This window comes from Ursus arctos, unplaced genomic scaffold (assembly GCF_023065955.2).
Source record: "Ursus arctos isolate Adak ecotype North America unplaced genomic scaffold, UrsArc2.0 scaffold_6, whole genome shotgun sequence".
In the NCBI taxonomy this organism is placed as follows: domain Eukaryota; kingdom Metazoa; phylum Chordata; class Mammalia; order Carnivora; family Ursidae; genus Ursus; species Ursus arctos.
Genome location: NW_026623078.1, coordinates 57364049 through 57897955, shown reverse-complemented (window position 1 = coordinate 57897955; position 533907 = coordinate 57364049). Strand labels below are relative to the sequence as shown.

The window sequence follows — 533907 nt, the reverse complement described above, 5'->3', positions numbered from 1 at the left end:
TGATTCTCTTCTACTGGCTTCCTTAATTCTTCTTGCTAATTTCGTTCTAAGACTCAGCCACAGACTTCTTCCTAGCTCTGTTTTTGAGAAGAGGGGTTAGCAAACTTTTTCCATGAAGGGCCCGAGAATAAACACTTTAGGCTTTACAGGACATGTGGTCTTGGTCACAACAACTCAGCCATGCCACTGTGGCACAAAAGCCACCATAGACAGTATGTAAACAAGTGGGTATGACTGTATTGTAATAAAAATTTATTTGCAGACACTTAAATAGGAATCTCATACAGTTTTCATGTGTTTCACCATAGTATTCTTTTGAATTTTTTTCAACCATTTCATAAATGTAAAATTGCTGGCTTGCCAGCCACATAAAAACAGTGGCAGTCTGGATAGAGCAGATGACCTGTTGGTCGGTGGGCTGTCCTGGTAAACTTCGTGAGAGGCTGCCACTAACCCCACCTCAGCTATGCGTACTCTGCCCCTGCAGGAGTCCCGTAAATGTGCTGAAAGCATGGGCCACTTTAAAACCACCTTCTGTGTGGCTAAGCCTCAAACTTCTATTTCTACTCTTGATACTAGCTCCGATTCTAGCTTTCTCTCTTTATTTGCCATAGGATATCCTATGTACTTCAGGCCCAAAACTAAAGTGAAAGAGTAAAAACTCAAAAACCAAAAAAAATTTTTTTCCAAGTTTTCTCCTATCTAAATTTTTTACCAGTATATGTAGCACCACTATCCTCTCACATACCCAAGCCCCTGCATTCTGATTAGACAATCATACTTTCTCTTTATTCTCTGTCTCTCCAATATCAAGACATCTCTGTCCTTTTTCTGTGATGTGTGTCAGTGGTGTACCCTTCTTTTGTCCTAATCTATGCAAATTAATGCAGTGGATTCATTTTAAATGCAACCAAAAAAACTCTTTTTAAAAATGATTATTTGTTTATGCTTATTGGTGTCTTTACTGTACTCCTGGGATCCATAATTCCTCAACTGTGCTCCCTGTGATCTTGGTACTTTTTCTTTCCATTAGAGTTTGGCTTCCATTTCCTGCCTTAGCCTATGAAAATTGAGTATGCAATGAATGCCTACTCTTTACAAAGAGTAAAACTTTGCAGGCAATGATTGCAGTGCCTCTGTTCTTGGCTTGTTCACTTTGAATGAAAGATGATTTTTAGACTAACATCACATATCCTCTCCAGCTCCTCCACTATGGAGACAATAGAACAGGTTATGTGATAATGGCAGGAGTGCCAGGAAAGGCATTTCTGAGAACTTTGGCATGAAGCCTAGATGCTGGGTATATGAAGATCTGGGAAAGAAGTAGCTCAGACACTGGCAACAGCCAGTGCAAAGGCCCTAAGGTGCAAAGACTCAGCATGATCGAAGTACAGACAGAAGGGAAGAGTTGCTAGAGTATAGTCAGAAGGAGCATGGGACCAACATGAGGTTAGGAGTATTCAAAGGCTAGGTCATGAAGGGTCATGAAAGCTATGGCAAAAGCTTTGGTCTAAGTGCTTAGAAAATTACTGGAGGATTTGAGCAGGGGAATGATATGATTTGATTCCTTCAACCTATTCACTTGGGCTGCTGTGTGGAAGGTGGATTTTCAGAGTGAAAGCAGAAAGACAAATTAACAGGTTATTTCAGTAATCAGATGAGATTTAATGTGACTTGGGCCGGTAGGTGGCAGTAAAGAAGGAGAGAAGTGGTTGGATTCAGGACATAGTTTGGCAAAAGAGCCCACACATTTGCCAGGGAGTTGGATGAAGGGGGTAGTCATGGAGAAAAAGGGAACTGAATATGTCCCCTAGGTTCTTGCCTTATGCAACAGGATATATAGGGAAGATGGGGAAAACTGGAGAATACACAAATCAATTTTTCACATGATAAGTTTGAGATGCCTGTTAGATATCTCTAAATCTGGAGTTTAGGGAAAAGTTCAGCTCTAGAGATATAATTGTGGGGTGTATAAATGGCACTGAGCACCAAGCTTACGGGCTGATACAGAGAGAGAATGTCCAAGAAGAGAAAAGAGACTGAAAAGCATCCAACCCTTAGACATGAAGCAGTAAAGAGACTTGGAAAAGTGTCCAGGGAGAAAAACTAAGAGCCGGTGGTTGTTAACAGTGACCAAGAGCTGGGATCTAAAGTCTACTTAGTTTCCTTCCCCCACATTTTAGAATAAAAATATCAAGAGAAGTGAAGGACAATTAGGAAAAATTTGTAATAATTGAGGAGTTTGATCTTCTAAATTGTTTTCCTCACTGTACACTTGAAGAGTGAAACTAACCAATACTTTATAATCTCCTTGAAAATGTTGTCAGTGTAGAAAGAACTTAAAATAAGTCAATGCTCAAAAAACTCTGGAAACTACTCTTTACACAAATGTGATAATGATACTTAATTTTGGGTTACCACATCACCTACCAACTCCATCTACACTTATGATGAAATAATTATCTCAATGACCCAAGAAAGAATTTTCCTTTATTTCTTTCAAATTTAATAAACTATATCAAGTGAACAACAAAACAAGCATTTTGTGAATTATAGGTCCTTGGGTTTGTAATTTTCAACAATGAGGATTTTTTTAAACTTGTAATTATTGAGGTACTTTTGTAACAGCCCTCTGATGTAGGACCATACATGTCTGAACAGAGTTGGGTATTACACACACATACAAAATCATGGTATTTAACTGGAAAGCAAGATAAGTGTTAAAGTACTTTTTTCAGTGTTTACTGTGTAAAATAGGATAACTAAAGTTTTAAGGACTTTCATTACATTTTTAAATTAAGTAAGTACATTTCTAATCTTTTTCCCCATTACACATGCTTCTCCCAAGTTTGCTCTTCCCTACATACACTACCTGGAAAAACTAAAGGCAGAAAGACCAACAGCATACCCATAACCAGTTCTCTCCTTTCTGATCAACAAGGAGTATCCCATTTCTCAATCTTCTTGCAGCTGGGTGGGGCCTTGTGGTTGATTTTAACCAGTGGAATTTTGGCTGGAAATTATGTGTGTCACTTCGGGACTGGGGCATTTATGAGCACGTGTCTGTTCTGCATTTCTTTTCTCTTTTGGTTGTGACTATAAAGGTAGGGCCACAAGATGAAAGCAACCTAGATCTCTGAGTCACTGCATGGAAAACGGTTTCCTTGGGTGGTTGCCAAACCTAACTCAGACTTTGCATGAATAAGAAATAAACCCTTATTGTATTAAGCTACTGAAGTTCTGGGGTTATTTGTGACCTTAGCATGGACTGGCATTACTCTGTAATGCAGTTTTTCAGCTTACTTTTTCTTGGGATTAAGAAACTATCTTACTTTATTAGTTGAAACCTTGTCAGTAGATATAGAAAAGCAAAAAAAAAGTCAAAGGAATATTTGAGCAAAATAATCAACTTGCTTAGGTTTAGAATTAGAACATTGATAATGTACTTTTAATGAAGTGTCTCATTTTTATGGCAGAGATTGACATCCTGGTGATGGTAGTATAATAATTTGTCAAATTTCCAAAGATTCATATAGTATCATTAGATATTCAAGGTAGCACATAATCCCTGTAGGTTTTCTCCACATACCTACCCTGTGCAACAAGAGTAGGCAATTTATAAAATCCATTATTGAGCAGTCAACCAGATGGTTAAATAGGAGGCTCCTGAACTCTCCTCCTCCCACAGACACACTGAATGTACAGCTAGAGAGTAATGACCTCAGGAAGAGTTCTAGAAACTAGCCGAGTGACTCCTACACATTGAGCAAATGAGAAAATATCCACATTGGAATGAGTATGAAAGACTGAGACACACATTTGCCATAAACCCCACTCCCAGCATAGCACCATACAATGAAGATGGAAGTCCAAACTTCAGCTTCTCCATGACAAGGGGAGGGTTTCAACTCATATATAGCACCCCAACTTTTAAGACTCCTTTTGAGGAACAGGACCTCTAAACACTTAGCTCTTGTGTCCACAAGACTCTAGCAAACAAAGAAGCAATTGTCAACTAGTGTGAATACCCACTGTGGCTATGGCCCTATGGTTCAGTGTAGAGGAAGCAGGCAAAATTGCTCACCTCTCAGTTGTTCCCTGAAAGAGGTAAACTGTATATGTTAAAAGCTGCTGAGGGTGAAGCTTCTAATTTAGCACACATCTAGTGGCTACCTGTAATCCTTCCACAGGAATGAGTGGACACCTCCCTTGCCATCTTCCTGTAGCCAGCTACAAGTCACCAGTATCTCTCTGGAAGGAGCCTGTACACATGTCTGCACCCCAGGTTTTGTGCTGCCACCTGAGGGACAGGTCCCTGGATTGCCTGGCTCTGACAACCAATGGAACTTCCATTCATAAATCCCATAGGACTGTAGCAAACAAAAAAGAAGTTCTTAAATGCCCATCTCACAGTCTTTCCCAGAAAAGGGTTTATCTGCATTCTTTAAAAGCTTATGTCTGATGGTCAGGCTTCTAAGTTAGCATGCAGTTAGGGGCGGGCAACAATCCTTCATGGAGACCAGAGAAGCTGGTGGAAACCTCCTCCAGCCCACTCCAAGTCACCAGTATCTCCTTGGAAGGAGGTTATATACATGTCTGGGACCACAGCTTTCATGGCTGCTGCATGAAGGACAAGTTTCCAGGTCGCTGGGCACTGACACCTAATAGAGCTTGCATTTGTGACCCCTACAGAAATGTAGCAAAGAAGCAGTTGTTAATGAGCATAGAAACACTCCCTTCTCCCACCATGGCTGTAATTCCCAGGACAGAGGGAGGAGGCAAAATGACTACCCCCCCAATTTCTTCCTGGAAACTACATACTTTCCCAGCTGCTGCCTGAGGGTCCAGCTTCCAGTCAGCCTGCATTTAGATGATGAATGTGACCCTCCCCTTTGGGACACTGATGGGCTTTGGCATACCTCTCAACTTCTGAGGGAAACAAAGAAGCCAACTAGGACAATCACAAATGTTTGAGCAATAACCAAGAGCTTGGGCTGGGATAATTGATGAAGTTCATCTCCTACACAAGACCATTCTGTCAAAACTGGGAGAGGTGGCTATTTTATCTAATGTACAGAAGCCAACACAAAGAGTCAAGGAAAATGAAGAAACAGAGGACTATGTTCCAAACAAAAGAGCAAGATAAATCTCCAGAAACAGAATTTAATAAAATGGAGGTAAGTGATTTACCTGATAGTTCAAAATCATAGTATAAATATGCTCTCTGACTAGAAGAGTGCAATTAATGAACAAGGTGAGAAATTTCAACAACTAGAAAATACAAAAACATACCAAACAAATCAAAGATCCAAAAAATATAATGATTGAACTAAAAACTTCAATAGTGGGGCCTAATAGGAGACTAGCTCAAACAGAAGAAAGGATCAGCAATCTCAAAGACACGGCAATGGAATTTATCTAATCAGAAAAGCAAAAAGAAAAAAAGAAGAATGAAAGAGTGAAGACAGCTTAAGGGACTTATAGGACACAATGAAGTGTGCCAATATGTTTTATAGTGTTCTTAGCAGGAGAACAGAGAGAGAAAGGGAAAAACACTTATTCCAAGATATAATGGCTGAAAAATTCAGACATCGAGATCCAGGAAGCCCAGAGAGAACAATATAAGATGAATTTAAAGAGACTCATACTAAGAAACATAATTAAATTATTTAAAGTTGTAGATAAGGATATAATCTTAAAAGCATTAAGATATAAGCAACATGTTATGTACAAGGGAACCACCATAAGACTATGAGAAGATTTTCAGCAGAAACTTTGTAGGCCAGGAGGGAGTGGGATGGTATATTCAAAGTACTGAAAGAAAAAAAAAATAAACCTGCCAACCCAAAATACTCTACCCAACAAAGTTGTCCTTCAGAATTAAAGAAGAGAGAGGTTTCCAGACAAACAAAAGGTGAAGGAGTTTATCATCACTAGGCTGACTTTATAAGAAATTTTAAAGGGAGTCCTTCAAGCTGAAATAAAAGAATGTTAATTAATTAACGGGGAAAACATACGAAAGTATAAAACTCACTGGCAAAGGTAAATACGTAGTTAAATTCAAAACACTATTGAGTAACACAGGTATGTAAATCACATAACTACTTTGAAGGAAAAGTATAAAAAAATAACCATAACTATAATAATTTGTTACTGGATACACAGTGTAAAAAGATGTAAATTGTGACATCAAAACATAAAATGTTGGGGGGGGAGTATAACAATGTAAATTTTCTCTATGCATTTGAAGTTATCATCTTAAAATAGACTTTTATAAGACATTTTATGTAAGCCTCATAGTAATGACAAAGCAAAAATTTACAGTAGATAGACAAACAAAAAGAATGGAATTAAAACATAACACTACAGAAAACCACGAAATCATGAAGGAAGAGAGGAAGAAAGAAACAAAGGAATGATAAATCATTGAAAACAGAAAACAATGAACAAATGGCAATAGTAAGTTTGTACCTATCAACAATGCTTTAAATGTAAATGGACTAAATTCTACAACCAAAAGACATAAAAGGGCTGAATGGAAAAAAGATTTAAAAAAAAAAAAAAAGACCCACTATCTTCTGCCTACAAGAGAGTCAGTGTGTCTTTAATTTAAGGACACACATAGACTGAAAGTGAAGGGATGGAAAAATATATTCCATGTAAATGGAAACCAAAAGAAAGCAGGGGTAGCTATAGTTCATAAAACAAAATAGACTTTAAGCCAACGACTGTAATAAGAGACAAAGAAGGTCATGATATACTGATAAAAGGGTCAAGCCAATAAGAGGATATAATATTTATACACCTATGATGTATAGAAGCACCTAAATATATAAAGCAAATTTTAACAGATCTGAAGGGAGAAACAGAGAGCAATACAATAATAGTAGGGGATTTCCAAACCCCACTTTCAACAATGGATACATTGTCCAGATAGAAAATTAATATGGAACCACTGGACTTAAACTACATGTTAGACTAGAGGGACTAACAGACATTTATAGAACATTCTATCCAACAGCAGCAGAAAACACATTCTTTCCAAGTGCACATGGAACAGTCTGTGGAAAGATCATATGTTAGGCCACAATATAATTCATAATAAATTTAAGAAGACTGAAAATCACATCAAGCCTTTTTCCCACCACAAAGGTTTGAAACTGGAAATCAATTATGAGAAGAAAACTGGCAAGTTCACAAATATGCAGAGATTAAACAACATGCTCCTTAATGACCACTGGATCAGTGAAGAAATCAAAAGATTTCTTAAAACATATGAAAATGAAATACAAAGGACCATAAGACACTACTATCAATAATTGCATGCCAACGACTTAGACAACCCTGAAGAAATAGCTAAATTCCTAGAAATACACAATCTACCAAATCTGAATCATGTAGAAAAGTAAAATTTAAACAGACCAATTACTAGTCAGGAGATTAAATTGGTAATAAAAAACCTCTCAACAAACAAAAATCTAAAGCCAGATGACTTCACTGGTGAATTCTACCAAACATTTAATGAATACCAATACTTTCAAACTCTACCAGAAATAGAAGAGGAGGAAACACTTTCAAACTCATTTTATGAGAACAGAGTTACCCTGATACCAAAATGAGACAGGCATGCTACAAGAAAAGGAAACTAGAGGTCAATATTCCTGATGAATGCAGATGCAAAAATTCTCAACAAAATATTAACGAACTGAATTTAACAGTACATTAAAAGGATCATCCACCCTGATCAAGTAGGAATTATTTTAAAGATGCAAGATGGTTCAATATTTGGAAATCAATGTGATATGCCACATTAACAAAATAAAGAATACAAATTATATGATCATCTCAATAGATGCAAAAAAGCTTTTGACAAAATACAACATCCTTTCATGATAAAAACTCTCAGCAAACTGGGTAGAGGAAATGTACTCAATAAATGCCATACATGACAAACCCACAGCTAACATTGTATTCAACAGTGAAATGCTGGAAGCTTTTCCTTTAAGATCAAGAATAAGACAAGGATGCCTACCCTCCTAACTTTTATTCAACACAGTATTAGAAGTCCTAGCCAGAGCATTTAGGCAAGAAAAAAATAAAAGACATCCAAATCAGAAAACAAGAAGTAAAATTGGCTCTATTTGTGGATGACAAATAGAAAATCTGAAATACTCCACCAAAAAAACCCTATTGTACCTAATAAACAAATTCAGTAAAATTGCAGGATACAAAATCAATATGCAAAATTTGTGTTTCTATACACTAACAATGAAAAATAAGCAATAGAAATGAAGAAAACAAGGGGCGCCTGGGTGGCTTAGTCAGTTAAACATCTGACTCTTGATTTCGACACAGGTCATGATCTCAGGGTTGTGACATGGAGCCCCTGGTCAGGCTCCACACTGGTATGGAGCCTGCTTGAGATTCTCTCTCCCTCTCCTTCTGCCCCTCCCCCTGCTTTCGATTGCTCTCTCAAAAAAAAAAGGAAGGGAGGAAGGAAGGAAGGAAGGAAGGAAGGAAGGAAGGGAGGGAGGGAGGGAGGGAGGAAGGAAGGAAGGAAGGAAGGAAAAGAAAGAAAGAAAGAAAGAAAGAAAGAAAGAAAGAAAAGGAAAGAAAAGAAAGAAATGAAGAAAACAATCCCATTAATAATAGCTTCAAAAAAGAATAAAATATTTGGGTATAAATTTAATCAAGGACATGACTGACTGTAGGACACTGATGAAAGAAACTGAAGAAGACACAAATAGAAAGATTTTCTATGTTCATGAAGCAGAAAAATTAATAATGTTAAAACGTCCATACTACTAAAGTGATCTGCAGATTCAATGCAATCTCTATCAAAATTCCAATGGTATTTTTCATAGAAATAGAACAAACAATCCTAAAATGTGTATGGAATCACAAAAGATGTCAAATAGCCAAAGAAATCTTGAGAAAAAAGAACAACGCTGGGGGCATACTTACTGGTTTCAAACTATATTACAAAACTATAGTAATTAAAACAGTGCTATATTGGCATGAAAACAGACACATAGACCAATGGAACAGGATAGAGAGCCCAGTAAAAAACCCGCGCATATATGGTCAATTAATTTACAACAATGGAGCTGGTAATATACAATGGGGAAATTGTCTTTTCAATAAATGGTGCTGGGAAACTGGATTGCCATATGAAAGGGAATGAAACTGAATCTCCATCTTCTACCATACATCAAAAAAAAAAATACCTGAAAATGGATTAAAGACTTAAATATAAGATCTGGAACTGTTAAACTCCAAGAAAAAAACATACAGGGAAAAAAAGAGAAAATATATGGGGTAAGCTCCTTGAAATTGGTCTTGGCAATAATTGGATTTGACACCAAAAGCAAAAGCAACAAAAACAGAAATAAACAAGTAAGAGTACTTCAAGCTAAAAGCTTCTGCTCAGTAAAGGAAAATATCAACAGCATGAAAAAGCAATCTATGGGACAGGAAAATATTTGCAAAACATATATCCATTAAGAGATTAATATCCAAAATATATATGAAACACATACAATTCAATGGCAGACACAGCCCAATTGAAAAATGAATAAAGGATCTAAATAGACATTTTTTTCCAAAGATGGCCAACAGGTACATGAGAAGATGCTCAACATAACTAATCATAAGGAAAATGCTGATGAAAACCGCAAGGAGATCTCACCGCCCATCTGTTAGAATGGCTATCATCAAAACTAATTAACAAACAAAAGAGAAATTCTGGTGAAATGTGGAAAGAAGAGAACCTCTGTGCACTGTTGATGGGAGTATAAATTGGTTCAACCACTATAGAAAACTATGGAGGTGCCCCCCAAAATTAAAAATAGAACAATCACATGATACAGCAATCTCACTTCTGGGTATACATTTCAATGAAATAAAATCACTACTGAAAGAGATGTCCCCACCGCCATGTTCACTGCAGCATTACTTACAATAGCCATGACTTGGAAACAATGTAAGTGTCCACTGAGGAATAAAGAAAATGTTTATATACATACAATGGAATAATTTTCAGTCATAAAGAAGAAAGAAATCCTGCCATTTGCGACTACATGAATGGAACTTAAGGACACTATTGTAAGTGAAATACGTTGGAAAGAAAAAGACAAATACTCAACGATCTTACTTATTTGTGGAACCCTAAAAAACTGAGCTCATAGAAACAGAGAATGGGTTGGTGGTTGCTACAGGCAGGGGGCAGGGTAGGGGTAGGGTAAATGAATGAAAGTGGTCAAAAGGTACAAAATTCCAGCTATAAAGTAAGTTCTGGGGATGTAATGTACAGCATGATGACTATAGTTAACAACACTGTACCATATATTTACAAGCTGCTATAAGAGACCTTAAAAGTTCTCATCATGAGAAAAAAAAGTTAAAACTGTAAGGTGATGGATATTAACCAACCTTATTGAAGCAGTCATTTCACAGTATAGGTATATATCTAACCATTACATTGTACACCTTCAACTAATATAATCTATATGTCATTATAATGCAATAAAGCTAGAAAAAAACAAAAATAAATGTTGAATAATGAAGTAAATCCCAAGTGGACTTTAAAAATCCTTCACACTCATTTTTAATGAATATTAACTTATTCCAAAGCCTAATCTCTTCACAATCTCCATTAAAATGGTTGTTATCCACCCCCAAGCCCCTAAAAGGCCCACAATGAACTATCACCTCACGCCTTTTGGGATGGATATTATAAAAAAGACACAAGATAACAAACACTGGCAAGGATGTGGAGGATGGGAACCTTGGGCACTGTTGGTGGGAATATAAACTGGTGCAGCCACTCTGGAAAACTATATGGACTTCCTTGATAAATTAAAAATAGATCTACCATATGATCCAGAAATCCCACTTCTGGGTACATATCTGAAGGAAATAAAACTATTCTCTTGAAAAGATATCTGTACTCCCATGTTCACTGCAGCATTATTGACAATAGCCAAGGTATAGGAACAACCTAAGGGTCTATCAACAGATGAATGGATCAAGAAAATGTTTATATATAATGAAATATTATTCATCTTAAAAAAGAAACCCTAACATTTGTGACAACATAGATGAATCTGGAGGGCATTATGCTAAGTAATACAAGCTTAGAAAAAGACAAATACTGCATATCACTTTTATGTGGAATCAAAAAAAAATCAAACTCATAGAAACAGAGTAGAAAAGTGGGGAGTGGTTGATAAAAAAGTACAAATCTTCAGTTATAAGATGGGTAAGATCCGAGGAGCTAATGGATTTCATGCTGATCACAGTTGATAACACTGTACTGTAGAGTTGAAATTTGCTAAGAGAGAACTTAAATTTTCTCACCAAAAAAGGGAGGCATTAAATATGTGAGATGATGAATTTGTTAATTAACTCTGAAGGGAACCCTTTCGTAACATATATGTGTATCAAATCCTCATGCTGTACACTTTAAATATCTCAAAATTTTGTTAGTTATGCTTCAATAAAGCTAAAAACTGCTGTTAATGATAGCTTATAATTACTCTTTGTTAAGGAGGCTAATCTTTGACTACTGTATCATATCACATCACCGTATCATATCACACCACCCATCCCACAGAATATATCCGCATACAAATCCCATCTGTTATGGACTGAATTATGTCCTCTCAAAATCCATATGTTGAAGGCATAACCCACAGTGTGATTGTATTTGGAGATAGGGACTTTAAGGAGGTTAAATGAGGTCATAAGGGTGGGGCTGCAGTCCAGTAGGACTGGTGTCCTTCCTTATAAGAAGAGGAGAAGGGTACCTGGGTAGCCCAGTTGATTAAGTGTCCAGCTCTTGGTTTTGGCTCACGTCATGACCTCAGGGTGGTGAGATGGAGCCCCGCATAGGACTCCATACTCAGTGTGGAGTCTGCCTGAGATTCTTTCTCTCCCTCGGCTTCCCCTCCATTCTCTCTCTCAAATAAATACATAAAATCTTTAAAAAAAAAAAAATCTTAAAAAAAAAAAGAGGAAGAGACACTGGAGGCATATGTACACAGAGCAGAGGCCATGTCAGGATACAGTGAGAAGACAGTCATCTGCAAACCAAGGAGAATGGCCTTAAGAGAAACCAGACCTCCCAACACCTTGATCTTGGACTTTTCAGCCATCTGAACTATGAGAAATAGATTTCTGTTGTTAAACATCTAGTCTATGGTATTTTATTACGGCAGCCCTAGAAGACTAGTATGCCATTCTTCACCAGGCTCCCTTTGGCCATCTTCTCCTTCATGCAGTCTTACCTCCCTGACTTATCATTGACACTCTCCTCTGAATTTCTACTGTAAATGTAGTTCAAGACTTAATACCACTTTTAAATAAAATCCTGTAACTTTTTTTCAACAAGGGAATTATTTTTATTTCAGTTAACTGGTTTTAAATCCCTTGAGATAAGAATTCATGGTCTGTATACCATCTTTTTATTCCACAAAATTGCAGATGTAGTAGCTATTCAGGAAAGGATTCTGTTAATGATCCAATATTTCCTTTCTGAATTTTGATTATTAGAATTCAAATCACCCCAGAATCCCAAGAAGAAAGTTTTTATGAGAGTCAGGAGTGAGAATTTTTGTTATTTGCATAATTTTTCAATTACATTAAATTTCTCTTAAGAATATGATTGTTAGAGTACTTCCTATCATATATCTAAGATAATTGTGTGTGTGTGATTCTGCTCAATGTTTAAAAGGGAATCAGGGCAATTTATCTGTTTTAATTAACTCATAATTTATCAGATTAGTTCTCAATTCAATGTAATTTGCCAAGTGACACTTGGTCAGTTTAAGTTTTAATTAGGGAAGTAAAACATCTGTTTTAAGTAGGACACCTTCATTTTGTGATAAGTGACTTGGGATGAATACCTATGGGTTTTCTTTACAACAAAAAGCAAAAGTGGACTCATCCATTTTCAATCACGAACTATACTCAGAAATTATACTGAAACAGTCTGAACTTTTCTATAAACATATTCAATAAAAAATAAAAAGAACAGGACTCTGTATATATTTCTCTGTCCCTGTTCATATCTTTATGTATCTCTCTCTGCCTTTTTCCTCTCTTCTCTCTGATCCTACTCCTGACAGCTTTGTTCTGTTGGTCTGTGTCTGTTCCTGAAAACACAAATCATTTTCTCCTGGACATGGAGGCAAAAGACGCCTGAAAGTTCTTGGTGTTCTCTAGTTTGTTCTGAAATTACATTATTAAGAGCTTACTGAGTGAGCAAAACTCAACATTGATCAAATGGAAAAAGGAAGCACCACTAAGTTACAGCTCCAAGCAAAACCACTTTATGAGTGTGTGGCTGGACGTGCACTTAAAGACACCAGGGCCCAGGTGGCCAAATTTATGTCCACCCTCTTGATCTGATAATACAGAGCAGGGGATGAATTGGTAATGAACCAGGCTGAAAACAGATGGTGACTCCATGTGTGTTTGCTGCTGAAAACCTACAAAGGGGAAACATTAAATATGTGTCTTTAAATTTAAATTAGTGCATTTCAAAAACACAGACTGTTGAGCTTTTGAAAACAGGCTGGCTGAATGTGTTTCATCTTATAGTTTTGAACTCTGATGCGTTTTGCGGAATAGCAACAGGCAAAATGGATGGTATGTTAGTTACCCTTTCTTTAGCTCCTCAATATCAGTGGTGTTCCACTGTAATTAGGGGCTTGTGTGCAGTTCTTTGTCATTAAATTTGCTACACCCTAATTAGGAAATTTAGAAAATTCAAAAGACCACCATCTAAAAATTGGCACCAATTATTAAATATATTTTCTCAGATTATATGATTTCTGTTTTACTCCACAATACTGATTGAGTTTAGTACTGACATGATTTAAAACATTTTCTTGATGTACAAACAGCATTTTATAAAAATATATCAAAACATATAACATTCTACTGGCTGTATATATACGTGGGCTGTATTGAGACTTTCGGGTCTGAATCTATCCAGAAATGATTATTTCTTTGATTTACATTCTGAGACAAGCAAAACTGGTGCTTAAATGCCAATCCAAACACATCCCAGAATAATTTGGGGAAAAGCTACCACAAACTCACCCTGTGATTCTGTGAGGGCCTTGGATGATTTAATATAAAACTACATAAAAATGAGTATAGTTGAAGGTTGAGTAAAGTTTATAGCAAGTCCAGAATTTGGTCTGGACTCCCTAGACAATGGAGTTACAGGAAATTGGGGCCCAGATAAAAGAGGGATGGAGTGGTTTACTCCCCACCTCACATCCCACATCTGCTCTGCATAAATCTTGGGGCTATTATTACCTGAGCAATTTCTTCTGTGTTCTTCCAGGTAAAACTCAAACTGTCCAAGTTCAAGGTGGATTTGATTTATATCTTGGACATGCCTGAGTTTACCCGAGGTGGCAGAATTTCTCAGTGGTGCCAATTCTATACTACCGTATGAACTTACTTCTTAAACATAATCTCTCCCTTCCTTTTGGTTTGGTGGTGGTGGTAGTGGTGGTGGTGGTGATGATGATGATTTTAGGAGGGCTTATTATACTTTTTAAAGCTTTTATACAAAGATATTAAAATCTTTATAAGTGTCCTCACTGAGGAAATATGTTGAGTGGCAAGTATTTTCACAAGCCTAGGAGACCAGAGGAAGGTGAGACGTTAATGGAGCCTACCCAGAAGGTCCTGATTCCCTTCTCTCGCCCTCCTAGCTTCCCACCCTCCCTTCCTGCCCTTCATACTCTCTTTTTCTTTCTTACTGCTCCCACCTCTCTGTTTTCCCTTCATCTGTCTCAACTTGAGAAATACAATTTAGGGAAAGTTATGGTCCATGGTTTTTCTTGGAAATTATATGTTATTCAAAGTAAAACAAACTCAAAAAGAACAATAAGAATCTTTGCCTCTTGTCACTGTTTCAAATGTGCAAAATTACCAAAATTAAGGTTCCAAACCGTCTGAAAGTCTGAGCAGCTGGAAGCACAGGTTCCTAAACTCTATCATATGAATTGGAGGACTTGACGGCTTGATTCTTTGTGATGGTGCCTCTGCTCTGTGATCCAAAAAACCACTGGTTACTCCCATTATTAGACTGAACAATTCAAACTTGTTATTGTATTATAAATTCCCTGAAGACAGGGATCTTGGGTTTAAACCATTGTTTCCAGATCACTTAGCATATGTCTTTGCATATAACAAATAATATTTCTACAGTGATTCAAAATGTTTATATATATATATATATGTATAATATATAAATATATGTTATATATTATAAAGATTTAAAAATATATATAAAAATACATTTTCAAAAATTTGGTTCATACAAAAATTGTGAGGTATGACAAACAAGTAGTGATATTCCCATTTGACACAACCGGAAACAGAGACTGAGTGAGTGAATTTACTTAAGTCCCTTGGTTCTTTTTATACCAGGCTATCAGCTAAATATTTGTTTAGTAATAATTGAATATAAAATTGGCAGCCAAATGATCTATGAAAATGTCTGACAAAAGTTTCTTCCTGGACTAAATGTCTATCATAACTAAATTGAAGGCATGTTTCCATCCTCTTATTCAAAGTTTTGACACTAAAACTTGGTTCTCTATGATTTGAATAAGTTCATAAAAAGCACTTAAAAAGCATATTTCACATTAAATGTTGAACACCAAATGTCAAGCAATACTACCCATCTTAAGATAAATAAGACCTGACTTTGCACACTCCTTTTTCATTCTCAAAACACATATGGTGTCTCACTATGCCAGTGCCTGACTGCATCAGGAGGGCACATGTGCTCCATGCCCTCAAGCAGCATGGAGTTTAGTAATGGAAACAGACCTGTGAAGAGATACTCAGGCACACTGAGTACAAATTTCTAAAACTGAGGAATTAATACTTTGCTAAAACACAGAAAGGTTCTGTCAGCATTTTCAAAGAGACCAGTTTCTGTCAATTCAATAGTCCCGGTCATACATATTTACTTCGGATGTGTCACTCTTAAGTCCTCCCCCAAATCCAGGGAAGACGTCTTGTTTCCCTGCACCCTTAAGGTGGTGCAGCATGATCTGCAAAGTTGGAAAGTTGGTGTTTGCCCACGATGCTGATTTCCAAGTGATACTTTTTGAAAGACTGGTATAAAGGAGCACCTTCCATGTTCAACATCATTGCTTTTAAGGATTAACTAGGCTTTGCATCTCTTCTTGGAAGAGTCAAATACAATCTAAGGGTTTTTAAATTCTAATTACAATCTTTGATACACGTGTACATAATTTTAGGTTACTATTTTTATCAAAGACCAAAGTATCCTCAAACATTGAAAACTGATATTTTAAAATTGCTTTTAAAATCATCTTTATTTTTTTAAAGATTTTATTTATTTATTTGAGAGACAGAGCATGAGCAGGGGGAGAGCAGGGGGAGAAGTAGACTCCCTGCTGAGTGGGGAGCCCGACTTGGCGGGGGGGGGGGGGAGGGGGCTCGATCCCAAGACCCCAGGATCATGATCTGAGCTGAAGGCAGACGCTTAACCAACTGAGCCACCCAGGTGCCCCTAACATCATTTTTACAACATAGAAATGTTAAAAAGAAAACAAAAATGATCTAGAATCCCTTCTCCAAAAAGAGCATACATAACTTTTACCATTTTGGTATGTTTATTTCCAGTTCTTAATGCATTTATACATTAAAAAAATAAAATTAGAATCATACTGATTTAAGTATGATTTTATAATTATTTTTTATTTTTACTATCATATGTAGTTACCCTATGTTATTAAAACATATAAATATTTTGTATGTCATTTTAAAATAATTTAATAGACATTAATTCCAATGTTTTGTTGTTATAGATGTAGTGTCCTTCAGGAGAAAATCCTAGAATAGAAATGCTAGGTCAACAGGTTTGTATATGTTTAAGATTTTTTTATGATGATCCCAAATTACCATATAGAAAGTCTATCATAATTTCTATTCCCACCAACAGTACATGAAGGTATCCCAAAGATTTTGAGATCTAATTTAAAGGGGAAAAATTAATGAAGGCAAGTGTTATTTGTAAGTAGAACAAAGAGAATGATGGTAGCTAATGGCCACTGCTTGCTAGATGACCCTATTATTCAGTGAGAATTATGCTAACTTAATAACCATATGGGATTTTAAAAATTTAATCCTACAACCTTTTCTATTCTCAGGTGTTAGTTTCATTATTACACTTAACTCTAAGCTCCTTCTTGGGAACAGCTATGTCTTTTATCCTTAATTCTTCATGCCTTAGTACCCAAAGCATTCCAGGGACATTACTGATATACTTAAATACACTGACTGAATCATGTAGACACAAACTCCAGCTAGAAAAAAATTTCTGTGTAAAGCTTGACACAAAATAATAATGTATTATCAGGTTGTATTTCGAGTAATCAAAGCTTTATGCTTTCCATGAAGCTAACTTAATCAATCCCTACAACATGCACTGAATTGGAGCAAGAAGTACGATTCCTTCCCTCAAATAGTTCATCTCCAGTAGAGAAGATAGACATGTAAGCAGGGTCAGCTATATATGTGAGCCCAGTACAACATGCAAATGCAGAGCCTCTTCCTAAAATATTAAGAATTTTAAGAGAGCCACAGTACATTAAACCATGAATGGGGCCCTGCCGAATATGGGTACCGCATGGCGGCACAGGTCACACGCTCACGAATTCAGCCCTGGAAGTCAGCGTGATTGGATGATACAGGAGGATAAGTGCCTAAATGGAAGTGTGTAGTAAACGGTAATAGGAACACAATGGAAGTGGTGCTCTCATTCTGAACAGTTCTAGTGGCTTCACCAATTAGCATACAGTAATCAAGATAAATCTGACTGCTTTTAGCAAAATATTGCAGCCAATGAATCAAACCTGCAGAAAAAGAAATAGATTTATTTGAGCCTACTGCATCTACTAACTGGATATTAGATAGCATATATCATTTAAACACTGAATTCAACATTTGGAGGAGAGATGAGAGTCATTGTCATGGATGAAGAACAGCGAGGCGGACATACAAGATGAATACCAAATATGTTTGTGATTTTGTTCGCTAATCTATGGGAGCCAAGGAAACTCACATTTTACTCTTTTTTTCCTACCCCAGTCAAGACAATATAATTCTAAGAAAGCAAATGAAAAATATTCCAGGACAGGACATCAATCGTTTTTTACAATACGAGTGAACAGACCAACAGACCTTTTGGCTTTTCTTATTTGGATTAACTTCAATGTCTAAAAGTTGCTAAGTAACACTTTTAATAATAAGAGATTTCAAGGCCAGGGAATTAATGATCCATGACCCTATTTAAGAGAAATATTAGTGCATCGTAAGGCGAGATGGTTGAACACAGTAATGGGAACTTCGGGTAATACACTTAACCACTTTCATGTGCTACTTTTTCATGGCTGCTCACGGTCAATTCGGCATGACACTATTTTTTTATTAGACCATTTACCAAGATTATTTCATCATTATCTCAAGTCAGCTAATAATTACATGGGAAAATAATGATGTGGAAAGAATAATCATTGTATAGTCAGTATAATCTTGAAACAAAGTTATTTCTCGGTCTGATAAATGTAAATGTTTAGAACATACTAAGTGCAATTTAACTTTTCAATATACATCTCATAGGCTCATTTCAGCAAAACCAAACCAACACACACACACACACACACACACACACACAGACATGCATGTATACACATACATGTCCTCTCACAAACCTCTCCCTGTGCTGGAAACACTTATCCACTCTGCCTTGGACTTCAGCAACTTGGTCCTCCCCATGAAATTTAAGCCAAGGGCTAAACCACCACACAGAGAGGACTCAACCTGGGCAGAGAACAATCTCTGAAGGTCTCCTGAAGCCAAACTTGGCTAAAACCCCGTCAGCTCAGAGTGAAGGGAAACTTCAAAGGGAGTAAACAGCTTCTGTGGATTCATGGCCATGGGAGTTTTAAAGTTGAATAAAACACCCAAAATTGGTTTGGACTCATTCTGCTGAAAGCACAAAGAGTTTCAAGGAGAACACATCACCTTTCAAAACAAATGTTTTAATTTCTCTGTAAAAGACTGTGTTTTTTGTTTGGGAAATGTCTTCAAGTAGCAATCTACTCTCTACTACCAGCAGCTAGACCCCTCGAGCTCACGTTAGATTACATCCCATGGCCTCCAGGAACGGGGAGCTTGGGAGAGTTGGGAATGTTTTAGGGAGCTCTGGAAACAAATCCTGGAGGCATTCTTTTTGGCTAGCATATGAAAGCCTGGGATCCTAGGACTAGGGTTTTTTTTTTCCCCCTTGCAGAAAGGAAAATTGCTCACAAATTGCCTAAATCTAAGGCTCTATCATTTTTATGATAAACCTAGAAGGTTGCTGCATAAAAGTGACTTATTCTCCTTACCAATATTCAGGGCAAGATGGTTGAGGATGACAACACTATATGTTTAGAAATGTCCACCTGTCAGATCTTTCTCAGGTGACAACCTGGTATCCACCTTTCAAAGATTTATAGACACCAGACACATGGCAACTTCATCGTAAAGAAAATCATGTGAAGTATGGGGTGAAATAACCTGGACATTTCCTAATCAGCTGAGAATTCTTACTTTTAGGTGGGTAATTACACAATTTGAACTTGAGAATACCTACCTAAACTCTCATTCCCATCAATTTCAATTAAATCTACAGCTTCATCACAAGGCAAGCAGTATCCATAGCAGCTAGAACTATAGGTGAACTTGTCCCCGGTATGAACCTCGGGTTCCTCATCTATGAAGTGGTTTAAGAACCTGTTAGGAGTGTTGAGAAAGCCAATGACCTAGTATGTAAAGTATTTTCTATATAGCAGACAATAAATACAAGTTGTAGGCATATTATTTGTTATAATGTCAGAGAACTTTGAAACAACATCTAGGATGATCTCACAGGCTTCATGAGAAACCTTCAGATAGCGGATGCTGACTTCCTCATCTCCATGCACTTGGTGTTCATCACCCTGTATGAGGGTAGACATGTCCCTGGGACTGCTTTATTAAAGAATAGTCCTGGCCTAAGCTCTCTGATGGTATGAGACCTTCCATCCTCAATTTTCTCTGTGACTTCCAAGCATCAGTGATCACTGTCTCTCTTTTATCTTCTTCCTGTCTCTCTGTTCAAGGGTAGTGAAAGCTTCTTGACTGGTCACAGTCTCTCTAGTCCTTTAAAAAATTGCCACAGAACTCTAAATTTTACTCTACTTACTATACTCCTTCTTAGTGCACAGACAGAACTAAGGAAACAATAATCCCTATGCACTTTCATATTTCAGATCTGAAGAAAAGTTAATTACAAAGAGGAAAATTAGGTGGTTGGGGACAAGGGTGGTAAGGAGGATCTTATTCTTTTTTTAATATTCCAAAAGGTTCAAGTGCAGTCTAACAAAACTTTAACAAATTTAAAGTTGGAGAAGATAAAAGTGTGAGTTATTCTGCTGTGAAGAGGCTTTGAGGAAACGGGCAAAAATTATTCATACAAGAAGGAGCCCAGATGATCACTAAGCATGTGAAAGGATGCTCAACTCCAGTAGTAGAAAGGAAAACATAAATTGAAACCATATTGTAGCACCAATTCACACCCTTTCATTTGAAAACATTTTCAGATATGGCTATGCCAGGAATTAGTGAGAATGCAGGACAGTAGGAATTCATATACTGCTGGTAGGATTTTACAACAGAAGCTGTGCACATTTCATGATCCGACAATTTCACTTCCAAGTATACCCCTCAGAAACTCTCACACATTGGCATGGGGTACCTTGCATAGCTATGAACGGTGTTGAAGCAGCATTGTTAAGTCTACCAACCAGAGCAAAAATAAATAAATGATGAAGTGTTCATATGATGAAAGAGTATGAACAGAGAATTGACAGAACTAGCTCTATATAGATCAATGAGGATGCATCTTACAAAGACTTTTCAGCAAAGTCTGGTTTTCAGAACACCCAGAGTATGATGTTATCTATGTAAAGCTTAAAAACACACAAAGCAACTCTGTATACATACTTAGCATATATGAATATATACGTAGTAAAAATATAAATAAATGCATGGGGCTAATAGCAAATTCAGGATAGAAGTTACTTCCTTTGGAGGAGGTACTACTGGGAGGTAAGGGGGTCTGGTACACAGGAAGTATCAACTATTGATTAAGTTTTATCTCTGAAGCTGAGTTTATTATGTTATTTCTTAAACCCTTTTGCATCTGAAATATTTTATAATAATATTTAACACTTCGAAGTATTAAATCAGACTTGGTTTTTAGGGTGAATAAAACATAGGAGAAAGGAACTAACATTAGTCAGAGGTCTAATCTGTTAGACACTGTATAATTTTCATATCCTTTAATCCTTATTGTTGTCTCTGCCATTTCAGGTAGACAGATGGAGAAAGTTCAAGTATTGGAAAGATATTTGAGGCTATAACAGAGATTTGACCAACACTAACTGGCTCCAAAGAACTAGATACAGAGCACTGCAGGAAGACAGGGAGAAGTCCAAGCTCATGGAAAGATCACTGAAAACACCTTATAATCGTGGGCCTGACAAGTTGCCTTTCTCCCTCTCTTTTATCTTGTAAGTCAACACCTCTTACAATTTCATTTCTCCTTTATTTACATGGAAATATCCTTAGCAGACAATAACTTATTCAAGTTCAAGGCTTATATCTGATTCACTGCCACGGTCACATGCTGTTGTTAGTGCTCAGAACATGGTGGGTGTTTACTGCATGCTGGATGGATGAGTGAATGATAGGTAATAACACAGATGCGCCAATATGATCACGGAGATGATCTCATTATTCATTGCTATGAACATATTGATTCTTACATGTAAAAATCAGTACAGACAAGAACAGGTAAATAAAAAACAGAACTCTTAGACTCAGCTGCAAAATGAAAGGGAGCTACATGTTCTATTATGGGGACAAGGTAATTCCCTTCAAAGTGGTAATTAAGGGAGATGATTCTAATTTGAAACTGGTTTCCTAATTGGTGTTTGGCTTTTAGAAATCTCACAGGCCTTTAAATTATATATATTTTGTTTAACTCTCTATAGCTCACCTCCCCCACCAACAAACCCCCAAAATTCTTTAAGATCGAGGAGGTGAGTCACATAAAGGGTCAAAGAATTAACAGTTACTATCCAGGACATCAATTTGCTATCCAAAGTCTCAAAAATTATGAAATATGAAATAATGAAAATTTAGGAATCAAAAGCATTAATATTATAAAAAGCTTTTTAAGCTCAAATGTCACCAGTCACATCTTCCCTGACCATCTAAGCTTAAATAGCAACCTTCCTCCCCATCATTCCTGTCAAGGTCCTCCGCGTCACTCTTCCTGGCAATGACATTGAACCTATTTGTATGTTAAGCATGTTGCCCCCTCTACCCCATAAAATGTAGTGTCCAAGAGGCCAGGAACTTCACTTGAATTATTCACACATATATCCCTGGCACCTGAAATATTGTCTAGAAGATGGTAAGTCCTAAATAAACATAGGTTAAATGAATAAATGATTGAGTCCGTCTTACATTTGCAAGAACAATCTTCAGAGATTTTCATTTAACAAATGCAAGTCTTTCTCTGTGACTATGTTTGTCCACATGATAGGGATCTTCAAATATAGTGAACAGCAGGGGTTTTTCTTCTTTCTTTCCTCTCTTCTTCTTTTTCTTCTTCTTTCTTTTTTAACAGATTTATCGATGTTTAATTAATAAAGAATTGCATACTTTTAAAGTGTACAACACATCCAAAAGTTTCCTCGTGCCCCTTTGTAATCTCTCTTTGCACACCTCTCTATCCTTAGATAAATAATAATCTGCTTGTCACTGTAGATTAAATTTTCTAGAATTTTATACAAATGGAATAGTACAGTATGCACTCTTTTATTCCTGGCTTCTTCCATTCAGCATAATTATTTTGAGATTTATATATGTTGCCATATGCATCATTAGTTCATCCCTTTTTATTGCTGAGTATTTCATTGTATGACTATACCATAATTCATTTATTCATTAAATAGTTCATGGGTGTTTGGGTCACTTCCAGTTTTTGGCCATTACAAAAGAACTGTCATGAACATTCATATGCAAGTCTTTATGAAGACACATGGTTTCTTTTCCCTTGAGTAGATTTCTAGGAGTGAAATGACTAGGTCATACCATTGGTGTAAGTTTAAGATTTAAAAATCTGGCAACCTATTTTCCAAAGTGATTGTACTATTCATTCCCACAAAAATGGATGAGAATTCCAGTTCATCCACATATTTACCAACACTTGGTCAATCTTCATTTTTGATATTCTAATAAGTGTATAGTGGTATATCATTGTGTCCCTACTTGTATGCTGTTAGCATATTTTCATGTGCCTACTTGCTATCATTATTTCTTTTTTGGTAAAGCATCTGTTCAAATATTTTGCCCATTTTTAAAAACTGGATTATATATTTTTTTCTTTTTACAGAGTTTTAAGAGTTCTTTATATATTCTGGATACAATTGCTTAATGAGCAAGGTCATTTGTCCCTATTTTCTCCCAGTCCATGGATTGTCTTTTTATTTTCTTACAATGTCATCAAAAAAAAATCAGGGTTTCTTTACTGAACAAATTTATAAAATGCCACACTCTGCCAGGATTAAGAATTCAGATGTTGGGGCGCCTGGGTGGCATAGCGGTTAAGCGTTTGCCTTCGGCTCAGGGCGTGATCCCGGCGTTCTGGGATCGAGCCCCACATCAGGCTCTTCTGCTATGAGCCTGCTTCTTTCTCTCCCACTCCCCCTGCTTGTGTTCCCTCTCTCGCTGGCTGTCTCTATCTCTGTCGAATAAATAAATAAAATATTAAAAAAAAAAAAAGAATTCAGATGCTTACTTGAAAACAAAGTTCCTGCCTTTAGGGTGCTTACAGTTTAGTATAATGAAGTGCAACGATGGATCAGTGCTGGGAAATGGGATTACTAGTATCCCCCATGTCAATCTATATAAATCCTGGAGGTGGGTATTGTACATCAGGAAAGCCTGTGGTCCATCCTTCACACAAGCAGCTCCTAAAAGGAATCCCATAGGTGCAATAATGTTGTAGGTTGGTCTAGTTTGACTTGTCATGTGTAAAAACAAGAAACAATGAAATAAAGCACACCGATCTGAAATAGCAAATGACTCGAGTATTTCAGTGATGTACTTTCATTGTTCCATTTTGTGCTACTGAATATTTTGTGCTACCTGAGGTGGAGGGAAATGAATGATTTTTATTCGTAGTAGCTGTAGAGAAATATGGTCTAAATCCATTCACATTTTGATAAATGCTACAATTAATAAGCAACAAAGTCTTAAAATAAAAAGAGTGCATGTACTTATTTATTTGGAGAAATGGCAAGAAAGACAGATTTGATTGTGTATTCTACTCTTTTAGCCTGAGGAATAGAGCATCATGAACTCGGAAGCATAGGCAAAACATTTTTTACAAGTGGTGAGAGATTTTGGATACCAGCCCTTTATTCAATATGTCATTTGCAAATATCTTCTCCCATTCTGTGGGTTGCCTCTTAGTTTTATTGACTGTTTCCTTTGCTGTGCAGAAGCTTTTTATCTTGATGTAGTCCCAAAAGTTCATTTTTGCTTGTGTTTCCCTTGCCTTTGGAGACATGTTTTGAAAGAAGTTGCTGTGGCTGATGTTGAAGAGATTACTGCCTATGTTCTCCTCTGGGGTTTGGATGGATTAGGTCTTTCATCCATTTTGAGTTTATCTTTGTGTATGGTTTAAGAGAATGGTCCAGTTTCATTTTTCTGTATGTAGCTGTCCAATTTTCCCAGCACCATTTACTGAAGAGACTAATGACAGTACCGATAAAAGGCTGGCATCCAAGATCTATAAAGAACTTCTCAAACTCAACACCCAAAAAACAAATAATCCAGTCAAAAAATGGGCAGAAGACATGACAGACACTTCTCCAAAGAAGACATACAAATGGATAAAAGACACAAGAAAAAATGTTCAACATCACTAGCCACCAGGGAAATTCAAATCAAAACCACAATGAGATACCACCTTACACCAGTTAGAATGGCTAAAATTAATAAGTCAGGAAACAACAAATGTTGGTAAGGATGTGGAGAAAGAAGAACCCTCTTACACTGTTGGTGGGAATGCAAGCTGGTACAGCCACTTTGGAAAACAGTATGGAGCTTCCTCAAGATGTTAAAAATAGAGCTACCCTACGACCCAGCAATTGCACTACTAGGTATTTACCCTAAAGATACAGATGTAGTGAAAAGGGGCACATGCACCCCAATGTTTATAGCAACAATGTCCACAATAGCCAAACTGTCCCAGATGTCCTTCAACAGATGAATAGATAGAGAAGATGTGGTACATATATACAATGGAATATTACTCAGCCATCAGAAAGGATGAATACCCACCATTCGCATCGACATGGATGGAACTGGAGGGGATTATGCTAAGTGAAATAAGTCAAGCAGAGAAAGACAATTATCTTATGGTTTCACTCAAATGTGGAACATAAGGAAAAGCATGGAAGACCATAGGGGAATGGAGGGAAAACTGAAGGGGGGGGGGAGTCAGAGAGGGAGACAAACCATGAGTGACTATGGACTCTGGGAAACAAACTGAGGGTTTAAGAGGGGAGGGGCGATGGAGGGATGGGGTAGCTGGGTGATGGGTATTAAGGGGGCACGTATTGTGATGAGCATTGGGTGTTATACGCAACTAATGAATCACTGAACACTACATCAAAAACTAATGATGTACTATATGGTGGCTAACTGAAAATAATTTTAAAAAGATAAATAAAAATTAAAAAATAAGAAAAAATAAAAGTGGTGAAAGAACATTACAAATATTGAGCCAACATGATTGATCACCAATTCTAAGGCCTAGGGACATAGTACCTCAATGGTGACTACAGGATTTTATGCCAAAATTACTGAAAAAATAAAATGGTGCTATTGATAGAAATGTATGTTTCAGAAAGAGGACTACATTTTGAGTTGAGGATAAGCTTGATTAAATATTTTAATTTTGGACAGACAGAAAAACATCCAAATGGAAATGCCCAGTATTCTTAGGGCTAGAGAAAAACAATTATGAGTCATCAGCTAAAAGATAAACCTGAGAGTAGATACATTTTTAAAGGAATGTTGAAATAAAAAGAGTTCTGGGTAGAAAATGAATACTGGAAAGGAAAAGGACCTAGAATTATCATTCCACAGAAGCATTGAGTTAAAAGTAACTGAATTATTTTAATCTCTTCTGCAATGGGAAAAAATAAAACTTTTTATAATATTTGATGTGGTCAGTAGGTATTTGGTTGACAAAAGGAATATTTATAGGTTTAAAGATAGCCTACTCTGTTGCCTGACAATTAAACAAGTGGAAAAAGCCTTTCTTGTATTGAGCCCCATATGACCAAACTATTATCTTTGACTTTGGTTACAGTTCCTGGCACAGAGTAGGCATTCAAGCAATGTTTGTTAGATGACCAGATGGTTCTCCTTTTGTTCTCAGCCAATTCAGTAAGTCTACTCTCTTCCATATGTATGCCAGATGGCTGAACAGTTACATGAATTTTTAGCTGTATAAACCAAAGTAACTTAAATTATTGTGGTTATGTATTGTGCATCTCCACTTGCTTTTTTATTTTTAAGGTAAATATTCCGAATTTACAAAGAAAATCCTCTTATGATACCTAGACAGTTTGAAGAAGATAAATGAAGAAATATGTCACATGGCTTCCTTATCAATAAAAGTAGGTGGTGTTATTTGTTTTGAGTGGAGATACTTGAGGAGACAAAGTTTTGTACAGTGGCTCTGGAACAGGGTGTTTAAGATGTATAAGATTGTGGAATACCAAATAAATTGTATAGATCATGGATTTTCACTGGGCCATGATGATTCTATAGCTTACAGAACAATAGTTATCATTATGGAAATTGTGGAGAAAAAGGACAATGAGAATACTGCCTAATTCAGAAGACAAAGTAGAGACAAGGTAAAATGTGACACTAACATGGTAGACCATGAAAGCTCTCCCTCTTCAGATTATTTCATATCAGAATCTTACTTGTTCTTTTATTCCATCAGTCCACCATGGGTTGTGTTAGCCTTGTATGGATCACTGTACCAGGTGAGGCCAGGAACTTCATCTCTAGTAAGGAATTCTGCTGCAGGGTACACCCAAGTTCAGGTTTCTATAATCAGGAAGATGTTTGATTTATGGAAATCTCAACTCTCATTTAGGAATGGCCACAGATAAACTACCTCTCTTTCTTGGGTAGTTCCTACTACTCGGAGTTGACAGATGGTTGACAAAAGATCAAGACTATTGTTTTAGTTTTCCTTCCACTAATTGCTACTATAGCACAGTGATTAAGAGCATGGATTTGGGAGTCAAAGAGATCTGTATTTAAATTCTGGTTTTGTTGCTTACTAGTCTGTGTAAGCAGTTCTACGTTACTTAATATCTCTGGTTACCATTTTTCATCTAAAGTGGAAATATAATATGTAGGTTGTTACAAGTTTTAAATGGTTGTTTTAAGGGTTAAATGAGGTGATACATCTAAAGTGCCCTGCTTAATGGCTAGAAAAATTTAAAAAATTGTTATTGGGTTCCTGCCCTTCCAGAATCCTTGACTTTCCTATTATAAGGGAAATTAATATTCTCCCATCCTCATGCCAAGGGATGCTCATGATCTTAAAACTTAGGGATCATATAAACACAATTTGGAATAACAAGACCCTTTAGGTATTTTAGGAAACTTTTGTTTGAGCAGAAGTCTTAGATTTGTTCCAGGGTATCCTGAAATGTAGCAGAGGTTTGGGAGAGGGAAGTCAGTGAATAAACAATGTTTGCACAAGGACTGATATCAAAGAAGAAGCTAAGCTTACTCACCAGTTACAAGCAAAAACAGATTACAGCAAAACTGCAGACTTCCCTACCTTCACAACTACCTGCCTTTGCAAAGTCTGACCTCCCAATAAACTTACTACATAGAGGAGACCAGGGCAGTAGAGTAAATACAGAGGAATATACAGGTATGAAACTTCCCCAAATAAAGAACTCAGTGGAAACTGACACACACTTGTAAGTGCTCACTCATTCTTCAGGTCCTGAGAGAAGTAGAAATGAAAAGTTGGCAAGGAAATCATAGAATTCTTCCCAATATTTATCAAAGGGCTGGAATTCCTGTTTTATTGGTCCAGGCAGGAACAGGGAGAATTTGAAAGGGTATCTGCTCTTATATGTATCAAATGGGGGTGACTCCAGGGGAGAAAGAGACCCTTTCCTTTTTTTTTGGGGGGGGGGGTTCTGTGCCTTGATCCTGCCTGGTAAGGATATGGCCATGCCCATTCATTTAAGTATGGACTGTGGCTGCTTATATACCACAATAGCTGAGCTGAGTAATTGTGACAGAAAACATATGGCCCACAAAGCCAAAAAATATATATTGTCTACCCCTTTATGGAAAAGTGTATAGACCCCTGATCTGGATCGATCACTTGGGAAACACAGGGATACGTTTCCTCTCTGTTTGTCAAGTAGCATAAGAAGCCTCAAATGGCAAAGAGACGGTCTCAACCTCCAATTCGATGCAACAGTTGCTATGTCCCATGGTGGAAGAATGTCTCTCTTGGGTGCTAAATCCTCCAACCAGAAAAGCTCAGAGTTTTAGGGACAGTGAAAAAAATGTTTTATAAGTGGGTAATAAAGTACCATAATGGAAGGGGTCACACCGACACCCACTCCTGGGTTTCCAGGCCCATGTATTCTAACATTGGGAGAAAGAGCACTTTATTCATCTCAGTCCCTGGCTCAGAATATATACCACAGTCCAAACTTGCAAGGTGTTAATTGCCAACTGGTGCTGTAACTACATCTTTGATAAACCTTATTTTATATGAGTAATGAGGTACGTGGTAAGACTAGTGAGCTCCATGAGGATCAGCCCACAGGCTCATTTCTTTGGCTGAAAAATGAGTTTCTTAGCCATCCCATATAGAATACTCTGATAAAGATGCGGTTGTGGATGCTATTTTTAGCAGAAGCATGGTTGGTAGGAGAGGGAAATCCAAATCCAGAAATAGCTATTTCATAAAGCAAATCATTGTCTCTTCCATGATTGCTGAGGCCTGAATGGTTGTGTTCCCTAATATTCATATGTTGAAATGGTGATCCCCAAGATGATGGTATCAGGAGGTGGGACCTTTGGGTGGTGATCAGGTCTCCAATAAAAAAAATCTCACCTAGCTCCCTAGACACTTTTGAGAACAGTAAAGAAGTCTGAGACCCCAAAGACGGCCCTCACCTGACTATGCCAGCATCCTAATCTCAGCCTGTCAGCCTCAAGAACTGTGAGAAATAAATTTTTATTGTTTATAAGGCACCCAGTCTGTGGTATTTCATTATGGCAGCCAGAAATGACTAAGACAATAATGGTAAGGCTGCAATATGATCAACGTTTTTATCAGATAGCTGGCTTGATCTCTAGGGACTCAGTATTGGTGTCTTCAGACTTTGTGTATCCAAAGTGGGGGTAATCTGGCCAGGCCTGGTGAGAGCAGTCTATGTTGCTGATCTTGTATAAAGTACATCCATCCTTACGATCATGGCACATTGTTCCCGAGTTCACTGATGAAACATCTGGGGGAATGGGGATGAATTTGACTTGACATACACAGGATATACCATCCTGTTCATGTTATTTTTGAGAGTCTCTTCCACAAAGGACACCGTTTGTGAACACTGACATGTGATATAACCGTTATCACACTTCAGGCCCATTCTGAAGGGACCAGAAGACCCTTTCCAAAACCTCAGCTACAGCAACTTCTTGCTAGACACATCTCCAAAGGCAAGGGAAACAAAAGCAAAAATGAACTATTGGGACTTCATCAAGATAAAAAGTTTTTGCACAGCAAAGGAAACAGTCAACAAAACTAAACGTCAACCTATGGAATGGGAGAAGATATTTACCAATGACATATCAGATAAAGGGCTAGTATTCAAGATTTATAAAGAACTTATTAAACTCAACATCCAAAGAACCAATAATCCAATCAAGAAATGGGCAGAAGACATGAACAGACATTTCTGCAAAGAAAACATACAAATGGCTAACAGGTTCATGAAGAAATGTTCAACATCACTTGGTATCAGGGAAATACAAATCAAAACCACAATGAGATACCACCTCACACCAGTCAGAATGGCTAAAATTAATAAGTTAGGAAACAACAAATGTTGGCGAGGATGTGGAGAAAGGGGAACCTTCTTACACTGTTGGTGGGAATGCAAGCTGGTACAGCCACTCTGGAAAACAGTATGGAGTTTCCTCAAGAAGGTAAAAATAGAGCTACCCTATGACCCAGCAATTACACTACTAGGTATTTACCCCAAAGATACAAATGTAGTGATCCAAAGGGGCACCTACACCCCAATGTTTATAGCAGCAATGTCCACAATAGCCAAACTGTGGAAAGAGCCCAGATATCCATCAATAGATGGATAGAGAAGATGTAGTGTGTATGTGTGTGTATACACACACATATACACACACACACACACACAATGGAATATTACTCAGCCATCAGAAATGATGAACTCTTACCAGTTACATTGACATAGATGGAACTGGAGGGTATTATGCTGAGTGAATTAAGTCAGTCAGAGAAAGGCAATTATCATATGGTTTTATTCATATGTGGAATATAAGAAACAGTGCAGAGGATCATAGGGGAAGGGAAGGAAAACTGAATGGGAAGAAATCAGAGAGTGAGACAAACCATGAGAGACTATTAACTATAGGAAACAAACTGATGGCTGCAGGAGGGGAAGTTGGTGGGGTGATGAGGTACCTGGGTGATGGGCACTAAGGAGGACATGTGATGTGATGAGCACTGGGTGTTGTATGCAACTGATGAATTACTTACTGAACTCTACATCTGAAACTAATGATGTACTACATGTTGGCAAATTGAATTTAAAAAAAAATAAACCCTCCTTGACACTAATCTGCAAAAATTCTCCCTTCTGAGTCTCTGACCAAATAGACAAACCATGTCTGAAGATCAGTATAGACCCATGCCCTACACCATCTGTCCTTCAACGAAAAGTGGATTACCAATATACCAGCACTTATTACTTTGTATGGTTCTGATACGCACGAATTTCACTTATCATGGTTTAGTTAAGTAAATATCATGGTTTAGTCTCATCACAATTCAAATTTTAGTTACCCTGGTATATTAACTATGAGAAATTGCATAAAGCATAAACTTTACTGCCAACTCTTCAATCTACAAATCACTATGTAAACAACAGATACACATAATGATCAGTGACAAACTGTGTCACTTCTTCCAAAGTCTACTAGTGACTGGTCACTGCTCATCTGTTACTCAGTTCACACACAGCAAAGTCTGTCACCTGATGCTTCTTTGTCTCCCAGTGATAAACCCATTTGAATTTTACAAAAATGTAAAAGAGAATTAGCCCACAAAGATAGACACGTGACAAAGAAGTGAAAACTGTTAATGCTGGAAGTGAAATTCAAATCAAATATAAAAGAAGTTATAGAAGAAACAGCCGACCTTGAGAATGTTGACATTTTTGCCATTTGAGGGACTCTAGACATGTAGCTAGAGGAACTTAGTGAAGGCAAACTTACTGATATAAATGAAGAAAGTGGTTGACAAAAAGTGCAGATATTCCAAGGAAGTGATGCTGACCCCCCCCCCAGCACATAGAAACATTAAAAGAACTCTCAGAGACACTTCACGACACTCTAAGTGCAAAGAGTGAAATGTTCGATGGATAAAAAAAGAGTATGGCAGTTCACTAAGGCATAGAAAAGAAAGCTCTCTCCATTTTGTAATTTACACGACAAGAAGGCAATCGCTGTTTAAAGTACTTTTGATAAGCTTTCTCTTTTTTATAAAGAAAATAATTTTCAATGTTTCTAATGTTTCAAATTACAGTGTATTGCATAAATATTAATTTTACTATTTTTTTATTTCCCCATATACTTGTAATTGATAGTGACAAAGTTTTTTATGTTTGACAAAAAAATTAAAGGTCACAGAACAACACAAAACAACAAGAGCTTTTCCCACCGAATATTAAGATTTCTTTTCAAAGTTATATCTTGCATGGCCATTTTTACAGTCCCAAACTACTATACGAAGAGAGATATCTTAGGAAGATTCTGTCTATTAGGATATCCATTCCCACATTTCATTCAAGGATATTCCTGGTCACTTCAAGCCCATGCCAGCATATGAAGCAGGACAATCTTTGTAATAAGCTCAATTTCTTTCTTTCTCGGTCATCCTTCTTATATGATTTCCCACGAGGCCATAATAGGTAGCAGTGCCACAGAAATAGTTTCAATGGAAATGCAAGCTAACTGTCCAAGCAGTTTATAATTTCAAAGCCCTGCCCAGTTATATTTCCGCTTGAAGACAGAGTGGTGTGGACACGCCCAGCTTTATCTGCTGGTGTAACAGTTCATACCCAGTCCTTGATGGTTGCTCTGACAACTTGCTTTCCACAGTCACTCTCTGTCAGTGTCCAATTGCAAACCAAGAGCTGTTTTTCTTTAAAAGGGGAATAGTTGTAGAAGAGCATAGTTTTTCTCCATTACCTCTACTGTGATTCTCTTATTGGGGCTTACTAGAGACTTCAAATAATAATCTGATCTTCCAAAAATGCTCTAATTTAATTGGTTCCACTGAGTTCCCCTAGTCTATATTTGGACAAGCTGGAGAGCTTTCTCAGGTTCTACTCAAAACTGGTAGAACTTTGGGTCACTTAGTACGTTAGTCAAAATACTAACCAAAATATGTTATAAATTGTCTCAAAAGTCTAAAGAGGTCTAACAAAAGATATCACTAGTTTTGAAATTGTGACTATACAGTAGGTATAACAACTTATTTTTCACTTTGGAGAGAACAATCCCTACATATCCCAGACTACTGGATCCCCAGAAACTTAACCAAGGTGGAAAATCCCTGCATTTTGGGGGGGGGGGGGTTAGTTCCTACCTTCTGTCCTACAGAAAACATTTATAATATCTGCCACTTTCTGTTTTCTAGAGCCTATGAAAATGGTGTCAAAAATGAAGAGCATTGATGGGGCATCCTGTAGGATGCTAAGACAATCAAATTTCCTGAGAATTCAATTATGGATCAGAGCCGGAGAGGTTACCTAATTCTGGGCAAAATAGGAAAAGTTACTGCTACCCCGATGAGTGAAAGCAAATTGCTTTTGGCGATTCCTGGTTTTGTGCTAGAGAGAAAGCATTTGTTTTACTCTATTTCGGACACCAGGGGTGGTAGTGTTCTGTGCCAGCAGAAACATCTGAACTGACAGTTGGAATTGGACTTGATCACTTTAATTATATCTTTCTAATACTTAAGCCTTTTATTTCTCTTTCTTGTCTTACTGCGCTGGCTAAGACATCCACCACAATGTTGAACAGAAGTGGTGAGAGTGTACATCATTGCTTGTTCCTAATCTTAGAGGAGAAGTGCTCAGTCTTGTTCTTTAAGACCAATATCAGGTAGCTATAGGGTGTTTGTACATGTCCTTAAAAGCTTGAGGAAATACTCTTCTATTTCCAGTTTGCTAATTCTTTTTTTCTGAGTGGGTGTGGAATTCTGTCAAATATTTTTATGTACTCATTAAAATAATCATATGATTTCTTCCCTTTTTTTCTGATAAGGTGATAAATTACTTTGATTTTTTTAAAAAATGCGAACCCAACCTTAAGCACCTGGATCAAAATTCTTTTGGTTACGACGTATTATTCTTTTGCATACTGCTAAGTTTGATTTGGTAGTATATTGCTAAATATTTTTACATCTATATTCATGAGGGATACTGTAATGTCCTTGCCTGAGAACACTCTGTAAATATTTGTTGAATAAATGAATCCAGTACACAAAGATAAAACACAAAGATATGGTACACTACCATAGTTATACACGAAAATACATTCAAGACACATGCACATTTAGGGGAAGATTGAGACCTCCCCACTTCCAGATATACCAACTATAGCCCATTCCGCATACTATATACAATGTAATCTTTCTAAAAGGTAAATCTTATTTTGCTAATTCCTTCTTTAAAAACTATCAGTGGCTTCTATCACCCTCGGAGCAGTTTAAGTTTTTATTACATTTGAAGTTCCCTATCTTTTTCATCTCTAAAGTACCAGCAGACAGCACTAGTAATGAATTATGTACTTCATTGACTCTGGACTTCTACACTTGCTAGTCTATCTACCCTTTATCTCCCCTCTCCACTGCCGATGTGCGCGCACACACACACAGCACACACTTATCATTTTGCCTGGCTAACTCCTAAATATTCTTTTGGTCTCCTTTTAAATATGATTTCCATCGTTTCCATGAGGGAGCTCTCCCTAGGCCCCAAGACTGAATACAATACCCTTTGTTATGTGCTCATGGTGGGATGGGAAGGGGATAAGATGAAGTAGGTTTTGTCAGTAGATCTGGATTCAAATCCTAGCACTGACACTTATTATCTGAAGACATTGTAGAAGTTACTTAACCTCTGTACCTCATAAACCTCAAAATGTACCTAAAACACTATGTTATGAGGAATAAATGGAAGAGATATAGACTATATAAGTGGACATGCTTGGCTCAATGCAAAGGAGACAGTAAATTCTCAAAAAATGGACACTACTGCTTTTTTGCCATATTAATTTTACCATGACAAAACTTAGTACCATGTGGTATAGTTCTCCACATATTTTCTGTTTTTTTAATTAGATAGTAAGCTCTTTAATATTATATTCACTGTCACTTCAGTTTTCACCATAGTATTGGAAATAAAACTGTTCACGAAATGTAAACTATTGCTATTCTTATTATTATTATGAAAACTTAGAGCTGGATTTTTCTAAATCAGGTCGAACAGAGAAGAATGATTCTATTTGATGGGGTGAATGAAATCATGCTGGAGGAAAGAGGGGTAGCACATGGGACCCTCAAGGTGACAGGCAGTCAGGTAAGGTGACCATGTATTGGGGAACCAGTATTAAGAGCTATGGCATCGAGTACCATTGTTTTAGGAGGAGCCTGGTTGGAAGGTCCTGGAGACCGGTTTGCTATAGGAAAGTGCCCTTAAATGAGCCACAAGGGCCTGGTCAATCAGAAATGGCAGAATAGAATTTATGGACTTGGAGACTTCTTTTACCAGAAGTTCCAGGATTCTTAGATGGCCATTGGAAGAGAAGAAAACCCATAAAAAGGAGTTGCAGTTAGATTTCCCACAGGTGGTGCAGGGCTAAGCCAGATTGAATAGATATAGAAAAATAAATATCAGCATTAATAATTTGTTGCAAACTCTCTGATATCACGCACTAGTGGGACTGATAATTCACACAGAGTATTCTGCAATGGGGGGACAGAAGGTAGGGATAGAGATGAAAGGGTCAGATGTGAAGACAGACTGCTGAGGGGCAGACTTCATAGTATCGACTATTGGTGACCAGGTCTCAGTCAGCTAAATTACAGTGGACAAGAAGAATCTGGGCAAGAACTCAGAGTTCTCCTTTGGCCAGCCCACCTAGGGTTCCTAGCCCTTCCTCCTGCTTCCTCATCTGTGGTCCTGTGGGGTGAGGGAGGTGTGGGAAGTTAGGAAGATTTATAGCAGTCACTCTTGCATTTTATAAGTCATGGAGAAAATTCATACTGATTCAGTACTATGCTACAGTTTTCTGATTCTGTTTCTTTATTTACTATTAATGCACTTTTAGGTCATTTTGAAGACTCCTTAGTTATACTGGAAAAACTTACAGAGTTCACAAATAAAGTCCTCTGAATTTCTATAAAATTTCCCACATGGCTAGTTGTGGCTACCAATGATTTACCCCTACTATTGCCCACCTCCCCACCCTCCCCTGGGCCCTGAAGCTACTGGCCCATTCATGAGGTTATGGCTTCCTTCATCAGGTTAAGCCGGCATGCGCACTGGTATTGACATTGATGTGAGCAATGACACTGTAAATCACCACAAAGCCAAGAAGTATCAGCATAAAACTATGCCAAAGCCGTTCTGTTAAAGCAAAAAGGATCACTTGCCTTCACTTCTGTGAACTTTTTGTTTCTTTAGTTCCAGAGTATCCCTGTGGTCCCAGCGACTCCTGGGGCTTCCATATTTCGACACCCAACAGCCATTGGTTGAAAGCCTCTGAGGAAAACACAGAGAAATGTGTAAAGGGGTCCAAGGGAATCTGGGAGGAGCACCAAAATAGTGTACTAAAATCGACATCATCATCTCAGTGCTAACATTTATGCATCACTGTGCACTAGATCTCACAGTAACCTTTGCATGCCTTCTTTTACGTAATCATCACAACTGCTCTCATCTTACAGGCGCGGAAAGTGAGGGCTGCATAGATTAAAAGCTTGCCCAAGGTCACTCAGTTAGAGCTTAGTATGTTCTGAGAGGCCAGAGGTGATAGCCACAGTGCTGACCGGAAGACAATGCTGTAGAGAAAAATGTTGCGGATGACCCACAGGACTAGGTCAGAATTAGCTGGATGGCTACTTACACTGAACAATTCCTATTAAGGCTAGAGAAAAAGAAAACGATGAAAAGTCTCCCGTTTGACCTCCTCCATGTCTAGATCTTGCCCATGGATGTCTGCGAGCAGGGCTGTGGGCGTAATTAGCTTAGAGGGTCAGGGAGCAAATGACTGGTAAGAAACTAAGCAGCGTTGATGGTCGGCAGCTGCAGTTAGCTGGATAGCCCACAGCCTCTTGTCATTAGAGAAGGGGGCTCTTAGAACTGGAGTTTCTGTATCTTCAGGGACAGGCAATTTAAATTATGTATTTTCAATACTATTTTGACAAAAGAGCTCATTTCATGAGGGAATAAGTTATTTCATGAGAAAAAAAGTAACTTCTGTCTGGAGGGTTTTATTCTGAAAACTGACAGGAAGAGATTTCATAGCAATTGTCAAACTTTGCAGCCCACGCAGGGACGCCATTTAGTCAGACCGGGCAGTTAGGACCTGAGAGACCTAGGGGTCATGATGGGATTAATCCCCTTTCCCTAAGAGCCAAGGACCCTTCCCCCTTCTCTCCAAGAAGCATGGAGTTGTGCCATAGATGCCAGTGCACAACTGAGCATATGTCTGGTGGCCTACTCATAATAGGAGCCTTTAAGACTATGGCTTGTTGACCCTTGAAATTCTACCTATTGACCTGGCATGACGGGCTATTATATCTGCCTCGTGGAGTTTGAGTAGGCTTGTCTGTGAGAATAGTGGAATGGCCCAGTGTGCACAAAAAGCATGCTTGAGGGACACTTTTCTTTTTGATTACCTCTCAACCCCCATTATTCTCCTAGTGGGGTTGGGAGTTTTGATACCAGACTAATCCTGACTTAGTTTTGCCGTAAATACCATGGCTACTCTGGGTGTTACAGTTTGCCTGGGGAAGGCTCAGACTGTGCCCGATCAGCTACGGAGCTTCCCAAACTCACTGCGATTCACCCGGTGGGAGCTTACCTGCGTTGTGGAAAGGTTCCAGTATGTTGCTCCACTGCCCTTCAACAGAAGCCATGGTTCTCCTCCTTGGCAACTGGCACAATGTTGCTGGAGCCGGAGCTGTTTCCTCTTGCACAAACCAGGATGTTACAAATCACCTGGTGTGCCGAAGGTTGTAGCCTCGTGATTCTACAAAATCCGGCCTGGATCGGGATCACCTGGTGAGCTGTTCGATCCGGGACCGTGAGGCCCAGTCTCCGAATTTCTGATTCAGTCGTTCTGGAATCAGGCCCAAGGATCTGCAGGTCTAACAAGTTCCAACATAATGCTGATGTTGCTAGCTTAAGGACTGAACTTTGAGAACCCCTGAACATAGAAAAGTGTAGACACAAATGGCAAGCTCTAAGGCAGCGTGCTGAAAGTCGCACTTCGATGACGCAAATCGCAGGGACGGAATCATCAATTGCCGGCCGAGCGTCGGGCGGATCAGGTGAGCGCAATGAGGATTCTAGCTCTACCTCTCGCTTTGCACATTCTCCAGGATGACATCGATAAGAAACATTCCCAAACTAGGAACACGAGCATCACCCGAGACTTTCAGCTCAGGCATGAAATCCAAATCCAGCCAATCTCCTAAATATCTCGCAAATCTATGAGGTTTCTTTACGCGGCCACCGCTTCCTAGCTCACCCTCTCTCATCACCTTCCACAAGGACGGCCTCTTCCCCACTCCGCTGCCTCTACTTACAATCAATTCTCCACGCAGCTATGGAAACCATGATCTTAAATGAAACCTTGATCACCTGTTTCTATTACGTTCAAATGAATTAATAATTTGTTACAATCAAATTAAGTTCAAAAGGTGTGCTTCTCATGCTCTTCGGTGCATTTCCAGTCTCAATAAACTATTTGCTTGCATTTTATTCTTGCCAACTAAATGTTAAGCACCTCAAAAGCACGGACAATGTCTTTTTCTCTTTGCATTCTTAGCACGTAGGTGCCAATCATAATCAAACTAATAATAAAAATAATGTGCCAAGCACTTTATACTCATTATCTTCCAAATTTAAACTGCTGGCAAATTAGGCATCATTAACCCCACTTTTAAGACAAGGAAGTGGAGGCTTGGAGAGATTAAGGACCTTACTCAGGATCACACAGCTAATAAGGTTCAAAGTTGAGACTTGAACTCAGTTCTGTCAGCTTCAAGGCAATATTATCCCAGATAAATTTGCCACATGGTGCCCAGAGGAGACAAGATCATTCTTTGTTGCCTGAATAGATCTGCTGATAATCTATACTACCGAGCCAGGCAGGGAAACCCAGCTTTCTCCTGGATCTCCTAGATCTCCTTAGCACATGCCAGTCCCTTTGCCTGCCATGCCCTTCTCACTCAGTGTGTGCTCATTTGTTAGGAATTAGTTTAGGCTCCCTTCTCCTAAAGCTTTGCTATCCCTACCCAGTGTTTCCATAACGTCTTAAATAAATCTGTTTTGAAATTTATCACAAATTAACTAGTCTGATACTCTTCCTCTATCATGAGTCATTGAGCTTTTGGGGGAAACTTATTTAAACCTGCAGTGCCTGGAATAGAATATGTGAATTAGTTAGGGTATTTTTGGCTGGAAGGAACCAAAACCCCAACTCAACATGGCTTATATAAAAAGGAAATTAATAGGGGCGCCTGGGTGGCCCTGTCAGTTAAGTGTCCCACTCTTGATTTTGGCTCCGGGCATGATCTCAGGGCTGTCAGATCCAACTGCACGTCCGGCTCCATGGTAGGTGTGGAGCCTGCTTAAGATTCTCCCTCTCTCTCACCCTCCCCTCCCCTTTCTTCTAAAAAAAAAAAAAAAGGAAATTAGGGGCACCTGGGTGGCGCAGTCGTTAAGCATCTGCCTTCAGCTCAGGGCGTGATCTCAGCATTCTGGGATCGAGCCCCACATCAGGCTCCTCCGTTAAGAGCCTGCTTCTTCCTCTCCCACTCCCCCGCTTGTGTTCCCTCTCTCGCTGGCTGTCTCTGTCAAATAAATAAATAAAATCTTAAAAAAAAAGAGAGAGAGAGAGAAATTAATAGGCTCACATAACTTGAAGTCCAGCTTAAAACATCTGCAGGGATTTTGTGAAAACCAAGTATTTTAAACACATACACATGAAATATCTATTTATTGCATGCATGACATAGAGTATGTGCTCTGTGGATATTTCATTTATCCATATCTGGATCACATATATAAGGATTATTTGCAAAAACTGCAATTCTACACTGGATTTTTTTTCTGTGTTACTTAGGACAGCATTTCTCAAATGATGGGGACAACATGCATCAGAATCATAGAGGTACTTATTAAAATGCAAGCTTCAATGTCTCTTTTTAAACTTACTAAATTGGAGGGCTAGGAATCTGGGGAGTGGGGTCGAATAGCCTTATTAAAAGCTTTGCAAGTAATTCTTATTCCCATGTATCTCCTCTCCTTTCCCATTCCATAATAAAATTATAGAACTTTATTATATCGAGAAAAATGTCTGAAATTTCCAGTCCACTCAACACTCTTTCTTCTACAGGTGGGGAAGCTGAGGCCCAGGGATATACGGTGAATTGTCCAAGGTCAGCAAATTACCGACAGAGCTGAGTTTTAAAGATTCTTTTTCCCTCTACCTTAATTTGGTTCATTTTTACCATTGCTCCTTCTCCACTGGTTTGTCAGAGCTAATTCGACATGCAGCAAATCAGGTAGAACAAGGTTAGACTGACTAACAGAAACACAAGCTTTTCTTACATGTTAGGAAGTGTTGAGCACATTTCAATGATATCCCATGTAATACTTGGAAAAATCTTCAGAGGCAGGTGCTATAATTATCTTCATTTTATAGAGAAACAAACAGAAGCACAGAAACGTTAAGTCACTCAATCCAGGTCAAACAGCTAGTGGGTGATGCTGGGATTCAAAGCAGAGAGCCTGACTGTACACTTAACTCCTACCCATTGTGCCTCCTTTGGGGAAGAAAGCCTCAGTTTACCCCGGCAATGCGTTCATTCTTACCTGCTCTATGATGGTAGAGTTTTTGCAGTGTAACAAGCACGCTCCATTTCCTATGCTCTGGTCTTTAAGGATGGCAATCAATGTGGTGTGGAATCAGTTTTAGCCAGGATAGGACTATCCTAAGAGACCATTGTTAAACTCCAATTGTAATCGTTATTTTCTCTATGCCTGTGTTTTATAATCACATAGTCTTACTGCTTGAGGGAGAAAGAGTGAAGGATTTATAGTCACAGTCTGGCCCTGGAACCTGAGGGTTTTTTTGTGTTTTTTTTTGTTTTGTTTTTTTTTTTTAAGATTTTGTTTTTCGGTAATCTCTACACCAAACATGGGGATTGAACTCACAACCCCCAAATCAAGAGTTACATGCTCTACTGACTAAGCCAGCTGGGGGCCCCTCCTGAGCTCTTTTTTTTTTTTAAGCTCCATGTCATTGATTAACTTGCTGACCCTCTCTGATTCCCAATAGCCTCTGATATGTTCACCACATTTTAGTTTATTGAAATCCTCACCGTCCCTTTAAGTCCTTGCTATTCAAAGTGTGGTTGGAAGGTCAGTAGCATGAGTAGTAAGTGGAGCTTGTTAAAAATGCCGACTCTCAGACCCATGACCCACTGAGTTAAGAATCTGCAGTTTAAGCAGCTTCCCTGGGGATTCCTCTAGACACCTCTGGGAAGCACCTCTTTAGTGTAGGTCTGCCTTGCCCTAAGATTGTCCTGGCTTACATCTCAAGTCTGCAGCCTGTCAGCTGTGACCAAGGCCAGTTAACCCTTCTCTGTCTCTGTTGCCTTACCGACAAAATGAGGGTGATTTTTTTAAGATCTATTTATTTACCATAGAGAGAGAGTGTGTGCACAGGATAGGGGCGGCAGAGGGAAAGCGAGCATCCCAGACTCCCCGCTGAGCTTGGGGCCGCTAGGGCTCTAACCCAGGACCCTGAAAATGAGGATGATATTGGTTGTAGGATTCTTGTGAGCACTCGTCGAGGTAGAGTGCAGGAAGTATCTGATACTCAGTTACTAGTCAAAAAAATATTTATTATTCTCAATCCACCATCAGTGATTACAATTTTGCTTCTTTGGAATATTGCACTTTGGTTTTCAGGTATTCACCTTCAGTCCTGTTCTCTGTAGGCGTAGAACTTTATGCCCATGGTGGATGCCTCGATACCCTTCTAAGTTGTTCGATATGTATTTATTGAATTTGATAGTTGTCAGCTGATTCCCATTATTTCCTACAAGGTCAAAGTCCTCTCATGTCAGAGAACCAGACTAATTCTTTGTATTTTAATAAAGTTCCTACATTGTGAAGAATCTTCAAAAGAGCACAACATATGGGCAAAGGCCCTAATTAAACACTTGTTGAAAGTAAATTAGTTAATTAGAGTTGACCACTACTTCCCACAGAGGGTAATCAACACGAGGTCTGTGGAGAGGACTGACATCCTGTGGGGGCAGACACAGGGCTTGTTTTCAGGCAAAAATATGTCCTTTAATAAATGCTTTTATGTGCTTCATCCTGTCCATATTAGAAAAAAAAAAGTCACCAAGTCCACAAACAAATAAAATGGTAATAACTCAGTGAATTTCTGACTCTGTTACTTCTAATATTAAGGTACAACTCACAAAAAGGTGCTACCACGTCTTCTCCAAGGACAAGTAATTTGGGGAATAGAGACTCAGGGTTTCCTTTTATTATATTATTATATATTATTGTTATATTTGTTATATTATTGTAAAGAAAGGTCAATTCCTAGTTGGACCCCCTCACCAGTAATAACTGGAGAAATAACTGTGATATGTCATCAGTCACTGGAATCTGCCTGACATTTAATGGAATAGGCTAAATTTCTGCATATTTCTTTTGGGGGGTGCTATAACAATTTTATTTGTATAAAAATCAAGGATCTAAACCAACAGGGAGTAAAAAGAAATCCTGATCTAACTAGTTAAAAAAATAAAAAGGAAAGAAGGCAAGAAAGAAAAGAAAAGAAAAGAAAAGAAAGGAAAGGAAAGGAAAAGAAAGAAAGAAAGAAAGAAAGAAAGAAAGAAAGATAGAAAGAAAGAAAAAAGAGAAAAGAAAAGAAATCAAGGATCTAGTTCAGATAAAATACAAGCTAAACCTAAGTCATCATTCATTCACTCTTCACGCAAGGCTCAGACCATTTCTGGGGTTTTCTGATTTATGTTTATTTTCATCTGGGTATGTAGTTTGGGTTTTGGCTGGCCCGAGCAATGGAAATACCATGAGAAAAAAAAGTTACTCTCAAAGCATTTTGGCCTTGACCAAACCCGTTGTTTCATGAAATTGAAGTTTTGACATTAAATTTTTTGGAAAGTAACTGCCAAATAATGCTGGTTTCAGTCATAATAGAGCAATAAATAAACACTTTTTCTCTTCTACATCGCCTCATGGGAGATGGCTGGAACAAGAAGAGCCCCAAAGTTGAGACTCGGGTTTTGGTTTTGTCTCAGTCACTGAATGAGTCTGACTTGAATACAAAGAGCGCCCTTTAAAGCTAGAAACACCTAGAGGGGTATTCTTTGGGTCGCCCAACACTTCACTCTACCATCCCATTGAAGATCCCCCCCCTTTTTTTTTCTTGTCTTTTTCCTTTCTCCCCTTTCTCTCCTTCCTTTGTTCCCCTCTCCTTTTCTTCTTCCTTTTTCTTTTTTCAAAAGGACTTTTCAGTGAGCTCAAAGGCAAAACAATAGCTCAGACCAGGGCTGGGGCTGCCTCACAGTTGTGCGTGCGTATGTGCGTAGAAGCATGAGTTTTTACAGTTTGCATAAAATGTCCAATTCAGGTTGGTCCTAGGATGACAGGGGACTACATTTTGAATTGAAGAAACTGACCAGGTGACCATTCATTAAGGAATGAAGAGGGGGACACTGGCAAAACAGAAGCATGGCAGTCCCCTTACCTGACAGGCTTTGGTGGGTTTTGAGAATGTTTACACATTTCCTGCTTGTCGGAACAGCTACACAAAGTTTTATTTGAGTCGTTGTTCACTGAACCCAGCCACAGAGACTCCCTGTTTGAAACCACAAATGCTATTTGTACTGAGAAAGCAGCCCCGTGGCTATTTTATTGGCGCCTTTTCACTCATGTTCTTCCATTAGAAACTGGCTCTTCAATTAGGGGCGAAAAATGCAAATGAAATCTGCCTCCTATTTTTTTTTTTTTTTTACTCTAATGTAGAGAAATTTCAGGATTTGGGGAAAGCTCAATATGTGTCTTGTGCTTTCTATCCACTTGGTTGTCCCTCTGAATATCTAAACTAGACAAATCACAGTCGGTTTAGATAAGAACAAATGCATTTTAATTTACAAAAAAGATCTCTTCTTTTTATGAGGAGTAGGAGAAAAAGTGAAATATCAGAGATTATTCACTATTAGCCTCGGGATGTTCGATGTTTGCTTTATAAAATTGTGTACACTTTAAATTTTATGATTTTCCAGGACAAACCAGCATGGAAGATTTATTGTTTCAAGCTATCGCACCTACCTGACCTATTTTTTAAAAAATTCTTTTAGTTACAGCTTTCTTTTGCAGCTCCTCTTCTAGACTGTTCTTGACAAACTTCTGAGTGACTGAGTCAGGGCTTTGTTAACTTTGAGAGGGATCCGTTGGTGGGGAACCAGGGTGCCTGTGGCCTCCAGCAGTATCTCTGAGGTTCCAGAAGAATAAAAGTGTTTGAACGTGTAAGAGAGATTTCCATTAGAGCTGAGCTCGGTCCAACTTACTGTTGAATGTTAGCTATCATTGCAATATAAGGGGATGCAGGAAACCCTGAGTAATGTTAAGCACACTAGCTTTACGACCCTTACCCAGGAACATCCCCACCCCGGGGAAAACTAAGTGCCTCTTCTAGAACTGTGTACTTGGCTTTTTGGTAGGTCGGAGTTCTGGTATATTGCATGAATGGCTTCTATGGTAGGGTTACCCTTGGTTCCACATCAGAGAGATTTTATTTTTCTCCTTGCTTTAACATTTGTCAACATACTGCTGTGCGATCTGTTTGTTGATTAATTGATGCATTTCTCTTCTGCTTGTGTACTTATTATAGAATACCGTTTCTACATAAAGGAATCATTAGATTCAGACAGTAGTGGTAACGATCTGGATCTTGGTGATCTGACGAGACTTTATGAGAATATTTCCAGAGGTAGTTTCTGAAACTAGACTATAAGCAACTTCACTAGAGTGTATGCATCTCCAGTGAAGAAACCTAGCCTTAGGTATCTTTACTTTTTTTTAAATTTTTTTAAAGATTTTATTTATTTAACAGAGAGAGACACAGCGAGAGAGGGAACACAAGCAGGGGGAGTGGGAGAGGGAGCAGCAGACTTCCCACTGAGCAGGGAGCCCAATGTGGGGCTCGATGCAGGGCTCGATCCCAGGACTCTGGGATCATGACCTGAGCCGAAGGCAGACGCTTAACAACTGAGCCACCCAGGCGCCCCTAGCCTTAGGTATCTTTAAATACTCAGCACTTAGTGCCTGACACGTAGAGGCATTCAGTAATTGTTCAGTGACGTTGGTTTCTGTGAATTAGGCCAACAGTGCATTTTTCTGTGTTACCTACTATACTAAGGTATGATGATACTGTCGCGAACAAGTCATGGTGATACAGAATCAACAAATTCAATCCATTATAGCTATTTTCAAATTTCAGCGTGTATAGAGATTGCTTAATGAGTTTTTTAAAAATGTGTATTCCCTGGCTCCATGCCCGCAGCTTCTCATTCATGGGCATTGTCATCTCCATCTCTACAAGCACCAAAGATATTCTGACGTGGGTGGTCAGTTGGAAAAACTCTACAGAGCACTCAGGAATATTTCTGTGCATTAGTGAGATTTTTAAAGACTCTCTATGCACTGGTCCTCAATTACATGGAAGTTGAAAATACCTGTTTAATATACAATCTGAGCGCAATGAATTAATATAGTTATATATCCAGATAAAATCACTATAAGTAGTGATTATTGCTTAAGGCTCTGGATAGTTTTGTGTGTGTGTGTGTGTGTGTGTGTGGGTAGCCCATCCACTCAGCACTATTAAAGTAGCAAATATTCATTAAATTCTTATGAGGTGCCAGATACTTTCAACATGCTTTGCATGAATTAACTTATTTAATGATCAAGACAACACTGGATAAGTTATCATTCCCATGTAAGAATTTATGGAACATGTAAGAGTTAAGAAAACTAGGCACAAAGAGGTTAAATAATTTACTTAAAGTCACAACCTTCGTAAGTTGTTATGAAGTTAACAGTTCAAAATGTTATTGATTTTGGATAAAGTCAAGACTTACATAGAACAAAAGTAGGTACAAAGTATTCTCAAAATAAATTAAGGAGATCAAAGTAAAACAGTGTGTGAGTTCCTGAGTGTAATATTAGGTAAACGTTTTAGAACTAATTTCATAAGCAGTCAGTAAACCAATGTATTATTTTATACTGTAGTTTCTAGAATAAGTTTGGGTCTGATTTTAAAAAAAAATCATCCAGACAAAAAATAGGAGTTTCAGATTACCTGATATTGTTATAGAGGGAATATTAATTCAAATGACCCCAAACCTCTGATGTGACTCCAGAAACCACAGGTGGAATAAAAGGTAGTCCTGCAGGAGCTGTGGCCGAGGAGCCCAGGGAGCAGTCATGGTGAGTGACACTCTGAGCCTTCTCACTTTTAAACAGCCTGTTTGAGCGGGAACCCTTCCATCCAAAATTGGTATCACTTTTTTTTTTTCCTTTTCAAATTCAGATTCAACAAGATTTAATTGAGGATGGACCGTGTTCCAGAAATGCCGCTAGCTTTTAAATTATATATTATCTTATTCCATCCTTACAACCACCGTCTGTGGTATGTTATTCATTATTGTTATTAATGCTTGCCATTTTATGTTTGTGAAAATTGGGGCTTTATGAAATTAGGTAAATGGCTAGCAAGTGGCAGACTCAAGATCCAGGTCCAAGTCTGACTCCAAGTTTAAGGTTTCACCCCTTCTATAACTATCTTAAAAAGTGGTTTCTGATTTTGTAACAATGGCTTAAAGTTTGAGTAGTCTGTGGGTATTATAAAGCAGGACTTAAAGACTTCACAAGGGTTTTAATATGAGTATATTCTCCACTACTCTTGGCAAATATGTAAAATCGCTAAAACAATGTGTATGTGTGCATAAGGGGGGCTACTGGTGGGAAGAAGCATACTTATTCATTCAACAAAATTTATGGAACAAGTCTGCACCAGGCACTGTGTTAAATACTGAGGTACTAGAAACAGAACACAACACACACCGAACTTAAAATCTAGCAGGACAAATATATTAAGCAAGTACAGCTGTGTTAAGGGCCATGCAGAAGAATCTTTAAAAACTAGTAACATAATGCAGATATCCAAACTGATTCAGGAAATTACTGAAGAACTCTTAAAACAGGGAGCTGTGGGGCACCTGGGTGGCTCAGTCACTAAGCCTCTGCCTTCAGCTCAGGTCATGATCCCAGGGTCCTGGGATCGAGCCCCGCATCGGGCTCTCTGCTCAGCTGGAAGCCTGCTTCTCCCTCTCCCACTCCCCCTGCTTGTGTTCCCTCTCTTGCTGTCTCTCTCGCTGTCAAATGGATAAATCAAATCTAAAAAAACAAAACCAACAGGGAGCTGTAAGGTAGGACTGAATGAGAAATGTGGAGTAGGCAAAACAAGAAATGGGTTGCAGGATTCCGACAGCATCTTTTCTCCCTCGTGCCACCAACTACTGCGCTAGCAGAGAACACAGTTCTGCCTGGAACGTGATCAAATTCACCCCACTTGTTAGCGTATCTCCCTAAGACCTTCCCAACTAGCTCCGAGTGAGTTCCACACTACAGGGGAGGTCTAGGAACCAATATTTTGAATACAAATAAAATAAAAGAATCCTTGGAAAGTTTAAATTCTTTCCCCCCAAACTAAACATTGGCAAGCACATCAAATGTAGCACCTCTACCTTTAAGAAAACTTCAACACTTAGCTTAATTTTTATTATGTTTCTGGAGTCTATAAATCGCCATTGTACATTTTCCACAGAATGCATTTTAATTCCATTGATATGAAAGAAAGTACGCGGAGCACTCTGGCCTAGTAGGTGGGGAAATCAGAATGGGACGGAAGTATGGCCAAGACTCAGAGTTTCCATTCTCTTCCAAGGGAAACCAAATGAGAAAAATAATACATCATAAAAGTCAGAGTTCTGAGTGCAATTCTGGAAAGAGGGAGGAAATAAGATATCTCATTTTTAAAAAGTGTGCCTTGAATTCCCAGCTGAATCTAAAAGGTTATGCAGAGTATACCCTACCACCTTTCTAATCAGGCTTTCTGATCAATGGCTCCTACTGGGGTTCACAAAACACCCTAGTAGGCATTTAGAGAAACCAAGTTGGGTGCCTTTGTAGGGGTCATGCATTAGTTTCCTCAGTCAGCTGTTTAATATAGACCTCCTCTGCCCGAAATGTAATCTGCACAAAGTTTATTCATCTAAATTATCCGTGACAAATGTTTCCCCTGCAGGGAGGTCTCCCACGTAACTGTGGTGGGGTGTTGTTGATACTAGGTAGGAACACGCAGTCCTGCCTTATCCAGCACTAGGTTCTATCAGAGCTTTTCTAAGCCCTGCACACTAGAATTATATGAGCAGCTATTAAAGCATCTCCATGCCCACGTCCCAGTGGCAGAGGCTCTGATGTAACTCTTCTGGACTGGCACCTGGGCAGCAGTAGTTTTTAAAACTCTCCCAGCTAATTCTAATGCATAGCTAGGCTTTACCAGTTCTGGGTAAAATGAAATGATTTCTAAGGCATTTCTTTATTTTATTTTATTTTATTTTATTTTATTTTATTTAAGATAAGTAGATAAAAGTTACAAGTGTGGTTGTGGTTTGGACATTTTCATGTTTCTTTCAAATTTAATGAATGCTTCTTATTCATTGACCAAAAACACTGAACTTGAGTTAAGGTGCATACTACTCCATGTTCTAGCTGCTTTTTCTACTGGGGCTCGATCTACATAATAGTAGCTAACACTGAGTGTGTGTTTGTGCTTGTACTGTATAAGGCAGTGTTACTCAAAGGGTGGCCAGCAGACCAGAGCATGCAAACTGTCACCGGTGATGACGAGATAAATACAAAAATTGAAGTGGCTAGAAGATTTTGCAGTAATCTGAGCTGCTATTGTGTATATATTTGCCTTTATCTCTATATTAAAAAAATGAGAAAACTGTTGTGTATGTATATAGGCAATATATATACATAAAATGAATTATTAAAAATCATATACACATGTATATGTATATACATATATTCACACACATATGATTTCTAATAATTCATTTTATCGCATTTTTAAAAGTATCTTCCACAGCTGTTTGGAAATTTTAAAATCCTCTAGAATTTCACTATAGATGGTTTGAGAGGCAGTGGCATGAAGTCCCTTATGAGTGCTATTTAATTTAATCCTTGCCATTAATTCCTATGCAGCAGTTGATCATTTTACAAATGAGCATGTCGGGGATTGTAATAACTTGCTTAGGTTTGCCCTGTTAGTAAGATCTGTAGGACCTGAGCCCAGGAAGCGAGAATCCAGAGCCAGAGTCAGGGGAAGGAAGTGTGTGGAGTGAGCTCCATTTGATTTGGGCAGGGGAGTGTGGCTGTGGGACAATCCCAGTGCCCTGGAGGGCCCCTTTCACAATATGTCCTCTGGGTTGCTTTTCTCCTTTAGGCATAATGAAAATTTCCCCAGCCTTGTGAACATTAGTTAAGCTCCTATAAAGAGTTTGAAATTTGAATTGCCTGGATATTTATAAAACTAAACCAGAGTGAAATAGAAAGAGACTTTTTAAAACTGGGAGAGTGGCCTTTGGGTGGCAAATTTGAGTTTTTTTCTGCCATCAGCAAGATACGATGAGTTAAAGAAAGTAAAGAAGTTATTTTTCAGCATACTTTGGATATCTGTATGTTAAATTTTAAGCATGCTCAAGCTGTGTGGTGGGCCTCTTTTATCCTCTCCTCATTATCTGTACAGAAAGAAACAGCTTTTTGGAAAAGTTTCTGAGACTCCTACCCTAGGAAAAACAGACTTTTTACCCTAAGATATTGTCTAATTTTCCCTCCAGAACTTTACTTTCTATTCAAAAGATGTAAGATAAAAATGATTGAATTTCCTCCTTTAAAATTTATTTTAACATATTTAATATTCAAGATATTTGATTTACTCTAATATATTGAATATTTAAATTACATATTTACTATAGTAAGTGGTAATAAAGTGAGAAAAATTAAATCTAGCCATTTTTTGTTCTTACCTCTGTTGGATATGGTTTGTTTGTTTATTTATTTATTTTTAAAGATTTTGTTTTATTTATTTGACAGAGACAGCCAGCGAGAGAGGGAACACAAACAGGGGGAGTGGGAGAGGAAGAAGCAGGCTCCTAGCACAGGAGCCTGATGTGGGGCTCGATCCCAGAACGCTGGGATCACGCCCTGAGCTGAAGGCAGACGCTTAAAGACTGCGCCGCCCCGGCGCCCCAGATCCTTGGTTTAAATCAAGTGTTCTCTCCTAGAGCATAAAATAGTTTAGATTTGGTTTACATAAACAGTTTTTAGAAACATACCTGCTATGCGGAGTGAGATGTATTTGGAATACTAACAGCGTTGAAAGAGGGAAGATTAGGAAATGTTAGGTGGTATTCGAGTACTGTTACGAGAATTGGGAGTACAAGTGGAATTTCAGAGCCAGGAGGGCTGACCTCTGCATTTCTCCTAGGTGTGATGCAGCAAGTATGAAAATCCCTTTGTTTTGATATCGAGGGTCCCAGTGACCCTCTGCAAGGGGTGTTGCCACGCAGCACACAGGCAGCCCCCCCGAAATCTCTACAAGTAAATGTTTAAGGCTTGAGTATTATCTCTTATTATCACTAAATGATGAAAAGCCCACTTAATTTTATCATAAACGATTACTAGTTCCTGGCTGTGCTGAGTCTGGGGAAGTGAAGAACCTGGTGATGGTGAGCAGTGGTTCTGCGAGGTGCCCGAGGAAGAGCAGGTGGGAGAGCAGGTGCGGAAGCGCCCGGGTGAGCTGCCCGCCCGAGGGCGTGGGACCCGCGCAGGGTGTCGGCCGCAGGAACTCCGGGTGCGGAATGAAAGGCTTCTCTTTCCCTTCTCAGTTACTTACTAAGCATCCTCTTAGAAGCCTGTCACATAATTTGTTGCTGGTGATCAAAAGGGGCCTAAGACATGGTTCTCACCGTCGTGTGAGGCAGAATCTTTACAGTATGAAGAAAGAATTCTGAGACCCCCTGGACAGCATGAAGCCCACTCCCTCGTAAACGCCAGGAGAGGAAGGACGAGGACGTGACCCACGGCCGTGGTCTTGCGCAAACCGAGGGTGAAAATGGGGAGACTTCCTTTTACTACACAGTTGCGCGACAGATCAGATGAGGTAGGAAAGGTGTAGGAACTGCTTTTAGACTGTAAAGCAGTGTTTTTCATCCGAAGCCTACGACATTCCCAGAAGAGTCCACAATTAACCACGGCTGAGGGAGGCAGAAGCTTGTGCTTCCCTGGAGCAGGTGAATATTGTATGGGGTGGGGTGGCCCGTGACATCCCCACACCCCGCTATGATGCAGCAGCATAAAGGACTCCCTTGCTCATTGGGGTTACACCGTTGCAAATCCCTGCACCTGCTAATGCTGAACTGTTCCCTCAGTTCGGAGGGCCGTTCCCCTTACCATTTGTCTCCGGCAGCTCCCGCGGCGGTAATAAAACACCACGGACGGGGTGGCTCAAACAGCAAACTTACTTGTCACAGTTCTGGCAGCTGGAAGTCCAAGGTAAGATGTTGGCAGATTTAATTCCTGGTGAGAGCCCTCCTCCTGGCTTGCAGCCGGCAACCTTCTAACTATGTCCTCACATGACAACGAGAGAGAGAGAGCTCTCATCTCTCTTCCTCTTCTTCTAATACCCTCACGAGAGCCCATTCTCATAATGTCACCTAAACTTAACTGTTTTCCAAAGGTCCCACTTTTAAATATCATCATATTGGGGAAATGCTAGGGCTTCAACATTTGAATTTTGAGGGAATACAAACATTCAGTCCTTAGCATGTTTCTCGGTTTACAGACGTCCTTCGAGTCTTGCAAGCATCTATCTCTAAAAGCTTTCTTTGCCAGTTCAAATAGAATCGATCATTCTCATTTTGCCCCACCAATGAAATCGCTACATCCATCTCCCTATATGATAGTGACCGACTCACTAAATATTTACTGTGATCATCTTGTACAAAATACTCTTGCTTTTTACATCTTGGTCTTTACTGCTCCAAGCACCATGATTGCACACGCAGGCTAAGCAGAGAATACATGTTTATGGAATAAATGTTTAAATAAATGAAAATAAAATGTCTGTACTAGCTAGAGGCCATAAGGAGTGACGAAGCAGCATATTAAATAGGATAGGGGGTCCATCATTTGTTTATCAACCATAATAACGCATGAAAATAGGATTGGGAGGAAAATCTCAGCTACTTTTCTTGAAGAACAAGTATTGGAACTATACCAGGAGAAAATTCTGGGAGGTAATGTCAAAACAGCATTTGGACCTTAGAGATGACAGCACTATGTATATTTAGCTAGATTTTGAACAGGAATGCAGATTGCCTTTCAGTACCACACACTCTTACTAAATGAATGTAGTTTTATTTCAAATTCCAATATGGGCTACATTTGGAGGCATTTTGATTCGCTGGGTGTTCAATTTACAAATACTTCAAGAGATGGCTTGCTAAATTTGCCCAAAGCTGCTTTTTGTGTTTCTCCACCTGCAATTTGTATCACTGAAATAAATACTACCACGAGTTTGAGCTCTATTTGGTGTGGTCCCAGAGTATAACTGCTCTAACAGGGCCCTGTTGGACTGTCTATGGTTCCATACTTTTTACTGGCAGCTAAAAGCAAGAATGTAATAGTCCAACTACCTCCTGCCCACACCCCACTCTTTTCACCCTTTCCAACAATCAGCCTGCTGTCACAGTTCAGTGCTGGAATAGGAAAATATTGCGACATATCCAGGCCATCAGATGAAGAAGTGAGTACCGCTGTGTGAGATTTGAAAGGGACAATGCCTCAAACCCTGACCTGAGAAAGATCAAGCCAAGAGGAGATTTTGCCAATGGGGAAGTTGCTCTCTTGGAACATATTCGAATTTCCAAGAAACAAATTAAATGTGATTTAAGGAAAATGGGTGTGTTCCTCTAATCTAGACATAAAAAGAAAATTGCAACCAGGGTTAAGGACTGTAGATGGGCCTTGTGGTGGGCTCCACACAAGTCATCACTTTGCCCATCAAGATTGGAGGATGTCATTCTGGTGTTTTTGTTTATTTGTTCAGGGTTTTTGTTTTTGTTTTTGTCTGGTTTGTTCCATAGCTTGAGACTTTCAGGACGTGTATTTCAGGTTCTAGTATCCAACGAATGTGCAGAAGATAAGCAAAATGAATAGATTTTATCTTTTTCTAAAATTTTAAATTAATGTCAGTAGCAGGCTGACATTGGCCCCACTTGGGCTTGTGCTATATGGCCCTAAACTGGCCCTCATCCCCCACCCTGGGTGACAAAATTATTGACTAACCTGCTCTCCAAATTTCCCCTCTGTCACCATTTGGCCCACTTGATCTGTAGACTCAGTCTCATTTCAGACAGTGGGATGACCCATCCTTCCCAGGTGGGGAGGGATTAAAGGTGTCTGAGTCTGGCCATGAGGCAACTCAACATGAGTCAACCCTATTGTTAGTGCCTCTTGAGCCTGTGCTCTACTTCTGATAACAGACTCCTCACTCCCATCTTTTTCTTAATAATCAGCCAAGATGGTACCTCTTCTGAGCCCAGAGCCCCCTGGCGGCAGCACAGGGTCTGCTGCCAATCTTCCATGATCCTGACTTACCGGCATCACTCACCCTACTTCGCTCAATTACTGCGCGAACTGTCTCCTGTCACCACAGCCCCTGGATAGCCTGCTGTTTGCTTACTCCTTTCAGTAGTCCCCGCTCTCGCTCTGCTGGGATCAGTCCTTAAGCTTCAGCCTCTCTGCTGCCTGGGACCCTGGACGCCTGGTTTCAGATGATCTGCTCGCCAGCCCCTTGGTCACCTTTCTGACACATTACAAAGAGCAGAGGAAAGAGCCTCTGCTTCTCCCCTGAATGGGTTCGTGGATCAAGAGTGGGCTGTTGATAGAAACTGATTGGCCAAGTTCACCTTTATGGCATAAAGGAAAGGAAAATTGCAAGAACCAGCCATAAAGAAGGTGATATGGCAGCACCTTCAGAGCAGAATGACTTCTATGTCCTAGAATTTGAAGGAGAAAGAAGTTTCACTGTTTGTCTAAACGCACAGCAGATCAAGGAGATGCATGGGCCAGCATTTACCAACAAGGGGCTATTTGACAGTAGATGGAACTACTGACCCAGGGGGAAAAAGCTAAAATTCCCTTAGTCTGTGTCCAACCTCACTATGACATAACTACTTCTCCTCTAATTTATTATTGTTATTATTGCTAATTCTTTTTTTTAAAATGCATGCTCATGGTACAAATTCAAGGATAACAAAATTGTATAAATTGAAAAGTTAAATTTTTTCTCCCACCTGTGGCCATCTGAGATATGTACTTTTTTGAATTTTTTCCATGAATACATGTTGTTTTTATAATTAACATGTGTATTTTAACACAAATTAGATAAAAATATAATATAAGCCACCTCCTTTTCCTGCAACTCCCCTTATTTTATAACTTACTATGTCTCGGGCTTTTTTCTCCATTAGTACCCACACTGTTTACTGAACACATTCTTTTTAATAACTGCATAGTATCTCAAGATCTGGATGATCCAGTCTACCAACATATTTTAGATTCTAAAATTGGAAAACTACAGAAGAAAATAGAAACCATAATTTGTTTGGAGATAAGCTGTACCAAAGGCTAGAGCAGCTGTATCAACCTGCCGCTTTGGCCTGCCCCTGAGAAGGACACATGTTTGGGAGAATGGTTCGAGAAAGGGCCAAAGACTTTTAATAAAGCTAAGGAAGGAGAGGAGGGTACCTTTGAAGTAAAGCCCAGAGGGAAGGGTGTGATAGATTCATGTGTCTTGTTTGTTCACAAGAAAGGATCTAGGTTCTTTTTGGGTGGTTTGGAGATTGGGAACAGAGGTCAGCCTCCTGAGGAGAGCTTTCGGTTCAAAACCAGGGAAGGATGATGATGAAGTGGCTAAGGACCATGGGATTTTCTTTTAAGTCATGAGCAAAATGATGCCATCCTTTATAGGAAAAATCAAGACTTTATAGACACACCAGCAAAGCACTGTCATTTCTCCAGACATCAAAATCCCGAGTTTGTCTATTAGGCAAGATCTTGAAAGAGCACAACTATACATCATGTGTTTAGAAACCTTAGAAAGAAGGGTACTGCATTGAAAGGAGCAGAGAGCATGTGGTACCTTTTGGTTTTTACAGCAATCCCGCATGGGTGCTCTGTGGCACCAGACGGGCCCGGAATTTGGCTGTAGGCAGACAGCTCTAGAGAGTTCTGCTGGTTATCAGTGTGGATGTGGACTGTGAGGAGGGAACAGCTGGCTCTGGCAGAGAAGCAGCCAACAACGTTGTGTTTCATCACCCTCCATGCCTTCAAATCTGAATTTTGTTTGCTGCTTATTGTCACGGGTGACCTTCTGGCTGGAGCAGAATGTCTAAATGTGTCTTGTATGGGACCTTGTAAGAGAGAAAGGCTGCCAGGAGAGCACTAGCAGGGAAGTCATTTCATTTGGAAATCTAAGGAAGAAGGGAAATGGTTTCAAAAGAGTTGAAGTCCAGAGTGAGCAGCTTGCCAAAAGATAGATATTGTGGATGAAGTAAGAACTCTGCTCCCATAAGGACAGGGAAACGGATGCTTCGTCAGGAAATGAGAAGCTGCTGACAGGGAGAGATGCTGTCCACTGCAAGCCAACTCCTTTTATATGACCCTGTTTCTTGTGATAATTCTGAGGAAGGGCATTGAAACCACTTTCACCTTGCTACTGTTTTGCAAGCCCTGGTTCCATGGAGAGCTTGAGCCTTTCCAAGGCCAATTTGTGCTCAGTTATCTCTAAATACAGGGAAACCTTCATCAGGAATCCTGAGAAACCACAAAAATGGATATTTCATCAAATAGACTTTTCCTCCATGTTGATTTCAAGTTTTAATGGTTCTAGGCTAGTCATTTGACACACGTGTGTAGTTCCTCGATGCCCATTCCAGGCAAGGGGGAGGAGCTTCAAAATTGGGCTTTAGTTAAAAAGGAACTTGACTGAGTGGGGACCAGTTGTTGACCTCTAGGTAAAACTGCCACATGGACCTGACTGGATTCGTTTTATAAAGGAGAAGATGGCTCATGTTTTATATGGCCTCGGGGAAAAATAAATTCCTCAATTGCCTGGGAGATTCAAAATTGCATTCACTGCTGAGCACTGCCCAGCCTTTTGGCTTGTTTCTGGTGAGCCTGTTGAAGTAATGTAACTTTATTTAATTTGGCATAACTTTCTGTTATTACTGAACACGAGGGAAGTTAGGTTTTTGATAAAGAAATATATTATATTCTGGGACTATTCAAATGTCAGTGAAAAAGAAGAAATGTAGGTGGTGTTGACAGTGAAACTCTTCACATTTTACTTTTAAGAACATGGCTACTGCTCATTAAGCCAGTGGTGCCATGGAAAATTTAGGGACTTTGGAATTATATAGAACAACCAAGTCCAAGTTGTGTGTATTTCTTCACGCTCCAGATCTCTATTTCTTCATCTGTACAGTGGTGTTTGTCACAAATGGTGTAGGCGTTAATCACCATAACACTTACAACATGCCTCACAAATGGCTGGGGCTCAAAATGTCTTAGTTTACATTCTTTCCTCTTCTCCCTGCCTTCCTTGGCAAGTTTTCCTTAATAAAAGAAAAGTTCTATGACAATCTAAAATATGTAGGTCCTCTTTCCTTCAGACCCAGAAGAAGACATGGGAGTGAAATATTTTCCTTTATACCAATTTAACCAGTCAATTGTTGCTGAAAGGAGAGTGGGGTAGATTTGTTCAGTTTTTACACATAATAGAGGTATGATAACTCCATAAAGGTTGGCACAGGTGTTAAAAGCATGGGATTTGCACTGGAGAAGTCTTGAGTTCAAACTGGGGATAAGTGGCTTCTCCAAGATCAAACTCACCATCTGTGTGACTGCTTCTAAATTACTTAACACAAACATGCCTCCATGATTTGGGATAAAACTAATACCACTGTCATCGCCAAATATTATTTTAGTCAAAAATATTTACTGTTTTAGTTTGGAGGACAGACTTATGAAGAGGACAGAAACCTTTGCTGGGGCTATCATGTGAGTGGGGTTGGACGGACAGAAGCATGTGAACAAATGAATACAAAAGATAAATTCTAATAGTGCTATGTTCGGTGGAGAACATAAAACAGAGTGATGGGATCGAGGGTGAGTGAGAGAGGTAGATGGCGTGATACTTTAGTTAGGATGCTTCAAGAAGGCCTCTCTAGAGATAGGACACTTGAGCTAAACCCCGAGTGGTGCACAGGAGGGAGGCAGTCTCGCAAGAAAGTCTGTGGTAGAGGGCTCAAGGAATTCCAGGTGGAATGGCAGTGAGTTGGGAATGAGGCTGGGAGCTTCAGGGAAAGAAAGCTGGTGTGAGCAAGGGAGGTGAGGAAGTTGGAGAGACTGGAACAGGGAAGATTTTGGAGGACTTTGTAAGACATGGGGAGGAGGTTAGAATTTACTCTAAACAAATTATTTTAAGCAGGTTGATTGATCAGATTTACATATTTAAAAGATGACTCGAGATGGTGAACAAGAGAATTTTTCCATGGTCAAGTCAACTAGGAGCACATCATATCCTATGGTAACTTTTTGTATATTCATAATACCCATGTCTCAGTTGGTGTCAGAGTGCTCCTGAAGGGCTAGGTAATACTGACTCAGCGCCCTATTCCCTGACTTATGGAAAGTCTAATGCTCACTCCAAGTCTTTGGTGACTTCACAAGTGGCTCACATTTTCAAGGTCACTTTTGGTTGAGGTCCTCCCATCAGAAATGGAGACAATTTCCCTACCCTTTGAACCTGTGCTGCACTTGTAGCTAGCATTGGCCAACAGAAATCTGGGAAGTGGTAGAGTGCCCTTTGAAGAGTAGGCTTCAAGAGATGTTGAGTGTTTCTGCTCTGTTTCCAAGCCTTGCCAATACAGGTGAATGAATAAGCCTGGTCTAGTGAGCTGGAGAACGAGAGACCGCATGCAGCAAAGATGAGCCATCACAGTTGAAGCCATCCTAGATGAGCCAACCTCTGGCTGACCGAGCACCTGACTGATACAGAAGTTAATTGATGAAGCTAACTGATGCATGAGGCTTTGGTGTAGCACAGATTTCATTCAACTTTCAGGACAGGTGAAGTTTACACACCGCATTAACTCAAACAACTGTTCTTAAAACTGTTACACTGCTTGTTCATCACCCCCACCCCCACCAGCTCCTCATTCTCAGGAGGCCACCCCCGCCCCCCAACCTTCCTTTTCTCCAAAGTCCTTGCATCTTTGAATGCAGAGCAATCCAGTCCTTTCCAACCCTGGCCACCAAATTCAAATCAGGATTTCACTCTGCATATTGGAAGAGTCATTTCTGCACCCCATTCACTTTGTTCTCTTCTGAGTCTCATGTTTCCTCCCTCACTACGAGCTCCTTCAAAAAAAAGAGAGAAGCACATACCATGCATTTCATCACTGATGGGATTTATGACAATTAGGGCACAACTGAATGCTTTTCCCTTAAACACTACAGTCAGTTACATGCCTATTACACATAGTAGCATTTTAAAGCTTCCCAGAAGTTCTACAAGGAAGATGTGGATTTCACTTTGTTTGGTCCAACATCTCACAGTCTTTTTTCCAAGAAATACTCTTTTCTGCGTGTGTGTGTGTTTGCGTGCGTGTGTGTGTGTGAGAGAGAGAGAGAGAGAAAGAAAGAGAGAGAGAGAGGAAAGAGACCTCTGATTATGCAGTTAAACTACCCTTTCCTAGAAACATTTTGGAAAATGCTGCCCCTTGCAAGTTGATCCTCCCTTACTCCTAGCACAAATACTGTTCTAGTGAAGCTGCATATTCCTCCGGTAGGCCATGCTCGTTTCTGTCACCTTCCCATCATGCCACGTGGGGAGGGCCCACTCTCCAAGATGCCTTATAGTTCTGATGTCTTCCATGCAGTAAAACTTTGCTGTTTCCACTCAGCCTAGCCTCTTTCTCTGGTCTCTTGTAGTCTTGTTTTCCCCCGCTTATTTAGACACTTCCCCATGAAATAGCACATTACTTTTCCCAGGCTTATTTCCATAATTAAAACAAACAACTAGATGATAAGCTTCTTCAGGGCAGACAGGAGCACTGTGTCATACTACTTTTGTGTATTCTGTGTGCTGGATGCATAGCAGGCCCTAAGAATCTACTTGCTGCATTGAGCTGCTAATGAAACAATGAGGATAACTGTTTTATTGAGCACCTACTACGTGCCTGGCTTTATATGAGCACAGTACATACATGATCATATTTCACTTTTTAAAAAACCTCATGAAATATTATCCTGATGTTACAGATGAGAAATTAATATTCAAAGAAGTGAACAACCAAGTCACAAATCAGACCCAGATTTGACTCCACAGCCTGTGTACTTTTAACTGCTCTGCCATACTGCCCCCAATTACGTTTATACCTATGTTAACCAAATTTGAAGGCATCGCACATAGCCACAGATGTCTGCGCTTACTTAAACAGACATGATGAATGTGTATACTGCTTATTGAATTATCAGAAGTTCTAGGCTTGAGGTTTTTCCTACATTTCTCCCCCAGTTGCCATAACCATGTCCTATCACAGCAGCCTGGCACAGAAGCAAGGTCACTGTGAGATGACAAGGAAAGCAAAAATACCGGGACAGAATTAGGGCAATCATTAAAATCATTAAAAGAAGCATTAGGAGTTTGTGATGGGCCGTATCAAGGAGATTCACAGCCCACAAGCCCAGCACACTGAGCCATATTTGCTATAATTATATTAGGGATGGTTATGGTTTGCACATTTCTTGTGTTATACTTTGAGATCATGTACATCATTTAAGAAAGGAAAGTTTTTTAGGAACGATATTAGTTTCAGTCTAAATTTAATTTTTGAAAAGTAAACAACGCACGGTACATCTAAGCCACAGTTAAAGTGAAAGTCTTAGCTTCGTACCTAACAACATATCTTCTTTGGACGCTTAAAAATCCAACACCCCCACCTCCGAAACTGATCTTGATTCCACTGTGGCTCTGACACGCAGCTCTTTAATTTAGTTTTTGCTGACAGCTGACTTCAATTTTTGCCTGTTTATGGAAGTAAATTAAAAGAACACACTGTCTGTGATCCAGTGGCTCTTTGTGGTGGAGTCCTATTCAGTTCCTAAATCAAAACCCAGATAGTTGTCAGGAGAACTAATCCTTATGTAAACATGATTGCATTTGCAGGGCAGAGCGCACAGAGGCTCCGAGCGCCCCACAGGAAGTATGCCGCTTTCCCAGGTACTTCAAGGGTCAACGTCTTCTCTATTTCAGTATCTAAATAATGAGTTTAGAACAATTCACGTCGGGTTCGAAGCTTCGGATGGCTTGAGCCGTGGCCTTTGTCTATGCACACGTGAGAGTCCCCATTATTTAGTGATTACAAGAGCATCCTTCTGGCGTCAGTACTTACAAAACACTGGGACAAATACCTGGAAAGAAGCCTCCAGGAGTCTTTAAATCCTATAACTTCCCACCAATTCAAGAATGCATTGGTAAAAGATAGCACTAACTCTCATGAAAGGAGACTTGATTTTAAGTATAAATAAACTGACATTATTGCCTATGCTATTTCTAGGTTTTCCAAGCAAGTGGAAAAAACCCCAAATCTAATTTTACTGGCAGTGGAAAGGCAGTTATTAAAGCTATGTAACTTATTATATGTTCTTGAAATCTTCAAATCTAGAAAGCATCAGGCCATAGTGATTGTTTCTTCTCTTTGCAATGTTACCTTCTTGGAAATATTTGAAATAATCACTGGGAAATGTCCCCATGAATGTCATGCTGCTTTATGGGGCGTGAACAAGGCTGCATGTTGCTATGCAGTCTGTTGTTAGAAGTAAAATGTGATCTTCTGAGCTGATTAAGGGCAAGAAGGATATTTTGTGATTTCTAAAAAGAACAGCATTAACTTAAGTGACAACCTTTGGGTGATCTTCATGGTTAATTCTAATCTCGGTGTAAAGCATAATAAAATGTTTAAGCACTATGATATTTTATCCCAGAAGTGCTTGCATTTCAGTAGAAGTAGACCATAATTTTGCTTTAGACTTGAAAGATTTTTGATCTTTCACTTAGCTAACTGCAAATACACTCCTGAAGTGCAAAGTACTGTTAACGTCTTACCCTTTCTGGAAAAGAAATTCTGAATATTTTAGCTTAACAACGCTACTTCTTAAGTTGATTTCATGCAATAATACTCAAGGTGTAAGATAAAAACCATCCCAGACTTACAATCGTTTGACTTGCAACGTTTGGAATTTTCGATGGTGTGAAAGTGGTATGCATTCAATACAGACCATACTTCAAATTTTGAATTTAGATCTTTTCCTGGGCCATACATATGGGGTGTGGTCCTCTCTTGTGATGCTGGGCCACGGCAGTGAGCCCCAGCTCCCAGTCAGCCACACTGTCTCAAGGGTGAACCATCCCATTGCCCAACCCCCATTCTGTACCCAGACAACCTTTCTGTGTTTCACTTTCAGTACAGTATTCAATAAATTACATGAAATAACCAACCCCTTATTATAAAATAGGCTCTATGTTCAATGGTTTGCCCAACTTTGTGTTCAATGGTTTAGGCTTATGTAAATGTTCTGAGCCATTCAAGGTCGGCTAGGCTAAGCTAGGATGTTAGTAGATTAGGTGTATTAAATGCATTTTCAACTTAAGAATATTTTCCATTTATGATGGGTTTCTTGGGACATAACCCCATCATAAGCCCAGGAAAATCTGTATATCTTTTTCTGGGAAAGAACTCCCATGGATTCTAAGCAGATAGGACAGCATAACCAAAGATTCTGAGACAGGGAGGGGGAACTGAAAAGAGGCTGATGTGTTTGGAACAGGTGCGTGAAGGCGATCAGCTGAGACTGTGCAGGTAGGCAGTGGCCAGGTGTGAAGCTCTGAGGACTTCAGAGCCTTTTCAAAATGCAATGGGAAACTAGGAAAGAGTTTTAGGCAGATCACTCTGACTGCTCTGTGAGGTAGAAGGAAGCATGGGGGTTGAGGGCATATAGCTAAAGAGGCTTTCTCAGGCATCCTGAGGAGGTGTGAGGATGGCTTAGACTAGGGTGGCCAGTGTGCATGGATGGCTTCAAATGCTTTTAAATCTATTTTGGACAGTCTATGTGATAACTGCTATGCTAGGAAGGGGAAATAAAGTGGTAAAGGCCAGAGACTGTACATGTGAATTTTAATTTTCTAAATTCTCAGCATCTACTTGAAGGGTAGATAACAGACAGAAAGTCACACTTGAGAATGGTAAATGCTATAATAGAATCGAATACAGGACACTTCGGAAAGCATTCGGAATAGGAAATCAGCCTATAGGAAAACTACATGTAAGAAGTGTTGGCAACTAAATGATTATCGACTTTTTTGTTGAGAAAGCTTTGTATGAGTGCAGTTGCAACACTGTATTAGAGAAACTCAGAATTATGTCTATAGTCCATATCTATGCATATGATGAAGAAACTGGCGTTTAGAAAGGTGAGGTGTCTTTCTTAAGAAAATACAGGTGGATAATCACAAAACTACTTAAACGTTTATCCACAATGACTTGCTCATGATGGTATATAAGAAGCATTGTTCTTCTACTCATCAAGCTTTCCTAATTAAGATGGAGAGGTTGAAGGCAACTACAGTTTCTTGATTGAGCACCTGTGTGGAAGGCAGGGTCATTGATGAAAATAAGGAATACTGGGAGGAACAGTTTTTGAGGTGTCAGGAGTGCACAGGAAGAACAGAATAGATTCCATTTGGAGGTGTGTGGGGGATGTTCAAGTGGAAATATTAGTATGAACAATCATTTTAATAAAAGGCCAGTATCCTACCTAATAGGATAGGCTAATATCCTACCTAATATCCTACCTAACTCAACTAGTTAGTTGAATGACATCATCTCACTATAATTCCTGATTCAAATTAAAGCCAGAGACAATTTGTTTCCAGATAAAATAGTTATTTTAAATAGGGATATCATAATAGAAAGAGGTGTTTACATTCTCAAATATACTAAGTACTCCCAAATCAAACTGGCATGGTTTTCTCTCTCCTGGGAGCTTAAAGAGAGTTTTATTTTTGTTTGTTTTCTTGCTTTAATTAAATTCATCTTATAAGTCTGAGCAGCAGACACAGTACATTGTTTTATTCATTATGGAGAAATATGCATAGCAGAATTCACCAAGGAGAGAAATCGTTAATTATTCCTTCTTCCAGGATTGTTCTAGATACTGGAATTGTTCAAAAAGACAAAATTTTGGATCTGCCGACCCCTCAGGTCAGCTCATTCAACATTCATGGACCGTGTTCCTGGGTAAAGATACAGCCAGTGGCAGGACAGAGGAAAGAGGGACATTGATCTGCAGCGTGATGAAGCACATGTCAGGAACTTCACCTTTCAATTTATAACTTTGATTAACTGGTTTGGTGTAAGTTTGATTAAATAAAGCAGTCAAGGGATCTGAAACACACAACCAGAATCTCCACATTCAAATTTCAATTTTCCAAGAAGTGAGGCAAATCTCAAGAAAAGTTCATAGCAGAGACCTGTCAAGTGAACACGCACCTAAGCCAATATCGCCACCACCATCATGAGAATAATCTTGTTGCTAAGTTTCAGAACGAGCATAATTCAAGCATCCCCTGATTTAAACCATCAGGTTTATACATATTCCAAATAACAAATAAGGGGGAATGGTTCCCTGGAGTGAAACTTCAGTCCATCGTGCTTTATTCTCATTGGAGGAAACCCTTGAGGGGAGGAAAGAGGAGGAGCTCCACTTACTAGAAGAAGCAACAAGGACCGTACACTTCATAAACTTTTCAGGTCCTTTAGGCCAAGCGAAGAGATCCAGTTCAAAATCAAGATCCTTCCCCCTTGTAGAGCTTGCAGAGAAGAGACTACTTTTGAAGGTATTTCTTTATCTTCTCTTTTTTGAGCTCCCCTGGTGGAGAAATACAAATGTTCAAACTCAGGTGAGCTGTGATTGGGCCAAGTCCGGAGGAGGTGGGGGTGGGGGGGCTGGGGGAGGGCCGATGTTCCCCCACTTCGTTATCTTCTTTGGCGTTTGGAATAAAGGTATCAATCATATCTCACAAGGGGTTTAGGACCAACACTCTGAAACGCATCTGGTTATCATTCCCAAGGGAAATTAGCTCATGCTGTGTCATTATCCTGTCAAGAAATCAAAGGGCTCTTCCTGCATCAGAGACTTTGGTTTCCCTTTGTCCATTTTTTGTGACCCTCACCTGGGATTGGCTTGCAGTTGCATTACAGCTATCTGTTCATAGCTCTTTCTGAAGGCCAGCTTTACTATAACCACTTCGCATTTTTATTGGGGTAGCCCCCCTACAAACATTTTGAATTCACCTTGTCATTTAAAAATAATTTATAAAATTGTTTATAGGGGAAAATAGGTTCCAGTTTCCAAGCAATCAACCTGAAATTGTATTTCGACTCTACAAGCTCTTTGTGAATTAGTGACCCTTGTACCTAGTTAGCCTAACTTCCTGTATCGTCTTCATTGACAGTGTAATACTCCTATGAGACAAGTAATATAGATATTAAATAAGATGATATGAATTAACATAGATTTCTTCTGTAGAGTTATAGGGTTGGAAGTTATCATTAAGGCATGTAGTCAAATTCTCTCATGTTATAATTGAGCAAATTGTGGCCCAGGGACACATAAATAGATTGATCATGTAATTTATTGTTCACTATGAAAATCTTGGGGTGCTAGAGCTACAGGTATAAAATGGGGGGGGCAGTGTGGGGTGCACTGACACACGTACCCTCCTTGCAATCCAACTTTCCCAACAGGCTTTGTAAATGACGGAGATAACATCATAAGCCTGGGAAGCCTCAAGCTTTGTTCTTATATCACACTGAATGAAAAGAAATTTGATTCAAGCAGTTTGGAGAAATTTTCACCAATAAGTTTCTCTCTCATCCTGCATTAACACAAGATAAAATATATTTTCCATGTTAATTTAACTTTATACCAAAGTTAATTCCCAAACATCCTTGTTAATGTTTTACTAATGATAAAATTCATACGGATGATTACGACATTAGTTTTTCTTAAAAAATTAAAATATAGACAGTACATTTGCTGCCATATTTTGAGTGGTTCTGAGAATCATATGGATCTGCAAGTTTTTGATAAAATATAGACCCATCAAAAACCAATGAATCATCTTTTACAGAATACAAAATGAAAGTCTGCAAAATCAGAGGAAAACTATCATAGAGAAATACCTGGTAAGTCATAGCCATAGAGCTTTCAAAATACATTCATTTTTATGAGAAAATATATTAAAAGGGGGTAAGGCAAAAAGAAAAGTGGTGAACAAAATTTATGTTAGACAATAACTTTATTCAGAAAGTCTAGCATAAACAGGGACAACATTCTAAACTATCACGATAGCCATCACATAAATTCTAAGCTATCACATACTCCCAATAGGTCACCTTTAAAGCAAATAAACTTGAGGTGAACTGAGTGGTGGAAACCAGAAAAATAAGAGTTCCAGAATCACAGTCCCACTTCTTGGGATCCCATTTCATGGACTTAAACCACTGACTTTTAGTAATCAAATCTCAGCATTAGTTTTCCTTCTTTTCAACTCACTGGCCGATGGTGGCCAACCAAAAATAAGTATTCCCATTTCCTTATTAAAAAGACAACATCTTACATTCTAGTTCACTACAGGGAAGAGATCAAACTCACTGCAATGTGAGGTACGAACTTGTCCAAATAAGTGAATTATAAAAGAGATGGTGGAATTTGCCTTACATCAACATCCAAAAATAAATCTAGTCTCTGGAGATCAAAGCACCTTATAGATCCCTGGTAACACATTTAAATTCTCTGTCCACAATAATCAGGTTGTTAACTAGATCCAGGGTGTTTGCTAAATAGGAAGCATACCTTTTACATTTTTATAATTACTGTTCAAATACCAATTTAAAAAAAATCTCTGTACTTCTACAGAAGGAAAGGAAAGGAAAGGAAAGGAAAGGAAAGGAAAGGAAAGGGAAGGGGAGGAAGGGAAAGGAAAGGAAAGGAAAGGAAAGGAAAGGAAAGGAAAGGAAAGGGAAGGAAAGGGAAGGAAAGGAAAGGAAAGGAAAGGGAAGGGAAGGGAAGGGGAGGAAGGGAAGGGAAGGGAAGGGGAGGAAGGGAAGGGAAGGGAAGGGGAGGAAGGGAAGGGAAGGGGAGGAAGGGAAGGGAAGGGAAGGGAAGGGGAGGAAGGGAAGGGGGAAGGGGGAAGGGGGAAAGGGAAGTGGAAGGAGAAGGAGAAGGGAAAGGAAAGGAAAGGAAAGGAAAGAAATTGCTGCACCAAGTGAAAAGACCAAAGCTTAATAGAAGTGTCCCTTGAAACTGAAATATTCATAAGAATCATCTGGGGAGTATGCCAGTTCTGGACCCTGCCTCTACAGATTCTAATTCTGTAGGGCTGGAAAGGAGACCAAGAATCAGCACTTGTGAGAAGTACTATTGAAGTAACTTCTGCAAGGTGATTCTGATGAAAGTGGGTCATAGGTAACAGTTTGACTTAGAAATTGGCAAGTCCATAAACCGGAAAATTTATCTGTGTGTTCTCAACAATACTTGCCCACAGGTTTTCTGAGTTTTCCTAGGCTTTAACAGATTCCTTAAATTCAGGTCCGTGAATTCAAGGTAAAGAAATCTTATCAATGTTTATTTCATTAAACATTATTACATGGGAAAGGTATTATGTTTGACTATTTTTTCATAGCATAGGAAGTGTGTGTGTACATGTGTGTGTTGGGGATTGAGAAATCTGGATGCAATAATTGTTTTATTCTTTAAAAAAGCAAAGTTCTTGATAAAATTGGTTTGTATGTAAAAAAGTGGTTGTTTAGACAAAACTATTTTTTTCCATGGGCTTCACTATATGTTTTCTCCTTAAAAACATAGAAATTTCATCTGGTTTCTCTTTTAACTGTATAAATATCTCCTCAAATAAGAATAACATTTAAAAGGATAATGAAAAGCTGGAATATAATCTCAAATAACTTTGACTTTCAAGAAAGAAATCAGAATTAGTATAGATAGACCCCAAAACAATTAATGAAAGTCCTGAGGGAAAGTTTTAGGAGCTGGGATTGTTTAGTCTAGAAAGGAGATGATTAGGGAATATTTTTTTTATAATGGCCAAGCCTAAAGCATTTATATGAGAAGAGAGTTGACATTTCTTCATCTCAACTGGACAAAGAAAGTATGCTTCTTGGTGATTTTACAAGCATTTGTTTATAGCTTCTCAATAGATACATCTTTTCCTGAATCTCCCTTCTTATTTCTGTCCATCTCTTACTTTCCTTCTTCCCGTCCTTCCTGTGCAAATAGAGCATCTGTTATGTGCCAGCCACAAAGGAAATGAGATTGGTTTAAGTTAGGTGCATTTGGTAAGGGAAGATTTCATGAAGCATGTTCTTGGCTATTTCAACATTTGGTAAAGTATCTATGTATACAGTGACAACTGGTATGGATTGCTCAGGAGGCTTCTCAGAAAGATCATTTAACTATGGGAAATTTCAGGATAACTTTCACTTTGTTAATCTCCAACAAGAGAGTACCATGATTCAATTTCTGGGTATAGAGTATTATAAAAAGTATTAAGTCCAGAACAGTGGAGAAGCAACCAAATAAATTTCCTTCTATTAAAAAAAAGTGGTTTCACTGATAGCATTTGGAAAAGATTATCAAGTCTACTTGGCAGGCTTCCCTTCCCCCCTCCCCCCAAATTGCTATTCTGTTCTTTCATTTAATGATCAAACAAAGATACCTATTGACCAAATGGAGTGCCAAATCAGGTGTCAGGAGTATGATTCTATTTTTAGCAATTATTATTACTTTTTTAAGGATTTATTTATTGGAGAGAGACAGAGTGGCGGGGGATGAGCAGAGAGACAGAAAGTCTTAAGCAGACTCCTCACTGAGCGCAGAGCCCATCGCGGACCTCGATTTCACGACCCTGAGATTCTGACCTGAGCTGAAACCAAGAGTCCCGCTCTTAACGACTGCGCTCCCCCCAGGCGCCCCTTAGAAATTATTGGTAAGAAACAGAATAAGCTACTTAACTGGTCTGAGTTTCATCTCTTTCTTCCTTTCCACCAGCCTTCCTGAAACATTTATGTGACCCATTTTTGAGAAAGATTCGCGTTGCATCCTGGGGCTCATTTGGGTTCAGGCTAGGACCCAGAAATAGAGCATCCCGCTAGGTGTGCTCTTGAGAAACGGGATCATGAGGCCCCAAAAGTCAAAATGTCATAAAGAGTGACGGCAGCTGAACTCAGTCCAAGCACGTACGCAAGGATGAATGGTGAAGGATGGTGGAGGGAGGCCAAGAAGACTGATAGAGATGTGACAGAAGATAATTACAATTAGGACCCAGGCAAAGCGGCGGTTGGTGCTGAGAAATACTAAGCAGGGAGGCTCTGGGAGGGAGGCTGGCAGAGACTGGAAATGCAGGCACAGGGAAACGTCCTTGCAGGCAGCGGGTCTAGCCTCAGGACTTCTAGGCAAGAATTCGAACGAATTAGTGTTGTTAATTAGAAGTGATGTGCGCACCTTAAGACTGACTATATACCTCTTTATGAATATAGTGCACTTAGAGGTTTTCACTAACTGGAACTTCTTTACTTCCACTTCCAGGCTTTAAACAGTGGCGGCAGCCTCCATTTCATGTTGTATTTCGCCATCTAGTGGCTGATCATGGTATAAGGCAAAACCTACTCAAACCCAAACTGCTTTCTGTACGTTTTGCTGAAAACCTGAGGCATTCAACTTTGAAAAACACTGGAGATTCTATTTGTTGTCTTAACATGCCGTCTTTCTCTAAAGAGAATACATGGTGGGTATGCCTTCAGGTTGAAATTGCAGGACTGAGCAAGTTTGAGAACAAAAGCTAACAAAATTATAAATAAATTCACACTATTTTTCTCAGCGTTAAAGTCGCCTTTTTGGTATTTCTCTCTCACTCAAAATTTACATAAATTGAAATCCAATAGATTTCTCCAACTGAGTCATTCTGGTTGGCTCAATTTATTATTGTATGCTGAAACCAATCTAACTTTCATTTAATTACAACAAACAGTGTAGGTCATTTTCCCCACACTTTGCCCAGCTTTTCTTTTCCCTTTGTGTCGCTTGTTTGTGAAAGAGATATCACTTGACATCCTTGCATCATTTAAAACAGTCTGTGGCTCAACTTCTTGTTTCCTAACATGAGATGTGACACTGATTGTTATTCAATTAGCTTGTGATTTATGCATTTATGTATTTATTTAAGATTTATTTGACAGAGAGAGAGCAAGCGGCACGGAGGGGTGGAGGGAGAGGGAGGGAGAGAATCCTCAAGCAGACTGCCCGCGGAGCGTGGAGCCCATTGCAGGATTTGATCCCGGGACCCCAAGATCATGACCTGAGCCAAAAGCAGGAATTGGATGCTTAACCGGCTGAGCCACCCAGGTGCCCCAAATTAGCTTGTAATTTAAATGAAATATTCTGGAAACTTGAGTTCTTTGTTCTATCCAGTACCGAGTCCCTTAGGACTGCTTGTGTGGGGGGGGGTGGGGGTGGGGGAGGACCTGTGAAGGACAATCCAGCGAGCCATTCAGCTATGCCATGGTCAAACAAATGAAAGAGGAAGGCCTTGTGATAAGCGGTTTATGCGGTGCTCAGAGAAGAGCACAGCAGGCTTTGAAATCAGGTTTGGAGAAACCTTTGAATGCACGAGAATTTAGTTTAGTTTGGTGGTTAAGAGCACGCTTTGGAGGGAATGGACAGATTTGCATTCCAGTTCTGATAAGCGGTGGGGCCTCACGGTATTTAACCTCTTTAGCTTCATTTCCTTGACCTGTCAAATAAGGCAATTGTAAGGATTAAATAAAATATTTCACATCTAGCTTCGTCTTAGTACAGTGTCTGGCACATAGTAAGCATTCAATAAATGGAAGCTGTTATGATGATATAACTGATAATGACTGGCAGACAATCCATGTTTTGCCATAAACTTCTAATTCTGCCTGAATAACTTCTACGATATAAATGCTTGGCTTACTGTCCTGGAACTCTGAGCTGCTCTTTGGGGCAGCCTCCTCCGTAAGCACTGTAGCTGGAGGAATGATTGACATATGATGGTCAAGGATACTTTGTTTCAAACCTGAGAGGAAAGAGCGTCAAACAGAGAAGAGTCCAAAATCACAGGCCTCATTCATTCCAGCACTAGAGGCCCTGACCATGCCAAGAGGAATGCTCCGTGGCCAGCACAGGCATGAGGAAAGGAGAGAATCCATGTTTAAATCTTTGAAATGTGTTTTCAGTACTTGTGAAAATTTGAGCTGGAAAAGGGATGCACAAAGAAATAAGAGCCCCCTGGCTTATAATAATAAAGAAGCTCCTCTCCTGATCTCTCGGGAGATGAGAAGTGAGGAGCAGAGCTTGAGACCAAACGAGCCACTGAAAAGCAGATTAGGGCTCTTGGTCTACCATTTCTCAGTGAGCTTAATTTGGGGCAAATCATTGAGTACCGCAGTGTCTGCTCTTTTGACAAATGTGGCCTTCGGGGCAGATCACAGTATACCGTGGCTGTGCCTGTGACAGCTACAAGGGATAATGTAGGCCCAGAAGTACTCACGGGGTCACACTGTCCTGTACTTGTGGAAACGCCATGGCAGCAGGTACCAACCTATCTTGCTTCTGTGTTCTCTGCACACAGCACAGTGCTCAGGACGTTGTAGCTGTTTGCATAGTGTTTGTTGAAAGAGCGAGCCAATGTACTCATTGTGTGTTTCCATCCTAAACCCCAAACCTGTATCTCAGCTGCCCAAAGGAGATTCTCAACTGGACATTTTGGAAGGCAGTACAAAATTGTGGGCAACCTCTCGATTTCCATCCCTATAGCTGAGCTCTGTGAATGGTGCTACCAACCCGTTCGTGTCAGAAACCCCACTGTCATCCTTGTTTCTTCTTTTGTCCTCACTCCAGGAATTCTGTCACTTCTAACTCCCAAATGTATTTGGAATATGTGCAGCTTTCTCGACCTTCTCTCCCACACCCCTGTTCCAGAACACTTGACTTGCCTGAATCACTGAGTAACCTTTATGATTGCTTTTCTTCCTCTACTCTTGTTCCCACCAATTCGTTCATGAGGACTGACAGGCCTCCGGGAAAGGAAGCACTCAAGTGCACAGTCAGAGCGGAAGGAAGGAGGCCTGTGTGATGGTGCACAGAGCCCTGGGATGGAAGAGAGGGGACCTAAGGTCTGGTTCTGGCTCTAGTGCTGCCTGCATAAGTGAGTTTGGGCAAATTCCCGCCTCTCGCTTATTGGCTTCTACAGCTGTAAAATAAAGACCTTGGATCCCGTGAGTTCTAAGGAGACTTCGAACTTTAGAATTCAATGATTTTGTTAAAGATGTTTCTAATTCTGGAGAAGTGCCTCTTGTGATGCTTTAAACTTGATTTTAATAATAGAATTGAGTCAGATACCATGATTTTTGAAATCTGCAGACTGGAGGCAGTGGCCAAAGCAAGAAGGATTAAGGACGCAGAGTGACACAGCTGCAGATGCTGGGAAAGAGACTGACCGTGGATCAAATATTGACTTTTAACATGACTCAACCTTATTTCAAATTTGAATCTCCTGGAACTGATACATGATCTTTCCTAGTCATGAAACTTCTGGTAATTCTTATGCTCATAGTTTTGAAAGAGATAATCAGATTTTATATATGATCTTTTGAAATCTGAAGTGAAAATACAATGCTTACATATATACTACCAAAATGGTAATGGGGGAATAGGAAGACCTCGGACTGTAGGCTCTCTGAAAACACAGATCCTATCTATTTTTGCTCACCACTGTAATCTTAGCGCATATAAAATTTATTCTCAAAATATTAATTAGTTAAGGCAAATAAAGTGTATTATTTTACGTAGCTAACAAATTGAAGTTTTATAAAGTGCTGTAGATGCCTCATTGAAAAGGTATGTCGTAGACTGATTACAAGAGCAGCCCCGACTCCACTTGACAACCATACCCCTCGCAATGTGAGTCTGAATCTTCTCTCATCAGGAGTTGAAGTCTATTCCCTACCCCTTGAATCTGGGCTATCCTTGTAACTTCCTTTGGCTAATAGAATGTGGGAGAAGTGATGATGTGCCATGCTCAAGCATAGACCTCAAGGAGGATTTGCAGCTTCTGCTCTGTCTATTGGACACATGCTTCTGCCCTAAGAATAAGTCTGGGCTGGTTGAGAGATCATATGGAGCAGAGACAAGCTGATCCAGCCAAAGTTCTAGACTAGCTACCCCACCTAATCTGGTGCTGAGTACAGATGAACGGAAAACCCATATGAGCCTAAGTGGCCAGAAAACTCACAGATACATGAGAAGCAATCAATAGTTATTATTTAAGCCCCTAAGTTATCAAATGATTTGTTACACAGTGTTATTTTGGCAATAGGTAACTAATATAGGATGAAAAAAGGCTGAAGTCATCCAGCCCACAATCCTCTTGTTAAGCTAGGAAACCTAGCTTTGTGGATTTGTGTCTGCTAAGAGGAAAGAGGATACATACATATATACATATATGTACATGTATATATGTATATATTTATTTATTTTAACTTGCATTTGAGCTAACAGTTGTCCTGACTACAGCTGCTGGGATAGGGAACATAATTGCCTCCGGAGTTCCCTGAAAATTTGATCAGAATAACTAATTACTGTTTTTATAAAGACATCCTTTGATTTTCACCAACCAGGTGTGGAATTCAATGTTACACTGTAAAATTGGGGTTTGCAAGGCTGTTATGCAGAAACTTCTCACTACGAGTCAGGGCACCTTCTACCAGATGGGCTGTGGCATGTTGGTAGAGCAACCCGGGTTCCCAGTGGAGAAATCAGCGTACACTGTCACTGAGAATTCTAAAAATATTAACATGATCTTTACTGCTACAGTTGAGCATAAACACTGAAGGATGAAGTAGATAATTTTAATGATCTCATTATTATGGGAAACAAATATCCAGGGACAATTGGTAACTTTCCAAAGACATCTTTTAACTAGTATTGATCTGCTTAAATTAGCCATGTTTTTATGCCCAACTATGAGTAACATGCTATTTAAACCTCATTCTGATTTTTCAAACACACACACACACACACACACACACACACACACACACAAGCTAAGTGAAATAAGTGAGACAAAGAAAGACAAATACTTATACGTCAAATTTAAAAGAACCGAATTCACAGATACTGAGAACAGATTGGCCGTTGCTAGAGATAGAGGTTGCCGATATAGATACGTTATATATCAATAAAAATAAATAAATTTTTAAAAGAGAGTTACTAGAGTGACATGATAGCCTAAAATGGGACTGTAGGCTCAAGCTGCACCGTAGGGGTAAAGGGATAAGAAAGAGAAAATAACGATCCTACAATGGGATTCATGGCTCGGGCGGTACGTGCTGTTACTATGGTCAGTCTGAGCACTGTGTTTTCGGAGGCACACCGACAAACTGGAATGAGTTTAGGGAAAGAAACCATGGTGTTGTGAAGCCTGGGAACCCTGCGTCATGAAATACGGTTGAAGAAGCTGGAGATATGTGTGCTAGAAAAGAAGAAATTTATGGGCAACACCAGAGACTTCAACTTCCTGAAGGACTGTCGGGAGGCACAGTGGTGTCCTCCAGCGCTTCCTTGGACAGAAGGTGGGCTTTGAGACATTGTAACTCAAATCTTGTTTCCCCGTGTTACAAATACTCACATGGCTTCTCATTGTTCTTACCAGGAAATCCAGTTTTCTCAGGTCTGCCTTCATCCCATCTGATGTCATTTATCCCAGTATGCTCCTCATCACTAGGGTCCAACACACACACAAATTAAACCTACCTCAGGACTCTTAAACTTGCTATTCTTTGGCTAAACATGGAACTAAATGAACAAGTCCAGGGAACGTTAGTAGTACGAATAGGTTAAAGACAGCAGATTTTGCTCAAGACAAGGAAGAACTGAGAGTCGGAGCCCCAGATCCAGAGCCCTGGCAGAAAATGAAGGTTCGTCTGTCTGGAATGATCAAAGTGAGGGCTAATAGCCTCGCAGCAGTGAAGCTGTGGGAGGTGGACGGGCAGCTTTGGTTTGTATGGGACAGAAGCTCATCATCAATTGCCTTAGGCCCAAAGGGGAATATCCTGGCTTATTTAACTGAAAAGTGACAGCATGGCTGAATCCAGGTAATTATTCAGTAATGTCCATGGGAACATTATTTGTTCAACCACAACCTCTGCTTGTCTCACTCTTGGCCTCATTCTAAGGCAGGCTGTCTCCAAGAGGAAGCAGTGCGGACTCCAGAAGTTTCAGGATTATATCCTGCCTGATTAGCAACCTTAGAAGAAAGACAGTTGCTATTTCCTAAAAATTCCAGCAATAGTCCTGGGATTAACTATGTTTCATTTGGCTGGGGACACATGTCCACCGTTAGCCAATCACTGCGGCCCAGAGATGAGATACTTTCCGTTGCTACAACTCTCAGTTCACTAAAACCCCAAGCAGAATCCGACTTAGTGGAACCACACAAAATGAAATTGTGGGAGGGCTGATTCCCCAAAATAAGGTCAGGGCGTAGCTAACAAAAAGACAAGAGAAAGGGATGCTGAGAAAGCAACAAACACGAGATCCCTGTTAAAAATAACATTCAAGGTTTTTACAACTGGCAAAAAGATTGGATTGCCTGACTTCTACAAACGTGTCTGACTGTGTTCTGTGACAGAGTGAAAGTCATTCACCTTCAGCGAAAGTCGTTCAGGCTTCACCTGCTCTGGTCCAATTGTCAGGAAGATCCTGTTGTATCTGATGGCTTGAGCTGAAGGTGAAATAATCCATTCATGGCAGATGCAAGACAGGTGTTAGGGAAGGGGATAAGAAAGTTGGACCTGCCCTGAGATCAGCCTGGGTAAGAGTTGGCGGGCTGTGACCCAGTTACGAAGTCTGGCTCTGGGGGTGCTGCTGTGTGGGCTACCAGAGAACACTATCGTCTTCCTCACAATTCCAGAAATAACTGGAATCAAGCAGCCCGAGGCCTCAGGTTACTCCTTGGCAGCCCAGGACCTCTCAATCAGGCTCAATCTGTCGATGCCTTCTTTGAACACTGCCACCTGACTTTGGGGTGTATGGATCCCTTACTCCTGTAAAACCTATCTCAAGTCCCCGAGTGTAAGGACTTTACTGTCTATCAGGTCTTTTCCATGTTAAATGGACAATAGTGTTTTGATATCTTCTCAGGGTAGTGCCCTTGCAGCACCAGATGTTGCTTTGCCGGTAGGTGTCCCAGATGAATCTAAACTGGAATTCCGAGTTCAGCTGCAAATGGTAAAACTGTGAATGGCTGGCTGATGCTTCCCTCACTCACTGGAATATCTTTGCACAAAGCAATTAGAAAGCCTCTTTCAAGAGGGAAGTTTGGGACACATCTCAGGAAAGAGAGAGACACAGAAAAGAGAGACGGGGAGGGCTGCATGGTCTCTGGTCCAGCCTGGCTCCAGAAACTAGATCTGAGCCAACAGAGATGAGGGCTGGATGCAATTTGCATGAAGAACCTTGTGAATTACAGAGGTATTTCTCCATGGTAAATTGCTGGGCCCCCGGTGGCAAAGTGGGATGAGGAGCTGGGGGTAGGGGACAATTTTCATTTCTGAAAGGAAGCCAGCTTGGCTTAGGGGCATTGATGAGGGCTTAAATGAAGGCAGCTGAATTTGGGGTAGAAAAAGTGACCAAGGAGGTCTAGCTAGACAGGGGCAAGGGGTCAGACAAGGAAAGTCAGAGACAGAGGACCAGGGCCGCTTCCCAATTTTGGTTTGGGTGTCTGTGTGTATGGAGATGGTGGGTGCCATTTACCAATTTGGGGAATAGAGGAGGAGTTTTAGGTAAAATCTCATTAATTGAACATATTTACTGGCACACATTTCTATGAGATTCCAGTTAGTTTTGGATGTAACTAATATTTACATCTAAGAATTGGGTGTGAGCATATGTCACAGAGGTGTGAGTACTGCCTGTGTGTCTGTTTACACGTCCATGGGTGGGCTGGGGGTAGGGCTGGTGGGGGATGCAAGGAAGGAAATGTGAGGAAGGTTTCATACCTGAGGTCCGATTGACACAACAGCAGTAGCCAAGTGAGCCTGTCCCATTCCTCAGGGGGCAGTAAATAGTCCCATTTGGGCAGTATTATATTTGTGAAATCAGGAGAAGAGATAGACAAAAGAGTGATAGAGTAATAATGTACTCCTTAAATTACATTTAGTTGTTTGAAATTCTCCTATGTTGAGAAAAATGCTCAGTGCCAACATAGGTAACATTTTTCAATTTTTCCAAGAATGGCTGCGTCTTTGGCTTCCTTTGGGACCACTTCATTTGTGTTACATTTCATAAGTTAAAAATAAAAGCCTCTTTTTTAGTGTACATTAGCTAGAAAAGCTATTTTATATGACACAATTATTAATATAATGCTAGCTAAAATTCACTGAATGCCTGCCCTGTACCAGGCATTAATCTAGGTTTTGATTGTTTGTTACATATTTAATCCATGTTGACTCCTTGAGATCAGTAGCTCCATTTTGCAGATGAAGACATGAGGATCAAAGTAGTGAAGTAACTTACTGAAGATCCACATCGCTAGCAAGTAATAAAGCTAAGATGGGAGCTCAGGTAGCCCAGCAATCAATCACAGAGACGCACGTGGTAGGCAGCCTCTGCGATGCCCCGATGATCCCCTCTTCCTGGTAGTCACGCCTTTGTGTAATTCCCTTCCCCTGCAGGTGGGTTGGGCCTATGGACTTGTTTCTAAAGAACAGAGTACAGTAAAAATAATGGGATGTTACTTTCAAGATTGGGTTATGCTTTGGTCTAAATGTGTGTGTCCCTCCCTCTCCCACCAAATTCATGGGCTGAAATCTTAAAGATGAGAGTATGAGTAGGTGGGACCTTTGGGGGGGTGCTTAAATCATAAGATTGGAGCCCTCCTGATAGGGATCAAAAGAGGCTCCAGAATGTTCCCCAGCCCCTTTTGCCATGTGAGGACTTGAGAGAAGTTTGCAACCTGGAAGAAAGCCCTCCCCTGACCATGCTGGCAGCCTGACCTCAGACTTCCAGCCCAGAACTGTGAGTAATAAATTTCTGTTTATAAACTACTCAGTCTCTGGTATTTATTTATAGCAGCCCAAACGGGTTAAGACAGGTTACAAAAAGACTATGGTTCCTATCCCACTCGCTCTCTCTATGCTTCTCTCTCTCTCTCTCTCACTTGACAGAAGCCAGATGTCTGCTCGGGAGCCGCACTATGGAAAGGCTTATGAGGCATGATGACCAACTGAAGCCCTCAGCCCTCAGCCCTCCAGCCCATGAGGAACTGAGTCCGGCCAGCAAGCATGTGTGTCAGCGCGGAAGCAGACCCTTAGCCTCGGGCTGGAGAGGACTACGCCCCATCACAAGAGATACTGAGGAAGAAGCACCCAGTTACCTCTCTAGGTTTATGATCCACAGAAACCTGAGATACCAATACTTGTTATCTTAAGCCATTAAGTTTCCAATAATTTTCTACTCAGGAATAGATGATTAATAAAACACATGTCAATAAATTGAGATTCTGGCCCCTTCCTTTCTTCTTTGGCTTAACATGTGCTCTTTATCTCGACAGGTAAAAAAAGGTCTATAACCAGTTTCCCTTGCCAGCAGCACCCACATCTGCCCGTTAACATGCTACTTGCCTAAGCACCTAATTTATTTTTTCTTAATTAAATAAAGATTATTTTCTTACAAGTCACACTCTAAAATGCTGACTTTTTCCTGCTTCTGACAGAAGTTTTAAAAGCACGGGCTTTGGATTTAGACAGACTTGGGTCCAACCACACACCGCTGTCACTTAGGGAAAGTTATTAAACATGGCTGAGCCTTAATTTCTTCATTTGTTAAATACTACTACTACTACTACTACTAATAATAATAATGTTAACCTTTTTTTAACTAAGTGTGCAAGTGTAAGTGTGTGTGTGAGAGAGAGGGAGAGAAAGACACAGAGAGAGAAAGAGCGAGAGAAAGAGAGAGAGAGAGAGAGACCGATCTTTCTTTTTTGGGAAAGGTAACGGGTGCTGTTGTGTTGCCTATCCTTTGGGAGTCCAAACTGAGAGCTCTAGAAGACAACTCTCTTTCAATCTTTTCTTGGAAGTCTGTCTGTTTAGAGTTGACTCTGTCTGTGAGGAGAGAGGGGGAACAGAATGCCGAGGAAGCCCCAGAGAGGGAAAGATACGGAAAAGGCGTCCCCACCCTTGGAAGTTCTCCAGGGAGGCTCTGTGTGCCCCGGGAGGCTTGTCCACCCAGGTACACACAAACACTCTCTGCTGAGTGTTGGGTACTCAGGGTGGCCCCCAAGTAGAAGAATCAACTGGATACCGCCAGGCATCTCAGCTGTAACCAGTGTGGCCTTCTCTGTTCTTTGCTCTATAAAAGGAACTCAGGACTTTTGCATCCCTGGGAGTCAGGCAAACTCATGAGAAAATAACTAATGATGGAGCATGAATTCCTTGCCATTCCGGCCGCATGGGATCTTGGAGCTGGATGTCCGAAAACCATTTCAAGGTAGTAAAGTAATAAGAGATTCCTTATACTCCCTAGCGGTGGTTAAAAGTTCACACCCACATGTCTGTAGAGAGGCGTAGAATGTTCTCCCTGTTGGTGTCTAGGGCCTTGGAAGCTCCTTCCCAGTGGCTTGTACTGACGGGACATTGTTACTGCTCAGGACATGCATTTTCATGGACGAGCTGCTCTAATCCACTGTGCAAAAGGATCACTTTCTCCCTAGAGCACGAACCTTTTCCAGGCTTTATTTATTCCCAGCCTGATAGTTGAGGGAGATATGCTTGTGCAGATAAGACCAAAGTGACCTTGTTCCAGAATGTCAGAACTTGTGATTTTCATCACTCTGGCTTACCATCTTTTAGGGTGAAGATTTTCCAAGAGGCCAAGTTATCATTTCTGACTTATGATGACTCCCCAGAGAGCGATCACTGATTCCAAATAGAGACATTTATTTTGCTTTGGGAGCTGTTTGCAAAGCAGTTTTAATTAGGTGCTGAGCTCTTTATCTGTCCTCGGCAACCCAAATTAGCTCTCATATCCCCCTGAGAGCGCCTCAGTTCTGAGTTCTCAGCTTCCTTCCTTTTCCCCACCCTGAAAGTCTGTAGGAGATGGTCCTGTCTGCCGACCAATAGCGCTGCTATAAAACTTGCCTTCTGCTTCTAAGTCCTGTTGCAATGTGCAAGCTGAACGACGTTAATGACCTGATTTTTATAATATTTAACAGGCTTTAAGGGAGTTTAGCTATTTGGAGTTGAATCTGGACGCACTTCAACTCAGCTATTTTTCAAAGCTGTTTATTTTCTGTATCTCTGGCAGTGTTTTGCTAAGAAATGCTGCTGACACGCTCTCTCAGTAGTGGCATTCCAGACCCCTGCAGGAACTCCTTAGATGAGAGAAATAAAGGCCACATTGGACAGAGGTCAGATTGAACAGAACGCTGGGAATTTAAATCAATGTAAGCACGTCGGAGTATAACAAAATGAGTCTCCCTTCTTTGCAGTACCGGAAAATGCTTTGTAATTCTAGGAATAAATTATCAATGTTTCTTTATGAAAAACAGCCATGACCTTCTCAAAGGGAAGGCAAAAGGAGTTCTTATAATAAAACGTGTACAAGTTGGACCACAGGACTCTCACCTTAAGAAAAGCTTTGAGGGCTGATACCTAAAAGGATTATCAGAGGGAAAGGGAAGGATTTTGAGATCTAACCCTGAAGCACAAATTAAAAAAAAAAAAAAAAAAAAGCAGCTGGTGTTAAAGTCAGCTTTCAATATCATGCATTAAATGATTCCTGGCTTGGAAAGTATTTTCTTACTTTCCACCTTTTCCTCAGCGAGGACATGGGTGAAAAAGCGTTTCCTTTGCTGGTATCTGCATAAATACTGTATATCTTGAGTGAAGGCTTTTTATTTTTTATCTTATTCGGCTGAAATCAATAACCCTGTGTTCGTTCAAATTTCAACACTCATCTTGTTTCTTCCTAGTTGTTTGAACTTGACACACTACTAAAATAAATCTGTATACGTTCTTTGGTAAGCTAAGTCAAAGAGTTTCCACTGATTGCATTTTGAATTGTTTTCTCTCCAAATGTTCATTCAAGTTTGTCACTATGATCTCCATCCATACATATCTTATTTCTCTTGAATTTGTTGATGTACAGGAAAATTAGCTTTTCTCCTGAAAATTTGCCCTTTTGAACCGATTTGGGGAATTTTTAAGAAAAAGGGTTTAGAGACCAAGACTGTTAACTATTCTTTGTTTCATCATTGGTCATTTACTGGGGTCATATTACCTATTACATATTTTTGGAAAACAGTAATTATATTTAATAATGTCTTATAGCTTAAACTATTTTGAATTATTTTATATAATTCGCACAATTACACAGGCACAAAAACTACACACAGAATTAGCTGACTCTCCTAAGAGCCCTCAAAAATTTCATAGCAAAGTCAAGGCTTGGGCCAAATATCTCACTCCTCAACCCTGACTCTACTTCTGAATTCCCCATATGGGTAAATGGCCCTGCCATTCTCCCTGCAACCCAAGCAGGCAACTGGCAGGAACACTGAGACCTCCTTCCCCATTATCTAGCCTGCAGAAGACAGGACCCTGCCTGGACCCTCCCCTCCAGCTCTACCACTTCCTGACTCAATTTTTCTGGTTCAAGGCGCTAGTCTCTCCAGTTTTTCTGTCTAGAGACACTTTCGACTATCCAACAGCCAGAGTCATCTTTCACAATTACAAATCTGGTCAAGGTTTTTTTGTTGTCAGTGTTTTTGTTTTTTTCAGTTTGATTTCCTTTAATATTTCTCTATTACCTAAACCCTGATCATCAAGTGTATAATGGAGGAATATTTTGGTATTAACTGATTTTTCCCCCTTTGTGAAAAAATTTACAATATGAAAGTGTTCCAACAATCAAAACAGAGGAAATGGTAAGAGAGTGGAAAGAACAGCATGATGAACCCTCGTGGGCTATGATCTAGCTTCAGTGGTTAATCACAGGTGGCTAATTTTGTTTTATCTATACTTCCCCATCCTCCAACCCCAGTACTCTTTGCCGGATTAATTTAAAGCAAAATCTCAGGCCACCTGTTGTGTGTTCTATCAGCAATATCCTCCTTTCCCTTGATTTAAGGCAAGAACCCAGGTAGCCCGGACTCCCCGCCTCAGGGGATGGGACCTGCACAGAAAGGTAAGGTCCATTTTCAGTTTCCAACTTCAAAGTAGGCTCTCAGAACTCTCACCGGAGACAAGGGTTTTCAGTTTTAAAGGACGTAAGTGTACATAAAGGACTAGCTGGGTATGAAAAGGGGGTGGTGTAGTTGTCCCCACTACGCAGGCTTCTGAAGAGCGATGCAGTCCAAGCACCCTGGCTGAGCCCTGGCCTGGGTGTGGACACGAGCGAGACAATGCCACAGCTGGGGGGTGGCGGTGGCAGCTGACGCAGAGAGGCCTGTGACTTTAGGGCCATCGGAGCCCCAGGAGGCACTCTGTGACGCCACCGTGTGCAGGCGGAGGGAGAGAGGTGGTTTGGCGGGGGGAGGTGGGGGGAAGGAAGCAGAGAGCAGGAAGCCAGTGCAGTCCGGGACTTCTCAGGGGGGCCGGCCAGAGGGAAACTCGGCAGCATCTGGTTCCCCCTCCATGCTGCCAAACTTTCCATCGACCTCAGGGGAAGGGGAGCAGCCAGGCCCCGAGTTCACTGATACACTGAGTTGTCTTCTGGTTTTGCCACCAGGTGAAATGAGAGGTTAAGACAGAAGTTAAGTTTGCTTCTGGGAAGTAGCATATGCTTCTGCCCCCCTCAGCTTGTGCTTGTTCATAGAGAAGTCATCAGCACACAGACTTCCTCTCTCCCTTTTTCTTTCTTTCTTTCCTTTTTTTTTTTTTTTTTTTTTTTGGAGAGAGAGAATCTTAAACAGGCTCCATGCCGCATAGATCCTTATGGGGGGTTGGATCTCACAACCCTGAGATCATGACCTGAGCTGAAATCATAGTTGGAAGCTTAACTGACTGAGCCACCCAGACACCCCTGTCCCTCTTTTTCTTTACAGTCACGCTCCATGTCTTGGTTGGCTCTTGTATGGCCTGCTCTGGGTGGGCAGTGGCTGCTGGAAGCTTTAGGCAGACATGCTCCAACTGGCAACTCAAGATTAAAAAACCCACCTCTTTGCCAATAGCTCCCCTAAAGCACCAGGGCTGAGTCAGGGAACTGTTTTTGCATTATGTCCCTGAACCAAGCATTGTGGCCTTTGAGATGGATATGCTCCTGTGGCTCCCCTGAGTGACAGGACTACACTGAAGTTGGGGGTGGGGTCAGCTGACCTCCATTTCCCAAGGGGAAGTGAGGGTCATGTTCTCAGGAAGGCAAAAAAAGATATAGAACAGGCTGAAAGAACAGATATCCTCCATATAAATATTTAATAAGTATTTGCTTAAATTAGTGGAAGAAATAGGCCTTCAAAATCTAAGACCAGGACTCTTTCAACGAGACTATACTGCCTCTATCTTTATCCCACAGATTATAAAGTAACATCTTTTATTGAACAAGAAGTTGGAACGTGGCCACTCTAAATGATGTTATCTCTGTAAGATGGAAAGTAGGCTCATTAGGACACGTTGTGCAAGATTTATGAATTTTTAATAGTGCTTCTATGGTACCTAGCTTTCAAGATTTAAAATCTTATAAATATTTAATAATGCTCTAATAAGTAGCAAGACAGTGCAAGAAATGAAGTGAGAGGCTGCATTTCAAGGTAAGAGATCTGACCAGTTCTAAGTGACATGTGAATTTAGGGAAATTCATATACCCTGAAAAAAATAAGTTTTATTTACTTATGAAGTTTCTGAGTTCTCCCCAAGTTTACCACTTATAGTCAAATGCCCACTGGATCTGTGGGGGCAGTAAGTCACCTCTAGTTCTTCCCCAAGATAGACTGTAAACTCCATAAATGCAGGTCCTGTTCTCACCCTGCACCCCATGTCTAGCCCACGCTGGTCACACGGCAGAAACTCAGCAAGTACCTGCTGAATGACTGAACGAATGAAGGGAGTACAAGCACTGGTTTAGGTGAACAAGACAGGCACACTCAATTGTGGCTATAGAATGTTACAGAGCAAGTTATTTTTAAGTTGGATTTGTTTTTGCATACTTTCTGCGGGTTCATATTAAAATGACATTGCATCCGGAATTTCTCTTCTCATGGCAGTTATCCTGCTTGTTAGTAATAACACTGTCTTATTGAATCTAACCATGGAGCGGGCACTCGTGTAAGGACAGTTCACTTAATCCCTGCAACAACCCTAGGAGGTTCTGTTATTACGCACATTTTTTTTTTTTTATTACAAAACTTGTTGCTTGTAGAGTTGATCCTGGCAGTGGGATTTCTGTGTGTATTCTAGCTAGTAGGCTTACAGGGTCTTTTGTAAATGCTTGTTTGACGTCTGTTTCTGTCTTGGAATGCTGGCTTTACGACAGTGTCTTATCCACCCCACCTAGCCCAGGCCTTGGCGCATGTTAGCCCGCACCAAATGAAAGAAGGAATTAATGAGCTGATCTCCTCAGCGCACACTGATCGAAAGGGAAGAAGAGTTAAGTGCTTGCTTTGGCGGCACATATACTAAAATTGGAAAGAAGAGTTAAAAAGTGTGGTAGGTACCAGAGAGTTTGCAAATTCTTGGAGGATATAGGGAGCCTGTAACAAGAAGAGCTGAATATTCAGCATTTATAGCCTGCTTTTAGTTAGACACTTCTTTTCAGCCCTAAATTTGAGTAAGAAAATCATATTTTTGGTGTGGGTTGGTACACATATCACAATCAATAAAAATGTTGACACTTTTCTACAGAAGACGACTACTTTTACATGAGTGGCTTTTTTGAATGATTTCTTGTAAGTGTGCTTGTAGACAAAATGGAATAGAAGAAATATTTCTAGACCTGAAATACAAAGGTCTATTATAATCGACATTTCATTCTGAATCACCAGCACTCTACACATGAAAAGAATGATGTAATAAGTTATGAGGATTATTGGTATCAAATGCTTTTAAATATTCATGTTTATAGGCCACTGAGTGCACCAGTCTACAGCATTTCCTTAATTGTGCCAAGTATAGTGAGAAATACAAAGATAAATCATGGTAAGGAGTATACTAACCGTGTATTTCACAATTGCCTTAAGACTTCAGTTGGTATTTAGAATCTTATTTTTATTTTATTTATTTATTTTTCAGAAAGAGAGGGAGCATGAGTGTTCAAGCACAAGTGGGGGAGGGGCAGAGGGAGAAGCAGACTCCCCACTGGGCAGGAAGCCAGATGCTATTCATTCGGAGCTTGATCCCAGGACCCTGGGATCACGACCTGAGTAGAAGGCAGATGCTTAACCTACTGAGCCACTCAGGTGCCCCCTTCTTTAGAATTTTAGGCTGCCCAACTGGTGTTTCTAGCTGTCATATGTCCCTCTAGCTACCCATCTATTTTCTTTACTCTTTTATTGTGGGGGCTAAAAGGGAATTATCTTTGGAGGTCCAAAACAAACTCTAGATTTAATTTGGATAATTCATTCAAACTGATGTTGGCTATTCATAAAATTAAGTACTCAGTTTGTGGAATAAAAAATTGAATCTGCAATCTCAAGGAATGTCCTCTGAGATCGCAGGTGCTAGAACTGAGATATAATTATGGGACTTAATTTTCCAGTAACTGCTAGCATCTTCTCCTCCAAGGTAGCAAACTCCTTGAACTATATTCTAGTTGAATTTCATAACCTCTCAGTCACTTTGTCTCAGGTTAGAACTGTAGGTCCAAGGCTTAAAAGGTATGTCAGAGGGTCTGTTCTGTTAACTTCTATGCTCCACTCTCCTTTTCTTTCTGTTTTCTCCTCTGGTGCTGCCCTGGGAAGGAGGTAGAGACAAATGACATTCCCTCAGGTGACAGCTTAGAAAAGTAGAGGCCCCCTTATTTGTTGATCAGAAAGTCACATCAAGGGCTGCCCTTAAGCTGTGCAGGGTCCTGGGAAATATATTTTTGTGTTGCCCCTGTCTAACAAACAGTTACATTAAAAATATATTATAAAATTCATGGACCCACATAACATATAATGATTTATCAATGGACATTAAGAATAGTGGATAGAGAAGAGGTATTTACATATTTATTGTCTAATCAGTGTAAGTAAAGATTCTTCATAGTGTCCATGTCCCATCTCTTCCTGTTGATGTTCAGGAACCATCTCTTTGTGTTATTGTCAAAAGTGATTTTCTCAGCTAATTTCATATCTTCCACCATGAAATAAAGGTAGAAATGCCATTATTATTCACAATGCCATGGCTCCTCGGAACTTGTTTTTATAGAAACAATATTGATCGGCTTGCCTTTACAGTACCCTAACACCGCTGACTTAATGCAGGGTGTATCATGACCCATGAGGCTGCATTATCTGGTGGACAGCAGTTTCCAGGGACTTGCTCAAAGGTTATTACTTAATTTTGTTGATGATAACATACACAAGTTTTATCTGGCTTACCCAGGAAAATGTGAACAATAACTTCTTTTCTGGCTTTGTTAAATTTATCTTTTAGATAAATAAGAGCAATTCACCTTCCTTCAATTGCCTTCTCTCGAATTGGTCAGGACCACAGTCACTGGGCTCCTGGAATGTGAAGTCTTCGTTGTGGAAGTCGTCCGGACTCTGGCCCACTCACGTGGGCACACCTGTCAGTTCTCTGGAGGGTCCTGCCGGCCCTACAGAATTTCATGGTACAGAAAGCCCAGCTGAGGCTTTTGCCTCACCTCTGCAATGACCAAAGATGGGCCATGTCACAGTCCTGTTGTCAGCACACGTCACCTCGCAAGTATTCCTCTGGGGACCATACAGTATATTAGGTTCAGAGATAAAGATTTCTTGAAAGTTGTTGTACAGTCTTCAGTGTGTAAAGTATAGGAAGTGAGGTGGCCCAACGTTTCCATCAAGAACTAGAGCAGAGATGTGTCTCAGCCTCTTCCACACCCCTAGACTTCCTGTCTTGGTATCTTTTGTGTTCAGTCCTGCTGAAGAGGACTGGAATCAAGCTCTGCCCTTGAGCTTGGTCTGTCTTTGAGACTGGAATGGGACAGTGAATGACTTAGATCCCAGAAGAACATGTTGGTAGACACTCTCCGATGGCACAATCCCCTATTTGTTTCCTAATGCTTCCTAAATTAAGAAGAATGTAAAGCAGAGGCAGACTAGGAAGTATTTAGTTGGGGACAGCAAGGAACTTCCTGAATATGGGCAGCCTTCTCTGTCATCTCAAAGGAGGATGGACTAATTATAGTGCTTTCCTCAGCACCCAAAGCACACGAAGTGCTCATTTACCGAAGACGAACTTAAATGATTTTTATTTGATTATGGACTGGGTGAAAAACCTGGAAAATCCATTTTTTTACTTATGCTTTTTGCACTGAAATTCATTCTGGTGTTCTAAACTTTTCTTTATTGGTCACAAAGGTAATTAAAAACCCATTTCCTGGCAGCAGATTCCAAAATAGAAGCTAAGAACAATAAAGACTTAATAACGAAAGCACACACTTTTGTACCCAGATAGTTCACTGAGGAAAGTAAAAGCCAGACTCATTGTTTGCATTTCTTCTTAAAATTATAAAAACACACACATAAGGACTATAGGTCCTTTGTTTTAATTTTTGGTTTTCTTCAACCTGTAAAATGATTCACACAATGGGGAATTATAGCTAGCCTTAAAAATACAAAAAATATTTATATACATATTTATGCACGTATTTATATATACACACTTATGCATATACATCTCAGATATATAATATGATGTATATCTCAAATGTGTATGACCAAGTTCTGTGAAGCGTAACCAAGTCATCAAAGTAATAATATTGTCATTTAAAACCAACTTCTCTGCAAGTTTTGCTTTTTCAGAAAGTTGGAAATCAATCCTTGGAACTGAATTTTATCATACAACGCCTATGTAACTCTAGCCTACAGTTTATTTCATAAAGAAAAAGAATAATTCAAAATTGTTATTCTCAACCATGAGCTTATCTCATGGGAAGTGGAGAAATATTTGACCGTGAACTTTCCAAAGCTATGGTAAATTTATTCATATCAAATCTGGCCCAGTCACAGCATCTGATGCTCTTTAGACACTTTGTCATGTAATAGCATTCTCTCCACTGTCTCCACCACGCTGATCCCCCTGGTTTGATGGATTTCATCAGAGTAAGGTGATTTTAATGTAATTAATTAATATAAAAGGGTTGGGGAGTGTGTAATATCCCAACATATACATTTATTGAGAAGAGCCTTTCTCTTCTGTCCCACGCTGTTATGACATATTCATGTTTCTGATAAATCTTGGCTTAAGTCAACAGAAACAGGGGAGAGAGGAATGTGTGGCTATGTAGGGTAGGGGGGAAGGGTGGCTTCAGCCCGACATGAGAGTGGAGAGCAAGGAGGGGAGATCTGGGGAGGACTGACATTAAGCTGGAAAGCAAAACAGAGCCAGCTCAGGGAGAGGTCTGATTCCAGGATTTCAGATGGTATCATGTTAGATGTAGTTGATCCTTCCTATTCGTGGATTGTGGGTTTGCAAATCTGCTTCCTAGGTAACATTTATTTGTAACCTTCCAAAATCAATACAGGTTTTTGCTGTCATAATGAGATACGCAGTGGGACAAAAGTCTCTCTTTGGAGTCACCAGTCATTTCTCGTTTCAGCTGTTAGGTTGTAAACCAGGATCCCTTCCCAGTGTATTTAGTGTCATGCTTTGCACATTTTTCGTGCTTTTTGTTGGTGATTCCCCTGTTTAAAAGGGCCCCAAGAACAGTGCTGGAATGCTGCCTAGAGTTCCTACAGGCAAGAAAGCTGAGGTGTGACTTCTGGAGAGAACACGTGTGTTAGATAGTGTTCAGTAAGCTTTGTTCAGGCATGAGTTACAGTGCGGTTGATGGTGAGTTTAACGTTAATGAATCAACAATGTATACATTGAATAAGGTGTTTTTAAACAGAGTCATACACCCAAGGTTATGTATTGGTCAACTGATGAAAATGCCAGGACAAGAGGCTTGAAGGAAGCTAACCCGTATATCACCTCGGAGGAATGGCTCCATAGTCACTAATTCACGGTGCCTAATGCCTTCACGCGGCGTATCTACCACAGCTAGGAAGACTTGCCTGTGACTTTTTCCCTAAATGCAGTGGGAAGTCCCTGAAAGGTTGAAAGCAGAAGACACTCTGTATAGCACGCATGTGCATGTCTGCGCCCATTTTGAAGACAGAGGCAAGGGATATCTGCCTGCATGTTTTGAATAGCGTTTAGATTTAAAGCTGTGTTATGCAAAGCATTGGAACCTGCAGTGGGCCCAGTATTCTTTCCAACCGCCGTTCACGTGCACGGATGTGCACACACACACCCTCATTCAACTAGACACGGTAGCTTCTCTAGCTACCTTATTATCTCATTCAACAAATATTTTTGAGTGCCTTTTGCATGCCAGACATGGTTTTAAGGACCAAAGACTGAATGCTGGACACAAAATCCCTCCATCTGTGGAGCTTATAATCTAGTGCAATAGTTCTCAGTCCTGGGTGTGCATACAATTTTCTGAGAAGTACAGAAAACATCCTGATGCTGTGCTCGACCCAAAATCAATTATCTGTGGCTGAGACCAAGGCATCAAGTATTGTTTAAAGCTCCCCAGATGACTCTGCTGTATGACCGAGACCGAGAATTGCCATTCCCGTGGAATAACGACCACTTACATGGAGCTCGTTCTGTGTCAGGCAGAGTTTGAAGCACTTGACATACCATGTCTCTTTGAATTCCCACAGTAAGCTCCCGAGTTAGGTACCATTACAGCCCCACTTGACAGATCGGAAAACTGATACACAGAGAAGTTGAGCAGATCGTCCAAGGTCTCAGAGTAACTGAGTATCAGAATCACTCCTGGACAGTCAGGGTTCAGGGCTCCTGTGATTCTTGGCCTCAGTTGTTCCGGGCTGGGCCCCTGACTCAGGGCAATCACTAATCTCTCAGAACTTTATATGGCAGGAATGGAGGGCATGCAGAGCTAGAAAACTGTTAGAGGGCATAATGCTTCCTTGGAAAGGACGGCTTCCAGCGCTAGACGTGAAGCTATCACAGACCGAGGAGCTGAGGAACACTGGAAGCCCCCAAGGCTGTTATTTTAGCTGCATCTGTGGTCCAACCAGATCCTGCTCTTCTTGGGATTTGTCTGTATGAACTTCAGTTGAATTCTATTAACCATCAAATTCCTATTTTTTTCTAAGCCAGTTCGAGTTAGGATTTATTTGTAAATAAAAGTGTCCATAGTCCATTGGTTATATTCTCTAAATCCCATATTTAGTTCACTAGAGTAGCAAAGTTAGATAAGCTTATCATCAACTCTACATTGGCAACTGTGTGACGATCTCAGAGATCTCTCCATTTGTGATGTTGAGACAGTGGCCTAACCTGTAACACAAACAGCGATGTCTTCAGGAGCAGCTGATTCCTTTTGAGGAGCTGAAATCTCTCAAGAGTGATTGCTGGTGCTGGTGGGCAGGTAGCCTTCCATGATGCCATCCTGTTAGTAAATATTTTAGCCCTTGCTGAAACCAGGATCAGGAGAAATCTTTGCATAGCCTAGGTTTTTAACTCCGTAAGTAATTAAGAACATACAACATGCTTCTATGCAGGATCCTTTGTTTCTTTGTTTTGATTTGAAATGAAAACCTCCTAGTATATTAATTCCAGACTGTACACTGATTGACTTCAAGGCAATCCTGTGCGTTCGGGCTATTGTGTGTAGCATGGAGTCTGCTTAATTTTCAGACTGTAGAATATATTAATTTGTCCCCTGGTGGCATTTAAGAGTGGATTTTATATTGCCTACTGTTGTCCCGTTTTTAAAAAAAAAATAAGATTCCATCAACTCTAGATGACGCTGTTGTAGATAAATAGCGAAATGGGCAGGAGATGAGCAAGTCTTCAGGGGAACCTGTATTCAGCAGTTCAAATACACTCTGGGATTACTTTGTCTTCTGTAACTGCATAAATATCTACAGGCTCCCAGAAGACCTCATTACAAATATTGAAATACTGCACCCATAGCATTTATAAAATCTCTCTATGACTACTGGCAACATTCTAGCTCCAACCTAGCGACCGCTGGTATTATAAAATATCTACTTCCTCATCTCTTTTCTGCTTCTATAGCTCTCTCCCTCAGTATACTACGATTTGATTTGTATTTAAAGCATTGTCAGTATTCTGTTGTTAAACTTTTATGATTATGATTCCCTGAACGGGCTTGTGCCTGAAACTGACAAATCTGCACCGGCTGCAAGGAATTAAAGCGTGAGGTTTCTCCCTGTGCACCAGCAGGTGGCAGCAGAAATAAATAAAATAAGCTAAACAACGCATGACAAAGACCCAGAGAAATGATGCCCTTTATCTGAATCTTCTTTCCGTTTCCCAACCTCATATCTTTCTCATTTCATTGCCATCTCCTTAATTTTGCAGAATAATTTGTTGAAGCTCGCAATACTAGCTTTAATTTGACTGCTGTGGAAGAATCAGAAAGGATGGAAACAGTTTTATTTATTCTCTGAATTTTTCCTGCCTTGATGGTGCCTCCAGGGAGGTCCTCTGGCAACCCTCCTAGCAGAAGCTGCTGACAGACAATCCTTTACCCTGGCTGTAAAGAAAGGCTGACCTCACTAAGGAGATTATGCTGGGTGATGCAGCAAAGGTAGGAAAGAGGTGATTAGAAGATGTAGAGAGGAGTGATTTGCCATGACTGAGGGTAGGAGGGCTGTAGGTTCTGGGAGCAGGGGGCATCTGCAGTCTCTTCCCCATTGTGTGGCTGGATGAAGGCAAAATACATGGGTGCAGTGGGGGCTGGGTAAGTGTCAAAGCAATCACAGAGGATGGATAGCTGGTACCATTCTCAGTGTTTCCCTCTATGCAAGATTACTGGGATCTTCATCTGAACCTAGGGTAGGAGAAGCCCCAGAATAATAATGAGTAAGACTGAATGTTTTGATAACTCAGTATGATGTGGGCTCTGTCTCCGATTTATTTAGATTCAGAGAAAATAAAGCTCGATGACGTTATTTAGACTTCCAAGTTTGCAGTACAAGTTCTATCTTTTGTACAATCTTGGATTTTGATCTGTAGGAGCTACTTGTCCCATAACGGGCAGGGTTGCGACTTTGTTCTAGCAACTTCCTCTCTTGATGAAAAGTAAAGATATTTTTCATCCCTCCATCATATGACAGGAGCTCACTTCCCCGGGGTGAGTGACCTCACATGACCTCATTGAAGGAAGGTGCTCCTACCAGCCACTGAGTGCCCTTGGGGCATGAGCTCTTCTTTTTTTTTCCTTTCTTTTCTTTCCTTTTCTTTTTAAAGATTTTACTTATTTGAGAGAGACAAAGATAGCAACAGAGAGCACGAGTGGGAAAGAGAGGGAGAAGCAGACGCCCCACTGAGCAGGGAGCCGGACATGGGACTTGACCCCAGGACCCTGGGATCATGACCTGAGCCAAAGGCAGAGGCTTTACTGACTGAACCACCCAGGTGCCCCGGCATGAGCTCTTCTATTGGAGTTCTTGTGACAAGTGAACACAGGAGACACATGGGCCTGGCTTCAAGATATTATCGATACCTAAACTGTTCCCATCCACAATCACAGTTCACAGGCTAAGAAATGCAGGATACAAGAATTACAGTTTTCCACTTAAGATCTTTAAAAATGAAATCCATATAAAGTATCTAAACTTAACTCCCACAACTGACCCCGGGATTTTAGGAAGACTTGTCATCTCACTGATATTCCTCGAAAACTTAAGAAAGCAACTTATCAGTCTCCAATAAAAAATTGTCATAAGTCCGTACTTGGTTGTTATCAATAGGTGTAGATAAACTGAGATATAAAATGGTAAAATGACATGCAAAGCATTAGTTATAAAAGTCATTTCTATATCCTTGTGACAGTTCCTGAATTCAGAAAATCACATTTTTCACTAAATTATAAGAAGATAAGGTTCTCTCACTGAAGATGCAATACACTGAATCCCTTATTTGTGGCCATCCTTGAATGCAATGCTCTTATTAATTATTGAAAATACCTTAGATGAAGCTACTGGCACAGATGAAAAATCAAGATATGCATCAATATGGTGTTGGTGTGGCTCAGTTGGTTAAGCACCCAACTCCTGATTTCAGCTCTGGTCATCACCTGAGGGTCCTGGGATCGAGCCCTGCATCCGGCTCTGCACTCAGCAGGGAGTCTGCTTGTGGATTCTCTCCCTCTGTCCCTTCCCCCTCCCCGCCTGCCCACCTGCTTGGTGCGTGCCTTCTCTCTCTCTTTCGAATAAATAAATAACTCTTGTTAAAAAAGATAGGTATCAACAAGGATTAAAGATAAATGAAAGATATCACTTCTGGTTGTATGGAGGTACAGAAATAGGGATCACACCGCCTTCTATAAGATTTGAAAACCTATAAAAATCTCACTGCAAATGTTTTTGTTACAATCTTAAAACCAAGCACTATACTCTGATCAGCATTCTGAAATTTAGCCAGTAGGGGGCAGTCAAAGAGTGACTCATAGAATTTAACTTCCAGCCTCTAAACCGTTTCTGGAGAATTCTTTCAAGTAAGCTTCTGTAACCCTTTAAAAATCCTGTCTTCATTATATCATTTCTGGGTTCTGAAATCATGTTACAGTTATAACAATGTTTTTTCCTGATAAAGTGTTGGTCTCTTTTAAATTATTCAGGATATGAAATTTGTGAAGTACTGCCAGTATCTTTAATGGGGCCTACATTTTAAAAGACTTACTGTGAAACAGAAAATGAACATTTTTTCTGTATCTGTGAAAAGTCTGAATATAATTTAGAAATGCTGAATGAAGGATTTATCTAGAGTGTGAGGGAGCATAAATCGGAGGAGTTGCCAGATCCAGAAAGATAAGTAAACCTTCTAATGTTTAGAGTTATATCAAAAAACTCGAACGCTCGGTTTTCATTTCCCTTACCTAATGCCCTTTCGGGGAGAATCTGTGGTACTCTCAGAAGAGATTGTACAGACATTGGCATGTCTGCAGCCCTGCGGCCTCCAGTGGCTCCTAATTCACAGCCAGTCTGCACCCGGGGAATCAGGTAAGTATCAGAATCAAGAGCTTCAAATGAAGATGATACGCAGTTGAGTTTTAAAAAATGGGTGAAAGTCCAAGACTGGCTTTTAAAATTTTTTCCAAAAATTGTTTTCACACGCTGGTTGGAACAGACATCACGCAACATATTTAGCATATTTGAGTCAACCCAGCGACAACTTGTTGCCACTGTGTGCTAGGCCCTGTGCCTCATCCCTGCAGGAAGAAGGGGACAGAATCTATCCAGGGTATGCAACAGCCACTGTGGAAGTTGTTGGGGGGCACACATCTTGCTCACCCTGACGGCATGTGATGCTCTTGACTGCTTTGTGTGCCTGCAGTTCTCAAAGTGCGGCGTGCCCTCCAGCCCCCCCATCCCCCAAACCAGCAGCAGCAGCAGCATTACCTGGGCACCTGTCAGAAATGCAAATCAATGATGCTGTGCGTGGAGCCCAGCAATCTGGGTTTGAACAGGCCCTCCAGATGGTTCTGTTGGGTGCTCGAGTTTGATACCCCAATCACTGCCCTTAGGCAGGTAGATGAATGATACGCTGGAAGAAAGCACTGGACGTGCTTCCCTCAGCTGCCCTCCCTCCCTGTGAGTGAGCTGCAAGCAGGCGGCCGGGCTTCCCAGCAGCTAGCTTCTCTAAGCACGGGCTGGGCTCTTCATTTCTGAGTAGTCAAGAAATGATTCACATTTACTTATAAAACTTTTATATGCGCTAGTTACGTAATGCTAATTCATCCATTGATTTAACTTTGGAATCCATCATTTTAAAAACTTCTTGGGGCGCCTGGGCGGCTCAGTGGGCTGAGTGTCCGACTCTTGGTTTCCGCTCAGGTCATGAACTCAGGTCCTGAGACGGAGCCCTGAGTTGGGCTCCCAGCTCAGCGGGGAGTCTGCTTGTCTCCCTCTCCCTCTGCCCCTCCCCCCACTCACACTCTCTCTCTAAAATAAATAAATCTTAAAAAAAAAAGACAAACTTTTTATAGAGACATAACGTAAACTGGTGATTGCCTCCAGCTGGAAGAATCGGGGAAAAAGAGTGATTGCTAAAGGAGTCAGGGTTTGTCTCTGGGATGATGAAAATCTTCTAAAATTGATTGTGGTGGCAGTTGCACAATCGTGTAAATATACTAAAGAAAGACTGAATTGCACATTTTATATGAGTGAGTTATAGGATATGTGAAATATACTCAACAAAGCTGTTATTGAAAACAATCTCATTTGATAAGGACTAGAGTGACCCACATGCGAGACATTTCATTGTTTTGCCCTAGATACTGTGGATTTGTCTCCATGACCTATAACTCACAGAATATAAAGAGAAGTTTGAAGGCATGAAACTCTTTATGAAAAACTCATAATCTTTTTTCCTCCGTTTCCCATGTTCATAGATGTATACGAACCATGATCAATCTTGTTCTATTTCTGGGAAGATTTTATTTCTAAATTCCAAACCAGTTCCATATACAGGAAAGGGAGTTTTCTTAAAAACGGATTTCTCATGTGAGACGGAAGGCTGGGTGACCTGCTTTAAAACGCGCCGCAGAAATGGAGGCAGCGGCCCACGGTCCTGATTCTCTTGCCTCAACAGTGTTTAACTAGCCTCCTTCCCCCTCTTAGCACCCCACCCCAACCTTCCAGCCGCAACTCCACCGTCCCTTGCCTCCGAGACCAGCCAACATGATTTTCTGAGATTAGCTCCTTATTGTGCTACCAACCCTGAGCTTCAGATTCATCAGTTATCCACGGAGGTGGACACCGCAGTCAACAACCTGGTCAACCTGCTTCTGCGGGCCTCCGACGCTTACCTCTCCCTGGGCGTCTGTTTGCACTGCGAGGGGTGGCTCTGGAGGGTGCTGGCCGCTTCTTTGCTTCTTCAGAGAGTTGGCGGAGGAGCAGTAGGAGGGCGCGGAGCAACCAGCTGGGTGGATCATGGACGCCCAGAAGTCTTCCCAGGATAAGTTGGGGGCGGGGGTGTGGGGTACACGCAGAAGCTGTCCTGGCCCCGAAGAAGAACCTGAACCAGGCCCTTTGGGATCTGCATGTCCCGAGTTCTGCCCATACAGACTCCGTGTCTGTGGCTTCCTAGAGAACCGCTTCCTAGGGGAGGAGGTGAAATTCATCAAGGAGATGAGCAGCCACGTGAAGACCTCTCGGGCGGGCCCACCCCCTCCCGCCCCCCGCTGGGCGAGTAGGTCTCCTAAAGCGTGTGGAGGAGCCTCGCGCCCCGCAGCCCCTCAGGGACCCTCTGCATCACCCCTGGTGTCAGGCTGTCTGAGCCTCTCCCCACAGACACTGGGCATGGAAGCAATGAAGTTTTGTGGGTTTTGTTTTTTGAAAAAAAAAAAAAGGAAGAAAAAAAATGGAGCAGTTGCTTGGTACGTTACTGACAACCACATGGTCTACTGTGTTATCAAAAATAGTTGCTACTTCTTGTTTATTATCGGTGTTACATGTGGAGAAACTGAGGCATGGAGACATTAAGACAAGGTCACTCTGCCTGTGAGTGACAAAGCCATCTGTGAACGGTCTGTATCCAGAGGCTTAGCGCTTAACCATCAGCGCCCTGTGCGTCCTACAGTAGATCTTCGTGTGAATGAGCCGCCCGGTTGCCCCGGCGCGTTCCCTATGCAGATGGGAAAACAGCTCAGCATTGAGGTGTCTGATGGTAATGGAAAAGTAAGAAAACAAGAACACTAGATTATGCCAAAATACCAGGTTAGAGTATGTTCTGATTCTAACGACTCTTTCTACTCTGGAACCTGGAAGCCTGCTGTCCACTATAGGATCTAATGAAGATTAATAATGATAATGTGTGTGAGAGTGTGGACCCCCAACAACAGATGTTTGATTTATAAGTGAATGAAAAGTGCATATTTGGCCAATCTTTCAGGTCCTCTTTTATTTACATATAACGCTTTATGGCAGAAATTCAAAGTGCTTTATAAATGTTTTCTTATTACTCATAACCCAGCTGTTATGAAGTTGGGACAAATATCTGCAAAATTTATAAAGTTTGTAGAAACAGTAATGAGGAGGGACAAATACTAAATACAAACAAGAAAGCACTCTTATTTTAGTGTTTTTACGTATTTGTGCTACTGCTAGTGTTAGTGTTACACTTTCTATTACTTAATCATTAATTCAGCATTATTTACTATCTGCTCTCCTAAGTGACGCCTATGATTTAGGCACTAGAGATAGAGCCAGCCATGAATGAGACATACCAAGGCCATCATGGAGTTTACCTTTTAGGAGGGGGGAGAAAAAGACAATAAACAAGTGAAATAAACAACGCACAAGAGAGAATCTGGTAGTGATGAGTGCTAATGGGTTTACCGAAAGGATTTAGTTTAGAGTGGAATTAAGCCAGTCCTCAGGGTTCATGTTGCTGATCCTAAAAGACAACTGGACACTTGTGAAGTATTGATCTTGCTACAAAACTGTCAGCTGTATTTCTGTAGGGAATCTTGAAGAGAGTAAGTTCTTTATCATCAGGGAACGATGTAACAATAATAATTTATTTTTGCAGGGCTGCCTGGGTGGCTCAGTCAGTTAAGTGGTGACTCTTGGTTTCAGCTCAGGTCATGATCTCAAGGTCATGAGATAAGATCCCTGCAGTGGGCTCTGCCCTTGGCATAGAACCTGCTTAAGATTCTCTCTCTGCCTCTATCCCTGTCCCCTTCCCTCTCTAAAAAAAGTCTATTCTTGCAAAGTACTTTGGAGGGCCGAAAAGCACCTTAAAGGTATGAGCGCTAATAAAGTGACTTGATTTTGTTTTTGTTTTTGTTTTTTTTTTTTTTTTTAAAGACAAACGCTCTGAGCTCAGCAGTACTCTCTCAGCAGTACCTGTGAGCAGTCACCACTCCCTCCAAGGACAACCTCGTCAGTTAAGGAAGCCTGACCAATGACATGATCATCACCATGTTCTCACCAGAAAAATATGCTCGTTTTTTCCCCTTCATCTTTTCTGGAGGGAGTTTTTATTGTTCTTCTGACTGATTCATCATCTGTTTATCTTCCAGTTGCAGGTATAGCCAGGTAGGTGTGATGTGAGCCTTTTAGTCAGATGCACTTGGGGACCCAGGGGGAGGATGATGTCTTGTGAACTAAAAGGCAGTTTAATTTTCGTGCCTGTGTAGATCTGAGGCTTTGGTTAGCTTCAAGCGACTATTACTATGTGTGTTTTTGTGCAGTCATTTTTTTAGTAGTAATTAAGTTAAGAAGGAATGACTATATGGACCCAGTTAAAATTTGGCCCATAAGAGGTGAGAGATCAGAATACGCTTTATATCTACTGTATCCCTTTTCCTGAGCCCTTGGACCATGGACAAAAGGAAACCCTTCTGAAAGGCAGCTGTTAGAAAACAAATCTTTAGTCCTATCAGTAATATCAGCTTGTATGATAGAGAGAGGGTGCTTTCTTCAGTGCATTCATTCAGTGGGTTTACTTTCAATTTCAAGGAGAGTATAACTTCCTTCCTTTTTGTGTGTTATTTTCCATCTTTATGTCTCTTGCTTTTTTTAAATTGAAATTTCATTTTAAAGTTATCAAATCACTGTATGAGTATTCAAATCCCACTGAATTAAATGTAAAAGTTTTCAGGTCACCAAGTTAATAAAACAGTATATTCAAGTTACAAAGCGGGTCAAACCATATGAAGTTGTTATTTTGTAGGTCAATAACTGTTCAATACTAGCAATTTAATAACATTCAACATTAATTAGACCATCCGAGGTAAGTTTCCAATTTTATTCAATTTTTACGTACACGGACACATTTGAAATTGACCAAGTAAAGAAAAATAAACTGAAATCACTGTAAGTTGTGTTAAGGGTGAAAACGAATGGACATCTCCCTCTATGGCCATTTAGAAAGTAAGTGTAGCATTCCACTAGGGAATCATGAGGGTGAAATCCAGAGAATAGGGGATTAGAGGGTCATTTCACATATTAGATTTTCCATTCCTGATTACATCACTTCTGTTTGTAAGGAGCCAGCACTATGTTTTGCAGACAATGAGTGATTCATATATATCCACTCGGCTGATCTGAAGGAGGTGTCCTTTTTTGCTTAAACATTAGCATCTTACCTGTGTTTTCTGCCTTAAGAAAATGCTATTGGATGCTGACTGTAGCAGGGGTTGGGACAACAAAGGGAAACTCAGTACGATGGATTCAACCTAAAGTTTTCTTAGGTCATATCATATAACCAGGGTTATTGTTAAGTTGGGAAGTGAATTTGAAGCTGTTGTTTTGATAGTCTCTGAATGAAAATTCGACCTGTGAGCAAAAAACCCTGGCTAGTTTATTCTTATCTCTCTCAGTACAGGGCTTTGAACATAACAGGTACTCAGTGCTCATTGAGTTGCACTAATATTGGGGATAATTTGTAGCACATTCAAAAGACAAGGCAGCACTCGATAAAGGGACTGATTGTCATGCGATATACTGAAGAGTAAGAGAACATAGAAAAAATTAATAGTTTGAAATGTAAAAATTGGCTTCTCTAGCAAACTGGGTAAGAGCTACTCAAACTGAGTTTTAACAGGTTGTTGTATTCTAAAAGGGTGTATTTGTGTCTTAGGTTGTCGGAAAATTTCTGGAATACTTAGGAACCAGGTTGAAACCTCAGGCAAGGCAGAAAACTGTGAACGGAGTTGCTGTATGATAGTTCTCAGTGTTGTCCTAGCGCACCAAGAAAGCACTTCTACGTTGGTTACAGCTGCTTTTTAGTTCTGCCTGTTGTTGGCATTGCGTATGCGAACTTAATCTTTCTTGGCGATTCTCTTTGCAGTTAAGTAGTCCTGGCTTTTGCTCATTCTCTCTTTTCCTCTAATGTAATTTTAACTATACTGAAATTTACCAAGATGATAGGTAAGCACTGTCTTTAATTAATTGTGCTTACAGCTAGCATCTGGAAAGCATAGTAGATCATATGCTTTGCGTAGAGCCACCTAAGGATTATTAAAATCTGATATTTTAAGTCTTTTTATATTGTAAATACCATGTGTTAGCCACACTCAAATACAAATGATTTGAAAAGAAATTAAATGGCTGTAGTTCAGTGCTTTAAGAGAAACTATCAGGACATAACATTAACTTTTATCTTGTTTTTATTTCAATCAAGGGAATTTGTTCTTTTCTTGGTTTGTCTTGGATAGGGCGGGAAAGGTGGAAGGATTGGGCCAGGGGAACTGGGGAGTGTTAAACAAACGTGAATAATCTGCAGAGTAAATCCTATACAATATTTCATAGGCACCAAATGAAAGGAGCATTATCATCTAGTTGAAAACAGTCTCTAATCCTTGAATTACATTTGTGATCCTTGACCCCGGAGTTCATTTAAGAGTGTACAATTATTAAATGTGTTACATGGCAGTTTTTGTTTTACAATGTATATTTCTGCCTGATACCATCTTCTCATTCTTATTTGACACATAGCTTTAACAAGTGCAGTTTCATTAAATTTTACCATTAATGTAATCTCTTGATTTTATTTTGGGCGTGTAGCTATCTGTGACATAAAGAATGAATATTCTTGTTTCTCCTCCCAAGTTATAGTAGTTTCTAGAAACTTTTATTTTACTACATGGCATATGTGCACGCGTGCGCACACATACACACACACACACACACACACACACACACACACATTTATCTTATATTTGGAAAGCCACAAGGAATGAAAATATTCCCTGCATGGTCTTTGAGAATCATACAAAGTAAGTATTAAACTAGCAATGATATTCTGTTAATAAAGGTATTTTGTTAATGAACAAAACAGATAGTAATGAAGGGTAATGATTTGCCTATTATTGTACAAAAAGACCCACATGGATTTTGTGTGAATTTCAAGTAGCTAAAATTAAAGAACTGACAGAGAAGTTTACTTTACACCATTAGTTCATTCTGTTTCATGAATGTAGGCTAATTTTCGACCCTGTTCATCCACTTTGCAAATATATAGATTGCTCAGCATAAACTCATTTGTACTAAATAACTGGAGCAGATGGTGTACAGATAATGGTCAAGGAATATCATCTTTCCATGGGAAGGAGATTAATTTTTAGAGCACAGAAATTGCAAATGTCTGTGGTAAATAACAATTGCAATAATAATTTGAGTAACAGCTGATATTTACTTAGCTCCTATAATGTGCCAGGCAGTCCGCTAGGTGCTTGGTCAGTGTTTCATGCCACAATCTTAAATCAAGTACAGGTACTATTCCCACTTTGCAGGTGTAAAAAAAAGCTTGAGTGAGGTTAAGTGAGCTGCTCAAGGTCACACAGCTCATATGTTGCAGTGTGTAGGCTCCTCCCATATTGTAACAAAGAGTAACTGGGAGTATTTTTTTGAATTTTTAAAAACTCATACTTTTAAATAGCAGGCAAAATGCTCAAAAGTTAGAAATTTCAGAATGTGACTGAGTTTTACTGCTACCAGAAAGTTTAATATACATAGGGCCTAGAGCAAAAGCTAAAGTAAAATTTGAAAAATATGGAAAGGCAATCCCATATGATCTAGGACATTGGATGTGCCTATCTGCTCTAGTCACTTGCAAAGTGACTTGTTTAAAACTTTTTTCCTAGCTTAAAATTTGTTTTGACATTAGCCAACTTAGTTCACAAAGTCATGAGTTTTCTATAGATTTAAAATAAAAAAGGAAGAAAAGGAAGGAAGGAAGGGAGGGAGGGAGGGAAGGAGGGATGGAGAAGGAAGGAAGGAGAAAGAGAAAGCAAGCAAGCAGACCATACAGATGCAGATATGCCTTTTGATCCCTTTTTTTCAAGATAAGAAGAACCCAATGTGGTATATATATTTTGGCATATTTTGTTTTAGTCACATTGAGAAGAAAAAAAAGCCATTGGGCTAAAATTACATTCTAGTTTTTGAAGAGAAATGTTTCAGTGAATTTAGAATTACTTCCAACAGTCATCTTGTCCAGTTAAAGATGTAAGCTAATTTCTGATTCCCGGTGAATGCTGTCCTGGCTTTTGTCTAATTAGGAAGGAGATGCTGACATTGGAAAAGAGAATGAGCTAGTCCATAAGAATCCTGCTATCATGGGCTCCATTGGTGTTAATGAGCATTTGGGCTCAGTAGCATGTAGCAGGGACCTTGAGTCACTGGTTTATGCAAGACGGAAGCGTATGTTTGTCTCACCTAATAGTATGAAGGTAAGTGGTATAGGATGGGCATGGCTGCTTAGTGACAGATCTGGATCCAGGCTCCTTTTGTCTTACTACCCTATCATCCATAGCTCAGGTGCTGTTGCCCTCATCATCATGGTCCAAGATGGTGCTCCATCATATCTACATTTCGGGAAGCAGGATGGGGAAAGCAGGAGAAAGGTCATAGCCTTCCCCTTTAAGGACATATCCTAGAAGTTGCACAGATCATTTTCCCCTCACATTCTCTTGGCTTGAATTTAATTGTGCAGCTACCCTTAGATAAGAGGAAAACAGGGATAGGTGACTGCTATTCCCAGTAGCCGTATGGCTAGCTAAAATTTGGAAGTTCTATTATAGTGGAAAATGGGAAATCAGGGATTAGAGGACAGCTAGCAGCAGTTGCTGTCACATCATCTTTATTAAAAAAATGACTTCTCTTTTATTTTTTTGATAACTTGGGAATTATAAGGTCAATTTTCATTGCTCATTTGACTTACTTCAGTCTTTTTCTGATCATCTTAATCAACAACAGCTCTTCCTTAAAGCTATTTGCAGGACATAACTAGAAGTGAATTCCTGACTATATGTAGAATTCATAAGTGATTTGTACCGAAGTCTTTTCTAAAAACAAGCTCAGGATTGCTACATTATGAAATTTTCTTCCCTCTCTCTTTTCTTCATTTTTGATTGACTTTCTCTTCTAAATCATTTGATCTGCTAGACTATGGCAATAAAAGGATGACTAAGAAACATGGTATAGTAGAGGAAGCAATGGATTGAAACCCCAAGGTGTCTGATTCCAAAGCTTAAGCTCTTTCACTTCACCTGCTTCCAGAGGGAAGTTCATTACACAATCTCTTTGATGGTTAGTTTTCCCATTGACATAAACAGGGATGACATAGGGATGTTGCTAGAGTGAAATGAGGGGCATTAATAACTGTATTTGACATATAACATGTTTTCTTTACCTCCCACTTCAGCCTCTTTTATTGGATCCTGAAATTGATTGTTTTTAACATAGGAGTTTAGTTCAGAAAATGCCATTGTTGGAATCTTTTCCCCCAAATGACATTGAGTAACTATTTTGAGGTCTAGAACAGAGTCCTGATGAACAGGTAATAAATCTGAAGAGAAGAAATGGTTAAGAGATGGCTTTAAATGGTGACTCTTGCCTTCTTATCACTAAACACACAAATAGTGCCATGAATGCTTGTAAATTTCAAATTCCAAAATAAAGTGTTTTTCCCTTGAGTTTATTGCTTTGACTTCTTGTAATGGTGGGTATCTCCAAAGAGAGAGTGTAAATGATACTACAGTTTGGGACATGGTTGGTAATGGAACTCATTAGATGAAATGATATAACATTTATTGAGTATTATATTTCAGGTATGTGCTCAGTGATTTTACATATGTTAGCTCATCAGTTCATTGATGTTACCACATAGAGTCTATGTTGATTACCTTTCAAAAATTATAATAAACAAAATATATTTGATATCAAGACCACAATACATATGTTTTTATCTTTCTCTCCTCATACTTCATTTCCCCATAAGTCACATTATGAATTTACTGTTTTATCAGTTAACATAATTTCAAATGGTAGCATGTTGGACAGTTCATATTTTTTGTTTTTTGGTTTTCATGTGTCTCTCAGCTTCCATTTTTCTTAGGTAGAGCTTCCTAAAATGCAAGTCCCCGCTTGAAACTTTTTGATAGTTTTCCATTAATCTAAAGGAAAAAACTGTTAGTATGACTTATAATTCCTTCTGCAATCTGGTTTCTACCCTCCTGTCCAACCTTATCTTTATCCCTGAGAGCTTCTTTTCCCCACACCTCACCGTACACCTCAGCCAAATCTGAGTTCTTTACAGTTCTGAGAACAAGTCATGCTGTTGTATGTTTTTATTTTTTTGCCTACACTGATTCTTCTGCCTGAAGGCCTCTCCTGACTGCAAAGGCAAATTGAAAACATACAATTCAGTGGGATAAAATTTGGTTCAAAATGCCTTTTTGGTGAAAATGCATTTGAAAATGACCATTCACCATGGGTTTTTCATGTATCAGAAATCTTAGTACCCTGCAGAGAAATTTTGCCATCTACTGTGTTTTTAAGCATTTTTTATTGATCTTTTAAAAATTGTTTTCAGTTTCTTTTTTCTCTGGGTACAAAATTTAAATTTATTTTTTTAATGAAATATCAAATATAAAATACATCTTGGCTCTTAAACTATAATGATTGGGGGGAAATGTTAAACCAAGTAATCTCTCCCTCTTTTTTTTTTTTAGATATGGGGACCTTGGGACAGGCTATTTATTCTGCTAAAACACCATTCCACCCTCCTCTCCACTGTCTTTTCCCTATCTTCATTGTCCTTCAAGTCGTCTTCAAAATCAGTGCTCTCGAGAGGCTTCCCTTGACAGCCTCAAGTTAAATTTGGCTTTGTGTATACACTTTTTTTTTTTTTGTAGATGGAATTTCTCTTTACATCATTCATCACAATTTAAAGTATTGAAAGTTTTTTCAATCATATCATGTAGTATTCACAATTGAAAGTATTTGCAGTCTATCCGTTAAGAATACAAGCTCCGGAGCCAGCGTGCATGAGTTCAAACCCCAGCTTTGCCACAAATAGGCTCTGCCATCTTGGCCTATTCCATCACTTCTTGGTGCCTCAGTTCCTTCATTAGTAAAATGGGGCTAAAAATAGTAATGACCTCTGGGTATTTTGAGGACCGAATGAGAGAATATATTTAAATACATTGCATATGGCCCTAGCATATCAAATGCTTATCTATTTTGCATTTGTGTCTAATTATGGAATCCTTATCTTTCTCATTATACTGTAAGTTCTATCAGTAGTACCATGCCTTTTTGTGAACCATTGTACCCAGCAGGTAATAAACACACCGAAATCATTTGTTGAATGAATGAATGAATGAATGAACTAATAATATGGTAATTTGAAGGAAGTTAAGTAGAAGTTCAGGACCAAAAAATATTTTACTCATTTAGTTGTTCCTTTATAATCTGTACCTTCAGATCATCCTATAGAACATTGGAAATGTTTGGTTTTTATTTTGACAAAAGGGTTCTTTGACAAGAATCTTAATTCATTGAAATGGTGGCTATGACACAATGTGATGTTTAAAACTCCAGTATTGAATGTGTCACCAACAGGTACATATATTTTTTAACAATGTTAGGTTAATTGAGCTTTTTTGGACATAGTCACTATTGTGGCATCATATCAGTTTTGTTTTGTATTTTCATTACAAAAAATGTGATGGACATTTTACACTTACTAAAAAGAGTAAAGGGTGCCTATTCCTAAAGTAAACACATTTTTAAAAAAAATTCTCACATTAAAAAAAAAAAGCAAAGGTAACATTTTACTGGGCGTTCTCTCTTTTTTTGTTCAATCCAAATGGAAACGATGAAGTCCTGGATTAATATGCAGAATCATATGCCAGTTCTTAATGAATGCTCAACTTACATGCTCATTCTATTGTTCTTCTAAGTAGTTATTTTCACATTAAGTGAGGCTTTATTTTTCTGTATGATACATATCACTTTTAAAATAAACCATATGAAGTTTGAAGCAGTATCACTTTGACAATTTACATTACATCACAAACTGAATTTTATGCCAAATCTGATCTATACAAGCTGCAACTATGCTCAGCCAGTATTTGGTCTAGTTTGAATTTAATACCCAACTGGCCTAAATCTGACAGACTTAATTTTATTAATTCAAGAAAGTTTGCTCTGTTCTGCATATGTGCCAGAAATGATTGTGGTTCATTGAGAAGACTGAAGGGAAGACTGCTGAATAAACCTTTAAGGATTGAAATGAAGGTCCACAGTGACAGGAACTGATACATTAAATGTTATAGATTTTGTATTGATAAAAGCATCTAGTGAAAAAATATTTTTACACTCTTTAGAAGTTATTATTTAAACAGCAGGACATAATTATAAGAAAGTGTGCTGTGCTCATTCGTATTTAATAGCGTAAAAAAGAATCCATGGATTGGTTTGAGTTATCTGAATTTCTTACATATGGCAATGCCCAAGTTAATTACATAGTGGCTGAATTACAAAATTGGTTTTCATTTTATGGATCTCGCCTTGCCTTCAGATGGGTGTCATTTTAAGTCAGCTTGAGTTGCTGTAACAAAATACCATAGACTGGGTGGCTTAGACAAGTGAAATTTATTTTCTCGTGGTTCTGGAGGCTGGAAGTCAAAAATCAAGGTTTTGGCAGGGTGAGTTTTGCCTGAGGCTTCTCCTTGGTTTGCACGTAACTACCCTCTTGCTATTTTTTCACATGGGAGTCTCTCTATGAATGTATGTGTCCAAATTTCCTCTTCTTACAAGAGCCCACTCTGATGGTCTCATTTAAACTTACTGACCTCTTTAAAGGCCTTATCTTCAGATACAGTCACATTCTGAGGTACTGGGGTAAGGGCTTCAAATCATGAATATTATGGGGCGCAATTCAGCACTTACCACCAGAGAGGTTTGTTTCCCAATACTGACAGTTTGAATCTCTAGTGATAAAAGCTAAAATACAAAATAGCCTTTTCAAATATAATCACCAGCTTACTCCTAGCATAATGGACTATAAGAGTACTTTTAGCTTATAGCTACTTTTTCTGCATTGTAGGTTTGAAGTTAGATTAACGATGCTGTAAGCAGACATAATTTTTTTTTTGCCAAGGTAATATAATGGAACCAAGATAAATAGGACCACGTATCTCTTTAAAACCTTTCAATGATTTCCTTTACTTTCACCCCAGCTAGCCTGTAAGGGTTCAAGGGGTGGAAATCCATGTTTGTCTGCATCCTAGTATCTAGCACAGTGCCAGACTCAGAGTAGATAATTAATACCATTTATTTATTGAATTAATACATTAATGATTTGCCTAGTAATATGTAATTATAATCATAAAACAAGGATAGGATCTTCTTCAAAGTGGTTAATAAGCTATTATAAGTTGGTCTATTGGAAGAAGTTTTCTTTTAAGTTTAAAAAAATTATATCATCTGATATGAAGTTTAAATCTACAGAAATTAAAAGGTGATTAATTTTGGATAGATTTATTTCAATACTTTAAATTATGCCTCTAAAATTCTTCTCAGCAATGTCTTGAACAACTCTCTGCTTTTTATTGAGTAGAAATTAGTACTCCAGATCATTTTAGGGATGTAGAGGTAAATGTAGCTGGTGATGTAGGCAATTTTATGGGATTCTGTGGAGATAAGCCTACCTTTTGACAAGGAAGTTATGCAATAGTAATCGGATTAGTCAGGTGTAGGAATAATACATGCTCAGTGAAAAAAGAAGTCTTCACTGTTCTATGAGCACTCAAAATTTCAGTAAAAGTATCCTGGCACAGTCTTCAGAAATAAATTTAGAATGTAAATGTGATTAAGGAAGCTCATCCTTAGTTGATGTTCTCTTTAGAGATTATAGGGTGGACAGAATGGAGCAAAGAGAAATGAAACCCAATGAACAAGATGTTGGCATGTGTTTTCAGCATACTCCAGGGAAAAGGGTTAGACCTCCTGGCAAACATATCCATATCATGAAGGTGGTGTATAGGTTAGAATAATGTCTAAATCATTAGGTAATATCTATATCATATAAGTCTGCCATAACAGAGTACTATAAACTGAGTGGCTTAAACAACAGAGATTTATTTCTCATGGCTCTGGAGGCTGGAAGTTCAAGATCAAGTGTAGTAGGTTTGGTTTCTCCTGAGGCCTCTTTTCTTGGCTTGTAGATGGCTGTCTTCCCACTGTGCCCTTGTATGGTCTTTCCTCTGTGCATGTGCATTGCTGGTGTCTGGGTGTCCAAATTTCCTCTTTTTACAAGGACACAATCAGATTGGATTAAGCCCATCTTAATGGCCTCATTGAACTTAATCACCTCTTTAAAGGCCCTATCTTGAAATACAGCCATATTCCATATCCCAATAGGGGGTTAAGACTTCAGCATATAAATTTGCAGTGGGTGGAGAGAGACACAATTCAGCCCTTAACGTCATATAGACATAAACAGACCTGCTTGATTTCATGCTTCTAAATGACCTCCTTTTTATAAATTGACTTTCCACATACATTTTCTTTTTGGGGTAAAGGGCTAGTCAGATTTCCTCCAAGCCACATTTCTGCATATCCATTTTTTCACCAACACTAGGATTTTCCACAGATACTTCTAACTCAACATGTCCTCACCTTGAGTCATTAATGACTCCTCAAAACTTTTACCTCCTTTTGTGTTTTCTAGCTTTGTTATTGATGCCACTATTCATCTATTCATATAAACCTCAAACTTATCCTATTGATTCTTTTTTCTTCATTACCTCCTTTCCTATCATAAATTTGGCTGACTCAGCCTCTATAATCTTTTTCAAATGTGTACCCTGGCCCATGATCATTTCATTGCTTTGGTTAGGCCTCTTATTTTTATCTTGCCTTTGTTGCTACAATAACCTCATGATTTCCAATCCACTCAATTCATACTCTATATGTGACCATCAGAGAATTTCCCCTAAAATGTCTGGCCATTTTGTTTTCTTTAAGTTTAGTAGCTCCAATTGCCAAAGTTCAGCCCTACTAAGAAGGCTCATAGGGTCTCTGTCTACCCTTCAAACCACTCTCTATTCTTACCCCAAACACTGCATCTTCTCCAGCCAGAACACATTCCCTGAATATGGCCTCACGTTTCCTTCTTTTCAGCTCTGCCATGGTTTTATCTCTTCCTTGACTAACCTGCTCTCCCCTAGTTCTTTCTCTCCAAATCATGCTGACTTGGCTAACTCCCATCCATCTGACTTTGTTGAGGTGTTACATTCCCAGGCACCAGATACTTTTCCCTATCTCCCCCTATAGCCTTTATCATCTCCATTCTATCATTTATGAGGCTCCTGCAATTATTTGCTTTTCTGTGTCTCCCTTCCTCCCCTGAGAGTCCTCATGGAAGAAACAGTTTCTTAGCAATTTGTTAATTTTTATTGCTCTAGTGAACATAATGAGATTAGGGATATTGTCCCTGGAATCTGACTGTGAGTGGGTTTCATTTTATGTTAACATTTCATCTTGAGATGTTAGTTCACGTCTTTAAACTTGCCACAAAGTAAACAAAAAGTACTGTTATCTCATTATTTGTACTAATTTTTTTTGATCAAGGAAGGAATCAATACATTTTGAGAGAAATAAATGTGTTCTACTTTTTTACAAATGATATAAATATTTCACCACTAAAAAGCGACAAAATAGAAAACCTTTTTGTTGTCTTCCTTGAAAATTACAGAAAGCTGGGAAGGGTGCCTGAGGTTATATGTCAGGATTATGGATGCTTCATACTTTCTTGTCATCTTAATTTTACATTGGCATTCCCTCTTTTTAACAGAATCATATTAAAGTATTGTGTAGTGCAAATGAGCAAACTATAAGCTCCACTGCATGCTCAAACATGTTATAGTGAGATAAGAAAGCATATTCTTAGAGAAAAGCCTAATAACACTATCTGCTACTACTGCCTCTTATCTACTATTATTTTCTTATTTACTCTTGGAATTATTCCAAAAGGTCATTATACCATCATCATTAACATATCAATTAAGAAGATATATAGTCTTTGCTATCAGCTTTTTTTTGGCATCAGACATTTCTCTGTTTATTTTAAAGAAAATATTCATTGTATTTCATCCACTTTTTTCCTTCAAAAATGCATTTTTAAAGTCTTTGGGTCTTTATTAATTTCTTTATGTTGGAAATACTACCTTTTCATGAGCACAGCATGAAGCTAATAATTAAAACATCATGGAAATGGGGCATAATAGGCATTTGATACATATTTGTCAGGAGATATCACATATTATTTATCTTTTAAATATTGATGTCATAATCTATAAATCACATATACAAGAATAGTTTCAGATTGTTTTTGATGAGGAGGAATTTCAAATCACCAAAGGAAATCAACTGAATTCTTGTATCGGTAGTTGAATTTAGATCTCAGAATATTGTTCATTTCTGTACTTTGGGTTCATGTTACAGATCATAAATCAGATTTTCTATAATCCTTTAAGTGTCAAACAATCCTGTGAAAATAAGCCAAATACTTCCCTCTTTTACATAATGGGATGTGACTTCTGATAAATGTTGAAAAACATAGATAGGAAAGAATGTTTCATTAAAGGAAATACAAAAGGGGTTGAACATGAAATATTTTCATAAATTTACTCATGCTCAGAAAGTAGAACACAGCCAAAGAGCAAGACATAAAACTCTTCATGAGTAATAACAAACACATTGCTCAAAAAAAAACCCCCAAAACCCACAAGGCATGTCCTTTTCCTACCATAAAAAAAATCAGCATTAAAAATAGTACAACAAAATGATCACTCATCAACACGAATACGATTTTTTAAAAGATTTTATTTATTTATTTCAGGGAGAGAGAGAAAGAGAGAGAGCACAAGCATGAGCAGGGGGAGGGGCAGAGGGAGAAGCAGACTCCCTGCTGAGCAGGGAGCCCCAGTGCAGAGCTCCATCCCAGGATCCTAGGATCATGACCTGAGCTGAAGGCAGACTCAACCAACTGAGCCACCCAGGCACCCCACAAATATGAGTTTTTAAAATTAAAAACAACAATGTAATCTGTTTTTATGTGTATTCTTAGGCAATCTTATATGAAAAGAAACATCTTTGACATGTTGATAATATCATATCTGAATTAATATTATTTTAAAATATAAAATGATATATCTTAAATGATGTATTCATGCTCATGACTTTGGATTAAAATCTATGGTGTAACCTTATATTAAATTAAATACCTAAGCATGCCTTCACATAATCTACATGTTGATTTGCAAATGCAAAAACCTACACACACATGCTTAACTGCGCTCTCAGATTTAGCATTTTTGTATAGTTGGATTAACGTATTTTGGAAGGAAGATAGTAAATTCAGGCCATTATCAAAATTCTATTACATGCTTCACTGTAAGAAATTGAGATGTTAAAAATACTTATGCTTTTGATTTTATCTCATTAAAATAATGCACCATTAAGAAAGATACAAATAGACCAAGAAAAGCTTTGGGGCTTTTTTTCCCTTCAATCTAAGAATAGAAAGGAGACAGGCCAGTGATGGACTATAATATGCAGTGAAATATAATTCTTGGCAATATTTCCCAACCAAAGTTCTTTGAGGGGGTAAATATGCATTTGGACTACAGAAATCAGTGTACCTAATTTACTTAGACTTTTACAAGGCATTTGACAAGGTTCCACACCAAAGATTGATAAAAACAAAACAAAATCAGGTTGCCATTGGATTTAAGGAAATATTTGCTTTAAATGTAGAACCGGCTAAAAGACACGAATGCAAGTTAGAGATAATGGGGAATGCCTGTATGTAAATGTGCGCCTCAAATGTCTTTTACGGGATATAGTAACTGATATGTAATGAAAAATAACTTAGTAAGTAAGAGCAGAAACTGGAATTCAAGGCAAATGGAGGTGAATTGAAGGGAGTTTTCTAAAAGAACAAAAGAAACAAACAAACAAAACCATCCCAAAAATACATGTGAAAGGGAACATCAGAAAAATAACTTTAACCCATATTTAAGTATTAATAGCTTAAAATTGGCATAATGGAAGTCCCTCCCCCCAGTCTCTCATGCTGTCACCAGCTACAGAATTACTTTCTTCCTTCTTTGTCTCCATGACAGATGAGAAGCATTTAGGATATTTTATTCTAATTCTCCATTTGCATTTCTGTTTCTCACTTGAAGGTGAGCTCTTGGAGGAAAAGGATAGTGTATGATTGACCTTATGTCTCTAGCACCTCTGAAGGTATGCACAGCAAGAATCAGCCGCTTAACATACTGAGCCACCGAGGAAACCCTGCTTTATTTGACTTTTTACCCTTGGGTCCTGGCATTGTGCTCCGCACATTAGCATGTACTCACTATGTACTCATTGAATGATTGAATAAACAAAGAAATAAAACTCCTAGGAGCTGAGCAAAAACAAACAACAACAACAACAACAATAACAAAACCAAACCAAACCCAAAACAAACCCATATTGTATAGGCAATGCCTAATATGTCAATAAATTGAGCTGCCTAAAATTCTTTGAGGAATGATTAGGGCATAGGCAAAAAAAAAGTAAAGTTAGTTGTTGTTTGTTTTGTTTTGTTTTGTTTTGTTTTCCCCAAGGATTCATTTGCAAGACGGTTGTTTGGAAATCAGAATTTCCCATAGACACATGTTTTACACAGTGATTGGCAAGCACCTCAATTACTATTTTACCAATAATGTAACAGGACAAAATTCATTGATTTTAAGACAATGCAAGTTAATTTTCAATTTGAAAGGCATGGCTGGGATTAAAATTCCTCTTAAAAGGGCCTTTTGAAAAGTTTGTCTTTATAGGTATAGTAATGCATGAAAAGATATCCAGCATCATTAGACATTAGGGAAATGCAAATTGAAACTACAATGTGATATCAATACATACATATGAGAATAGCTAAAATTCTTAAAAAGTGGTAACACCAAATGCTGGTGAGGATGTGGAGAAACTTATGTAGGTACAATCAGTTTCTTTTAGCCACTGTTTATGGGATGGATGGGGGTGAACTCAGTCAAATCATACAGAACCATCAAAAACAAGACACTAAAAAGTTACTTACTATATTATAATAGCACAAAATTTGTACTGCCAATTTGCATTCTATTCAAATATTTTCAACAATTTAACCCAAAAATCAATCTCTTAGAAAGAATAAACAATGGAAACTCTTACTAATGAAAAAAACCCAAGCCAGTAGTAGATGGTGATTGTACAAAATTACTCATGTACCTGGTAGAATTGAGTATGTGAAAATTTTATCTGGTGCTTTCTCCGTGAGGCATTTGTGGCTTCTGCAGACAGGCAGTTTTAAGAGCAAAAAAGAAATTCATTTAATAGAGTTATGTCCTAACTAGCTGTAACTGCTACCTCATGTCACTTATAACACAGGAGGGACATTTCAGGAGTATTTTATGTTCCTTTGCTCACTGTAACATCTGTAAGGTGCTGACAAGATAAAAATAATCTGCACTGAGACCAACTGTTGAAAACAAATCTTTGTGTATTCATTTTATGGTGAGAGATAGCATTTTGGTTGAAAAAGAAAGAGTAACACTTAAGTAGAGCAGAGGAGAATATTCAGAGAAGTGAACTTGTTATTTTACCAATTGGATTTTCTAATGTATTGTTGAGCTTGACACACTTAAATAGTGTGATTCTGAAAGTTCTTAAGTACAGTTACTAAGCTGATTCCATCTGGAAAAGTTTTGATGCTATTTGCCAGACATAACTCTTATGTAGTGGTCCATATCCAGATACTGACCGGGTCCCTGGAGTTCAGAGAGAAACAACAAAGGCTGTTCCAGTCATTTGCTCAGAGTAGCAAGAGATATCCATATGGAATTTGCATAAAAGTCTCAAACCTTGGACAAGTAACTTAACATTTCTATGTCTCAGTTTCCTCATTGACAAAGTGGGGATCAGTATGTATCCACCTCTACAGTTGTTATAAGGTTTAAATGAAGTAAACCTGTAATACACTTCAAGTAGTGCCTACTGCATGTTAAATGTTCTATAAAAGTTTTTATTATCATTAAGACACCAACTTGTAGCACATATAGTGTAGTGCCTTGCTACTTAATAAATGTGTGGTCTGTGGACCAGCAGCATTGACATCACCTGGATGCTTGTTAGATGCAAAACCTCTGCTCCCACCCCAGACCTACTGGATCACAATCTGCATTTTAACAAGATCCCTGGGTGTCTGGCTACACAGTAAAGTTGAGAAGTGCTGGATGGGGCAGACTCATATTGAGGTATTTCTCTGGCTCCTATAGAGTCCTTGCTACCTGCCTTCATCTTCACAGCCTTCTGGAAGTTGGCCTCACTCCACAGTCATAGCAGAGTGGCCTAGATGTGGACACCTGCCCTGGCTGTACTAAAAAATGTTCTCTTTCAAGGATTCCAACTGAGTGAGACACAGAGACCGAAAAGTGGATATGAAATCATATTAGAGGCAGAGCCCAAGAGGGAAGATCTACAAACTCCAGCAGTTGGAATAAGGAGAGTTGTCTCAATTCCTGCTCTCCTTCTCTGCTGTCTTGCCGTGCCTGCTGGTTTGTATGTCTGCACAGGCTGCAGATACGCCCTCATACACTTCGTTCTTGTTCCCAAATCACTCTACTGCTCCTGGGGCGTTAGAAAAGTTTTCCCACCTGTCCCCAGGGTTTTGGGGAACTATCCCAAAAGGGCTCTGTGAGAGCAAAATAGAACTATTTGCCTTATGTATGCACCACTAAGAGGGGTCCTCTCTTGCAGAAGAGTCTGTTCCAAAGTCTACTGGGTACAGAAATAGCTAGCAGCCTCTGTCCTCTCTCCCCAGGAAATCCTAACTTGATTAAAATAAATTACTCAGATTTTTAGGATTCCAACTTACAGGTATCTTGTTTTCATGGAAAGAAGATAAATAAGGACAATCAATGAACCAAATACTGGAAATGGAGCAACAAAAAATAACTGGGGCCAATTTCCTGCTCTGGATCCTCAGGCATACATGTTGAAAAATCTATTATTTTGCAATATGCAGGGTGTAATAGTTTTGCCCAGGAGTTTTCCTTTTGCTCTAGCTAAAAATGTGTAGCCTATCAGATTGAATCCAAAATAGAACCATTTTTAAGTCAATATAGCAAAGTGAAGTTTCTTTCAGGTGCAGAAACCTCCTAAGGATAGCAACATATGCATTTTAAGTGGGCCTTTTAGAGACACGGTGCACTTAATCCATGGCCACTGGAGCTGGGGGATTCCTGAGCTAGGAAACACCTGGAATGAACAAAACTTTCAATAGGCTAAATTCTTCAGATGAGAACCTGTTCATCTTGCTCCTTATTCAGTGGAAGATTTAATCAGCATTTTTATAAGGACTGGAATTTCCATAAGTTAGAAACATGGTCTCAGTAAGTACATGCTCTGAATCCCTATCTCCATTCTTACACATGCTCTCAATCATAATGCATAAACCTTAGGACAAAAATCAGGCTTCGCTCTCAAGTATTTCAGCACCATAAATGGTTTGCATAGTCCTGTGGGTCATCGACTCTCTTAATTTACTGAAAGCCTGAGTGCATTTAATAATTGCTGGACACTCAAAGCCAAAGCTAGTCATCATTGGTTATTTACTTCTCTTTTCCTCTATGAAAGGGGAGAAAGCCAAATTCCCATAGCTGTCCCAATCTTCTCCCTCCCAAATGGAGAGAAAGCTTCTGCCAAAGCAGATTGTGTGCAGCTCTCCATGCTTTGAAGCTGCCCGTTTTCCTAAGTACAGATTGAGAACTAATACATCATCCTTGAACTTTAAATTTCTGATGTGCCCTGACATTTGGAATACACTAGGATCCAGAGGGATAAGAAAGCAGTAGATTCTCCTTCTTTAACGATTTATGCTTTGTTTTCAATCTCCTTTTACAGTTCAGGGCAGCTTGCTGGTATCGGTCTATCTGAGGCATAAAGGCAGAAGCCTCGGGTGGTCTTCCAGGGATTTGGAGGAAAGGCAGGCATACATATATTGAGACCATTCTGCAATTAGAGACTTTCTACAATTGTCAGGAAAAGAGAATAGTGATTAATTTCCATTTTTTTCAAGTGGAGATATAAGGAATTGGGTGAAATTTTGACAGACCAAAAGGAATGCAATGCTTAAGGTCTGAGAACACAGGTAAGAGCACTTGTATTTTCTAGTTTTCATTTCCCGCAAGCTATCTTCCTCACACGGAGCTTGTGCTTAATTCTTGAATTGAACACAAGCATTTTTAGCTTGTGTAACAAGGACCACAGGTTCTAATCACAGCACCAGACATCACTGAGAATTAATAGAATTGCAGCTGTGTCTACACGTTGTCAGATACTAATGTAGATCTTAAGGAAAAAGGAGAGAAAGTGTGCAAAGAGCAATAGAAACTTTGCTTTGGTAAAGTCTCAAGTATGTCTAAGCTGGAAGGATACCTGAGATGCAAATGCCTTAGTAAAACTCATCAGTTACCTAGATACTAAGGATGAGCTTCGAGATACTCCCACTGTGTGTTAAAAATACAGCTAATGATCCAGGAACAACAATTATCTTTCTGTGTTATTAAAAAAGCTGCTATCATTTTGTTAACACCACTGTGGATTGCTAAGACCACCCAGAAGGAAGACCTTCCAATCACTCCTGTCTGTGAACTCCCCTAAGATAAGGATAGACTCGTTTTATCAGTTAACTTTCGGTGAACTGACAACAAAAAAATATAACTTACCACATTAAGATGCTGTTACAGCAGTTGTTTTCCAGTAGTAAATACACGTTAAAATCTAAATTAAGACATTTCAACAATTATAGCTCATATATTTCTTTTCCTGTGTTGGAAAATATTTTTGACATAAATATAGTCCAGAGTTGGTTTATTAATTCTGTTTCTACAGGTAATATGGAAGAGAAGGTGCTCAAAGCTATGCCAATGTTCTTTGACTTTCCTCTTCTACCCCTCTGACTCATCTCAACCAAAGAAAATCCAAATTTTGCTTGTGTGTTTGACCAAGCACAATGTTGATCTTGTGATTTTATAGCCAGAGACATCTTTAGTGCAAGTTTAGAGCCTTGCTATTGATTTGAATCTTGCAGGCACTTAAAATAGATACATAACCTTGGGCCAATTACCTAACTTCTGTTGCCTCCATTTCCTCATCTGTAAAAGGGGGCTCATAATAGAACCCACCTCACAGGATTGGTTTGGAGGACTAAATGAGTGAACACATAATCACATTTAGAACAACTGAAACTGGCACAGAGTAAGCACTAAGCCAAGAGTTATTAATTTTAGCTAAATGTGTTATTTCATAGTGGAGAAAATGAAAGAGTGAAATTAGTACTACTGAAGCTGATCTTGGAATTTGTTTTATTTTATCCCTTTACCTCGTCAATGATTTGTGGTCTATTAAGTTTTCCTCTTGCTAGCCTAATGCCGATTTTTGCCAATGTGCCCTTGAAACATGCATATACCCAGAGCCCTGAAAACAGCACATTTCCATACAGCTTTTTCTCAAATATGTGACAGTTCCTACGTTAGCTATCACATGTGGTCGGAACACATCTTGTAACTTCGTCACTTGAGGGTGACTAATTCAATATTTGCACCCATTTCATAATATACACATGGATCATTGCTTAAGATGGAACTAATTTCTCTTCTTTTAATTTGTAATACTTTTCTCACCTCTTCTACCAAACTCACTATCCTTTTTAGAAAAGTCTATTCCTGTTGAAATTGTTTGGAAAGATTCTATATTACTTGGCAAATCATTAGGTTAATAAAGTATAACCCATGACGTCAGTAATGCTATCACTAAAGTGTAGCCTTGATTTGGATTCTTATCTAGTGATTTTCTCCGAATTATTATCAGTTTTCCCTCCTGTTATGTAGGTTAAAAACTTGGAAATTATGGTGCTTTTTTCTCCTGCTTCTCTATCCCACACCTCTACAAAGTTTTGAATAAACTTTGCAAGTGCTGATTACTTAAGGAAACAAAAGTGCTACAATTCAGTAACTGGAGGGAGCAGCAGGGCACTTTTAATCTGAGCACAGCAATTTACAACAGAGAGTGCAGTTCCAAGAACCTTACATAAGCTCCAAGAACCCAGGCTACGCTGTCAGACACCTGTCATTAAATTGGCTCCTGCCAAAGGATGACTGTGGCCCTGTCACCCTGGTCAGGCCCGTAAGTCTCATTCACACTCCTTTTAATTGGCAGGCTCCCACTCTGGGCACCTCCATGGCCCTTGTAACATTTTTTTCTAGGCAGATAACTTGACACTGCAAATTTGGCTGAGAGCCTGCTACTATGCGATGTCTTTACATCCGCCCTCAATGGTCACCTCAGTTCATACCCCTGAAGTTCCAGCCTAAACAATTTGCAAATTACGTTCCAGGGCAGAAAGATGTTGCCTCAGAGGGGTGGCCAGCCCCTTCACCTGTTCAAAGAAGGAGAATTTGATAACTGGAAAAGAAGGGGTGAAAAGGTGTTTTCTGTGGACAGAAAGGGAGGGGAGAAGACTATCATCATCCTATCAGCTTTTCGGGACTTTAGGAAGCCTAGAGTGTGTGGCGTTTGGTTTCTGACACGAATGAGGCAGCAGGCTCGGGAAACCTGATAACAGCTTTTGTGACCTTGGGGTCTGGAAACGGTTTCACTGATTGAAGTCATATAAGTTCAGCTAAATTTGAATGTGCTGTAAATATTTATCTGGCAGCCTGACATACAGTTGTTCCTGAAATTATGGGGTAGAATCTTATCTTTCCTAGCATATAATTTTTGAAATGTTCTTTTGGATGGTGTTTAAGATTATAAATATAACTGAGTTATTGTTTTGTGCTAAGCTTTTCTCAGGCTTCAAGCCTGGTTACAAGAAGTAAGGGTGTTTTCTGGCAACTCTGTTTTCCTGAATATATTGGAGACTGCAATGAAAATCTGCTTAGAGACTAAGCCTTGGTGAAACATAAACAGTCTGCTTCGGCTACAGCAATATATTTTCCCTCACATTTCCAGAGATGCTGGTATACAAGACCTCAGATCCAATGGGTATTTTATGTGAGAAAATTGTTAGTATGTAGCATTCCTTTCCAGTGAATTATTGAGTTGTGGGCTGCAAAATGGGCAGGAGACAAGCTAGTCTTCAGTGAAATCATCCTTCATTGCTTCAAAAGCTACTCTGAGCCAGCCCTGCCCTGAGACCCTGTAGCATAAGAAATAGCAGGAGCACGAACAGAGCAGAGCAAGTCCCTTGATGGGTCCTCCATCACATGTACCTCTCATCTGCCATTGAATAACACAGCATCTCAACCAGCAGTTCTTTGAGGAGAACATGTGGGGGTAGTCAGCAGCAGGCCAGGATGAAAGGAGTGACAAGAATGAAAATGTCCAGGGTTAAATCTGAGACCAAATTTGATGTTCAGCTACTGTTGATGGGCTTCCATTTATTATAACAGCCAATTTAATTGTCTAATTTTTCTCACATATTCAGACACTTTTACTGGGACCACTTCTAGGTCTATTAAAAATTCCCAGGTTGACTTAGATATGCCACTGGAGAACTTTTCCATGTGATCCAAGAAGACAGTCAACCCTGTGGCTGGCTAATACGCACGCAAGATTGCTGCATTGAGAGAGATGCTGTGGCTCTGTTATATAATTAACAACCCCTTTTTAGTGCCGTCGATTCCTTTTGCGGTGCTTATATTCAACAATCATTTATTAAAGATGTTTCAGACATCAAGGTCTGAACGGCTTCTGGTGATATAAAGGTGAATCCGCCATGGACCTTACTTCCAGACACTTCACAATCATGTAGAGGAAGGAAGGTGAGAAGGGTCTCCAATCAAGCTAATTATAATATAATTTCACAAGTAGTATGTTAGTGAAATGTGTTTGAGACATGACCCAGTAGTAATCTCATCAAATGTCTTAGCTGAAGTAGGAGTAGCCAGAAATTTTAATCTTATTATGGAGTTATTTTTGGCAAGATGGGGGGGGTGTTGTGCAACAGACTGTCTAAAATAACACATTTCCATTTAGGGCTTTCTATTCTGTTTGCTTTAAGATCAAGGGAAAATGTTCAGTATTTCAAACCCAGGCCAAATTTACACCACACATATAAGCAGACATTATAGCATAAGGTAGAGAAGGCTGATATGTGACATGTATGTTTACAGTCCCTTCCATGCCCTCTGCAGATATCCAAGTAAACCGTGGCTCCCTTTCTGACTAAATCTGAATTTAGCTTCAGACTCCTTAAGCTACACAACCTTCAAGTAGTTACTACTAATCAATACTAGTGGGCATACTAAATGAAACTTATTTTATCATCTCAGGTATGTGTTCCCAGGTTTTAAGGTGGAGACCACATTAGTTACTAACTAGTAATTTTTGCTAATAGGCTTATATTTTCTGCCTTTGTCAACTTCATTTTTCAAGGATTTCGACTTTATCATCAGATAACATTCCAGATATGGGAAACAAACTGAGGGTTACAGAAGGGAGGAGGGTGGAGAGGTGGGGTAACCAGGTGATGGGTACTAAGGAGGGCATGTGTTGTGATGAGCACTGCAACTAATGAATCGTTGAACACTACTTCAAAAACTAATGATGTAGTATATGTTGGCTAACTGAACAAAATAAAAAACATTCCAGATAACTGCAAAATAGGTAAGAAACGTGTAAATTATCAATGAAACAGTTTTATATTGCCACAAAACCTACTTGGGTTTATTTCTACCTACTTGGAATTAGATGACACAATTGAGGAGCTCAAAAAAGTCCACAATGACCCCAAACCATAGTGTTTGTAAGTGTAAATTAAAAATATAATTATAATAAAATAAGATTAAGAGAAACAAGAAGAAGAAGAAGAAGAAGAAGAAGAAGAAGAAGAAGAAGCAGCAGCAGCAGCAGGAGGAGGAGGAGGAGGAGGAGATCTCATGGTATTTAAATATTTCCAGATTTATTATAGAATCAGTTCAGATTGTATGAAAATTCTTTATCATAAAAATTCTTTGCAGATCTTGGTCACTCCTTGGGGCAGCTGTAGTCCCTGTGGTGGTTCAACATTGTTCCCTCCATAGTAACATAGACATCCATGATGGCCTCAGCAAGGAAGACAGAGGTAAACAGTACAGAACTGAAAATTAAATGGCTTTACCTGGAAAGGACATATATCACTTCAGATTTCGAGATATACTACAAAGCTGTAGTGATCAAAACAGTGTCATACTGGTACAAAAATAGGACGTATAGATCAGTAGCATAGAATAAAGATCCCAGAAATAAGCCCATGCTAATGTGGTCAATAAATCTATGACAAAAGAGGCAAGAATATACAAGGGGAAAAGGCAGTCTTCAACAAATGGTGTTGGGAAAACTGGACCACTTTCTTACATCATACACAAAAACTCAAAATGGATTAAAGACCTAGATGTTAGACCTGAAACTATAAAACTCCTAGAAGAAAACATAGGCAATAATTTGACATTGGCCATAGAAACATTTTTTCTAGGTATGTCTTTTCAGGCAAGGGAAACACCAGAAAAATTAAACTATTGGTATGACACCATAATAAAAAGCTTTTGTATAGCAAAGGAAACCATCCACAAAAAGACAAGGGAACCTACTGAATGGGAGAAGAAATTTGTAAATGATATAGTAAAAAGATACTAATATCCAAAATACATAAAAACCTTATACAACTCAACACCCAAAATAATCTGATTAAAAATGAGCAGAGGACCTGAATAGACATTTTTCAAAAGAAGACATACAAATGGCCAACAGACACATAAAAGATGCTCCACATCACTCATCATCAGGGAAATGCAAATCAAAGCCACAATGAGATACCACTCTACACCTGTCAGAATGGCTAGAATCAAAAAGACAGGGAATAACAAGTGTTAGTGAGGATGTGGGGGAAAAGGAACTCTCAGGCACTGTTGGTATGAATGCTAACTGGTGCAGCCACTGTGGAAAATAGTAAGAAAGTTCCTCAAAAAATTAAAAGGAGAATTACCGTATGATTTGGTAATTTCACTACTGAGTACACAAAGAAAATGCAAACACTAATTTGAGAAAAGATATATGCACCCTATGTTTATTGCAGCATTATTTGCAATACCCAAGATATAGAAGGAACACAAGTGTCCATCAATTGATGAATGGATAAAGATGTTGTGTGTATACACATACACACACGTGCGCACATGCACACACACACACACACACACACACACACACACGAATGTTACTCAGCCATAAAAAAGAATGAGATCTTGCCATTTGTAACAACATGGACCCAGAGAGTATAATGCTAAGTAAAATAATCCAGACAGAGAAAGACAAACACCATTTGATTTCATTCACCTGTGGAATTTAAGAAACAAAATAAATGAACAACAACAAAAAAAGAGACAAACTTTTCAATACAGAGAATTCTTTGGTGGTTGCCAGAGCAGAGGTGAGTGGGGAGATGGGTGAAGTAGATAAAGGGAATTAAGAGTAGGTAAGAGTTCTTAGCAGTGGGTAAGAGTTCTAAGCAGAACTTTGGTATGGGTAATTAATGATTGGAGCCAAAGCCGTATGTCCTTCTCTTTGTGCAAAGAAATATGGGAAAATGAATTCAATTTTCTCTCTTATAAGACAGATCCTCAAAAAATGATGATTGTCACCAACACAATTCTCCATCACAATACCTTCCCCTGAGGATACTACTCTCTCTCTCTTTTTTTTAAGATTTTATATTTATTTATTAGACAGAGATAGAGACAGCCAGCGAGAGAGGGAACACAAGCAGGGGGAGTGGGAGAGGAAGAAGCAGGCTCATAGCAGAGGAGCCTGACGTGGGGCTCGATCCCATAACGCCGGGATCACACCCTGAGCCTAAGGCAGACGCTTAACTGCTGTGCCACCCAGGCGCCCCGGATACTACTCTCTTAACATTAACTCCATAGTTTACATTAGAGTTCAATTTTTGTGTGTACAATCTATGGGTTGGAAAAATGTGTAATGACATATTTCATTAGAGTATCATACAGAAAATTTCCATCATTATAGTATCATAACCTAAAAATCCTTTGTGCTTCACCTATTCATCGCTCCCCCCACCCCATCTCCTAATAACCACTGATCTTTTTACTGTTTCTATAGTTTTGTCTCTTCCAGAATGTCTTATAGTTGAAATCATATAGTATGTAGCCTTCTCAGATTGGCTTCTTTTATTAAATTATTTTCATGGCTTGATAGCCTATTTCTTTATAGTGCTGAATAATATTCTATTGTCTGGATTATACACAGTTTATGTATCTATTCACCTACTGAAGGACGTCTTAATTACTTTCAAGTTTTGGCAATTATGACAGAAGGTGTTATAAACATCTGTATGCAAGCTTTTGTGTGGTCCACTAGACTTTGAATACCACAAACAGGAACAAAATCTCCCTTTTTTCCCCTCATCCAACATACTAACTGGGATTTTACGTGGAATACTTAGTCCATACTCAGCATAGACATTCAAAAAGGCTTGGTGAGTGGATATTTGCAAATAAATCAGTAAGGGTAAATGGATCAACCTATAAGTTCCATTGTTTTCATTCCAACAATAATTGACTTTTATTGAACACTTGTTTTATTCCAGGTACTATACTAAGTGCTTTATCTGTTTTATTTCCTTTAACTCAAACAACAAGCTTATTAAGCATATAGTTCTATTACTCCAATTTTACATGTGATGAAATTGAAGCCTAGAGAGGGTAAACAGCTTGCCCAAGATTACACACTTGACTAATGGCTAAGTCAAGATTTAAACCTAAGCAAAGTAAACCCCAGAATTTAATCACGACTCGATACTTCCATGCTCAATTTAATAATAACTCAGACAGACTGTCAAAAAGAAAGTACCCAAGATCTAGGAAGAAAAATTGGTAAAAATAACTTGCCTTAGAAAAGGAAAGCTGGTTTATGGGTCAGTAGAAAGATATCCACTATATTAACTGATATCGCACATCTCTTCTAAGCTAACATGGAAGGACTGCCAATGACACACTGAAGAGGGGTAGCGTGCAAGCTCTAACTTTAGTATCACTTCACAATGCAACATCAAATTTCCTGGGGGGGGGGACACAGAATATGGGCAAATTAACAACTTAATTTTGCTATTATTATTATTATTATTATTATTACTATTGAAACATAAGTTCAGTCATGAGAGAAAGACTGATTTTATTCATATTGATTAAAAACACATTAATCAATGCATTGCCTTTAATCAGACAATTAGAAATATGAAAGAATTTATTACACAATACTGGAAGAGGGGAAAATATAAACATGGATTTTGACTTAAGCAAGGATGAAAGAAAGTTAGATTTTTTAAAAACCCACAAATTTTTAATTTTAAAAGCCTGTTTGAAAAAGCATATACCAGAGAGTTAAAGATTAGTATGTACAGGTATAAACTGTATTCGCTAGTGGTGGTTCCTGTATGAACTTGCAGTAAAGTTAGTAGTTGTTGTAGGTAAAGAAATAGACTAAATTGTGCCTTATTACATCAACCTCTCTATCAACAGAATGCTATTGTGGTAGAAGTTATTTGACTATTTTAAGACTACAATTTTGGTTGCATTATGTAAATGTGTCCAACTTTGGCTTGAAGGCATTCTCAATGACTTCATGCAGTGATAGGGTACTAGAAAATTGATGAGAGTTTATGGGAACCTGACTTTCATTGAGTTGATCTCAGTGTAAAATTCGTCACTTCACAGATATACAGAAAAAATATAGGAGCATATAAAAATTGCTGATAATTGTATATGATTTTCTAGTAAAAGAATTCTACATTTATCAGAATCCTATTTGTCTCTTACACATTTATTTGAATTTGGAGCTATTTGATGAGAAATTTTCATTATTTTTGATGTGGAATTAATGCGCTCACCTTTGGAATCTAAATAGAACCTCTAATAGCTATTAAGAATGTTCATAAATGGCAATTGATAAATTATATGAGCTAGATTATTTTTGAAGGGAACTGGAAAGATGAGTTGAAGCATTCCTTGGTTGTCAAGCCCTCTGAGTTCAAACACTAATGTGAACACTTTTATTGTGAATGCCTGGGCACATCACTTAACCTTTCTGTGTTTCTATTTTCTTATCTACACAATGAGGCTAATAATACTGATTGACCTCATAACATTTAATTAGGCCATTGGAAAGCTCTTTGAAAATGCTAAGTATCATTTGTTGGCACTTAGGTTCTTGAAAGGTTCATGTTTTTAACACACTGTGGTTTGAGGATGTGTTGGTACAATTCCTGCCAACTTCTTGTTTCTCTGCCATATCTTTACTGAGCTCCCTTTGAAGTCTATGGGAATTAGGGTGATTGAAGGCACTTAGGGGAGGCTGCAGGAATGAGAATGTATTCTCTGGCATGTTTAGGACTTTTTCCTTATAAAAAAAATGCCATGCTTCTAAATGGAAAAGGAGCTTGATGACTTCTCATTGGTTTGTGCATGGGTAAATTCATGATTGCTCACAGAGCTTAAGCCCCAGAGGAAGAGATTTCTTGGCAAAGACAATGAAAAAGTTTAAATTGTTTGAAAAAATTTAGCACACCCACTTTTAGGGAACATAAAGAATAGCAGGCTTCACTGGGGAGGATTAAGGCTTTTATTTTCTGTGCAAAACACATAGTCACTACCCAATACATGCTTGTAAATAAATGCATGACGAATGGGCAAAAACTACTATAACAGTAGCATAGTACATGGTAATTATCATATTATATAACATTAATGCAAGTTCCAGAATATATTTTGTTACTACTTTTTAATTCCTTTTATGTGTGTTTCCCTTATATTATAGCATTAATCAGAACGCTTGTGGCAGCATTTACAGAAATGTGTTGTATTGCACACTTCTACCCAGTTTTTTTTTAAAAAGGGAGGGAGTTCCATCATACTTTAAAAATTACATATCTTTGGAAAATTACCATACGCTCATGATTCCCATTCTAGACTATTTCAACATCCTTCTAGAGGGTCTCTTTGTTTCTAGTCTTTTCCCAGATCCATTTTACAATCCATTGTCAAAAGAATCTTTCTTAAACATTGCTTTCATTATGCCACACATTTCAAAAGTTTTCAATGGTTTGTTGTTTCTTTCATGTCATGTCTATCTCTAAAACTGTGATTTAAAAACTGTTATAGGCTAAATTGTATCCCCCAAAATTTCATGTTGATATTCTAACCCCCAGTTCCTCACGATGTGACTGTATTTGAACATAGAGTTTTTAAAGAGATAACTAAGTTAAAATGAGGTCATTAGAGTGGACCCTAACTAATATGATCTGTGTCCTTCTAAGAGGAAATTTAGACACAGACAAGCACAGAGGCAAGACCATTTAAAAACAGAGGGAGATATTTACAATTGTTAGCTCTTCTTGTTGGATCAAAACTTTAAGTATGACATAGTGTCCCGCTACATCTCTTACTACAGTCTTCGGTTTAGAATCTAATTTGTCTGATATGAGAATTGTGACCCCAGCTTTCTTTTGAGGTCCATTGGCATAATAAATGGTTCTCCATCCCCTCACCTTCAATCTGGAGGTGTCTTTAGGTTCAAAATGAGTCTCCCATAGACAGTATTTTTATCCAGATTGCTTTTTTATCCAATCTGACACCCTGTGTCTCTTGATGGGAGCATTCAGCCCATTCACATTGAGAGTAACTATTGAAAGATATGAATTTAGTGCCATTGTATCGCCTGTAAGGTTCCTATTTCTGTAGGTTTTCATTTCTTTCTGGTCTATGTGACTCTTGGGGTTTCTCTTCATTTACAGAATCCCCTTTAAAATTTCTTGTAGGGCTGGCTTAGTTGTCACATATTCTTTCAGTTTCTGCCTGTCCTAAAAACTTTATCTCTCCATCCGTTCTGAATGACAATCTTGCTGGGTAGAGTATTCTTGGCTGCATGTTCTTTTCATTTAGTACCCTGAATATGTCCTGCAAGCCCCTTCTGGCTTGCCAGGTCTCTGTGGACAGGTCTGATGTTCCTTTCACTGTACATAAGAAATCTCTTCCCCCCACCTGCTCTAAGGGTAGCTTCCTTGGCTCTAAGATTTGCAAGCTTCACTATTACATGTCCAGGTGTTGCTCTGTTTTTATTGATTTTGGGAGGGGTCCTCTCTGCCTCTTGGACTCGAATGTTTGTTTCCTTCTCCAGATTCAGGACATTCTCAGCTATGATTTGCTCAAATATACCTTCTAGTCTTCTCTTTCTCCACCCCCTTGGGGATCTCAAAAATTCTGACATTGGAGTGTTTCATGGCATCATTGATCTCTCTAAGTCTAATCTCATGTGCCACTAGTTGCTTTTTCCTTTCTTCTTATACCATACACAAAGATAAACTCAAAATGGATGAAAGACCTTAATGTGAGATAGGAATCCATCAAATCCTAGAGGAGAACATAGGGAGTAACCTCTTTGACATTGGACACAGCAACTTCTTTCAAGACACATCTCTGAAGGCAAGGTAAACAAAAACAAAAATGAACTTTTGAGACTTCATCAAGGTAAAAAGCTTTTGCACATGAAAGGAAACAGTTAACAAAACTAAGAAGCAATCCACAGAATGGGAGAAGATATTTGCAAATGACACTTTGGATTAAGGGCTGATATCCAAAATCTATAAAGAACTTATCAAACTCAACACCCAAAAAACAAATAATCCAGTCAAGAAATGGGCAGAAGGCATGAACAGACACTTCGCCAAAGAAGACATACAAATGGCTAACAGACATAGGAAAAAATGTTTAACATCACTAGCCATCAGGGAAATACAAATCAAGATATCACCTTACACCAGCTAGAATGGCCAAAAAATTAACAAGACAGGAAACAACAAGTGCAGGTGAGGTTGTGAAGGGGGGACCCTCTTGCACTGCTGGTGGGAATGCAAGCTGGCACAGCCACTTTAGAAAGCAGTATGGAGATTCCTCAAGATGTTGAAAATAGAGCTACCCTATGACCCAGTGATTGCACTACTAGGTATTTGCCCCAAAGATACAGATGTAGTGAAAAGAAGGGGCACATGCACCCCAATGTTCATAGTAGTCCACAATAGCCAAACTGTGGAAGGAGCCCAGATGCCCTTCAACAGACAAATGGATAGAAGATGTGGTACATATATACAATGGAATATTACTCAGCCATCAGAAAGAATGAATATCCACCATTTTCATCGACATGGATGGAACTGGAGGGGATTATGCTAAGTGAAATAAGTCAAGCAGAGAAAGACAATTATCATATGGAACATTTGTGGAACATAAGGAATGGCATGGAGGACCACAGGGGAAGGGAGGGAAAACTGAATGGGAAGAAATCAGAGATGGAGACAAACCATGAGAGACTCTGGCCTCCTGGAAACAAACTGAGGGTTGCAGAGGGGAGGGGGTGGGGGAATGGGGTGACTGAGTGTTGGGTATTAGGGAGGGCATGTGTTGGGATGAACACTGGGTGTTACATGCAACTAATGAGTCATTGAACACTACAACAAAAAGATTAAACAACAACAACAACAACAACAACAGAGGGAGAGGACATCCATTTATAAACCAAGGAGAGAGGTCTCCAGAGAAATCAACCTTGCTGACACCTTGATCTTAGACTTGTGATCCAGAACCATGAGAAAATAAAGTTTTGTTGTTTAAGTCACCTAGTCTATGGTATTATGCTATGGCAGCCTGAATAAACTAACATAATATCCAAAACATAAAACCCCACATGGTCTTACTTTTCTCTCTAAAGATAACTTGAATTTTAGTCATCTGGCTAAATCAAAATCATCATTTTCTCGTGCTCACAATTTCTCTTTTCTCTGTGTCATTATCCTATTATGAAGCCCCCATGATTCCCTACAGTCCAAAGGAAAGAACACCGAACAAGAGACAGAGACTTCTTTCACTGATCTCAGGACCTGGGCATGTCATGTTCCACTCCAAAATGAGGAAAATTATATACCTGCTTTTCCCACTTCAAAGGTCTATAGGCTTTGGGAGGATCAAATAAGATGATGCATAATGGATATATTTGCAAAATTGGGAAAGTCAGCTTCTTGCTTTCCAAATTCTGTTCAGCTGCAAGTAACAAAGATCTTCAATCTACATGCTCAAGCTATACCCTCCTTAATTGAGAGCCTGAGTTTGAGAAATCCCACCAACAGATAGAATATGGAGTTAGTTTTGCTGATTAAAGCTCTCTATCTAATAGGTTCATAGTAAACTCCTTGGGCATTTGCATCTCCTCTTTAGAGTTTCCTGCAATGATGGCCCAATCTTTATTGCTTGGCTTCAGCCTTCTTCCTTATTTTATATTCAAAGTCATTGTTATAAATTTGACCCTGCTCCAAGCAATAATCTACTTGATTTAGGGCATTCCTTGGCATTCTATTCAACGCTTGCTACCTCCTCCCCCAGGAGGTTGGGCCCTGTCCTTGGATACTCACTGAGTTCTAGGACTCTGCTTTAAACTGAAGGTCTATCCTCAAAATCATGACAGCCCCAACATGGTTTTGCCTTTTGATGACACTTCCTGTTGTGGACCGAATATTTATATCCCCCTAAACTCATGTTGCACCCCTAAGATAATGGTATTTGGAGGTGGAATCTTTGGGAGGTAATTTAGTTGTGACAGTAGAGCCCCCATGATGGGATTAGTGTCAGAAGAAGAAGAAGGAGGAGAAGGAGAAGGAGAAGAAGAAGGAGAAGGAGAAAAACGGAAAGGGAAATGGAAAGGGAAAGGGGAAGGGGAAGGGAAGGAAGAAGGGAAAGAAGAGGAAGAAGGGGAAGAAGAGAGAGAAGGGAAAGAAGGGGAAGAAGAGGAAGAAGAAAGCTAGCATTCTTTTTCTATACAATGTGAGGATACAAGAAACGAAAATGGCCATCTACAAACCAGGAAGAGGGCATTTACCAAGAACCTGACCATACTGGCATTCTGATCTAGGACTTCTAGCTTCCAAAAATGTGGGAAATGAATGTTCATTGTTTAAGCCACGCAGTCTATGGTATTCTGTTATAGCACATCAGACTGACTAAGGCATTTGCCATTAATAAGATCAGATGTCCTGTGTCTGAGTGCTAGCCTGAGTCAACCCATTTAGATATTGTGATTTGACCTTGAGACCACCCCTCCAGGGCTAGCCCCACCGTTAGCTAGGCCCTTTGTACCTGTTCTGCCTTGTGCATTTACTGCTCTTGCTCTAATACTGTGTTGCATTGCAACAAACTTCAAAACAGCTCATGTATGATCCATGCAAAGATAAAGGATTCTTCTTATTTTATTATAGAAAACTAAAGGTAAGCTCAGTTCCTGCTTCCTAAGAAATGTCCTCTGATTACTCTTTCACAAATATTTCCTTTCTTTGAACTCAGAGTATTTTTAGTCTATATCACAAAATTTAGCCTTAATAATGCAATTGATCTCATATTCTTTTTGTGAAATTTTTATGTGAATTAATTTTCTTTTGACAACTATATTATGAAGTCTTAATGACATACTTTTATTGGGTGTATATTCTGAGTATAACAAAATATAAAACTGCAAATGAGTTTCAAAATTTAAAATATCCATCATTTTTCTTGCCTGTTATTTCTTTCTTTCTTTCTTTTTCTTTCTTTTTCTTTCTTTCTCTCTCTCTCTCTTTCTTTCTTTCTTTCTTTCTTTCTTTCTGCTTTTTATGAATACAAGTTTCAACTTTAGGCTACACAAATATATTTTGTCATATCCTTTTTAGGATGTTTTTGATATTCGTAAGTTTAAAGTTTCATGTAATTATTTTGTCAGTGGTTTTCATTTTGTATTTGTGCTAAGAAAAGCCTTCATTTCCATATATTCAGTTGAATATTAAAATACATCTTCTAGGTCTTATGTTTTATTGCTTTAATTCTTTAATTCACACAGTGCATTATTAAATTTGTAAATGCATGCACACACTGAATATGCATCAGAAAAGATTGGCAGGAAACATCAGAATATCAATATGACTATGTGATCATGTCTGGAGAGTGATTGCTCTGTTTTCTTTCCAAATTTCTATATAGAATTTTATTTCTTTAATGGGCAATTCCTCTTTTAAAATTAAAAAAATGAAGTAGCTAAGAAAAGAAAATTTGAAATCTATCTATTTCTGTGCTTTCTTTATGTTACATTTAAAAGTGTTTTTCCTGAGTTTGTAGTTTATTGATCTCTCTGTATCTCTCTCAATTTTTTTCTTGTATCTTTACTAGCTTTTCTTAAAGTAGACCAAGAGAAGTGAAATGATTAAGTAAATGTGTGTAGAGTCTTAAAAAATAGAGACCCTAAATTCAAAGACCCTAAACATTGTTTTAATCTGAATAGATTATACTATGCTAAAAGGAAAAATCTATATCAAGAATTCTGTGATAAAGCTTATTTCTGGCTCACCATATATGTCCATTGTAAGTCAGCAGGGGGCTCAACACACCACAGCCACTCAGGAGCTTGAACTGACAGAGAGGCCACCATCTCAAAAAATTTTTATGGATCACCTCCTGAAATAGAAGACCTCAGGAGAGTATCTCACAAGCAGTTAAATACTCCTCAGGAAAGTGACACAGGTTACTTGTACTCACAATTCATTGGCCAGAACTAGTCACATGGCCCCAAAACACATGGAAAAAAACCAGCAATCTTACTACAAGCCAGAAGGCAGAGGAATAGAAATACTTGGTGAATAGCACTAATAACTGCTTGAAATAATTTAAAGATTTAGCTAAAAATAGTTCTAGTGTAAATTTTCAAATACTGTGAATTATATTGTGACTTAAAGGAAATAACAGGTAAATTTTCATTTAAAACATTTGTGTTTTCCTTTGTGTTATGAAAAAATAGGGATATATTGAATGTCTTCAAATTAAAACCATCTTAAAATAAAACTAGAGGCCTAACTAGTTGTAAAAATAATAGCTTATAAACCCAGATTGTTATATATTGTTTATCAAAAATGAAAACGTGATTAAGGATATTGTGTTAGCAATTATTTTCCATTTTTAATTTTGTTAAGTAATTTAAATAATTAAATTGGAGAAAAACGGATTTAAAAGAAAAATTGTTTTTGTGTAAGTCATTTGATAGACAAAACAAGGACATAATAAAACATTTAAATTTTTGGATAGAAATTGTGATAGAATATCCTTACATTTCTCATAGGAATACCCAGTAATTTAAAGAATTGTATAAAGTTAGAAGAAAATTAAATTGCTGGATATAATAAGAAAAGCATTTAAAATCAACAACAAACCCATGCTAGGACTAAGGATAGAGCTAGTTTTTAGGTCACCTTAATTGTATATGTGACTTTGAGAGTCAAGTTTTGAAGGCTTCATAAGTCCTTTAAAATATCCTCTAATCTGAAATCTGATATTTTCCCACAACATCAAGGGAATGTCTCAGATAAAAATGCTTAAAGGAAAGAACCAACAACTTCTTTCCAATTATTTTCTATTGAACTATTTTCAGTGACCTTGCCAAAACAAAATAAATTTTACTCCAATAGGTTTAATAAAAAATAATAAATGATTGTATCATTTTGTTCTTTTCCTACTAGGGAGATGTCTTCATCCAATCTTTAGTCTCTGAAAGTATTTTTCCAGGGAGGCGAATCATATGAAGTCATTTATAAGGCTTAAAATGTCAAAAGCGCTGTCATTAAACCACTAATATATGTCTATAGGGGAAACATTCTCCTGAGACCTGCTGCTGTTCATAAACCACTTGATCTGTGATCTCATATTTTATATTTTCAGCAGAACACCTCTTGTATATTACAATCCCTTATTTGCTTGGAGGTGCTACATTATTCTCCACGTCAAGTGTAGTCAATGCCAAACTTGTGATGTATTCATTCCTCTCTCTTTAATAATAGCAAAGATATGTAAGTATCAGTTTACATTACTATGTTACCAGGAGTCACCAAAGAAGAGGTCCATGCTGGACCTACCCCCAAAAAATCCCCAAAATAATTTGTTGAGAAATGCTTGTATTCAGATCTGAGTACTTCACTAGTTGACAAATTAAATAACTAAATAATAGAATGGAAGTTTTGCATTACACATTAGTTAGAGAAGAGAACATTTCAAATATGAAGGGAGAGAGAAATTGGAGTTATTTAGCAGGCAAATATTTTTATTATTATGAGATTGGAAGATTGATGGAGTGTCTGGGAGTTGCAGAAGATCATTCCAGATGTCAGGAGTTGTAGCAAAGATGACTGTGACAAGGAGAGTGGCAAGAGTATCTGAAGGCTTTGGAAGGAGTTCCAGCATTAGATACTCTGAGAATAGTGAAAAGTATTATAACTTTGACGTAGCAGATACATGAGATTGTAGCATAGAGAGTATTGAAAAGAAAATAAGTTACTTAAAGTGGATCTTAAAATCATTGGGAAACCAGGTCTTCATACATCTGAGGGAACAAAAAAGGATTCAGAAGCATCAAGTACTTGGATTTTGGTAACCACTGAAGAGGCTCATTGGAGTAATACAAAAGAAAGTCTTTCAAAACGTTCCACGGGAGTGGGGATGATGAGAAAGGGTAAATGTGAGTCATTTAAAACTGACATGGTGGATGGTTTTGTCTACAGGATATGATGCAGGAGGAAAACATTGAGGGATGCTTCAGGACAATTGTGTAATTTTATACAGAACCACCAGGTATGAGGTATGCATTATAGAGGGTAAAGGCAACAACAAAAAAATTGCATTGGTATCTATTAGAATAGAGGCAAGACTGAAAAATAGAGAATACAGAACTAACTAGAAATTAATATCAAAATGTTAATACAGAAAGGTAAAGAGAAAATCAAGGCCTACAGCAATGGTTGATGTTAGACTTATTCACTCTACTAATTTATCCAAAAAAATAGTTTGTGCTTATAATTGTGATACCATGTCAGTTCTAAGGAAACACAAAATCATAGTGGAAAAGGATGCTTTTCACATTTCAACTGATGGAGGCTGTTGTTATAGAGTGAAAGTGTTGAAGTTGGATCAAGAAGAAAGGGATTCATATCCTGATTCTGACACGAACTGGATTTATCATCAAGGACAAGTCACCTTCTTAGAGTTCATTTCCTCATATGTAAAAACGAGAGTTGTAATTGTGGCACAGAATGCCATTATTCATCAATATCCACTTCTTTCTTCTATGGGAGTAAAACTCACAATTTTTAGTCTAGAAAATATTGTCCCAAATAAAGTAGCATTTTCTATTCTCCCTTGTAAATAGGTGTGGCCATTTAATTAAGTTCTGAATGTACAGATAGATGGTCCCCGATTTATAATGGTCCAATTAACAACTTTTTGACTTTATGATGAAAGCAATATGCAGTCAATAGAAACCATACTTAGAATTTCGAATTTTGATATTTTCCTGGGCTGGTGATATGAGGTACAATACTCTCTCTTAATGCTCGGCAGGGGCAGCAAGCCACAGCTCCCAGTCAGCCACACAATCATGAGGGCAAATAACTGATAACTCATTCTGTATTCACAATCATTCTATTTTTCACAGTCTAATTTTCAATAAATTACATGAGATATTCAATACTTTATTATAAAATAGGCTTTGTGTTAGACAATTTTGACCAACTAACAGTAGGCTAATGTAAGTGTTCTGTGCATATGTAAGGTAGTCTAGGCTAAATTATGATGTTTGGTAGATTAGGTGTATTAAATGCATTTTTAATTTAAATTATTTTCAATTTGCAATGGGTTTCTTCGTATATAACCCCATTGTAAGTCAAGGAAGATCTTGAGTTAATTAGGAGTAATTAGGAATGGCCTGTGGCAGCTTTAAGTAGCCTTCCTTAAAAGATGATTGATGTGATCCCATTGCCACATTTATTCTTCAAATCTTTCCTTTATCCTGCCGTCTGTAATGTAGATATGATGGCTGGAGCTCTAGCTGCTCTCTTGGGCAAGAAGGGCAGCCACATCTTAAGGTTGGTAGAATAATGAGACTGATAGGAGCCTGATTCCTTGGGAACTTTATGAGGCAGAGTTAATATATCAGCTTTCAGACTTTTAGGTAACAGGAAAAATAGTTTATATCTTATTGAACTCTGTTATTCATAGCTGAACCTAATCTTAATAATATACTTGCCTTGTAGTTTATTAGGAATATTAAATAAAATATTGGGTGCAAAAACTACTGTTGAAATTCTGGTATATAATGGGAGCATAATAAATTGTAGGTGATTTAATGAATCTATATTAACTAAAAAAATTTAAAATGATTTTGGTTAGCATCAATATGTAGCTCACTGACAGTTCAGATCTAATGAAAAAAGAATTATCTTGAGATTGCTTGAAATGAGTTAAAGAAATGGAACAAAAAAGTAGAAAAAAAAATAATGAAGGCAAGAGATGAGTTGTTTAGCTACAAAGAAGTCAACTGTCACCACTTTAATGAAGCTTTCATTGTTTACTTAGAGCTATCATTTTTCTCCTTTGTGCCCCCAAAATATTTGAACCCCAAACCACACATTACTGTCCCATTTTATGACTGTGTGATCATGTCATTCATCCTCAAGAACAACATTGAACACCTACTCCGTGCCAGGTTATGAGTAACGCAAAGGGCTGGTTAGAACTTGGGACTTATATAGCATCTGAACAAAGAGAAACAAATTTGTAGAGAAGTGATAAGACAAAGGAAAAGGGGTTTAGGTTTTTAGGGGCAGCAAACTGTGGGAAGGTAAATATATTGCAGAAACCAATGAAAGATAAGGATTATTTACTAAAGTTTGTTCATGCATATTCATCTAGATGCCATCTTTTTGCTGTTTCATGGTGATAGGTTGTTAAAAACTTCCTGGTACAGGAAGGCGGGGGGCACAACTTCATAAGAGGAATTTATGTTCTGCTTTCAGGAAGATTGGAGGAGGCCAGACAGCTCAGCCTATGTCTAGTTTTTCTCAGTTGCCTTCAGCTGAAAAAAATCTTTATGCCAGAGTGGCATACTTTGGGGTAACATTCTCCGAATCCCTTCAGTAACATCATTCCCCCTTGCTAAAGATAAGTTTGGGGATATATACACCAGTTCTGCCAGTGAGACCTGTGGGGAATCAGATGGGGGCTTTTAGGAAAGATCTTCCTCTTTGATAAAAATAAAAATAAAAATAAAAATGAGAGAAACGACAGATGCTTAGTTAGCATCCTGTTTTTTCTCATCTTTTGGATGTGATGCCTGCTGCGTGGCTGATAGAATATTCCCAGTAATGGGAAAGTTAAGAGAATCACAGAAATATCAACCTTAAAAGATTCTAAGCAGATGTTTTCGAGCCTCTCAATTTACCTTGTAACCCCCTACATATGGGCCTCTCGTTAAATGTGTACAAATAAATGCCTGTATTGCTAAAGTCATCTTTATTGGGTATTCTGTTACTTAGGGCTGAAAGCACTGAAATTGGCATACTCTTCCTTAATGGCAGAATAAAACCTAAACTCCTTTGACACAGTAGATAAGATGCTTTATGATCTGGCTATCTATCTTTCAACTTCGTTTCCTTCCCTACCCTCCTCCTGTCCTACACCATACATACTACATTTAGGTCTAGACATTTAGAATACATTTAGGTCTAGACATTTAGAACTTCTTTTCCTTATACACAGTGCTGGGTCATGCCTTTATACAGAGTGATTTTTTACTCACTTATATCAGCTGGGGTTTGATCACCTAAATGTATCAGGAATGGACTACCGTGAGTTAAGTAAATTGTGTTTGTTTCCCCTCCATAATAAGAAGTTGAGATGTAGGCAGTTGAAAGCCAGAATATCAGTTCTAGAAATCACTAAGGATCAAAGCTCCTTCTGGCTTCCTATTCTGTTACATCTTGTGAAGGGTTTACAGTGCATGGTTTCAGAATGACCACTGTGCTTCCAGACAGTGAATCTGCATTCCAGGCAGGAAGAAATAAAAAACAAAAGGGAAGTCTGTGTACTAACTGAGTCTGTCAGTTTTTATCAGAAATACAACCTCTTTTCCAGAAGCTCAACCTCAGAGTCTTCTGTCTATATCCTCATTGGTCAAACTAGCAGGTAGGGAACCTGGAAGACTGAGTATTTTTAACTGAATTAGAGTTCTGAAAGTAAGGAAGAAAAGGAAAATACATTTTGAGTAAACAACTAGGAATATCCATCTTTGTATCCATTGAACCTTTACTTTGATTACAATACTAGACAGAAAAGATTGTTTACATCTATATCTGGCTCTCTATGAGACTGACTATTTCTGAGGGTAGTATGTAAGTCAGGGCCTCATCAGGAAAAACTGGTGTACAAAAGGGGTATTTAAAGCGAGTTTAAAGAGGATACTATTTACAAAGGCGTGGACAAGATTATGGGAACAAGAGATGGTAAAACACCTGGAGATTACCAACAGCAGGTAGCAATTATTACCCAAAGCCAAAGGGGCAAGAAAATCAACTGCTACAGGGTGAGAGCTGAAGCAGCAGGAGCTGTGGCTATAGGTAGAAGGATTTAGCCTGTGACATATGGATAAGGAAGAATAAATACCCTGACCCCTCCCCTTATTCCTGGTAGTACGTCCCATTGGGCAAACCCAACAGGGAACCGAGGGCAGACATAGTTTCCAGGACTAGAGTTCAGCCTCTCAGGGCTGAAGGCAGGTTGGAGAAGGGCCAAGATGGATTTTGATGTGTAAACAGAGAACAATCAGTACAGATGGGTATCATTTTTGTGGTACAGTACCTAGCACAATGCCTGGAATACAATAATGCTCTGTAAGTATTATTGAATGAATTAAGTAAAGGAAAATACTCTTCCAATATGTGAACTCCCTAAGAATTTATAGAGTTTTAAACATGAATTGGAAGGGGTGATTTGACCCTTGGAAATGAATGGCTTGGGGAGCATTCCAAATCACCAAGTGTTTTTGAGGCTGAATTTGCTCTGGATCTCTAAAAGAATGTAACAAGCAGAATCCTAGATGCTCATATATGCCCAGAAACAAGAAGGCCTTTCTCCGGTAGGCCCCTTTTGTGGAATATCATGATAAATACTTGTGGTGCAGGAATTGCCAAACCCATATGAGTTCATAGTTGGATGACACTAGAGGTCCTCTTACCCTTCATGATCTTTGCTAAATACATTGGGGAGATCATATATTTTATGTTGGTTGCTTTCAGTAAGAAAACAAAGTAAATAAATGCCTTTGATTTTGGAGGAGTTTGGTCATCCCAGCTACCAATAGAGTGCTTATAAGATTTTCTATGAGTAGCTCTTTGAGTTCTAGGTAAATACAAGAATGGAAGAAAGGGTTGTCTTCAGCATAAAACCAATGACTCTCGTGAATTACTACAGATTTTGTAAAGGACCACTGTTAAGTGCAACAAATATGTAATAAATATATAAGCATATGAATATTTTCAACTTTTTTTCAGTTGGTAAGAGATTTACTTTGCAGGGAAAGTCAATTTGGTTGAAATAAGTTTTGATTAATTTCCTTCATTGTGGTGACAAAATGTAGGTTTTCGGTGATACAAGAAGGAAAAAAGAAAACTGCCTTCTTCCCGAGTTGGCAGCTGGTAGAACTGCCAGGGGTTAGGAAGAAGATACAAGTTGGATGGGTATTCATGAAGCTGTATGCTGCAGGATATATGGCAGAGGTTGACATGATGAGGAAAGGAGAAACATACCTGAAGAGTGTTCTGAAACTATAGACCATATACTACGACTTGAATTTTGACTTAGAAGTCTAAGTGGGCTCTAGTTGTTTAGAAGGTGGTTATGGATAATTAATGAGTATTTTAATGGCTCTATCTTTCATTACTCTGGCTATAGCTTAACCTGGGGAACATGAGAGGCACCACCTACATGGCTAAAAGGGAGCTGGATTAGTTGCCAACTATGCATTTGGAAGAATTCCTATTTATTAAAAAATCTCATGTTTTTGAGCCTTTTCTAGCATGAAGTATACTATATGTGACAAATTTAACAAAACTTAAACTCCAAAAACATGGTTGTAGGTAGGTGATACAGACTTTTACACATATGCATTGTAATTTCTATTACAATATATTTTATTTCTATCACCAAGTTACTGTTAATAAAATGGTATAGGAAAAATGTTTAGTTTTAAACTGATGTGGTATCTTGATATTGACTGTGTATGACTGTTTATGAAACAGTAAAATGGTTCTAAACGTTTTTAACAATGGTTTTACATTCTTTGAATTTTAAAATAACAAAATACCCCAGAGGGTGTATTTTTAAAATGTAGTATATCGTGAATAACACAAACATATCTATTAGATTTTACCAATGACCATTAACTATTTCTCTGCAGTTGTCCTAAAAACCTGAGAAGCAAGGAATAGGTTCAGATTCTCAAAGAAGAAATATATTCTACTTACTATTAAATATTGGGGTACATGAGTTTATATACTAGGTCCTAGGAAGATTATTTAGGATTCTTAACAAAAAAAATGATCTTTGACCAAAGTCTAGGATAAAAGAAGATTTTAAATTTGTATATGACAGTTTTGGGTTGTATATTCCTTTAAAATTTATATGCAGAAACTGATACACTTTGGTACCTAGACAAATCAGGCAGAAGCAAGACAGAAGAGTCTACATAAGAAACTGCTATGCTTTCAGCAAGAAGATGTGTGTGCTCAATTAGTTTTGTTTAATGTAGAGTTAATGTGACTGACGGGAATAGATGTGACAAAATAGTACAAGTTAAAGGACTATCTTAGCCACTTACAATTTAATTTACAACAAAAGACATTTACTATAATTCCTTTGGGGTAGGTATGTTTGGATAAACTTTTTCACCACAATTAACCTGCTATTATTTAAGAAATTGTGTTTTTTTTTAGCTAGTATTGTTTGATTTCCTGAAGTTTAACTGTCTCAATGTTGTAAATATATCATACATGCTGACACTTTTTTTTTTTTTTTTCCTTATCTGGTTCTCTCTGGAATGCTTCCCAGGATCTTCTGGAAATCAGATTTTTTTTTTCATCTAGAAACTTCTACTCATTAAACAGTTGTAAATACAGAAACTGTGTAGGATAGCTTATTGTCTTTGTCACAGGGATTATTTAATGTAGGACCCCACTGATAATTTTGTTCATTGCTATGTATTAACATGAATTGTCAACATCTATTGATAAAAATTAGGTCCAATTAGATGGCCTTTTCGATATTTGTAACTCAAATCTGCTCTTATCATTTTATTGCATTGGCACCAAAGCCAAAGACACAAACCTGCTAACTTGTAACAGGTCTCACTCGGCTTTATCTCCCTTTGAATTGAGCATGTTGGTGGAGGTCTAACTTCTGGCTTTCTACCTGAATTGAGCATGTTGGTGGAGGTCTAACTTCTGGCTTTCTAACTTCTGGCTTTCTACTGAACAAACAGTATCTTTATCTTCTTTCTGAGTTGGCATTCTGTCTTCAAACTTTTCTTTTCCCTAATTAGCAATGGAAGTAAAATTTTCACATGAAATTTTTTCAAATGAATTAGTGTGACTCCTCCTGAGGAAACCTAACTGAATGATCAAGACTGGTTCACCAAACCCAAAAGTCAGACTAATTTAAATTGAGATGGCATATTTAGGCCTGGACTAGGATTTTCAAAAATTGGACTTCAAAGTCAGACTAAAAGTAGGTAGTGGAAAGAGAAATGTCTAATTTGAAGCACTTCCTATAGATAAATTCAGGCCTGAGTCAACCTTGGTTTTGAAGGAGTCAGTCAGAGTTGGATCACATGGTAACTAGGCTTGCTTTTGCTTAAAGTGGGCCTAAGAATATACAGGAATGGTGGCATATTCTGGAGTGGCTCCTGGATAGACACTCATGTTTTGCTTTCTTCTTCCTATTTTGGGGAAACTGCTGGTCTCGCTGTGTGGTTCTAGTGGAAGCTAACAATTGAAGGCCTCTCCTCTCCAGCTATAGACACAGAACTTTACTTGTGCCCACTGGAATCATCCTTGGGACTTTTTTGAACTGGAATTTAAGGAAATGTTTGTCTAATCATAAGCTGACCACTAAATGAAGCAGAGACTTCAGGGGGTGAAAATGACAAAGAATACAGACCAGAAAGAATTAGTCCAGGAAATTCACTAAATAAACAAACAGCAGCAGCAACAACAACAAACAACAACAACAACAAACTCTGGGGAGAGGGAATCTAATTTCCAGAGTTGCTACATTATGTTATTTAAAATATTTACTTTTCAACAAAAAAGTCATGAGTCATGCAAACAGGAAAATATGACTCATACACAGTAAAACATACAAACAGTAAATAGATATGGTCCCAAATGTTGGATCTACCAGAGACTTTAAATCAAATATTATAAATATGTTGAAAGAACTAAAGGAACCATGTCTAAGTAATTATTCAACCAAACCACGGATACCACTGATAAACCTCTGTCACTATAGATTGGTTTATACATTCTATAATTTTATAAATGGAATTATACAGTATGTTTTCTTTTTTTATCCAGCATAATTATTTTAAAATTCATCCATACTATTACATGCTTCAATAGTGTGTTTCTTTTTATTGCGGAGTAGTAATTCATATATATATCAGGCTTTGGTAATTCAGTGTGTCAACTTCAGCTTGTCGTTGACCAAATCTGACCACCCCCATCTGCTTATATATTGTTATGGTCAGTGTTATGTTACAACAGCAAAGCTTAGTAGAGACTATATGGTCCAGAAAGCTGAAAATATATATTATTTGTCTCTTTACAGAAAAAGATTGTATACCCTTAGTGTAGATATATCATCCATTCACCTGTTGACAAAAATTTAAGATTTTGTTTCAGTTTTCGGGTTTTCTATGAATATTCATGTACAACTCTTTACAGACATATACTTTCATTTCTCTTTGGAAAATACCTAGAAGTAGAAGGACGGGCAAGTATGGTAAATGCATGTTTAACACTGTAAGACACTGCCAAATTGTATTCCAAGGCGATTGTGTTATTTTACATTCCAACCAGCAATGTATGAGAGGTTTAAGTTGCTTTGTCAATACTTGATATGGTCAGTCTTTTTAATTTTGGCCATTCTATTGAGTGTATAGTAAAATATTATTGTGTTATAAATTGAATTTTCTTAATGACTAATAATATTTAGCATCTTTGTCTTCACCTGACATCTGTACATTGTAAGCTGTGTGTTCAAATAGTCTGCCTGATTTTTATTGGATTGTTTGTATTATAAGGGGGATGTAATAGTTCCTTACACATCTTAGATATAACCACTTGTCAAATATAATTTACAAATACTTTCTACAAGTCTGAGGCTTGCCTTTCTCTTCATAAGTATTTTTTGAAGAACAGAAGTTTCCAATTTTGATAAAGTTAAATTTGTTGACTTTTTCTTTTATACTTGTATTCTGTGTCCTGTTAAAGAACTCAGCCAAATTCAAGGGAAATTATATTTTGTCTTATGTTCTTTTCTAGAAATATTATAGTGTTACAGTATTACTCTTACATTTAGATGTGTGATTAATTTTGAGTTAACTTTTGCATAAGGAGTGAAGTTAGGATCCGAGTTTCTTTCTTTATTTTTCATATCGGTATCAAATACTACACTGTCTTGACTGCTCTAGTCTTATGAACCTTGATATCAGGTTGTATATGTTCTCTGCCTTTTTCTTTTTCAGTTTTAGCTTTCAAAGTTCTATGCATTTCCATATAAATTTTAGAATCAACTTGTTAATTTCTGCAAAACCCCCCACCTTAGATAGATTTTGATTAGGATTGCATTGAATATCAACTTGGGGAGAATCAATGTGATAAAAATGTTGAGTTTTCAAATCTATGAATATGTTACGTTTCTTCAGTTATTTAAGTCTTGTATAATTTGTTTCAGAAATATTTTGCCCTTTTTACTACATAGGTCTTGCACATTTTTCATCAAATTTATTTTCTGTATTTCATATTTTTTAATGTTACAAACTGTATTTTTAAAAATTTCAGTTTTAGATTGCTTGTTGCTCATATATAAGTTTAATAGAATTGTGTATAGTGACTTTATATCCTGCATTATTGCTAAACTCACTAATTAGTTCCAAAGGCTTTTTTTTTTTGTTTCTTGTGGACGCCTTAGAACTTTTGTTTTGTTTTTGTTTTTCTCTCCCTGTGCTTTATTTTTAAAATTTTAGTTCCAGTATAATTAACATACAGTGTTATACTAGTTTCAGGTGTATAATATAGTGATTCAACAATTCTATGTATTACTCAGTACTCATCACCATAAGTGTGCTCTTAATATCTTTCACATATTCCACCCACACCTCTTCTCCCCCCCACCCTATAACTTTTTGTTTGTTCTCTATATTTAAGATTGTGGTTTTTTTGGTCTCACTTTTTCTTTGTTTTGTTTCTTGAATTCCACATATGAATGAAATCATATGGTATTTATCTTTCTCTAACTTATTTGATTTAGCGTTATATTCTCTAGATTCATCTATGTTTTTTGCAAATGGCAAGATTTCATTCTTTTTTATAGCTCTGTGTGTGTGTGTGTGTGTGTGTGTGTGTATAAAGTGGAATAGTCTTTGGATAAATACCTAATGGTGGAATCACTGGATCATAGGCTAATTTTATCTTTAATTTTTTGAGGACCCTGCATACTGCTTTCCACAGTGGCTGCACCAAGTTTGTATTCTCACCAACAGTGCAAGAGGGTCCCTTTTTCTCCACATCTTCACCAACAGTTGTATCTTGTATTTTTTTATTTTGGCCACTCTGACATATGTGAGGTGATATCTTATTGTGGGTTTTGTTTGCATTTCTCTGATAATTAGTGATGTTGAACATCTTTTCATGTATCTGTTGGCCATCTGTAGGTCTTCTTTGGAGAAATGTCTGTTCATGTTTTATGCCCATTTTTAATTGAATTATTTGGGTTTTTTTGGTATTGTGTTCTAGGAGTTCTATTTTGGATACTAACCCCTTATTGGGTATATCATTTGCAAGTATCTTCTTCCATTCGGTAGGTTGTCTTTCAGTTTTGTTGATTGTTTCCTTTGTTGTGCAGAAGAATTTTATTTTGATAATGCCTCAATAGTTTATTTCTGCTTTTGTTTCTCTTGCCTCAGGAGACATATCTAGAAAAATGTTGCTATGACAGATGTTAAAGAAATTAATGCCTGTGTGCTTTCCAAAGATTTTTATGGTTTCAGCTCTCACATTTAGGTCTTTAATCAATTTTGAGTTTTATTTTTGTGTATGGTGTAAGAAAGTGGTCCGTTTTCATTCTTTTGCATGTAGCTGTCCAGTTTTCCCAACACCGTTTGTTAAAAAGACTGTCTTTTTCCCATTGCATTTTCTTGCCTTCTTTGTCATAGGTTAATTGACCATATAATCATGGGTTTATTTCTGGGCTCTCATTTTGTTCCATTGATCTATGGGTGTGTTTTTGTGCCAATACCATACTACTTTGATCACTACAACTTTGTAACATATCTTAAATCTGGGATTGTGATACCTCCAGCATTGTTCTTATTTTTCAGGATTGCTTTGGCTATTCAGGATTTTTTGTGGTTACATACAAAGTTTAGGATTATTTGATTTTTTGTTTTAGTTTTGTGAAAAAATGCTATTGGTATTTTGATAGGGATTGCAGTAAATCTGTAGATTGCTTTGGGTAATATGGACATTTTAACAATTTGCTCTCCCAATCCATTAGAGTGGAATATCTTTCCATTTCTTTGTGTTTTCTTCAATGTCTTTCATCCAGTGTTTTGTAATTTTTAGAGTACAGGTCTTTCACCTTGGTTAAGTTTATTCCTAGGTATTTTATTATTTTTGGTGCAATTGTAAGTGGGACTGTTATCTTAATTTCCCTTTCTACTACTTCATCATTAGTGTATAGAAATTAAATGGATTTCTATATATTGGCTTTGTATCCTGTGACCTTACTTAATTCATTTACCAGTTCTATAGTTTTTTGGTGGTCTTTAGGGTTTTCTATATATAGTATGTTTTCTGCAAATAGTGAAAGTTTTACTACTTACTTATCAATTTTGATGCCTTTTCTTTTTCTTGTATGATTGCTGTGGCTAGGATCTCTAGTACTATGTTGAATAAAAGTGGTGAGAGTGGACATCCTTGTCTCATTCTTAATTTTAGGGTAAAACTGTTATTCACCATTAAGTATGATTTTTGCTGTGGGTTTTTCATATATGACTTTTATTACATCAAGTATGTTCCCTCTAAACCTACTTCGTTGAGGGTTTTTATCATGAATGGATGTTGAACTTTGTCAAATACTTTTCCTGTATTTATTGAAGTGATCATATGTTTTTTATTCTTTCTATTGTTGATGTCATGTATCACTTTGATTGATTTGCAAAAATATTGAACCACCCTTAAATTCTGGGATAAATCCCACTTGATCATGGTGAATACTTTTTAAAAATGTATTGTTGGATTCAGTTTGCTAATATTTTGTTGAGGACTTTTGCATCTATGTTCATCAGAAATATTGGCCTGTAATTCTCTCTTTTTTTGTAGTGTCTTTATCTGGTTTGGGTATCAGGGTAATGCTGGCCTCATGGAATGAATTTGGAAGCTTTCCTTCCTCTTCTATTTTTTAGAATAGTTTGAAAAGAATAGGTATTAACTTTCCTTTAAATATTTGGTAGAATTCACTTGTGAGGCTGTCTGGTCCTGGACTTTTTGTTTGTTGGGAGTTTTTTGATTACTGATTTAGTTTAATTGCTGGTAATCAGTCTGTTCAATTTTTCTTTTTCTTCTTGATTCAGCTTTGGGAGTTTATATATTTCTAGGAATTTATCCATTTCTTCTAAGTTGTCCAATTTGTTAGCATATCATTTTTCATAATATTTTGTTATAATTCTTTGTATTTCTCTGGTGTCAGTTGTTATTTCTCCTCTTTCACTTGTGATTTTACTTATTTGACTCCTCACTTTCTCTCTTGCTCTTCTTTTTTTTTATTTTATTTTTTATGGGTCTGGCTAAAGATTTATCAATTTTGTTGTTCTTTGCAAAGGACCAGCTCCTGGTTTCATTAATTTGTTTTATTGTTTTGTTTTTTAGTTTCTATTTTGTTTATTTCTGCTCTAATCTTTATTATTTCCTTCTACTGGTTTTGGGTTTTGTTTGTTCTTATTTCTCTAACTCTTTTTGGTGTAAGTTTAAGTTGTTTATTTGAGATTTTTTTCTTGCTTCTTGAGGCAGGACTTTATTTCTGTAAACTTCCTTCTTAGAACAGCTTTTGCTACATCCCAAAGATTTTGGACTATTGTGTTTTCATTTCCATTTGTCTCTATGTATTTTTAAATTAATTCTTTGATTCCCTGGTTGACCCATTTATTGTTTAGTAGCATGTTATTTAATCCCATGTATATGTGCTCATTCCAGATTTTTTCTTGTAGTTGATTTCTAATTTCATAGCCTTGTTATTGGAAAGATGTACGGTATGACTTTAATTTTTTTAAATTTGTTGAGATTTGTTTTGTGTCCTAACATGTGGCCTGTTCTGGAGAATGATCCATGTGCTCTTGAAAAGAATATATATTTCACTGTTTTAGGATGGAATGTTCTGAATATATCTGTTAGAACCATCTGGTCCAATGTGTCAAAGCCACTGTTTCCTTGTTGATTTTCTGTTTGGATGATCTATCCATTGATGTAAGTGGGGTGTTAAAGTCCCCTACTATTATTATATTATTATCAATTAGTTCCTTTATGTTTGTTATTAACTGTTTTATGTAATTGGGTGCTCCCATGTTGGATGCATATTTACAATTCTTATATCTTCTTGTTAGATTGATCCCTTTGTGATTATATCCTTCTTTGGCATCTATAGGCATCCTTCTTTGCCTCTTGTTACAGTGTTTATTCTAAAGTTTATTTTATCCAATATAAGTATTGCTACTCTGGCTTTCCTTTCACTTCCATTTGCATGATAAATGCTTTTTCATCCCTTCACTTTCAATCTGCATGTGTCTTTAGGTCTGAATGGAGTCTCTTGTAGGCAGCGTATGGATGGGTCTTTCTTTTTTATCTATTCAATCACCCTATGTCTTTTGATTGGAACATTTAGTTCATTTACACTCAAATTATTGATAGTCTGTACTTTTGTTACTAGTTTTAAGGTTGTTTTTGTAGTTCTTCTTTATTCCTTTCTTCCGTTGCTCTCTTCTCTTTGGTTTTCTGGCTTTCTTTATTGATATACTTGGATTCCTTTATCTTTATTTTTGCATATCTATTTCTGGTTTTTAATTTATGGTTACCAACAGGTTTATATATAACACCTTATGCATATATTAAGTTGATGGTCACTTAAGTTTGAACCATTCTAAAAGTATTAAAGTTTTATGTATGTGGTGTTATACTTTACATCCTCTTATTTTGTGCATTACTTGAGTGATTTTTATAGATATACTTAATTTTACTGCTTTGTGCTTCCTACTTTTGTTATTCTTGCTTATGATCTTTCCTTTCCACCCAAATATTTCCCTTTAATATTTCTTGAAAGACTGGTTTAGTAGTTACAGATTCCTTCAGCTATTGGTAAGTCTAGAAAACTTTATCTCTCCTATTCTGAATAATAGCCTTGTTGGATAGAGTATTCCTGGTTGCAGTTTTTCTTTCTTTTCTCTCTTTCTTCCTTCCTTCCTTCCTTCCTTCCTTCCGTCCTTCTTCCCTTCCCTTCCCTTCCCTTCCCTTCCCTTCCCTTTCCTTTCCTTCCCTTTGAATATATCATGGTACTCCCTTCTGGCCAGCAAAGTTTCTGCTGAAAAATTAGCTGATACCCTTATGGGGTTTCCCTTGTACATAACTGTTTTTTTTTTTTCTTTCCTCTTGGACTTTTAAAACTCTCTTTATCAGTAATTTTTGCCAATTAAATTACCATGTGTCTTGGTGTGGAGCTCTTGGGTTGATTTTGTTTGGGTTCTCTGTGCCTCCTGGATCTGGATTTCTATTTCCTTCCCCAGATTTGCGAAGTTTTCAGCTATTATTTCTTCAAATACATTTTCTGCCCCCTTTTTTCTCTCTTCTCCTTTTGAGTTCCTTATAAAGCAAATAGTATGCTTGATGGTGTTGCTGAGTTCCCTTAATCTACTTTCATGTATTATATTATTATTGTTGTTGTTGTTATTATTATTATTTCTTCTTTTTCCTGTTCTTCTTGATTGCTTTCCATTACTCTGTCTCCAGGTCACTGATGTGTTCTTCTGCTTCCTGTAGTCTATTATTTATTCCCTCAAGTGTATTTTTAATTTCAGTTATCGAGGTCTTCATCCTGATTGATTCTTTTTTATGTTTTCTTCTTCTTTATTGAGGGTCTCATTGAGGTCCTCCACTCTTTCTTCAAATCCAGTATCTTTATGACCATTACCTTAAATTCTCAGGCATATTATCTGTTTTATTTTGCTCTCTCGCTGTAATTTCCCCCCATTCTTTCATTTGGGACATATTCCTCTGTGCCCTCACTTTGACTCTCTGTGTCTATCCCTGTGTGTGAGGAAAGTCAGCTATGTCTCTTAAAATTAGTGGCCTTATGAAGAAGATGTCCTGTAATGCCCTGCAGTGCAATGTCCCCTGTTCACCAGAACCTGACACTTCTAGGAGTTATCTCCTACGTGTGTTTTGTGCATCCTACTGTTGTGGCTGAGTTGTGTTTACCTTCAATCTAGTCATCTACAATGGCTCTCTGCCTATTGTGGGTAGGATTTGGTTCCTGTGTTGTTAAAGGGCAGGTCCACAGGACAATGTGGGGATGGGGCACAGTGTCAGAAAGGTCCATGCAGGTCTGTGTGGGAGGGGACCTTCAGCTTCCTGTGAAAACTCCTGCACAGGCTGGAGTAGAAGAGACAGGTCTGTAGAAGAGTGCAGGGTTGGCATGCTGTTAGCAAGCTAGGTTGACAGTATTCAAGCTGCACTGGTTCCCACAGATTTCAGTGCATCCAGGCTGGGAGAGTGGAGAAGGCAATTGGCACCCACCAGCTCCACTGTTGTTGGGAAGTCTCCCAAAGATTCTTGCCCTTCCAGTACCTGCTCTGAAATTAATAAATAAATCTGTATACCCCAGGCATTTTTCAAACTGCTGCTTCTATGCTATATCTCAACAGGGCTATTTGTTGTGCTATCTCTCTAAAGGTAGGGGCACAGGTTCCTACCATCTTCTGGCTCTCCCAAGTCCACTTATTTTTAAAGTTCCAGGTGTTAAGCCCCATTGATTATAAGAAGTAGTGAAGTTAGATTGGCATGAGGTCTATTCCTCTCCCTTTTCCATGCCTGCAGCATTCCACCCTTCTGAGGACAGGCCCATAGCCCTATTTGGCTCCTGACTCCCTCTGCCCTTCCTATTCTCTTCTCTACATTTAGCTGTGGAGAGGCTGTTCTGCCAGTCTTCAGGTCATTTTCTGGGTTATTTACACTGATGTGGATGTTAGCTAGATCTATCCACAGGATGAGGTGAGCCTATTATCCTCCTACTCTGCCATTTGCCTTTGAAAGTCCTCGAGATTTCTTAGGCAAAAGATTGATAATACCAAGTTTTGGGATAGTGATTAGTTTGGATGAGGTGGGAGACAGAATGAGGGAGGTGCAAACATTTGTTGATATATTCAATATTCCAGTTTAATATCAAGTGGTGGTTTTGTGGTTGTTTATTCTATTATTAATGTGGGAAAACAAACAAGAATAAATGATCAAAAATTAAGGGTGTCCATTCATGGATCAGTGATAAAAGTGTTAATAGATTAATTCAATTTTGTTCCCCTTACCAAAAAAAAAAAAAAAAAAAAAAAAACCCACCATGAACAAAAACATATAAAAGGAGATATAAGGTGGGGTGAGGAAGAGAGAGAATGAGAGAGAAAGAAAGAAGGAGAAGGAGGTTGAAGAGGAGAAGGAGAAAGAGCAGGGGAAGGAGAAAGAAAAGGAAGGACAGGAAAACCAAAGGGCAGATTTAGATCTCTTCTATGAAAAAAAATGCAAAGTGAATTAAAAACACATGATGAAGAAATTGCTTCCATGAAACAAGAGCACTGGACAGAAATGCAAGAGATCTGGGAGGAGATGGTGAGATAATGGAAAGAAATGAAGTGTGAGCTGGCAGAGCTCAGGAATCTGGGGGAAAAAATAAAAGTAGAAAAATAATAGTGACAACAGAAGGAAAACAAGGGAGGGTACACAAAAGAGACTACTGAAAACAAATATGCTATTACTTGTATTTGTATATTGTATTACATTTGTGTTTTATTTGTATTTCTTCCTCTTCCCCATCTTTGTGTCTCCTTTTATATCTTTTTGTTGTGGTTGCTTGCAAGGGAACACTATTGAAAATACTGTGAAGTATAAAATATGAAATGGTGATGAAGGAAAGAAGGATCAGAGAAAAAAGGACAGATATGGAGGAAAAGCAAAGACTGACTTTGTAATTCCCAATGGAGAAAAACAAAATAATGGATCAGGGAAAACATTTGTAATTCACTTTCTTGAAATAAGAGAATTTTGGGTCCAAATAAGTATACATCATATCTAAGGGAAAACTGATCAAAGGAAAGAGAGTGGAGTTATAACCAATTAAACATGCTCAACTTTGAAGATAAAGGAAGAAATCTTTGAGGAGCAAAGAAAAACATAATCACCTGCAAGGGGTGAAAACATGAGGCTATCCCTAGACTTCTCCACAGCAAAAGTTGATGTTAAGAGTAAGTGGAGGAAGAGCAATAAAAAAGTAAAAGAAAGAAAGAATGACCAGGGATTTGTACTTCCTCAAAGTGATGTTTAGTTTAAGACAACATTTTGATACATTAGACATCAGCTTCTTGGGAATGTTGTTCCCATGAGACTTCTTGATGATTCTCATAAGGAAAGAACTTCAACTGGACAAATTGTGAAAAATGAATATTAAAAGCACTGCGGATGAGCACTGACTCTTTAATTAGGTCTACCTAAAACACTGAAATAAGAGTGGAAATTAGGATGGCAGAACAGAGTGAGTGTTACATACCCTGTTATATGCCCTGATGATATAGAAAAAATTACAACAAAAATTAGGAGTAGAAGGAGGAAAGAAGTTTGAGTCAATTATTTCTCATCATTCTAAATAACGGGTGAGTGATATCATAGTGAAAATCAATTAGTAAGGATCATATATACAAGAACACAAATTTAAATACTAAAAAAGACAGTATAATTGATTAAAATCAGATGGCATAGAAGAGAGGAGGAAAGAAGAAAAGGAATTACATACAGTAAGAAATTAATAGAAATTAGGTAAATGAATAGTGACAGACTACATTAAGCATATTGTCATATCAGTAAGGACTAAACTCACTTCTTAAAGGAAAAAGGACTTCAGATAGGATTACACATTAAAACCTTATTTTATGTTGTATGTAAAAGCCACACCTAAAACAAATGAGTCATAAAGGCTGAAAAAAAAATTGACACACATATACCAGGCCAGTGAAAACAAAAGAAAGCAGGGGTTGTGATTTTACTATCTGACACACTCAACTCAGACTTCAAAAATATTAAGTAAAGAAGGGTACATTTTTATGGTAAAATGTACAACACATAATAGTTATGAATACCTGTGCATCAAATAATAGAGCATCAATATTCATAGAGTAAAAAAGATAACACAAGAAATATAAGAAAAGTAGAAGGGATTTGCAGTGAGAGATATAGTTACTATTTCATAATTCATGACAATTGACTAAGCATAAAAAAAAGGAAATTATTTAGAACACCTAAGTAAACTACATACTCACATAGTCACACACACAGACACACAGTCAGCTAGTACACAACATGCTTTATTTCCAAATGTTTCTGTAATACTAAAAAATTCAAGCATATACAGGGACATAAGGAAAATCTAAATAAATCTTATAAAATGGAAATAGCACATAGGACATTCTGTGATCCCAGTGTAATACAACTAAAAATTATAACAAACTAAGAAAACCTTAAAAGAAAAAAAAGGAGGGGAAAAGCAATCAGAAAAAGAAATATAAAAACTTTATCTTAAAAGGCTTGAGGCAAGAGAATACCCAAACAGAAATTGTGGAGTACATAGAAAAGAATAATGAAAATACTACATATTAGACCTATTGAATATAGCTAAAAATTCATGCTGAGTTTTATGCTCAGGGTGGCTAAGAGACACTAGTGCATTATTTTTTACTTTTTGAACTTTGAATCAAGTGAATGGATTATGTATTCAACAACTGAACTTCAAATGTATTTTTTTTTAAGATTTTATTTATTTGACAGAGAGAGAGACAGCCAGCAAGAGAGGGAACACAGGCAGGGGGAGTGGGAGAGGAAGAAGCAGGCTCCCAGCAGAGGAGCCCAATGTGGGGCTTGATCCTAGGACTCTGGGATCACACCCTGAGCCAAAGGCAGATGCTTAATGACTGAGCCACCCAGGCGCCCCTCAAATGTATTTTTTAAAAACATGAATATTATACCACTAAACTAAGAAGCTTCCCATAAATATTTTCGCTGATTAACATTGATGAGGAATTAACTCTGGTTTTAAGCAGATCATGATTGGCTCAGTTGCCTTTAGATATGATCCATTCTAGAGCTTGAATTATTGCCTTCAGTTTGCACATGAGAAAATGAAGTAGGGAGAAAATGATCAAGCTGTCATCAGGATGCAATTCTTTCCTACAGTCTGTAAAATCTGGGCAAGTTTCCTAGCGGTCTGAGTCAGTTCAGGCTGCTATAACAAGGTACCATAGACTGGGTGGCTCATTAACAACAGAAATTTATTTCTTATAATTCTGGAGTTTCAAAGTCTGAGATCAGGGTGCCAGCATGGATGGGTTCTGGAGAAGGCTTTCTCCTGGATTGCAGAATATGGATTTCCTGTTTCCTCATAGGGCTGACAGCAGAAAGAGGGAGCAAGTTCTCTTGCCATTTTTCTAAAGGCACTAATCCCATTCCTGAGGGCCCCACTCTCAGGACCTGATCTGATTCTCATTATTTCCTAAAGGCCTCACCTGGTAATACCATCACCTTGGGGAGTAGGGTTTTAACATATGAGTTTAGGGGAGACAAACATTCAGTCCATAACACCTAGTGTTCTCCTTTAAAAAATATTGTTGTTGCTGTTATTTTTAAATTAGGATAATGAAATTTTTTCCCAAGGACTTTTAAAAAGATTAAATTAGATGATAGATATAAAATGGTTAATAGTATATTATCATTAAATAGTGGATCTTATCCTCTTATGCACATAAAGAAGAGTCAGCTTTTTGCACCTAGATATCAGATTTTAGAAAGATTCATTTAAGAAATATTTATTAGACACCTTCTATATAGTAGGCACTTTCTAGATCAAGAGGATACAGCTATGAATTAAAAAGACAAAAACACATGGAATGTAATTCTTCATTATAATTATATGGCATTGATCAGCTTGCCATTTTTGAATTTTTACAATGTTAGGCAACACAGCATGAAGAAGAGTCTCCCCCTTGCCCCCAGCCATTTCTCAGAGAAGAGGGGTCAAGGACACTGGTTTAGTCTTCAGTGGCTCTACTTCTGACCTTCAGACACTGGAGTCATTTGTCATAGCACCTTTCTGGAGTAGCTGATACTCATTCTTCTTATCCAAAAAACCAATCCCAGGAATGTAACTTTAACTTCCCAAGGATGTACCTCAAGAACAAATGTCTTTACCAGAAAGCAAATCTCACTTAAACAATAACAAGTAGAAATAGAATTAAAGCATACAATTTCTGGCCATTCAGTGGTTATGAAAAACAAAAGTTACTTGAAACAAACTGGGGAATCCATTATATTAATTCAAATTGTAAGATGAAAATACCTTCTGTCCTCCAGGAAAGCATTATGATTCTATAGCCTTCTTAGCATGTTTCAGTTGTGCAATTTAAACTACCCTCTTATTGAACCAAAGACAACTAAGTGGGTCTTTCTCAGTAAGAGACTGCTTGACATTTCATTTGTTTTATTTAATTGACAATGATAAATCAAATTGGGAAAGAAGATGTAATTCTCTACTCAGGGAGCATCTGGATGAAAGCAGAAGTAAAGAAAGCACCCAAATGTGTAACTGAGTGTGCATTTTCAACCTGATCAGTAGAGAAGGAATATCTGAAACACAATATTGATATTGTCTTTGGTTATTATGCATAAAAACTCAACTCATGCCCCACTTACTATATGATTTCAGGCATTATCAGATAAGGAGGTACATAGATTCCCAGGGCACATCTATAGAACTCATTCAAGAGGAGCAAACAAGGTAATTTGATGAAAAACTTCTCCCCAAACACTAATCCAACAATCTAAACTCAACACTTTCTTTCTTCCTATCCTTTTCCCTCCCTTTCTTTCTTAAAAGAGTGAGAAACAAAAGTTCTGGCATAGAAATGATTAGTTACAGCCACTTCCAATAGTTGTACTGCCAGCCCTTTTTCTGTAAGTAAATTATTCTGAGTGAGTTCTCTGTAAACAATTACAAAGATGCTTAAGTTTGGTCAGAGTTTCCCTTCACTGATTCAAATTTTGTCATTGAAATGACCTTGTCCACCAGAAACCCGCAGTCTCCTGTCATGAGGATGAGTTGTCTTTTACATTGCTCTTGATCAATCCAAGATGGAAAGCTTTTCTAAGGACTTTGGTTACATATTAAGGTAGCATTTTCATGAAGTAAAACTTTCCCTCTCCCTGTTCATTTCAGGTTTATACAATACAGATGAGTAACAAAATTAGGTTAGTTTAACCAAATAAAAACTATCACTGGTCCACTAAATGGACTAGAAAATTTTACACTAAGCAGAAATCCACTCTTAAAAATTAAAGGGCATCAGAAGGCCAGATGGATTTTCATGTTTGAGAATAAGTAAGAACATAAAGCTTGTTCTTGATTAAGCAAGAATATTTTGAATCTAAGGCAAATAAGGAGTTAGTGGGGGAGTTGGGCAACATTTTGGGTAAAACAGAGGCATTTATTTCAGTAATTATAAATGTTGGAAATATATCAATTCCTCTTTCTAATGACTTAAGTCTGGAGTTGTATGCCTCTAGGTTACACTTAGAAAGGCAAATTTAATTTGTGTAGTTAGGATGACAGTATTTCCTCTATTAGGGACATAGAAATACTGCCAATTAAAAGGACACACAATAGTGAATCATCAAGTACAAGAACGTTAGCTGAATTTCTGATTTCTGCAGAAGCAGTTAGAATTCATTTGATCAACATACCCTACAGCATGTTATTTTACTAAGTAAGTTAACCAGATCTTTTAGGCTTCACTTATAATGGAAATTAGAACCCAGAAACAAAAGGTACTTATACAGTTATAACCAGTTTCAAAAATAGTTATAACAGGAAGATAATATTAAACAGATTTTATTTATTTCTCTAAATAGTGGTATTTACTTTATAAAGGTCTCTTGTAAGCACAAAAAAATGGCTATAAGAATCATTTCATACATTAACTAACAAAATTCTGTTTTAACGAAAAGTTAAAATAAGCTAAAAGCTCTGCATGTTTAACAGTTTATAAAGACCTTATTCGTAAGGTCAGAAAATAATTGAATCCAAATTGTCTTTATAATAATCATGACCATTTGTCTTGAGCATAAATAGCTTTAAGTCGTGTACAAAAATTTCTAGAGTTATCTTTCCCATTTTACTAACAACACATAACTACAATACAAAAGTGTTTGCAGAGAAATAAAAATTCTTCTTTATTATGCACACAGCAAAAGTTCTTTGATGTTAGAGGAAATGTGCAAGTGGCTATTTAAGTTGAAAATCATTTGTACAGACTTGATGATAGGATGTGCTGGTTAGTCATTGCTGTTAATAAATTTTTCCCAAGAAATTCAATTTGCACTTCTTATATTGATAGCTTTTCAAAATCTTTGAGTTTAAGAATAGCTTGATATTTTTATTTTAACCTGGGGGCTTTTGAATGATGCCAACCTAAAACATCTCACTTAAGTAGTGTCATTTAATACATCAGTAAAATGTTTCATTAGCATATATTTATCAGTGCCCTTTCTTAAAATGATCATGATACCAATATCTTATCTTTTTGCTGAAAGGCTTTTTAAATCTGGGCTTGGAGTAGCTTTAGCTTGTATCAAATTTACGGTGACTTGGAGTCTGGGTACAATCTTAGGACATGGAGACAGTTGGATCTACACAGTGATGACCTTCTGTGATGCACAAGGACAACCTGCACTTTTAAGGCATAGATTTCATTGCTTTGTTGCTTTGGATGCTACCTATCAATGCTTTTTTAGTAATACAAAATCATCAGCATAAAACATTTCTACTGTACCAGCCTCACCTTGATGAGATGTGCCAAGTTTATTCTTTGAGGAGAATCTTCAGCATTGTAACCAACATATTCATCATGTTCTATTGAAATAGAACATGAAAATTCCATTTAAGGAATTTTACTATTTAAGAAGAAGAACTAGTTTTTAAAAACACCAACATGCTCATTTCCCTTTATATTAGACAACTAATTCTTTCTGGGTACTCTTATGGCTTTTTAATATTTTATTTTCTTAATTAAGACACATGATTTAGAAGATAGAGCGATTTAAAACAAGCACATTTGAATTAGCAGATTGTGGGGGGTTCGAACTGTGGAGAGTGCAAACTGTTCTGGGAAAGGGAATTGTTAAAGAATTCAATAACAAGGAACACTGTAAAAAATACTGAACATCAAATATTTATGATATAAGACTAAGTGAAAGATGAACACAGAATATATACATATATATACATATATATAAACAAAATCACAGGTTATAAATATTGGACAAAATAAACTAGAATAAAAATGGGACAAAAATAGAATATTAACAATCATGATCTCTGGGTTATGGGATGAAGGGTGATTTTTATTTTCTCATTGACCCTCTACCTCATTTCCATTATGGTATAGTGGTTAAAAGATAGCTTAAAGTTAAGTTTCAGTCCTACCTCTTACTTGGATAAGTTAAATAGCCTCTTCAAACCTTGTATGTAAAATGGAGAAAGTAATATCTACCTCACAGGTGCTGCCTCAATGAGATACATGTAGAAGTGCTTATCATATAGTTAAGTGCACAATAAATGCTACCTAATTTTATTATGTATTTTACTAAAACAGATTATTACATTTGCAAAATATTTACCATTTTAAGATATCCTCAAATACAAAGGATATTTTTAATCTAGATGATATCTAAAGGATAAAAATAACCACTTTAATTCAGGAAAAGTGTATCTATTTTTAAATTATTCTAAGCCAATTTTGCAAATATCAATTTTTATACTATTTCAGAAGAATATATGTTTGGAGTAAGGAGGACATGTGTGCTCTTTCACAGTTAAAATTAAAGTTAAAATTACTATCTAAAATTTCCCATTTTTCATTATATTGCAAAGCCAACTCTATAAAATTTACAAAGTAGCTACAGAAACGTATAGGTATACAAATATTTTCAAATTTCCAAAACTTTAGAAAATCTCTTAGATATGAAAAACAATAATCTATGTGCTATGTAAATCATAAATAATTCATGAAACTAGCCATAAATTATTTATGGTCTATCCTGAGTACTTCCCAGGATAATCAAATAAAGGATATATTCTGGTAATCTAGCTGAATGGCCAGAATTTTAGTTTCTGTTTGAATTAATAATTTGAAAAGAGAAGTTGAAGGGATTAAACTGTAGCTTTTGAGCTGTAAGCACAGAATTTAGAGGTTCGTTATTTTTACAGTAGACCAAGCGATCTGGCTATCCAGAGTAGAAAAGCTCAAATGTGGCTCAGGAATAAGATGTGAAATTTAAGTTCTCCTGGTCTTTTTGTTCATGGTAGAATGGGGTGTGAAGAGTAAAATAAAATAGAGTCACTTATGTCAAGGGGATTTAACATGAAGTCAGGAGGTCATTAAGGAGGTGGGCCTTATGCACCTCCTCCCCAAACACAATGAACTTTTGAATTGGGCCAAACGTCAAATATTCCAGACACTGCAGGAACATCTGCAACTTGCTACAGTAACATACTTTTCTTTAGTGATAGCCTTAGCAATTATGCTTAGCCAAGATTATTTTTCTGCCACCAACACCAATCAAAATTCTTTATAAACAATGTACATAAGCATTCCTTTTTGTCATTAAAAACCTCTGATTTTTGTTCCCTAGTGGGACACAATTTACCCAAATTTGTGTTATCTGAATTGCAATACTGAGACCCCAAATAAATGTTTTTGTTTTATTCAGTTCTGCCTCTTTTCTTGGTTGACAGGGACTCATTGAATTAGAACCTGAAATGACATAGTCAGCATCCAATCATCCATACCTATCACTCCTACCATCCATCATCCATTCATCTATCCATTTATCTTTTCTCTAAATATTAGTTAAGACCTTTTAATGTGGCATGCATTGTGCTAATGTGACATCCCTCTTTAAAATATAAAGGTGAGAACAATATAAAGGTGAACAATGAAGACAAGTTCCTGATCTCAAGGGACTTACCATCTCTTGGAGGAACCATACAATAAACAAGCGGAGAAAATGAAAAGTAAATGCTATAAAAGAAATTCAAAGGTGACATGAAAAAGAGAATAACCATTTGTTGGGTGTGGGCAAGAATGGAAGTTACTTCAGATAGGGTAATCTGGGAATCTTCTCTGAGATGTGACCTGAAGGAGGAGAAAGCCAGCCAGAAAGAGCTGGGAGAAGAGTCTTCCAAAAAGGGAAAATCACAAGAGCTTGGAGAACAACCATGATATAATACTAAATGAAACAGGAATAGCTAAACTGATTTATACATATAAGAGGTCATAGTCAAAAGAAAGTATTGGATTGACATGCATCAACATGGATGAATCTCAAAAAACATACTGAATGGAAAAAAGAAGATGCAAAATTATGCTTCTCATGATACAATTTATGTAACTGTTCAAAGCACAACAAAATGTATGTATTTTTGTGTATATATGTATATAATAAGGAAAAAACACAAATTTGATAATGATATATACTAGTATCAGGATTTTGTTTACTTCTGAAAGAGGGAAGAAATAGAAAGTATGACTTTAAAATGTTTGTTTCCTTAAAAGAAAAAAACTGAAGGAAAAACAAATCAAGGAATGATTATATAAGTATTGGACTTTTTACATTTTTCTATATAGTGGAAAAGTTTGAGGATTAGGAGGTTTAAATAAAACACACCTGATTTTTTGGTCTACTTTATATTATTTTAATTTTACATAATTTTAATACATACAGTATTATTATATTAGTTTCAGGTGTATAATATAGATGACTCAACAATTCCATACAACACCTGGTGCGCATCACAAATGCTCTCCTTAATCCCCATCACCTATTTCACCCACTCCCTCACCCCTCCCCCTCTGATAATCATCAGTTTATTCTCTATAGTTAAGAATCTGTTTCTTGGCTTGTCTTTTTTTTTTTTTTTTTTGTCTTTGCTCATTTGTTTTGTTCCTAAGCTTCCACATATGAGTAGAAATCTCATGGTGTTTCTCTCTCTGACTTATTTTACTTAGCATCATACTCTGGCTCTGGCTCCATCCATATTGTTGCAAATGGCAAGATTTCATTCTTTTTTAAAGCTGAATAATATTCCATTGTATATACCACATCTTCTTTATCCATTCTGCTCTAAAAACAGGTTCATGTATCCCTTTGAATTACTGTTTTTGTCTTTTTTGGTTAAATACCCAGTAGTGCAATTATTAGATATTAGGGTAGTTTTATTTTTAACTTTTTGAGGACCCTCCATTCTGTTTTCCACAGTGGTTGCACCAGTTTTCATTCCTACAACAGTGCAAGAGGGTTCTTTTTTATGAACCTAATATTAAAACTAAATCCAAATACTGAGAGTATGATCCCGATATCAAAAACTGAAAGAAATATCTTCAAATGTTAATAAACATGATCTCTTTGTAAGTGATTTTTGTTTTCTTTATTCTTTGCTCCAAAAGCAATATACTACGTAGATTAAGAGTATAGGAAAAGAGACTGGCCACAAGAGAAGTAGGTAGTTTTGGAGGTATATTGTGGAGGAAAAAGAGTATGATGGAGCCATTCTGTTCTTTTGATTATTGGAACAATGTCTTATAACCTTTTGTCTATTTTTTTTAGATATTTGTTGTTTTTCAAACAGCTTTACTAAGGTATAATTGGCATAAATTGCATATATTTAACGTATACAACTTGATACATTTTGACATACGTATAGACCCATGAAATCACCACATTCACCTCATGAACATGTATGTGAGCCCAAAAGTTTCCTTATGTCCCTTTGTCATTCCTCTCTCTTTTTTACCTCTCACCTTCTGCAACCACTGATCATTGCATAGACTTATATATGGAATCAGAGAGTATGTACTCTATTTTGGCCTTGATTCTTTTACTCACCATCATTATTTTGAGGTTCATCAATGTTATCATATGTATTAACTGCTCATTCCTTTTTATTGATGAATAGTACTCCATTGTATGGATATACCACCCTTTATTTAACTGTTGATGGACATTTGGATTGTTTTCAGTTTTTCACAACTACAAATACAACTGCTATAAACATTTATGTGTAAGTCTTTGAGAGGACATATTCTTTCTTTTCTCTTGGGTAAACAATCTATTTTTAAATGTCTGAAGTAGAAGATCTATTCCCTTGAGATTATTCTGTGACATCTGAGTTCTCATGGTTAAAATGCTTTCTGTTAAACTAGACCTAAATTTCCATTTCCTCAAAATGATATATTTAATTAAATTCATCCTCTCACTATTCACATTTATACTTGAAAAATATCTGTTGGCCATTATCATGTCTTTAGTTACCACTTTGTTAAACAAACTTCATATTCAGGATTCTCAATTTTTTTCTTGGATGAGTTAGTCCTTTTAGTTTTTTAATCTCATAGTTGTTCAGAGTATCTGGTATTTAACTTATTCTAGTTCTGGGTGATTTATCAATTGCAATGTTTATAAACATGAAAACTAAGTGAAGAGAACAGTTTTTAATGCTTGTTTTTAACTCCACTCCTAATTCAATTCAACAAGCATTTACTGATTAGTTTCAAGGTGATTGACACTGGCAATAGTAAAATGAATAAGGCAGAATGACAGAGTAGTTAAAGCAAGAGCTTTGATTTTCACAGATCTGGAATTGTACTCTGGCTCAGTTATTTCCAGTCTTTGAAGTCTTGGGCAAGCAGCTTTATGCATCTAACCCTTGTTTCTTCATCTATAAATGAAGAAAGACTAGTATTCTTCTACCCAGTTGTTGTGAGGATTAAATGAAATACTGAAGGTGGGATATTCGATATTTCTTTTTACATCTCACAAACTGCTTCCCATTCCAAAATGAAATAGGCCATCACCATGTCTATGAAACTGCAAACTAATCAAGGCCTTCAATGAACTTCACTGGAATTTCCCTCTAATCTACCATGCCCCAAATGTCCTAAAGATGTAAGTATGGGGACATCCTTACACTCATGCGTCTCTAAGTACCAAGGAGGTTTCTAAGGCTATAGACATAGTCATATTCATGATTCCTTTCAATGTTCATTGACTCACATTCCCCTCCATTTACATTAATCATTTTTTTCTTGTTTTCAGTTGCTTAATAGAGTAAGAACTTTGATGGTAATAAAGGAAATTGTCTTTGAAAGCCAGCCATTCATTGATGAACATTAATTTATTTACACAGCTGGAAGATATTAGGATTTTAGTGAGTCAGTAAATAAATCCCCTCTTTCCCAACCAATTGTGGAACACACTTAGAGCTAAGTGCAGGAGTCAGAAGAATGCAGGTCAAAATATTACTTGTTTCGTTAAATTGACAAAGCTGATTTAAGTATAGAGGGGAATGGGCTTGTTAATAGTACTTCATTCCATGATTAAACTTACCCCCCCCCCCCCCAGTACTGGCAAGCTAGATCATCACAGGATTCCCTAACCGGAGTAGACTTCCAAGTGCACAGATGGAGCAGAAGAGTCTAAACACTTTCTCAGCCTCCTGCCAAATTTCTGGAAGAATGGGTGCCATGGAGCATGCTAAGATCTGAGGATCATTTTTAAAATTCCCCCATTCAGATATTTCATTTATTTCTCCTTCCCTGGGGTGGGAAAGACAATACTCATCTAGGTAGAGTCCTTCTACATGGACACAGAAGGAGTATGGAATAATTGTCTCTCTGTCCCCAGAAAAGTTTCCTACAGTTCATGGAGCACACGGCCTTTCAGAGTCAGGGAATCATGAGTTCCTGTCATATTAGGTGGTTGCATAAATCCATGTCCTTCAATACCATGTCTCCTGGAGTCAGGGGCCTGTTTTTTTCTCCTTTTCCTTGAGCTCTACGTAGAGTACTTACTCAACACCACAGAGTGCAGAGTGACTTTAAAGTGGTTTTATTCTTGAATAAAGAGGATATGGCAAAGAGTAGAGATAGAGGAATTTGTCCTTGATTGTTCCGCCAGGGGGGAAATGGCTAATCTAACAAAACATTCCCCTGCTTTCAAGGCTCTCCCTTGGCATTGGAGGGGCCTCTCACTTACTTTTACATTCATTGAGAACTTCCAAGAAAGAGCATGTTTCTTTTCCCTCTACACGTGAAGATAGCATTTCTGTTTCACACAACTCTTTTAAAAAGGAAACAAAAAGATATAAAGGTTTAAAACCTGCCAATTTCAATGTTTGAAGCTTTCATACAGTTTGCTCTGCTGAAGTAGTTGATACCAATGGATTGCAAGTCGGCTCCATTCTGGAGAAAGGAAGCTTGTCAAGAAATTGCTTCTCTGTTGAGCCATCTGACTTCAGCTTTATCTTAATCATGTTCCAGCACTGATACTCTATAAGGAAGTTTTTAATCCTAAAAAGTGCTTTAATAAGAAACAGGAAAAGAATCAGTGTTTTGATAGAGGGTTATTTGTAATTTTCCCTTGTGAAGCTATGATCTTTAAGTTTGGAGATTTGGGAATATCTATCATGTAAGAATAGTATGTGGATTATTTCTATCCCCTGAGGATCAAATGAGAAAAAATATAAATATTACTGTGATACACCATTTTGTATCAAATTAAAGTATAAGAGTGTGGAGAAGAAGCTAAATTCCAATCTTTGTATTATAATTACTTAAAATCTATATTACATGTTGTGTAGGCAGAGAGAAAACCGGATCATTTTGACTTGAAATGTACTTTTTTCCCTCCAATTTTTTGCATAGTTATTGAAATGATACAGTTTTATCTCTGCTAATTTCTTGACTCTTATTCAACAAAGAAACATGATTTTCATGTTTATGATAACCACCATTAAAGATCAAAACAGTGGTACCTTTTTTACAAAATAAATGTTATCCTTTATCCTGCTTGGTTCTCTCTCTCTCTCTCTCTCTCTCTCTCACACACACACACACACACACACACACACACACATGCACACACACACATGCACACACACACACACACACACACACAAATATATAGGTAAGTTTTTGCTGTGAGTATAAAATGGCTATTATTTTATTTATATCCATTGAAGTTTCCCCATTTTGTTTCTGTGGTAAATAGTTTCAATCTTGGCTCATGACTTTCTTACAAAGAAGCTCTGTACTATGTCTCCTAATGTCACATGCTTTTACTAAGGAAGAAAAATCACAACTTGATATATGGTGTTAGTTCACTCATCAGTTAAATAAGCTTCATCTACAATGCTTCAGTAAGTTCTAATTGCTCATTTATAAACAATCTTTGGCAAAAGCCACATTTCAGATGACAGGCATTAATGACTTACTAGGAGTAGAAAAAACATATTCTGATCTTTTTCATGATTCAAAAGCAAACAAATCTCAGGTTTTCCCCAGAAAGAAAAATATGATCTGTTTTAATGTTTTCCTGTACTCACTAATTGTTTTAACTACAGGAAAACATAGATTTGGAGAATTCAGAATCACTTACGTCATGGGTACTTCTCCAGGCCAATTAAGCTTAAAATTTAGTTAGGATACAAAATAATCAGCAGTCTATTGTGTGGTGGGACCCCATCTTCTCTCAAGTCTTATTTGCTTCTAGCTACTAGATGATCCTAATTAATCTTGGTTCCCAGCTTATGCCCAGAGAGACTACATGCCAGAATCCAACATCCTCTTAAAAGTGTGTAGCTGTTAGAGAGATCCCCTGCACGGTTGGGAGGCTTCTTTATTTCTACCACTGGAATTCTTGCTCTTATCTTCCATTCTGCCCCACCCACCCACGGAAAGGTATATAATGCATTTCTGGGCAAGGACATAGTAGATCTCTTAAGAGTTTTATTTGGAGTTTGATACTGATTTTAAGATCTGGTAACTATATTAAAAGAAGAGAGATGAGTCACTTGTTAACAGGCACATCCCAGTCCCATGTAAAGGCATCATAATTGGTTGCTATTTGCTGTCCCCAAAGAGGCAGAGACTGGATGGGAATAAGACATTTTTGTGAGGCTTTAAAATTGCTAGATCTCTGACAAGGTGGAGATATTTTATTTGATCATTAATCCTGGATCCAGGTCACTATTTAGCAAAAAAGTTATATGGGCAAACAGGAAACAATTTTGTAATTTATTTTTAAGATAGTACAACTGGTGCCTAAAGAGACTAACCTGACAAATTATTAGTTTATGTCATGAGAAAAGAAGTTTTTGTGATGTCATGTAATAAGTTAACTATGAATGCCCTTCATAAGGACATATGACAAAGGGTTGATCCTCAATGACTTTCCATTAATATAAACTTCTCTAATTAACTCATCTGTTTCTCAACTATGAACCCTTTATAACATTGTTTCCACTATCTAAACCTTAGACTCAGTAAATAAGAGCTCCTTGTCATGCCAAATTATTTTCCATGGTAAGCAACACTCTGTTACAGCTCAAGAATATTGGTTGCCTGAACAGTACTTCAGATACAGCTTTGAAAAAAAAAATCATTTTCCCCCACTGTTTCATAGCCCATTTTTTTTGAGACTTAATTGACATATAACATTATATTAGTTTCAGGTATACAACATAATGGTTTGTTATGTGTATGTATTGTGAAATGATTACCACGATAAAGAGGAGGACTCTTTACCATAGTACTGTGTCTGCCTCTGGGGCAGGCCAACAGATGGAGCCAAGATACCCTCCTCATCTTTCATTTCACCTGGGCAAGTGCAGGCTCCTTCTCTTCGTATAGCATTTGGGGGAAGTCTCTGGGGAAGTTAACTTGCAGTGCTCAGATGAGACTGAGCAGCACCCTCAAGCAGACAGTCTACTTTCCTTCCTACCAGTGGTAGGATCCAGGAGTCCCCCGAAAACTGCTAGTTTTCCTCCCTCTGCTATCTGAATGAATACCTAGGGTTAAGGCTGTTGTTTTGATGTAAGCTTGCTATTTCTCTTTGAGGCAAGTAAAGTATTTACTCCAGCTAAGAGAAAAATTCTCTAATAGAGATGTCATGGATTCTCTAAAGCAGAGCCACATTTTCCTAATGTTCTTGAGTAACAGGAACACTATATTTCCAATACTACACTAGCAGTGGGGGTCATTTGAAGATGGGAAAGCTGCCCCATGCTTATAGTAGAAACTCCAGTAGCAGCTCAAATATCACCACACTATTCCCAGCTCACAGAACTCACAACAGAGAAACAGATAGTAGTCAAACTGTGCTTATATGTTAGTTATTCTTAGACATATTCACTGAATTGTAGAGAAACATTCTTTGGAGATGGATAACTGAAATTCCTGGATTTGAATATGCTCTGGGTACAGTATTAAACAATTAGATTCAGATAATATCAGACATTTGAGTGACAACTATGAAATATACACATGGTTTCATTACTCATAGTTGTTACAATTCTTAGTCTTTTTTTTTTTTTTAAAGATTTTATTTATTTTATTCGACAGAGATAGAGACAGCCAGTGAGAGAGGGAACAAAAGCAGGGGGAGTGGGAGAGGAAGAAGCAGGTTCATAGCGGAGGAGCCTGATGTGGGGCTCGAGCCCATAACGCCGGGATCACGCCCTGAGCCAAAGGCAGACGCTTAACCGCTGTGCCACCCAGGTGCCCCCAATTCTTAGTCTTTTTAAACCTATTTGTGTTAACATCATCTATTTTCCCCAATCTCAATTGTCTTCAAAGTTTGTAGTTTATTAAGTACATTTCTCATTAACCTTGTTAGTATTAATACTACTAATTAAAGTAGACGTTTATTGCATGCTCACTATGAATGCATTCAGTTGAACATTTTTATGTGGATCCTTATTTCATTCTCTCAATAACTTTATCAGGTAGTTACTGTTATAATTCTTATTTTACAGATGTGGACTCTGCAGCACAGAGATGTTAAGCAATTCTGACCACACAGCTATGAAGACGAAGAACAAAAATTCAGACCCAGGTATATACTGACCAACTCCGCATTTTGAGCTTTTAACCATTATATGGTATCTGCATAGTATGTATGTAAAAATTAATAGATTCAGTTAATGAACATATCTATTAATATGCACATATATGAATAATAACGTTTCTAATTACCTTGATACTAGGATCTGCTTAATTGGTTGTGAACATTTACTACTCAGAAAATTTAAACAGCAATCATAGTCTTTTTTTTTCTTTACAAGTAAATTGAAACACTACCTTATCTGCAAAAATCAGGATTAAAAAACACACTAATTTTCACTTAATTTTTAGTCATTGTTTTCTGCTACTAATAATAGAAAAAACATTAAGCACACTGTTGAAGAAAAGAAGACTCTTACTAAATGGTTCTATGATGACTTGCAATGTATTTTTTTCTCTTTCTCTTCTTTCTTCAGATTCCTTTGGTTACTTTATCTAAATATTCTTAACTGCACATATTTAAAAACAATTAGCATATATGTCAATGTCCCCTTAATTGGTCCCCAGCTATTAGCACTGTGCACGGCACATAGTAACTCATAAATATTTGCTGTGTTTTATTGTAGCATAATCTAAAACATGGAATTAAATCCTTCTACAAGTTTGTAAATAAACAAAAGTCAATCTCTTTTAGAAAAAGATCCAAATATTCATTTGAAAATGCTTACTTATTTACGGTACATCTTTGGAAAGTAGTTTAAGTAAATATCCCTGAACAAAAATTTAGAGACATTAACCAATTTTAGTTATTCTGCCATTTTGCCTCCAGTTAATATATATGGAATACAATTTTAGGACAGACAATGCTTAATAAATCTGACTCACTTGTAGGCATATATCTGCTTAAATGAAACTTATGAGAATGTGCCCAAAGTTATTTTACTTGGATTTACTTGAAACTCACGGTGAATTCTACTTAGCTTAAAGATCAAACATTTGGATGCTCTGATTATTCTGTCATGTACACATGCCATTTTTTTTTTCTTAGCTAAAACCAGAAATGGAAAAGGCAAAAATACCGTGAGAACAGCGGTTTTCTTGTGGTATTTCCAGCTCATTGGAAGTGGAGTATACTGGAAATCACGGGAGACAGGCCTTTCCCAGGGGGCTCTAAGTCCAGTGACACTAATCCAAGACGTTTGGTTTATTTAAAGCAGTCCTTTTAGGCTCATCTATCACCAGTCTCAAGACCCTGAACAAAACCCCTAGCAGTCCAAGCAATTATACATGCGTTCTGGCAGGCTTCTCCCTCTACGTGGAGTTATCGTCCAAATGCACAAACGTTTTCCTTTCAACAAATATGTAATGGGTTTTCATAACTCTGAAAGATGGGTCTCCAAGTATAGGTTCGCCTTTCATGTCCTGTGTGGAGGTTTGGACCACTTTCTGATAGCAGAATGGAAAAGGAACTCCCTCTCAAACCATTAGTGTTTTAATTCCTTCCTCTTTCAATTTAGCTGTTGTGACATGTTACCACCATTGCCAATTCTAGGGCAGGGCACACAAAATAATTTGAAACACCAGAGACGTGAGCAGTACATTTGGGGTTTCTCAGTCACCAAGATTTCTTTCAGTTAAAAAAAAAGAAAAGAAAAGAAAAAGAAAAAGAAAAAGAAAAAGAAAAAGTTTTTCTGTTGGCCAAAGAGAAACAACTGAAGGCCAAAAACATGTATTTAGTAAGAAGGGAATTTAATTTGCTTCAACAAACATTTCCCAAGCACTTACTCTGCAGCAGGTTCTGAGGATTCTAAAACGATTAAGACAAAAGTGGGTGACATTTTGTGAATGCTGACTGTTTGCCTGGAGGTTTTCTAAGCCCTGTATGTATATCACCCCACAGAAGCCTAACAACAACCCTGTAAGGTAAGCACTGGTATTCAGCCTATTTTACAGAGAACATCTGGGTGCAGTGAAGTCCATTAACTTGCTTAAAGTCACACAGGTAGAAAATGATACTGGGGTTCAAAACCATGTAGACTGTCTTTAGAAACTATGCTTTTAATCATAGGCGCTCTCAAAATATTGACATCTTAAGGTGAGAGACAGATTTAGTAACAGTCTGAAGGAGTGGAGGGTAGAGGAGACTGCTGGAGACGCTTCAAAGAAGAAATATGTGGGTGGAGACAGGTGAAAATGGAGTTTACCACATGAAGAATTTGGATTAGGAGGATTGGATGGGGAAGCTCCTTCTGTGAGAGAAGGGCAGCATATCAAACAGTAGAGTGATGTTCTGAAAACTACAAATGATGTGGCATTTCTGAAAAATAAGGTGTTGATGTGGAGGGATGTGGCAGGAAGTGAGTCTAGAGATACAGGCAAGTGCCAATTCACAGGGATGTCATATGACATGCTAAGGAGACTATATTTTATCCTGTAAATCAGTATTTCTCAAGGTTCCCCTTCAATGTGCTCTTACAGACAGACAAATAAACTCTGAGTTGTGGCACTGTAGTTCACAAAGTCCAAAGTCCTAATGTGGAAAAAAACTTTCGAAGTGTGTGATTTGCCTAAAATTTATGTAAATTACATAACACAGTTGTGCTTATTTTAATATGTAAATTGTGGTTCAAATGATTTCTCATTTAAGAAAATCAATGTTGTAGAATGATTTCTATGCTTCATGCAAATGTGACAAAGTACCTTGAGTTTGAGAAGTTCAACTGAAAATGTTGGTAGGGCAAGAGGCAAAGCAATGATATAATTATGTTTGCCTCTTTGAATAATAATTTTGGAGGGGCAGAGAGAGAAGAGGAAAATGCTCCAGACCGGACTAGAATTGATGAGGGCCACACCAAAGCAATGACAGTGGTGATGAAGAAGAGAAAAATGGTTTTAGAAACATGTGTAAGGACAATTAGTTATCAAACGGATATAAGGGATGATGGAGAGGATCAAGGTGAGGCAGTGTATCAATTCATGGTAGGGCAATCTCAACAAGTGAGATGAAAAATATAGGAAGAAAAAGGCTTTCCAACATTTTTCATCATAAGGAATTCTCAAGATAAAGACATTAATTCCATAATTAGGGACATGAAATTTAACCTTTTCACATTCAACAAAATCTCACTAAACCATTCTTGATTTTTTTAATAGTTTTTGAAGGTATTTCCTCCTGGAATTTGAAACTAATACATGTGTATTGTAAAATAACCTATAAAATTCAAGGATATTATTATAAAAATTAATAATTTGGTAAGTAGTGGTGAGGATGTGGAGAAAATGGAACTGTTGTGCATTGTTGGTGGGAATGTAAAATGGTGCAGCCTTAATGGAAAACAGTATGGAGGTTCCTCAAAAAATTAAAAAATAGAATTACCATATGATCCAGCAATTCCAGTTCTGGGTATATACTTCAAAAGAATTTAAAGCAGGAACTTAAACAGATATTTTTATACCAGTGTTCATGCAACATTTTTTACAATAGCCAAAAGGTGGAAATAATCCAACTAAGTGGTAATGGATGAATGGATCGACAAAATGTGGTATTATACATATGATGGAATACTATTCAGTCTTAAAAAGTCTTAAGACTTAAAAAGCTTTAAAAGGCTTATTTAAAAAGCTTTAAAAAGTGATAGGCTTATTCCAGTTTTTAAATGTTCTGGTGTATGAGGCTATGATAAAACCAAAAGAAGATGATTTTCCTGAAAGTTTATTAAATGACCAACTGCTTTCCCATTAGTTGATGATTTTTTTTTTTTATCATGAATCAGTTACAGATTTTTGCAAGGGAGTATATCAGGGCCATGTTTTCTGTCACATGGACCTGTATGGATGGAGAAGCTATGTACAGCTAAGAATATTGGCTTTGAATGAATTGACTATGTTGAGTCAAAGGTCCACACTTTCTAGTTGTGTGAACTTAGGGAAGTTAGTTAATCTTTATTAGCCTTGGTTTTTCTATAAAATAGAAATAACGATATTATCCCACCTCATGGGATTGTTGCCGGATTTGGAAGGAGAGCCTTGCAAAAGTACTTTGCATGTAATTAGTGCTTAATCAATGTTAGTGATCATTGCACTATAATTTGGGAGAGTTATATATATGGTATATATATCACAAATCTGTCTTGACTCCATTGTAATATATTTGGTTCCTACAATTTTCAAGTATTTCCTTATAAGGAAGTAGTGAGGCTGAGATTATATGACTGTGTAGTCTGTAGAGCTCTTTTGCATATGTTATTTATTTCCTTTTGATTCCCTCAATAACTCTATGATACAAAATACTATTTCTCCCCTATGGAGATGAGGAAACTCTTAAAGGTCACAAAAGTTTTAAGGCAAAGATTTGGGACTTCTGCTAAAAGCATCTGACTTCCAAATTCAGTGCTTTCCCCGCTTTATCATGCTGCCTTTGGGGAACAGAATCTCTTTTATCATATAGCTATGTAAACTGTGAACAGAGTCTTTTTATTTAGGAAAGTGTTTATTTTCAGCATGAAAAGAATCTATCTGATGCTTCTAGGGCAGTCTACATGTCCATAACTGAAATATCTCTAACTCTTGAAGTATGAACAGGAGAGATTAAAGAGACTAGTGGAATACTGTATATAATATAGGAGGTGCTTGATTTATCCCTCTATAAAATTTCAGGAGGATTAAGGAGTCTTACTGCGAAAGTGGTGTCAAAACTAATTATAACACCTGATTCAAGATAGACATTCTTCAGACTTCTTTCTATCAGGTGGGAGCTTTCTTATGAGCCTGCTCTCATCACAAAAAGGTGTTGTGAGAATATGATTTTACTGAGCAGACAAGTTGTACTAAAATTCCCAGAGGGGAAAAAGTATGTTTAAAGCATCAGTTGTTAGTAACTGGAAACTTCTTGCTGAATATAAATTAGCTCTTTCCACCTTTCCTGCCCTGGTCTATGTTAACCTAACTTTTTAGTATAATTGAATTTTTCAATTGAGTCATATATAATAAACTATTTATTTATTTATGTTTAAATTTTTGTTAATCATTAAGAATGGCAATTACAGTAAAAGTGCTATTTCTTGCCTTTACTACCCAGAATTAGTCATTTTTCCACAAACTTTTTCCAGGTTTTCAACTTATGGAGGAAATTCAATCATCAAGTTTAAAATGTCATATTCAAACTAAAGGTTTAAGTCAAAGTCTCTATAATCATAAATCCTTTCTGGAACATGCAGCATGCAGCTTGGAAATAAGTTTCCATTTATTATGCAGAATCCTAAGAACCTGAATGAATTTCAATTTAGCTCCCAATGAAATCTACTTTACAGGGAAAGGTTAGCTAAATCATCATATAAATGAGATTTAAAGTGTAGCTGGATTTTCTTCTTACACTGTAATTTCTTAACTTGCCACTGCACATATTGACTTATACAGCCATGTAATTTATTTACTGTAGTGTACAGTTTTTATTTTGTTTTCTTTTTGTTTCCCAGTTTGCATTAATTCTTCTTTTGGTACCAGTACTCTATTATTTTCTGAAGAACCACCCTTGTACTCCATGTGGCTCTCTTAGTGTGAACTCCCTCTCTGGCTCTGAGTATGAGCATGTTATTCAAGCCCAGTTAGGGCACCTGAGTTTCCTTGGTCAAAGTGATTGCTTCAGGAATAGGCAAGTGGTCCAATCAAAGCTAATGACATTCAATAAGAATTTTGCAAGCACTTCAGGGAAAGAAAGTTACACTTTTCCACTGGACTTGAGAGAATGTAGACTTTCAGCTATTGGCAGTCATGTGTGACATCAGAAGCAGTCTGACAGTGAAGCCAAGATGCAAGGGAGCAGAGCTGAGACTAGAAAGTAGCTGGGTTCCGGTGACTCATTTGAAGCCTTGGATCAAGCTGGTATGCAAACCAGCCCTACTTCTGAACATTAACCTTTGACTTAATCGCTAAACACTTATTAAGAATTCTTCCAAAGACTTTATAGTATAAAAGACAGTACAAATTGGCAAATACAGTACACTGTGATAAATAACAGGTTAGGTCAAAGCAAGGTGCTAGAGGGGAAATTAGGGATGCCTTGGAAGGGTCAGACAAGAAATTCAGAGGGAGGTGATCCATTCTAGTTGAGTCCTAAATGAACAGCAGAGAGTACTGATTGGAGGATAGGTGAATAGAGGGAGTGATCGCTACGAATGGTCTTAAGAAAATAGCCTATGCAAAACCCTAGAGATCAGAGTAAGGATGTTCAAGTAACACTGAGTAATTTGCAATGGCAGGACCATACATTTAGGAAGCGGGGAAAGAATTTTGGAGTCATGAGAAATCAAGCTGGTGGAATAAGCAGGAGCAAGAGGAAGGAGATCTTTACACACCATAGTTTTAAGCAGAGATCTCGTGTTTTAGAAATATGACTTGTAGCAGTGTGGAGAAATGGTTTGAGAGATAGCAAAATTGAAGGTTATTAAATTTGCTAGGGGAGAGATAATGGTCTCATGGTCTGATATAGTGGCTCTGTGAATGGAGAGAATAAAATGGATTTCAAAGAGATTTTGGAAGGATGAAAAATCAGGTCTTCTGATTGATTGGATGTGGGAGAAACTCAAGATGGGTTAGAAGAGATTAAAATAGGAGATGCAAGTTTGGTAGTTAGGTTCTCCTGCAATTCTTAAGTTCTGCTCTCTGTGAAAGAACTGCTCCTTCTTTTGTGGCTGTTCACACTAAATGATATCACCAGCCATCCAAATGTTCAGCCTTATCCCATTGTCTTTTTTTGCCTTGTGGGTGCATATATGACAGTTTCCTGCCAGTCACTGACAACAGAAGTCTCCTCTGTATCAATATAGAATACAGAGAGAACACAACTTACTATGGGAAAACTACTAACCGATTTATTTGCATTCAAGTTAGTATGAAAGTGACTACAAAGTCCAGACAGGATTTCACGTAAATTAACACAGGAAAGTAGAAAAAAGAACAAGTAACTTCTCTTATCACCTCAAGAGACAATGATGCATGTGTGACTGCTACCTCCTCAAAGACTCCTGTGTTCATTTTGGAAATAACTGTTTACAATCCAAAGGTCAGAAGGCCTGTGAACTTATAGTGTAAAATCAAAAGGTTGGGCCTCTTATTGGGCCTACTTTGTTCTTAAGGAGACATCCTATGAATGGGAGAGTAGGGAGGCAGCCACTTCCCTTTTCTTTATGAAACAAAGAAAATTTCATAACTTTATTCTGGAATCACCAGGCTCTCCCTGATTGTTAATCCCACCTGGTTCAGACTGCCTCTGTTTATTCCCTAAATTCAGTATCTGTGATTAATGTTGATATTACCTAACCCAAATTTAAGAGTAAAGGACATATGAGACCCTAAGTCCCTGACAAGTTCAGAGAATTCCAAGGTCCCATTCAAGTTGTTGGTTGACTTAGTAAATGCCAGAAGTCCTATCATACTTGTTCATTGGGTACCTTTGTGGGTTTGATCAAATGTGTTTCCAACGAAAGGACAATAGGGGACAGGGCCAGGTTCTGTGAATAAGAATGACACCACGCATGCTTGTTTCTCCCTCTTCCCCTGTCTCCTAGCATCTTAGTTTCTTAATAAACTCTGTAATGGGCATGTCGCAGGGAGAAGAAAGTAGGGTGAGACTGAGGAAGGTTGTTTCATCATCCTCTGGTTCATTTTACATGTACCTTTCAAGGTTGTGTATCAGAAAGAAAGGAGGAGAGGGGTGTATCCTGCTCAGGTACACAGAAATTCTTCCTCAATCAACTAACCTTCTCACACTGCAGTGTTAGTGATCTGCCACCTCCAGTCTTGATCTGTCTCTGGGTTCCACCTGATGCCTTCCATATGAGAATCCTAATGTGGACTTTGGCTGTCTTGCAGAAGCTTCTCTGCATGGTGGCTGTGGTGAGATGCTAAGCAGTAACTGCTGCTGTCACTTCAGGATGTTATGCTTGGCCAAATAACCCAACTGGCTCTTGGGAGGGGAAAAAAAATCCTGGCATTTGGGTATTGGCAGAGGCGGTCTGCAGTAGTGCATTTACAAGTAAGGACTTTTACTGATGAAGTCATAGGGAGACCAAGGAAAGCATTTTATTTGACATCACATAGAAGTCTTCCTAAAATATCTCTTTAAGCATTCTTGCTCTTTCTCTAGTCTTTTGCCCATATGGCTTCTGTCACATCTCTCATTTCTCTCCATGCCTTTCCTTCGATTACTTTCATCTTCTCTTTCTCACCTCCCTTTTGACAACACACTTCAGCCTTCTCTCATTTCCAATTTTTCTGGGTCCACCTATCCTTTTCCTTTTTGATTCTATTTATTCCTTTTTTGTCTTCTCCAAAATGTATCCTTAACAGTTACAAAGCTCAACGCTAAACTTGAAAAACACCAGAATGTTAAAAAAAAATGACATAAATATTTTGTATTATACATATAAAATTATATATTATAAATCAATAAAATAATAATTCACACATTATATATAAGTAAATACATCAATAAATTTATATATACAATTGTTTGGACTTGAGCCTTGATGAGATGTAGTAATGAAAAATAAACTATTTTTTTTTAACACTAATACTTGTCAATCCAGTAGTGTCCTTTAAAAAAATCTGGTGAAACCTTCTTTTATTAAGTTTTTTTGCTGTTCATCAGAAGTTAATCAGGCAGTGGAAGGTACCCATGAATAAGAGAGCGCCCTAGGTTTGACTTAAATTTATCTCCATGGCTCAGTTTTCTTATCTTTAAAGTGGGAGAAATAATCTCCATAGGACTGTTTGTGGACTGAATTTGTGACATACGAAAACATGGGAGACACTCAGCAACCTTAATTTCATTTCTCTTTCTTACCTTGATTTCTTCTTATTTGAAAAGGAAAACCAGGCATTTGGTTTTCTTTTCCCAAAAACTTATGTGACTATGATATAAAGGTAAAACTATTAGGTACTGAAACAGTTATGCTATTTAACTTCATAGATGTTCAGTTTTAGTTGTTGCTGTTGGAGGGGGCACTATTTTTCTTCAAAGTCATACTTCATGAAATCTCTTTGGGTCTTTTTAACTTTATTTCAACCATCCTGCCCAAAATAACATTATTTGTTAGTATTGTTAATCCAAATTTATTTTACAGCTGTTTACTTGGAGTGGATTTCTTTTATGAACTCTCAAAATGTCCAAGAAATAAGGTAATTTTGGCAATGTTCTGAATTAATGTAAGTGTGATTCTCTTTGAAACTAAATAAATCTGCTTATTTATTTTCTTTTTGACTACACCTGTAAGCTGAAAGCCTGTGATAATTAACTTTTTATCATCTCAATTTGGATTGCAAACTGTTTTGGTAATTAGAAGCAGATGGCAGAAGCTGGAGAAAAATGTGTAGCAGCTGATTAGTGGAAATAAATGAATTTGGAGTTATTTAACATCCAGATAATAGATGGGTCAAACACAGTTTATACTTTACAGTGTGTACTTTCAGAGTAATTCCAAACATGATGTTTGATAATATATCGAGAAGTAGGTGTTTGTTCTTCATCTTCTTTTGCTCTCTGTGCCATGACAGAATGCTCACTTTCCTTGTACAGCACGTGTGCCAACACATTAATTTAAGCTCGACCTGGTTAGTTGGGTCGCCAGTGGCTTCTTGATAAGGATTTGCTTTGCCTCAGGGTATCTTGAGGCTAAGCTTTCTGTGTTGTTTGAATTTTTCTTTATGGAGCTTGTTATTGGCTCTCAAAACGAGCATTCAACAAAGTTCAGCCACCCTATAAAGTTCATCTGTCAGCCTAATAATTTTCATTCTGATGCTGAAAACAAAAGACTTCACTGGGTAAAATGAAGTTGTTTAGCAGGTTAGACATGTTTTAAGCACCCTCTCAGATTAATGTTAATTAAGATTCTAATTCCCACTACTCTGGAACTGTGAAACCAATTTGAAAGGTGTGGGTGACTCTCTAATTTCAATAAATCCGTTTTAAAGGAGTTATATGGCTATAAAGGCTAGAGGATCCAGCCCTAACCATCAGCCCACCAAATCACTGAAAATTCATGTTCCATGAATGAAAAGTCACCAAAAATGACAAACTCTTTTCCCACAGTTTTCAGTCATTCTCTGAGAAATGTCTGATGGAGTAGAAAAAGAGTTCAAACAACATAACATTTCAGAGCAATCATCAACTTTTGGGAATAGCTCTATTTTTTTTTCTCTGTAGATTTTTGCCTTGATAGAGAAGGTGATACATAATACCAATTCTATTATTATTAAAGATTTCATGAGAACCAATCTGTATGGGCTGAATTGTGTCTCCCCAAAAAAGATATGTTGAAGTCCTAAATTCCAATACCTCAGAATGAGATGCTGTTTGGAAATAGGGTCTTTGCAGATTTAACCAAATTAAGATTAAGTGATTAGGATGGGCTCTAATCCAATAAAATTGGTATTCTAATAAAAGCAAAATTTGGACAAAGACACAGGGAAGATGATGTGAAGATGGGAAAGGCAGAGACTGGACTAATGCAGCTGGAAGCCAAGGAATGCCAAGGTTTGCTGCCCACCACCAGAAGCTAGGAAAAGGCAAGGAAGGATTCTAACCAGCATCTAAAAGGAGCACAGCCCTGCTGACATCTGGATTTGGGACTTTTAAGCCACCCAGTTTGTGGTACTTTATGGTAGCTATAGCAAAATGATACACAATCTGTTGCCATCATGAAAATCTTTCCTTGAGAAACACATCTGGAAGAATAGATGAATAACAGAGAATATAAGGCTCTATTTCTCATTAATAAACACGCTTTCAATCTGTTTTAAAATGTTTTTTTAAATAAAAGATGTCTATTATTAATATAAAAACTACACGTTCATTATGGAAAATGTTAAAAACAGATAGGTGGTCTAAGTTGGTCCTTGCCCCATACTCTGTTCTCCACAGATGAACTACAGTGAACTGGCTAAAGTATTGATTCTGTCTCTTCTCTCATTAGAACTTTTCAATGGCTTTTCATCTCTCACCGAGCAAATCCATAGAATTATAGTGACCAATAATCCATTTAAATCATTGCAGCAATGGTTCTCAATAAACTGGGGGCATTTGAAAACTGCTGCTGTCTGGTTAATCCTAGATAAATTCCAACAGAATTTCCAAGGGTGCATACAGGGCAAGGGTATTTTGAGAATCTCCCTTAGGTGAATCTAATGTACTTTAAGATGAAGAACCACTGTATATCACAATTTCTCTTCCCCATTCCTGAAACCCTTTCATTTTGCCCCTGTTATCTCTCGGACCTCATCTCCTACTAGCCACACTGGCCTCCTTACTATACCTTATGAACTTCAACCATGTTTTCTCTTGTTCTTGTTCTTCTTGCACTGCTCCCAAAGGCATCCATTTACACGACTGGCTCCTTCACTTCTTGCAGGTCTCTGCTCAAAGAAAACTTTATCAGTGAAGGCTTTTTAAGGCTTAAAAAAATACTCCCCACATTCCATCTCCTATTTCTTCTGCTTTTGTGTTCCTTTTCCCCCTTCCCTTCTTTATTTTTCTTTATATCATTTACAAATCTTTGACATATTATGCACTTGCTTATTTTTTAATCATCTGCCACACCCAATTTGAATATAAGCTCCCTGAGGTCAAAGACTCTGTGTTGTCCACTGCTATATTCCTAGAATAATGTGTGACACATAGTAGGTGCTTGATATATGTCTGTTGAACTAATACATGAATTATGATAAGGTTAGAGAATATACTAAAATGTGAAACAAAATCATGTCCTAGTGCATACATGTAAATTTTGTTTCAACTCAACTTTGCCTATCAGAACTGTATTAATCATCTTATTATAATAAAACAACATAAGGAATTCACGAACATTTTGAATTATCTTCAATATCTTCCTAACTTTTCTATTTCTACTCCCCTGTCATATTTTAATTCTCTGATTCCTGTAACTCTGAGAACTCTGGATCAGTCTTCATCTTCATCTTTTACTCATACCTTGAATATTGGTGTTACACATTTCACTGCATGTTCTTTTCTGCCCCCGATGGCTTCAGGGGCTCTCACTTCAGCTGCCATTTAGAATATGTGGAGAACTTTAAAACATACCAACTACTAGTTCCCAGCTTAGATCAGTTAAATAAGAATCTCTGAGTTGAGGCTCAGGCATTGGTTTAAAAAATTCCTTGGGTGGGGTGCCTGGGTGGCTCAGTCGTTAAGCGTCTGCCTTCAGCTCAGGGCGGGATCCCGGGTTCCTGGGATCGAGTCCCGTATCAGGTTCCCCCACTGGGAGCCTGCTTCTTCCTCTCCCACTCCCCCTGCTTGTGTTCTCTCTCTCACTGCCTGTCTCTCTCTCTCTGTCAAATAAATAAATAAAATCTTAAAAAAAAAATTCCTTGGGTAATTCTAATGGATAGCCAGAATTGAGAACCACAGAAAGATGTTGAGAACTTCTCAGATCAGTTTAAATTTTTTTGTATTTTGGGGAGTAATATAAAGACCTAAGTTAGCAAGACAGGGAATTGTGGAAATGAAAGTCAACCAGGAAGAGACTACAGGGAAGGAAAAGAGCAAGCTATTGCAAAACTCTAGGCAAGTGATGAGAACCTGAATTTAGGATACTGGTGATAGGAGTGGAAGGATAACAGCTTAGGCAGGATGTATCAGTTTTCTATTGTTGCAGAATAAACCACCCCCAAATTTGGTGGCCTAAATAAGCAACAATGATTTATTTTGCTTATAAATATGTGATTTGGCTAGACCTCAATGGGAATGGCCTGTCTGCACCATGTAGTATCAGTGGGATGGCTCAAAAGGGTCTGAAAGATGTACTTTTAAGATGGGTTACTCACATGTCTGTCAAGTGGGGTGGTGGCTGTCAACTCTGAAGCTTAGAAAAGGCTTAGGCTGAGAATTCTGTTCTTTAGTTTCACAAATCTGATGCGGGCCGGGTGGGTGGGGTGAGGTATACACTCGGGAAGACGTCCCAGTCTTGGCTCTGACGGCTCCTCCACCCGAAGGCCGGCTCTCGTGCCTGCTCCTTTTGGAGTTCAAGTTCCAGGCCGGAGAGTTCCTGTCCCAGGCTTGGGCAGTGGGGTCATCCTGTCGGTGCAGGCTGGGAGACGGGGACAGCCACGCTGAGACGGAACTGGTCTTGTAGCAGCCATGACGGGGTCTGGCCTGGTTGGCCCTGCTCACTACCTCCTGCAACAGGCCTGGCTGTCGGTGGTGGTGCGGAGTCTGCGGGTCGCAGCGTGCGGAGGCTTCCAGGGGGGCCCGGGCGGGCCCGGGGCGGGGGTGGGGTGGGGTGGGTGGGGGAGGGGAGCAGCTTTCCTCTCGCTGCGCTTGCGCCTGTGGTCGCGCAGGGAGTCGGAGAGGATATGCGCGGGAAGAGCAGGGCTGTGGACTTCCGTGCCGAGGCTCTGGTTGGCTTCTCCACTGCAGGGGGCGCTCCGAGTGGCCGGTGACCCTGTGGTTGGGATGGGCGACGGACGCCCACGCCCTCTCTGCCGTCACTACAGCGCGTTTCGTCAGCCTCCTTCAGTGCCTCTCCGTCAACATCTTCAGTATTGCTGGTGGCGCTCCTCCCGCTACTCTTCGAGGAACAGCTGCATCTCCTCAGTGGCTGCCTTCCGCCGCTCCGCCTTCGGCGTGCGGAGGCCGGTCAGGTGTGCCCGCCGCTTCTCGTTGAAGCTGAGAGCAAGCCGTGGCCTGGGGTCGGTGGCCGCCATCTTGCTGTTTGTCCTTGCTGTCCCAGGCTGGGAGGCCTCCGTCAGCATCTGCAGCGCATGCCGCCATGCTCGACGCTGCGGCCTTTGACTCCTTACAGCACACTGGCTGGGTTCCAAGAGTGAGCGTTCCAGGACCAGGGGGAGAGAATTGCATTTTCAATTCCAGTGTAAGTCTCATAGCGTCCTTTCGGTTATTGGCTGAGGCAGTCACAAAGGCCAACTTAGATTCAGGAGAAGAGGACACAGACTCCATAATCTTGATAGGGGAGTGGCAAGGTTTTAGAAGAGATCCAGGCGAGGAGACTCTGATGGCCGGCAGAGGAAGGGCGGTCTGCCGCATTCTTGGGGTCTAATTGGCAGGGGGCAGTGAAAACAGCAAAGAAGAAAGGGCAAAGGCCATTTAAGCAAAAGCGACTTTAAAGATAACGCTTATTTGGATTATTCCAGAAAGTAAAGTACTTAGTGTTACCACTAGCTAGGGCTGCAGGAAAATGTAATACATGCTCTTAAAGCCTAGGGAATCGTGTGTTTCATTTGCTTGTTCTGTACCTTTGTGGGATATGGACTCTGGATAATCCTTTTGGAAGGCTGATGATAATTTCCTAAAAGCTTTTGGAAACCCTTGATACCTAGGCTGTTTTTACATGTTTATCCTATTACTTGACTGAAGTACGCAACTCAAACAACTGGTACAGTTAGTGAAACTATGAAACAAACGAAAATAGGAAGCCACTTCTTCCAACTCACTATTATTATAAGGGATTAATACAGAGAAATTTCTTGACTTACCTCTAATATTCAATTATATGCCTCCGTGATTCATAATACAAAAATGGGCGCAGTGGAACCACCTCTTTGTCTTAGGTAAACTTAACGATTGTTAGGGGGGAAAAAGGCAGCTGGGATCATTTTGAAAAATGACCTTCCTATGGCAGTTTTGGGGTCAGCTGCAATAAGTGTTATGATGGTGACTGTGATGAATTATAGCTAAGAGAACTTTGAACAGGGTACTGGTTCCTTTGGACTCCTTTATCCCATTGGCAAACACTCCAAAAGAGGGGTTCACACCCACCTCTGCCTTGTCCATGTGAGTTCTTGTTGTCCATGTTGGTTCACACAGTATCTTAAAGCAGAAGAATGAGGGAAAGGGGGATTGAGAAATGCCTTTAATAGTTTCATTGCAAGGCTAAGTTTACCACATACTTTGGCTACTTTTTTTCCCCTAGAACTAATTAACTCAAACTGTGCTTAGATTTATTGTTTTTGCCAAAGTTCAAATTGTGTGAATCATGTGAAAAGGATATAACTGAATTTATCAGATATTTTAATATTAGGAAAACAGGTGAGTGGCAAAGCATATTCTTTAACTTAGCGAAAATTTATTAAATGCCCACTATGTGCAAAATACAGTGCCAGCTGACCTTTGAATCTTGTTCTGATTTGGATCAAATCTGAATGCAAGAGTTGGTCTTGTAATCATCCTTTTTTGTTAGTCCAATATTTCACTTTCACTCACCCAAGTTTACAAAGCAGCTCGTTACTTATAATTTGACTCATCAACTGGCAAGTTTTTATTGTGCTTTCTTTTTTTCTCAGCCCTTTCATTGACTATATGAATACACATCATAAAATCAACACCATTAACTTTGAAGACATTTATTAAAATAATGCATTTGTGAGAGGAAATTTTATAAGACCTGTGGTTTATAAACTCCTTGATCTATTTACTCCAGATGATTGAATCTTAATCCTTGCAGGGTGGGACAGGCCCTGGCACTTAACAGTGTGGGGTAAGAGAAGTTTTAAATGTATTAATCACAACTGGAGTGTACTGCTCTCCTTCAATGATTGTAGGCCACACATTTGTTACTTTTGTAACCTTGATTTACGTCCAACCAATACAAAATTAAAGGTGTGCCTATGTGCCAGGTAACACTCTCAGAGAAATGGCTTATAATAGCTATAAATTTTAAAGGTATATTTTCTAAGTACCTAAATTTGAGTGAATGTATGTGTATGTGTACTACCAAGATCCGTACATTTTATTTATGTACTAATCAATATTTACTAAAGAAAAAAAATTAAAAAGTGCATCTCTCAAAGATGATAGAAAAACAGAATTTTTCTTAGGTAGTATTCTTATGTTAGGAAGAAGGTTCAAAATAGTAGCATGGATTTTGGTGGAGAAACAAACCTATATACATGTCAGGCACTGGGTAGTCACAGGAGAATCAAAGATGACCAAGATTTGGCTCACACTCTTTGGGAAGTTGCAGAGAGGGTGAAGGACTTGGTTCAGATGTGAAGTACAATAAAACACTAGCTTATATGCTACAGTATTTGCCTTTAGAGAGGAGTTGTGGAAGACAACCTGGAGAGGCAGATACTTGAACTAGCCCTTAAAGCCTGAATAAGGTTTCCCAGGGAGGAAGGACAAGACGTTGTGTTCCAGGCAAAGAACCATAGGGAAAAGACACCCAGAAAGACACCAAGAAAGACTTTGGTTGCATGCAACCGAAGTGCCAGACCCCAAGAACCTGTAAGAGAAAGCAGGATAGGACAGATGAGGGTGGCCCAAAGAACTTGGAGAATGTGAGACTTGGAGTAAAGTCTGGGAAGGCTTGAGGGTGAAGAGGTCTTGAAAAATAAAAACAAAATCTCAGTGGCTATTCAACAACAACAACCACAGCCTAATAGGAGGCAGCCTAAAATAAAATCAGAATTCTTTCCCCTAACCTAAGAGTCCTTGCCCAGTGGGAACTTCACCTACCTTTATAACCTCATCTCCTGCCCCTCTCCTCCTTACTCAATATGAACTTCTTTTGAACACATTCCAAATCTGATCCTACCTGAACAACTTGGCCCTAGGTGTGATTTTGTCACCCTGAAGACATTTAGCAATTTTTGGAGCTGTTTTGGGTGTCAGGACTGAGAAAGACTACTGGCATCTAGTGGGTAGAGGCCACTGATACTGTTAAACATTCTACAATGCACAGGGTAACCCCCCACAAAAAAGAATTATCAGTCCCAAAGTATGAGTCATGCCAAAATTGAAAAACTCTTAGTTGTTCCCTTCACATGAGTGCTCTTCTTACAGATGTAGTTACTCTGTCACCTTCCTGTTTTATGTTTAAGTAAATTGTCACTATGCAGTGATTCTTATTTATTTGTTTGAATTATTGTGCTGATCCTCTATCAATTTATAAACTCCATGAGGACAGAGGACTGGACTATATCAATAGGTCCCAGAACAGTGCCCAGAACACCGTAAATTCTCAATAAATATTTGTTAAATAAATAAGTGGGTGAGTTACAATCCTGGTTCTAGCCCTTACTAGCTCTGTGACTTTGGCAAGTTACTTAAATTGTCTCATGTCCTTTTTTCTCATATGCAAACTCTGTGGGGCAGGGACTGCGTGTATTAGGTGTAGAGTTTTGCCCACTCAGCAAGAACAGTTCTTGATACATCAGTATAGTTGAGTGAATGGGCCATAAATTCCTTATCAGAACCTACTAACCCCTTGCTTGGATTTCCAGGTAAACTTAAGCATTTAGAAAAATGGGAGGGTGGGTAGATATTTTAGCAAAAGTAGCTTGGTCCTTCAAAAGTAGATGATATAATGCATTTTTTCCCCGCTTTCAGAAACTGATTTTTGTTGCAGGTTTTTTACTTGTGATTGAAAAGTTCCAGCCTGACTCTGTTTTTGTTTGTTTATTTGTTTGTTTTAAGAAAACAAGACTCTGGTTAAGCATTTTAGAGTAGCTAAGCTATATGTTCAGACCAATTCTGGCCAAACTTGAATGCTCAAGGAGGATAGAATTAGTTCTAAGCTCAATGCAATTCATAGGGCCAGACATCTGAGTGACAAAGTAAAGAGAAGTAACTCCCATGGCTGATTTTTTAAAATAGTGTCACAGCTTCCATTTTTGGAAAAGGCTTTAGGGGTACCACTGGTTCAGAAACAATATGATGAGACAGCATTAGAGAAAAGAGAAAATGTCACATTTAACTTGTGAAAAATGTTCAGAGATAAACCAGAAAATTTCCCCATTGGTAAAACAAACAAGCAAGAGCTGGGGAACTGGACCCAAGGAGCCCTGCCAAAATCAAATTGCCTGCGGACACTTTGCAGACTCTTCATTTCTATTTCACTTGGTTTTCTCTATCTTTCCAATACCTCCAGCATAAAATTAAACTGGGAAGCAGTATATTCTGGTTATCTATTTTTTCATCCTTATTAGAATCTAAAATACCTAAGCAAGTATTTATGTCTAAAAGATAATGTTCTAAAATCTTCTAACCACTAGAAGGATTGTACATTCTTAGGAAAAATGTTTTAAACAAACCAATATTGCTGATCTTTTTTTATAAAATATAATCATTTGAATAAAACAAATAGTTTGAAAGTGTTTGGCATGCTTTTGAAAAACTTCATGGTAACTATTATACAGAGCTTGCAGATTAGTTGCTCACAGTATAAATTCAGCATGAAAGTATTTTGTGTATGCAGCGAGGGTGGTTTTTTTTTTAATGATCCAAAATTTAAAATTCAATAGGTTTTATATAAACATTGAAATTTCTGTTCTCTTTTGAAAAAATTTAGAAGGTCTGTTAATCCAGGACTCTCTTATTCTGCATTTGTTCACGGTCAACAAGTATTTTCTGTGCGCCTGCTATGTAGTGGGCACTAAAGGAAATCCCCTAGAACATTGCAGCAGCCATTCCCTTTATGGTGCAAAGTGGCAGCTCTATGAGTTCTTCAGTGTGCCGTATAGTTCAAGCCACTTTACTGAAGTTTATTCTCAGTAGCTATTTATCATCACTCTTGTACAGTTGATTTTCTCATAATGGAGAAAGGAAATCTTTGTATCAACATGTGGCAGACAGGTAGCTGTCCCATAATTATTTGTACTCTTTCATAGAGTTGCCATTGGAAAGTATCTTCTTAAGCAGGTAATGTATTACACAGCCCCCTTTTTATCCAAGTGATGTGAAAGAGTCTCACTAGTGGAATGAGAGCAGAAGTAATGGGTTTTATTCTAGAGAGGACTTTTAAGAAAAAAACAGTAGAGTCTCTACACTCTCTTTTCCCTCTTTTGAAGGCTGAAATGGAATATTCTAGATCTTCAGAACCACAGGACAGAAAGAACCTGAGTGAAGAAAGACACCCCCTGAGCATAAACGCATGCATTGGACTGTTACCTTGGAATTTATTTGAAAGCACCTAGTGCTAAGGTAAGATATCATGTCTTTTACCAAAATGCGGAAAACAGAAGAACATTTAAGAGGGTGATGTGTTTCAAAAGTAGAAGAGAGAATTACCTGCCCACATCAGTAATTTGCAATATCTACCTGACTCCTGCAGGCCTTTGAGTTTGAGCCCCTTTGCTTAATGAAACCCTTCAGATCATTGGTTTCCCTATAATTTTACCCTTGGTCATCTTCTCTATAATAGGAATATAAATTTGGCCATAAAATTCAGAAAGTTGAAAGCACAGTCTTAAAATTTGAGACAAAAGAAGTGGCTTGAGAAACATTGTCACACATCCCATGTTCATTATTTTATCAGTGGGAGGTTATAAAGTACGGTAAAATCAAGGACTTACAGAATTGAAGGTCTAAGGCCATCTAATCTTGCCCTCTATATCTGATGTGTGGAATCTCTCAATTGTTACATTTGAGTCCCACCACTTTGTAAATACTTGCAGTGATGGGGAGCTCCTTACCACACAATACAGCTTTATTGAACAGTTTCATTGTTAGAACTTTTATCATTTGATAAAAATCTGTCCCCTATACCTACCACCAACTATAATGAATTCTATTCTCAAGTACCTATGAAATCACATAGGATAAACCTGATTTCTCTTCCATGTGCTAATGAAACAGCCTTTTAGTTATTGGAAGACAGATGTCAGATGTCATGTCTATACTAAATCTTAGTTTTTCCAGACCAAAGACCTTCAGTTCTTTCAGTTGTTACACACATTCATTATGCTCTCATAATCTTGATTGGCTCTTCTAGAAGCACTCCATGAACTTCTAGCTATATTCTTAATTTTAGCATATTTTTATTATCATTTTGCATTTTGGGCCATCCTCAACTGACAGTTTAAACATTTGAACTGTTGTCAACCTATATATACCTATATATTTCTGGTAAATACAGCTCAGTATTTGCTATTTATTGTTTCTGCTTAATTTATTAGTCCTTTATCTGTTAGTTTAAAATATTTCTGAAGACTTCATATATTTCAGTACTTAACTTACAGTTTCTGCAGTTTTGGTGTGAGGGGAGAATTTATTTGGTCTCCTTGGGAACCTATATGTTTATTCCTTAAGAATAAAGTAGAATTTATTCAGTGAGAGATTCAGAGGCAATCTTAGATTGGGGTTTTTCACTATCATTTTTAAATAATCATTTTCCTGTTTCCTCTTCACATTTTTTTAAAGATTTACTTATTTATTTTAGAGAGAGAAAGAGCACTAGTGGGAGGGGCAGAGGGAGAGCGGGAGGGAGAGAGAATCTGAAGCCGACTCTGCAGACTGCACTGAACATAAAGCCCAATGCAGGGCTTGATCTCACAACCCTGAGATCATGGCCTGAGCCAAAACCAAGAATCAGAGGCTTAGCTGACTGCACCACCCAGTTGCCCCTCTCTTCATATTTCTTAATTACCTTTAGGTTTCTGCATTTCTAAATGTCTATATTTTCTTATGGAGTTTTGAAACTTTCTGTATTCTAACTTTGTTCAATTTGAGGAAAAGACCATTTTATTTTTCAGTATATGTTATATGATGCTTTATGGTTGTGATAATTCACAGTAGTTAGCAAAGCAAAAATGAAACTTCCATTTTGTAGCTATACAGACTCTGCTAAAAGAGAAACCTACTGTCTTATCTAGTTCAGACAACTTATTCTAGACCAGTAGACTGATATTGAAGTTTCTTCAAACAAATATAGGTATTGTAGTACACTTGAAAACTCTACACATCAAGCTTCATTTCCCTTCAAGGGTTTTCCCATTCCTTCTTCCTGGTTCTAATTTCTTAAGATACTGGAAACCTGTAAGGTGTTAATGGAAAGGAGACATGGAGGTCTGTGTATATGATTGTCCACTTGTCAGTACTAGGAGGTAACCCAAGTAATCCAGGAGAACTTTTATGCTGGGTCCAGCTGTTAGTGATCCCAGTGGGTTTGGTGACCAGTTGTTATTGCTCTCATAGCACAATGACCACAGTGCTGGCACTATAGTGTGTTACACTGGGTAGTTGGAGTGCCCAACTGGACCTCTATTAAATTTGATGGCATGGTGGTCCTTTGACCCTTACTCCGAGACCCTTCCACATAATTGATGCCAAGGTCCCTCTTGGGGGCTGGTGGATTAAATAATGTGCGTACTTCACATTTATAACCTCTTATAAGCCCACAGATATTTTAGGATTCTCTTATATAACAAATTTAACTTTAGAGGAAACTGGTGGTCCTTGCCTTTTCCAGCCTAGACGTGCCTTTGCCCCTATCACTTGTGATTTGGCCAGACAAATCTGCACATTCTGCTGTGAAGCAACTCCAGTCAACGAGTTGTTGCTCATCTTCTAGATTCTGAGCCCTCTTCCCAATTTCCTGGGAGGACAATTTTTGTGGTACCGTTTCCCCCAGTAAATACCCCAGTAAATACCCAGTAAATAGGAACAGCTAAGACGATACAAATTGTTCTTTCAGTTCCCCTCCACTCCCTGTTCATGTTTTTTACAGCTTGAGAAAAATACTCACTTTTCAGGTTTGCATGTTTTCCCCAGTCTTCTGCCTGGTGAGTTGCTTTCAAGCCAGGTAGTTTAAGCCATCCTCTTTATTGGTGGTCCATGGAGGGGATGGAGGAAAGAACAAGGATGTGGCCAACATATGGCTCAAGTTGAAGCCACATCTATCACTCAATTCATGCAATTCTCAGAGACAGCCTTAATTTGAAGTTTTATTAGCTCCCTTTTCAAAGCGTAGTGACACTCTGGATAATGGTCATATTAATAATGTGAAGATTTGTGTTTGATGAAATACTGGTCTAATAAAAATGTGGGATTAAAAAATCAACTCCTGCAGTTGTGTATATTCGAAAGACAATTCTGGGAACTGTTCCTCTTTTTCATCTTTTGCAAAGCTACTCTTGAATTTGACAGTTTTGTAACTCAGATAAGTGGATAATTAAGCCCATCTTTCAGTCCATCTGTCTACATTTAGTAAGCCACCATGTGAGGATATGAAAATAAGGCCTGGTCTTTGCTTCGAGCCAAGAATGGCTTTCACAATTTTAAAAAGTTGAAAAAAAGGGGGGGGGAAAGAATATGTGACACTCTTTGTAGCCTACAAAATCTCAAACATTTACTGTCGAGTCCTTTAAAGAGCTCACTAACCACTCACCTGTGACATTTTCACCTGAGTATGAAATTTTCATTTTTTTCATTATCTTATATTTTTGTTCACTGTTTTATATTTATTAATTTTATTTTTTATATTGATATGATGAATCTTTAACATTTTGAGATATTTCATCTAATTATCAATAATTTTTCTGTGGTTCTTGTAATCTGTTCATTAGCTTTGACCTCTCATTCTTACTATCTAAACCTAGTCAACTCTTTTACTCAATTTATGCAGTCATTTGGGCAGGGTAAAAATTGAGTAAAGACTACATTAAAATCATGAAATTGATTTCCTAAATTTGAATCGGGGATTTTTTAGACTTTGTGCTGACAGCTGCATTCAGTAAATAATTTTATATTTAAAAAAAACTGTCTATTTGAATGGATTGTCATGCCATTTGACTTAAATTGATTTATCAATTCAGTGAAAATTTTCGGTGTTTATATACATACACATAATATGGGTTTATAGATAAATAGGTATCATCCTTCGTCTAGCATTAATGTAGCATGGCAGAACGTTGTATTGTCCTCAAGTTGACTTACTGCTGTATTTCAACACCATCACCTTAGATTTCACACATTTGTGCATTTCACTATACATTTTTGGAAAGTCTTGAATCACAGCCATCTAATCTAAATGTTTTTTCAGGATATTAAAGAAAAATATTATTTTAAAAATCAAGTGAGTTTTAAATACTTCTTTAAAACCACACTTCTTTCTGAATTTCCTGAATTTGAAGGGTCATGATAGCTTATGCTTTTTTAGTATAAAAGGAGTTAGGATCTAGAAGTGTTTTGGTTTGTCAATTTCATATACATAATAATTCAAACACTCTTAAAACTGGCCTAACATAACCCATATGCTTTTCTTCACTACTTGTTACTACTTGAGTTATTCTAATCCCTATCATTTATCTATTGATTATATTATTCTTTCAATGTCTGTATTATGACAAATAGAACCAGGAATAGCATAATAATTGATGCAAGCTAAAACCTTTCAAATGATTTTCCTGAAGAACATTCCCCTAAACTGAAGGAGGACTTAATACCATATTCGAATTTTCTCGGTTCCACAAACACGTCAAACTCTTCTTTCTGCAAGGCCCTTTGTTGCCCCTCTCTCCGGATGGTCTTTCACCAACTCTTTGCTCTACTGATTTTCTCATTTTGGACCAGGAGTATAGGATCAAGCCAAGGCATCCATGATTACTCTGATTATATTCACCCTAATCCATATCTAGAGGTTTTGGAGTGCTGGAGTAGGAACCTTGTGTTTCTTTCCTTACTTTGTGGCACAAACATCTAGATTAGTTGTATGTGGAGATTTGTTTCAAGTTGTCTGCTGTTGGCTTCTTAGTCTTGTTTTCTAAAATATTAAATATTCTTCCAGAAGATGAGATTAATATGTTCAGTGGGAATGGAAGGAAAAAAGAGAGTTGCTATTTCACATGGTCACTGCCAAGAAAAACTCCTCAAACCACCAATCATAAACTTATAATTCCAGTCCTTGGAGTAGCATCCTTTTGTGATCCTACTAAGATTGCAGAAAGAGTGCAGTGGTGATTCCTTTATAAATAGTACTGACATAAGAATTTTGTATGGAATATTTCAATTAAATAATTGTAAGGCACTTGGTATTCATGCCTAGAGTCTGAGTGTGAATTGTAAATATAGTTATAATGAAATAGTATTTACAAATTTTACTCCATTACTTTATAGCTGAAAAATAAACTATGGATTTAGGTTTGTAATAGATTCTTTGGGTCAGGCTATAGCTCATTAATAACAACGGAAGACAAGGCTGTGACTTTGAATATATGTTAATATATGGTATTGAGTACATGTTAATCTCTCTTTTTCTCTTTGTGTTTGTAAATGTATATTTAATATCCATTAAGTAATCATTTTTGAAATAATCTTTTGCATGTCTTTTTACGTTAGCCTCTCACTGTTTAAAATGCCAGTGCACTTATCTAGAGTTATATGACAATGTCAGTAGTAGGGTAAACAAAGCCATTGCAAATTCCTAGTGGTCTGCACATTACTTTTTTGTATTGAATTTTGCATATCTAATATCTCTTAAGCTGTTACATCAAATCCTAGTAATTAGAGATGAACAGGACAATAGTCATTTGGTCAGTTTCACTCCCATATAGAGTGATTCCCTGTACTATATTTTCTACTGATTCATCTTACTGTTACGTGATTTAAAGGAGAAAGTTGCTGAACTATCTACTCAAGTCTTTTGCTCATTTTTTAATTGGGTTGTTTTTTAAATATTGAATTGTGTGATTTCTTTATATATTCTTGATACAAATCTTTTATCAGGTGTATAGTTTTTAAATAATTTCTTCCAGTTTGTGACTTGTCTTCTCAGTTTTTTAATAGTATCTTTAGATGAGCAGAAGTTTTTTTTTTTTTTCTTAAGATTTTATTTATTTGACAGAGAGAGAGACAGCCAGCGAGAGAGGGCACACAAGCAGGGGAAGTGGGAGAGGAAGAAGCAGGCTCATAGCGGAGGAGCCTGATGTGGGGCTCGATCCCATAACGCCGGGATCACGCCCCGAGCCAAAGGCAGACGCTTAACCGCTGTGCCACCCAGGCGCCCCAGAAGTTTTTAATTTTAATGAAGTCCTGTTAGAGTTTTTTAAAATGGTTTATGTATCTGCTGTCATGTCTGAGAACACTTTGTCTAACCCAAGATTATGAAGATTTTTCTCTCATATTTTCTTCTAGAAGTTTTATAGTTTTAGCTCTTGTATTTCAGTTTCTGATTCATTTTGATTTAATTTTATATATGGTTATGATATAGGGTTGAAATTTAATTTTTTAATCTTATTTTATTATTTGCAAATGTATTTCCAGTTGTCCCAAATGTCCTAACACTATTTTTTATTTTTTTTAAAGACTGTGCTTTCTCCATTGAACTGACATTGTGGCACCGTTGTAGAAAACCAATTGGCCATAAATATAAGGATTTATTTCTGGACTATCAGTTTTGTTCCATTGTTCTATCTGCCTGTCATTATGCCATTATCACATTATTTTAATCATTATGGTAAAGTTTGATACCAGATAATCTAAATTCTCCAAATTTATTCTTTTTCAAAATTGTTTTGATTCTTCTAAGTCCTTTGCATTTCCATATAAATTTTAAAATCAGGATGTCAATTTCTACAGAAAAGATTGCTGGGATTTTAATGAGAATTATGATGAATCTTTAGATCAGTTTGGGGAGATGTGAAACCTTTACAGTAGTGAGTCTTCTAATCCATGAACATTGAACCTCTTTCTAATTGTTTTGACTTTCTTAATTTCTTTCTACAATGTTTTATAGTTCTCAATTTACAAATCTTTAATATCTTTTGTTAAATGTATTCATAAATATTTTATCTTTTTTTGCTGCTATTGTATATGTAATTGTTTTCTTGCTTTCATTTTCGTGTTGTTCACTGGTGATGTTAATTTTTATTACTTAAGTGCCCATCCGTCTGCCATCCTAAAACTGTTGAGTCTCTTCCTAGTTTAGTCTCTTCAGTTCATTGCTCGCCTCAAACAGGACCATAAACTCAGACTAGTGGAGCTGCTGTCTGTCACTCTTTGCTTGCCACCAGGGTCACCACTTTAACTGTCAACACTTCATATCAAAGGAGCCCATTCTGGTGGAATCAGCAAAACTAAATGATTGTTTTTGGCAGTTTGCTCAACTATGTAGTTGGTTTTCCGCAGGCTGAAAGTCGGAAACAACTTATTTTTATATTATTTTTTTCTCTAAATCAGTTCGATATTTAAAAGGTTAGCTATTTTATGCTTAGGAACTCTTATACTTTTTTTGTTGTTGTTTAGAACTTTACAATCAGAACTAGGTGGTTATATATTTTATATTTTTTGCCAAATAAAATAACTGCAAAAATATATTTTATTTCTTGTATATATTCATGGATATTTTGTGATATTTGAAGGACAGAAGTAACTGATGAATAACCAAAAGTAATCACACTCTAAAGTCACTCACTGTTAACTAGATGAGGTCATTATTAATATAATGAGTAGTGTGGTATTTTTCAATGGTTTATTTCTCTTTTGAAAGTTTTAAATTTGCTACTCCACCTCAGTGTTTAAAGAGCTGTCATAATTTCAGCTTCTTAGCTGTATAATTGTTTCATTATATGACTGTGCTCCAAAATCCACATACATGGATATAGATACTAAGCCGGAAGTGTTTATACAAGTTTTATTTTCCTTGAGTATTTTCATTTATTGAGATTAACAAATATTGTATAATCTTTGGGCCAAAGTTTCAAATTCTAGAGATAAAATAATTTGCTTTATTCTTAACTAAATTTTAAGTCCTTTGAATGTAGATATCACATTCATTTAATAATAACTCTCTAATAGTACTCTTCACAGTACCTCATAAGTAAATTCAATATATGCATATTCTACCTCACTCAGTCCCACACTGTGGAAGTATTGCATGTCCCATTATGAAAAATTAGAAGCAAAGTAGCTAGATGTTAAGATAAGTATATGAAAATCAATAGTTTTTCCCCCATTTAATAAACGGATACTATTTAGTACCTACTATTTATACTATTTATGCCACTCACTAAGCTAGATGCTGGGGTGGTGGTAAACCATAATAAGCATTATCCCTGTACGTGGGGATTTTGTTTCCTAGGGAGACAATCAGTAAATAATGAACAAATAAATAATTCAAACCATTTGACTACTATAAAAGGAATTAGCTAGGTGAGGCAACAAAATAATGGGAAAATCTGCTTTGATAAGATGGTTTAGTGGAAAGGTTTTTCCAATTTCCCCCATTGTTTCACTATTTTATGTTAATTTTTCTATTATTTAAATTTTTTATTTGGAATAATTTCAAGCTTTCAAAAAATTTAAAAGTATGAGGAATGTCTGTATATACTTGTTCAGATTTGCGTAATGCTAAAATTTTACACCATTCTCTTTATCATTCTCTAAATCTACCTCTTTCTATCCTTCTACGTATATATTACATGATTTGTTTTTCTTTTTTTTTTTTTAAAGATTTTATTTATTTATTTGACAGAGATAGAGACAGCCAGTGAGAGAGGGAACACAAGCAGGGGGAGTGGGAGAGGAAGAAGCAGGCTCATAGCAGAGAAGCCTGATGTGGGGCTCGATCTCACAACGCTGGGATCACGCCCTGAGCTGAAGGCAGACGCTTAACGACTGCACCACCCAGGTGCCCCCATGATTTGTTTTTCTGAGTCGTATAAGTGTGCTTTCATCATGGGCCTTTAACTGTAAATTGTTTGGTGTGTATTTCCCAAGAGGAGAATATTCTCTTATGTAGTCACAGTAGACTTTTCAACTTGAGTAAAATTAACATTGAAGAAACAGCTTTATCTAAACTAGTATTTCTATTCCTATTTTGTCAGTTGACCTAATACTATCCTATATGTAGCATTTTCTCTTTATTTTCTGGTATGAGATCCCACCTATGATCAGATAGTACATTTAGTTGTCATGGCTCTTTAGCTTCTTTTAACTTGGAACATTGCCACAGCTTTTCCTTGCCTTTTATGACATTGACATTTTTGAAGAATATCCGTCCCCCCTTTTTTATTATTATTTTTTTAAGATTTTATTTCTGAGAGAGGGAGAGTGAAAGCACAAGAGTGGGGTGAGTGGTAGAGGAAGAAGCAGGCTCCCCGCAGAGCAGAGAGTCTGATGCTGGGCTCCATCCTAGGACCCTGGGATCATGACCTGAGCCAAAGGCAGCCATGTAACTGACTGAGCCACCCAGGCACCCCCCCCCACCTTTTTAAAACAGCACATTCCTTACTTTGAGTTTGTCTGATATTTCCTCATGATTAAATTCTAGTAACTATAAAACAGTCTACAGGAAGACATTTTAAGACCATGCACATATCCTTCTCAGTAAAATATTTCTCTGGATTTAGCATCTACTGACATTTCTTCTGTCTTCAGTCTTTCCTGTGATCATTGTAAAATAATGATTTTTTTCTACCCCCACTGCTCCCCTCGTATCTTCAGCAGCATTTGTCATTCTCCTATAAGGAAAGTCCTCCCTTCTTCTCCATTTATTTATTTATTTATCTGATTATTATTGGTATGGATTCATAAACTCTTATTTTTCAATGGTTTATAATTAATTACTGAACTTAATTAATTTGGTGCTCAAATGGTCTCAGATTTGGCCAGTGGGAACATCTTCATTCTAGCTCCTGGGTCCTTATGACACATCCATCTTTTTAAAATTAATTAATTAATTAATTAATTTTTACCACTTCTTTACTTTCTGGCACTACAGGATGTTTCAGGCTCTTTTTGTTACTACCCTGTGTTAGCCCTGATGTCAGTCATTTCTCCAGAAATCCTGCTCAATAGGTCCCATACAAGTGAGAAACAATCAGTTATAAGAAGCATCAGCCATTTTATTCTAAGATCAGCATTGAAAATAAAAATTACATGTAACCCAAATCACCCCCTGAAATCTCTTAGGAAGGCCAACACATCTTCTAAATGGCAATAAAATATAGGAAAATAGAGCCAAAAGACAGATTTCATCTTAGCAAGTGAAAATTGGTTAAAAGATTGGGATATTTGTAATAACCTGGTATGGTACTAGTTTAGCAGGTATAATACAGTAATAGGAAAGGCTAAAACAGACACAACAGTGATTTTTTTAAAAAAGGACTGAGAATCACTAATTCATAGATTACTCATTGCTCAGTGCAATATTGGGCTTTTTTCCCTCATTGAGCAGAATTCATTAAAGTGGAATGGATTAAAGAGTTAATGTCAAAAATTAAATGTTAAAAGAAAAAAGTTATATGAATAGTTAATTGAGCTCAAGATCAGCAAGGATTTTTTTACATAAAAGAAAAAAGAAATACTCAAATAATATTTATTGAATTGTTACTCATTTCTACAGATGTTTTACCTTTCTCTTAAATTTATTTTCTAAAAGCTGATTATTTCACAAACCTTGGAATAAAATATTCTATTTAAAAAGGAGAAAAGACTTCTTTATGTCACAAATGTCTCCATGGAGCCTGCACTTGCTGTGCGCATACCTTCTTAGCTTCATTCCACTGTCTGCTTTGCTCGGTTTTTCCTAGCGCCTAGGACAGTGCCCCACACATGGTGGGCCTGGATAAATATTTTCTGAGTGAATGAATCAACAACTTGAGAGAGTTGGAATAAATGATTTGTATATACTCTTCCAGCTTACAGGATTAAAATGAAGGCTTTCTGGGGCGCCTGGGTGGCACAGCGGTTAAGCGTCTGCCTTCGGCTCGGGGCGTGGTCCTGGTGTTGTGGGATCGAGCCCCACATCAGGCTCCTCCGCTATGAGCCTGCTTCTTCCTCTCCCGTTCCCTCTCTCGCTGGCTGTCTCTATCCTGTCGAATAAATAAATGAAATCTTTAAAAAATAATAATAATAAAATAAAATAAAGGCTTTCTGACTCCAGACCCAGATAATTTTCTATACAATGTCTATTGTCTGAAGGCTACTTAATTTATATCCGTGCCCTGATGTTGGCTGAGATGAGTATCCACAAGAACATATTAATAATTGGAGACTTCCTTTGCTTGTCCTAGCTTTAATTTATATACACATCTTCTAATGGACTGAATGCTGAAGAGGCCTGAGGACCATTTCAGTATTGCAAAGAAAATGTGATTTTTATCTTTTTCAGATTTCTGAATATCTTGTGTACTTACACCCTTAAGGTGACTATAGTTTGGAGGGAAAAAAAAAGATTGAAAATGACTTTGGAACCTGGGAGCACAAATGTTACTGGTTTCTGTTCTTTAGTAGCTGGGAGTAATGATAACAGAAAAGATTAAGGCTGCCAGCCTGGGCCCACAGAAATGCACTGGGGAGCTCCAGGCCAGCAGTGGTTTCTATAGAGATGTTGATTCAAAGGTGGCTTTATAAAATATCCGGCGAAAATATTTCACAATTTTTTGTGTGTGTGTTTGAATAAATGAATAATTATAAGAATATATTGACTTTTAAAATACTGTTTTGTCAGGTTAGGCTAAATATGAGAGATTTTTATCTAACAATTTTTTTATAGTTTGCAATATATATGATCATGCTTAATTTCTGTATTTGAAAAGTAAGGTGCTGTAGAACATGTGTGTAGGTGTGTGGTATCCTCCCCATTATGAAAGCCTAATGCCATGAATTTCAAAATGTTATTGCTAATATTATTTAATTCTTACAACAAAGCTGCGGGGCAGGCATTTTTGTGTCCCTTTAACAGATGAGGAATATAGGTCACAAAAAGCCCAGGCAGCTTGTCCAAGGAACACAGATCTGTGAAGTAACAAAACCAGGCTTATCCCCAGATCAGCTTGTCTTTGCTGCATGGGCTTCCCTTTTGACTTCTCATGGCCACAAAGTGTTGATTGCCATGTGGTTATGATTTCAGGCTAAGAACCCAAAATTTATTTATTTATTTATTTATTTATTTATTTTTAAAGATTTTATTTATTTATTCGACAGAGATAGAGACAGCCAGCGAGAGAGGGAACACAAGCACGGGGAGTGGGAGAGGAAGAAGCAGGCTCATAGTGGAGGAGCCTGATGTGGGGCTCGATCCCATAACGCCAGGATCACGCCCTGAGCCGAAGGCAGACGCTTAACTGCTGTGCCACCCAGGCGCCCCCCAAAATATATTTATTAAACATACATAATTCTTTTAGATATGGAAGCCCTCATCTTCATATATTCCTTGTGTGCTTATTAAATGGCATTATAAATTACACTTAGCCACACACACACTCACACTCTTTCCCTAGGTATAGGACAGTAAGGTTCCTAAGAAAGAAATATTTTTAACATGATTACCTGGTGTTGCTAAAATACAGGAACTCATAAATTATAAAATATCCTCGAGTCTCCGTTAACTTTATGTTAACTCGGATCTTTTGGCTCCTGGCTTAAAACCTGAAATAGCTTCTGTGTAGGTAGAATAATGGCCCTCTGAAGATGTCCACATACTTACCTCAGGACCCTGTAAATATATGACAAAAGAGACTTGACAGATGTGATTAAATTGAGGATCTTGAAAGAGATGGGGAAATTATCCTCGTGGGCCCACTGTATCAGTTTTTAAAGTGACAGGGAAGTAGAAGAGTGTAAAGGAGAGGAGATGTGACGTTGAAGTGGTAATTTCTATAAGGGGGCCGTGTGCTAAGAAATGTGAATGTGGGCAACCTCTAGAAGCTGGAAAAGAAAAGGAAATGGATTCTCTCCTAGAGCCTCCAGGTGGAACGCAGTGCTGGTAGCCAGTTTTGGACTTTGAACTTGAAAAGTGTAAGATAATAAATCTATGTTGTTTTAAACCACTAAATTTGTGGCAATTTGTTATAGCAGCAATAGGAGACTAACACAGCATCCTGCTTTGATTGTGATAAAATGCAAAGTCCTCAGCTGGCTTGCCTCTAAGACCCTTTAAGATCAGATCTCACTCAACTTCGTGCCTCACATCTGAACTCCATGCTTTATAATTTGCTCTCCACTGACCCTATGCTGCTCAAAGTTGGGTTGCATAAATTCTTGCCTTCTCTGTTTGCTGGTCTTGCTTTTCTCTATCTCAGGCTATGCCTTCTTCCCCATCGTCTCTCATATCATCTCTTATGTCAACCCCAGTTCCACCTGTATCACAGCCAGGCTAATCAATACTTAGCTCAGATTTCATTCCTATGGGAAGCGTTCCTAATACTTTTTCTGTTCCTCAATAAGCACTCTCTTCTCTGCTTCCTGTGACATTGTGATTTATGAGAAGTATGTAATTTGGTCATTCAGATGAGCAAACTGTATTTCTCATATATATTTGGGTTTTGTCCATGGTTCCTGGCTCACAGCTCCTAAAACCCTTTGAATTTCCTGTGATAAGAGCAATGAAGATGTCTTTTGTTAGGCTTATGAAATGATTTTTGGAAAGCTTCTGGGTAACCTAAGAATAGGGCTATGGTTGTCAGGAAAATTAACCCTGTGATTAGAGGGTTGAAACTTTCAGCTCCCATCCATCTTAACCTCCAGCGAGGGGAGAGGTGCTGGAAATTGCCAATTGCCAGTGAGTTACTGGAGATTGAGTTCAGTTGCCAGTTGCCAGTGGGTTAATCAGTCATGCTGATGTAATGAAACCTCCATAAAACCCCAAAAGGACAGGGTTCAGAGAACTTCCATGTTGGTGAACATGTTGGGGTGCTGGGAGAGTGACACACCTGCAGAGGGTGTGGAAGCTTTGCACCCTTTCCGCATATCTTGCCATATACGTGTCTTTCATCTGGCTCTTCCTGTTATTATATCCTTTTATAATAAACTGGTAATCAAGCGAGTAAGTGTGTTTCCTGAGTTCTCTGAACTGTTCTAGCAAATTAATGGAACCTAAAGAGGGGGTCTTGGGAACCTCTCATTTATGGCCATGCTTGTGACTAGTGTCTGAAATTGGGATGGGGAGTGGACTTGTAGAACTGAACCCTTAACCTGTGGAATCTGTTGCTACCTCTGGGTAGATAGTGTTAGAATTGAGTTGAATTGTACAACATCCAGTTGGCAACCGGAGAATTTCTTGGTCATGGTAGGGGTAAGCCCTTCCTCCCTTCCATGACTTGGAATTGGGATCCGGGCCCTTTTACTCCCTTAATTCTACCTCTACCCCAATTCATCTTTATGATAGCATCTATTGTAGTGCATGAAAAAATCTGTTCATACTTTCATCATGATTTTGTCTTGAGGCCCAGTATGTGCTGCCAGTACACTGTTGATGCTCATGAAGTGTTTTCTGAATTGATGTGTTTAAGATGTTTGTAAACTACAGGCACCTGGGTTATTTATAAAGGACGAAAGGCCTTTTTGGAGGTAGTCCTGAAAAGAGCAGCGGTAAGTAATGAATAATTTGATTGATAGCCTGTGCAGCTATCTCTGTTCTGGCACAACATTTATGCTTTTGATAGACATAATATTAAGCTCTTACAAAGGGAAAGGTGCAGTATACCAGCTCATGAAATGATCCACATTCTGTAGTTCTTTGTGTCAGAGCTATGAATGTATCACAACTGATGTATCCAGTATTTACATTATGTGCAAACAACTATAGGGCATTTCTTACATCTAAATTTCTTTTAAAAATTTGTTTCCATTTTAGTAGTGTAGACAGAACATGGATAGTTTCAGGGAGAAGTGAGAGCCCTTGTGTCACGACAGTATTAGGGATGACTTCTTAAATAGACTAGGGAGTTAAGGGACCCTTAAGAAAGGTAGAATCTGTGAAAGGGGAGTTTCACAGAAGGGAAGGGTTAGGATCTGCTGGTGAAGACTTGCCATCCTCATACTTGCCACTTCAGAAAAGCCAGGTGTAAAAGAAACCACATAGAAATTAAAAAAATAGTTTTCTGTTGGGAATATTTAAGTTAAATTATACTAAGCCTATAGTTTCAGCTGGTCAGAACAATTATATTAAACAGATATACCCTGGAATCAGGTACAATTTGTTTATCAGCTTTGCTTATCTGAGTCTAAGTTAGGTCCTCCAGTGTTTGAAAAGCTTTGATGCCCCAACATGTTGTTTGCCAAAGTGGTGTCTATAATGAGCAGCCAAATTCTCTGTATTTCAGGCACTTTCTTTTAAACTGCTTTTGAATGAGACTGTCAAGTGTTGCATGCTGTATGTCAGTTAACACTTGGGGAGTGAAATTCACAAAGGGCACTTATTGTACCTTCACAACAGGATATCTTTGCCAACACTTCAGAGCTATTTTAAGTTTTGGAGTTGTAAGTATCTCACTCTTCTTAGAAGTGATAGTAGTGACCCAGGATGCCTGCATTTTAAGTGAGTTTGCACTTTCAAGACATGCTGGCACATGTTGGGATTTCAACTGCATTATATGTCCACAAAATTGTGCCTTTTATTTATATGGCTTCCTTCATCTAAGAGGTTTAATAATAATAGCAATGACAAATAACATTTACTGATTGCTTATTAATTACTTGACGTTGTAAACATTTATCTGTATTATCTCATTAAATACACACTAGAACCTAGAGGTAGAGATTATTATTAGTCCTGTTTACAGATGAGAAAATTGAGGCTCAGAAAGTTGAAATAAAATGCCAAGGAAATAGAACATAAATGATGAAACTGAGTTTGCTCCAAGGATTCCATGACTTGAGATCCTGTACTCTGTGTTTCTTTATTCTGAGAAAATAAGGCTGTCAAAGGAGGGGGAGAGCATGTGTGTTTGGCAGGGTAGGCAAGGATCATATAAAGAATACTTAGGTACCAATTAAATCCTTTCTTTCTCAGCGTTCCTTAGTGGAGTATTGTGTGTGTGTGTGTGTGTGTGTGTGTATTCTTTGTATGTAAGTGCTTTCTCATTTTCCAGTTTTCTTGTGTGTTCAGAAAGGTTGTGAATACTGATAATCTGTGTTTTACGCCGGTAGTTTAAGATTCTTGTATTTCTGTCTCTCTTGTAATCTGTCCTGTTGGTAATGTTTGAAAAAAGTATCAATTCCTGCAGATCGGAGCTGGGAATTTAATATGTAGACAGCTCTTTACCTCTCGTTGCAAACTGACCGCAGACTCACTTTGTACATTGGTCCTATTGAGAATAATAAAAACAAAGAATAAAGGCGGGAGTCTAAAGACTGGGAAAATAATCATCAAACTCACTTTGGAGACAATTGTGGATTGGCTTAAGTCTACAATGCCTGCACATTTCCCTCTGCTTTTCATTCATCATTGTCATTAATTTCCCTCCTCATTTGCTAAACAGATGAATAGCAAGCAAGACAATGGAATTAAACTGGAACAAAAAGGCCCCTTTATCCCAGTTCCTCAGTGTTCCTTTCAGAATAGGGACATTTAATGATGGGAGGTCCATCTGATTATCTGAAGCTGATGCATTTCTACCTCAGTAGTCACTGCTTTCAGCAAAAGGAAAGGCTTGTAAAGGGGTAAAGATCAAGTTAACTGACCGCTTTGAAGAGAATTAATCTATCAGAGAAAAAGGAGGACACCACAAATTTGTTCTCCCCTGTACAGAACTACATTGTAAAGTGCAGGCCATGCGCTGCCTTGACTTATCTGGGAGACACAAACTTTGTGTCCGTGTAGCTTTACTTCACCTCTGAACACTTGGATGTCCTTTTCCAGAACCTGACTTATCTTTCCCTTGACCTGCTTGTCTATGTTATTTCTTTGCAGAACTGCTGCAAAGTCTATCTACTCTCTCTTCTTGGCTTTATCTTACTAATTAGCTACGTAATTAATCTTCCTAAAGTAGAGATCTGATTAGGATATTTTGCTACTTAAAAAACTTTAATGGCTTACCCTCATCTAAATAAAAAAAGTCTGACTTTCTGGCTTGACCTTCAGAACTGTCTATGACCTGGCTCTGTTGTATCTTCCTAAACATTATCTGCCTCTCCTCCCCAGTGTTTTTTGATTGATTGATTGATCAATTTTCAGGTTTCCTTGACTTCTACCAAACTGAAACTTTGTTTTCCTTCCATAAAGTGTTAGCTCCTCAAGGATAGGATTTTATATATTTATTTATTTATTATTTACTTATTATTTATTTAAATTCAGTTAATTAACATATAATGTATTATTTGTTTCAGGGGTGCAGGTCTGTGATTCATCAGTCTTATATACCACCCAGTGCCCATTACACACATACCCTCCCTAATACCCATCACCCAGTTATCCCATCCCCCTACCCCCTTCCCCTCCAGCAACCCTTGGTTTGTTTCCTAAGATTAAGAGTCTCTTATGGTTTGTCTCCCTCTCTGGTTTCATCTTGTTTCACTTTTTTCTCTTTTCTCCTATAATCCTGTGCCTTGTTTCTGGATAGAATTTTTTTTTTAAAAGATTTTATTTATTTATTTGACAGAGAGACAGCCAGCGAGAGAGGGAACATAAGCAGGGGGAGTGGGAGAGGAAGAAGCAGGCTCCCAGCATGGAGCCTGATGTGGGGCTCGATCCCAGAACCCCGGATCACGCCCTGAGCCGAAGGCAGACGCTTAACGACTGTGCCACCCAGGCGCCCCAGGATTTTTTTTTTTTTTAAAGATTTTATTTATTTGAGAGAAAGAGAAAGCTAGAGAGAGAGAAAGAATGAGTGGGGAGGGTGTGGGGGGGCGGAGTGGGGAGAAGCAGACCTCCCATTGAGCAAGGAGCCCCACATGGGGCTCGATCCCAGGATCCCAGGATCATGACCTGAGGTGAAGGCAGCCGCTTAATGGAAGGAGCCACCCAGGCGCCCCTTAAGGATAGGATTTGTGTCTGTTTCGTTCACTGCTGTATCTCCAGCACCAACAATAGTGGCTGGCTCCTGGTAGTCTCTGAATAAATATATGATGAATTGATTGAATGAATAAATGGCCCTTTTCTGCATTTTCCTGACTTTGTAACTTTGCTTATCTTTTCTCTTTCTTCAGCCTTTGTTTAAAACCTGTTAATATACCCACTCCCTCATTAAACAGTGTCAGATTAGCCAGAATAAATCTCTCCTTTCTGTGAGTTCCAACAATTCTTTATATTCTAACAATTCTAGATCACATCTTGTCACTTTTGATTGTAATTAATTAGATGTATTATTTATTTTATAACTTAAAGCTCAGTAGATTAAAAAGCTTATGGAACAGAATATACATCTAAATTATTTTTATCTCCCTGCCTCTTTCCCTATAACAGTGGTTCTAAGATAATGCTTTGCCTGGTAGATACTCAAAAAAGCACTTTAGTAAGAATTTTATGTTATAGTGTCACTTATTATTCCATTAAAATAGTAAAATCCTTACAGGCAAAGATTGTCTTTTAGTGTTCTTTTGTTATATCCCAGTCAACTGTAGTTTCAATGAAATAAGATTTATTTTACTAATTAATAATTTTGAATTATTAAATATACTGGCAATGAACTATTCTTTGGCATTTTGGGGAATAATTTGCATCCAAATCCATAAAATGTACAACACCAGAAGTGAACCCTAACAAACTATGTACTTTGGTGATAATGATGTGACAATGTAGATTCATCAGTTGTAACAACTGTACCACTCTGGTGGGGATGTTGATAATGGCAAAGCATGTGCACTTGTCAGAGTGTATATGACAACTCTGTACCTTCTCCTCAAGTTTGTTGTGAATCTAAAACAGCTGTAAAATCTAAAGTGTATTTAAAGAACAAAAACTAAAGCAAAAAAAAAATCATTTATATACTTAACTCTTCCTTTACACTCTGTTGCCAAATTTTAAAATACTTACACGCTCATTCATAGGAAATCAATAATATTTATCATAATACTGGCTAACATTTTTGATGCTTAGTCACATACCAATCATCTGCAACACTTATGTGACAAGTAGGTCTTCATTTTGAGATAAATCTTAGAAAAGTTAAATAACTGACATACTTTAGCAGCTGCAGTTGATGAGCCTAGAACCCAAATTCTGTAGTCTGACTTAGGAGCTCAGCATCCTAAGTACCAGTCTGCTTTCAACAAGTCCCATAAGAAATTCTCTGGGACTCTGTGCCTCTGCTTTGGCCTCTGACAACAAAACCTTTCTTCCAACACAAAGCTAAGATGACTGGAGGACAAGAAGGCAGTAAAATATATCTTTGCCTTTGATTTAAACTTTCTATGTATTTTGGGCAATAGAAAAAAAAACCCACTAAGTCTTATTTGGCTGAGGCTAATTCATATTTATGTATTTCCAGAGCATTTACTAATAGATTTGACAGCACTATACCAATTTATACATTTTTTTCCCTGTGTTGCTGCTTCTTCAGTCTATATATTTAAATCTTTTTATTGTTTATAGGTATCACCTCTCAGGAAAAAAGTGACTAAAAGCAGGAATAAATGGAGAGAAGTTTTCAGCAGGCACTTTCCTCTAATAAAATAGATGCCTTCTAAGTTTGAAGCTCTGATTCCTGAGTTGGTTATTGTTGTCAAGGGCATGCTTCTTCAGGAAAGAACATGTTTTTCTGCAGGCTCCCCTCCATTTATTCCTATCACACAAAGTAATAATCTATGCAGAGAAATCTTGGCTTTGGCAAGACTTCTTTAAAGATGTATCGATTGTAATCAATTGAAGATTTCTGAAAATAAGATCCTCATGCAAGCTTTAATGAGTTGAAGTCTAGTTTTATGGTTTTGAAAGTAAATTTTGTGAGGGTTTCAGCTTAGGATTGTCAAAAAGAAACTACAGAGTTGCCAATGCCTAGATGACTATTCTTTTTCTCTGATTTCCTTCCCTGTTCCATATGGGGGTATAATATGTTCAGTCATGCCATTGATTACTCCTGGGTTTGAAGATAGATGTTCTTCCACAAAACCCTCCTCTTGCAACAGGGACTTATGGATTGTCAGTGAGAAGGAAAGGATTCAGCAGGACCCTGTGAGCTCAGAGACCTTTATGCCCAGGCACATGTTCGTCCTGAGATTTTACCAGTATCATTGGTGAGCAGAAATGTGCTGGCTTCTAAAACACCACAAAATAGGTTGTGTTTAGATTCTCTCCCAGAAACAAAAATTAGAGATAAGACATACTGAGGTTGTTTGAGCTCCAGAGGATATAATATCCTTGTCTCCTTAAAACATGGCAATGTCTAAATTAAGTCATTGGATTACCCAGTGCTATCTAAATGTAAACAGGTAGGGGTGACAAATAGGTTCAGACATCCCTTAATATGAAGACAGAGGTTGAAAACCAAATGGAGGAAAGACTGGACCTGGTGTTAAATCCTGAAACTAATCTAAATTCTCCATCTTTTAAATATTAGTATTTTTAGTGGTTTCCATACATCAGAAATTAAAAAACAAAAACTCAGAACCAAATAGGTCTCTCGTTCTATTTGTGGTTGTTCTCAGTCATCCAGAGCCAGAAAAGACTGAAAGAATTGCTAAGTCATATTTTTTAATACAATGCCTACAAAATGATAAATATTTAGTTAGAAATACTTATTTAGATGTTTCAAATATACTAATGTTTTGTCAACACAGATACCAAATCTAGTTTTGAGTGGTCATGGTTTTACAAGTCAGCCATACACCAGTAAGTACCCATGTAAATTGAGTTTTGCTATTCATATACTAACTTATTTATTTGATAAATATCTATTCAATGCCTTCTGTGTGATGAGCATTAGACTTGCTGCTGGATACTGAATAGTGAACAAAATAGATATAATTTCTGCCTTTTTGGAGCTTATAGCCTATTGAAGTAATAGTCATTAAATGAAAAGAGATAAAATGTAATTACAGAAAGCTAGAAAACAAACCAGCAGGATGAATGTAAGCCCCTGTCATTGTATACAGGTAGATTTAGGAGCATTTTACCCATATTCCTTCTATTAAAAAAACAACAACAACATAGATACTCGTTACCCAGAATGACCATTCTGTTATGTGGTCCTGCAGGATTATAATTATAATCTGCCATTTTTCTGTCACCCTTATTCTGTCTGTGAGCCTCCATGAATGTTTTGGGTGCTGACCTTCCCTACTGTCTCACATGATCAAGGAATTCTTGCTCAACAACAAGATGTGAACAGTCAAATCCAAATGTCCTTCTGACTAGTCAAGGCTGATGTTTCTTTGACTGGCTGCCCAGTTTTCATGTTGAGTGCTGCAAGCATTTCTGCATATTGTCTTCCTCTGTTCACCTCTTTGTGGTCCACTTTGTCACCTGCCATCATCTGCTTACTTCCCAGAAACTTTGTTCCCACCAGCTTTTCCTGCTAGGCAGTTTTTTTTTTTTTTTTCCTGTTTCTAAACATATATCCCAATGTCTGGCATGATCTTTACACTTTTCCCAGTCACCTTCCTCAGTTAAATCTGTTGACTTGGCAGACAAGCACTTTGGAACTTCATATCTATTCTTTCTCATGCCACTGAGGTATTCTTTTTTTGGCATACAAATGTCAACAGGTAGGATCAAATGGAAAGAGGCATGAAAGGTTAATTCCCCAATATCAGCACCAACTATAGGAAATATATTTGTAGAGTTACAGCCAAGTGGAGCTCATTGAATGAGCTGTGGTCTGTGACAGCTATTAAATGAGAACATTTCTATCACAATGAGGACAAAGTTAGGTTGTTTCAATGTCATGAGTCACAGGGTGAAGAGCAGGGAAAGCCAACTCTTCATCCTTACACAAGAGCCCTTCAAACACAGGAGGCCAATGTTACGGACTACAAAGGCTTAACCAAAGAGCGAGCAGCTCTTGTCAAAAGTCAAAGAACGATTTTTTTTTTAAACACAGTTACCAATCAAATCCCTATTTGGACATAGCCAGTATCAGTCTGTCATTATCACATATGAAGAAAAATAAAAAATCATAAACATATAGTATGTAGAAAAGAAATACAGTTGTTCAGGGGCGCCTGGGTGGCACAGCGGTTAAGCGTCTGCCTTCGGCTCAGGGTGTGATCCTGGCGTTATGGGATGGAGCCCCACATCAGGCTCTTCTGCTATGAGCCTGCTTCTTCCTCTCCCACTCCCCGTGCTTGTGTTCCCTCTCTAGCTGGCTGTCTCTATCTCTATCAAATAAATAAATAAAATCTTAAAAAAAAGAAAAAAAGAAAAAGAAATACAGTTGTTCATTACATTATTTGAGAAATCATGTAATCAGTGATTCTGCTTCTAGAATGGAGGCTATGTAATAAATTTTACATAAACGAATTTAAAAAAAGTTATAAATTAAAAATGTTATTTGCTAGTCTGAGTTGAAAATGAGAAAGCTTTATGCTCTTCCCCCCTGCCCCCTGTTCCCGAAATGGCTCCTTTCCAGATCTCTTTACAGGCCAGATCTTTAATGAGATTAATTTACAATGGGGAGAACTTCAGTTAAGCATGAAGAAGATCTTTCTTAACAAAAGATTTATACGAATTTGTTTAATTTTTGACTATACTCATCTTCAGAAATGATTTGAAATGGCTTATACATAATCAAGGAGCTATAACAGTAAGAAAAAGAGTAAAGAGAAAACAAAAACAGAAAAGTAAAGCTGAACCAGGGATAAAAGAAGTGTTCATAATAATAGATTGGATTGGAGTTTCTTAGTAGTGAAGACTTCATGAGAAAGAATAAGCAGAGATATAATCCACAGATTTTAGTAGCTGAAGAGAGGACAAGTTATTTGTGTATTGACACTTGAAAGTTTTTTTTTTTCTCAAGCAACTCTAAAAAGAAGACCTAGTGTGGTAGAGTTAATTGCATACTCAACAATATTAGTACAATGAAAACCATAAGAGATTTTACATACTATTTTCTTTTAGCTTGCTAGATTAGTTTCTTACTGTGCTATATCAAATTACACAAACTTGGTGCCTTAAAACAACAAAACAATATTATCTAATAATTCTGGAGGTTGGAGCTCTAATGGGTCTAACAGTGCTAAGATCAAAGTATTAGCAGAGCTGGGATTCTTCCTGGAAGCTGTTGGAGAAAATGTTTTCTTTACATTTTTTAGCTTCTAGAGCTTACCTCCATTCTTTGGTTCCTGGCCATTACAGCCTCTGCTTCTGTAATTAAGTTTCCTTTGACTCTGACCCTCCTGCCTCTCTTTTATAAGGACTATCATGGTTACATTGGACTCAGTGGGAAACTCCAGGATAATTTCCCCATCACAAAATATGTAAATCCCATGTAAGGTAACATATTCAGAAATTAGGATGTGGTCGTCTTTGGGGATGATTAGTCAGCCTACAACATATGCCTTAATCTAAGAGGATGATTGGGTGATAAAATGTCTGTATATGAAGCTCTCTGATAGTCTCATCTAATCAGAAAAAAGTGTCAAGAGAAAAAGATGAATGTTATGGACCAGGCAACTCTCAATTAATATAATTTATTTCAGTGAATATTTTTATTAGTATTGGGGGGGCAAAAAGGATTTAGGCTTGCTCTCTGGTAATATCTGGAGTACAGATACTCTGTGCTGCTGATTAAAGGGTAGATCCAAAATTTTGCCTTGCATAAGAGACAGATGATACCTTCAAATGAAACTGAGAATTTTAACCAGGCTTTCAAAAGAGAAACTATCTTTCTCAGAATGGAGATCCCTAGTCAGGGCTATTAATTATTCACCATACACTTCTGGCCCCACTAACCACAAGTAAAATTGGGCACTGGACCTCAAAGTTCTACTGTCGTAGTACATTAGCAGAAATCATTGTAGCCTGTATCTTTTTTAGCATATATTTTTTAGACAGAAGTTTCAAAACACCTGCTACAGCCATTAAAATCCTAGAAAATCAATTTAATTGATGCCACAATTTAATTGAGGACCCTCTATGGTAAACTTTTTGCAAAATATGCCTCCTTAATAAGGAAATGAACTAATTTAAAGGTATCTTTTTTTTTTTTTAATCCGTATTTGGGGATGGTTCTCCAAAACGATGGCTTGGATTATTTTGCCTAGATTTGAGGCATTCATTTGGACAGTACTCAGATTAACTGGATTGAAAGAATACCGATCTACTAAGTCAACTCTGGTTATAAGACAATAAAAAATCTTGTCAACAGCATATAGAAAAATATTAACTTTTCTCTCCTTTAGAGTAAAGCAGAAAGGGAGCCAACTAAAATGAGCTGAAGTCTTCAGTATACAAAGAAAACAGAGTTCAGAGCACATGCATATTTTACCATCATGAGAGGAAAATCTATTCTGACAGCTCTGGTTTTCATTTTGGTGTTAAGCCGTAGGTACTACTCTGAGCTTACATAGCTTATCTTAAGACCTATCTGTTTTCAGAGTCAAAGGGCAAGAAAACATTAATAAAAGCTGCAAATAAATTTCTGTAGATTAATTGACATGGTGATAAAGAGTGTAGCAATGGTCAAGAGTAGTAGCTATGCCTAACTGCTGGTCCATATGGAGAACATTGGCCTAAGAAGCTCACACCTGAAACTCATCAAAATAGAAATGGGTTTTACATTTTAAGGGATTAGACGACTAGTTTTAGAGAAAATGTTTCATCTAGAATAATTGCTGTTTTGTAGTTGTTGTTGTCTTATTTTGTTTGTATGCTAGCTTGTTTTTGCTGGCTAAACAGATGTCCAGAGACCTAAACTCTAATGTCCCCTACTTATAGGCACCCCCTATCATTAGAAGTAATTCTTTTGGGGATCTTATGTCCTTGATGTCCAGGAGGGGTAGCATCCACATAAGGTTTGTAGTGTGTATAGCCGCCCCCCCCCCCCACTTCTTGCTGAAAGAAACTTTCTATCACTTGAAAGGTGATACTTTCTATCCACTATCTAGATGATACTTTCTAGTCCTATCTAGTCTCACCCTTAAATTAACTTGGAGGTGAAACTGAAGGAAGGATAAGCTTTAACCAAGATTTCTAAATATGATCCCACATTCAGCCGATTGCCAACCACTAAATGAATTTTACAAAATAAAAAGCATTTACACAGTGAAGGAAGCCATCAACAAGACAAAGAGGCAACCTACTGCAAGGGAGAAGATATTTGCAACTGATATAGCCCAGGTGATCTTTACAGTAACTGTTCATTTCTGCTGTTCTAGTAGGGAAGCAACTATAGATAATGTGCAATTGAATAGGTGTGGTTGGGTTCCAATAAAGTTTCATTTATGAAAACAATATTTGGCCTTAATTTGCTGACCTCTGCTATACAGATTGCTGCTTTTATTGTGAGACCTGGCACTCAGGTCTCTCACTCCTTTATTAGAACTTTATTCTTATTATACTGTCCACATTTTGCTTTTAAATATTATTCTATTATCCTTCTGTGACTGTGTCTCTAATGTTTCATTGTAATATTTAATTTCATTTTCATTCTCAAAATCTGTTACTTTACATGTTCTCTTTGACCTTCTGTTCATTGAGATTTTTCTTTAAATTCTGCCAAAGATCTACCCTGAATTGCTGTCTTTTCCCAGTGAGGTCTGAGCTCTGGAATATATGTCTGCAGATAAGACTCAGTTTTATAATCGTTTCACAGGATCTGGGAAGTCCAGGCCTGTTCCCATTGCCTCACTGAATAATATCAGAGATGACAGTTGAATGTTGGGGGCGGATGGTAATGAGGTAATAATGCTTTGGGGGTGTAAGAATCACTATAAACTAGAACATATTTCAGGAGGAAAAATGATTTCTCCTTCTTGTGGTTGTTTCTCATCTTTACATCACAGAATCTCAGTGTTTTCAGTCTTATCTTTCAATGTAGTTGAGATTCTAATCACACTTCTTATGTGTATGTATGTCCTTTCCAGATTGAGTCATAAACATTAATTCTAAAAAGGTGATTTAAGAAAGTCACATATGAACTTTTTAGCTAGAGTTTAGTTTGCAAATTATAATCACTGTGATTACTGCACTAGTGGATCAGGTATAAGATTAGAAATTAAGTCTGATATGTAACTGCAAGTATACGTGTGTGAATAATATATATATATATTCACATATGTAGTATATATTATATACATATATTAAAGATCATACGAAACAAATGAAGAGAAAATGTGTTTGACTCTACCACCTCCCATCAATTTCTGAAAATATATGTGAAAACTAATCGTAACAATTATTTCTTAATTTGCAGTGTATAAAAGTTATAAAATCACAGGTTTGGGAAGAATCTGAACTCTTATTTTAACACTCTGTTACTGCAGCCTATGTTGATGTGCCTTTAGATCTGTATTCTGTCATCAAGCATGTTTCCTTTCCCTCTGAGATTCTTGTTAAATTAATAGGTGCATATCTTTGGCCTGGTTCAAATGATTGATACATATGTTGAACAAGATGGATCTGTCAACAGAGACTAAGGGCAAGCATAGACCTTCGGCCAACGTGACATTAATTCATTAGCCATGACCCTTTTTTTAAAATGTTTGCATTATCATAAATAATCCTGCTATTCTGTATAAGGTGTGTTTAATAATAATTCCTACATGTGAGAGAAAGTAGATAAAACCTTGAAAGAAATTTATACATTATGATTCGTACCAACCCAGTGTCATGGATATCTGTAGTTTTATTTTTGAATTCTGTACTCTTTCCCTTCTTCTTCTGATAGCCCTACCTTACCTTACTTGAGGAAATAAATATATCCCTTTCCTGAATCCTGTAGTTCTACTGGGATCTGCCAACTAGTACTTAGTTTCTCTCCTTTTCCTGCCTGAGACTTAATCATAGAGGCTGATTAGAGGCCTCCACCAAGATTTTTTAAACAGGAGCTGAAGGAAAGAGCCCTTTTCTTTTCTGGGGTTACATCTATGGTTTTATGCGTATAAAGCCTGAAAGTCCCAGTATTTTTTAAAGCTTTCTTAAAAAGATTAGTTTGAGAGACAGAAGCTAAAACAGAGAGGGTCAATTTAGAGATCAGCAAAAGTTCAGATAGTATCTCAATTCCTGTTTCTATTTTTCCTGGCTTTCTTATTATTTGCTTCCACAAACTTAATAGATTCCCTTTTGACCCAAGCTAGTTTAAGTTAGGTTTCTGTCACTTGCAACTAAAAGAATACTGAATAGAATTTTCAAGAACTTCTAATAAGCATCTACATCCGAACAAAGACTTATTGCTTACACATTTTCAGAGCTGAACTTGAAAATCAGCAGTGTATATACCTGTGTAAATGGTAGCACACTTTGAGGGTCTTTCTCATTCCCAAATAAACTGCCTGTCTGCCTCGAGTGAGATAACATTTTCAGTGTCTGTATCGGTCAAGAATCAATCAAAGAAGCAGGAGGGGGTGTGTGTGCACGTGTGTGTATATGTGTATGTTAGCTCTTTTGCTTCAGGGATTTAACCCAATACAATTGTGGCAGCTGGTTAAACAGACCCTGTACAGCTTTTATTTTCATATATGATGATGGATCTTGTAGTCCTAGGGAAGGAAAGGTGAGTATAAAGTGCAGGAGAGCAAGAATAAGCTGGAAACACAAACACACAGTGGGAGAAAACAAAAAACCCATCAGTTTGGACTGAAATCCTTGTCAGTTTTTATTGCCTCTGACTTTCATTGGTGTGTGTCTCCTACAAAAATCAGGGCTCTTTATCACAGAGCTAGACACAGACTCCTGTCCCAGGATTGGAAATGCTGAAGGTCAATACAGAGGAGGATGAGAGAGTTCAGGCGTGACCACTCCCTCATGTCCAGGAAGTGAGCCAGAGGATGAGCAACAAGATGACTGCTGCTTTACTTCCAACCTTCAAAACCTCCCACCAGAACCTCTCTTGTGGACCTTGTAATGAAACATACAGAGAGAGGAATTCTGAGATATAAAGATCAGCTTAGTTAGTCGACCCATTACAAAATCACCAGGGCATTGCAGACATTGAAATACTTTAACATATTCTAAAGAACCAAAAAATATACTCTGTGTGTGTGTGTGTGTGTGTGTGTGTGTGTGTGTATGTGTGTGTGTGTGTGTTAGGAAGTGGTGGTGTGAGTCTAGGATAGGGAGAGTAGGGAATAGTCATTAATGAAAGAAAAAGACATCTTAATGAAGCAGAGAGCCAAAGTATCACCATCTTTCATGGTCGAATATCACATTGCAGAGTGATTCCTTTTTGTGTGCCTAAATTCCTTGATGCTTTGATGACATTTTTTTCTTAAATGTTATAAATACAGTATATTTTTGGAACAGAGAGTAGGTAACCTCAGAATTTCCTGAAGAAGTGTATTTTACCTTCGAGTAATTGTTGGATTTTCTCATGCTATTCTTTTCTGAATAGTATAAATAGAATTTATGGTCATGGTGTTTTGTTTAATGCAGGGATGGGTACTTTTGGCTACAGTTTCAGTATTTTTTTACCTCTTAAAACTATTTTAGTTTGTTCTAGGTTTGATAAAACATGTAGCCTCAAGGAATTTTCCTTTAACTTATAAGCCATGTGATTTTGGGAGGAAACTCAATCCATATATTTTGGATTCGTTTATACTGAAATCATTAACATGTACTAGAGGAGTACTCTCTCCCAGTCTTTAAAATAAGCTTTTTTCTCTTAAAATAGAAAGCTTTGTTTTTCCAAGAGCAAATGAACTTGGAGACTAGTGTTCTAAATCCTGTTTGAAAGTTAAACTCCATGAAATTTGGGTAGATTCTTTGCCTATTTGTATTTTTTATATCAGAGCTGTCAATCTATTTGATTATATTTTCACCTAAATTTTATTAATATATTTTGGGGTAGAGTGTCTCCATCCACAAAGGATTATCGTTACATTATTGTCCTATCAGAATCCTTTTGTTACATGTGCTACTTTCTTAAATCATTATTAAAATTCTTTTATTTTTATTTGTTTTGTAATTCCAGAATACCTCATCTTTGCAGAAAGTGTATTTTCAATCTATTTAAAAATTTTAATTATGTTTTAAAATTATTAAGTGTATTGATTAAATTAATTATAATGTTTAAATACTATCTGAATATCTAAATAAAGTTTATATAGAGTTTTCTTATTCATAATTTTTTTCAGATACTTTTTTCCACACCATTACATTGCTGTAATTTCAGTGGAAAATGAAAAAGGATCAAATGCTATTCCTCCTGAAACTTTTTCCTGTTCAAATCCTGAGTTTAAGATTATATTATTATTATGGATAATTTTCTTGAGGCAAAAACAAAAACAAAACCAAAAATCCAAAACAAACTAGAAATATCACAAAACAATATATTTAATATATTTTAAAGCATTTTCATTTATTCTTCTTTGATACACACGTATGTGTATATATGTGCATATTTGCGTGTAGACACATATGTATACACACATTTATACACATATTTGTATATGCCATATTAATGTGGAGACACATATACATGTTTTTAGCTCTTATACATGTATATGTTAATATATTATGTCATATGTATATATGTGTCTATATAAATTTTCTTTTTTTTTTTAAGATTTTATTTATTTATTAGAGAGAGAGATAGCCAGCGAGAGAGGGAACACAAGCATGGAGAGTGGGAGAGGAAGAAGTAGGCTCCCAGCTGAGGAGCCTGATGTGGGGCTCGATCCCAGAACACTGGGATCACGCCCTGAGCTGAAGGCAGATGCTTAACGACTGCATCACCCAGGCGCCCCTAAATTTTCTAATAATTATATACACATGCTATTTTAAAAATATGCACAACCAGCTAAACAATTCAAATAATAAAGAAAAGGTATTAAATTCATCTTTCACCTGTCATATGTTTGAAGCAGCACCTTTAACTTGTAGTATTTTTCACTATACATATGGTTATATTTCTGGATCTGTTCTACTAACTATGTCCGGTACCAAAGCATGTAAAATGTTATAGCTAATTTTGAATATTGTTATCGAGCAAATGAATCCCCATCCCCGTTATTTTTTCAGAATTCCCCATCTATTTTTAGAAATAATTATAATTGTCTTTAATATACATTTTAAAATAAGCTTATGAAATTTAGAAAAATATACTTTAAGGTTTTATTAATATTAAATTGAATTTACAGATTAATTTAGAAAAAATTGTTATGATTATAATATTGAATCTTCTCTTAATATTTAGGAAACATTTTTATATATCACCAGTGTATTTCTTGCTTATTCCTAGTTATATTCTTGTTTCTATATTTATAGACATTTTTTCTTCCATTTGTTTTCTAACTTTTTGGAAATATATACAGTATTTTTCATTTAGCTGCTTATAATGAATATCATATGTACACAGTTATGATACAAAGGACTAAATGAAATAAAATACTAACTTTGGTTATTTTCATATATGTCTTCATTACCACAGATTTTGAAATACATACATATTGCAAACATTCTGAATGTTAAATTTTATATATACTTACCAGTTGAATAAATGGCTTCTTTTTTCAGTTGCTGTTTAGAGAATGTAGACTCATTAAGGTTCCCTCAATCAGGGGCGCCTGGGTGGCTCAGTTGGTTAAGGGTCCGTCTCTTTATTTCAGCTTAGCCCATGAGCTCAGGGACTTGGGATCGAGCTCCACATGGGCTCTGTCCTTAGCAGGGAGTCTGCTTCTCTCCCTCTCTCCCCCTTTCCCTCTGCTTGTGTGCGCTGGCTCTCTCTCTCTAAAATAAATAAATCTTCAAAAAAATTAAAAAAATAAAAGGTTCTCTCAACCAAGTAGAGTAGATTACAATACTAGATTCTTATTCTAACTTAAGGTGATGTTTCATTTGTTATAAATGCCATGAGGACTAGACATTCAGAAAGCTATACTTTTAATTATTCTTAAGATGGATTTCTCCCAAGAAATATAAGAACCCCCTCAACATCTTTCTGTTTCATCTAGGTTAGAAAAGAATCGCATCATCAAGAATTATACCATATTATGTTGTCAAGATATTTAAAATTAATAAGGTCAAATGTATGAGTAAGAAAGTACAATTAACACATAGAATTCTATTTACATTGTTACTGTGAACCCTATTCTTTAGAAACTGATTTATTTACTTGAACTTTACTGATCTGCTTATTTCACTGAGTACTATTTTCCTTCCTTTTCAACTCATGACATTATATTTCTATTTCAAAAATAATATTTAAGATTTTCATATACTTCATAATGAAACCAAAATTTAATTACATTTTTATATACTAACATTTATATTACAGAAGAATAATTTAGTATGACTTTCTTCAAAGTGGGTGTCGTTGATTTGTTAGTTATCCTTTCATATTATTATAATTTATTCCTGTTTGTAAATATGCATCAGAATGAAAATGGAGAAAAATATGTAAACATTTCAGAACCACAAAAATGGCTAGCTAAAACTTAATGGTAAAAGTAGGTCAAGGCTTGAGAGGGAAAAGAAGGAATAAAATAATATAAAATAGATATAGAGCTTTCGTTTTTTTATGCCTGAGGGTATAAGACTAATATTATGACAGTGTTGAGTTTTACATTTTTATTTTGCTCTGTAGAAATGTTTTGGGAATTAGTGGAAAGAAAATCTCTGGTGCTATTTTGATACAATAAAGGAAATATATACAAATTTAACATAGTAGATAGAGAAATCAGATAATTTTTTATTCTTTGTCATGCTTTTGCATTTCATTTCTCTCCCGTTGACAGTAAGAATTGCTTTTAAAAAAGCTTAATCATCAGTCTTTAATTTCTCTTTTCTTCCAAGAAAAGGGTAAGTATTTGGAAGAAGAAGAGAGAAATAATACCGTGTTTTATGTAGCAATTGACAAAGTAGAAAATCTACCAATAGATAAATCACTCAGATTATATTTGAGAACTTGATGGAAATACTGAAGCTGCTGTTACTTTTAAAAGAAGAGTACAAAGCACAGCTTGTCTAATTCAAACCACATGACACATAGGAAAATTACTACAAAAATCCCGAATATCTAAGTTATTTTAAGCCTTGAGAGCTATATGCAAATAAGTTAGCATACAACTACCAAGGAAACCTAAGATATTAATAAGGAGCAATTAAAGTTCAAAGGCCTTTTAAAAATTTTATTTTCAGTACAAAAACTACAGATTAGTAACTAAAGAAGGCACAATTTAAATGTTAGTTCATGTTGATTTTGCTTATTTCTCTGAATGTTTATTGTAAATTTATTATTTGTTTCTTGATGTGATTATTAGTAATCATATATTTACTGTACTGGTATGGAGGATTTAAAGAGGCTATATTTTTTCTGTTTTGATCCAGAATTTTCTTTCAAAACACAGTGGGTGGTCTGAGTTCCCCTTTTAATAGCTTTATATTTTAAATGAAACTCCATACACACTTGGGAACTGGTATTATAACTTCAGGAAAGGCTCTGCTTGTTTCTCTCTTAAAAACAACAACAACAACAACAAAACCCCAAAAAAACCCCAGCCCTCTTCATTTAGTTATGCATAATGTATTGTCAAAAACTATTTCAAAATTTAAATAACTAAAAGTTGAAAAAATAAAACTGAACAAAAATCGTGTCCATAGTCTGACTAGTAGTCACTAGTCTTCAGAGACTATGTCTTTAAATGGGAAGCTGCTTTAAGCAGCTTTAAGAATTAGGAAGAACAGTAAGATGTAATAATTTGAATTAAGGAAGTCTGAGTGGTAGACTATTAAGAGAATGGAAGAAAGAACGGAGAATGGAAGTCTTTCTTAAACACTTGGATTAAATGTTTATAAGCTATATTGAAGCTGCTACAATATGTAATACATGGTGAGTGCATTTACAGATTAATGCTGTGCTAAAATACTGTTTTGCTATTCACTAAATAGTTCGTGCATCTTGACGTTCTGGTCCCGTAACAAAGACATTGCAAAAGGTTTTTGAAATTGGTTTGAATGGGAGACAAAATATGAAGACAAGATGAGTTAGCAGATACAAAATTATCATCACAAAGTTATTTTTATTTATGATTTTTATGGCCATGTAAAGATAAAAACCATGGTACAATGATCAGGTACAAATCTCAGTCTCATGATTTGCATGTGCTGTCCATATACAGTTATTATATAGAATTACAGAAGCTTGAAATAACGTATTGACTTTCATTTTACAGATTAAATTCAGGGACTATCAACAGCATTGTATTTATGTCTGTGAGGTAAAGTGAAATTCAGGGAGTGAAAAGATGAGGAGCCAACTAGGCAAGCCGCTGTGATAGGGAGTTTTGTTTGTTAAGTCAAGGATCTTTCTCTTTCCCCCTGACACCTGAGATGGCACGCAGAGAACTCAGGCTTTGAGTAGAACGCCATGTGCTGCGCTCTCAGAATCTCAGAACAAAATCTTGTTCAGAGAAGAGTGTGTCCTAGGTGGAATCCAGGATCTTATTAGGGGGCGCCTGAGTGGCTCAGTTGTTAAGCATCTGCCTTTGGCTCAGGGAGTGATCCTGGCGTTCTGGGTTCGAGCCCCACGTCAGGCTCTTCCGCTGGAAGCCTGCTTCTTCCTCTCCCACTCCCCCTTCTTGTGTTCTCTCTCTCGCTGCCTGTCTCTCTCTGTCGAAGGAATAGATAAAATCTTAAAAAAAAAAAGAGGCTCTTATCAGTTGGACCCACTTAGTTTATATTATCTCTCTTTAAAAGTATTTGAGAATATTTAAAAATTTTATGCTTTATAAAAAGAAAAAGGCTTGTGACAAATCACATTATAGAATGATAACTATAGAGATACACGTGAACAGATTAATATTTATAACAGTGTTGTAACAGGGAGGATCAGAGAATAAACAGAGCATAGATTGCCTGTTGCCTCTTTTGCACCTAATCCTGAAAATATGAAAAGAGAATTTAAGCAGCTGGTAGAATTTTAAGCAGTGCAGCAATTGAAATAAAACCTAGGTCCAAAAGTATAAGCCAGCATCATAATAGGTAGAACTAATAGAAATGATAGAGCAGTGTAAGGTCTAACTCTTTCACAAATTGACCTAGATATTTCTATACATCTGTTCTTCCATAAATTTTTAAAATGAGTGACCAAGCTTCCTCCAAAAATTCTGCTTGGATTTCAGTTGAAATTGCATTTAAGTAATACATATTTATTTGGAGAGAACTGACAGCTTTGTAATGATAGGATGGACCATGCATGAACATGGTATATACTTCCATTTTATCAGGCATTCTTTTTGTCCTTTAATAGAATTGGCTATTTCTGAGAGGCCATTTTTTTTTTTTTGCTATTATAGACTGCATCTGTGTTTTCTATTACATTTTTTAAAAGATTTTATCTATTTGAGAGAGTGAGTGATAGAGAAAGAAAGAGAGAGAGAGATCATGATGCTCAAGAGCTGAGGGAGGGGCAGAGAAGCAGGTTTCTGCTGAGCAGGGAGCCTGATGCAGGACTGGATCCCAGTACTCTGAGATCATGACCTGAGCTGAACGTAAATGCTTAAGCAACTGAAACATCCAGGTGCCCAACATTTTCTATTTATTGTAGAAGTAGAGAAATATTGAGATTATCTATAGATGTATATAAACTACTGGATATATAAGAGATCGGTTAATTGGCTAACACAAGATCAACATATATGTGTGTATATACATATATAATCAGACACATATATACACACACACACACATCTGTGTATATACACACACATATGTATAATCAGCCTTGTGTCAATGGACTGATCTCTTATATATCCAATAGTTTGTTTATTGATTCTTCAGAATCTTCTATGTAAATTATAGCATATGCAAATATCAATGTTGTTTTTTCCTGACTTTTTTATTTTCTTCCTTGATTACTTTGCCCATAACCCTTAGGGTTATGTTGCCCAGTCATGGTTATAATAGTCATCCTTGACTTATTTCCAGAGTTAAAAAGAATGCTTCTGAAATTTCCCTATTAAGTACAATGTTTGCTATAAAATCGTTAACTATATTTTATTAGTGTAAGGGAATTGCCTTTTAGAAATTTTTTCTGGAGTGTTAAAATAATTGTTAACATATTCAATTTCCCCTTACTTTTTCCCCTGAATCTGTTACTTTTTTCTTTTAGTTCATTAATAAAGTGAATTACTTCATTGGCAATTATGCTGCCATTGAAGAACTCTGGCATTTCTGGTTTAAATTCTACTTGAGCACAGTGTAAAAGGATTCAATTACCTGACACAGTATTTATTGAGAAAATTTGCAATTATGTGAATAAGTGTTATTGGAATATGATTTCCTTCTTCTATTGCCTTCAACTGATTTCAATAGGAGATTAAAATGTTCTAATAACATAAGCCTAGAAACCTTCCCTCTTCATTCTTATTTTTTGAAATATCTTGTATGACATAAAAATTATTCCTTAAGAATTTGGAGAAATTCACCAGTAAAACCATCTCAAGTTTGAAGGTGCTTGAAGGCTTTAAAAAGGAAAGATTTTTGTTTACTATTTTTAATTCCTTATTGATTATTGGTCTACTTAAGTTTTCTATTTTTTTGTGCTAGTATTTTCCAAAACTGCATTTATTTAACCCATATTTTAAAATTAATTGTCATAAAGATCATATATTTTATCATGTGTAATTACATCTTGATTGTTACATCTTGTTGAACCCTTATTCATTCTATTAGTTTATTCTTCCCTTTTGTCTCTTAGGATTTTTTATTTACCTTAAATATTTATTTCCCTAATGTTAAAATTGCTTCTAAGACTTTCTTTTGGTTTATGTTGACCTGGTATATATTTTTCATTATTGCATTCTACAAAAATTGAATGTCTCCTCTCAGGCACTGTGCTAGGCCCTAGATAAATAGGTGGTAATCTTGCTTGTCAGAAGCTTATATTTTAGTAGGAAAAACATATATTAAGAGATAAGAAAAACCTTAAGTAAAAATCTGTTGTATGTCAAGTGGTAATAAATGCTACTGAAAAAGCAATGGAGGAAAAACAGGATTGTCAGGAGTGAGTTGGAATTTTAGATGGTGTTGGGAAGGCCTCTGTTTGATTTATGTAACCAGAGTCCCCTGCTGGATGCTAGACAGCTGCTAGCTATACTCCTTCCCCTCAAGCCTTTATGGATAATGGGCAGAATGACACATAGGTACCAAAAAGATAGAAAGCAAAGGTTGTTACTCATGTTAAGTAAGCAGCAATAGAATTCCCAAAAAAGAACTCCAGTTCACCTGGGAGTGAGACGAGAAGGGACACTGGTGCTTTGAGTTTTTATTGTGGTTAGTGGATGGAGCTGGGATGGAGGTTTGGGATCTTACTGCTCAAATATGGGGGGAGAGAGTAAAGGAAAAGCTGGGCACTTGAAAGTTATCTGGTATGATCAAACACCAAAAATATGGGGTCTTTGTCTTTATTACAGTCTTATTGTGGGGGGAGTTTGAGGAAAGACCTATCTTTTCAAACGTTTTTTTATCCTTTTTGTCACATTACTGGATTGTTTTTTTCTTTTTTAAAGATTTTATTTATTTATTTGACACAGAGACAGCCAGTGAGAGAGACAGCCAGTGAGAGAGAGACAAGCAGGGGGAGTGGGAGAGGAAGAAGCAGGCTCCCAGCAGAGGAGCCCGATGTGGGGCTCGGTCCCAGAACACCAGGATCACGCCCTGAGCCGAAGGCAGACGCTTAACGACTGAGCCACCCAGGCGCCCCTGGATTGTTTTTAATTCAGTCTGTATATCTATGTCTTGATAATGAACTTTTCCCATTTCTTCTTATTACTACTTGAGTCACATAGGACTTACTTCCATTTGTTTAATACTTTTTGTTTTCTGTTTCTATACTTAATTTTATTTGTTTTTTCTCCCTTATTATTTTATATTGGATGTATTTTTTTATTTTATATCTTCTGAGGGTTATCTCTGTCAAAATCATTTATTAGACTGTCTTTCTTGCTTGTCTGAAATTTACCAAATTCTATGTGTAATAATTTTCTATTATGTTAGTCACCATACAGTATATTCTATGTATTCTCTCAAACAAAACTTACTGCAGCACACTTTTAACTTTTAATCTGTCCTTCTCTGAATGTACAGTAAGCCCAGAACTACTTCCCATGTTGGTATCTATAGTATCTTGTGAAGCTTAATGCAATCTTTTAAGGATATAAAATTTTTAAGATCATCATTTAATTAGAAAAAGGCCTTATTAAATTGTGTATTCACTTTATTTCCTAAATATCTTCTTCTGGGATTAATATTTCTTATACATGTAGTAAAGCCTCCAAGAATTATTCTGACCAATATCCTTGTATATAAAACTTGCCAGAGAGTATCTTTATTTTACTTTGTATATAAAACTACAGATTCCATCATGTTTTTTTCCTGGCACACAGTAGGTGATAAGTAAATATTTGTTGGCAGTTAAGTAAATGAGTATGAAAGTACATAAGGAGAATGTTTTCATACAAAGCCAGAGAAACCAATGTTTAAATGAACCGAATCACACAAAAAAACAACACAGCCCAGTGCTCTTTCAATTACATAAGATCTTTAAACAGGAAAACAGATTTATTGTTCTTCATCTGCCACAAGTTTCACAGAAAAATAAAGTGGTTTATTTGTTTTTAGGTAAGTGTGGTGTAAATACCTTCAACAGTCCTAAATTTTGACTTGTAAAACTGTGATATATTTAAATTTTATTTTCTTTTTAAATAGTAGGGAAGGGATGAGTAGAAAGAGAAAGAACATATAACAGGCCTTTCCTTAAGTGCCTATTAGGATTCAATTAAAATATTTTAGGATTGTGAACTCCATTAACACAAAACCAACTTTATCCTACACTTTTTTAGCGGACCTCTGAGATTTAGCAGCTCCTTCTCATGTCCTTCCATGGGTCTTTTCTGATTGCCTTTTAATCATGTGCTTTGTATGTGTGTCTCCCTTATTAGATCACAGACTCTGAGAAATTTGTCTCTTGTATTTACTGATTCAACAAATAGTTATTGAGTTTGATTCTGTGCCAGACACCATCTTGTCTATATTCAAAGATGGTATAAGTACTCAATAAGAGTTTCAAATAAATTAATGAATCTTCTCTGCCCCCAGTTTAGAACATTTAATAGCACTTGGGTCATATGTCTTTATTGTATTCATACACCTTTTGCTTGGGAAAAGTTCTGCAAATTTACACTAAAAATCCAAATGCCAGTTTCTTTCTTTATTTCTTGAAATGACATCAACAGAAATATCTCTTATCAGTATTTTCTCAGTACTTTTCAAAAAATATTCATATCTAGGGGTGCCTGGGCACTCAGGTCATGATCCCAGGGTCCTGGGATTGAGCCCCACATCGGGCACCCTGCTCAATGGGGAGTCTCCTTCTCCCCCCCCCTTCCCTCTCTGCTCTCTCTCACTATCTCTGTCTCTCTCAAATAAATAAATAAAATATTTTAAAAAATATTCACATCTAGATTAGTGTATAGAGACTGGGCCACATTAGTGCCATGCTTTGTGTGTGCAGATGCAGCACTGACACCTACCGGAGTACTGGTGCTGGGTAAATTATTCATTACTGCAGAATGGTAAGGAAGCCAGTCTCCCTGAGAACAAATCAGGATAACCTTGAGCAAATTAGCTAAACTTTCTTAGTCTTAATTTTCTTGTTTGATGTGAGGAATAAATAGGAAATGCACATAAAGCACTTAGCACACAAAGTCCACGGAACCTGGTAAATGTTCAAGAGTTATGGGTATTGTTATTTTATATGTTTTATGTAGGTGCTAATAAAAGTTGGATAATAAGAATTAGATAAAATTTTAAGAAAAAAATGCTTTAAATAGCCTGTATATCCCTCCATACTCCATCAGTTTCTAGCATCATCTTCATGGGATTTAGAAAAAAATAAGGTAGGTGAGTTTGGGATGTGATTAATATTTTTTTTCTTATACTCTAAAATGTGAAAATACTGTTTGGGTAAAGCCACAGTTTATATTATTGAATATAATTAGTAAGAAGTTAGTTTTTACTTATATTTGGTGTATATCCAGATCAGAGCATTCCATTATCTACACAGCCAGGAGTCCAAATACTTACCTTTCCTGTTTCTCTATCAAAACAACAAAAGTAGTATTTGTTTTCTCATGCCTTTGACTATTTTGAAACTGTACATACGTGAAGCAGAATTGATAAACATTAACTCCACATTTTAATCAGAGTAAACTCTATAGATAACATTACCTTTTCTTTTTTCATCAGTAATAGTTGCAGTTTTGGAATAGAAACTTAATTGAGATGAGCCTTGTGACTATCTGGGGGGAAGCCTTCAGGAGACAGGATGGAATAGGCATAGGTCCTGAGAAAGAAATGTGTTCAAACTGTTAAGGCCAGTATAGTTAGAGCAGAGTCAGTGAGAAGGAGGAAGGAAAGACACAATGTAAGAGTAACATGGAAAATACTTAAAGACAAAGAAAAACTAAATTCTAGGAAAATTTTATTTCTTCCTCTAGCTCACCATCAAGGTCTTAACAACTTTTAGCATCCCAACTTGATTTTCTGTTTGCAATACTAGACTGTTTTTTCTTCAGACTTGACGATTTATTTTAAAATGATTAGGAACAGCAAAACTACTAAACAGGTCAAAAGATTTTTCTGTATTAAGGATGACTTATATGGATATACATTAACCAGTAAATGATTTATTTAAAGAATACTTTTTAACTTCTCATTTCTTGTTTTAATTCTCTTATACGAGTCTTTATCCCCAAATATAAAGACTGAAGTTTCCTGAAATCAGAGTGTATTTGATTTGTGTTTGATTATGTCTTGTCTACACACAAGATACAAAGTGTATAATTGAAACAATTATCTAAAAATTAAGGGCAAATAATAATTTTGTCTTAAACATATAAACAGTTATCCAGTTAGAGAAACACAAAATAAGATAGTCAAGTGGGATGCTTAAGTGATGTTTTGATGATTTAAGTGTAAATGAATCATAAACGTTAGGATTACATTTCCCTTGAAAGAATCTTGTGTTTAAAATCCATGGAGCATTATACTTGGCAGAGTGTATTTTGAGTTATATTAAAACCAAAGACACATGAAAATGGTTTGGGATAGTTTGCTGACACAAAAGCCTGGTCTGAACATATGACAAGCATGCAACTGTAGCAATTAGCTACAGGTTTGAAGTTACAGATATATTTGTCAGAAATTCCCTGATCATTACCCAATCATTTATTCTTGATTCCGTGAATATATTTTGAACCCCTACTATGTGTTAGTCCTTGTGCTGGGTTCTAAATTTACAAAGAAGAACAAGAGAGTCTTGTCATTCATCTTTTAGGGGTTACAGGCTTCTGAGGAAGTTGATGGGTTAAAAAAATGCCATTCCTCAATTCTCTGTAGAGGAGAAGGGATTTTAATTAGACTCTAAAGATGTAAAGTGTAAAAAGATCATCTGGGTTTTTTTTCTCTGTCCTTTCTTTAAACATTGAGGGGCTGCCTCTGTGATGAATTGTTTTTTCTCTGTTGAGAAAATAGATTAGGAGTTGAGGTTGTAAGGGAGGCATGGCTTGAAGAAGGAATGGTTAATACTGCCATGTGACTCAATTGCTTCTCTTCTTATTGGCAGTTAGGGAAGGAAGGGGAGAACTTAGCTATCAGTTTAATGTCCATTTGGGTGATTTACTAAACAGCAGTCTCAACCTAGTTGACTTTATTCAAAATTGAGATGTTTGCAAGAATATGTCGTGAAAGGAGTTGTGAAGTGATGAATCATAGAGGAGAAAGAAGGAAGTAGTGACTAGGGGAGAGAGTGAAAGACCTGTCAGTTGGAATCTATGAAATTGAAGACACTGTGGGAAAGATAGAAAACTGTTGTCTCAGAGTAGAGAGAGGCATTTCTGATTTCACAAGTGGGGCATTTCTGCATGGGTCCATGAGAAGAGTATAAGTGTGGTAAAGGAGAAGATGAGTTCAAAGATTATTTGCATTCAGGTTTGAGTGAGTTGTCCAGTAGATGATGACATTACTCAGAAGAACAGGAAATAAATGATTTGAGTAGGTGCCAAAACTTGAACAAGGGAAGTATCCAGGAGGATAATAAAAGATAATGTCAAAAATTTGTAAAGAATATATATTCAATTAGCAAGAACTTCAAGGGAACAGATTTATTTATTTGTTTATTTGTTTATGTGAAGATGGGGTAGTCATGAGCTGACAGTTGCTTGGAAACCCTGAAATATGTGAAGTGTGAAAGAAAGAGCTTCTATTCTTGAAAGTACAAGAGAACTTGTAGAAAGAACCATGCCCAGTTAAGCCAATCTGAAAGAAAAGATCAATAGAGAGGCAAATGGTGTAGGGGAATTTGTTTAACTATTGGACAAAGAAGCCTATACAATGCTAGGCCCTACAGGTAAAATAAATAAATAAATAAATAAATAAATAAATAAATAAATAAATAAATAAATTTAAATTGGGTTAGCCCAGTGATGGGTATTAAGGAGGGCACGTGTTGTAATGAGCACTGGGTGTTACGCACAAATAATGAATCATTGAACACTACTTCAAAAACTAATGATGTACCATATGGTGACTAACGTAATAAAAAAAAAGAAATTGAAAAAAAAAAAAAAAGAAGCCTATACAATGGATGTGGATGGATGTGGGGAGTAGTAAGATCTTTGTGGTTTGGGCCTTGAAATAGACTACTAAATATCACATTTATTTTTACTTTAATATCAGGGGAATAAAAGCAACAGAACTCCTTAGCCTGTAATACCCAACAAATTGCCTCAATTTACTTCATTTCATAGGTATAGGTCTTGGGTGAATATCTTGTTCTCAGCATATCATCTGACTTTTGAAATGTCTTGGATTTAATAAAATCCTAAACGCATTTTGCCAAGAAAATATCATCTGAGATTTTAGGCATGTTTATTTTTGGAGAAATACAATCCTCATGTTTATGATTCATTTACACTTAAATCAAAATACTGCTAAGAGAAATCCACAGTACATCCAAGATAGTTCTTGTCATTCGTGCATCATTTTAAGAGAAGTTTTCTTTACATTCTACAACTACGAAGATTAAAACTTATCTAATTTGGAAAGTTAAGGGATATGACTTCTCAATTTAAGGAGTGACACAACCACAGTGAATCATAGACCTATACAACTTGAAGGGACTTTGGGAATCATCTCATCCCTTCAATATAAAAGAAGAAACAGGGGCAGAGGGGTCACCTGCCTTACCTACAATCTCATTCAACTTGGGAATAACCAAACCAAATAAGTTAGGTGGTGTTTAATTAATGTTTCACTTTAGAGCCTATGAGTACTTAGCATAGGATCTTAAACACAATAGGTGCCAAATGTTTGCTTAATTATAGATCAATGTCATTGAGAACTCCATCTTCAGATAATTGTGATCTAGTTTGCCATTTAGCGTATTTATCATCATCCTCATATGAGGGGCCTAATTATGGGCTATGTACAAAATTATCTTATCAGATACAGTTATTAGCCTTTAGAAGCTATGAACTCAAAAATAACAAAGTGTTCAAATATTATTAAAGAAACTTATTAGATCAATAATACACAGGCATAACTGTCATTTTGTATGACTGTTAGTATGAGAATGTCTATGAATCTAAATGTATGCATTACAATAAAAAGGTGAAATACTGACTTTTATTTCAAGTGCATGAAAAATGTTTATGAAAGAGAAGGATTTGAGGAGCTCTTTAATTAGGCAATACTGGTAGAGGAAGCATCCTGTGGAATCACTGAGAAGACTAAGAGAAGATCTAAGAGCAGGAGGGAGTCTAAGTCAGTGGAGTTGATGAGTAACAAAGTGAGGTGAAGTGTGGTGAGGGACCCATAGGGTCATGTAGCAACATGGTGAAGGACCCACAGGGGTGACAGTGTGAAATGAATTGACGGAAAGAAGAAATGTTTCGGAAACTCCAGGAAAAGAACTAGAACTTGTACACAAGATTTTAATGTTATGGAAAAGAGGTTTAGCTATGTGACTCTGCGCAAAACGCTTAATTATTTAAACACTGGTTTCTTGAGATGATCTTAAAAATGCAGATAATCATAGTACCTGTCTCATATGTCTTTCAGGAGGATTGATTTATATAAGGTTTACTCTGCAGATAGATCATGTTAAACCCAGAAATGAGATATGTAGTGAGATAGTGAATTCTTCTGTGTTCTATTCTTAGTCAAGAAGTACTGCTCCAATTCCTTTTTAATTGTAGATCTCAACTAGAAAATTTTTGTACATGATCATTTTCTATATGCCTTCTCTTACCTGAAAGCAATTCTCTTATTTGAACCTCTTTTAGTCAGCCCACCTGGAATGCTGTCAAGGACAGAGTAAGTAAGAGTTATTTGTGCATAATGACTATATTCAAATGGGATGATTCCTGACCATTTCTTTGGTGGTAAGTGCAAGATTAGCAGAGTGTAAGTCAGGATGAGGATCTCCTAATGACCTGTTTTTGCATGTGTGGTATAGTGGGAAAGGCACTAGACGTTCAGTTGGAAGACCTCGGTTTGAAAGGGAAGCCTGCTTCGGCGACTTGCTAGCTACATGACTTTTGATAAGTTATCTAATATTGCTAAGCCCCCATTTCTCTATCTATAAAATAGATAATAATATAAGTCACAGAAGGTTCTTGTGGCAATTACATGACATAATCTATTATGAGAAATCAAGCACAGTGCCTGACATTTTATGAAATCTTAATACATATCCCTGTTCTTCTTCCTTCATCATTTAAGTCTCAAGATGTATTAAAGCAGTCTTCAGGTTTTTTTAGAGAAGAACAAATAAAGCCAAAAAAGGGGCAGGGAAGGAAGAAACCTTTGCCCTTAACCATCTAAGGAAAAAGGAAAAGAAGGCTCAGAAAAAGAAATTCACAAAGGACTATCAATTATTCTTATTACATGTTAAGAAATTACAAACAGGGATGCCTGGGTGGCTCAGTCGCTTAAGCGTCTGCCTTCAGCTCGGGTCCTGGGATCAAGCCCCAAGTTGGGGCTCCTTGTTTAGAGGGGAGCCTGCCTCTCCCTCTCCCTCTGCCTGCTGCTCCCCCTGCTTGTGCTCTCTTTCTGTGTCAAATAAATAAATGAAATCTTAAAATAATTACAAACATTGTACATTTTGTAAACTTTACAAATCTAAAGTTTCTGGATGTTTCACTTTGGAATGACTCTCAAAATCACATCATTATTGGGAATCGTAACAGAGTCTAGTTAAATGGTGAAAAATCAGCTTCTCTTCCAGCCCTTTAATTTTGTGGAATGATTAGGACAGAAATAAGGAGAGGAATGAAATTAATAAATGATGTGGTGGGGGGGGGGCGCCTGAGTGGCTCAGTTGTTAAGCATCTGCCTTCGGCTTAGGGCATGATCCCAGAGTTCTGGGATCGAGCCCCACATCAGGCTCCTCCGCAGGAAGCCTGCTTCTTCCTCTCCCACTCCACCTGCTTGTGTTCCCTCTCTCGCTGGCTGTCTCTCTCTCTCTCTCAAATAAATAAACAAAATCTTTAAAAATAATAATAATAAATGACGTGGGAAAGGTAACACAACGCAGCAATCAAGTTTTATAATGTCATAGAATATTAGAAAGATATTACTGGAATCACTCAGATTTCTCAGTACCTTCCTACCCCAGATCTGAAAGTGTCTGGCCTGTTGTCTAGATGACTCTCTTCAAATTTGGAGCTGTTTGGAGAACTAACTTTAGGAGTGAAATCTTTTCAGCTGGTTTTGCCATCATACCTTACTCACTATTTCATTTCTAGTGGGTCAGGATTCACCTCTGCAAATAATCCTGCAACAAAGCACATTGTTCCTTTTATAGGTTGATTAAATGGTGGGCAGCAGGTGAGATCGTTTTTCAGTTAATTAAATACTGTATGATTTCTTAGACATATTTATGACAGGACCAAACTTTATTTCCAACATTTGGCAAGATGTAATTTATGTGGTGTCTGGATAACTATAAAATGGCTTTGAAAAGTTAGATTTTTTATTTTTGGACAGTTCAATTCTCATGTCAAGTCTCTAAGAGAATGTACAGTTTGAGGTAATAACCTTTTCCTTTGCAACCTGAAATCCCATAATTTACTTTGATGCTTACTGATATAATTATATTAGAAAGGTAAGATCTGGGGCACCTGGGTGACTGAGTTAATTAAGCATCTGACTTTTGATTTCAGCTCAGGTCATGGTCTCAGGGTCCTGGGATGGAGCTCTGTGATGGGCTCCACACCCAGCGCAGAGTCTGCTAGGGATTCTCTCTCTCCCTCCCCTTCTGCCCCTCCTCCCACTCATTTGCTGTCTGAATAAATAAATAAATAAAATCTTTAAAAAAAAGAAAGGGAAATCCAAACAAAATATATGCTATCTTATGTTCAAATAAAAATGCTTCTAAGCTGAAAGCAAATTCTTAGAGAAAAAAGAACACGTCTAACATTTTCTATCACATAATTACAAAAAACACCCCAGTAACTAGACTCTACGTTCCTCATAGATACTGGATGATAAACTGGAGGAAAAGGTTTCTGACTCTTCTTTGCATCTATGACATAGAGTGCAAAGTTTTTTTGTTCTAGAGTCAGAGGCTGTGCCACCTGCAGTGAAAATTGTTCTTTAAGGAATTTTGTAAGTGAATGTTAAGGGAAATCTATCTTTCTTTCTTCCTTCTTTTCTTTTCTTTCGTTTCGTTTCGTTTCTTTTTCTGAAATCTCATTGAATCCCCTCTGATTTAACTCTAACTGAATGTAATATCTAAACATGGTTGGTATAGCATTCTTTCATCAGCATTTGTGGTCTAGATTTTTCAGTCTGGTATAAGGTTCACCTTTGCTCTCTGAACAATTTCCCTGTCTGAGGGTCAAGCTTCACAGTGTAATTATTATGTGTTGGTAAAGTGAAGCCTTCACTTTTTTATTCAACACATGTTTTTAAAGACATGCTATATCTAGCTATTCTGGTAGAGGTTGGCAGTTCATTGGTGAGCAATCTATTTAAGACTCTGGCTTTATAAAGCTTACAAGTCGAAGGGCTACTAGAAAATACAGCAGACTGGGAATTATCTGAAGAAGGCAGAAATTCTAACAGGTAATACTTACCAAGAGCTTTCTATGTACCAAGCACTGTTTTAAGTACTTTATAGTTAACAGTTTTAATCCTAAAAATGGCCTAGTCAGTGTAATTATTATCTTCACTTTCCCTGTAGGGAAATGGAGGCACAGAGAAATGAAGAGAAATGTAATTAATATATGACATGGGCATGGTAACACAACACAGAGAAGTGAAGTCTCCATCTAGAAAGTGATGGTTCTGGGATTGGAATCTAGGCAGCCTGGCTCCAGGGTGTGTCATCCTAGCAACTCACCATATAGTCTCAGAAAGAGCAAATGATTTCAGGCAGCTTATTTTTCTTGTAGCTGAGGTGAAAAAGAAAAATAGTTGATTATATATATATAGTTTTGCATTTTTGATGACAAAAAAAATGATATCCTGAGGCATTTTTTTCTGGAACAAATCTCAAGTTTGAATTAATGTGGGGTGTGCATAAAGTATATTATATGACACTCTGGACAATGGCTTTAACTTTAATATCACAGAAGATACAGAAATGCTGTTTAACCGAATAGTTCTTATATTAACACTTCAAACAAGCAGAGAGCATCATATGTAGGCACTCTGCTCTTTGAGCTTACATAATGTAAGGACAGTACTGGGATAGTCTAGATGATGAGATAGCAAATACATCCATTAGACTGCCTCTCTGAAATATCAGGTGTCTTAAGATTGCACAGGGGCTGGATTTCATTCAATTTGTAAGCAGATCCTCTCATAAATACCTTAATTGCAGATATTTACAATGCTGACTACAATGAGAACCAAGTGAGAGAGAGGCAAAAGGGACCTTCTCTAGGGGTGTTTGAAGAGCCAGACTATTACCTCCTGCACAGAATAAAGGCCAACTCTTTTCACTATGGAAATCAGCAGAATCCTTTCATAACAGCTGTCGATCATCCATTCACCCCTTCTTTTAACAAGCCTTTGTGGGTCAGGCATTATGCTAGATGTTGGGTGTGCAGACATAAAAGAACATAATTGCAGAGAGCCTCTAGTACTACCAAAAGTCAACAATCGTTTCCCCCCCCAAATTTAGCAATGTTTTAAACTCTTACACTAGTTATTGGTTAAGAACTGGGAATTTTACATCATAGCACGTGAGTCTAACCCAGAGTTTCTCAGTCTCAGCACTAATGACATTTTGGACTAGATCATTTTTTATTGTGGGAGGCTGTCCTGTGCACTGAAAGATGTTTAACAGCATCCCTGTCCTTTTTTCAATTAGATGCCAGTACTACCACCACCCCCAGTTGTGACAAGCAAAAGTGTCTTTGGTCATCTCTCTCTGTTGAGAACCACTGCTTTAACCTGCAAATATTTGGAGCAAGTGTTAATATGTTTATTCCCAAACAGAACAAGTGAAAAACAACAAAATCTTTACAGTAGTTTGAGCCTTACATTTAATGAGTTATAAGATTTTGCCCCCACCCCAAATGACATTTACAATATGCACATTTAGGAAACTAAATGATTTAGTATTTGGGGTTATTTTACATTGACCATTTAAAATATTAGCAAATGTCAAAGTCTTTCTTCAGGATGAAATTATTTTCTGGATTATCATTCCTTTCTTACCAATCATGGTTAACATACAGGCCTGAAAATTTCTGAATCCCAACGATTAACACTCTATTATTCTTTCAGCCCTTCTATTCCAATAGATTCAAGGAGGGATAGCTCTAGTCTCACACACCAAATATCTGATTAGACTCAGCTAAGATCACCCATTAAGTATATGTTCCTGTTTCCCACAGTTGGAAAATGTGCGTCCAAAGGCCCAGTAAGATAAGGTTCCACTTGTAAGTTCTTTGTAACACATAGTGAACACTCAGTGAACAATATTTGGTATTTATTTTTCATTAATCTTTTACTGCTTAGCTTTAAAAAAAAAAAGGTAGGTTTCAAAGAGAACACAGGGCTATGAAAAATACGTTAACTATGGCATGAAGTTAGCACTCAAGTTCACGTTCTTCCATTTGCCAAGCGTTAGGCAACAATTTTGATTTTTAACAGACATGGTAAAGAGGAAATGATAAACAATAACCAGTTACATGATTTGGGGTCCCAAATAAAGACAAATTGGTTGCTTCAGAGAAGTTCAGCTATTTCTGGTACTCAAGCAGAGAGAAATTTTACCTGAAGATTCTCCTAAAGGAAACAGGAGTGATGTTATGAGCCACAGCTTCAGTTACATTCACATAATAGATGTAATAATGAGCTTTAAAAGGCAGGTCTTATGAAGGCTATCAGTGGAGGTAATGGTGTAATGTCAAAGTTCAACGTAGTACAAGATTATCAATAGGACGTTAAAACAATGATGTGTTAAACCCTGGCTTGGATGATCCCAAGTGCAAACAAGTGTTGGAGGACTGCAAGTACTGCATGGTCTCAGGAATTCACTGTTTCTAGTATCTATTTTAGCTGGTCTTTGCTAAGTTGTGAGTGGCTTTGAATAAAGTGGTATTTTCTAAGAAGTACCTGGAATGTGGGTACTTTCTGTTACCCGTTATTTTCACAGTCGTTTTCTTAACAGTTGGCGATGATAGGAGGACTAATATTCTCCTGCAAAATTTAGTGGCCTACCAAGGCAGTGTGCTTGAAAACATCTCACATCTGCCTCATATTTGGCTAAAGTAGGCTCCTTGAAATGGGAAAATAATTATCTTTAAAAAAAAAAACATAATAAAACAACCCCTCAAAAAAGAGCTACGGCTTTAAAATTTCCACATCATTAAAATTGGTTACATTAATTTAAACCCAAACAATTTTAAGGAAGATATAACTAGAAACAGCCAATCTTTTTTCAAAAATAATATTGGTAAAGCATCAACAAAATATATATCCTTGAGCTGTGCATCTTTCTTAATGTATGTTTCTATATATCTCTCTTCCTGGTATATCTTCCAGTGTGACTTTGTGTAGAAGATTCAAAATAGCCAAAAATCTTTTACTACTTTCCCCACTGAGACATGATATTGGAGTCCCCTCCTTTTGTGTCTGATGTGGCCTTCACGTCTGGCTTGACTGATAGAAGGCTCCAGAAGAGACATTCTCAGATGCTTGAGGTTAGGTCACAAGAAGCCTTGCAGCTTCTAACTGGGCTCCCTTGAAACACTCCCTTTGGGATCCCTGAGCTGCCATACATAAAAGCCTGACTACCTTTAGACTCCATGAGGGAGAGGCCATGTGTAGGTGCTGCAGCCCAAGTTGACCTTAGCCTTCCAACCATCTCTCCCAAGGCGACTAGGACTTTTCAGAGTAGCCTAATCTGTCAGTAACACATGGAAAGGAGAATTACTCAGCTGGACCCTAACTGAATCGTGACACACAAATGTGAGGTTTTATAAAATGATTGCAGTTAAGCCACTGAAGTTTGAAGGAGTTAATAGGCAGCAGAAACAACTTATAAACATATATACACATAGGATTTGACTGCTTATGTATCCATAAGCCAATAAAATTTAAGGAGGTAGCATATGTACATAATTGGTAGTTTGGGTTTTGAAATATTGATTTCCTTTTTTCATAGAGAGGACTGATATTCCCCTTTGATGATCCATTTTGGTTTATATTTAAGGCTTTGATAAAAGTCCCTCCTTCCTTCCTTGCTTCTTTCCTTCCCTTCTGCCTTTTCTGTTAGGTCATTGGAAAAAATAAATTACTTCGAATCTAACTCGATTTGTGGCTTTATAACAAAGACTATGTCTATATCAAATTTGTGTGTATAATTATATATATATATATATATATATATCACATTTATATGTGTGTGTGTGTGACTTTTACATAAGCAAGCCTGAAGGTAGTGCTATTACAAACATTTTAAAGAATCCAAAAATATTCATTATTTCCCATATATTTTTAAAATTTGTGGTGGGGTAATTTTCATTCCATACAAGCAGCAGACTACATTTAGTTTCATGATAAATTCCATTTCAAAGTGATTATGAGAATTAGACATAGCAATTATCTGGCTGATAATTTTCTGCATCTTAGTTTTATATGTGTAAATGTGTTTACTTTGATGCTCTAGCTTATTTTGATAAAAGCCTTCTCTAAAATTAATAGAATTTCAACCTTCTTCATGTGAATACCTCAAATGAAAAAGTTAAATATGCTTTTCCTTATTTGTGTCTTAGATTGCTTATATTTTAAATTAAATTTAGTTTCGATGGCTCTTGTGTCACACCAAAATATTGAAAATCTGTTTTTAATGTTTTCTTGAATCTACTTAATTATAAGAAAATGAGAATGGAATGCCAATTTTTGCTCACCTTTGGACTGTACATATCTCTCAACTTTCTCTGAAACGTTTTATGTTTGAGAGCTTGGTCTGGAGAATCTATTCTGTCCTTTTTTCAGTCAGGTCCAATTTTTACTTAAACACTACTTAAATTGCTTAAATACAAACTTGCCATTCAAAATTTAATGTAATTTTTATATATTTAATGTAATTTTAGTTTTTGTGTATGTGTGTTACATTATAACATTACAATTGGCATTATATTACAAGTCTGTTATAAAGACTTGAGAAATATAACTCATTCATTAACATAGCTCATCAAATTGAATTATACCTTTACTGTGAAATAAACTTACATGAATTAAGTTATGTTGATTTTTGATATAAATGATATGGGCAAGTATAATTTAACTACCTTTGTAAAAGCATGTTTAATTGTACTATCTTTCTTTCTCTCCTTTTTTATTAATGATTTTTTTTTTAATTCAAGACTGGTTGAAGATTGGAAAAAAAATTAAAAACAACTGTGATTCCCTTAATTGTTTATAAATCTCAAACAAAGCATCTATATGCACAAATGTTAGCCTAACAAAATTGCATTGACAGTGCTCTAAATTTTCCTTGGAATAAATGAGTTGTCTATAAAGAGACCCATTGTGGAGAGTGACTATAAATGATTTATTAGGACTAAATATCATCTATTATGATGATATACTACCAGAACTTCAAAAAATAGTTATTTGTGTGATTAGGGTTTTTTCATAACGAAGAGCAGCTTCTCAAAACCATTTGCTTGGAGACATTTCTAAACCCTTAAACTTCTAAATTTCCTCTTTCATGAAAATATGTGTTCTCCTTTTAAAATATTTAAACTTGCAGAAAATTCTATTTAATTTTGGCACAACTCAAAAGTAACTGGACTCTATGGGTATTGCATTGTTAGTATACCTAACAATAAAATGTTGAAGGGAGCAACAGAGAAAAAAATCCCAAAGCTACCATTTCATAAATGACATGACCATGATAGTCAAGACTAAGCTTGAATTACATAGTTGATGTTTCTTGAATTAATTAACAGTATAAATGCCTACTTATTTATTAATCCAATCTGCGGTACTTAACTGTGTGCCTAAGAATCATACGGTGTTACATCCAGAATACATCTAGGTGAATATAAATTGATACTACTTAATTGATGCTTTCAACAAGCATTTCATGAATATTTACTACCATATGGAAAGAACCATCCTAGGCATTATAGAACATTAAAACCAGTAGTACAGAGATTTAAGAAGGGATAACTGAACTGAAGCCGTTGTCAGTGTCTGTATTCACTAAGTCATGGAATATCACGGCATACTAAAAGGGTAGTAAAAGGACATCTATTCTGATCCCACTGCTTAATTGAATAGTTTATAAAGGTTGCTTATAAAAGCCAGTTTTACCTGATCATTAATATAATCATCAAAGTAATCATGATCTCATGGAAAGTTTGGAATTCTAACCATTAAATTATTATCCTAAGTAGGTTGTCCATCTCAGTGGTTGAGGAAACTGTATTTTAACTCAAAGGTGCACTTGGCCGATAGTAATTTCCCAACTCCCTCTAAATATGTTTTGGTAGAAAATAGTATGCCTTGGGGTGATCTCTTAGGAGCTGAATTACAAGTACTTTTTTTTTTTTTTTTTAGACATGATACTTTTGTGGTGACTATTAGAAATAAGACAAGGGAATTTTTGATCATTTGTTATAGAAACCGTCATGGTGAAATGGCACATTTTTGCAAACAGAGGTGCTTTGCCAAGACAGCTTAGTTCAACTGAGTATAGAGACTTAGAGATTAAGAATGTGCCAGAGGTTTAGAGACTGTTGGAACCCTGGAATCTAAATTTGTTTTAGTGATACAATCGGGGAATATCAGTTGCTAATTATATTTTTTGAAAAATGTCAAAGCAAAACACGTAGGCAATTGTATATTTTTTTTTCTGATCAGATTAAAGTGTAACATTCTAAAAAGTCACCTCCCTAATGAAAATTACCTCTTTACAATCATGAGCGTTAATTTTACAAGTAAAATGACTTGAGCTTAATTATCTAAGACCACTCTCTTTGGATAACAGTCACAAAATGAATTTCGTGTCTTGCTTGGTGTGAGGAACTTTGGGGATTCGTTTTTGTGGTTTTAAAATTCAGCATGTCTAACTAAAAATAAGTCCATGCTTTTCTTCCTATTAGCTGGGTAAGACAGTAACCTTCCAGGGGTTTACACTGCTGCCAGTAAATCTTCTCCTGAAACCAAATACCATGATTTTACTCAAAAGGAAATTTACTTGTAACATGTGGGAATTCATGTTCAAATCTATCATCACTTCTCTTATTGGTGCTACATTTGTGTTCTGTGTCCTGTGGTGAACTGAAATAACCTCAGTATTCTGTGTGAATTGAGCAATGAAACATCTACTCTAAATCATGTCTCCTTTCTCAGAAAACAGATAAAAGGGCACAAAAGAATGAACAAACTGCTTTATTCAGCTTTGCAGTCCTAGTTCCTCTCCTACCTCCACAGGCACTGCTTTTCTCTTTTATTTCCTTTTTCTAGCTTCCAAAATGGTCTCTGCTTTCTAACTCTGAAGGTGTTTTCAATGCTAAAGGATCCAACCATGCTTCTTTCCAGGTACACCTCAGATCTGTATGAGTTATTTCATCTTCTCATCTAACTGCTTGCTCTGTGTCTCTGCTATACACATTTAACTTCTATTATCTATCTCATCATTGGTTCAAACAAACCATCCATAAAGCCATCTTGTAAATTTTTAGAAAACTGGCTTTTCCTTCTGTTGCTCTAACCACCAGTCAGTAGCCACATCAGCATTATCGCAGCACATAGATGCTGAAATATTCAAGTAGTTCTTTATCCATTCCTCACCGCCAAAAGGCTGGTACAAAATTCTGCCATGTTTTCATACAAAGTTTTTTTCCTTTCTGTTCCTACTACTTGGTCCCCCAGTCTTGGTCCTTTAATACTCTTATAATGCTAACATCAAAGAATCCTTTTACCCCAGTGTTCTTTCTATTATATCAATCTGTTTCTCTATAAAATCAGTTCTTCTGAAAAATATAACATTGAACTGCTTTCTGAAAAATAATTCTTAGTGGCCCTTTCTCCTTAATCTCTCTATTATTTCCAATAGCCAAAGCAATTCCTTGAGAGCAAATTGTTATTATTCCCAGTACATATTTCAAAGTATCTGAACTTCCTCCAGAATTAACCACCAGAATCTTCCTTTCCAGTACTCTCTTATAAAGAGTTGGTGCCACTTTTATCAAAAAAGTGTGGAAAGTCATTTGGTTAAGGGAAGCATGTAAAAGGTAGAGGAGAAGAAAAGTGAGATGAGGGAGAAGAGTTTTGTATACACTCAACACCAGTCTGCTCATGTCCAAATCAACTGAAGCAAATTACATAAAGGGAATTTCTTAAATAGAAAATAAATTTCTAATAAGCTTTTTTTTTTAAGATTTTATTTATTTATTTGACACAGAGACAGCCAGCGAGAGAGGGAACACAGCAAGGGAGTGGGAGAGGAAGAAGCAGGCTCCCAGCGGAGGAGCCCGATGTGGGACTCGATCCCAGAACGCCGGGATCACGCCCTGAGCCGAAGGCAGACGCTTAACGACTGCGCTACCCAGGCGCCCCCTAATAAGCTTTTAAAACTTCTCATGTCTCTCTCTTTAACTTTCCTGCTTTGTCACTGCTATAATCTTTTCTGCTGTGTATTCCCTCACCACTGTTTTCCCTCAAGTTTTATCTTCAGCTCACAGATGTGATTTTCCCTGTTGTTTCTGGTCAATCTTGACTCCTAATTTCAGCCAGTATCACTATGCTCAAGACTCAGACCTACATCTCTATGCAGAGCTCAGCCCTGAACTTCAGATTAATTAAAAACTCCGTTTACCTTTTCCTCCTGGAACTGCTCTTTGTCTTCCTGCATTCTTTGTCCTAGTTGATGTAACCATCACTAATGATTATCCAAATTGTAAATCAAATGATCATCTTTGACTTCTTCCTTCCTTTCATGCCTTCATGCCAACTAATTCCCAAGTTCTGCTGATTTTACTTGCTAACTATTTCTCAAATCAGTTACCATCTTTCTCTTCTTTACATGGTTCCAATCCTCATCTTTTATCAACTTTGACCTACCATTGGGAACACTTTGTCAACTGGAGGGCAACGTTGGTCCTTGTTATCCTCAAAGTTATCTGTTCACATGGTTTCCATAGTGGTCTTACATAAACCATAAAACTCTCCATTGTTCCTGCCCTTCTTGAATGTTTCAGTAGTGTCACATCATCTATAGGATAAAATCCAAATCATTAATATGACATACAAGCCCAAAAGATCCTTCACAGTGGAACCCCTACTCAAATACCTCTCCTTCTTTATTTCCCACCACTCAATGCTTTGTACCTCTGGTTCAGTAACATAGAAATACTTGTAGTGCAATCATCAAACTCTACTGCTTCCTGTCTATGTTCTTTTAGTTATGCTGTCACATTTGCCTAGAGTGCTTTTCACTACCTTATGCTACTTGTCTTATACTATAATACTTAGCTCAGGCATCAGTCTCCTTCTTCAGGTCTTACTTGCTGTACCAGTTATCTATTGCTGCATAACAATACTACCACAAACTCAGTAACTTAGAAAAACACATTGATAGTTATTGTTATTGTCGTTATTTATTATTTATGGTTTCTATGGATCAAGAATCCAGCCAGACATTGCTTAGTTGAATCCTGCTTCATTGTCTTTTATGAGGCTACCACCAATATGTCAATCAGTCTGAGGTCTCATTTGAACAGACTTGGGGAGTATCCACTTCCAAACATACGTTGGCAAGATTACATTGGCTTACATTGTTGGCAGGATTCAGTTCTTTGAGGACTGTTGGACAGAGGGTCCATTCATTTTTCAGTTATTGGTTGGAGGCCACCCTCAGTTCCTAGATGGCTATTGGTAAGAGGAAGTCCTTAGTTCCTTGACATATGGATATCTCCAACATGGCTTCTTATATTGTCAGAGTACAAGCCAAGAATGCAATAGAGGGAGTATGCTAGAAAGACAGAAGCCAAATCTTAAGTGATACAATCATGGAAGTGACTTCCCATCAATTTTGCTATATTATATTGGTTAGAAGCATCACACAGGTCCCACCCACACTCATAGGGATGGGATTATACAAAGATAGGAATACCAAAAGGCAAGAATACCACCCTTCCCCGTTTTATTGAGAAATAATTGACATTACTGTATAAATTTAAGGTGTACAGCATGATGATTTGATTTTGCATATATTGTGAGATGATTACCACACTAAGTTCAGCTCACATCCATCTTCTCATCTGGACATGATAAAAATAAAAGAGAGGAAGAAAAAGAAAAAAAAAAGATTAAGGTTCTCCTTGTGATGGGAACTCAATAGGATTTACTCTCTGAACTTTTCTATATACCCATACAGCCACATTAGCTATAGTTATCATGTTGTACATTACCTCTCTAGTACATATCTTACAACTGAAAATCTGTACCTTGTGACAACCTTCCACCAGTTTCCCTTCCCCTCACCCTTAGCCACTAGTAACCACAAGTTTGATCTCCTTTTCTTTGATTTTCTCTTTTTAAATTCCACATATAAGTGAGACATACAGTGTTTGTTTTTCTTTGTCTCATTTCACTTAGCGTAATGCCTTCAATTTCCATCCCTGTTGTCACAAGTGGTAGGATTTCCTCTTTTTTTTATGACTGAATAATATCCCATTGTGTGTGTGTGTGTGTGTGTGTGTGTGTGTAGGTGTGTGTGTGTATCACTACTTCTTTATCTATTCATCATTCATCCATCCATGGACACACATAGGTTGTTTCCATGTCTTGGCTTATTATTAATAATGCTGGTATAAACATGGGGTGCAGATTTTTTTTTTGAAGTTAGTGTTTTCATTTCCTTTGGGTATATTCACAGAAGCAGAATTGCTGGATTATATGGTAGTTATATTTTTAATTTTTTGAGGAACCTCTATTCTGTTTTTCTTAGTGGCTTACCAATTTACAATCCCACCAACAGTGCACAAGGTTTCCCTTTACTTTACATCCATACCAGCTTTTGTTATCTCTTGTCTTTTCCATGGTGATTATTCAAACAGGTATGAGGTGGTATCTCACTGTGATTTTAATGTGCATTTCCTTAATGAATAATAATATTGAGTATCTTTTCATGTATCTGTTTGCCTTTCATATATATTCTTTGGAGAAATGTTTATTAAGGTCCTTTGCCCATTTTTTAATTGGGTTATTTGGTTTATTTGTTTTTTTGGTATTGAGTTGTATGAGTTCTTTATATATTTTGGATATTGACCCTTTATCAGATGTATGGCTTACAAATACTTTTCCCATTCCATAAGTTTCTTTTTTCACTTTGTTGATTTTTTTTCTTTTCTGTGCAGAAGCTTTTTGATGAGTTCTAGTTGTTTATTTTTTATTTTGTTGCTTATGTTTTAGGTGTCATATCCAGCAATCATTACCAAGATACATGTCAAGGAATTTTATTCTTCTGTTTTCTTTTAGGAGATTCATATCTTATATTCAAGTTTTTAATCCATTTTGAATTAATTTTTGTGAATGGTATAAGATATGGATCCAGTTTCATTCTTTTATGTGTGACTATCCAATTATTCCACCATCGTTTATTGAAAAGACCGTCTTTTTCTCTGTTGAGTATTCTTGGCTCCCTTGTCAAATATTTGCCAACTATGTATTCCTGAGTTTCTTTCAAAATTCTTGATTCTGTTCCATTAATCTCTTTGTTTTTATGCCAGTACCATACTGTTTTGATGACTATAGCTTATCGTAGTATAGTTTGAAATCAAGAAATATGATGCTTCTTGCTTTGTTCTTTCTCAGGATTGCTTTGGTTTTCAGGGTCTCTTATTGTTCCATATAAATTTTGGGAGTGTTTTTTTTACTTCTGTAAAAAATGCCATTGGAATCTTGATAGGATTGCATTGAATCCATAGATAGCTTTTGGACATTTTAACAGTATTAAATCTTCCCCTTCCGTAAACACAGGATACCTTTTCATTATTTCCATCTTCTTCAGTTTCTTTCATCATTGTCTTATAATTTTCAAAGTAACGATCTTTCACCTCCTTAGTTAAGTTTATTCCTAAGTATTTTGTTGTTTTTGATGCCATTATAAATGGGATTGATTCCTTTATGTCTTTTTCAGGAGTTTTGTTATTTGTGTAGAAATGCTTCTCATTGTTAATTTTGTATCCTGAAACTTTACTGAATTTATTAATTAGATTTAACAGTTTTTGATTGAGTCTTTAGAATTTTCTTTATATAAAAGTACATCATCTGCAAATACAAATTTATTTCTTCCTTTAATTCTGATACCTTTTATTTCTTTTTCTTGCCTAATTCCTCTAGCTAGGCTTCTAGTACTATGTTGAATAGAAGTGGTGAGTGGACACCTTTGTCTTGTTTCTGATCTTAGGGAACGAGCTTTCAACCTTTCACCACTGGGTGTGATATTAGCTGTGGGCTTGTCATATATGACCTTCATTATGTTGAGATATGTTTCTTTATGCCTAATTTTTTAAGAGTTTTCTTTATGAATGGATGTTGAATTTAGGCAAAAGCTTTTTTTCTGTGCCTATTGAGATGGTAATATGATTATTTTCTTTTATTGTATTAATGTGATCTATCATATAGGTTGGTATTGAACCATCGTTGCACCCCAAGGATAAATCCTACTTGATCATGATGTATGAACCTTTTAATATGCTGCTGAATTTGGTTTGCTGGTATATTTTGAGAATTTTTATATCTGTATTCATCAAGGGTTTGGCCTATAGTTTTCTTTTCTACTGGTACCCTTTTCTGGTTTTTGTATCAGGACAATGCTGGCCTTGTGAAATGAGTTTGGGAGTGTTCCCTCATCTTTAGTTCCTTGGAAGAAGGATTGGTGTTAGTTCTTCTTTAAATGTTTGGTAAAATTTACCAGTAAAGCCATCTGGGCATAAGCATTTCTTTGTTGGGAGATTTTTGATATTGATTCAGTATTCTTATTGTAATTGGTCTATTCAGATTTTCTATTTATTTCTGATTTTGTTTAGGTAAGTTTTATGTTTCTAAGAAATATGTCTTCTAAGTTGTCCAGTTTTTTGGCATATAGTTTTCATAGTAGCCTATTATGATCCTTTGAATTTCTGTGGTATCAGTTGTAATGTTTCTTTTTTCACTTAAAATTTTGTTGTTCTGAGTCCTTTCTCTTTTTTCTGTGTTTAGTCTAGCTAAGGATTTGTCCATTTTATCTTTTCAAAGAACCAACTTAGTTTGCTTAATCTTTTCTATTGTTTTTCTGTTCTCTAGTTCATTTACTCTAGTTCATTTATTTCTGCTCTAATCTTTTTTATTTTCTTCTTCTTCTGCCAACCTTGGGCTCGGTTTGTTTTTCTTTTCCTTAAGGCATGGAGTTAGGTTGTTTATTTGTGATCTTTTCTTGCTATTTGTTGCTGTGAACTTCCCTTTTAGAGCTACTTTTGCTGTATCCCACAAGTTCTGGTATATTGTGTTTCCATTTTCATTTGTCTCGAAACTTTTTTATTTCCCTTTTAATTTCTTCTTTGATCCATTGTTTATTCAGGAGAGTGTTGTTTAATTTCTGTGTGTTTGTGAGTTTTCCAGTTTTCTAGTTTCATGCCATTGTAGTCAGAGAAGAGGCTTGATGTGATTTCAGTCTTCTTGAATTTGCTAAGCCTTGTTTTGTGGCCTAATAGGTGAGTCTGTCCTAGAAAATGTTCCCTGTGCACGTGAGAAGAATATTGCTTTTCTATTGTTGGATAGAATGTTTTGTATATGTCTGTGAGGTTCATTTGGTATTTGATATTGTTAAAATCCACTGTTTTCTTATTTATTCTCTGGGTGATCTATCCATTGTTGAGAGTGGAGTATTGACATCCTCAATTATTATTGTATTGCTGTTTATTTCTACTTTTAGTCCTTGGTAGCTTTTGCTTTATATATTTAGATACTTCAGTGTTGGACACATAAATATTTACAATTGTTCTATCTTTTTGAATTATTAATTCCTTTATCATTATATAATGACTTTCTTTGTCTCATTTTACCACTTTTACTTAAAGTCTATTTTGTCTGATGTAAGTATAGTTACTCTTTCTTTTAATTGGTTACTATTTGCCTGAAATGCCTCTTTCCCTTCCTTCACTCTCAGTTTTTATATATTTCTAAAGGTAATGTGAGTCTCCTGTAGGCAGCTTATTGTTAGATCTTGTTTTTATATATGTTCAGCCATTCTGTGTCTTTTAATTGGAGAATTTAATTCATTTATATTTAAAGTAATTATCATTAGGTAAGTACTTACAGTTGCCATTTTGTGAATTGTTTTCTGGTTGTTTTGTAGATCTGTTATTCCTTATTTCTTATCCTCCTGTCTTTTTGGTGTTCTGATATTTTTTGGTATCAGTGTGCTTTGACTTTTTTGTCACTTCTTTTGTGTAATTTCTGCAAGATTTTCCCTTGTGGTTACCATGAGGCTTACATAAAATATCTTAAACTTACAACACCCTATTTTAATCTGATAACACCTGAACTTTAATAGGATTAGTAAACACTACACTTTTACTTCTCCCACTTACATTTTAGGTTATTACTGTTACAGTCTACATGTTTATATGTGTGTGTGTGTGTGTGTGTGTGTGTGTGTGTGTGTGTGTATGTGTGTGTGTAATAGTAACAGATTATCACAGTTATGGTTATTTTACTACATTCATTTTTTTGAAAAATTTAAACTAGAGTTGTAAGTGAATTATGGACCACTATTACCATATTGTAGAATCTAAGTGTGACTATATATTTACCATTACCAGTGATATTTATACTACTTCTTTATGTATTTATGATGTTAATCAGTGTTTTTGTTTTGTTTTTGTTTTTATTTTACTTCCACTCAACTCATTTCTCATAAGGCAGGTTTGGTGGTAATGAACTCCCTCAGCTTTTGTATGTTGGGGAAAGCCTTTATACTTCCTTAATTTCTAAAAGATAGCTTTGTCAGGTATAGCATTATTGGTTGGCAGTCATTTTTTCTCAATATTTTGAATATGTTACCCCATTCTCTGCCCTGTAAAGTTTCTGTTGAGAAATCCACCTATAGTCTTATGGGTTTCCCTTGTATGTAACTTCTCTCTTTCCTCTTACTGATCTTAAAATTCTTTGTCTTTGACTTTACACAATTTAATTGTAATGTGTCTTGATGTATCCCTATTTGGGTTCAACTTGTTTGAGATTCTTTAGGCCTCATGGAAATGGATATCCGTTTTTCTTCCTAGGATCAGGAAGTTTTCAGCCATCATTGCTTTAAATATACTTTCTATTCCTTTCTCTTTTTCTTCTCCTTCTGGAATTGCTATAATGCAAATATTGTTTCTTCTCATTGTGTCCCATAATACCTTAGGTTTTCTTCACTTTTTTATTCTTTTTTCTTTCTGGTCCTCTGACTCAGTAATTTCCAATGTCCTATCCTCCACGAGTCTACTTTTGTAACTTGTTACTGAGCTCTTTAGTTCAGTTATATTTTTCAGTTCAAGGCTTTTTTTTCTTCTTTTCTTTCATTCTTTCTTATTTATTTTTTGATGGTTGCTGTTTCTTTGTTGAACTTCTCATTTTGTTCATGCATTGTTTTCCTAATTTTGTTTAGTTCTCTATTTTTGTTTTTCTTTGAGTTCACTAAAACTCTTTAAGGAGATTATTCTGATTTCTTTGCCTCACAGTTCATACAGCTCCATTTCTTTAAGGTCAGTTATTGGGTCTTTATTAGTTTGCTTTGGTGGTATCATATTTACCTAATTTTTTGTGATCCTTGATTCCTGATATTGGAATTTGTGCATTTGAGTAATTGGGCTCCTCTTCCAGACTTTATAAGTTTGCTTTGGCAGAGACAGTTCTTCACCAGTCAGCTTAGTTTGTGTTTCTAGGTGTGTCTGCTGGTAAAGTCCTTGGGCAGGTGAAGTCTGCTATTATGTTCTCTTTTGGGGCAAGGCAACTGTTTGAGCTTTAAGGATAGGGATTGGGGAGGGGGAGTGTTCCACTGACTGAGCACAGTTGGATAGGACTGCTGACTTGGTTCCCTACCCAAGTAAGGGATGGGTTCCATAGTTGCCTGTATTCTCTCTTCAGGCTTACAGATAGTCAGGACTAGGTACTATATTCACTTCCCTGCCCTGGCAGTGCAGCAGGATAGGACTCAGGGCCTTTTCAGTTTGTTATTTAGGGACCCAAATCAGGTCAGAGTATGCACTGAATTCTCTGGTCAAGTCAGGTCACCAGTTTTATTCTACAAATGGGGAAAGCCACTGGTTCTGCTGTCTGTTTAAGTGTTAGTGTATGCAGGGCTATTGAATGAGCTGTGCAGCTTCCTGTGTGCCCTGGTTAGGTTTCCTGGTTAGACAGGCTAAAGGCTCTAGTCAGCAACGAGCGGGGCTATGAATTAGATTCTCTGCCCAGGTGCAGTGGGGGAAGCAGCTCTAAAGTCAGTAAAGCAGTTTGTTGATTTAAACTCGAGCTGACTTGCACCCCAAGGTCCCTGATGGAATAGGTCACTGGCTTTATTCTGCAAACTATTGCCTCTGCCAGCCTGCCTCTTGACTTGAGTCAGGCAAGACAGCACAGCTTCCAGGGTTTGTTTCCAGGCCTTCTGGTCAGTGGAGCTATCTCCAATATGAATGGGGCTGTCTAAGCCCTCTTGCCTTAGAGAGAATGGGTGGGGCCTCTCCAGACTACTCTCAATTTCCCAAACAGGCTCTCCAGCTGGGAGGGACTAGGAGATACCCTCAGCCTTGGCTATGAATTAATTCTCCTGCCTATACATAGCACAGGAGTGTTCCGTGGTAGGTACTAGCTTTGCTGTGGGGGCAGTCAGCTCTGCCTACTTGCCTCTTGGCCTGAGCATGGTGGTTTGCACAGCTTCCAGGAGTTGTCACCAGTCCTTCTGGTTAGATATATGGGGCTGGAAGACACTCTCCCCAACAGGTGGGGGCTGTGGTCAGTTTCTTGCCATGTAATAGGCAAATCAGACTTTAAGTACAGCAAAACACCTTGTTTGAGGATTCAGATCAGACAGATCTGCACCCCATGGCATTCTCTGCTCAGAGTACACCCCCAACTTGGTTCTACAGATGAGCAAAACTGCTGGTTGGGACTACTTGGACGCTGCAGGTCTGCCAAGATCCATGCACTGGTTGTTGCAGCTTCCCCCCATTCTCCAGCACAGTCAGATTCCCAGCAGTTGAACCCTGAGGATTCCCCTGCAATCTCCATGGTGCAACATCCAAGTAGGGGCTCCTGAGAAGTGACTCACAATGCTCGGGGAACTGGTTGTCCCTGTGGCTTCTCTTTTCCCACTGGAGGAACTGAAGGGCAGCAGTTTCCACTTGATACTGCACTGGCCTGGGAGGGGGCAATGTGGTCAATGTGTAGCCAGTTCTCTTATTCTTCTAATCCAGTCTGTCTTGGTCTCTGTGGTACAGGGGGTGCTTCAGCCTCACTCCCATGTTCTAGGAGTCTGTCAGTGGTGTCTTATTCTTGAATAGATGTTAGTGGTTTTTCTTGGCAGGGGGGCGGTGGGTTGAAGTCAGGAACAACCTATGTCACCATCTTGGTGGCATCCCCTGGGGGTCATTTTTTAATTTGTCCACCACACCTGCCCTTCCCACCTTCATTTCTCCCTCATCTGGATAAGGAACTCCCTCTTTATGCTTCTAAGATGCTTTAAACTCAGTTATTGAAAAATCAATCACATTATAATCATACACATTTTTCTCTGGTAGCATATAAACTTCACGAGGGCAGAAAAAGTCTATTTTTGCCACTTCTATATATAACTTCATGTATAATAAACTTTTATTGACTGTTGATTTGTTCATGAGACTATGAATTATCTCTATCCCCAGTGCTTATTACATTGGCTAGCGCATGGTAAGCATTCAACCAAAGTTTGTCAAATGACTGCTTAGAAGAAAATGGTGCTATTATTGCGATATTCAGGAGTTATTTTACTCAGTGATTTCTCTGATAATTTAAGATTCAAAGGGACTCCTTAAAATATTAGCAACCAGAGTTACAAATATTCATGGCTTAATAGCACAGCTGTCATTAGAATATATGGGCCTAAAGAGATATTCCAGAGAGTAGGAGCTATTCTGTGAATCCCATTTCTCTGATTTCTGTGACATAGCCTGAAAGTATTCTTGATTATGGTGAGGGAATAATATACAATAATTATTGTATTCCTCAGGGGCGCCTGGGTGGCACAGCGGTTAAGTGTCTGCCTTCAGCTCAGGGCGTGATCCCGGCGTTCTGGGATCAAGCCCCACATCAGGCTCCTCCGCTATGAGCCTGCTTCTTCCTCTCCCACTCCCCCTGCTTGTGTTCCCTCTCTCACTGGCTGTCTCTATCTCTGTCAAATAAATAAATAAAATCTTTAAAAAAAATAATTATTGTATTCCTCAAATCACGGGCTTAATTTCTCATTGTATGCAAGGGCCCAGCTACATGCCTTGTGAAGCAAAAATAAAAGCTGTTTCTGGCATTCTTCCCTCCATTTCTTTCTCCCTATTTACCAAGCAGATGGCATGGCTGTAGCTGGAGAACTCTCATTTGTGGAGTGGCCCTTCTTCTTGTAAACTGAGGAATAGTCTTAACTATAGAAACAATAGTATAAATTGTGATTAGTTTTCTGGGCCAGCCCACAATATAGGTCTAACTTATTAAGTGGCTAAAATATTGTCTTTTTTGCAACTAAAGTTCTAGGAAAGAGTATTTGGGAAAGATATTTATGCTATTGTATTCTATAGATGAAGTAGTTTTCTGTGGGCTAGGCTGAGAGCCTGAACAATAATTGTAAAACTTCATTTAAAATATGGTTCTCTGTGATATTCATTAATTAATTCATCAATTCATTTGTTTAATAAGCTTTTCTGAAGCCATTCCTATGTGCTAGCTAAAGCATTACTAATACATGCTGTTATAGCCCTTAGGAGATGACGGTACCAAAATGGGAAACATCTGTGTAAACTGATAATTATTATTTAACACAAAATTTGTGTCAAAAGGAAGATTAACTTGTATTGCTCTAGGGGTCAAGGAGGAGTTTGCCTGATGGAGAACTTGAACCTGTCTTGAAGAATTAAGAGGCATTTATCACTAGTAGAAGGTTGTAGAGGACATTCTAAATAACCAAGAAACAGTACACACAAAGCCGCAAAGTTCTGGAAGGAATGGTGTCATTTAGGAATGACCAGCAGAAGTCTAGTGGAGATAGATTATGAGAAGTGATAGGAAATGTAGAAAATGCTTGTCAGAGCCTTGAATGAAAAGGTACTATGATAAGGAATTTGAAATCTCTCTAGAAGAGGTTCGGTGATATTTATGCAGAAAAATAACTAGATCTGATTTGTAAGAGCTTTGGAGCAGAAATATGCATTAGAAGGCTCATGAAAATGCCCAAGTGAGCAGCAGTGATTGCCTTATTTATGGCAGTGGCAGCAGAGTTTCAAAGGAGGATGTTCATGCAAGAGATGATACTGAAATAGAAATAATGGGATTTGGTGGCCAATTAAGGAGACAGTAGCAGAGGACAGCAAGATGGGTAATGGTGTTAAAAAAAATTGTTAACAAAAAGAGTAGAGAATATTGCAGAGATTTGTGTTTGAGAAACTTGGGAAATTACTGTTCGTGGAATATGAGAGAAGGAGCTGATTTGGAATGATAAATAATGATTAGGTGATATTTGAAGTGGAATACAGTTTTAAAACTTAAGATCCCACCCCATTTCCTGAAAATCACTTCCAAGCATCAGTTTCTCCTTTTACTTGTTCAATATCTTGGGCCAAAGGAGAAATTGGTTTTGTTCTTGTTCTTGTTCTAATGTTATGTTCTAGACAATAGACCACACTCTCAAGTCAGCGTTCCTTTGAAATCCAGCCAAGCAGAATGATCATCCCTGCCTTGAGCCCCCTTTCTACTCCATCCAGACAGTTTTATTTCACTTGTTTTTTTTTTTTTAATGAACTCTTGTCAAGACTCATGTCTTATATGACATATGATTTTTGTACCTAGAGTAAATTGATAAATGAATGTGTACAGGAAATCTCTTTTTCCTGAACTCCAGGGTTTTGCCATCTTTTTCCTAGGCTTTTAATTTTGTATCAGTTAGGATTCAACTAGAGAAGGAGAACAGTAGGAAGATTACCTCTCTTTCTCTTTCTCTTTCTCTTTCTCTTTCTCTTTCTCTTTCTCTCTCTCTCTCTTTCTCATGTGAATTAAAGGGTTAATTGCAGAGAATTGACTTGTGGGGGCTGGGTGAAAGCTGTCTCTGTGTCTGGTATTAGCCTGAAGTCCACACGGTAGGCAGTCCAAAAGAGAAAATCACCAGCTGACTGTCACCCCACAAGGATAAATTGGAACCTCATAAATGCCTATGAGATCAGTTGGCAGATGAGGAAAATGTGTGTGCAACAAAATGGCTGCTGATTCCCTTCCATCCTCTAAAATTTCCCCTCCTGGCTTTGGAGGCTTCTTTTAATTTAATCTGAGCATCAGGTTTACAATTTTATTTACCCTACACAAGCAACAGAAGGGGCTCTCTCTTTCATTCACACTTACTTTGTCAATTTCTAATCCTGGGTAAGCCTCAGAAAGTTTAGCTGTGCTGGAGAAAGCAACATCATTGTTTCAACAGATGCTTCTGAGTATATATGCTCTCCAAACTCCATTGGCTCTTCACTGCTCACTTTCCAATCTTTTATTATTCCTTAGTGATGATATGCTGCTGTGTTTTTTCCAAGCCTTTCTCACACTTCTCAAGCTCACAAATTGAGCCTCAGCCTTCTGACTCTCAGACTATAACCTTATCTCTTTCATCTCAGAGACTATAGGAAAGAAAATATGTGAATTCCTGAATTTCCTTTCCTTTCCTGTAGCTTCAGTGGAAAAATATACTGAGTCTTTTCTTAGGTGAGTTACTTTTCTAGAATTGATGATGGGGCTTTGCTATGGCAATGATCTCATTTTCCTTTTGAATCTTTAATCTCTTTTCCTCCATTAAATTATAAGCATGTTCACATGATTCATTTACTTAAATAGGTATGTATTTTGAGTCCCACCTCTACCCTTTTTTTAAAACCAGCTTTTTCCACAACCACTCTGAAAAGTCCTAAAAGCAAATAAGCTCCTAATTATCAAATCTAGCAGCCTCTTCTCTGTTGTCATCCTCCCTGGCCTTTCTACAACATGTAGCCAAGTTTACTTCTTGGTACTGTCATCTTAGATCACTTCCTAGTCTCCTTTACTATCTCCTCCTTCTTTACCTAGTCCCTGAATGTAGATCTCTGTCAAGATTCTTTTCTTGGCCTCCTTATTCTAAGCTATGTCCCATGATTGATTAAGAATTCAAAGAGCTCCTTTATTATAATAGAATTGTCTAATAGAGGTATAATGCAAGCCACATGTATAATTTTCTTAAGAACCACCTTACAAAGAGTAACGAAACATATTAATTTAACTTTAATATACTTTATTTAGCTCAGCATATCTACAACATCATCATTTTAACATGTAATAAGTTAAAAAACATTAATGAAATATTTTACATTTTGGGGGGCACCATCTGTTTAATATCCAGTGTGTACCTTACTCTTAGAACATGTATCAGTTTGGACTAGTCCTATTTCAAGCACTCAGTAGTCTCATGAGGCTGCTAGCCACTGTCTTGGACATCACAGCTCTGGAATCTATGAACTCATCCTGAATTCTTAGTTCCAGAGCTGGAATTCCAAGTCCTACTAAAATCTCATATTCAATTTCTTATTTGTATACTCTCTCACTTGTAGTGATGGCAGTTATGTATAAAAACATGAGGCAAAGATTTTATTCCATTGCTTACTTATCTTTATGGTTTTCCACTGCCTAATGAAAGCCAGTATAATGAACATAAATCTTGGAGTCACAGATTATTAGATTTGACTAGCTTCACTGCCAACTTTCATATGATTTGGGACAAGTTACTTAACCCTTCATGTGGTTCTGTTTTCTCATATAAAATAAGGGGCAAATAATACTTACCTTTTGGGTTTGTTATAGGAATATGTTGATATTATTCCTGACATAGTGCATGACCCATTGTAATTGCACAATAAGTGGTAACTAGGCCATTAACATGACATTCAAGTTTCTCCATTCTTAGCATACCTTTCCAGTCTTATGTATTTCTCTGAGATTCAGCTACGTACTTGTTTTACTTGTTTTCTCATGCATTTATACCTTCATTTCCTCATTCTTTAGAAAACATGCCTATAATGAGCTAGGCCCCATGACTAAGGGTTCCCTTAAGGAGTTCATTTATTCATTAATTTGTTCATTCAAGAAAAAATGATTAAGCCTATACTTTGTGCTACTATTTTAATGTTTGAGGTAAAGTAAGAGAAACAAAATAAAGTCTCCTTGGATAAAAGAGACAAAGCATTTACTCTTACGGAATTTACATTTTAGTTTGGAAGACAGGAAATAAAGAGTAAATAAAATCAATTAAAAATTACATAGCATGGGGGCGCCTGGGTGGCTCAGTCGTTAAGCGTCTGCCTTTGGCTCAGGGCATGATCCCAGCGTTCTGGGATCGAGCCCCACATCAGGCTCCTCCACTATAAGCCTGCTTCTTCCTCTCCCACTCCCCCTGCTTGTGTTCCCTCTCGCTGGCTGTCTCTGTCTCTGTCAAATAAATAAATAAAATCTTAAAAAAAAAATTACGTAGCATGGTAGAAGCCTATGAGTGGTGTGGGGGGGAAATGAACAGAGTAAGTGATATCAGAAATGGAGAGGAGTCTCTTACCAACTCTAAGTCCCTGGATACAACAGTTTCTGTTATGCATCCTCAAATAGTGTGTAACTAGTGCTTTGAACATAATAAGGACTAAATAAAGAACTGGATTCAATGGAATGTGTGAGGAAATGCAATCTAATTTCTAACTAAGCATCGTAGACATGAGCTTTATGAACACTTTTTACTTTAAATTAGAACACCCTTGATATTCTCTAGCAGAATTATTGCAGCTGGCATTCTAATGGTATCTTTGTTTCCCCACAATTTTAATTCTTCAAATGGGATGCAGTAAAATATATATAAGAATAGTGTATGGGGGGTGCCTGGGTGGCGCAGTCGTTAAGTGTCTGCCTTCGGCTCAGGGCGTGATCCCAGCGTTCTGGGATCCAGCCCCACATCAGGCTCTTCCACTAGGAGCCTGCTTCTTCCTCTCCCACTCCCCCTGTCCCCTGCTTGTGTTCCCTCTCTCGCTGGCTGTCTCTCTCTGTCTAATAAATAAATAAATAAATCTTTAAAAAAAAAAAAAAAGAATAGTGTATGGATCCTGTGCTAATGTAACTATAGATAGTTATAGCTTCATGTTGCATCATGTTATTGCAATGCTCATGTAACTATGGATAGTTATAGCTCCATGTTGCATTATATTAATAAGCATTATGCAAAAAAATTGAGGGGGCTGATGATAGTCCAAAAATTTGAGAATTTTTGGAGTAAGCAAAGTTGAGCATTGAATGTTTGAATGTACTTTAAACTCACCAAGAAGACTATTGCTTATAGTATGCACCATTTCTCAGACAACTAGAGAACTCCTGATATACGGAGAGATTAAAGTTCAGGTAAATATACATTTGGAAATGATCTTCTAGAAAACAAATGGTAGTACAGTCAGAAGTGCTTATACTGTAAATAGGATGGTCCTATAATTTATCATTGAAAGCAGACATTTTTGAAAATGAAATCACAGTTAGTAATTATGCCAGGAAAACAGGCATCAACGAAGATTGTCTCCAGTAAAATGGAGCATATGGTCACTGTATCTATAAGACACTCTTATCTTGGGAAACCTGGGTGGCTCAGTCAGTTGGGTGTCCAACTCTTGATTTCAGCTCAGGTCATGATCTCAGGGTCATGATATCAAGCCCTCTATCAGGGTCTGCACTCTGCAGGGAGTCTGCTTGAGATTCTCTCTCTCCTTCTGCCCCTCTCTCTGCTTGCTTGCTTTCCCTCTATACCTCTCTCTCTCAAACTCTAAAATAAATAAATAAATCTTAAAAGAAAAAAGACTATCCATAGTTCATTCTACATTCATATCTTTCACCTCATACATCTTTTCTTCTTAGCCTCTCCAGCTCCTTTGGGAGGTGGGCCCATGGGAAACCCTGCAGGAAAGGAAGTAATGGCTATGTGCTCCTTTTTGATGAAAATTTTTTGAAATTTCCAGTAACATAATGTACCATAAGAGAGAAAATGAAAAATGAAGACTTTGGGAAAATATGTGCTTAACCTTTACAAGCAAAACAAGGAACTATATCATCCTGGTAGCTAGTAACTTAGACTTTTCAACTTAAGAAATTGTTTGGTTACCTTTCTAGAGATATTGCGAAAGAGATAATTTTAAATATATTGATATATTTGTGGCTATTTTTGAAATAGAAACCACTGTCAATACTTATGAAGTAAGGTTTTTTTTTAAAAAAAATTATGGGTTTGGAAATTTTATAATAAAAAGTAAATATAGTGTAAAATCCATGAAACTTGACAAAATAGTGTTTTTTCATGAATACATGAGCACTCACTTGTATATTTAAATGTGCATCTCGCTGTAAAAATCTACACTAAATTAAGTAATAGATCAAACTCCAGTCTTCTGCAGTAAGTTCTATTTCTGTTCTTCATATAAACAAACAAAGCAAACCAATAACTTGCCATTCTCAAAGTGGAATTCAGTATTCCTTATACTAATTATAGCCTTCCTTCAGCAAACAGTTTTTAAATGCAGCATCTAAATTCAGGATCATTGGGCATTAAAAAAAAAAAAAAAAGAAGAAGAAGAACCTTATTCAGAAATACTGTATAAACTAAGAGGGGTAATATTTTTATAGAGTTTTGGATAAATGTTTTATGACTCTCGGAAGAGAAAAGTTCTAATTTTATTGAAGAACATTTTGTCCTCACATCTCCTTCCAAGTTTAGTAAATAGAGAAAGTCCCCAATGCAAAGGCATGAAGTGCTTATGTATTTACCAGAACAGATTTTTTTTAAAGAGACAGTAATATTAATAAAATTTAAAGAAATTCATTATTAAAGTGGAAACTTTTCTAAGTTGAGTTGCAGGATAACCACATTGTAATTTTTCTGAAGCAGCATGAACATAATAATTTCCATTTTCTGTTTCCTTTGACCTGACTCTGATTACCTTTGCGTCTGATTGTCTCCAAACGAAGCAACTGGCCTTGACATGTATAGACAGAGGACATGGTTACCCTGGCAACAGGCACCATGGACCACATGTGACCCTTCTCTGAAGAAAGTCTATGCCTCCTTGTTTTTAAACATTAAACAAAACAAAAAAATCTGCTGTCTCCTACTTGAAATGAAACAAAATAAAGTACTTGCTTTTTAATACTAACAGAAAAAAATACTTCAGCTTCTTTATTTGGCAAACTGTTCTACTCTGGATTTGGAGATGGATCCTTATCACTTCTTTGTGTTAATTTCATCACCATGAGTAATCCAATTGATTAGGTAGCTATAAGGTACTAAACCTGTTTCTGGCACTTACAGCCTGAAGATCCAGCAGAGGGAGCCCACACGTTGTTTTTTAAATGTCAGTCTAAAATTATGATTTAATTTTATTTTAAATGTTCTAATAATAGAACTCTTATATTTTTGGATTCTAGAGATACATACCCATCAAAGTAATAAATACTCTAATGTCATTTTGTCATTTGCTGTTTATATCTAATGAAGTGCAGTATTTCTTAATCTATGTTTATATGAGTAAACAATTTTTAGGTCTTTTTTGTGGAACCAGTTCAAGAATACCCAATGGGACTGATCTAACCTTTATTTCAGATTTCCCAGAGTTTTAAGCCATATCCCCACTTCCCTGGTGTTTGGCTATAGACAATCAGGGGCACACCCACGAAAAATGTCTTGGAAGATTTTTCTAACTGAGGACAAAAACCATGAGGACTCCCCAGCTGGTTCCATAAAAAGAACGCAAGTGGTTTACATGGCATTGTTTTCATGTCAAGAAAGATGTCTTTGAAAATGACATGCCTTCCATAGGAAGCTGTGGGATTCCAAGGCCTGCCTTGCTCCCAGAAGACACACAGATTCTCAAGTGTTGTTCATCAGCCAAGGAACAATCATTTGCTTAGTCATTCCTTCAGAAATATTCATTGATTTCCTTCTTTATTCCAGTCACTGTTTCAAGTTTGAAGAATATAAGCATAATACAAATAGCTATGATTTATTGAGTTCTAATGATGTGATACAGATACTATTCTACAGTCTTTCTTTTAAGCCTTATAATAACCAATTTACAGATGAAAAACTGCATCTCAGAGAACTTAAATAAATTGCCTATGCTCCCAAAGGTAATAAGTAGCAGAGCTTGAATTTGAATGCAAGTCTGTAAGACCCTAAATTGCACACTGGTAACTGCTATAAAATATTGCCGTCCTAGACCCAGGAGAGTCACAGCCTATTGATTTCACTCTTGCTTCTGCTGAAACAAGTTTCTTGCCCTTAGTACAAAGACTTTTAGAGAGGAAAAAGAAAAAGTGGGTTATATTTGAGTGCTTCTCCTGTACCAGTCACCACACTTGATGCCTTATATGTCTCATTAATCTTTACAACAGCCCTAGGAAGTACATATTATCCCTACTTTACAGATGAAGAAACTGAGGCCTAGGAGATGATATAATTTACCTAAGATGATACCATGAACTCAGGATTCGAATTTAGATCTTTCTGATTTTAAATCTTCCTGATTTTAAATCTTCCTGCCTCTACTTTAACACAATCATTTCTTCCAAACAGTTCCTCAAAAATAAAAGTTTCTGAAGTAGTTATTTGAATTTAGCTCATAGTATGAAGTATTTTAAAGGAATCTTTCTAACCCTCAACTCAAATATTCTTTCACAGTTAAGTTTCTTTAAGTATATGTGTGCGTATATTAATTTTTAAGTAAAAGCGTATTTTGTTTTTCATTCATCAGATAAACACTAACTATTAGTTGAAACAAAGAATCATAGAGTTTAAAAACTGGGATTGGCCTTAGTACTCATTAGTGTGATTCTTATTTTATTAGTGGGAGAACTGAGACTCAGAGAAATTGCGACTTGGTTAGTTTCCCATCATTAGTCAGTGACAGCACAGAACTACCATCCTAACCCAGGAACCAGCACTTTTCTACCCTGTTTCCAAAAAAAAATTAAGATGAATTATATTAGAAACATACTCAATCCTAAAGTCGTAACCTGGGTCATAACCTCATGATGCCAGTGCTGGATTGTATTCATGGTATAAAAATTAAAATTAATGTAGTTTTATCCAAAGTGAAAAAAAGAAAGTTGATTCAGAGCTCAAAATCTAATAAAATTGGTTTCAAAACTCTTTTGAAATCAAACTGTTGAGCCAAAGACAATACAATTTTCAGAGCTTTTATGTGGGTAGAATAGCAAGTTGAATCATATAGTTAATATTAAAATATCAAGGGGTAGCTGGGTGGCTCAGTTGGTTAAGTGTCTGCCTTTATCTCAGGTCATGATCTCGGGGTCCTGGGATCTAGCCCTGCATAGGGCTCCCTGCTCAGCAGGAAGTCTGCTTCTCCCTCTCCCTTTGCTCCTCCCGCCCCCCCCCCCCGTCGTGCTCTCTTTCTCTCAAATAAATAAATAAAATCTTTAAAAAAATAGAATATCAAGTTCAGAAGATAGTGGGATTATGTCATTGGTTTACTAAACCACTAATTTTGATTATATATATTGTTCGTTTTAATTCAGCAGTTCTCTATATTATCTTTTTTGGCTCACTTCTGTCATTTGCAGATGGAATGTTTCTATAGGTAACTTTCAAAATACACACAGCCCACATGTGCACAAGTACATGCATACACGTGTGTGCAAACAGTTTTTAAACCAACCCATGACACTTTTGCCGTGTACTTAGAGTCACAGCAACAAAGTTGGTGAGTGAGGACAGATTAGCAGCTACATCCCGGTAAGATTATGACCCCTGATACCTTGAGCAGTTCTGAAAAAATTAAGTCTCTGCTGGGGTAAGGGCATCTCAGTGGGAAGAGTTTAGGTTTTAGAGATTCTGATTTCATAAAGGTCCTCTAATCCTATCAGTCTCTTTGGAGCCCATGATATGATCTCAGCAGTGATAAGACATATATAAGAAAGTATGTCTGAGCCTTAGCTGTGTTATTGGTTGAGTACGTATTTCATAATCTTTCAAATTTGCCCTGTGGCAGAGAAAAATTAGTCAACCACAGTGTAATCATTGTATACTAGAAAAGCCATTCAACATTTGCTGCAACATGGATGGCACTGGAGGAGATAATGCTAAGTGAAATAAGTCAAGCAGAGAAAGACAATTATCATATGGTTTCTCTCATCTATGGAACATAAGAACTAGGAAGATCGGTAGGGGAAGAAAGGGATAAAGAAAGGGGGGGTAATCAGAAGGGGGAATGAAGCATGAGAGACTATGGACTCTGAAAAACAAACTGAGGGCTTCAGAGGGGAGGGGGGCGGGGGAATGGGATAGGCTGGTGATGGGTAGTAAGGAGGGCACGTATTGGATGGTGCACTGGGTGTTATACGCAACTAGTGAATCATCGAACTTTACATCAAAAACCAGGGATGTACTGTATGGTTAATAACATAATATAATAAAAATATTATTATGAAAAAAAAAAAAGAAAAGCCATTCAAAAGAAATTGCAGATATGGCATCCAGTTTAAGAGAGGATTACCATTGTTTTCACTGGAGGAAACAGGGCCAGTGGGAAACTATCCAAGAACATGAAAGTTAAAAAACAAACAAACAAAAACATTAAAAACAGTGTTTTAACCATATTGTCATCCTGCTTTTAGTTTTTTTTTTTTTTTATCTGTTTTCCTTAGTCCTTTCTTAATCCCTGACCCTGTAGACTTTCCATAATTGTTGGTTGAATGGGTAAATCCTGGCAGCCGATAGATATTTGGAGTGCTTTCTGTGTGTCAAACAGTATAATAAGAGCTTCTAACTATATTTTCACATTTAAACTACATAATAATTCCATGAGGTACAGTTATGGAAACTGAGACTTTTGTTTCATACCCAAAATCACCCAGTGAATGAAGGAGGCAGGATTTGAAGCAAGATCTATGTTTGTTGAGGATGATGCTTTTAATAACTAGGATATGCTGCCTTCAAGGAGATTAAATTGGAGTGTTTCCATCATGAGCTAAATTATTGGTGTGCTCTCTCATTCTGATCACACAATTTTTTTAAGTGACAATGATTATATGGTCATATTGTTGCTACAAGTTTTACTGGCTTACATAAGGTATTTTATTTGGTTGGCTACAAATGCCTCCTTAAGGAATGTAGAGACCCTGGACTTAAGTATAATTTCAGGTCACTGGATGGTCCAGCTCCAAAATTCCTGTAAAAATGTTGCTTCCCATGAGGAAAAGATACATTCAGGACATAGGAATTGATGCACAACATTTCAGTTCTTGCTGCAAAGCCCAGAACTTCTGTGCATAAATGGACTTTGGATCATGTTATATTATAATAGCCTATAACTTTGGCACCTGGTTATCACCTTACTGACATTCAAATTCCTGGACAGCTAGAAAAATGACTCTTTCCCCCTAAACAGTAGTTTAAACAAAATTTGAACCTAAAGTGGGATTTGGAGTTCACCTCTGAGCTCATGGAAATGTGAATGAGGTCTAAGACCAGGTCAAACTGGTCAAACAGCTTGGAATTCAGTCTGATATTTTTTCCTTCTTAATTAAAAAAGGGATTATTTTCTCTTGCCAGTGAGTGGCCTTTGGGTTGGGAATATTGTATAACTCAAGCAGCCATCTTAATAAATTAGTCAGGAAATACACTGTTCAAGCAGTCTTGTTTTTTGGCCTATGGGGAGGATATATGGCTAAGTGGGTCAGGGGCTGGGGTGGGACAGGAAATTTACATGACGAACATTAGGGAATTGCATTCTTTATACATTCAGGATCCACCATAATTTATTACACTGATCAAATCCTATAAAGCAACTTCTAGTGTGTTGGATCTATAAAAAAAATTATCACTGTTTTAGAATAGCTAACTTACCTAGAAAATTCATTTTTTACACAGTTGGACAAATTAGTGCTTCTTCCTGACTGTTCTTCCATGATGCCAAAGAACACATTTGCTGTGTTTTATATCTTGAGTTCCATTCTTTTGCAGGATACAGGTTGAGACAAAATGTGTCCTAACTGGCCACTCCTCTGCAGGTGACCTCTTTCTTTTGGTATAAATATGGATGAGTAGCTTGCTTAGTCCAGTCCATTCCTTTGAAAATAGCCTTAATTAAATGTGATTTTTGAGAGACAGTCTGGAGATGGGATCTAGAAACAACTAGATTAAGCTACTTCTTTAATCACAGAATCTCCTGGTTGAAGGTACCTCAAAGGTCACACAGTACAGCCACATTAACTATAGTTTACCATTAACTACAATCAGTTAATATTCATCGAATACTTGCTAGTACCATATGCTCCAAAGTTGTTTGATTAAAAAAAATAAACATTTTAATTTGATTTCCTATGCCTTTGTCATTGAAATGGTTCCTCATCAATTCTGTTTAAGATGTCGTATAACAGCAGCTGGGCAAGGAGCACGTCTGTGGGAAGTTTGATGGTAGAGTGGTATTTTGTGGCCACTGTTGCACTGTTTTGCCTGGCAGGCACAGGGGCTTCAGAATAGGCTGTTTGGATTAGAACGTGGCTCTGATGTTTGCTAGCTCTGTGATCTCAGGTGCTATACCAACATCTCTAAGTCTCAGTATCCTATTATATGAAAAGGAATAGCAATGCACTACCTCACAAGCTTGTTGTAAAGATCAAATGGGATAATATACACACTTGACACAGCATTGGCACCTTAGACATTGTATGTACTCAATATACGCAACCATACGTTGCATATATGCAACCATATGCAACCAAGTAATTTATAATTACTCTTTTTAATATATTATTTATACTTATGTTTACTATTATTATCCCACTATGGCCTTTTTGACAACATAGTACCTGACACATAATAGGTGTTCAGCGTACATTTATCGAATGAGTGAATAAATGAGTAAGTGAAGGAGATATTTTCTTTAATATGAGGTAAATCAGTTAGGATTAGTGAATGAATATTCATCTCAACATTTGTTATACATTATACCTATGGGCACAACCTGTATTCACACATAAGTTGATAAGGACATCAAACTTGGTCAGTGATCTCTGCTCATTTCCAGAAACCTAGATCTTGAATATAAGTGAGCTGAGATTTTGGGGGAAACATGGCATGAGGTAATTTTACCCAGGAGAAAAGCTGTTATCTTTTATGTACAGCTAAACACAGGAGGCTTGCCCTAGACCTGCTGCACACCCTACATAGGATTGGTAGGTTTGAGGTAAATAAAATTAAGAGCAGCTGTTGTTGAATAAGGTTGAACAAAGACATGGATTCAGTGTCCTTACATTGGCTTTAGGTAGTGTTTATATTTCAAGATCCAAAGTGGTGGTGCGGTTCCACAGTAGAACATTGCCATAGTGAGCATTTTCAGCAGTTTCTTTTTTTTTTTCCCGTATTTGTAGTAAAGAAAAAATATTTGCATATCTGATATGAATGATTAAAATATGCAGATGCAACATTAGTGAATGGAATGACATGGTATGTAGGTGATGAATCACTGCGTTCTACTCCAGAAACCAATACTGCACTGTATATTAACTAAGTAAAATTTATAAATAAATAAATAAATAAATAAATAAATAAATAAATGGAATGACATTAATTAAAGAAATAAGATGCATACTACGAACTGCCTTTTTAAAAGGAAAACAATTTTTTAAATATACTTTTTGAAATACTGAGGGATAATGGTATTTTATACCTTCCTAAAAACTTTACTATATTATCAGGTAAAGGGAGCAACATGCCAAAGATGCATGGGAAGGAACATGCTGCTTATGAGGAACTGCAAGTCATACCACATTTCCAGAATGTGAACTGTGAGGTGAAGAGAGCAAGGAATAAGACAGGGGCAGTGGACTGGGTCAAGCCATTTACTTCAGTTCCTTAGCATGATCAAATCACAATATGCCAACCTTTTCAAAATGTGTCCCAGTGCTTATTAAGAGCTGCTATTTGGGGAAAAAAGAGACTGTAAGTCAAATGCATCTGGGATATGCTCGGTTAGATAGTGTTATGTATTGGTTTTCTTCAAGTCTTTTTAGGACCTTTATTGTGTCAGTGACCTTTGTGATTTTGCAGGGGGAGGATATAGTATGCAGTATTTTCTAAACTTATTTGGATACAGATGATCTTGCAGTATTTGTGTTTTATCTTCCAGCATTTGCAGCATTTTCTAAGCTTATTTGAATACAGACCATCTTGCAGGATTGGTGTTTCATGGAAACCTTTGGGAACCACTACTATAGACAACAGAGAGTCTGTAAATAATTTTAAATATGGGAATGTAGCTTATTCTAGTAGCAAAGTAGAGTAGCAAAGAATGTGAAAGGGAAAAATTAGATGGAGGCAGATTATGATCTCATTATAATAGTCCTGGAGTGGCTTAGAGAGAAATGGCTGGGGCAGACCCAACGGTCATCAGTACGCAACAACGATGAGGAGAAGTTGATTGATTGAGAAGCATTTAGGAGCCTATGGGAAACACAGATATGATGATTTTATTCCTCTATTTAATTATGAGATTAAAATCAGCAGGACTAGGCAACTGATTGCACATAGAGGGTGATGAGAGAATAAATAAATCTATAATGACTCAGGTTCCTGATTTGGGAAAGTGGGTGACAAGTGCTGTTTTCATTGAGATCTGAAATACTGGAGGAATGGTTTGGAATTAATAGAACTGAGAAGGGGACTTTTAGGCATATAAATTTTAACATGTCTAGGGAACATACAAGATGAATGTCATACAAGTGATATGGATGCGACAGACATGAGTACAATGGTAGTTCAAGTCCTGTGAATGGATAAGGTCACTCATCCAGGGAACAACAAGGATAATTTTACCAAAAAGCAATTTGCAAAAAGCCATCTCTTTCAGGGAGTTGCTTTCACAGGCTTAGCCACTTAGGAAATTGCCTTTTGGGTAATTATTCATCAGCAAATTGTCTATAGGCAAATTGAACAAGAGCTGCTAGGAAAACTGTACAGTATGAGAATAATTCAGGACCTAGATGAACCTTTGGATTAAGAGACAGCAGGCAAAAGAGAAGCTCATAATAGATAAATGAAGAGCTATAAATACCACCAAATTTTCACCAGCATGATACTTTGTACTGCTAAACAAGTATTTATTTATATAAAAATGATGGCCTCGACAGAATTAATACCAAACTATTTAAGTTGCAAAATAGCTGGGAAAGTTTGTTTTGTAATGTGCTTAAATGGTCCAAGGTCAGGATTAACTGAACTTCTTTATTTCTATCAACAGTCCACTGTTAACCAGGTCACCCATTTCTATTATGTATTTTTAACATAACACAGACTAAACCTAGACCTTACTGCCTATAATAGTGATGGCTGTACAGAGCCAGACACATTATACATGTATAACTAATAGCAGCCAGCATTTTTCCAGATGAAAATAAATGAGTATTTTATTTCTAAGATCTCTTGCTTAAATAAGAAATGACTATGATTCTCGGAACTCTTGGGTTTTTTCAGCAATGATCAGTTACTTTCAGAATTAACTCTCTCTTATATATAGAGCCTTTGCTGGGCCACCACCTGTGCCTGGGATCTCAGGTCATCACCAAAGAATGAATGTGTGGCCTCATGTATATGAGAGCCGAGTGGCCAGTAGAACAAGCAGAACACAGGGTTTCTAGCTTCAGGGTTTATTTATTTAAAAATTTTAAGTGTATTTTTATTTTTAATGTTATTGTATTGTGGTAGTAACACCTAACATGAGATCTACCTTCTTAACAAGTTTGTATGTGTACAGTATAGTATTGTTAATTATAGGGACAGTGTTGTACAGCAAATCTCTAGAACTTTACCATCTTGTGTGATTGAGACTTTATGCCTGTTGATTAGCAACTTCCCATTTCACCCTCCCCCCAGCCCCTGGCAGTCACCATTCTAGTCTCTTATTCTATGAATTAGATGGTTTTCATTACCTCATATAACCAAAATCATGCAATATTTATCCTTCCATGACTGGTTTATTTTACTTAGCATAATGTCCCCAAGGTTCAGTCATGTTGTCACATACAGCTAAACATTAGATTGGGGTTAGTGAAGAGGAGAGATGAAGTATATATTGAGTACCAGCGCAAGTACTATAAAGCAGGAAGGACAAAAGAGATCAGAGACCAAACTGGAAATCAGAAGACATCAACAATGGCTACTCTTCTTCTGAGGTCCCTAAAGTTTAAGTTTTAATTATTCTGATAAACAATGAAGAGCCATTCCTGAATGAAGAAGGTACTGGGTTGCAAGCTCCCAGAAAGATAGGACAAATACTTGGAGACTGTGTTTGAATAATATCAACACCTGTGAGTTAAAAAAAATAATAATTCTAATATTTTATCTACCAAATCTGGGCAGTGAGACATTGATATACATTCTTTTAGAGAAGGTAGGAATATTTCCCCCATATTTCCTATGCTATGCTCTTCTAGCCCTGGCATCTTAGGGCATGCTGTGCCCATATCTGGAATGCTCTTTTCCTCGTATCTATCTAAATGTTGTCTATCCTTCATGGTTCAGCTGAAGATGTCTTCTCTATGAAGAATTTCCTGATTACTCTTGTTACTATCTCATTGCTCTATGTCATTAGTTCATTCAAAAAAATTTTACTCAATATCAATTATGTGTGAGACTCAGTTCTCGGACCATGGTATAGCAGTGAACAAAACCAAACCCCCTTTCTCATGGAGCTTACATTCTAGAGGGGAGATATTAATATTCTTCTCTTCAGATAGATAAATAGAGATAGAGATATAAAGTGGATGGGTTGGACAGATGGACAGATGGATGGCAAGATTGGTAGAATAGAGATTTAGTTGTTAAAGGCTATAAAAATTATAGAAGATAATAATAATCATAGTAGGTAAATAAAATGATAAGAGAGTGATCAGCATATGTGTAGTGGTTGGCTGATATTTTTGCCAGTGTGTTTCCACTTATTAATATTTGCTGCCATATTGTAAGCTCTTTGAATCGAAGAGCTCTGTTTTCTCCTTCTCTTAGCCTCACAGCAGTGCCCAAACACAGGGCTAGACTCCGGTAATAAGCTTAAAATATATTTGTTTATTGACAAAATTCTTCACTTTTCATGCAGATATGTGGCACAGCTTTATTTTCCATTGAAATGTCAAATTGGTCTAAACAGGCTGGCTTAGAGATTTGTTTAGTTTTATATTTATATGCAGAGCAATATGCTCTAAATAAATCCGAAGGGATTCAATAACAGTTTTTGGCAGCAGCTTCTCTTTCGTGCTTCTATTTTTCTTTCTTGGTTTTCCCTGATGTTTTCACATTAAAAGGAGATTTCCTAGTGCAATTAGTGAGGCTCCTCCCAGTGACCTTCCACTCTTGCCCTGAATAGATGAACAAGCTGAGCTAGAAAGGAAAGGAGGGTCACAACAGAGGTTACTGAGGGCGTTCTTGGGGCTGGGAGGAGTAGGGCTGGGTGCGGTTATGTTCTCACCTCCATTTAGGCTCACCCCCTTCAGTTCTCACTAAACCTGTCGTGGAAGGGTACACGCTATTAAAAAGAAAACCTGGATTTTTGCCCAGGGAGTTATCAGGGGCAGTTCTAGGAAGAAGAAAAACAGAGTTAGAGAAAAGGGAAGAGGGACAGGGGAAAAATATATCTCGGAGGATCAGAAGTGAATCAGGCCAAAAAATGTTTTGCCAGGCTCTTGTATCAGACATGGCATCTCTAGATAGTTTCTCAAACCCAGTGTACTTTCAGATGGCCTTAGGAAGAACTCTACTTGGAGTTTGGGAAAATTTATAGTATTCTTGGAAAAGGTGTTTAAACATCACTAGTTTGCAAAGAAACAAAACCAACAATCTGATTTACTCTGTACTGTTTGCATTCCCCCCGTATTTATTAATGCAGTCTTATTTTATAAAAACAAATGAAAACTGAACTAATTGGATCTCCGTGAATACCAGGCATTCTGCTTGTGCTATCTCATTTCAACTTCACCATGATCCCTGGGAGGGAGACAGGGTTACTTCCCTGTCACAAATGAAAAAGCCCAAGTTTGAAGCAATTAAGAGCCTGCCCCAAAGCACACAGCAGCTGTGTCAGAACAGGGATTTGAACCCAGGTGTTTGAGACAACAGGCAGAGTCCACTAATTTTTTATGTCCTTTAACAGGCATCAAATCATTATGTGAGAAATTACAAGTATAGTACTGATAGGCCCCACCATAGACACACACACATACACACACACACACACACACACGCACACCTAGACATAGAGGGATGCAAACAGAATAACAGGTCATGTTGCTTTTTACCCCTACCTAATACCATACTGGTTTTCTGCTGAATTTCTTTTTATTGCTCTGATCCCTCTTAGGCCCTGGGCAAGGAGGCTGGCTTTTACGTCTGTGATTATTTATAGTCATGTTTTATTTGGTTTGCAGTGCAGGAATTTATCCTGAAGATATCCTAACTCCCTTACAGGTGTCAAATAACCCTGCCATGGGATTGGAAGGTACATTTTATGAAAATCAGTTAAGAATGTAAAGAAAGATAAAGGAGAAAAGTTTCTACTGCGTAGATTTCAGAGGTCAAGATTAAAAGTGAAAAATAAAATTTACTTTTGGTGCTTGGATACTGAAATTCTAATTTGGATTTTGTCTTAAAAGTACGGTGAAAATATTATAGGACTATATTAACCAGCTTCTAGTTGAAAGCCACTGTAATGCAGGGTGATTTCTTGAGTTATAATTTTCTTAACTGCAAAATAAAAGGCTTTATTTAGATCATTCAATGCCAGAATTTTATGATTTAAAATTTCCCTAATTTAAAGTTCATCATGTGTTTTTTGAACCTCCAAAATGACTCTAATAAATAATATTCTAAATGTTATTTTAGAACATTTTGATTTTTGATAGTTATTAAACTATCTGAATCTTAGACTGATTGTACAAGGGTCCTGAACCTGTATTTTGCCTTTGTAATTTACCTACAATCTCATGAATTTAATTTTCCTCACTGCACCATGGCCATTTGTGGAAAACGGACCCAGCAAAATGAGGTTTGGAGGTTCAGGGCAGTAATATTTGCTCTCTTGCCGCCGAGATGTCAATAACATTATGCAGTCCATCTGTACAGAACAAGCCTCCCTCAGGACCTTTTACCTAGTAAAATCGACAGAACAACCTAACCTATCAGGAGGCTAGCAGCCAGGAGCAGCAGGCATACAGTAGGTGTGAGGAACCGACAGTCTCTGCCTGGGGTGAGTAATTGCAACAGCCTCGGCCAAAATCATCGGAACAGCTGTCATGCTGAGGTCACAACACAAGGTTACAGGACATGGCATCCAGGAAACAGTACAGGACAGATAGGTAACACTTTAGCAATGGCTAAAGAGCAGAAAGAAAAGAGATCTTTTTGGCTGAGTGGAAGACAGAGGCATGAGGAAGTGTTTCTAACAAACAATGAAGAAAATTTTTTAAATGGATTCGAGATTTTAAGTTAAGAAAGCCTTTGTAACCTAACGGTATGTTTTCTTCTAATAATTTATTTTTTAATGTAAAACTTAAATTGATAGGGAGTTTATCTTGGTGTACAGTGTGAAGTATGAAGCCAACTATCTTTTTCCAGGTGAATACCTAATTGTCCTAACACCACTGATTTCTAAAAATCCTTTGCCTACTGATTAGAGATGTCCCCTTGCTCATATATTAAATTTGTCTAAGTGTTTAGGAATATTTTCTGAGACCATATTTCCTAAAGTGCCAAGTCCAATTATGTTTCCCTTCTATCGTGCTTCTCCAGGTAAAAAAACCTTTGACTTACTCATCAATAGCTTTTTATGCCATGTTTGACAGAAAGAATTGGGAAGAAGATATGATTATCTCCCATAAAGGAAATAGTTTTCAGGAAAGCCATATGAAGAAAAATGATTCTCCAGATATTATTGCTAGAAAATCCCCCAACAGGATTTTTCTTTCATTTCTAAAGCATTACCAAGTCATTTCATACCACTCAGGAGATCTGCTCCTACAGGTGGTCAAAGGGAAAAACCTACAATACTTAAGGGGAAAAAAATGAAACAAAGAACATATATATCTCTCCAAGCATAAATCTCCAGCTGTTAGTCATTGCCCCTTTTAATAAGAAACTGTGATGTTTTTGCCATAAAAAAGTAGTTCACTTAAAAAAAAAAAAAACAAACCTTATCAAGCCAAGCAAAAGGGTTATGCTGTATTCATATGTCTATAGTTAGACTTATTTTCTGGCAGCAGTGCTTCTTAGAGTAAAGATTGCTTATTTGTGTAAGAGTCTAGGATAGTTTATTGGCAAGTTCAAAGATATTGTTTCAGTAACTCTACTGGCGTAACAAGGTATAAAAGTAAGACCAAAGCCAATATCTATATACAGTCAGTGTATACAGGTTAGCATGTTTCATACCAGGACTAGAGATTTAAATCCTATGTTTTCATTTTCCTATAACATTAGCAGAAAATGCAGTGCTAAACCTTTCAAATGCTTTTATGGGTGCCTCCTTCTCTGAGATTGATGTTGCTATTTACAACAGGTCTCCTTGAGGTCATCATCATTTACCAGTGCCGATTCTTTGCCTTTCTTAAACCAGCTCTGATTGGGATCAGCATCTGGCGTCCCCACTATTCTTCTGAAACTGCTCTTTTCAAAAGAGCCTACCACCTCCATGTTGCTTAAATGATTGCTTAATTCTCATTTCTCATATTACTTATCTAAAAGCTACCTTTATCATAATTGATCACCCTCCTTCCTGAAACACATACTTCACTTGGTTTCCAGAACACACACCTTCATGTTTTTTCATACCTCACTGGTTACCTGTCTTCAGGTTCCTTTGCTGATCCCTTCCTATATTCCTAATCTCTTAACACTAGGGACCTTCAGAGTCAAATCATTAGAACTTTGCTCTTCCCTGTCTACCCCTACTCCCATTGTGACTGCCTCTGCTCTTATGATTTCCAGTACCATCTGCAGGCTCCCTGATGATATCTAGATTTATGTCTCCATTTTGGACCATTCCCCTAACTCTAGAATCATGTATCTAACCGCTACTAGCTGGGTTTCTTCCATAAGTATCTTAAGTTTAACATCTCTGAAAGTAAGATCCTGTTCTCTCTCCCAAATCTGTTCATAGTCTTCTCTATCTCATAATCTTCTCATTAACAATACTCATTTCCATTTGCTTGGGCCAAAGCCTTGAGACATCTCTCACACTCAACATACAAGCCACCAGGAAACCTTTTCCGTTCCACCTTCAAAATATTTACCTGACGCCTTCTCATTTTCACAGCCACCGCTCTTATTGAAGCCACCGTCATTTAGGTTACTGAAATACCCTCCTCCCTGGGCTCTAGGCTTTTGTCCTTGCCCTTCATAGAGCTGCCATCCCTTAGTACAAGACAGATCACATTCTTCTGTTCAAAAATTTAGAGTGGTTTCCCACCTTGGAATAAAAACAAACAGTACACTGGCCACCAAGGTCCTCCATGATCTTTTACCTCCACTCTGACCTCATCTTCTATTATTGCTCTTTTTCAGACTCCCTGGCCTCCCCATTGCTCCTTGACAAAGCAAGACACTCCCTCACTATATTAGTTTTCTATGGCTGCTGTAACAAATTACCACAAACTTAATGGTTTAAAGCAACACAAATTTATTACTATATCATTTTGTAGGTCAAAGGTCAGACACAGGTCTTACTGGGCTAAAATCAAGGTGTTGGGAGGTCTGCATTCTTTTTTGGAGCTCTAGAGGAGAATCCATTTCCCTGTCTTTTCCAGCTTCTAGAGGCTGCCCACATTCATTGGCTTGTGATACCCTTCTGCATTTTCAGAGCAAAAAAGATTGCATCCTTCTGACCTTTCTTCTATAGTCACGTCTCCTTCTGACCCTTGCTGGGAAAGGTGCTTTGATTTTAAGGACCAGTGTGATTAGATTCGGCCCACTCAGATAATTCTCCATCTCAAGGTTGGTAACCTTACTAATATCTACAAAGTCCTTTTTGCCATATAAGACAATGTATTCATGGGTTCCAGGGATTAGTATGTGAACATTATTCTGCCCAGCATACTCATCTCCTTACATACTTGCTCATGTACCACCTTTACAGTGAAGCCTTTCCTGACCATCATATTTACATCCACCACCACCACAGTATTTCCTCTCTTACTTTCCTATTTCATTTTTTTCATAATACTAATCATTATATAATATACAGTGTGGCATATATTAATAATTTAGTATATTTTTTACATCTCCTCTTATCAGAATGTAAGCTACATGGTGTCAGGAAAGTTGGTTTCCCTCTTGTATCCCCAACTCCTGCAGCAGTTTCAATCGTATGGTATAGCTTCAATAAATATTTTTTGAATAAATGGATGGGCGAGTAGAGATAAAAACAGAAGGATCCTACCTTGTTTCTAAGTTAGACTTTCCAGATCAAGGGATGAAATACATTTTGAATCAGTATCCCAATAGATTCATTGTAGAATTTATAAACTTCTTTCTTATGGACTTTACTCACCGTATGTTAAATAATGGAATTTATTGTTTATTAACACGTGTAGTGACATAGTAGATTCTCAGCACATATATTAGTGCCTGATTCGTAATAGTGAATAGATAACATACCTTTTATTTGATTTAATTTGAGCTATAGTTTATTACTTTCATATTTTATGAAGTTGAGAATGATCCCCTTTATTCCTAGTTTTTCTGAGAGTTTTTATCATGAATGGATGTCACATTTTGTCATATGCTTTTTCTGTATTAGTTGATATGATCAGGTGATTTTTTTCTTTAGCCTATTAATATGGTAGATTACATTGACTGATTTTCAGATATTGAACCAGCCTTGTATCCTTGAAATAAACCCCACTGTTGATGGTATGTAATTCTTCTCATGTGTTACTAGATTCTGTTTTCTAACATTTCGTTAAAAACTTTTGCTTGTATATTCATGAGGGATATTTGTTGTAGTTTTTATTTTTGTACTATCTTTGTCTTGTTTTGATATAAATGTAATAATGGCTTCATATTTGAGTTGAAAACTGTCCCTTCTCTTCTAATTTATGGAAGAAATTGTGTAGAAGTTTTAGCCAGGACAATAAGGCAAAAAAGGAAAATAAAATGCATATAAATTGGGAAGGAAGAAATAAAACTATCCCTATTTGCAAATGATATGATTGCCTATGTAGAAAATCCAAGGAATCTACAAAAAAACTTCTAGAACTAATAAGTGAGATAAAGAAGTTTGCAGGATATGAATAAGCATTCAGAAATCAATTATGTTTCTTTTCACTAGCAATGGAAAGGTAGAAACCAAGATCAAAAAACAGTAGCATTTGTAATCACTCTAAAATGAAATAGGTGTAAATTTAATAAAACGTGCAGGCTTTGTGTACTGAAAGCTACAGAATACTGATGAAAGAAATCAAAGACCTTAAATGGAAAGGCATATCACATCCATGGACTCAGTATGGTAAAGAATAGGAAACATGTCAGTTCTCCTCAAATTAGCATACAGTTTCCTATAAACATATCAGCAAGATTTTTTATATATTTACATAGTTCTAAAATTTACACGGAAAAGCAGAAGAACTAGACTAGCATAAACAACTTTTTAAAAGAAGAATAAAGCAGAAAGAATCACTGCACCTGTGTTTAAGAATGATGATATACTAGGGCACCTGGGTGGCTCAGTCGGTTAAGCGTCCAACTCTTGATTTCAGCTCAGGTCATGATCTTAGGGTTGTGGAATAGGGCTGCCTCCCCCCACCTTGTTGGGCTCTGCGCTAGGCGTGGAGCCTGCTTATTAAGGTTCTCCCTCTCCCTCTGCCACCTCCCACCCCTGCCCCCCAGCTCACAGGCACACATTTTCTTTCTAAAGAAAAAAAAAAAAAAGAAGAATGATATACTATAGAAACCAAGACTGTGTAATGGTACTGGTGAAAGGAGACACATAGATCAATTGGAAAGAATAAATAACTTAGAAATAGACCCACACAAATACAGCCAATTGATTTATTTTTTCTAAAGGTGCAAAAACAATTCAATATAAGAATAATCTTTTCAATAAATAGTGCTGAAGCAATTGGATATCCAAGAGCAAAAAGAAAGGAAGAAAGAAAGAAACCAACTTATACCCCATATTATACAAAAAATAACTTAAAATGGTTAAGACATTTAAATGTAAAATATAAATTGAAGGTAACTTAGGAGAAAATCTTTAGTACCTAGAGCTTTGTGAAGATTTTTTAAATAAGACACCAAAATCATGATTCATTGAAAAATATGGTATTTTAGACTTTATCAGAATTAGAAAATCTTGTACTATGAAGATTTTATTAAGAAAGAAATTTACAAAGACAAGCTACAGATTAGGAGAAATACTTGCAAACCATATAACTGACAAAGGGCTTATACCTAGAATATATTTTTTAAAAACTCAGAGCAAACAAACAAAAAAGTCTTAAAAATCAGTATTTAAGGAGCGCCTGGGTGGCTTAGTCGTTAAGCATCTGCCTTCGGCCCAGGGTGTGCAGTCCCACATCAGGCTCCTCCACTGGGAGCCTGCTTCCTCCTCTCCCACTCCCCCTGCTTGTGTTCCTTCTCTCGCTGGCTGCCTCTCTCTCTGTCAAATAAATAAATAAATAAAATAAAATAAAAAAATCAGTTTTTAAAAAAAAACACAAATGATCCAATTAGAATATGGGCAAAGATGTGAAGAGAAATTTCGGTGACAAAGTTATACCATGGCACTTGCAGAAGTATTTAATATCACTAGCCACAAGGGAAGTGCAAATTTAGATCATGATAAAATATTACTCCACATTTCTTAGTACAGCCAAAATAAGAAATAGTGATAATACCAAATTATCATTTGGCAAAGATGTGGAGAAAGTGGATCTCTCATATATTGCTGGTGGAAATGTAAAAAGTATAGATACTCTTGAAAAGTTTGGCAGTTTCTTTTTTGGGGGAGAAGCAGACTCAGAGGGAGGGGGAGAGAGAGAATCTTAAGCAGGCTCCACACCCAGTGCAGAGCCCAATGTGGGGCTCGATCTCACAACCCTAACATCATGACCCTGATATGACCTGAGCCAAAAGCAAGAGTCAGACACTTAACCGGCTAAGCCACCCAGGTGTTCAGTTTGGCAGTTTCTTAAAAAAACAAATATGCTTTTACCATGCAATCCAGCATTCATGCTCCTGGGCATTTATTGCAGTGATGCAGAAATTTATGTCTACACAAAAGCCTGTACATAGTTTTTCTTAGCAGCTTTATTTGTTATAGCCCCAAAGTAGAAATAATCAAACTGTCCATTGATAGGTTATGATTAAGCAAACTGTGGTACATCCATACCATAGAATAGGACTCAGCAATGACAAGCAATGAATACACAACAACTTGGGTGGATCTCAAGGACATTATGATGAATGAAAAAAGAGCCAGCCTCGAGAGATAATATACTACACAATTCCATGTATATAACATTCTTGAAATGAGAAAATTTTGGAAATGGAAAAACATATCAGTGGCTGCCATGGGTTAGAGATGGTGTTAAGCAGAGAGCATATGACTGTAAAGGAAGAGCATGAGGGAGACCTTTGCGGTGGTAGAATATTTCTGTATCTTGATTATGGTGGTTATATGATTTTCTGCATGTGATAAAATGATAAAGAGCTATATATGCACATTGTACTAATGCCCAATTCCTGATTATAATATTATACTAAAATTATAATTACTGGTAAGATGTAATGAATGGAGAAACAGTGAAAGGTACATGAGTCCTTCCTGTACCAACTTGGGAGGTTCCTATTTATCTATAATTACTTCAGAATAAAAGTTTAAAAAAATACATGTTTTATTTTAATGCATCCCATGGTAATCCAATGAAAATATGGATGCCAGATGTGCTTTTTGGAGATGTGGTGCCAATTATTGTTAAAATTATTTTTTTTTTATTGAGTTGAAATCACATAGCATTAAATTAACCATTTTAAAGCATTCAACTCACTAGTACATTCACAGTGTTGTGCAGCCATCAGCCACTGCTAGGTCCAAAACATTTCATCAATTTGAAAGGAGATCTCATGCTCATTAAGCAGTCACTCCCTACTCCTCCCTACATGCAGCCTCTGCAAAACCACTGATCTGCTTAGTTGCTCTACTATGGATTTACCTATTCTAGATATTTTGTATAAATGGAATCACAATATGTGACCTTTTGTATCTGGCATCTTTCAGTTAGCATAATGTTTTGGACGTTCATCCATGTTGTAGCATGTGTTGGTACTTCATTCCTTTTTGTGGCTGAATAATATCATACTGTAAGGAGGTACCACTGTTTGTTTATATATTCATCCATTCATGGACATTTGGATTTGTTTTCACCCTTTGGCTATTGTGAATAGTGCTGCTATAGACCTGTAATGCCAATTTGATACAAGAAAGCAGCTACTCCTAGGCTCATGGTTTTCTTGTGAAAGACATGAACTCTCTACAGGTTATATATCAGAGGATAACAACTAGTACTTCTAAACTATCTGTAATTTATTTAGGATAATTTACTTCTCATTGCTGATTTTCCAGACATTCATTCATCTCAGGTGAAAAATCAGATATTGGAGCAGTTAGAGATAAGAATACAGGTATTGGCTGCTTATTTTGGGAGGGACAAATAAGAATGTTTTGTGAGAACAGAGACAAAATGTCATCATAACAGCAACTGTAAATTATTAGTTGAGGGTCAACATTGTGTTCATGAGTGATAAAGACATAAATATTTTATTCTTTAAAGGCTTTAAAAGTAGAAATTTAAGAGGTAAATTACTTCAACAACAGCAAAACAATATGAACCATGGAGATACTTAATCTCTTGGGTCTGGTTTATTTAATCTGTGGTCATCTTTGTGTCCTTAAATGCTCCAGGAATTAAACACTTTATAGCACCAAGGTCATTGTTTTATAATCCTAGAATTAATGAAGTCCCCAGAAATGTTTTTAGGCATATCTAAGTAAGTTTACTATTTATTTCTTTGGCTAGAACCCATCTAGCTCTTTTCACAGCATTTCTTCTTAGTTAGCTCTTTCAGTTAAGCCATTGGTTCTCAACCATGGCTATACCGTAGTACTACCTGTTACTTTTTTTTTTTTTTTCTACAATCCGTGTTTATGTTGGACCTCAGATAACTGAATCAGAATCTCTAGAGACAAGCCCAAGCATCTTATTTATGTAAAATCCTCAAGTGATCCTAAGGTTCTGTTAGGGTAAGGAATTAATGAATCAAACAAGTGGTTCTCAAAGCATGAGCATCAGAATTATCTGTGAGACTTGTTAAAAAGAAGCTGGCTCCCATACTCAGGTTTCTGATTCAGTAGTTCTGGGTGGGACCTGGGATTTTGCATTATGAACAAGATCCCTGGTGATGCTCATGCTGCCAGCCCAGGATACAACTTTGAGGACAACAAATTAGTCTTGTCTTTTTTACTCAGTGAAGATGGGAATACAACTGGCTAACCTCCTCTATATAAATACCTTGTAAATGTTTTTTTCCCATTTATTTTAGACCATTTTTTTTAGTGTATTAAGATGATTGGGCCCTAGGGGCGCCTGGGTGGCTCAGTCGTTAAGTGTCTGCCTTCAGCTCAGGGCGTGATACCAGGTTCCTGGGATCGAGCCCCGCATCAGGCTCCTCTGCTGGGAGCTTGCTTCTTCCTCTCCCACTCCCCCTGCTTGTGTTCCCTCTTTCGCTGGCTGTCTCTATCACTGTCAAATAAATAAATAAAATCTTTAAAAAAAAAAAAAAAGATGATTGGGCCCTAAACTCAGATGGCCTGGTTAAAATGCCACTTCTATGTAACCTGAGTCAAGTTTCTTATTTTCTAAAGCTTCTGTTTCTTCATCTGTGAAATGGGTATGATACGCTTGTTTAAATTTGATAATGTATGTAAAGTGATTGACATACAGTAAATATACTATAATAGTTAACTTCTATCGGTAGCTCTCATTTTCAACTATTACAACTTTCCTTTGGTGTAATTGGCTATCAGGTTCTGTGCTTCTTATTGGTTTAATAAATAGGGAAAGGAATGTGAAAAATCAGGTAGATAATTAATTCTGGGAACCCAAACGAGCGAGTCCTCTCAAAGGACTTACAGAGGGTTTGTATATATGTAGTTGTTAAAAGCTTCACCTCTGGAATCAGAAAACCCTAGGATTGAGTCCTGCTTGAGGTTTCTAAGTTTGTGATTTCCTCTATAAAATGATGGTAATAAAAGTTCCTGCATATTGAGTTATTGTGATTCTAACAGAACAGATAACGCAGGTACAATGATTAGCACAGTCCTGGACATATCATAGGTACTCAAATGTTAGCTATTATTAAACTGAGAATAATTGATTCTTAACTGCTCCTTTAAATATTAACTCTCCTTTCCCTCTTTTGAACTGATGTGTTTTTATGGCTCTTTGAGGGATGTCAGGAAGGAATGTAAATTCTTCAATGGGGAATGCAACTCTTGAGGAGAAATTTGTTTACTGTTTCCCCAACAGTCATCCAAAAACAAGAGGAAAAAGGAGTGAAGATTTACTCTTCGGACACTAAATAACTTCACTATTTTTTCCCTTGCCAGAATCAAGAGAAGAGCTGTTGAAATTCCTGGTCAATCATTAGTCTCAATTTCAGGCCTTCAGCTGGGCATTTCTGTTAAGAAGACAGCATTCCAAGTAGGGCTGCTGCCGATCCTTTGCCATGACTTCCAGTTTGAGATGGAGGGAAGTTCTTCATGTGCTCTCTGGTAGCATAAGTGCAGAAGCCTCTGTTTCAAAAGCTTTTTTGTATGTCTGATTTGACTGCAAAATGGGAGCAATCTCCAGACACTCTGGGCATGATGCAAACTGATCTTGAGGGACTGCAGCAGCTATCACAGTCTTTTCCACAGATAAGTTGACAGGAGGTATTATTTTTTATTCATTTTGCAAAGAGAGAGTACCGTACTGTTGATAGCACTAAGTCATGTTTCCTGAAGTGTGGTATACTTTCCACTGAGGACATGAAATATGTAGTGGGTGGTTTGTGGACAGATACACTTTTTAATATTCTGTGTTCATTGTAATATACATTAGGAAAAAGCACATGTGATTTGTTTTCCAGATACTCTTATTTAAGGTAAATCTAAGATACAAAGAAAGCCTAAAATTTGAGTTAAGGAAACCAGTAGGTAAACAGTAGTACAAGGGACAAGTGGTGCAGTTTTGATGCTTACACTGCGGGTGGATGTGATACAAGTTTCGGAAACATTTTGCAAAATATACAGGCTGTTTTGTGCCTCTGGAATTAAACATGACCCATCTGTGTATATCACAAGAAAAAGAAAATTTAACTATAGAAAATGAAATGGTATGACAATCTTTTCTGATTTTTCAGTCATTTATCCTGGTCTTCTAGCCTTTCTTTATTTGCCACAATTCTCCCTTTTAAAGGTTTGTACTAACTATAAGAGGATGATAAAGAAGAAAGAACCAAGTACAAGTTCAATGAAAAAAAATAAGCTTTTCAGATTTAATGGGTACTTCATTTAAAGTTAACATTAAAAGGACCAGTCTTTCCCTGTCAACTTATAAACTAAGAACCTGGTTAAGCCATTATATTTTCATAAGTTTTTATACCACTGGAATTTATCTTCTAATATAATTGTCAAATTCTTAATCTGATTAGAGCCTAATGTAAGCAAAATTAGTATTGGAGAAAAAATAGATAAAATAAGATTTTCTTTGCTAATGTGCAAGTCGTGCCAAGCTGTATATTTCTTATAAGATTAATAGTAGAGTGTTGAGTTCTTTTTCATTTTATCAGAGGCAAACACTTGCCACTTTATCTCCTCATCCTAGGAAACAGAATGGGTGATATATGCCACAAGTGTAGTCATAAAAGAAGCTCTTGAAAATAAGGTTATCTAGTTGAACTGGCTGGAAATGAGTCTGATAACAAGTCATAATGATGAAGCTATAAATGGTATCTACATTTCTCCCATGGTTCCTACGGAATAAAATTCATATCACACTACCAAGTATGACTGGTTTACATGTTAGTCTGCCCTACTAGATGTCTCTATGGAATAGTATATTCTTACTAAATTGTTTCCAACTGCTTTCATTCAAAAAATAAATATTTATTGAACACCTTTCATGTGTCAGGCACTCACTGTTCCGAGTGCTGAGGATGCAGCCATGAGGAAGAAAACATTCGTCGCTGCCCTCGAGGAAACCAGAGCTGGTTTTGTGAACTATTATTGTGAATGTGGTCACTGTCCCAGATTTTGAAGAGGTTCAGAAGTGATTTTGAACAACTGAGAGGATGAAATGGTAGGGAATGGAGTTAGGTCAATGTAGTCGTAAATGCAACAAAATAGGTTTAAAAGTAGGATCATTTTTCAGCACAAGGAAGAGAGCTTAAATTTAGAAATAAGAACTAACATTTAGAGTACTTGATATGCTCTAGATATTGTGTTCAGTACCTTATATCCATTATTATATTTAATCTTCACATCCCCCTTATAAAAGTGATATTGTATTATTATCCTCATTTTAGGGGTAAGGAAACTGATCTTAGAATAATTAAATATCTTACCCAATGTAATTCAATTTTGTTTAATAGCATAAACAAGAAATAAGCAAAAACAAAGAGAAAGCAATTTGCCTCCCACCTTAACCACTACTGAACAGTTCATCCAACCTCCAATGAGCAGAGGTTGTCACAACTCTTTAATCACAAAAAGAATCACAGAAAGTCCTGAATCTTCTAGTCACTGCTCAGTGGAGGTCATTTATCAGCTTTGGCTACAGCGATTAGTCACCATCCATGTGCCATTGGGTACATGATTCATCACATGATGATTCTAGCCATTCCTTTCTAATCATGTTCTTTCTGAGTTTCTGAGAAGATATAAAATACATGTTCTTTCTGAAGTTGTAAAAGTTGAGACAGAGAGACCTTTGCATTTTTCTCTCATGTAGAAATAAAGACTTCTATAGGGAAAAAGAGAAGAAAGGAGACAGTTAATAAATGCAAAGTGGTTTATATGCTTTTTCCCATAATAAAATCTCATCTCACTGGGTCTCCACTGGAAATCTTTCTCCATTCTGGTATGAGGGGAATGTTGGCATCTGTATTTCTACTTGTTACAGTCTCCAGCTGTTTGTTTTCTTTTATGACTTGGGTACTTGTAGAAGTTATCTCTGTTGTAGAATTAACAAGTAACCTTACACTGGAAGGTATGTCTATAATGTTTCTTGAATGGTTCTTCAACCAGGTCCCTGGGTGACTGGGATGATTGGGTACTATTCCACTGTGATTTCTGGGATTTGCTTTGAAATATGTGGATCCTGATCTCTTGTGTGACTCTCCAGAAAGTGAGGTCTTAGAACCTAGGCAAGAGAGCCTACAAGGGAGGAGGATGCTTCTATGTCTTCAGATCTCATCATCAGGAATTAAAGTGAATGAGTCAGTCAACTGGATCCCAAATATTTATCAGTTGCTTCCTATATACCTGAAAAAGGGGATAGAATGATCAATAAGACAGATACAATCCCAGCTCTGGGGAGGCTCTAATCTAGTGTGAAAGACCAAAATGAAATAAATTATTTGTGTTCACATTAATAGTCTAACTCAGATGTTAGCTCCATATATGGAGCAAGGACCAATGATTCTTCTCATTCATGCTAAAGAAGTCACTTGCCCAAAAGCATGTGTTTTGTTGAAAAAGATTTTATCTCACAAGAAACACCATTTCACTGCAGACTTCTGTACTCGCTATATCTTCCTGAGTTTCTCCCAGCCACACAGCCACAAGTTTCCTTTCTCTTTTGACTCTTCTCCAGACCTCTCTCACTCATCTTCTATTTCCAGATCTTCCCTTGAGTCCCTTCTCTGCTTTCTTATGTAGAACAAATTAATTCTGTCTGAGCCCTTTCCAAATTGTAGATAGCTACAATTAAAAACTGCCTTAGGTAGCAAGATACCCACCAATTACCAGAAATTTCTCTCATCAGAAGGCAGGGGACTATTTACATAATAATTTTTACATTCTTCACCTATGTATATTTCTCTACCCACTGCAGTGTCTCTACCTCTTTGTAGTCTTTCCAGTTCGTTTGAGAGTTACCAACTGATATTTCCCATGTACTCATACGAAGTGCCGTCAGTCACCAGGTGATATCCTCCATCTTCTTGTTTTTCTGTTTTAGTGCCCTGTGGTATTTCCATCTGTTGTGAATACCTTTGATGCCTACATAGTTGAGTGAAGGGGTCTTGGCTCGGCCTCCAGGGATTGCAGCCAAGTGCTTCCTTTTAGACATAGCTGCCACTGCCATAGCCCTGCAGATATTCTTGAACCCTGAAATTGCCAGAGCAGAGCCATCAAATATGGTGCCCTTAGAATATAGAGTGTTTCAAGAGTGTATCTACAGAATATGTGCTGAATGACATTGTCTTCAGTATACAAGGGAGGAGAATGATTTCTCGTCCCTTTTGCCATCATAGGGGGTCTATATGAATACTAGAGGAGTACTTGATGGTGTTTTTGAGGAATAAGCTCTATTTTATATTATTTAATGTTATTTTAGAGCAATATATATAACAGGTGATATGGCACAGGACTAACCTTAGAGAATTCATCCTGAGTATAACCTGAACAATCAGGTTGGATGTTTGTTAGTGGATGGGAATACCATACTGGTGCATCTTTGTTTTACATTAGCTCTGTTTTAGAAGATCATGAATCCATGAAGGCCATGGTTAAGAGGAGGAAAAGACCCATCTTAGTTATAGATGCCATGTTGTTCCTATCCCCTAAATTTAAGAAATGCTTTCTCCCCATTTCTTAATACTGAGGTATTGCTGGAGGCATTATAGCTCAGTGGGATATGAATGTGGGCCCCAGATTTAGGTGGATTGAGGATCAAATTCCTGCTCTGCTACGTAAGAGATCATAGATCTTGGGTAATTCACCTCTATGTGCCACAATTTTTCTCATCTGCAAAATAGAAATAATAATATATAATTATGGGGGTGCTGTTAATGTTAAATGAGGAAATTAATTTGTTACGGGTTAGAAAATGTTATGCGTTATTATTGTACCATGTGCTTATATCTAACTCATTCTTTAGAATACATTTTGTTTCACCCTGATTCTAGGCATACTCACCCGCCAAAATGCAACAGATGTGGCCAGTTATATAGTGGTCAGATACTAAGTAATTGAATTAGCTAATTCACTCATTCATTTGTTCTCTCATTCCTTCAACCAAAGAGTAGAGTAAGTGCTGGGAAATCAGTGATGAAAGAGCAGATTACTTTATGAGCTCACAGCTAGAGGGGGAGATAGACCAAAAAAGAAATAATTAGAAAAGCAGTGTGAGAAGTACCATTATTGAGATATGAAAAGAAGGTTATTGAAACACATCAGAGAGAGTCACTTATTGGGCCTGAAGAAATTAAGAAAGCTTCACAAAAGAAGTAACAAAGACTAGTTGTTAGGAGAGATTTAGGGCCATCAGGTTCCCATCTAAATGGTGTTCCCTGTCTCACTGGAAATTTCCGGATGAGGCTAATGTTTACTAGGACTATTGTAGATAAGAGATCAGACACTTAAAGCATAAACCTCCCTATGCCAGAGCTCTAGTAATGCAAAAAACCCCCAAAACCCAAAAACCAAAAAACAAAAACAGAACAAACAAAAAAAACCCAAAGATACAAAGCTTTCAAGATCAAGCTGTCTCAGTATTCAACTGAACACAATTATTTAGTTCTTTAGAACTTTTTTTTTTTTTTTTTTACCTTTTTGGAGGTGTGGCAGAGGAATTTTTTTTTTTTTTAAATATGGCCTGTGTTTCAAATTCCTTCCTAAATTCTGAAGTCTCCTAAACCACACCATTTCTGAATTTCTGAATAGTCAGCAACAATGACTCACCACCGTATTACTGTTGGTTAGGTTCAGGTCCTTGGAAGCTTATGGTCTTTAGCATGTCACGAGGAGCCTCAAATGCACCCAGTGTCTCCTCAGCTGAAGTCCTGAAACATACGAGCTCATTGTACATGTCCCTGTGTTTTCCAGCTACTTAAAATTCGTCTTGAGACATTTTTTCCCCCCAGATTGACATTAGTACTTTCAGTGTCATGGTTTTTTGTTTCTTTGTTTTTCTGAAAAAGAAATAGTTTATTTTATTGTCTCTCTGTCCCCTCCCCCCCTTTTTAGTACTTGCATTTCAGGCTTCCTTTCTTAGTTGTGTACTTTTCCCTCAGGAAATTGTGAATTCCTTCGTTTCGTTTGTTCAGATTGGGAAAGTTTATATGAACAGGCACATGTAGATTCACACAGACACACACACGGAGGAACAGATTTTTAAATCTTGGCTGTTATAAAACACAGAAACACTTTAATAGAAACCTCACTACTCACTCTTGTGTCTTCTGCTGATTTTCAGCTTAGTTTTTAACGAATCACTGAAGGTGTTGGTTTTGGACTCTCCTTTCCAGGAATAATTTTCAAAGCAACCAATGTTGGAAAATGTTCTTAGACAACCTGTGCTTTGCCAGTTTACTTCATCCTTGTGGACCCTTAAAAACTATTGCATGGGTTACCTGTCACTTTTGTTTGTTTTTTGGGTACAGAGGACAGATTAAATCACTTTGGTGGTATAAACTGGCTTTTAATCAGTGGTTTTACTTCTCACTACCATCACTTAGTCTGCTTTAGGACTGCGAATCAGTGCAGCTGGAGCCCTTTTGGAAGCCTTTTGGCTGGCTTGGATGTAAGAAGGACTTGGAGGCTTGGAATCAGTTGGCCAGAGTTTACACATTGGCAACATTCCTAACTAGCTATGTGAGTTGTGACCACTTCACCTTTCTGTGACTCAGTTTTCCCATCAGTAAAATGGGATTAAGCATAATGTCCATGCTTCGGGTTCATTGGGATAATTAAATGAGATCGTGTGCAAGGAGTACACGCACAGACCTAGAAAATATTAAGCCCTTAATAAATGTCATTATTTTTATTGCACATGATTGACAAGTCAGCCACAGGAGGAAGCTGCAGAGACAGTTCAAGGACTTTATTGCTATATTTGGTATTATTTGCTTCCATTTCTGTCAGATCAGAAATTTGTTATTTGGTATGAAAAAGACTGATAAATTTCAGACCAATTTTTTTTTTCTCCCAAGGAAATCACATTTTTTTCCCCTGGAATTTGTTTTGCCCTCTCCTCCAACATTTCCCTACACACCAATCTCTAACCTTGTTGCCCTTTACCCACTGACCAGTACCCCGAGGACACAAGAGTCAACATCTGTGGCTTCTGTTTTTATATCATGTCTGCAGTTGAGAAGCTCCATTCCTGAAAATCCCTCCCAGTTCTTGATGAAAGCCCCTGCTCATAATTCATGTTTTCTGCACGTACTTAGTAAAGATCTCAGTGCCATAACCTTAATTCTATGATTATCACCTATTCTTTATGTTTTACTGATCCTTTTGTTCAAATGTTTACACATTTGGGAAATTACCTTCCGATAATTTTTGTTTCTTACTTCATAGAAGCAGAGACTTCTCCCGTACAGCTCTTTGCTGACCCATTGACACACCTGATGTATGTTTATTCTCAGATAGTTTTCTTGTGCAGCCACAGGAGACATTATGGGGCACTTCCTTACCAGGGTTAAAGATAGTCATAGCAACACCAAAGAGGTCATTGTGAAATCTATGATTAGGATGTACCACAGGAATTAATAATTCTCTGGCCACTGTCTTAAATTGTAACCGCACTGTTTTTGTAAGGAAGTTGCTCAATTTATATACATAGATTACACAGAGCTATATTCTGATCAGGGGACCAGTTTCATTTAAAATCCTTATCTCAGAAAGTACTTAGCTTATTCTGCTTAATATGCACATGCTGTCTATATTCCTTTGAGTGACAAGTTATGAAATTTTTTTGCTAATTTGACTCTCCCTGACAATATTCTCCAACTCCTTAAAGTCTAAGTGAATACAGTGAGAGAATACCATCTGTAAAAATGGTTTTTAATATCTTTTCTCCCCAGTCAAGAATAATTTTTTAAAATTAATATTAATACATATTTATCATTCACTATCAAAAATTATTTTACTGGACACCATGCCAATTTCTTCTTAGAGTTCCCCAATTAAATAGTAACTTTAAAAACATACTGCTAGTTGGCGAGGTTTTAGTAGGTCAGCATGCACAGCAAAAGTGTATTAAGGTGGACTGCTCTATTTATCGATTTGCCCCGAATCTGCTACAGGCTGGAGGCAGTTGTCTGCGGAAGGGGCGGGAGGGCCATACATGATCGAGGTCATGCGCATCTAGCCAATTTGTAAGACGATCCGCTGCTCCAAGCCTTCAGCAATCCTTAGCATAGGGGCACACTCATGCATTCCTGTCAAGTCATCTTGTGAAAGGCTGCCTGCTTCCAGCTTGGCTTGGATGTGCAACCTTAATAAAACTCACTGAGGTCTGGGAGAAAAGAGCAGATCTGCTGCAGATAGGGTAGGGGAAAGGGTCTAGAATATGTACACGCAGCTGACTCAGGCAGGCTCCACGCTGAACGGTTACACAGAGAGGAAACAATAAATCTCAGCTACTATGCAATAAATATCTCAAGTTTTAACTAAGGAAACTACCATTACAGTGAAATAAAAAAAATAACATTTTAGAACAAAGCTAACAAATGGCTAGTTTTCTGTGATTCTTCTTCAAAAGCTTTCTTTGAGGGGGAAAAAGTCAAACAAACAAGCAGTTTTACCCAAAATAAAAACTAGTTTAAAGGTCAGAAGAAAGGAGCGAGTTTTGCGAGAGGCACGGAAAGAGAGTGCCGGCAGTACAATGACCGTTCTCCTTTCCCTTGCTTTCCTCGCTGCCATTCTGACTCACGTAGGGTGCAGCAACCAGCGCCGGGGTCCAGAAAACGGGGGGAGAAGATATAACCGGATTCAACATGGGCAATGTGCCTACACTTTCATTCTTCCAGAACACGACGGGAACTGTCGTGAGAGTACGACAGACCAGTACAACACAAACGCTCTGCAGCGAGATGCTCCACACGTGGAACCGGATTTCTCTTCCCAGAAACTTCAACATCTGGAGCATGTGATGGAAAATTATACTCAGTGGCTGCAAAAAGTAAGTGATTGCTTTCAGTTTCTAATTGCAGAGCCTTTTCCGTTCTTGCACTGCAGCTAACTTAGAGTTCCTTAGGGGGGCATTTGTGTGTTTACCTTTTGCTCCTGGGGGGCAGTGTTTGCAAATCCAAACCTGTTCTCTCCCCGTGACTTCATGGGTGAGCCAAGGTTTTCAGGCTTGTGCAAGCCTCTGAAGGTATGGTGGCAACCCATTTATGTGCCTAACAATGGCACATTTTGACATTTTTGGTTTCCTCTTATTTAAAATTGAGCTTAAATTTTCTGACTGTCAAAGCCCAATTTAAAAAAAAAAAGCCCGTATGTCTTGACAGTTGGTGAAAAAAGCAAATAATGACAGTACTAATTTAGGTTCAAATAGATTTTACACCAGGAAGTTTTCTGCAGCTGGGGTGAGAAATCATCACCAAATACTTATTTTTTCAACCTCTAGTAAAGTTAATATGAAATGGGAGTATATGTAAAGTATGATATTTGATTGGAGAAATTGTTTATGTATATAAAGACAACTTAATTTTAGCAAGTAGAATAGTAGAGGACAGATTTCTGTTATATATTTTTTTCTGTCCTTGAGAAGAAAAGTCAAGAAGGTAAATTTTAATGTGAACTCTTCAGGAAGAGGTCGTTTGCCCAGTGTGAAAGGAGAGATTGAGCTGTTGGTCGCTGTTGCCAAAGACATGCACCTGCAGATTTGAGCTGAGCACAACAGGGGCTTTGCTATCTTCCTGAAATACCTCTTTTTCTCAGGTTGTTGTAGTTACCAACAGCGTCATGCGGGAGTCTAAGTATCCAGATGAATGTTAATGTTGAGTTTGCAGTTAATCCCCATTTATAAAAATCAAAATGAACATTTTATTCAATTTTTCCCTATAAACCATTTAAAAGTTTTTTTTGAAAATATGTCTGTTAAAATATGAACACACTTTCTGCAGTTCCTTCTTTCTTTGCTCTCTGTTTAAGGAGCAACAGGTAAACAGCAGATAACAAGTGTATTCAACTATGTCAGTGGAAGGGCGGCAATGTCACATTTGTGAAAATTCTTCTCTCCCAGGGATCCTTGCTAAAAATTCATTTGATGCATAAAGGTAGGAACGTAGCCAGCCCAGTCTCCTTTAAGTTAGTCTGTTAACAGAGCAAACCCTTTAAGAAGATAAGGAGAGGACAAATGCTCTTATTTTTTCCCCTGTGTTGTCAGGCGCACTTAGAGCACTGCCTGCTGAATCATGCCAAGTAGCAGTTATTCTACTTTTGTCCACTAGGGACTGAACTAAGATCACTGATATGTTATTTGACAAGTTAACTGAAACTTGGTAGATTCAGAGTTTCTAAACCTAGAATTGTAGTTAACTTTTCCATTCTAGACTACAGGTGAGAAAGATCAATAAGGGCAGAAGAATAGAAAGCAAACAGAATTCTGAAGCCTTTTGATAATTATAGTTTAAATTTCAGGCAGTAATTATAGCAGCAGTGTATAATAGGATATCTTTTTTATTTTGGCAAAATTTATTTTCATAGTAAACAAATTACTTTGGTTAAACAGCTTTTTACTATTCTCAGTATATAGTTTTTAATGAGAATTCAATCATTATAAATTAGTCTGGATTCTTTGAAGGGGCTAGGGAGGGAAATTTAGTCACAAATTGTCCTGAATGAGCTCTTCTACCAAAAATATAATATTTTGTTTATTTAAAACATACAGTCAAAATGGTGATTCAACATAGTAATGCGTATTTTTTTGTTGCTATGCAATTATTCAGCAGTGATAGGGTAAATACATGATTCTGTTGGGCTTATGTCATGCACGTTTCATATGTTAGTTTATTGTGTGAAATAAATTTGATTTTTGTTTACATTGTTCTTGGTCAATGATTATGGCATAGTTTTCAAATTATAGCCAAGCATAACTATGCAAATGTTCTTTGGTTACATTGACCCTTGCTAACATGAATCTAGCTGATTATATGCTGAAAATGTCCCTGTTGGTATGAGTCAGAGCAGTTTGGCTTGACTATTGTCTGTTTAAATTTGCATATCTTTTGTCATTGTTAATGCGATTGGTAGGAGGATCAAGAAACCAAATTCTTTCAGCAAAGAACTTGCTAAAAAGCTCTCTCAAGTTCCCCTTAATTAGAGGGTTGTTTTTTTTTTTTTACTTTAGGTTCTAAATTTCTTGTAATTATTTTGATAATTCAAATGGAAATCTTTTTACCGTAACTATGTGGTATGCTTAGTACTGCAAATTGTACAACTTCTATTTTAATTACGAATAGTTGTGTTAGGATGAAAAGCAATGCACTGAAGAAACTGAGGCTATCAGTGTAAATGCAATTAATTCATCCATTCAGCAAAATAATTAACCAAAGCACGGTGATTATTATGCAGCTCATGGCATCACTGTCAGGAAATTATTTGATGCAGGATGTGTGTTATCAATGCTAGATACTGCTAGATGATAGTTTATGTTAATCTGATACCTTCCATGAAGTTTGGTAAACTGGATTCTTTTACAAATATTCGTTACAAGACACTGACTTCTCTAAAGTCACTTTATGAGACTTACACTCTCGAATCTCATTTCTCAACTTTCCTGGTCTTGCAGTTAAATAAGATGAGAAGTAAGATACGCAAGGGGGCAGATGATGTGTTGGCTACTGTAAGTGTTGGCATTGTTATGGCACTTGTCTCTTGATATGATGGCTTTCATTCAAGGAGATCACCTTTGCATAGTAACCTGTCAGTTAACACCAATTGAGAGTTAGGTTGATGGCATTATTCTCACTTACCAGATGGGGAAGAGCAATATAAATAATATGATCAAAAATCACTGTTTAATTGGGTGGAACACCTGGGCTGTATGTCTACACTTGACTCTCTTCAATCATATAGTTCTTTTCAGAATTATTAGTAAACCATACCCAATACCTGAGAGGGACCAGGTCTTGGGATAATAACAATAAGTACAAATGGCTTTTGTGTCTTTGCCACTTTCTTATGATTCCTTCATACCTTTCTATAGCAGAGAAATGTCTAGTGTTCAATGTCTACTTTATATCCCGTGCTTCTTGAATTATTATTTTCTTTCTTCTATATCCCAGAAATTCACAAATATGTATACTTAAATATTCAGTTTTAAGACATAAATTCTAGAATTTGGGGCAATGCTTAGAAAGTCTTTTGCTTTTGCCAAATGATGTCTTTTTGTTGTTGTTGACAGTATAAATAAATGGAGTAAAAAACATGCCTTGTAACAGACAACAAAGGTCTATCTACTGTAAATATTTTACACTAGCTAAAATTGATGAGTTGATGATTATTAGTAGAAAATGTGTTCTGAATTGCCATCCAGAATATTTTAAAGGATGAAAAATTTTTACTGAAATACTTGACTAAATGTTTCTATTGACAGCATTTTTTTTTGACTAACAACATCCTCTACTTATATTCTTTGAGAGAATTATGATGATCTTTTAAAAACTCATGTATTTCAGATATTTACTCATATTAATATCCACTAGAATGTGACCTCCATGAGACCAGTGACCTTGTGTATTTGTCTGCTGCCATAGGCCCAGGGCCTTAAGCAGTATGTAGTCCATAGCAGATAGACAATAAATATCTGTTGAGTGAACAAATAGATGCATTGTCTATATGTTACAGTCTATACTTTACCATGTACTAATAACAGTTTGTTTTGGATATACAATTTACCTCCCTAAGTAGATTGTAAGTTATCATTTAGGCAGGTACTACATCCTGTAATTACTTTTGTCCTCATATTGGGGTCTAGAATAGGTGGTTGTTAATTATCCAAATTGTATTTAGTCAATGATCTAGGATCTCAAAAACTTGTGCACTCACTCTATCTTGTCCATTTAATGATTCTTGAAGAGTCAACTTGTTGCCAGTTTCTCCAGGAAATACACCTGCATTCCACTTCCCCTCCCAGGCTGAGCTCTCTGGTGTTATCATAATAAGTTGCATGTATCATGTTTGCACTGCACTTCCATGCGATGTGGTTATCATTTTCATAATTTTTTGAAGCCTGTTTTTCTGCTCAGACTATGAGTCCCCTCGAGCATAGTGAATGTTTCTTTATCCATATATATCTGAAATGTTTATTGAGTGTTTGAACAATATCTCTGTTATCATCATAATATAAAAATAAAAGACATCAAGTGCTCAACTGTGTGGTGCTAGGATAAAATAATGAAAATTAAGAGACCCTATAACTGCTTTAGATGCTAAAGTTTGCTTGAATCCTTTGTGCTAGGTAACTTGAGGGTCAGCTAGCCGTTCCTTTAGGAGGAAAAATAATTTTGTACTTCCAGACCAGTAAGTAACAATTTACATGCAATAATGACACATATTTACATATAATATGTGCATATGTGAACCTAAGTAACTGGAAATGATTTCCCATCTGTGCCTTGTTTTGGTGGCTAGTGATTATGCAAAATAAGCCAGAGAGGATGTTCTATGATTTATTCGCATGTATTGCAGGGAGGAGGCTTCCTGAATATGTGAAAGAGCAGGCAATTAATAAGTATGTTTTTAAAAATTTGACACTAAACTTGAAGAAAATATGCATATATGGTTTATACACAGAGGTAGAAAAAAATGGCAGTTGCCAAGAAAGGTTAAAGGAATAATTGCCTTTTTTAAATCCAGTTGTAGAAATGTCCCTACCAAGTTCATTTGAGATTAACCTTTGGTTTTCAGGCCAAATAGGAACTCTTTAGTTAATACCCCTGTATTAACTTTTAACAAATAATTAGGTTTTATTTTTTGCTTGTTATATTTTAGAATCAAAAGATCCAAGAAAGCAGAATAAGCTTTCTGGGCCCTAGAAGTTGGGCAGTTGGAGCTGTAAGTCTTTTGGATTTCTCTGTAGGAAGGAGCAAGCCTCTCCCCAAACGGTCTACATTGGCAGATCTCAGGTTTTTAGGACCAGGGCAAGTAGTAGGCCCTTTACTATGGGTGATTGCAGCCCTTTACCCTGACTGTGCCATTTCACATTAAGCCCTTTTTAAGTAGCACTCATCTCATATGTAATTATTTGTTCAATGTAATCTAAACTGACTAAGAATGTATCATTCTCTTCCTTAAAATTTTCCTACAGTTTTTCATTATGTAAGACTAAAATCCACATTCCTTCCCATGAGGCCCTAGATGATCTGCCCCTCCTACTCCTCTGTAGATTCATCATTTATCACCTTTCCCTTATTCCAGTTACTCGAATGACATTAGCCTTCTTGTTATTTCTCCAACAGACCAGCTTATTTCTGTCTCAGAGGCTTTATGTGCTGTTTACTTATCTACAACTCCAGAGGTTGGCGTGGATCGCTCTTTCTTTTTATTCAGGTCTTTGCTCAGAAGTCATCTTTCCGGAAAGTCTTTTTTGAGTACTATTATCTTCCACCTTCCCGCATTCTGCTAAATGACATTTTGTCGTATAATACTATATTATTTCTTTGTGGCATTTATCACCATGTGAACTTTTATTGCATATTATTTGTCACATTATTTATTCTTTCTCCATCTACTGAGGATGTAAATGCCATAAGAGGTCGTTGTCTGTCTTGTTCCTTGTAGTATACCTGACTCCTAGAACAATGCACAACACTTAGTAGAATCTCAGTCAATGTTCGCAAAATATATTCTCCCAGACCCTATACTCTATATGGTGGAGACTGTGCCTGTCTTGTTCACTAGTTTTTATTTATTATTTTATTTGTTATTTTTGATAGCAGATCTATTTTCCTGGGACAATACCTGGAACATAGTTGAAAAGAATATTTTTTTTTTTATTGACTAGAGGAATGAATGAGTTCCATGAATAGATTTGGACTATAATTAAATATACATATGAAAATTAGATTCAACTGTATTTCATGTGTTACCTATCTAATAGGAGAGATTTTAATCTTCTGAGTTTCTTTCTCTATATCAAGGATCAGCAAACTATGGCCCTTGAGCTAAATCCTGCCGGCCACCTGTGTTTGTATATAAAGCTTTATTGAAATACAACCACACCCTTTCCTTAATGTATTGTCTATTCATTTGTAAATAAAGTTTTATTGAACAGTTACACCCATTTGTTTATGTATTGTCTATAGCTGCTTTCTTCCTATAAAGGCAAAATGAGGGGTTGCAACAGAGATCAAATGGCCCACAGATCCTAAACTTTAATATCCATCCCTTTATAGGAAAAGTTTTCTGATCCCTGTTCTATATCACAGAAGGAATATGGTATTAATATTGGGACCATTGCAAGGTAAATTGTGAGGTTTGTTGTGTGGGAAAAAGATCGCCCTCCAGGAGGTCAAGTAATCTTCAGGTTCATGCCAGTTGGCTAAGAGCCTGAGTAAGCCATTTCTTGGCTTGGTATCGGGGACATGCTGTGAGGTGACATTTTAGAGGAGTACAGGCAGGGAAATTTCATGTCTTTTCTTTCCCTGGCCCATCATTATGTGGACAGAGAAATATTCCAAAAGCAAATACATGTTAGAAAAGGAAAAGCACCTGATCATCAGCCTCTGGGTTTACCAGGTCTGGGTGCCAGCATCCTTTGCTTTATGTACTTGTCTCAACCTGTTGGTTGTGGCATCAGCAGGAATGTTGACAAAACATCAGAGTCATTCTATTTTCACAGAAGTGGGGCTTTAGCACAGCCTCTTAAGTTCAATCTATTTAGAAACCTTTCCTCCTTCTATCATTTGCTTTAGATATAAACATTACAAGTATTCTCACTTGTGTAGACGATGAGAAGGGAGGAGCAACAAAGGGGTGTTCAGCTACAATGTGCTGAGGTTTATCAGCCCCTCTGCTATAATTTGCTAATTAAGGAGGTCTTGTTTTCATTCTGCATGGCCTTGTCTCTGTGTGGAAACATTAGCATCCTGGGCCTTGTCTTCTTTTCTTCTTTTCTTTTTCTTAATACCATTTGCTTAGATGCACAACCCTAATTACATTCTGAGTCATCCTTGCCTTTTGTTCCAATACAAGATTATCGTTTGCTGTGAAGTTTGGAAGTTCCAAACCGTCTTTGGTTCTGGCCCATGGTCTGAGGGAGGGAAGGCTTCTTAGTGTTTAAATCTCTTTACAAAGTACACAAAAGATATTCCCCCTCCCTTATCAAAGAGGTTTCTAAAGAATCAAGCACTCCATGGATTATCTTTTCTTTATATTTTGAGACTTTGTGCTTAAACACTTTTCTCTAATTCTTACACAGAAATATTAGGAATGAGAGGTCTTCAGTCTTGTTTGGTCTTAGCTGCCTATCCAAATGATCTGATTTCTTCCTTCAAACATATGAAAAGATAATCTTTAACAGAGAAAGTGGCGTAAAACATATAATGGCAGACATAACCCTACTGGTAGCTAATAATGTAATCAATAACATATTTGGGCATATACCTATTTGGCAGGAAGTACTGGAGAATATAGAGTAAAATCAATGTAATAAGTGTTACTTGTATATATTTGCTACATGACCACATGTTACAGATTACAGGTCTTCATTGGCATGTAGTTGCTAAGTTTGTGTTGAACTATTAAAAGAGCATGCAAATTAGTGTAAGTATCAAGCGGTATCTAAAGAAAATTGGTAGCTGCAATATTAGTAAGATGCAAGTAAGATGTGAATATCTTGAGACAGGAGTATATACAAGGAAGCCATTAAACTCACCAGTATCAAATTGGTCAGCTTACTGTATATTTCTGTGGAATTGTTGATAATAATTTTAAAAGATAATGTATTTTAAAATTTAGTTACAGTGTAGCTTAACTCATTAGGATCATAAAAGCTGAATGAATTGAATCATAATACTAGAACCTAAAGATTATTAGAGGGTTTCAATTCCCAGAGAATGAATAAATATTTTAAAACTCTGTATATTTCACTTCCAAGCCTTTACATATAGTCCCAAGATTTTGTAAAACGTTTTAACACTGTTCTTGTCTTCACTGTTAATATATATTGACTAGATTAAAATCCAGTAGATATTTATTAGAGCTAAAGATTTGCTGTAACCAGCAGACCTTGCATCCACCTATCTCAAGTGCACAGATACAAGACATGAGAATTTAATTCTTATTACTAAATCATCAATCTTCTCCTTGTTTTTCAATTTTACTAGGTTTTTAAATAACAGAGCTATAATAAGCAGTAGTTTCAATATTTATTGAATAAATAGATTATTGAACATGTTGAATATAGCTTTAAAATGTTAATAATATAGTAAAGGTTTAATATTTTTGAACAAATGAACTGATGAATTCTAAATATTTCTTAGCAATGGAACCCTATTTTCAAGCAAATTATTAGGTAGAAGCTTACTATGTAATCTAGATGCAAATGGAATGGCTGGAGGAGAACTGGAAAGGGGTGCTGCCAGGACCTTCTTCTTGGGCCGCTCTCCCAGAGGCATTCCTCAGGGGACCCTATATATTCAAAGGAATATAGTTTCAGAATGGCTGCAACAAAGCTTTAAAATAATCAAATATTTGCTAGGTAAAGCTGTCAAAACCCTCTACTGGCAGACAGGAAGAATCATAACCCTTGTTAGTTTCAGTATTTCTTGGCAAGTTGATGTAAAAATGTCCAAATCTGCCATGTACAAAGTAGTTTAAGAATGTTAATGTGTAAGTTACAAAAATACAGGTGGTTCTAGACTCTCAGAATGTTGAAGCCTGTCTGTACTTAACACGACCAAAATATGTTAAGATAATAGACAATTCTTGGACAATTAGTGGCAAATTGTATAACTTATCTATTGTCTAAATTATCCAATTGCATGATAGTTTGTATTTCTTTATTTCAAATTTAGGAACATGAATCACATTGATAATATCTCAAGCTACCATGTTCACTTAGAACAGAATTCGTTATTAAGGATAGTGAAAGGAAATCTAAATTTTATTTTTTTTTATTTTTTAAGAGTTATTTATTTTTTAAGATTTATTTATTTTAGAGAGAGCACGAATGGGAAGGGCAGAGGGAGGGAGAGAAAGAGAGAATCTCAAGCAGACTCCGTGCTGAGTGTGTAGCCTGACATGGAGCTGCATCTCGTGACCCTGAATTCATGACCTGAACCAAAACCAAGAGTTGGATGCTTAATTGACTGCACCACCCAGGCACCCCAAGAAATTTGAATTTTAAGTAGGCATTTACATATTTCCAAAATTTTCAGTGATTTTTGTTTGGTCTACTTAGCTTGTCTTTGTTTTTACTTCTAGAATATGAGACCAGGAATAGGAGTTTTTAGAATTCACATTTTCTTACTCATCTCTGCTGAAATACTAATAAAATACAAGTAAGATTACTTAGTATTTAAGGCATTTATCCTGACTGCAGAGGTTAATTTAGTTAAGACTAGATAAAACGAAACTTGAATCCACTTTCCAAACACACCTAAGCTGCAACCTATCACAGTATGCTGAGAGGACAATCATGTGAAGGCAACCCCTTCAATTCTGTTAGCTCTGTGGAGCTTCCTTAGGAGATGAGTAATACATGGCTGTTTGATATACTGAGTGAGGGCTCCAAAGTCAAGCCTTATTATTAACTTTCTTATTATGTTAGAAATAAAAGTCCTAATAATTTTTTTCTGACTTCTCAATGGCCTGCTTTTTTCAAAAGCCTATTTCCCACTCTGTATTGGGAGACTTATGAGACTTGAATACCAGAAAAGCGACATGGTGAGGCAGTCCTTAGAGCAGGAAAGACAAAAGGACTCAAAGGAACTCATTCCTGGCCTGCCTTTCCTTTTCATTCCTCTCCTGTCCTCTGATATTATTTTCAGTAAAGTTCTATGTGATCCTCCTTGTACCAGTGACCGTGGAGTAGAAGTGCAAGAAAGAGGATGGTCAGGAGGGAGAGCAAGTGAACAGGGTTACCAATGGTGACTATGCCCTTTATTGGGGGCAGGGAACACAGTGAGGCGTCATAGGACTATAGCAGTGTCTGGTGGACTGCTCCATAAGAGATGGCAGTGAGTTCTGTCATGGGATTTTAGTTTGCAGTCATGAGTCATGGAACTAAACACCTGCCATTTACAAAGGACAGTCAGCCAGTTAGCCAGTTATCTAATCAAATATGGACAAGGTAGTCTGCTAGGTAATGGGAGGAAGTGATGAATCCACTACAGCCCCTGCTGTTGAGAAGTCTGAACCCACTGAAATAGATAGTAATGGATTGTTTGTGTCCACTGTTTTCTATGTCTGACAGACAGTTAAACAGTGATGAAGTGTGCTGTACCTAAAGCCAAACTCTCTGGATTTGAATCTTGAAAGCACCACTTCCTTGCTTTGTGACCTTGGACAAGTTTCTTAACTTCTCTGTGCCTCACTTAAATTACCAGTCAAATCAAGGTAATAATGATAGCTACGTTATAGGGTGATTGCTAAGAGTAAAGATGATTCACATAAATTACTTTGTATAAGTTCTCTAACACAGTAAATGTCAAGTAAATATTAGTTATTCCTTGAGGGTAGTTCTGGGTTATAGTAATAGTTCAGTGTTGAACGCTTTTACCAACTATCAGGCCATTGGGAAGTACTTTACATGTTTTAATCTATTGAATACTTTCAAAAGCCATTGTGAGGTAGATAGTATTATCATTTTCCCACGTGTCACATTAAGAAGTTGAGGTGCAGCGAGGGGAAGTCACTTGCCCAGGATTACTTGGTGGCTAAGTGGTAGGGCCAGCACGCAATTCCAGGAAGTTTGGCTGTATGCCCTATGCTCTTAACCAGCTACAGAATTAGCTACAGCAACTTTTACTATGTCTCCTCTTGTCAATCTTCAAACCTTAAGTCTGTTTTAAAATATTTTTCTGTAGTAGTCTTTGCACCTAAACCCTTATTAATTCTTTCATACTAAATGTGTTTGCCCCTTTCTCAAGTACTATTTCAGTCATTTGTCCATATCCTAACTCTAAAGCTCCATGGTTAAATTGACTGTGACATGTAGTGATGCTGCTGATTGAAACACAATAGCCCAATTCTCTCTGCCCTCCCATAGGTCTGTTAGCAGACCAGGAATCCCATGTCTGTAGTCCCTCCTGCCTCTCTCCTTAGAAACACCATCTCTTGAAGTTACAGAGCTTAATTGAATCTGACTATTTATCTAAAAAATTTTAAAACACAAAGGCTTACAATTGCTTTACATGGGGTGAAGCCGCCTATTCTAAATATCTTCCGTTCAGTTTAATGACCTCCCTCTTAGATTTATCTGTGGGCACTCCTTCTTAGAAAAGCAAAAGCACATCCTGGAACGTAAAATATTATTTGCATGCACTTTCTTTTGTGGGTCATTCAAGAGAGTTGTAAAAATGAGAAGAAAAGCCTTGTTTTCTCAGGCAATGACCTCTTATCTCACTTCCTATTTTATTTATCATTTTCCCTATTAATTAAAATATTTCTGGTATTTTGGTCCAACGCCAAAAACTGCTACTTGTAGAGAGTTGTGATGGTTCTCCCCCACTTTTTTCCCTAATCTTGGAGGCCTCTTTACCCAAATGTCTGGGCTTTGAGGGTGGTAGCTTTTATAGCCCATACGATCAACCACATGAGGTAGAAAGACTCTAGGCTACCCTAACTTCCCTCTGGCCATTCTTTTTTCATGGAGTTCCAAAGAAGAGAGAGGGCAGAGAGGGAGGGAAGATGGAGGAAAAATAGGGGACCCTCATTTCATCTGGTCCCTTGAATTCAGCTAGATATCTATCAAATTATTCTGAACACCTGTGAATTTAATCTGAGCTCTAGGAAAAGAATTGCTGCAATTCTACAAATAGAAAAGCGACCACTTTTTGTGAGGTAGGAGGTGCAGAGACGAGCATCTGAGGGGATATATTAGAAGATAAACCACAAGGGAGCCTCCATAAGCTGGCTACCGGAAAGTGATATAGCCCCAGAGTGCAAAATCGGAACTTTTCAAAGTCTGCTCCTGTGAGGGTCGCCCCTGCCTGAAAGGTGCTCAGGTGGCGGAGCAGGGCAGAATCCTAGGTGGGACAATGTGGTCTCGGGATCCCCAGGGTCAGAGAAAGAATGGGGGTGCCTGAGTGTGGCAGAGTTCCCAAGCATTGGAGCAGGGAAGCCTGCTACAATCAGTGAGCCTAGGAGTGGGCTCTCACCTAGGTGTTTCCATAAATGATGTACCCTGGCAGAATCTGGCGACTGCTCTCCAAGCGGGGGCCCAGCAAGGGACAAATGCTGCAAGATCCAGCTCTTTCCCTCAGTAGGAGTGGTGCAGGTGTGTGCCCAATTGGGTAAGCGCTCTCTGAGCAGGGGCCCAGTGATCAGCGGGGCTGAGGTGAGACACCCTTCCCTCCCCTGGGAGGTAGGTGCAGTTGTGCACTGCAGGAGTTTGCAGAGTTCGGCACACATGAAAGGGATTGATTGCCTTTCCCTGAGGGTGCACAGAAGAGTGGGGGTTGACATCATTCAGCTCTGGGGCTGGAGATCTGAGGGCCGCCATTTTTTACTTTTTTTCATTCTCTAAAGTGGAGCGAAAAGCCTTCAGGGAACAAAAGCCACAGAGGACAACTTGAAGCAGCTTACGCGGAGCCTGGCCCCCTGGCAAGGGGTGGTACAACATCATCCAGGCAAAGACACCTGAGGATCAGTGCAATAGGTCCCTACCCCAGAAGACCAGCCAAATCTTCAGGTGGATACCAAGGAATAGATCACTCAGAACCAAAAAACTGCACCAAGGGAAAATTGTATGTAGATTTAGAGGTTTTTTTGCAAGAGTCTTTAGTTTTTCAGCTTAAAATTTTCTTTTTCTTTTTTCATTTTTTTCCTTTTCATCCAGTTTCTTACTTTATCAACTCTTTGTTTTTAAGTCTTTTTTTTTTTAATTTTCATTTTTGCATATACATTTTATAGATATATTCTTCATTTTTGGCTTCCTTTCACTGTATTCAATTTTATTTTTATATATGTTTTGCTTTCTTTACAATTTTGGGATTTAGTGACTTCTAACAAACAGACCAAAATACACCCAGGACCAAGTGGATCACCCTGTTTTGTCCACCTGTGAAATTATATTCTCTCCCTCCCTTTTTTTCTTTTTCTTTTTCTTTTCCTTTTTTATTTCTGAACTCTACGGATTTGTCTACTGTGTATTTCACTTGAGTCGTGGTTGATATTTTTCATTTTGTTCTTTCATTCATCCATTCTTCTCTGGGAAAAATGACTAGAAGGAGGAATTCACAACAAAAGACAGAGCCAGAGGTACTCTCTGACACAGAATCGATATGGATGTAAGTAAAATTTCAGAGCTGAAATTCAGGATAATGATTTTAAAGCTACTAGCTAGAGTTGAAAAAAAGCATAAAAGACACTAGAAAATCTCTTAGTGCATAAATAAAATTGAATCAGGCCAAAATTAAAAATACTTTAACTGAGATGCGATCTAAAATGGATGGTCTAACAGCTAGGGTAAATGAGGCAGAAGAGAGAGTCAGTGACATAGAAGACAAAATGATGGAAAGGAAGGAAGCAGAGGAAAAGAGAAAAACATGAGGGGAGGCGTTGAGAAATCAGAGATACCATAAAATAAAACAATATTAGAATTATTGGGGTCCCAGAAGAAGAAGAAAGAGAGAGAGGTGGGGGTGGGCAGAGGTATATTGAGCAAATCATAGCTGAGAACTTTCCTAATCTGGGGAAGGAAACAGGGATTCAAGTCTAGGAGATAGAGAGAACCCCCCTCAAGATCAATAAACATAGATCAACACACCGACATATAATAGTGAAGGTTGCAGATTTCAAAGATAAAGAGAAAATCCTGAAAGTAGTTCTAGACAAGAACTCCTTGACCTACAAGAGTAGGAACATTAGACTGGCAGCAGACCTATCCACAGAGACCTTGCAGGTCAGAAAGGGCTGACATGATATATTCAGGGTACTGAATGAGAAAAACATGTAGCCAAGAATACTTTATTGATCAAGGCTATCATTCAGAATGGAAAGAGAGAGAAACAGTTTCCAAGACAAACAAAAACTAAAAGAACTTGTGATCGCTAGCTAAACCAGCCTTGCAAGAAATATTAAAGGAGATCCTGTAAGCAAAGAGAGAGCCCAAAAGTAACATAGACCGGAGAGAAACAGAGACAGTCTACAGAAACAGGGACTTTACAGGTAATACAATGGCACTAAATTCATATCTTTTCAATAGTTACTCTGAATGTAAATGGGCTGAATGGTCCAATCAAAAGACACAGGGAATCAGATTGGATAAAAAAGCAAGACCCATCCATATGCTATCTACAAGAGACTCATTTTAGACCCAAAGACACCTCCAGATTGGAAGTAAGGGGGTGGAGAACAATTTATCATGCTAGTGGACCTCAAAAGGAAACTGGGGTAACAATCCTTATATCAGACAAATTAGATTTTAAACCAAAGACTGCAGTAAGGGATGAAGAGGGACACTTTATCATTTTTTAAGGGTCTATTCAACAAGAAGATCTAACAATTATAAATATTTATGCTCGTAACGTGGGAGCAGCCAATTATATAAATGAATTAATAACGAAATTAAAGAAACAAATTGATAATTATACAATAATAGAAGGGGACTTCAACACCCCACTCACAGAAATGGATGGATCATCTAAGCAGAAGATCAACAAGGAAACAAGGGCTTCAAATGACACACTGGACTAGATGGACTTTACAGATATATACAGAGCATTCCATCCTTAAGCAAAAGAATATACATTCTTCTCAAGTGCACATGGAACATTCTCCAGAATAGATCACATACTGGGTCACAAATCAGGTCTCAGCTGGTACCAAAGATTGGTATTATCCACTGCATATTTTCAGATCACAGTTCTTTGAAACTTGAACTCAATCATAAGAGGAAATTTGGAAGGAACTCAGATACTTGGAGTTTAAAAGCATCCTACTAAAGAATGAATGGGCCCACCAGGAAATTAAAGAAGAATTTAAAAAATTCGTGGAAACAAATGAAAATGAAAACACAAGAGTTCAAAACCTTTGGAATGGGGCAAAGGCAGACCTAAGAGGGAAGTACAGAGCAAAACAAACCTTTCTCAAAAAATTAGAAGAGTCTCAAATATACGAGCTAACCTTACACTTAAAGGAGCTGGAGAAAGACAGCAAATAAATCCTAAACCAAGCATGAGAAGAGAAATAATAAAGATAGAGCAGAAATCAATGAAATAGAAATCAAAAGAACAGTAGAAAAGATCAATGAAACTAGAAGCTGGTTCTTGGGAAAGAATTAACAAAATTTATCAATCCCTAGCCAGACTTATCAAAAAGAAAAGAGACAGGACCCAAATTAATAAAATCATGAATGAAAGAGGAGAGGTCACGTCCAAAACCAAGGAAATACAAACAATTTTAGGAACATATTATGAGCAACTGTATGCCAACAAATTAGGCAATCTGGAAGAAATGGATGCATTCCTAGAAACTTATAAACTACCAAAACTGAAAAAGGAAGATATAGAAAATCTGAACAGACCCATAGCCAGCAAGGAAATTGAAGCAATAATCAAAAATCTCCCAACAAACAAGGCTTCAGGGCAGGATGGCTTCCCAGGGGAATTCTACCAAACATTTAAAGAAGAAATAATACCTATTCTTCTGAAGCTGTTTCAAAAAATAGAAATAGAGGGAAAACTTCCAAACTAGTTCTATGAGGCCAGCATTACCTTGATCCCAAAACCAGACAAAGACCCCACCAAAAAGGAGACTTACCAATATCCCTGATGAACATGGATGCCAAAATTGTCACCAAGATACTAGCCAATAGGATCCAACAGTACATTAGAAGGATTATTCACCACGACCAAGTGGGATTTATTCCTGGGCTGCAAGGGTGGTTCAACAATCATAAATCAATCAACATGATACATCACATTAATAAAAGAAAGGACAAGAACCATATGATCCTCTCAGTTGATGCAGAAAAAGCATTCAACAAAATGAAGCATCCTTTCTTGATTAAAACTCTCCAAAGTATAGGGACAGAGGGAACATACCTCGATATCATAAAAGCCATATATGAAAAGCCCACAGTGAATATCATTCTCAATGGGGGAAAAACAGAGCTTTTCCCCTAATGTCAGGAATATGACAGGGATGCCCACTCTCAAAACTGTTGTTCAACATAGTACTAGAAGTCCTAGCTTCAGCAACCAGACAACAAAAAGAAATAAAAGCCAGTCAGATTGGTAAAGAAGAAGTCAAACTCTCACTCTTCAGAGATGACATGATACTTTATGTGGAAAACCCAAAAGACTCCACCCCAAAATTGTTAGAAATCATACAGGAATTCAGCAAAGTGACAGGATATAAAATCAATGCACAGAAATTAGTTGCATTTCTATACACAAATAATGAGACAGAAGAAAGAGAAATTAAGGAATCGATCCCATTGACAGCTGTACCAAAACCCATAAAATAACCTAGGAATAAACCTAGCCAAAGGGGTACTCTAAAAACTACAGAACACTTATGAAAGATATTGAGGAAGACACAAAGAAATGGAAAAACATCCCATGCTCATGGATTGGAGGAATAAATATTGTTAAAATATCTATGCTATCCAGAGCAATCTACACATTCAATGCAATCACTATCAAAGTACCATTGACATTTTTCACAGAGCTGGAACAAGTAATCCTAAAATTTGTAGGAACCAGAAAAAAATCCGAATAGCCGGAGGAATGTTGAAAAAGAAAACCAAAGCTGGTGGCATCACAATGCTGGACTTCAAGCTATATTAAAAAGCTCTAATCCTCAAGACAGTATGGTATTGGCACAAAAACAGACATATAGATCAGTGGAACAGAATAGAGAACCCAGAAATGCACCCTCAACTCAACCAATCTTTGACAAAGCAGGAAAGAACATTCAATGGAAAAAGGACAGTCTCTTCAATAAATGGTGCCAGGAAAATTGGACATCCACATGTAGAAGAATGAAACTGGACCATTTTCTTACACCATACACAAAAATAAACTCAAAATGGATGAAAGACCTAAATGTGAGACAGGAATCCATCAAAATTTTAGAGGAGAACACAGGCAGCAACCTCTGTGACCTCGACCACAGCAACTTGTTGCTAGACATGTCTCCAAAGGTGGGGAAAACAAAAACAAAAATGAATTATTGGGACTTCAAGATAAAAAGCTTTTGCACAACAAAGGAAACAGTCAACAAAACTAAAGGGCAACCAATGGAATGGGAGAAGATATTTACCAATGACATATTATCCAGGGTATATAAAGAACTTAACAAAACTCAACACCCAAAAAGCAAATAATCTAGTCAAGAAATGGGTAGAAGACATGAGTAGATATTTCTTCATAGACGTCCAAGTGGCCAGCAGACACATGAAAAAACATTCCACATCACTTGGCATCAGAGAAATACAAATCAAAACCATAATGAGATACCACCTCACACCAGTTAGAATGGCTAAAATTAACAAGTCAGAAAACAACAAATGTTTGCAATGTGGAGAAAGGGGAACTCTCTTACAGCATTGGTGGGAATGAAAGCTGGTACAGCCACTCTGGAAAACAGTATGGAAGTTCCTCAAGAAGTTAAAAATAGAGCTATCCAAGACCCAGCAATTGCACTACTACCAGTGTAGTGATCCAGAGGGGCACCTGCACCCCAATGTTTATAGCAGCAATGTCCTCAATAGCCAAACAGTGGAAAGAGCCCAGATGTCCTTTGACAGATGAATGGATAAAGAAGATGTGGTGTATATATATACAATGGAATATTACTCAGCCATCAGAAAGTATGAATACTTACCATTTACATCAACATGAATGGAACTGGAGGGTATTGTGCTGAGTGAAATAAGTCAATCAGAGAAAGACAATTATCATATGGTTTCACTCATATGTGGAATATAAGAAACACACAGAGGATCATAGGGAAAGGGGGGGAAAATGGATGGGAAGTCATCAGAGGGAGAGAAACCATGAGAGACTCTTAAGTATAGGAAACAAACTAAGGGTTGCTGGAGGGGAGATGGGTGGGAGGTAGAGTAATTGGGTGATGGGCATTAAGGAGGGCATTTGATGTGATGAGCACTGGGTGTTACATGCAACTGACGAATTACTTACTGAACCCTATGTCTGAAAATAATGATGTACTATATGTTGGCTAACTGAATTTAAATTAAAAAAAAAAAAGAAAAAAAATAGAATGGGGGCAAAGTGGAATTCAGGCATGCTTTTCATCCACCTTCACATAGTAGGATGGATTAAAACACATTAAGGAGAAAAAAATATTCAGTATGTATCTACTTGCTTGACCTGAGTTTTCCATGGAATGCTGACGATCAGCAGCATGTGGCAGATCAATGTTATAGGTGCCCCATAGCTACCGGTAGGATAGGTACATAAATGAATGCATGCTGCGGTGCTCAGATTGTTTAGGGGCAACTTTCAGTCAGTGAAGTGGTCTGAAAGGTTAGTGTTAATGCGGAATAACCAGGACCTTTTCCCAATGTGCAGGAAATTATTAAGTTAAGGAGTACAACTATCTTAATTTTAAGGGTTTCTTTCTTTATGATATCTACCATGTGTGATACTTTTCATCTCCTCTCAAGGGTTAGCTTACAAAAAAAAAAAAAAAAAAGAGAAAAGAAAAGAAAACATTCATTGACAAAATAGCAAATAAATATTAACAGAAGCTGGGAATTGACATCCTATATTTACTGGTATAGTTTGTACTTTATGTGGACACATGATTAGGATGTAATTTATCTCATCCATTTAGCACAATCACATTTCCTGCCAATGAAATTACTGTTGCTTTGTGTATGGTATAAATCAATTTATATGCAAAGAGGAAAATGGATGTCAGATATTCTGTCAGCAAAGCAAATATGAAAATGACATTCTATTTTAAGAAAGGTGCATAGTAACAGACAGGGTGTTAATAAGTCTGCCTTCATTAAGCAGTGTCATTATCCAAACAGATAAGCACATTTTTATAAGTAGTAGGTATTATTATATCCATGTCGTAGATAAACAAACTAAAGACCAATGAAATAAAATGATTTTTAAAAGATTATATATTTACTTTGAGACAGATATAGAATTTGAACCCAGGCATTCTGGGTAGCTAAATCTAAAGCTCTTTATTGTTGATGCCTCTTTTACTTTTCCTTCACAAATTAAAACAAATTTTGATAGAGAATAGGGAAGAGGTTCAAATGAATGATGTTTTCCTCTAAGATTTTGGAGAATATATTCAGAATAAATAACCTTCTTTAGAGATTGGAATAATTTGCCGAACATGTATGAGAATTGCTTTAAGAAAGTTACTGTTAGGAAAACTACTTCCTAGCACTATTCCTGACCAGATACAAAATTTTATTTCAATCTAAAAATATGTCAGATGCAAATAACTAATTATTGTTTTTACATTTTTTTCAAATAAGTGAGTTGCTTACACAAACTGCCTCAATTGATGTTCCCCAGGTATGAGTATACAAATAAAGGTAATATTTTAAACTGGTTTATCTGCATTTTTGCTTATAAATACTACGTTTTAGGGCTAGGCTATATTTCTTTCAATTAAAGGCCAAATAGGAATAAAATATAGTCAATAAAGGAGATTGTTTAACACTTCAATATTAATGAATTAGGTACTGTTTGTAATATTTTTTGGAAAATGACCATGTGTCATATGTGTCTTTATTTTAGTTTGGTTGTTCAGTATATAAAAGTAAGCATTGATCCCAGCTTTATGTTTAGGAAAAAAGAACAGAAAATTAATAAACACTGTGAAAGTAGAACTGTCTTACTGACAGTCAAGATTAACTAATGAACTAAGAAGACTTGGATTCAAATAAATAATTAAAGTTGAAAGTGGAAGTGGAAATACCACACTGAGCACTCAAAAAAGCTCTTAACTGAGGATTGAGTATATATAGGAGCTGAGAGGGCTCCATGTCAGAAGGGAAATTATTTTGTGATCATCGTGTTTTATATGGGACTCAAGCTTACATACTTTGAGTTCACAAATTAAACTTGTGCAGTTTATAGGGGAAAAGATCACTATGGAAATTAATTATCTTAAGCATAAAATATCCCTGTATATTCTTCTATTTTGAAATGCCTTCTCGTGTATCTAACTGCAAGTCATGGCCAAAAATATGTCAGAGGCAACTAAAAAATTCAAATAAATTCTATAAGGCTATTAAATTGCTTGCACTTAAATAATTCACCAAGTATTTTGAGAATTTCTCGTCTGTTCAAATACAGAATATCTTCTGTGGATACGAGATTAATGTGTGCTTGGTTCTTTTCTGATTACTGGGCAATTGAGAAATCAATGTCAAAGAGGTAATTTTCTATCAGGAGGACATACCAATTCTACTTGTCCACCCAGTGGGGTGTATCAGAATCTTTTAGGAAGGTGTAGTTTGAAAAATCACATATAGTTTTTAAATTTAGAAACCAAAAAAAAAAAAAAAAAAAAAATCCCCATCATGTTTGGGTACTAAAACTATGCAAAGAAAATATAATTTTTAAATTTAACATAGTAGAAAGAGTAGAAGTTAAAGTTAAAACAAGACTAGAGGGTAATTACTGGTTGTATTTTCCAAAGATGGTTATAATAGCATTATATGTATATATAGTATTATGTCATAAATGGTATCATGTCTGCATGTCATTATGCCATAAAGAATTCCCTTCTCTTTGAATCTGGCTGAGTCATAAAAGGCAATTAAGTTTCCATGTTGTTCGTTACAATACTCGTACTTCGAGCCCTGACCTGCCATATTAGAAGTCCGTCTACCTCACCATGTTGTCAGGAAGTCAAGTCACATAGAGAGGCCATGTGTAGGTTCTCTGGTTAACAAATCCCCATTTTTTAGTCATTCCAGCTAAGGCTGTAGACAGTGAGTGAATGAGCGTTCAGATGATTCCAACCCCCATTCACTCACATTACGTCCAGATGTGGAGTTAAAGTCCCAGGCATCATCAGCAGCCCATTCCCAGTGTGCCTTGTCTGAAATCTTGACCTATAGAGTCTGTGAGCCTAATGAGCATAACGGAATGGTTGTTACAAGCCACTCAGTTTGGAGGTAATGTATTAATGCAACAATAGTGACTGGAATAGCCCCCATTTCCATAGGCATACATGCAGGGGTTTACTGTGGTACATATTACTATGGTAATCCTTGAAGAACAATACATTAGACATGAACTCTGCCTTCCAGAAACTAGCATTTCAGTAAGGCTCACGATAGGTAGAATGTCATAAGTGTTGGCTTTTAAGCCAAAATTTTTACTGCCTTTCTCTATTTTTATAAGGTATTTCAGGTTCACATAAATTAAGATTCAATAAATATAACTTGAAGACTGCATATATCGTTGTGCTCCTTTGAGTAAAATAGTTATTAGTAAGGACTTTTCTTACCTTCAAAATAGAATTTGTAAAAATCCTCTGAGCCTTCCTAAACTCCAAGTCGACCAGATGTCCATAATACCAAAATGATATACTATATAGTTTATGTGAGTCTTAATGCTTACATTATTTGAAATTTTTCTATCATCTAAAAATTGTAAAAATCTCAGTGAATTCAGATTTTTGAGAATCAAGGCATGAAGCTATTTTATAACTATTTACTACTTAACCTGTCATGTTTAGGCTGTAAGTTTAAATCCAGATGTTTCTGAAAGCTGTTACTGAGCACGGCTGACTGGTGGTCTCCCAAATGTAAAATGAGTTAGCAGCATCTGTTCAATTCCCAGTGGTTTGGAATTCCTGCAATAAAATCCATCCCAGATTTTCCCCTTCTTACTGATGAGCAAAGGATGTGGACTTGAATGAGACAGGTATAGGAACATTCTTTATATGAAGTGCTTTGCTTATTACATTATATATTGGTTGAAACTTACTGGAAAACAACATAACAGTAAATATAAAGAACATAACTATTTTTTTTTATAACTTTTGACTCAGTAATCCTACTTCTGGGAATCATTCCCAAGGAAATAATTCAAAAGAAGTAAAAAGCAATGTATATGAACATATTCATTGCAGCTATCATAGCAGGAACACAGGAAACAAGTATTATTATTTATTTGCTATTTACTATGATACCTTGCACCCGTGATCTCTAACCCTAAAAAATATTCTGAAAGATACACAATATTATCCACAACTTCAAATGAGGAAACCATGCATAATCTCCCACAAGCAGTAAATTGCAGAACCAGCAGACATTTCAACCTAGGATTTTCTGATGAAAAGCCATGTCTTGAGTGACACCATGACTACATCTGTTGAAAATCATATTTTGACAAGAGAAAATTCCCACAAAATGTTGAGTGAATATTTATGTATACCTGAATAATTATAACAATGAAAAATATTAGCTAGTTTATTGAGCATGTAGTATGTACCATGCCTGGAACAATTTAAAGATATTAGTTTATTTGATCCTTACAACTCTGTACCTAGATACTGTCATTGTTCTAATTTTAGAAAAACTACATATATTATAGCTCTGACTTTACGTGATGAGAGTAGGTAGTGGAGAGGCGGTTGTGTATTTGTAAGTATATGCATAAAACATTGACAGGAAACACATCCAAAACATTCACAATGATTCCTTTTTAATGGTGCAGTCGAATGTTTTTTGTTTTCTCCTTAATGCCCGTTGTATTTATTTTACAGTATGAACATGTGCCACTTTTATAATCAAAGTAATGTAAGCTTTATTTTTTAAAGAAATATGGGGTATATCTAGATTGAGGTCAAGTGAAGTAGAGATGATGGGAAATTAACCATGTTAAAATTTGCATCAGTTTTCAAAATAACTGTTTCCAGGGCAAGATAAATATGGGTAAGCCTTTAGAAATAGTAACAGAATCAGTAGGTAAAGGAAACCTAGAAGAAATATTTTGGACCAGGGTTTCAGTAACTCCCCCCCTCTCCCAACCAAGCAGCTACCTTCTTATAAGACCAGTTCTGAATCCACTTTCATCATATAGTGTCATTTATTCATTTCTTACCAGTTTTCTCTTCTTTCTTCTCTTTTCTCTACTTTTGTGGATAAATTGATGTTGAAATCTCTGAAAATGGCGAATTACACATAAAAATTGGGTTGGGGTAGTCCTTTTTTATTCAAAGGAAGAAATATATTTTAAATAATTTTATTTATAGAAGGATAAGTTATAAAACAGAAGGTAAATGGGTGACATAGGTTTATAGAATATAAACTCAGGATTAAATGTTCTAGGATTTGATGTAGCAGTGAGAGTGGGAAGGCATATGAAAGAGAGATTAAAGAAGTTATAATTGTATGACATGGTATATATGAAATTACTTTGTAAGATCTTAGTATCTGTCCCAGTGCAAAATGCACTGGGCAATCAGAGTTTCTCCAAAAGTCAAAACCCAATCATGCCATTCTTCTAGTTAAAATGCATTAGTGGCCCCAGAGTACCCTCATATTGAGGTTCAAATACCATACCTTACTTAAACTGGCCTTTAGTCTCATCTCTCATGTTTTCTCCATGGTTCATGATGTTCTAGCCATATCTAAGTCCTAGAAGTTGTATTACGCTATCATGATTTATTCTTCCTTCACTTTGTGCATTCTGTGCTGCAACAAATGCCTTGCATCTCTCCTGCCCCATACTCCTTATAGTATTAAATAAATGGATGGATGTTAAGATGGATGCTCGAAGGGATAAATTAATAAGTAGGTGTGATACTTATTACTAAGTTGGTGTGATAAGTATTGTGGCACTGGGGACTCACTTTTAAGCAATGGAATTTGATAGGAAGGGTGATTAACAAAAATAGAAACTTACTGCCAACTTTTTTTTTTTTAAGTGATCCGTATCAGTTTATTTTATGAGACCTGTACTATTTGGCCTGTAATTTTACATCTTTGTTATCTTCAAATTCCTGTTCCAGATACTAGTGATTAATGATAATATTTTTTTTGAGATTTGAAGGTTCTCTTTATTTACTTATTTTTTTAAGATGAAGTTACTTTATTTTTTTCATTATGTTCAGTTAGCCAACATATAGTACATCATAAGTTTTTGATGTAGTGTTCAGCGATTCATTAGTTGCATATAACACCCAGTGCTCATCACAACATGTGCGCTCCTTAATACCCATCACCCAGTGACCCCATCCCCCCACCCGCCTCCCTTCTGTAACCCTTACTTTGTTTCCCAGAGTCCGCAGTCTCTCATGGTTTGTCTGCCTCTCTGAATTCTTCCTATTTAGTTTTCCCTCCCTTCCCCTGTGGTCCTCTGCTCTATTCCTTATGTTCCACATATGAGTGAAACCATATGGCAATTGTCTTTCTCTGATTGGCTTATTTCACTTAGCATAATCCTCTCCAGTTCTATCTATGTCTATGCAAATGGTAGGTATTCATCCTTTCTGATGGCTAAGTAATATTCTTACTGCCAAATTTTTAAAGGACGTAAACAGTAAAAATGGTAAGAAAATGGTTTTGGATTCTGTACTTGCTTTATCAAAGGATGAATGACCAGAGTTGGGTTTGCAGGGAGAGTGGTCTGCACAGCTCTAATACTTGCCTAAAGTAATAGGGTGGTAAGGTAAACAGATGAAAGGCTGAGGAAAGCAGCTAGAGAATTAGGTAACAGATGAAACTGTGAGGGGACAATCATAATAGCACTTAGGTAAATAAAAATAAAACAAGTCATCATGAAAGATAACACTGATATTTTAGAACTGGGGACATTACAAGGATGCTTTATTCAGGCAATAAGTATTGTGGAAATAGTGTTAAATTATGACTGAAAATCTTTTTGTGTTTGTGTCATATGGAGCTGTTAACTTCATATGACTTTAATTCTAAAATACTACATAAGACAAGATGGACTCCACTTCCATCTTCTCAAATGAGAGGAGGAAAGGACAATCCTAAGGTGCTTTAAGATTTCATAATTCAGGTAGAGGTAAAGAGCCCCAATCTGCCTTCCATTTCTTGGTGTACCCCACTCATTTACAGGTTTTATAGTACGAAATGTGTTAGGGAATTGAGTCGAATTACTCATTAGGTCTAAGGTTAATGAGCCCTACACTCAAGCTTCCAACCACTTAAAAATACATTTGTACTATCAGGCTGGATATATACTTCACTATTCTATTTGTATTATATATAAATTTAGATAAAGGAATGATTGAATTCTTATAAGTCTGTTTGATCCTTGCAAATTAAGTGAACCCCACTGAAAAAATAAAACTTCATGGTTCCATTTTGAAAATAAAGGCATTAACCATTTCAGTGAAAAATCCATTCAGAGAGGTATTAAGGTACATTAAGAGATATTTGCTGAATTATTTGGTTTTTTTTAATGGACCTGAGCCCAATTTTGTGTTTTCAGGTGGGTCATTACATATTTATAAACATGTGCATTTTGTAATAATGAAATGTGAAATGCTCTTCAGCATTTACCAAGTAGATCATGCCTTATGATGTATTTCATGACTTTGTATGACACAGAGAGATTCCTGCTTAATATTAGGAATATGTGTGCCCTGGTGGTCATGCAAGTTTCAGATAAAATGTTTGAATAGAAATCTGGTTCTGTAAAAACATAGAAATTCCATGTTTCCTGAGCAAGAATAATGGTCTTATAACAGGGAACACGTGAATAGTTAAGCAAATGCATATTTATGCCTAGAAATAAAATATACTCACTGGGAAATTGACATCCTCTTAAAAGCACATACTCCTCCTACAATCTTATGACTTTATATTATGACATCTTATTTACTCAAATGAGTGAAACCCTAGAGAATGGGACACTTCAAACCAGGTGATGACCAGTTCTAGTGGTAGTGGGGATATGGAAGTCATTCATATTCTTTATGATGGAAATGAATGGGGCAAAATTAGAATTGGAAGCCTTCAATTAGCCAAGTCTTCTCTTCTTTAAAACAAGACAAATCGGAGTCTTTGACGTGCTTCCTGACTTTGTTATATATGGAAAAGTGTTATTTCATAATGCATAATGCCTCTGTGTGTGTGTGTGTGTGTGTGTATACATGTACATAGATTAGCTTTCAGTATTTGATGGATCGTGGTGTGAATTGGGCAGGGTATTTTACCTCTCAGAGCTTCAAACTTCTGCAACTATGTAATAAGAATAGTAATGCTTTCCTCATAAGGTTTTTATGGTGATGATATGAGACAAAATTCACTAAGCACCTAGTAAAGTCTGGCAAATAGCATATGTTTAACAAACTACAACTATTCTTTAAATTTTTAATGTTTTCTTTATAAACTGTACCCAACAAAATTAAGTGATTTTCTGAGGGCTGCATGGTTTGTTAGTAATCAGATGAGTATTGGTTTAAGATTCCCTTGTTCAAGTCCCAGTAAACAAATATCTTGTGCAGAAGAATTTAAAATAATTTATATATATGCTCTGCCCTAAAGGACATGGAGTATAACTCCCAACTCCTTAAGTGTAGGGTGCCTACAGTGTTTTCTTTCTAAGCAGTGTTTAAAGGGAGAAAAGAGAGTAACTTTATCTCCTTGAAGCATATAACCCCTGTTTAATCATGTCAAAAATATCAGAAAAATCTGTTACAGGGGTATTCTATAAACTCTTTGACAAGCAGTCTTCAAAAATGTCAAGGTCATCAAAAAAAGCAAGAGTGGGCTAAGGATATACGATGAGTAAAGTGTTATGTTATGGATGGGATCCTGGACCCCCCCCCGAAAAAAAAAGAACATTAGGTAAAACTAAGGAGATCTGAACAAAGTATGGACGTTAGTTAATAAAATGAATAAACAAAGTCAAATCCTAGTGAAAATGTATACTGCCTTAAATTTGATAGACATGCTTGATTATGTTATGTAATGGATTTCTTTAGACATTAAGAAGACATATTAGCTAATTCTGTTGTAACATGAACAATTCTCTCAATAAGAATCTGAGAACAGCTCTGCTTGGCAGTGCTTGATGCTTACAGAAAACTATTTGAAAACAAAAAGACCTACAAAATAATAGATTTTGACTTCTCAGATATGAAGAATCTTTCTTTAAAAGCTTCCTGAAATAAGAGAAATAAGGCTTTTCCTAAAAACCTGGTACACATCCTAATGTTTATGGATGATGTGATAGTTATACAGGAGAGATTACACTTTTGAGAAACAAAGTCCTACATGGGAATATAAACATGAATTTGCCAGGTCACTGAGGACACATTAAGTGCAAATTGATGGATTTTATTACCCTCCTACAATAATGCAAATGAAAAAAATTAGTAAATTTGCTAATAGCATGTACTTAACATTATAGCCTCTATAAATGTCTTTATTCCAGTCCCTTGAGGGTACAGCTTATTCTTTGAGTTAGAAAACTTAGTATATAATTTTTCTTCCAAAAAGTATATTAATTTTCTTTGCCTATCATTAAATAAGCTATAAGTTGTAACAGAACAAGAAATCAAAACTATATCACTTAATTGAAACATTATAAAACAAAATAGTCTCAAATTTTTGTTCTGTTACATCAGATCTATATTTTAGTTTCTGAATATGAATATGGTTTCGACTCCTCTATTCTGTAACAGCTGTAATGAGCAGTACACAGATTATACACAGATCAATTGTGAAATATTCTGTTTATTTTAGCTTACAGAAAGTGGTTAAAGGCCCCACTCAAGCAAGCCAGCAAAATCTGCATCATGTTATTCTTTTGTATGCCTCATGAAAAGGTATTTTTAAGATGTGGTATGGTTTTATCCATATTGCCTGATGTCAAATCTCATTGCTTGGTAACTCGTGACAAACCTGTTGTGGGTTAGCTAGGAGCTTATGAAGTACAGTTTGAAAAGCCAGAAATCTGCCTTAGCTTTCCAGAAAGAAATAGATGGCAGTGGTAAAATTGCATAAATTAGGGATGGAAAAACATTCTAGACTTTGGTCAGTTTAAGGCTAACTTGGGGGTGTGTTTATTGTGCTTTTTAGTTTTCAGAAATGATACAATTTATGGTAGCGTTCTCCACCAGTGTGAGAGTGGTTTTGCCTTAAACTTTTCTGCAAAGACATTCTTTGTATATAATAGTGTCTGTCCTGGACCTTGTGCAAATAGTTTATAAAGCCTGCAGTTAATCAAAATTTTCTCTCCAAGGTTGCATTCATTAGTTTGTTCATTGACTGGCATCTATGCGTGTGAAACATGCTGCCAAAAAAAAAGGGGGACAAAGGTGAGCAAAAACAGACATTATCCCTACACTCATAGAGTGTACAATCTAGTGAGGGAATGGGTATTAATCAGATAAGTCACACAGATAATTTTAATATAATAGGAAGAGATACATGGGACAGGGAGGGTATAACATTAAAGGATTAGGCTTAGTATTTGAACTGTTCAGCTACTAACATGCTAGAGACACTACAAAAATTTACCATAAAAAGGAGGGGGGATAAGGACGTAAAGAAAGCAAAGAACTAAATAAATGAGCCCAATTTGTCTATATTCTGTGTCTGTCTGTGTATTTATGTAAGGGAAGCCCTAGAGTTTTGTTGTTCTGTTCCCACAGGTAACAAGTATTTTGCTCTGGGTTCTCCCAGTTTCTCTGTTATTGCTTCATGCATACAATCCATAGTTACTTTTTTCTTCACCCCTTGAGTCTGACTCTCAAACAGCTATCAAGAACTGAGGACAAAGGGTGGAAACTGGTTATGTACACATAGCCCACACTTGCCAGTTTGATAGATAGCATTCTCATGCATTTATTTTGTAATTTGATCTGTTGGAGGGTTTCCTTCCACTTAAACCAGGCCTCATATAATATTTGAGGAGTCTACACTTCAGGGAGAATGTAAGTTCAAGAAATGGTAGAGGATTGTGTTCCATTGCCAAACTTTGGCTGAAATTTTCTTTCAGTTATGACATTTATATTTATTTAGATGTAGCTTGTTAGAAGCTCACCCCATTCATCAGCATAAAGCTTCTACAACATCTAGTGTGGGTGGGCAGTGAGAGATTTTGAAATAACTGTATTCTGTAACCTTCTGGATAAAGGTCCTGTTGTTATTTTTGCTACTAATATTATGTATAGGTGATATTCATAAAATTGCTTTTAAAAATTAGCAAATCCAAATGAAATGTGACCAGTGACAGAAATATACTAAAGGATATGTCTATACAAATTATTTGGAATGACTGTTTTTATTGAAGAGGCTTGTCAGTTCATCATAACAGCTGCTTTGAATGACTTTTTTGTTTTGATTTGACCAAGGCAAAAAAATAAATAAAAAGAAGTACCCCATTTCTCAGAATCCCAGTCTTGTACTTTAATGTTGGGAGGAAACCTGAAGGTTACCTAAGTTCACCTCACCCAGCACTGACAGTTCACTTTAGCTTGATCATGGGTAGCAAAAGGCAGGTAGATAATTCCACTCTAATGCAATTATGAATATTAAGAATTTTTCGAGGCGTTCCAAGATGGTGGAGGAGCAGGAGACCTAAAGTTCGTCTGGTCCCAGGAATTCAGCGAGAGAGCTACCAAACCATTCTGAATACCTATGAACGCAACTGGAGAACGAAGAAAAGAGTAGCAGAAACTCCATGAACAGAAAAGCGACCACTTTCTGCAAGGAGGAGAAAAGATGGCAGAGGAGTAGGAGACCCTTTCTCAGCTGGTTCGAATCAAGCTGGATATCTACCAGACCATCCTGAATGCCAATAGAATCAGCCTGAGACGCAGGAAGATACACCTGAATCTCTACAAAGGAACATCTCCAGCGCTGAGTATTGAGGTATGAAACAGGGACCTGTGAATCCACGCACAGATATAGGAAGATAAACAGAAGGGGGAGGGAGCCTCCGCGCTCGGGCGCCAGGAAGCAATAGCCCCTTGTGCTGGGTAGCGGGCTGGACTTGCGGACCGGCACCCGCAAGACAGCTGACTGAGACAGTGAGCCTGGGAACACGCGTGTCCAAACTGAAAACAGGAGATCCGGACCGCACACTCGAACTAGACTGAAACCGAGAGCTCGGGAGTGCACGCGTGACCAGACTGAAAACTGGCGCTCCAGAGTGCATGCAAACCATACTGAAACACGGAGCTCGGGAGCGTGTGTGAGAACGGGGCGGCAGGCAGTGTTAGAAGCACAAAGGACAGAGATGCGCCGGCCCTGGAAATGAGGGCTGGGACACAGGCTGTGGGGCGCACATCCCGGGTCACTGCAGGGTTTTAGCAGCACCGACAAAAACAGAGTTAAAGTAGCCAAGAGAGCTCGGTGGAGAGCGAACTACGATCTCTCAGCTCTGAGACAGAGGCTAGGATACAGCCACTGCTGCTCTGACTCTCAAAAGAGGCACAGAAAACCGCGAGGGAAAGCCGCCAGAGAACAAAAGCCTGGAAATACCAGCTCACATTGTGCCCATCCCCATCCCCCCTCGCAGGGGACGGGGCAACTCTACCCAAACAGGGTTTCCTGAATTTCAGCGTGGCAGGCCCCTCGCCCAGGAAGCAGGCTGAAAAATCAGGAAGCCAACATCCCTAAGGTCCCTATAAAACAAGTGCACACTGCCTGTGTCCTGGTCAATAACTTGGGCTCTGGGCATCCCCACAACCTCTCCTCATCAGAATGATGAGAAGGAGAAATACCCCCCAGCAAAGAAAAGATAATGAGTCTGTGGCCTCTGCTACAGAACTGATGGATATGGATATAACCAAATTGTCAGAAATGGAGTTCACAGTAACAATGGTCAAGATGATGTGTAGGCTTGAAAAAACTATTAATGAAAATATTAACGAGAATATAGAATTTCTAGGGGCAGAAATGAGAGCGAGTCTGGTAGAAATTAAAAATGCTATGAATCAAATGCAGTCTAAACTAGATGCTCTGACAGCCAGGGTAAATGAGGCAGAAGAACGAATTAGTGAATTGGAGGATGGGATGGTAGAAGAGAAAGTTAAAACAGAAACTTGCCTTGAAAAAATCCAATCTCAAGAATGTAGATTACGGGAGATTACTGACTCAATGAAATGTTCCAATGTCAGAATCATCAGCATCCCCGAGGGGGTGGAGAAAGAGAGAGGTCTAGAAGAGATATTTGAACAAATTGTAGCTGAGAACTTCCCTAATCTGGCAAAGGAAACAAGCATTCGTGTCCAGGAAGCAGAGAGGACCCCTCCCAAGGTCAATGAGAATGGACCTACACCAAGTCACGTCATAGTGCAATTAACAAATATTAGATCCAAGGATATAGTATTGAAAGCGGCCAGGGAGAAGAAAATCCTTACGTACAGAGGGAAAAATATCAGAATAACATCAGACCTGTCTACAGAGACCTGGCAGGCTAGGAAGAGTTGGCAGGGTATTTTCAAAGCTCTATCTGAGAAGAACATGCAGCCAAGGATCCTTTATCCAGCAAGGCTGTCATTCAGAATTGATGGAGAGATAAGGACCTTCCAGGATCGGCAGAAACTGAAGGAATTCGTAACCACCAAACCAGCCCTACAGGAGATATTAAGGGGGTTCTATAAAAGTAAAAAGGCCCCAAGAGTGATACAGAACAGAAATTTACAATCTATAGAAACAAAGACTTCACAGGAAACATGACATCATTAAAATCATCTCTCTCAATAATCACTCTCAATGTGAATGGCCTAAATGCTCCCGTAAACGCCACAGGGTTGCAGATTGGATAAAAAGAAATGACCCATCCATTTGCTGTCTGCAAGAGACTCATTTTGAACGTAAAAATACATCCAGACTGAAAGTGAAGGGATGGAAAATCATTTTTCATGGCAATGGACCTCAAAAGAAAGCTGGGGTAGCAATTCTCATATCAGACAGATTGGATTTTAAACTAAAGACTGTAGTGAGAGATACAGAAGGACACTATATTATTTTTAAAGGATGTATCCAACAAGTGGATATGACAATTATAAATGTCTATGCCCCCAACAGAGGAGCAGCTAAATACACAAGCCAACTCTTAACCAGAATAAAGAGATATATAGATAAAAATACATTAATAGTAGGGGACCTCAACACTCCGCTCTCAGTAATAGACAGATCACCTAAGCAGAAAATCAACAAAGAAACAAGAGCTTTGAATGACATACTAGACCAGATGGACCTCATAGATATATATAGAACACTACATCCCAGAACAACAGAATACTCATTCTTTTCGAATGCACATGGAACTTTCTCCAGAATAGAGCATGTACTGGGTCACGAAACAGGTCTTAACCGATACCAAAAGACTGAGATTATTCCCTGCATATTCTCAGACCACAATGCTTTGAAACTGGAACTCAATCACAAGCAAAAATTTGGAAGAAACTCAAACACTTGGAAACTAAGAACGATCCTGCTCAAAAAATGATTGGGTAAACCAGGAAATTAAAAATCAGTTTAAACAATTTCTGGAGACCAATGAGAATGAAAACACATCGGTCCAAAACCTGTGGGACACTGTGAAGGCGGTTCTAAGGGGCAAATACACAGCCATCCAAGCCTCACTCAAAAGAATAGAAAAATCTAAAATGCAGTTTTTATATTATCACCTCAGGAAGCTGGAGCTGGAACAGAAAAATAGGCCTAACCCATGCACAAGAAGGCAGGTGATCAAGATTAGAGCAGAGATCAATGAATTAGAAACCAGGAGCACAGTAGAGCAGATCAGCAGAACTAGAAGCTAGTTCTTTGAAAGAATATACAAGATCGATAAGCCACTGGCCAGACTTATTCAAAAGAATAGAGAAAGGACCCAAATTAATAAAATTATGAATGAAAGGGGAGAGATCACAACCAACACCAATGAAATAGGAAAGATCATTACAAACTTTTGTTAACAGCTTTATGCCAATAAATTAAACAACCTGGAAGAAATGGATGCCTTCCTGAAAGCCTATAAACTACCAAGACTGAAACAGAAAGAAATTGATTATTTAAACAGACCAATTAATTATGAAGAGATTGAGTCAGTGATAAACAACCTTCCAAAAAACAAAACTCCAGGCCCGGATGGTTTTCCTGGGGAATTCTACCAAATATTCAAAGAAGAAATAATACCTATTCTCCTGAAGCTGTTTTAAAAAATAGAAACAGATGGAAAACTACCAAACTCATTCTATGAGGCCAGTATTACTTTGATCCCCATACCAGGCAAAGACCCCATCGAAAAGGAGAATTATAGACCGATTTCCCTGATGAATATGGATGCCAAAATTCTCAACAATATCCTCACTAATAGAATCCAAAAGTACATTAAAAGGATTATCCATCAAGACCAAGTGGGATTCATCCCTGGAATGCAAGGGTGGTTCAACATTCGCAAATCGATCAGTGTGATAGATCATATCAACAAGAAAAGAGTCAAGAATCATATGATCCTCTCAATTGATGCAGAGAAAGCATTTGACAAAATACAGCATCCTTTGCTGATTAAAACTCTCCAGAGTGTAAGGATAGAGGGTACATTCCTCAATCTCATAAAAACCATCAATGAAAAGCCTACAGCAAATATCATTCTCAACGGGGAAAAGCTGGAAGCCTTTCCCTTAAGATTAGGAACACGACAAGGATGCCCACTCTCGCTATTATTATTCAACATAGTACTAGAAATCCTTGCAACAGCAATCAGACAATAAAAGGTATCCAGGTCGGCAAAGAAGAAGTCAAACTGTCTCTCTTCGCAAATGACATGATACTCTATATAGAAAATCCAAAAGACTCCACCCCCAAACTACTAGAACTTATAGAGCAATTCAGTAATGTGGCGGGATACAAAATCAATGCTCAGAAATCAGTTGCATTTCTATACACGAACAATGAGACTGAAGAAAGAGAAATTAGGGAATCCTTTCCATTTACAATTGCACCAAAAATCATACGTTACCTCGGAATTAACTTAAGCAGAGATGTAAAGGCCCTATATTCTAGAAACTACAAATCACTCTTGAAAGACATTGAAGAAGACACAAAAAGATGGAAAAATATTCCATGCTCATGGATCAGAAGAATAAACATAGTTAAAATGTCTATGCTATCCAGAGCAATCTACGCTTTCAATGCCATCCCAATCAAAATACCAATGACATTTTTCAAAGAACTGGAACAGACAGCCCTTAAATTTGTGTGGAGCCAGAAAAGACCCCGAATCTCCAAGGAATTGTTAAAAAGGAAAAACAAAGCTGGGGGCATCACGTTGCCGGACTTCAAGATATACTACAAAGCTGTGATCACAAAGACAGCATGGTACTGGCACAAAAAACAGACACATAGACCAATGGAACAGAATAGAGAACCCAGAAATGGACCCTCGGCTCTTTGGGCAACTAATCTTTGATAAAGCAGGAAAAAACATCCGGTGGAAAAAAGACAGTCTCTTCAATAAATGGTGCTGGGAAAATTGGACAGCTATATGCAAAAGAATGAAACTTGACCACTCTCTCACACCATACACAAAGATAAACTCCAAATGGTTGAAAGACCTTGATGTGAGACAGGAATCCATCAAAATCCTAGAGGAGAACATAGGCTGCAACCTCTTTGACATCTGCCACAGTAACTTTTTTCATGACACATCTCCAAAGGCAAGAGAAACAAAAGATAAAATGAACTTGTGGGACTTCATCAAGATAAAAAGCTTCTGCACAGCCAAGGAAACAGTCAAAAAAACTAAGATGCAGCCCACGGAATGGGAGAAGATATTTGCAAATGACACTATAGATAAAAGACTTGTATCTAAGATCTACAAAGAACTTTTCAAACTCAATGCATGTGAAACCTAATCAAATCAATAAATGGGCAGAAGATATGAACAGACACTTTTCCAATGAAGACATACAAATGGCTAACAGACACATGAAAAAATGTTCAAAATTATTAGCCATCGGGGAAATTCAAATCAAAACCACCTTGAGATACCACCTTAACACCAGTTAGAATGGCAGAAATGGACAAGGCAAGAAACAACAAATGTTGGAGAGGATGTGGAGAAAGGGGATCCCTCTTACACTGTTGGTGGGAACGCAAGTTGGTACAGCCACTTTGGAAAACAGTGTGGAGGGCCCTTAAAAATAAAAATAGAGCTACCTTATGATCCAGCAATTGCACTACTGGGTATTTACCCCAAAGATACAGGCATAGTGAAGAGAAGGGTCATATACACCCCAATGTTCATAGCATCAATGTCCACAATAGCTAAATCGTGGAAGGAGCCGAGATGCCCTTCAACAGATGACTGGATTATGAAGCTGTGGTCCATATATACAATGGAATATTACTCAGCTGTCAGAAAGAATGATATCTCAGCTTTTGCAGCAACATGGACGGGACAGGAGGAGATTATGCTAAGTGAAATAAGTCAAGCAGAGAAAGACAATTATCATATGGTTTCACTCATCTATGGAACATGAGAGATAGGAGGATTGGTGGGAGAGGGAGGGGAGGAATTAAGGGGGGGTAAACAGTAGGGGGAATGAACCATGAGAGACTGTGGACTCTGGGAAACAAACTGAGGGCTTCAGAGGGGAGGGGAGTGGGGGATTGCGGTAAGCCGGTGATGGGTATTAAGGAGGGCACATATTGCATTGTGCACTGGGTGTTATATGCAAGTAATGAATCATGGAACATTGCATCAAGAACTGGGGATTTACTGTATCGTGACTAATATAACAAAATAAATATTATTAAAAAAAAGTGACAAGAAAAATTTCTTTTTATCGAGTTGTAGCTTCCATTAATTTTCTTATGGAAAAAAACCCCATGTCTTTCTCATCTTCATAAATGCCTTCAAATATTTGGTATCAAAGTAATCTTAGACAACTTACTTTTTCTGAGCATCAGATTCTTTATTTGAAAAAAGGAAGCTAATACTATGACCTCCTGGGGTTTATGAAGGAGTCAAAGCAAACAACGTGTTTAAAGTGTCTCCAACACACTCCAGCACATAGAAAACACTACTTTATCAATGTTGTGATTATTATAGTATCGTTGTTTTATGGCTGTTTTACCTCCCTAACATTTCTTTTTGCCTAGCTATGCATTCTTTGCCTCTTTATCTGTTCTTAATAGACTTAGGTCAATTTTACCTTAAATTGTAGAGCTGAACGCAATATCTACACATGGTCCTGACAGTGCAGAAAAGCATGGGACTGTTTGGTTCATTGTTATGGACATTCTGTTTCTTTTGTTTCAACCTACACATTACCCATTTTTAGTAGCTTTATTATACCAGTGGATAACACTATCCCAAATAAGTCCCCAAGTTTGTTTATATGAACAACTTTTAAACATGTCCTTCTTCATCTATCCCTTTTTTTTTTTTTTTTTTTGGAAGGGGGGTTTTCATTTTAAACTAAAGGCAGGACTTTGAATTTATCTATATTAAATTGTATTTTCCTTTGGGTGTGCTTATTGTTTTAGCTGCTAAGAACTTTAAGAATGATTAGTTTCTTGTCTGGCAAATTATATTTTAATCATAACTTTTGGTCATTTGCACATTTGACAAGTCTGTGTTTTAAATCTTTAGTCAAACCATGATGTTGGCTAACACAATGATTAGGATTAGCATTTCAACATTATATTTACAATCTAGCAAGAGAAAATGAAGTCCTAATTAAAAGTAGTAATGATGGGGTGGAGGATATTAGAGATTGAATTTGGATGTTTTCCCGATTCAGGTAAATGATTAAATCATTTGGTTTTCCTTGGTTTTAGAAACGATTCCTTTTTCTTAATTATTTTCTCACTGTCAGCTACAATGTATGGGACACATTGGGCCTGGCAGTTTTAGGATCAGAGCTAAGAGGAGCAATAAATAACAATAGCCTTTAGAAGAGTAAAACCCTACTTTAGTAGGAATACCAGGGAGGTTATTCTTTTCAGCCATAGAATCAGGCTTGTCAGTCTCCATGTGCTGGATGACAAACTCCTTGGAGATATGTCACTTTAGGAAGGAATTAATATTCACTAGTGACAGTGGACACTTTTGAGATTGAAAGTGTGCTCCATTGTTAGTTTTTCCAGGACAGTAGGCATAAACAGGACTGTAAAGCAAAATATCATATTTCTGACTCATATTTTATATTCAGAAAAATGGGTATTTAAGTAATTGAATTGCACTTTAGAACTTATTGGAAATTTAAATGTCCTTTTGTTCACTTTTTCCCTTCATACAAAAAGCTTCTCTTTCGGACCAACCTCTCACAGTCCATATTATAACGCTCTGGGTAGATGAATTTTTAATGTACATGAATGCTTTCAGTGCCGGCAATGGTATTATCAGTAGGGGTAGTAGAAAGTCTCCCAGAGGGCTTGGCTTAGCAGTTCTAAGCAATAGACAGCTCTAGATGGAAGTCTTTACTGGAACTTGTTCCTCATAATGCACCTCCTAGTATGTGTAAGTTGAATTAGTGTCCACTTAGCAGCTTCCTAACTATTTGGAGATAGTTAAGTGGAAAGAGTTAAGTGAGTGATGTGATGGCAGGAGTACAGCAATGGACCCTTGCCCCAAATTGCATTTGAAATGCTACCAGTTGGAGTGGCACTTGCATTTAGAATCATTTCTCCCTAGGAGAATAATTTGGTTATCTGGATTGTTTTTCTTTGCATATGAATGCTGTTGACAACCTCAACAGATGCTTTGTTGCATCTATTTAGAAATGGCAGTGTGTAGTGAATGGACAAATAGTGTGAACTTAGACTTATCAGTCAGTGTGTATTGAAGTGGAGAAAATATTTAGTTACTTGCTTATCTTTTGGTGAAATTCTGTTATTTTAAAAAATATTCCATGTTGAAATATTTAACCAGACTGTACCTTCTTAAACCACTTCTCTTAATTCTTTAATGTAAGATCAAATACTGACTCTGGGAAACTTCCATGTTTACTATATTCTAGCTCCTTGTGCTCTGTCCCTTCCCAACCCATTATCATGCTCCACATGATGTGTTTCTTTTCCTTTCTTACTCTCCTCCTGACAATACTAGTATTAATTGCATACTTAACTATATTCCAAGCTCTGTCTGCAAGGTTTTACCTATATTAACTCAGTTAGTCCTTACCAGAAACTTAGGAGAGTGCAACCATTGTCATTCCCATTTCAAAGGAGAAGAAACTGGGCTGTTGAGAGTTAAGGAAATTGTCCAAAATTGTAAAGCCCTATGTCCCAAAAAGTCTGATTTCAAGTTTGGGCTTATAACCATTATCTTAGACTGCTGCTCTAGATCAGCACCTGGAAGTCAAGAGCAAGCTTTTGTCTTGGTATTATCGACATCTGTAATACTGCCTAGCGCATAGTAGGGACTTAATAAATGAGTCTGGAATAAATGAATAAAGGAATGACTCCCTATTTTCTACTTATATTAAGTATTTTGAGTGATAGAAGACAAAGATCATCAAGATTTTAAGATTGTAGAGGACTTTACAAACTTGTTTTATGCAAGCTTTTATTTGTACTTGGAAAAACCATGATACGTAGAGGTAAGTCAGATGCATAAGATCACGTGTAATTTAGCTAACATTTTTAAAACTCCCACTGTATGCTAGAAACAATTTTAGATGCTTTACATGTATTATCCTGTCTAATCCTCATCTAAGTGGATATTCTTATTATGCCATTTTAGAGATGAGGAAAACGAGGCATAAGGAGATTATCCAATGTTTCATATATGTTAGGTAGCAGAGTAAGGAAAAGCATCCAAGTTGACTAGCTTCAGAATTCCTGCTGTTACCTACCACACTAAATTAGCATATCTGATTACTGCCAGATGTAGCCTGAAGTGAATGCTAACTCTCAGTCTTTCCATATTTATCATCTGTATATTAAAAAAAAAACCCACACACCTATTTTAAAGTTTATCTGAATCTTTATCTAAATTTTGTAATACATTTAATATTTTATTTTATTTGAGCTTTTAAAGTCTTGATCTTTAGACTATGTTCTACATGTCTACAAATGTTGCTGAGAGAAATCCTTATGCAGTTTTTAAAGCAATTCTTTAATTTATTTTAGAGAACTTTCACTTTTTATTGAGGGTTTCATTTATTTATTTGTCAGAGAGAGAGAGAGAGCACAAGCAGGGAGAGTGGCAGGCAGAGGGTGAAGCAGGCTCCCTCCTGAGCAAGGAGCCCAACACAGGACTTCATCCCAGGACCCTGGGATCATGACCTGAGCCAAAGGTAGACACTTAACCAACTGAACCACCCAGGCGTCCCTAGAGAACTTGCATTTTAAAAAGGTTTTTTATGAGTACCCTAAAATTGTCAATTGTCAGCAGCTGTACATAAGAATTGAAATATATTATGTGTGTATAAATACACATATATAATATGTGTATGTGTATATATATGTATGTGTGTATAGATGTATGTGTATATAGATGTATGTGTATATATATACATATATATGTAAAATCTTTAAATATTTGGTCCTTCAATATAGGTTTATGAAATTTGCCCTGCAGCTGCTGGTTTCCATTGAAAACAAAAGATAATGGCATAATGACAATGTTGACACCTTTCATTTATTTGCAGATAGTTGTGTTATTATTGAGAGGATGTTGTTAATAGAATTCTTATGGGTCCTAGATGAACTGGGATGCATTTTAATTTTCAGGAGGGCATTTGGGTACTGTATTAATTTTTTATACTGTATAATAAGTTATTCAGAATTTAGTAGCTTATAACATTGTCTCACAGTTTTTGTTGTTGAGCAGTCTGGACACAGCTCAGGTGAGTCCTCTGCTTCATGGTTCCCCATGAGGCTATAATCAAGATATTGGCCATGACTGTGGTCTCTCATCTGAATGTCTGAGAATTCACTTCTGAGCTTACCTGGATTCAGTTCCTTGTGAGTGATTGAGCTGAGGGCCATAGTTCATTGCTACATGGACCTCTCCAGCATGCAACTTAATTCATCAGAGCATCCATGCTTAAAAGCATTAGAGTCTGTTAGGAAGCTAGAAGTCACAGTCATGCAAACTGATTGCTTGAGTGACATCTCATTAATTTTGCCGTAGTTTATTGATTAGAAACAAATCATTCAACCCAGCCCATGTTCTAGGGGAAGAAATTACACAAATTTGTAAATTTTAGGATGCAGGGAAAATTGGGGTCCATCTTAGAAGTCTGCCTACCACAGAGGCAGAAATGCGAACTTTCTTTCATTAGTATAAGAGAATAGAGGGAAATATAGCTTAATTTTAATGTTTATTTTTCAATCCTCAATTTATCATTTCCTTTTCTTTCAGAGTTGTTTTTTGAGGGGATTGATTGGTTGGTTTGTTGGTTGTTTTATGCTTATTATTAACTTATGGATTGGGGGGAAAAAGCTTCATTAAAAGTTTTTCCCTTCTATTGGGGTTGTATTGAATAGTTGAATAGGAGCAAATCATTTTTGTGTGCCCTGATTTGTGATTCATAAGCCTTTTACTCTTAAATAACCCTCCAAACCCAGGAGTCACATTTTATTCCTTTACATGTGGAGCCCCAGATGTGAAAGTCTTATGATCACCTGTGAGATTGGGGAAACATGTGCCAGCAACCTCAGCTGTAAAGATCTTACACATTTAATTCCTCAATTTCTAAAGTCCTCTCTGCTATCTGCTCTAAAGAGCCATCTGTGGATATATATTTTTATACTAACCCTATAACTTAGTATTTTTTTTTGTGGCTGAACCAATTATCTAGTCATGTTGGTTCTTCCAAGGGAAGCTTAAGTAATGTTCGTGCTACCTAGAGCCGATCTGCGCTGCTTAAGAGATGCTTTCAGAAGTCCTAGGGGGACCTATTTCAGATTTGGCCTTCAGCTTTGGCTCTGTTTCCTCTCTTTCTCCACATCATCATTGCCAAGGTTATTGCTGTTGTCGTTACCATCTAAAAGCATGTACTCATTTTTCAAGTAAGCCATAAAGGGCCAATAATTCACTTTACCCCTAAGAATATGGAACTAAGACAAGTCTTGCACTATGTCTTCCTGAAAGTTTATAGTGCAAGGCAAAGTTCTCATATCATGATTATATAGTTAATAAATAAAATGTTGACCACATAAGTGTTCTTAACTAGTTGTTTGTTTCGTAAACTGACACTTCCTGCACTTGTTTGCTGTGTTCTTCAATAAAAAATGAATATAAATAAGATATCTATTGACTTGTTTTGAAAATAGAATGGCCTCTAAAACATTCTGTGTGTTTCAGTGTATAGAGAAAGCCCTTTCACCAATAAAAATTTATTTATGTATTTATTCATTCATGTATTTATGAAAACAGAACCATCAACAAGCAAAATATAATTTGCATCTGGAATTTATTGACTGTTTATGGCATACTTTGGCCACAGCATGTATCTATATGAATGTAAGTTAAAGGTAACTGGATTTGGAAGGATAGGCTTGGTAACATTAAACCCATTATATAGTGAGGTTGTGCAATTATTTTTTTAATGCATTGTATTAAGATACCAGTGATTTTTAAGTGGCATCATTATTTTAGATAAAGGAATAAAATACTACCAATTCAATGATGACACTATAATTTTTTATCCCTTGATTGTAATATATATCCTGACCTGGAGAAGTTAAAATGTGGTAGGATTGCATCTCAAGCTGATCAATAGCTAATTAATTCAAGAGAGGAAGAGACACTGAATTGTTTTAAGAACCCATTGCAAATACTGACAAGTGGCCTGCTGCTTAGAGTTTTTAATACTAAGGTGCCTTTCACTAAAATTTAATTGAGGTTTGTCTTACTGTAATTAACCACCTAAGTTTCTCAAACTTTCCCACTGAGGTGCTCCTAGGCTCGTAGGCAGAGAGAGAGAATGAAAACCTGAGTCTGCACGTATAGCCGTAAGTGATCCAGCCCAATACAAAATTTATAAATATTAATAAGATAGCAGAAAATATGCTGAATTACCTATTTATCAATTATTAATTTTTAATATAAAATACTTCCTTTATTTATACATTTTTAAGTAAAATTAACCTTCAAAAAGATGTTTTATATTTTTCCTGTGGTTCTGTGTCCTAGACACACTGCAGTATGCCTGAGGTTTCAAGTGTCCTTGGAGACTCAGGCAACCAGAGGCACTATATAGTCTTAGCAAAGGATCTTCATGATTTTTGAGTATTCCCCAACATATAATGAGGCCAAAAATAAATAACATAGTCTCATTAATGAGTATTAATATAAATTTTCTGTATTGGACTCCTTCCAGGCACTGCCTTCTTATGAAGAGTTATGTTTATTAGGATTTAATTGAAAATTAAATCTAAATGAGAGAAAACTAGAATTGCCTCCCTTGATCATAAAAATATATTATTATTAAGCTGAATGTTAGTTTTCTTCCCTACTCCCATGTACATTCATCAGGTAGCAAGTTGACTAGTGCATAGTAGTGTGTGTGTGTGTTGCAGAAATATTCCATTAGAAAGTCTTTAATGTTCTAGCAAGGATTTAAGCCAGCCTCAGGTGAAAACAGTAAGATCTTACATTAAGATCTGAATTGTTCATGTGTTCAACAGCAGAGAAGTGCTTACTCATGTGTGCACAAATCTTTGAGTTATAATTCACTGGCTCAATCTATTTTATGAGCTATTAATCCTATTTTATCTTTAGTTTTATTCACAAAATCCAAATAGGCAGCTAGTAGCCCTTTTTTATGTATGCAAAGACATGATATATACATACATTTCCTACTTAAACTCTCCCACCCCTGATCCTACCCCATCCCAATCCCCATTCCTCAACCTTTCACCCTACCCCCAAAAGGGGGGATTGGGAATCCATACATGCTATAGAATATGCTTATAGATACTGAATTTAAAATAAGCACTTTACACTCCACCAGATTGTGGAATTGTTGAACAGCTCTACTTGAAGGATACCAGGAGCATTTCATTAGATTCATACTGTGAAAGACTTCGATGCATCCTTGTCCCTTCAATGCAAGCAATAACACAGAGGCGAATGTTCGCTACAAAGTAGCGAAATTATGGTGATGCTTTCTGCATGTTTTCATAGGGCAGGTCAAATCTGCTGAAAATGACTTGGAGTCCATTAAATCTATGACAGAAGTTTTTAGCACTTTAGTCACCAATCAGTCCTTTGTTCTCTTTTCACTTATTTCTAAAGCAGAGGGCAGAAAATTGAAAATGAATTTTAGGGTAAATTTACATGTTTATTCAGTTCCCTGTATTGTTTATTTGATGTGCCTTTGGTGCCTGCCATTTTTTTCCCTGCTACAATGACATTCTATAGAGGCAATAAAACATGTATTAGAAGATCTCGGGGCGCCTGAGTGGCACAGCGGTTAAGCGTCTGCCTTCGGCTCAGGGCGTGATCCTGGCGTTATGGGATCGAGCCCCACATCAGGCTCCTCCACTATGAGCCTGCTTCTTCCTCTCCCACTCCCCCTGCTTGTGTTCCCTCTCTCGCTGGCTGTCTCTATCTCTGTCAAATAAATAAATAAAATCTTTAAAAAAAAAAAAAAAAAAAAAAAAAGAAGATCTAAGACTATACGCAAGAAATAACTTATTTTATGTAAACTGGTTTGACCATGCAACCAAGTAGCCTAAAACTTGTATGGGTTATTGTAAAGTAAAAGTAGACATCTTTGAGTTACGAACACTGAAACAGCTGTTGTAAACATTGGTAGTAGGTTACAGAGGAATTTCTTATTCATGCCTGATTCCCACATATTATGGGTTGAATTCTTATCAACTTCTCATTTTGTCATATTGACTGAAAAGTTTCTATTTAATTGAAGCATTTCGTAGTGTATCCTCTTAGAGTTGTTGGGCATATGGACAAGTTTGCTCTTTGAATATAAAATGAAGCCAAAGATTACTCCATATGAGATTTAAAAAAAGAGAGAGAGCAAAAAACTGGGAAGCAGAGTTACTATATCTAGAGCTCTTGGGTCAACTAAAGCATTGCAAAGTGCAGGAACTTACTGAACAGAGCTCAAATTGTCTTAGACGGAGTTATGAGTACTTGCTTTGAAGTCCTGAGTCTGAATTTGCTAGCCATAAAATTTTCTGCTAGTTACTTAACCCTTGGAGCCTTAATTTTGTCATATGTCGTGTGTAAAGGGAAGATAATAGAATTTATTTGATGAGGTTATTGGGAAGATTAAATGAGATAATACATGCAAAGCAATTAACATGATATTAAACCTCCTGGACCCATGTTCAATGTGAGCAATATTTATTTAGTGAGAGGGAAGGGAAACTGATGTTTTATAGAAAAAAAATTTCTTTCTTTCTTTATATTTATAGTAAGGGTTATTTTGCTGCATCAAACATAATATAACATTTTGATGCATTTGAATTTTTTTGATACTTTTTCACTCCTTAGTTGCAATTAGTCATTTTTCTCTTAACAGAAAAAAATTACTAGATACAGTTGCAAAGTCTTGTTCAAATGTTTAAAAATTTGTTTCAGTTTAGAGAATATTTTATATTTTATACTTCTGCTTTTTGGTTGGAAACATTTCAGGTCAGACTTTTCTTTTGACATAGACTTTTGACGAGCTAAAGTTTATTAAAGTCACAAGTGAAATTCACAAGTCAGATTTTCCATTAACAGTTTTTTTGTAATACATTGAAAAGGAGAAACAGCAGTTATTGAAATAAATAAACTCATTGTTTATCTTTGTATACATTCTACATGTTACAATACAATCATAAAATAATTAAGTTCAAAATGCCACTTAGCAGACAATTGTAATAAATGTTAAAAACATTAGTCAAATCTTGTTTACCAATACATACTGGAATTTCAGCTACATATGGACAAGAACACTTCTAATCCTAGGTTGGCCTTCAGTTGGAGAAACTTGAAAGTAATCATTGGTCAGAACAGAAATCAGACGATCTTCTGTTTTATTTTTGGTTTCACATTCAGAATGAACATAATTTTCTATAAAACAAGCTTTGATATATGAAGAAGGAGCCAAAATAGATTTACTTACTAATTCACTTCTACAGAGTCATTGTCCTAAAACAATACCCTTAGATGTTTCCCCCCCTCTTTGGTGTGTATTGTGTTTTGTGTGTATTTGCATTGTATATGTGTGATTTCCTAAATCACAAAATTCTTGGGATGCATAGTGAATGGTTTAAACTTCAGACAATGAAATAGATTACTTGCTTCTTGTAAAGAGCCTTACCCACATATTAATAGTTTCGGTTGTCTAGGACTGAGATATAAACAACTCATCTGGCTCGTTTTAGATTTATCGGTAGAACTGGCAATTGTGTACTTTGAAATTTACCTCTCAAAAAAAGAGATTGGGATTGGCAAAGAGCTACTGTTATTTTAAATTTTGCTTACTGGCCCTAATTTGGAGTGATTAAGATCAGTTTTTACTTAAGCAACTACAAAGAAGTTGTATGTAGAAATCTAAATTAACCAGTAATCATATTATAATTTATTTGGGTGACGTTTAATTCCTCTTAAAAATGGCATCCTGGTTAGTTGGTTGACTGCTTTCCCCCTTAGCATAACTCTCTTGTCTATTACTATTATAGCATATTCATTATTATGGTGATTATCATTATTTCAATACAAGAATGAGGCATAAGCATGTAGCAGTTATATTCTTCTGCTGTCCCTACATTATTAGGAGCATCTTATTCAGGGGTTTCAGACTCATTTATTTAACTCTATGCAGTGATATGTATGTATTAATGTAATTTAATGTACAGTCTAATAAAATATGTGTGAAAATATTATTGTATAGAATTTTTAATTGTCATACCAGTAAAGTTATGATACTAACCACATAGTTGGAGTCATAAAATTAGAAGAGCATATGATACAACTTTACTGTATAGAAGAAAAATGACAATCTTGGACACTTCTCCCATTGGCTGAAAGCAAAAAACAAAGTAGTTTTTATCCTAAAAGTATTGCTTTATTAAATGCTGTCTTGATCAATCTCCTGGGAAAGTAAGATGTTCAAAATAAGTATAATTTAGAGATTTGCTTTTTAGTTTTTAGGCTGGGATATCTAGTTTTATATTTCCATTTAAAAAAATAAATGTTGTAGCATATACACTTTGAGACTGGTATTTTGGAAAAATACCACAAAAATGGTAGACTACATTTAACATTTTATTTCTAGGCCTTGAGAAAAATTATGCAAGCAAGTTTATTGTGCATTTCACCTTTTCCTCTGCTCAGTGTTGTGTATAGTGATTTATCTTGTTTGTATAAACCTCAAACATTTGGTAAGATTTTGGGGAAGAAATTGGGCTAGATAGCTAAAAGTTCAAGTTGAGGGATTTAAGTAAATTTGTATTTGAGTCAATGTGGTTTTTAGTCATCCATAAGTGATTTAAAAGAGAAGTAAAAAACTTACGACCTTCTCTACATCTCAGTTTTTAGAACAGGACTTTTGACTTGAGATGCTTTTTATTCAGGCCTTGAACCGAGAATACCACTGAGCATGGAGTTTCTTTTTAAAGAGAAATATGCATGTGGAATGCTGTTGCTACAGAAAAGATTATGCAAACATCTCTGCTTTGCTGAAGACATCCAAGTTCACAGAAAACTATTTGTGACTTCAACTGCTACCCAGCTTTCTGTTTTAACGTTGACCAAGTAATGCTTGGTTGACCTAATTATAACAGCACATAGAACATTTTTAAACCTGTAATAAGATGTTTTTAAATTTTTGTTCACTTGAAAGAAAGGCACAGTGAACCCTGTTTTTAATATGATGATGCCTGTTCTCCCATCAGCTGATGGGCTGGTGCACTCACCAGGTCTCAGGGGTACATTCCATATGGTAGGCAGAAAACCAATGAAGATCAACTTTCTGACTTCTTGTTCTTATAAAAACATGCTTTTTACAGCTTCAGTCCAATCCCAAAGTCATGGATCTTTCTAAGGCTGTTTCCATGCTTGAAGATGTTGACAAAAGAAACTAATGAGAAGGGAGGTTCTCCAACCAGATTATTTCTTAAAGACAAAAGCCTTGATTATGAGTTTAGTTAGGCCCTGCTGCCTCTCTTATTGGAGATATTTTATTGCAAGTTTGGCAATAGGTAAGGGATATTTAACAACAGCCACAGCAAAATTGTAAACTTTACCCACAATGACTCATGAGGAAAGGGTAGAAATTACCATAAATATCTATTTTTTTATTTATAAACTCTTCTTTTGAAACATTGTGCCCCATTCAGAACATAAGTTGGTTCACCAAAGAGCATGAGGCAAAAGCTTTTGTATTTACTTGACTTTCATTCTTAGAATGAAAAGCTAGGGTTAAACCACATTGCCAGGGGATTCAGTGGTAGTTATTAATCATAGGATGTGGTAAAACAGGAGACACTTGCTGGAAATGTAAGCAGAGACATCTATTAAGACATTTAGCAAATGACTTGAAATGTAGAGTTTAAGTCTCACTTTATTAGTTTAATAAATGAGACAGCTCCATCAAAAATTAGAAAAATACTGACTTGTAAATGTAAACTATAAACCAAAGAAGTGTGCTACAACTTCCAAATGTTATTTGTAAGTAAAGTTATAGAAAACAGGGTTCTGCATTTCTGTACTCTTCACACAGAGATAAAGAAACAAACCTCCTATGCATGAACTTATTTTGAACCAAAAAAGGGTCCTGTTGTTAAACCCTTCCTGCTATCTTTCCAAATCATACAATCTCAGTAAAGGGGAAAGGGGCTACACAGTGAGGTAGCAAGACATCTGGGAGCTATTTTTAGGTTGAGTAACTGGGTTCTGAGGGAGTATTTTGAGAAGGTGGGTAGAGAAGACATATGGGGGCCAAAGGTCATGGAAGAAGGTGGAACCTATTTCCAAGTTACTTCATTTTACAAGCACAGGCAACATTTTGGGAAAGTACACCCTAGACATTTTAACCTCTTTGATAGTCCTCCTAGTGTATGTTCTTTGCCTTCTCAACAGGACATACAAATTATTTTATAGAACACATTAACACTAGTGTAGATTTATTTATTTGTTTATTATTTTTTTAAAGACAGGAAAATATTACATTCAGTTAAAGAGTCAGAAACAATGTTAAGCAGGTGAGTTTTGTAAGAGAACCCGGATATTCCCATCCTGAATTCAAACTCCTTCAGAGTAGTGAATTAGATATTTAGGGTTGTACATTATATCCCAATCCATTCACATATCATTTAGGTTGGCTAACAAAATATGTGATACTTCTTTTGAGTAGAAAAGGTACTAGTTCCTCCTTAGAGTATACTTTCACAGTGTATATCTATCTATGTAGCAAGACGTGTAGATACCAGTTTACTCTAATGATTAAAAAAAAAAAAAGAGTTGAAAGTTTGTATCAAGGTGCCTGTTAACACTGCCAGATACTCAAAAGTGAGAGAAAACTGGTTCCGAACTTGCTGTAAATGACTTGTCTGGAAATTGATTACTGTTGCAGCAAACAGAATGGTCTTGTCCAATAGCAGCACGTCTTGAGTAAGAGAAAATAGATAAAATCTAAGTGGTGCTGATATCATCTCACTAGCCTAGTCACCCTCTCCACAAAACTTCTGAACTATCTCAACTATCGTATATTTAGGTTGTTTAAGGTCACTCAAGTACATGTATTAAAAAAAAAAAAAGGCAGTATTGTAGACTACACCATATAAGAAGCATGCTATGCTCATTTCTTTTCTAAACCATTTGCCTTGGAATGTACCACCAGTGAAGCATAAAACAGAAGAGAAGTTGAGTCAGACTTTAGGCAGTTCTTTGTTTTTCAGCTAATGACTCTTATTACCATAAGTAGCAGGTGTTCATCACTGAAAAATGAGAAAATACAGATCGGCTAAAAGAAATAAAGTCACCTGCAATGTTGCAGAAACAACTGTAGCCATTTTTGACATCTTTTTGGTGAACTCTCACAGGTTTTTTTTTTCTTTACAAAAATGCAAATTTATTCCAAAAATGGAGTCATTCTGTACATATTTCAAGAGCTGTTTTTTTATCTCAGTGATATACTGTGTACGTCTTTGCATGTCAAGAAATGTATATTGCCGGGGCGCCTGGGTGGCACAGCGGTTAAGCGTCTGCCTTCGGCTCAGGGCGTGATCCCGGCGTTATGGAATCGAGCCCCACATCAGGCTCCTCAGCTATGAGCCTGCTTCTTCCTCTCCCACTCCCCCTGGTTGTGTTCCCTCTCTCGCTGGCTGTCTCTATCTCTGTCGAATAAATAAATAAAATCTTAAAAAAAAAAAAAGAAATGTATATTGCCATCTCATTATATAATAGCCAGTTAGAATTCAACTATCTAAATGTATTCTACTTTACCCAGTCATCTCTTATTGAACATAGATTTTAAACCAATTTTTATATGGTAGTATTGTAATGAACATCTTTGTAAATAAATTTCTGTACCTATTTGTAATTATTTTTCATCAAAATCTTGGAAGTCAAATTTCTGAATCAAAGGTAATATGCCGAAGTTCAAGATCTCTTGTCTGTGGCAAATTTATGTATACTCCCATTTGCATTATATGAGAGTGACTGTTCCTCAACAAGCAGAAACACACACATATGTATATTTTATAAGCATTGGGCACCATCATTTAAAAAATTCACTGATCATTTGTCTGTTTTAGATGTCAAGTTATAGTAAATTTTTCCCTATGTAACCAACTGCAGTGGAAAATAAGCCCCTATAAATTCATTGTAATTTGTATATTAGACATTTTCAGAATGTCTAGAGTGTGTTTAGTGAAAATCTAGTGAGTGGAGATTTCCATGAGGAAGACTAAGAACAGAATCAGCATTTCTTGAGTCTGTACTGTGTGACAAATTTAAATAGAAAATACTTTCTTCAGTTTTGAGATGAGGTGGCTAACGTCTTGGAGGTCGGGTAGTTCATGCAAATGCACACAGGTAGCCCAAGCTAAAATGTAATGGGAATCCACATCTGTTTGACTTCATCGCTCATGTTCTATCCATGAGACCTTAATTGTAAAGGATAGGAGCAAATTTTATTGCTTACATTGTCGTTAATTTCTTTTTCTTGTTCTTTTTTTTTTTTTTTACTAAGAGACAAGAAAATTTGGTATATATCTCTACGAAAAATAGTAGAATACATATTTTTTTAAATATCATATATTATTGTAGACATTGTGTCAGAATTATTGTTGTTTTTATTTTCCTGAATGTTACTGCCCCGTCTTATTCTATTCATTCTCTAAGGAACTTGATGTAGCTAAGGTACACACACACTCAGACTCCTACCCATACCCATACATATATGTACATAGATAAGCATATACATACATACACATATGAAGTATAAAATAAACATTTGGGAATTAGATTAACAGAAAATAAAGACAGGAAAACAGAATCACCATGGTGAAATATACACTATCTAGTCTTTAAAATTGATGGTGGTGAATCAAAACTTGGACTAAATTTTCCAGCAGTCAAAGGAAAAGGGAAACATATCAGGTATAAGAATCTAGGAATTCAGGAGAAACACATTTTTTTGATACTCCCAGGTCAGTGGTCTAAAAAGAAAGATCTGTGTTGCTCAACAAAGGATCACCAAGGCACAGGATGACTTCCACCATAGTATCTCTGTTATAATGAGATTTTCTTGTCTTTTCCTCACTAGACTGTTGTAGTCAGAACCTCTCAGAAATTATTGTCCAAATGATTTATAAAATAATCAGGTCCATATGTAAAGGAGTCAGCCATTTCAGTCACTTTAAGAAAATGTCACCATATAGGTATAGATCTGTTTCTATAGTACTAAGGAATCTACAACATTATTAACAATAATCCAGATTATTCCGTTGATAAAAGCTCTCCCCTCATTATAAATAGAGGTCAGTATCTGTAAAAGCTGAACTCTTTCAGGACCAGGGTTTTCTTTGGAATATATTGTGCCTAGTATCTTAAGGTTAAAAAAATATGTGTGTGTAGAATGTATTTGTGTATAAATTTGGAGAGAACAGTTTCTCTCATTTTTAATCTCTTTTTTATATTATATTTTTTAAAGACCTTATATGAGAGAGATTCAAAGAGAGCACAAGGAGGGGGAGGGGCAGAAGGAGAGGGAAAGGGACAAGCAGACTTTGGGCTAGATCCCAGGACCCTGAGATCATGACCTGAGCGAAAGTCAGACCTACTGAGCCACCCAGGTGTCCTGAAGTATATTTATTTATTTAAGAAATGCACATATGAAGACACTTTCTCTGGCCCTAATTGGAGGCATGACCAAAAAAAGTGAGGAGGGGAGTTATAGAATGTCAAATAATTTTTACCTAAATGAAATGTGACTTGAAATAAATGCTGCATTTACAGGGTATTCTAGTAAATATGCAGAAGGCAGTCAAAAATTTCCTCGTCTGCAACATGATGCAAACTTCATGATGTGATTGTGGGGATTAAACAAAGTAAATTGAGGGAAAGCAATTAGCAGAATGTCAAGCAGAGTTAGAGCTCAATAAGTATGATTTATTCTATTGTTACTGGTCTTACTGTAGCTTTCGTATCTTTCTGTAATTTCCTGCTTTAAAATAGAAATACGTATATACCTATTCCTATTTTCATATTCTTGGCAACACTCTTGGAAATATTTCATTTGGGTCAAGCAATTTTTAGGATTTTTAAAAAAATAATATTAGACTTTGTTTTGTTTGTTTTGGGTGATTTTGCTTTCTTTTGGATGCTCTTGGCAATTTCATGTGTGCTTGTTATTCTGATTCAAACCTGGGAGGAAAATATATCACAACACTGCATGATTTACAAGACCACACAGTGATTTATAAGGGTTTCCATCCCCCCCCCCCAGTAGAGCTTTTAATGGGGGAAACCCATCTATATTGCTGTGTCAAGAAATCACCACCTTTATCACATACCACAGACATAAATGAACCATATAAAAGCAAATAATCCTTAACTCCTCTACAGGAAGCTAGAGCAGAATTTGAGCTTTAGCAGATGCTTAGAATGTGTAACTAGCTGTAGAAACCATGAAATGTGGATACTAACAAGAAGTAATGCAGATAGTTTATCTAGTACAATGGCTTTAAAAATCACTTTTGAAAAACTGAAATCTTTTAAACAGTATCTAATATCCTACATGGTTCCTCTAAGAACTCAAGTCATTTTTAGGTCTGTATCAACTTTACTTGGATTCAGATAGTACTCTTTAGCCATACTCATTTAATTTTGTGTTTTTTTAAATTTTGTGTTTTTAATCAAAACACTGATTAATTTAATGCATTTTTATATTTTAAAAAGTTTAATAATTACTAATTGCTACATTCACTCTTTTTTTTTTTTAAAGATTTTATTTATTTATTCGACAGAGATAGAGACAGCCAGTGAGAGAGGGAACACAAGCAGGGGGAGTGGGAGAGGAAGAAGCAGGCTCATAGTGGAGGAGCCTGATCCGAAGGCAGACGCTTAACCGCTGTGCCACCCAGGCGCCCCTGCTACATTCACTCTTAAAGCCTGAATTTTAAAATCAGATATTGAACTACTTCTAAACTTTGCGAGTGTATCCACATTAGAACAAATTGAAATAAGGGAGGCTTGTTTCACTCAAAGAAAATTATTTCATGGATAAGTTTCATGTAATATCTACTCATCATCTAGGGTAAATATGCAAAGAATTATACCTAATATCACTAGAATTATGTGAGCTAATACATACAAAGAACTGCAGAAAGTTCTCTATACAAACTAAAAAAATCAGTAAATATTACAACATGGCCTAAATTCAAAACGCTTTTTGCCTAATGCAAGAAATCATCTAAGAGTTAAAAATATGTTGATTCCAAGCCAAGGCATATCTGGTTACATGACTTGATGCAGAGGTAGAGGAATAGGACTCATTTAAATTATGGAATAGGCAAAGTATATCCCCATATGAGTAAATTCTGTTCAGGCATCAGTCTCCAGCAGTGCTGCTTACCTGTTCTGTCATCTTTGGGCCCCAGCATTTCAAGTGAAACTATAGATTCAGGGTCTTGTTCTTTCAATACACTTTTCTTTGAGAATATCAGAAGTTTTGTTTTGTTTTGTTTTATTAATAAGGGATTTATGAAGACAATAAAAAACGCTATATTCCAGATTGAAATATATAGTAATTTACTAGATAATTACTTTATGTCATATATGCAAATAATAGACCAAAAATATCACCAAGGAGGGAGTCTGTGGTGACACAATAAGTAGAACAGTAATCATTATTGATATTTTCATTATCACACTGAGCAGCATTAATGTTAAGTAAGAATATTTCATAAAATTATAGCATATTCATTAGATATCTCCATTCCTCCCACTGTTCTCCATTTACAACCTACTGCAGGGAAGAAATACTACTTTGTTTTTATTCTCCATTCATACAGGCCCTCTAGAAGTCCCTAGGACATCCTTATTTCAAGAAGAGACCAGCGGTAATTCCCTTCAATTTATGCTGCACCTGGATATTTTGGTACCAGTGTTGACTATCCTCAGAAGGTTAATTTGCTTTCACATAAAAGGGTGATGTACATAGAATACTGAGTCAAACAATAGAGGGAGAAAGTGTTACCTATTAATGCTAGGGATCAAAGTGAATAATATGTGAAGTGGGAATTGACCATGATTAATAACTGTTCTCTAGTTTATTCAACAATATCACCATCTAGTAAGCCAACCTGAGAAACAGACAAACAACAACAAAAATTCATCACTCACTTTAAGGAGGGTGAAACTAATAACGGTTATGATTTTCCAGACACTATCAGGTACTTTATATCACTTAAGCCTCACATTTTTATATGTAGTAGATGTCATTTGCAACTTTTTAAGTTAGGAAACTTGGTGACAGGGTAATTAAACTACTGAGTCAGATTGACACAGCTAATATGTGCCAGATTCAGGACTCAACCCTAAGTATGTCTGATCCTGAATGTGTAATTCCACACTGCTTCTCCCTTTGCCTCAAAAGGCAGCGCGATGGACTGTAGGAGCCAGCATCTGGGTTTCTCTTCCTGTCCCACCACTTACTAGCTGGGTGACCTTGGAAAAGCTACCTACTGTCTTTGCGCCTCAGGTTTCTCATTTTGTAAAGTGAAGATAATGATAGTATCTATCTCAGAAATTTTGGCAGATTAAATAAGTAATACGGGTAAAGCACTTAGAATTACTTTGGGTAACATACCTAAGGTATACCCTCAATAAGCATGTGTTATTATGACATTAGCTATATCAATGCAGTAACTTCCTCTATTACCATCACTGCTTTCCCAGTTCACTTTGATTATCTCTCTCTTTTCATTCAGCAAAGATTTCTTGAGCACCTACTTTCTGTCAAGCATTTTCTAGGACCTTAGACTATATCAGTGAACCAAAAAAGACACAGATACCTGCCCTCATAGGCTTGCATTTTAGTTGTTCTAGGAAGATTAGATAGACAGTAAATAATAAATATATAGCATGTTAAAGGGTAATACATATTATGGAAGAAGAAAAAGTAGAATAGGGTAAGTTGAGTAGGTTAAGAGCAGTGGGAAGCATTCAAAAATTGCTGTTGTTTCAGACTTATAGAAGAGTTGTAATAGTACAAAGAAAATCCCCCATTGCAATATTACAAAGAACACCCCCATATTTTTTACCCAGATATACCAATTGATTTCATTTTGCCCTGTTTGTCCATCTGTCCGTCTGTCTGTCCTTCTTTCCTTCCTTCCTTCCCTCCCTCCCTCTTACCCTCCCTCCCTCTTTCCCTTTCCCTTTCCCTTTCTCTTTCTCTCTCTCTCCTTCTCCTTCACCTTCTCTCCCCTTCCCTTCCCTTCCCTTCCCTTCCCTTCCCTTCCCTTCCCTTCCCTTCCCTTCCCTTCTCTTCCCACCTACCTACCTATTTACCTACTAATATATACATATAAGATTTTTCCCTGAACTTCGGAAGGACATTGAAGACATTGTGCCCTAAAACTTCTGATTATTTCAATGTGTATTTCTTGAGAATACAGACATTTTTAAATATAATTGCATTACAGTTATCAAAACCAGGATATTTAATACTGATATTGTACTGTTATCTAGTCCAGAGTTCCTACTCAGATTTCATCAGTTGTTTCATTACTATATCCTTTATAGCTTTTCTTTTTCTTGGTCCAGAATTCAGTCCAGGGCCATGTATTGAATTTATTCATGTTTTATTTTTTTATGTTTCAGGTTTTTATCTAAATTTTAGTTAGTTAACATATAGCGTAAAGTTAGTTTCAGGAATACAATTTAGTGATTCATCACTTACATATAACACCCAGTGCTCATCACAAGTGCCCTCCTTAATACCTATCACCCATTTAGCCCATCCTCTGCCCATCTCCCCTCCAGAAGCCCTCAGTTTGTTCTCTATCCATGTATTGAATTTAACATCAAATTTTACCTATGTTTCTTAATCCTTGGTCTTGACATTTTGGAGTTCAGGCTAATGGCATTTAATTTTAGATTTACTTTGTTTCTTCTTGAATAAGATTATGCATTTTTTACAGGAAAACTACTAAAATGATAGTCAGTCTTCCTCAATACTTTATATCAGGTGTCAAAAGATGTTAGCTTGTTCCGGTGTTGGTGATTTTAGCTTTGATCTCCTGGTGGTAATCCAGTAGGTTTCTCTGCTGTAAAGGCAACATTTTCAGTTTGTAACTAGTAAATATTTGTAAGGAGATACTTTAAGAATATTTATTTATCTGTTCCTCATCACACTTTAAATTACTACTTTTACATCCACTGATAATTTTCTAAATCCATTATTATGTCTACATTTATTAATTGGCATTCTCCTTTAAGGAAGACATTTTCCTTCTTTATTTATTTTTTCATTTATTTGTTTATATCAAATTGGCTCATTCTATAGCTTATTCTATGTTCTACGATATCTTTATATTTTTATTTCTGTATCTACATCTACATCTATCTATATAATGTGTGTGTGTAAACCATTAGTTCACATTTCTATCTTTCAATTCCTTTATGATACTAGAGGGTAATTTCTGTCTAGTCTTCCTTCTTTCCAAATATTTATCTGTCTTTTTCAAAAGAAGAAACTTGGTTTTCATTATTCTCTGCATATTTATTAATTTGCTTATGACTCAAGTATTAAAAAGTTTCAGAATTAACACTGTAAAAAGCAAACCTACTAAATAGAGTTCAATATTTTCAATATTTGTTTATTGTTTTCCTCTTTGTAGTTAGTTTATATACAGTGATAGACACATATCTTAAATGTACAAATTGATTAATTTTATCACATGGTATAAACACTCATAAAACATATAACTCTGTATGAAACATTTGCATACCCCAGAAAGTTCCCAGAAAGAGGGAACGGATATGAAGGGAGGGGATGTGTGTAGATCATGAAGACTCTTATAGGGCATTGTTGGGTATATTAGGTATTTTAGGCAATTGTCACAGTAATGATGATGTACAACAACAACCCCAAAACTCAGTATCTTCAGCAAGCATTTATTTCTCACTTGGGTCAGTTGTAACTCTGCTAAGCTTGGCTTGAATTGATTGGGTTTGGGTTCAAGTTGCAAGCTGGGATCAAGTCTGTCCCTTATATCTCCTTGTTCTGAGTCCATAGCCATCTGGGCTATGCTCTTCTCGTAGTGAATAGCATAGAGCAAGAAGAGTGAGTGAAAATACAGGACGTCTCTTGAAGCCTTGGTTCAGAGCTGAAACATGATCTCTTTTACCTGTTTCATTGGCCAAAGAAAGCCATTTGTTCAAGCCCAGAGTCAGTGGGACAGGAATGTGAATTCTGTCTACTCTTGTGAAAAATACTAAAAATTCACATGGCAAAGAGCATGAATGCATAATTCTATTACGGAGGGCCAGTGAGAGTTGAGGACAATCTGATCTGCGTACATATAGGTACTTTGTCTCTGAGTAACATGTGGAAGGAACCCTTGAAGAGTTTTAGGAGATAATGGGATTTAAATTTCAAAAGTGCCAGTCTGGTTTTTGTGCTGAAAATATACTCTCAGAGACAAGGGTAAGAGCAAGGAGACCAGGTAGAAGCTACCACAACAATTCAGTGAGGGACGATTGATGGTTCAGAGTAGGGTGGTAACAGTAGAAGTAGAGAGAAGTGGTCAGATGGTGGATATGTTTTGATGACAATCAACAGGATTTCCTGAGGGATTGGATATGGGAGACAATAACAAAAAGAGGAATGAGAGATAAGTTTAAAGTTTTCAACCTAAACAGGCTAATTAGAAGGAAAGAGGGGCATCAGTTGAGATGGGGAAGGCTGTGTGTAGAGCAGGTCTTAGTGGAAGAATAGGAGCTAAGTTTTTGTTATTTTGTGTCAGAGTTACCTATTATGTATCTGAATGAAGAGGTCAAGTATGAAATTGTCAGGTCTGGAGTTTAGTAGGGAAATCTGGGTTGAAGTGTTAAATTTGGGACATTTAAGCATATAGATGATATTTAAATCCATGTCTCATTCTTTGCAATTGTCACATACTGGGACGGTTTGGTTCTACTCTTCCCATTTTCCAAAGCGTCTTCCATTCTGCCAACATTTATGCTTTGAAGGCAAAATTCTGATTCTGTTACTCCTTACCTTAAATACTTAGCCATAGCTTAAAGACAAAATCCAAACTTTATATAGAGCTTCACAATCTGGTCATAATATTTTCACTTTGCCTGATAAAATCCTATTTATCTTTACCAGTCAAACTCAAATGTCAGCTCTTTCGTTCAATTTTCCTGATAACCCAGGGAGAGTTATTCTTTTTTCCCCTCCACGTTCCCGCAGAACTTGTATGCTCTTTCCTGCGTTGTCCAATATGGTAGTTACTAGCTATATGTACACTTGAAATGTGGCTAGTTCAAATTGAGATGTGCTGCAAATGTAAAATCCACGTCTCACTCCAAGACTTAGTACAAAAATATATAAAATATACCATCAATAATTTTACATACTTGTGAAATGGTGATATTTTGGATATATTAGGTTAAGTAAAATATGTCATTAAAATTAATTTCATTTCTTTAATTTTTACTTTTTAAATGTAGCCTGCTAGAAACCTTAAGATTATATATGTGAATTCTCATTTATGTTTTACAAATGATTTTTATTGGACAGCGATGCCTTAAAACATACATACCACTGTATGCTGCATATCTGTTTTTTTGAAAGATTCTGAATTTTTGAAAATAGAAATTATGTTTGATTCCTCTTTCCAAGACCTGGTAGGATTTTGACTACATGGTAAATAAAAGTTAATTGAAAGTTTATTGATTTCTGATTGATGCTTGTCCTCAGATGCGTATCTGCATATAAAGTGCTTATAATATGACCATAAGTAGAATTTGAGAAAGAATCAACTATAAGAGTTCCATATGTTTAAGAAACCCAAGTACTTTTCCAAAATCATCCAAAATCTTAGCTGATGACATATTTGTGTCACTATTTCAGCCTGCTTCCTAAAAGTAGCATATTCAGGATCAAATTACAAATTAAAATTTTGTATTGTTTGTAGTAAAGATTAATAGTATCATATTTTTATAAGTAAATTTTCAACTTTTATGAGGACATTTGGATTATAGGTTTTTTTTTTAATGATTTTATTTATTTGAGAGAGAGAGAGTGAGTAAGAGAGGGGTGAGGGACAGAGGGAGAAGCAGACTCCCCGCTGAGCAGAGAGCCTGATGCTGGTCTCCATCCTGGGACTCTGGGATCATGACCTGATCCCATCCAGGCACCCCAAGGATTGTAGTTTTTTATGACTTCAAATTTGTAAGTGAATTCTTATTACAATAATTTTTATTTTAATGACATTTCCCTGATAAAGAGAATCATGTTTAATTATTCTTCTTAATCTGTTATGAAAGAAGTGAAATATAGTAACATATAACTTATATAAACTAAAAGTTAAATTTTTGAAGGAATTCTAAAGACCCAAGACCATTTGCAAGGGGTAAAAATAAGGATGAGTAAGAATGTAAGTTTTTTCTCTTTCATTTTCATTTTTTCTCCTCCCCATTGTGTCCAAATACTCCTTTTGATTTTGGAAATAAAATTAAAATGAAAAATATCCACTGAGCAGTAAGATTCTGATGAGACCAGGATTCATCAAAATAAGTAATCCAATGGAGAAGACAGTAAAATGCTTCTTGAAGCTTTCTGCCTGTGAGAAACAAGACTCTGATATGATAGGGGATATGATGTAATTCATTATAGAGAACATGTGCAGGGAGAGTGCTGCTGTAGAAAACACAAAGTTAGAGGTTGAAAATTAGTATGTACTGTCAGTTCTGTTCAGGGTGAAGTATATTGATTCTAATGACCAGTCCTAGGTGTCTAGACAGAAATACCCCTGCAGAGAAGAAGAATAACATCTCAAGATATGTTAATTTGATGTAAATCTCCCTTTGACAAGCTGAATTTCCCCTTTATGGTTCACTCAACAGGGTTTGGTTTGTTATTTGGTCTCAGGAGTGCTCTGCCCTTCAGAAAAGGAGTAGAGGCATAATTTATCTTCCATGATAAATTAATAGCCATCATCTGATCTACAAATCACTGTTCTATGTGCTTGGTTGGGCTAAATGATTTTTCACTCTCATAGATGTTGTAAAGTAACACGAATAATGCCTGAATCTGATACTAAGCGGTGTTTCTGTTAAATTCATAAATATTACAGAAACCCTGCATAAGCATAGTCTGTCAGTTTGTATGTCTCTTTCTATTCCATATCAGCTTCAATTAACCAAATTTTAAGGATTCTTCTAGATGTTACTGATGACAAACTCATAAAATTTTATCTTTCTGTGCAAAATATTCATATATGTTTACAGAGCTATTTCATTTCACTGAGAACAAGGGGTAAGACCTAATGCTAGAATGTTGACCCTGTTTGAGTGCTCAGTAATATCATTCTACGAACACTTGGGCCAACTGACAGAAACAGAAGAAGGTTAGCTTTATTATCTCAAACCAAAAATATATCCTTGAAAAGTGAGTGATTTGCTTTTTCCTCATTAATTGTGTCTGGCTCCCATGTGAAAAATAATGATGCTTAAGATTCAATCTAATTCTAAAAAACCTACTCTTTCCCCTAGGTATCCTAAACCAAAATAATATGTACTTTCAGAACTCCCAGTGTTGCTGAATATCTTGCTCAACACTTAATAGTTTGAGGTTTGGGGGTTTTCTGTTTGGCATCAGGCACTAGTGCCACTGATTCAGACATGGTATACCCGCACATAACCCACGGACATGCTGAGCCAGATTTTCTCTTCACAGGAGATATTCTGAGAGCAATTTAAACACGTCTAGAAGGATACTGACTCTTCTTGAGACACTCCTAATGTCATTGCCTTCAAACATAGTATATCATACCCAAATAGTCTGAATCTGTACTGAAAATTTGAGAGAAGACTTTAACCAGAGTTCATTTTGTGTTCACCTGTATGGTAACTTCATGTTCAGTGATACTGGTGACCTACTCTCATTTTATCTTTTTGGTTAGAATGGTGTATTAATATATTGCCAAAGATTTTTGATTACTCACACACATTATAAATTACAGTATGTAATTACGGAGACTCAGAATTTTCAGTCCAAAGAAAATGTTAAAGATGACTTAGCTCATCCTCCGTATTTTAGGTGCCCCTAGAAGTTAATTAACTTTCTCAAAGACATTGATTAATAACTAATTAAGAGCTAGAACCAAGACTGAAACCCAGGCCTCCTAAATTCTAGTCCCAGTCTTTCCATTACGTAATTCCATCACATCCATAATGACTGAATCAAAGAAATTCACTGGAGAGGAGAAAATATGCTGAACTGGTACTGTTCCAGACCTTTGGGACAACTAGAACATATTCTCTGCCCCTGGAAAGCTTATGTCTAAAGAGCTAGGTAAATAAATTAGAGCTTTTAAGTTGATAGATGCTCTCATAGACGTATATGAAGTAGAAAATAGGAGTACAAAAAAGAAATTGTCTATTATGTTGGTCAGTGGTCGAAAGATGCTTAAGGAGAATGAGTCTAGAGGATTTTGAAATAAAGACTGGGCTGGGCATTCCCCATTAGGGAAAGAGTATTTAATTTTGGTCTCTGACATGAAGACATTGTGCAGATGTTACCAGAAATATGAGTGTAGGTGAAAGAATGTTTTCGTATTTGCCCTATGCAGAAAAAATGTGGCACCTTCTTACAGGCAGATGCTTAACAGGCTCAATTACTAAGGCTCATGGGACATAGTGAAATTTAGGCACAGTTTCAGTAATACTTCTATACCAAACGGGGTGTGTATGTTTGTGTGTGTGTGTGTGTGTGTGTGTGTGTGTGTGTGTGTGTGTTGAAATATGATCATTGCCCCCTTTCAAAGCAGTAGGCTGAAATGACTATATTTGGCTATAGGAGAACTAAGGAAGCTAAAAGATAGGGAGCGAGGGTTATCATAGAAAAAATACCAAGTTTACCCAAGAGCTACCATTGTCTTGCAGAAAGGAAATCTTTTCAGAAGAGAAGCAGCTCACACTCTGACAATATTTTAAGGGGTTTGGTTTGCTTTTTCTTATACTTCTTTCTTGACAAATAGGTTACCTGGTAATAACATATACAATGGCAGATGTGTGGCACTTATAAAGCTTTTAAAATAAACGTAAATTAGAATAGAAAGAGCATTACAACCTGAAACTAGGTTAGATGGTAACATTTAAAAAAAAATAGGAGTACGATATAACCAATACCAGTTTGTTTTTATTGGTCTATACTACCTTTTGCCAGAATGTATTATTTTTCTTTTTCTGTTTGCATTTTTGCCCATTTATATTGTAAGGATATTTGATGTGAATATGTTTTGTGAAGTGCATTCAAGATATCTTTATAGAGGATGTGTGTGTATACACACATGTGAAACATGCAAATATTTAAGTAAACTTTCAGTTCTTCTTGGTTTCCAACTAATACATGGCATATGGGCCTAAGAGGTGATGGGGCTCCTCTTCTTCCCTGCAAAGATCTGACTTCTATTAGGGGTGCGGGTTTGGTGAGAGCTGGACCAGACACTGGACCATGTTTGGTCTGGTCTTGTCATCACAACAGGACTCTGAGGTTATTATGCTTATTTCAAATCTGACGAATAAGAAAACTGAGGCTCAGAGATTAAATAAGTTGTGTAAAATCAAACAGACTGTTTATGAACAAGAAGAGATTTAAATAAAGATCTGTTCGGCTCCTCAGATGACTTCCTTTCTACTATGATACCATATTAAAGAAAGTGCAAAGTGAAAGGAGCAGATTCTGTGGAGAAAAAACTATAGAACAGTATGCTTAGGATAATTCATAGGAGGAATGACTAAGTACAAAGAAACTCAGGGAATTTGGTAGCTTTCTTTTAAATATTGACAAGATTATCAGGGCACAGGAGCTATGATGGTTGCTTTGAATTATCTTTAGGGCTAGAATATGAACTGATATGTATGTAAAGTTGCAAGGTAACATCATTATATGAAAGAATTTTCCAAAGAGATAAAGATAGACTACACTTGATTCAAAGCTGATCAGTTTTCTGTCATTGGACAGATTAAATCATAGGCTGTATAAGCATTTGATAGTCTATTACCAAAAAACAATCATGTAAACTTGTAGTTTAACAAATTCTTTGCCTCTACCCCGTCTGTTTTTTTCTTTTTTCTTTTTTTTTTTTTTAATTCTGACTACTCAGTTGAGTAAAGGGTACAGTTAGGATAACTACCAAGAAATTGATTGAGCAACTGAAAGCCGACAGCCTAGATTATAGCCGTGCTGGGTTTCTGCTAGACTTACTCATTTTGTTCTCTTTGGTTTTACCCATTGTATAAAAAGTGACTTGCAATGTTTACCTTTTTTCTCTAGTTTTAAGTATCTACATTATACATTTCAAATTAAGCATGTAACATGTCTGGGATCAACTTTAAAAACTGGGAATCTCATATGTGCTCAAATAGAAGTTTAGAAAGCATCTTACATTCCTCGGTTATTCTGACTCCACCTAGAATGAGGAAGTGTTTCTAAACGTGATTATGTTTCAATATCATTAGCCTATTGTTTTTTAAAAGAGATGTTAGTATTTGTAGAAAACCTTTGGTTTCCCAGTTATAGTATCATATATGCCTTTGGGTCAGTCATTTAAAGTATACTTTATACTTATTTAACTTAGCACAAGTTATGTCACAGAGGATTGACGATTTATAAATAGAAATGCATGTCAGTTTAGAATTTTAAATCATCCCATATTTGCAGTCATCTATATCTGCATATTTTGACTTAATGAATGAACATACGGAAACTTATTTGCTCAGTAACCTTGGGCATGTCACTTCACATCTCTGGGCTTCTGCCTGTCTATAAAATGAAGGAATTTGATCAGAAATCGCTCAGTGGTTTTTTAGCTCTAAATGGTAAGTATGTAAAATTTGGTAATATATTAAGCCCCAAGGAGAATCCAGAAATACTTAAAAATAAGTGTAATTAAAATAGGAAGTGTTTTTAATAATCTGTGGTTTGCAGCTCATGTCCTCTGAGTCAGGATGCTTGAGCACTCAATTTTATTTACCACCCACCTCTATGCAGACAATTTCCAGATCTTCCTCTTCTGCCCTGACCTTTTATATTCTTCCAAGTCAGGATTTCTTTCTGTTTATGGAACATCTTTACTTAGATGTCCTGCCATCACCTAAATCTAAACATGTTTAAAAAAAAAAAAAAAGAAAAAGACAGGAATTCATAGTCTCCCCTTAGCCTATCTATTCTGCTTTCCCTGTATCATTTCCAGGCAGAGACCCTGGGTGTTCCCTGCCTATTTCCAGTTATTTACCATCTCTAGGCTGGTCCCAAATTCTGCTGATTCCTACTCAGTGTTTTGTTGTTGTTGTTGTTGTTGGTTTTATTTATTTATTTTTATTTCTATACTTCTGCATTCCTCCAGCCTCAGTCTCTTCCATGCCCTGTACACCCAGACTATTTTAAGTGCCTCCTGGTGAGCCTGCCTTCCTGTATTCATTCCTTATTTTCATGGACACTATGAAGAGCCATAGAATCCTTTATTCAAATGCCTTTTGAGCAGCAGGACAAACTCCTTTTCTGACTCTAGTAATGTAGTAGTGGTATGTGCCTTTAGGGTGGTATTTATTTTTGTGTATAAATTTCAAATGTAAATGTTTACTTCCATGAGTTCTGTCTCTCTCATCTTAGATCAGGAGTTGGTTTAGGATTGGGACAAGGTCTTTTTCTCTCTTCTTCGTTCTTTCTACAGATTTTGTTGAATATTTACTTGTGTAAGATGCCCTATCAAGCGTTTTGACAGCTGTAGACACAGATGGAGTGTGACCCTATCTATTTATCGCACTTCCTAAAGTAAAGAAACTAACATTTGTTGAGTACATTTAGGTGGCAGGCATAGGCCATGACATAAATTTTCTCATTTAAGTATTGAGAACTTTCTTTTTCCAGCTTTATTGGGATATAATTGACATATCACATTGTATAAATTTAAAGTGTACAACATAATGATTTGGTATGTGTATATATTGTGAAATGATTACTACAATAATGTCAGTTAATACATCCATCACTTCACATAGTTACAATTTTGTGTGTGTGTAGTGAGGACTTTTAAGACATGCTCTGTTAGCAACTTTCAGTATACAATACGGTGTTGTTAATTATAGTCTTAAAACTTTGTTCAATGAAATTATTATCTCCATTTTATAGATGAAGACCTAAAGTTAGAAGAGGTGAAGTATCTAACCCCAAGGTGTGGATGACCCTGAAGTCCTAGTTTTTAGTTCCATTGCTCTGTGTGAAATCTGTATTTAACAGTTTCTAAATTAATGGCATTAATTCTGGTATTCCAGTAGCCTAGCAGTTTTCTAAATGGCTTCCTGTAAGTCCAAGTGATTAATATGCATCTAGACTTTCCTTTATTTCTCATAAATAATGGTACTATGGTTACTGACATAAAAATTTATTATTTAGATCTTAAGCTCTATTGTAAACAGTATTCGTGGTACATGAGAGACCCCATATTTGATGAAAAATTTATTTAATAATATATTGTATTTAGACCCCCCCAAAAAATCATTTCAGTTTAAAATTCATTTTAAAATGTATGCTTTTTGTATGGTGACAGATGATAACTAAACTTGTGGTGAGTGTAGCATAACATATAGCCTTGTCAAATCACTATGTTGTACATCTGAAACTAATGTAAAATATCAACTGTACTTCAACTAAAAAGAATTTTAAAGGTGTACATTTTGTTTGTTAATTAAATACCATATTCTGCCTTTTTAAAAGGATGTATCTTATAACCATTCTCTCATATTAATTATAAATTTATCAATCGTGTCCTGCTATGAACTTGGTAGGGCTATTTTAGGATGCCCATTTTTCAGCTAAATAAGACCTTTTTTTCCCCTCCAAGACCACACACCACATAAAATAGATTTATGTCTGGAATGGTTTTTGTCAGCAGACTTCAAAAGAACATATTAGATCATTTCTCTCATAGCCATGGCCTAAAATCTCTATCAGGTTGAGAATTATGTAAATAGTAAAGATAAACATTTTTTTTTCCTGCCTGCCAGTTCATTGTCTTTCAAAATATTTTTAATAAATAATTAATGTATGGTAAAAATTCTTCATTTCCTATGTCTGGAATAAAATCACTGTCTTTCTCTGTAAACTTAATTTGTGAGAACCTGACATTTTAACATTTTACATAAAAATAATCAAATTATTTTCAGTAAGTATGTTTGTGCATGGCAAAACAATTTATCAGGAAATACTACCGAAATTATTTAAAATGAAATGAAGGCACTCCCCCTCCCCCAAATAGATGACATAGAGACAACAACGAAGATGAAGATGGTGACAGAGAGGTAAAGGAGGAAAGAGTAGAGAGAGGAGAAGGAGGGGAAGGAAAAGAAATGGTAGTAAAGCTAAAAAATAGGTTTCCCCGTGGGTCATTATTGACAGAAGGTTCTATGATTTCTCAGTTCTTTGTCTCTGCTTTGTGAAATACACCTAAGAGTTTCTTTCTTTTCCTAGCCTTAGGTAGCATTGTGGACGGTTAAGGTGTTAATGATCTTTTCAAGCTCTTAGAGCAACTGAGTTAAGTAGGAATTTAGAGGCTGAACTTCATATAGTAGTTACCAGCATGGGATTTTCCTGACAGTAAAGAGGGCTCATCATCTAGGTCCAGTGGTGGAAGCATGCTGGAGAGGGTTTGCTTTCAGCAGTTCTCTGCACAAGGACTGGTGTCTGGTAAATAGAAGACGCCAGTCTCCAGTACTATCAGTCCTTTGCTTTTCAGAAACACTTAATTCAACTGAGTTTTGTTTTGTTTTGCTTTGTCTAAGATAAAAAGATACCTGCCTGTCCTTTTCTGTCTGCTGTAGCCCATTTGCCACCATCTACTATTCCTGATGATTTATTGCTTCTGTAGCCTGTCAATTAAAAGTGCTCACAAAGACAAAATCTGCAATAATGTTTTTAACATGCTTAATGCAGTCTGGTTAAGTAAATATCCTGAACCAAAGCAGCAAAGGAGAGCTTAAAATAAACAGAGCTACTGTGCCAAGTTCATAATTACTTACACATTTAGCACTCTGCCCATCTTCTGAGCATGGCCATTAAAACCAGATTTGTGTGTTTAATATAATTGTCTTGAAACCATACTGTATGTTCAAATACTATAGGCCAGTTACATACTTGAGTCTTTTTTTGATTCTTTTTTTATTCTCCTTCAGCTTTATAGAAGCTGGAACTTGTTCCACAAAACTTATTTCAAGGTAGCTACTAACATTTCGCTTTATAATAGGACAGATCAAATTACTGGTTCTTACAGAGTCAGCTGTTTGGGGAGACATACTCTTGTTCACATTCTCCAAATCAAGTATTCTTTGGGAGAATACTGGGAAGTTTCATATCCCAAATTAGAAGGGTAGCATGGTTAGTTTCTTAATAGGCCAGTGAAGATGACAACCAAAAAATAAAAGTATCAACGAAAGCAAGTGTATAATGGCAGTATATTATATTAGAAAAATATGAGCTTTGGAGACAGTCCTAGAGATACCATCTCACCGCAGTGACTCTGAGTTTCAGGACTGCAAAATAGTGGTGGTGGTGATAATTGGGGTGGGAAATGTAGCTGTACTGGAAGATGATTTTTTAAATTAGAGATACTAATACTATAAGTGATAGACTTATTCATCTTCAATAAATATTGACTATTAATTGTTCAAGTATATACTAGTATATAATTTCATATTTCATGTTTTCATCATTGTTCATTCGTGCACAATTCATACTCATGCACAGAAGTTGTTGAATTTCAGATATTTCTCTAGTAATTTGTATCCTGTGTAAATGACAGTGGTTTGTTCTTGTCTTGATATGAGCACTTTCGTTGAAGGACTGGATGACTGACATTAAATGAGCACTGAATCTGAGGAGCTGTCCTCAGTGGGTCAGTTTTGGGTTCTATTTTGTTTTTGTTTAACTACATCATTAGTGGACCGAAAAAAGGAAGTAAGTAGTATGAGAAGTACATCTCCAGATGATAAATGAAGATGAACTTCAAATTCTCAGGAGAGGAGAGTATGAATAGATTCTCAGAAGGTTACTGAAATTGGTGGCAAAGAAAAGAAAGAAATGTGGACCTAAATAACAATCTTCCATATAAGCACAAGAGTGCTTTAATAACATGAAGCCCAGAAAGAGGAAAGAGCCAAGCTAATAGATGGTACAAATAGCCCAACTTGCCAACGCACCAAAGCCCAAACAAACATAGCATTCTATGATAGTAAATGCACACTAAATTTCTCATTTCTTAAATATAACAATGAAATTAAGGAGAATATAGGTTAGCATGGTGTTGAGATGAAGTCTTGGTTTTGAGACCAAGCACTGGTATGAGAGTGGTTTGCTCACAACTGTGTCTTCATTGCTTGTCACCTTCTTGTCCCCAACTATATTCCCAGTGCCTGGAGCTGTGTCTCTATGGTGTATTTTTCTGCCAGCTTATGGCATCCCCTGGATGTTTGATAAATGGTAGAATTATGGACCCAGATACAGACGTACTGAATTACAATCCCTATTTACTATTCACTGATAATTCTTAAACACATTACATTTTGAGAAGCACTTGTTTAGAACATACCTGTTCCTAGTAATTTCTCTATGAGTGTTATCAAATAAATGACTACAAGTTTTACCATAACATTTAGCAGATTTTAAATCCTTAATAAATGTACTTCAATAATGTTTTTAACAGATTTAATGAAGTACAACTTACATACCATGAAATTTACCCATTTTAAGTGTACAGTTCAGTGACTTTTAGTAAATTTGCAGAGTTGTGCAACCAGCAACACAATTTAATTTCAGAATATTTCCATCACTCCAGAAAGATCCCTGTGCCCATTTGCAGTCATTCTCTATTTTCAATCTCAGCCACTATAATGTTATGTTATTATCCACCTGCCACTCCCCATTGTAGATAGAGAGTAACTAAAGGAGGAACAAATACATCTCTTTCATACACACTTCAGTAAATAAAAGTGATTCTTGAATGAGTTTCATTGTGGTTTAACTTGGCATTCACTACAACTAAATGGATTTGCTAAACAACTGAGAGTCCAAATATGATTCAAGGGAAATGTTTACCACTTTGGGGGAACAAAACATTTTCAAATAGTTTATTTTCTAAACTAACTGGGCACACATTTACAAGTAAACATTATCAGTCTAACAAAAACAGAAGCCATAAGAGTTTAGTCTTTAACTTTAGTACGCTAATTACAAATCATTGCCATCTAATCAGGGCCAATCCTAGGCCAGCCTACAACCTTTAACTTAGATTGCTATTTGAGGTTTTGTATCTCCTTAGAAGATTGTGTTAGCTGAGTTGACTTTCTTTGGGAAAAGTCTATTTAGTCTTTCGTCTCCTCTACTAAATTCATGTTGTTAAGATCTCTTTCTCTCAGACTTTTGTGTAGGCCAATAGATGATCTCATTGGCCTCAATCATCCTATAGCCTTATCCCTTGCATTCTGTCTTCCCAGCTCCAAGAGGAGTTATTTAAAATCCTCTGCTAAAAAACCTTCCATGATTTCAAATTGCCCATGTAATGAAGTTCAAACTCTCTAGCATGAATTTAGTCCAGCCTATTTTTTCTGTCTCATTGCTTGTCCCTCTCACATTCCAACCTGGCCTGTTAGACGTGCTATACTTCTCACCGTTCTCAAAACCTGCCAAGCACATCACACATCCGTGTCTTTGCTAAGGCTTTTCCTTCCCTGTGGAATGCTGTCCCATCTTCTTCCTACTTAGGCATGAAATCTTATTATTTGTACAATAGCTTAAATGCTTCTATGACCTCTTCTCCAATATTTACTCCTTTGCTCAATCAGATTTCCTCTTTTTCCATTTGTACTTACTTAATATTGCATTTTTGATTCAAATTGATATTATGGAAGGATAATGACTCTGTCATAGTTAATTATGTGTTCCTATCACCTTTCATAGTATCTGTGATATAGTCAGAGCTTAATAAGAATATGTAAGTTTATGAATTAAGGGGATCTTTGAAATCCTGCCTTTGAAGATTGTTGGACATGGGATCACTCTGACATCTAGATGAGCCATACACTTCCAGCTCTCCAGTTAGGAGTACTTGGTATTTGTGTGTCTGTGTATGTGTGTGTGTTTGTGTCTCTTTTGTACAAAAGTATATATTGAAACTTTTAAACTTCCTGTTTCAGATAAGGAAAAGCATTAACAAGATGAGATTTTTTTGTAGAGTTGGTCCTAGAAGCCTGGATTATGATAGAAGTTAATATATTGTTTCATCCATTTAGAATCACAAACTCTAATAGCTGAAAGGAATTAAAAGATAATTTTTTCAATCCACTGGTTTTTCGGATGAGAAAAATATTGCCCAGTGTGTTTATTTGTACAATTCTCTTTTTCATCTCACGTAACAGGAGATTGAGTCAATCTTTTCATTTTTAATCCTTTACTCTGTATCTCTTTATTAATAACCTAGTTAAGTACTGTGCCTAGAATATGTCCTTTCTCTGCACAGAATTTTGAAAGCCATAGGACTATTTCATAAGGCAGATCTGGTTTCTTGGGAAAGAACTTGGGAAGAATTCACCATTCCAACTTACCTGTAATAGAATGTTCCTTCCTCAACATTTATTTGCCATTTGGTAGCCTTTGGACTTTTTGTGTAATGAAAAAAAAGATCGTGGAACTAAATGGAAGGTCTGAAATTCACTTTTGGCTATTTTTTTTCCCCTATGTATCAACTCTGTATTTTGGAGATCATTTAAAAAAAAAACCCTTTAATTCCCCCACACCCCCATCAGCTGGGCAGTACTCAAACATTATTTAAGAATGTTCAATTCTTTTTTAAAAAAATCTTAAAAACTGGAGAGAGAGAAAAATAGAACTATTGCACCTAATGTGAAATGTTAATATTTATTAAGTTGAAGTTTTTTTTTAACAAATAAATACATTATTGTTCTTGTAAGACCTCTCTTTGTAAGGACAAGAATTATAAATTCCAAAGTGTAAGGGATGCCTATGGAAATAAATGCCTACATAAAAAGTTCAGATAAAGCAGGAGATTCCAAAAAACACATAGACAGTGAGACATAGAAATTCTCATCTTTCTCTCTATACAGACATATATCTCCTTTGAAATAAATCATTGTCATTAACAGTATTATGAGATGTCTAACACATATTAAATACTTTATTAAAATCTGACAGGTGAGTTAAACACTTATGCAGACACCCTTTGCTTTCCTTAGAAAGCTGTATTTCAGAAAATTTGGCAGGCAAGTAAATCCTGTTGCCTCACCTGATTTCCATTATAGCATCATTATAGAATGGGCATACCCCTAAAGTAATTTATTTAGAATTAGGTTTATTTATATCTTATAATGTCCCTGGGGAAAGTGAAATTGATTTCTTTTTTTAAAGGATTTTATAGTTATTGTTTTAATTGCGTAAACTTACTGTAAATTAAAAAAAAGACAAAATCTTAAACATCATTACATCTCTTACGCAGTGAAAAGTTTTCAATACTATGCTGTTATTGTAATTCATTGTGTTATTTGAGAGGTACTATGGTTTTTTTTCTCAAGCTGACATCTATGCTGAATTGATTTGCCAGAGTTTGCTGAAATATGTACCAATGTAATTCTTCTTCTAAATTAAAATATTGGGGCTGAGAAATCTTATTTTAAGACAAATTTATTATGAGATAATTGTAATTGGGGAGGGGTATTATGTTTAAAGTAACTTAAATCACTGTATCACCTTCAAAGACTGATTTATCAGATATTCTAGTCTTTGAATTTCTTGAATTATATCCTTGCCTAGCATGGTACTCAGATAAAAAAGAAACAGCAGTTTCCTTGAGGAATTGGTAGGAAGGTGGATGCATACTTTAAGGGGATTCTTATGAAAGTATGTTAGGAAAATTAAGAGGTCATAGCTAGGAGTTTGAGGAGTCAGGGAAGACTTCCTAGAGACTGCAGATTCTTTTTAAGGGAAAAAGAGGTTGGTAGTTGTAAGATGGAGGAGGACATTCCTGGCAGAGGGCGTGTGGCATGCGCAAAGCTCCAGAGGCCTGGGAGAGCATGCTATGTGAAGAAAACTGCAGGTACTTGGACATAGCCAGAATAAAGCTGCATTCATCATGGCCTATCTTACCTGTTTTCTGATCTGTCCTCAGTTACTAAGCCCAACAGAAAATTCCTCCTCACATATGCTTTGTAGACAAAGCAACAAGTGACTTCTAACTAGAATCTCTGTTTTTCTGAGGTAATTTATTTAGGCAGTCAATATTTATATACTTATATTTTCTACTAAAAAACAAAATTACTGACCAATTATCGTATATTAATAATGTGCTACACACACACACACACACACACACACACACACACACACACAACCTTATTTCTCGGAGGAAACCTATGCCTGTGATTTAAGAACTACTATTATCCACATTTTACCAATGAGGAGACTGGGATTTCGAGAGTTAAAGGAAATTGAGGTCAGACAGCTAATTAGTACAGAGCTGATACTTGAATCCAGGAAGTTTGAGTTAAAAAGTTTTCACCTCTCACATTCTGCCTCTTCTAAGAACATGTGACACTGCAAGGCTCATCAAAGGGGAACTCAAGGAGAATAGATGGTTTTAATACACCAAGTAATAACCAACTGTATTAGTTTCATATTGCTGCTGTAACAAAATACTTGAAACCTAGTCAAGATTTTGGCCAGTCTGGTTCCTCCTTGAGGCCCTAAGGTGAGAGTCCATTCTCTTGCCTTTTTCAGCTTCTAGAGGCCACCTGCAGTTCTTGTCTTGCTTAGTACTTGTCTTATCACTCCAGCCTCTTGCTTCCGTGGTTACATCTTTTCCTATTGATGCTGTGCTTCCTGCCTCTCTCTTCTTAGGTACCTGTGGTTACACTGGGCCCACCCTGATAATCCAGGATAAAAGACTCCATCCCAAGATCCTTAATTTAATTACATTTTCAAAATTCATTCTACCATGTAAGGTAACATACTCATAGGCCCAGAGGTTTAAGATGAGGATATCTTTGGAGAGGCTGTTATTTAGCTTGCCAAAAAGACATGCAATCTAGGAAATGTATTTAAGTTCTAGACAAGGGAGAGTGAATAGGTATGAGCTGTGCCCTCAAGGGCCACAACATCTAGTGGAAACTGAGACATGTCAACCTGAGGTCTGTCAAAAATGATAGTAAAGGGGCGCCTGGGTGGCACAGCGGTTAAGCGTCTGCCTTCGGCTCAGGGCGTGATCCCAGCATTATGGGATCGAGCCCCACATCAGGCTCCTCCGCTGTGAGCCTGCTTCTTCCTCTCCCACTCCCCCTGCTTGTGTTCCCTCTCTCTCTGTCTGTCTCTATCTCTGTCGAATAAATAAATAAAATCTTTAAAAAAAAATGATAGTAAAATGGGACAAGGTGCTACAGAATGCACAATAAGTACTTAACAATTAACCTGAGGATGTTACAGAGAAAAGCACATAGCATTATTTGAAATTTTATCAGGAACCCTTAAAGACCATTGTCTCAAATTGGTTTTCTACTGAGAATAGTAAACTTAATTTTGACTAATTATCACATTCACGACTTTTGTGACAGTCCCAAAACATTAAGTATTACCTAAGAGTTAAAATTTCTTCGAGAATTTTTTTCTATGTATTGAAGTTAAAAATTTTAATTCTAAAACAAACAAACAAAAAAAGGGGCACAAATTCTTTCAGTACATTCTAGCCCCAAGATTCTAATCCAAGAAGTTGATTTATATGTATGTAACTACCTAGTCTGTTACATTAAATGAAAAATAATCCACATGCCAAATGGATTTTTTTTTCTCAGAAATGAAATGTAACCCAAGTGTGTGGTTTATATTTTTGTTACCTCTTTATTGTTTTTACTTTTATGTAGATCTTAACAAACCACTATATTGTCCAAGTGTCCTAAAACAAAAGATTTGTGAAGGCCTGCATTTCAAAAATAATATAATCTATAGAAAACTCCTTTACACTATAAAACAATGACTATCCTTTGACCATACTCCAGCAGTTTTTCCCTTATCAAAACGATAGCAATCCAAAACCAACCAGTTGCTGGGAATCCAACAGAGTTGATTCTTTTTGCCCTCTTGGAATTCAGCAATAGGCTTTCATACTTTCTTCAAGCTCCTGTTGGCTTTGGGGAGAAAAAACAAATAATTAACCCTGAAGTAAGAAGCATTTCATTGCAGACTCTTCCTGCTGGGTTAACAAACATCTCTAAGAAAGAGAGCTCCTTGGGAGTGTCTCACTCAGTGTCATTATTGATTAGTGACACCCATTCTCTTAGCAAAGCCTTTCGGAACTTAAGCTTCAAGGGGGGTTGATAATTAGAGATGAAGTTTTCAGTTGCTTTTTGGTCCATATTTGTTAACTGAACTGTTAAGTGATGAGATGCTGATTAGAAAGCCTCCCTGGTAAGTCCTGGTTTCACTCATGGCAGTAACCATTTGCACCTTAAATGTGGCTCACAGTGTTCCTTCATACTTTAAATGATTCTTCCCCTATTTTCTCTCATGGCTCTGTATGGGATACCATAGCATCTCACAGCTTGAAATTGTAACATATAAGCATCTATTAATTAGGGTAATAAATAGCCAGTTATCCTTAACTAACCTGGTTATCCATTTTCTAAAACAGCTTCGATATTAAAATTGGTTTTTTGCCTTTTGTTTTTGTTTTTAATAACTCTAAGACCATGTAATATGACCTGATATGTATGATTTAAAATGGAAAAATTCTATTATATCAGAATTTTTTTCTGGCATATTTGGAAGTGAATTCAGATTTTCAAAGTACATGAAAGGCAGCATTGAATGAATAACTTTTCCTTAGCTTTACCTGAGGATTTAAAGTCAGACACTTAATAATATAATGAATACTTTCTAAAATGCCTCTGTGTGGGTTCAGAATTTTGCTAACTTGATTAGAGAATAAGCTAGGAGGTGAAAATGACAAATGTCATTGTTATAAGGGTTAGTTACTACTGGTGACATGGCTGTTGTCAATCACTGTCAGAATGTGTGCCCTTGCTTAAAAATGCATATGGCAATCTGTAATTGTTCTTGTTCAGTGTCAGCACTAGAAAAAGCAAAAGAAAACAACTTCCAGCATCACCACAATAAAAAAGTCCATGAGAGACCTGAACTAGAAACTATGATATCATTAAAAAAGAGATATGGAATGACTGAAGAAAAGGAGCTGAAGATGGAATTTTGGGAAAACCTGTGTTTTCTCTGACACATGTGATAATAGCACCATTTTGTTTGTTTTTGTTTTGACTGGTTTTTTAATGTATGCAAAGCCTGTTGCTGCGTTTAAAAGTCACATGGTAATAAGTGGAGAAAGGCCACATGAAAACAAAACAAAACAAAACAGAAAAAACCAAATGGAAAGTATAGTCCTGCTTGGTTTTTGAAAATTCACCTACTGGACAAGTTGGCTTTCAAAATGTGGCTTCTTGAATCAGCAATGTGAGGATTTCTTTGCTTGGATCTATTTGCTGGGTAGACCTCTTTAGGCAGCTTAGCCTTAATGCCTACCTTTGTTTCTGTCTTCCCAATTCCAGTGTCCTGTCTTGGGAACTGCATCTTCTGTATACATGACATTGGGAATAAGAACCCAGTTCCCCTTGCCCTCTTGTTGGGAGAAGATGCTGACTCCTCCCCATAGGGATTTGCCCTTACCATAGGCTGCAACTGGGCACAATATCAGCAGAGAGTCTAAAATAAGTCAACATTCATACAGTTTCAAAAATTCAGTAGCAGAGAGATCTCCGTTGGCGATTATAGTTATCCTAGAACATCTTATCTCAGCAAAAGGAGTATCAAACAGAGAAATGTTGTGGACCAGGGGATGAGGAAACAGAACACTGGATTGACCTCAGGACAGGCCAGCCAGGTATGACCACAGGTCCTGAGTAGACAGGAGCACCTTCAGGTTGGTGTCTACAAGTGGAGGGAGGAAGAAGTGCCTTAACAGATATTTGGTATAGTACAGAATGGATGCGGAGGTTCTGCAGACATCAACTTCTGCTTCACAAATAGCTCGCAATTGGCTCTCTGATGCTTGATTTGAGATCACAGTTCGATTGGGCAGGACTTCTGGTAGGGTACTTACAGTCTAACAATGAGATGCTGTGGGAATGGTTCCAGGATCCTAAACCGTCCTGCTGTAGAAATTTCAAAGCAAAATTCAACCTTGGAACCTACACAGACTGCCTCCCCAAACCCCCATTCCTCCAGAATACACACAAAAGTACCTTTCACAATTCTAGGAACCGGGGACCAACATTTTTTTCTTTAGTTTTAACTGTATTATTGACTCAAGCTGGTTCTTACTACAGTTATCAGGAATCACCATATCCACGTCGTTTTGTTTTGTTTTGTTTTTGTGAATCAGGAAAAGAGAGTGGATGGGCGGCAGAGTTTGGACTCACATTCCTTTCCAATATTAGAATTCTTGTGTAAATTCTGTAAAAAATTGAGCTTATTTGATTTTAATTTTTTAATTTTTAAAAAATAGTTTCCTCCACTTAAAAATTTTTCTCTGGTTTTGTACCCCACTCTCCAGCACCATGCTGGTGAGATCTTGGGGACGTGGATACTATATGGAAAAGATAGCATTTGTTATTCTTGTTGAGCTTCTTAATGTCTTAAGGGTCTTGGCGTAGAAGACAAAAGACTTGCCATTTGCTCTTGTTTTGCTTTTTTTCTCTCCTTTTTTGGGAGTTATGTTTATTTTAAAGACAAGGACAAGATATTGTGATTTGGTGAAATGTCCCCCAAGTAGAAAGCATATGCTGTATGTAAAAATTCTGGAAGCCAGGCTCTGTATCTTGCCTCCTAGAAGCTCAGAGGCCAAAGGAAGTAAAAAGGAAGAGGAAGAGCAGAGACTGAAGGAAAACCACATAATACACACATTCTAGGATTATATGTAGAGGGATTCTCCAACTTGCCACCCCCAAATCATCTTTTCTTCACATTGAAATAAGCTTTCTTTAACATGCTATTATTCCTTGACACCATAACATGGTACAAAGAACTCATACAGCCTTTGCCCCACATACTTCCTTTGCTCTAGAAAGCTGATTAACAGTCCTGTGAGTGCTCACCTGTGTGAGAAAGCTTTCCCAGTACCCAGGGTTGCTCTTTCTCTCTTTATCGTCCCACTGTACTTTAGACACACGTGCCACTGGAGGCAGATTTACCTTGAAGCTAGTGAAGCCTGAGCATCAGGGCCCCTCACTTGCACCTGCCTCTGTCCTAGGAGTTGCTGGATGTTATAGAGAATTCTATGTGGGAAGAGAGGCCAGTTTGCCAGTAGGAAGCAATTCTGTATAAGCAATGTCTGGTAAATTATCAAAGAGGTAGCTCTCCAAGAATCCAGTAACTTGGTATATTCTCCTTTCTCCATTGAAATAATCATGGTTTTCCCCTGGTTGTGCATTTATACTTTTGTATTCTTTTTTTTTTTTAGTTTGAATAAATTTATTTTAAAGATTCAATAGAGATTATTATGATTTGAACTAGAAAATGTAGGTACTGCAATAGCACTAGACAAGTCAATAGTTGTATGCTCCTGCTTTCTTACCTATAAGATATTATTTTAGTAACTGTTCTGTACACCTCTTGTTACAAAGCTCAGTATCTGTAAGGTAATATTAATGAGCTTTGAAGATGTGATGTAATTTATAAACCAATACTCTCAGTAAGGAATTTGTTTATAATAGCTGATATGGTTAATTCAAACTGAAAGTTTCATTTCTTTTTTTTGTTGTTGTTATTGTTTGCTTATTTATTTTTATTTAAATTCAATTAATTAACATATAGTATATTATTAGTTTCAGAGGTAGAGCTCAGTGATTAATCAGTTGTATATAACACCTATTGCTCATCACATCATGTGCCCTCCTTAATGCTTATCACCCAGTTGCCTCATCTCTCCACCCCCTTCCCCTCCAGCAACCCTCAGTTTATTTCCTATAGTTAAGAGTCTCTTACGGTTTGTCTCCCTGTCTGATTTCATCTTGTTTTGTTTTTCCCTTCCTTCCCCTATGATCCTCTGTTTTGTTTCTTAAGTTCCACATTTTCTAAGAGAACTCCCAAATGGTATAAGCTTCAGGCCCCATGAAACGTGGAGCCACTCCTGGTACCTGCATAGTGAGCACTTTTTGTTGAGATTTGGAGAAACTCGATCCAAGTTTATTCTGAAAATATACCCAGATTGCTTCCAGGATCAGTGATAGAAGCCAACTCTTGGCATTTTATGGACGAAAGTATGGGACCGATTTCATCTCTTTTTGCATTGGCTTTATTATTCACCCACTAGGAAAATAACTGCCTGTAGTCTCCCATTCACATCCTTCCAGATCCAAAAGGTAGGAAACCTTGGTTGGGATAATCCATGATAGACCTCTGATAGATTCAGCTTGAGACTGCTGTGTCCAGGGATTTAGTTCTGTGGCTGGTAGCCCTCAACAGAGGAGGCTGGGATGGCTAATGGAGATAAAGGTTCTAGGGGAGCAATGTGATATTATCTACAAAAGCGAGTGAAACATCTGTAAATTACCTCTACTTGGAATTGAATTTATTTCTTTCATGTGTGTCTTCCGTAAAACTATGGGATCTGTAAGAGGGATAACCTTTCTCATTTATCTCACTATCCTCAGTGCCTTCTATAATGTGTTGTCCAGAGTTGTCTGAGTAAACTAATAAATCAGCAAATAAATAGGAAAAAATCAAGATTGTATCCTCCTATAATAGCATGTAGCCATTATATTGTTAACTGAGCCTGAACTCCATACTAGAAATCAGATACCAAACAATATTGAGTGTGATTTCTCAATGCATGGAAATTTTAAAAATAGTCTTTCTAATGTGTCAGAGATATTTTATTTTAATATATGACCAATATGTGAATTATTATGACTTAATTTTGTTAAGTTCCTCACAAGGTTCTAAAAAATATTATGATTCTAAATAAAATAATTAATCCCTTAGTAGTCATCATGATATTCATGCATAACCAAGAATGTACACAGAATATTATTTTACTGGATGGCTGTGAATGTCTGCCCAGTGTTTTTGAGCTGTGGTTTGCATTGAATTCTCCCTAGGGATTCATTATGTTTTGGTCCTGTGCAGTCTCAGGAGGGGAATAATGTGGTCATCACATTCAATTTTTTCTTTGAAATTAACCAAAGAAGGCTTTTATCAGCTAATCAGATTACTGAAGAAACAGCTTTTTAGTCCTTCTCTGAACTGTGTTGTTATGAAATTTGCATTATTACAATTAAAGACTCCTGAGTGCAGTTATCTTAGAAGGTCCATATGCTTAAGGTTCAGCAATCTAAATTTGATGAACTTCTAAAATTATTTTATTAGTTTAGTCAAATTTTGCCATTTTTTCTGACTCTTAAAGAGATTTTTACTATATACAATCCTAAAAAATCCATTCAATTTGTAGGTGTTGACTTGGCTCAAATGTATATACTTCATTCAGATCCATCATTTTGAAGAGTTAACTAAGATTATAGACAGCCATTATTTCGTTGAGGTTTTATTTTTGTTCATAGCAGACTCTTTTTTAAAAAACTGAAAACGAGGAAGAGATACCTAAAACCATTTTCCCCTATCTCTATCAACTAGATTAGGAACTAAGGTGCAATAAAAAAATAGTTACAAATATATTATTAACAACTGACATTAATTGAGCACTTCCTATGTGCCAGGTAATGTTACATTTATGTTTCAGGTCAGATTCCCTGGGAAATAGTCACTGGGAGACTTTTGTGCAGTGCCAGGGGCCTTGTTCTCAGAAGCAAATGTGTAGAGAGAGCAGCAGACCTGGGCAAAGGGAGAAGTTCAACTGTGATGCAGTTGAAACAGTGACCTTAGCTGATCCCACAAGAGGCTCTGGAGCTGGAATGGCTTTTTGAGGCTCAGGTCTCCGACCCCACATCAACCAGGCTATCCAGTGAAGAAGGGGCATAATCTTGTGTGGGACAACTCCCTTCAGCTAAGGGCAGTTCACAGAGGGGTACAGCTGAGAGCCATCAACAGCCAATACTCCCTGCACCTGGAGGAATGAAGGCACACTTCATATCAACTGTAATGTATTATCTCACTTCATCAGTGTTGTGCTGGTAAATGTTTCCCACTGGCTTATAGTAGGGCACAGGACAAGGCTGGCTATATTTGTAGTCTTTGTCAATTTCCGTGGCGTAAATACACCATGGCCAGTTTTAAGTTAACAACTTGATGGTAAGGACACAGACTTGAGAAGAGGAGTGCACAACCGGCTCACAGAAGTATGAACAGGCTCCAGAACATCTACTTTAAGCATTGTAAAGCCTTCGGTAAAAATAGTATTATTATTTCTGTTTGTGAAATGGGAGAGCATATGAGAAATGCATGGCTGAATTCTTCTATATATATATACAGCCCACAAGCTTCCCTGCATTTTACTGTAGAATTTTTCACACGACATTTAGAACTGCCTGCGTATTCAGTTTCTTAGGTATGTATATTTGAATAAAACCATGCTTTCAAAGTTTTCCAAGTAATAGCTAAATGCTGATTTGAGGAGTTAATTTAGCGATTTCTTTGTGTTAAGTAAAAAGTCTAAATTAGACTAAGGAAACTCTAGATGTAAAATTTATGTCATGAAGTCCAAGTGTTTCATATTCCAAGTGTGACATTTAGAGTTTCTGACACTTAGCGGTTTGAGACTGAAAACAAATTAACAAATGCAAGTAATCATGTTAAGAACTTTTATAAGAAGCTCCTGGAAGACATTCTGGAGTGGTGAATCAAGATTTCTGAGGCCTGACCAAGAAAATAAGATCACCATGAGCTATTCTCTGAATTTAGCCATAATAGGTTTAATGGTTCCTAGAAATATGTCTGTTCTTTTGTGCAAGGTTATTTTAAAAATCTGAAGTTGGTTTTTAGGGCAATGAAAACATTTTGTATGATACTGTAATGATAGATACATGTGATTATACATTTGTCCAAGCTCATGTGAGCACCAAAAGTGATCCTGAATGTAAACTATGGACTTTGGGTGATGATGATGTGTCAGTGTGTGTCCATCAGTTGTAACAAATACACCACTGTGCTGGGAGTATTGATAACGAGGGAGGTTATGAATGTGTAGGGGTAGAGGAGTAACGGATACATGGGAAATCTCTATGCCTTTCTCTCCATTTTGCTATGAACCTAAAACTGTTCTATAAAATAAAATATTTGAAGAAAAAAAAGCTATTTTATGTACATTGTGAAGCAGCTATGATGTAGTATAATGAGAGAGCCTGAGTTTTATAGAAAAAGAGACTCAAGTAGTAATTATAACTGCACGTCCTTGGGCTCAAATTCTCTGGTCCCCAGTTTTCCCATCCATACAAGGGAAAGTAATACCTCTCTTGCAGGTTGTTGACAAGTTTAAATGGGGCACATCAGATTGCCTGTCATACAAGTGCATAATAAATTATAACAGTTGGAATTAATGTTGGAAGTTGAGTGTTTGGAACTGAATATGGAGTTTTCAGTAGACCAAAGTAGTTGTTTTATGTTTTGTGGAATTGCTCTTAAAAACTAGAATAAATTGTTTTCATTTGTAGTAGGGAATATTAGTAAACTCCAAGAGTATGTATGGGCTTGCTCCCTACAGAATGACTCTGAAAGAATGAATTTTAATAGGTGTTTAACATGGAACTCATTAAAATTCTATAGTGGTGGCCCACAAATGGAACACAAACAATGAATGGAAGCCAGTACAAATAAGAATGTCCCAGAGAAAAATCGGATGGCTGGAATAAAATATATGAATTATCAAGCCTATGGACAGTGTATAGAAAACTATTTCAATCATTTTCAATGCAAACACTCAAATTATAATAATAAAGCTTCTATTTCTCACTTTCTGTTTCTTACTTACTGAAACTAACCTCCTATCTAAAATAATCCACATGCAGTATTGTGTTGCTTGTGAAACCCTGAGCTGCAGATACACTCCATTCACTGGGAGATCTCATTAAGCAAACAATTCAAAGAGCAGCTTTGCTATTGTACCACGCCTGATATTGACAGATGCTAACCTTACCAGCAAGACTCCTCTTTTGTACACTTATGATGGGGAAGGAGGTTTTCTTTCCTTTTCGTAGCTGAAGAGAGGATTGACAGAGACACCGAAGTCTCATTTCTCTTATTCTTCAACATGGCTTTAGGATACTTGTAAGTGGTAGAGAAAAAGTGAGACTTTACTATCTGTTTCTTTGCTTTCCTCCAATTTTGCTTTGTTTTGGCTGGTATCTTGAGTCATACTTTATATCCTCACAAAAGGCCACAGGACGTTTTTATTAGACTTGGAGAGAAATTTTACTTAGCTTTCTTTTATTGGCAGATTTCCATGCAAACTGTGACTAATACTGCTTCCATTGTTGTTTGACAAGAGAAGAAAAGACAATTTTTTACTCACAATGAGAAATGCTGGCAGCTACTAGATAAATGAAGGATATGCTCTTTACCTTTCCATACATTTCTAAGGCTCTTGATATATAATAGAAAAATTTTTTAAATTATATCCGGTAATATGTAATGTATTGTCCCTGTCAAAATAAAATAAAATATAGTCTTGCTATTTCTATAAGCACTAACAAAATAGAAATGTCAGAATTTATGACTATCTTTAGAAAAATTCCAAATGAAAGAAATATTCTGGTTGGATGTAAAAATTAAATGTTCAAGGATTATTTTTTACACATGTTCTAATTTATGTATTAGTAAGTATAAATTTTAGAAGGAATGTGAATGGATAAATATAATTTCCATATTAGATCTGTTCTTTTAATGATTGGTTCCCTAGGGACTTGGTACATATCTGTATGTTTTTACATTGATGGGCATATTTCCAGAGCTAAAAAGTATTAAGACAATAAAAACTTAAATTTTGAGTTACTTGTGTGTTCTTATGTAATGAAAGGACATTTCTAAACCAAATATCTAGTGATTCATTCTCCATGGACCATGTATGAATGATGATCTAAGTGACAGATTGATAACAAAAGTTTTGGGCCAATTCCCAGTTTCTCCAGAGTTGACAAAAAGAGTTTTATGCATCTGAGAGGGTGTGAAACCTGAGGCTTTCTTCTCCACCTGATGGTACACTGCTTTAACAATGTACTCTACCCAGTTTATGAATGGAAAGTCAAGTAGATGGAGGAGACACTACTGACTAACAGTGAACCTGTGATGTTTGCTCAGACAGAGGCAATCATATTATTAAAGTTTGCTGATTTCTTCCCCAAAGGAAACGTTGGCCACCTGCTTGCTTCCTTGCTTTTGTTGTTGTTGTTGTTGTTGTTGTTGTTGTTTTTCTTTCTCTATCTACCTATTTATCTGTTCATTCATTAAGAACTCATTGGCTATGCCATTTAGTTTAGTTTAGTTCATGACTAATTCTGCCAGGGATTAAAAACTCCTCATACATTTGGACTGGCACTAAGCAAAGCCCAGGAGTTTGTCTCTGACTGCTGATCAGAGGCATTATGTCCAGTGTTAGCAGTCAGAGGAAAAAGTCCTACTTTTGCCTGTGAATAATTATAGACAAATAATTTCAGATGGCAAGTCAGGTGAATAATTGCTTATGAAATAAACTACTAGGAGCCACGAGTGATAATCAGTATGCAAAACCGATTAAGGTATGTGTTCTGTGAAAGCTTCATGGTTAATGGCATTTGGAGTATGAGTCACACAAACCCAAGTTGAAATTTTGGCTCCCGTCTTATTCTGTCTAAGCCTGAGATTTTTCTTCATCTGTAAAATGGGTGCATATTAGCTTATAAGTTCATTGCAGAGAATACATGTAGTCGTGCATGTAAAGTACTTAGTATGGTGGTTGACGTAGACTAGGAGTGGAATGCGTGACATGCTTGTAATAGTAACTAAGAATCATTTCCCTCTTAACCTTCTGAAATTAATTAAACCTAGATATGTGATCTTTTCCACTTCCAAGAAAAGATTTGAAATAACTCAAAACTTTGGTTGTGTTGAAGTTTTCTTCCAGGGTCAGTTTGCATATTTTCTCTCTCTCCCTCTTTCTTCACTTGTGTGCATGGCAGAATGAGGGGGGCCTGTGATTGATTTTAGCCCTAGAAAATATATTAGTAATAAATTTATGAATTAGTTCTTGGCTTATGATACTTACCAAATCTTCCATATTAGAAGAGAAGTAAAAGATATGTATTTGCCTTTTGTACAAAGAATTAAATAGATCAAGTAATTCCAGAAGCAGGATTCCTAAGGCGCCTGGGTGGCTCACTTTGGTTAAGTGTCTGCCTCCAGCTCAGGTCATGAGATCGGGGTCCTGGGATCGAGCCCTGCGTCAAGCTCTCTGCTCAGTGGGGAGTCTGCTTCTCCCTCTGCCTCTGCCACTCCTCACTGTTTGTTCTCTCTTTCGCAAATAAATTAATATAATCTTTAAAAAAAGGGGGGGGGCACCTAGGTGGCTCAGTCGGTTAAGCATCTTTCTTTGGCTCAGGTCATAATCCCAGGGTCCTGGAATTGAGCCCCAGGTGCTCAGCGGGAAACTGCTTCTCCCTCTCCTCCCCACTTGTGCTCTCTCTTGCTATCTCTGTCACTGTCTGTCTCTCTCAAATAAATAAAATCTTTAAAAAAAAAAAAAGCAGGATTCTTTCCCCTTCATTTTGAGAGAACGGTTATCTTCAGGCAGTGTTACAGCTTTATCTGAATGGAAACAAAGCTCTATTAATTCAGGAACTCTGAAGGAAGAACTAGAACTCCAAAGGAAAAGCTTTATGGTTAATGACAGAGTCCAATATTTTATCCCTGCCTGGCCTCAGCTGACTGTCATTATGGGAACAGAATGCAAGCTCCAAGACTGGATCCCAAGTTCCTATTTTGCATGAGCCACACACAAGTCGTTTCATCTTTTTCTCCAGTGTCATGTACACATGAACTGCTATTTTACTCATGCCATCAAAAGCCATTAGTCTTTTTAATTTTATTATCTTTCTTACTGAAATTTTTCAAGTAGTTTTGTCATGTATCAGTAAATATTGCACTATGTTTTTATTATTTTCTTCAAGTAACTAAATAGAGAAGCATGGAAATTGCTCCTCCAGATTAGCTCGGCGTGTCATCAGATCCATTGGTTCATCCCAGGCCAATACCAAATTCAGTTGAATGTCATGTAATTACTAAGCAACTTGGTATCATCACAAACAAGAGAACACAGACACTCATGTACCCATTTTTTTCTAGTTCTTTCATCAGATTTTGTTGATGTTGTCTAAAGAAAAGCAGCTGTATTTCTTTTAGCTTAAAAAGCTTACATTCTACTCTACTAAATACAGTTGTCGTGGAAAGTGATAAAATTGTGGAAAGGGGATTGTCTAGAGAGGATAAAATAAATAACTATTTTCCATAGGATTTGATTTAAAAACCCTTGCTTCATATTTTGCTTTATGTTCTCTGACTTAACAAAAAAAGTGTAAACCTTCCTTCTTATATCAAAAACAAATATCTGCTTCATTCACATCTCACATAAAAAGGAAAATTGTAGGGATTCCTGGCTGGCTCAGTCAGTAGAACATGTGACTCTTGATTTCGGGATTGTAAGTTCGAGCCCCTTGTTGGGTGTGGAGATTAGTTAAAAATAAAATCTTTTAAAAAAAGGAAAAGTGTATTATGGTATTTCAGTCTCTTGAAGATGCTGTGGAGTTGTAATTGCTAGTAAATGAGCTGCGGTCAGAAGGTAAATATCTACATGCCAATTTGCAGAGACAGAACAATTCTGTTTGCTGTGCTTGATGTATTTATCATTTTTTATAAGATTCTAGGGAAAACTCTGTCTTCCCCAACATCCCACCTAGCCAAGGCCCTCCCTTCCCACTATAGAATTACATAATTTAAAAATGCTGCTGTTTAAATAGCTTACGTTTAAGTAGCTTGGGATTGAGATACTTCGTGGTCAGACTTGACTCCCCCGAATGAATTTGCAGCTTTTCTTTGATGAGGTAAGATACACTCTGGCTGCCTGCAGCCCCCTTTATCTTAGTTGCTCCTAGGATATTCACAATCTCTTTGAGGAAATTTAACATTTAAATGTGGACAGATACTAAATTCTCTTCCCAGGAGTGGAAATGATAGGGGTTAGAAAAGATTGATCTGGAGAAGTTTCTAGATTGAAGAATGCTTGAATTAGAATGCTAAGCTTGGAAGCCATCTTTCCAAAGAGAAAAGATTTGGGAGAGGCGAATATTGCCCTTTTCTCACTTGTCTCAGTTCCACATAAATAACCAGGATACTGCTGGTGTTATAGCATGTGATTAACAATAGCCATGGCCTCCAAGTCCTTTCTATCCATTCTACCTGACACCTTGATGCCAGATTATTCTCCCCAAAGTCCAGATCTGTCAAGGCTTCCTCTTCACAAAAATCTGTAATGGCTATCTCATAAGTACCTTTTCTCGGTCCCTCATCAGTGCCTTTCACGTGTATGGTAAAGACTCATCTGTCCATCCTTTCTTCACTTTGCTCCTACTCGTACTGTGTGGGCTGAGCACCTGACAACTTCCTATATCCTAAATAGAGCCCTCATTTCCCCATCTCACAGAACCTCCCCAAAGCCCTTCTTTCTGTGTCTGCCTACTATTCAAGATATTTTTCAAATTCTACCTTCATCTTATGAGCTTTCTCATTTATTCTAAAATGTGATCTTTCCTCATTTAGCTTTTTTATATTGTGACATTTGGTCATAGGGATTTTGAGTTAGAATCCTTATATTTTCTAGTAATACTCTTTCCCATCCTGAACTGTTAGCTCTTTAAAAATAGGGATTATATCTTATTCATTTATTTGTCTCCCTCAGTGGTTAGTACACGGTTGCACACAATTGTTAAATAGCTCTATCGGGATCACATTGAACAGAAGAGCCCACCATGGCTACTTAGTACTGCATATGTGGACGGGTTGGCTTCAAAGCTCGAAAGGGATTTGACTTAAAATAGGCTGGATTATTGATGCTACATAACATTGGAGAAGACAAGGTTTTTGTTTTGTGTCTTTTTTTCCCCATTGTCTAGAAAGGGCTAAGTCATGACCCTTTACTGGATCACCTTCACTTTATCAGTGATATACTCTGTTGCTTCCATTGAGAAAGATTTTAACTTTCTGGTTAAAGTAAAGCATGGACATTTTCAGACTTAAATTATATCATGTAACAGGACACACAGGGTATTTGATACCCATTTGAGTGGGATTTTAATGGGCAAAGTAAACCTTTTCTGGCAATGGAAAATACCTTAATAAACTCACACACTTGATCTGATATATAAACCTCTATGATGGGAAATTTGAGTATGGTCTTTGAAAGGTTTCAAGTTCATTTTATAAAATTATCAATGGTTTTCACCCAGACTGGAATGTCGCTAAAAGAAATCTTAGTCGACTCTAAACACAAGCCTAGATAGTGTTAGAAGTTATTGGGTTCTTTCATTCCAGATCATTCAAAATGAATAGTCTTGTTCTAAACTTTTACTCTCTGAGAAAAACCTTTCACTTAGACATAACCTCTCCTGTACGACATGTCCATGTACGCTTTACCATATAATCATGGTAAACCGTATCACAGCAAGCAGCTAATTTTAGTACTACTGCTTTTGTAGTACTAACTATGTCTTTAAATTATGCTAGTTTAAAATGATGCAACCCACATTCCTTATCAAGGCAGTGAAAACTAGATTTGACAACCATGTAGTTTAGCAACCACTCAGAAGTTATAAGCAGTGTATTTTAGGCCTGCATTCTATGATTATCTACTTAGGGTGTTGGAAGAAGTTTATAATACAAACTGTAACCAGTTTGGTAAAATTTAAAGAATGGTAGCTCTGTGGAGATGACCATTATACCCTTTACTTTCTTCAAATCTCTTTTCATATCCAGTGGCTATTCATAGATTTGTCTTCCATTAGCAGACAAATAGGGTAGCCAAAAACTTTCAAAGATTTAAGTTTATATTTGCAGCTGTATTATACTTCATTTGCAATTTAGTGGTCAGATGGGTACTTGGGGCGGGAAGCAGTGTACGCCATCTCAGAGGTCAATGTTAAGATGATCTTATGGTTGCCTTATGTGAATGAGACTGCTAGTCTTCTACCCCTGTAACCTACTTTCTCTGAATTCCAATCTCCATTTTTTTTCTTTTCTGCTGGACTCCTAGCTGCTGTATAAGAAAATACAGAAAAAAGAAAAATTTACATTTTTCAGTCTCTTTCAAGCCAAGCCATGTAGGTAAATTCTGATGAATGGGAAGCCAGCAAGGAACATGCTGTAGCAGCTTCTGGGAATTGTTTTTAAAGACTGTAGACTTGTGCTTTCTGTTTTTTCTTCCCTTCTTCCTCTATCTTATTCCTTGAAATTTATATGTGATAGCTCGAGTTCTAAGACCATAAAAAAAGACGGTTATTTAAAAGGATGACTGGGCAGAAAACTGGAAATGATCTGGCTTCTTAGGACTTTGTTGAGCAGAACTTCCTTTACTGATCTAACCAGCTGTGTCTGGACTTTTACATGCAAGAGAAATAATGTCCTTTGTTGTTTATGGCTCTATTATTTTTGGTCTCTGTTATCTTTAATCATACTGAGGTCCCATAGAGCAGCAATATGGCACTTAGTGGAGAACTAATAGTGAATCACAGAATAGAGAACCTTAAAGATGGGAAGGATCTCAGTCCTTATCTGTCAGATTTATCATTGTATTCCGATCACCTAGAACAGTGCCTGGAATAATCAGTATAAAGGTGTTGAATGAATGAATTTCTGAACAGTTTGCAAATGATAACTTTATCTTACCCCATTCAAGAGTTCTATTTCTTATTTCTATTTTGCATATCTCTTTACTGGCCAGAATATCTAAGTCAGTGTGGATTTTGGTTTTCATTTCCTGTTTACAAAAAAGTTTCTAGAACATTCTCCTTTTGAAGAGAATGTTGATGTTTGAGTTGAATGTTTTCCTAAATGCCAATGTTTTTCCGTAAATTGTACGTGATTGTGTTAGATTTTTCAAGTTCAAAGGTTTGCTATAATCCTGTGGTAATCAGTACTTCATCTTAGTTATATGAATTTATGAGTTGAAAATTTTCCATTCTGAAAGTTCCCTTCCAATATATATTTTATGTGTTACTGGGAAATAAATTGCTTTTGAATCAATAAGAATCAGTTCTAAGTGCCTCACATATCGCTTATTATTCATAGCCTGAATATATTTAAATATTGAAAAGATAATCTAAAAAACATTTGACACAGAGATTAACAAAGGAAATTGTTCAAAAAAGGTAACAGTTCTTTTGGAAAATTGCCTTTAATGCAGGTACCTGAAATCCAAGCAAATCAGTAACTTTCCAAAGAAATAATTCATTAGTGAATTCATCTCTGTAGTTCATTAATTAATGTGTATGGTTAATTAAAACTGTGGTTCAACACCAAATGCTAATAGAACCAATTAAAATACTTAGAGGTTTTATTTCACTGTTTTAATTATTTGGAGAGTTTATATCCCTAGAGGTATAAAGAAAAGAATTAAAAGTTGTTAGTCACAGCTTCCCAGTTATGAGAATTTAAAGAAGCCGTGAAGATTAGCTTTTGATACCATTATTAATTATTTGTGACACAGTGATACCACATTACACCTCAGAGTAAATTTGTGATCATTTATACATTAATTCATATAATCTGTAAAAATTGCAAAGTGAAAAATCAAACTACAGATAATTTCTGACTGATTGATGCTTTAAAATGTTGATTTTATCACATTTTAAAATGTGTATCTCTTCCCCGATATACCCTCATTCTTGATTTATGCATGAATTTTTGTTATTAATTTATCATCAGTGAATGAGAGCTTCTGTTACCTAACAGTTATCAGGTAGAATGGCTTAAGATCGATTTCTGTAAAACAGAATTCTTTACACTATTTCCATAAATTTAATTTATTATCACATATCTTGTCTGTATATTTGGTAAATTCATTTAGTACTTTACTGCACATTGCATCTAATGCTCCTAAAGGGTGTGCTCCTGTCAGCATTGTCTATAACCAGGTGTTTTGTTGTTAAGAGAATTGAGATCTTTCTTTAGTCATGAGAAAGAAATTTTGTTTAAAAATTTTCAGCAAAATGTATCACAGCCATAGCTACCTCACTATTTATTCATAGGAGAGCCTTGGCAAAAAGTTTAGACTCCTGTAATGTCTACAAAAACAAAAACAAAAACTATCTAGTTAGTTGATTTATCCTCTTTCTGTAATCTGCAGCACAAATGCCTGAACTCTCTCTCACCCTGTTCCAAAGGTGATAACCTCAACCTGTCTCCTGTTTAATTTTCATCAAAAGGTTGATTGAATGAAACAGTCTGAATGGGAAATAATTGTAAGGACGTGTAGTCCATTCATTTCTTTAGCTAGTCTGTTTTTTAATCTGAATTTTAATCTGCTTTTTAGTCTGAATCAGAGTGGACTCCCAGAAGCTTTGTAATTGGATTCCATTGTTTTGGGGGCCTCACTTACTTCTTCCCACCAGATCCTGAAGAATTGATTCCATTGAATATTCTCCCTTTAGGGTCTATTGAGGGTTCCTGACAGGGCAATTAATGCTTTTAAGGATATTATCATAAACACTATACCCATGTATCAAGGCTGTTTTGGACATCCTGGTCAGCTGGAACATTTTCAGGTGCCATAATTTCAATTTGACCATTATTTTTTTTTTCTGAATTAACTTTCACTACCAAGCCTGCTTATCCTCCTGTGTTCCCTTCCCAATAATTGGAGTGACTATGCATCTTACCACATCTAGTCAATCCCCAGTCAATACTATTCTACCTGTAAGATACATCTAAAATCCATCCAGCTTTCACAAGACTTGCCCTGACTTATTATTACTGGTAATCTTCCTTTTTCTGTAGGCTCCAGCATGGCTCACCAAGGCACTGTCACCAATGCTGTCTTTATTTAAAATTTTTATTTGTTCTTGATACTTTGTTCATCATGGATTTTTAAAAATTAATTTTGATTTAAAATATTTTGTTAAAATAGCTTCACATTAATATTAGCATAATATTTAATAACAATGTTATAATTAATATTTAATATCTCATTAAATTTTATTTATCTTGATTCCTGAGTTTTTTGGTTAAATTTTGTGCCTGAGGCAAGTACCTCACTCACTTCACTCTAGTCCCCACTCTAGACCCCCATTTCTTGGCTTTGTTAGTTTTTACTTTTACCTGAGTTAGGAACAAAACAGTTACAAAGGATAAGAGGACAGGACATAGGGAAAGCAGAGGGATTAGGACTTTGCCTTCCAGCCTGAAGATGTCCCGAGGGAGGCAGGGAGGCAGGGAAGACTTCATGCTAAGTCAAATTTAAATTTTCAGTAATTACCTTGAAGGATCACTCAATGTCTGGGTTAAAACTGTATTTGCAGCTTAAAGTCACCATAGGCTGAATCACCTGAGTAAATGGAAGGGTCGTATGCTATGTTATCCAGGCTGACTAAACTTTCCTTCTTCAACTAAATGAAGAGAAAGAGTGAAACAGAAAAATACTTACGTTCTTAGTTATGTCACAAGCCAAGCTTGTTTTACATATTGGCCACATCTACTTATCTGATTGCTGCCTCTTTCTTTTCACTAATTTGTTTACTGCTTTATCTGTAAAACTTAGAACAGTGCCTGATGCATAGTAGGAACTTAATATTTTGGCATCCATTTATTCCTTCATTCAATAAGTAGTTATAAGAATCTGCTATGAGCCATCCACTTTTCCATCTGCTGGGAATAGAGTGAATAAGGCAGACAAGCCTCAGAGAGGCCTTCTTTTATTCTTAGGCAGGGTGAGGTTATAATCTCACAGTATCTGACGACAATACTCACCATACTTTTTGTAATGACCTTTTTTTAAGTGTGTCTTCCATAAGTTTCATGAAGGCAGGGAATCTGTCTTATTTATCACCTTGTCAGTAACACCTAGTGGCCTGCATAAGGAATATGCTCAATAAGGATTTAAATAAAGGAATTAACCACATTTTTTAGTATTTCGTCTACGAAGATCTACCTAGTTTCTTTTATATATACATATCAGAGTCAATATTGTTTGTTCTGAGGAACTGTTTTGTGAATGTTGTTGATGGCCTACTCTGAATCCTTTATTTCTTCCTAATAGAATTCTGGTTTTGTTCAGGAATCCACCTTCCCTTACATAGCCCCCAGGATTGAAGGGAAACTGACCCCTTTTCTTTTTTTCTTTTCTTTTTTTTTTAAAAGATTTTATTTTTATTTATTTGAAGAGAGAGAGACAGCCAGCAAGAGAGGGAACACAAGCAGGGGAGTGGGAGAGGAAGAAGCAGCCTCCCAGCGGAACCCCACCTCGATCCCAGAACGCCGGGATCACGCCCTGAGCCGAAGGCAGAAGCTTAACGACTGCGCCACCCAGGCGCCCCTACCCTTTTCTATTACCAGGAATTTGACCCAATTAGTCCCGATGAGAGTATTTCTCCCCCCCCCCATTTTATTGAGATATAATTCTAATGGAAGGTTTCCTGATCTTCATGATTAGCTTAGGTATGGTCATGCAATTTAAGTCTGTTTAGTCTGAGACAATGTTTTCCAAGGGCTTCTGGAAAATTTTTTCCATAATCACCTAGAGAGCTTTTCTCTATAGCAGTGGTTCTCAACTGTGGACAATTTTGGCTCCCAAAGGACATTTGACCATGTCTGGAGACATTGTTGATTGTTATGGCTTGGGGGATACTACTGGCATCTAGTGAGCAGAGGCCAAGGATGATGCTAAGCTTCCTACAAGGCACAGGACAGCACAAGAATTATTTGGCCCCAAATGTCGTTAGTCTCGATAATGTCAAGGTGGGGAAATTCTGATCTAACATATTCAAGGAAGCATGTAGTTCTCTCCAATGGCTCTCACCACCGGACAACCACAGGAAAACTAGCTTTAGGATGAAGTCTAACTGTAGATGTGAGAAAGAAGAGAGAAAATGATCATGGGTTTTTGATTACATATCCAAGTAGTTGTATCTAGTAATTTTGAAGTTGGTCTTGGCTTTGAACTTTGAATCATCTGAGCCAATGTATTTCCTAATTGCTTTTAACAATTTGAGCTGGATTATTTTAAAATAGCCATTAAAAGCACTATAACCCATATAAATTGGTATCTATATCTTTATTAATCAATAAGAATCCAGTTGCTGATTCCATTGTGTTTTGGTTTTCATTCAAAAGATTGTTCCAATCTTAATAATTATAGGATTTTTTTTCACTTGAATATCTGTTTTCAAATTTTTACATAGTTTTTAATTTTCATTGGTTTTGTATTTTTATATACTTTATACTTTACATAGTTTTATATTTTTTGTACTGAATATATGTAGTACATATTTTTTAAAAGCCTGTCAATTTAATCAAATGATATTTAGGTGAGATAATATATAAGAAACTAAAGAGATGTTTGTTGAATTTAGAATAAATGCATACCAAACACACACACACACACATATATATATGTTATATATAGTTTTTTTTTACGACTTTCGAAAATCTTGAAATAATCAAAACTGCATCTATAAACAATTTTTTAAGAGTTCAGTTGAAGCCTATAGATTAGCTTCCTTTCTTTTTAACTACTGACATGTTTAGCCATTTTCTCTTTGGGCAAAAACAAGTAGTAGAATTATGTGAGTTTTGTTGTATTATGCATGCTATAAAATAGATCTTTAAATATTTGGTGAATAGTTGAATCAAGACTTCAGGATTTGGGGGTCTCAAGCCTTGTTTACCAATTTTATATTTTGTAATTTTGTTCAAATCTATTTAAACAGTTTTGTTTCTCTCAGTGTATCTCTAAAATGAGGACAGATGTGTAGGGGTACAAAAAATTAAGATGAGAATTAATTGGTACAAACAGCTACATAACATTTTATGACGCTGAAAAGCTTAATAATACTTTATAAGAGATAAACGATAACTGACAAAGTTTCTAAGAACTATAACTAAAGGTTCATTTAAAAAATAAGGTATCACCTTGATTAATATGTAGCAGTTAAGCTTATCGTATGCTGAATGTATTTATTTGTACTAGCAGGAGAAACTAGCACATTTTCTTTTTTTCACTGTGTCAAATCATTTGATATTCTGGTACATAACCTGAAAGCTGCTGTTGTGTATAATTAACATAACATGAGATTTTAGTTAATTTAATTTAATCTCTCTCTTTTTTTATAATTTCCTTTTTTTAGCTCGTTCTAAGGTTGAAATTAGCACCTAGATTTTTAGATAGGACACTTTCTAGCTATCAAAGCAGTTACAGCCCAGTTGCAGAAAGAGGGAAAGACAAGGTCAGAAAACAGTGAAGTTTTGAGTATTTGTCTCTCACTGGTGGACTGCAGGAGGAAAGGGGGCTCTTTTGGCATGTTGCCCTGTGTAGACGAAAGTAGAGCTTGGGAGGGAGGGAATTCCAGAGGCTTAGGGCCCTGACCTGGGGACTTTCTCCCCAGTTTCTAAACCATCAATCCTAAGATCTGCCAATTGCTGTGAGTTGGGAAGGGGAGGAAGTTACGGGGTTAGAGTGTCAAAAACCTTCTTAGCAGGGTGAGTACTAGAGCCTTGAAATTGAAGGTAACAGTTTTAAAGGCTTTCAAAATTGTTGCAAGTGTCAGGAGACAATGATTTGTGAGCTCTGTCCTTGCTCGTGCTTCACCCCTCTAACCTTTATCCAGGGCTGGCCTGCACAAGTGGTGTAAGCTGCTGCCAGTGAAGTGTGATTTGAAGGATATCAAGAGGCCCACTTGGCCCTAATTATTTTCCCCTGCGTCTGTCAGAACTTCTGTATTACCTTGCATAATATCTGGCTCAATAATTCTTGGATGGATGATTAGGTGGGTGAGTGGGTGGATGGGTGAATGAATGAATTTTTTTGAATGAATGAATTTATTTAACACATATATATTTAATAGTTATTGCGTGCCAGGTACTATGCAAAATGCAGAGGATCCAAAAGTAAATACAACCAGTCTGTTCCCACTTTTCATGAGGCCCAAAGTCTATTTAGACAGTAAAGAAGGTAAAAATAAATACAATTATATGTGGGGGTTCTGAAAGTTTAGAAGTAAATAAATAGGGTGCTAAGGGAGATGGACATTGGAAAGGTCTTCAAAAGAAGGCATTTCTGGTATGAAAAATGACCCTGGTTGAGATATTACCAAGAAGAAATATTATAATCTCATTGGCCCTGATTATGTGTTAAGAGAGTTTGCCTGTGAAAGAGTGAAAGTAGGTCACGAAGAGAATCAGGAACTTTTAATGGAGGAAACCCACTTCGAGAAAGGAAAAAGCCAGATTGCTGTCCATGCAGTACTGAGCTGAGGGTAGACTGGAACAGGAGGGCCTTAGCAGAGCAGGACGGAGTCTCTGAGCCAGGTCAGGGGACCAAGGAGCCTGGAGGATCGTGTCCAGAACCAACTGGTCAGAATCCCACTGGCAAAGCTGGTGGGATGCTGCATCCTGGGAATCCAGGCTGAACAGATGAGCTACAATAACGAAATCTGACTGTGAAAAATACTGAGAACTCCATCAGAGAGTGATTTTTTTCTTTTTTTTGATGGAAAGGTGAGATGTTATATCAATCAGAGATGAAAGAACTGGCTTTGTGCCACTGGTTTAGTAACAGGAAAATGTGGGGCTATTTATTTCTTTTACCATATGTATATATGTATGTATATTTTAATTGCAGTATAGTTAACATACAGTGTTATATTACTTTCAGGTGTACAATACAGTGATTCAACAATTTCGTACATCACCCAGTGTTCATCCTGATAAGCACACTCCTTAATCCCCATCATCTATTTCACCCATCTCCAACTGTCCTGTTCAAAGAAACTATTCTTTTGCTCATGTTAGAGTCTTTCTTGCCACTTTTGAAGGTGTTCAGTTTTCTATTATCAGCGGCCTGTGGATTAATCAGAGAGAGGAGTTTCATGAATTGTAATAAAAATGAGCTTTATCATCATGCTTACTTTATCTTTCCAAATTTGAGGAGCAACTACAGATAGTAGAATAACAATGAATGAAGAAATGAATAAATTGTGAGTGGATGAAGGAATTAATAGATGGGGTAAGATTTATTATTCTGCTGTCCATGACCCATGTATGTGTTACTCTCACCTCTTTCCCTCATTTACCTGACACTGAGCTCCTAGAGGGGAAAAAAAAAGATAATCTTACTTCAAAGTCCTTGTTTTTACATAAAATGCTACAAGTTTTATTTTTATATGTGATCAGCCAGGCTTCTAAAGCTCGATTATGTATTCCTGAACCACATAAGCACAGACTGACATATAAAAGATGAAAGTTCAGCTTTGGGGGTAAGCCTTAAACTAAATTTGCACTGCTTCCTGGTGTCTACTTCAAAATTCCAAAGATAAGGGTCCCTTTATTTGCAATCCATTATCACTATTTAAACATCTTTCCTTGCTGAAGCTGTGCTTTAAAGGAGTTGGATGGGTTGATTTTGAACAGTAGCAGTTCATAAAGACAGCAGAGCCCTCACCTCCCAACCCTATCTCCTGCTCTCTTTTTCTATTTTCAGCATGAAGAATCTTTTTAGTATCAGGAGAGGAACACACGTTTTCTCTTCAAAAGACATCAAGGGGAAGGAAGTGAAGCAAAACCTCAAAAGCAATCTTTTCAAACTTGTAAAATTTCCCTTTACAAATCATGATTTCTGCTTTCTAACAACAACAAAAAAGCCTTCTTGAACATCAAATAGCTCTTACAAAATGGCAGTTTAAAAATATTCAATGTACACAAACTAGAAACATATGGATAATATAGCAAACATTTAGAAGTTAGTGAATTAAATGGAAAAACACCTCTGAACGCACATTTTATATTGTCATTCCAAAACCACAATGTTACTAATATTGGATAGTCCTCAAAACAGCTGGATTTTGGCTTTCCCTAATTGTGTGTGACCCATATTGCTGTTTTTTGTTGTTGTTGTTGCTATTTTTAAGAGAGTAATATTTCTGTACGTTATTCTTACTTCCAGAGCTGTGAGTTCTGGACTATATGGGAATGCTTACTGAATTCACATTCCCCATGTGCATGAATAAATAGAGTGAGCTTGCAGCCCACTGCTGAGTTTTCATAATAATGGAGGAACAATGGTCTTTGAAAGTCACAGATAATCCCTAATCCTCATTGTCTTCTTCTGTTTTAACGTAACCTTTCTCTAGAGTGACTAGCAAGATGCAAAATTGACTGATGATCTTCTCCCTTCCCCTGTCTGACCCTACACACACACCCCTCTCTTAGAGGTGCCAAGGAGCAAAGAACTGACCAAAAGGCAGGCAGTAGGAGGGAAAGGAAAGAAAAACAAACCGAGGGATCAACCCCAAGCCTCTGAGTGTTGGCTGTTTTCTATTATTCACTCATTTGAGCTTTCTCAGATGTGTTTTTGTGAGAAGACTTTCATGTTGTGTTTTCTTTCCTCTCTTAAAGCTAACTACCTTCTTCCATGTAACGGCCTGGGGGAGCAGAGCACTTGAAGGTCTAGGTAGGCTGCCAGATTCTCGAATGCTCAAGCATGATGCTTCCATCCTCTTTCTTCTGAAAACATGCTTTTAAATTGTGCATGAAGCCTTGTCAGTTATGAACAGAAACGAAACCTAAAAGTAGTGGCGGAAATTCAAAAGCAGTTCGCCAATCTTTGGTATTTACGTACAGCTCTAAATATGAGGAATTTTCTTAAATTATGCATTTTGGTATTTTGTATATCAACTTTATAAGGGGCAACCTTCAGTTTATAAAAATATGATCCCTGTTGAGTTATATTTTGATCTATCCTATCAGTGTGCTTTTAAATTCTTGCATCATGAATTAAACATAGAACGATCTCATTCATTTAAATAAAATCCGCCTACTGGGAGCCATATGCATGGCCTGGGTCAAATCTGTGGAAGCGCCATTGTGGAAAAGAATGCCCTTAGGCCATGTCTTTTCTGTTTCAATTGTCCAAGGGCTAAGAATGAACACCAAAGAGGAAGGAACACATCAATCTGAGTCACCAACACTTCAAAGATGCTCAGGCTTTCTCGAAAGACCAATACATTGCAGGCTTTCATCAGACATAAACTGACTTAAACGAGTTTCCCAAAGAAGCTAGACTTTATGTAAAACTGCTTTTTGTTTGTTGTAGAATTTAATGGTAGAGAAATTCCTTTGTAAGTTATAAAAATAATTCTAAAATAGTCATAATTATGATCTATGGAGTAACAGTTTTGTTCCAACTTAGCATAATGCTAAGTGTTTTACATAAATTACATAATTTAATTATTTTTAAAACCTTATAAGATAGGTAGTATTTTTACTCATCTGTAATATTATAATTGAGGAAAAGGAAGCACGGAAAAGTTAACTATCTTGTTGAAGTTCACAACTTCAAACTTGAAAGAATATATACTTGTATATTTCATTAATATACTAAAAACTTTCTTACAGAGCCTACTAATGCTGATGTAACTTGATTCTGGGACACTCAAAAAAGGAATTTTGATAATTTTGGCTATTGATGGTCGTTTCTAATAACTTGAAAATGTCACAGTAGAATGCATATTGCCCATGTATCTTTCAAGATTTCTAAACTAGGCCATTTTTTTTCAATATTGGTTTTCCATTTATATTGTCACATAGTTTTAAGTTAAATCTGTACATTATATGTATGGCAGATTTATTAAAGAAATAAATGTTAAAAAATAAAAGAAACCAGAAACAAATATCAGTGTCTTTATTATATAAAAATTTAATGAATCAGTATGCAAATGTAGACAACTGAATTAAAAAATGGACAGAGAATATGTTTAGGGAATTCAGTGAAGAATAAATACAAATGATTAAACTCAAACACATATGATAAAATGTCCAATATCAGTTATAGTATAGGAATGCCAATTAAACAATAAAAATTTAATCTATTAAATTATAAAAGATTAAACTATGTTTCATACCTACTTTTTCAGGGATATGTAAATATGAGCACTCTGAAACATCACTAGTGGGAGTGTAAATTATTAAAACATGGACACATATACACATAGTTTAAAATATAAGTAGAAATCCCCAGACATAAGAATGTTTATGCCCTAGCCAGTAATTTTTCTTATAGTAATTTATATGAGGGAAATGGGGAAGAATATAAAATTTTACGTATAAGGATATTTAGCAAATCTTATTTTAAATTTTAAAAAATTAAATAATTTATAAATTCAACACAAAATAATGGCCTGGCTCATAAATTTGTGATACCACGTGACAGCCATAATTTGAAGACTAATTAATATAAAAACATAATATAGTATTTATAATACACTGTACAAAGCAAAGACTATGAAATATATACAGTATGATCTCAATTTTAAAAACAAATATTTTCTATACAGATATACATAATTATATACATATGTACATAATATATATAATGTATATGTACATAATATATATAATGTATATATACATAATATATATAATTTATGTATATAATTATGTATCATAGAATATGAAAAAGTAATCTATTATCTAAAGGTGGTAGAATTGTAGGTTGTGTTTGCCTTATTCTTTATGTTTCTGCATTTAAAAATTTACTACCATTAATATGTAAATTTTTTATAATTAAAAAATATAAAATACCTGAGAGAGAATATTTCTATAAAGTAAAGATGAATATGGCTAATATAATTAGGGATCAACGCATGTGTTCTCAGGAAATAATAGCCCAGTATAAATCCAAGGTATTGCTGCAAGTGTTTATTTGAGTAAACACATGAGAGAAATTCAACCTACTACTCAGAAATATGAATTAAAATAAGTAACAATGATATTCTCCTACATATGTTGATGTTAAGTGCTGCTGAAAATGAGAAAAAACTGGCATTTTCAAATCCCACTGGCTAGAGTGTGAAATTGGTAAGCCTTTTTGAAGGGCAGTGTGTCACTGTCTATCAAATTTAGAATGTATATACATTTAAAGTTAGCAATTTCATGTCTAGGAATTGATACTACTATACAACCAACTCAGGAACAAAATAGGGCATACAAAATGTTCAATGCAGCATTTTTTATAAAAGTAAAGTATTGGGGACAATCTAAATGTCCATCAAAAGAAGACTTTAAAGAGATTTGGTAGCTGATAAAAAAATTTGTGAGATCTGTATGTAATGACATAGACATATACACAAGACATATTATGTTTTAAAGAGCTGATGGCACAATAATATGTATAGTATGATTTGAGTGAGGTTTTAAAAAATCTGAATATATAGAAAATAGTTGAAGAGAAATCTCAAATTTAACAGTGGTTATCTCTTTGGAGGGGAAAAAAAGGCAAGGATTATTGGAGGCAGTGGAACAGGAATTCATTTTTGACTTTTATTCTTGGTGGTTTAAAGTTCTTGCAGTGAGAAGTATTTATGTATAAAACTTATATGATTAAAATGATTTAAAATTTCAAAGAACCAAGAAAACTGTTAGCTATTTGTTTTAACCAAACATTAAAATATTGGCAAATATCATCATGCTGTTAAAACTGTAAATTACTTTGTCCAAAGTAAGAGTATTTTCCTTCTTCCATTAGACTATTTTAATTTTTGTGGCCAGCATAAAGCTGATCTTGGCAAGAGTGAAAGGCATTGTCATAAGAGGAGAAATCCATAGAGCAATACCTCTAATATATTAAGTTGCAACAGCCCTTTCTTTGATGCTTTTGGTTGTATTATCATCTCTTAACAAAACATTTTTATTTTTCCAGTTTAAAGTCCTCCAGTGACCATTTTGCTTGATTTCTCGGGGGTTTTTTTGTTTTTGTTTTTGTTTTACTTCTTCATGACAGTAATGCAAAATAAATTTAGATGAAAATGTCTTGTTCGTTTTTTGGCTGCTCAATTTTCTGCTTCCAACCTGAGCCAAAGAACATTAATATTTTGATGGGAAATATTTTTTCTCTTGGAATTATATCATTTTTCAAAACTGAAAGTAGTTATTTATTATAAAAACAATTTATGTTAATTTAAAAATATTAGGTAATATAAAAATACAAAGAAGGTAAAAATAACCCCCTAATCCTATCATAAAGAGATAACCATAGTTAACATTTTGGTGTATATTTTTTGTGTACATCAAATTTTTTGTGCCTTTTTTTTCGCCTCGTGTAGCGTACCCTTTACCCATATTATCATTTATATTAGCAGCACAGGATTATACTAGATGGATATTCTATTTTTAGACATTGAGGTTTCTGGCAGTCCTGACTGGTTACCAATGCAATGACCACTCTCTCCTCCTTGTTAGCAAATACTGCCTCCCATAATAGAGGCTGAAAATGCCAATTATTCAGTTTCTTAGTCTCTCAGCTAAGGCATAGGGCACAAGGCCCAAAACTGGTCAAAGAGGCTAAGTAAAATTTCTGGAATAGGTTTTCTTCCTAGGTACAAAATAGACATACTTAGAGAAACTTCCTCTTGCTGACTTAAAAAAATATTATTGAAATATAGTTGATATAAAATGTTATATTAGTTTCAGGTGTGCAACATAGTGATTCATGATATGTCATTCAGTGCTCACCATATTAAATGTAGTTACCATCTGTCACTATATAATATTATTGACTCTATTCTCTATGCTGTACTTTTCATCTCTGTGACTTCCTTATTTTATAACTGCACGTGTGTACCTCTTAATCCTCTTCACCCATTTCACCCATTCGTTCACCTTACTCTCTCTCCTCTGGCAACCATTAATTTGTTCTCTGCATTTATGAGTCTGTTTCTGTTTTTGTTGGTTTTGTTTTTTAGATTCCACATATAAGTGAAGTCATATGGTATTTGTCTTTCTCTGCCTGACTTATTTCATTTAATACCCTCTAGGTCCATCCATGTGGTAAATGGCAAGCTCTTTTTTTTTTTTTTTTATGGCTAAGTAATATCTCTTTATAAACACACACACACACACACACACACACACACACACACACCACATCTTCTTTATTCATCTATCAGTGGACACTTGGGTTGTCCGTCTTGGCTACTATAAATATGCTGCAGTGAACATAGGGGTGCATATATCTTTTTGAATTAGTGTTTTGTTTTCTTTGGGTAAATACCCAGTAGTGGAATTACTGGATCATAAAGTATTTCTATTTTCAATTTTGGGGGGAACCTCCATAGTGTTTTCCACAGTGGCTGCATCAATTTGCATTCCCACCAGCAGCGCATGAGCCTTCCCTTTTTTCCACATGTCTGCCAACACTTGTTATTTCTTGTCCTATTGACTGGGTATGAGGTGATAGCTTCTTGTTTTGACTTGTATTTCCCTGATGATTAGTGGTGTTGAGCATCTTTTCATGTATCTGTCGGCCATTTGTATATCTTTTTGGAAAAATGTTTATACAGGACCTCTGCCCATTTTAATTAGATTATTTGTTTTTTGGTGTTGAGTTATATATATTTTGGATATTAACCCCTTATTGGATATATCATTTATAAATATCTTCTCCCATTCTGTAGGTTATTTTTTCATTTTGTTGATGGTTTCCTTTACTGTGCAAAAGCTTTTTATTTTGGTGTACTCCCATTAGTTTATTTTCACTTTTGTTTCCCTTGCCTGAGGAAACATATCCATAACTATGTTGCTAAGGCCGATGTCCACGAGATTACTGCCTATGTTTTCTTTTACGTGTTTTATGGTTTCAGGTCTCACATTTAGGTCCTTAATCCATTCTGAGTTTACTTTTGTGTGTGATGTAAGAAAGTGGCCCAGTTTCTTTCCTTTCCTCCTCCTCCTCCTCCTCCTCCTCCTCCTCCTCCTCCTCCTCCTCCTCCTTCTTCTTCTTCTTCTGGTTTTGGTTTTGGTTTTTTTTGCAATACTTTTCTCAGTGCCATTTATTGAAGAGACTGCCTTTTCCCCATCATAGATTCTTGCCTCCTTTGTTGTAGCTTAATTGACCAAAGAAGCATGGTTTTATTTCTGTGTTTTCTATTACTCCCTCTGACTTTGAATGTGATAGTGTGAGGGGGGATGCGTAGAGCTGCAGGAGCTTTCTTGTCACCGTGAGGACTGAAGACTAAGAATAAGACCATGCCAAGGATAATAGGGTGTAAAGATTAAGATTCTGAATCTTTGATGACATTCCTAAATTGCTGAATCAATGCTGGAGCCCTCTTTTTTTCCCCCTACGAATTCTTAGGGGATAATAAACTATTGTTGTTTAAGCCTCCTTAGTCAAGTAGTCTGTTACTTGCAGCCAAAAGCAAGCCAGCTGTTACAGGATTGTTTCCAATTTTTCACCATCTCAAACAAAACTGAAGTGTTCATTGTTAAACATATAATTTTGTAAATCTGTCCAAGTGTTCTCCCAAGATAAATTCTTAGTAGTAGAATCTCCATAGCATCCCAAATAAATAATCATCCAATGTCTGATTGAATCTTTTCATGATTATTTTAAAATCCTTGATGTGGAGAGGATGGAGAAGCAAAGTTAGGATACCACTGATAGAATGTTGTTTTATCAAATGTAAGCATTAAGGCAAAACAAGGACATTACATTTCCTGGATGTTGTAGTTTTAAACATTAGTTGTAGATTGCTTTGTTTAAAGATCTTTTCACACTGATTTTTCAGAGAACTAGAATCCATAAAATGAACAATGAGAGCGTACAAAAACATGACATTTTATGTAAACATGTATGTTAGCTTTTGTATATATACAAATCTGAATTCTACAATGAATTTCACCATATTATTAAGTGCACATAGAATAATCCTGCATCAAAGGACTGTTGAACTTAATGGAAGTTTTATGTGAAGTCCAACTATCTTACCCTTTGGCTAATGACTATCAATCAACCCACTCATTGCCCTCAATTATGTATTATCCTTTTGAGGAGTTAAAAGCAGGTCGCTTCAGATCTTTAGTGCATTATCTCATCTCTCTAATCTACTCAACAGTGTGTAGGGCTACCAAATGAAATGACTGTTCCAACCTGTAGAAACAGCCAAGATTGTTACAGTGGTTCTTTGATAACTTCTGTATTTTAGTGGTTTTGTGAGATTGGTTTTATTTGGAAAAAGAAAAAAAGGGAAGAAGAAAGTTTTATCTGAATATTAAGCTTTTTAAAAATATAATTAATGACAAGAAAAGGAAAAGAGATGCATATTTCACATTTATTATACTGGGAGATGATCAGTTAATATTAATGGATTACCCAGAACGAACTGCTGAACAGTAGAACAATTGCATATGAACGACAGGGACTTAAAATAAAGACTCTTTTGGATAAGTTATCTATGTCTTGGTCCCCAAAAAGCAAAGTTTATGGACTCAGAATGTTGTGCCAGTCAGCAAGCCACAAAACAGTTTGCAGGAGCACTGGGAGCGCCTTTCAAAGGAACACTTTACAACAAGATTAAAGGTTAGAAACTGGCATTTGATGCTAAAATCTATTGTATATTGGTGGTGGGGGTAGGGTGTACATTTATGGGTTTTTGAAGAAGATCAACCATTTTCAAAGAGAACCTACTGTAAATTTGTATACTTCTAGTAATTTTTAAAAGAAATTTGAAGTGAGAAGAACATATTAATACTGTTCCCGCTTAGAAAGCTCTGATTTGACATTTACTGTTTTTCAGACAGCTGTGAAGCTTGATGTCCACTACTATAAAAAAATTCCATTCATTTATTCATTAACTGCTTATTGAGGACCTGTATGTGCTAGGCACCACTGTAGGCATTAGGAATATGGCAGGGAACAGATCAGGCAAAACATTTGCTTTCATGGAGCATTACCAAACAAAACAAAATGAAACAAAGTACTATTGAATTTGTCAATTTGTCTGAAGAATCATAATAAGTTCAGTAGCAGTCATGTGGCATGCTTTTTGGGATGGGGACTTAATTTATTAAATATATTTTGAAATATATTTGCATAGGGGTGCCTGAGTGGCTCAGTCAGTTAAGCCTTCGGCTCAGGTCATGATCCTGGAGTCCCGGGATTGAGCCCCACGTTGGGCTCCCTGCTGAGTGGGGAGTCTGCTTCTCCCTGTCCCTCTGCCCCCCAACACACACACCAGCTTGTGTTCTTTGTCTCTCTCACTCTCCTTCAATTAAATAAAAGCTTTGAAATATTTTTGTTGAATTTGAAAGGAACAAATTCCCCTCTTTCCCAGTTTGACATCCTGTAAATGGGGGTTAAAATATCAATGTCCTACTTCAGAAAAGGACTTAGAAAAAAGTGTAGATAAACTATAAGAGTAGTAGATGAATAATAGTGCATATTTAATAAATATTTACATGTTTCAGAAAGAGCTCTCATCCTCCTTCTAATGATTTGCAGGTGGCTGTACTGTGTTTTGAGCAAAGTTGGGAGTCTGGAAGGAGAGAAAAGACCTTCTACTTAATTCCTACTTTTTATGTTGGGCTCTCCCCTGATGACGACCAGTCTGGATGTGGCTACATTTTAGCTCCCCTAACATTTCCTAAGCCCTTTCTACCCCACAAGTGTGGTGCCTGTCATTTTATCTGTGAGATCGCATCTCAAAGCTGTGGTGGTATTTGCAGGTGTGTCTGGACATCACTACAGCACAGGTGTAGTGGACATCACTACATCACATTGTACTGACTCTTTCAGGTCACTTTGCCATATAGGTTATCAGGATTCACATTCTTAGGTGGTGTCGTGGAAAGGGTTTGGAACTCTCCATGGGGGGTGAGTTAGTAGTGAGGCTGGAGCCTGACTCAGCCAGTCACCTGGAATAGACTTTTGGGCCAGTCATACTCTCCTTGTCTACAACAGATCTTGAAAGCCTTTTACTGTTTCATCTCTAGAAGTTAATGCATCACCTGTATTTGAAATGGTGAACTTGTTGATGAGACAGAATGAAGAGCCTGATAAACACAAACAATTTTGGGAGAAAAGTGCGTATTTCTTCATGCTGATTAATATGCAAAGCAACAAGTGGTTTTTGATAGTACAATAAAATTTATGATCACTTGTTTTGAAAACTTCTTTGCCTAACATAGTATAATATCATTGGAATTGAATCTTGTTCTCGGGGAAGAGAATATCAGATATTTAGAATATCAAATATTGCCCTCTTTTAAATATTTTACCCTAAGCCTATCACAGTCCTTACCATCAGTGACCATCTAAAAGGTTGCTATTGGTGATGGAGAAGGTATAGGTCAGAGAGAAAGTCAGAGAACATGAGGAGAAGCTTCTGGAATAGAAGATGAAATAAAAGCTTCATCCGTGAAGTTTTGTCCCCTCCTCTCTCTCCAGTAATTACTGTTCTGTGTGAATGTTGGTCCCTACTTATAGCCACTGAATATAACATTAACATATTGTTATATAATTGTCAAAACTTTTAAATTAATTTAATCCAAACTAAAATTGACCTGGGATATTTTGGGACACCAATAGAGGCTTTGAAAAGTGTGTGTTTCTTAATTATATTTAGCTTCCCCTGGAATTTTTTTTCTTAATTTGAAAGTTAGAGAAAAAACAAAACAAAACCTAGGTACCATTCTGTCCAGAACAATTTTGATTTAAATCTGCTTTGAGACCAGAAAATGGATTAAATGGGGGCCCTGGGTGGCTTAGTCGTTAGGCGTCTGCCTTTGGCTCAGGGCGTGATCCCAGGGTCCTGGGATCGAGCCCGGTTTCGGGATCCCTGCTCCTCTGGGAGCCTGCTTCTTCCTCTCCCATTTCCCCTGCTTGTGTTCCCTCTCTTGCTGGCTGTCTCTCTCTCTCTGTCAAATAAATAAATAAAATCTAAAAAAAAAAGAAAAAAAAAAAGAAAAAATGGATTATATGGACCCTCAAAAGACTTTGCATGCTTGCGAAGAGTACAAAAAATACAAAATCTTTGTCTCTTTGACTCACAAGGAGTTTTCACAATTTAAAACTTGTAAAGAGTTTTAAAGCTTATAGGCCATTTGCCTTTGCTATCAAGTGCATCTTTGAGTTAAGTCCTAATACCTCCCTTGAAATAATTGGGTTTAAAAACAATTAAAAGCAAATTATATTTTTAACTTTATGGAAGTTTTCAAACACACCCAAAAGTAGAACACATAGCATAATGAATCTTCATGTACCAATAGCTTAGTCTCAACAATTGTTAAAACGAGCTAAACTACAATATGAGCTTATAAAAACTAAGCTGCAACTAAAAAGAGATACTTTGTAGCAGTAAGCATAGGCAGTCTAAAATCATTTGCTTGGATAAAGTAAAAATTTACCATTTTCTCAAATTCAGGAAGTTCATGAGAAAATGAAATGGAGTATTAAAATCGTCACAACTTACTAGTATGTTAGGTGGTGGTTTATGTTCTGTGTGTCTTATGATCAATAAACAATTGTAAAACTAAACAATCTTTAATGGAATCAAAGCCCTGGCATAAAATAAGAACTAAATTTGTGAAAACTATTTCTGTTCCTTTGGACATATTAATAAGCTATGGGTATTCAGGTAGCTGCATGCCTAAAATATATACAAATCCTCCAGGGATGCTTAACACTTCCATCCCTCCCATAATAGAGTTATTGTCAGCACTTGGTAGCAAGCCAGTTCAGGAGAATTCATTTGTCTCATGATGAAGGGCAATGAGTCAGCCAAACCCTAATAATCTGATAATAATTCGATTTAGTTTCATTCCAACTTTGATATTTGAATCCTAGGAAACCAAAGCCCTCCCATGCACGGGCAGGTTGGCCAATTAGGGCATTTGGTAGGTTTGTCAAAAAGAATGAAGTGTTTTGGGAGTGTAAATATAAATCTGTTCACTGGGCTTCCATGTGGCCTTTGAGGACTGGTAGTATGACCTCAACTAAGCAAGATCGTAGGACTGGAATGGAGTTAGGGACAATGAGGGCAAATGAGAAACTTCCAAAGGGAATGGTTGGTTCTGAGACCTACGTAGTTCTTTGATCACCTTGCTCAGTGTTCCTGGACCTGACTTTAGGTGGGAAGAGGGTAGCGCTGCCTGGCCCTGTAGCATAGCTTCAGTGATCTGGAAGCAATAAAAAAAGTGGTCCTTGAGAACCATGTCAATGATAAAGTCATGTTCCTGAAACACCTGGTATTTTTGTGAGTTACCACAGACTTGTGACTCATAGAATAAGGGGAAAAAGCAAAATTTGTTAAAATGGGGAGCCCCTCACCTCACCATAAGACAAAATAAATGTTTGTATGGGTCAGAAGCATCTGGCTTTATTTTGTTTGAGCCTAAAATTTTCCAGCCGGCATCATTTTCATATTGCTTGCCGTAAGCCTTTCAGATGTTCCCTGGCCCGTTGCCCTTAATGGGTGTTTCCAGAGGACAGGGAGGTGAGAAACAATTGCAGGCATACATAGTACCTCTAGAAAAGATGCTTTTTTAGTACCCTTCTGCTAAATTAAAACAAAAAGCAAAAATACAAACAAAAAGTTACATATTCCTTCTATAAGAAACTTATGTCATTATTGAAGAAGTTGAAAGCAAGTGATGGAAATTGCCTCATTGAGCTTTTAAGTACTCCTTTAAGGTAGAACAGCACTGTAGTTCCCAAGGACAGGCCTGTAGTTCTCTTCTTTGGCCAGAGTCCCTTCCTTCTCTCTGTTACTAGCATTTGTCACCTTGCCTGACAGTCCTCACTAGCAAGTAAACAGGAGAGATGCTTAAATGCCAATCAGCCTCTTCTGCCTCCTTTTAGTTCATCTTATAGAATATTTAGAAGGAAATAAAACTGTTAAGCAATGGCTGTGTGTAGTCAGTCTTTGAAAAAAAATCTTAAAAAGGGCTATTTTTAGTTATGTTTGAATTTAATTTCTTTACATATCTCCATTATCTCTCATTTGTAAAGGTATGGTGGCTTGCCTATTATAATCATTTTTAATTATTATTTTGTGATTGAAAATCTGGACTTTAGTGTCAACAAGGGGCAAAATGTGGAGATGAATGAAAAATAATTCAGCTAATTACATAGGCATAAATAAGCATACCAGAGATAAACAAATGCCTGTCCTGAACCTCACAGCATGATATTTGGTCAATCTCTGAACCCCCCATTATGTTGCCAAAGTAGACAAGAGCCTTAGCTGCTACTTACTAACTGATTTACCTTCCCTATTTGTTATATTACTACCTTCGGTATAAACAGATCATGGTCTCTCTCAAATACTAACTAGAGAGACAGGATTTTCTCTGTAGTATTCAGATGCTGAAGTGCTTTGTAACCCAATAACCAAATCCTTTTCCTAATGGCATATCAGCACAAAAGCTTCTGTTCTAATGCTGGAGAATGAGATTGCTGGCTAAAGAATGAGGAGGCAAAATACTCTGATATCCTCCTTGAGGCCAATTATTTTATTCTCAGTTTCTAGCTCTGGGCACACAATAATTAAAAAATACATCCTGGCTTTTTTATTTATTTGTTTATTTTTTAGGCAACTCTTCTGCTGCTAAGTATCCAATTCTATATGCCTTTTAATGGTATACACTGACACGAGTTAAGTTTGTATACATTTCAAAGAAACACATACATAAATAGTTATTCATATTTTTTAACTTATTTCCTAAAGCATGGAAGTGACAATATTTTTGTAGATGTTATAAAATACCCTGACTTACAGTTCAAGCCAGAGTAAAGTACTACAGTATATGTTTACATTTGCCATTTTTGTTATGACTTTCATAAATCAGTGCAAAGTTGTAAAAGGGTTTAATGTCATCTTTAATTGGCAAAGATATGGTGGGAAATTATTCAGTGATAGAAGGTGAAATTCTGAAACCAGTGAGTTATACATGGCCTAATAGTTTCCACTGGAAATGCTGAATGAAAATGTGGAAACGTGGAATTAAAAAGCATGGAAATGGAAGAAACCCTAAAGGTCATTGAATCCAGACCCATCCCCCACCATGAAATCTTTTAACCACATGCCTTATAAGAGTCTTCAGGTGCTCAATAAAGGAAAGTTGAATGAACAGAAGAAAGCAGGCTGGGTTCAGCTTAGACATTTCTAGGACTTCCTTTCTGAAGGCAGCTCACTCTTGTTAAACATTTCCAACATTTACAGTGCTCTTTTCTATACTACTTGAAAGCATTTATTACTTTATTATTTATTAGTATTAGTATCACCAAGATCGTCTCTGATCTATAGAGAGAGACCCCACTTCAAAGAAATACGGTACTCTGCCAAACTTGATCGTCTTCGGGCTTTATAAGGGGAAAAAAGATCCATAAGGAAGCTCTAAGAAGAGCTGTTTTATTTGCAGTGGTTATTAATATTTCATATGGTTTTAATATGCTGAGTTATCCTGTCCAAATAATAAATACAAAAATTAATGTAATATAATATAAATATAAACACAGAAGGGAAGGCTTATTAGCAAAATCATCCGAAGAGTAGAATGGTGCTGGGAATAAAAATCACATAAAGTTAACTCTGCAGTTTTATATAAGTGGCTAAAAGGTATTAGTGGTAATCTGTTGATTCAAGATGGCTTCTATCAGTTTACCTCCAGATAGCCTACATTTTCACAAGTGAGAAAAAGCAGGCACATTGTCACGATATCTCTTAAACATACCCTCATCCCCCTCCCCTCCTCCTTATTCTGACTCTGAAAACTAACTCCTCTAGGATAAACCCTGATAACATTAAATCTGGAGCTACCATCAGGGCTGTTTCAATGGATTACCATGCTGAACCTCCTGGCCTTCTGTCTGGGACTGAGACTGGGGCTAGCTCTCTGCAGAAATGCTCATCAATCTTCTCTTGCTTTTGGCCTCTGGTTTCTGAGAGATGGTCTAGTTTCTTGCTTGTGTATTCTAGTAAGAGTCAACTGGGAGAAGCGTTCTCCCTAAAATGCACTGACGAAGTAGAGAAAGTGGGAATGAGAACACCGTAACTCTGTAGCTCTGCCAACCCTAACCTCATTCTGCCTCAGTTTCCTTAAGTGGAAATTTACTGCTTAGATGCTACTGAGAACCAGACCTCCAGCTCTAATCCCAAGCATTAGGAAAATGTCAGTATCTTTCACAGGTCATGGAATGCTTGTTGGAAACAGTAATAAAATCAATGAACTTATGTAAGAGAGTGAATTGTTTCCTCCAGGATGGATGGTCTCCACAAATTGTTGTGGAGTTAAAAACGGGTCAAATGTAGCTTTCTTCAAAAGAGAGAAAGTCTAAATTCATCAGGGGCTTCACTTAAGATTGTGCATTTGTTTCGTTATAGGGGGTTGAAACAAAGTCACAATTGGATTCCAACTTTGTGAATTGCAGAAAGTGGATAACGTTTTACCCCCAAAATATAGAAAAATGACATATTTCCCATTCATACATATTATGTCAACTTTATTGAGATAAAATTAGTATACAATTAAATGCACATTTTAAAACTGTACTGTTTGTTGAGCTCCAACAAATGTGTATGGTCATTTAACTACCCCCACAGTCAAGATATAGAACAGTTCCATAGTCTGAAGAAGTACCCTCATGCTCCTTTGCAGGCAGTCCCCTTTCCCCACTTGAAATCCGGGGTAGTCACTGATCTATTTTTAGTCCCTATAGTTTTGCCTTTTATAGAATGTTCACTGTCAGGTTCAAAAAATATACTAGTAATAAATACTTACAGATAAAAAGTGAAGACATCAGCAAGATCTGATGGAAAAAATTAAAAAATAGCATGTGATTTGTGTGAAAATTTCAGAATATAACTTCTGATGTGAACACTGATTTTTTTTTCCTTCTACACAGCGCACATCATGTTCAGACATTCAATGATTATCTAGTATTAGGCCCTATTCAATGAAATATAAGACTGATGCTGCCACCATAATCAAAACAATACAGTTTGGCTTAAAAATGGGCAAAGAGCTGAATGGAATGGAATAAAGAGACCAAAAATAGATCCACACATATATGGGAACTCAATATAAGGCAAAAGTGGCATTTTGTTCCAGTGAGAAAAAAGATCATTTATTAAATGGACAGTTTGGCAAAACCAGCCCTCCTTCTGGAAGGGGATAAAATTACCTCACACCACACATGAAATTAATTCCAAATAGACTGAAAAATGTAAAGGTAAATAATACTATTAAAATATTATAAAATGATTTTGGAGAAGTATAGGTGTAGGAGAGATATTCGTAGGAGAAATGGAAAACCCAAAGGCCACGTGCTTCAAACATAGACATATTTGTGTGGGAAAAGGTGATAGAAACTAGATTAAAAAATAGATTGATTTATAAAAATTGCTTAAAAACTGATAAAAATAAAAGAACAGCGTATCAGTAAATTTTTAACTGCAATGACTCTTAAATTAAAAAGGTGTTTATCCTCATTATTAGTCAAAATAAAAATCAGAATGACAGTAAAATATAGTATTTTTCTTTAGTTAGATTGTCATGATTTTAAGGCAGAATAATACCCAGTACTTTGAGGATGTAGGAGAGGAGATATTGGAGTGAGTACAAATTACTTCCATCATTCTGAAAAGAAATGGCAAGATTGACATTTTATATACCATTTTGGGAATTTTTCCTGCTGAGATAAAAGTACCAGTAATCATACAATTATACACATGACTGTTTTCAAGGATATTTATTGTGTTATTGTCTAGGGGACTAGAGAGAGGCTGAAGTTCTTTCAAGAGTAAAATAATTGAATAAATTTCAATACGTCTACATTTTTAAATATAATGTAGCTATTAAAACAAATGAGTTATATTTCTCGGTTGACTCAGATGGATATCCATTGTGGTTTTCTTTTGAGAAAGTACATTGCACAGTAATGTGTATAGTGTGATCCCACTTTTGTAAAACTGTGAATATGTTTTAAAGCAAATACATATGCATATACTTATATATACTAACTTAGAGAAGGCTGTGAAGTTCTGCATACCAGAATGTCAGTGTGTTAACCCAGAAGTGTCAGAGTGGAAGAAATGATTATTTTTAGAAAATATGTCTTTACATTATTGTACCTATTATAATAAACACATAAATTTTGAAATTAATAAAAAAATAGGTGAGAAGATAAAAGACTAAGCCAGGTTTCTAGATGAACTGGGGCCAGAGATGGAGACATTAATTAGACTGTCGTATATACTGTGGAAGTTGCTCCCCAGTGCTCAGGAGACGAAGCCCCACATTATGATGGGAGCCAGAGGTGTGAAGACACACATCATCTGAGGCCATAGTCTTGGACAGAAATCTGCACTGGGGTTTGGGTAAGTATATTTATGAGTTAAAATAGTTTTTGATTAGTAGTTAATTTTTCAATTAAATTTTCATTTCAGTGGTACCTGGCAATTGATATGCCAATTGGAAAATGCAACCATTTAAAAAAAAATTAATGACAGCAAATATTGCACATTAGGAATCTGAGTCAAAAGAGCTCTTTGTTATGACCATCTGTTTTAATAGTGGAGAGAATAAATAGCAGAGGCATTAGCCTCTCTCAATGCCTTAGTTTCTCAATCTACAAAATGGGCATAATAAATGTGTCTACCTCAGAAGGTTGTTCTAAGAATTACAACAGTTATTATCTGTAAAATATTTGAAATAATGCCAAATATGAATTGCTGTGTGTGTGTTTATTAAATAAATGAAAAGTAAAGACCTCCTCCTATTCTGATCATTCTGCACCATTTTCTAAGCAATCCTTTTGGGATTTATTCTGGATTCTTTCCAGGCTCTTCAAACGATAGATTCTCTGATGATTTAATCTCATATCATGATTTTGGTTACCCTGCTTTGGACAGTAACAACAATACTGATCATTTTGTGAACTTCCTGGGGATAAGGAACTGATATCACTAAGTATCTTCTGTACTAAGCACAGGAGAAGCTTCAGAACATTCAGTTCCATGTTGTGAACCAAACTGAACTGAATTTTCAAACCTTTTTGGTCATAATGAATTAGGTCCTGCTTTCCAATCATAAGCAAGTGTATGTTCTTATTTATCATAGGGTCAATGTTAGGTTGCAATGTGCTCAGTTTCATAAAACTTAAGTCTACACTTGCAGGTCTCTCTTCCAATAGCCATATATGTATTAAATGGGTGGGTTGATAATGGAAATAAGTTTCGGAGCGTGAGACTTAAAATAAAAGAACTCTTCAAATCATTGAAGAGCAGATGGTGTGGTAAAAATTATTATGGGTAGTTTACCTTATGGTGTATTTGACCTGTTGACCTTAAAGGGAACACAATTATTGAATGTAGGTATAAGCCTTTGAAATTTGTAATTTACAACACATTTTGAAAAGGAAGTAGGAAGCATGAGATGCTGATTTTGTACTCTCAGAGTGCTGCAACAAGTTTTTTTAGGGGAAAAAAACTATGTTTCAATATTTCTGGCATATAAAAATGTGCAAAAGAATATTACAGCACCCTTACCACATTGCCTAGGTCAAAATTATTTTTAGATGAAGGGAGTAGCCACAACTATTTTCTACAGCTTTGTTGTTTGGATTTGCTCTGTACGTTACATATATATATATGTGTGTGTGTATATATATATATATATTCCTAATTATATTTTAAATGTTTCTGAAGCACTACAAACCTCCTCTTTTGCACAGAGGTTTACTTTGGCAGTATGCAATTGTTTTTATTATATGTTATCCTCTGTTTGGCCTTTCTGTAAGCTAAAACAGACAAAAGATGTCCAGGAAAATTAAGCCGAGTCTCAAATCTGGACCTGGAAGAGTCTCCAGAGGAGGATTTGCAATGGAACTAACATAGACTAAGGATCCTCTTTAATTTGCTATCCTGTCAAGGTTCTGCCACATCCATTATTATGAAGTGTAATTGCCTTACATATCAAATTTACCTTTCCCAGATCCCTGCAGAATTACTCTTTTCTTCAATTCCCAGGCTAACCTGATTTTGGATAACGAAAGTCCAACATGTTATGCGTGGTGGATTTAGATATTCCCAAAGAAAACCAAGGACTGATGCTGGACATTCAAACACAGCACATATAGGTCTAGCCACGTTCAGAACAAACCCATGAGGTAGATAGAAGACATGCTCTCACCATTTTATACATAAGAAAACTGAAGACCCAAAGTCACGGTCCCAGATAGTGACAAAGTCATGATTAGAATATTGCTTTCTAAGCATAATAATTCTTCATTTTTTGTCATCACATTTTTATTCTAGAAAGACCTGTTAATACAGGGCTATCACGGCTATAAACTATAGGGAATTTAAATATAGGCATATTTGACCTATCTGAATCCAGAGACTGTCTTAATCGTGCGAATGAATGTATTCCCACTCTGGAGGCTGTCATTTAGACCTGTATCTGCAAATTAAACTACAGAATATTTCAGCCTTGTCTCAACCAAAGTCTATAATGACCTTTGAAAGTGCTCTACCTGCTATGTTTCACAATTTCACATCACAGAAATTAAAGGAGTACTTTCTTTTTTTTCCCTTTGTACCTGGAGTGTATACCATGTCCATTGTAATTTAGCTAATTGTTTCAGTTTCTCTATCTGTAAAATGGGAATAATAATGGTACCAACCTCATAAAACTATTATAAACAGTAAATTTAAGTAAAGTGCTCAATGAATAGTCTCCTCCTCACCCCACTCTTTTTCCTCCTCCTCTTCCTCCTTGTTTTTATATAACCTGTTAGAGTAATACATTATAATTTATAGTTTTTCATTTTTATCTCTTCCTCTTTCCCCATAAAATATTCATTTTGTGCAACATTTAAAAGATTTAAAGAGGAAGCATTTATCACTCTTCATATAATCTCTGTTAAATCATATAGGAACTTTCTAGCTTCTTCCTAGTACTCTATAAGAGTACTTTCTAGTATGAATATCCATATGAAGCAGGAAGAGTTCTTGGCAGCAGGAAATGCTTCACTCTCAAGTGGTCAACTTAGGTATACCACCAGCTTCTGCCAGGACACAGCCTCAGTCTCTTTACAGATTCAAGAATGTGCACTGAAAATTCTGCAATAAAGGAGGCCTACTCTAGGGACTATGCTTTATAAAGTCCATTAGGATGGTGTGGAGGATGGTACAGTCAGGAAGTTTTGTTTATTCAAATGATAGTGGACTATCATGAAGCTTTGTAAAAGAAGGCTCAGAATAAATTTCTATTTGCAAAATGGAACTTGACTCCTTTTGGGTCTATTGGTCATTAATTAAGACATTTTGTATAATATGTTCTTTCAGTAACTTTTGCCAAAGTTGTTGAGGTCACCATACATTCTTCACAATTATGATTGTGATAAATTAATAATCCTCCAAGAGAGCCTCCTTCAATAACTGGCAGTTGTTCCTGGCTATTAGTCAGAGACTCACCTAGGTCTAATGACCAGAGAAACTACATGCAATCTCTCCATATGGCTGCTCTCCTAGTATCCTAAAATAAACGAACATTCCAAGATATTCAGGTAGAAGCTGTAAGACTTCTTAAAACCTGGCTTGGAAATCCCACAGTGTCACTTCTACCACATTGTACTGGTGAAGCCAGGTCAAAAGGCCACCCCAGATTAAAGGAGAAAGGGAACAGACTCCCATCTCTTGATGTTAGAAACAGCATGCACTTAAAGGGAGAGAGGGGATTAATGGAAACCATCAATGAATGTCTGTCACACAGTTCACCATGCTCCTTTTTTAACCCCTAAATCATATCTCTTTGGAACAGTAGGTCCAGATCAGAGGTTTTGAAACCTTTTGATATCAGAGCTCTTTTACTGTCTTAAAAGTTACTGAGGCCCGATTGTCTGTATGGGTACTAGCTATTGATATTTATTATATTAGAAATTAAAATGAAGACATTTTTAAAATACGTGTTAATTGTTTTAAAATCACTACAGTAAACCTACTACTTGCTAACGTAAACATATTTCAACAAAAAACTATACTTAATAAAACAAAAATTGTTAGAGAAGGGAGTGGCATTGTTTTACATTTTTGCAAATCTTTTTAATTGAAGACAGCTGACCTCCCATATCTCCTTCTGCAATATGTTGTTTTTGTTGAAGTACATGAAGAAAATACAGGCTTACAGAGATATGTGGGAAAAGGGAAGAGTATTTTAATAACCTCTTCAGATAATTATGAATATCCCTCTTTGGTACTAACCCCAAGCTTGTGGAGCTTTCTTTAGTGTTCTTTCGAATGTGGAATCTAAATCCATGTCAACAAATTTTTATACTCTACTATTTTAAAATACATTGGTCTCTCTTGCACTTTGAATAGATCTTTGAACCATGTGATCTTATAACATTAGGCATTAGCCATTTGGAAGACTGATTCATTGAATTAAACAGATCATCCAAACATGATATATTTCATTATATTTAAAAATCACCTTTGTTGATATTAACAAAACACATTAAAAGAATCTTTATATATTGGAAAGATGTTTGGCTTATAGTGGTGAACACAATGTTTTTAATATTTTTATTTTCTCTTGAAAGCTCAAATTTAAAAAAAGCAAGCTTGAATTCTATCTTTTACAGCAAACATTTCCACTTGTTTTCCTTTAAATGACACATTTTATTCATTTTGAGAAAATGGCTACCAGATATCCAACTCTGAGTAACTGTAGCTTGTCCATCAGTCAGTCACTGAAATGAACTTGGTGCTCCGTAAAGAGAGAGGCAGATTCAGGCTGAACATCACACAACTTATGAGGTCTTTTCTTGGAGACAACCTTTATACTTAAGTGTGTAATGTAAGTACTTTATGCATATTTCTGTGTATTCATACAGAATATTAAAAATACGTATTCAAGAATTAAGATTTAATAAAGTTAATAATCTTTACTGCTTCATTGAGTGCACTGAAAAGGGCAGCTTTTTTATTTTATTTATTTAATTTATTTTTATTTTTTTTTAAAGATTTTATTTATTTATTCGACAGAGATAGAGACAGCCAGCGAGAGAGGGAACACAAGCAGGGGGAGTGGGAGAGGAAGAAGCAGGCTCATAGTGGAAGAGCCTGATGTGGGGCTCGATCCCATAACGCTGGGATCACACCCTGAGCCAAAGGCAGACGCTTAACCGCTGTGCCACCCAGGCGCCCCAGGGCAGCTTTTTTTAATGCATATTTGTGGTGGTGAAAAATACCATGACAACTGATATTGATGGGTAACATTGCTTTGGTTTGCTGTAGGTCAACAGCAATTTCATCCATATTGCTTTTGCATCAAGGAAAATCTCAACATCATGAGAAAGCCCAATAACATTTTAATATTACTATAAGAATAATTTTGACCTTGTAGACTCCTTGAAAGTGTCTCAGAGAATCCTCAGGTACCTGCAGATGTTTTGAGAATCACTGATCTAGATCAAGTGCGAAGGGGCCACATGTCACGAAAATAGAAGTGCCTCATATTGATATGAGAAATGCCACATCAGAAGTTCTGGTGGTGTATTGTGGTTAGACAAAGAGAAGTCTGGAGTTTAGTTCTCTGCTCACTTCCTATATGGTATGGATTTGAACCCAGAAATTTCCAAATGACATGGATAGAAAATGTGGGAAGAGTGTACAATGGGAAGAAGTAAGGATGGTTTTTAGTAAGCACCAGTGCCTCCCCCAGTATATTTGCTTCTATTATTATCTCTATATTTAAAAATATAACCACTCATTGTTTTTCTTATATCATTGGTCAGACTGAAAGATAAAGATGCACAAGTAGATTTCATTCATTATATTTTAGTGTAGTAGAAAGGGCCCTACACTGGAAATAATGTAGGATGTCTATTCTAAATTTAGCCACTCTTGCCTGGTTTGACATAAATTACTCCACCCTGAAGCCCGTTTCCTACCTTAAAAAGTTAGGGGTTCAGGGTAGAGGATTTCTATGTTACCCCCTATCTCCAAGTATATCTACATATAATGTGCTAATGCTGGCTGGTACAGGCTCACAGGAGTCGATTCTTTTCTGAACTCTGTGTTTAGTGACAGCAGTTAGTAGCTTGAAATCTGCCATGGCGGGAGCATATCTGTAACACCCTTGTGCTATAGGGACATGTATAACTGGGAACTTCTACAGTGTCCGGTTCATGGAAAATCACGGAAGATTTTACAACAGCTATGGGCCTCCCATCCAAGTACTAACCAGGCCCAACCCTGCTTAGCTTCCGAGATCAGACGAGATCGGGCGCGTTCAGGGTGGTATGGCCGTAGACTACAACAGCTGTGGGATTTGCACATGCTTCAGCTTGATTTGGATGCCCTTTCCTGATTAAACTATTCTCTGTTCTTAGAATTTACTTTGTTGAAAGAAAATAATAAAGTGCAATAGGGAAGTGAACATTTTATAAGCATATGTCAAAATTCCTTTGCATTTTTTTATTCTTTAGATTTATGGCCCATTGATACATTTCTACCATTTTATACAATTAAAAATTTATGTTCCTTTGTCTGTCTGAAATAATAACTGACCTGTTTGGGCCTATTCAGAATACAGAGACAGAAATAAATAATGGAGTCAATCATTTAGAGTAACAATGCCTGACAAATTAAGTCTGTCCCTCAGACTTCAGGACTCCTAAATGTCTATCCTCTATGTCTTAAAAAATTTTTTTTTGACCACCCACATGTAGAGCAGAAAAAGAGCAGGAATAAAGGTGGAACCAGCAGAGAAGCAGCATTATTTTAATCAACCAAGAAACTTTTGCTAGTTTTAAAGATTAATACCCTGTAGGACATATTTTGTCTTTTGGACAAATACCTTCCATCTCCCATTCCTGTCATGCTCACAGTGCCTGTAGCCAGTTGTCATAACGTCCCCAGTCTGATGAGAAAAATGCTACCGTTTGCTTTTGGAAATGTGATTCAATCTTGCTGGCAGGGATTCCTTTGAAAGATCCTTGACCCATTCTCAGGATGCTCTCAGTTTGCCAGAAGCAAGCAACAAAGGGGATGGGGTTTCACAAAGAGAGAATTCAGGGGACTTCGTGAGTGTAATTCCTCTTCAGGGCTGCCCTCACATTTCTGCCAAGACCCAGCAAGGCGCCTTCATGAGGGCACCTAATCTTCTCTTTCAAAGATATCCAATTACTCAGGCTCCAAGCTATGGAGTAGAGCTTCAGTAAGCATGAAGTGGTTCTTGGGAACCTCTGGAGAAGCAAACATTGACAGGTAATGTCACAGCTGCCTATCACTATCCAACTGGGTTGATCTCTGGGCAAGTTCCCGGCACACACAGTGTTGCTTTTAAGTCCTGCTGATTTGGATTCAGGTTTTTCCCTTTTAGCGTTTTGCCTGAAATTTCTGTTTGACTTGGAACTCCCCAACCAGCAAATTAAATGAAATGAGCATGATAAAAAAAGTTCATTGAAATTTACCACAGCCATTTGAAGAAACTTCCAATAAAACCAGAAAAGAGAGCCAATGGCCATCTGCCCAGTGACATAAAACAAAAAGCTGCCCACTAGGAGATGAAATTAAAACACTAAGGAAACTAGAAACAGGAAGAATCCAACTTTTCTACAGTCTCCACTTATCTAAACTTCAGGCCTTCCCAAGAATTAGTGAAATCCATCTGGAAGAGTACTTAATACACTTCCCAAGTTGCTTTTCTTTTGCCAATGACAAAGTATTAAACCAACATACACATAAACAAAACCCTTAAACATGAATGAGTGAATGGTGGAGTCCATTAGGGCACTCTGCCTTACACAGTGATCACCATGATGAGTGAAACTCATTTTTAGGCACTCTGTGGCTCTGCCTCAGGTTAATAGAGGAGATATGTAGATAAGATGGGTGTAATATAGGGTGGAAAAGATTTTTCTCTCAGAATAACGATATGTCTGTATTTGAGATACATCTTCTGTTTGATAAAATGAGAAAGGATTGGCATACCATCAGATGAGTTGGTTAAAAAGCAAATCTCCTTAAAAATGGGAGCTACAATTCATAGAGCATGAACTCACAATGACTGTATCTATATCAGCTATTAAAAAAAATTACCAGAAAACACACACACACACACACGTGCACGCACACAATTACCAAATAAGTTCTAGAAACCTAAGGTACAGCAAACAAAAGAAAATAAAAAAACAAAAAACAATCACTTTAAGAAATGAAATAAACAAAAAGGTAAATTGAGTGAAAACAAAATCAGAACAGTTAAAATGGCATCTAGTTTCTGGTGTGTGTATGTGTATATATTCTCTCTTACATGCATAATAAATACATATGTATATATGTATATAGTAAAGTACTCTGCACATAATAAACACTCAGTAAACATTTCATGACAAATAACTGGCTGATGAATATATCAAATATCCTTTAAATGCTGCTTTTTCAAATAAAATCAAAGACTGAACACTTCATTACTACATACAGACTTTAAGTCCCTGGCACATGTGTCAAATAGACTTTAGATATCTGGCATTCCCTCTCTATGTTCCACCTAATTATTGCATTAACATTATCCTAGTAATTTTTCTTAGCTGTTTGTGTTTTCCTTCTCTTTTAAACTGTATTTTCAAAACTAGGGTATTCCAGGGTTCTGATATTTGATGATAAAGCATTTGCTAAATTTTTTGCAAACAATATTCATAGTTATAAAATATGTGTGTACTTTCTTAGATTTTTGGGAAGGAGTTCTTTCATCATTTTTTTTTACCAGTTTCCCTTTGGGATATCTCAAGACCCCAACATCTGGTTAGTGGTTTCTTGGAAAGGCACACTTTTTCAATACAAAATGTTCTTTTTCTTAAAATAACAATAACAACCTAATTTGCATGCTTTTAGTAGCTTAAAAGGTTGAATAAAATTTACTTTTCCTTAATAAATATCAGCTTTTACCTTATCATACCTCAGTGCACCTATTCCTGCAAAAACATGAAACTTTAGATTAAAAATATGTATGCAAATTAATGATTTGGGAAGTCAATATGCAAAATATGGAAATATCTGCAATACTTAATGATAGGTTAAAGAACTGATCTGTTGGTAGAAGCATGACTAACATAAAACACCTGTTGTATGTGGAAGAGGTAGAGTAGGTATGGGTCTAGTATTGGTAGACTTGAATTTAAACTGTGATTTCATCACTTTGACATTGAATAAATGTTTTTAACTCCCTCTGAGACTCAGTTTCCTAACCTATAAAATTGGTAGACTCATAACTCTGGCTTTTCATAAATAATATTTATTTATTTATTTATTTATTTATTTATTTATTTATTTATTTATTTCAGCAAACAGTGCTGTAATGCTTAGTCTATGCAGATCACTCTTCTAAGCACTTTCCAAATTGTAATTGATTTAATTTTCATGTCAGGCTTATGCAGTAAGCACTTTTCATGTCACTTTAAAGATGAGGAAACAAGACATTTAAACAAGGTGATTTTCACCTAAAAGGCCCTCAGTCAGTGGTATACCAAGGCAAGTCAATTGAGGTGGTTTACTCCAGGTGCCTTTTAGTAGATAATTTAAAATTAATATAAAACCAACTAGAAGTTGGTCTGCCTCTTGCTATCATCAGGCAATAGCAATTTTAAACAATGTCAGTGATCAAATACCTTTGTTCTCAATGTGGACTGCTCCCATCCCTCATCCCTAAGTACACATTGGCCTCAATATTTATAACATTGTACTTAAAATTAAAATAAGAAAAATAAAGTTACAAGGGTTTGTAAAATGAACAATTTAAAAAAATATGAATAATATCTAAAATTACAGATGGCCTTGAATGAATTTATTTATATATATATATATATATATATGCAGTTTAGATGTACACATACGTGTGTATACATATATACATACATGTGCACACACATACACACCTTTTTTCTCTTGGATAACTAACATCAGTGGCACCTGCAGTTTGCTTTATACCGTACGTATGATATTCACTGGATATTTAAGTTTGGTAAAATTTTCAGCTGCTCTTTCTTTACCACATACGTTCTTTTCTAAAACATGTAAATAGTCAGTTTTAGAGGAAGTTGCAGGTTAAAACTTGTAGTTCCTAAAATAACAATAATGAAAATGACAACAAGAACAAAAGTAGCACTTCCTTCCATTATTTTTTAAACTAAAAAAAGTCAAGGGTGTTTAAGCCCTATAAAGGCTGATTTACTTGAGTAGTGAATCTGTCTCAATTGTTTCAAACTTCATATGGAAAAGTCGTATTTTATAAAGTGCAAATTATTGAGACTAAGTTACCATTACAAGTTCAGTGGATAATTTCTCAATTACCCACTTGGCCAGGCTCTTGGGTCAGTTGGGACGTCTTAAGCAGCAGTGTATACCAATGTAACAGAGTCAATTTTGGCAACAGATACGATTTTTAAAAAGAACAACATCAATGCTTGTTTTGGATGAATATACCCTCTAAGGATTAAGTCAATTTAACAAAAATATTAACAAAAATATTAGTTTGGGTTTACAAATATTAATCTTTGGGCTGTCTTTTCTTCTGTGAAGTCCACTTATCTGTTTTTATATTCTTGACAAGATTGTGTAATTGAAAGCTTTGGACTTTGAGTCAGGATTTTTCAGGTTCAAATCTTACCCCCACCACGTGTTGTGTAACATTGGCTTTCACATATGTGAGCTTCGGTTTCCTACTGTGGAGACAGGTTGAACAACACTTACATCACGGGGCATGCTCTGAAGAGCAAATGGATTAAATTGGTGAAGCCTAGCTCTGTGCCTGCTTACATTTAGATCGGTGCTCAAAAATACTAGTTTCTTCCCTCACATCTTCCTACTTTTTCCCACTTCTCCAAAGACCAAAATACCTAAGATAGTTCCCTGAGTAACAGTCCTTCAATTTCTCCTCCAATGGGTTGCTATCTTTAGGAAGTCCCTAGATGGATTAAGTTTCAGTACCTGCAGGTGAGGGCTGACCTGGCCAGCACACATAGCAGATTCATCCAGATGGGATTATGACTGGGAGTTTGTAAATTTCCTGCTATGCTTATGCCAATGTCATGAGGCATCTGGTGAGGAGATTCAGCCTGTTCACTTCTGAACAAGGCACCCAAAAATTTCCAGTATGTTTATTATATAGTTATTTTGGAATAAACGACAAACAAAAGCTATATTTCGACATTAGAAAGATGTTGATGTATACTTAGAATTTTTTGTGTGTGCCAAAAGAAATAGAACATTCCCTTGCAAAAGTGTGTATTGAAGTGAAATGAAACAAATGCTCCTTTATTTATTTATGTAAGGCTAGACATCGGGTATATTGCATCATTTAAGCTTCATCCTTACACTTCATTACCCACTAAAAATGAGCCCTGCTTATAAGAATTTGTGTGGTCAGTGATAAACTGTGCTTTGAAATTGAGTGCTGTAGATTAAACATTAGAAAGGAAAAGAGAAAGGAAGGAGAAGAGGGAGGGAGGGAAGGGAGGCAAGAAGGGAGGGAGGAAGGAAATTATAAATTATAATTGATCTTTTGGAACATTGGAAAATAGGTGCTTCAAGATTGGAAATTTCCTAAACCTAAGCTCAAAAATCTTAGAAATAGTGTTTTTCCATGATGCAGTAACTCAAATCATATATCGATAGCTCGGAAATAGACTTCTCTGTTGTTATAACAGACTTTTTAAATTTTTCCCATTTAGCGAGGACCCAAAGTCAGATTTGAAAGCCTGTATCCTTAGATTTTCCCTTTTTCAGAGGGAAATTCAGATTCCTTTTAGCCTAGCACTAAATACCCTCCACAGTTTGTGAGTCCTTCCCTTTGTTTCTTTCTACTCTTCTTTTTTTTCCTATACTTCATCGTCTAAATTTTAGAGCTAGTATTATAAAGTAATTAACAACATGACATGTAGAGAACCCTACATGTATAGCACTTCAGCTTACAGCAGTTTGTGTGCTATGCAGTTTTATAGTCATTATTTAATTTATTTTTTTTCGTCATGGTAAGTGTATTTTTTAATCCCCATTCCCTATCCCCCCTCCCAACACACACACATACCTATCTCCGCTCTGGTAATCAGCAGTTTGTTCTCTATAGTTAAGAGTGTGTTTCTTGATCTCTCTCTCTCTCCCCCGCCTCTCTTTTTTCCCTTTGCTCATTTGTTTTGTTTCTTAAATTCCACATATGAATGAGATCATATGGTATTTGTCTTTGTCTGACTGACTTATTTTCTGGCTCCATTCACGTTGTTGCAAATGGCAAGATTTCATTCTTTTTTATGGCTGAATAATGTTCCTATATAGACACACACACACACACACACACACACACACACCCCACATCTTCGTCTTTATCCATTCATCTATTGATGGACACATTTGGGCTGCTTCCATAGTTTGTCTGCTGAAACAAACAGGAAACATAGGGGTGCATGTATCTCTTTGAATTAGTATTTTTATATTTTGGGCGTAAATACCCAGGAGTGTGATTCCTGCATCTTAGGGTAGTTCTGTTTTTAATTTAAGAACCTCCATAATGCTTTTCACAGTGGCTGCACCAATTTGCATTCCCACCAACAGTGCATGAGGGTTCCTTTTTCTCCAGTTCTCCTTTGCCAACACTTGCTGTGTCTTGTGTTTTTGATTTTAGCCATTCTGACAGGTGTGAGGTGATATCTCATTGTGGTTTTGATTTGGATTTCCTTGATGTTGAGTAACGTTGAGCATCTTTTGAGTACCTATTAGTTATTTATATGTCTTCTATGGAAAAATGTCTATTTAGTTCCTCTACCCATTTTGTAATTGGATTATTTGTTTTTTGGATATTGAGTTTTATAATTTCTTTATATATTTTGAATACTAACCCTTTATTGAATATGTCATTTGCAGATATATTCTCCCATTCAATAGGTTGCCTTTTGGTTTTGTTGATTATTTCCCTCACTGTGCAAAAACGTTTTATTTTGATGTAGTCCCAATAGTTTATTTTTGCTTTTATTTCCCTTGCCTCAGGAGACCTATCTAGAAAAATGTTGCTATGGCTGATGTAAAAGAGATTATTGCCTGTGCTCTCTTCCAGGATTTTTATAGCTTCAGTTCTCACAGTTAGGTCTTTAATCCAGTTTGAGTTTATTTTTGTGGATGGTGAAAGTGGTCCGGTTTCATTCTTTTGCATATGGCTGTCCAGTTTTGCCAGCACCATTTGTTGAAGAGACTGTCTTTTTCCCATTGTATATTCATGCTTCCTTTGTTGAAGATTAATTGACTATATAACTGTGTGTTTATTTCTGGGTTTCTGTTCTATTCCATTCATCTATGTGTTTATTTTTATGCCAGTACCATACTATTCTAAGTACTACAGCTTTGAAATATAACTTGAAGTTAGGATTTGTGATGCCTCCAGCTTTGCTTTCCTTTTTCAAGATTGCTTTGGTTACTTGGGGTCTTTTGTACTTCCATACAAATTTTAGGTTTGAGCTCTGTGAAAAATTCTGGTAGTATTTTGATAATGATTGCATTAAATGTGTAGATTGCTTTGGGTAATACAGATATTTTAATGATATTTGTTCTTCCAGTTCATGGGTATGGAATGCCTTCCCATTTTTTTTGCATCTTCTTGAATTTCTTTCATCAGTTTTTTATAGTTTTCAGAGTACAGGTCTTTCACCTCTTTGGTTAGGTTTATTCAGATATTTTATTCTTTTTGGTGCAATTCTAAGTGAAATTGTTTTCTTTTTTTTTCTTGGAATTGTTTTCTTTATTTCACTTTCTGCTGGGTCATTATTAGTGCATGCAATAGATTTGTGTACCTTGATTTTATATCCTGTGACTTTACTGAATTAATTTCACAGTTCTAGTTTTTTTGGTGGACTCTTGAGGGTTTTCTATATCCAATATCATGTCATCTGCATATAGTGAGAGTTTTACTTCTTCCTTACCAATTTGAATGCCTTTTATTTCTTTATTTGTCTAATTGATATGGCTAGGACTTTCAGTACTATATTGAATAAAAGTGGTGAGAGTGGACATCCTTGTCTTGTTCCTGACCTAAGGGGAAAAGCTCTCAGTTTTTCACTAGTAAGTATGATGTTGGCTGTGGGTTTTTTATATAAGACCTTTATTATGTTGGGATATGTTCCCTGTAGACCTACTTTGTAGAGGGTTTTTTATCATGAATGGATGTTGTAGTTTGTCAAATGCTTTTTCTGCATCTATTGAAATGATCATACAGTTTTTATTCTTTCTCTTATTGATGTGACATATCACACTGATTGTTTTGGGAATATTGAACCACTCGTGCATCCTAGAAATAAATCCCATTTCATCATGGTATATGGTTTTTTAACTATGTTGTTGGATTCATTTTGCTAATATTTGTTGAGGATTTTTGCATCTATATTCATGAGAGATACTAGCCTGTAGTTCTCTTTTTTTTTTTGTGGTATATTTGCCTGGTGTTGGTATTTGAGTGATACTGGCCTTCTAGAATGAATTAGGAAGTTTTCCTTCTTCTTGTGTTTTTTGTAATAGTTTGAGAAGAATGGGCATTGACTCTTCCTTAAATGTTTAGTAGAGTTCACTAAATTCACTAGTAGAATTCACTAGAATTTTTTTTTTTGAGTCTTGATAGATGTTTATCAATTTTGTTGATCTTTTCACAGAACCAGCTCCTGGTTTCATTGATCTGTTCTATTGGGGTTTTTATTTTTTATTTTTTTTATTTTTATTATTATTTTTTAAAGATTTTATTTATTTATTTGACAGAGAGAGAGAGAGAGAGACAGCCAGCGAGAGAGAAAACACAAGCACGGGGAGTGGGAGAGGAAGAAGCAGGTTCCCAGCGGAGGAGCCTGATGTGGGACCCGATCCCAGAACACCGGGATCACACCCTGAGCCGAAGGCAGATGCTTAACAACTGCACCACCCAGGCGCCCCTCTATTGGGGTTTTTTTTAATTTTTTTTTTTTTTTTTTATGTGACAGAGAGACAGCCAGCGAGAGAGGGAACACAAGCAGGGGGAGTGGGAGAGGAAGAAGCAGGCTCCTAACCGAGGAGCCCGATGTGGGACCCGATCCCGGAACGCCGGGATCACGCCCTGAGCCGAAGGCAGACGCTTAACGACTGCGCTACCCAGGCGCTCCTCTATTGGGGTTTTTAAAAAATTTTCTATGTCATTTATTTCTGCTCCGATCTTCATTATTTCCTTCCTTTTGCTGGGTTAGGGTTTTGTTTGTTCTTTATCTAGCTTCTTTAGGTGTAAGTTTAGGTGGTTTATTTGAGATTTTTCTTGCTTCTTGAGGTAAGCCCGTATTGCTATAAAATTTCCTCTTAGAACAGCTTTTGTTGCATCGCAATAGATTTTGGATAATTGGGTTGTTATTTTCATTTGTTTCCTGTAATTTTTTATTTCTCTTTTGATTTCTTAGCTGACCCATTCATTGTTTAATAGCTTGTTATTTAATTTCAGTGTATCTGTGATCTTTCCAGATTTTTTCTTGTGGTTAATTTCCAGTTTCATAACATTGTGTTCAGAAAAGATGCATGGTATGACTTTGATCTCCTTGAATTTGTTGAGGCTTGTTTTGTGGCTTAATATGTGATCTGTTCTGGAGAATGTTCCATGTGCGCTTGAAAAGAATGTGTATCCTGCTGCTTTAGGGTGAAATGTTCTGAATATGTCTGTTAAATCCATCCGGCTCATCAGAGCCACTATTTTCTTGTTGATTTTTCTATTTGGATGATCTGCCCATTGATGTAAGTGGGGTGTTGTTAAAGTCCCCTACTAATACTATTGTATTACTATCAATTATTTCTTTTATGTTTATTATTAACTGTTTTATGTATTTGGGTACTCCCATGTTGGGTGCATAAATATTTATAATTGTTATATTCTCTTGTTCGATTATCCCTTTAATTATTATATAGTGTCCTTCTTTATCTCTTGTTACAGTCTTTGTTTTAAAGTCTATTTTGGCATCCATTTGCTCCTTAAATGTTTCTCCATTCTCTCGATCTCTAGGTATCTTTAGGTCTGAAATAAGTCTGTTGTAGGCAGCGTATAGGTGGGTCTTGTATTTTTATCCATTCTGTTACACTATGTCTTTTGATTGGAGCATTTAGTCCGTTCACATTCAAAGTAATTACTGATAGATATGTTTTGTCATTTTGTTACTTGTGTTTTGTGGTTGTTTCTATAGATTTTCTTTGATCTTTCCTTGTTCCTTTCTATGGTTTGTTGGCTTTCATAAGTTATATACTTGGATTCCTTTCTCTTTTTTTGCCACTGTCCCTTGAATTATATTTTCCTAGGGCACTTCACGCAGAGATTGGACTAGGCAAAAGAAGAATTTAAGCATTTCTTATTCCCCTAGCTACATACCATCTGATACCACCCCAATTTCTACCAGAATTTCTAGTCCTTTTTGGGGAGTCAGTATCAGGTTGGGAAATGCAAGTCAATTATTTGGCCTAAGACATGAGCTTCCCTTTTCTCTGATAGTGTTGTTAAAAAGAAATTGCACCTGCACCATTAGGTGAAAGGCCATTTGGGACCTTACATAGTCCAGAAGTGACCACCACTAACCCATCTGATGTGTCTAAGAACATTAGAAAACGCCCCAGTCCTGCACCAAGCACCAGAGTTTACACAGCTAAATGTGGATTGATTTTGGCCTCCACTCACACCAATGGCTGAGTGCCCTTGGGCATGACAGAACCTGTCCAACTACTGTGGTGACCTTGGGCCAGAATATACAGTGCATGTGAGCATGTTGGTTTAATTTGTTTGTCTTTTTTTGAAGTATATTTCCTCATGAGAACTGCCATTGTGTGTATTCTAATTAAATGTAAATATTATACTTTATAATCTTATAATAATTTCCTGATAAATATACCCGATAATCTAGTCTGTAGCATCATATTACAGTCTATTGCATTTGGCTCTCCTGGTCTCCTTTTTGCTTTCCACAACTATTTGATCACACTTTTAGGATGGAAATAATCTGGTCTTAATCCTTTCAATAAAAAAAAAGGCTGGCAAACTTCTTTTATGAGTAAATGGAAAGGGTTTTGTAAGGCAGCATATATAAAAAAAGAAACATTAATCCTAACCCTTCACTTTCTTAAATGGGAATTAAGGTCAGCATTCTTAAAGCAGCCAACTGAAGTGGTGCTAAGTTCAGAAATTCTTTGGAAAGAGAACCAAACAGCTGACTTTCACTAGAGAAAGGCATTTCAAGAGTTGGGTGCTAAGCACTGGTGGTGTCTTTCCAAGTCATTTCTCTTTAACTAGATCATCTCTTTTAAGAGGATAATGAGAGACCATAAAAAATATCATTATGTTCGTCTATTTAATTCTTTATTCTTAATTAGGTCCTTCTACCACATTATAAGATACAGTAAATCATATTTTCTTCTGAAAGTCTAGACTGTTTCCTAAGGAAAAATGAGGGATTTAGATATGTCTAACAAGTCTTTCAGTCAATCAGAAATTAATGATGCACTGAAGAATGTATTTAAGAGAGCCTCTGGAAAAGAAAGGGTAGAACCTTCAATCAGAGTAGGACATATAAAACTTTTTTTTCAGATTCAAGCGGTAAGCAGTATCTTTTTGAAGAGGAAATGCTTCCATGAATTATTTCTCATGAACAACATCATTTCACCCCTTAAATCTATGTCTCATTTCATCTTCCAACACAGCAAACATAATTATAGTCAGACACAACATCACTGCATCTGCTGTCCAATTCCCAGAGTGGTCAGTTGTCTATTTTTCATGTTCTAGCATATTTCAAAATTCAACCTCTGGATTTTAAATACGGTGTTGTGACTTACAAACACATTGGCAAAAAGACAGTGTTCCTTCAAAATCCACATACTTTCTGCAGATGCAGTCTCCTATTCATGAAGAAAATCTATTTTGTACTTGACTAAAAATAGTGTGGAAGTTAATTCCCACTTAAGAGAGTAGGGAATTGAGATACTGAAAAGAATAGTTTGGAAATGGAAAAGGATTTACGCTTTGTCAAAGAGGCCATTTTTAGCACCTTATCACAGTAACAACAGAAGCACTTTGTAAATTTAGTTTTGACAGCATTGGGATTATCACTTTTTCTATCTAAGATAAACTTTAGTATGCATTGACATTATCATTTGTATAAATATCTCCAACATTTTAGCATGACAAGAAGGTAATTCACATTGAAATCACATGTGATAGTTTATAGAACCTTTGCAATACTTTGGTATTATCCCCATGTTAAAGATGAGGAAACCGAGGCAGAGAAATTGACCTTACCCCCATGTCATTGACCTTACCCTATGTCAAGCAAATACCTGGGAGAGTTCACAATCAAGCCCATGTCTTCTGGTTGGTGCCCCAAAGTATGTGTATTTAACACAGAAGCACAGATAAAAATATGTGTGGTGTTGGTGAGCTGCTAACTAGATGAAAATATCTTTCATTGTTTCCACCTCACCCAAGTACAGCTGAGGGTCAGAGACTTGGATTTTAATCCTTACAGAATGACTGAATCTCTCCGAGACCTTCTTTTCTCTGGCCCTTGTCTTTAAAGAGAAGACATTTCAGGAGACAACAGCCTTGATGCTTTCCAGGCCTTGCAGTGTGTGAACGTCTGTTTGTGTTCTGTAAATATGGCCAAATTTCAGTTATCTGATAAGTTAAATAATAGAATTAAAAAGTTTAAAATAAAATTAGTGGTTTCAATCTCTGCCTTTTACTCAAGAATGAGGGATAAGAATTAGACAAACACATTTGGCTTGATGGTATGAGTGCAATTTTAGAAGTACCAGGAGAGTGGTCACCTCCTAAATAAGCTCACAACATTTCCGGAAATTATTTTCTTATATCCTCTTAGTAAACTCACATGCATGCTTGCTCAGAAACATAGCAATTATTTTTATTAGTGGTTTTCAGTTGGTCATGATCTTGACTCCCAGTGGACTTTTGACAATGTCTGGAGACATTTTGGATTGTCACAGCTGGGGTGCTTCTAGCATCTAGTGGGTGGCGGCCAGCAATGCTGCTAGACATCCTGTAATTTACAGGATGCTCTCCCACAGACTCGTACACAACAAAATGTTATTCTGCCCTCAATGTCAATAGTACTAGTCAAAAAATTGTATTTAAATTTATAAATAATTGAAAGACAACTCTACCATCATAAAGCAAGTTAGATTTTTTTTTCTAGGAATTTCAGTTTTAGGGTCCACATGACATAGGTAAGACACTAGTATTTTCAATTATGAAATGTTTATTTCAGCTTATAATGATCCCTATGATCTAAAAAGTCAGGATTTAATTGAGTAAACAAGTATTATTTTAAACATTTAAATAACTAGAAGAGCGATAAGTTGGGAATCATTCTTTCATGCTTTCGTGTAAATTAATGCAATGAGAAATCATTGTGAGGAAAAGCAGACCTGAGTGAATACCATAGTAGAAGGGGTTAGGAAGCTGGAAGATAGCATGAGAATCCTAGGCACCAGAGGAAGGAGGAGGTAAGAAGGATGATGGTGCCCACTCTTCAAATTTCAAAGACTAGCCCAACCATAAGCTACAAATAGTAGCAAAACTCAACATATGTGAATTTCAGTTCTTTTTTCTAATTCAGCTTTAAGTGGGATGGGTCAGTGATTTTTAAAATAATTAATGATTGGGGGCACCTGGGTGTCTCAGTTGTTAAGCATCTGGCTTCAGCCCAGGGTGTGATCCCAGCGTCCTGGGATCAAGCCCTGCATCGGGCTCCCTGCTCTGCTTCTTCCTCTCCCACTCCCCCTGCTTGTGTTCCCTCTCTCGCTGGCTGTCTCTATCTCTGTCAAATAAATAAATAAAATCTTAAAAAAAATTAAAGTAAAAAAATAATCAATGATTGGAAAGAGTAGTGGTAAAGAGGATGCCGATTAATTAATAGATTGGCTGACATTGTTATATTAACTTGGGATTAGGAATCTCAGTGATTTCATAAATTGTATCACTAGCTTTGATTCTAGACTGTATAGTTTGCCTTGAAAACGTAATAATGAACTATTTCTTACACCATTCATGATTTAGTTTATTTCCTTAATTTTTGTAATTTGAGTAGCTTGTTAAATTTGGACTACTTTTTTTGCTATTTAAGGTGTTATATAATACAGGCAGACAAAAACTCTGTTAAGATAGTATCCTGCAAAGTTTAAGCTCTGTATTTGTATTAATTATCTATTGTTGCTTAACAAATTAGGCCAAAATTTAGTATCTTAAAATAGCAAACATTTATCATCTCATGTAGTTTCTGAGAATCAAGGGATCTGGGGACATCTTAGCTGGCTGGTTCTGGCCCTGGATTCCTTGTGAAGGTACAGTCAAGCTATTGGCTGGGCCTACAGTTTCCAAAGACCTGACTGGAGCTAGAGAATCCATTCCAAAGTCATTCATTTGGGTGTTACCCAAAGGCTTCAAGTCCTTACGATGTGGCCCTTTCCACGAGACTGTTTATAACATGGCTTCCCCCAGAGTGATGAGACAGAGAGAGAGAGAGAGAGAGAGAAAGAAAGCATGATGGAAGCTGTGGTGTCTTTTATGGAAGTGACATATCATCTCTTCTGCCATATTCTGTTGGTCACACAGACAACTGCAGTAGAATGCAGGAAGGGGACTATGCACAAATATGAATACCAGAAGGAGAAGATCATTGGACCATCTTAGAGGCTGATTACCACACTAAAATGCCTTTAAATTCACGAACCAGCTAGAATTCATCCTACTAAAGTGTCTAAATATAACAATACATAGTAAGCTCTGCAATTGGTCACTTATAATAACGACAACAAGCTTTGTTGGGAAAAAAAAATGAACCCATGTTCTAAGAAAAACTACATTGAGTTTATAGTAGATATGCACAATGATCTTAAAAACAAAACAGAACAAATGTTAGGTTCTGCTAGTTTTTTTGTGGTACAGAAATAGCTTTTTGTGCTAATCTAGTCAGAATTCTTTTGGCTTTTTGGTAGTATAAGAAGTATAATTCTGAGTATGATTTGGAAAGGATTGACTGCTAGTCCCTGGTCTTCCATCTCCTGGCTGCACAACCGAGCCAAGTTCTCATCTCAGATGCCTCGTCTGTGAAATAGCTATGACAACATTCATCTTTGATCGTTGCTTTGAGGACAAAATGCTATGATGTGAGCAAACTATTCAGCACATTGCCTCACACACAATGAGACTATAATAAATAGTAGTTATGAATATCAGCTGTAATCCAGTGTTTTTTAAACTGAACATTGTGATTCAGGTTGTGAAACTAAAAACTTGGTTGAGTCAAATCTTCCTGTACAAATGAAATAAAATATCAAAGTCTCAGAGGGTCAGAAACCTGGGTTCTATTTTCTACTGTATCGCTGGAGTAAATATAATTTCATGAAACTTTTGTTTCTTATTTGAGTACGCATACAGGCTTGTGTGTATGTGTGTGTACTGTATTTGTTTCTTGTCTGGATTAAAACTATTCCTCTTACTAGGGGTTACAGGAAAAAAAAAAAGAGAGAGTGACATTATTCTAACTTTTGTGTTTTCACCTGAGGAGAACCAATCTTATTCTGTTCTTGTGATTGTGTCTCTCCAAATGTCTTGAAAATTGGAGTATTTTAATGCCTCTTTGTTGGAGAGTCTCTTCCTGTCTAGAATCCCATTTAAAGATGAAATCCCAAAGTGCACAGTGCCATGACCTTCCCGTGTTATATCATTAGACACACCCCAGGCAAGGACAAGGCTCAGTGCTTCATGCCCAGTAGCACAGTGGTTTTCAGATGCATTAATGGTAAGTGACACAGGAAGCTCAGAAACCCCAGTGGACTGACTTGGAATCTTTTATATAGCAAGCATCCATAAGGACTTTTTTAGTTGTGTGATTAAATGAAGAAGTGCTAAGCCCCTGAGGTTTTTGAAATTCTAAACATTAATCTGTCTTGACAAGGAACTGCTTCTCATGGAGGAAAGAACCATTTATGGCCTTTTGCTGTCAAGTTTGCCAAATGTCCAGTAGTGAACCATACAAGTAAATTTCCTTTTTGTTGTTTTAATGGCATATTTTCTTTGCCTTAAATTTTTATTGGTAGTTATCATCAGTGACTTGAAATTTTTCATCTTCAATTTATCAGTCAGTTTATCAGAGAACAAAACAGTATTGGTACTTTCCAGGTTCCCGTTCTCCTAAGTAGAGTGATGAATACTTTAATAATGTGTATAATTTCATACTTCATCTGCTTTTAAGTCAGATATTGAGCTAGTTACAGTAAATATAATGTTTAAAATGTTAAAGAAAAAAGCTGTCTCTTTTTTCTCCCCTTTTACAATCTTCTCCCAATCCCTCCCTCCCCTCCTCCCGTCATACACAGTATTTTTATGAAGGACATCTGGGAACTTTATTCATTGCTGATCATCAAAATCATAATTATAGATATTTCTGGGTTAAAATTGCTCAAGGAGAAAGTTTCCTCTGAAGGTTTGAAACAACTAGCACATGTTGTATATGAGGTTTCTCTATACCCTGTGGCTATAAAGTCTGGAAGAATTAGTGAATATATATAATGAATGGCTTTCTGACATTACATTAAAATACAATAAAATACTATTATTTGTTCCCAGACATTTTAGCCACCATATAGTACATAGATTCCTGAGAATATAAACAGGAAAGATACTTTACAGTTCTTCAAGAATGAAGGTTGGCAAAACTCTAACATTAGACAGGCAGTAGTATCAGGAATCGATAACATGCTATTGTAAATCCTTTATCTTCTTATGGCTGTGGTTTACAAAACATTTTAACTTTACAAACTTTCTTTGACATAAGTATCTACTTTACAGTTGGGGAAACCAAGGCTTAGAATAGTTAAGTGATTTTTTCATAATCACAAAGTAAGTGTTAGGAAGCTAGGCCTTTAAGAATAAATCTGTCATGATTTTTCTTTAGTCCTTAAATAATTCTGTGATGTCAGTATATTATTATTCCCATTTTCTCGACGCAGAAGCTGAAGCACAGAGAAGGAAAGCAACTTGCTCAAAATCCTACAACTTATCATTGGTCAGCCCAAAGCTGTAAGAGTCCAATGCTTCCTCTTTTTTCTCATTTCTCTGCTTCTTTTCATATGCTCCTTCTCATGTGGCTGTAAATCTGCATTTGGTAAAAGAAAGAATCCAATGGCTAATTTTAACTGTTAATTCTCTCTTATTGAATATGTATATATAAAGTTACAACAGAGAATTCACACTTCTTTTAATAGATTTGCATACTGCTTCTCCCAGCCTGGCTCCAGATCAAAATATAAGTATCTGTCATTTGCGTAGCATCTTATGGACAGCCAAATGTTTTCACACACTTCATTTGATTGTCACAACAAACCTATGAGATACTTAGGATAGGTGGAATTAGCGGGATGATTTTACTAATTGGGCAAGTGAAAGACTGTAAAGTTTACATGGCCAATAAAGTGGAAAAAAAAAAAAAACAAATCCCTCAATCTCTTGATGACACATTTTGGGAGCCCTCTGCATTGCTACTCTAAAGACAGCCCAGCATCCCACAAGATTCTGCGCACTTATGGGTTCACCACTTTGAAAGAAATCAAGTAGACCATAACAAATCTTAGCATTTGCCCTAAGAGGTTCTTACAGCTGGGCTGATGGGCATGGAGTGTGGTAGCACAATCGTAGACTCTGGGTTCAGGCAAGGTGGGTGAGAATTCTGGCTCTGCAGTGAGCTATATTTAACTGCATTTTGAGGAAAATTATCTGTCCTCTCTAACTCCCCATTTTTTACAGATGAAAAAGTTGTGAGAAAACAAATGTGTGATTTCCTGATATGATGGTGGCTTTCCAACAAACTCACCTGACTTCTTAAATGTAACATATCTCATGATGTGCCATGAGAATCCTTGGCTTTAAGAAGTCAAGCATGTAAAAGCCTCAAGCGAGATCTCAGGATATATAAAGTTTGGGCTTCATGGTTTCTTGAAAATTATAATGTTGATATAATTTTAACATAAAAAAGGTCATGATGAAACTGACTGCTGAGAGCAACCAGCCCTGAGTGGGAATGCATATCAGGACAGATAAGAAGCTGATTAAGTATGTGCTTTCTCCAAGTTATGTTTGCGCTCAGTCATGTTGAGTTAACTGAGAGGACATACCAAACTCTTTAGTTCTTCTCTATGAGAACATGGAATAAAATTGTCATGGATTTCATAAACTCAGGGTATATGCTTCACAATCTTGTGCAGGCTATTTCTATTCTAACAGTTACCGCATTATAATGATGTTGCCTATTAATATACTTGGCTTTCTCACTAAGACAGGGACTAGGCAAGAACTATATCTTTTGCATCTTTGTATCTCCATGGCGCAAGGCCTGTTATTATAGAATACATATAAATGTGGCTCAGTAGATGTTTACTAAACTGTGCTCATCCCATATAAGAAAATATATAAATGTATATATTATATAAACATACATAATTGCACTCTCATATCTGTGTGTACCCATATGTCTTTGTCATTATCTGATCTACTATTCTGTAATCTTACACTGACTTGATAAAACATGGCATTTTCAAGGGGAAACAATTACAGTCTACTATTTTATCATGTATGTATGTTTGTGTGTGTATGTATATCTATATATGTATGTATATATGTATTCATGTGTTCCAATTCAATATTCTATGTAAATATATGTATCTGCAAAATTTATGTAAGTATATTTAGCTGTGAGTACAACTTTTGACAACCTAAAATTTTTGAGCAAAAATTATTTGTTTAGCAGTTTCAATTTAGATATAGTTCAGTGTGTTTTAATTTAATAACCTGGAAAACATTTATTTAAAAAAAGTTTCATTTGAAGATTATTGATAAAATTTTGTTGGTATGCTTTTTTTAAGTCATAATGTTGGAGTACACTGTATGAGAGTAAGTTTTCTGAGTGTGTATATAAATGTTAGAATAAGTATTCACTTGACATTTATGTTTGTTTGAAAGGATGATGATGTAATGAACAGGAGAACAAGCATGTACTAATCCATATGCCATATGAAGATGGTATCTCTGTTTTGGTTGAGTAAATGAAAGAAAATACTTTTCAGCAAGGATAATTAATGAGACCATAAATAGCGTATCATCATGAGCTGAGAAAAGAGTAAGTCACCTTGTCTTATAAAATAATTACTTTATGCTCAGTTTAGGAAGGCCAAAGGGCCCACTACGTATTGACCCAATCATTCTGTTGATATTCCTAAGCATGATAATGGTGAAAGGCAAAAGGAGAGAACAAGTGAATGAAGAGTTTTTGTTTGGTTGGTTTTTGTTTGTTTTTAACCATTGGAAGGTGATAGGCAAATGTTAGGTGCCTTCTCCCCTCCTCCCCCACAAACTGGTGGCAATGCCTTTAGGATCAAGACAGCTTACATGAATAGCTAAAAGGACCAGGAGTTTTACCCATCCTGGCTGAAGGCTTAGGGTTAGCCAAGCAAAATACTTCAGATTTGTGCAGAAAATGGCCCTTTGGGATCCTTGCACTACTCAAGATACTGAGGCAGACTTTAGTGGAAAGAGAATGGACCTGGGCATCAGACAGACTGAAGTTTTAATACCAGCTCTAGCACTTAGGCTCTGTGACCCTGATCACATTATTTAATTTCTCAGCACTTCTATCATTTTATTAGTATGAGCTGATAACAATATCTATTCCAAAGGATGGCTGTGAGGAGTTTAAGGAAAGTATATAAAGACCTTGGCTCATAGGAAGTGCTCGGTAGATAATGGCTGTTGTTATAGGCTTTCCACAAAACCTCTCAGGTCAGAAGAGACTACCTGAGGGTATTTCTGCTCTTTTGTTTTCTCTTGTTTATTAGCTTTCTTTAGTTCTCATAAAGATAGGCATAAGGGACAGGGCTAGAGGAGATAAACCAGTGGAACCAATGGGGCATGTCTTGGATCACAGTCTATGTTTTTCCCAGATTTGCTCTGATCACACCACTACTAAATTGCCAGGTATTTAGAAGTTTCCCATGGAGTGAATGCGTTCTAAGCACATTTTTGTCTTTCTCTCCTTTTGTTTTTTGTTTTTTGGTTTTTTTTCTGAATATAAAATTAAATTTTCATTGTTTTTAAAGAAAGTGGAAAATATCAGCCATTTCAAGAAGAAAATAGGTCATGTATTCCCATCAGCCAGAGATAGGTACCGTTCACAATTCAGTGTTTCTTTTCTTTTTCCAATGCATACAAATGTGTCTGAATACATTTATCATAGTTGAGAACGTATTAAGTAAATATAGCATTTTGTATACTGCTTACTATGTTGAGTAGAAAGGTTTTTGGATTTTTGTTTTGTTGTTGTTTTTTTGTTTTTTTTGCTGTTTTCTTTTTAAGCCATGGAAAGCTGGTACTTTTTAGTCACTTTGTGCCTTAAAATCTAGACTATACAGTCTATTCAATGGAAGTCTGCCTAGGAAGTTGGGAGGGGGCTGCCTTTATAATTGTGGTCATGGTTATTTTAAAATTTTAATGTAGTAATTTATGTTTGAAAAGGACTATAGAATTAATTTTTGGTTCTTGTAACTTGTTTTTTGTTTGTTTGTTTTGTTTTGTTTTTCTTTCTCAATCCCCTAATTGCTCTCTCTGGGAAATAATTACTTGCTAAAGATAAAAATTATTTGTACAGACTCTTGAGATATATTCTATAAATGGGACAAGATTCATCACACAGCTTTCCTTCCACCCCTTAGAGAAGAAATCCTAGGGGTTTTGTTAGATGCTGAGAAACAGTTTGCTCCTTCTTAGAACTCAGGGTAATGGGTCTAAATAATTTGTACTCCTCTCTTCAGAATAAGTCAGGCCTTGGGGTACAAGACTATTATATTAGCAGTTAAAATTACGAAATCTTATTCAGTCCCATAGTTCATAATAAAACTGCACTGCTAACACACATCTCCGTCTCAAAAACATAATGTTGATTAAAAAATGAAAGAGTTGAAGGAGCCATACAATAAGGGAGCATTTTTGTAAATCTTGAAAATATACTAGATGGTATGGTTTATTATTTTGTGTATATACCTATGTAGTATAAGTCCATATCAATTTCAGGATAATGTGTACATACCTATGTAGTATAAGTCCATATCAATTTCAGGATAATGGTTAATTCTGGTGTGTATGTAGAGGGGGTGCTTAGGTTTTCTTTGCAACATTTTATTTCTTACTAAAAAAGAAATTCAAAGCAAAGGTCAAAATGTGACATCTGCTAAATCTTAATGGGAACTTCATGATATCTAATATTTCTAAACTTCCAAGATTTTAGACTTCATCATAAATCAGACCAGCTGATTTTTTCAGTTAGTGAAAAATAGAAGGTTTTGAGTGGCCATTGCTTTTTGGGGATGGGGATGAAATTAGGAAGTAAACTGTGAGGTGATGTATAGCTCCCCAAACTAGATTAGTGAATCTTTAAAAGGGCCTTTTACAAAATTCTTCTGGAAGTACATGTGGTAATGAGAGCGGGTATTTTAACAGTTACTTATGCTTAGTTTCATTCTCTCTCATGGTGTGTGGTTAATTCTAAGAGGGACTAATTCCCTGTAATAGTGATTTGGGCTCCCTTCCAATAGCACTTGAGATATAACAAGCATCACCAAGGCACCAAAGTGGTCTTTGTGAAAGAAGAAATAATGTCCAGTGTCTATAGTCCTTTGATGAAAATGAGGAAAAATAGGGATTTCATATCACTTATAAAATGTTAGCAATCACCGTCCTTTTCTTAGGCTTTGAATAACTGTTTCCATCCTAATAATCTTTCTAGTTCTTGGACCAAGGGTAATTTAAATAAGAGTTACTCAACAAATATTATTCAGGAAAAGTTAGACCTCACACATAATACTTTGGAATGTTTATCATACAATGACGTTGACAGTTTTATGCCTGTACAAACTTACTGTATGTTCCATTCAGTAATCCCACATTGTAGGAGAAAACACACGTGCACACACACATGCACACACATATACACATATATAATTTTACCATTAGTTTTGATGTGTTTTAGCAGATGAAAGACAGATAATTCTTAAAAAGCAACCCTAAACTTTAGAGATATGACAGAAGAGAAGGAAGATGAATTCACCAACTTTATTTCAAGGAAAGAAGCAGCATATATGGAAAGATAATAGCCTAAAAAGTCAGAATGTTGAACAGGTTAGATTTTAAATGTTAATATCCTGCAATTCCATATGAAATACTGGAGTAAAATGACACCAGTTTTCTACCTAGTAGTGGTATTCCTGAAATATCTATAAATCTCTTAATTATTAATTAAGGCTTTTAAACTTCTGTTACTGTAGTTATTATATCATTTGCTAAGTATTTAAATTTCATGATCTGGCCTACAGTGTTTAATGCGGGAGTTTTTCCTTAAAGATGAATATCATAAGCTACTTGTTTGCATTACTGTCATTTGACATAGGAGAAAAATAATAGAGTTTGCAGAAGATGTTTCTTAGAATTATCCTGTAGAGAGTCTCTTATACCCCATCAGCCCCCCACAACTTACTGTCTGCTGGGGTGCTCACTAGTTCAAATGTCAAAGCTTTCTTTTTTAAGTGAATCAGAATATATTTTGTGTAGCATGCAAGGGGATAAATTTTCTTCCAGATAAACAAGAAACTAAAACAAAACAAAACAGCAACAACAACAAAAAAACCCCATTCAATTAAAGGGAGATATGTTTGCAATTTTCTGTTTCAAACAGCAAATTTCTTCTTTATTTTGTAAGTTATCACTTTTAATTAATTTAAAAACACTGTATACAAAGTTGCTTTGTGGTTCATCCATTTTCTCTACCATCTAAGTGTAAATTCAGAATTTGGGAAAAAAGTTTCTCGGTTGTTAGGCAGTATACTGGAGCTGTCCATGACTGTTAAACAGCTATTATCTATAGTGATTAAATTTGACATAAAATATAACTCATCCAGTACTGGTGGTTTTAAATGGACCTTCAGTGAAATAAACTAGAGTGAAGTGAGCAGAACCACAAGATATGAATGGAGAATCTGATACACATAGGTTGGGAGTAGGGGAATGTATGTATATGAGAGCATATGTATACAAGTAAAAGTGCACACTTACACATACATATACGCTTATATGTGTCATTAAAGGGGTGAACTTTATGCTTAGAGTATTTGAAAATATGGTAAAGTACAAAGAAATTATCTACCTGAGCCTACTAAATAAATCTCATTTTAAAATCTGATGGCGTGCTTTTGCCCTGTGTGTGGCCTCAAAGGCATACCTTTGCTTCTGACTGATTTATCTCTTGATTTCCTGAACAACACATTCCAGGAGGTGGTCAGGAATGTCATCTTGCCTAAGCAAGCATAGCTTCTTGCATGCTGTCATAGTCTTCTGGCTCCTTCTTTATGCTCCATCCTCCAGGTTTTTCAGGCCACATTTTTGTGTGTTAAGCAGACCTAAGAAATGTATGCCCTCTCTGCCATGTTCATTTAGGACTGACTCTGAGAAGACTTCTTAATTCCCTCAGTTAGAGGATTCATTTATTCCTTCATTCTATCCCATCAGACATGCAGGTGGGCAGACATTTGTACCTTCATTCTAGCACTTGTAACATACTTGTATTATAGGTAGTCTTAATCATCAGAATCAAGTTTTAGTCATTCTTTTGCTTTCATTGTATAGCTCAGTGATTAAAACATGGTTAGTTTTCATTGTGTTTGGTAGATTTTACTTAGTTTAAATAATTACCTATAATAAGATGATTGCAAAAAGTAGAAAGGTACAGTTAAGACAAGATGGGGTTATGTGGTCCAGTAAGTGAGGATATATGTCTTCAGGCCTATCTGCTTTTGCATCTTTACATGGATCCCATTGACATTCATAAAGGCATCATCAATAATTGGTTATGTGATATTTTGTACTTTCAGAAACAAATGTAACTAGGCTTAAGCTCACAATTGGAGGCTGTCAGTATTTTCATATACCCGTTCATTGATTCATGCATTATTTGAATTTATTTAAATTTATGAAGAGCAGAGTGCCTGGGTGGCTCAGTCTGTCAAATGTCTGCCTTCAGGTCAGGTCATGATTTCAGGGTCCTGGGATCAAGCCCCACATCAGGCTCTCTGCTCAGCAGAGAAGCTGCTTTTCCCTCTCCCTCTGTGAACTCAGTCTCATTCGCTCTCTCACTCTCACTCAAATAAATAAAATATTTAAAAAATAAAATAAATTTACTAGGGGCACCTGGCTGGCTCAGTCCGTAGAGTATGCGACTCTTGATCTTAGGGCCGTGAATTGAGGCCCCACGTTGGGTATAGAACTTAACTAAAAAAAAATTTTTTTTTTTAAATTTTACTCTAACTTACTTTTTTGCTTAGTGCCAGGCATTAAGTGATACCAAGGTGAACAGTTGTTTTCCCTCAAGGAGCTTATGGTATGCTGAAGACAATGCTGTTATAAAAAAGAAAAAAAAAGAGGCACAAGATGCTCTAGAAGTACAAAGAAAGGGGACACCTGGCTGGCTCAGTCGGCTAAGCGTCTGACTCTTGATTTCAGCTCAGGTCATGATCTTGAGGTTGTGAGATCAAACTCCACAACAGGCTCCACGCTCAGTGGGGAGTCTGCTCGGGATTCTCTCCCTTCCTCTCCCTCTGCCCCTCTGCACTGGATGTGCTCTCTCTCTCTCTGTCTCTCTCAAATAAATAAATGAATATTAAAAAAAAAAAGAAGTATAAAGGAAGGATATTACAGAGGAGAGTCATGGAAAGTTTCCTTGAGGAAAAACTTGAACTTAGTTTGAAAAACAGGACCTAGCCCATGACAAGGGAAGATGAGGTAGAAAAGCAACATTCCAGTCAGAGTAAAGCCTTGTGCAAAGGCATGGAAGCAAAAGAAAATAATGTGTGTTTGGAAAAATAATTTGGTGTGACTAGAGCATAGAGTACGAGTAGGGAGAGGGAGGCCAAATCCAGATCATAAAAGATTCTTCTATGCTGATTAAGGAGTTGTGACTTTATCTGCAGGTAGTGGAAGCCACTGAAAGTCAAGTTTAAGCAGTGGCGTGATGAAGACAAATTTATGTTTTAGGTAGATCCCTCTGGTTATGCCATGGATGATGGACTGGAGGATGTCTGGGGTCAGGAGAGCAGTTATAGGGCCAAAACAAATCCAAAAGAAAAATGGCAAGAGTCTGACCAAAGTCAGTGCCCATGAGAATAAAGAGATGTGGTAGGGGGAAAGGGAAGTGGGGAGAGGGATGGACGTAGGCACTCTTCAGGAGATAGAAGCAACACAGTCTGGTGCTGATTGAATGTAGAAAATGAAGGCAAGGAATAGAAAAGATGACTCCCTGTGATGTGGATGAATGGGGAGGTGATAGTGGTGCCATTCATTAATATAAGAAACATAGGAAAAAAGCCAGGATGTGTTGGTGAAAAACAAGGAATATATTCTGGACAGAATGGTGTCTGGGAATTAAGGAAACCAGAAATTCTAGCTTTTTACCTTGAAACAGATGTGCTTGCTATGGAAACTTGATCCAAGGCTTTTATATAGTGTTCCTGTACCATTTTTTCCTAATTGTCATTAAAGATACATATTATATATGTTATAGACAGATATATATATCCATATTTCAATTTTCTATAATAAATTAAAATCTTTCATACTCTAATACTTTAAAAGGGAAATTTTAAATCAAGTAATTTGAGAGCTTGGAGCATTAGAAATAATCTAATCCAGACCTTCATTTCATAGATGTAGATCTGAAACCCAAATTGTTTAAGTAACTTGCCCAAGTTTATGGAGTAAATCAACAATAGTACCTGGATTAAAATCCAGATAACCTGACTCCTGCCTGAGTGTGCATTTTATATACCATCTGCCTTTAAAAACGTGTAAAGGAGGGAAAGACATGTAAGGGGAAAAATTAAGCAGGCACTTATATTTTTAAAATTTCATGACTCTGAATTTTTTTGGGTGTCCGGTGGGTATAAGTGAAGGCGAGTGTGTAAAAGAGAGGTGCCAGGCTAGTAAACTATATTTTGGCATAGGAAACATGTCATTCATTTACGTGAAGAGAGAACGACTTTCCCGGGTCTTGACCCAACTCTGGGTTGTATATATGATTGATCACTTTTAGTAGCCACAAAAATGTGGTCTTAAGAGAATCATAACCAGGAAAAATTATTGCAGAATTTGTTCATATGGGATATTCTGGCATGCCCTTGATAGTTAGCTTCTCCCTGTGCTTCAGTGGCGGTATTGGTATAATTCTGCTGGAGGTGAGATAACAAACGTCCCCTCACATTCTTGTCAATAGCTGAGAGCTTCTCCCTATCAAACAGAAATAATATTTACAGGAAGAAATGTAGTCAGAGGTAAACGCCATCAGAGTATTTACCAACTCTATTGAAATGATTCATCTATACATATCTATTTCCTGCAAGACTCAACTCTTTGTACACGTAATATCTGGTACCAGGCTTAGTACATAGGATGCATTTATCGTGTATTTGCTAGGACTAAATTGACATGATGCTGGATTAATAAACCTGAACTAATTTTAGAGTCTGGCTCTGTTTTTTGCCCTTTGTGAGGTGATGCATAGAAAGAATAAAATCAGGGGGTGCTGAGGCTCAGTGACTGAGGAGCCGCTAGCTGGTGGATATCAGTGCTGGGAGGTAAGTATAGGGTCCAGAAAGCAAAGTCAACAGCCCAAAAACTGATGGAGCATGAACTGGTATTATAAAAGGGGGGCCTCAAACCAGGAGCCCATAGAAGTGAAGCAAGTAGCAGAAACCAAGGAATAGGGAAATGTGGGGTGGGCCAAAAATACTGGCAACCACTGTTGTTGGCTCAGCTTGATGATGTAAGTCTGAGTTTCCCCACACACTGAACACAGCCTGACATCTGACATTAATTAGTTGTGTCACCTTGTTTTCTATAACCTCTCTGAACCTCAGGCACCACATCTATAAAATGAGATTTTGGGAGCTCATAATACTTAATGTCTCTTCCAGCTTGCTTATTCTAATGGTTTTCTTTCTTCCATAAATAGTAAGTGCTCCTTCAGATACCAAAATGAGAAATGGGATCATGTCAAGCCTATCAGTACAGAAACTATTTCAAATGTCAGCTAAATAGATTGGTTGTCTAAAAAGACAATTTTACTTTGCCATTTGGTAAAAGAAGCAGTATACTGGGAGATCTAATAATAAAAATTCTTGCAAATAATATATTTGGCCTAAGCCATCTTTTTATAAAACCATAAGCCTAGATGTAGTTGCATTTTCTGTATTGCCACTGATTTATGAAACAATGATATTAGATAAAACTATCAACATTTAAGGCATTTTTTGCATTGTTTTACCTTTTTATTGCTTTCCCATATTTACCCTTTTACTTTATTTCACGGTTGTTTTGCCATAACTGAGTAATACCATATGCACCAACATTCAATGAGAGTCCACTTAATCTACAACATATTTTAAGTGAACAATGCCTTTGTCAATTTTTATAGGGCTTAAAATGTTTTTTTCCTTAAGATTTACATGGAGAAATTCTATTCTTTTGCTTTAAGATATGCTATTGTTTAAGAGAGCCCTTGAAGTGAAATGATAGAGAATGCATTTCATATGCAAGACATGTCATAGTATCACACAGATTTTGGTTCTCATGAACATGAAGCAGCAAGCATTTTGAAGGCCCACTAAGAAAGCTCTCTAAAAATTCTGTCTCATCATGGAAAGTGATACTATTCATTGGGCAAAAGACATGAGTAAGTGATTTATGAGTGAACTGCAAATGATTGATAATCTTGACTTGTTAAAAATATTTTTTCTCTACTTAATAATGCAACTTGTCACACGGTTGACTGTATATTTGCTTTCTTACCACCTATAACATTTCCCAGGATGTTATAGCCATAAATCTGTATGAAAATTATTAAATGAAAAATGAAAAATTATATATCTCTAAAGAAGTTTCTCCTCATCTGTTCTGTAGCCTTCATTTTATGTATTTCCTGCATGAATATTATGTGTTACCGGAATTTGTCTATGACATTCATGGTAGTGTGCTTGTGCTTGGTGAGGGACTATCCTCTAGAATGGAGCGCAACCTGCACGGTTATCTAGCCTCTTTCAAAGCAACATAACAGCCCTTTCACCCACTCATTGTGTGATCATAGACAATTTACATTAACTTCCCTGAGCCTGTTTCCTTATCAGTGAAATGAGGAAACAATACTGTGCCTAGACTGTTACAAGGAATCAGTCAGGTATTACCTAACTTTCGTAGAGGCTTAGCGTGCTGTTGTTATTGTTATTCTCTTTGTTATATTTTAGGATAGCTTGCAAGAAATAGAACGGGTAGAAGAAAACAAATATATTATAAATTGCATACTAAGCAAAAAAGGTAGGAATTGATGAAAGGATTTTTAATGACGCATTGCATTAAAAGTGCTAGCAAAGTGAACTTTCTACATAACTGGCCCTAGAGCCTCTCCCCTCCCTTCAGATTAACTTGGCCTCCAATATGGTGAAGCAGAATAAAGTAATCACCCTCTAGTGGTGCATGTTTTTCTCGAAGGAATGTGTAAATTAATTCTCAGTGAACTGGCTAAAAAGGAAATCAATCATTCATTCATTAATCAATCAGTCAACCAGTCCAATAACAGAGCAGTTCCCCCAAATCTGAACCTAGTGGAACATCAGAAGGTAGAAGTGAATCCTTTCTTTCATCTCTATCAAGTCACCCAAGGCCTCTGAGCTGCATCTCTTAAACCATAGAGTCAATACTCCCCATGTAGGTGTTAAGAATCCAGTCAATGTGTACGAAAGCTTTTTGTAAACACTAAATCACTTTACAAATTTAACATTATTTCTTTGCTTACACATCATTCATTGTTCATTATCTCATTTCAAATGGCATCCTACCTTCTCTTGCTGGTGTTTTGGCCAGTACTTTATCTAGAGTCAGACTCTAGAGTGGCAGTACAGTCAAATAATTTGATGCTTCCAGTTGGGAGTCTCCTGCTTTATAATCTCTCAGGTCCGTGGTCAGCAACTTCTAAGCTTAAAATTGACATCTTAGGTGTTTCTAAAATATTAAAACTTGAAGTAGCCATCATATTCTGCAAACGTATTTTTAAAACCAGTAGGGAATGTATGAGGACAATTGAATTTGTTACAAATTTTTCCTGAACCTGGCTGATATGACACATCAAGATGTATTTCACAGTTCTACATCTACAGAGGAATGTTTAGAGATAAGATGAAAGTAGCCTTCCTTATTAATCACACATTGTATATTGACTTCTGCCTCCCTCGTCAGCCTTTAAATCAACTACATCTGGTTTTTGCTTCTTAAATGTGCCATTATCTTTTGCATTAAAAGGCAGTTACTCTTAGAGAGAGCAGCCCCAGTTGATTAAAAAATAATTAACTAGAGTTATATACATGTTACTAATCATGGCAGCCCAAATAAGAATTTTAATATAGGTTGGAGACCTACTATATTGCTACAACAGGGTCAGCAGAATTGGGAGACTCTTTATGATGAATGCCTATATAAAGCAGTTATTTTGCTTTGCTGGTGTTAACTTTTACAGCTAAGAAAAACCATAATAATACAGAATAAATAGGAGCTGCCAAAGGTAGGATCACAAAGTGTAGTAGCTCTATGCCAGAGGGTGTCCTTTATGGAGACTGAAACACATGATTATATTACACCCAGAGCAAGTTAAACTCTGGGAAATAACTCCCAGTAACCAACTGCATAAGAAATTGATGTATAGGGGCGCCTGGCTGGCTCAGTTGCTAGAGCATGCATCTCTTGATTTTGGGGTTGTGTGTGAGTTCAAGCCCCACATTGGGCATAGAACCTACTTAAAAAAGTGATGTATAATGATCAAGCAGATCTGTATTGGAGCTCACTGATTAGTGAATTCTCTCTCACTAGACAAATCTACATGGGAAACCAAGTTGTTATTTGAACTTTCTTGGTAAGCAGAGAATGTGACACTGAATAAATTTGGTGGTCTAGATCACTGCTACTCAAGGAAATTGTTGTCATTTTGCAAACAAGGTAAGAAGCTTGCTCCAGAATGTAAATTAAAGCTTTAGAGCATCACTTTCTTCATTGAGAGAGTCTTGCTCCTACACACACCCACCCACCCCCCCACACACACACATACACACTCTATTTGTAGTACCAGTGTGCTTAGTGACAGATAATTTACATTCTGGCACAGTTTCTTCATTTCATGACAGACTATTCACAAACAGGTGTCATATAGGCAGTTATTCTGTGGACCAGACTTTGAGAAGCACTGGTCTTTGCCTAAATCAGTATTACATTGGGAAGTTTTTAAAATATATAGTTGTCTAGTATATACCCTTGAAAATTCTGATTCAGCATTCTGGTGTGTGGTACCTTCATCTGCATTTTAAAAATGCTTCTCGTATAGTTTTGATAAATATACAAGGTTGAGGAGCTACACGATAAAATGCACAGAGTAATTAAATAATGCTAAGATGAATAGGTTAGAGATTGAGAATGTGGGTTTTGGCATTGGGGTTACTTACTGTTTCTCGTGGGCAAATTGTTCTGGATTTTCTAGGCCTCAATAGTCTCACTTAAAAGCAGCTATAACAATACCTACCACATAAGCTTGTTGTAAGTTTTAAGTACTGTTATGAAAAGAAAGCACTTAGTTCAGTGCTATCACATAGATAATTGATAAATGTCAGCTATGTATGGTGGGTATCACCTCCATGATGGAGAGGCACCTGCCATTTTTGAGAATATACCCATTCATAACTTCCCAAAAGAAAGTTATAGGATGTTATGAGGAAAAGGGAAATATGATGCAGAATCCAAAACAACAGATGTCTGATGCTCTGACCTACCCTCTTTTCCATTACCTTTCTATTGTTAATTAGATATGTTAGTGCAATTGGAGTAAAGCCAAGATACAGACCTTGCGTTTTGTCAAGATAATTTCTAGATATCTATTCTAACCTATGTTGTATTCGTTTTATAACAGATACTTGTAGGTTGATTTTTCCCCCCTCTACTACTAATTTCAGAATAAAGAATGGAGTTACTTTATATTGACTAAGGACATAGTCAGAATTTATTAATAACAATATGAGTTTGACTCTAACCTTTCATTTTCTTTCACTTGGGGCAGATTTATGTTTGATAAATAGAAATAAGCAAAAGATGGTGTTAGAAAGTGAGCTGCCAAAGTTTCACAAAGGGGAATTTAGCTTTAGACTATATTTATTACATGACAATAATGTTACTATGGATTATAAAATAGTGGATGTATTATGGTCCACTAAATCAGTAAAAATCACGTAGCTGTTAATGATTTGGAACCCAGTTCGTGAAACACAACTTGGCAGAGCCATCAAGTGGTTAAGAGTGTTGGTATGAAAGTTAAGGGCTTTTGTACTCAAATCCAAGTCTGGCTGTTTTTGCGGTGTGTGGCCTTGGACCTGACTTCTCTGGGATGCAATTTCCCCATATGTGTAATTGGGTAATAAAATGTAGTCACCACACTGTGGTGGGGGAGAATTAAGTGCACTGACAGGGAGCTGTAGGCTTCTTCTGTATTTTTCAAGCAGTGCTTATGCTCGGCTTTATTCTCTGCAGTGCCCAGCAGCCTCCCTCTAGTAAGTCACTTAATAATTCTTCCCGGCCCCATGGTACAATTTATTTTACAACCATAGTATTCCCTAAGATGGCACCATAGAGGACTAAATGTTACCCAAGGTGAGGAGGGCAAATGTTGCCTTATGGGTCATACTTTCAGTGCCTTTTTATTTTAGTTTAGTTTAGTTTTTTGAACTTTCAAAGGAGCACTGAGAATGGCGTTAGCCAGCTCTGTGGCTCTGCAGCTCATTTCGTATCCTGTTGCCCGTACTTTACTATTCCCTTCAAAGCTTATGTTTTGGGCATGTGCCCTCCTGCTACTCCTTGTGTAATTCCCCTAACCCAGCATGGCCTTTTACTTTTCATTGCAGAAATGAAAGCAGGAGGCTGAATTTTTCTCAGAGATGAGTGGGCAATATGGTATAATGAAAAGACCAGAGAACCAAGATTTAGATTTAAATGATCGTGCGAACACTGCTGCATTCTTGCTGGGTGACCGGGGGCTCATCATTGACCTTTGACTGATTCTGTTTCCTCAGCTACAAATAAAAACAAACAAACAAACAAAAAAACCCCACAAAAAACAATGAGGCCATCTGTGCCTAACTCACATCTTTGCTGTGAGGGTTGAAGGAGTTGCAGAAAATAAGGAAGCACTATCCAAGTACAAATTTTCCGATGATTATATGTATGTATCAGTATATTAGGAGTTTGTTAGCAACTGGGTTCCTGTGTGCTCTGCTCCCATTTCCCCAGCTCCCAGGAACACAGAGGATCCCTGCCAGATGGCTGATTTGCCAGCTGTGTCTTGTTTTGTCATTGTAAATATTACATGCTCCGAGAGACTTTGCTTATAATGTAGTATGTTTTGTCCTTTATCTACTGCAGATTGAGAACTACATTGTGGAAAATATGAAGTCGGAGATGGCCCAGATACAGCAGAATGCTGTGCAGAACCACACGGCCACCATGCTCGAGATAGGAACCAGCCTCCTCTCTCAGACCGCAGAGCAGACCAGAAAGCTGACAGATGTTGAGACCCAGGTATACCCCTGGGCCAGAGTCGACAAACTCTTAACTGAGAAGATTTTTTCCCCTTTAGCTTACTCCATAAACACAGAGCACATTTCACCACTGAGATTGGGGAAACATATACATTTTTGTTTATTGGTAATAACAACAACGACTGCCTGACACGCTTGCTATGCATGTTTCTTTTGATTTAACGAGGGTTGGTATATTTAGCTTTGCATGTGTTTGCAAAAACAGGACTGGTAAAGAACTTAATCAGCATTGAAATTCAAATAAACACTGAAGCTACCAACTGTGATATATGTGTCAAACAAAATAGCCATTTGGGTCAAATTGGTGCCTTTGATGTGCGTTTTTGACCTGTCCTGCTTCATCTCTGGTAATACACTGGCCACAAGGGCACCTGCAGAGGTTTGGTGCAGTCAGTGGACAGGCAGGAAAACCCAAATGAACTGATCGGCAATGTGTAGATTTTTTTATTCAGCATGATTTTATAATGAGAAGTCAATTAAAACTCTTTTTCTACATAATATCTAAATCATCCTACCATGGACAATAACATACTTCTTTATGTACAGTCATACTTATTTCAGTACAAATCGGTAAAATGCCCTTTAATCATCAGTCACAAACCCACCATTACAGTTTAGTGAAAATATTTTTGATGATTTGAAGATGATCTCTTGGTCCCCTTTTCACCGTAGAAATGGTTATTCCATTTATCATTCTGAAACGCAGAGGGTGAGTCTACCTCAGTGTAATTGATTTCCGGAAGCAAAGCTGAAATATATTGTTAAAAGATAAACTGAGGCTCCTCGAAATGTTCAAGAACTTATTTGGGCATGCATCAACTCAAGTTGAGCAGTGCTTAGCTGAAAGTGGTTAGGAACGGTCTACTGTGTGAGCTAAGGGAAAGGTCGCAATAGAGAAAATGCAGAAGCAAAGCAAGGAAATTATTTGACTGACTGTAGCCTAAGCAGTTGCCTTATTTGAGGGAACCTTCTTGGCTGTAATTGATTGTTCCTAACTTTCATTTTCTTGGATTCAAATGCGCTGACTCTGGCTTAGGCTTTGATTTACTTATGTAGGTTACCAAGGCATTAGAGCTACTCAGTCTAATGGCCTCCTTGTTTACATATTTTATATTTATATAAAACAATATAAATATTGTTAAAAAACAATAACAATTATAAATAAGATGTAACATTATTTCTATTTTATTTCATTTCTGTTAATGGCATCATAGATCATATAATGATATTTAAAGATAAAGAACAATGACAATTTATATGGATAGAGAATTATATATTAGACAGACAACTTTCCCAGGTACAAATGATGTTTATGAGAACCATTTAAAGCAGACAGAGATCAGAAAAGTTTGAGCAGTTTTCTCATATTGATATAGCTAGTAAATTGAGTCTGGCGCTCAGATGGAGGCATTCTCATTTCTTTCCTTTTCTATCCTTCTTGATTAGTAATGCTAATAATTAAATAAGCACTTAATAAGAACTAAATAAGAACTTAAATGTGGATTACATTGGGGCAGTAAAACACGTGGGCTTTGGAAAATATTTTTTGCTGCACGCTATCATCAGATAACCACAGGCGATGGGGGAGGGAAGACCACGTATTATAACTAAAAAGTATGAGACTTTATTTTATCATTTATCATCATACCAAGCAAGCTTGGTGATCCGCAAACATTGACTTCTGGTGGTATAAATGATATGAGTGTATTTTCTCTTGTTTTCATAAGAACAGAATACTCACCATCTCCTACAAAGCACTCTATATATTCAAAAACTGGAACAACACAATTAATACTGCCATACCTGAGTGAACATTTGAAATTTTTGTGCATTTATGTTATGAATTTTAATGACCTACATGGCAGGGTTTTATTTTTTCTATCCCGTAAATCCTTTTTGAGTTGTTTTTGTTCTCTTTTTACCTAGGAATTGGAGTTGTGGAGGGGCAGGGCAGGGGGGAATCCCACTGTTAGCATACTAATCTCCACAAACCATTAAGATGCACGCTGTATAAGATTTTAAGAGGTAGCAACTTGTTCTGGATCCTTAAGACTAAGAGATATGTACTTTATGGAAAATAGTAGAGAAAATTCATAGGAAAAAAAACCTTCTCTCTATGAGGAACGGCTAAAACTAAATAATCCTTAAAGGCTAATGAAAGTTTATTAGATGTACCAAGAAGAATTTTAAGATAGCTAAAACCTGGAAAATATCTTAAAAAATCACAAATCTATCAGAGCTTGCAATGAGAGGGAGGTAGAAAAGGAAGACAATGGTTCCAACCAGCTGTGTCCTACCGTAAGAAGTAAATCCTGGGTGTTCTTTTGATCATTTTAATGTCTTCCAACTGTCTGTACTGTCTGTAAAGCTGCAGTGCTCCAAAACATTTTCATGCAAATATATATACATGCGATATTTAGTCGAACCTTTGCGACAGAACATGTTCTACTTAGACATAACCACTCAAGTGCACTCAAGTACAGGTGCAGGAACAAGTTACAGAATGAATCCTAAATTATTCCTTAATCTAAATGAACTCTATCCTTGTATATTAAGTATTTATATATATTTAAAAAAGACCAGGAAATCCTTCTGTGCTATGCAAGTCTGTTCCTAGGTTTTTGCTCCCATATTGATCCTGCCTTGTTTCACATAGGTATGTGTTGCTTTTCTTAAACTGACTTCAGGTTCTCAGTTTTTTAGGAACTTACAAGGGCTTTGCAATGCATTTTCGTGTTCTAACTTTTACATGATGATGTTATAAAGATAAGTAACTTATTGCTTTCCGGTCCTCTCTCTCTAGACCTTCTAGACTTAAACTTAGCAAAAGGTGGTAGAAACATGGTTTTGCTGCAGTGCCATTTAAAAACACTTGTGTGTTCAATAAGCATCATAATCAGAAAAGAAACAGATAATGAGCACACCTAAGTAACCCTGCTGGCCAAGGCAGGGAGAATCAGGCGCCAACACCATGCCCGTCCCTTCCTCCTTAGTCTCACTTGCAGTGCTTTTCTCACTCTGTTATCAGTTTGTGCCGACATCTCCTTTACTTCCAGTTCCTCTTTCTGAGTGCGCACTATGAAGGGGTTAGTTTCAGACATTATTCATGTCCCTTCCCGACATGTAAGTCCATTTCTGGCTTCTACCACAGGCCAGTTTTGATTAGAGGCACACTAATAGACAAACTACATGAAAATTCACCTCTAATAATTGGTGTACAGCTCTGTTCCAAGGAATTTTACATATATTAGCTATTTAATAATTTAATAAAAATCTTAGGGGGTTGGAGCGCCTGGGTGGCTCAGTCATTAAGCGTCTGTCTTTGGCTCAGGTCATGATCCCAGGGTCCTGGGATCGAGCGCTGCATCAGGCTCCCTGCTCAGCGGGAACCCTGCTTCTCCCTCTCTCACTCCCCCTGCTTGTGTTCCCTCTCGCTGTGTCTCCCTCTGTCAAATCAATAAAAATCTTTAAAAAAAAAATCTTAGGGGGTAGGTACTATCACCATCCCTCATTTATAGATGTGAAAATTGAAATCTAGAAAGGAGAAGCAATTTGCCCTGGGTGAAACAACTAATAGTAAATGTTAGAGCAAAGTTTTAACCCCAGGAAGTCTAGCATGAGTCTAATGGGTCCAAGCGGAGAGTAAGGTGGAAATCAGATAAAACAAAAGTAATGGGAACCTAACAGTAACACTGAATGTTTTCTGTAAATGGTAAAGACACTGATGCTGTTGCTGTTGCGCTGATGGCACCACCAACTATTGTCATGTCACCACGTAACTACACATCATCTCATGTGATCCTGGAATCCTTTGTTGTCCTTGCCACTTGCTGGCTGTGTAACTATGGGGCAGTTCCTCAGATGCTTAGGCTACATTTCCTCTAATTTCCAATTATTTATATAGGAACCATTGTGTTAAGAATGGGATTTAACCAAATACTAAAAGGCATATTTTGGGTATGTCCTTAATGCAAGAGATTTTAATAGGTATGGTATAAAATACAACCATAAGTAAAACAATCCTTATCCTCAGTGATCTTAATTGAATTAATGTGGCAAACTTGTCTAAACCATTTCTTTCTTAACTTTCCATCAAATTAATTAGCTGTGGAGCCTTTTCATATAGCCATAAAAATGCATCTTTCCAATCTCCTACTGTGGGGATTTCATTGACCAATGGTCCCAGCTGCTGTGCTCTGAAATCCATCAATGTGTTGGTGCAGAGGGCACAATTCCCAGTGGCCACTTCTAGCCAGTGACACATTGTGGGTAGCAATACTTAGACCTGTTCCTGGGAACTGTTGGATTCCACTGACATATGACTTTGGCTAACGGCTCTCCTTTAGCCTTGCTGAACTTTCTCACAACTGCCCTGGAGGCTAAGATTTTCACTCAATCTCCTTTCCTTCCCTTTCTTCTTTACTATGATTAGACCTGCATCCAAGTCAGAAGGCTCCTAGACAACTTTGTCTTCTTCCCAATTTTCCCTTATAGGCATTTCCCCTAGTAAATTTCTTGCATATCTAATCTCATTTTATCATCTGCCTCTCAGAGGTCACGAACTATCACACCTGTTTGGACTTCAATTGTACAATTGCAAATTTAAGCCAGTTCAGGAATAGTTTAATCAATGAGCATCAGTCTCTAGACCGAAATGGATTTGAAATGGCAGCTCTCAGAGTTGAGCCAATGGATCTCTTTAACTTGAAGAGAGAAGAGCTGAATAAATATTTAACCTTGGCCTAGTTAAAATGGCAGTAAAATAAATTTGCTAATGGGTCATCCAAAGAAAATACCACGGTAATTAACTTTCTCACAAGGTCTGGAAGAAGTGTTTGATGACCCATTCGGAGAGGTCTCAGTGAACTATGACCCACAGGTCAAATTTGAATTGCAATCTCTTTTTGTAAATAAAGTTTTTATTGAACACAGCTACACTATTCATTTATATGTTGTATATGGCTGCTTTCCCAATAAAAAGGCAGAGTTGAGTAGTTGTACCAGAAACCATATGGCCCACCAATCTATTTACTATCTGGCCTTTATAGAAAAAGCTGGCCAACCCTTGTATTAGGATACAAACTTCAACAGAGCAAGGATTTTGTCTGTCTTGTTCACTGTTCCATCCTTAGGATTTAAAACAGCATTTAGTACAACAGCTCTTAGTAAATCCTTCTAAAATGTTGATTACATGAACTAATATTAGTCCCTCAGTTTCTGTAGATTTCAACCTGATGCTCCTAAGACCAAAGGTAACGTCCTAAAGGTTGTATATTGATTGTTATATATATCCATCAGTAGCTAATGGGTCAGAATAGGACTTTGAATGGAAACACTCTACTGCAAAGTTGTTCCGACCGACTAAGAACACTGGATGACAGCGTATTCTCTGTATTTTAAGGAGCAAGAGAAATTTGGCCACTTTCTTGCTTCATAGTGCTAGTTTAGTGTTGGAGTGGAGAGAGAAGTCGGATGCCATTAGCTGCAACAAGCAGATGTCATGGTGCTATGAAAGAAACCGTTTTGATAGCAGTTGTTATTGACTGAGGGGAGGTCCCTTTTTTAGCCAGAGAAAAGCTGCTTGTATATAGCTACATGAGCTTATAGGAAAGAAGTCAGACGCCAGAGACTGACTACCTGGATTCCAATCTGACTCTTCTGTGGATTAGCTCTGTGATATAAGTGCTGTCTCTACTAAACTACATAACCCAATGAGATTTTCATTATGTTATAAATATAGTATTTATTTGTATATATTATAAATAAAATATAAAATATTACATACAATAATTATGTAGTATTAATTCTATACATTATCATGACTAAGATTAACAGTAATTCTCTCAGATTAATTTATCTTTCACATTCAAATTTCCTCAGTTGTTCTACCCAAAATTTTATAGGCATTTTAACTTTTAAGACCCTTTTAATTTAATCTTCCAGTTTTTTTTTTCTTGAGGTTTTTAAGAAACCAGACCAGTTGTTTCGTATACTGTCCCATATTCCTTAACTTTTCTGAGTATTTCTTTATGATATGTTTTAATTTACTCATTCATTCCCCATGGTTTTTCTTTAAACAGGAAGTTAAGTCTAAAGGTTCAATTAGATTGAGTTGAACATGGTGGTGGGAGTACTTCATAGAATTACTCATTACTTCCTATTGCATCTCATCAGGAAGCACAAATGCCAGCTTGCCACACTCTCAGTAATGCTATGGTTTTTTAAGATTTTATTTATTTATTTATTTATTTATTTATTTGAGAGAGAGAGAGAGAGAGTGCATTCGAGCAGGAGGAGGAACAGAAGGAGAGGGACAAACAGACTCGGAACTGAGCATGGATACAACTAATATCCATGTGGGGGGCGGGGGGCTGATCCCATGACCCTGAGATCATGACCTGAGCCAAAAGCAACAGTTGGACATTTAACAGACTGAGCTACCCAGCCACCCCTCTCAGTGATGCTGTTTTAACTCGGTTAGGGTAGAGGCCTCCACATCTCTCCATATTAGTTGTCCACTTTCCTCTTAGAAATTAACAGATAACCTGGAGAGTGGTACTTTGTCACACTGCCATCACTGACCAAATTAATTATTTCAATCAATTTTGTAAAATGGTGATCTTCTGATTCTTTGAACATGTAGCAGCCTTTATTTTTCTGTAAAAACCTAATTGCGAAGGCATCATACTTTGTGTTATATTTTTCATTTGAAAAACATAATTAAAGTAAAAGGAAGTACAAACTACAAACAAGGCTGATTTCAAAGTTAATATGCTGGTGAAAGAAAATTTCTTTTGAGGGAGATTGTCCTTTTAAGGAAGATCAGAGGCACTCTTTAAAATATTAAAGGGAAGCTGGCTGAAGTTCTCTAACTCACTTGGTTTGGTCTGAGAAACTAGTCATTTTTATTTTTAAATTTTAGGGTTTTTTTTAAGATTTATTTATTTTGAAAGAGAGAGAGAGAGAGAGAGAGAGCAGGGGGAGGGGCAGAGGGAGAGGGAGAGAAAGTCTTCAGCAGACTCCACATTGAGCATGGAGCCCCATCTGGGGCTCAATTTCACAACCCCGAGGTCATGACCTAAGTGGAAACCAAGAGTTGGAGGTTTAACCAACTGTGCCACCCAGGTACCCCAATTTTAGTTTTTTGTTTTTTGGGTTTTTTTTTTAAATGAAGAACTAACATTTTGGAGTCCGTAAATCCTTAGTTTCAAGTCTTATATCTTCCTTACTCTGTAGTATATGCTGCAGAATTTAAGTTTTGAAATTGTTCCTTGGGGGCTTTTTTCACATGCTCTTTGCTCTCCTTTTTTCTTTTCCCTTTCCTTTCCTTTCCTTTCCTTTCCTTTCCTTTCCTTTCCTTTCCTTTCCTTTCCCCTCCATCCCTCCTTCCTTCCCCCCTTCCCTCACCCTTCCTTCCTTCCTTCCTTCCTTCCTTCCTTCCTTCCTTTCTCTTTCTTTTTCTTCTTTCTTTCTTTCTTTCTTTCTTTCTTTCTTTCTTTCTTTCTTTCTTTCTTTCTTTCAGAGATGTGCTTTGGAATATGTTTAGGCTAAAGAATAAAATGCCTTTTGTCACTTTAATGGAACACTTAGGTTATTGCTAAGCAGCAAGTTTCATAGACAGTTTATCATAGTTTCCTATGAAACTATAGTTTCCGTTGTTCATTTTTTAACTTCAGGCCTCTTTTAACATATCAGCAGAGAGGGAATTGAAATAAAGCAGCTATTTGGTCAGGGTGATGGGGAAAGAAGGGAAGGAATTGCCATTTGTGCTCAAAAGTGGCCAGAGGTGCCCTGTCATCTGCCCTGGACTAAGTGAGATTTGGGATTTGTCTCCCTCCTTCTCCTACATTCAGATGCTGCTTTAGATTTAGATTTTAGATTGTTATCACTGAAGTCCCACTTAACATTCACGTGGCCTGCTACCTTCTGTCTGACAATGACCCAACTTGAAAAATAACTCACTGTCCATCATCTAGCATATCATCCAGCAAATAGCTCTGACTGTGCCAGTGTGCCAGACCCCATGCTGGGCATTGGCAATATGGAGGCTCCGGATGGAATAGTCCTCCCTCTGTGTAACTGACATCCTCATGGGGTAGAGAAACAACAAATGAGCAAATTGGATACTTTCCAATAGTGATGATTTTTTAAAGATAATCCAATAGGATGACTTGATGGGGGATGGTGGGAAGTTATATTACAGACAGTGGCCAGGAGGGCCTCCCTAAGCAAGAATTGAATAAGAAATCAGCCATGCATCTGGGAAGATGTGGGCAGCTGCAAATACAAAGGTCCTGAGGTAGAAATGAATTTGGCATGTTGGGGTGGCAAAAAGGAGGCCAGTGTGGTTAGAGCATAATAAACAAGGATGGGAGTGGCAGGATGAGATCTGAGAAGTAAGCAGGGTTCTGATCATGTAGGACCTTCTGGGCCAGGCTAAAAACTTTGGAATTTATTCTGATTGCCAAGAGAAGCCATTAGCATATTTAATATTGGCAATGACATAATGTGATTTATATTTTTATTTATTTTTTATTTTTTAAGGACTTATTTATTTGAGTGAGACATGAGCAGGGAGAGGAACAGAGGGAAAGAATCTCATGCAGACTCCCCGCTGAGCAGGGAGCTGAGGCAGGGCTCAATCTCACAACCCAGAGATCATGACCTGAGCGGAAATCAAGAGTCAGATGCTTAACCAACTGAGCCACCCAGGCGCCCATGATTTAGGTTTTTAAAAAGATCATTCGAGACTATGGACTCTGAGAAACAAACTGAGGGCTTCAGAGGGGAGGGGGTTGGGGAATGGGATAGCCTGGTGATGGGTAGTAAGGAGGGCACATATTGCATGGTGCACTGGGTGTTATATGCAACTAATGAATCATCAAATTTTACATCAAAAAAAATAAATAAAAATTTTAAAAAAAGATCATTCTGGTGTCATGTAGCAAACAGACTGGAGGTAGGACAAAGTGGGGAAAAATTAGGAGCTGTTGTAGTCTCTGCACTTAGATATAGACAGCTTCAGTTTCAGTTTTAGGTAGTTCTATTCTGTTCTCAGTGTTCTCTCATGTTCTCAGACATGAAGAAGAACAGTTTTTGGTATTTGAGAATCTCAGAAAGTGTGATGAGAGAGTTTAACTGCATGTAATATGCCTGATTCAGTGAAACATAGTACCTTTCATTCAGTCAGTCAATACTGAATGTTTTCTCTGTGCCAAACACTGTTCTGAGTGTCACCAAAAGATCCAGATGCCTATCCCCATTAATTATTTTATGAATGATAATTCTGGTTAACAAAAAACTTGCCTGGACAAAAAAATATGTTTGTCTGTTCAGAGTCACCTCTTGTGTATCCCCAGTCTTTAGGTTCTCTACCATTTTGTCTTCTGTGCTACTCCTAATCCTGTCTTCAAATCCCAGTTCCTCTTGCTCCCGTTTTTCCTCAAATGAAGTGACTCAGAATAGGAAAATATTTTTTTAAAACTCTAAACCCCTCCACAAGTCTAAGTATTGATTAGTAGTAGTAACTTTTAGACTGGCTTTCAGATCTTTATTTATGACAATTGTAAAAATGAATCCTAGGACCTTAGAACTTTTTATAAACACAAACGCCCCATCTCACCATTCTCTCCCCAATTCCTTCACCCTCTGCCTCACACCATCCCCAGCAGGGTTGGGACTTGGGTAAGAAGAGTGGGATCAAGTCATACAGAGCTAAATAATATATGTGCAGAAGCAGATCCTATCTTTATTTTAAAATTATGCTATGTTCAACATAGATTATTTGGAACTAATTTTGATCTTTCAGAATGTTGCATTAAAACATTATCTTTTTGACACCTCCTTAAATTTTGCAATTGAGGCAGTTGCTTCCCTCATCTCACCCTAGCCCCTGTCCTGGTCCCTTGCAAATACACCCCCTTCCCCCACAACCTCTTGTAACCCAAGTCCAGCCCTAGTCGTATGTTTTGAAAAGGTTATGCGCATCTGATATAATCCCAGGTTTCAACTGGCTGCAGAAAAGGAGGAAAGCTCTAATGATGTCATTTTTAGAGGTGGACCTTTAGACTGATATTGACTCTCCAGAAGGTTTTCCAGCTCCCTTTCAATAAGTAGTTCTAAGAAAAGTTTGGTGATTGTAAAAGTTTCCAAATGACGTAGGAAGCTTTTAAAGCTAATTATACTTTTTTCCTTGACCTTTTTATCTCCCTTAAAGAATAGCGGGGTGGGGCACGGACAGAACAGAGACAGAGAGGAACAAAGACATTGGCACAGTTTGAAGACATCTTCTAGGAATGCAGTGTGTAGTGTTTGCTTGGAGGATGGGTAGGTTTGGGTTCATGGCTCACAGATTCATGTTACATTAAAGCCTGGCTAGCAACATGAGTCTTGTGATTCAAGATTAGTTGAACATTTATAGCTTCTAGAGCTCCTAGTGCAGCGCAGCTGAGAGGATAACTACAATCTGTCTTCAGTGCAATCTGGGTTCCTGGTCACTTCATTTCCTCAGATTAAGACCCAGGACGGTTTAACTGACCCTTTAGTTTTCAGTATAGATAGAGCATTAAAATTAGAGTCGCACTGTCTGGGTTCAAAACCCAGTTCTTCCCTTGGTTCCTGTGTGGATTTTGGCCTGTGTCTGAACCTCTGTTTCTTCGTATATTAAGTGATGGTAGCAACTCCTCCATTAGCATGTGCCCATGTCTGTGAAATGATATGATATCTGGAAGGGCTGGCGTGACCTAATGTGATAAATATGCAATAACTCTGTGGTCCTGAATCTGTCTAAACTATGTCAAGAGTTGTTTGCACATTTATAATTGGTTTTTGTAAGGTGAGAGAGCAAAGTGGGCATACTTTACTTGCCTATTAGTTATTAGTTATATACAATATCTAAGACCTTGTACTAATTCTTATCTTAGAGATTTAGTATTGGGGATAATATATATATATAAAGCACCTAGCACAGTAGAATGTCTTAGGGATTCAGGACATGAAAATTTAAATATGAAAATGGATTTAACCACTCAATTTTCCCATTCAGTTGCAACCACAATCTCAAATGAATGTCATGTTTAAGACACATTGCAAAGCATTAATTAGTAGAATGTAGACCATTTAATTAATTATTCTGGAAGAAATACTATTTTAAAAGAAAACACAACGAAATAAAACAAAAATTCTTTTCACCCTTTGTGATTAAAGTTTGAAATGTTTTTATCTCTTATCTTTTATCTCGAGGTACTAAATCAAACTTCTCGACTTGAAATACAACTGCTAGAGAATTCGTTATCAACATACAAGCTAGAGAAGCAGCTTCTTCAACAGACAAATGAAATCCTAAAGATTCATGAGAAAAACAGGTGAGGATTGTCATATTCCAAATATCTACATATGTACTTATTTTTATCCTTCACCTCTCTGTCAACTCTTAAAAGATGGAGGTGGTTTGCAAAAAAAGGAAATATAGAGACAATTTAATATAATACAAATAATACTGTTGCTTACAGTCTTGAAATATTTGCTTTTTATAACTTTTAGCACTGATTTATCTAATGTTCAGTTGTTCAAATCTCACCATATCCACAAGAATTGATTCTGTGACTAAATTCAGTGACACAAAATATTGACAGTTTTCAGCCAGATGACATCTATAGCAATAGAGAAAAAAATAGTCTCTGAAACTCTGTAGCTTGAATTGTCACTCTACGTGCTCTTAAGCTTGTACAGAGCTATGAGATTGTTGAATTCAGAGATTTTGCACCAGAGAGAAGCAAATTTTATTTTTCCCAGAAAATTATTTACCTATGAAGCTGATTCAAGAGTTGCTCACCATCCCCTTCCCCACATTTAAAGCCATTTACTCGGAATATAAAAGATTTCTTTGTTTAGTTTTATAGATGTATTTTATAAACTATGAATCATCTCAGGTAAGTGAAATGGGACTTAGAGATCTTGAAATGACATATAGACTATTCATTTTGAAGTCATTGACATTCATGATGGCCGATTCAGTCAAAGCACTGACCTCTCTAAAACAAATGTATTGCTTATTAACTGACTCCTGGCCATTGGGATGGCTTGAAGAGGTTTCAGTTCTTATGCATTATATTGATTTAAAGACCATTGTGTTGCTAGAAACTAGTTGAATATCTTATGTCATTGGAACTAGAGTTTCCACCATATTCCAAACCAGGAAGGCACCAAGAGGACTGCTAGTGCTCCTACTTTATAGATGAGAGGACAGACTCGGTAGAAGTGAGTGATTTGTCCAAGGTCACACAGCTTGCTAGTGGTACAACTGGGAATGTAATCCAGGCTTCTTTCTTCCTAGTCCTGCTCTTTGCATTGCAGCACATGGTTTCTCAATACTATTATCTGCAACCTAAAAGGATTCCCCAACTTTACACTGAAAGTGGCCCTTAATGACAGCAATTATAATGAAGCTTTTCTATGAAGAAGATAAACCTGGCTGTTGATTTAGAGTCTGAAAGGGGTCACGCATGCTCTATGACTTGTGTTTCTAAGTTTTACATTTATTTATCTTTGTACTGTGTCATGGGGTAAACTGTATAACTATAAATAAACTTGACAGGACTTGACCCTGAACTGGTTGCATAATGAAATGTTTTGGAATTGAAAATCCTGCTGAAAAGTACCATTTATCCTACTGCTGTTCACAGTAACCAGACATAGACATGGAGCAGGTATACTTTACATCAACCATCCCTTGGTTTTAGGGTCCCACCATGCTTTAATGTTGTTGCTAAAAGTGAACCCCTTTATAGTCATATATTTTAAGATGCTATTGTGAAAGCTTTGTCTAGGAATAAATAAGTAAAATATTGTCAACTTTACCTTATTTTTTAGGTTATTTGTTTTCATAATTACATAAATAACATGCACTTATTGGAGAAAAAGGAGAAAGTACACAAAATAAAATTAAAAATCACAATCCTGTCACATTGAGAAGTCTGCATGTGTCACTGTGTATTATATATTTTTTTATGGAAAGCTGCGTCATGCTATCCAAGCTGTTTTGCAGTCTGCCTCCTTTGGAAATATATATCATTTCTCATGAATAAATATCTATCTAATATCATTCTTAATAACTGCATGCTATTTCATTTTAAGGTGTAACCTAGGGTGGTTTCAATCTCTCACTAAATATGTTACCCACATATGATTTATCTTTTAAAAAGTTGTCAGCATGAATCTACATTCTTCCATTCTTCAATTCTTCCCCTGCTGATATGTGTATTATCTCTTGGTCTGCATCTGACACTTGAGCTGTCAGGATACCATAAAAAACCTGGGAGGACTGAAAGGTCTCACTCTTAACTACAAAAACAAATGCTGTCCTTAAGCGTGACTTGTATTCAGCTTGCTCCCTCTCTCTCTCTCTCTCTCCCTGCACCATGTTTCTGTCTCTCCTCTTTCCCTCCTTCCTTCTCATATCTGTTCTTTGTTTTCTTTCTTTCTTCTCTTTCTTTTTTAAAAAATATATCCCTGCTACCTTATTTCCTGATCATTTTGGGTTTTTTTGTTGTTTTGTTTATCCATCATAATTCTTGACATGGCATCTAGTATCATTTCCTACTATGGAATTCTCACCATGAAATTGCTTGGTTAAGGAAAACTGCTTAAAGGTTGCTGTCTCTTTTCCATCAGTAAAGCTGACTGAAGGATCGCCCCCTCAAAAGAGCTCTGTCTGCTACAGGTCAAGTAGAGGAGGCTTCTCTGTGTGCCACGGCCGCTCACAGGTGTCTCATTCCTAATCCCAGCACATACATGCCTTCTGCTGATGATTTTTTTTTTCCTTTATTAAGTTCTAATTTCAAAGGAAAACTCAGGTCTCTCTCTGTATATATATATGTGTGTGTGTGTGTGTGTGTGTGTATATATGTACATATATAATATACACTATTGTATAATATACTATATATATAGTATATATATATATACACACACACACACACACACATACAAGTCACAGTACTTCTTGCTAGTGATAATTTTTTCAGAGTTCTAACAATTCTCTTTGCCAGAAATACAGGTATTTCACAATGACTTCAGGGATTTAGGTTTCAACCTGAAATTTATCTCTGTGCTCACACTGACAAAAACTTACATGCATCTTTTACTCCTCCTCTGCACTCCTTTCTTTTCTGATGCTCAAGTGTAGCATTACTTCACCTGTGGTTCCTGGGGGTATTTTTCTATCAACATGCTGTATCTCCTGACATTGCTGTATCTCTGTAGTTATCTATGTCTTGGAAGGGTCCAATGTATTTAATGGAATGTTGGAACATTTATTCTTAAACCAGGCTTATTCTTCTATGGACAACTTAGAAAAAAGTGTTTTACTTTATAAAAAACCAAGAATATCCTTTTGTGATGTACAACATACTTTCCCTATTCTCTTTATTGTTATTGTTTATTTCCATATATGAGATGGAATTCAGGAACTCTGCCAAATGCTTTCTAGAGCAACAAAGAACCCCCCCCCATAGCAGTTAAGTGGATAGAAAGTCAAGGTCAAACATTAAACTGTTTATATATTTTTTAAAAGAAGTTTATTGATTATCCCTACCAATTCCTTAAATGAATCTTAATCTTCCAAATGTAGCAAGAAGCTGTTTCTACATTTAGGCATCTCTGAAATGTAGGAACAACATGCCTTTAGTTGGCCAGGTCTGGTTTGGATCAGCTAATACACTTCGCAAAGGGGATTATCTAAATTAAGCTTTGCTTCCTCCCCATGGAATGTCAGGGGTTGTGTCTGGGTGTGTGACTTACCAGCTTTGAGTATGATGGGGCCTCAGCTGCCAAGTCGGTGAGCTGGCCCTTAGGAGGGTCCACCACTTTGGCAGAACAAGGGGGAATATTTTATGGACAGGATTATACTCACAATCATGCTGAGAGGTCCTGCTGATTTACATCCTGACAAATTAAATGCATCACTTGTAGGGTTGAAAAAGGATTTTTGGCCTCATTAGATTCACTTCTTTATCCCCTAAATGGCCAAAGGCACAAAGCAAGACTAGGATTAGCAACATTTGCTCTACTGTTTGTTTTCCTAACAGTATAGTGGGGGGTAACTCCAGGAAGCTTGCAGTTTGCTTTCTTTAGGAAATGCTTTTTTTTTTCTTTTGTTGGATGCTATCCTAATGTCAAAATGGTTTTGTTTCTTACCTCAAGGAAACAGCATTTGGAAGTACAAGATCTGTAATTGGCCCATGTAATTGAAATTATCAACCAAGATCCCAAGAAATGGGAAGCATTAATATTTACCTTGCACATAGGGGGTTGGATCACAAAGTGGAACATGTAATTGTCAACTTTTATTAGATTTTTCGAGTATGTTTCCTGCCAGATCAGCTCAAGACAATAGAAAAAAGGAGAGGGACAGGGAAAGATGTCATAATGCAAATCCCTTGAGCTGAATCTTTTCATCTAAAAGTTTGGTGAACTAGTCAAGGCACCTGTCCATCTCTGACTTAACCCCAACTTTTCCCAAGGTGGGAGCACAGCCGGGTGAAAAAATATTCCAGAAAAAATTCTTCTGCCTCACCAGGGTATACAGGAAGGGAAGTGAGCATCTTGTGTGTACAAAGTTGGAGCACTTGGGCTTTCCTGATGCTTGTGTTGAATATGTAAAATGAAGATTAAGGAAATTTTCAGTAAGGCCATTCAGAGTGAAGTGAAACTACACATGTGATGGTCACTTCAACATAGTTTTATCAAAACTATTTGCTACCCGCCTACCTAATATCAGGTGAGCATCCATGTCAGGTGTTTTGCATACATTACTGCTAATCCTCCAACTAATTCTGCAAATTATCTATTATTATTATTTCTATTTTATGTATAAAGAAATGAAGTTCATGAAGGTCAAGTTTACTTGTCCATGACCAAACAGCTGGTTATGGCAAAATTAGGGTTCAAGTCCATGATGATTCTCTGTCTTAATTATTATAAAAATATTTTTCCAGCATGATGCAGTCTCAAGATTAATTGATGTGGCTGTCAAGTTATCCTCTTAACACAAACAAGTAGAAGTTTGAAGAAAGGGGTCGGCCAGTTGTTTTTGGCCTATTCCTATATAGATCATTATTTATTCCTGCTAATACTGGAGTAGGAAATATAAACTATTTATTTTACCTTGGGAATTCACTGAACTTAGTTGACAAGCCTCATCTGTCTTCTAGCTGGAGTTTATGGGAAGTTATTAAGTTAATTAATTTTAACTGATTGAAATGTGTATAATTTCAAGATACTAAATTATACCTTACAAACAAATTACTGTAATGGCATCATAAAATATTGATTTTTAATACTTAAGATGCCTAAAGAAATGAAAAGTTAAGTCACAGCCTTTAAATTAAAGTTCTTTTCCATTTGATAAGTTCTTTACAAAATACTAAGGTAAAATCCTGTTAACTGCTAGCATTAGATTAGGCTGAATTATGTTAGTTGTGTATACAGGGATCAATAAAAAGTTTTAAAATTTATATTAGTCTATTCTATACCTTGAAAATGGAATACCTACAGACTGAATAGAACATTTTTTCTTCTCATGTTTTTTTAAAAATGAATTTAATAGCATATAGCATTTTTTAATTTGTTTCATTAATCTTAGGATTTTAGAGTGGAATAGAATTCCGAATCAAACTAAAAATCCAAGGGTAACCTTAATTTTTTCCATTCCCTGATTCCTCACAACTCACAGTGACTGTTGAGGCTGTCAGTTCCATCTCCTAAATATTTTTCTCAATCTGTCCTGTTCATTTTATTTCCTCTATGTCTTACGTCAGACTCCCATTAATTCTTGTCTCAGCCATTGCAGTGACGTCCGTGCTTTAAGAAAGCCCCATGTCTCTCAAACTGATCATCCAGAGCTCTGCCAAAGTCTTCTTTCTAAAATGCAAGTCAGATTATTTTTCACTTTTGTTTAGGTCCCCACCACTAATTCAGCCCAATTTTTCAATCTCTAGACAGCATCTGCCTAATCCCCTACTCATTCTCTGTAACTAAGTAAAGAAAGTTCAAGTTTTTTAGCATTGAACACAGTCAGTGATCATTATAATCCTACTTTTGTAGCCCTACTTATACAAGTCTTCTTATATTCTAGAAAGTATGGTCTGATAGCTAAGAACATGAGTTCTGAAGCCAGACTGCTTAGAGTTTACTTTTCCTTTATCCTGCTATCATCAGCTCTGCCACGTATTATTTGTGTTACTTTGGGCAAGTTACTTAAACTCACTGTACTTTGGTTTCCTAATTTCTAACACTAGGATGATGATTATAATAGCGCATGGAGTTTATGTGACGATTAATTGAGTTAATGCATGTAAAGCACTGAGAACAGTGCCCACCACACATAACAAGTGTTCAGTCATGCTAGTTGTTAGTATCATACTGAAGACTTGATGTTGTTTCAGACATATTTCATGTTTGACTTGTCAGAAATGCCCTGTAGTTCTTTTTTCAACTGACAAACTCCTTTCACCCTTCAAAACTCAGTGCAGATGTTAACCTCTCTAAGAACCTTTCTCTGACTCTGCCCAATAGATTTGATCATTACAACTTATATGGTATCAGTGTACATTGTTTGCACCCATTATTTTACTTATCCCATCACATTGTAATTTGTGTGTGTGTGTGTGTGTGTGTGTGTGTGTGTGTGTTTATCTGTTTCTCTCCAATAGCCTGTGACCTTCTGGAACACAGAGACTGTTTTTTATTTATCTTTGTCTTCATACTCCCAGGCACAGTTCTCTACACATTGTATATGTAGTATTAAGTGCTTTTTGAACTTTGAATGAATGATGAACTGACAAATGTCCCAGGAGCTCTATCGCAACGAATGTCATTTATCTCTGTATACACACACAAATAAAAAATGTTTTTTAATGGAAAACACAAACCACATAGTTTACATGAAATATTGTAAATATATTAATTGTTCTTAACATAAATACAATAGAGATGGTGTTTACACTGCTAATCTGCATCCCCAAAAGCATAATGCATGGCTCCCGAGGTTATCGGTTCACATTTTGAATTTCACTAATTCAGCCCAATTTTTAAATTTCTAGGTAGCATCTTCCCAGACCATTCTAGACTCATGACCATCTAACACATCTCTCTGATTAGTAAAAAAAATAACGCAAATTTGATCTAAACATTAAATTATATAGAAGTGTATAAAATTGAAGGGCAAAGTCCTCCTAATGCCATACTCCTCCACCACCACCACCCCCTGCAGAGAATCATCATTAACAGATTAAGTTTGGTACTTATTATTCCAGACTTTTTCTTTGAACATACTAAACATACATCTGTGTAGAGTGTGAATATTTGTTGTGTGTTTACACAGACACACACTCATATCCAATTTATACACATCTATAAATACATATATACTGAATGCATATGTATATAGATTATAACTAATCTTTATATGTTGGGTTTATTTCTAATTCATAAAAATTTATCATAGATATTTTAAACATATAATTATATACACATATCTCTCATTCCTAGGTATAGACTATAATTTACAATTTTTTAGAATTTTTATGTGATTATTTAAGTTTTCCTACATATTGACACATTATCTCCAAACTTTATATTTCCCCCAGGTGTACCTGGGCTTTCTAATTTCCCCAAACCTTGCTAACCATTTTATTAATGTTGTCTACTTGAAAAGTTAGGTTGTACATCTTTTCATGTTTTTTGACCATTTGCATTTCTTCTTCTGTGACTAGCCTATTCATGTGTGTTTCTCATCTTTCTATTACATTGCTTATCTTTGTTTTATTAACTCATATATGCTCTTCAATGGAAATTAAAACTTTATCATATATGCTGCAGATATGTGTTTCTGTAGTTTGTCATTTATTGTGCAATTTTTTATAGAAATATTATTACATTTTTACGTTTTGAAGTGTATCTGTTTTTTTCTTGCTTTCTGGCTTCCATTACATACTTAGTTTATTCTTATTTACCCCAAACTATTAAAAAAAGTATTTTCCAGTGTTTACTTGTAGTAATCTATGCTTCTGCTCCACATTTGAATTACAAAAGTATTTAGCTATAAATTGTAAATTTGCTGTTTCAAGTTAGAAATTTAAAGTATAAATTTAACCTGAAGTTACTATGCCCTTGTTTGAAGGGGGAAAAGAAAATCAATCTTTAAAACCCATATTTGCAACACATGTTGACACCTTACATATTAAAAATAATTAAAAAATGGAAACATCTGTAAGCAGTTTCAGACAGATAAAATTGAGAAGGTTTCTATATTTTCAACATCTTCCTCCTTGTTTAAGGCTATCTTTACACACATATTGCTTAGGAAACTGTCACCACTGTGAATTCATTGGCTGCTATGTTAAGAACTCCATTGTGGGAAACAATTTAAAAGGGAGAGCTTTTTCTGTGAAAGTTTCAAGATGTGTTCAATGATCTGAAATATTTCCAATAAGATATGTTTGAGAAGGCAGACTGTGAAAATGGAAAGAAGTCAACCAAAAACTTCAAATAAGGTTTTGTATATACTCAATTAGAACCTTTTACTGAAGTTCAAGGCCTAGATTATTTTGTTTATTTTATTCTTCATTAAAGTGCACCTCTGCTTCAAACTAGAAGTTAAGAGCCAAAATTTTATGCATGTCTCTTCTCAAAGTGTTTCCAGAAAGATGGGAAACAGGAAGTACTCGGAATCCTGTGAGAAACTCTGTCTTCAGATTACTAACTCCATTTGTATAGATTTAGGTACAGTTTCATAAATTGTTGTTCTGTGGAACACTAATTCTAAAAGATGCATCATGATAAAAACTACTTAATCTAAGCTTCCCAAAAACTTGAGAGTGGGACTCTTAATAAGTGAACACCTGATAAAAATACATGGAATGCACCTAGAAAACAGTGCACTGGTGTTTGGAATCAGCATCCACATTTTGGATTATGCATTTAAGTCTAAACGAAACTTATTGCTGCAGGACATCATCAGGGAGAATATAACTATTTTGCCTGTCTAATTTTAGGATGCTGGAGTTGTAATGTTGTCCTTCAGATCAACCTTTATTTGTAGGTCTTTGTATCTAACTGAGGTGGCCTCTCCCAACTGATCTGGATAGGGAAGATGTAAGAAAACCAGTAGAAGACTTCAGGACAAAATGGGATAAAATTACATATAATGACAGAGGGGTTAAGGCAGAGTGGTGCTTAAGAAAATCTCAATTCAGATAGAAAAAAAAAACTAGCTTGACAAAGAAACTGTTTTTATACATGTAAAAGATCAATAGGCTAAAATATTGTGAAAGACAAGTTCCCGGAATAACCAGATGGAGAATGATAATTAGTAAGATGTTAAAGTGATTCCTTGCTTCCTGACAAAATATAAATGGGTGGAAGAAATAAATAGAAGATATATTATACTAAATCAAAGAGGAGAGACTCTCATGCTAGTGTTCATAGCACTGGGATGTCATGGGCACGTTTCTAGTCTGATAATTTAGAAGACATGGCTCTTTATCTTGGTTCTGACACAATGAGTGCACGATTTTTGGGCATGATATTTAGATTCTTATTAACTGGGTCTTGTGATATCAGTTTGTATCTCTATATTGCTTTAAGAATCAAAGGAGATAAGGGCTTTAAAGGGCTACACAATTATAATGGTATATTACAACAATGTGGTTAATAGAGATAGCATGTGAATTTTTTCTAGCAAGAAGGTTTTGGATTCAAACCAGTTTCGAGTAATGAGAAGGAAGGGCTGACTTCCCAAGTAGATAATAACCAATGGATGAGAAGTATCTAAAGAAAGACAATATATTTTTTTAAGCCAAATATGAAGAGAAGATGGAAGTAGGGGATGAGCAGTATTGGAGAAAATGGAAAGGCCAAGAAGAGATCAGTCTTGCCTGAAGAAGTCTAAAAAGTTATGATTAGTATAAAGGATATACCTAATAAATTTAGTAGATAATTACTATAGTATAAAACTTATTAAAGGAACTCCCAAGTGAAGAAATGCAGTGAGGAAATGACTGGAAGAGATAGTTAACTGGCCAGACCTGCCATTTGGGAAACAACGTGACAGGTTTCCATTTGGCGATAGTTTTCATGCATATTATTTTTTCATGCATATATTTCATTCCAAACCCTGTGAGGTGTCTGTGACGCAGAGCACAGTTCTTACTTCTGTGGCAGTCCCTTCTTTACTTTGCATAAATATCTATTTTAAGATGACAGGCTATTTGGATGTCTTTTGATACCTGGTAGCCACAGTGCATTAAAGGTTGTTCAGTGAATTATGAAAATTGATGTTCTTTTCATCATGTTAAGTGCATATTCCTTTCACTCAGGAAATGCAGGCCTTTTCTTCCATAAGCCAGTGCCGAGCTGTTTCCCTTGGCATCAGGGAATTTTTTGATCAACTTAAAATTCTCAGCTCTTTCCAAATTATCCTGAAAACCAAAACAAACAGGCAAAATTCCTTTATTGACATCTCAGGTAGTAGCCATCTTGAAGTATATACTTTCTTGAATAGGGAGTATATCAAAAGAAGTGGAAAAACACTGGTGTAAATTTTTTTTTAAATAGCATTATATCTGAAACAAAAGTTTCTTACAGCTGCTGTTGTTTTATTTGAGGTATTCTTTCTAAAAATAAATCCTTAGAGTAGGAATGGTATCATTTTATATTTTACATAGTGCTGAGAGTACTATTGGCACTTAGCAAGTCATAAATACAAGTTATAGCTATAGCATGATGTTTTCTAAACCATATGTTACCTACTGATTGGGAAAACTGACCAATGCTCATCTTTTTGTAGGAACAAAATGGTAATTCAGATTTTTATCCAGTATTATATGACTATATCATCCAAATTTTGGTTTTTACATTATTATCATTTTAACAGCTAATTCTAAGGTTTCTTGGTAGTATACTATAACTCTTATGGGTTTAAAAGACAACTTTTTCATAAGTTAACTGACTTTATATTATGGGCATCTTGCATCTGATTATAAGGGGGAAAAACAAAAAATTAAAAAGTAAACTGAGAATGAGCTAAGGCATCAGTTGTGGTTAATTCTCAGATCTGAAGGCCAAATATTACAAGACACAGAGAAAACCTACTTTGACTCCGTAGCAAGTGCACTAATCACTTAACCAGTGGTTGGATAAACTGTTTAACCAATGGAGAAGGGTTTTTTGTTTGTTTTACTTTATTTTCTAACCTCTAACTAAGCAGCAAATTATTGACACAGAAGAAAACACTAAAAGACAATGAATCATACCTACTCTTCACAGATGTTATCTTTTATCTTACCCTGACTTTCTTGCCTAAGGTTTTCATTTCCAAAAGATGTCTTCAAAAATATAGATGGACATCACAGATTTCCCTAATCTCTTTACCCAGGTTCTGTCCAAATTGAGTTTGCTTAACAAACAGGACAGGGCTTCTTTCATTACCGGTGTCCCAAGGAATGAGAGCAACCCAAAATAGAGGTGTGGCTTCTCTGATCTTACACAAGTCACAGAGCTGCCCCTGACAGTTCTTAGTGGAAATTTTCATATGTGAATCCGGACTCGCTATCCAAGGTGTTGTAAAGGTAGGGTAACATGTAGGGTAACATGAATGGGAGCATCCCCAGTGTTTTTCAGGCATGGTTCAACAGGCAACGTTCCTGCCATATTCTGAGCCACATTTGCTTGAGGACAGGTTGGTTGGCAAAGATCCAGAATGCTCATGAGCAGTTCTGTCCACACTTCTTAATCTGCGTAAAGGGCAATCAAATATTCTAGCTTGTCCCCCAGTACATCAAGTAGGAAAATTTGGCTCTTCTAACATGCTCAATTTTATGATTTAAGTATTAAATTTAAAACATTCCCTGGAGTCCCCTTTTTGCAAACTTGTAGGAATGACTCAGTGCTGTATTTCTCCAAGGTAAATTAAGTGCCCAGTCTGGTATGTTACATTTGAATAACACCTTGTAAACTAAGGACTGGTTGAACCTTCTGAAAATGGAACTGAGGAAACTGAATCAGGCTTTCCTCTGAGGAATCTTAGTATATTATACACTCTATAAAATGTAAATACTTTTTATTTACAGTCAGTTGCTAGGATCCAAGAGTGCTCCTTGCATTCCCTATCATTTTTAATGTGCAATATGCAAGGGGAGTATCTTCTGAAGAGTTCTGAGAGAAGGAAGGGTCTCAGTTGAAGATTACATCACCCTGAGCAAAACCCCATGTCTTTTTGTAAGACCATGCCACCAGCCTGTGGTCTTCCTGTGCAGAACCATCTATTCAGTGATTTGGGAACTTGTGGTGCTTTTAGACCTCATTCTGAAACTTAGGTTCAGAGACAAAGTAAGCTATGGTTATGATACAGGACCAGCCATCAGAAATCCCAAGAATTCTAATTCACTGTGATTTTTCATAGCTTACTTTCTGGTCCTGTGGGTTCTGTTAATATACTATTAACTGACCCCACAGAACTATTGTGAAATTTAATTACTGTTAATGTTTTGAGAATCCCAAATGAGTGCAACAAAAATAAAAAAAATAGTTTCTATATTTTGTTTATATTTTTCCTGGACTATTCTATCAGTTTCTTATTGGACCTATTTCCTTGATGAAAGTTATACTATAACTTTTACAGACTGAAATTGTTTGGGTCCAAGTCAACTACCTTGGATATGAGATGTACCCCAGGAAATAAATTATATTTAGGAAACAGATATTACTCTGACAGCAAATGGTCTAACAATTCTTTATTTGATATGATATATATATATATAACTCCTGTATTAATATATGTATTAAATATTTATATAAATAACATATTATGTATATTAGAATATGTTATGTGTATACATTCTGAGACTGCCACTTATCCAATATTTCTATTGTGACATACCTAACTAAAACTTCTAACTTTAAATAAAGGATCTAGTTGAATCATATATTTTTGTATAGCATGTTAAAAATAGTCTTGTCTTTATTTCCTTGTAGTTTATTAGAACATAAAATCTTAGAAATGGAGGGAAAGCACAAGGAAGAGTTGGACACCTTAAAAGAAGAGAGAGAAAATCTTCAAGTCTTGGTTACTCGTCAAACATATATAATCCAGGAACTGGAGAAACAGTTGAACAGAGCCACCAACAATAATAGTTTCCTTCAGAAGCAGCAGCTGGAGCTGATGGACACAGTGCATAACCTCGTCAACCTTTGCACTAAAGAAGGTGGTAAGAATTTCTTTAATTTGGTATAGTAGATATTTTATTTAACATGGAGCAAGTAAATATTCAATACAACTTTCTATATTGTATTGATTGCTATATAAAAGCAGCAAAATAACTTTATTCTTAGAAGCACTGCATGAAGTTTGTACTCACAATTTTCTCATGTTTTTTAACGTCAGAGAATGTATTCTTAAGTTTGAATTTGTGAATTCACAGTTTCTTTCTAAAAGAACTTTCTAGTTTCTTCTCTCTTGCTTGCTCTTTTAGCCTTAGATAAAACCTGCAATACGGTCATGGATAAATATTTGATGTTATGGTGTTAGACACTTAAATATAGAAGACAGAAATTAGCCAATGTTAAAGATTAATTCAGAGTCCTGGGAAAGTTTCAGGAAGATTCTCGTATTAAAACTAATATTAATTATTTCTTTTGTAGAGGGGGAGAAGGAAGAGTTGCTTACAGAGAAAAGGAGATATAGATGCTCCCAATAACTATTATGAAGGAGAAAGAATTTTGTTATTATAAGTCTTTATTCAGATCACTTATGTTTAGTTAGTGTGGAGAAGCCTAACCAGGGCATCCAGACATATTTATTCTGGGCCTTCTGTTGACAGTGGAAATACATATTTTTTAAAAAATTCTGGTATAGTTAACATACAGTGTAATATTAGTTTCAGGTGTTGGAAATACAAATTTTTAATATGACTAGATTTCTGGAGCCACTTAACCGTTGAAAATATTGTAGGCCTTTGTCTCTTCAGAAGATATTTATCCATCTGCCCGTCCCCACCCAACAATTATTGAATGAGTGCCTCTGTGAACACTTGTCTACTTCAAGCAGATCCTCTTCATAGCCTCAGGAGAGCTCTTCAAAGTTTGGAGCTTAAAGTCCTCTTCTGTATTCTGCTTGCTAATCAGCCTTTCTCTGAGTGAAGATGTGATGAATCGTAAATAGTGATGAGTGAAAGAGAACACCATGTCTGAAAGTTATGGTTGTCACTAAGCTGTGGTTATGTGACCATTCATGCGGTGGTTCCATGTGCATATGCAATATACATACCACAGAGGCTTCTTTAATAGTGGACTTGAGCTATATGAAAAATTAGCTCAATTCTATACTTTCATGTATAGATATGAATATAGATGATAATTCCATATGAAGTGATCTTGTTTTAAAGACATTTCAAATTTTTCTATTACACTCCATTACCTTGAGTTATATCTCCTTTAGATAGTCTAAACAAGTCCTTAATATACTTTGTAAAGAATATTTTTTAAACAGTAAGTTCCCAGAGCTCCATTTGGGTGTGCTCAGAAATGTGATTGGGAAGGAAAAAACCTGCTAATCAGTCAGCGCCTGCCAAAACCTTGAGTTAAAGTCCACTGGAAGGAAAGCTTGGTATGATTTTGCCAGAGAATTTTAATGGAGCTCATGAGTATTTAGAAATTAAGTATTAATATGAGACATATCTATTCTCATATTGAACTGAATACATTAGGGGGAACATTGAAAACATATTTTTCTTATCATCCTGAGTCTTAAAGCACATGGAGTTGAGTATTTCTTTTTTTCTTTTTTTCATGATGTTAGAAATATCAAGCCCTGGTGATTCTCACAGAGCTCATATGTCTGCCTACTTATCATAATTTCACTTCTTTTCTGAGTATTTGTCCAATAAATATGTCTTTAAACTTTTAGAGGCAGGGGTGGGAGTGACTGCAAAAGTAAAATTCCTGGCTAGGTTTGGAGTCTGGGTGCAACAGCAGGCAACCAAACATCTGTTCAAGAAACACTTATTGAACAATTATGATCCTGATAGATGCTACCCATAAGTAGCATCTCAGGGTATCTGAAAAGTAACTCTCTCTTTTGTGATAGAACATATCCAACACAAATAAAAATAAGAGAGACAAATTGTCTAATACTTCAGGCCTCTTGATATTTATTTTCTTTTTAATGATACAGTCCTAAAATAAATTCTGACTTAATTGCAGGACTTGTGATCATAATTTAGGTCTATCATCCCGTTTTCCAATAGGTTCTGTGCTCTCATAAGCATAAGTTTTATTTGTTTCTTGTTAAACTGTTCTCTTTAATTCTGTAGTTAATTTTCTAGTCAAATATTTGATCATTTAAGAATTCATTAAAGACACAAAATGGAAGATGCCTCTTACTAAGGTTTCCATCAAGATTTTAATTCTCTGCATGTCTTCATTTTCACTGGTGTCATGGTCTTTAGTTATGGTGAATTTGAAATTTTAAATAACTCATACCGTAATACTGGATTAAAATCAGTCACTAAAATGAACTTTTATTTCATCTTAATTCTAAAACATATGAGTAGGGGCGCCTGGGTGGCACAGCGGTTAAGCGTCTGCCTTTGGCTCAGGGCGTGATCCCGGCATTATGGGATCGAGCCCCACATCAGGCTCTTCCGCTATGAGCCTGCTTCTTCCTCTCCCACTCCCCCTGCTTGTGTTCCCTCTCTCGCTGGCTGTCTCTGTTTCTGTCGAATAAATAAATAAAATCTTTAAAAAAAAAAAAAAAACATATGAGTAAAATCTTTCCCTACTTTTGTGACCAACAACTCATTTATCAAATGGATTTATTATTTATCAAGGGATTTTATGCAAGTATTCTACTTTTACATTTAAATATATGCAAATATGCCTAAAATTAATATACCATAAGAAGTGCATGAATTTCTTAAAATGTGTATTTTAAGAACTCAAAGAGTAGTCTTCTAAAAGGTTTTCCAAGAGCTGTGTTATAACATGAAAGCCAAAATATTTAATTGACTTTAAGGTTCCTCCATTTCCAACTTGACCCAATCACTTATGGGGACAGCCTGAATGTAACACTACAAAGTAAGAGAAGACATTTTTTAGTGAATTTTCTCTGTCGCAGCAACTAATTTAACCTTTATGAAGCTGTTTCATCATTTTATAAAGTCAGGATAACTGTGTCTACTTCTCAGTGATAGGGAAAGGATTAAATTAGGTACTGCCTTTAAAAGCAGACAACACATAACATAGTTGACTCATTAAACTTTAGTTCCTTCTTTCTCCTCCAAGTGACAAGGCTCAATTAAACACAAATTTATAAAGTGCTATCCAAAAGCAATCTTCCTTTCATGGAAACTATCTAAATACAATGCTTAAGAGTGTTTAACTGTTGACAGTCATCCAAGCAGTTTCTTCTAGCCTCAGTTTTCTTAACTAAAATGGGATCATAATGCATACCTGATGAGTTTGTAGTAAATTAAAAGAAGTTTTTATAAAACATATAGCATCTGTGCCTATCCATAGTAAATGCTGAAAAAATTGTAGTTAATTTACTTTCATGCCTTCTTAAGTGTTTATAACTCACTTAAGTTACATGATAAAAGCATTCTCAGGAAATGTTGGCTGGAAATTTATCCTTTCCCTAACATGTGTTTGGTCCAAGAATTGTAAATCCATCCTTGCATGTAGGGATTATTTTTGTTTAGTTTCACAGAACTTTTCCTACTAAAATATCTAATGTCATAAATACACTTATGCTAAGTACGATTTTTAATAAACACACTTCCTTTTTTTAAAAATTTTTTATTATGTTAGTCACCATACAGTACATCCTTAGTTTTTGATGTAGTGTTCCGTGATTCATTGATAAACACCCTTTCTAAAATAATTCACCAACCTGTCCTCTTCTTGTTCCAAACAGGCAATAGTGGTGTTTTAGGCAAATAATCATTTCAAACTGAATTGTATCCATTTTGTAAGGCTTCTGGGTAACACATTTATTTTTGTGTAACCTTTGTCTGCAAACATTTGGCCACATTTATTCTTAGAAACATTACCCACTAAAAAAATATTGCCCTCAGTGTTATCATAGCGTCAAAACTTAGCTGATTGCTTCATGTTCTTGGCAATTCACAGTTATTGCTGGAATTAGATAGTTTACATTGATAATGGCATGGGTACAAGGCTTGGAATTCCTCTGAGAAGAATAATCAGGTACTGTGACCATGAAGCATTCACCAGTCATCTTTATGCTCAGAGGCAATTAAGCCATCATCACATCTGTTGAGCGCACATGAGGCAAACGTCATATTATGCGATCAAGAATTTAATTAGTAACAAAGCATTAAAAAAATGAAGAAAGAAAATAATATTTAGCCTCCACTCTTTACCATGGGCTGGTTTTCTTACTAAGTCACCTTGGAGCATACTCCTGCTATACCAAGGTATGATTAATAAATTTATCCACTCATTCAAAAATAGTTATACAACAATTGTTCTGTTTCATATTTTCCTCTGGGGGATAAGAATATTCATCCATTTTTATTTAACAAATATTTGTTGAGTTCTGGTAATATAGCAGGTGGGGTTCAGGCCACTGGGAAGAGAGAAAAGATGTAATTCAGTCTGTAGCATCAAGGAATCTAGAGTTTTATGGGTAAACACACAATTATATTTCATATTTCATATTTTGAAATGATAAACACAATTATATTTCATATTTTGCTACACGTGAGGCTAAGGTACCAGGGCACTAGTGAAATACACAAGAGAAATATTAAAATCATGGCAGGGACAGGATGAGGGCAAAATACAGCATCTGCAGTCTTCTTAAGGATTTTGTTGAATGCCTACTATGATTCAGGCCTTGTTTAAGCTTTATGTGTATTAACTTAGTCCTAACAATAACAATATGAGGTAAATACTATAGTTAGTCCCATTTTATAAATTCTACAGAGAACCTGAGTAATTTGCCCAAGGTTACATGTAACTGGTTAAAGTTGATCCATGATTAAAACATAGGCAGTATGGCTTTAATGGGATGATAACAGCCAAGTCTTCAAAATAAAGCAGAGGATACTCCAGACAGCTCAAAGAACATGCATATTTGCCAGGAGTCGTGGCAGGGAGTGGGGTATACTTAAATGCATAGCCTAAATCTCAGAATCAAAGCCAGGAGAACAGTGAAAGATGGAGTTAGAGAGGTAAACTGAAGGAGAACAGGAAGCTGCATTTTTTTCTCTGAAAACAGTAAGGAGTCCTGTCAATGTATGAGGACAATGTTGACATTTGCATTTTAGAAAAAAATTATCCCAGCCACAATGTAGGAAGAATGTACTGGAAAGTTGATAAGCTTGGAGGTGGTAGGACCAGGTGGCTGTTTTGCCATTATTATTAAAATATTAGCAAATATTTGGAGAGTAAAAATCAATCTTCCGAGCCCTTTGCATATATTAACTCATTCAGTTCTGATAACAATTCTATAAGCTGGGTGCTCTTATTAGCTTCCTATGACAGATAAGGAAACCAAGCATAGAGAAGTAAGTCATTTGCAAATATCACACTACTAACAAGTGGGCAAGCTGACATTTGAACCCAGAGTCTGATTCTGGAGTCTGTACATTATCCACTGTACTATGATGGGGAGGGAAGATAGAGTCGATGGTGGTTTTCATCTGATTCTCAAAAGGATCTCCTAGGAGAAAAATAGTGAGGTCAGGACCAAAGAGGGACAAATGGAAAGGCAGATAGAGGGGGAATTCATGAACAAAGAGAATTAGAATCAACAAGAAATAATGACCTATTAGAAAGAGGGTCAAATATAACTCTTATTTTCTGGGTTCAGTAACTAAGGGGAATATTGATTACGTTCTTTAAAGTCAGCAACATTTAAAAAGAAACAGGTTTAAGGGGGAAAGATAATGAGTTTAGCGTGGGGCATATTGACTGAGGTGACTATGGTTTCCAATCTGGAAGTCAGAGAAATAAAAATTTGTAATTCAGGAGTGAAATCTGGATGACCACATACATTGCTGTGTCCTCAGAGGAGACTAGTGGTAAATCTGTGCAGCAAATGAAATCCATTGAAAATGCATACAAAGCAACGACGGGGGGGGGGGGGTTGTAGATCTATTTGACAATCTGATAAAAAAACTAGCCTGCCTTTCCTTCTCGCTTAGTGCAAACACTCAGGCACAGGTTTATGTGTGATTTCAAAGAATTTACATACTAAGATTATGAACCCATTTTAAAATAATAAGAATGTAAAATCCAAGACAGAAAATTGAGAGTTCTTCATGGGATAGTTAAAAGGAGACCAGAAAGAAAACAAAATAAGGAAGTAAAACCAGTAGCGAGGAATGTTACAGCAGAGAGAAAAAAACTTCTATGAAATGTCTTCATGGCAAATAAGCAGAAAGGCAAGAGAGAAAGAAAGAAAGAGAGAAAGAAAGAAAGAAAGAAGAAAAAAAGCAGCCTGAAAAGTGAATCTTGAACTGGGATGTGGCCTCCTACAGGGAGAGCTTGGGTGACATGTATGGCTCAATTGCATGGGTCAATGACAAAAATGAGCAAGAGGAAATAAAAGCAAAAAATACTGTCTACCCATATCCAGCAAACTTGATTGTGAAAGGACAGATAACAGTTTGGGTAGGGATGCACACAGAATAGAGAGGAGTAAAAAAAACTTAAATACTGAGAGGTATGAGCATGTTTGTATATTTAGGTCCCTTACATGAAGTTCAAATTTCAAACCATAAAGAGCTTCTCATGCAGTTCATTTAAAAAAAAGAAAAAAAACTTCTTTCACATCATCTGAAAGACATAATGACTGATGCTATAAATTTTTAAGTGATCTTAATTATTTGGTTTAAAATGTCTTTCCCAGAGGCTGATTGCCATGGTATGGAACTTCTGATCATTATTTTTGGTCCTCTGGCCTTCTGAAAAGGGGAAATGAGGCATTTGTTTCTTTCCCAGTACTGAGGAGACATTTGGTTCTGTTCTCAGAATAATTCTACCATCTGAAAGGAATTTACCTCCCGTGCAGTGTCTATTGAGTTTGTGAAGTAAATCATTCAGTCGAGGGATGAGATAGTTTGAACTCCTGCAAGTCCCTTGAGTTAAGAATGATTCTAAAAACATCATAAGCAATGGGAGGAAATTAAAACTTTTTGAAAGTCACTTATATAAACATTGATAAAAATAGAATATATCATTTTCATTGACTGAGTAAAATATTTGGGTTTTCGTTGACTACTTGTAATGCACAATTTCACATTAGGTAGAAAGAGAAAGAAAAATACAGGAAGTCATCTGCTGCACACTACAGTGAGCACTTGTTCCCATTTAATGAGGGAAATGCTTTATCTTGACAGAAAATTATATGTCAAACATTCACAATTCCCTTAAAATGAACCACACTCTCTAGCACTTCCTTTCATAAAACCCAATGGCTTTAAGGGGAAAGTGTTTATTTTTGGAAATGGTATATTTCTCCTTTTTGATGGAGCATGTTATCTGCCTTTTGAAAAGTTATAATTTCTGTAAAAAAAAAATTGCATGAATAGCAGATAGGCAAACTAATGATAACAAAATAGAAAGTAGTACAGCCTTTGACCTCTCCCATGAATTATTTCTAAACCACATCTTTCGGGGGAGATTTGAAACTTTGTGTTTAATTCTCTTTCGGAATTCAAGTTTCAATTTCAGAAACTAAACTAATCTGAAAAGGGATATCTCCTGGTTCTAGCTGGACCTACAAGTTACCAAGGTGAAAGGCCATCAAAAAAAAAAAAAAAAAAAGTGTTGCCTTTCCTTTCCAACATTTCTATGAGCTAACTGCATTTCTTCTCTTGTGCTTTCATGCTCTGATTGTTTAAAGCAAAGAAACACAAAATATTTTTAATAGAATTTCAACTAAGTCATTTTGTGGACTCATCCGCACTCTAGTTGTACTGAACAGATATTTTCTAAGTCCAGAGACATAATGGAACAGTGGTTACTTACAGATAAGCTCTGGTACTTTACAGTGAGTCCAAATGACACCTCTAATTATTTGGAGGGAAAGTAAGAAAAAAACCCACATTTTATTAACATCATTCAGTATGTATGCATCACATTAACCATACAGTGAAACCCTCATGAAACGTCTTCTGCTTTAAGAAGGGAGAAAAATGAAATAAAACCTGAGAAATATTATAACCATACAGTTAGGCTTAAATACATATAATCAAAATAATATTGATTTTTAGCATTTTTCTAAAAGTTTATTGTAAAGAACCTTTAAAATTATTGTTAAAAAACATTTTTAGTTTCCTATTAGAGCTCACCATTTATTTTCAACTAAAGAATATCAACATCATAACTAAGGACACTGGAATCTCATCTTACCCCTGGCTTGGATGTTCACATTCTGAGTGGGACCATTTCCAATAAGGAATCACATTAATATGTGACCTACTAAGAACAATCTATCTTTTTTTAATGAATTTATGATGAAGTTAAATTATTAAATGAAATGCCAATTACTCGGTTAATTGTGTATTTTATTGTGTCTTTGCATATATCCATAATTATTTTTAGGTGTGAACATTGTTTTCATAGCCAGCATGAGTTCCTTTAAAGTAGTGAATTTGAACTTTGGGTTCAATTTTAAGTGCAAATTTGATTCTAAAGGAAGCTTTGCCGGTTGTTTTGGCCCCATGTATACATACTTACAAATGAACAGATAGACTGAATTTCAACCATAATTAATTCTTCAGCTCATATCCCTAGAGCTAGAGCTTAGGCTGAGATGTGGTCACCTAATCAGCATCTTGGAGCACCTCTGACATATGCCATTTAGAGGGCAAGGCATGGTGGTCTAGCAGAAACAGGAATCGAGGGCATCTGAATTCTAGTCCCACCTCTGCTGCTAGGCTGCTTAACATAAGACTACTACACACCTTAGAGTTTGTCTGGTGTCATAGACAAGTCCATACATTTTATGACTCATCAATCATTCCATTTCTTCTCTTCATTTTGTATCACTTCTAATGACTAGGAAAACCCCAAGTTCAGAATGAACCTCAGTATGGTAATCAAGTATTATTCTTCAAGTATATTTCACAAGAGTAAGAATCGAAGTGACATACCTATAGTGACAGTCAGCCTTTATTTATTTAAAAATCAAAATGAAGTGTTTTGGTTTGGATTTTTTTTTTTTTTTGGTCAGTTTTCAAAAGCATCTGGCAACTTATTTCCATTTATAGCATCGACCAAGGACTTTCATTCCATTTTTAATGGTTTTTGCTGAAATCAGTTATTTGTCTACTTATACCAAAGCACAAGAGATACCGTTTAAGCTTTCCCACGTGCATGGGAAATCTTTTGTTCAAAATCAATATATTCCAGTCAGGCCAAAAACATTACATGGGAAATTAACACACATGAAACACCTGAAATATTTTTGTTAATGAAATGATCTTCTGAACAAATGGCAAGGGTCATGTAGCACTCATAACTGCCCATCAGGGTGCCCAAAAGGAAAACACAGAAATAAATTTTGTGAAAAATGAGTATTACTTGATTAAACAGAGGTAGTGTGTAAATCCATTTTCAACTTTCAACTTTTTTTTTGCATCCATTGTTGTTTTAAGTGTAATACACATTAAGTGTACATTCAGTTATACATATGAGTAGTTTCACATTAGAGGAACACTGGAAATTTTATTTGAATACACTGATCAAACTAAAGTACAATTATGTAGAATTACTTGATGTTTCATTATTCTACACTTAAAAATAGCATAAAATTAGTAATATACCTATGGTATAGGGTGGTTTGCATGTCCACATAGATTTAACAGTTTATACACCTTATACATACAACTCAATATTACTAAAAATGTATATGCCTACAATTATACATATGAGTCATATATTCTCCAGATAATTAAAATGTATCTCTTTAAGTAGTAAAATGTTAAGAAAATTTAAAAATATTGTGATAGTACATTTTCTGCATTGTTTTGTCTTCTTTTTCAGAAAAGAAGATTGGATAAAATTAAAGCTTGTTGTAATAATTTAATTCACTATTATCAGCATGACTGAATTTGCATCAGAATAGCACAATGCCTTTGGAGAAATATATGATTTGTCCCTTATATACTGACCAAACTGTTCTCATTTCTTATTTTTGCCCACTTCTAAGATTACTGTTTTTTCCTCATACATACAAAAAAACCTTTTTTTTTTTAAGATTTTCTTTATTTGTCAGAGAGAGAGACAGAGAGAGCACAAGCAGGGGGAGGGGCAGAGGGAGAAGTAGGCTCCTTGCTAAGCAGGGACCCGATGTGGGACTCAACCCCAGAACCCAATGTGGGATCATGACCTGAGCCAAAGGCAGAGGCTTAACTGACTGAGCCACGCAGGCATCCCACAAAAAACCTTTTGATTATCATTTTTTTGTTGTTGTCTTCATGACTGATTCTGGAAGGTGAACACACACACACTCCCACACAAATACCCACACATATGCTCACCTTCCCTTTCCCCACCAGCACTTCCTCTAAGCTTGTAGCTTTATCAGATAGTCCAGAGATGGGACATCAAGTCATTAGGCTTGTGAGAATAAATCTAAGATTAATGAGGGTAAATATTGGTCAGTATGATGTTTAGGATATAGACATTATGGAATCCAATATAGCTGCTCAGGTACTCTTATTTCCTAATGCTCTGTTAGCTTTTGAAGTCATAGGCCATCAGTGTTCCACATTTCTGCTGAGAGTTCCCACCTCACAGATAATGCTGCTGCCCATGGCTCTCTTCTGCCCTCATCTCAACATTTTTCTTCTTTCTTATCTTTTCTAACCCCTGTCACTCTTCCAATACTTCCTGCTTCCAAGAGAAGAGGCCATAGCCATTCTGAATTAAGGCCTGTCCTGATTCACCCAAGACCCTCGGTATGACCTTGTCATCTGAGATAAGTATTGCTGGGGACTCTGTGACAGATGAGTCACTGGAATCCTGTTTGGATTTGACTTCACTCCAGGGGCCAGTAAAAAATAGTTAAGATTCTTGGCTTTATAGTCAAAAGAGTTCCTTAGAATTTTTGGTGAAGTTAGAAAGCATCTCTGAGCCTCTGATTCCTCACATATACAATATATTGATAACTATATTTCATAAGGTATTTATGAGGACTAAATGAAACAAGGCATATAAAACATACGTGGCTTACAAAATTCAGATTTGAAACATAGTAAGTGTTTGTTATACTGTGATATAGTGATTTGCATTATATATATAATACATATATACACATAAATATATATATGTACAAATATGTTACAATAAACTGTATGTAATTGCCATGTTTGTAGGTCAAAAACAATCATGCTGAGATACCAACCCCTAGATATTTAGGTTCATAAGCATGTTTATATAAAATAAGATACCAACTTTTGAAATTTTCAATTCAGAAGCATAAAACTTTTGTGTATTTATGTAGTTAAACATATGTGATACATATTTATTAAGTCATTGGTAAGTCTTCCTCACCCTCATACCACGCACATAATACTGAAATATTGAATATTGCCTGTAGACCTTTTAATTTTGCACACTCTTGAAGTGCAAGGTATTATGTTCTTCCACTTTTTAAAGTCCTTTCAAATAAATTAGGAATCTAGGGAGTGTCTTCCAATGGCTTTTCCATGAGATGCCCACACACCTGGCTGAAAAATATAGAATCTAATCAGTTAGTTGTTTGCTTGTTTGCACCTTATCAGATATGATGATTTACTTATCCATATGCTCAGTTAACCTCAGTGTCCTGTTGAGGTGAAAAATTACAGATTTAGGGTCAATTCCTGTACTGTGATCTCCACAGTGATGATGGTCCAATAAATAACACAAGGATTATCCTTAAACTAATAACTTGATCCATATATATTGTGATACTTGCTAAAAACTGGAGAGGTAGGAACCATTAGCCACATCTAAGATTTAGAAAGACTATTTGAAGAATTAGCCCCTTTATGGCAACTTATTTGGAAGTAAGTAGGATCAAGGACTTTGGCTTTTTACATTGTCTCTGTTATAGCAAAAGCTAATTGCCTTCTGTGTTCTGTACTAGATTTGCTGCAACTCAGAATTACCAATTCCACATTCCAGGAAGTTTTCTCTTGAGGGTTCATCTGAATTGAAGTGAACCCTCTGCCTCAGCTTTATGGTTCTTCCCTCAAGTCAGCCCAGTGGTAGACATCCCATCTGGATTGAAATTGGCTGGGCAAATAAGAGGGAGAGCCAGATAAAGTCAACAGTTTCTACAATCAGGGTCTCAGGTTGCTTATTGACTGAACGTTGGCTGGTGAAAGACAGACATGCACCTGCTTGTGTCCCTATTCTTTTCCTTTAGATTCATGAAGATTAGGTTATAGAGATAAGGCTAAATGAAAAGAATGAATAATGATTCTTTCCTAAGACTTTCTAGATTTATTTGCTGATATTGGTATGCACAAAGTCTTTGAATTGCCATACCAGGCTTTTAAAATTTAGTTCAGATAAACTGCTTTACATTTTTTTGTTTTTGTTTCTGTTTTTTTTCATTCAACCGTTCTCTTTTCTGGACAGCCTTCCCCAAGTTTTCCTGGCAGATAGGATATATTCTCCCTGAATATTCCCAGTGCTCTCTCTCTCTGTGTCTCTCTCCCTGACAAATAAATAAATAAAATCTTTTAAAAAAATGTTGAACTAATAAATATAAAATGGATTTGTTAAAGGATTTTATTTATTTGTCAGAGAGATAGAGAGCTCGCACAAGCAAGGGGAGCAGCAGGCAGAGGGAGAAGCAGGCTCCCTGCTGTGCAAGGAGCCCAATACAGGACTTGATCCCAGGACCCTGGGATCATGTCCTGAGCCGAAGGCAGACACTTAACTTACTGAGCCACCCAGGCGTCCCAATATAGCATGGATTAAATTCAGAGGGCACAGGAGGCAGGCTTTTAAATTGAGAAACTAATAAAAAAAAAACCACAGTCTATTTATCTTATATTTAGGTTTTCATTATTTTGGCAACTAAGGGAGTGTAGTGGGACCAGTAAGAGAAAGAAGAAACACAGAATTTGGAAGGAAAATTTAGGCAACATTAAGCAAATAAAAGTTGAGGTAGCAGTAGGAACAGCCCAACAGACAAAAAGAAATATGGATCTGGAGGTCAAAAGAGAAGCAAATATACAGTGTCAAAAATACTTATATCAGAAATCTTCTGTGTAGAAGTTTGAAGCCATGATAGATAGTTTGCAAAAAGAGCAAATGTATAAGGAATAGAGATCTGAGAACAGAATCTTGGTCAGCATGTACATGGTATGTGAGGAGAGAAAGAGAACCCAATGAAGGTGAAAGAGAAAAGACAATTAGAGTGGAGTAAACGGACCAAGAGGTCAACACAAAAGGCAAGGGGAAAAATAGGCAAAGCCAACTTCTGTAGTATAGGGGAATAAGCTGGAAGAAGTGTCAAATGGCTTTATAGTAAACCATAAAACAAGGTCATATATAAAGAATGAGAGATGATAGGAGTAAGATTTAGCCTTGAAAAAAAAAAGATCTGAAGTAAACTTTTCAGGAAATGTAATAGAAAATCTAGGGGGCACCTGGGTGGCTCAGTTGGTTAAGCATCCGACTCTTGATTTCATCTCAGGTCATGATCTCAGGGTTGTGAGATTGAGCCCTATGTGGGGCTCCACGCCCAGCATGGAGTCTGCTTGAGATTCTCTTACCCTCTCCCTGTGCCCCTCCCCCAGCTCATGCTCTCTCACTATCTCTAAAATAAATAAAGTCTTAAAAAATCTATTAGAAATGACCAAAGGTTTGACTGAGCAGCATGGAGAACATAACTGAGTTGAGAAAACATGCATTTGAATGACATTAAAAAGCCTCACTTCAGTGTTTGTAATCGGGAAACAGGGGTGAGAAAATGAATAAAAATGTCCTTCCTTGAGTTGGGATCTACCCATGCAAGGGATTAGTAGATGAAAGGACAGTGAGTGCAGAGCACCAGGAATTCCACTTGAACTGTTTTTTAATGCCTGATGGTGAGATAGGGAAAGGAAAGGAAAAGGGGGGAGGAAAGGAAAGGGAGGAAAGGAAAGGGAGGCTAGTGAGGGACTGATAGTGACGGTGGGCCAGACTCTCAATTAGAGGAAAGACAAACTCATTAAGAATTAAAGGGAGAGGAAAAAGAGTATATGTTCAAAGAAGAAACTTTTAGATATAAAGATCAATTTTTAAATTCATGCTTTTAAACCAGTCTATTATTATAAAAAGTCTGAGCTACTTTGACAGATAGATAAACACCTCGGTCAGCTCTCCATTTCCCCTGGCTCTGTCCAGTTGATGCTGCTTTTATCCTCTTCCATCACATTTTCCATATCTGTATCTTGTCATTCATCACACATTCCTCTAGACATTATCTTCCTTTTTATTGAATCTCAAGACCTCCTACAAAAATGTATCCTTAGTTCTGACACTTGTAATGGTCAGTAAATTCATCTTTTATTGTCTTTCTTTGTTTTAAAATGTTTATTATGTGTCCAGTTTTACAATATGCAACCATAATATCTCTAGTACATAACAAAGAAAATAATTAGTCATGCAAATTAAAATTAAGGGATAAAACTTCCACAGTCAAAGTGTTGTTATATACATCATATGTCATAGCATCTGAAATAATCTTTAAATTTTAACTATTCAAATTAAGTTTATATGTGCAACAAGATTAGGTTACACTGTTTTTTTTAGACTTAAAACAATAGTATGATGTGATATAGTCAATGAATAAAATAAACCAATTAGCCAACTCTGATAAGGAGAGGCCAGTTCAATAATAATCCTAAATATAACCAGTCAATTGTAACTGCTCTAACATTTGGTCAGCTATAATATTGGATTTGAGGGTGGAAGATCCACTATTCCATTGACGACTTGCTGGACTTCTCCAGCCTACTAGTGGCACTTCTGTAAGAAAGAATAATAATATAATGTTGCCATTAATAATATTATTATTACTATACCAATGATAATAAGTACCATTTCTTGAGTTCTTACTGTAATTCAGCCACTCTGCTCTGTGTTACATAATCCATACACTTGCCTCGGAGATGTTTAACTGCCCCACTTTATAGACTGAAAAAAGAAAAACTGAAGATCAGTCTACCTTTGTAGAAGGGCCTTTTTCAAACCATAGTATAGAATACAAATGTCAAAGGTAAGCTGTGAATGGAGCTTTTATACTGATTTTAAGTGCTTTAATACTCTAAAATATAGCCTGGATCAAACTTTCAAACATAATGTTTACTAATTAATAAGTAATTAAATACAAGCCATCCAGTCTTTCTGGAAAAAAATGACTGTTTCTTCTGGAAAGAATGTGTTTCTATTTTTCAAAAATACCAAACTATTTTCAAGAAAATGAAATATCTTCATAAGGTATGTTGCCATTACAATAACAACAAATCCGTAGTATAACTAGTACTATTTGTACCTTTTATGATGGAATCTTTAAACCATTTTTCCAGTTAGAAGACTTACTAGTCATGGTTTAAAATCATTTTTATACAATTAGTTTCCATAAAAATAAGCTAATACTCAACTTCCTTTCTTTTTCTCTGTTATTGAAAATGTGTGTGGGTTACCCTCTTCCCATGAAACAACCTTTTCACCCACATCTTCCTGAGGAGGAAAGCAAAAGAGGAGGGGAGGTGACAGAGAAATGGGAATGGAGTGTATTCTCACTGCATAACTAAATAAAAGAGGGCAGGAAGTGGTATATTCAGTAAGAGAAGCATTTTCTCCTTAGATAAGTGACTTTCTCCATCTCTTACCCAGAAAAGAAAAATGGGTTTACCGTTGAAGTCCTCTTGACCACATCTTCCTGTGTTCATCCTCTCAAGGGATCATAAATTTTATTTGGCATTTCTTTACATCCCTTTTTTTTTGCATCTAATTTGGTTATTTTCAACTTGTTTCATTAGAAGATTAAACATTTAGAATTTAGGAAGGTTTTGTTTTAGAAAAATAGCAGTCCATTAACTTAAAATAAGAAGTGCAAATGAACTGCATTGATGTTTTTCAGAGCAATAACTTTACATAACCCATCAATACACCCATTGCAATTAAAGATAGCTTTTAAGTAAGCATTTATATATTCATTTTTAAATTGCTATTTGCATACCTTCTGTGCCATGCTTCTTCATTCTCATGAATGCATAGCCCTCTGATTACTTATTCTGTGTTGATATTGCAGCTGCAATGGTAGTGTTTAGATGTAATTATTAATATAAGTAGGCAAAACCATCAGTACACACATGAGCTATATAGAAAACCATGATACTATTAAAAGTTATAATTCTATATTTTTGTTATGGCAGTATATCTGAGTGGATATTTCATTTTCTTTCTTTTTTTTTTTTTTAGGCTTAACCACTTTTTTTTTTTTTTAAAGATTTTATTTATTTATTTGACAGAGATAGAGACAGCCAGCGAGAGAGGGAACACAAGCAGGGGGAGTGGGAGAGGAAGAAGCAGACTCATAGTGGAGGAGCCTGATGTGGGGCTCGATCCCATAACGCCAGGATCACGCCCTGAGCCGAAGGCAGACGCTTAACCGCTGTGCCACCCAGGCGCCCCGGATATTTCATTTTCTTGAAACTAGTTATTTTTGAAAATTTGAAGTATTTATATTGAGATAGTCATTCTTTCCATCAGTTTACACTATTTATTTTTAATTACTTATAAATTAGTAAACTCATGCTTCTTAAGTTTAAATCAGGGTAGTGCTTTAGATTGTTAGAGCATATAAAATCAATTTAAAAGCATCATTTAATAGTTTACCTTTGATATTCTTAATATAAAAGGCCATCATGACTCAAAGTTATTGAAAGCAGGTATTTATTAAATAACATGACGCTTTAAGGGCAAGGTGATAAAATCTTAAAAAATGTTGAAAGGCTTAATGAAACCAATTACTAAACTATATGTTTATTAGAAAATACTAATCATAAATATTTTGTGAATGTTCCATGTATATCTTTAGCAAAGGACTACTAAATATGAGTCATTTTTGTATTTTGATCTTAGTAATAAGAACTTCATAATAGATGAAAGTCAGTGAATAAAATTAAGTTCTCAGTAGAGCCAATCTAATTAAATTTCCTTTTTCATTTGACTTCCACCCTTTACTGAACTCTTCCCCTATATAGGTTAATTTCAAATCTTATTAATTTGTGTACTTTTATTTGTATATTATCAGCCTGATAGTTTAACTTCAGGCATTAAATGAAAAACGAAGTTCAGTTCCCTTTTCTTTCTAAGTAAATTAGGTCAGAGGCTCTTTTCTACTATTTAAATCTAATTATTTTGAGGGTTTTTTTTAATAAAAATTTCTAGCTTATCAATCCAAAGCCACAGAAAAACAGTTCTATCTACTTTTAGCATTTTAAACCTCCATATGGTATTTTTATGTTTGAATTTCTTATCGTTATCTCTTTCTCCTCCAAAAATGCTTTAGCATTTTTTAAAAGTTTCCTATGAAATGTAGGTAAGAACATTTTAGAAATCTTGCAGGAAAATTGACATAATTATTACTAGTTGGAGGTGTTACACTGTCAGGTCATTTGTCCCTTGAGTTGATGTTCTGGAAATTATAGATAAAAGCAAAACTTAAGTAAGCAAAATATAAAAAGTATTCAGTTAGAAATTGCTCTACAGATTTTTCCATTAGTTTTGTAATTTTGTGAATCAGCTCAAATGTAGTATTGTCTTTATGATTGATTTGTCAGTAAATGCAATATTAACATTTGTTTGGAGGAAATAAAGACTTGCTTAGCTATGCTTGGAACCCATTTGGGTACTAATGGTACTGATATTCTTGTTCACATATTGCAATTTTTTTTTTTTTTTGCAGTTTTACTAAAGGGAGGAAAAAAAGAGGAAGAGAAACCATTTAGAGACTGTGCAGATGTATATCAAGCTGGTTTTAATAAAAGTGGAATCTACACTATTTATATTAATAATATGCCAGAACCCAAAAAGGTAAAACCAGAAGTGTTTGTTTACGAGATGTAAAGCAGATCCTAGTTGAATTGCTGAATAATCAGATTGATTTGTGAGCTTGTTAAGCTGAAGATATATGTGCCTGAGCTCTTTTCTTCCAAAGATACTGTTTGCCAGGTCCATAAAAGATGAAAACCCTATTGCACAGACCTCCCCCAAATCCATACCTCCCATCCCTCTTTCACAAAATTTTCTATTTATTCTCTGCTCATTCCTGGATGTCCCATTGCTCATAAATGCTTGCCTTGTGTAGATTACATGTTGAGGTGACATGTACTTCAAGTACATAGAGAAGAGGTAGGAGCAATATTTCAAAGTCCCAAGGACCCAGATGGCACACATCATCTATAGTCTCAATACTGCAGAGGGGGTGCCAGGGACATATTGCTATTTGCAGAATCACTGTTCCTATTAGGGTGGGAGAAACATATTCTATCTTGACTCATCGTCTTGATAGGATTTGCTTTTCATGTTTACCTAAAAGAGTTGGTTGGAGGCTAGGATTCATTAGTATGTTGAACAGGATCCAAAGTAAACTTTGAAGTAAGCAAACACTATGTTCTTGCTGTTATATCTCTTTTCCCCTATTTATTCATTAAATCATCCATCCATTTCTTCACCCAGTACATGTTAAGTGAATGTCATTTGTCAGTCACTGCCTAGGGACACAATATAGACCAAACAGATCCCACTGTGGTGGTGAAGACAGACAATTACACAGGTAATTATAGCAGAATGTAGAAGTGTAGCAACTGAGACAGACTGTTCGAAGCAGGATTTATGGAGAGACATGAGGAGAGCCCCGATCTTCGACATGTTAAAGTTTATCCCCAAGGTGCCAAGAGGGACCCAAGACTCCAGGAAGACCACCTTCTTTTGTAATGCTCCATCCTCAAAGGATGAAACAACTTTCTTCTCCTCTTTGCCACACCTAAATTACCAGTCCTGCGTCCTCATTTCCTGGGGATACTGTGCAAGTGCTCTTGGAAGGCCTTCCCTAATTCCCTCCAATAGGTTTGCATGACTTTTTCACTAGCAAAGTTCTACAAGGCAAGGTTGTGCCTTTTTGTCCTTGGTTTCCTGGACCCAGCATAGTTTCTGGCACATAGCAGATAAATGTGTGTTTAAACGAATGAATGAACTTCTGGCAATAATATGAACATTTCTATGTAGTGTATAGTAAATAAGCCTAACTTAGTCTTCTTGATTATTAGTCCCCTTTGATGGATGAGAAAAATGAATCTTGGAGAGTAGTTTGCCAGATGGTACATCATTGTTAAGAAGAGAATCTGGACTCTACCAGCGTCCTCCCTCTCCTGATTTCAGTAAGGACTAGCGATTTAAGTTAGCTCAGGGTTTTTTTGTTCCCATTTGCTGGGACAATTTTTTTTTTTTTTCTAAAAGGAGGCCTTCATGCTGTTCTATAATGGGGAAAGAGGGAGAACATGCAGGGGGCAAAAAAAGCAATCACAGTTCCATACATTGCTACCTGGGCCACCTACCACAGAAGTTTCGTTTCACCTGTTTTTCAGTTTGGGCTTCTGTACAAAATCTCACTATATTAAGTGTTCATGACTTAAGAGAAAAAAAATAACTATGAGGGTACAAGGGTGAGTCTAGGGGTAAAAAGAAGAGGGTAACTCATTGTAAGGGGGAACCTTTTGGATCCTTTGGATCTTATCACATGGAGCCTTCCTACTCTACTTGCTGATATCTTAGAATCATACATAAGGCTTAAATTCAGTTGGCATACACACAGGCATGTATACGCATCCACATACTCATACACCATATGTCTAGTGTATAAAGAATATCAAAAACTGTCCTGGGGGAGAGGAGCAGAGCTAGCACACTCTATAATTTACCTACAGTATTCCCCAAGACCTGAAAGAGCACCCAAATTATTGTCAGTTCCACTAAAATATAACTTGGCTGTAATAATTTAAGTGATCCTCCTTTTATACACTTAGTGATTCTATGATATAATAAAATAATTTTTAAGGATTTTAAATTAACATTCACACTTTCAGAATCTTTTTCACTCCATCACCCAATCCTGCCACAGGGCCCCAGGTTTTGGCAAAGGGGACATTACAAATAAGTTTTGATCATTCCATGAATATTAATTCATATATAACCATAACCAGTGTTTTGAACTATGCTAGTTCAGAACATTTTGAAATGCAAATGATGCACAGGCTATTTGCAGAACTACTGGTCCTGTTAGGGTGGAAGAAGGATATACTATCTTAAGTCATAATCTTGAATAAACTTGCTTTTAATATTTACATAAAAGTGTGAATTGGAAGATCCGATTCCCTAGTTCAGTAGCTGACTCCTGTGTTGGTTTCATCAGGATGGCATGATTTCAACTTATACCTCTGCAAAGTGATGGATTTTGCATATGATGGAGCTTCAGGGTTGTTCTTGAATAAATGAAATCTATTTATATTAAATTCACAAATGTCAAATATCTGCTCAGTTAAACTTTAAGGTTTGGGACTAAGAAAAAATAGTAGCCTGAGCAAGTAAGCCTGTAAGAGGCAAATTTTTATCACTATGGAAACAGCTCCATGGCTTTTCAGAGGAAAGAAGCTCATGTGGCACCTGGTCAGGACTATCATTAGATTTTAGTTTTATTGGAAATAGCAGAGCATGGTGAGAGGGAGAGATCGCTAAGTAGAAGGGAGAAAGACTTAGGCCTTCTTCTTAGGTGTTCCTTCCCTTGTTTTATTCTTTCCCCTTTATGATCACAGATCCTTTCACAAGTAGGAATGTTGTTCTATTATAGAAACTTTAGACTGATAAACCTGAACTTTTCACAGATAGCAATTTTTAAAAACATCTCAATTTGCATGGCACTAGTAAGAAAAATTACTGTGTGAATTTTCCCCGGTATAATTCAGAAGCTGGTTAATACAGTAGCTCAAATGCATTTACAGTTTGCCAGGTATATTCTAAGCACCTTAGATGTAAAAACTCACTTGTTTACTCTTTTCAGTAACTCTATGAGGTAGGTGCTCCCATTATCCCTATTTTAGAAAAATAACTTGCCCAAATCACATAGTAGATAGTGAACATAGGCTTTGTAATACAGGCATCAACTCCAGACTGTATCTCTGAGCAGGGGGCTAAGTGAGATAATTATGTTAGTGGTGACTGAAGTTATACTTTTAAAAAGTTATACTTTTTAAAATCTGAACCTATAGGAGTGATACAGGAAAGAGTTTATTATCAGAAAATTATGTAAAATTGATTCATGTTCTAATTATAAACCACCCTGCTCCTTTCTACCTTGTAATCTCATTTTCTTCTCCTGCATTGATATAAATCGTTGGAATTCTCTGAATCCTGTAAAAAGTGCTTGGAAAATGCATCTTTATGACCGTCACTCTTCCAAGTAGATTGTGCTTTGTAGATATAAAATTTGGTGCTACCTTTGGATATGCTTAGCAAAAGCTTTGCCTATTGTTATGCTTGCAGAAGTTCTAGCAAGGGAATGAAACTCAAGGCAAGCCTATGAAAAATAAAACAAGTTCAAATATGTAAGATATGGGATATGGACCAATCAATAAAATTGGGCTATTTAGGCAGGTAACAAAAACTGTTAAGAAGTATTCATCTTGTAGGCAGATTAAGAGTCACTGTATGGTGACTAACATAATATAATAAAAAAACATTAAAAAAAAAAGAGTTGCATGGATAAAGAATTGGTATACATTTATTTTTCTAACCGACATCATTCCCTTCCAAGAAATGCTGCCTGAAAATAAGTGTTATCCTTTCAAATGAGATGAAGGCAGTTTTCTAAGACTATATAATTTTTCAAGCAGATCAAAAATGAGAATTAAATCATTTATGTATTTTTTATCTTTTTATTACTAATGGCTGTGGTGATTTTCCTCTCTGAATTCCCTTCAATGCATAGTAGTAGAAAATAGGATTTTTTCCTTTTATTTCATAAGTTTCTAAAACCAAATGCTTTATAGCCAGCTTAGTTGCATCCAAAAATTCAAACCATTAAATCATAACTCTGCTTTTATAAAATATTAAAAATTTGTTTCTGAATTGTGAGTCCCCTAATTCTTGGGAAAGGACCATAGCAAATGTGTTGAGGCTTTTTTTTTTTTTTTTTTTTACTTAAGGTTATGGAAAAATAATTAACATCCTCAAGCCTAATCATTCCAACTTGTATGGAGCATAAAACCGTAAGAACTATGTGAATCAAATTTCCCCTTTTTGTTTGGGTTTAAATCTCTTTATTATGTTAAAAGGTACTTAATGCTTGAAAGCTTTGACCTTGCCTGGGATAGGAGCCAGTTCAATCTTTTCTTGGATAGAGTTAAGCCCAAGTCATATGATCAATAAATGCAACAGGCATAGTAAATGTAGCGGGGCCCTTGTCTCCAGGAAGGACACCGCCAGATAACACAGACCACACAATACTGGCGAGTGAACTTTTCAAGTCCTTTCATGTCTCAAATCTTTTGAAACCAACCACCTACTTTCTTAAACTTCCTTCATCTGTTAAGCATAGGCTTTTTTATTTTTCTTCTGACTAGAAATAACATGTTTTTTGGGTTTTGTTTTTTGTTTTTTGTTTTTTTTGGCTAGAGTGAATCCAACTTCTTAAATAGATATGTAATAAAAAGAGGCATGCTCAGAGATTAGCAATGTCAATATTATTATATTTATATTATATATTATATTACTATGTTAGTCATAAATATAGAAAATATATATTGTAGAAAATGTATATTATATAAAATATATTAATATATTATTAAGCTGGTGATCTTAAGGACAATTTATTGAACTACGACGTTTTGATTTTGTACATTCCATATGATTCTTATTATAAACAATAAATTATATACAATGGTATATATTATAGTAAACTATGCTACAATATGTAAGATATTATATACAGAGTATATAATGCATAATGTAAATACTGTCTCATATGTAAAATACATCTAAGAAATGAGAGTCATGGCAAAGCCTGTTATGTACCAAGCACTATTCTAAATATTCTACATGCATTGACTCATTTAGTCCTTGCAAAGACCTAAGTGATAGAACAGGGTTGGGATTTGAACACAGGTAATTTGGCACCCAAGTCCATGCCCCTAACCAATATGCCCTTCAGCTCTATTGTGACCATATTCTACAATAGCAGCTATTATTATTACTGCTATTATTGAGTCATTATAAGAACTGTGGAACGTATGTCCAACCTCTTACCCTCTCTGCACCTCAGCTTCCAACACAATAATCTGCCTGGGAAACTTCTGCCTCCCCATGTAGCTCCGACTCTCTCTGGGCCTTTATCTAGGAAGTGCTTTTAGCACATCTTAACATGCTCAAGTCACTGAATATGTTTGTTTAAAAGGAAATTGGTCTTTTTGTAAAATTTGTGAATGATTTTAAAACTGTAAGTGCAAAAAAAAAAAAATAAATAAATAAATAAATAAATAAAACTGTAAGTGCATAGAATTCTAATAACATAGATAATAGTAATAACAAAACTGTGAAGAATAGTTTTTTCTACACATTATGTATTTATTAATGTAGTTATTCCTTTCCCTGAGTATGTAAGTGGAATTTATAGCTTTGCAAACACAAGTTAGCAAAGTTCCAGGCAATTAGTATCCATTAAGAAAAAAAATCTGGAACAAAATTCTGGATTAACCAGTCAAGGCAGGGTAAAAATTTCATTAAGAATCAGGTGACACTAGTTACCTCTAGCAAAATGTTTCCTTGACATTTTCACTGACTCTTATTTAAGTATCGCCAGTAAAGTCCCATCCTGGCCATTACAGACCTATGCAGTCTGTTTCTCAAGGTCACTAATGACCACTTCATTTTAAATTTAAATGTGTATTTTCTTAATCTTGATTTGTCTTGACTTCTCTGGAATATTCGATTAAGTGGATCACTTCCCCAAATCAAAATCCATCCTCAGCTTTCATTGCATTAATCAGGTTTTCCTATTTGTCATTCCTTCTTGCATCTTTATTTATTCAACAAATATTCATTTAGTACCCTCTATAGGCTAGGCACTGTTCTAGGCACTGGGGACAGTGACAGAGTATTAGTCCCAGCCTACCTATTTGTATTTTACCTCCATCAGTTCACCTGGATCCTCCTCCTTCCTGCACATATACATCTCTTCCCAGTTTTTCTTTACTTCTTTAAATAATCCATATTCTTGTTATCAACTACTGCTCTCAAGCAGATTACTCCCAGTACAGTTTTGAATTAGATAGACATGGGGTTTAAATCCTGGATCCAGGATTTGTTATTAATAATAACCATTGGTAAGTTACTGAAACACTCTAAGAATTTTTTTCTCATCTGAAAAATGAGGATAATAATCATACATACATCACTGTCATGAGATAAGTTAGAAAATAACAGATGAAGTGTTTAAATTATCTGGCACTTAACAGCAAGCATGTTGTTAATGATGATTCCTTTCTTATTCCTTTATTATTCGTATTCTTTTTTTTTTTTTAAGATTTTATTTATTTATTTGACAGAGAGAGACAGCCAGTGAGAGAGGGAACACAAGCAGGGGGAGTGGGAGAGGAAGAAGCAGTCTCCCAGCGGAGGAGCCTGATGCAGGGCTCGATTCCATAACGCCTGGATCAAGCTCTGAGCCGAAGGCAGACGCTTAACGACTGAGCCACCCAGGCGCCCCTATTATTCATGTTCTTATCCTTGGTCTACCTCCATTAGATCATCTCCAGTTGATTGGTGAACCCCCCCCCCCCTTTTGGATGACTATGCTACCTCAGATTCTTTATGTCCAAGACCATGATCATTTTCTTTTCTTGTATGTTAGATTTGCCATTAAGTCTTTCATTTAGATCACTGTCTAGATCATTCTTCAGGTCACTGGAGTGGAAAATTGTGAACTCCTATATCTCCTTAAGCCAACAGAAACAGTCACTATTGAAACTTTCAGACATTTTGAGGGCAGGATCTGTATTTTGTTCATCATAGTATCCCTAATTATAACAGAATCAGTGCCCAAAAATACCAATTAGGTAAAAAATAAGTGAATGAATCAATTCGAATTAAGGAAGAGGAAAGACTAGCTAGAAGTTGTGTTGAGGACAAAGAGGGAGTACAAAATGGTTAAGGGATTAGTCAAGGGGGAACCTTGAGACAGAGAGTGGAATTTCAATTTATAATCTTGGAGGTGAGTAAATTCCTAGGGACAATAAAGACATACAGATCAGTGACTGTTGTCAAAGTAGAGGAAGAGCCCTTGAGAGAGCAGTTTACGTAATTTATATGCTCACGACTTGAGGCATGGATCTCTTAGTTCCTTTCACTCTGAGGAAGTACACGGACAATTTGTCCTCTGAATGACAGTTGTTGCCACTGTTTTCATACCTGTTAGCCATTTGTGCTCCAAATTAAGGGCTTCAGGGAAAACACTTGAGCCTGTCTGCCACTATTGCATCATATCTACACCTTTAGGCAGCCTCTAAAATGCCTTAGTCATCAATTGCCTGGGGAATGGTGTTCTCTATAGCTGGGACCTTGAATAATGGAACTGCCACATCTGTGCTATGTCAATTACAGTGATTACTCTCTAAAGATAATTGCATTACAGATATGTTTCCCTCCTTGGGTGGACTCTGGGGAAATGAATCAATTTCTAAATACTATTGTTTTAGAATAATTGAAATGAGCATGAGTCTTTGAAAGTGTTGGATAATTTTCCACATGGGGAAGAAATGCTTGTCACAGTCAAAAGAAATACAGAATGTCATATTCTCCTATTATTGTTCATGACGAAAATTCAAGCAAATAAAATGTTCTCCATATGCTGTGGACTAAATTTTGCCTCTAATGTAATACTGAGCCATCAAGAATAATTATTGTAGTATGTAACTGTATAGGAGTTAATGTGCAATGAAATATGTAATAGCTAAATATATATGATTTTTTTAAAATTATTTTTCCAAAACCTTTATTATTATTATGTCACCATTTCAATTAATGTAAATACTTAAGAATTCTAAGTCTTATGTTTTAACAATAAAATGGTCTAATTTTAGAAACCTAGATAGCATTTTTAAAAATCTAACATACCTAAGTGCCTGTTACCATTTAAGACAGAGATTTTTAAAAAATTTTTTATAATCTGAGACTAAGCCAATCTTCAGTTGAGTGATTTAAATTTTTACAAGTAATTTAAGTTATATGATGGAATTTAATCAGAAACAATTATAATGTAAAACAAAATAACTGATATCTAACATCTTTCAACATAGTAATTTTTATTCAATTTATCTAGAGGTCTACCCATCCTATTTCTGTTTTGAAACATATCTGATACTTGTTTCTTTAAAACAGACATAATTTTCACTTGACTTTATTTTCCCTGTGTCTCTCAGGTATTTTGCAATATGGATCTTAATGGAGGAGGTTGGACTGTAATACAACATCGTGAAGATGGAAGTCTAGATTTCCAAAGAGGTTGGAAAGAATATAAAATGGTAAGATCGAATAATTTAAATAGTTTTTGATGTTTTTCATGAAGTTATCTTCACCACACTATGTGATAAGTGCTTGTATTTTTAGGTGTTTTTCAGCTATTTTAAAAATAAAATGATACATTAGTCACATTATTTTTATTAAACACAAAACACTCATAAATCATTTTCAGTAGATGATTTCCATATGTGCATCAGGAAAAAAAATATATTACTGAAATTATTTGGTGAACTGTTATGTATTATCTGGATTTGTTCCTGGTTGAATGAGGGTGGGGGAAGCTAGAACTCAGACCCAGGCTAGGTACATGACCCAGGACAAGGGAGGTGTGCGGGGCTGTGGATTATGGAGAGGTGCTAACAGTGGCCTCACTCACGTAGCTGGTAAGTTGTTGCTGGGTGTTGACTAAGAGCTCCTTTGTGTGGCAGGGTTGGGCTTCTCTAAATATGGTGATTCAGGATCATCAGACTTCTTATGTGTCAGTTGGCATCCCTCACACACAAAAATGGAAGCTTCCACATCCTTTTAAGGTCTATTATACCCAGAAATTGCACTGTATCACTTCCACTGCTTTCTTTGGTAAAGTTACTGACAGGCCCAGTCCACATTCAAGATGAGAGGAGTACACAAGGGTATGAACTGTGAGGTATGGTTCCTTGGGGGTCTCCAAAATAATAGCAGACATCATGGTCACCATCACTATCATCATAGCTAAAGTTTCCAATGGTTAATACGAGCTAGCCCTGTACATAGATTCTTACTCATTTTTTATATCAAGCCTGCTAGCTGTCTCCATTTTAAAACTAAAGTGAGCAAGTTGGGAGATCAGCTTTTCCAAGATAATATAGTAGATGATTTAAATAATGCATAATATAATAATCATATAGTCAATGCCTACAATATTAGCTATTAAAATCTGACAGAATGTCAAGATGCAATAATGGAAAAGGCTTCCATTTATGGACTTATTCTCATATTTTACATCTCAATGTTCTGGATAATTCTTGTCTTGACCAATTTTTGACAAATTCCCCTCTCAGAATTTAAAGAAAAGGTGAAGAGGCATGTTGTACTAGTCTAAGTTCTGTCTTGATATTCTTCTAAAAAATGTGTAAAAACTAGTTAATCAGCATCACAGTTTATACATTAGTAAGTTCATATTTGGCCAATGACAGTTAAAAGGATTTTAATAAATGAAAGGGGTGGTCCCTTGTGGTGTCTCTGTATCTACAATATTTTTTATCAGATACCCAGTTGAACACTATGAACGTAGGTTAATAAAGTTTGGAGTTATACAAAGTTGGAACCTGATGTCTTCAATAACCCATGAAATTCCAGGTAGAAAAGAAGGCTACAGCCAACAAGATAGAATTCTACAGAGATAAATGTAGTCTTTCACCTAGACCAAAAATACACAAAATTAAGTGAGAATATAGGATAAAAGTGACAAATCAGCTTAAGAACCTGGTGTTTGGGGGCGCCTGGGTGGCTCAGTCATTAAGCGTCTGACTTCTGCTCAGGTGTGATCCCAGAGTCCTGGGATAGAGCCCCATGTCAGGCTCCTCCGCGGGGAGCCTGCTTCTTCCTCTCACTTCCCCTGCTTGTGTTCCTTCTCTCGCTGGCTGTCTCTCTCTCTCTGTCAAATAAATAAATAAAATCTTAAAAAAAAAAAAAAAGAGAGAGAGAGAGAACCTGGTATTTGAAAGTCTGGAGAGATTCACTGGGCTATAAGCTCATTTTGTGTTGTTGGCTACTAGCAACAAAGACCAGTGTACTCAGGCTACTTTAATAGTGTGTAGTCTCAAGAAATACAGCACTCACTGGTGTCTGCAGTAGTCTGGTTACATCAAGAATATGCTTTAAATTCTGGTGGATTTCCAACAAATGAACTTATCCTATGAGGTACAAACAAAATGAATCAATGGGGCTCTAACTTGTAGGGAAAAAAAGGAATTAGATATACACCTGTCTGATGGCTATTTAAATTGACTGGAGGCAGGTGGATGTACTAGAGTTTGCTTCTCACAGTGCAGTCCAGAAACCAGCAACACCAGCCTTGTCTGGGAGCTTATGAGAAATGCAGCATCTCAAGCTCCATCCTAGACTTCCTGAATTAGAGGCTTTATTTTAACACTTTTTTAAAGAGGGAAGCTCCATAATGAAAGGAAGAACATTTTAGAGAGGCAAAATTGACTGCTTATAGACAAAACACTCTAATGATTCTTTCCAACATGAATGGACTGTAAGTGGTGAGGACCTCTCTTCAGTGGAAAAACCCCAGTAGAAAGTAAATCGCCAGGACTGTACAGAGAATATTGGTTCTACTCTAAGGTCTCTTTCTGAGTATGTGATTCTAAGAACATATGGGAAAAATTTAATCTAAGTTCCTAAAAGGACCTTGCGTTATGTCTATATCAACAGTTTGAGTTTTCCCTCTACCATTTACAAATAGAGTGGTTTTAGGCAAATCATTTAACCTATACCTTAACTTCCTCACTAGTTAAAAGGGGGCATTAATGATAATACCTCACCTGCCTTGCAGGGATGTTGTGAGGATTAGATATAAATAAAGCACTTGGCACACTAAATTTTTAATAAACAGTAGTTATTACCCAAGATTAAGACATCAAAGACTCCAAAATTTTTACTTAACTCTGCCAAGAATATTATCTTGCAAACTACCTTAACTCACAATTATTTTCATCATTAAAATGGAATGTGAAGAAGTCATCTGAGAATCAGACTATAATATAGGTTCAGGCAAATCTGAAATACATTATTATTAATATTAATGATAATAGAAAAATGAATATAAAGTTATCATCGTGGTGACTTTCCAAAATGCTGAATTATTATCTCTTAGCATCTGCTACCTTGGCAAACTAGGCATGTTAAGTAAGACAGACTAACATATGAAGTACGGCATTGATTCATGTCTTATAAGTATTTACCAGATATATGTATTTTAAGCAATTTTTTTCATCATTTGACAGGCTGAATTATTCTTTACTTACAGTTTTTGGGGAGTTTACCCTGCTCCCTTTTTTAAAAAATAGACTATCCTATTTCATTTAAACTAGAACAGTTTATTAGCTGAATGTCCATTCTACATGGTCAGAAAATTGAGATAAGCTCCAGAAATCTGATACATTTTGACAAAAATGAGTCTGACTGCTTTTTTAATTAAGAGAATTCATCGCATGTCACAACTTGGTTAACTTTCACCAAAACACATGGTAGAAAGTGTTTCCGTTGTTTTGCTCCAGAGCTTTTTTACCTAAAGACCAAATATCATGAGTCCAAAAAGAATGAATACATGCTCATTCTTATCAGTCACTCCCACTTCTGTTCCCTGCATGAGAACTGGCTGCTAGGGTGTGCATCCTTTGGGAAAATGAGCTGCTTGGCAGGCACCCCTTCCTCCTCAGTCTTCACTCATCTACTGGTGTACGCTAAGATGCTTCACCTCTTTCTTGAGCACTGAGTACAGAAATAAAATTTCACCCCTCCTTCCTTTCTGCCTTTCCTCTCCCCTTCCCTTCATTCTGGTTGTTATCTATGGACTGCCTCTTTCCTCATAAGGTTTCCAGAACAGTATGTTAAAATTATCAACACATGAATTACAAATACGTATTGTGATTTATTATTTTTAAACCTCTCTCAACATGAAAGATTTGCAATGTGTTTGGTTCTTAACATTGGCTTTAAGCCTACAAAAGTGTTTTACCTGAGCTTTGTTTTCACTTAACCTTCCTTATGAGGGGATTCAGCAAAATCTGGTTTATGGATTCGTAAAGATGTTTGCAGAGAGGGAAGTCTGCAGTGGGCTTTTTTAATGAGGCACTTAGGGAACTATATTAACTCTTTCAAGCCATGAGGATACCATTTAGTGGCCTCCAGCAATAACACTTATCAGCAGTACTTTTGCATATATGAAGCCAAATCCAGCTAGGAGTTCCAAATAGTACCCCTAGTGGCCTAACTTTATAGAAGGTAGTGACTAAAGCCCTGGAGACAACCTGGCTTTGTACTGAAAACAGTTACCCCCATAAACAGAGCTTCCTATTGACACAGAGTTTTCAGTCTGAGCACCATACTTTCTGGGAGTTCTTTGTTTCTGGAAAGAAATTAAGAGCATATTTTCAACTGCTTTTTAACATCTTCACATTAAAAAGAGAAAAATATATAAGAAATTTAAAATGTTGAAATAAATCATTCTTTTGATCTTTCTTGGGCTGAGTGTCTCAGCAGTTAGGGGAGATACATGATTAAGTTGTGTATTCAAGCACCTCTGAAAAGCCACAGATGAGTAACCCTGCTTCATAGCTGTTTTCTCTAATTGTTTATATGAAAAAAGAGGAAACCCATAGAATACATTAACTGTGTCTGGTTTCAATTGTGTTTCAGCTATAGAAAGTCAACACTTTCTATGAGCATTATCAGACCCAAAAAAAAGCAACAAAGTATCACAGACAATTACTTTACTAACTTGGAAACATATAACCAAAACTGAATATTTCTGCATGTCTTGGCAAAAACTAATGACTATCGATGTTTCTTCTGTGTGTGTGCATTTTTTATTAACAATACGTGGTTTTTACAGACAACTTTAAGTCAGCATTAGTCTAGGTTAATAAGTTCCAGTGTCTTTTTTTTGCCTTTTATTAAAGAGTTAAAGGAGAAGATTAACAATCTATCTGAATTATGGTATCAAAATCTTGCATATGATTGTGATTGAAGTAACTAAACGTAATAGTTTTCATGGAAGGATATGACCTAGCATTGTTTGAATTTTTTTATAGAAAAGAAGAAATTCTGTTTTTATTACTATTTTTTATTGTTTTGATAGAGACTTGCTGCTTTTTTAACATAGGCCTTAATTTTGTATAAGCTTTTATTTTTATTTATGTAGGTATTTGTACAAAAGGCCAAAGACATTCCTTTTGGAATAAAATATAGACCTATGGTAAGTGTAGTAATGTATGAACCTGTTTTTTTAGGGGATGTGGCCATCTCTGCATTTCAGGCATCAATATACATTTTTTTCAAGGACAGTCCCGTAATACATAATCAAAACGTGTCTACTAATATGGAGCTCCATATGAAGATGAGGTTTTATGCCTCTCTCTTTCCTGTGTACCACTCATATAATTTGATCTGGTTAATTTATCCTTCCTTATCTGCACTCAGGATAGCTATTCTGTACCATAATTACATGATTATCCACCTGTGGTACACAGCACACTCACCCATGGAACCTTTCAAATGAATGTATCTCTAAGCACATCCCAGGTATGGAGTCAGAACCTCTGTGTGGGAACCAAGTCATCTATATTTTTAAAAAGCTCTACAGCTGTTTCTGATATGCAGTTCTGGTTGAAAACAAATGTCAAAACTATCAATTTATTGGCATGAGTGTAAGATCTCAAAAATTACCTCTTTTGTAGATCTAAAACTTACAAAATATAGAGAGAAAGAGATTAAAAGAAATAGGACCCAGGGAGAGTTGGAGGACACAGCTTCTCCCTGGCCTTAGGAAGCAGAATTGAGAATAAAAAGTAGTCTGTGTGTTGGTTTATGGCATGGTTTAGCCCCAGTGTCAACCAGTTGGTTTTAATTTCTTATTTAATAATTAACTTCTTGGATTGAAATGACAGTGCTCGTTTACGTAAACCAGCACTCAACTTGTCATAAGAATACATTAGTTCCTAGCATCTGAAAGCCTTTTAAATAATTGTTTCAGTATCCCCTTATTAATTTGCAGGCTAAGACATGATCCTGGACTATTTTTGTTCCCTTTCTCATACAGAGTAGAAAGAAACCTGCTTCTCCTCAAATAGCTCACAGTCTGGTGGGAGAGAGGCAAGTAAACAGAAAGTTACTTTGTATTTATGATATATCCTTTAACTATAATAACAACAACAGGATTTTTGTTGTTCTTCTGTATCAGCATTGAGCTAAATGCTTTAGGTATCTTATTTCTTTCTCACAACACTGTATATGGAAATGACATTTTTAATCCCTGTTTTGCAGATAAGGAAACTGAGACTAAGAGGTAGTATTGGAGATTCCACAGCAAGTATGGGGCAGAGCAAGGCTTCAAATTGGGGCAGAAATAGGGAGTAGAAGTTATTTAATCAAAGCTAAGCCTTTGTTCCTAGGCATTGGATTGCTAGTGCTCCTGATAGATCCAACAGACAGTTTACTACTGTGGGAACCCATTTTCCCTTCTTTGACTTATTTTTCATCTCTATGATGAAACAGTTGTTTCTGCATGGCTGCGTTCAGCTTTTCAAAAGCTTCCTCTACCCTATCTCTCTGACAGCCATTTCGATTCACTGTAGCCAAACATTTTGTTCCCACAATAGAGCATGTTTAGACAGTTTTTCTGGGAAGTGCATGAAATGGAATTTTTATTTCTAAAATCTAATTTTGTTGCTCTCTTTTCAGTTGCTTTTTCCTCTCTTTTCACTCAGAAAAAGCAAACTGTTTAGGAAAGGATGTTAATCTCCACGTAGAGGAGGTAGAAGCCTGCACGCCAAGCTGGGGATGGAGGCTCTCACTGGAATGTCACTAATGCTCTTCCGTCTCTGAGGCTCACTAGAGATCACTGCCCTCTTCCCTAGGGAAGCTGGACAGTTTTATCCACGCAGAGCTCTCAGCAGCACGGAAATAATGTGGCCTAAAACTTAGCACTTCATCATTCCCAGCTTCCTGAAATTCACATTTAGTGTAATTGCTGAATCCCTTCTAACTACACACAAGAGGGAATCCTCCAGTGGCTAGAGGGAGAGTTTTGACACGTTTGAGCTGAGAAGAAAATGCAAGGAAAGTCCCAGCAGTCTTCTTTTTCTTCCCAGTGGCTGCTGCAACTGAGAATGTGCTAATTCTTTGACTTTCAGTGCCCTGTAACTTTCTGTTTTGCTTATTCATTGGAGAAGGCAAGCTTCACTCTTCTTTCTGGTATGTAGCCCCGCTGCCATGAAAATGTGTAAAATTCTTAGCACATCCTAAATTGCTCTAATATTCCCTGCCACTGTGGAACTTTGGCAAAGTATGACTTGTGCATCTTAGGAACAGAGAAACAGGGAACACTGGAACACTGACTTCTATGGGTCCCATATCTTTGCTCTGAGCTATAGGGAGACGGTTTTCAGGGGAGCATATACCCAGTGCAATCTGAATTAAGGGTTTGAGTTAGTTAAAAACTAAGTTAAATTGGAGAATAACTTTAAGTGTGCTTACATATACTAATGCATTTCATTTTAACTTTAAGTATACAATTATATCTTCACTTACCCATTTTTTAAAGTGTTGGGCCAAAACCTGAAATTCTGGGTCAGTGGTTCTTTCTTAGAACTTTCCCATAATTAAATGCATCAAATTTCTACCTTCCGTTTTTTTTTTTTAAACTAGAGCGAGTAAGACACACACAAAGCAATGTAAGTTAAAATCCTCTAATGTTTTATTATTTTCCCAGTCTTTTAGAGATGCTGCAACAAACATAATTCAAAAGCATTTTTTTAGTGATTTGCTTTTATTGAGCAAACCTAATGTTTGAATTAAGTTTTATCAAAAACAAAACAGAACAAAACAAATGGCTCTCTTTCCCACTAATATTTAACTTATTTACATAAAACTATGAGTCTTATCATTACAATAACAGAACTGGTGTAAACGGTTTGGGGACCCAACACATTGGACATTTAGTAAGTAACTCAGTTGGCAGAGACAGTAGTACAAATGTATTTAATGCATTTAGTTTACTCTGGGCATCAATATATTTAAAGAATATCAGTGGAGAACACTGATTCACGTGTTAGGTTTGTTAAAGGGGAAGGCAGTTGAGAATACTTCTGTAAGGGCTTCTGAGTGGCTCAGTCGGTTGGGTGTTTGACTCTTGGTTTTGACTTAGGTCATGATCTCAGGGTCCTGGGATCGAGCCCCTCATTGGGCTCCATGCTGAGCATGAAATTTGCTTGAGATTCTCTCCCTTGCTCCCTGCCCCTCCCCTTGTTCTCTCTCTCTCTCTAAAATAAAATAAATAAAATCTTTTAAAAAAACAATACTTCTACTGTAGTTATAATTCTATAAAGTTGATATACATTAAATTTAAAAAAACACACAGTTTCCAAATTCTATCATTTGTGTTGAGAAATGGAGGATTGCTGTGGTTATCTTGGTACCACCCTCATACTTCTTAATATGGATAAAGTAAAACCGTTATAAAGGAATACCTCAATTAACCATCAGTTTCTTTCTGAAACCTCAGAGTATCTCCTGAGACACTGGAGGTGTGCCTTCCAAATATTAACGTACGCAGGGACAAATGGGGAGCTTGTTTGGATGCGATGGGGCTGGTTCTCAAATATTTTGATTCAGTGTGGAGCCAGGATTTTTTTTTTTCCAGCCAGAGCTCTAGTGATTATGATTCAGTGGGCACTTTAAAAAAACACCTCCCTGAGACTAGCCAAATTACTTACGACAAGAATTATGTTTTAAGATTACTTCTCTGAATGTCATTATAAAGTGCTATAGTATTTTCCTTCCTCCCTTCCTTCCTCCCTCCCTCCCTCTTTTCCTTCCTTCCTTCCAACATCAGTGAAGCATAATGGAGTACCCAGTGTATACCAACATCCCACTAATCACAAGTACAGCGCAGCTTCTATCCTCAAGGAGCTCACAGTTTGGTCAGTAAGACAAACGTGTAGTTCAAGAATTATACTCAACTTCAAGCATTACCAAGGAATACTTTTGGGGAATCAGAAACTGAATACCCAAATCTAGAATGCCAGAACTTTCTTAGGGTTCCTTATTTTCCTATTACTAACATAACCAACATTAAGAGCTGGCTTTCCTTTGGGGACCACTTTTTTTCCCCCACAAAGAAAGAGTTTTTGAACACTAACAACCATAATTGGGATTCCCCTGCAGAGAGCAAGAGCCATGTTAAGATTCAGGTGCAGAGCAGCCAGCGAGGTTCACTCACTAGCTCTTACGTGACAACCTTCTGCCTCAAAACACAAATCCATGCCAGTAAAGCATTTAAATGACTCTAGTCCTGGATTTACAGGTTTGCTTATTAATACTTAAAAATGAAAATATTGAACTTAGAAAAGTCAAGGATCTAGTAATATGTTTAAGTTATTATCTAAGCATAACTTGACTCCTAAATAATAATAGTAATAGCAACAACAACAGAAACAATAATATGGTAAATAACTTCTCTGATAATACCCTGATAACATTCATTGAAAATGTTTAAATTGTGTTCAAAATATTCCATTAACTAGTATTTTAGAAACATTTTCAAAAGCAAGCTGTGACTGAGAAGTGTTTACTGGTCACACCTATTAACCAGAATCATTTAATCCGAAATCCTCTTACCTACACAGATTTGATTATCAGCCTTTTACTGTAATAAGAATTCAACACAAGGGCCAATGGAGGGAAGCATAGCAGAAAAGTATTGAGTCAATAATTGGAAAAAAGTGTGTAAAAATGTGAACAATTATCTTTACTGTTAAAGAAGTTTTTATTAGTGTTTAGAACGTAGTTAATACTGAACCTGATAAGAGGTTTTCTCTGAAATAACAACCGTATCTCTATCTCCTTTTGTAGGGTTTTGGAAATCCCTCTGGCGAATATTGGCTGGGGAACGAGTTTATTTTTGCCATAACCAGTCAGAGGCAGTACACACTAAGAATCGAGTTAATGGATTGGGAAGGAAACCGAGCCTATTCACAATATGACAGATTCCACATAGGAAACGAGAAGCAGAACTACAGGTGAGTCCTCCTTCCATGTGGGGCTCAAATGCCTTGGGCCTTGCCACCTATGAGTTACAGTGGAAAAGTGTGAAGACAGAAATGAAGCAAGTTATGCTTCCAAATGAAAATTAGGCTGTCTAGGCCTATGGTACTGATACAAAAAATTCGGTAAAGACTTCTTAAAAGTGTTAAATTTCAGTTTTCACGGACGGGTTGTTTTGATGTTGGCTCAGATGCTAGAGGATGAAGAATTGAGTCCAGCACAATATTATTGTTGTCGTAGTTCTTGTTGTTACTGTGATGAGATCGGTGCCATGAATTCATATGTACAAAATTGATGACAGAGAATTGACTCAAACTCAGTGGCTTGAAATAAGTACCACTTTCTATCAAAAGATTTTCTACTTACACTTTATTTACCTTTCTTAAATTATTATTTTTCACATTATTTTAAAAATGACAAAGGAGAGGTAAAATGTGTTTTTGTATGACTTACATAAAAGATAAGGTGGGGCATAACTTAGAATTTTTTTGGTAAATAATGTGAAGGTAAAAATAAATTCAAATAATGGCATCAATATACACAATATCATTGTAGATGTACAAACGGACAAACTATACACTTTCCTATTAACATCTCTGATTTTTTTTTTCAATGAGCAGCTTGTACCCTAGGATAAAAAAAATTAAAAAATGGCTAAGGAAGTAATGGTAAATTCATTCTCCAAACCCTTATTGTGTTACTCCTGTGTTCCAGGAACCCTACTAGGCACTGCTAATTTTGCAGTGGATGATGAGATCTCTAGTCTCCCAGACCTCACAGTCCAGCTTTGTAACTAACTAGGTCACTAAAGAACTGGCCGGCGTTCCTTGAGAACAGGGAATATATTTCCATTACTTTTATATCACTACCCATTAATGCAATACTTGGCACAGAGCAGGTCCTTAATAATTGTGTGTGACTGAGTTTCATAATCAGTAAATTAACGTTGCAATGATTTCTAACTCTCCATATTGTAACTACTCTACATCAGTCTTGCAAACATGATTGTGTGCAGTAAAGCACTGGTACATAGCTTCAAGCAAAATGCAATGACAGCAACCAAAGCCTTCTGCTCTTTTTCCAACCTGTGTGGTCGTCTTGTAGCTCAACTGTTTCTGCTGCTTATATCTTTTTGAAGACATACTATTCTTGCAGAGTTTGAATCTACAGCTTTTTCATGAACACATCTCATTTTAATGGATTATGCATGGGATTGGATCCTTGGAGACATAAGAATCATTTTCTTAACAAACAGTGATGATGTCACCAAACAGAGGGATGAGAAATGGATCTAAAGGTTTTCATTGTCTCATGGGAGGGTAGTGAGGGTGTACATAATGGCAACTCAAGTAACCAAAGAAGAGACATTTATAAAATGCGATGGAGTGTAAGAAGAAATGTTTCCAAGGAGGTCAATATTTGGGGAGTTTTATAACAAGAGAAACCACTGTAAAACATCAGGGGTACTCTTATGTAAATGTTTTGACCTGAAACTTGAAACTATATGAAACTTGGCTAATGTCAGACAGCCTGACAATAGGACTAGCAAATAATTAGTCTGGTCTTTTTCTAGGCTCCTGAAAAATTTGCTTTGGTTCTTTTCCAAAATGTCTCTCAGTTCTTAGTAGGTAGATAGGTGTGTGTGTCTCTGCGTGTCTGTGTCTGGGTGTGTGCGCACATGCACACGTGCACACACACGCGCATGGGTTTGTGAGGCAGGGGTGGTATTAAGACAAAGAGTTCATGGACAGGTTTAGGAAGATTGTCAGAATCCAAAGCAGGCTTCAGGGTGCATTTTGTGACTGTCACTCTGGCATGTGCATGAGGAAGGAGCACTTACTTCCTCTTAGAATGCCCCATTGCCCACATTGAGCATTTCCCATTCCTTTGCTGTATGATTCTGACCGTCACCCATCTGATGCAGATCTATGATTGAAACGCAAGTCTTCCCAGATAAGAGTGAGCCTCACACTCTGGGATCCCCATTTTTCTTTTTCGAGAGAATTTTGAACCTTGAGACTCCGTATTATAAATCCAGAAGGCACTTAATACTTTAATTCCAATTCTCTGGGTTGTCAAGAAAAGAAAGCTGAGGTCCAGAAATATGCAACATTGTTCCCAAAGAAGGAGAAAGACGTAAATATGGGATGTTTGACTCCTACCTAGTTTGTAGTGCTGTAATGCTGCTGTAATAAAGATAGTCGCTCTGGCCCTTTCTCCGCCAGGACCCAGCAGAAAATAAGTCTGTAATCATCACCTTCTCATGCAGTTAAGTATAAGATTCATGTTGGCATCAAATGGGAAATTAGAACTCATTAAAACATAGCGCCTGTTCTGGTGAGAGCTTACTGAAAATAAGCACACTGTAAAATGGTCTTATTTACTCTTTCAAAGAAAATCAAACAGAAGCTTGAAAAGGGAGTATACTCTTGTGACTTCCCTCCCCACCTGTATCATCACTCACTCAAGCCAGGAACACCAAGCATGGCCTGAGTTAGAGCTGCTTTTCAACCCCACTTTTTCTCTTCCTTCTGAATTAGGAAGGAATGTCTTATTGTGATAACTCATTAAAAGCATTAGTACTAACATTTGTATAGTGTTTTGTAATTTATGAGATGGTTTTTAACACTTTAGTCATTCAGTCTTCACAATGAATTTTTGAGGTAGGTATTACTAGACACATTTTAAATATAAAGAAACTGAGACTTTGGTCAACTCCCCTGCTCAAACTCAAGTAAATGTAAACTAAAAACAGAGCTATGAAATTCATGTTAGGTTTTAGGTTTTTGTTTTGTATTTTTAAATTTTCTAGATTTTTTCCTCTTCCAAATTAGATTCAGATGGTTTCTTGAGAGTTTTTTTATTATTATTAAAGTATTCTATCTTAACAGAAATTTTATTTTGGAAATACTTATAATAGCTGTGGTCATAATATATAAATCTAATTTTAAAAAATCTTTCTCATGCTCTGGACACATACTGATAAAAATAAGTGTTGTTGAATGGATAGATAAGCTTACAAATGTACATAGAATACACATATTTTCCTTTTATCCTCTAAGGAAACCCCAAATGATTTTCTCAGATAGAAAATAAAATCTATGGAACCCAGGAGAATATAAATAAGAAAAAAAATAATGTGAAAGTGTCATGATAAACACATCATGTAAAATAACACACAATTAATGTGAAATTATTAAATACTTCCTCTAGAGAGGTAGTATTATTCAGGTCCTCATCATCTAACACCCAAACTATTGTACAGCTTTCCTGCCTCCAATCTTGATGATCTCAAATATATCATCCACACTGTTGTTGGGATGGTTTTTCTAAAAGATAATCTGACTTTGGTCTCCGCCCTCATTCATATATTTCAACAATGTTCAAATATCTGTAGGTTGGGGTGCCTCCGTGGCTCAGTAAGTTAAGCATCCAACTCTTGATTTTGGCTCAGGTCATGATCTCAGGGTCGTGAGATTGAGCCCTGCGTGGGTGTAGAGCCTGCTTAAGATTCTCTCTCTCCCTCTCCCTCTAGCCCTCCTCCCTGAATCACGTGCTCTCTCTTAAAAAAAAAACACAAAAAAACTATATATTAGAGTCTGTCACTTAAAAGTATTTATGACCTGGCCCTATCTATTTGTTCAGCTATCGCTAATATACTCTCCCACAACCTCACCTAACCAGATACCCCCTCATTATGTTCTAGAAACTACTTGCAATTTCTCTATACCTTCTGTATCTTTGTTTATGTTACATCTGTACTCCCACATATAAACTCAACTTTGGATACATGTTCTTTTTTTTTCTTCTTTTTTTGGATACATCTTCTAAATCTTTAATACTCTCCTTTATTCCAGAAAGTTTTCCCCAATACCTGTTACGGTATGTGTTGTGATATGTGAACTCATCCGTAGTCTCCCTTCAGAACAATAGCCCTCCTTCTCTCACCTTCTGGGAATGTTGCTGGTTTACAGCTTGTAGCCAGGGTCTCCTGCCTGAGCATTGCTTGTGGCTGAAGAAAGTTACAATCTGTCCTGCAGACAGATTGCAGCCAATGAGTCACTAAAGGAGTATATAAAGGACACTTTGCCCCAATTTGGGACAGTTCTGAAGGGCCAACCCAGGTCCAGAGTTCCACTTGGGATTACCTGAGCTCTTTACTGTAACCGTGTGTGAACCCATCCTCTCTATGTTCAGTACTGATTTCTTCACTCAGCTGTGGGGATTGAGCCTGAGAGCCCTCCCCTATAAATCTCCCTACACTGATTTCCCAGAGAAATGCATCACCCTCACTTTCAGTCCAGTTTGGATGTTTTGTGCTCCCCTAGATCCGTAACAGTCTGTGGATAACTATCCAGTATTCACATTCTATTAGAAGTCATTAATAAGTATTTATTAAATAACTGTGTGTTTTGCCCTTTTCTACTATTTCTAAGCTTCTCAAGTATATGAACCATTTTTATCAAAACTAAATATATATAGCTAAGTTAGCCAAAATATTAAGTAATAGTTAATAGCTAATATTCAGTGCGCACATGTATGCACCAGATACCTTGTTTTCACATGAGAAAACAGGCATGGTACAAGGTCACAGGTACTAAAATGAGTAAAAGTTATTTGAGCTTTGATCTCATAATTGCTCATCATATGACCATCCCTCAGTAAAGGGAATTCCAGAAGTTACTTTCTAGAATTAAATAGACTCAATGCACATATTCTAACAGATATAATTCGTTTCTTCTGATCCTATTTCTGTCTTTAATAATTTGAATGTCCGTGGGCATTATCTTATCTCTCTTGTTCTCAATTTTCTGTCCTATAAGTTATTTGTAAAGTTCCTTATAGCTCAGAAATTATTTTCTAGAATAGAATTACCTTTATGTACACATTCCTTTTTATTTTATGCCCCTTTTGTTTCTTTGATAAATGATTAAATTTTGATCTCTCTAATAAATACTTCAGTAAGAGGAAATATCAGTCTCCCGGGAACATCAGTTTGGGGTTTACAGTGACCTTTTACTTCTCAATGAAACTTTGCTGGTCCCAATACTCAGAGTTAAAAACCAAATATACAAGCACCACCACTTCAACAAATGCTTTAAAAATAACAGGTTTATTGTGGGTTTGGGGAGATGGTATGATCTACTGGAAGTGCTTTGGAATAGGAATCCAAAGATGTGGAAGCTATTAAATAGTAAAGTATGTCTTCAATATCCATAAAACCAAGTTGGTTGTATCGGTGTTCAGAAAAACAGAGCCAAGATCAGCATTACGGAAATAAGATATTTGTTATACAGATTACACCTTACACAACTGTGAGATGAGCTGAGGAAGTAAAGGTCTGGAAGGTGAAGGAGGAAAAAAAAAGGTTCAGTAACATAAATGCTTGAAGCCCAGCATGGCAGTAGACCAGTTGGAGCTTGCAGGGAAATCCAAGAAACCAAGCATGTCCAGCCACCAGAGGATGACCACAAAGTGGGGGACCTAAGGAAAGATGTTACTTCAGTGTAGCTATGTTACCAGTCAAGCATCCGGTGGTGAGTCTGGAGCCATTGACAGCATGGGAAGGCAAGCTGGATGCAGAGTGGAAAAGGACAAGCTGGGACTGCCAGGCATCTTTGCCATGTCTACTGATGATCTGAGTCAGGCCACTGCTTCACTTCCACCTTCTAGATCTCACACAAAGTCCTCTTTTGACCAACTCTAACTTGGGCCATACAAGGAAGGAAATTGTGGGGAACATAGTTCCAGATTTACTAAGTTGACAGTAGCACAATCTAGCTATACCTTGGGTAATTCACCTATTACTTTTATACCTTCTATCATCCTCACCATTTAGTTATAAGGATCCAATCAGAAAGAGTATGTAAGCATACTTTGTATTGGACAAATTTAAATACCATGCAATTATGAAAAATATTTACATATTTTTAATTCAATTTTCATCACACCCAAGAAATTTTTTACTGGTTTCAATAAAACTTTTTAATTATATTTCTATATCGAAATCTATACCCCATTGTCCCAGAAGTGTTTTACTGATTGGTATTTTTGTCTGTTTTTTAATTTGGCTTCAGTTGCACTCATTATATCTGTGATCTCTTTAATCACCTTTTACCTAGAATAGTCTAACACATACCTATCATAAATATTTTTAAACAATCCAGGTCAATTTTCCTCAAAAATGTCCCTTTCTCGATCTTATTATTACTTCCTGATGAGATTCAAATTAAATCTTTTTGACAAGAATACTGTATAAATGGTATTGTATTTGCCATTTTATCACATCTAAGGGCACAAAGGGTCAATTTGTCCCATTATTGGTTGGGCTAAGTTTCATTCACTTAAGGTTTTCTGTTTTTGCAATGGAATATGTATTCTTGTAAAGAAAATTCTATAAAATATCATAATGTAAAAAACCTATAAATCTTATCTATTTTGGTTGCAGTGGTTGTGGGGACCTACTATAATATCTCTTTGTCCCTTTCCTTGCTAGCACCTCAGACGTTTGTAGATCATAGTTCAAAAAAACGTTGTATTGTATTATTATAGCTAAACAAATAGATTTACCGATTTGAGAAAATTTAGTTGTACTACTTTAAAGTATAAAAATAAAATTTTTCAGTCTGCCTCCGGCTCAGGGCGTGATCCCGGCGTTACGGGATCGAGCCCCACGTCAGGCTCCTCCGCTATGAGCCTGCTTCTTCCTCTCCCACTCCCCCTGCTTGTGTTCCCTCTCTCGCTGGCTGTCTCTATCTCTGTCAAATAAATAAATAAAATCTTTAAAAAAAAAATAAATAAAAATAAAATTTTTCAGCCTCATTAGAAAGGCATAGTTTATTGAATGAACATGTTTTATTAGATAGGGAATTTCGCATGTTAATTTTTTTCTTTTTTTCCCTTTTGCATGTTAATTTTTTCTATTCTTGGTTATACTTTGTTCCCTAAAGTTAATTCCTTTATTTTTTTATGGTATCAACTAGATTAGCAAATTCTTTATCACAGATAGTATAATGACAAGCTTAAAGGTAGTCCCTCTTTGAAGCAACAAAAAATCTCTATTTGTAAAGTGTGAATGATAATGTTTAACTATTTATAATGTACATCTTATCATTATAATCTTACTATAATATTGATGTACAGTTTAGGAATATTCTTCATATTTTATTATCTCCATATTTTTTGTTCGGGATGAATGATACTTTCAGGGTAAAACTGACTATGGCTATGTTAAAGCCTTGTTCTGGAAGAGATTCCACATGAAGACATGAATGGAATGTTTGAACCAAAATTAAAAAAAAAAACTTGAAAATAATTTAGCCATTAAATATCTTTTTACACAAAATTTACTTTTGGCCAACATCTTTATTGGGAAAGAGTTTGATGTAATGGGTAAAACCTTGTATTGGGAATCAAGGGCCATGAATTCTAGACTTTGATCTGTAGTTATTTTCTGAATGACCTTGGACAAGTTATTTCACTTTTCCAAGTTTTAGGTCCTCAGAAGTAAAATGAGAAAGTAAGGATGAACTCTTTCCAGTTCCAAAACTTTTTTTTATTTGTTTTCTTAATCATTAAAGTACTCCCATGTTATGTATGCATTTCAAGGACAAAGCAAATTAGTGTAGATTGAAAAGAATTCTCTCAACTCTCCCACATAAATTTAAGCCCTGCATTTTTGTAGGTATTGCACAACTTGTTTTACTCTTTTTAGTGAAATGTTTTTCATTTCTCTGATCCTCTGGGCTACATGGTCCTGGCTAGAACCAGTAGCAGATGTGTTGAAATAACTAAGAGAAAAGTTATTTTTTATAACAGTTCTGGACTGATCAAGGTAGAAAAAAAATACATAGGGAATCACCTGGCAGTTTCTACCCTCTTGAATTTTTAGCCTAGATTGCAAACTCAAGGTTTTAAGTAGGTTTTTTTTTTTTATTTTCAAATAATTTCTCCAATGTGAGAGTTATAATGCCTTATTTAGACTATGATTTTTGTTGAGTCCCTTAGTTTTTTGGATTGTTGGTTGGATGAGATTCATCTCCCTGACCTTTTCAACTCCACGCTCTTCTGTTTCTTTTTTCTTTACCTGCAAATGATATGCAAGAATTTCTGTATTACATGATGCCAAGCAAATGAAATAAAATATTAATAAAATAGAAAGACAACATACTTTGTTCCCTAGGCCAACTGATCTTGGAAAAGGATGCTATGTTGTCACTGATAAGTGGTCTGTGGGCTACAAGAGCTAGTTTCTCTGCCTACAATTTTGATAACTGCCACTAGGTGACAGTAAACCTTGATTTTATAGAACTCATCTTGGATGAATAACTGAGGGCTTAATGAAAATTACAAGATTTAGTTAATTATACTTTTTGAGTAGAAATTTCAAAATTGTCACAATGACAATACAAAATATTTATTACCCTCTAATTTATACAATAGTTTTTCTCTCTAGATGATTTATTTCTTTTATAAGAGCCTTCACCCATTTCAACCATAAACTTCTTAAAAACCATTTTAAATAATTATGACAAGTACCGATAAGTATCAACAGTAAATGCATCAACTACAAATCCCATGTTAGTGGTAGCATCATTACATTCAACTTTGATATTAAATAAAATATTTAAGCAAATATTTAAAATATTTGCAAAGTGCTTAGATATGCCTTTTGGTGCTAACATCACAAATGCCAGTGTTGATGCTGATCTGCTTTATTCTAGTGAAAGAATCAAAAGTACTTTTTTCTTATGTGGCTCAGTTAGGAGTTCAGCTAAACAACTGTATAATGATTTTAGCTTTATTCATTTTTAGGCTGTCAATGAAAAACAACTTCCTTTCCCTTGGATACCCTTATAATCAATGGTAGAGAGAATTTTCTAAATATGAAGATGAGAAGTCATTATAAAAAATTTGGAGGTCACATTATTGTTATAAAATAATTATTTTAATGAACTCTGCTTTAAAATAATAGATGCGATTAAAGATCCGATGAATAGTTTGTACCTATTTATAACCTGATTCTTAAAGTACACCTTGTGTTCTTAGCAGAATTACATCTGAATGTTGTATGCCTCTTTGACATCTCCTAATCTAGAAGATATGCTGATTATAAGAAATGTTAAGTCAATATTTCCTTAGCTTGTTAAAAAAACAATAATTTTAGGGGTGCCTAGGTGGCTCAGTCAGAAGCATCTGACTCTTGTTTTTAGCTCAGGTCAAGATCTCAGGGCCCTGAGATGGCACCCTGAATAAGGATCCGTGCTCAGCACAGAGTCTGTTTGGGATTGTCTCTCCCTTTCCCTCTGCCCCTCCTACTGCACGCTCGCTCTCTCACTCGCTCTCCCGCTCTCTCGCTCTCTCGCTCACTCTCTTAAATAAATAAATAATAAATAAATAAAATCTTTTGAAAAACTCAAATACAATAATTTTCAACATGCAGTTGTCTAATATCCATAATTATTTCTTAACTAGATATAGTTTTGCTTTAACCTACATAACTTCACTAAAACTACGCTCTTAAAAGTTGTTATGATTGTTTTGAAATCAGGGTCTGCATTCATTTGTTTGTCCAGCCAGCTAGCCATCAAACATTTATCATGTTGCTAATATTTCCCCAATACTATTCAGTTGTTTCCAAACTTCAGTGTGCATATAGTCAGCTAGGGTGTTTGTTTAAAGTGTAGATTTCTGAGTTCCATATCCAGAGATGCTGATCTTAGGATAGGATCTAGATCTTAGTTCTACCAACTACACCCAGGTGATGTTGATGCAGAACTAACACTTTCATGACTCTAAAAGGAGCATGCTTTCTGGTTTTGTGGTACTAATAGTTTAGATAGAAGACAGAAGAAAACACGATATAGTTGGCTTAAAACAAAAATTGCAGCTTTGGTATGTTTTAGCATGTCTTTTTTTTTTTTAATCAAAGAATTGTGGACCTTTTAAAAAAATTGATGGCTCTATGGATCCTCTCCCCAGAATAACTGAAAAAAACTAAATTTTGCTTATATTTCTGTGTGATTCAGCTCCACACTCAAAGTCTTTGAGTAAGAACACTTGGAATTAGGCTCTAGGTGGACAGTAAAGAAAAGTGGTCTGTTCAGCTGGAGTTGAAGATGGATAGGATACATTGGAGAAGATTGAAGGGGACCAGGAAAGGCTTCATAGGGGAAATCCTTGGGGATTTGTGAAATATAACGAGGTGGTCATGAGGCGAGTATGGAGGATGATGGCAGAAGGAGAAGGGTCTTGAGATTCTAGCCAGAGGAGCAATGTGGACAAAGACCCAGAAGTGGAAGAAGGAAGTGCCTTATTAGACAATAGCAAGTAAATTGTATGTGGGAGTTCACTGTGCTACAGAAAACGGAGGGCCATGTTCCATGATAAGGAGCTTGGATGCTATCTTACACAAATTTTGAAGAGAAATAAGCACACTGATGATTTTGGTCAACAGAAGAATCTGCTTATGCACACTAGAGCCTCATTTGCAGAACTTATAGCAACCCATTATCCAAGTACAACAAGAGAAAGTATTTCCTTTTTGCAAAAAAAAAAAAAACCTCAGACAATGCCTCTCAATGGTTTTCAACATTCTACTCACCCTTTCCCCTCTCTCTGTCTTCCCCTAGGGGATGTTGGAAAGAAAGTTTCTTGCTGCTCTTTAAACAGAAATTAAAATGAGAACAAACCTACCTCCCTTGAACTTGCTTATTCTAAAAAATCACAAATTTCAATCACAAGTTTAACAAGGTCTTGACTTAATTTTTGGTAAAATAGCAAACCCATAAACTCTCTAAGATGGCCATAGGCCTGGTCTTTTAGGCACAAGAATGGTGTCCGGTCAGTGAGCCACTCACTTGGAGCTGACTGTCAGCCACACATGACACCAAGGGAATTGAAATATGTTTAAGGAACTGTGGTATTTTTTACAGAGGTCTTGGTGCCATGTAATTCGTTTTGGCACTCATTTTTTTTTTATGTATTCTTAGAAAAGGGGAGGAATACTGGAAGACTTCATTTAGAACTAAAACTAGAGAATTAGTACAGTATGTATTTCTAAACTTTGGAAAGTATGGTTTCATTGTCATAGATTTCATGAAAATTATTTTGACATTTACAAAATAGAGTGTACTCTCAGTGCTGTGCAAAAGCACAGAAATAACAGTATGTGAATTCTCTGTTTTCTTTAGAGGAAGAATTTCTCCTGAGTTTTGAACACAGGCAATCTTCATGCTATTGAGAAACACTGAAAACTGTATTTTACTTGAGTTTGAAACAGGGATAGCTGGTAGCAATGTTTCCAGTGTCAACAGCTTGATACCTGGGTGGTTGATAAACTCAATTTTACAAAGGCCTACATTATATTAATATTTCTAAATCAAGGGAGAGACATAAAATGTATATGGTCAAAACAGATGGAAAATTACCATGCAATTTATGCATGTATAATGAAAATACATAAAACAATCAGAATCAGAGAATAAATAAAACTGGATTTTCTGAAGTTTCTCATTATTTGAACTGAGTTTCTGTAACTGGAAACTTATTTTTCTTAATCAGCACAGATTCCCTTGACCATCAATATCTCAAGCATTTTTCGCACTTGCACATCGTCCACTAAACATGTTCAAAAATGAATAACATATCTACCTCAGGGCATCTGGGGCTTAAAAAGCAAGTAAGGTAATGCACTCCTTCTTAGCATAATAGCTAGTCTAATATACAGACGTTCTGCTGATTCCTTAATGATCCAATGCCATCTGAAAACAAATGATACCAATTCAGGAAGATTGAACGTGATGAAGAAACTTTTGGGGAGGAAGGATGGGAATTACAGGATGAGTTGCCTTGGGTGATCTTTTCAAGGATTTTTCCCAGTATCAATTATGACTAAAGAAAGGGAAAAAAAGATCACATGCTGTATTCAGCCAATAAAGTACCCTATTATATGGCAAGAGAAACATAGGATTCTCAAAACACTGGAATTTTAATTTATAAAGAATAAACATTTGAACTAAAGGATCATTATTCAGGTATCTGGGTTCAAAATAATGTAGACCTTTCTGATTTCAAATCAGAAACTAAATGTCCACGGGGCTTGAATTATAAAACGTAATTATAGAGTTAAAATGGCACTACATATAAGCCATCTCTTGAAATGAGTAAAACTTAAATTCTAAACAATTTTAACTCTTAGTTCATAATTGACTCAAATATTTATTGAATGCCTGTTATGTATATTATTATGGAGTTTACAAAGATGACTGAGATATGAATACTTATTAGGAGTTGACAATATGGTAAGGAAGGAAAAGCACATGTATAAATAATAATAGGGAAACTGAGATGTGCCACAAGACAAGCAATTTATCTGTGCAATGACAAGTTAGAGGAGAAAAAAGAAAGGAGGCTCCCTGTGTAACATTTGGGCTTGTCTTGAAGGATGGTTCACTTTGGACTTGTGAAAATAGGGAGAAAGGGACCAAATCAGTAAAGCTCTGTTCATTTAAAAGAACAAGATACATTTGGACAATCCTGAACTAGAGAGAAAAAAATGTTTGCATCAAAGATGTTATTCTGAAAAAAAAAATAGAAAATATTATTTAGCTAGAGATAATTTTACTATATTAGCAAAGTCCAGTATAGGACTCAAGGCTCCCCTTGTGCTAAGATAAATTTATATTCTTTCCTTTATCTCAAGGCTTCCAGTCTTAGTAGCTTCCACCAGAACTCTGCATACTTAACAAATAGGGCATTTTAAACATAAAGAATTTCAACTTCAAATAATAATACAATAAAAGGACTAAAAATCTATCTTAAATGTTCAGTATCCAAATAAGTTCATTGCCTTCCTTTTTAGTTGACATTCGCAGAACATTTAAATGACTGATGGAAACACTTTTCTTTCTTTTTTTTTTATGTTAGATAACCTCAAAACTTAATGTGGTATGGATTTCACAACACTTTTATTGAAAATATCCTCTTTGTCCCTCTTCAAAAGTCCATGTTCTCCACAGCCTCCAAAGCTAATCTCTTCCACCAAATTTTTTGAGCAGTTTAGCATCTCCTGAATTTTTCTCTTACCCTTTCCAACAATAACTAATTATTTGTATATTTCCCAATGCTGCCTTTATAGCACCTAACAAATGCTTAATCTTACTAAAAGTCTAAAACACTCTTTTCTCTATATGTGGTTTGACAAGAGAAAATTGTCTTTATTTTCAGCAGAAGATGCCACCTGTATCATTTAAACTCAGTTGTAAAAGACATGTTCTGCTAGCACTCTTTGCTAATGGTGCCCAGCTCTTTTGGTAAAGAAGGGAGGGTGGTTTAGAGCAGAGTCCACCCTGGAGCAGCAGCAACCAAGAGACAGCCGTGTGGGGAAACTGTCAGATTGAGTCATTGCTACCAGGCTTTGAAAGAAAACCATGGGGGTCATTTTGTATTTTCTTCCAGTGATTGTGAGGAAGACAAACTAGTTCCATATGGTGGCAGGGAGAGAGCTCAGAGCCAGAATGGAGATCTGTTGCATGAGATCTCCTCAGCTTGTCAGTCTGAAAGACCTTAAAGTTCAGATATCTGAGAGTCTTTCTACTGTTTAAAAGAGCCAAGGCCAAACTTCAATTTGTCATACATACAACTCCCACTGCCTTCGGTAACGAAAGAGACTCTTGCTTCCCTGAATGCAGTAAAAATGTAAAAATGATGAGAAGTATGGCAGTCCCTTAAGTAGACAAAATTAGTGAAAAACCAGACTCATGACCTTGGACTGCCTATTTTAAAGAAGTTACAGAATCACTTGTGATGATTCATAGGTGTATTTTGAAGCCTATTTTTTCATAATAGAACTCAGGATTGTCCTACATTTACTAAGAAATATGATTTAGCCTTTCTGGTTATATAAATTTCTGTAAGTGAAAGAAAAGGCATAACTATATTTTCATTGAGGATGACTAGGGAATCATGACCAATTTCAACATGCACTTATCTGTTTCATTTTTCTTAAAGAAGCTAATTGAAAAAACTGTAATGGCTAACATTCTTTACAGCCAATGACCAAATCGTGCTAAGAAATGTGGGGTTTTTAATCCTCATTAATTAGGAAAAATAGGTTTAAAAGGACAAATATTGTGATTTTACTTTGTGGCTGCCTTTTTGATCACATCTTCTTTGGAGTTTTGTCTTATTTGGGGTTTTTCTTTGTTTTTTTCTTTTCTTCTTCTTTTTTTAATCTTCCATATTTCTGTCCCTAAGCCAAATACTTTACTCTGGAATAACGTTTGGTTTTTATCTCCTAGCACATCATTCTTCATGCAAGCCACATCTATACTGGCTAAACACAAGAAATAGATGTCCAGGATTCCCATGGTGTTATTTTGGGGGAGTATTCTCTCTAATGACTCACACTTCAAGTTTCCTTTCACCATATTCAGAATGCAAGGCCAACTTTCACCCTTCTGTATGTTGACTTTTCTTTTGTAACGTGAAGTTTCATTAGCAAAATAGAGAAAGCCATAGATAATTAATTAAAATAAAGACATTAAAAATTAGCCAGAACCACTGTTTAAAAGAACCACCTATATATTCCATTTGAGCCTCAATTCAAATGAATTTTCTTATCTAATTAGAAAAAATACTTGACATTAGTGAATGGCCAGCTCTTAGTTTGCCTTTATCAAATAGCCAGCTAGAATTGTTGACTTTGGGTCAATAATTGCTACTCTGTACTAGCTAAATAGCTCCTAAGAAAGAATGAGCCCCTTAACTGTTCAGATGACCTATCCTTGACTACACAGTTGCTCCCAAAATCCTTGTGGGATTCCACAGAAGCATAGTTGTTCTCATTTGTAAATTTCTTAAAATAGTGGGGGGAAAAATTTTTTTTTGTGAAACACCATCTCTGTTTCCCAGTGTAAGAAAATGACTGTCCATGGGTGCCTCTTCCCTAGAAGTGCATAATCAGTTCCCCTGTGACACACTAAAGATATAGACTCAGGAGAGAAGAATACTACTGTATGTAAATTATAAGTTCGACTCAGTCTTGTACAGTGAAAGTCCTCTAAATATTGGTCTGTTCTACTTTTATTTCTTTGTCATTGAGATATAAATAACATATAACATTATATTAGTTTCAGGTGTACAACACAGTGGTTTAATATATGTATATGTTGCACAGTGGGCCATCCGGGAACAGGGACAGCGCATGCATATATACAGAGAAATGAGAGTGTGTTGCTTTGAGGGAACAAGTAATTGATAAGTGTTATATACATGACAGGAAATAAGTGATGAGAGGTGTGAGGGTTTGGATGGTGTGGGGAAAAGTAGAGGAGGACAAGATCTTCAAAGTCCTTGTAAACCACAATAAGGAATTTGGGCTTTATCTCTCATGTGTTGGGAGAACAACTGAGGGATTTTAACCAGAGTAGAGGAATAATGAAATACAGGTTTTTGAATGAGCCACTTGGAGAATGGATTTTAGGGCAAGGGGGAAGGAGTAAGACTCAAGGCAGTGAGACCAGTTGTTAGGCTTCTGTAATAATCCAGAGAAGAGCTGCTAGAACTAGAAGACTGACCTTCTAATGTTGATTAAAAGAATCTAGAAAAATGTCTCTTTTTAGTTACAGACTCTAACATATAGCAGTAATGAAGTTCGTAGAGGTAAAGGTCAGGAAAAGACATTGTTGATGTTTATTCTACACTTCTTTCTACACACTTGCATACATACTTAGAGATATATGAAGGAATCCTTAAACAATTGATGGTATAGTCATACAGTAGCTTCCAAATGATGTTGGATAAGAATAAGAAATGGCATGAAAAAAAGGTCAAACAATTATGTATGGAAAGCATGGTATAAAGAAATCTGTAGAGCATGATTTTATTTTCATTTGTATTTATGCATGAAGACAAACTGTTTTGAACAATGCAAAATTGACGTAAGTGATTACCTCTGAAGAGATAGATATGATAGGCCTGTGGGCAACTTTATGTCCATTGTTCAAAGTTTTTATAAGAATATGATCAGATTTTACATACATACTTAAAAATAGGTAATACTGGATAATATTTTCAATTTGGAGGGGGAAAAAAAAGACAAGACTAAATGCATATAAGCCATAATGTCAAGAGTAGTTATATTCAGAGATGAGATGGGTTGCTTTTTATTTTCTTCTTTTTGCTTTTCTCTACTTCCTAAAGTTATAATTGGGCATTCCAATTGCCGTGGTAACACAGAGAAACCATTGTAAACCATGTGGCTTAAACTATAAGCCTCTCGTGAAAGGATAAAAGCATGAAATATATCCAGCACATAGCAGTCACTCACTTCATATCAACTGAACATTTTTGCTGAATTACCTGCAAATGAAGGTGTAGAAAACATTGTGTTCTTGAATCTCTTTCCCCATCAGTGAGCTTAAAGCTACTATAGGGATAATGGTATTGACTTACCTTTTGAAAAAAAGAAGGAAAGTCATCACAAATCATAGAGAAGCCAAGAATCAGAGCTGGAATTAGTATGGCTCATCCAAGAGCACCTGTGGGCTAAACTCACCCAGTCCCAGTGGAGCAGGAGATTTCAAGCCTGCAGAGTCACAGCTATTTAATTTTGGAATCGTTCATCTTCTTCCCCCAACTGATTCTGTGTTCACCAAACAAGCAACTTTCCAATTATAATTTGGCTTTCTGTGTGAAACTCTCTCTAAGAAGCCTGGACCCCACAATGTCCCAGTTTTGACTATAAATGGAGAACTGACAAGAAGTCTCCCTTAGCTTTGTGAGTGTGTGTCTATCTCTGAAAAGCTGAGAAAGTGATCAAATCTGGAAGGTTGTAAATTCGCCCAGGTAACTTTTCTCAGGCTCCCATTGGTGACCTCTCATCTTTCTTTCCCCTGATGAAACCCACCGACACCTGGGCTGCCTGCAACCTGAAATGTAAATCCAGACTTAAAAAATTCTAGAATTCTCCATCACCAGTGACTTTTAGCCTGCCTCTCAGAGTTTTAAAATACAAACTTGTGTATGATAATTTAGCTTTAGAAGCTTCCTTCAACTTACTGTTAACCACAGGTTCTATTAATCATTGAAAACAACAAAACGTGAGTAGGGCTTAATTGTATATTTTGCTCTAACTCAAAAATCTCTGCAGAATATCTGCAAAATGTTTTAGCACAAGCATACAATAGTACTGTTATTTGCTAAAACTTGTATCAACGTCACAAAATAATAGGGGGACCTTTACACATACTTAGGTGCAAACACAAGTCAGATATATACGTGAAAAAATAAAAATTCAAATACTAATTGACCTGTATTATTTCTGTTAAATAATAATGTAAAATTTGTTCAGAGCTGGCCCAGGTCCTAGTAGTGTCTCCTCATACAGAGATATTAACTATTTTGTGGGTGGATAAGATTCATAAAGAAGACTCAGGTACAGAAGTGGTAATATACATGGATGTGAAAGGAATATTGCTAGATGATTTTGATGAATGAGAAAAGACAAACCATGTTAGGTAGAATTAGAAAGAAGGGTAGAGTCTCAACCAGAGAAGACCTTGAATATCAAACTGACACTTCTGACAACCTGAGTTTAGTTATTCCGACCCCCGAGGAACCACTGAAGGACCTGAGCATGTTTGCATTTGTTCAAAGTACCCAGATGGATATGGAAACAAAGTATAGGATCAATAGAAAATGACCAGACATCAGGGAAGTACATTAGGCATTGATTGTGATTTGTCCACTAGTTTTTAAATTCTAGATCAGAATTCTTCAATCTGCAAAGAGTAATGAGATACTAATTGAGAATATAAATTCCTAGGCCTAGTGAAAAGGCCTTTTCCAGAAATAACCAGATGATTTTCTATATGTGTAACTGTTGGAGAGCCCCTGATCTAGGTTAATGTAAATCTTATATAAGAAATATTTCTAGAGAGTAAGGTAGATTAGGTTCTTTGAAGAATGCCATATTTGAGGTTAAACAGTTGGCATTTTGAACTTGATTTTGAGGATACTACTAGAATGTAAGTCCCTTATGGGCATGGCCCTTTGTCTGATATATCTTAAGTACTTAGAACAGTTTCTGTTCTATAGTATATGCTCAACAAACATTTGTTCAGAGAATGCATAACAGTTAAGAACTTGGATTTTAAAGTCAAACACAGCCAAATTCCAGCTTATTTGCTAAGATCTCTAAATCTTAGCAAACAAAATGGGTATATTGATGCCTAGATCACAAGTTTAATATAAAATTAAATTAAATAATAACTGGAAAGCATTTAGCAGAGTGTTTGGCACAGAGCAAGTCCTCAAGCAATGAGAATTATTACTACTATTGCTATTAAGAGTAATGTTTATCACATCATCACTATTCAATATTAATGTAATTATATGCTGTAATGACACTCTACAAGGCATTTTTTTTGGAGATTAATACTTGTGGTAATAAAATAAACCCATTTTCCTTTTGTGGATCATGCACTATCAGAGAACCATATGAGTTTGAATATGCATTGTGAAACAAACACCAAGCACACAAGCCATAGAGAATTTTACTGCTGTGATTTAGGATCCCCTTTTCTTTCTTTCTTTCTTTCTTTCTTTCTTTCTTTCTTTCTTTCTTTCTTTCTTTCTTTCTTTCTCTAGCTTGGGTCTTACAGTAGATTGTTAGAGGGCTGAATGCAAAGAAGAGAGAAAATTATAAAAAAGGCAAACATTCAACAAACTGGTCTTCTGGGTTCTGTTATTCTGTTGAATGGCTTATCTTTTCCTTTTTTTTAAACTTCAGGTTGTATTTAAAGGGTCACACTGGGACAGCAGGAAAACAGAGCAGCCTGATCTTACATGGTGCTGATTTCAGCACTAAAGATGCAGATAATGACAACTGTATGTGCAAATGTGCCCTCATGCTAACAGGAGGTAAGTCCTATGGGGCCGTTCTCTAAGTTATGTTTCATTGATTTGAGGCTTGAAGTTTCTTATCTATGAGAAAGGACTGTGATCTTCTGGCCAGGAAACTTAAGAGCAAGTCCCTAGAGATCATTTTGTTCTGCTCACTAATCTACCATGTGTTCTCGTGCAAGGCGTTGCTAGCATATTTATAAGTTTGCCTCCTCCCCCAATGTCTATAAAAGCGGCCTGCTAGGCTTGGTTCTGAATACATTCTTTAGCTTCTTAAAGTGCCAGTTTTCTGCCTTCTAAATAATCATAACGATACCCATAGTGGAATGAACAACAGTTTGGGAATTCAGCATGGGTGGGGGGGACAATCCTCCTTACAAAGTGTTTTGCAACTGTGTAGTACAGTTCCTTGAACATTCTGTTGAAATGGAAGAAGAAGAATAAAGAGGTAGAGTTAGATCTAAAGTCATAAAATTCAGACCAGCTACACCAGGGCTTTGCATTATATGGTATTGACTCTGCAAGACATCTGAGCTAGTATAAGAAATACTATTAAATAATATTGTATCACTGAGTAAGAAAGTTAATCCTTTTTGAACTTTTTAATATCTTTCTAGCCTTCTGATTATGTCAAAGAAAAATTCTCAGTTTGGTACTAGCATACCTGTAGCACTTCCTCAGCACTTACTCAATAATCACTCAATAACCTTCATAGCGAAAAAGGAGCAAACCCTTTGGCCTCGGGCTCAGGGCCTTGGTTAGACAATGGAACCTACCTAGAATTAAATAAAGTGATTTTATTTTAATTTTATTGGGTTTTATATCTACCTTTTATTATAGCAAGTGGTACTGGTTTCTTCTTTAAAGAAATTATATAATCTTTGCATTTTTAAAGTATTCACAATATTTGATACATAACACATTATTGATTTAAAGAAAAATATTAATTAAATATTAATAAAAGTTATAAAAGAATAATAGGAAAAAATCGGTGAAGTTGATACATGACTAAGTGGGGTTTGAGAAACACTAAGCTAAAACCCAACGGCAAGCAGTGTAGCTCAAGTATGTAACAGACTGGCAAGGAAGGGGTTGGCACCAAGCAAAACTGTAAAGGAAACTTTCTTTCCAGTGTTTCTGCTGTCACAGTTTCAGAGTTCTTTCCCTCTCTTAATGGAATAGCAGTCACTCTCACCATCAGCTATTCTGATTCTCCTTCTGTATTAATCTACAACAGAGCATGTTTTAATGGCAACAAATTTAAAAAAAACTCTCAAAATTAAGCGTTTTCCTTCCCAAAATATGATATTACTACCATTATTACTATGTATTTTTATATGTTATTGCATAGGTTGTACTATCTTACTTGAGCTCCAAACCAGCTCTGTGAGATAAGCAGGGGGAGAAACTCTAATCTCCATTTTGTGCATAAGGAAAATAAAAGCAAATTAATGCTCACCATCTTGTATTTAACATCTACGTCAGTAGATGCAGTAAATAGGAACTCAATTAAAAATATGGTGCATGAATGAATGAATAAGCATCGTATAACCCTTGAAATCACTTTCAAATTTTGAAGCCAATGAAATGTATCATTAGGTTGACATTTTCTCATCAGTTAACAGAGCATGGAAGAATTTGGAGAGGTGATTTTGAAGAAATCTTTCCACCTTCATCCTCATCTTCATGTCCTCCATTATTACCACCATAAATCACATCCCATTGACCGCCATACTTACATCAATATCTTTCCAACATAAGACCAGCCCTAGTATTATCAAAGCCAATCTGTTATGATTCCTCCTCTCATATCCTTCTCCCTATACTTTAAAATGGTATTTTGACATCACATTCAACCTCATCAAATAGGTAAAAGTCCTCTATATGTAATTTTATGATCCCCTCCCCCAACACAGTTGTCACAAATTTAGAATGTTTTCCAAAAATGGTACCCATAGGTTAGTTTTTAAACTTTTTTTCCTGAAAGAAATTTTTTCTTCTCATTACCTCCCTGATCCCATAAATGGAATTGTCAGCAAGTTTATACAGAGACATAAGGACTTTGTCTAGTTTCCTGCTCATTTTAATATTGAAATATGCTTCAATTTGTCCACATCTATTTCTACAAATAGTTTTTCTACCAAATAAATGCAATGCATGAAGTAAAATCTTTCAAATGTTGCTTTAGAAGAGCATTCCAAAAAGTTCATATTTCTGTCATAATAATGAAAATATAGAGCAAAGCAAAGAGGAGAATGCACCTCTTGGTTGTTGATGAGAAAACTTCATTGCTCAGATTTATGATTTTATTTCTGCTTCAAATGATTGAACTTTGTCATGTTCTTTCATCCATAATCATTCTTGGACCTGCTTCTTACCAATAAACACATATGTGGGGGAGAGAAAATTTCCACTTATTGCTTGGGCTGAAATAGTCGAAGTCAATGTGTTTTTGTAATAAACGCCATTACCCTATCAAATATCCTTTTGAAAGAATCCAGGCCTTGCAATTCTGTTCACCCTGCAAAACTAAAATGTGGAATTTAGATAGTTAAGAACTGGAGAACATAAGGATGAATGTCAGTGACAGTCCAGGTAACTTGAGTATTGCCTGGAACTTATATCCTACTTAGCTGCTCCCCACCACCAGTACTTATTCTGTCATATTTTCCCTTAGAACCATTTTCTTCATCTAATGATTTTTCCTTTCTTTTTTTTTAAATTTGTATTTGAACTCGTTGCCTATTTAAAATAGTTTCTTTCAAGCAGTAAGATTTCATACTCTTTGAAACTAATAATTCACAGTTTTCTGTCCTCATCAATTAAAGCTTAGTTTTATCTTGTTTATTTATATATTTTTCCTTTGTTTCTTCTGCAAGAAATTAAGGGTAAAGTAAGATTGATTGCCCGCTAACTGTCCTAAATAGTTTTGTGCAAGTACTTGGGGGGGATTTTGGTTGGAGAATGTGGTATTGTTGCCACCCTTATCTGTCAAAGACTGAATAACAGGAGATGAGCTTAATTGAAAGCAGAAGGTATTTCAGCTAAGCATAAGGTCAAAATATTATTTTGATCTTTCTTTCTTCTTTCCTAATATCCTGATTTCTTAACTTCCTTCTATCAATGTAACATAATTTTAATAAGTAACTATTAAGGATCAACTATTCTTAGAGAAATGAGCAAGACAGAATAGAACTTGCATCTACTGAGGGAGACCATCAGCAAAAGAGTAAACAATAAATAACACAATTTCATATCATAACCAGTTTTAAAGACAAAATACAACAGTAGCTATTGCAGGATGGGGAAGTGACTTTAGAAGGCGTCTCCGGGGATCAACTGCTGCCAGGGAGGATTGTGCATTTGTAGTTGTGGATATCTTCAAGGAGAGAGTATAAAGCTATTTTATCTAAAAGAGCTTACTTATGCATGTTCCCGCATTTGTGGGTCTAGATAAGAATGTCTCTCACATTTTCTTCTGGTTCTGTGACTGTTTTCTGTGTACTTAACTGTGGCTAAACACGTAATATCTTTCAGTGCATGGGTTGTAATTTATAGTACATTGTAGAGTGGAGAGGAGGTATAGGGGGCTGAGAAGCACATTTGCATCAATAGAAATACATACAACAATGTTTTCTACTTCCTTTCCTGGAAGTATATATACTTATTTCTACCTTACCAGAAAGCCAGCAATTTTTCCATCCAATTTCAATATTGAATAATTTTCATGTTTTTTTACATATTTCTTCTGAGACCAAAGCATATATTTCAAGGTCAAAATTGCCACATACATCTTCTATGCAGCTGCCCTTTAATTAATCGTTCAATAGAGGTGATTTGTCAGCACAGATCTGTAAGCCAGAAATGTCTTTGCTCTGTGATGCCATTGACCTTAGGAAAATTTGTAAGTTTTCTCCTTAGGTTTTCCCCCTATATGAAGGATATTATGAAAAATCTGTATACTTCAGTAGTGGGAGGGACAAAGTTAAGAGATGATTATAGGAAATATTTTTAATCCTGTAGGACATTCTGATAGTGCCCTCCTGAGCCCAAAGAAAGGAATCGGTTTATTTTAAACATAAAACATTTATCTACTATTTAACATTAACAAAATGAGAATGTAGTCTCATTCAATGCATGTTCTTGTTAATATGGATTTATTGTCCATAAAAACAAATATGCGAAAAAAACCTCTGACTCCAGAATACTGACAATGAATGACTTTTAGATTGTCACATTCAAAGCGAATGTTACATTCAAAGAAAAAAACGTGGTCTTTGCTACTAAATTAACATTCTTCAAATAAGTATTTCTAAAAGTCTGTTAGAGACTACAGTTACTACAGGTTGCTGACGAAACAAAACAAAACATGGTATCATTTTACATTCCTTTCCTTACCTTACTTTTCTTTCAACACAATTTCCACATTTAGTGTATAATATAAAAGCTATGTACAAATGTGACCTAACCTTCTGCAGAAAGAATCTGTTGTGGTAGAAACAGCGATCTCTTTTCCCACGCATAAACTATGTCAGCCGACAGACAAGACTTTGCTAAAGCTAACAAAGGATATTTCTCAGTTCAGCCCTAAAAGACAGGATAAAGCCATACACATAAATTTCTTAGTACACCCTACAACCTACCAGATGCTAACAGCAGAGAGTTGATAAATGCTTGCAGAAGAGGGTTGATGTGGCCTGCTATATAATCTTGAAGAAGACAAAGAAAATGAAAGAAATTAGCAGCTTCTCCAACTAGTGAATGATGCTGAGTGACAGGATCTTTGGGAAAATATGATCATCTTAGAGTTTTTAATAATCCAGGGAGGACATACTAAGCATTGTCAGATAACTCACATTCCCTAGGTTTTAAGGCAAAAATGTTGAGAGAAAAGATCCATATGGATAATTTAAGGTTGAGCGCAGAAATATACATTGCATTACTTTATTTCAAAGCAATTTCTTTTAGTACGTAATCCATAAGCCTATGCCTCAAAAATGTATGTTACAGGGATTTTGCGCCCTCTCCTCCTATATCTTCAGTGCCCAGGCACGGTTCACTGAGGTGCACATAGAATGTGCTCAATAAATACTGGTTGCATGAATGAATATTTTATCACAAACCCTGAAAGGGCATTGCCAAATCACAGAAGATACCAGTGAGAAGATATAAAAATAAATCAGTGTGAGTCTGAATGTGACTGTTGTGTGAACTTAGATTGAAAATACATAAATATATATGTATACTTATATATACAAAACATATGTATACTTATATATATTTGCAGGCACACACATGAAACAATATGATGAATATGAGGATTGGGACAATATTTTCAGAATAACTAAACCCCAGAAGGCTTAACTCCAGAACTGGAAAAATTTGACCATTAGGTTCCTGACTTCCAAATAAATATGAATATGCTAAGTACGAAGTTTAGGATTATATTCCTATTTTCTGAAGAACATTTTCACTTACTAGCAAAAGAGCAAAGAATATCAGAAAATGTCTTTCAAAAGGTAAATTTGGAAAAAAAAGTGAACCAGAATCGATAGGCATATAGCACAAGGCTGCCCCCAAAGGTTAATAATTGACAATGGCTGAGAAGTAATCAAACACTTGATTGTGTGGTATTTTACTTTAATAATATTATAGCAAATATTTATTGCAGTCATAAGAACAGGCATTTTTGCATTATCCTAAATGATTTATATTTAATAACTTACTTCTAAAGACCCTTTGAACTCGGCACCACAATAATGCTGTTGGCAAGAACGGAGATACAGAAAAGTTAGATAATTGGCCAAAGGTCACGGAATTAGCATCAGGTAAAATTTGCACACGACCTCCAGAGAAGCCGTTGCTTTATCCACTCCTTCTACTGCCTCTGTTAAAATGAATGGCATTCAAAGACAAGAGTGAGCTCTGTTTTACTGTTTGCAGCACACGTTTGCAAGGATTTCCTCACTTAAACGTTCAAAGTGAAATGCAGTGCAAGGGAGGGAAGAGACAGTAAGAGAATACCTAAAGGTTTTCAGTGAATTCAAGATTCCTGGCCAGTATCAACAACTTTTTCATCTTTGGAACAAAGAGAAGAGAAAGGAAAAAAAGCCAAGTCCTTGGCCTGAAGGGGATATAGTATGAGATGACAGAGGGAGTGCAGACCTCTAAGAAAGGTCTTATGCCTCCCGCATGCACAGGAGACCCTTGCAGCTGCTCCTTGAGGCTAGCTATGGATTTGGCCAACTTTGTACATGTGAACTTGGGAGGTTATTTTTCATAATGATCCCACTGATAACAGTGACACCAGTCAGTTTTGTTCAGCCTCATTCTTAGCAAGAAAAGAGGCAAATCTTATTTTCTGTGCAAGTTGTTTTGCACATTGCTAATTAGATTCCATGCCTTAGAAAATGAAAGAAATCCTTAAAAACAGATACATCTTTTCATTTTGCTGTACTTTTTACCTTAGTAAGGAAGTGTTGAAGGACATTTTGTTTAGGATCAGAAGAATTTGAGAGTTAGGTTTCCTGATTTTCAAATAAATTTGAACTTCCTGAGTACAAAGTTTAGAATCAAATTCCTACTTTCTGGGCAAAGTTTTATTTATTGGTGATAAAATGTGAGTTTTCTGCTTCAGAGATAAAAGACTGGAATGACTTTTAAAGGCCTGGATAGCCCGAGATAGTTAGTACAAAACTAAATTTTAATGAGTTAAGTGTAAATGAATTAGAAACATGCATCTCAGACTTCTTATTAAAATATACATGAGGTTACAGGTTATGAAGAAAAATGCTTGGCAACATACATCTCAGCAGTTGCCAATCTTAAAACATTTGAGACATTTTATCAGTTGTCTGAACGGCAGATGAAAGCTGCTGGTTTCTTCCATCCTTTGTTTGCATCACTGAGTTCTTTTACCGTTAAAGTGCCTTTCCTAGATTAGCACGTAGCTTATTTGTTATTCGTAGGCACATACAGAACAATGTATGAAGTCAGTATTTCTCCAAGATTGTAGAGGACGTATAATATCTTCAGCTATTTGGTATCTTATCAGAGAGAAACTGCAACCCCAGGCATACTCTCTGTGTGTTCACGAACACCTCCATTGCATGCAAATTCATTTATGTACTGATGACCCATGAGCACATAGGATTATCTATGAATGCCAAGGAGTTCATATAAGTAACCAGGACCCTGCTATACTTTAGCCTGCTTTCTATAAATATGCTTTAAAACCTCATCTTTTCAGGATTTATGTTTAAAAGAGCTGGCCATATTTATTTTTTTCAAAGAAAAGTAGAAAGTGGAAATTCCTTTATTGTTTTACTGCATGTGTCAGAGGAAACGGAATACCTGCTTGCACACAAATAACTACTTTTGCTACCTTGAAGTTCAGAGTATTTTATAAAGGACACTACAACCAAATTGTCATGAGAAATAATTGCCCTTTCATTTTGTGTTGTGCCGTCTTTATTCATCATCTTTATTATCATCAGGTGTTCTGTGATCGTCCATATGTGTGTTGCCCATTGGTCTTAAAACAGTCAAACACATTAAGGTCTTTGATTTCCACATGATGTCAAAACTAATCTTTGAAAACAGTTGTTCCAATCATATTAGGTACTTAAGTGCCATTGTCTTTACACTGAAAACATTGTATATACTCATTGGGGTCCAAATTATTGTCATATTTCTGTAATAAACCCTACCAAGCAAATAAGGAGATATATTCGCACTGATGTCCTGGTCTTCATTATTAAACCCTCATGGTGTCCCCCACAAGAGCAAATCCTTGTTGTTCCCACTCTAAACCTGCCATCCTATTTCCTAGATAACCTACACTAAGCACTTGTTTTGGATTTTACTGGTCTGAATAGTGAGTGTGTCATTTTATTTGATCCATATAACCATGCTGTGAAAATGGCTGACCAAACATTATAAACCACATCCTAGGACTGAGGAACCAAATGAATGTGTGACCTTGGAAAATCTCCTTAACTCTCTGAGCAACAGTGTCTTTATTACAGTGCCTGCCACATCAACTAAGGTTGTTTGGGGGAAGAAATGAGAGAAAGCATATAAATATTGTAGCACAGTTCCTGATGCATATTAACTATTTTATAAATATCAAATATTAAAATATTATTATTGCTGCTGCTTAGGATGTCTTGGTTATTAATTGGTGCAGTCAGCATCAAAGTCTAGGTCTTCTAATTTCTTGTCTGGTGCACTGCAGGCTCCATTGCCCATGAAAATTTCTAAAAATAAAACAAAAACCTCTGTATTCTCCCTCCTGTTTATTTTGCTAACCCTATGTTCTCCAACCCCTTACCCAGTGGCAGTCCAGTCAAGGCAGGCTGCTGGTAGACACTTTCTCCTACTCTCTTGGAGTACATACTGTGTCAGAATTTCTTTCTGTTCAATGAACTCACATCAATCTTCAGAACACAGCTCAGGTGGTAAATAAGTCAACCTTGCGGACCCACTGACAGGACTTTCTGCCTGTTTCCATAGGTTTTGTTCATCTCTTTTTCACAACCATCATCTCATTTTGAAACAGTTTATTGTCTCTCTCTCCTACAGGAGAGAGGAATTGGAGCCAGGAATTCTGTTTTATTCAACTCCAACCTCTATGTCTGTCTGTTGGTTAATATTTGTTGAATTGACTCTTAATCGATTTTTCTCCCCTTCATTATGCTGCCACATATGCTCAGGATGGCTTTGGCAGACCGTAGTTATAGAATGAGGATTCTAAAGAATATTTGATTAATATTCAGCCTGATAGACCTTGTTGCTCTGGTTAAATATTGGTTCCTAGTCCTAGAGAATGTCTTGCTTGTTCATCTGATGATGGACAAGTAGACCGGATAAACTCTAAAGTTTTCTGTGAACATTGTTCAACTTTGCACCAAGACTGCCTGCTTCTTTACCTTCATTTCCTGAGAGTTTCCCCCTTGTTCATGATGTACTAGCTACACTGATGTTCTTTTAGTTTCTAAGCACGTCAAGCTGTCTTCCTCATGGCACGGACATGTGCTATATATGCTTAAAAGAGTCTTTCCCATCCTCACACAGCTGCCTCCCTCTCATCCTTCAGCACTCATTGAATATCAGCTTCTTCTGTGAGTGTGAAAAGTCAAGTAGGTCCCCTGTTATTCTCCTTCATAGCTACTTGATTCTTTTCTTTCTTTTTTTTAATCATGATTTGTAAGTATTTTACTTATTTGCTTACTTTATGTCTGTCTCTCACATTCAAAGTAAGTTCCATGAAGGGAGGGCCCAGGTCTGTCTCGAGTATTATGTAACAACAGTCACAATAATTACATACTGAATGAAGAAAGAAAGAAAGAAAGAAAGAAAGAAAGAAAGAAAGAAAGAAAGAAAGAAAGAACGAACGAACACAATAAGCATGGATGTTATATATTGGGATGTCTATCAAATAGAACTTTTTAGTAAATTGAACTACTTCAGACCATTGAGACTTCACACAGACAAACAGTCAAAATCTGTCAATCTGTCAATAGCCTGTAGTCACTCCACAGTCATTTGTTAAGCAAACTCTGTTAGGTGCAGCACTAAGTATAGGAGATGGGCCTGGAGATAGACCATGCCTTACATTGTTCTTAGGATTATGAACAAGAGACTATGTGATTTGATCTTCAGACTTTGTCAGCTTGAGGCTCCTATTTCTCTTGTTAACTCTCACCCAGCCGTATGGTCTTCTTTCAGTGTCTCTAATATGTCTTTCCCCATACCACAAACAGTACCCCACTTTACTCATTAGAAAAAATACCCAAGATCAATTTATTGGATTCTCTCATGTACCGCTACTGTTTCTTGTCTCTTTGCTGAACTCATTGAAAATTTCCCAACGAATGTATCCTTCATCTTGTGCCCTTTATTGTCAGGCTGCTGTGGGCAGCAGATCTCTGCCTTCCTACAGTCTTCTAGAACTCGTGACTTTCTCTAAACCAAACAAAAACACACACTTTTACCTTGAATGCCTAGTATAACTTGGAGGATTATGCTACGATTTGATTTGTACTCGTTCCTGATGATAAAGTAGCTGCATTTCCTTCAGAGACCATGGTGGATATTTGAAAGACTATGAAAGGCTCATTAACATGATGGAAGAGTACCTAAGCAGGTCAGAGAAAAGGAGGAGAAAGTTAAAATACTGGAGCAATCAAGTTGGGTTTTCATTTTGTCCTTTGAGAGTCTTTAGGGTAAATAAATTCCCTAATATCAGAATGCTTTTTGTAATATAAATAACATTTTTACTAGTTGTACTTATCAAGAAGAATTTAAAGGAATTAATCTTAAGAAAAAAAGGGGGAGGGGTGCCTGGGTGGCTCAGTCGGTTAAACGTCTGCCTTCAGCTCAGGTCATGATCTCAGGGTCCTGGGATAGAGTCCCACATCAGGCTCAGCAGGGAGTCTGCTTCTCCCTATCCCTCTCCCCTGGCTTGTAGGCTTGTGCTCTCTCTATCTCTCTCACTCTCAAATAAATAAATAAATAAATAAATAAATAAATAAATAAAATCTTTTTTAAAATGTGGAATTTTATGGTTCATCCTTCCTTACCAAACAAGAACTTTCTTGTCCCTCATGTTTTGACTGCATTAACATCTATGTTGTTTGCATACAGTTGGTAAAACAGCATTGAAGACAGTTTTTCCAAATTCATCAAGGCATACCTTATTGTTCTCCAATATGAGTTGGTAATTAATACAGCTTGCTGTGCCTCTAGTATGACTTTATAAACACAACCTTGCTATATTCATCTTCCAAAATTGAAAAGTGAGAACTAGCTTTTCTCCATTTAACTTTTTCTAGTTTCTGTAAGATGATGCTCATGTTACAGTTAAACATCAGTTGTATAGCTTTCTCTTTCTTAAGCTATTAGTCCCTTAGGTATAACTCTGTAATCAAAGTGAGGTCAACTGTATCCAGATAAAAATATGCCAGAATGTCTCTGGCATCAATGTTTCCCTAAAGATTTCAGTAGTATTACTTCAGGAGACAGAGAAAAAGTACTATGTTTTATCTAAAAATCTAAGAAACTTAATTCATTAAAAAAATAAAGTACTAAGTTATCCTTACAGAGAGCTATGCAAGTGTAGGGTCTCCATGTTACACATCAAGTTTTTTCTTTTTACTAGGTTTTAAAAGAACATGAACAGTCACAGGAAAAAAAATACTGCTATATAGGAACTTCTGTGGCTACTATTGATGAACCCCTCCCATACTGGTATGCAGTATAAGGAGAGCACAGTAATTCAAATTCAGTTTGTGCATCGTAGTCATTGCTCAGTGTCCAATTAATTTCAGAAGCAGCTGTGGACCAGTTCTTGGCAAAATTTTGAAGTAGATGGAAAACATTTCTTTCACTCTATTTAGATGTCAGTTGTCTAAGTTTCTGAACTTCTTCACTAATAATTGTTCTATTCCTAATAGCAGGCTTAAGGTGGGATGTTCAAGGGTATATGCATTTTGCTTGCCCTCCATATAAATCTAGATCTGAGTTAGACCTTATCCTGAGTCCCAGAAGCTTTCCGTCATTACAATGGGAAATGAGTCCCAATGGAGTGACACTGAAACTTGATTTCCATGAGAGCATTCTTCTCTCTGTTCATACATTGCCTAAATCGAATGTCACTTAAGGCATTTCCACTACCAAGAAGCTTTTTATTGAATGCCTCCTATTTGCAAATAGAAAGTATAAAGTCCCCTGGGTTAGTGCCATTAATTTCCACATGTTCAGTTTACTTTTAATTGTTTTTTATCCTTTTCTCTTTCATTATTAACTCATTTTTCAGGCTGGTGGTTTGATGCTTGTGGCCCCTCCAATCTAAATGGAATGTTTTACACTGCTGGACAAAACCATGGAAAACTGAACGGGATAAAGTGGCACTACTTCAAAGGGCCCAGTTACTCCTTACGTTCTACAACGATGATGATTCGACCTTTGGACTTTTGAAAGCATAATGTCAAAAGCAGTAATAAAAGCAACAAAGAAATCTGAAGAAGCTACCAGATAAGAAACTGCTTGAAAACTTCTGAAGCAAACGATAGTGTCTCCCTTCCAGCCACAAGTGGCAGTTATGTGAAGTCACCAAGCTTCTTGACTGTGGATTTGGAGCCTTTTGAGATCACAAGAGTCTCTTGATGAGGTTAACCATGTTCATATGGCTTGACTATGGAGAATGCCACTCACTGTCACATTTTAAAAAGGGAAGAAACTGTTCAGTTCACTGTGCTTCAAACTACTACTGGATCTCATTTTAGAACTATGGTAGCCAGATGATAAATATGGTTTATTTCATATAAAAACTGAGAAGAAGTAGGAGGAGGAGAAGGAAATGAACAACAAAAAAAGAAGAATATACATGAAGAATACAAAGAGGCCTGCCGTAATCCTTTGGAAAAGATGTATCACACCAGTGAAATGGTGTTATTTCTATGCAAATCTACTAAAAATCAGTTTATACTGTTGCACAATTTTAATAAAAGTTTAGGAAGATTAAGCATTACCCTCGAAGTTGGTTAAGTGTTAATGGATTCCAGAAGCCTAACTCCTAAATCATCCTTACTAATTGATTTTAGTTAACCCATCTTCAAATGTAAATTCCATTTTGGTAAACTATAGTGAATGTAGGACATGAAGAATAATAGCGTGAGGTGGAAACACGCTCCATTTACTCTTTGATTTCATAGAGTTTTCAGGAAAAAAATGGACATAATCAAGTGTGGACATAACGAGATAAAAAATTACCCCCCCATGTGACAGTTTTCATTTACTTTCAAAACCGACTGACTGATGTAGAAATATATTTATAGCGTGAGTAAAGTTTAAAGAATGTGAAATATACCATCAAGCTCTTAAAATAATATACATGCATTTAATATTTCCTTTGATATTATACATGAAAACAGTATTTTCAAGTATATTAAGTTGGAGTAAAACCAAGGAAGCTGGAACAGTTCATTTTACAATATCTTCTTGCTTGTGTACACTTAAGTGTAACTTCATTACTTTTAAAATCGTGATTTCAATTCTTCATTCTGTTATTGCGTGCTAATTTAATTTTTGCTAGTTAACGGAAACATGCTTTCCAGATTCATCCTGTTCCAGTTTCTGTGAGAGATACACTTTGAAGTCTATGAAAAATAAAAGAAGAATTATAAATATCATTGTACATAGCATGTTTATAGCCATGGTAAACCTAATAGCTGTTTAATCTGAAATATGCAACATTGTCCTTCATTGACACAAATAACACAAGTTTTCAGAGAAATCTACTACACTGTTTTATGAAATACCTTGTTTCTTCACATTTTTCTCTCTCAGGCTCTGTTTTCATAAGCAATTTCTGATTTTTAAAAAATTATTTAGTGGAGAAAATTGTCAAAACTCCGTATTAAACATAAGGAAAATACACAAAAAGAGAAAATTAATCATAGTCATCTATAAAGTTCCAACTGCTAGCGACTATAATTCTCTTAATGAAAATATTCCTATGGGATAATCTATTTTAAGTGAATTTGGGGGCACAGGTTTCTGTGGCAATTTGAAGTTGCTGCAGTATTTTACCAAAAAGTGCTTTCTGCCTCTTTGTGTGCAACGTTACAGTAGTGAAGCGTTTTTATCAAAATGTGAGTTACTATTTGAAAACTAAAATATATATTGGCTGTCCTTTCTTAGAAAAATAAGTTTTTTCAAAACAACGATACAGATTTCCTCCATTTGAGAGAATAAAGCTATTCCATTTTTAAGAAAATGTTGTTAAAATTTATCTCCAAGTCTTTATGTTTATGGATTTGTATACAACCCCATTTTGCCTTACAAGTGATATTTGCTGATATTACACAGTCTTTCTATTCTTGGTGACTCCTTCATAGCACTGTTTAGCCTCTCCCTCTAAAAACCTTCTTGATTGTTTTCCTTTAAGTGAATGAAAGAGAGTGTTTTGTTCTTTTGTGTTCCTACAGATTTTTGTTACCAGTCTTTTGATAAGAAATACTATTTCCCAATTCATATTACAAAAATAAAATGAAATAATGAAAAAAAAAGCATGATATCTACTATTTTGTTATCTGGATTTGAAAAATGAAATATTGTTTCCAATTATTTATAATAAAGCAGTATAAAATGTTTTATGACTTCATTATGTGCATTGTGTAATGCCTACATGTGTGTGACTCTTTAAAATGTGTAGTTTTTACATTTAATTATTTCAGGATAAGATAATTAGGTATTAGGATTTCATCTTAAAATTTTTATCTCAATAAAATTCATGTGGTTTCTATGCCAGTTTCTTCACATCAGTCACAGCTTTATTTGATTTAAGTAATATTAAAAATAATGTATTCGTGCAACCTCATCTCATTTTAAATAAATGTTTTACAAATTTTAAAATTAGATATATCTATAAAAGTATGGAATAATCGGGGGGGGGGGAACTACTAAATGAACTAAAGCCTCAATTTTTGAAAAACTTCCAGTCTGGGATGTGATGAGAAAGCTTAGCTCAATTAAAATGGTAGATCAGAGCAGTAGGTCTTGGTCCCACATCTCTACTGTATCATTGTATGTCCCGCCAGTTATTAAATGCCATGTTATCATATGACAATTGACAATAATTTCTGGGCACTCTGAATTGGAATGAGAGGGTGTGTTGAGTATTTGAGATTGGTATAAAAGGAAAGGAGTATAAAGGAGATGCTACCAGCCCATCAAGCCTGTTATCCTATCTGGTTTTATCAGTTCAGTCTTTATTAAGGAAGTTTCTTACTTCCACCTATATGATTAAAGAAGATATCCTTTCTCCTGTTTTTTGCTTATATTGACCCGTAATCACACAAGCTTATTGTTAAAGTCAGACTTCTAAACACGTTTCTTCCCTGCTCAAAACCCTTCAGTGTTTCCTCACTACTGCCTAAATTTGAAGTAAACATGTCAGGTTAAGCCCAGCCTGCATCACCAGATAGCTTCATTCCACCTATTCCATATTTCAGTCAAAATGAAGAAGGCTCTGTGGTAGACTAATTACAAATATCACCCCTCTTCTTCCCTTTTCTCTACTCATGCCCTTAAATTGTGACTTTGCAGTTCATCCCATAGAAAGGTGGATTCCCGTTTCCTTGTTTCCTGAATGGCTGGCTTGAAACCTGCTCTAGCCCAGAGAATGCAGAAGGCCTGTGTATCACTCCTGAGCCTAGATCTGAAGAGCCATTCGGCTTCACCCTACCTCTGCCTGGAGAAAAAGCCCAGGGTAGCCTAAGGGAGGATTGGGGATCACAGGAAACAAGACTGAGTTTACCAGCTGAGACCACCCTAGTCCAACCAGCCCCCAACTAACCCAGCAGATGACCCCAAATACATGAGTGATCTCAGCTGAGATCACTGAGCCTGGCTCAGATCAGCAGAACTGCCCAGCATAATCATGAGAGTCAGTAAGAAGAGGTGGTTGTTTTAAGCCACTACGTCTTGATGTGTTTTGTTAAACATCATTATTGCAGCAATGGCTGACCGACAGAATGATACAGCAACCCCCAATCAACACACACATGAGATTCTTATGAATTCTAAGGTTTCAGAAACACTCCCAAATATGATGTTCTCTTCTTTCAGATGGGCAAAGTTCTAACAGTTCTCTATGGTGCATCCGAATATCAGCTGCTTCACGCTGTCTTCTATTAATTGTCACCCTCTCTCCACTAACAAAGCTCTTAATTTTGTTTGAGCTTTGTTTTATATTCTCCACTGTTTTATAAGAAGCTGTCTCTTGCTCATTTTTTTAATTCCCCACGGTACCTAGTAGACCCATGTCATTTGTTGAGTGAAATTGAATTGCTCTACAAGATTAAGAAACCCCTTCTATCTATACAAAATCCAACACCCATTGATTTGACCACTATCTTAAACCATTTATTTTCAGACTAAACTTAGCTCATTTTTGTCCAGAAAAAAAAAGATGCCTAAATTTATAATTTATCATTTTATTCAGCTCGAAATTTATTTCATTACCAACTTTGCAGGAGCATATATAATGTGTAGATTGACGGAGGTCTGTATGCTTCTTTTAACTCTATAATTATGTATATAAATGAAATGTATTATTGAATACTAATTACTCATTTTTATTACACATTTATTATTGTTATTTTAACATAAGATAATTTTGAATTTAGATGTAAGTACTTGAGCTTTGGGATTTAAGGTTCAACTGAAGTCTTTTTTCTAGTTGATTTTGCTCTTTTCATAAGGGTAGTCTACTCTAAATCAAAGTCAATATTTTCTCATGAATTCTTCTGATCATTACTTTATTGATTACTTACCTTATATCAGCCATTGAGGTTAAAATTAAAATTAAACATTAAAATAAAAGTGAACATAATGAAAGGATTCCTGGGAAATACTGAACATTAAACAAGTCATCACATCTCTTGCATTCTTTCAGGAAAGAAACTAATAGACTCATCCCAAATGGCAGATAATGGTTAAGGCTTAATAACTCCCAGGGCTTTACCTCTTACCCCAAGAAAAATAATCTCAAACTCTGACATGTTAACTCTCATTTTGATGAGAAATGTGAAAGAATATTTTACTTTATCTTGTTTTTGTGGAAAGGAGAATGACTCCTGATATCATCTTTTATAGGCAAGCTCCTACTTCATCCGCTATAAAGACTAATCTGCCTCCTGCCCATCCATCCACTCTATCTTGGCCTTCATGGGAAGTCGATGTGCATCTTCTGATGGTAGGAACATGGAAGGTACCACTGTCAGCTAGTTCTGCCACAGAACTGTAACTACCCTACCTAAATTCTTCTTATGTAACTTTTTTAAAGAAATATACATCTGCTTCCTAGATATGCTGTAAGGAACCAGAACCAACTAAAAGGAATGGGAGGTGAAATACTAAAACATTGTAAGTTAGAAATGGATTTAAAAGAAAATATTATAAGCAGGGAATGTTCATTTGTGTGCACTTTAATACAATGTGTAAACATCGAAACGGTGATGTAAGAGATTAGAGAAGAAAATCATTAAGGTTCTAAGTGAACTTAACTATTGCCATTAGGAGAAAGGTACAGCCATAATAGTCATAATGAGATGCTGAATTATCGTTACATTAACTCTTCCTTTGGGAAATTATTTTATAATTTTAATGGCAGAATGGGAATTATATTTAACAAACATATTGAGCAATTACTACCATCCAGATGAAGCATTAGGCAGAAAATTTTAATTAATAGAATTAAGCTACAAAAGGAATACTGAGACAAGTGATTAAGTCTGCTAAAGGTTGTGCTGTGTATAGCTACTCATAATAATGTGTAAATACACAAATGAGTAACTACTCAATAATAGATTTTAGATATGCATTTTTTAAACTAAAGAAGCACATAAGCCTCTCTCAATTTACATAATTGATTTCACAAAAGATGGCATCTGAGCTTTATTTTAAAAGTTTATTGGGAGTTTACAGAGAGACAAAGGAACCACAAAGGCATAAAGATGTCAGAAAGCATGGAGTTATGGGGAACTCCAAATGGTCCACTATGAATGGACCATAAAGTTTCTTTGAGGGAGGGGTAGCAGGAGATGAGGCTGGAGATAGGGCCAGATAACGAAGAACTTTAAGTCATGTTCTTAAGCTTAGGCTTTATCTTCTTGTTAAAGGGAGACAGCGATGGGTTTTACAGACTTTAGGAAGACTATACCTGTTGTAATTAGTAGATTAATTGGAAGGGAGTAAGACTGGAGAAGTTTGGATCAGTGAAGATGCTATTGTATAAGCCTGTTA

The 533907-nt window shown here is 36.7% G+C and overlaps 1 protein-coding gene and 1 pseudogene across 3 annotated transcripts; one reads left to right on the top strand and one right to left on the bottom strand.

Annotated features, from left to right (window-relative positions):
* Window positions 1-284427: 284427 nt before the first annotated feature.
* ANGPT1 (angiopoietin 1) lies at window positions 284428-530263 on the top strand. 3 transcript variants are annotated; one of them, XM_026495570.4, is made up of 9 exons: window positions 284428-285287; window positions 436550-436705; window positions 447967-448088; window positions 460759-460988; window positions 478715-478842; window positions 487278-487379; window positions 496999-497165; window positions 515984-516114; window positions 527915-530263. In XM_026495570.4, the coding sequence occupies exons 1-9, from the start codon at window positions 284991-284993 to the stop codon at window positions 528073-528075; spliced, it is 1494 nt and encodes a 497-aa protein (XP_026351355.1). In that variant the 5' UTR covers window positions 284428-284990; the 3' UTR covers window positions 528076-530263. The 3 variants fall into 3 exon arrangements, with proteins under 3 accessions (XP_026351355.1, XP_026351354.1, XP_044238578.1); XM_026495569.4 differs by having other exon boundaries at window positions 284531-285287; window positions 460759-460991; XM_044382643.3 differs by lacking the exon at window positions 284428-285287 and adding an exon at window positions 422978-423131 and having other exon boundaries at window positions 460759-460991.
* On the bottom strand, window positions 404120-404228 carry LOC113253081 (5S ribosomal RNA; annotated as a pseudogene).
* Window positions 530264-533907: the final 3644 nt, after the last annotated feature.

What these genes read in the sequence shown, in the direction of transcription:
- ANGPT1 (XM_026495569.4), top strand. Translation starts at nt 284,991, where the DNA reads ATGACCGTTCTCCTTTCCCTTGCTTTCCTCGCTGCCATTCTGACTCAC. An exon ending in GTTGGAAAGAATATAAAATG is followed by an intron (nt 487,380 to 496,998) that starts GTAAGATCGAAT and finishes CTCCTTTTGTAG; the next exon opens with GGTTTTGGAAATCCCTCTGG. An exon ending in AACGAGAAGCAGAACTACAG is followed by an intron (nt 497,166 to 515,983) that starts GTGAGTCCTCCT and finishes TTTAAACTTCAG; the next exon opens with GTTGTATTTAAAGGGTCACA.